This window comes from Aedes albopictus, chromosome 3 (genome assembly GCF_035046485.1).
Source record: "Aedes albopictus strain Foshan chromosome 3, AalbF5, whole genome shotgun sequence".
In the NCBI taxonomy this organism is placed as follows: Eukaryota; Metazoa; Arthropoda; class Insecta; order Diptera; family Culicidae; genus Aedes; species Aedes albopictus.
In genome coordinates, this window is record NC_085138.1 from 271763972 (window position 1) to 272265626 (window position 501655).

Genomic DNA, 501655 nt, shown 5'->3' on the forward strand with positions numbered 1-501655 from the left:
CCTGGAGCAATCCTCGATGGTACTCCTGGAGAAATGCTTGATTTAACTCCTGGAGGAATCCCTGATGGAACTCCTGGAGGAATCCCTGATGAAACTCCCGAAGGAATCCCTAATGGAACTCCTGGAGGAATCCCTGATGGAACTCCTGGAGGAATCCCAGATGGTACTCCTGGAGGAATCCTTGATTGAACTCCTGGAGGAATCCCTGATGGAACTCCTGAAGGAATCCCTGCTGGTGTTCCTGGAGGAATCCCTGATAGAACTCCTGGAGAAATGCTTGATTGAACTCCTGGAGGAATCCCTGATGGAACTCCTGGAGGAATCCCTTATGGAACTCTGGGAGGAATTCTTGATGGAACTCCTGGAGGAATCCCTGGTGGAACTCCTGGAGGAATTCTTGATTGAACTCCTGGAGGAATCCCTGACGGATTTTTTGGGAGAAGCCCTGGATGAATTCCTGAAGGAACTCCTTGTGTAATCTTTACATAACTCCTTGGGGAACACCTCAAACAGATTTGGAGGAAGAAAGCAAAAAAACTATAAAAAAAGAAAAATAAACAAAATTAAGCCTAGTAGAGATCTGCTAGACAGCTACTCGATTTCTAGTACCCTTGTCTAGTAGATATCTATGAGGTATCGACTAGAAAGCGGGCGAAATTGTTTTCGCCCGATTTGAGGTAGACAAAAATGTTGCACTGGAGGAAGATTTCTATGCGACTGGTAGTAGATATCCGCTTAAATTTCTACTAGATATTTTATTTTGTCTAGTAGATACCTACTAGATTTCTAGTTGGAATTTCCGAGCGGGCAGTTCCATCCGTTTCATCAGAATCTGCCTGTCTGCTTTCCGTGGGTGTGCGCGATTATCGCGTAGTGGCATTCCTAAAATCACTGTCCTCGAGTGTAGACGATTGTTTAAAAAACAAAAATCAAAGACCAGTGTGTATTTTTATGAAGTGGAGTCGTTGAAATAGATTCGCGTGAGTGATAATTTTAGAGCTCTCGTCCACGTAACTGAAGTCTCATTCGGTTTCTTCGTTGTGCGTGTGAAAAGTGCCGTATTTTCTTACGGTGCTTGTTCCCGGAAAAACGTGGACGTTTTAGCTGCACAAAACAAAAACAAGAAAACACTATCCAGGAGAAGACACCGCTAGCTGCGATTGCCGTCCGTCGCTGCATCGTTGCGTCAGTGTTCCAACATTTTGACGTTTCGTGGTTGTGAAATACGGTTCGATTCCCAGTGAAAATCTCGTGAATGTTCTAGGGTGTGATATTTGAATAAAATGTCCAGATTCGTGCTTGCCAGAAAATGTATAGAGGCAATTGCAACCTTCGGTGGTTCCGCCGGCACCACCGCTAGAGTGGCCCCTATTACACAACACAGCAGTCGGTCGCTTTCCACCCAAGCTGGAAAAGTCCATCAGACGGGAGGTGTCGAACAGCAGCCGGCCGCCGATCCGGAAGCGGTTCATGGCGAACTCCATCAGCGGCTGACCAGCCTTTTCGAGGAGGAAACCAAGCGAAGTCTGATCGTGCCGCCGTTCAAGCGGGCCCTGCTCCACGGAGAAAAATCAGCCATTAGGGACCATACCGGCGATTACAGCTTCATCCAGATTTACGAGGCCGTCAAGCGGTTGGCTTTGCAGATTTCCAACTGTTGTGGTAAGTTTGAAATATTAGCTACCTACGGGGATACGCATCAATGAATCATGTTCACAGGGTTGATGACGAATTGCCAGTGGCGTTTCTAGGAGGCGCTCCAAAAGATTTTTAGATTTTTTTTACCTGCTCACTACTAGGCGCCAACAGAGAAACGCAAACATGTAAAAATGACGCATACTCAAACGTTTATCTATCTATTTTTGTTGAACGCAAGAATGACATACGACACTTTCAAGAATGATACACTTCTTGAAATCATCAATCTCCCGGAACGCCATTACGATTACCTAACAAAAAAGGATACATGTTCTTCCTTCCGAAAGCTGAAAGGCATTCCTCGACATGTATCTTCTAAGATTCCTCCTGGTATTCTCCCACGGATTATTAAAGAGATGTTTATTCAGGGACATTTTAGGAAATTTTAAGGAATTTTTCTACGCAATCACTTGGAACTTCTTTAGGACTTCCCCAAAAAGTTATTTTACAAGGTGTGTACTACATGGGAAAACCGGAGAAATCTCTGGAATACTCAGGGAATATCTTGAGTATTCAGGGAAATTTTACTCCGATAAAAAATAAAACATTAGGTGGTATGAATATCAAGTAGTTAACTTAACAACAAAGCTTTTTTTTTTCTTTCGAACATGAGCCTTTACTACATGTTTGTAGGTTTTAACTGGTGGCTTGTGGTTCGTGAAGACGTTGGAAATTCCTTAATTATTTGCAAAGCAACTTAAGTCAAGAAGAAATCTGGATAATCGTGGAACAGGATGGGGGCTCCCAGCCCTGCAAATTCAACGTGGACGTTGATGAACCTGGAAGTTAAAATCCGTATAGAAAATCCGCTACAAGTTTATTTTTCCAGTAGTTCCGTCAGGGTTGCTGAACTTCGTTAGAAATACCTTCCAGGATTTCTCACGAAATTTCTCCCGTATTTTTCATGCCATTTTTCTTGGTTTTCTTTTTAGTTTTTTTCCCGGACTTCCGGATTCCTTCCAGGATGCTACCGAAGACCACATTATCATTGATAAAGTAGTCTTCGATGCTACAGAATTACTTCCCGGTATTGCTCCCAGAGCCCCTCGTGGGATTTTTCCCGAAGCGTTTGCTCAAAGATTTTTTTTATGATTTCTACCAGGATTTATCCCAAATTTTATATAAGAATTTCTATCGGGATAAATTGTAGAAACTGTCGCAGATTTTTTCCTGAAATTTCTCTCGGGTTTCCTCTTGGATATTTCACGCGATTCCTTGCGGCTTTCTACTTGGGACTTACCCAGAAGATCTTAACGGAATTTCCCTCAGAGTTGCTACAGGAGTTATTGCTAGGATTCCTACTAGAGTTCCTTCAAGAATTTCTGTGAACTTTCCTGGTTTTCTACAGGAGCTTCAGCTAGAATATTTCTTAAAGGTTCTCACACGGTTTATTTTGATTTTTAAAGTTTTACCTGAGTTTCTCCTAGAACTTCTCTCAGAAGATTGCTTACGGTGTTGCTCATGGTCATGGGATGTCTCTCAGTTAGTTTTCTGAATTTACCCTGGTCTTTTTCCTAATATTTTTTTCCGGAGTGCATTCTGGGATTTTCACAAGAGCTCTTGCTGCTATTTATCATTGAGTTTTTGTAATTTCTTTCAGAGCCTTGTAGTTGTACCGAATTTCTTGCAGTGATCCATCTGACATATTTTTTTTACAGATTTTCTCTGCATTCCCAGAACTCTTCCCGGAAATTGCCCCGAGATTCTGGATATTCTTTTAATGACTTTTTTTTATATGTACTCCTAGAGTGCTTGCAGGGATTTCTCCTCGGGTTTTCCTTCGAATTTCTCCTGGGATAACTTATCAAATTTCTTCTATCATATTCCCGGTGAAATATTTGAAGGAATTCAAGTCAAATCTTGCGAGAAACTCCGCAAAACCTAATTGAAGAAACTTCGACAGGAACTCCAAAAAAATGATACATCTCGGAAAATATTTCTGAGAATAATCCCGAGAGGAAATATTAAGCACATCCAATACCGCGAAAAATGAAACAGAACACTACAAATGTACAATAATACTCGACGTCACAAATTGACATTTACAACATAAAGCATAAACTTGGTACAATACAACACTGAATATAAATTTGCCCAGTTATCGTATTGAATAACACTTTCCACACACAGGATGACACTTTTCACACACAGCCCTCCCCCTGGATATTCGATCTTGACGCGATGGGAGGGCTTAACCTATTAGCACTTTAGCGCCAGTTCATTCACCACCGCTTGGACTTTGAGCTAGATATATCTAGTTTACGAGTTGAGCGCAAGTGAAGGAATCGCCGTAAGTGCTAATGGGAACCAAAGGAGTATCCGTCGTGCATTTATCACAAGTCAAAAACAAATTATAATTCTGCTTGCATAGACCCAATCTTTGCATTCTTTGAATTTTCTCAAATTTAACAATAATTGTTAAATTTAACGTAACGCAAGAGTGGGTATAGGAGGTCTCTGCGTTACACTCATCATTCGTTACTTGAATTCGTTAGTACACAGGACAGGGGACGCTAGGATAAGTTGACTTACAGCCTTACAGATTAGATTCATTACAATTAGAAAATTATGGACTGATTAGGTAAAGATAAAACTGTTGATTATAGGAGTTTATATTTGTATTTCTTATTTTTATGGGTTTTGTGAATTTATAAAAGTTGACAAATAATCATTATCATTTTTATTTTTGACAAAAATCAGTTGACTGAACTTTTTTGTTTTTATATCTTAGACGGTATTATTTCACTGATCAAAAAAAGCAGGAATTTAGTTAGGACTTAGGACGATTGACATTGTAAAGGGTTACGATGGATATAATATTACTTTGGACTGAGATAATCACAGATATGCAGAAGACGACTAGCGAAATTAGAAACACAATTTGATACATTTTTGACTATATTTTGACAAATAGGGTTTGACAAATTTCTTTACAATATCGAATGGAAGCTCAAAAAGTGTTATCTAACACTAATATGAGAGTTATTTCGGGATGATGCTGGTGCTGTCAATGACTAACATCGGTTATTGACACTATTGGTAATCAGCTTGAAATAATTTTCAGAATGTATTATAAAATAACTGAGGATATTATCTGATTATTGTTTGGGGAAGCTGTCAGAAAAACTAGTTGCCCATATCGGCTAAAAACGCTAGCTCTGGTAGCTGTCTTCGAATAATTTTCAGAAATATCAAATCTTTAAAAATTAGCTATGACACATTTTTTTTCTTTTAGCTCTTTGTATTTTTCTTAAGAATAGTACTCTGAAGGCGTTAACATAGACATAGACACCCTTTTTTATCACTCATTTTTATGTTTTGCGCTAACGTAAGAACAAACTGACATTCACAAGACGCGACGCGAGACAAGACATAACACTTATCGTTCTTACAATCGTCAAGGATTTAAAAAATTACCTTTTCTGTCGACCGGTTTCGGGCGCGATGTTGCCCATCTTCGGGACAATGTCCGACTGGTTACGCTGTCGTACGATGTTCGTACTCGTCCGCAGAAGAGAAATGTTTTATTTGATGGTGGTGTCAGCCAGACCGAAGAGGCACGATGTGATGGGGGGATCGTCTTCGTTCATCAATGGTTCCTCAGTGTTGGTGATGAACATTGATTCCCAGGCGTTTAAATGCGAAGCCTTTCTGACCGGTTTAATCAGCTTCGCATTTTTCCAATTTATATTGTGATGAGATGCCGCCGCATGCGCCGCCACCCCTGATTCGTTGGTTTTGTTTGTTTCAACTGCTGTTTTATGTTCTCTCAGGCGCACCCTCATCTTGCGGCGTGTTTGGCCAGCGTAACCAGTCGGACTTTGTCCCGAAGATGGGCAACATCGCGCCCGAAACCGGTCGACAGAAAAGGTAATTTTTTAAATCCTTGACGATTGTAAGAACGATAAGTGTTATGTCTTGTCTCGCGTCACCCTTTTTTATCTCTGAATGTTGTCCAGTGACCTCGGAGAATTTCGATTATTGAAATATTGTTCAATTATCAAATCATCTTTGGAGCTTCCATTCGATCAAAACACTAGTGCGATGGGAAAAGTTAAAAACAGTATTTTTAAAAACTACTACGACCCAATGCTAATTACTACACACTTTGCTCAAGTTGACGACATCGTCTAGTCCATCGTGAGTATTGGCCCTAGTAGGGGGAAAGTTGGGAAAGGGTCCAGGCCAAGGGGTCGGACAGCCCGATCTCGTATCAAAATTAGTAAATGTTGGAGTCAATGAACATCCCTAGCAGCTGGACTCATCAACGACAACTATCTGTGTCGCAACAATGACGTCATCATCAGCATCCATCTATATACTTATTTGTCTATTGTTAGTAGTCATTCGTCTCGTCATGTTAGTCTTGTAGTCAGTACAATGTAGCTTTAATAAATGTTACTTTTTATTCGTTTTATTGTTTGTATAACTCGCGTTTAAATGTTCTCGACCACCCGAAAACGCGGATTACAACAGTGGCGACGAGGATTTTGGAAATCTCGGTGAATTTATGAAGCATTTACCGAGATGCGTGCAGTGCTCTAAAGGAGAAAAACAATCCATACCATGATCAATCGCCCCGGGTCGAACCATATGCATGCAGTGCCAGCAGCTAAAGATGGTCCCCACTCAGCAAGACTAACTCAGCTTTCGCAGGGGCAGCATTCGCAACATGCAGATCATGCATCGCAAGCAAATCAATTTTTCTCCTATCAGTCATTCCAAAATCAATGTTCATCGTATGAGCATCAAGCACCTCAGTACGGTGCCACAGTGGTGCATGTCTACCATCAGACGGAACAACTACCCGTCAAGGTGTCACAAGATCTCGCAAGGGATGGGCCAAGCACTATTGAGTTATCACAAGCACAATGCGTACCGTCATGCACCACACAGTCGATATCTTCAGTAGACGCAAACATGCCGCTCGATCCAAAAATTCAACAACACAACGAGACAATGAACAGTATATTGTTGTCTCTACAGCAGCGGCAGTGTGTTATCGATCAACTGATGGCGAAATATTTGGCGTCTCGCGATATTCAGTTACTCCCAGTTGGTAGCTACTACACACCGTTCAGCCAAACGGACCCGCCCGTAATACCAGTGACACCATCATCCACGGAAGATTCCTCCCATGAGCCAGTACATACGAGCAGCATTTCCAACTACAGCAGGGAGGGAGAAGCTTCAACCAAACCAGAGCAGATCGATTCGAGCGATCCGGCGGAGATCAAGCGTGATTTCTTATTTGATGTGAAACGGCAATCTTTTTCTGCATACAGATTAGACTGTTTCATCAAACCGCAACAAAAGCAGCTACAACTGAAACAATCGCAAAATCCGTTGAAAATAAAGTGTTTGATTCATCTAGTAGACCGAAACGGATTTCCAATGCAACGAAAAAGGCATAGCATAATCAATGTTATTTTAACTCGTGCACATGTGACCACGTACATAATCTGTAAAGGCCATCACAAATTTCACCGTCAAGGATATGCAATCATTTGGCCTAGAACAACCGCTACTCGTCGCAAGCTCTTCGTCTGGATTTTACTATGCTTCCTGTTACAGAGCATCTGTGTTTTTCGTAGGCACGAAAAACACCAGGATAGTTCTGATACCACTCAACAAATTAGAGGGGGAGATGTTGGAGTCAATGAACATCCCTAGCAGCTGGACTCATCAACGACAACTATCTGTGTCGCAACAATGACGTCATCATCAGCATCCATCTATATACTTATTTGTCTATTGTTAGTAGTCATTCGTCTCGTCATGTTAGTCTTGTAGTCAGTACAATGTAGCTTTAATAAATGTTACTTTTTATTCGTTTTATTGTTTGTATAACTCGCGTTTAAATGTTCTCGACCACCCGAAAACGCGGATTACAACAGTAAAATATCACAAATATTAATCCTAATATTAAAAATATCATCAGGTATGCTTTGATTTTTAGAATTGTTTACAACTGACACTTATAAAGTTATTCAGCGGTTTGAAAGTAGAGTTATGTAATTAGACTTGGAGCTGTTCAGGAGATGCGGATCAGTAAAGTGACTAGGGTAGGGCGGGGCAAGATGAGCACCCTAAGGATCACGTTGAGTTTATTGAAAGTTAACACAATTTTTCAAAGTACCTCTCAGTAGTTCTCTTCTATATCTTGTTTTCTATCACCCATAAACATGAGAGGGTTAAAAATTCACAATAAGGATGATTTATTTGACTAGACAAAAAAGATGTTTTATGGTCAGTTCGAACCTGCTACGGGGCAAGACGAGCACCCCTACGGGGCAAGAAGAGCACTTCATTAAAATCACAATATTTTAACAATAAATTGGTCATACACTGATTGATATAGTGAACCTTGTGTATAGCTATGGTATCACGTTCTAAAATTATCATTTTTTTTCGATTATTGAAAAAAAATGCGGTTTTATAATACTTTATACAAAATGACCCGAAAAACAATAAACGATTATTAGGTTGCTTATTTTTAGAAGTTTACTCAACCAAATAGTTGCAGAGGTTACGGAAACCTATGTTCGGCACTATTGAGTGGATTACAATAATTTCAAAATATTTTCTATATTACCATCAGGGGTGCTCATCTTGCCCCACTATAGGTAAATAACTAAAATTGAATAAATTTTAATGTTTGTTTTCAGAAAATATTTTCTAATGTAAATTAAAATGCTTTGCAGTAAGCTAGTAATGTTGGCTGATAACTAGAAATATGGTAAACATTTGATTCTGACATAAAAACCTTATTTTATTCTGATGATTTCTTATAAGAAAATGCTAAAATTCCATGCTATCGACTTATTTGACAATATTGTTTAATTCGTTCATTATAAAGTACCTTTTATCAGGTTTACAAACAGGATGAACATTATTCTAACGGATTATGAAGTTGTTTGGGCAAAATTCATCATAAAAGTAGTAAAACGGAGGGGTGCTCATCTTGCCCCGGGTGGCCATCTTGCCCCGTCCTACCCTAATATTCCCGTAGCTGAAATATCCCAATCACTCGATTCAATTATCGTATAAAGAACCGATTTCTGCCTTTTAAGTATTATTTAAGTGCCTATTTGGTAGGTACTATTAATAGTAGCTAGGAATGCACAGTTGATGTTTCAAACCTCGCAAACGACCCCCTATGTCCTGGACATGCATGCATAGGCCGATAATATACATAATACTCGACCGGCAAATTAGAATGCAACCTCAACAGATGAGCACAAATTTTCTACGACACTATTCTCACATTTTTCATTCTATTCATCAGCATTGGATTAGGTGGATTTAAGGGAGTCGCTGTATAGGAAATCAAAAAGTCATGTCTACCATTTTCCCTCATTTATTTATTTGCTGCATCAAACTTGTTCAGGGATACTATAAAAAGTAATTATGATCGTAAGACGTGGAAAACCTCCAACACAGAGCAGGTACCAAGGTTCCAACAGGCAGAAATTCGCGGAGTGCTTATCTCACATTATATAACCACTGAACTGAACTTGACCATTTGTCCTGAAAATAATTGAATTGATTAAATGCAGTAATAGATATTGAATCAGACAAACAAATATACTCTCGCAATAACCCTTGCATTCGACCTCTGTGTTTCTGTTGACAGATGTTTGTTGATGGGAAAATATTTTCGGTAATCTAGAGCTGCTTTGATGATATTAAAAATATCAAAAATATCAACCTGATATTAAAACTTTATCACTGAGGTGACCTCCCCCTTGGTCCAGGCTTTGCTATCAGCTGTCCTGCAGCTCCACCTGGTCACTCTTCAAAAAAAAAAAAAAAAAAATAACACTTTCCACACACAGGATGACGAGATTTCATATTTGTTCTGGGTCCATCAGTTATCCTTGAGTTTGTGTTTTGTATATCAGTTCGCCTTTTAGTTCGTAGCTGCTTTCATAGCTCGGTTTTGTCTAGGAAAACTTATCCTAATAGGCCACCCCAAATCGGGTCTTAACGCAAGACGGCCGCATTTTGATGTCCGTGCTAGGAACCGGTTTGCCTGTCTTGCAGTTATTTATCGCTAGAAATCACCGTAATATGGGGGGAAACTGATCACTTTTCTTCTATTCTTGTCAATAAAATCAGGTACAATGCATATGAATCCAAACAAACAGTTTTAACACATGTACTGAGTGGATCTTTATCAAGCTTCGTAAACGAAATTTTTACAGGAAACAGCTACATTTTGTAAAAAAAATGTTCAAATGGTCAGATTTCAATACGGGGTGAAGTTGATCAACCAATGACATAACATTCTAAGAATGGAAAAACTAAATTTGATAATGCTGAATCTGAATAAGTTCTTAAAATTCGTACAACTGGTGTATTGTGTATATTAAAAATGTATATTCACACAATTTACGTCAAAAGTTCTTCCATTGAAGCAGAATTCTAGCTACATACCATAGTGATCAACTCCACCCCGCTGATCAACTATCCCCCAGATTACGGTATCGAAAAATATGCAACCACTTCGGTTGCTGGGGCTGTATTCCTTCTGAACGATATAAGAGTCCTATAAATACAAATTAAAATTAGGAAAATATGCACAAGCTAAGGCGCCGTTCACAAATTACGTAACGCTCTAGGGTACGGCCGAGCGTTACGGCCCATACAAAAATGTTATGATTTTCATACAAAATAGCGTTACGGAGGGGGGAGGGGGGGTCAAAAAATCTCCGATTTTAGCGTTACGTAATAAATGGATGCTGCCTAAGATCGAACATGCAACAGAAAAATAAAACTGATAACAGAATCCTGGGAGCAGCTACGGGCTAAATTCTGTGGGGAAATCCAAGAGGAATATCGGAAAACCACGAAAACTATCGATAAAAATCCCGAGATAAACGGTTGGAAAGCTATCTCGGAAAATCACCAAAGTGACATTCGTGAAGGAACTTTGAATAATTTTGGATGGATCTTCAGGGGGAATTGAGCGTAAATATCGGAAGGTACTCCAACATATCTCGTGAAAAACTTTTGCATGTATCCAGGAACTCTGGTAAAAATCCCAGGAACAGCTCGAAAATCGTTAAAGATGTTTGCTTAATTTTTGGGGATATTTTTGTATAGGAAATCGCGCCACTTGGGCGGTGGCTTCTATTTTCGTCTGTTTTCCGCTATAATTCAGTCAAATTTGAACCAATTGACACAATTTTTGGAATGCGGTGAGATATTTATAGTATCTACTCGTGTACAACATTTCAAGTCAATTGGTTCAAAATTGACTGAGTTATAGTGAAAAACAGACGAATATAGAAGCCGATACTAGTTTTTGAAGAATATATATTTTTTGAAAATTTGGGTCATTAAAGTTTTAAATTTTTCCTGGAAAAACCTGGAATACTCAAGGAATTCTATTTTGAGTTATGATTAGACACTCTGTTTTAGGATGCCACTAGGTTATCTCGAAGGAAGAGTTTCTGATCCCAGGGATGTTTTTCATCTCGGATTAGCAGTGTCTCTTAAATTATTTTTGGAGTTTCCTTGGGGATTCTTTCAGGAATCCCAACCAGGAATCGGAATTCAAACCAGTTTCTTGAAATTCCCCCAAGAGTTGCTTTTTCGATTCATCAAAATGTTTCTTCCGAATTTCATACAAATGTTCCTCCGCTTCTTCAGAGTTTTCTACGGCAATTCTTGTAAGATGTTTTTTTAGATCCCTCTAGGTATTCTTTCTGAACATCCTTCAGAAGTTCCTTTTGGGGCTCCTCCGACACATTTTTCAGTGATTTCTTCAAAAGTTCTATGAGTTGCTTCTGGTAATTTTCCAGGATTTTGTTTGGAAGTCATCCCAAAATTTCTTTGTGGGATTCATGAACGAGTTCTATCTCATATATGTGCAGCAGAAGCTCCTTCTGGAACTGACTTTTTATGCCTTGGATCGAAGTGTGCGGTGCTAGAAAGTGGACGCAAAATTTTCTCGGAGCCTCATTTTTGCCCCGTTCAAAATCAAAATAAAATACGAAATTCGGACAACCAAACTTTCTGCTGCTGGAGCAACTATTGGAGTTTTTATGACTGCGAAGCTGTCAGATGAAGGAGAAAGCTTGTACATATTTTTGGATAGTATGGTCCCTCTACCTAAGGTAAACAGTGCGATTCTGTTGACTAGAATAGGACCAATTCCTTGTCCAGTAATGGTCGACGATAAGGAAAAAAGGAGAAGGAAGATTCTAGTGCTGCCACGTTCGTCCGGAGGTTCGTCCTGAAAAAGATGCGGTTAAAGGAGGAAATTTGTCAAAAGATGATGGGCAACGAAGAGCTCAAGATGGTCGTGATGGATTGGATAAGCGAGTGAAAGTCAGATGGATCATCGTGAATGTGAACATTGCCGGGGCAGTTTATCCCGGCGCGGTTGCATTCGGCAGAAACTTCCAGCCCACTCGTTTGCAGCATATCAAAAAGGAATGGTTCATGCAAAGCAGATCAATACAAGTGCAACGCAACGCTCAGAGCCAGTGGACTACGCGAAACTATGTGAGGTCTTTCTGATTACTCTATATTGTTATATAGCTACACATAAGTTGAAAATTCGCTATTTTCAACATCCTTTCATCTATTGGAAGCTGCTTCAGTTCTAGGCTCTTTCTAAGTTGATGAAAGGTTTTATAAATGCTTGCAAGGACTTGGTCAGGTGTGTGGAGCTGAGTGGGTCTATGACATTGTAGATAGTAGCGACATAAGCAATGGTAATGGATATATTCAACTTTGCAACTCCATCCAAGATTTGTGCAAGTATTCATGATATGCTATACTAGCAGACGTTCCTTCTGGAACTTAAATTTTGATTACTTTTAAGAGATTTTGCTAGAATCCATCTTTATTCGTTTTGGAATTTCTCCTAGATTTCTTGCTTCGTTTCTACCAAAAGTTCATTCTGGGAATCCTCCAGGAGTTTATTCCAGGAATCTTTCAGGGTTTGCTTCGGAGAAACCTCCAGCAGTTGCTTCTGTGATTTTTTCAGAGGTTATTGTTTTGAGAATCCTTCACGAGTTTCTCTGTTAAACCTCCAGAAGTTCCTTCTGAGAATCCTCCCAGTCACGGTTCCTTATAGAAATATTACAGAGGTTTTAACTGGAAATCCTTCAGAAAATTATCCAGTAGTTTGTCGTCCAAATCCTTTATAAGTAGTTGCTTGTGTCAATCCTGTAGAAGTTCTTTTGAAAAAGTTTCTTTTTACTGAATTATTATCAATAGTTTCTTGTGGGAAACCTTCAGAATTGATGGGATACCTTCCAAAGTTTATAGTGAAATCCCTAGATCGAATTCCTGCAGGAATTTCCATGGATCTCATGGATCTCTGATTAAATACCTATCCCTAATGGGACTAATTCCTAACAAACTAAACTCCTAAATTCCATAAATAAATTTCTTAGAGTTTCCTGGAGGAATTCTCAGAAAAAAATCCATTAAGGAATCTACAGAAGGCATACAAGGTGGAATCCCTAGCAAGAGTTACTTAAGAAATCCAAGAAGGCATTTATGTAGTACACTGAAGTTTTTGTACCGCGTAAAAAAAACCCGCGTGAAAAAACCGCGTTATTTCAAATATCGTCGTAAAAAAAAACCGCGTTATTTCAAAAACCGTCGTAAAAAAAACCGCGTTATTTCAAAAAAACGTCGTACAAAAGTCAAAAAAATCAAGTTACGTTGGATGTAATCCTGACTATTTTGCGCGTGTTTTTGAAAAACTCGTTTTTTTACGACGGGTTTTGAAATAACGCGGTTTTTTTTTTTACGCGGTAAAAAAAACTTCAGTGTAATCGAAAGAAAAAAATCCTGGATGGAAATTCTGGATAAATATTCTTTAAGAATCTCCCGAAGGAGCTCCTGGACGAATACCCGTGGCACAGTGCTTCACACGTGTACTTCATAAGGGGATGGTCATGGGTTCGATCCCAGCTCCGGCACTGGCAATTTTTCGTCAGTTGCTCTTCCCCTCGAAAGCGGCTGGCACAGACTCTCTTCTAAACTAAATAGCTCTAACGGACCCGAAAAGTTGGATATCGGTAAACAGTAACTTATAATGGACCCTCAGTCGGACTGAAAAAGGAAATATGTCATCAACATCATCGTGTTCATCTTTCTATCATGGATAGAGTAGAAAGTGAAAGTAGGACACAGCAAACCAGTTCGATATAGTAGAATTAGAATAGAATACATATAGGTGTTGTAGAAAGAGTAACTGCAGCTGTCAATTGTAATCGGGTCACGTAGTGTCCAAGTGCACAATAGAATAGTACATAGGCGCCAACTTAGGGGGGGCAAGCATGGTTTTGCCCCCCCCCCCCATATTTGACAAATCTCAAGAAGCAAGCTTCAAACAACAGTGCATTTTATTATTCTGTTCTTGCTCACTTGTAATAAGCTTAAAATAAGAAGATCTGGTGCGCTGGTTTTTTTTACGAAGAGATTTGTGCCCTCGAAACCCCTGGGCTTGGATTATATCTTCCAGGAAGCTTTGATTTCAGGCATGTGGTCGATGTGCTTTGCAGTAATGATTAGAATAGCTGAATGTATAATCAATGGCAAACAATTCCGTAAAAATCAGATCTTCAAATCATCTGATATAGTTATACTGATCATGCTGCTGCATAGTATATCGAACATCTGTCGAAGTCATTTATGTGCCGGGAAAATATAATTCCAAGTTGGAGAGAATATTACAAACTGAGGGAGGGTAATAGGCCCAGTCAGACCCCAGAATGGGCAATGTGGGTTAGTGTGTGGGAATGCCATTGAAGGTTTGTAATATTCTCCGAGGCTTTCGAAATCCAACAGGGCGCGTTCCCGGGTTGCGGATAGGGGAAAAAGGGATATTTTTCGCATTTGTACTGTAATCAGCCAATGTGATATTATCTCCTATGGTGTTGTAGTGCGAATAAATGATCTCATTTTATGGGAATTCGAACCTTGTAATGTATTGTTTATAATCTTCAATTTTCTAAGCTTGGCAAGGTTTTGAAGACAAGCATGCGATGAGAGAATTGCCTAATAGTAAAGTCACATCACCAAAGCTTTTACATATGCAAATGCTATCCGACCCCATGGATGTCTAGCATTTAATATGTATGGCAATGACTGATTCTTACCTAGCAGGGGTACTACAAGACCACGCGGACAATTCGATTAAAGGCTTAATTGAGGATAATATATTTTCCAGAACTGAAAGAACATTTTTTCCGGGGTGACTGGCGAGTCGGAGAGGGTGGAAGTTTCCGTTTGTTATAATTGACAAAATAAACAATCAGGTTTTTTCTTTCTATGACTTGCTTGGCATTTTGTGGATTATTGTTTTTTGGTTTTGGAAGGTATGCGATTCACTATTGAGCCTTAAAATTTTTTTGCATCTGAATAGCATTGATATTGTCAAGTCTGTACCAACACCCTAATCCCACACCAAAATACCCTTTTCCTATCCCATGGCGTTTATGTGGTCAGCAAAGACTATTCAATCATTACCCCTCCTTATCATCGGCTTTGAATTGACTTGCGCTCTCATTGCCCCACCAAATGCTGCGAAATGAAAATGAAAATGAAGAGATTTGTGCCCTCGAAACCGTGAGTAGGTGCCAAAGTCTGCCATTGTGGCGGCCATTTTGTGATTCTAACAAGTCTGTCCTTAAGAATGCAATTAAATCATTTGATTTTTTAGTTATTAAAAATATGGTTAAATTAATACACCTAAAAAAATCTACACAGCATGCAATTCTGATGTTTCAATAGGACGCAGCGATTACATTGAACTCAATTAAAAATCTTTATTTTCGATAAAAAAAAACTCCACATCATTTGAGAATGTACTGTTCCAGAAATGCTCTATTTTTTGGTCAAACTTTGACGCTCTTCTTGAAATTAAAACATAAATAAAATTTAAATAGGGTCTGGGACCATTTCGGCAGGATCACCTGTTTTAGGCACTTGCTACTTTACAGTAGCAATATTTAACTTGTTGATTTGATTTTTAGAAAACGATAAGATACGCACAGTATATAGCCTTGTACAAAAATGTATATCAATTGATTTGAAATTGACTGAGTTACAGCATCAAGTGCTCAAAATAGATGATTCTGCCCAAATGCTCCCAAACTCTACCATAGATTAGCTGCAAAACATCAAAATTAAAAAAAAACATTGTGCATCACAAAGTAGTACAAAATACTCATATTTGAGAAAAATGTTAGTTATTTAAAATAAATGTTGGTAATATAAACCTTCCTAAAAATTGTATGTTCTTGATCATTTACATCGTGCAAACCAAGCATTCCAAATGGACACCCTTATTTACCGCAAATCCAATTGTGCCTATGTTCAAAAACTACCTTCTGATTTTTTCCAATATAGCCAGAGGATGATGCAATTCGTATGCATCCACTCTAAAGAATATTAAGTTCAAGGGCGTTCAGTTTTAAAACAGTAAAAGACTGTCAGCGTTCGTAAACTTTTTTTTTGTTTTCAGAAATTTCCAATTTCATTTGTGTCGACACGGCGCCTCTTATCCGTTATTCTGTACCTGACGTTCATGTTGCTTGCTAATTTCCTTCACAAACAATTCGCAACAGACAGAGTTGGCTGCTGCGGAGTAAAAGCGAACTCTGATGACGTACGTTAGCGACGTTGGTGACTATCTCGAGCGGGTGCGCGTATGATGGCATCCCGTCGTAGGCAATTTTGTAGTCAGTTGAAGACACACCACCTTTCAAAGCCGTTGTTGGTAGAATGCGTATTTATTTTGCTCATTTTGCACTTTCTCACGAGGGGCAGATTTCTGATGTGGCTGACAACGACATTAGTAAAAATACGTTTGCTATTAATAGCGCCGTTTTGTTTATCGCGAAACGAATTGTTTACAAGCTATGGACTCGCCCGCCGTATCAGTTGGCTACACTTTAATTCATCTCAATACATTGATTAGATCGCAATTTTTGATGAGATCAGAGGTACAATGAATTCTGCTGTCACGGGTTGCAATTTTGTATTTTTTTTATTCTTTATATGTTAAATTGATAAACTGACATACATTCTCATTTGATGATGTTATTAAAAATATTGATCTTGCTGCAAAATGTTTTTATATACACAAATAGGTAATTTTTATTACTATTTTGTATACTTTTTATATTTATGTTTTATACTATTTATTGTTTTATGGTTGACAGGATTATTGCTTCATTTTAGTAAAAAACGATGTTATAGTCAATTTTAGTTACTAGGATTGGAGTGAGAATGATATTTTGTTCTATGTAATACCAAACAATTCATTTGAGTCGTTGCAGTTCACCTTTCTGTTCTTTATTCTTTCCAAAATCAGTCTTCCGTATTCAAAACGTTTATGACAATCGTAATAATTAACAGAAAACATAACACAACAGAGAAGGTCGTTTAAATGTCGAACCGCAGAGGAAACTTTATCCCGGCGTTCAGCGAAGCGGACAAAATCTCCCAGAAAAATTATAGGGTAAGGTAGTGCAAGGTGCATCGTTTGCACCATATGCAATGAATTTGTATTATAGTTATCTGATACTTCAAGATCCACCCTCCACCCTCATATTTGGATTGACTTCCTAAAAGAAGTCATTGATCAATTCAAAGCTCAGTTCCTATCGATTTAGCTCACCGGTGATCACAAGGATAGATATTAATCGGCGAGCTCGTTCCATGTTATTTCTTGTATTTCACGGTTTATTCTTTTACTAAATAAAAACTTTTTTTGTGTTTACTCAACATTGAACATTGGCGGATATTATCGATTTACTTTGTGTTTCACGTTTGTTTTCATTCATTTAGTTCAACATCATGATAACATTAATAATGCTTTCGATGACGTGCCTTTCAATGTCATATTGAAAGTCGTATGACGTCACAAGCTACGCCCAATGAGCTGTAGGCTCTCTTTACGCTTATGCGTTTTACAGTGCCCTTTTCAGGGCACTGTTTAAACCCGTTGTGGTATGGGCTATGAGCTCTCGTTGCGCTTATGCGTTCATTCCCTCTTCTAGGGCACCCCCTCCTATTCCATCACCTTTCCCTTTCGTCATTCCCATCCCTTGTCCCATTCTCCTTCAGGTAACACAAGTTTACAAAATAAAACGAAAGTCGTGAACTTCTGTCAACGACCAAAATTTTTGAAGCACAATTTAGTGCTGATTTCGAAACCGACCTTCAAAATTTTTGAAGTAGAACAGTTTTTGAGTTTTGTCTCAATATCGAGTTTTGCAACTTTTCAAAATATGTAATTTACTAAAATTCAAATATATTGCGTTTTGTTCAACCAATTTTAAATCTTTTTCCATAAATTAAAAGCAGAATACAATACCATTCGATCATCTGAACACAGGTTTTGCGTCAGATTGATGAAATTCAAGATATTGGCGAGTTTTAGGGACGATCTTCTCAAATTTTAGCAAAATTCCCAAAAATTTTTGAAGAAATGTATTTTTTTCAATAAGAAAAAACCAACTTAAAAATTCTCTCTCGACGTTTATTTGGCATATCATATGTAGGCGAGTTACAGTAAAAATTTCAGATCAATCGGAGCATTGATTACGGTGAATGAGATGTTTGAAGTGAGCGACTTTGCTTAAAATTAGAACAAAAATCGATTTCAAATCATCAACCTTGTATGGAAAGTCGAAAAAATTTCCGCTCTACTGTAATTTTTTTCTTTCGCGTTTTCGAACTCAGGTCATGATTCTACACCAAAAATGATCATCAGCTTACCGAGTTCAAAAATGCTGTAAACTAGTGTAATTGATGAAATAGGCTTATATGTATGGCGATGGCACAAATGTCCCAAATGAAGGATAACGTGCCTCTGGAGCCGGCCTTTTGATACCTGATACCGTAAACCGGGGTCAAATTGATCTCCGGGTTGAAATTGATCAGTCGTTTTTCAAGAAGATAAAGCATTTTTTTCAATAGTTTGCTTACAAATAGCATGAAGTATCAGATTCCAACAGCACGTTTAGCATCGAAAATTATTGAAAATATGCTTTTTCTAATCCAAAAACGTTTGATCAATTTCGACCCGAAGATCAATTTGACCCCGGTTTACGGTACCTACATGATACGTTTTGTGCGGGGGTGAATCTTTTTTGACCGCAGTTTCTTCTGCGTCCATAGTAGAGACGACTTCCACTGATGTTGCACCTTCGTATTACACGGCTCATATTGTTACCAGTCGTTAGCAATAACCGATCTACACGCAGAGCCGTGGTCCAATAGCGTCCTTGGTAAGCACCCAGATTAGCGACGCACATTAATTGGACATTATTATTCAACAAAATGTGTAGTTATGCTTTTTTTCCAAAGTTTTTTAAAAAGTTGGATTTTGGTGTTAGAAAAAAAACAAATGCTTTTTAGTACTTTTAATTGGAATCGTCCAAAATTTTTTTTGCAACTTCTCATCGTAATAGGCCATTTTACCCCACGCAAATCTGCCAGGAAAAGGCCTACTTTCCCACACCAGATTAACAGTGCTGTTATGGTTTATTACAGCACTGATTTGCGTTGCGTAATGCACCATTACAACACTGTTTTCAATTTTGATCAACTTATTGATGCTTTCTGGACGCAGGTTTGAAAAATTGTCACAATTGCACAGTATAACCTGCTATGATCAGACTTCCTTAATCCTTATGTGGCCAGCAGGGTACCCGGGTACCTTTTTCGATTTCAAATCTCGATATTTTTATGATTATTGAGAGTAGGAAGTTGAAACTGTGCTAGATCTTAGAACTCGTGAATATATATCTATTAATGGGGTTCACCGAATTCCCAAGTGAGGAGGGGCAGGGGGGAGGTCTTTGATTTTTTTATTACGTGGAATGCCAGCAGGGTACCCGGGTACCCACGAAACTGAAATAATCATTCCGTCAATTTTTCACCGATTTAAAAAAATTTTTGACTCGTTTAACTCAGAAACTCATTATCAATCTTGAAAATATGTGGTTGTGCCGATCTGATGAGTGTAGTTTTCGGAAAATTCGGATTTGCGGAAGCATGTCATTATACCATATTGAATCCCACGTTGTTGAGCCTAGGATACCGTATAGTGGCCATTGCCAGCCATGGCCCCGCGGGAAGCCTGATCCGAAGTCGTAGCTACAAAGTCAACACGTTTTATAATCCCAGGCTGGTCAGATACTATATGCTGAAGCAATTTTAGGATGATTGATACCGATATTGCCACTAACCTACCGAAAATTCCGAGCATTGTTTTGTATAAAAACATAAGCCCGGAAATCCGGATTTCCCGGCACCCACGGTGATCGGACCCGTCTTACCAAATATTATATCTGTAGATAATGAGTTTGTGAGTTGAATGGGCCATGCTGGAATCTCTGAATGCCTTTGTGCAAAAATGTCTAGAGGAACTGCTGCAGGAATTTTCGGAAGAATACCTGATGAAAAAACAGGAGACATTATAACGTAACAAGGAATTCTAATGGAATATTCCTGAAGTAGTCGATGAAGAAACTCATAACGGAATGCCTGTAAGATTTTGTGGAGAACCACTAGAAGAATTGCTGAATCAATGCTTGGAAGAATTCAACAGATACACAAATTAAAACTTGGAAGAATTCTTGAAGGAATCCATGAAAAGTTGTTTTTTAAATAAATCTCTGGAGATTTTTTTTAAACAATACTGGAGAAATTTATGAGAGAATTCAAAATTTGCCCGAAGCTTTCGACAATTAAAAATAATTTCCTCTCCCGCTTCGACTCGACATACATGTGCACAACAGTAATATGTGTTAGATGTTCATCTAATCCCATCCGAAGGAGATTTAGATTGTGAAAAGAAGATAACCATGTGCGACTGTGCAATCGAGTTCAGTTCTAGGCCTACTGGCGACGGAGATAGTCGAGTGACTCCGTGCTTGAAGGAATAGAAGCACCCGTCTAGCAAATTAGGAGTCGTGAGTTCGAGTCTCACCGGAGTACGTGGATTTCTTTTCATAATTCAAATCTCAATTTGTTCATCGAGCACATGTTCCATTGTGCACATGGATGTCAAAGCATTTTCAACAGTGTAATTTTCCACATGGCTTGGTCAGCCAAAGCAAAATCACTAAATTGACATTTAAAATTTATGATATTCTGGAGGAATTGATGAGGAAATCTAGCGGAAATTTATGGAGCAATCTCTAGAGATAATGATACAATTTCTGAAGGAATTTATAAGTCCCTCCCCCTGGATATTCAATCTTGACGCGATGGGAGGGCTTAACCCATTAGCACTTTAGCGCCAGTTTATTCACCACCGCGTGGACTTTGAGCTAGATATATCTGGTTTACGAGTTGAGCGCAAGTGAAAGAATCGGCCGTAAGTGCTAATGGGAACCAAAGGAGTATCCGTAGTGCATTTATCACAAGTCAAAGACAAGTTATAATTCAGCTTGTATCGACCTAATCTTTGCATTCTTTGAATTATCTCAAATTTAACAGTAAATGTTAAATTTAACGTAACGCAAGAGTGGGTAGGGGAGGTCTCTGCGTTACACTCATCATTCATCACTTGAATTCGAAAGTACACAGGACAGTGGACGCTAGTATAAGTTGACTTACAGACTTACAAATTAGGTTATGTTAACAATTAAACTCATCACCTTTAGATAATTAGGGACCGATTAGGTAAAGATAAAACTGTTGATTTTAGAAATGAGTTTATATTTGTATTTCTTATTTTTATAGGTTTTGTAGAGATGAATATATAAAAGTTGACAAATAATCTTTATCATTTTTATTTTTGACACAAAAATCAGCTGACTGAACTTTTTGTTTTCTATATCTTAGACGGTATTATAACACTGACCAAAAAATAGGAACTTAGTTACATGTTTCTTTAGGACGTAGGATGGTTGACAATGTAAAGGGTTACGATGAATATAATATTACTTTGGACTGAGATGATCACAGATATGCAGAAGACGACTAGCGAAGTTAGGAACACAATTTGATACATTATTGACTATATTTTGACAAATAGGGTTTGACAAATTTCTTTACAATATCGAATGGAAGCTGTTATCTAACACTAATATGAAAGTTTTTTGGGGATGATGCTGGTGCTGTCAATGACTAACATCGGTTATTGACACTATTGGTAATCAGCTTGAAATAATTTTCAGAATGTATTATAAAATAATTGAGGATATTATCTGAATATTGTTTGGGGAAGCTGTCAGAAAAACTAGTTGCCCATATCGGCTAAAAACGCTAGCTCTGGTAGCTGTCTTCGAATAATTTTCAGAAATATCAAATGTTTAAAAATTAGATACGACACATATTTTTTTTCTTTTTGCTCTTTGTATATTTCTTAAGAATAGTACTCTGAAGGCGTTAACATAGACGTAGACACCCTTTTTTTTTCTCTGAATGTTGTCCAGTGACCTCGGAGATTTTCGATTATTGAAATATTGTTCAATTATCAAATCATCTTTGGAGCTTCCATTCGATCAAAACACTAGTGCGATGGGAAAAGTTAAAAACAATATTTTCAAAAACTACTACGACCCAATGCTAATTACTACACACTTTGCTCAAGTTGACGACATCGTCTAGTCCATCGTGAGTATTGGTCCTAGTAGGGGGAAAGTTGGGAAAGGGTCCAGGCTTTGCTATCAGCTGTCCTGCAGCTCCACCTGGTCACTCTTCAAAAAAAAAAAAAAAAATTCTGAAGGAATTTATAAGCGAGAAATTTCCTCTTTTTAAAGGAATCTTTAGCATGAGCGAGCATGGGCATGAGCATAGATGATCACACAATTCGTAGTTGCTACTCCGTGATTGATCAGAGCAATCGAAATTGCACAAGGGCATGGGACTAGCTTACCATTCTCAATGTGCACAGTTCGAGAACTCTCAACTTTGATAAGGTCAATAACGGCGCCGGCCACGTCCTTCCGGTCATCGAGGATGGGAGGGAATGTTAGTGAGACAAACGTTGTTATAAAGACCGCGAATCGCTTCATCTCCACGTTTGTGACAGGATTGTGTGGCATCCTAATATGGGTGTGTGAGAGCTACGAGTCAGTGAACGATAGGAACGCTAATTAGATGGAGGTAGATAATGCGTTTGCTCCTAGTTGAGGTGCCTCTAGTTAATATAGAAGACCGCTGAAGTCAGATTAATAAGTTGTCATACACAGGATATCACATTGGCGATCCTGCCATGATATTCGCGATGGTTACGTAGTGAAAATTGTAGTAAACGTAGATTCAGAAAGTGAAATAAAATCAAAGAAAAAAACTTGAAATGTTTGTGTGGTGTAAGTAATGGAGTGCCATGAAGAGTCAATATTGTAAGTATAGGTGATGTGTTCACGCAATAGGGTTGCCAAAAATGCTTTCTCTTTATAGTAACGATATGACTTGCGCAGAGTTTTTAGCTCATTGCCAAGTATTCTGCCTGTTGCGTCGGGTTGAGCCCATGGCCAACAGAAGTATTGCGCCGAGTATAGCTCATGGCCAATACAGTGGAAGCTCTGGAGGTAACGCTTGCGTAGAGTATTAGCTCATTGCCAAGCATTAGAATTGTTGCGTCGGGTAAAGCCCATGGCCAACAGAAGTATTGCGTCGAGTATAGCTCATGGCCAATACAGTAAAACGAGTAATATATAACCCATAAAAATTTCAATGTTGAGTCGGATAAGTCCAAGGCCAACAAACATTGTATATTGCGTCGAGTTTAGCTCATGGCCAATACTGTAAATTGAAAAAAAAAAAAAACGCAAAAGTGAAGTAGATGTCACGCATTTTTTTTAGTGTTGAATAAGGATAAGCCAACGGTCACCACGTGAATCAAAAACAAGCAGAGAATCTGAAGTTTTCAAAGAAATATGCCGACCGAGAAAAAAAAACAATGAAATGAAAATGAGAATTCAGAAAATTAAACTAGATATGTTTTCTAGCAGCACTGTCCATGCACTCACCGCCACGTGGTGGCGTCCGAATCGAGAGTTCATTTCAAATGTTTGGTTGTATTTGTTTTGGAACAGAGCAAAACAAAATGCGTTGCTGGGCCTGCCGCAATGATCGGAGGGGATGACCGGGGCGGGGATGCAAAACATCTGACGGGTTTTAGTTCGCAGAGCCTTCTCAGATTTGTTCCCATTTGCTTGCGTTTTGTTCCGTACGTGCCACCGACCGCTGAGCTGAATCGTCGGAAAAAGTTGCTTGCGGCGGACGGTGAAGAAGCCTATACTCGTCAACATGACTAAATATGGGCGAATGCTTTTCGGCACATGCCGTGTAAGCATACTTTCGTTGTGTTTGGCTGACAGTTACGAGAAGTTGATCAAGAAAAGTGTGGGGTGGTGCGGGCGTCGTGAAACCATAACACAAAGTACATGAATCTTGGTGTGAGTGTGGATCGGTGAGTGCGTTGCGCTGGCTTTAGTTGTGACCGTTGTGCCAGTTCCACACACACAAAGCTGCCACACGCATGCGTTCATGAGACGTGTTGGTAGGCAACATCCGGGACATCAGACTGTTTTTGTTATCCCTTTCGATTCATTAGGGTAAGAGGGGCTGTGTTGATCTGCTTTCGTAAATTTTAACTAAAATGGAATTTTATGGGCACATGCTTGAACCAAAAGGGTTAAAGCGATTATCGGACAAGTACCCATTGATGTGAGATGCTTGATCACATGTTTGTAATGGATTCTTTTTAATCTGATATACTTGTAACGTTGACGTTGAGGGATTTTGGCTTAAGTATTAGTCACAGGGAATAACAGGTATGTACATGAAAATAGTTATCATTGTTATGCAAACATGCGACTATCAGAAGGGTAACCAAAATTAACGAAATTTGTTTCCATGGATCTCTATTTTTTTAAAGTTTTCTGTCTGCAAATTTATTTCAGCTGAGATTCCTTTTTTTAGCGGCATGAAATCGCGGCCGCAAACATTAGGCGCGCAATCATCAATGCTTGTTTCGGTTTTTAATATGCTCAGTGATGGTTTAATAATAATTATTTGTTTCTATAATATAAATTTGTAAAATCTGGTAAAACTACGAATATGTAAATGTGTGCTATGCTAATACTTTTGTTTTGTAACAACTTAAAAAAGGGCACGATGACTTAATTATGGATCTAACAGAGGCCGTCTTGTTATGCAATAAAAAAAAATTTTTTTACTTCGAATGATGCAGTGCGTGTAGTTGATTGTATGAAATCTCACAATTGATAGAACAATAATGCTTTTCTTTTCATTTTTTCCCCTATTTTGGTTGGGAGGAGCAACAGTAAGACGAGTAGGTTTCAAGTTACCAAGGGTGGAGTAGTAAGTGATAAAAGGAGCCTTACTTATTAAACAGTGCTTCTTCTCCTGTCAGAGTGTAATCATTACATTTTAAATCGACCATTGAATTTTGGCGAATTGTATTGCCTATAACCAAGTTATATAATATCTTGTAGCTTGCTTCAAAGTAGTCATTTCTGCAAGGGGAGGATGTGGCATCCTAATATGGGTGTGTGAGAGCTACGAGTCAGTGAACGATAGGAACGCTAATTAGATGGAGGTAGATAATGCGTTTGCTCCTAGTTGAGGTGCCTCTAGTTAATATAGAAGACCGCTGAAGTCAGATTAATAAGTTGTCATACACAGGATATCACAGATTGTTTGTTAGTAAGGTAGGGTACATTGTCAATCTGGGAGTCACCTATGGTTGGTGATATGATTTGACAATGGATCAATAAACACTAACTTTCGTGCACAATCGAACACATTTCTTTACGAAAACATATCTAATTAAATAAATTCTGTCGCGCGTCTCCACCCCACCAGGAAGCAGAAACTTTAAGCCCATTCCACGCAGGAATGAACTGAACGCAACAAAGGACACATCAGTAAATCAAACCATATGCATTCACAACATGGAACAACACAATATTAAACAAACACTAGACACCCGCGCATATATTGTTTTCGTTTTCGCGTGAGACAATAGCGAACGCGATCGATTATGCTGCGATACTAACTCCTTACAGAAGCGATGCATGCACAGCAAGGAGCAACACAATACTAAAACTTTCTCTTTTTAAAGGAATCTATAGAAGACTTATTGAAAAAAAAATTGGTCGAATTTCTAAAGAAATCTATAGATTTTCTAAAAAACCTGGCAGAATCTTCAAAGGAATTCACAGAGGCACTGCTTTAGAAATCTCTGGAGGGATTTCTAAAAGAATCTCAGCGGGACTTTCTATAAGAATTCATGGAGGAATTACTGAGGAAATCTATTAAGGGGCTGTTCATAAACCGCGTAGATCAAATTTTGTCCATCTCAGACCCCCCCCCCCCTCCCTTCCCCTTCGTAGACTATCCTGCCGTGAATCGCATATCAGTCCCATCTTTGCTGGATTTCCTATGCAAATGGGACAGATATGCGATTCACGGCAGTATCGTCACAACAAAAAAATTGAAATTTGTATGGAGCGTAGAGCCCCCTCCCCCTAAAAAGTCTATGTGGTTTATGAATTGTCCCTAAAGGGTTTTTAAGTAATCCTTAAAAATATCTTTGTAGGAATGTCTTCAAGAATTTGGGAAGGAAACTCTGGAAAATTTCTTTTCAGTCAATGAGTATGAACATTTTTTACGAAAATATTGTTTTTTTTTTAAATGACGCATAAACATATTATTGACCAGCAATCCCCAACATGATGAAAATAATATTTTGACATAACACTGAAATAAAGTAGAGACTACTCTGTTTCGTTTGACAAGACTAATTGCGAAGCAGTACACAAGTTTGGAAGCTACGGCAAATAACTAACAAATAATTGACGAGAACCTAGTCAGTTAGGATATCTTAATACGATAACATGACCTGACACGACCTTGCTACAAAATTAAATTTTCACACTTTCTACCGTAATCTTCCGGGTCAGTTTGCACAAATGTCTTCTTAGATGCCACCCCATCCGTGCACGTTTGGTAAACTGCTTCAGAAGATCTTGTACCGACTTTTGGAACCCTCTAAGCAGAATACCCTCTTCGAATGAGTGTAATCAGTTTCGTACCTTTTAATTCCGCCCTAATTGCTTATCCTTTGACAGATACGCGTATTTCGACTACCACTTGTAATCTTCCTCAGTGTGTGCCAGTGGATAACTGACACTGAGGAAGATTACAAGTGGTAGTCGAAATACACGTATCTGTCAAAGGATAAGCAATTAGGGCGGAATTAAAAGGTACGAAACTGCTTCAGAAGGATTATGTTATTTCCTATCCAAAGCCTAGTTTAGAGGTTTCAGTGCTATTCAGCGACCGACTATTAACCATTAAAAAAAACAAAACACCCGTGTTTTGAACAATTTTTATTTTTTTTTATTTGTATTAACGAGATTTTTAGCCCTAGGGTAGTTCATCTCGGGACCAACGCTTTACTTCCCTTCCGTAGAATGAGCTCACACGCCTTATATGGCGTGATGAACCATCATACCAGATCCGCTCCACTCTTGATCAATTTTAATAAGGCTTTATCTGTAGATAACAATGAAAAGAAAAATAATACAAACAGAAACACAACGAATCAAGGGCTAATTCAATATTGATGATATTCAAAATCAATAAGATTTATTGACTGAAAACAAGGTCACCTATTTCTACAAAATATCTACAGAAATAGCTGGCACTGGACTAGAAAATGTTTATTCATTCGACCAGTACTAGAAATAAATTAAAAGACACAGTATTTCGAATAGTTGGCAATGTATGGAAAACATTGTGTTAATGTTATATATTTTCTTTTCCTTTCACAGGAAGTGCATCACAATCTCGAGTAGCATTTATCTGTCCTAACAACGCAACCTATGTCATCAGTCAGTGGGCTTGCTGGTTTTCCGGACAAATAGGTAAGTTTGCTTTTGTAGGTACCAAAACAATATCTCACACAAGTACATTTTCAATCTTTTCAACAGCCGTCCCACTCAATCCGAAGTATCCCCAAGACTTGCTCGAGTACTACATTAAAGATTCCGACGCATCACTGCTCATCGCAACACCGGAGTTTCAGAACATTGCCCAACCCTTGGCAACCAAGTTGGACAAGAAACTCCTTCTGGTGCATCACGATCTGCTAAAGGTTGAACCCAAGCAGTCCGAAGAAGGCGAAACATCATCATATCTAGATCCGAAACGCGAGAATTTGTTACAGTTGAACGATAGTCTGGTGGTGGAAGGATGCCTGAATGGGGAATTTTACCGCGACGCCAACGCCCTTATACTGTACACTTCTGGAACGACTGGCAAACCGAAAGGCGTTGTGCTAAGCTTTGCCAACCTGGATGAACAATTCAACGCATTATCACACGCTTGGCAATTCAAAGGATCCGATTCTGTACTCCACGCGCTTCCCCTGAACCATGTCCACGGAACCATCAATGCGTTGAATCTACCATTGTCCGTCGGAGCCAAGTGCGTCATGCTGCCCAAGTTCGACAGTAGCAGCGTCTGGAGCTATTTGCTCAACATCAATATGACCAGCAAGGAAAGAGTTAACATGTTCATGGGAGTTCCAACGATGTACGGACTGCTGATCAAAGAATTCGACCAGGTGTTTGAAAAGAACGCACGAATGAGTGACTATGTGAAAACCCACTGCAAAAACAAAATCAAATTGATGATTTCCGGATCAGCTCCGCTACCCGGGACAATTTTCGACAGATGGCTGGATATCAGCGGCCATAAACTATTGGAACGATACGGTATGACGGAAATTGGAATGGCTATATCAAACCCATTTATCCAGGACAAAACTCGAGTACGCAAGCAGGGCTGCGTTGGAATGCCGTTGCCAGGCGTTAGTGTTAAAATTGTTGATAAAGAGCATAACAAGGAACTCGTTCTCGAAGGAAAGGCGAATGAAGGTTTCTGGAACCCCGCACCAGATGCAGATGTGGTAGGCACTATTGGAGATCAGAAGATAAGCGGAAACGTGTATATCAAAGGCCGTTCAGTCTTCCAATCATACTGGCAGAAACCCGAAGAAACGAAAGCTGAATTCGAGGACGGATGGTTCAAAACAGGCGATACGGCAGAATACAGCGAAGGATCAATTAAGGTCCTTGGTCGGACATCGGTTGATATTATCAAATCTGGCGGATTCAAACTGTCAGCACTAGAAATCGAAACTGCCCTCCATGAACATCCTCAAACCACCGACGTAGCAGTGGTCGGATTGCCGGACGAAACCTGGGGCTCAAAGGTAGTGGCCATCATAAGTGTAAAGGATCCAGACACGTTCAGCATTCCGCGGTTGTTGGTGTGGCTCGAACAGAAGCTGCCCAAGCAAGCGATCCCCAAAGAAGTCAAGATAATCTCCGAAGTTCCTCGGAACGCCATGGGTAAGATCAACAAAAAAGAATTAATCGTGCAACTGTACGGCACCGGAGCCGGTGCCGATGCTGAACCACAGAAGCAGGAGAAAGTTGTTAAGTAAGTTGGTGACGAACCATACTTGTTTCTGTGTGTTCCATTATTTCTTAGTTTCATGTAATACTACTACATTTATCCCTCTATTCGCTGCTATTGGCGAGGAGTGGTATATGGATAAGAAGATCATGAGATAAGTAACAACTAGTCATGGATGTGAGCTTGCGTCACGCAAAAGGACTAGATCAGTTATATGTGTAACAAGCAGTGCACATACGTGTTAACGATAAAACGCGCACTTACACTTTAAAATCACTTATCTTACTATGGTAGAGCTTTCTTCGATATATAAAGCGTACCCCATATTAGCCGAAAAGCTACAATGAATAAACTTTGAAACATTCACTGACAACGTTGTTGAAGTACTGATATAAAGTTTGTTTGTGGCATCTATATTACATCTGAGACATATTCGAAAGCCATAAGCGATTTATGAATTTTATTGAAAGTAAATAAAAGTAACACAAAAATTTACCCACCTAGCTAGATATTTTCTTCATCACAAGCCATTTGCGCTGATGTTGAAGAACGTCGAAAACTTTCGCAATGTTTATATTCAACTAGTACTAGATAGATAATCTGTGCTATTGATGCATTGAAATGCTATGTTGAAAATTACATGCAAAAAGTTCAACAAAACGTGTAAGTAAAGAAATGATAGCCGATCCCACTGAGATAAGTTTTCTGATACTGCTTTAATCCTTGCCGGTCCATAGATACTAAAGTTGCAAATTCTTCGATAAGGTATCTCTTTCACGGCACCAGGGGAGGTAATCGAACTGCTATAAATTTTATCACTAAAACAAAAATATGGAATCTTTGTATTTGTGAAATTCAGTGACGGATTCAGAGAGTCAAGCTTTTTTTTGTTTTAGAGACCGCAATTTCATCTGCTTGTGGTTTTTTTTTTTCAAATTCATCTCTCAACTTTTGATTCCAAAAATTTAGTGTAACATCTATATCCCTTTCGGGACGGAGCGCAAAAAAAAAATCTATACAAATTGCCCAGTTTTGCTCAATTTTAGATTTCCCAACAAAGCAACAATTGTTATCCCTCATTTGGAAGAACTACTTTTCGCTTTCCAACTTTGACTACTTAGATTAAATCGAAAATAAAAATTATGCGACAGATAAAACTTTTTCATTTCCGACACGAATCTGGTATGAAGTGTCATTAAATAATAATAGTAATAATAATAATAATAATAATAATAAAACTTTTTCATGTTTTGCCCACTTTTTGTTGAACTGGTTGTGGTAAATCTCACATGCAACGTAAACAAAAGCTTGTTTGCACCCTTGCAAGAAGTATAAGTTTAAGTTCAATTACTAAAACAATTTACAGCACATAAAACAAAAACTAAATAGATGAAAAAATATGCAAACCTGTTATTGTGCTGTTCAGACAATTGTGCTAGTTCTTCACGAAAGGGATATACCTATGTACGGGAGCGGGACATTGGCATAAAGTCATTTGGCATAACGCCGTTTGGCATAAGATCATTTGGCATAAAGACATTTGGCATAACGGTCATTTGGCATAATAGACATTTGGCATAATCGAAATGCACCCTTTTTTGTTATGCCAAGTGTCCATTATGCCAAATGTCGTTATGCCAAGTGACCTTATGCCAAATGACTTTATGCCAAATGACACAGACCCCCTATGTACAGGGGATAGACATGATCGGAACAGGCAACATTTTCACTTCTCAAAAAATGTTCAACTAGCTGTAACTTTTCGAAAAGTGCATCAAATATTCTCAAATTTTCACTGTAAGTTGTTCAACTAGCTGTGTATCAGTGGTCAAAATTTGGAGAAGGTCGAGCTATTCCGTACGAAGGTACCGTGTGCGAACCCAAACTTTGCGCATTTTTGCAAAATAACGAAAAAAAAAACTATATGTCAATATTATTTACAGTTTTATCACTGCACTTTAGCATCGTGCAAATATAAACATTATTTGACGAATATTTGATTGTTATAAAATCTTTGTTTATGTTGATTAATAAACAAAAAAACACACAAAAACGTCAAAATTTGCGTCGCCTTAACACGGGCGCCAAGAAATAACTCTGCTAAATATCAACATTTTCCCCGATAAAACTGTGCAACGATAATTAATTTTGCAGTTAATTGACAGAAAAGATGATATTCTAGTAATATCAATCACATTTCGTGTTATTTTTTTTTTATTTTAATGAGAAAATAGTGGTGCACAATGTTTGGAACCATTTTTGCGCTGTGTTCCTATTTTTTGCGCACTTCCAGTAAATGAATATTGCACTTGAATACATGACTAATGAACCGTTTACATGTTATGTAACACTAGTACTGACAATTTCAGGCCTACCTCTCCATCATGTAAAAGATTTTGTATAGAAATTAGTAGAAAAATGTATGAACTCTAGCACTATGGCAGGCTCTCTCTGTCTTCAATGTGACGTAATTTGTGAACAGTCCTTCATTTGGCTTTTCCGGTGGCCAAAGTTAGGGACGATTCAAATGTGACGTCCGTCATTTTTCAGGATTTTTAGACCCTCTGCCCTTTCTTGTCACGCTTTATCTCTTACCTAAGACATGGAGCATCACACTTTCTCAGACACAACCGACTTCACCCGTCAGCAAACGATGGACGTCATTTTTGAATGACCCCTTATTGTCCTATAAGCAACAATTACTTTATTCGCCGGGAAGCTTTTATATTTGATCTTCCCGAGCAACGTTGTGCATAATAGCCACTGAAAAATCCCTCCTGAAAATATTTTGGATTGTTCACACTTAGCATGAAACACAAACGAATTCAAGAACCCCTCCGTTCCCCCTCAATTCTAGGACAAAGTATTTTAATGATGATCAATTAAGTAAACACTATCTGAACATCTTTAGTTTTATGTCAATGCTGTAAATAATAGTATTCCGATGACTTTTTGTGCTATTCAGAGCATGCGCAAAGTTAGGAACAAACGAAGATTTTGTGCGCAAAGTTAGGAACAAGCCAATGAAATAGTTTTTATATTTCAACTATTTTTTTTTTTTTTTTGTTAATATTATTATTTTTTCTTTAGTGCAGACTTAAAGTAGGGTCATTAGCCTATCGTGTGAGGAAGTTGTTGATGAAATATTTTGTATGTTTGTATTTTTTAGAACGACATGAAGTTTGATTTTTCTTAACTACGCAAAGTTTGGTGCGTATTAGATTCTAGAAAAAGGGTGAAATTATCCGATAGCCAACATTGAGCTGTTATATCTCCGGATTGAATAAACCGAATGCAATGAAGTTTTAAGCATTTATGACTTATATAATGAGCTATAAAAATCTTTTGACTTAACTTTGAATTCTTAACACGGAAGTAAATTATAACGATTAGATTTTTTTCTAATAAAACACCAAATTATCCAAAATTTCAACATCGTTTCAAAATTCAAGATGCTAGTTATAGTTCATTCGAATTTCCTCTAATTGCAGGGTGGCCAGCGAACCGGGAAAACCGGGAGAACCGGGAAAAAGCCGGGAATTCATAATCACCGGGATAAAACCGGGAAATATACGGGAATTCAGATTGCCACCGGGAAAACGTTTTACGTTTAATGTTTTTTTTTATTCTCCATGAGAATAATTTGTAGTGCAGAGCTTGTTGTTGGTTGAACACAATATGCATTGGAAATACAGCTTGCGTTATATTGAGTTGTTAAAAATTTTATTAAATAGGTTATTGTCGTTAGTGAGCCGAATTTTAACAACAGTTACGTTCAGCTAGGGGCCCATATAGCCGAGGCGGTAAACGCACGGGTATTCAGCATGACCATGCTGAGGGTGACGGGTTCGATTCCCGGTCGGTCCAGGATCTTTTCGTAAAGGAAATTTCCTTGACTTCCTTGGGCATAGAGTATCTTCGTGCCTGCCACACGATATACACATGCAAAATGGTCATTGGCAGAGGAAGCTCTCAGTTAATAACTGTGGAAGTGCTCGTAGGACACTAAGCTGAGAAGCAGGCTTTGTCCCAGTGAGGACGTTACGCCAAGAAGAGAGAAGAGAGAGAGAGATGTTTAGCTAGACTGAAACCAAAACAAATAATTCTTTTATACGGAACATAACAGACGAACACAAAACAATGTAGCCAAAGCTTTACACTTAAATTTGTGAGTGAAAAAATTGCAAAATTGCAAAATATAATAAACATAATAGGGGCCATCCATTAAGTACGTCACGGTCCTAGGGGGGAGGGGGGGTTTGTAGAAGTGTGACAAGCAGTGTATTAGATATAGGAAAAACCCGTACGAAGGGGGGAGGGGGGGTCGAAAATTCCCAATTTTAGCGTGACGTACTAAATGGATGCTCCCATAGAGGAAATAACCTATTCTCGACCGTTTTGTTCTCTTCGTCTTTAGGGGTTTTTTGAAACCTATTGAACTCAGAGTTGGTCTCACATCCTTCCCAACTAAGCTGAATTATATGGCCAAGTTTCAGGCAATTTGGCTGACAAAAACTCCCCATGACGAAGAGAACAAACCTGCCGATAATACCCACTGTCACCCTATAATGTTCTAGCTTAAGGCTATCTCGAACTCTACAGCAGAAATTTGCGTTTTCTCAATGGAATTCAGCAATATGCTTCATGCTAGCGCAACAGCATCATTATAACTGTAATATAATTTCTCTTCATCAAGTTCGAATACTTTTCATGAAAGCCTGTGTTAATATTAGCTGAATCTGAACATGTTATTTAAATTAAATTATTGAGAAAAATCTATAAAAAATTTACACTACTATCAGACATATTGTGTCAACCTTAGTGGAAATGATATTTTGACGTTCAACCTAAAAAAGAGAAAAAATGTGGAAATGCTTTACAATTGCAAAAACGCACAAATACAGTTTTTACAGATGCCTATAATATGTTTTATTGGAATTGTAAAAAATTGCCACTAGGAAATGGAATTCGTAAGAGATTATTTCTGTGTTACCCAAAAGATCCTCTTGAAATTGCTCCAGGGATTTATTCAAAAGTTTCTACGGGAAATCATTTTTTTTTTCTAAGATTTCATCAGAAATTTCAGATTTCTACAGGGGTTCTTTCAAAAATTCAGGCGAGTTTCTCTGGGAGGTTTTTTTTTTGTCTTCTGCAGCAGTTCATGCTGGTCCATGCTTTTGTTCTTGGATTTCTCATACAGTTTCTGCTGGATTCCCTCCATAATAGTCTTTGGGATTTCTTCAGGATTTCTGTGGATTCTTTGGAATTCTAATAAGTGTATAGACGTCAAAAGGTAACATTGTGTAATTTTTACTAGGTCAATTCCAAAAATCGGTATAATTAGAATTTCTGAAGAATAGGTTCTACAAACACTGTATTTTTGTGTAACTGTAAAAATACTTCCACAATTTTAATTTTGTTTCTTTGCCATTGATCATATTTTTGCTTGATTATATCATGTAAGAAGAATGTAGATATTCTAAGTCATTGAAGTTTTCATTACGAACAGTTCCTGTACCGATAGTTTTTCAATTCAAGTAAAAATATTAAAACCGGGAAAAAATATAAAAATTCCGGGAAAAAACCGGGAAATCAAAATCTGCAAGTCACTGGCCACCCTGTAATTGACTTAAATATAAATATGTTTTGAAAGAAAGTAACAACATAGCCGGCAATAAATTGAAAAAGCAATTGGATGAATAATGGACCAATTTACTAAAAAATAAAAAAATAAATTAAATCGCTAGGGTAAAAGCTCCCTAAGTGGAGGCAGTACCAATTGTGGTGGTAGTTGCAATTTATCACTTTTTTGACCGAAAAGCTTGCAAATGACATTTTTAATCGATGCATCATAACTAATTAATAACATTAATTCAGTTACGTGTTCAAGATTTGGCGAAAAATCTATTTTATACAATTATTTTCCTTAATTTTTTTGCTCCTTTGCACCTATAGTGGTGGGTCCCTGAAGAATTCAATTTATTATTAATATTTATTGAAGACATTTTATCACTTATGTTGAAGAATTCAATGGGATGCGCCACTATAGGAACCAATGTTAAATTTTACCTCCATAATAGGAACCGTGTACCTATAGTTGGTGTACGTGATTTATTAGCAAAAACTGAAATAAACAATGGTTTTTACATTTTTCCTAGCAAATTTAAGTGAAAAACTACCGATTAACGTTTTCAAACTTTTTATTTTGTGGTATTAGAAATTTTATTCAATTATTTTACTTCAACAAGCTACTAATAGCACCACTATTGGTACATTTACTCTATAACTTTTTTTCTTGTTATTAATTTCAAGTTAAGTTAAACGTTTTTCAGACCTTTTTATATGAGCCATAAATGGTCAAAATTTCAATGCATTATGTTCATTGAATCCGGAGATATAACAGCTTAAAGTTGGCTATCCAATAATTCTACCTTTTTGTAGAATCTTCATTACTTTGTGCACAATAGCGCCAACGTTTTTAAATTTTGACCACTAATACACAACTAGTTGATGAAATTACAGTATGAATTTGAGAATTGCACTTTTTAAAAAGTTACAGCCACTTGAACATTTTTTAAAAAGTGAAAATTATGCCTGTCCCGGTCATATAGTCCAGAGGCTCCCAAACTTTTTGCTATCGCGGCGCCTTTTAAAATTTTCGAAAATTTCGCGGCGCACCTACATCTTTAAACATAGAAATTTTATTATTTGCGAACAGCTCAGTTTCAGTTCAAACATTTAAATGTAAATATGTGAGGAACTTTCAGTACCATGTTTCTTCAAAATCCAAATAAAACTGAATATAAAAACGTAATTTAAAATGATTATAAACATTTTTTGTATGCGCTATTCCTCGTTACCACTAGCTACTCAGCGACATTCATTTTTTTTAACAATCAAGTTGATTTTTATATGAAAACGGCTACTTTGTAACGGGTATGGTAAGTGGGGGCAGGATGGGTCACCTAAGAAATGGATCCCTATAACATTCTGTATATAAATCGCATTTCTCTGTTTTCTACCACGACTTCCAGATACACTAGTCAGCTATGATATAAGGGTATAGAAAGGTCATAAAGTTTGAAACCTGCTTCTTGACAAACAATTGTCAAAACATGATCCATCTTGCCCCACCTCATTCCTACGGGGGCAAGATGGGTCAGCTATCAGAAATTCGATTTTTCTCCAAAAGAAAATTGTACATCATCTATTTTTTCTCTATACATCTAAGCTTCACATACGTACAGATTACATGAAAGAAGTGTTGAAACATATCGGTAGATTATTCTCAGAACTAGAATATTTTTGTTCAGGTAGCCATAAAAAAACTTTGAAAACCTATATTTTTTGTTGAAAAATATTAAAAATATGTTCACAAATTTTCAGCGCTCTAGTCGCTTCGATAATGTAGGTCACATAATAGCCTTTCTATGAAAAATAAAACATTTTCAAAAACTATGCAAACATACCGAAAAATTAGGGTGACCCATCTTGCCCCGTCTACACATTACACGTAGTTATATGGAATGTATAGCATAAGGAGTATAACGAAAAAATATTTTATTTTTTTCTGCGTAAGGAACGTAAAGAATTTTCAAAACAATATATCACTTTTTTGTGTCTCCACGTCGTTCATCTAGGAAAATTATAGAAAGATTCAAAAAATAAATAGTACGGTTGAAAACGGTACTGACCCATCTTGCCCCCTGACCCATCTTGCCCCCACATACCATACTTAAGTAACCGGTAAAATACAAGTAGCCGGTAAATCCACAATATAAAAATGCTGTGGCATAACTTGCGAACGGAATGTCCGATTTGAGTCGTTTTTGTTTTGTTCTGTTTGGTTTTACCCAAAGATGATTTATGAAGCAAAAACCACTGATAAAGTGAGATTTTTTTTGAAAATTGTTTTTTCATAAATTTTGAACGAAGACTTGTGTTTCGCTAGAGACTTGATACACCGAAAAAACGCAGTAGGCAGGACGAAGTTTACCGGGGACAACTAGTATATGATAAGACTGAGTCAACAATTCTATTCCAGGCATTTCGATTCGCAACTGCTTCTCTTCAACCTGCTGGGGAACGTCATACACTCGCCAAATCACTTTCGATCTGTTCGAAACCCTGTCGTCTTGTACCATCCGGATTTCTTACGAAAACAACCATTACAGGGTTGCTATTTGGCATTCTTGCAACATGCCCTGTCCGTATCCTTTCAACTTTGGAAACCATCTGGACGCTGGGTTCGACATTCAAAACAAACATATTGACCGGATCGGTTGAATATTATACCCCTGCTGGTACATTCGGCTCTCTACATGACACCATCTAGCGCAAATTAAACGACAGATATACGAAAGTTCATCACCCTGTCGTAATCCCATTGGAAATTCGCACGAAATAGAATGTTCTCCCGTAATCTTCACGCAGTTTTACACACTGTCCGTTTTTGTTTTTATCAATATGTTGCTTAGGGTGCCAATGAAAATCGACTTGTCGAATTTCAAAACCGGGTAGTGCTCATAAGTTTCGTCTCCTCAAAACAAGTCACCATGCAAAATTTCAGCTCAATCGGACCTCGCTAAGTGTTTGATCAAAGCGGTCGAAGTTTGGCTGTTTTAAAACACGAAAAATATCCATGTATGGATAGGTACATGAAAATTTCGAAATCGATTTTATTTTATGTCAAATGCCTTAAAAGTACATGTCAAGATCTGGTGTTATCCCATTTTGTTTTGGAAAATAAATTACCTACTTTTTGGAATATTTTTGAGTTGGGGGAGTGAAATAATTTTGAAATGGGGGATATGAATTTAGTTGCTGAAATATTCATGTCAATAGTATTTGGAACATGTCCTATATCATCGTTGCTAACTGCTAGCATATTATATGTCATATTTCGTTAGGGTGGCTCACTTATTCTGCATTAGGCTGGTCCTTTTTGTAGAAAATATTAAAAAATAAGATAATAGTATTAAAAAATCTCTTATAAAACCGTAAGTCATTTTCAATATTGAATATATATAATACTAGCTGTCCCGGCAAACGTTATCTTGCCAAGCTGTGGTGGTTTGACAACTGTGAGCTCAACATCACCGCACTCTAGATTGGTTTCATTTTGATCGTGTTGATTTCCTTCCCAGCTCATGAAAAATCAGCACTTTATCAATTTTCTTACTTTTCTAGTTGATTTTCGTAATTTTTTGTACATATAAACACAGCCACCACGAATACAAATCGGACCATGCAAGAGTCATGCTAATCGGTTTATCCGGTCTTGAGTTTTGTTGCCTCAAAGGAACTTTAAACTCATTTTAATATATATATAGATTTCATTAGGGTGGCTCATTTATTTTTAATCAGGGTGTTTTTTTAGATGGAAATTAAGAACAAAAAAAATCTAGTAAATTTACCAGTCATATTTTTGTATAGTTTAAAACCATGATCCTTTATTGACATGTAACGCTTTGTTAAGATATTCCTAGATCAACATGTGAAAAAGGCGTAACAAGCATTGCGAATTTCTGCTTATGCTGTCCCTTCCGGGCGTATCCCCAGTTATTTATGGAACCTTTTATTTTCTTTTTTAAATTTCGAATCTTTTTTTTTGTGCTTTACTTGTCTTGCATAAGGATGATCCTTTTTATAGAAAAATAAAAAAAGATAATAGTATTTGTATTTGTATTGCATTTTCCATTAGAGTTGTTCTTCCAGTTGGAAATTAAGAACAAAAAATGTTTCCATAAAATTCATCCAGATAATATGTTTCGTATAGCTTCTAACCATGTTTTCCTACAAATCTTGAAATACAAATTCTGAATCTATTTACCTTTGTACGGAATTGCTCGACCTTTTCCAAATTTGGATCACTAATACACAACTACATAGTTGATGAACTTACATTAAAAATTTGAGAATATTTGGTGCCGTTTTCGAAAAGTTACAGCTTGTTGAACATTTTTTGAAAAGTGAAAATTTTATCTGTTGCAGTTATTTATCCCCTGTATGTTTTGTATATATTAATACAGTCTCTCGGCTAAGAGCTCTATTATTTATACTTTTCATTCGAAGTCACAGATGGAGCTGTTAACTGTTCTAGGCTGCCTGCTATGCAAAAGCAAATTGATGATAAGATAAAGTAAGCGCAGCATAGCTAATATCATATATGACTGAAAATTCACCTAAACTATTTCCAAGGTGATGATGTAATCGTTCAAACGCAAAATAATTTTAATAATCTTCGATGCTGTTACATCACAGGTGTGGGTGATAATTGATTATTCGATGCAAGGAGTGCATTATGGCCATGACTTTACCAAAGTCATAGGCACAGGTTGACATCTGTGCAGTGACTGACAGACAGTGTAATTGCTCTTGAAAGCGATCGATCGATCGCTGACTTGAGTCGAAAATCACTGAGTGAGGTTTTCTTGTCGTGCAGTCAAGACACCTGGCGGCCCCACATCAGATGACAAGTGAATGAGGGAGAACACTAGCCCTGCACCCTGCGAAGTTTAGATCTAGACTACGAACAGGAACAACAGAGATAGTATAGGCTCTGCTGGCTGGCTGGCTGGACTAGACCACTGACACGGACGTCGAACGCAGGAGAAAATAAAACTACCATACCATTCATCTGATTGCAAAAATTTCTTGCTCTGTCTCCTCTGTGCTCTTGCTCTGAGTCTCGTGAAGCGCAAGTTGTGTAGCTGGTCTCGGAAGAAAAATTGAATTTTCCGCTTGCTCGTAGATTGTGATTTGCTGAACCGTGGTCGCGTTCGACGGTACAAGGTACGGAAAAGTGTTTGCCACTGGAATCTGGAACCGATCTCGGTGCTCCTCCGGGGTAGCTGGATCCGAGACGGAAAAAAGAACTCTCCCTGGTTGAAATCCATAATCTGAGTGCTGGTGCTGCTCCCTTGCGTGTGCGGGTGTACAAGGAAAAGTTGTGTGTAGTTCCAAAATCGGGTTCAAGGGAGCAGTGATTTTTTTCATCGTCGGGGTTCAATTCCTGTGTAGATTTTTTTTCTGGTTGGGGTTTGGCTTTAGTGGTGCCTGTTAGTAGTTTTGGGAATGGTTCTAATCTAGCAATATTTGAGGCTGTTTAGCCTTATGTGAGCAGTGAAAAGTGGAAAATAAGCCGAGAGGGTGTGTAATTTTTTCTTCTTGCTTCTATGTGTTCTCCTTTGGTGGTAATGCTCCTGTCAATATTGGATGTAGTTTTTTTTCTCTTCTCGGTTGGTTGAAGACGAAAAAGCAGAGTGAAGTTATTTTCAATCACCTAGACAGAAATGCATTTTGACCTCCAGAGAGTGACGAATTACGAAAAGCATTGGCATTGTTATCAGTGGAAATATCAAGTGTAAAGTTTGCAGTTGGTGAGCAGATCGAAGAAAGAGCCCAAAATGTGGAAGAAAATTGGGAAAATGGAAAATTCATAATATAGAGATATTGAAATATTAATACAAATACCTATGGATAAAGGTTAGCACCAACACATCGACGAGTGGCACCGTGTATCGACTACGCTGGCTCACCATAAGCTACACGGAACTGCACGCACACATTGGCAGTATGAAGCAGAAGTTCTCCAATATCGGAGACGTATACACAGATAAGCGGAGAGAACACTGAAGGTTGGGTTGCCTGGCGCTTGCTGATGTTGAACCCATATGGAAAGCAAAGGGTAGTCCACAATGTACTCTGTAGTGAGAAAAGTGTGATATGTGTGATATTACATTCGACTGCAGTTGCGTAAACAGGATGCTCTCGCAGGGAGGGAGATAAAGGAGCCCTTTTCTGGATGTGAGCACACAATTTTGCTATTTCTGCTGTATTCCAACGATGGATTGATTGATATTTGCTGCTGATGTTGAGTTTTTCTGATTACCCATATTGTTTACGTTTTTTGAGGTTCTCACGGAGTATTATTCCCATGTATACGGTAAAAAGATGAAGCTGTAAGTACTACGATATTAACATAAAAAGTTCCGTTTCACGGGTTTCATGTTATCAACTTTTAAATTGGTCTTAACGTCCATGTATAAACATTATATAATTTTGAAACTTGTTGTAGAAATGTTTTGTAAGACGATTGACTTTTTATCTATGATCTATTTTGAATACCATAATACATGTTTGAATTCTTATGTAGTATCTAGTATAGCACATTCGTTGTAAAAATAATTATAGCAAGTTCTCTTCCAATTTATATTTAAAAAGGTCACTTCTGTCTGAAACATTTATGAAATGATTTAGCTGTACCTTTAGCAGGACTCTTCAATTATAATGTGAATTTCGCAGCAGATTTTTCATAATTCAGACCAATCCTTCGAAAAGGATCATTGTGACAAAATAACATTGAGGCACGCTTGCTTTTTACATTTGCATTCGCATCTCAAACCTGACGACAATTGCTCAAGACATATTTTTTGTATACTTAGAGGCGAACCGGCATGGTGGTAAAAATATCCGCTATTGCTCTGTTGTTATCAGATTCTTTTCCATGTTATGAACTAAAAACTTATCGCTGTGTTTACTCACCTGTAAAGCATAAGCTAATTGTTTTCCAATTGCAACAGTGCGATGAAAATCGAAATTTCCATAGATCAAGATCTTATAAATCCCGAGGCAAATTGTTAGAATGAGAGGGAAGATAGAAAAAAATAGCACGACGTCCCGTGTCAGCTTAGTAGTCAGACACATTTTGGACGAACTAAGCTGCTCTTTTCCAAGTTGATGAACTGCAATAGTGCAATAGTTTTTATAACATTATGCGCTATCATATGAGTGTTTATGATTGAAAATCAACATGTTTCAATAGTGCAACTGTTGATAAACTATCACTTAACTGTTGTTAGTCAACTAAAATTGTTTAGATTAATTTTGATAAATCCTAGAACAAAACTTTTTATATTAAAAAAAATTGGGCACGAATTGTGGGAAAGAAAAGTGGGGTAATATGCACCCCCTAAGCAAACGTGGCAAAATAATTATGAATAAGATGATTTTATGGGTGTCTTGCGTTTTGAAAGTTAGTTAACTTATTCGACTTAAAGACGCCAACTTTTGGTGCGCGTGATATCAATTTTACCGGTTCAAATAAACAATTAAAACAAAGTGTTACGTTTTGGCTGCTGAAAAACTGTTGGGATTGGGAGCAAAACGCATCTTGAGGTGGAGCAATACGACCTCTGGCATTTCCCGCTTTGAATTCTAATGAATTACCATGCGGCTCCATCTTACTATTTTCGGCAGCAAATAAACCGATGGTAATCAATAAGTTGATGCCATACAATCAGAGTGCAATCGCTTAAGTTGTGTGCGCTTCAAATTAGACAATCTTTCCAAATGTGGAAAATCATCTTTTTCCACGCTTTTCATTCGAATATTCTTATCATTTTTGGGCTTGTCCAGCTCAAATTTACGTCTAGTTTGCTTGGATCTGACGGAACTTCATTCAAATAATGAAATAGAGTGACGGCGTTTTGCCCCGGGGGTGCGTATTATCCCAGGTTCCCCTACAGTGAATACTTGACATTAGAGACTGTTTATATAGGGCACTGCATGAAATTCTCTCCTTCGCTTTCACTCAAACATAAATTTTCTAAACAACAAGGCCAAGAAACGTCAAAATCCCATACAAATTCAAAACAGTGCAAGTGCCCTATAGAGACATGCAAACGTTACTTAACAGAAGTTCTGATGAAAAGCTCAGAACACAGTATGAGAACGATTTTGGGAAATCCTAAAGATTGAAGCAGAAACACAAAACCTAGAATATTGAAAAATGTGTGGAAACTGGAAACGTACGTTGATGATCAAGTCGGCCAAATTTTTGGATGTGAGCGGTAATGTAATCGTAGTTTCCAACTGCCCTTTACCGCACTTGTTTGTTTCGGGATTTACTCAGATATTCATTCGGAAGTTTTCTCAAGAATTCCTTCCGGATTTTTTCCAGGAGTTCCGTCCAAAACCTCACTTTCCACCTCAAATTCCAATAGAAGTTATGTGATTTCCTAATGTTTTCCATAGACCGTATCGATTTCATGTGAAATATCCAAAGAAATTTTCATCGGAAAATCCAATAACAGTTATATAGCCAAACTAATGGAAATTTTCCATGTGATATGTGATTTATTTTTTCAGTGTATGACTCATAACTTATTATTTTTTTAGAACAATACTGTGAAGTGAGCACCCCGTTCAGGATCTTCTGCAGCCAAAGGGAAGGCCTTTTGTATTGCCTGGGGAGTTGAAGCCTCCTAGAAAATATATTTTTTACAATTCTGCACTATAAAATTTGTTTTTCACTTGCCGTTTCAGTATCACTACGGCCTACTTTTCGTTACTGAATCAAACAATTGCATTATGGTTCATAATGCAACTCATTTGGATTGCATTATGAACCATAACGCATTTGTTTGATTGACAACCACGGTCTCCGGACTCGATTATCCGGGATTCGATTATCCGGAATTTTAGACTCGATTATCCGGAGTATTTTTTATTGAGATTTTTTAAATATTTTAATGCAGAAATTCAAAATAGTTGAATATTATAATACTGTGCTGAATTGATTTTGGGAGGCCTCGATTGCGTTTTCTCCAGATGTTGTCGGTTTTCTGACCTGATTGTGTTAGCTTTTTTTTAACAAGAAAAAGTGCTTTACATTCTTCATACCATTTTACAATCAATTTAAATAGGGAATCACGCCACTTGGGCGGTGGCTTCTATATTCGTCTGTTTTCCACTATAACTCAGTCAAATTTCAATCAATTGACACAACTTTTGGAGTGTGGTGAGATCGGTATAGTATCTACCCGTGTACAACATTTCAAGTCAGTTGGTTCAAAATTGACTGAGTTATAGTGGAAAACAGACGAATATAGAAGCCAACGCCCAAGTGACGCGATACCCTATCAGTTGATATATTTTAGAAACATTTACAAATTATGCCGGTGCCCGTGGGGTAGAGGCTACACGTTTGCTTCATAAGCAGATGGTCATGGGTTCGATCCCAGCCCCGGCACTTTCGTCAGTTGCTCTTTCCCCTTGAGAGCTTCTGAAACTGACCCTCTTCTGAGCCCATGGCTCAAATGCACCCGGAGACTTGGACTTGGATTTATGCAGAAACTCGTGCTTGGATTTCTTCAGAGTTTCTTCTGGATATTCCTCAGAATATTTTTAGGGATTTCTCCAGGAACTTCCAGATACCCGAACAGGAGAGAATAGGTGTAGAAATTAAACTGAGGTATGCAAAACCTAAAACAATAAATGGTGCGTGTTCTATAATTCAATAATACCTCAAGCAGTTCTCAATATCAAACCAATTACTCGATGAAGTTTCTTTGTCGATGACTCAATACTATAGCAATTAGCTTATACCGATACCGTTTATAGCAAAGAGAAACGCCAAACCATGTGTCAAACTGTCTTGTTTATTATAAAGTGAATCTAAATTTCTTGCAGATGAGGTGTAGGTGATTCCAACTTCCGCTGAGCGAAGCGATAGTCAGTCAGGTTTCAAGCGTTAATAAATGCACATGCTGCGGAACTGAACTCGAAGTGTTTTTCTAAAGATTCAGAAGCGGGATCGACAAAAAAAGTTAAGATGGGACGAAGGAATCGGAAATCTATTAGTCAAACTCCTTTGACAACAAAGGTGGAAGGATCGGTAAAGGACGAGGATGATATTGCGGACGAAGATTTGGAATCGCTGCAGAATGAGGTTATACGACGACGGCAACCAGAAGTTTTGCTGAACATGGATCTCATCAAGGCTTTGATTGCACCATATGATGGACGGGGCGACTGCGAGGAATGGATTGGAAGACTGGAAAACTTCCAGAACATGTACACTTGGTCTGGTCTGGCAACAATGACGTATGCAATCAGCCGACTGGAAGGAACGGCGAAGGTTTGGTATGACGCGCACCGCGGAGACATCTGGAGCTGGGACGATTTGAAGGTTGCCTTGGCAAACGCATTTCCTAACCACGTTAATGAAGCAAAAATTCATTTCGAGATGCAGAAGTTTGTTCGACCGAAGGAAATGCAATACGAAGTGTACGTGTACCGTATGATGGAGATGGCCAAGCCGGCGAAATTGTCAACCACTGCAATTGTGACATACATCGTACGTGGATTGAACAACACAGCTATGCAGACACGATTGAAAGGAGAATATTTCGAAGACTGTCAGGACCTCATCAACTTTATCAAGCGATACGAAGCAGCTACAATGGAAGATGAAGCTACCGAGAGGAAGCCGCTGGATTGGCGCGTGGCGGAAGGGGACATCCGATGCAACTACTGTAACAACAGAGGACATTTCGCTCGAGATTGTCGGCTGCGTGCGGCAGTTAATACAAGGAAAGCCGATACGGGAGCGGCTGCACGCCAACCGATGGTGCAAGGCCCGCTCGCTGGACCATCCAAAGAGATTGGTGTTGCTGTAATCGATGAAGGTAGGGACCAAAGCGAGTTTAAAATCGTTGTAAATAATATCGAGATACGTACAGTAGGGATGATAGACACAGGCTCACCTATCACACTGATTCACATTTCAGTTGTCAGGAATGCAGGGGTAGCTATTGAGGCGGTTAATTTTACCGAAAAATACGTTGGGATCAATAATTCGGAAATATCGTTCAAAGGCGCTGTTAGGGGGGAGTTATTCGTAGACGATGATCGATTTCCATGCTACTTTCGGGTTGTATTAGATGACACTATGAAGGCTCCCTTACCCTTGCTCGTGGGTCGAGATTTTGTTGTCAACAATGGTCTGAAGGCGATTTATGATGGAAAAATGTGGCTCGAGCGGTCCTCCCAGTCCGCCCTCGAAAATAGAAAGGCTGAAGAAGGAGCATGGTTGAAGTCAGTAATGAGTATCGGTGATTTTGATGACAATACTGGATTGGATGCAAACTGCTTTGACATTGGAGATGCAAACATTGCTGCCGATGTGATTGATGAAGTGAAACATGCTGTGAAGGAATGCTACTTGGATGCACAACGACCACAATATCCGAAGGTGTGCTTCAAAATGAAAATCGATTTGCTTAAGGAAGAACCATTCAGTTTCACAGTGAGCGTTCGGGTGTTGAAAAAATCGTCTCGGATCTCTTATCAAAAGGAATCATAAAAGAGAGTTCATCACCATACGCGAGTCGGATTTTGTTAGTGAAAAAGAAGAATGGGGAAAACAGGATGTGCGTTGATTTTCGTTCCTTGAATAAGTTAATCGTAAAAGACAGGTTTCCTATGCCGGTGATAGAAGACCACATCGACAAACTACAAGGGAAGAAATACTTCTCAACTCTCGACCTCAAAAGTGGATTTTTCCATATTCCTATTGACGAAAACTGTACACATTATACTTCTTTCGTCACCCATATGGGGCAATTTGAGTTCACGCGTGTTCCGTTCGGGTTGTGTAACTCTCCTGCGGTTTTTATGCGTTTCATCAATTTGGTCTTCAAAGATCTTATTCGTGATGGCAAAATTGTGGTGTACATGGACGACGTAATGATTGCTACAGCTACAATTGAGGAACACATCCAGATCCTTCGGGAAGTTTTGTCGATAATGAACGAAAATAAACTGGAGCTGCAAATTTCGAAATGTGAGATTCTCAAGACCAACGTGTCGTATTTGGGGCACGAAGTTGACCAGCACGGTGTGAGTCCAAGTAAACGTCATGTACAAGCGCTTGAGGATTTTCCAGTACCAAGGAGTGTCGTTGAGGTGCAAAGGTTCATTGGCTTGACTTCATATTTCCGAAAATTTATTCAAAGCTTTTCTTCTATTGCACATCCGCTCTATGAACTTGTAAGACAAAACACCTTCTGTTTTGATGAGGCCTGCTTGAAGTCATTCCAAGAATTGAAGGATAAACTTGTTTGTCAACCAGTGCTTGCCATCTATTCACCGGCTGCGAAAACCGAGTTGCATACTGATGCCAGTGCATTGGGCTTTGGTGGCATCCTTATGCAAGAGGGAGTTGATGGGAACATGCACCCTGTTATGTACTTCAGTAAAAGGGCATCTGATGCTGAATCCAGACTTCATAGTTTCGAGCTAGAAACTCTGGCGGTGGTTTACTGTTTGCAGAGGTTCCACGTTTATTTGTATGGTCTCCCAAGTTTCGATCTTATCACTGATTGCAATTCTCTGGTGCAAACACTCAACAAAAAGGATATCAACCCCAAAATTGCGAGGTGGTCTCTATTTCTGTCGAATTACAACTTCACTATGAAGCATCGTGAAAGCCATAAGATGCATCATGTAGATGCCTTGAGTAGATGTTACATGGTGGGAGTTGTGGAAGAGTGTGATTCATTGTCAACAGCGTTGATTGCCTGTCAGCTTCGAGATAGTAACATAGAGAAGATTCGTACTGATCTGGAGAAGCAAGAACATAAACTGTTTGAGCTGAGGGATGGCCTGGTGTATAGAAAAGACGGACCAAAATTACTTTTCTATGTACCGGATGACATGGAATCCAGCCTCCTGTTTGAAGCACACGAGAAAATGGGTCACTTTGGTAACACCAAAATGTTGGAATACCTCAGACGTCAATACTGGTTTCCAAAAATGAGCGAAAAGGCTAAGAAACATGTGGAAAATTGCATCAAGTGCATAATTTTTACTAAAAAGCAGACTAAACACGAGAATTACTTAAAAAACATCGACAAAGGAGTAGAACCATTTGACACAATACACGTCGATCACATGGGCCCTCTACAGGTAACACCTAGAAGAAACAAGCATATTTTTGCCGTAGTAGATGCATTTACGAGGTTCATCAAACTATATGCTACAAAAAGTACTGGGTCCAAGGAGGTAATAAAATGTCTGGAAAACTATTTCGTTCAGTATTCTGTGCCACGTAGGATTGTGTCCGACAGGGGAACATGCTTCACAAGTGATGAGTTTCGATATTTCGTTGATTCGCGTAGCGTTAAGCACGTTTTGACTGGTACCGCTAATCCACAGGCAAACGGAGCTATTGAACGGTTCAATCGGGTCATTGCACCAGTGTTGTCTAAAATTCGACAAGAGGGGGACGAACAAAATTGGGATAACTATTTGAACGAAGTTGAATTTTATTTAAATAACACTTTCTGTCGATCAGTTGACAATACACCAAGTATGGTTTTGTTCGGAGTGAATCAGCGTAGGGGCCAAGAGACAAGCATTCTGGGTGAGTTGCATGTGGAATCGAATAACGACAGGGGATTGGAACAAATAAGAGAAGCAGCATCTAAACAGTCTGTTAAAGTGCAGGACACAAACAAGAAATATTTCGATGCAAAAGTGCGTACAAATACCACGTTTAAACAAGGGGACTTCGTCATGCTGAAAAACAATCCAGTTCCTGGTGTCAACTTTAAGTTGCAGCCGAAGAACAGGGGACCGTACATGGTGAAAGAATGTCTCGACAACGACCGCTATGTAGTTACAGATATTCCAGGTATGCAGATCTCACAAAGGCCATTTCAGGGAATCTTGGGACCCAACACGATGAGCAAATGGAAGCCTTCAGTCGTTAATAAGGACCTAGATTTATCTGAAGAGATTGATCCCAGTGTATCAGAGGTTGATTCCGAAAATGAAGAGTTCTTAGGATTCGATGAGGATGAGATATTTCAAGGGCTCTAGGTCGAGGACGACTAGCGTCAGGTTGGCCGACTATAGCAATTAGCTTATACCGATACCGTTTATAGCAAAGAGAAACGCCAAACCATGTGTCAAACTGTCTTGTTTATTATAAAGTGAATCTAAATTTCTTGCAGATGAGGTGTAGGTGATTCCAACTTCCGCTGAGCGAAGCGATAGTCAGTCAGGTTTCAAGCGTTAATAAATGCACATGCTGCGGAACTGAACTCGAAGTGTTTTTCTAAAATACCTTGTCTTGGTATGATATCTAATTCGTTCCTGCTCGGGTATAGACCTTCAGAATGCTGTCCATGGATTCCTCTGGGGATTTTTGGAGATTTTTTTTTCCAGAAGTCTTCTAAGAATTACAGTAATTACCGGAGTGATTCAGAAACTTCTTTCAAACTTCTCTAAGGCCTTCAGTGATTTTTCCAGGGGCATATCAAGAAATACCTTTAAAGATTTATACAAGGACTCCTCTAGCGAGATTGTGATCGTTTTTGTATTAAGCGTGTTTTTTTTTTTGCGGAATTTACATCATCGCTTTCAGTCTACGTGTGTATCATAGACTTAGCGCAGAAGCTCTTTCTGGGTTAGAATGCTTTGTAATATAACCCGGAATGTCAACGATTTGGGAAATGTTATTTGTGATGTTTATTTTTATTTGTCGCTCAATTATGATTTATGATTCAAGCTGTCTACACTTGTTCCCCTTCACATATCATCTACTGTCTCCTGTGTGTCAGGACACAATTAGGTTTTTAAATTTAAAAAATGTATTGATTTTTTTATTTTATACGAAAGAGCACCATTTTCTGAGCCACTTATATTTTTTTCAGAGTGTTTAGAACTTTATTTTTATACCTAAAAGATTTTTTCCAAATCACCTTTTGACAGCTGGGCAACTGTTTGACAGATCCGTCCAGGCCCAGTACAAACCAGGGGGATGACGAAGGGCTAGAATCATCTACCCAGCATTGGATTCAACATGGCGTCCAATGTTTTTGTTTTGATTGCTTAATTCATGGAAAAAATGCGCTGGAAACATCAACACTGCTTCGCTGCTACATATAATATCGTGCAAAGTGATAAAGAAAGAGAAACAATCATCAAAAACAACGATTTCGTTTGAAATGTTTAATTTTCGAAACAAGCACTAGAAACACACGAGCCACACACCCGAAAATCAGGTGCAAGTTAGGGTAAACCGACCAGAAAGTGGGTACCAAAACGCGCCGTACCAAAAACGATGATAGGTAGAGCGGCGATGTACCGAGTTTGACAGCTGTGTCACCCCACTGGTACAAAATGCGACGAGGGGTGATTCGACAAATCGCTCCTATACATCTTCAAATTGATTTTTGAATAGATTCCCGGGAACCAAAATTTATGAAAGTTTGGAATTTGGCTCTGTTTGACGTGCAGATTCAGAATATCGAATTATTTCAACATCGTTAAAGAAGCCAATTACTAAGCTCCGAGAAGACTGTGATGCAGTAGGCATATCATACCAACAAAAATTAGAAGATAAAATTTTTCCGCTATAAATAGTAAAAGTACATTTCTAATACTACAGCCCTATTCATTACATTTTTTTCTCGTTCATCAAAACTGAAAAAATTAACATAAACCACACCCCTTCACCATCCCCCTTTAATTGTATTGTTTCCTTTGATAGAATCAGAATCTTTTTATGGAGTTCAAAATTCACAAATAAAAACTATGCCGATTTTGCCAGCCTAAAATACAATCAAGGTCCCACAATATTGTAAAGTTTGCCTATAACTTACGTCACGCTTCACGCGGAGAGGGGGAATTCAACATAGTGCGATGACCAATATAAAAACTTCAGGGGTCTCATTAAAACAGTATGACTAAGAGAAAAGGAAAAAAATAAAAAATAAATGTGTTAATTAATTTATTCACGTCCCCCAATTCAAATTTCTGGCTACGCCACTGCTTCATGCACAAAAATAACAAAAACATTACTTTTCCACACGTTTATAAATTCTAAATAAATATTTCTTTCGTGATTCGATTATCCGGAGAATTCGATTATCCGGAGTGATATAAAAATCAATACTCCGGATAATCGAGTCCGACCTGTATTCTTTATTAAATTTGATTATTAAAATACGTTTCGCATCGTTTAACATAAATAATGCTAAATATCGGAGTTAAGATTTACCAAAAAGTAATTGGAACAAGAAGAGCTTACTGTACTTAAAAGTTAATTTAATTTACCTTTTGTAGCTAGTTTCCATTTGATTTAAAGCGGTGTCCATAGTTTTCCGATGGAACCGAAATCATAAATGACAACTTACAAACATCATGAATGAGGTTTATAATTTTATAAATTTTCATCGTGATCTAGAGAACATGCGGCACGATTTCATGCCGCAAATTTATAATTATCAGCACTAAATATTAACAACGTAACATCGAAGCTTCTTCTTCTTCTTTATGGTTCTACGTCCCCCCTGGGACTTGGCTTGCCTCGCTTCAACTTAGTGTTCTTTAAGCACTTCCGCAGTTATTAATTGAAGGACTTTCTTTGCCTGCCATAGCATGAATTTGTAAATTGTAAGGTAAGCACAATGATACACTATGCCCAGGAGTCGGGAAAATTTTCCCGATCCGAACGGGAATCGAACCCGCTGTCTCCGGATTGGCGATCTATAGGCTTAACCACTAGGTTAACTGGAGACCCCGTAATATCGAAGCTATGTTACGGCAAAACGCGTCATGATATCATGACGATTTTTTATGGTGTGTTTCTTTAACCTAAAAATACACATTTATTGCGAAACATGACGCCTAAAACTGATCAAATGTTTTAGGTTGCGGATTCTTACCCGTAGTGGACCGCAAAGAAATCAGACGCTTGTTTAAAAAGTTATGTCCAAGGCAAAATTTTATGTCACCGTATGTATATAAGTAGTAGGGTGGGGCGGGGCAAGATAGGTCACCTAAGGATGGATCACCATAGAGCGATTCCAAGCAACAGCATCAAAATTAAGGAAATTTTTTAATTCATGATTTTCTATTCTGAACTTTGCACAGTTTTTCAGTTCCATCTAAATCGCCATTTTTCGATAGTAAATTTTTATTTTGAATCACGACTAACTTTTCAAAAGGGTGTATGTGAAAATGATTCAAAAATATTCAAAAATCTGCACAGCCAAAATGGTTCGTTCGATTGCTATGAATTTTTCAGCAAAGTTAGATAACTAAATGGTGATTTCTAAGAAAATATACACTGTGAAAAAAATATTTTTTAACATGAAAAAATATAATTTGTTGGCACTAAAACTCAAATATCTCAAAACCCTATTTTTTTACCAACGTAATTTTTTTAGGGAAGACGGTCCATTGTATTAGCAATCTACCATAAATATTTGGTGATGGTAAACTAATAAACAAAAAAGTTATAACATTTCAAACATTTCACAATTTTCACAATTGGTAAATATTTTTTTCTGTGTAAATTATTTCGGTCAGAAATTGCAGTTTGATGCTAATTTTATTGTTCAGCAAAGTTAGATAACTAAATGGTGATTCCTAAGAAAATATACACTGTGAAAAAAAACCTTTTTTAACATTAAAAAAAACCTTTTTGTCACAAAAACTCAAATATCTCAAAACCCTATCTTTTTACCAACGTAATTTTTTAGGAAAAACTGTCCATTGTATTAGCAATCTACCATAAAAATTTGGTGATGATAAACTAATAAACAAAAAAGTTAACACAATTCAAACATTTCACAATTTGCACATTTAGTAATAATTTTTTTTTAGTGTAAATTATTTCGGCCGGAAATCGCAGTTTAATGCTGATTTTATTGTTAATGGCATTGCGTGAGAAAAACAAGCTGTTTTTATTATGTATTATGTATATTATATGTACAGTAATGTTCCGATTTAAGCACGCCCTCCGCGCATCAGTCGTTTATTCATTAATTTGCTGTTACATTTGAGGACAAGTGTTTTCCCTCTTCTTCAAGATGAATGTTGAAAGCGTGTTTTGCAACGTTAAAAATATTGAAATAGGTATATATGTTGAAAAATATTTCAAAGCATTTTTTAAAAGGGGCGTGATTAAATTGTTTAAACAGATGTCGCTGATGATACGGTGACATGACTCTCTGCACTTAGCACTTCTGGCAATTTCTCAGTTGTTGTTGTTTTCGAACTTCCTGCGCTCTGCTTTACCGATGATATACAGATGGCTCGTTTGTCAAAGTCTAGACGGCAGGACGTGCAAACGCGTAAATTTATATTCAATGTGGACATTTGGGCATAACCAGTCTCTTTCTGTTTATCTATGGTGCTTTCTGTGAGATTTCGTAACTGTTTTGAACATTTTTTTCATCAAACGGTCTACAACAGAGCGTTGAGTTAAAGACCTTTGAGAAAGCGACTGTTCATGTTGTTTGTTAGATTATAATAAACAAAATCACTTATTAGTTTTAACTGACTAGTTTGGTGTTGTTTGCTTGGCTGAAGAAAAAGTTTACTATAAAATTTTTAATATCCATAGCGGTAGTATTTTTTTGCTTTTTCGTGAGCATTGTCATGGTATGTATACAGACAAACAAACGTAACACTGACGAAATTTTCATTGACCACGCCTTTAACGATCATTTTGAATCTTGGTTGTGGCTTTCATAACCAGAAGAGTGCCCCTCGTTTTTCTTTGCGTTTGACGTTTCACACTAGCGCCTTCTGATGACGATATTGCACAACGCAGTGTTTCGTGAAACATTTCCACCAGGTGGTGGTAGTGTGAACTGGGCGATGGATTTTCACGAAAATTGTTCTAGGCGTTTCGTCTGTTTGTCTGTGGTATGTATCTCTCATACATTTGTTGTTGTTGAAGTTACTCGCATTCTTCCGATCATAAAGTCTGTTCTCTAAGAGGTATTTTTTTTGCAGATAAACTAGACGTATACGCGTATATAAAACTTTTATTATACAGCTTTTGTCTTAAAAATAAGTTTAATTCCATTTTTCTTATAATCAACAGCTTTTCAACACTATCAAGGGATTTTTTCACCAGTCACGTACAATAAAAAGTATGACACTCAATATTTTTGATCATAACACTGGATCGCGTCTAAGTTTCAAATAGATACTATAGTAATTATGAATAATCAAACAAAAATATTGATTGATTGATTGATTTGTCTTTATTAAAGAGACTTTCAGCCCTTGGCTGGTTCGTCTCAAACAAAAATATTATGAAAACAACTTGTTTAATTCAGGCGGTAGCTTTTACAATAAAATCAGCATCAAAATATAATTCTAGAAATAATTTACACAGAAAAAAAAAAATGTTTTGTTGCAAAATGTAAAAATTGTGAAATGTTTGAAATGTCATAACTTTTTTGTTTATCAGTTTACCATCACCAAAATTTTATGGTAGATAGCTGATATAATGGGACATTTCCCCTATAAAATTGACGTTGGTAAAAAGATAGGGTTTTGAGATATTTGAGTTTTTGTGACAAAGATCATATTTTTTTAAAGTAAAAAAAGAAATTTTTTACAGTGTATATTTTCTAAGGAATCATCATTTAGTTATCTAACTTTGCTGAAAAATTCATAACAATCGAACAATCCGTTTTTGCTGTACAGCTTTTAGAATATTTTTGAACTATTTTCGCATACACCCTTTTGAAAAGTTAGTCGTGAGAGAATATGAAGGTTTAATATCGAAAAATGGCGATTTATATGAAATTGAAAAACTGTGCAAAGTTTCAGATATTTTTGAAATGGTCGCTCAGGATCGACTGACAAGACCCCGTGGAATTCCTCCATAACTTAGTAAATACAAATCGTATTGGTTTGTATTCGTCAGCTACTCTTTAATACACTAGTTAGCTATGCTAAAAATCGATAAAAAGTTCATTAAATACAAAATATGATGTTAAACAAGCAGTTTTAAAAAGTGATTGATTTTGCGCCGTGAAAAAAGGGCGGGCAAGATGGGTCACCTTTTAAGTAATTCACATTTTCTCAACGAAAAACGTCAAAATATAAGATTTGTTCCGCATTCATATATGCTCCATATCCATACTGAGTAAACAAGAGCTACTAGTAAACATTTTATAAATTTATTTTGAATATAAATAACTTTACAATTTGAGTGGTCCTAAGGCGACTTGAAAATTGATGTTTTTACTAAAAAAATATCAAAATTTTATGTAATAATTTTGAGCGTTCATTCCGCTTGATTGAAGTCATTTATGAGATAGTCTTGTAATAAAAAATAAATAACTTTTGAATGCTCCAAAAATACGTTCAAAATTGAAGGTAACCCATCTTGCCCCGCGACCGTTTATATGGAGATTATATGGAATGTATCGCATAAGAAAAATGGCTCAAAACCATTTTATTTTTTTATTTCCAATAAGAGTGAATATTTTTTCAATCAATGCCCCAAACTTTTGTATATTCATGCTGGTCATCTAACAAAATTATTTACATAATCAAAACATGAGTAATGCGCCCGAAAATGGCACTGACCCATCTTGCCCCGCCCCACCCTACTTTAAATGACATTAATCATATACCGTAATCCGGGGTCAAATTCATCACTTTAAACCAATATTTGCGAATAACATCAGTGCCTGTTCAAATATTGCCAAAAGAATTTCTATAAAACCAGTACCCAGTGGATCTCCATGGAACCATGTGACAGAATTTTGTTCAACAAATTTAAACTTTAAGTTAAATAACTACAAATATCAAAATATTGGAAATGCCACTTTGGGGCGAAATTGATCAGTATACAATTAAGCATCGGTTGGAAAGGAAAATTTCCTTCACCGCTTAATTTTGCTCTTCTAAAACCGAATAACGCGTCTAAAATCTTACAACTAGTGAATTTATTACTTTAAATGCAAAATTAAATTTTGAAATGTCCCCTTAAACGCCTAAAGGTAGGCAATTTCATTTAAAATAGATTTCTATCGCAAAAAATGACTATTTCTTCATAAAATGAACTTTTTATAACTATTTCATTTTCTGATTAGCTGCATTACATCCCTACCAAGGCTCCACAAAAATGTTAAAACAGAGAATTCACGGGAAGTCCTATTAGCAATTGATTGTTTAGTAGCAATGATTTCAGCTAAATGAGAAATACATTGCAAATTCATTGAAAAATAAGGCAAAACTAACTTTTTTCTAAAAAAATAAAGGCTATACTCATCTCTAGACATCTTCCTAGTATGGAATTACAATGTAGTACCCGAGTGATCAATTTCAGCCCGCTGATCAATTTGGCCCCGGTTTACGGTACCGTGATTTCGGGTGAAATTGATTAGTGGGGTGAAAATGATCGACGTGAGGGCAATTTTTGTTTGTTAAAAATAAAGCTTTGAACTTAAACCAATTTGTGGAAAATAACCATCATCTGGCTCAAGGGTTATTGAATGATGTGTTTACATGTTTTACAGCTAATTACATATTTCTGTATTACATTTAATATTTTCCAAAACTGCGTGTTTGGCGAATTTCAAAGACACGTTCAAACTTTTGTTACCGTAGCTGTATCACACATGGAATAAATATATTCGAATGAATTTTTATAGCTGCCAAGTGTTCGCTAAACCCGATTTTGTTATTAAAAGTTCTATTATTATTATTAGCTTTATTTACGAGGCTTTCAGCCCTAGGCTGGTTCGCCTCGGAAAATTAAAAGTTCTTCAAGTATTGATATTTATGCATAAAATTGTACTTTTGCTAAAGTAATGATTTGTTTAGTATGAGAATTGCATACTTCCAGGCGTTTTCTTTAGATTTATTAAACTTTAAGTTTAAATAATTCAGAAGGTTCTACTACATTACCCGGAAAACCATTACCCGGAATGCCATTTACCGGAAAACCATTACCCGGAATGAACCATTTACCGGAAAACCATTTACCGGAAAGACCATTTACCGGAATGTACCATTTACCGGAATGAACCATTTACCGGAAAACCATTTATAGGAAGAGATTTTTTCCCGAAATTAGTTTCCAGATTACACAGCGATATTCAGACATTTGATCCCATGCCTTTTGCATTGGTTATCTTTTGATCCAAACCATGACTCGGTAATTTAGCTGAACACTAGTTCTGCGAAATTATGATTAGCAGTAAAGTGGTTAACCGACGGAGTTATCATGTAGTGTACATACATGTGGTTCATCGACGAGTTTATACACAATGTGCTGAATGTGATTGCTAATATTTCCAGCAGATATTTACCCTTCTTTTAACATGGGCTGTTCTTTCTAGGTTTACTGTTATGGTCGTACAGTTCAAACTTTTTCCCAGGAAGCCATTTTTCGGAATAATGCTTTTCTCCGAAAACCATTTTCCGAACTGCCCTATTCCCCGAAATGATTTATTTCCCGGAAAGGCCTAGGAAAACCTAAGATCTCAGAAGATGTTTTGGTGTTTTTAAACATGATCTGATACTATGTTTCTTATTTCGATTATTCTTATCAGTTGATGATCATTCATCAAGTTCAAGATAGTCAAGCCTTAAAACTATATTCGAAATATTGTTTCAACATTAGAACTAGAACTAGATTCTCGGTTCAGATCACTTAGCAAAGTAAAGCGAGTATCGTTGGACTGAATGGACATTTTAAGACTGGCAGCCAAACTGTAGCTTTTCTATTTGACATTTCCTTCCATTTCGTCGAAGATTGTGCTTCTAGGTTCATTTATGAAGTTTTTAGGCAGTCGGTTTGTTATGTATAGGAGATTTGCCCTTCTTCAATTTTTAGGCTGTTCTTTCTAACGATGTAACGTTATAGAATTAGTTGGTGACCAATCTATCAATTCCATCTAGTGTTTTCCTTCTTTTAAACATGGGGTGTTCTTTTGACTTACACTGTTATAGAGCTGTTTGGTTATCATGTTAATTATTGGCAATGGCTGCTTTGTATGTAGAAGTTTTGCCCCTCTTCAATTGCATCAAGTTGCATCGCTGCAAACTTGATTAGCGAACTAATAAATTTGTCTGATATGTTTCTTTTTTTAGTGTTGTTTTTTTTTTAACTAAGCCTGTTACAGAATTGTTTGAATAACAAACTGTAAATTTCACTCTTAGATATTTGCCCTTCTTCTAGCAACAGGCTGTTCTTTCGATGTTTCAGTCTTTGTTTTCAGTCTTTGATCTAGCCTGATGACTATTTAGCTTAATTATAATTGGGTTCTTCTATTTTATCCCGATTATTGCATAATCTGAATCAAACATTGCCAATCATAGTCACCCAGGAAATAAAAAAAAATGGCTCATGTAATGATCCTCGGTTGGACTAAGAATTAAACCTTCTGTCTGGATTGGCATTCAGAAGTAGGAACTTTGTACATGACTTAATATAGACCATATGATATATAACCACTACCATGCAAAGTTTTCATAAACTTTTTTTTAGACATGCACATTTCAGTACCGTTCTTCCCCGTTGGTTTGACCGCATCTAATCTGAATAATTTTTAATTTGCAACCCGCTAAGCTGCACATCGTTCAAACTAAAAATTGATCAAGCGTCATTTTGCTCAGGGAACGGAGTGAAACGAAATACAGAATAAAAACAAAACGACAAAAAGGATTCCCAAAGAGTTACTATAACTCAGCCAATTCTGAACCAATTGACACAATTTTTGGAACGCGATGAGATACGTGTAGTATCTAGCCGTGTACAAAATTTCAAGTCAATTGGTTTGGAATTGACTGAGTTATAGTGAAGAGTGCCCAAAATACCGGCCGCTGCCGAAGTGGTTCGCTACCCTAAATACTTATTTGCTAGAAGTAAATCGCAAAGACTTCTGTGCAACAAAACGCTGCGTCACTGTGACTCTTCTATGACAAGTGTGTTACTTGAGGGTAAATATATTTCCGGTGAATAGTACATTTCGGCAAACGGTTTTCGGGTAAATAGTACATTCCGGTAAATGGTACATTCTGGTAAATGGTGCATTCCGGTAAATGGTGCATTCCGGTAAATGGTACATTCCGGTAAATGGTTTTCCAGGTAATGGTTTTCCGGGTAATGGTATAGAATCAATTCAGAATTAACTTAACTTAACTAAATCACGGTACTTACATAATTACACTGTCTACTACTAACTACTATGCGTCTCATCTGCTGCTGTGAATAGGTAGATGGAGCCCCCTGGTATTTCATTACGCTGGAACTGCAACTTGTTTACCATCTTTTTTTTTTGTTTGTAAGTGCCCAAAATTGGACCTCCTGCTCAAGTGGTCCGACACGCCGACACCATATAAACATTCCGTAGATATTAGCATCAGTGTGCTGTTTGTAATAGTCAATAGCGGTTACATCGGCTAGGCATTCATGACTTATTAGATATCCAAATTAAAAGATTCGTTACTCAGTAACATTACATAGCGCTTTAGCATGTTCTCATCGATCGGTCCAGTCAATCGGATACGTACCCTATGCGTTATCCCTTACGCGTGCGATCGACCTATGGTGGGGCGGCACAGCCCGATGCTATTTTGGGGACTTCAAATCATTGATAGGCCATAAATCTCCGATAAATGAAAGCGCCTGTTTTTTTTTTTTGCAAATATCTACGACGACGCTCCATGCGTCAAACCCTGAAACGAAAGGGTAAAAGACAGCAGACGCGAGAGTCATAGAACAAACGTCTCTTGCCGCCGTGTGTCGTCGTCGTCGTCGTCCGGCTTTACCTTTTACCATCAATTCCGATAGATAAGACAAAAGCGATCCTAATCATTCCCGGGACCGCGAGCGCGTTGTTTGTTTGTCGATGGGAATTTTTTTGTATGAAATTGATAAACAATGAATATGTACACGTTACTCATCAACAAGCTTGGGGTGTTGCTGTTGCTAAATACATACCCATTATGGCAATGGGAGATGCATATATTTGAGAAGCGGACGCAAATTTGTGCCTCGCGCGCGCCCTGATATGTGTCAGGTGGCTCATTACACTTGGGAGACCGGTGGTCGTGGGGATGTGGTGGGCAGCAAATACATAGATAGCGCCACCACGCTTAGATAATTGGAAATCGGATCTGGCTCTCTAAGTTTCTTCTCGCCGGTGGCAGTTGGCACACGATTTGACTATTTACAACGTCGTCGTTGATGTCTCCTGTACTGTGAACTCGTTCAACATGCGTGTGAAGAACTATTCCCAAAAACTTTGAATTAAAAATTGCTAACAATTAATAATTGATTGTACTTGTACTTTATGTACTGTAAACGGACTGGGACACAGTAGGTCAATGGGGCCTGCCTCGGATGCTTCACTTTAAAGCTCCAAACGCATAATGCCCCCCTGTGTAAACAAAGAAAGTTAGATTTGTTCTGGCCTAATTACAATTTTAAAATTTCAAGAATATTTTTTTTTGTATTACCGCGAAATCATCGCCGATCAGATTGGCATGGGCAATTTATTGAAAAACGTTGATTGTATGTACATATTTGTTTTTTTTTTTAGTTTTTATGGTTTCTACACAAAGCACGCTATATGTTTTACATTCCTCCTTAAAAATATAGATTTATTTACACACATCCTGTAAAAATGAAAGAGGTCTTGTGTATCGCTTTTGAGTTAGGATTTTTTTGAAGTTATCATTTTTTGGGTTTTTGCCCATTACTATTATGCGCCTAGACTACCATGCGTCTCCATTAGGGTGGCCCACACTTATATGAAAAACAAAAATTTCGAAAAATACCGAGTCTTATCTCCTAAATCAGTTGTTTTGGACTCCCAGAAGCTACGTTCAAAATTTGAGCAAAAACGGTTGAGCCTAAGGGGGCGCTCAAAACGCTTGAAGTTTGTATGGGAAAACATGGCCAAATGTATGCAGAAATTTTAAGTTTTCGAATTTTGCCGCTAGGTGGCGCTGTAAGGTGACTATATGCCAGAGAACTTTGACGAAGACCGCGAAGCGATCCGACGGCTGTGAAAAAAGGTATACTTTAGGCAAAGTGAGGTAAAGTATTGAGATTTCATTATTGATATTATTCCTTTACATGTATTAGAAAAATAACAATAAAGTTTATCCTCACTTTTCCTAGGGTATAACTTTTCTCACAGACGTTGGATCACTTTGCGGTCTTCGACAAAGTTCTCTGGCATAAAGTCACCTACAATAATACCAACGGGTTTGATTATTGAACGCTTACAGCGTCACCTAGCGGCAAAATTCGAAAACTTAAAATTTCTGCATACATTTGGCCAAGTTTTCCCATACAAACTTCAAGCGTTTTGAGCGCCCCCTTAGGCTCAACCGATTTTGCTCAAATTTTGAACGTAGCTTCTGGGAGTCCAAAACAACTGATTGAGGAGGTAAGACTTGGCATTTTTCGAAATTTTTGTTTTTCATATAAGTGTGGGCCACCTTAGTCTCCATTGATTTATAGAGACTGTAACATGGTCACATTATTTATTCTTATGGTTTCGAACTACTTGGGTACCCGCGCCCGCGTAAATTCCCGGCGCCTTCTTACTCTTCTTTCTGACCAACGAGCACCGTAGGGGTCAAAAACCCTATTGAGTTCTCCAAATTTTATCTCACGAAACCTAATGCAAGCCTATCCAAATACGGGAGAACAAAAGATTTTTACAAAGTACTTACAGTTTTTTTATACACGGGAAATTTGAACACAAATCACTACCGCATAGGCTTTTGGATTGTTCAATATCAATTTCTGATCTTAGAAAATGTTGATATTCATAGAGACTTGAATCAAACAGATTACGTTTGAGTTGAAAATTCAGATTTTGGTGCGTCGACTAATCTTAGGGGTAGGCGGAGCTTAATGAGCAGGTCGTGGGGCATATTGAGTGCATTTTCACTGTAAATTTTCAAATATTTAGCACAAATTGTTCCAAATCGTTATTTTCAACCTAGTGAAGGAACATCAAGCAAAAACAACGTGTACCATGAGAAAATGTGAAAAATGGGCGAATTGATCATTACTGATAAAACATTGTATGAATCAGACGGATAACTGGCCCAAGTAAATGGGGGGATTTTTAAAAAGGTTAAAAACTAAAATTCACTGGTTGAACTAGAACGAAAACACTTAAATGATTTGTCTTTTGAATTCAAAAGATTGAACTCTGATATCAAACAAGATCAAGTGAACGTTTTTTTTTCGCGTGTAAGGGTCGCTCATGCATACCAAATTCGTTAGAGTGCTATGAATGCGACTCTCCACGCGATGTTCTTAGCTCTCTCACAACTTTGGTATGCGTATTCGGCGCTTACTTTATTCGGCAAACTTTTAGATAAAACTAGGGGTATTAGGGGCATAATGGACACCCTAAGCAAATGAGTACGTTAGGCCTGTGTAACTAAGAAAAACTTCACATATTATCAGTTGGCTTACGACTATAGCTTGTTTCCTACGTATTTCAATCATTTATAGCAGGTAGAATGTCTTTATTGTGAAGAAATAATGAATTGTAAACTGTGTGTTTTTAAGGGCTGGCAGGAAAGCTACGGGGCGAAATGGACACTCATTGGGGCATAATGGACACCCCTGCATATTTTATGCTAATTCTTTGTTTACACCAACCAGTTAAGTAATTTGCTTACGGAGATCAATACTACAGATATAATACTCCATCTTAGACGAGTTTACATAACATCAAAGTTAATTAATCAAACTTTAGGCTAAAATAATCGGATTGATTTTTCCAAAATTTCTTAAACGCCTAACAGTATGCAATGCTCGTACATCCATTCATAATTGCAAGTGTCCATTTCGCTCCGAATCGACTACAACATTGAAATTGCTTTTTTAAGTAAATTTTGATCAAAAATAAAATACTTCATCTATTGCTATTTGGTATATTTTGGTTATTTTGGAGCAATATAAATGGTAGTTTTGAAAAATAGAACCATGACTTGTTCCTTTACACTTATGCATTGAAAGTTTTACATAAAAGTCAACGGTTTCGGCAAAAACAGGGGTGTCCATTTCGCCCCGGGTGTCCATTATGACCCTAATCCCCCTACATGGTAAAAGTCCTCCATGCACTGTTTTATGATAGAATGCTTCTGAGCTGAGAGAATAGCAAGTGAGTGCAACTCTTTCCAAGTGAGTGTTCCCATCCCTATCCCCCAGAATTCCATTCCCCAAAAAACATTAAACCAGTGGTGATCAGGCTGGAGGATACCGCGGGCCAAATTTGCAATTCAGGATCGACCTGCGGGCCGCATAAAACATCGATGCACAAAAAAACAAAAGAACAATTCTAAAGCATATTAATTAAAAATCTGAACTGTTCAGAACTTGTGTAAGGGTTAAACTTTATAATCTATTGCCCTTCGTGGAGTTCAATTTAGATTCATAAGTTTGGCTGACAAAAACGTTTGAGCTTCAAATGGAAATTCAAACAAAAAATTTAGAAGTTGCCCCTAGAATTGCATTGAAGCCACTTCAAAAACTTGTCAAGCAGCTTTTACAAGAATTTCTTTTGAATCGCTCAAAAAAGGATTGCTGGATTTTCTCCTGAAATTTCTTGTGGAGTTGCTCCAGAAGGTTTTCGAGAAATTTCGTGAAGTTTCTTTCAGTTTTTCTAGAATTCTGTTGAACACCTTCAATAACTCCTTTTATATTTGTCTTTGGAAGTGCCCTGAAGTTACTTCAGGAATTCCTCATTAATCGTTTCCAAGAATTTCTCCTAGAATAGCTTCCGGATTTTCCCGAAAATTTTCCAGAAGTTTCTTGAAGATTTTAGTAAATTCTTTCCATAAGTCTCTTCTAAAATTGATAACATACTTCATTATTGAGTTTCTTCAAAAATTAGATTTTTAACAATTGTTTCCGGAAGTTTCTTCAACATTATCTTCTAAAGTTGCTGCAAAAGTTGCTTCAAATTTATTGTTTAAATTTTCCTCAGGCGTTCTAGGCAGTTGGTCCTGGAATCTTGTTTGTAGTTACTCCTAAAAATTCTCTTTTTGTTGCTCGAGGAATTTATTCTAAAGTTGTTTAAGAAATTTCTGTTAGAGTGGCACCAGAACATTTTTCTAGGAGACGCTCCTAGATTTCCATGCAGTATCGCCAGAACTTTCTCATTGAGTTTCTTCAGGTTTATTTGCTCCAGGATGATTTGAGTTTCTCCATATATTTCGTTTAGAGTTGCTTAAATTTTTTCTCCAATAATTTTTCCTGGAGTTTCTCCAAAAATGTATCAAAAAGTTTCTTCAAAAGGGCACAGGAGACGCTTTATGAATCTCTCCTGAATTTTTTTTTCTTTAAGTTCTTTCAGGAGTTTCGCTTGGACGCTTGGATTCGAAGGTTTTGTTTCGGAAAATGTGTGAGTCTTATAATAGAAATTTAAACAAACAGTGAAAATTAATCAATATTGGCAACCAAATTGAGATTTGTTGAGAATTTTGTCAAAAACTTCGTGCTTTGTGTTTTTGTGTTCTTCGGAGAGGCGAAATGTGAAATATTTGCTCAGCGTTGAATTGACTGCGCCTCAAAACTGGAACTAATTTTTAAATGATTCCAGATTACATTTTAGACATACTTTCATTTGATTCGTACCACTTACAAATAACTATAAGCTGGCTTCATGACTTAGCTGAAATGCCGAAGTACTTTGGAGTTGTGATTTCGATTCGTACCAGAACGGATTGTTCTTTTTGTTTATTTATCATTTAATTTGTGCTCAACACTGTGAAAATTGATCAGCAATTTTTTGTTTGTTTGATTTCTTAAGAAATTTAACGAGTTATTACAAATAATCGTTCAAAAATTTCGATTCGTCTTAAAGTACTTCGCGGGCCGCATCTTAAGGCTTGGAGGGCCGCATGCGACCCGCGGGCCGCAGGATGAGCACCACTGCATTAAACTTTCGCGTCTTGTACGATTGGCATAAGGACGCTTAGCATAAAGGGCTTTTGGCATAAAGGATGTTTGGTATAAATGACATTGACATAAGGGACGTTTGGCATTGGCATACAATGCACATTGAAGAACGGCCTTCAAGGAAAGAAGGCAAACTTGTTAGTGGCGCAGTAATATTAGACCCCTCATTACCGAAACAATTTTTTGTTTCAACAAAAATGGTACTTTTCGGGCAAGGGGATTTTCCTTCCTTTGTATATTGTCCAATCCAAATGCCTGTGTGGTAGTGATTTATTTTCAGATACCCTGTGTTGAGAATTTGTAAGAACTTCCATAACATCTTTTGTTCTGCCGTATATGGATGTCTTGCATTAGGTTTCGTGAGACTTTTTTTGGACAACTCAATAGGCTGTTCTTGATCAAGACGGGCTTGATGGTCAAGTGGCTACCGCTTCTGATTCATACGCAGAAGGTCAATCTCTGGTCCGTCCCTTTCCTTCTACTTTGTATCTTTCTATCCACTTTCTCTATACTCTCCTCTATATATTCAACTCATGTATATTCATATGTTCATAGCCATCGCTAGAACCAGAAACGGTTGAAAAGCCGTTTCTCTTCCTTTAAACTTTCGCAGCACTGTGGCAATCTTTCAGCGAACTGTGCCGCTTTAGCTTCATAGTCATAATCGCTCTAGTCTATCACCTTACGCCTGGCATCCACACACCAAAGTGTGAACCCTCTGCTAACCATATCCCATCAACACTCCGATATCCGCATGAATTTGTGCAGATGCAGAGGTATATTCGATCTGATGCGGATACAAACGATTGCAATCATCAATTCATTCCCCTTTCCCACATTGACCTGCAACCTGACGTGAACTAAAAACAGAAGAGCAGACGACAACATCTAAATCAAATCTCAAATCGAACACATGCTGTCACAGCTCGATGTGATTTTGATGTGTTATTCAAAAATTTAAAGAATATCGCATTAATAACTGATAACAGTTTTTGTTCTTGTCGAAATATCTGAAAATTTCTACATAAGAATAAATTTAGCGTGCAGAAGAGACGAAATGGAACACATACACCCATAGAGATGGCTCAATGTTAGTGAAGTGCCATGTGCCCCTTTCTGAGTTGGGGAAACGAATATGATATTCACAACAGTGAGCCGCAGTTGAGTGGTAAGCATCGCCGCCTTTGAATTTTAATGTCGTAAGCTCGGTTCGATGCTGGATGCCGGCATTTTTTTTTATGAAAAAGGTCGACAAATCTTGTTTGCTATTGTTTTGATCTTGTAATATCTTAACGAGCTATTATTGAGAACTTCTCCATACTAAATTTTGCTATTATTTCTGATGTTTTGCCTCTTATCTCAATCAAACCAATATCAATTTTGTTCTTCAGTAGTTCAATTATTAATAACTGAATGTGTTATTCGTTAGATTTTCTCACCTACTCGGGCAACGCTCACACACTGAAGATGCCTGCTAGTTCCCAGCAGATAATCAAGCTCAAGCTCAACTCAATAGGCTGTTCTTGATCGGAGCAAGTAACTTTGATTCCGGCAATGATCATTTCCTTAAAATCATCTTTGTCTACTTATTGTATCGACATAAGTTAAAAGTTCCTGGCATTAAGTATGTAGTTCATTATTTGTTGAAATAGTGTTTATGCCAAACGTCATTTATACCAAATGTCCTTTATATCAAACGTACTTATGCATGTTTCATTATTAACGAGCACGATTTTACTGAAACAGTTATATTGCGTGTTGACTTCTAGTTAAACCTGTTAGGAATGAATCATTAATAGCAAACAATAGCATGTTGCTTCCAAACTTGTTTTCTAAAAACACAAACTATTGCGCATCGTACAAAATTATTGTGCTTTCTCCGATTGTCGTTTCCCCGAACGCCGATTCTCCGTGAATGACGTTTCTTCGAGTAGCACTTTTCCCCGAATGCGCCCTCCTTTTTCATAGGTGGTTCTTTCAAATTATATGTATGGTTCCTAAAACCTTTGTCAAAAAACTTCTGAGTGACAATATTAGTCTTTTTTCCATTACTGCTCGTTCTTTCTATTCATATTGCCCTAGTGGCTTTTCAGCTTATGTCCTTGATCCATCCTTACCACGAACATTTTGTGGGGAAACGGATCATTTGGAGAACTGACTTTGCGGAAGAAGCGGCATCTGTCGAACTAGCGTTCAGAGAAACAACATCCGAGAAAATGGCATTCGGGGAAAAGTAAAACAATCATGCGATATAACATCATCAGCAAAAAAAAAACAATAGAAATTATTTGTTTTGCACTCCTCTTGTGAGAAATAACAAGCATTTTAGACATAATCTTTGCGATTGGTGATACATTCAAAAGAAGGATACATTACTAGTGTATTCAGCGTTTCACAGTGAAATTGCCCATTGCAGTATTGAACCTATATTCATAATCAAGTTTTCTATTGATGTACTCTTCTTACTAAACATTTCTGGGGAGAATGGGATTTCCATCTTTGCTGTTTAATGCGAATACATGCAGTTTAGGTTAGTTAAAAAATACTTTTCATTCAGTATATTGAGAAATCGCCAATAGTTCAAACGGTATAATTATAAGTGGAATAAAACAAAAATTCCAAGTAAAATAGTAAAACCCCACAACTGTTTTGCAAATTTTTATGGGTACTTGCAAGAGCTGAGTTTAAAATTTTCCAAAGTTATTATAAATCATAGTTCCACTATTTAATCAAATAATTGGCAGTTGGGTTTACCTAATGAGATTACAATCATATTCTAAAAACTATTGTATCATTTCATCTGATCCCGTTTGTTTCGGTTTTATATTGGATGGCTGCCATACATGAAATTCATGTTCGTTATTCTATTTGACGTTGTTCTGATGGATTTCTGTAACTTCGGTAGATTTCCTGCCATTCAGTGAATTTGAAATTTCTACAATGTTGTCTCCAGCAAGTTTATACATTTGATGGTCCATCGGCAGGAGCACAGAAGGAATCCATCCACGTTCACAGTGCTCTGTCGAAGTGCAGTAACGTCCGCCACTGACCCGGCTCGGCGTGGTTCACGCAGTCCATGTTGCTCTCTAACCGTAAAGACCTTGAACACGTCAGTCAGCTGCATCGTTCGCGCTACCGTGCTTGTTGTTGCTGCCGGTGTGTGCTGCTGCTGGCTGGCTGGCTGACTGGCTGGCTGGTCATAAGTGACGACCGCGACGAATGGATAAACGTTTTTTTGACAGACTCTATTTTTAAAAAAGATTCCATTCAATAATACGTATGGCAGTTGTACTAAACCAGCCACGGCCGGCAAGACGAAGTCAGTGAAAACAACATTGCTGCTGAGATTACTCGTGGTAAGGAAGCATTAGAGAGAAAACGTAAATAAGTGTTGCTCTTTTTAGAGTTAGATGTCTTCATTGCGGCACATAGGTGTGTGACTAATACCTGAGAGTCTGAGACACATAGGTGGTATGAATACCGTGGTCGAAATTGTTCACATAATTCAGTTCAGTTCAGACTCAGTCTCAATGACTTGTGAACATCTCAATAGATTGCGTGTAGATTCAACAATTCAGAGCAACTGGTCTATCATGAGATTAACAACAGTGAGAATCATTTCTTGGAAAGATAGTTCTTAGTTGACTGCACTAGCAGATTGCGTTTGCTTCCCAATGAGAATCAATTTCAGTTTAGACACAATGTAATTTTCTCGAATGATTGATTTTGGTTGTCAATCGACAATGGAGACGCATGGCAGCCCTTATATTTAACACACAGAACAGTCCTGAGCATTTTTATTCTTTGTTTTGTTTCTTATTTTTGTATTTTTTGTTAGGAGTGAGCACCCATGAAAACAAAAATAACGGAATCAATCGGTGCCGTAATCGCTTGTTTTCGAATAGGATGAATATGGGAGCGTGAGATTACTGATGGCACACATACCCTATCAACTTCTCCTGATTCATGACAATAAAAGGCCCATGTAATCAAAGCGATACACACCTGAGTATCCAGCCAGACCATGTTGAGTCGTGTCCGGGTACGAATTTCAGCCGGTCCAAATACTTTTCTTAATAAAAACATTCTTGATTTCCTGGGACATACGGTATCTTCGTGCCTGTCACACGATACCCGAATACAAAAATGGTTATTAATTGGTATAGAAAGTTCTCAGTAATCTGTGGAAGTTCTCCTTGAACACTAAGACTAGACTCATTTTTGGACATCTCAGACCCTCTGTCTCCATCGTAGACTTTTGTCTATGCAAAATTGGGAAAACTTGTATAGACTGTAGACTTTGGCCAGACTACAGCCCCCGTTCGAGTCCAGAAAGTAAGAGAACAGAGCCCATCTTCAACATACTTAGGGAACGTTCAAAAATTACGTCCAACATTTGGGGGAGGGGGGGGTCTAGAAAAGTGTGACAGTACGTGTATTGGGTATAGGTAAATTGCGTGACAGAGGGGGGAGGGGGGATGGGGTCTAGAAATCCCGAAAAACAATGGACGTAATATTTGAATCTTCCCTTACCTTATCGATCAGGCTAAGGCCGGGGTGGCCTCTGCTGTACATAGTAGCCGTCTCCATTCTACTCGGTCCATGGTTGTTTGTCTCCAGTTCGGCACCTGCGTAGTGTCCGCAGATCGTCCTCCACTTGTTCGACCCACCTTCAGCATAGTACTCCCATATTCATCCTATCCAAAACAAAGCTAATAAGCATATTTATTTGTTTAATTTTTGTACTTTTTGTTAGGAGTGAGCATGCATGATAACAAAAACAATGGAAACAATAGGAAGCAATCGATGAAGTACCAGATTGAAAGTCGTGAGCTGGTTTTTTGCATGGTGAGATGATCAATTCTCCGTTTCTGCAATGGAATCGTGCACACTGTATCACTGGTATCACGATTTCTTGACTAGGGTGCCTGTACCAGTTATCGCACTACCTAAGACAAACTATTTCTACAAAAATAAGAAGAAGACCGACGAATGTCATCGATATGTCAAATTATTGATTAGTTTTCATACTTTACAGGAAAAACATAGAAACGGAGCCAAAACTACTTTTAGTATTTATTACGGCGTGTGCCAATGATAGGAACCCTGTACCAGTTATGGACACATTTGTTAATTTGGGTTCCACTTCGCACTATTTACATGCATTCCTTACGGGGTTTGCTATAACTGGTAGACTATGGCGAAATGGGGTGCAAGGAAGCCGAAAAATTAAGGAAAATGATTTATTTCTATCACAATTTGAGCAAATTGTGAAGTTTGAATAATTGCAATCATCTTTTGTGAAAATGATCTGTTGTTCACGATTTTTTTCTTGTTGGTTTGCATCTTTAAAGGATGAAAAAAAACAACTATGGCGAATTGTACCACAAATTAGCCATAACTGGTACACTGAGCCTAACTTGATGCTGTTGTTACAATAGGAAGCAATCAGTGAAGTACTAGATTGAAAGTAGTGAGCTGGATTTTTGTATGGTGAGATGATCAATTCTCCGTTTCTGCAAAGAAATGCTGCAAACAGCGTGGGTTATATGATTTCTTGCCTAATTTGATGCTGTTTGAGCAAAATATTTCACAATTACAATATGAAAGCCAGCAAGGAAAACTTTATAACGAATGACTTCTTGGTGAAACCCTAGTATAGTTCACCCGAAACCCTTGCGCAGTTTTGCACACCGTCCATCGTTTACTTTGATGAGTCTAGTCATCCAGGAAAGTCGTTTTTGGTTATGGTTTTCCATAGCACTGAACGGCCGATATTGTCGTATGCTGCCTCGAAATCGTTCAACAGGTTATGCTTTGGAACCTGATATTCACGGCTTTTCTGGAAGATTTGCCGTACGGTGAAAATCTGGTACGTTGTCTACCTGGGATTTCTTCACGCATACTTCCAAGGACACCTTCAGCAAGAGACGAATGACCATAAGGTTAAAGTCCCTCTTTAAAACCAAATACACACACACCTTCAGAAATTCCTTAAGGCATTTATTCAGGAACTTCTTCAGGGATTATTTCAGAAACTTCACAAGGGACTTCTCCAGAAGTTTCTCCTTCGTGAATTCTTCCATGGGTATCTTGCAGGGTTCCAATAGTGATTGTTTCAGGAGTTGTTTCAAGAAATGCCCCAAGATTTCTACAGGTTTTTTTACGAATACTTCTGCAAGGATGTATCGAATTTTTCCATAGCTTCCTTCAGTGATTCCATCATAGATTGCTCCAGAAAATTTTTCAAGAATTCATATTTTGGTTTCACCAGATATTCCTTCGGGAATTTATCCTGGGATATCTACAGAAGTTCAGAGCAGGAATATCTTCAAGAAACCCTTACAGGAAATGTTATCAGAGATTAGCTAAAAAATAATCCAGGAGTTCCTTAAAACATTGTACAAAACAATCTTTTATGATTCCAACAATAATTCGACCAAAAATTATTGCAGACATGGATTCTTCCATACTTTTCCCAACAGAAATTCTTTTAGGATTATTTAAGAAAGTTTTCCTGGGATTTTCTAAGGAATTCCTCATGGGATTGCTTCCGAGATTCCTCATGGGGTTTCTTCAGGAATTCCTTCATGTTTTCCTTCAAGAATTCCTCCAGGGATTCACCCGGGAATTTCTTCTGTGTTTCTTCCAGAAACAACTCCACGAATTATTTAAAAATTCCTCCAATGATTCCCTCAGGAACATTTTTTAAGGAGTTCCTCTTGGAATTTTTTCAGGAACTCCTCCAGGAATTAATCCAGTAGTTCCTCCAGGGACTGTTTAGGGATTCCCTTAGGAATGCCGCTAGGAATTGCTTCCGGGATTCCTCCTGGGGTTTCTTCAGGAGTTCTTACAGAGATTCCTTCAGGAACTGCTACAGGGATTCCTCAAGGAGTCCCTCCAATGAATCTTCTTAGAATTCCTTCAGGATTTCTCCAAGGATTCCATCTGCAACTTCTTCAGGAATTCTTTCTGAGATTCCTCCAGGAATTTCTCAAGGGATTCCTCCACGAATTTCAGAGATTCAGAGACTTCTCCAGGAATTGTTTCAGGGATTCCTTTAGAAAATCATCCAGGGATTCCTTCAGAAATGCCTCTAGAGATTTCTCCAGAAACTCCTCCAGGAATTCTTCTACACGCATTTCTCTAGGATATCCTCCAGGGCTTCCTCCGTGGATTGCTCCAAGATTTTCTGCAGGGCTTAACTCAGGAATTCCTTCTGTGATTCTTTCTGGAACAACTTATTTTAAAAATTCCTACAAAGATTTTCCCAGGAACTCTTCTTATGATTACTTCAGGAATTCTTCTTTGTATTCTTTAAGTAACTCCTCTAGGAAATAATTCAGTACTTCCTCAAGGATCTGTTTAGGAATTCCCTTAGCAATTCCTTCTCTTATAAGGATTCCTCCAGATTTTCTCCAAGAATTCCATCTGCGTTTTCTTCAGGAATTATTCCTGGTATTTCTCTACGATTTTTTTTAAAGAGATTCATCCACATTTTTTTTTTTCAGGAATTCCTTTAAGATTTTTCCCAAGGATTCCTCGGGGTTTTCCTGCAGAGGTTTCTCTAAAAATACCTCCAGAAATTCATCTAGCGATTCCTCCAGAAACTTCGCCAGAAAATCCTGTAGAGATTTCTCCAGGAGTTCCTCTGGAGATTCCTTCAGGAATTCTTTCAGGCATTCTTCTAGGATATCCTCCAGGGATCCATCCAAGAATTCCTACAAGATTTTTTTTTTTCAGAGAATCCTCAAATAAATCCTCCAGGTTTTTCTTAATGCATTCCTTAAGGACTTCCTCCAGGCATTCCTCCAGAGATTCCTCTAGTAATTGTTTCCGGGATTCTTCCAAGAATTCCACCAGGAATTAATACAGAAATTTATCCAGAAAAACTTCAAGGGATTCCTCCAGGGATTTTTCCCAGAGACAGGAATTCATCCAAACTTCAGGAATTACTTCAGGGAAACCTCCAAAAATTCCACCAGGAATTCTTCCAGGAGTTTCTCATGGGATTGCTCGAGGAATTTCTTAAGAGATTCCTTCAATAATTCTTCCAGGATTTATTCTAGGAATACCTTCTAGATTTTTTTCCGGAATTCCTCCAAGAATTCTTGCAGATCATCCTCCAGGAATTGCAGCATGGATACCTCTAGGAATTCCGCTAAAAATTTCTCCAGGAAATTCTTCAGGGATTTCTCCACTAGTTTCTCCAAGAATTCCTCCATAATAATTTATCCAGGAATTTCTCCAGGAACTCCTCCAGAAATGCCTCTAGGAATTACGCCAGGACATACTTCATAAATTTTGTTAGCAATTCCTCTAGGGATTTTTCCAGGCATTTCTCCAGGAATTACTCCTAAGATTCCATCAGGAATCCCTTCAGGAATTTCTCCAGAGATTTCTGCATGAATTTCTCCAGGGATTTTCCCATGGAAATCCTCCAAAAGTTTCTCCAAGGATTTTTTCCAGGAGGAGAACTTGCCGGAATACCTTCAGGATTTTATCAGGGATTCCCCAGATATTCTTCCAAGGATTTTTCTACAAATTTCTTTAAGGATTCCCGCTGGTATTTCTTCAGGAATTCCATCGAGGATTTCTCCAGGAATTCTTCCAGAAATTCCGCTCCAGGAATATCTCAAGGGATTTTTCAGATGTAGAAATCTCACAGAATTTCTCCGGAGATTCCTCTAGAAATTCATCCAGTAATTCTTCCAAGAATTTCTCTAGAGATTCCTCCAGCAATTCTCACAGGAATTCCTCCAGGCATTCCTCCAGGATTTTATCCAGGAATTCCTGCAGGAAATACCCATAATTTTTTTTTTCAGGAATTATTCCAGGAATTTCTCTAGGAATTGCTCCTGGACATCCTTCTGAAATTATGTAAGCAATTCCTCCAGGGCCTGTCCATAAACTACGTAGACTCATTTTTGGCCATCTCAGACCCCCCTCCCCCCTCGTATACTTTTGTTCATGCAAAATTTTCAAAATTTGTATGGAGCGTAGACTTTGGCCAGACCCCCCCCGTCAACCCTAAGAGTCAACGTAGTTTATGGACAGGCCCCCAGGAATTTCTTCACAAAATCCTTAAGGGATTTCTTCAGAGATTCTTCCAGAAAATTCTCCAGAAATACTATCAGAAGTTTTTCAGGGATTCCTCCCGACATTCCTCCGGGAGTTCCTTCGGAGATTCGCCCAAGAATTGCTTCAGGGGTTCCTATAGTGGTTTCGCAGCGCGGTGTCATGAACACTAATGCAAATCTACTGGTTGAAAATATGCCCATTTGATTTTGCTGGGAACAACTGATCTTTGTTTACTATTTTCAACCAGTAACTCAAGTGGTGTTCGTGTAATGCATCGTGTACGTACACGCAACACCACTAAAAGCAGAAACCACTATAGGTAATTATCCTCCAGGAAATCCTACAGAAATTTCTCCAAGGGTTGTTCCAGGAAATCCTCCTAGAATTTCTCAATGGATATTTTCAGAAATTTCTCCAGCAACCTCCCACAATTCCTCTGGAGATTTCTCTAGTAATTTTTCCAGGGATTGCTGCAAGAATTCATCCAAGAAATTTCTCCAGGATTTCTTGGAGGGTCTTATTCAATAATTCTTCCTAGAATTACGTCAGGAAATTTTTCAGAAGTTTCTCCACGATTCTCTCTAGAGATTTTCCCAGGAATTTGCTTCAGGGATTCCTCCTGGAATTCCTTCAGGGATTTCTCCAAGAATTTCTCCAAGGATTCTTTCTGAAATTTCTCTATGATTTCCTCTAGGAATTCCAAAAAGATTGTTTCTGTTTTTACCCTTCTTACACCCATAAGAAGGGTATAAATATCGCTCGAAAAACCGACTTTCGATCCGAGGCCCGGAGGGCCGAGTCTCATATACCAATGAACTCAGCTCGACGAACTGAGCAAATGTCTGTATGTGTGTGTGTGTGTATGTGTGTATGTGTGTATGTGTGTGTGTGTATGTGCGTTACAAAAAAAGTCACGCACGTTTCTCAGCCGTCTGACTACCGATTTGAGTTCTCTTGGAAGCAAATGAAAGCTACTACATCCTAGTTGAACGCTATTGAATTTTTTTTCGATTGGACGTTTGGTTACCGAGATATCTCTCGAAGAGTACTTATGAGTCATACATCTAAACTTTTAAAGATTTTTAACCTATTGTACCATAATAAATATTTCGGCCGTTTGTCAATCGATTTGGGTTCTCTTGGCACAAAATGAAAGCTACAGCATCCTAGTAGATTGCCCAGAAATTTTATTTCGATTGGACATTTGGTTACAGAGATATCTTTCGAAGAGTACTTAGGATTTATCCAACTAAACCTTTTGAGATTTTTGACCAAGTGTATCATAATAAATATTTTAGCCGTCTGTCAATCGATTTCGGTTCTCCTGGCACAAAATAAAAGCTATAACATTCTAGAAGAACCCTATACAATTTCATTAGGATTGGACATTTGGTTATAGAGATATCTTTCGAAGAGTACTTAGGATTTATACAACTAAACCTTTTGAGAAATTTTTGACCAAGGGTACCATAATAAATATCTCAGCCGTTTGTCAACCGATTTTGGTTCTCTAAGCACCAAATGAAAGCTACAATATCCTTGTAAAAGGCCCTAAAATTTAATTTCGATTTGACATTTGATTACTGAGATATCTTACGAATATCTCAATAAATATCAATAAATTCTTTTTACCCTTCTTACGCCCATAAGAAGGGTATAAATACCGCTTGGAAAACCGACTTTCGATCCGAGGCCCGCAGGGCCGAGTCACATATACCAATCAACTCAGCTCGACGAATTGAGCAAATGTCTGTATGTGCGTGTGTGTGTATGTGTGTGTGTGTGTGTGTGTGTGTGTATGTATGTTACAAAAAAATGTCACTCACGGTTCTCAGCCGTCTGTTGACCGATTTGAGTTCTCTTGGAAGCAAATGAAAGCTACTACATCCTAGTAGAACGCTATTGAATTTTATTTTGATTGGACGTTCGGTTACCGAGATATCTTTCAAAGAGTGCTAGGGAGTAGTACAACTTAATTATTTTAGATATTTTTGACAAAGTGTATCACCATAAATTTCTCAGCCGTCTATCAACCGATTTGGGTTCTTAAGGCCCCAAACGAAAGCTACTACATCCTAGTAGAACGCTATTGAATTTTTTTTTGATTGGACGTTCGGTTACCGCGATATCTTTCAAAGAGTGCTAGGGAGTAGTACAACTTAATTATTTTAGATATTTTTGACAAAGTGTATCACCATAAATTTCTCAGCCGTCTATCAACCGATTTAGGTTCTTAAGGCCCCAAACGAAAGCTACTACATCCTAGTAGAACGCTATTGAATTTTTTTTTTTGATTGGACGTTCGGTTACCGAGATATCTTTCAAAGAGTGCTAGGGAGTAGTACAACTTAATTATTTTAGATATTTTTGACAAAGTGTATCACCATAAATTTCTCAGCCGTCTATCAACCGAATCGGGTTCTTAAGGCTCGAAACGAAAGCTACTGCACCCTAGAAGAACGCTTTTGAATTTCATTCCGATTGGACATTTTGTAACCGAGATATCTTTCGGGGAGTACTTTGGAGTAATACAACTTAACTTTTTAAGAGGTCTTTTACAAAATGCTTCATAATAAATGAATCAGCCGTGTGTCAATCGATTTGAGTTCTCTCAGCATCAAATGAAAGCTACAGCATCCAAGTAGTATGCTATTAAATTTCATGCCGTTTGGACATTTTGTTTCTGAGATATCTTTCCACGAGTACTAAGGAGTAATGAAATTTACGCTTTTGAGAGATTTTTGATAAAATGTATCATAATACATTTCTCAGCCGTTTGTCAACAGATTTTTACCCTTCTTACACCCATAAGAAGGGTATAAATACCGCTTGGAAAACCGACTTTCGATCCGAGGCCCGCAGGGCCGAGTCACATATACCAATCAACTCAGCTCGACGAATTGAGCAAATGTCTGTATGTGCGTGTGTGTGTATGTGTGTGTGTGTGTGTATGTATGTTACAAAAAAATGTCACTCACGGTTCTCAGCCGTCTGTTGACCGATTTGAGTTCTCTTGGAAGCAAATGAAAGCTACTACATCCTAGTAGAACGCTATTGAATTTTATTTTGATTGGACGTTCGGTTACCGAGATATCTTTCAAAGAGTGCTAGGGAGTAGTACAACTTAATTATTTTAGATATTTTTGACAAAGTGTATCACCATAAATTTCTCAGCCGTCTATCAACCGATTTGGGTTCTTAATGCCCCAAACGAAAGCTACTACATCCTAGTAGAACGCTATTGAATTTTTTTTTTGATTGGACGTTCGGTTACCGCGATATCTTTCAAAGAGTGCTAGGGAGTAGTACAACTTAATTATTTTAGATATTTTTGACAAAGTGTATCACCATAAATTTCTCAGCCGTCTATCAACCGATTTAGGTTCTTAAGGCCCCAAACGAAAGCTACTACATCCTAGTAGAACGCTATTGAATTTTTTTTTGTGATTGGACGTTCGGTTACCGAGATATCTTTCAAAGAGTGCTAGGGAGTAGTACAACTTAATTATTTTAGATATTTTTGACAAAGTGTATCACCATAAATTTCTCAGCTGTCTATCAACCGAATCGGGTTCTTAAGGCTCGAAACGAAAGCTACTGCACCCTAGAAGAACGCTTTTGAATTTCATTCCGATTGGACATTTTGTAACCGAGATATCTTTCGGGGAGTACTTTGGAGTAATACAACTTAACTTTTTAAGAGGTCTTTGACAAAATGCTTCATAATAAATGAATCAGCCGTGTGTCAATCGATTTGAGTTCTCTCAGCATCAAATGAAAGCTACAGCATCCAAGTAGTATGCTATTAAATTTCATGCCGTTTGGACATTTTGTTTCTGAGATATCTTTCCACGAGTACTAAGGAGTAATGAAATTTACGCTTATGAGAGATTTTTGATAAAATGTATCATAATACATTTCTCAGCCGTTTGTCAACAGATTTTTACCCTTCTTACACCCATAAGAAGGGTATAAATACCGCTTGGAAAACCGACTTTCGATCCGAGGCCCGCAGGGCCGAGTCACATATACCAATCAACTCAGCTCGACGAATTGAGCAAATGTCTGTATGTGCGTGTGTGTGTATGTGTGTGTGTGTGTGTGTGTGTATGTATGTTACAAAAAAATGACACTCACGGTTCTCAGCCGTCTGTTGACCGATTTGAGTTCTCTTGGAAGCAAATGAAAGCTACTACATCCTAGTAGAACGCTATTGAATTTTATTTTGATTGGACGTTCGGTTACCGAGATATCTTTCAAAGAGTGCTAGGGAGTAGTACAACTTAATTATTTTAGATATTTTTGACAAAGTGTATCACCATAAATTTCTCAGCCGTCTATCAACCGATTTGGGTTCTTAATGCCCCAAACGAAAGCTACTACATCCTAGTAGAACGCTATTGAATTTTTTTTTTGATTGGACGTTCGGTTACCGCGATATCTTTCAAAGAGTGCTAGGGAGTAGTACAACTTAATTATTTTAGATATTTTTGACAAAGTGTATCACCATAAATTTCTCAGCCGTCTATCAACCGATTTAGGTTCTTAAGGCCCCAAACGAAAGCTACTACATCCTAGTAGAACGCTATTGAATTTTTTTTTGTGATTGGACGTTCGGTTACCGAGATATCTTTCAAAGAGTGCTAGGGAGTAGTACAACTTAATTACACAGCGTAACAAAAATTACCTTTTTGTCTGTCTCAAGAGCAAACTTATGTGTCTCCGAAGGATTTTGGGCCGCTGAATCCGAATCCGGGCTCAGATTTGCTCTAACACGTCACAATTTTGAGCTATACCTCAATTTATAGGGCAAAATATGCGATATTGGGCTTTTTTGACTGCAAGCCATTAAGCAAGTAAATATTTTTTTCAAGCATTCAAAAGGTTAATTGGTCAATTGACATCTAAATTAACGACTCATGCAAAATATTTCGTTTTACCAAATCGAATTTGATAGTTTTAAGCGATTTATGTTAGGTACGATATTTCCCATACAAGTCACCCTCCCAAAGTTGCATGCAAGTTTTCATGCTAACATAAAATGCTTAAATCTATCAAATTTGATTAGGTAAAACAAAATATTTTGCACGTGTCGATAATTTAGATGTTAATTGACCAATTCACCTTTTGATTGCTTGAAAAAAATATTTACTTGCTTAATGGCTTGCAGTCAAAAAAGCCCAAAATCGCATATTTTGCCCTATAAATTGAGGTATAGCTCAAAATTGTGACGTGTTAGAGCAAATCTGAGCCCGGATTCGGATTCAGCGGCCCAAAATCCTTCGGAGACACATAAGTTTGCTCCTGAGACAAAAAAATGTTGCGTTGTGTTATTTTAGATATTTTTGACAAAGTGTATCACCATAAATTTCTCAGCTGTCTATCAACCGAATCGGGTTCTTAAGGCTCGAAACGAAAGCTACTGCACCCTAGAAGAACGCTTTTGAATTTCATTCCGATTGGACATTTTGTAACCGAGATATCTTTCGGGGAGTACTTTGGAGTAATACAACTTAACTTTTTAAGAGGTCTTTGACAAAATGCTTCATAATAAATGAATCAGCCGTGTGTCAATCGATTTGAGTTCTCTCAGCATCAAATGAAAGCTACAGCATCCAAGTAGTATGCTATTAAATTTCATGCCGTTTGGACATTTTGTTTCTGAGATATCTTTCCACGAGTACTAAGGAGTAATGAAATTTACGCTTTTGAGAGATTTTTGATAAAATGTATCATAATACATTTCTCAGCCGTTTGTCAACAGATTTTTTATGATCATATTTGGTTACACAAGTTAGTTATACATGAAAATGCAATTGCATCAAATACATAAAAGCTACTATCTCTTTGTAATATTTGAGCTTAATAAACAGTAGCAAAAATATCACGGAATGTATGTAGGAAAAGCCTTTTTACCCTTCTTACACCCATAAGAAGGGTATAAATATCGCTCGAAAAACCGACTTTCGATCCGAGGCCCGCAGGGCCGAGTCTCATATACCAATGAACTCAGCTCGACGAACTGAGCAAATGTCTGTATGTGTGTGTGTGTGTGTATGTGTGTATGTGTGTATGTGTGTGTGTGTATGTGCGTTACAAAAAAAGTCACGCACGTTTCTCAGCCGTCTCTCAACCGATTTGAGTTCTCTTGGAAGCAAATGAAAGCTACTACATCCTAGTAGAACGCTATTGAATTTTTTTTCGATTGGACGTTTGGTTACCGAGATATCTCTCGAAGAGTACTTATGAGTCATACTTCTAAACTTTTTAAGATTTTTGACCAAGTGTATCATAATAAATATTTCGACCGTTTGTAAATCGATTTGGGTTCTCTTGGCACCAAATGAAAGCTACAGCATCCTAGTAGATCGCCCAGAAATTTTATTTCGATTGGACATTTGGTTACAGAGATATCTTTCGAAGAGTACTTAGGATTTATACAACTAAACCTTTTGAGAATTTTGACCAAGAGTATCATAATAAATATCTTAGCCGTCTGTCAGCCGATTTCGGTTATCCTGGCACCAAATAAAAGCTACAACATTCTAGTATAACCCTATACAATTTCATTAGGATTGGGCATTTGGTTACCGAGATATCTTTCAAAGAGTACTTGGGAGTAATACAGGTTAACTTTTTGAGAGATTTTTGACCAAGGGTACCATAATAAATATCTCAGCCATCTGTCAACCGATTTTGGTTCTCTAAGCACCAAATGAAAGCTACAATATGCTTGTATAAGGCCCTGAAATTTTATTTCGATTCGACATTTGATTACTGAGATATCTTACGAAGAGTATTTCAATAAATTCTTTTTTTATTATATTCACTTGTTAACTTGCATTTGTTTTTGACCAGTCTATGGGAAATTATTTTTCAATAAATGATGCTGACCTCATACAAAGTGTATACTAGCAGGTTATTGTTTTCAACAAAATTATAAATAACAAATACACATGAATTTTATGGAAACTAACAATATGTTAAATGAAAGCTTTGAAGAACCAGACAGCCAAAATAACTAGCTAATGCCAAAACTGATTAACTTAATAGATATATCATTTTTGTCGTTTTTACACCATAACCATGAATACCAAGTACTTCGGAGCTAATTTAATTGACTGATTTAGACAAAGTGTATCTCGCTGATTTTCTTACCCATTTGTTAATCGATTCAAGATCTTTTAGCAGTTAATAAAAGATACAAAATTCCAGAATATGTAAGCTATTTCTTAAACATTCCATACAAGACTCTAGGAAGTGTCTGGCATTTCTGGTAGTTTAGTCCATGGTCCATGGTGCTATTTTGGAAACCAATCCACTAGATGCCAAATCCACAATATTTTCTAGAACTTATGGTCAATTCCACAAAACAAATATGTTAAATACAAATAATACAACAATAATTTTAATAAGTGTAAGAAGGGTTCTGTTCACCATAGGTGGATTAAATCGGGTTTTTTTCTAGGGATTTCTCCCAGAATTCCTCCAGGAATTTCTCCAGAACTTCCTCCAAGGAATCCTCCAGAAATTTATCTTGCATTTCTTCTAGAATTTTCTCATGAGATCTCTTCAGATATTTCTCTAGGTACTCGTCCCACAATTTATACAGGAATTCCTCCAGGTATACTTTCAGAAATTTCTCCAGGGATTCCTCCGGGAATTCCTCCACGGATTCTACAGGGCTTTCTCCAGGCATTCCTGTAGGAATTGCTCCTGGGATTTATCCAGGAAGTCTTCTAGGGATTGTTTCGGGAATTCCTCAAATTATTTCTACAGAAATTCCTCTCAGGTTCTCTTCAAAAATTCATTCATGAGTTTCTTAGGAAATTTTAGAAATCCTTCAATCATCTTTTCAGGGATGTACCTAAAAACTTCTCCAGGTTTACCTAATGATATTTTTTTAATTATTTCAAGAATTTCTAGAGGAATTCCTCCAGAAAAAGTATTGGAAGATAATTTAAAAAGGACTCATACAGGAACCAGGAAATTCTAGTCCTAAAAATCCTTAATCTTCCAGAAATTGCTCACCGCTACCAGCACCACGTTGATTTATGTAGATCAGGTGATTTTTAACGTATTGCACAAAATACAACAGCGTGACTGCTAAAGGATTAAATAACGCTTTTAGAATATAATGTTATTTTATTCAATTTCATCGTGTTGCGTATAGAGATAAGGAAGCTAGTATAGGCACAAATTTGCTAAGGGTGCGCTGTCCATGAACTACGTACACTTTTTGTTTAAAATTTCAGTTCCCCTCCCCCCTCGTAGGCTTTTGTCCATACAAATTTTTCGACATTCGTGTGGAGCGTAGACTTTGGCCAGACCCGCTGCTTCCCAGAGTCTACATAGTGTATGCACGGCCCTAAAGAGAAATGGGGATATTATTCCACTGAAAATATAAGCAAGCACGATAGTTAAAAGGTGTCGCTAAGACGTCTCGTGTAGCTAAAATACGACATATCTATTCTAATAGTGACTGTGTGTTGATAGTGAAAAAATATGACTTCTTAAAATCTGTTCTTCATTGACCAAGGCGCTAAAAGTGCAAAGTAGGAACATCCTGAAATTAGAAGATTCGTTCATGTACGGATAGTGAAGTGGTGAAGATGTGCCAGTAGACACAAAGATGTCTGAAACGGTGGTGGTTCAATGATACAGTATAGTGCATCAAAGGCTACCCCAGTTGAATCCGGTGTGGTTGATTGGCTGAAATGCAGCGGAACTGGGATGACCTACCTCGCCTACCACCACGACCGGATGCAGTGAATTTATGAGCCACAAGAAGACAAGCAGCAAAATCATCTGTGCAAAACAGAAACTGAGCTTGCGAGTAGTGTCAAAGTGAGTGTGAAAGGCGCAGAGAGAGAGAGAGACGATATGTTTGTGGATGCCTACATCAATATCACATAACAGTGGTAAAGGTAGCGAACAAAATGTCGTCGCCCACGCGATATTAACATATTATTAGAGTATGTACTACACAAACTGTGATGGTCACGTTTAGTGTACACTTCTATGGAGCGGTTGAAAGTACACACGATGAATTTGGGTAGATCCGCAGAGTGACTGGATTCTTTAAGGGTATTGTAAAGCTAAATATTTGTTCACATACAACTAAATAACAATCAGAAATAAAATACTATATCCACAACTGAAATAAATTTATTTTGGGAAACCCAAAACCCATAGTCCAAGTGCCGCCCAACAGATATTATTACACTGTGTGAATATCGCGTGGAGCGTAGGATCAGGGTCTCCCTTCCTCATCCAGAGACAGGACATCACGTTTTCTCGACAATTCTCACTCTCATCCCAGAGCAAGTAGGTACCTAGTAGCATGCTTCACAGGCAGTCAGCCAGCCAGTATGGCCCAGCGTTCTCAGTTGCCTTGGTAGCCTTTCGGAGTATGGAGAGGGAAAGCTAGAGAGCGCGCATGCAACACCGTCGATTTCTTCATCCTGTTCATTGCCAGTCCCAGTTGTTTTATCCATACATACTACCGACCGACTACAAGGAAAGGGATCTAGGTCTAGCGTGGGCTCCACTCAGAATTTTCGTGGGAGAACATTGAACTCGGGATTAATTTCCAGGAGCAGGATTACGGTGGGGGTCCAGTCAAACAGGTCAAGTAACGCATTACTTGGTCGTATTCAACAGTTTGGAAAATATGTAGTTGGTCTTCATTTGTCGCTCTTAGATTTTATTCTAGAGACTGTTCCTGTATCGTTTTGTAATGTACATATGTTACCTTGACTTCCTCGGACATCCATAGCACATATTTCAGAGCTTGCCACACGATATGCGAAAACAAAAATGGTCAACTATTGGCAAATAGAACGTGGAACCAATCTGGATTCCATTGCTGCACCCACCAGAACTTTTTTTTACTTATCCGACAGTTGGTTTCGTTTGCCTTCGATTCCGATTATTCCTTTTTTATGAGCCTGTTTTAGGCAACTCAATAAATCAGAGCATGGGCCGGAAAACAGAGTCTCATGTAAGCCATAACGGAAGCTGATCGATTATTCTAAAGGGTGATACGGTCAAAATTTGGTCAAACAGTTTGTTTCATAACTTGAAACTGCGTACACCAAAACAGCTGAATTTTGGACCAGTAATGGTACTTTATATGTAGCTTATACCATAAAATTTTCATCAAAATCGGTTTAGTATTTGCGGAGATATTGTGAATCCTGAAAACTGCAATTTTAAAATTTTGTACAAAGAGGATTAAAAAATAGGAACACATTTTTGCTCTTTTATTTATAGAGCCAGAAATACTGAACCAATTTCAATGAAAATTTTTCTGTATGTAAAGTATACATATCAAAATGTTGTGTAAAAATTTCATTCAATTTGATCCAGCCGTTACAAAGTTCTATTTGTTTAGGTAGTCAAATTTTGTCAAATTTTGTCAAGTCAAGTCAAATTTTGGACACACAATTTTTTTCATAACTTTAGATTGCGTACACCAAAACAGCTGATTTTTGGATCAGTAATGGTACATTATATGTAGCTTGTACCATAAAATTTTCATCAAAATCGGTCTAGTATTTGCGGAGATATTGTTGAACCCTGAGATCTGCAATTTTAAAATTTTGTGCAAAGAGGATTCACACATTTTTACTGTTTTATTTATAGAGCCAGAGATACTTAACCGATTTCGATGAATTTTTTTCTGTATGTGAAATATGCATATCAAAATGTAATGTAAAAATTTCATTCAATTTGATCCAGCCGTTACAAAGTTATATTTGATTAAGTGGCACCCGGTCAGTTTTTTTCATATTCAAACTGCTACAACTTTGAAAGTATTCATACAGAATGGCTCAAAATTTTAATAAGAACATATTTACATAATAGTATTATACTGTAAATTTTTGATAAAAATCGAAGCAGTATTGGTAGTTCTATAATCAAAATTGTGCTTTACTGACCTTAACATTCCGAAAATTTACTATGGAGCGCCTTTGTACAAAATTTTAAAAAGGTAGGTCGATGGTTTTATCTATATATCAACCATTACTTAATCGATTTTGATGAAAATTGTATGGTATAAGCTACATATAATGTAGCATTACTGGTCCAAAAATTAGCTGTTTTGGTGTACGCATTCTAAAGTTATGAAAAAAATTGTTTGACCAAATTTTGACCGTATCACCCTTTAATCCCAAAACGGTGAAAACTTTTGAAATATGTACGTTCGCCGGAATGCGATTCCCATTTCCTATCCTATCCGATGGTACCACAGCATTCGAACCTAGCTTCGTTCGTCGCAAACAACCTTTTGTGTGTTTCTTTGCTTGTATTATTAATTTGAATTAATGATAAAATATTGAGCAAAGTGACAAAATGTAACCTGGTTTTATTTTAATCTTTGAAAATTAGGCTGACACAAATTTCGATTTTCTCTAATGTCAACCCCCCCCCTCGGAATTTTTTTGTCGGAATTCGACATTTTGAGGGGGGGCACAAATAAATTATTTAAGAAATTTAAAAAATTTCAAGTGAAATTAGTGTCGTCGAGAAAATTTCTTAACAAATCCGAGGAGTTTGACGATTTTGCCTAATTGTTTGGGTTTGTCATTATTTGTTTTCCATCAAATGCATTTATTATTTATCATCCCCCCCTCGACGAGCCAACGAGGAAAGTGACAAAAGAAGAAAATAAGATTTGTTCCGGCCTTATAAAAGTTCTACACTGCGACCACTTTTGGTAGCCACACCCTCAATTTCATATGCCTAGCAATATCTACGACATAATCGATATGTAAAACATTATGTATTTTCTAGTAATTTTAAAATATGATGTGTTTGCATCGATAAATTTCATCATACTTTTATTATCCTTGTCAAATTACAGTTTTTCAACAAATGCGGCGACCAGTCAGGCTTATTCTGCGCGGCGTGTGAGGTGAGACGGACGGTTTTGTCTCACGTGACGTGAGACGACTAATGTAAATCAAATGGGGCGAGTCGACTTTTGTCACCTCATTCGACTCGTCTCACCTCACACGCCGCGCAGAATAAGCCTCAGTATCTATGACTCTTTTGTAGTTTTCCTTCAATCAGCTTCTTTTTCATAAACCCATTCGAGTTGCTGGAAAAGATCAAATACAGCATTTTGAGACCAAATCATAGAAATTTAACGTACCATTCAATTGAAAAGGTCTGTGCGTACACAAAAATTGTCGTAGACTCAACTTATCATCAATTTAACGACAGTTTTTTAATTTTTTTAATTTTACCGTGCGGTACCCATATTCTGAACGGATAAGAGAATCTCACAATGAAGGCTAAAATAAATGGAAGCTCTTGTTTCTAAGGATACTGCTTTACCATACCATCAAGTTGGTTTGTTGTCTAGCTGCATGTATAACATGAATTAAATCTCATAATAACTTGTAGTCCATGATGTAGACATATTTTTGTTAGTGAACGACGTGCTCCTAATTATGGATACCATAAGAAGCCGTGGTTCTAATTCTGAACACACAGTGTTACTTACTATGTACAAACTCATTCTCTACGCAGTTGAGTCAAAAACGATATGTTTCGTAACGATTGAATTATAGAGTAACCCAAAAAAGATAACGCCTCATATTTCGATTCAATATATTGCTTCATAAGGGAAATAGTTATTACAAGTTGCAAAATGATGATTTTTTCAGTACGAATCGCCCAAGTAACCATGACGCTGCATATAGAGCATTAATTTCGCTTTATAGTGTATTATATGACATGCGATGTAAAGTTGTTTTGTCATATAGGTACCATTAAAGTAGGTTTAAAGTCGAAAGTGGCGCTACTATTGTTGATTTAAAGCAAGCTTTACTGTGGTGATTGCTAAAGCATATAAAATGCTTGTACCATATAGCTAATGCAATGAAATAGTATGGGATGTATACTTAAGGCATCATGTCAACAAAAGAAAAAAAGTATTTTTTCATTTTTCTGTCTATTTTTATCTTTTCATACCTGTTCCGATACTCTCACTCTGATGTTTTTTATTCTAATTCGGGAATTGAACCTAGACTACTGAAACTGGACTGCGAAGAAACTCGGACTCGCTAACGCTGTGCTACGACTACCATGCATTTTGCACCCGGAAAAATGTGCAACATAAAGTAGCGTATACTCAGCTCGTGCTTTATTGATTTGTGTTTTCAGCAGCTCTAAAAAGTTGTGCTAGGGTTTGAATGCCATCAGTTATCTTACTCTCCAAAATTCATTCGAAAAAGGCGATTGCAGAACCAATTGATTCCACAAACGAAGATAATATAAATATATAAAGTAGTCTGTGTTGATTTAGCTCTTATCGTTTTCATACGTGCTCACTTCTACCATTTATTTTATGAAATCGGGGCACTATATGTTAAATAAGGAAACCAATACCTCAACCCCACATAATTTTTGTTCCCTCAGCATCTGATTGTCTTTATGTCCCAACCAGAATAAAAAAAACCCGAATTAATCCACCTATGGTGAACAGAACCCTTCTTACACTTATTGAAATTATTGTTGTATTATTTGTATTTAACATATTTATTTTGTGTGATGGACCAAAAGTTCTAGAAAATATTGCGGATTTGGCATCTATTGAATTGGTTTCCAAAATAGCATCATGGACCATGGACTAAACTACCAGAAATGCCAGACACCTTCTAGAATCTTTTGTGATTTTTTTAAAAAATTGCTTACATATTCTGGAATATTGTACCGTGAGGTCGCCATTCACCGCTCACTTTGAGTCAAATGATCAAATGTTAGTAAAGTATCGTAGCAAAAGTGAATCAAAAAACTATCATTTCACCAAGCTTTTATATGGGTGTACCTGAAATCACGTTCTCAAAAAATATTTCTTACACTGCGCTGCAGGAAAATATGGGAACTGTTCAGGGCAAACAGCAGAAGAAATATCCAACAGGTAAAACCCGTTAAAAATTCCATTTTGACAAAACAGGATGAGCTGAATGTCATGAATCATCAATACTTTGGTAAATAAAAGTTTTTTTGTTTTTATAAATGAATAGTTTCTGTGATTCCATGAAAAAATAATCCAGTGAGCGGTGAATGGATCCATTATGAGCGGTGAATGGATGCATGAGGGGTAATAGGAGCCAAGAGATAACACATTTGATTTTTTTATTTTTTCGGTTGTAAACATATTTAACAATCGTTTTATATTTTTTCTATAATAACAACATAATTGTTGAGTTGTTAACGTAAATTAAAGTGCAATATTCGCAAACGTCGAATTTTAACGTCATATACTTTACGAAAATGCCGTTAAATGAGCGGTGAATGGCGACCTCACGGTATCTTTTGTTAACTGCCAAAAGATCTTGAATCGATTAACAAATGGATAAGAAAATCAGCGAGATATACTTTGTCTAATATCTCTTAATTAGTCGATCAAATTAGCTCCGAAGTACTTGGTATTCATGGTTATGGTGCAAAAAGGACAAAAATGATATATCTACTAAGTTAATCAGTTTTGGCATTAGCTATTTATTTTCGCTGTCCGGTTCTTGCATTTTTCCCACAATATATAAATTCAAAGCTTTCATTTAACATATTGTTAGTTTTCATAAAATTCCTGTGTATTTGTAATTTGTTATTTATAGTTTTATTGAAAACAACAATACACTTTGTCAGCATTACTTATTGAAAAATAATTTCCCTTAGACTGGTCAAAAACTAATCCAAGATAACAAGTAAGTGAATAGATTAATAAAAAAGAATTTATTGAAATATTCTTCGTAAGATATCTCAGTAATCAAAGGTCCAATCGAAATAAAATTTCAGGGCCTTATACAAGGATATTGTAGCTTTCATTTGGTGCTTAGAGAACCCATATCGGTTGACAGATGGCTGAGATATTTATTATGGTACCCTTGGTCCAAAATCTTTCAAAAAGTTAACCTGTATTACTCCCAAGTACTCTTTGAAAGATATCTCGGTAATCAAATGTCCAATCCTAATGAAATTGTATAGGGTTCTACTAGAATGTCGTAGCTTTCATTTGGCGCCAGGGTAACCGAAATCGGTTGACAGACGGCTAAGATATTTATTATTATACAATTGGTCAAAAATCTCAAAAAGTTTAGTTGTATAAATCCTAAGTACTCTTCGAAAGATATCTCTGTAACCAAATGTCCAATCGAAATTAAATTTCTGGGTGATCTACTAGGATGCTGTAGCTTTCATTTGGAGCCAAGAGAACTTAAATCGATTGACAAACGGCCGAAATATTTATTATGATACACTTGGTGAAAAATCTTAAAAAGTTTAGAAGTATGACTCATAAGTACTCTTCGAGAGATATCTCGGTAACCAAACGTCCAATCGAAAAAAAATTCAATAGCGTTCTACTAGGATATAGTAGCTTTCATTTGCTTCCAAGAGAACTCAAATCGGTTGACAGACGGCTGAGAAACGTGCGTGACTTTTTTTGTAACGCACATACACACACACACACATACACACATACACACATACACACACATACAGACATTTGCTCAGTTCGTCGAGCTGAGTTCATTGGTATATGAGACTCGGCCCTCCGGGCCTCGGATCAAAAGTCGGTTTTTCGAGCGATATTTATACCCTTCTTATGGGTGTAAGAAGGGTAAAAACATACACAATATAAATTTTCAGCAACATCTGAGCATGATAATCCAAGTTCTACGCAGCAATCCATGAAAATTTGGGTTTGTTTTTCTTTTCTTTTAAATGGTTGTGTTAAAAACAAAGGTTGTACCGATTTTTTTTCGAACTGATGTTTTTTCTGTTTACAACTACGAAAGCATTAGTAAAGGCATGTATAAAGTATGCATTATTGATTGCCATAAAGCTTTTAACATGGTAATGCAATGAAGCATTAAACAACGCCCCTATAGAACTATACCGAACTGTCAAAATCTCATAATGCTTCAATGCTTTCATAATGTACATTTAACGCTTTATTATTTGACAGGTGTAGAATAAAAGTTATCTCGCATTAGCTAAACTATAATACGATTGAATTAATGTTATGATATAATGCTTGTGGTTACTTGGGCGTACATTTATTCAACGAGGCTTGCCGAGTTGGATAAATACGACGAGTGCTGAAAAAATCGAGTTTTGCAACGAGTGGCATACAAAGTTTTGTGTACAGTGGCCGTTCGCTCGTTGCAACGCTTTTTTGTTGCAAGTCCGCTAATTGCAGAATTTGACAAGCTTTTGCAACTAAAATCAATCAAGTTTCAAATTTGTGCTGTCGCAGTCATGCTGCAGTGAAAGTGCATTTCAATGCACTTTAGTGTCAAAATCACGTTGCAATCAGCGAATAGCATTCGCTCGTTGCAATGTAAACATGTTGCAACGAGCGAACGGCCGCTGTAATTGCAAAAATGCCCAATCAGTGTAATCTTTCCTTGCTACACGAACTTGTATCAAGAGGAACCATGTGTCAGCGTCAGCGTGGTGCTTATGTTCGATCAAATAGGCTGTGATAGGGCAGGTGTCAGAAATTTGTAAGCTTCCGTCGTCGTCATACTGCAGCATGGGCAACTGCGAATAGAAACGGTTTTATTTTTCAAGCTAGCTAACACACACCTACACACTTCCGGCACACAGCTTGTAAACACGCACGAGCGTTCAATTTTCTTGCAACCACCTCTCTCAGCGCGGTTGCCAAACACACCATCGCGACCTGTCGCGACGCTGATAGGAAATGGTAAACATGATCAATCCACCATTATTCCGATTTTGTTCTCGTGTTCAAAGTTTATTATTTTCCATTCGCGATGGAAATTTTGATGGATTTTTGTTACAAAATTAGCTAAAATAGGCTCAAAACCATGTTTATCCTTCTCCTCGCTTTCCAACGGCTTGACAGCGGCAATTGGAGATATCGTGACAACAGTTTTGATTATATCCGCAGCACCTAGATAACAATACTCTTCAATTAATCATACAGGTTCAACAAGGTTTACATAACCTCCATCTTCAATGTTTGGCTCCCGATGTTTGGCTCCCGATGAGAGAGCATATTGAGTCAGTCCGCGACACTCAGATGGGCAAGAGCAAAAGTAGTTTCAGCTGCTGTTTCTATGTCGGATCTGCTGCAGTCCTAATCAGAATCTGAATAGTCGTTATTCGGATTCGAGCTGCTCAGAGGATGTAGAAGCAGCAGCTGTGTCTACGGTAGCCACAAAAGTTGTCGAAAAGTGGGTTCTGTCCTTGGTTCTGTCAAAGGTGCCGAAAAGTACTACTTTTCAGCACTCTTCTGGGTGCCGAAAAGTAGTACTTTTCGGCACTTTTGTTTTAGTGAAGAAGAGTAGGCCGTTTTATCATTGAAATCGCTAGTAAAAAGTAGGGGAAAACGCAATGCAATTACAAAAAAAAATATTTTAGATTTGCCGACTGTTTAAAATTTGGAGCTGTCTATAATATGGTGCTCGCACGGTAATTAGCTTTTAGAAAAAAAAAATACAGGGGGTGGCAAAAATGTTTGGGATAGGCAACTTTTTTCTCCTACAAAAAACATGCTGTAACTTTTCATAGAGTGCATAAAAAATCTAAAATTTTGACTGTTTATCAACCTATTATATGTGCTCCATTAGTACAAATTTGGGCTGGATTGGTCAATCTTTCGCAAAGTTATTATTATTATTATTATTATTATCTTTATTCGCGAGATTTTCAGCCCTGGGCTGGTTCATCTCGGTTCGCAAAGTTAGAACCGTTCGGGTAAAACACTATTTTTTAGACAACTCATTTTTGAGCTGTCATATCTCGGAAACCAGTGAACCGAATTGAATGAATTTTTTAACGTTTATTAACAATATATTGATACTTAATACAACATTATAAAATGTAATATTTTTTCACGGCGAATTAACTTATACCGGGTTGAAATTTTTACCCATATGGAGGAAAATTAGTCAAATTTACAATACAACACAAAAAAATACTAAATGTGTTCTTCCTTTAAGCTAAATTGGCTCTAATATATTTGATTAAAGATAACTTGAGAACAGAAGAAAACCTTTGGACATCAACAATAAAATTTATTGACATTGACGTAAAAAATTACATTTTTTTCTAGAAAAATCCAAAAAGTGTCAATCCATGATAACTTTTTTCGACGTTCAAAAAGTATCTATGTTTTAATAGTTTGTGGAGCATTTGTATATTGTTAGTGTACGTTCAATTTGGTTCACTTGTTTCCGAGATATGACAGCTAAAAAATGAGTTGTCTAAAAAATAGTGTTTTACCCGAACGGTTCTAACTTTGCGAAAGATTAACCAATCGAGCCCAAATTTATACTAATGGTGCACATATAATAGGTTGACAAACAGTCAAGATTTTTTGATGCGCTCTATGAAAAGTTATAGCATTTTGAACTTTTTTGTGAGAGAAAAAAAGTTGCCTATCCCAAACATTTTGGCCATCCTCTGTATCTTATATATACACTCAAAATTGTGGGGTCACACCCTTAAGGATAAGGTATTTAGACTACGTAGCTCAAATTTAGCAATTTGCCGTCCGATTACAAAAATCTTGATCTCACTCAAAAGATAATAAATCAATGAAACGTCGAACAAGATTTAGGCAAAACTTTTCCAAAAATATTTCTATGTAAACTTAATCTAAAGTTGCAATGTTTGTTAACAAAAAAATTATACATACGCGATGTCGCTAATAAGTGGGTCGACCAAATTCGTTACGTTTTCGAATGAAAGATGACGAAGATATCAACATCAACAAATCACTTTGCTTCCACGAAAGTAACTCAAACTTCTGAATGATAGATTATATTGAGGGGTGACCCCAAATTTTTGGTCGATGGCATCAAAAGTTAGTTAAACCTAATATTTTTTTTCTCGTTTTTCTTGTTAGTTCGGTATGAGTACAGTTCTTCTTCTTCTTTATGACTCGACGTTCGCATTGGAACTTGGCCTGCCTCTCTTCAACACATCTCTTCCACAGTTATTAATTAAAGGGCTTTCTTTTCTTGCCATTGCATGAATTTGTACATTGTGTGGCAAGTACATTGATACACTATGCCCAGGGAGTCGAGAAAATTTTCCCGACCGGAACGGGAATAGAACCTGCCGTTTTCGGATTGGTGATCCATAGCCTAACCACTAGGCTAATTGGATACCGGAGCGGACCTGGAGTGATGGTTAAAGCACGTGACTATCACGCCGAGGACCTGGGATCGAATCCCACTCCCGACAAACTCACAAAATGTGAGTTCTTCCTTCGGAAGGGAAGTAAAGCGTGGGTCCCGAGATGAACTTGCCTAGGGCTAAAAATCTCGTTAATACAGATAAAAAAAAATAATAATTGGATACCCTAGTACCGTTCTTATATTAAAATGTGGTGAACCTGATGTCCACTAAGACTGCCGTATGTTGAAAATTATTTTTCAGAAAATGCTGCAACTTCAGGTTCAGTTTGGTTTAAGTTTACATACAAATATTTTTGAAGAAGAATTTGAAGAAGACATAGATTTTTTTTTTAAATCGGACACAAATTGGCGGAGATATTGATTTCAAATGTGATTTTTGAGGGGGTGACCGCAAACTTTTGATCGGGAATCACAGACAAACAGACATATTACTCTCAATCGTAATCATCGGACGATTTAACTGTCGTTTTGAAAATTCAGTGTGGTTCTGACTGTGCTCGCATGTGCCATGGTAGCGCTGCTGTATCTACATCTCCTCTCGGGGAGAAATGAATGCGACGCCGACTAATGTTTAATAGAATCGAAGACTGCTAAGTAATAACACGACAGATATCTACCCTATACCTCCAGATCCATATACTGTGGTAACTTCAAGATCACTAGCGCCGCGAACGTCTTCAGGAATAAATGTGCGTAAGATACTACAATTTCCGTATACGCATTTCCATGTACGCGCACACAATCATGTTGTGATATTGCTGTGAATCGTTAACGTAAGCCACACCTTGAATTTTCAACGAAGCCACACCTTGAATTTTCAGCAGCACAAATCTGAAGAATTAACTGTCGCAAAGCGCTGAAAAGGTGATCGATTGTTCAGTCGCTTGTGGTGACCAATCTATCAACTTTTCCGTGCAAACCGTCATTTTGTTCTTCAGATTTGTGCTCTTGAAAATTCGAGAATTGGTTTCGTCATATCTTCACCTTAAAAGCATTTCGACCATGTCGCTTGCGACAGAGTGACATCTGTCTGTCTTGTTATTAGTCGTCAATAACATGACTTAACGATGAACCTTTATTCATTTCTTATGGATGGATGAAGTCACGGGGAAGTCGTCTCATGCTAAATTGTTACATCGATCCGAAGTATGAAACACCAGCAAACTAATGCTTCGGATTAAGCATTAAAGAGGGTGCTAAAGTGACGCGTAACGATGTTTTTGAAACAAATTTCTTCTAAGTAATATGTCTGTTTGTGCGGGAATATAGATATTTCTATCGATTGTAGAGCAATAAATAAGGAAGGAGTCATTAATCAAGTTTTCCCATAGTTTTAGTTAGTTTTTATCGTAAATTGTTATTTTGGGCGGAGTCGTCCTTCACAATTTTTAAAATCTACACCCTATTAAAAGAGGACGATTAGTAACGTCTTGCCAAGTTTCACGTGTTTGGACGAATCGGCCTTCGGCCAACAACGCTGCCGGAACCCAACTGGTTAAAACACTAGAACGTGGAAGGCCTGACAGAAAACAGTTCGATAGCTTCAAATTGGCTTCAAATTCGGATTGGCGTTCCATAACCTTAACCACTAGGCTAACTGGAGAACCCGAAATTTGAAATGTGTATTGCCTAGCTAGTATATAATTACCAAATTCGTTATTGTTAATTTGCCTCTTATTACCACCTAATATGAAGGGCATATCGAGGTGTCATGCTATTTAAGATTAATACCTTGATATGTTATTCAGTTGAAAATTAAGGACAAACGTCTTGTAATCCCGCTTCAAAAACGCATCAGAACTTCAAAAGCACAAATCTCAAGAAGCAAGCTTCAAATAACAGTGGATTTGATTATTCTGTTCTTGCTCACTTGTAATAAGCTTGAAATAAAAAGATCAGGTGCGCTGGCTTTGTTTACGAAGAGATTTGTGCGCTCAAAATCGTGAGTAAATTCCAAAGTCGGCCATTGTGGCGGCCATTTTGGGATTCTAACAAGTCTGTCCTTAATAGGGGTAATAAACTTTAGACGAAGAATGTCGCTGGTGTCCCTTCAGCAACATCTCTTGCTAGTGAAGATAGATCGAGATATAGTAGTAGAAGTATTTATTTATCTTTAGATAGTTCACATGAAGTAAATACAATGGTATATATACTATTTACATACAACAACAGAATTACCCATATTTATTCTAATCCACATTGTACATTTTCGTTTGAATACTCCAACTGTTTTTACATTTTTTTATATCTTCAGGTAATTAATTGTTTAGCATTATTCCTTTGTAATGTATCGATTTCTGTTTTGAAGTCATAGTACATGGCACTACACGCAAATCGTCAACTCGTCTTGTTCTATGATGATGTAGATTTCTTAATTTCGAAATTATATTTGGCCGGGGTTCTGCTAAACCGAACTAAGCGCCAAAAACTTTATTCCGAGATAATTAAGCTTAAAGATCAACCACTCACAAATAAACGACAGCTAAGATTATTTGAAACTTTTCCACACACATGTGAATTACAAGCCTTTATTAATCATCAGAGACGAAGAATACATGTAAATTATTTGAAATCATTGATATAATTACATTTAATTTTTCAGTACTTCGCACTCAGTTCACTCTGGCTGAACAAAAACATTGGAATATGGTTTATAGTTCAGTGTAGCTGACTGTGTTTCTTTGTTTCATAGAAAACCATTCGGATTATAAAAAAAAAACTCGATTTTTCATCGTCTATGAAGTTGAAATCGATATCACTCACAATTTTTTACATGAATTGGAGAGGACGCGTATATTATGGTAGCATGGAAGTTTCAAAATAGTTTGAAATATGAACGGCGGAAGCCCTCCCAGCTGGGGGCTTCCTTCCCAACTCCGTTTTTTTTTATAGGCTAGGCGGTGCATGTGCAGGCACAGAGCAAGAGTGATTATGTAAAATGATGTCCTTGCATGTCCTGAGGTCCTGAGATGTGAAAATGGAGCAATTTGTGTACTTCTAATTTATACTGGTCGAAGAAAACCATGAAAATGATCTGCCAAAGTGAACTAAGACGAAAAAAATTTCGAAAATATTGAAGAGATTCGAACTTGGGTCCTTTAAGTGATAACCAAGCACGTTACCTCTAGGTCATTTTACTTAGCTGAAGGTCAGTCGTTAAGTCTGAATCAAGTTCTAAACATTCTTCTAGAGCATGGTTTTCGAGAAACCACCATTTTTCGATCAGCCAAAGCGAACCAAGTGTTTGATTTTTTTTTCAAGCTTTATTATTCTTAATAGCCTTGTTGTTCAATGACGGCTTCTGTATTAAATTATCAGTATGAGGTGCATCGACATAACGCAGGTATTTAAAACCAGTTGATTTTTGTATTGTTGAGAATAAATAGATTCTAAAATGCAGTGGATTTGGTTCGGCCTGGCTGAATGTGATTTGGAAAAATGGCGATGAGCACCATCGAAACATAATTGTATCCTCCAACATCCATATTTCTAAAAACGTGTTCATTTCTCCCGCAGATTGTTACTATGAGTTGGTCGGAAGTTAGAAATTTGACGGCGATTAGTATAACTTGAAATGTTCTTCATCTGGACGGACACTATAACATTTCGCTGATTCTATGAAATGGTTTACAGTTCACTCTGGTTGGATGCAATTTTAATTTTTGTATGTTCTGCCAAACAGAAATTTTGAATTTACTCCACGAAGAGCTGTCAGAATTACTGCAGTTTACCATGGAAGGAGGATCATCAATTTCTTCATCCAATGGTAAAGAAAACTCAATTTTTCAAAAAATGGTCTTTGGTTCGGTTTAGCAGAACCCCGACCATTTGATAGGTACATTGGGAACACGGTGTACAATATTTAGAAGGTGATACCTTCCGGAAATCTGACAGTTTTTTGATGACGTAATTCAAATCGTTCATAGGCGTTTCCACAATGATCTAGTACTCCTCACCAATTTGATCAACGTAAAACGATAAGAACGACGTCACATGTTTACATCCAAAAATGATGTTTACATAGGTTACTAGCCCGCCTTGTGATATTTATGCCGTGATTGGGAAGAAATATACATATATCAGTCAGTTTATCATTAACAGTACATTATAAATAATTCGTTGTTTGTCAGATTGTCATTGTAACGTATCTAACTCTAACATAATCCGAATTAGGGTATACTTATCTCACAGTACTACAGTTTAGAATAAACCTCATGAATTTATTTTGCAATAGGAAGCAATCAGTGAAGTACTAGATTGAAAGTAGTGAGCTGGATTTTTGTATGGTGAGAAGATCAGTTCTCCATTTCTGTAATGAAATGGTACAAACAGCGTGGGTTATATGATATTTTGACTAATTTGATGCTATTTGAGCAAAAGTTTGGGTAACTGAGTTGTTGTATTATTTTTTCTAGCAACTTCAACAACACAGTTACCCAAAGCTTTGCTCAAACAGCATCAAATTAGGCAAGAAACCATATAACCCACGCTGTTTGCACCATTTCATCGCAGAAATGGAGAACTGATCATCTCACCATACAAAAATCCAGCTCACTACTTTCAATCTAGTACTTCACTGATTGCGTCCTATTGCAATTTTTGTAGTCTACTTAGATGTGTGCCACTAGCAAGAAACAAAACTGAGGAACAGTATTCAATGTGCGGCACAACTAATGATTTAAACACAGTTTGCTCCAAAATGTTAACTGACTTTTCAGACGGACTAGCATATCGTATTTCCTAACCATTTTGTTCACTAAATAATCTGTTAATATGAATGTTAATCTGTGATCAATTAGAACTCCCATATATTTAAATAAGGTATCGCGCTACTTGGGCGGTGGCTTCTATATTCGTCTGTTTTCCGCTATAACTCAGTCAATTTTGAACCAATTGACTTGAAATGTTGTACACGGGTAGATACTATACCTATCTCACTGCATTCCAAAAATTGTGTCAATTGGTTCAAATTTGACTGAGTTATAGTGGAAAACAGACGAAAATAGAAGCCATCGCCCAAGTGGCGCGATTCCCTACTTCTACTCTTTCAATGACAGATCCGCCAATCACAAATGTCAGTTCCTCTGGGTGGATATGTTTGCGAACGAGATCAAAGGGAACAGCAGCGACATTCGTCCTCTATAGTTTTTTAACTCTATTGGAAAATGTAAAGCTCATCACAGTTTTAATTTTAAACAGTGAGTGTGATAGTTTTGCATATCATCTGGTAGGGAATCGCGCCACTTGGGCGGTGGCTTCTATTTTCGTCTGTTTTCCACTATAACTCAGTCAAATTTGAACCAATTGACACAATTTTTGGAATGCAGTGAGATAGGTATAGTATCTACCCGTGTACAACATTTCAAGTCAATTGGTTCAAAATTGACTGAGTTATAGTGGAAAACAGACGAATATAGGAGCCACCGCCCAATGCTGTTTGAACAAAACATTGGGTAACTGTGTTGTTGTTTTCTCCATGGTTTTCACAATTTCTTGGCTCTTCAAAAACACAGTTACCCACAGTTTTACTTTAAAATATACATTAAACACGGAGAATGGATGAAGTGAGCAACTTTTCTTAAATAATAATGAATACAACATTGTTTCAAATCAGTCTTGTATGGAAAGTCGAAAAAGTTTCCGTTCTACTCTATTTTTATTCTCTCGCGTTTTAGAACTCAGGGCACTGAAAATTATCATCAGTTTACCGAGTTCAAAAATGTTGTAAACTAGTGTTATCAGCAATAAGTGCTTAATCGAATTTATTCTAGAGTTTAACAATTCAGTCAACATTGTAGCCTCTCTAGCGATTAATGTATGGTGGATCCCATATAGATCAAATGCACCCTGCAGGTCAATTACACGCTGGATTACGGTACACTACAAACATCTAACTCCACCGTGGACCGTTATAGTGTATGTCGTGGAAACATCCGTTTCTGTGGAACCTTTTCTTCTGTGATAACGTCTTGGACTAAAAATAGATTTGATGCAAAAGGGTTGATAAATGAATGTCTATCATTCAGTCATCATTCGTTGGTGCATCGACACAATCTCATTCAGGTGAATCATAACGAACTCAAAACGGTAACACCGCTTTGCAATTAGACCACTTCAAACCAAATCAACATTACGAATGTGCTCATCATTTTTATTACTTGTGAGATGAGGTATTGCACAATATTGCATTTGCATACCCGCATTGCGTACTATTTAGACCTTCATAGATGCATCCGATAAGCGTCCGATTTTAGTTCTTGGATCTTTTTCTAGGTAATAGGGTTTCGAACTACTTGGACACCCGCGTCAATTCGCGGCACCTCACTGCAAAACAAATCAAAATATCATTTGCCGCATATTTTCGAAACGTAGGTACTTTCGTAGGTAATCATCCCGCAAAATTTTGAGATTTATACTTATGACACACATGTGATACAAGAATCACTGTACAATTGCGCTTGAAATGAGTGCCATACTGAAAATTCTCTCAGTTCAAGTCAGTCTTGTTGAAATTTTCTTGACACTGCGTACCGTTGTACAGGAATCACACTCGTATCACATGTCTGTCTGGGGTATTACAGTCAATGCGCTACACGTTCACTCTGAAGCCGCACAAGTGCTCAAAACAACTATTGCACGCAGACGAGTGCACTTCGGCAGCACAAAGATGGCCGAAGTGATTTTCCATTTGATTTTGCTGGAAGTTTGGCACTGATGCCAGGAATTGGCGCTACTAGACTAGGTGCAGTAAACTCGTTCAAAATCAACTTTCCAGCAGAAAATCTTCACAACAATCACTATTAACAACTGATTCAAATGGAAGTGGGCGAAAACGATCGTTTTGTTGTGAACTTATGTAATGTATAATTTTGTTTACCTGTAGTACCGGGAATGAGGTCAAAAACCCTAGATTGTTTAAGTTCCGCTTATAGTGTTTACACAACATACGATTTCCTCTCTAGCAGATATCACTAAGGTTGGGCGATTGCGTATGTTAAATAATCCATGATCGGTACTAAGTATTTCATCAAAGTGAAGCCTCTTAAATTAATGTCAGGTCTGCTTCACATGATGTGAATAGCCTATTTACTAGCGTGGTTCAAAAAATCGTTTTTGCTCCACCCGCTTATTCGATTCGTAACCAGATTCTAAGCCTTCTTCCAAAAAATGAGCTGATTTGGTTTAAAATTGAAAGTGCACAAGCCCTTCAAAGTTTGTATGGGAATTACTATGGGAATAGGACGTTTTTCATTCAATTGACCGTAGCATTTCCCCAGGTGTCCTAGAGTGTTAGTTGACCCTTGGTACTTCTAGGCTACTCTATCAGCTACAACTTTACTGAAGACCACATTCAAATCGGACGCCTCAATAATTAGTTATCGATTTTTATCCAGAATGTAAATCTTTGACCATGATGATTACACTATTAGGGGCCCATATAGCCACAGCTGTAAAGGCGTGGGTATCCAGCATGACCATGCTGGGGGTGACGGGTTCGATTCCCGGTCGGTCCAGGAACTTTTCGTAAAGGAAATTTCCTTGACTTCCTTGGGCATAGAGTATCTTCGTGCCTGCCACACGATATACACATGCAAAATGGTCATTGGCAGAGGAAGCTCTCAGTTAATAACTGTGGAAATGCTCATAGAACACTAAGCTGAGTAGCAGGCTTTGTCCCAGTGAGGACGTCATGCCAAGAAGAAGAAGAAGATTACACTGCATCACTGCAATTTGCTTTGAAACATGGTAGCCATGATTTATGTGTGCTATCTTTGCTGCCCATGATCGCATATCAGTCCCATCTTTGCTGGGTTTCCTATTCATATGGGACAATTATGCGATCATAGGCAGTTTGGCGCCATATGAGCAATGTTGCCTGCTGGGAAGCTGAACGATCACTGTTAAAGTTTCTGCAGTTGGATAAAAATCGATAACTAGTTAATGAGGTGTCTGATTCGAATATGGTCTTCGGCAAAATTGTAGCTAATTGAGTAGCCTAGAAGTACCAAGGGCCAACTAACACTCTAGGGCACCTGGGGAAATGCTACGGTCAATTGAATGAAAAACGTCTTTTTCCCATAGTAATTCCCATACAAACTTTGAAGGGCTTCTGCACTCTCAATTTTCAACCAAATCAGCTCATTTTTCAAGAGAAGACTTAGAATCTGGTTATGAATTGAATAAGCGGTGTGGAGCAAAAACGATTTTTTGAACCACGCTACTATTTACCCCACTGTCAGCAATTTAAGATTAGCCTAATGTTTAGTATGCGATGACTTGTTTGAAAGCATCCTTAGGGAACTCGTCATGCGGTAAGCAAACCAAACAATAGACGTATTTTCTGTTGAAGTTTCATAACAGATACATCAATTATGACGATTACGTTGTTGACTAGCATACATGCTCGAGGAATGCCACGCGAGTTTGACATTTCATTTTTACTAAAAGTAGCAAACACCGCGTTCTTGCGCAAAATGGTACGCATAAATCGGCAAAGATTAATCGTTCTCGTTCATTTATGCTTGAAATTGATCTAAGCCACTACCCAAACTCGACAGGATCACACTTTTTGCAGAAAATCGGCCAATGTAGCTTTTAACACATTGTCGATAGTGTATGCGTAGTTCCAGTTTTTTTTACGTTGATATCTAACTAACGATAAGATCGCGGTAGATATTAGCGTCAGTATGCCAGTGGTGTCTATGTCGGCTAAGCAATCAAAGGCAGAAGATAATTCATAACTGTGACTGGTCTACAATTAACCTGGCGTTACATTCATTTATTTAGTTAACATCAAATTCATGATAATACTGAACCATCAATTTGCCGCCATAATACTCGATTTGCAGCAGCAGCTCTCCAACGTCGGTCACGCCCAACACTCGCCAGATCACGCTCCACCTGGTCCGCCTATCGTGCTCTCTGCGCTCCATGCCTTCTTGTACCAGGTATCAGGTATCAGAAGGCCGGCTCCAGAGGCATCATTTACCTGAGGGAGAATGGGACAAGGGATGGAATGGGATTGGATGGAAGGGATGGAAAGGGAAAGGTGATGAGATAGGAAGGGGTACCCTAGAAGAGGGAATGAACGCATAAGCGCAATGAGAGCTCATAGCCCAAGCCACAATGGGTTTATTCAGTGCCCTGAAAAGGACACTGTAAAACGCATAAGCGTAAAGAGAGCCTATAGCTCATTGAAGGTAGCTTGTGACGTCATGCGACTTTCAATGTGACATTGAAAGGCACGTCATCGAAAGCATCCTCAATATTCAAGAAATTACCACAAAATCTATGTTTGAGCGAGTACTTTCTTGAAAACATTTACAACTTTGTGTAAAAGATTCACTGTACTTACCTTACCGATCAGGCTAAGGCCGGGGTGGCCTCTGCTGTACATAGTAGCCGCCTCCATTCCACTCGGTCCATGGCTGTTTGTCTCCAGTTCCGCACTCTGCGTAAAGATTCACTGTGGACATCCCAAATTGGGAGGCATGTGAGTTCACATGAGTAGGCATGTCAGCCAGACGAACATCACAGATCTGATAACACTAGTTTGCAGCATTTTTGAACTCGGTAAGCTGATGATCATTTTTGGTGTAGAATCATGCCCTGAGTTCGAAAACGCGAAAGAAAAAAATTACAGTAGAGCGGAAATTTTTTCGACTTTCCATACAAGGTTGATGATTTGAAATCGATTTTTGTTCTATTTTTAAGCAAAGTCGCTCAGTTCAAACATCTCATTCTCCGTAATCAATGCTCCGATTGAGCTGAAATTTTTACTGTAACTCGCCTACATATGATATGTCAAATAAACGTCGAGAGAGAATTTTTAAGTTGGGTTTTTCTCATTGAAAAAAATACATTTCTTCAAAAAATTTTGGGAATTTTGCTACAATTTAAGGAGATCGTCCCTAAAACTCGCCAATATCTTGAATTTCATCAATCTGACGGAAAACCTGTATTCGGATGATCGAATGGCATTGTATTAAGCTTTTAATTTATGGAAAAAGATTTAAAATTGGTTGAACAAAACGCAATATATTTGAATTTTAGTAAATTATATATTTTGAAAAGTTCCAAAACTCGATATTGAGCTAAAACTCAAAAACTGTTCTACTTAAAAATTTTTGAAGGTCGGTTTCGAAATCAGCACTAAATTGTGCTTCAAAAAGTTTGGTCGTTGACAGAAGTTCACGACTTTCATTTTATTTTGTAAACTTGTGTAATCGACAATGCGTTTCAAGCATTTCAGAAAGAACGAGGTAACCAGATAAATCTGAAACTCATTCCATCTTTATACAACGCACGCACCCTTTCAGGATAAAACTACACAGTAATTTCACGCCATGAAAATACCCCATAGCAAACTACAAGAGTTCAAAACATGTTTGAAATACTCAAATCCTTCTGCAGAAAAATAGGACAAAACCCCATTTCCTCCTGAAGATTAGAATTAAGCAGAGCTTTTTAGGGCCCACTAAGTCGATTATATAGCTATAATTCTCAAGCGGAAGCTAGAGATTCGTAACTATACAAAATAATGGTTTATCCGAAGATATTTTGAACTTGAACAGATCAGAGTTCCATTCAGGAATACCTCTTGCAGTCCGCACAGACCGCAGAGGACAAGCTTCTTTCAAAGCAATAGTTATGGTATACCACAATGGAGAGCGTTGTAGGTACAAAACGACAATGAAACTCTCTTGGAGCAGCAATGGAAGCGAGTTATCCACAAAATGTGGTCGCAACCAATTAGTACAGGTTTCCTAGTTCGTTGAGCAGGGATGCCTGAATACGCAAATTTAGCGAAGGAACACTCAAAAGTGCAAAGAAGGTCAAATGGAGACTCCTCATCTGACATATACCAATCAGTCAACTCATGACAAATTCTACTCATGCAGAGATTGGTTAGGTGCAATTCTATGTTAATTTATCCATAAACTGTACTACCTAAGTAATCCATCAAACTGAAGCATCTCAAATTAATGTTTGAGCTACTTCAGATGATGTAATCATCGTAGCAATACTGCCAAATATCAACGAAAAAAATGCTGAATACAAAAGCTTGCTTGAAGGCATCCATAAGGAAAGGTTGAAACATACTGTTAACGTTATTCTAAGATATAGCATGCTCGAGGCACGACACTTCATTTATAATGATAGAAGCAAAACTGGGTTCACAAGGTAACCTATACAGAAGTTACCCTACGAAAATGAACTTTTTGAAGTATAGCCACTTGGGCCACGCACGCTTTTTACGCTGAAAATTGATCTGAGGTTTCCTAGCCGTAGCCACTACCCAAACTAGATTGGATTACACTCTTCACAATCACAGCAACAAAAGGAAACATCAACGACAAACCAAATCGATGTCAATTGATAAAACGCCAATGGCGAAAACGCATTAAGCGAAACCGTATAGGTAGTAATGTAAGCTAATGTAATGTAATGTAATGTGAATGTAAATGTAAGTTACATTCATTTATTTAGTTAACATCTAATTCATGATAATACTGAATCAACAATTTGCCGCCATAATACTCGATTTGCAGCTGCAGCTCTCCAACGTCGGTCACGCCCAACACTCGCCAGATCACGCTCCACCTGGTCCGCCTATCGTGCTCTCTGCGCTCCACGCCTTCTTGTACCAACCGGATGGTTAGCAAACACCAACTTTGCAGGGTTGTTGTCCGGCATTCTTGCAACATGCCCTGCCCACCGTATCCTTTCGGCTTGAGCCTAGCTATTTATCACTGTAATTGGAGGAAATGCCAATGCAGAACCCGTAGCTTTCGGGAAGGTCAGCCCAGCTCCCTGGGTTAGTGGGTTGGTGTCAGGCCCTGCGAGCCAGCCGTAAAAAAGACTAGCACCGGAAAATTAACAAGAGAAGAACCCGGCGTTACACGGATTACATAAAGTTATTTGCAGATCCACATCCTAAAGTGCCACATTAACTTGAGAGCGGTGGCGTGATATACTGAGTGCACGAACCATAAGCAATCACGCCGCGTACACAGCGTAAGCACGGTGTCGCTGGGAGTGGTCGAAGACGCGACTGTTCCCGGGTTAACATATACTTCTTCCCGAATGAACTCTGGGGATGCAGAGGATTTCTCGGAGTCTAGAACAACGGTTGATCCTCCGCCGCCATTTATCGAATCTGCCAACTCCATACTGGCAATCAAATGCCTAGTTAAAACATTTGCACAAATTACTTTGCAGTTACATTTTATACCAATATACCTTACAAATATGCGGCCTCAATGTTCAATGCATCAGCCTGCTGGGAACTGACCGTTCGAGGGTGGCATAAAGCGTACGCGACGTGAATACAGGCGTACCTCGATAGTACGTACCCTCGTTAGTGCGTACCCTCGATAGTACGTACCCTCGATAGTACGCACATTTTGCCTCGATAGTACGCACACCAAAATTTAGTTAATTTTTAATCTACAAAAATGAGTTCGAATCATTAGTAGACGTATAGAAGAGACTCCGATACTATGAATTTGTGTTATGCAGACTCCTGTAACATGGATTTTAAGTAAACCAAGCAGTTTTAAAATGTAGCGAAATGAAAGGCATGAACGAATACGTTTGATGTAATGATTGCAGTATTCTTCGCTTTACAGAGATTTTTTCTGCCAGTCATAATATCTGGCATCATCATTCTGGCGTTACATCCCAACTGGGGAGGACTGCTTCTCGTGGTCTATAAGCACTTGTCCAATTATTAACTAAACGCTTTCTTTACCAATAGAACGTTGTAATAAAATATAAAGGCAAATGATGGTTCTATTTTGTGTGGTAATAAAAAAAAACTAAATTTCTCGACGAAGAATGCTCTCAAAAACATGAATCAAACCCATCAAGTTACTTTTCCAAACCTTTGATTTCAGTTCACTTACTTATTTTTTTTTTGTTCGTTTTCCAACAATTAACTTTTTTTGTGATACGTATAAAATATTTGACAGTTTTCCATGAGTTTCGAAATTTAAACAACTTTCAGTACCGTAGGGCACTGCAAGCCGCGGTTGCTAAGGAAAATGTTCTTAGTTTTTGTCGTTTCGTGGCTTTGTTGTTTACGATTTGGACTTAAATAAATCGTTAGCTCTCGCATTAAAAAAAAATTCGCCAGCTTATCATGAGTGGTTGAATTTAGTTCAAAATGGGGGGTATGCGTGCGTGTGCTGTTTTATAACTTGATGGTGGTTTGGTGGCTCATCTCATGGAGTTCCTTCTGGGATTCCATAAGTATGTCATCCGGGACTCCGCTCGTGGTTTGCCCCCAAATTTGTTCCAGAGTTTTCTTCTGGGATTCCGTAAGCTCTTAATGAAATTCTTCCGGAAGTTTATTTAGGATTCCTTCAGAAGTTCCCTCTGGGGTTTTCCCAGGAGTTTATTTTTGAGATTCCTTAAGAGGTTCCCCCTGGGGTTCCGTTAAAAGCTCTTGCCAGGATTGATCCAGGAAGTTCCCCGAGATTCTTCCTGGAGATTCTTGGATTTCTGTAGAAATTAATTTCGAGATTCCTTCAGCATTACTCCTTCTAGGATTACCTTAGTATTTTTTCCTGAAACTCTTCCAGGTATTCCTTCCGTGGTTTCTCCACAAACTTATTCTAGAATTCCTCTAGGAGGGAGCTATAACTATGTTGCTTTTTCCTGTGTTTATTCAAGAAAATGCTACAGAAACTACATGAGGAATTCCAAAAACAAAATACTCCAGAAAATTCATAATGAACTCCAGGAGGATTTTCATTACAAACATCTGAAAGAATTCCAGATGGGTCTGCAGGAATTCCTGACGGAGCTCTTGGTAGAAACCAAAAAGAGTCCCTAGATGATTACTGTAAAAAGTTCTCGAAGAAATCCAGAAGAAATTCCTGGAGGAATCCCGGAAGAAATTTCCGAAAAAATCCTGGAAAATCCCAGAAAGATGACCTGGTGAAATTATTGTAGGAATCCCAGAAGGAATACTTGAATCAAAAGTAGCTCCCGAAAAAAAAATACCGGAAAAAGTTCCTGGGGGGATCTCGGAGAAGCTTTTAGAGGAATACTGAATGAAGTTCTTGTCAGGGATCTTGTAGGATTTCTGGAAGGGTTTCAGAAGAAATCCCAGAAGAATTCCCAGAAGATACTCCGGAAAGAATATCGTATGAAATTCCAGGAATAAATCCTTGCAGATTGTTGCAAGGAGTTTTTGGAGGAATCTCGGTAAGAATTTCTGATACAATTTCCGAAAGAACATCTAGAGAAATTCTGGGTGAAGTTGCTAGAATTTCCAGGAATACCATCTGGAAGCTCAAAAAAAATAAATCCAGATACATCCTAAAAGAAACTATTCGAAGAATCTCGGATGAAATTCCTGAAGGATTCCGGAGACTTCTTGAGAAATTCTGGAAGAAATCTCTTGAAGTCCGTACGTAAACAAAAAGGTCACAAAACATCAAAAACTAAGAAAAAAATCTTTAGCAACAGCGGCTCCTATTGCCCTATAGGCTGTACCAACACAATTGTTTCTGGGTGAACCCGAATTTTGGGATTCGGGGAAAGACATTTCGCTTTCTCGATTGCATTAGGGATTTCTTCAAGTTTCAAGTTTCTTTCAGTTCCGAAATTCTTCTAAGTGTTGGTTCCGAGATTTCTCCAGGAATTCTTCCAGAAGTTATTCCTAATGAGATTCCAGGGTCTCTTTCAGAGATTTCTCCAGAGATTCTTTCCAAAACTTCACCAAGAATTTATTCTTTAATACTTTCGGGACTTCCAGGATTTCTTCAGGAATTTCTTCCTGAATACCTCCAGGAATTTCGTTCCGGGATTTCTCCATGAATTCATTCCAAGATTCCTCCAGAAATTTATTCTGAGATTCCTACAGGAATTCTTTCTAAGATTCATCAAATAACACTGCTCGACAAAACTTTGTTATGGAATGAGAAAAAACAGGGGTTTGCGACCCTAGAAGTGTCATAGTGAAAGAATTTTTGAAAAATATTGGACCGGGCCTTCACAGCTTAAAACCAAAGTTTGTATGGAGAACTTGGGGTGTTCAATTGATATGTGAATTAGAACGTTCCGTGCATATTTTTAGGTGTTTTCGGTATTTGTGTTAGTTTCGTTATTGTCTAACGTCTACATATATGCACAGCGCGTTCTAATGCACATATCAATTGAACACCCCAAGTTCATGCCATAACAAAGTTTTGTGTTGAACGGTGTAATTTTTCCTTGAATTCCTCCAAGAATTCCGGGATTCCTCCAAGAGCTCCGGGCTACCTCTAGGAATCCCTTCTCGTATAAAAATTAAACTCTTGGAGGTGTCCTAGAAAGAGCAAAGTTCAGAAGATTTTGAAAAAATATCACGGCAATAAATATTGCAGGAGAAAATACTTCTAGAATGTTTCTATAACAAGATATAACTGATCTAGATCGATTTAATTATATCTAGACCAGTTTGGATGGTTCTAAAAGATAATCCAAATAATATCAATATAAGTTCCCAAAGACGAGATGCCTCTACGAGGCATCCCCAGAGCAGAAGAAGATTTTTCCAATAAAGATAGGATCCGAAACAACCAAAATTACGTAATTAATAAAGGGACCCTTAGGCCACATGTAATTTTTAGGCAATCCTGACGTTCTAGAAATAACATTCTTTGATTAGGAAATGAAATTTGAAATAAAAATTTGTGATTCGATAGTACGTACGCTTCGATAGTACGTACACTAAACGAAGTGGTGGTGTACGTACTATCGAGGTATGCCTGTACGAAAATTTTATTATCGTCGAGTAGGTAGTCGCTCGCTACTCTCCATTCCTGCTGTTCCTGCGCGACATGCAAGAACGAAGCAATCAATCGCGATCGCGAGCTGTTGGACAATCTATGTATGTGATCGATGTCACGATCGCGATACGCCACTGACTGGCCCTGCGCCGCCATGCTGTGCTTACCTTACTATACCGACCTCTCCGTACGGCTCGTTACTTCAATTAGAAAGCACGCGAGACAAATCGTCGCGCGCTGCGCTGTATACTTTCGATGCAATTGCGATTGTTCGGCCCTCTTGAAGGAGGTGACGTGAGATTTTGAACGTGAACTAACGAGCTTCGATCGAGCGTGCGGTATGTGTATGAACGGTTTGGTTGGTAGGTACTTACCCAGACCCACATCCATGCGATGGAAATGAAATCGATGAAGACATGCTCTACGCCTGTCGAATGTTAATTGTAACTTGACACTTCGGACTTGGCCGGCCGAAGCTATATGGAGTACCTAGTCGGCTGATGACGGAGTGTTGTTTGTAATTGGTTGAAGGTTTCTCGCTAGGTTGCAGATAAAATGTTACATATAGGGTCACTCGCCGGTTTTCTAAATTTTTAGGGCTGTAAACAGTACATGCATAGGACGGATTTAGTTCGTAACTAAGCATGTGTTTTAGATTTAAGGTCAATTTTTTGGCCTGTTATTTGAGAAGCTTTCAGGTCGCTGGTTCACACTGGTTGAAAATTTATTGCCCTAGAGAAACTCATCAAATTATAATCTTATCTTATTTATTTGATGAATTTCAAATTCCATGAATTTTCAGTTGTCGAAAAAAAAAAATTAGGACCCAATAGTAGATTCTCATATGAAATGGTCATGGGACTCGATTTCCAGTGAATCGATAGGAGAAGGTATCGTCGCGGCTATCATAATTCTTATGCTTTGGCATTCTGTTAGGTACTTACATTGCGAAAAAAGAATTATTATTTTTTATTTCAAAGATTATTAATTACATTAACATGATTTGTACTAAAAAAATCAACCTGTTATTTGTATGCCGATTTTTAAAGCATTGTGTTTGAAAATATTGGTATTTTTATCCAAAAACTGGACGTAAACGTGATCAGTTTCACCCAACATTACGGTACCTGGAAACTCTATCGAACTCGTAAGAAAAAGGAGGCGCGTGGTAGTTAATAGGTTGACTACCTGAGAATCGTAATTTTTCACAATTTTCTTTCAACTGGGATGTGGGCCATTTGGGCAGGCGGACCTATTTTGGGCTCTGTTTGCTTCAAGTCCTAAGAACATTTATCTCTTTCTATTAAGGATATTGTTTTTGAATCCCATCTTGCCTTTTAACACATTCATTTACAGAACCCTGGTTTCACTTTCTTTTAGCACCAAATGTCAACAGTTATGCTTTTTTTTTTTCAAATATGGCGATCGGCTTAAACTCCAGTTGAGATAGCATAATTACCGAAGCCAACTCTCCATGCAGGGTCTGTGAAGTTCCCGTACAATGTAGTCATTACAGTGCACACAAGAAATAAGAGGTCGTCCATTGCATTGGCCATTAGTCATTCCGGTCACATACTCGAACACAGCTTTTGGTCACTGAACGAAGAAGTTGCACGACCGGCCGTGTAAATTTTATCGTACGAAGCTCAAGACTCAGGGTTATCTGGGGAATTGAAGATATGTAGGGTAACCTCGAGTAATACGCACCCTCGGGATAAAACGCGATTTTATTATATAAATGAAGTTTTCTTCAGATGCAAGTATATATACATACATTTATGTGTTCATCATCACATTTAAGACAAGACATAATCAACAATAGCACGCCACAATACTCGGTTTGCGGCTGCCGCTCTCCATCCTCGGTCGCGCCCAATGCTCGCCTGGTCACGCTCCACCTGGTCCGCCCATAGTGCTCTCTGCGCTCCACGCCTTCTTGTGCCAACCGGATCAGTTGCAAACACCAGCTTTACAGGGTTGTTGTCCGACATTCTAGCAACATGCCCTGCCCACCGTATCTTTCTGGCTTTGGCCACCTTCTGGATGCTGGGTTCGCCGTAAAGTGCAGCGAGCTCGTGGTTCATCACACCCCTGCACACCGCCGAAGATCGTCCTTAGCACACGTCGCTCGAAAACTCCGAGTGCCTGCAGGTCCTCTTCGAGCATGGTCCATGTCTCGTGTCCGTAGAGGACCACCGGTCTTATTAGTGTTTTGTACATGGTGCATTTGGTGCGTGGGTGAATCTTATTCGACCGCAGTTTCTTCTGGAGCCCGTAGTAGTCCCGACTTCCGCTGATGATGCGCCTCCGAATTTCACGGCTCACGTTGTTATCAGCCGTCAGTAAGGATCCAAGGTAGACGAATTCCTCCACCACCTCGAAAGTATTCCCATCTCTCGTAATATTAGACGAATCCGGTCGTGTTCGGTTTCGCCTACCAGCATGTACTTTGTTTTCGAGGCATTCCCCACCAGTCCCACCTTTGCTGCTTCGTGTTTCAGGCGGGTGTACAGCTCTGCCACCGTTCCAAATGTTCTGGCGATAATGTCCATGTCGTCCGCAAAGCACACAACTTGACCGGATTTCGTGAAAATCGTTCCCCGGCTGTTGAGCTCGGCTCGTTGTATCACAGCATCCAGAGCTATGTTGAAGAGTAGACATGAGAGTCCGTCACCTTGTCACAGTCTCCGGAGAGATTCGACTGAACTGGATAGTTCACCCGAAACCCTTACGACGTTTTGCACACCGTCCATCGTTGCTTTAATCAGTCTAGTCAACTTCCCAGGAAAGCCGTTTTCGTCCATGATTCTCCATACCTTTGTGCGGTCGATACTGTCGTATGCCGCTTTGAAGTCGATGAACAGGTGATGCGTTGGGACCTGGTATTCACGGAATTTCTAGAGGATTTGCCATACGTTGAAGATTTGGTCTGTTGTCGGCCGGCCGTCGATGAAGCCGGCTTGACAACTTCCCAGGAACTCATTCGTTTTAGGTGGCCGATGACGGAAGATAATCTGGCATAGCACTTTGCAGGCAGCATTCAATTACCCCTTCCTTCCACTCCTCCGGTAGCTGTTCGGTTTCCCAGATCCTGACTATCAGCCGATGCAGACAGGTGGCCAACATTTCTGGGCCCATCTTAATGAGTTCAGCTGCGATACCATACTTACCAGCTGCTTTGTTGGTGAATGGCATCCTTAACTTCCCTCAGCGTGGGAGTTGGTTCATTTCCGTCCTCCGCTGCACTGGTGTAATCGTTTCCTGCGTTGCCGTGGTTTCCCATGCCTACGTTCTCCACACCATTCAAGTGCTGATCGAAGTGCTGCTTCCACCTTTCGATCACCTCTCGTCCGTCCGTCAAGAGGCTTCCGTCTTTATCCCTGCATATTTCGGCTCGCGGCACGAAGCCGTTGCGGGATGCGTTGAGCTTCTGATAGAACTTCCGTATTTCTTGGGAACGGTACAGCGGTTCTGATAAATTGCGTTGATTAATTGTTTATCATCGCCGACGATAAACAATTAATCAACGCAATTTATCAGACTGCAAGCCGAAATTCTCTGGGAAAATTCAACAGTCATCCAGTCGAATCCTATAATCAGTACAGCGGTTCATTTCTTCGCACTCCGCTTCTTCCAGGCAGCGCTTTTTCTCTCGAAAGAGGCGGGCCTGCTGTTTCCGCTTCTGTTTGTAACGTTCCACGTTCTCTCGGGTGTCTTGCTGCAGTATTACCACCCTCGCTGCGTTCTTCTCCTCCAAAGGAGGATTTCTGCATTCTTCGTCGAACCATTCGTTCCGTCGATTCCGTTCCACGTACCCGATGATGCTCTCGGCTGCGTCGTTGATGGCTGCAGTCCTCTAGAGGGGCCTCATCGAGCTCACCCTCGTCCGGCAACGCGGCCTCGAGATTCTGCGCGTATGCTGAGGCGACATCCGGTTGTTTCAGTCGCTCTAGGCGGGTGTACCGTGGCGATCGCCGGTACCGTATATCGTCGATAACGGAGAGTTTTGGGCGCAGTTTGACCATCACCAAATAGTGGTCGGAGTCGATATTGGCGCCACGATAGGTCCTGACGTCGATAATGTTGGAGAAGTGCCGTCCGTTGTTATCAGCAGTGCTTCCGGAGTGTGGGCTGTGCACGTTTATTATGCTGAAGTTGAAGAATCGGCCCTTGATCCTCAACCTGCACATTCTTTCGTCGATCGGCCACCAACGGATCACGCGTCTCTGCATACCACCCAGCTGTTCCCAGCTCGCGTGTGTTGCCGCAGCTCTGGTAGATGGTATGATTACCTCTAAACGTTCGCACCATGGATCCTATCAAACACACATCCTGCAGCGCTACGATGCCGAACCCGCGGTCCTTCAGTACACTGCAAATTTTGTTTGCCGGTATTCAGCAAATTTTGCTGTTTTTTTTTGTGCTGATTTCATTCAGCAATATGAATTTACTGAATATCAGCAATTATTTTTTAACTTGCTGAACCATCCAGCAATTTTGACAGTTGATCAGCAATGTTGTGCTGAAGTTCAGCAAAAATTTTGCTGAAATTCAGCAATTTATTTTGCTGATTTTTTTTTGTGCTGGAAGCGTTTCGAAAAATTTGGTGTGTAGATCGGCGACGGCGAGTATGCGGGTGCTCTCAATAAAGTTGAGAGATCGGTAGTTCCACGTACCGAGTTTCCAATCGCAAGTCCTTTTTGTTCGCTGCGGTCGTTGCCGTTGGTCTCGGTTCGTATTATTCTGTTGCTGATTTTCCGTTACAATGTTTTTTTACGGCTGGCTCGTAGGGCCTGACACCAACCCCCTACTTTCCGGAGGACGATAATGCACAGTTGAGCTTAGAGTCCTTCCCTGGCACTCGGACGTTGATCAGGCGATCCTAACATGGGGATCAGACGCTGTTGTGATCCGCTCCTCCTGGAGAACAGACGCTCAGGTTTGCCTGAAGCAAACCTTCCCTTCCCTGTCAGCCTTCGACCAAAGTTCCCACCGGAGTTGGTTACCCGATCTTCCCTAAGGCTGGTCGTAATTTCCGGTCGGTACCACGAGGAGATAGGGATAGGAGTTGCTGGGCAGAGGCTAGTGGATCACAATAGGATCTGAATTGCGCAGCATCCCCACTCCCCAGCCTTCACCGTGACCTGGCCCTGGGTATGCCGCACTAATTAATGGTAATTTTCAATCATGCTTTTTTAGCTTTGCATAACTTGAAAATTATCCTTTCTCCAGTATTTGCAAAATAGTAAATGCTTTGCAAAACAAAACATTCTGCTTCGTTAAATATTGTGGTTTTTATATTCCTCTTTGACAACGAGAGAACGGCCAGTTAAATTGACTTCGAAATAAAGTAGAAAAATGTTTATTTCTACCAGAGTCTCCATAAATCACCGGATTGTTACATCAAACATAATTTCACATGGATTTTACATTAGTAAATCTGACTGAAACTATAAGAATTCACATAATTTCAATAGAATTTCGATGTGTACATTTCACAACCGTTATTTTAGTTTCAATGTAAACGCTTCTCTGTCCGTGTTGTAGATATAAGATCATACTACGCTGAAACTTAAATCAATTGCGGTTCCTGCAAACAGTAGAATAACTAGTCACAGAATTTGCTCGTGTGACCAACATCTAGTTTGCCTTTGACCCTTGAGCCTCAATACTAGGATGTCAAATCAATTTTGATTACCAAAAAAAAACATCAACTACACCATGGGCACTTAAAAACAATGTATTGATGTACCTCATGTTTGAAATAAATTAAATTAAATTATTGCCAAAAGTGCCATTAGCGATCTAATTTCTAATTTATTTGGCAAACGATAGGAGGATGAGGATTTGTACCAAATAAACTATATTTACAATATAGGTCACTCTTACGATTTTTTGGCGACACCTTTTTAGTGAATATGGCGCCACCAAGCGTCAGAAGAGGTACTACTACACACTAAATGCATGCGCTATCCGAATGACGTTTATTCTGTCGAACTGTCATTGCATGGTGGGGATGCCCATTTCTTCTGAGATAATCGATTAAAATTAATCGATTTTTTTTTTCAACTACTCAATTTAAAACAAATTTAATTCTCTCTTCTTGAACAATTTTTGGCGTATATTATCGTCGCAGCACCAAATCGAAGTCGCGACTCGCGCGACATGCGAAGTAAATTTGAACTGATAAACGTTCATAACAGACTAAAACACAGACGACCCAAATCAAACTTTCCGTTAGCGAGTTATGAACGGTATTTTCTCCGGAAATTACACAAGAATTTCCTTGTGGGATCCCTTTAAGAATTGCGCCCTGTATTTTTTTTTCTTCTAGATTCCTTCAGAAGCTCTTGGGGGATTCCTCCTATAACTCCTTTCGGGATTGCTTAGGGAAAGCGTTCCAGCAGAGGAGCGCTGCCTCCAACATTTTTTTTTTATCAAATTTCTTCAGCAGTTTTGTAAAAATTCCTCCAGATGTACGTTCTGTTTTTTTTTTAAAGTTCCTTCTGGGATTACATATCTCCATGAACAAAATGCAATCAGTGAAGTACTAGATTTGTAGTAATAAGCTGAATTTATGTATAATGACAAAGTTAATTCTCCGTTACTGCAATAAAACGGTAACTGCAACAATGGCAACAAAAAAGCAAGGGTTTTATGACTGCTTGTCTGATTTGATGCTGTTTGAGCAAAACTTTGGATAACTGTCTTGCTGTATTCTCATTTATTGCAACTTCAACAACATAGTTCCCCAAAGTTTTGCTCAAGCAGCATCAAACTAGGCTAGGAATCATATTATCCATGAGTTTGCACCGTTTCAATGCAGAAACGGAAAGTTTAGCATCTCACCATACAAAAAAAACCAACTCATTACTACAAATCTAGTTTTCACTTATTCCTTCTGGGCAAAAAGTCTCTAATAAAGACAAATCAATCAATTATTCCTTCTGGGAATCCCGGATAAAGTACTTCTGAAGATATTCCAAATTAATAGAAATCTCGGAAGAAATCACACATATAATTCCTGGAGCATTTCTGATACTTCAAAGAGGAAACTTCTGAAGGAATCCTGGAAAGATCCCTCGAAAAATATTAATTGAATTGTCCATAAAAAATCGAGTTGGGGATTTACATAGTCATTTCGGAATTTCTCCGGAATTAAAAAAAAAAAACTCCTTGAAAATCCAAGAAGATCTTGTAGAAATCCTTATAGGACTGAGTGAATTCCAGAAGGAACTTTTGAAGAAATACTGGTATAAATCCCGGTTGAAATTCCCAGAAAAATGAATTTTTTAAAAGAATTCTTGGATAAATCCCTGAAACAACTCCTGCTCGTTCTTGGAAAATTTTGGAGGAATTCCAGAAGTAACTCCGGGAGGTATTCGTAAAAAAAACTCCTGAGGGAATCGTTGAAGAAGCTTCTGCAGGAATCCAACTCCAAGAAACTCATATAAGGAAATCCTATAAAAAGCTTCCTCAAGTAACCACGGTGCTGAAGCCTTATTGCATGCAGATATAAGGTGTATTTAGAGCAATCATTACTTTACATGCAAACTTAAGGTTGATTCAAAGTGGAAATGGCAATTATGCGACAGAATTAAGATTATTCCAGTATAATCTTAAATTGATTCTTATTGCCCATTTCAACTTTAAATCAACTTTAAGTTTGCATGTAAAGTAATGATTGCTCTAAATACACCGTATATCTGCATGCAATAAGGCTTCAGCACCGTGGTTGCTTGTGTCTTGACGAATCATAGAAGAGAATTCTTGAGAATTCCTAGAATTAATTCTTGAAGGAACATCAGAAGAAATTGCTCGAGTTGTTTCAGTAGGAACTCCTGGGGGTCCCTCGAAGGAACCTCTGGAGAAATTTTTGAAAAAAAAAACTTTAAATCAATCTCTGAAGGCCTGGATGAATTTCAAAAAGAGCTCCTGAATGAATCTCTGAAAAAAAAAATCTAGGAGGAAATCAAGGGGAATGACATATCCTTTTCTAATCGGAAAATCCGCATTTATCCGTTCCTAACCGCTGCTAACTGAGCCGCAGGCGCAGTTAGACTCGGTTAACAACGGTTAGCAACGGATAAGTGCGGATTTTTTCCGGTTAGCAAAGGAAATGTAATTGGGTTGTTTAGGGGTATCCGGATTATTTTATAAGCGGATTCTCCACCCAAAAATTAGTCGAAATCCAAAATTTCATAATTTTTGGAGTGCGGGAACTATTTTTAAAATGTATTTGAAGTTTGTATGGGATTTTTTTTTTGTTCGGTTCGAACCGTCATTTTATCGATTGAACTGTGATTCTATCCACGAAAACAAAAACTGTTTTGTTATTTAACCATCAAAACAAAGCTATTGGAATCCAATAAATTCACGTTATACAGAAAGATGAGCTCTATCGATTAGGCTATAGAAAATAGCAATATATTATTCTCTAAACAACCCAATTCCCTCTGGAGGAACCTGAGAAGGAACTTGTGAACTTATTAATCAGAAGGAATTCAGAAGGAACATCTGAAGGAATGTCTGACTACATTGATGGAGGATTATCACTCTGCAGCAGACGAATTTGCTAGAATATTTTTACTACCTGAAGTTCACCCAGAAGCCCATGACTGTATATTTAGAATATTGAGTCTTGCAAGGATTTCGCGACGATCGTGTAAATGTTCAATCTTTGACAGCACAATGTTCACACATTCAACAACAAAGCAAACCGATTAGTCCGGAATAAAACAATCAGTATTCGAATAAACTCACAGTTCACTTCGAAAGAACAACGAAATTATTCGAAATTAAATTTGACGGATTCCATTCTCAGGTCCGATCCCGAAGCTCATTTTTTGTAAGAACGCCGCTCAAACGTTGAAATTATTAAGTTCGTGCATCTGTCCATTAGCTTGTGCACCCTTGGCTGCAATGTCTTGCAGTATGCCACAAGAAACTTGACGTGCACTTGGTTGGTAATCTTCCGGATTTTTTGTAAGCTATCCAATCCGATGTATGTATGTCAGCGTGGACATTGAGAGAGATGATACTAAAAGCCATTGTCAAAGGAAAAGAGCAACCACCAGGGCAAAATATAAGTTAATTTTGAGGGTGAAAATTTTAAATTTCGAAGTTAAACGATTTCGGTGACGTTACAATGAGGGAGCATTCAAATTCTTCTACAGATATATAGGGTATCGGGATGCTTCGTTGGCATAGTCCCCTCGTTGGGCCTATCTCAACGTAAACCAAAAACTCAAACAAACACGCATAACTGGATATCGGAAAAGCTATGCGCCAAACAACTGTAGCATTTCGTTTCAATTTTAGCACTTTGGAGCATTCAAATTGAATGAAAATGTCACTTTGTTTAGCTTTTGTAGACGCCATGATTCTTCGGCTTAGTGGGTAGTCTATACACATGATCATAAATAGCATGATTCTGGAACATTTCGAACTGACTTTTCAATAACTGAAAATTTGATACGACGGTCAAAGACGCTATTTTGAACTTGTATATTTGTTTTCAACGAATAACAACTTTTTTACAAATTCAATGTGGGTCGAATATTGAGGACATTTTTTTCACTATGTACCCAAATCTTGGCCCATCAGTAAAGTGACGTCTAAAACACCAGTAAAAGACGTCAACAACATTTCTAGCGTAAGAACCAGAAAGAACGAACAGGAAGAAAGATTTAGTGTGTGGTGACTAAAAATATAACACAATAATAGGGTTGCGTTGTTTTCGTTACTAAATTAAGAAAGAACTTTAGTCTAAGTGATTTATTTATAGTTTTTTGAAAATTTGGCTCCGAAAATATAAATTAAAAGTGAGATTGGTGAACAAACAGAGATAATACTTCAGCAGGAATTTTGAAAAAAAAAATAAGATAATTAGTGATTCTAGTGCATGGAAAGCAATAGGCCAACGTTGTATCCACTAATAGGCCAATTTTTGTACCATAGACCAACGTTGCATACCATCGCATCGAATCTTTTCAACTTAATTAAGTAAACTCTTGAATATTTACGTTAATTTACTTCCAATTGGTGAAATGTGCATTATCTAGAGTGTGTAATAGGGTCGACATATTATTTCTAGTGCTATTAATTCATGAGTTATGGTCAAAATAGTCTAGGCGGCTTGCAAATTAGGCCAAGGAATGGTACATATACCCTACGTAGATGTCATCTAATGAAATATTATTTTGTTTGTGTATCTATGTTGTAAATCGATTATTTAATAATCGATTATTTAATAATCGATTATTTGGGAACAAAATACTTTGACACCCCTAACATATTTTTTCGAGAAATGGCACCTTGCACGATAAACTAAAATTGATCAAAATACAATTATTGACTTTTTCTGACAACAGGTGGTGCTGTAATAATTCGTAAACGGCGTCTCCATGTCGTTGTATGTGAAAACACGAAGTGACCTATATTGTTAATATAGTATATTTGTTTGTACGCTCGTTTACTCTCGGTTGTTACATGGAACACATGTTTGTCATTCGAAACATACGCGTGAAATCATATACTGTAAAAAAATATTCAAATCTATTAAAGTATTCGCTGAACGGCGAGATTTTTAGTTCGTTTGCGCTGACTTAAGTTTATACGGTTTACACGGCTTCAGATTATTCTAAAATCTGAATCTCCATTGGAAAATACTGAAATACTTTAAAAGCAAGTCAATGAAATATATCGATAGTAGAAACCACAGAAAACAAAAAAAAAAAAATATAAACATATTTTCGTTCGCCTGCTGCTTATATACGTAAATCGCCCATAGTGCACTGGTGTGGCTGAAATAAATTATTGTAAATTTCAACTGAGCAAATTTAGTGCTAAGTTTCAAGTTTATAATAGGGGTACTCACTTAACAGATTAAATTGCTGCGTAAGCCATGATTTTCTGCTTATTTGAAATGTTTCATGATTTTGCGAATGAAATAATCAAATATTGCCTTGGTGATCGCGACGTTTAATCAGTTTAATCAGTTTACACTGTTAAGTGAATCCCCCTAATGTTAATAAGTCTGATTTGATAAATCTGTATCTTAATAAAACTAGAGAAAATGTGAAAAACTCCACTACTGTCCCGCCTGCCCTTAAAATGATTTTCCAGGGGTTTCATTGTTCTCTTCCAAGGAGCAATGAGAAGGAGGCGCATGGTAGTTTATGGGTTTATGCCATACAACCAATGGAGAATTTTTAAATTTCATGCAATCGTGGAAAAGTCGTTTTCATGAGTGGTTTGTGCCTATCCTCCATTGCTTCATTAGCAATGGAGGCATTTTGAGACATGTTCCCCAACATACAACAGTAGCCGCTGCTGCAGGCAGCAAGCAAGCATCACCACTCCGCCCGGTGTAGATCGTCGAGTGGGTGGTGGTTGTTTGTAGGGTGGCACAAAAGGAAGCAAAGCACTCGACGGCAGCAGCCGCGGCGATCAACGGACGAAGCAACCCGCCAAGGAAGTGTGTGCCACTGCCACTGCTGCTGGCTGGGGGAGGAAAATGTGATTATAATCGAACGAGAGAGAGTGAAATAAATAAAAATGTGAAGAGACAGTGAAACAAAATCGCGAGTCGAACGATGCTAATCAAAAGAAGTGTATGTATAAGTGTGTTGATGACTGTATGTGGAAACGTGCACTAACTAGAGGTGCGAGAGTGATTGGCGGAGGTGGCAGCGGGGCTATTCGTCGTATCCTCAAGAAGGAATAGTATCTGTTATAACTACTTGAACACATAGATAGGGTACGGTGGGGCAAGAGTCCATTCATGAAACATTATTCGTTGCTTTTCTATGATAAATATTCTTATTTGGAGGGCATTTAAATTGTTAACAGCAACTAAACATTTGATACTACAGTGGGAACTTTTACAAACCTAATGCATTTTGCTATTTTTTGCGATTTCAAATGTGATATGAAAAACGAAAGTACAAGATGTCAAAATGTCAATTGGAGTACGACGATGCCAATTAACATGGATACCATAGGCATTAACAACCATGCGTCTTCATGCGTTTTACAATCTCCATGAAGGTACATGATTGATAACAAATAAACATATCTTGGCACCTTTCACCAATAGCAATAATCGTGTCTTTTTCAGGAATGATTTGTGTGTTGTGCAATTTCAGATGACCAGTTTGAATCATTTTGATCATTTTGAACCATATTCCCCTAAATAGGCAAAGTAGCGTCCGCCGTCGCTCTGAAAGAGTAGGCCTGTCTATAATTGCGGTTGTACGGTGTGGAAGGGAGGCAGGGGAAGAAAAGGTAGATGAAGCCAATCGATGCAATGATGCCGTGTCGTGAGAATGGACGACGACTGAATGATCGGATGCGAGAGCGAGGTGATGTGAGAACTTGTCACGATAAGTTTGTGTTATGTTCTAGTTAACTCATCCAGCTATTACCTACAAACAATTAGATGTATGATTGTATGTAGTTTAAAGACTCCCTATTTTCTGTTTAGCTGACAATTGCTTTAGGGTGGTCGTGGAAGCTTAAAGTGTTATTGTTTGAGCGTTCAGATATAATTTCTTAGGTAAGGTCGAACGACAATGTGCATTCCCCGCAACATAACATAAATATAATCTTATACCTGCAAATTGGGGTATTCCCTGAGATGAACCAGCCTCGGGCTGAAAATCTCATAGACATAAAAAAATGGGGTATGATGCGTCTCCATTGAATCACATGATCAAGGAAAGGATTAATCCGCAGCACGTGAACAATCAACCGCCTGCATTTGCAAACCATTTCGGGATCATGTTTCTCAAACGGTTGTATACCTGAATGACTGTACCATCAAGTTGCCTCCGCTTAAACTAGCTCGAGCTGAGCAGCCGGAACTTTCCACTAATAGACAGTGCATCGAAAGAATGCAATTGATAATTACATATTTAATAGGCTTTTTCTTACGTCTCTCTCATCATTAATTGAGTGCTACAGTTGCTGCTGGCTGCTACATGCTTCAATCGTCCACTCCAGTTTCCGAAGCTGTGGCGATGGGCCAGGTTCCGCTGTCGAAGTCTGACTTTGAATGCAGTTATCATTTATACATGCACACATGCAGCGACCCCTTCCCTCTTCGCCCTTTATGCGTGTCGTAAGCTTTTGCTGGAATGATAAGGGAAGATATAGCCACAGTTGTAAAGGCGTGGGTATTTAGCATGACTATGCTGAGGGTGACTGATTCGTTTTCCAGTTGGTCCAGGAACTTTTCGTATAGAAACTTTCCTTGACTTTCTTGTGCATAGAGTATCTTTGTGCCTGCTACATTTAGCTGAGAAGGAGGCTTTGTTCCACTGCTAATTTTTCTATTGATTTATCAAGGGATTCCTTCAGAAATTCCTCCACGATGTCCTCCAGAAATTCTTCCAGGAGTTCCTCCAGGAATTACTACACAAATTTATCCCGGCATACCTCCAGTAATTCCAACAGGGGTTCTTCCCAGAATTCCTCCCAAAAATAAAAATTGAAAAAAAAAACTTCAAAAATTCCTTCAGCAGTTCAAGGAAATCCTTCAGGAATTCCTCTAATTATTTTCCTGGGAAAATCTTTACAAATTTCTTCACAACTTTCTACATGAATTCTTGCAGAAAGTATTCCAGGAACTCCTCCAGGGTTTTCTCCAGATATTTCTTCAGGAAATTCTTGATGAAATTCCTGGAAGTATTCTTGTAGGAATTCTTGGGGGAATTCCTGAAAAAAATCTTCAAGGAATTCCTGGAGAAATTCCTAGAGAGATTCATGGAGGAATTTTTGCAAGATTTCTTGGAGGTGTTCTTGAAGGGATTCATGGAAAGGAACTCTGGAAGGGATTGTTGGAGGAGTTCTTGGTGGATGTCTTGGAGGAATTCCTGGACGAATTCTTGGAGGATTTCCTAAAGGAAGTCTTGGGGAATTGCTTGGGGTATTCCTGGAGGTATTCCTGTAGGCATTTCTGGAGGAATTTCTGTAGGATTTTTGAAGGTATTAATTGAAAATCCTTGGAGGTATTCCTAGAGATATTTATAAAGGAATCCCTGGCCAAACTCCTGCAGTGATTCTTGGAGGAATTTTTTGACAATTCGAAATTCCTGTTGAAATTCTTGAAAGAATTTCTGGCTAAATTCCTGGACGGATTCTTGGATGAATATCTGGAGAAATTCCAACAAAAATTCCTGGAGGAATTTTTGAAGAAAATTTTGGAGGAATTCTTGGAAACAGTCTCGGAGAAGTTCCTGGAGAAATCTTTGAAGGAATTCTCGGAAAAAAAACCCTGGAGTTGTCCCGGGAGTATTTTCTTGAGGATTTTCTGGAGGTTTCCTGAAGAATCTAGGAGGTATTCATAATGGAATTTCTGGAGGATTTTTTGAATGAATTCTTGAAGGAATTTCTTGAAAAAAACCCTGGAGGTATTTATGGCGAAATTCCTGAAGGGATTCTTGGCAAACATTTTAGAGGGTTCTCTGGTGAAATTCTTGGGGAAGGTCCAGTAGGAGTTTTTGTTATTCCTGGAAGGATTCTTGGAAGAATTCTAAGCAGATGTCTTGGAGGACTTCCTGAGTGAATTCGTGGAGATATTCCTTGAGGAATTCTTGTGGGAGTTCCTGGAGATTAGGGTGGCCCACACCTATATGGAAAACAAAAAAAAATGAAAAATGGCAAGTCTTACCTCCTGAATCGGTTGTTTTGAACTCCCAGAAGCTACGTTCAAAATTTGAGCCAAATCGGTTAAGCCTAAGGAGGCGCTCAAAATGCTTGAAGTGGCCAAATGTATGCAGAAATCTTAAGTTTTCGTTTTTTTGTCGCTAGGTGGCGCTGTAAGCGTTGAATGATAAAACCCTTTGGTGTTATTGTAGGTGCCTATATGCCAAATAGCTTTGTCGAAAACCGCAAATTGATACGACGCCTATTAAAAAAGCTATACCCTAGGTAAAGTGGGGCGAGACTTTATGATTGTTTTTCCAGTGCATGTAAATGAATAATATCAATAATGAAATCTCAACCATTCGCCTCACTCTGCCTAGAGTATAACTTTTCTCACAAGCGTCGGATCACTTTGCAGTCTTCGACAAAGTTTTTTGGTATATAGTAACCTACAATAATACCAAAGGGTTTTATCATTAATCGCTTACAGCGCCACCTAGCGAAAAAAACGAAAACTTATTTTCATGTATTTGTCATATTTGTCATGTCTAATAGGACCTTTAGGCTTAACCGATTTGGCTCAAATTTCGAACGTATTCTGGGAGTCCAACCGATTCAGAAGGTAAGACTTGACAGTTTTCAAAATTTTTGTTTTTCATATAAGAGGAATTCCCGGAGGACTTCCTGAAGGAATTTCCGGAGAAATTTCTGGGGGAATTTCTGGAGGAAACTCTAGAGGAATCCGTGGAGGAATTTCTGGAAGAACCCCTTGAGGAATTCCTGAAGAAATCTCTGGATTAGTTCTTGGAGGAAATCTTGGATGAATTCCTGAAGAAGCTCTGGGGGAATTCCTGGAGGAATACCTGAATGAATTCCTAAATGAATCCATGGAGGCATCCATGGAGAAATTCACGAAGGAATCCCTGAAGGGTAGGCTGCGGCTTATTTTTCAAAAGTTGTTGAAACCTGGAATTCGTAAGTTCTTTTGGATTCAAATGACACAAAAAGAGAAACCTCTGAGTTTAAGCCAAAAATATTGAGATTTAGAGGTCGCGCAATCGCTTCAAAATCGAATTTTCGAGTAATAAAAAGGTGTTTTCACTTCAAGTGCCATAACTTTCTCAGTTTTCAACCGATTTTCAATCTTTTTTTTATGAATTTCTCACAAATTAAATTTCGAATAAACTCGTAGAAAATCATTTTTTCCAAAGTCACGCAAAATATGAGTTTTTGAAGTTTTAATTCATTTTTTTCTTCTTTTTACAAAAAATCTTAACTTTAGAGTCCTATAACTTTTTAACCGTTTGATCAATTTTAATTTTTTTAGCTTGCTTTTGTAGATATTTTTGTTGCATAGATAGTACATAGATATCGTAACCCAAACTTTAAAGTGTATTGGAGGCCACTTATATTTTACGGAATGTCCAACTACCATAACATAAACTTGCTCATAGCATTGCGAGGTCTAATGGACATCAACGTAACTAAATTTCTTGAACAGAGTGAACACGAACGATGGTAGATGTTTTAGATCTTAAAAAAATGAATTCCAGAGTAGTTTGGATGACCTAGATCACCCAATTCATGAACCATGAATTTTCTAGGAGTGCTTTGAGGCTTTTTGAGTACCGTAGACTATGTTCTGTGATCATTCTTTGTGTAATAAATTTAGTTGAGAATGTTGGATTTGTGTCACAAACTTCGGAGTACTTTGGAGGCCTGAGATCAAAACTTCAACAGGCTATGATGAATAGTAATACATTGCATGTCAAGGATCAGTGAAAACTATTGATGATTAGCAAAACGATAAAATTTGAGCAAAAACATGTAGAATTCATGAAAAATACAAAAAAGCCACGTATTTTCGGCACCCAGCAAAAGGGGGGAGGCTGCAAAGGGGGAAGATAGTACCATGCATTTCTTAGTACAACTATTTCCCTTGTCTATAAAAAAAATCCGGAGTAGAATGTTTTAAAACAAAGAAGATATTGCATTTCTACCAAAAGTAGATCGTCCCGGGGGTTAAACAAAAAGTGGACAAAAACCGTTAAACATAAAAAAATATATTTCATACTTTTTTTTATTTCCGATTTATCTAGGTAGTCAAAACTAGAAATCGAAAGATAAAGAGTAGCTCTTCTAAATGAAGAACAACAATTGTCGTTTTGTTGGGAAATCTAAGAGTTCTGGAGAGCCGAAGTTGAGTCATTGGTATGGAGATTTCAGTTTTTTGCGCTTCGTCCTGAAAGGGATATGAGAAATCTTACGCGCAATTCAAAAATAGAACAATAGGGGGTGACGGGGTGTTGAAAAATCGAGAAAATTCCCTTACGTAATAAATAGACAGCCCCTCTAAGGTAACGTCCATTTATTATGCAACATTTAATCGGCATTTTTTGACTCTCTTCATAACGCTTTTTTGTTTGAATCCTTTTTTTGTACAGAGCGTTACGTTATTTATGGACGGTGCTTTATTATGCATCATAAAGCACCGTCCATAAATAACGTAACGTATCATATAATCTAAGAACTACCATTTGCCTCCTTTTCTTTCCATTGCAATGGGGCACGTTCGGTGTAGTACTAGATTTGTAGTAATGATCTGAATTTTAGTATGGTGAGAAGATCAATTCTCCGTTTCTGCAATGAAATGGTGCAAAAAGCTTGGGTATTATGATCCCTTACCTAATTTGATGCTGTTTGATCAAAACTTTGGATAACTATGTTGTTTATGTTGCAAGAAATGGAGAAAATAACAACACTGTTGCCCAAACTTTTGCTCATACAGCATGAAATTAGTCCAGGAATCATAATACCCACGCTTTTTGCACTATTTTATTGCAAAAACGGAGAATTGACCTTCTCACCATACTAAAATTCAGCTCATTGATCCAATGGAACCCCCTGGTATTTAGTTCCAAGCTCAAGCCGTTAAATGCAAGCGGCCGTTTGCCTCACTACAAAAAGCGTTTCACCTTCAACAATTTGCAGCGCTACCAGCACCTAGGGCAAATCGTCAATTATTGCACACCCTAAAAACTCGCGAATTGTTGCACACTCCATGCTTTTCTTATGCGGTGTGCAAAAAATGGTGCGTTTTTAGGGTGTGCAATAATTGGCGAATTACCTAACTGATGGCAGTTTTTCCAGTTTTAGTGTATGTATCAGTGAATCAAAATTCGACCATCGCGCAACAATAACGACAATGTCGCAACCTGAATTTGTTGCGACATTCTACACAATGCGACATAGGTTTGTCCCAACTTGAACAGAATAGGACAAAGATCGTGCACCACGAGTTTGGAGATTTTTAAGGCTTGCATTGTGATTTTCGAGCGGTAACTTCAAGTCGGGAAACACTGCAACGCTGCTGAAAATGTACCATCAAAAAGTTTGAATTTTGGGTTGGTAATGAGCCTCTGCTCGATTTTGCCCTGTCCTGCTCATTCCCACAGAAAATTTGAAAACAGCGCGCAAGGTAAAAGTCACATTTGACTTTTACTGTGCGAACTGTTTTCAAGTTTTCTGTGGGAGTGAGCAGTACGCCAGATTCGTGCAGAGGCTCATAATTGATTATTCACGAGTTGAAAAGTACGCAACAAATTCAGGTTCCGTTTTGTCTGCAACAAAAATTTTCGAGATCATGTCATTATCTGTTATCAGTTGGTATAAAGAGTAATCGCCGCGTCTTCTTTGTTGCTTGTTTTGTGTCTCTTTTGTCTGACAATTCTCTTCACTGCTACCTCCCATGTATTTGACATAAATTGAGGTACAACACCTCACTTACTTAGTCGGGCCGTCATACATCTCTTTCCACCGCTAAACTTGGTCTTTATCAATGTAAAAAGAAATGATTTCGGCTCAGTTATGCCCATGTGTCGCCAGAGCCTTCCAAATAAATGAATAAGTAAAAAAACCTGGTCTTTGTAGAATCATCGTGTAATTTCATTGTGAAATTTTGTAACTTCTTTATATTGTAATCTGGCGAAATGCAAATAAAGGTTTGCAGCATTCTGCAACCGAAAAGCGCTGAACGTGGCTGAACAACAACAGGGTCCCAAACCATCCAACTTATCACGCGCATTCAGTGATCGTGCCAATAACAGCTAGTCAAACGCTCCAATAGATCGAGAACCTCTGCGATGCACTAAAATTGATGGACTCGTAACAAGTTAATGAGCCGCGCTCACGATACCGGTTGTAACCGTCATCGTCGACGGAAACATGTGGACCCTCTCGGAAACATTCTAGTCTAGAGAGGCACTAGGCGGGCATGGCAGCAGCGTGGTGCATCCAGCAGCGGCAGTTGATACACGGTGTGCAATTGAGCGGAAAACAATCGACCAATACTAGTGTGAGCATTTACCACCACAGGAGAACAAACGGACATTAGAACATGGTGCGGCTAAAAATAGTTAAGAAACGTGCATATTGCGGGGCAGGCAGTGTGATTGAATTGTTAAACATGTATAATTAAACCGATTAGATTAGAGTGTGCAACTTCCAGATGAAGATTAATGAGTGCGAAAAGATGGAATTGAGATTTTAATTGATGTTAAAAATGTTGTTTGTTTCCTTTCTTGAAAAATCGCAGATATTTCGAACGGCAGCAGCGGTGGAGAAAGCAGCAGTGGCAGGCAGTTCCAACGGCAACCAGGAACCACAACGTGCGTGTGCGGTGTGCGCACTCGTGAGCGCGTGTGTGTGCGTCGAGAGTGGCTGGGTGTGTGGCAGAGCAGAGCACACGCCTCACGCGTCTCACTGTGCGCCGGTGGCCATCCGGTTGGTGCTGGTGGGTTGAAAGTGTGCATGCGAGGCGGTCACGACGGGAAAGTGGGTGGTAAATTTGCGCGCGCGTTTGTGTATCTGAGGGAGGGTTAGTATGTGGTTAAATATACGCTAGTGTGTTACTGTTGTCAAAACTCGCAACAGATAAACAAAATCATCAACAAGAAGAATACAACTTACAACCAATAGACTGTGGTGTGGTGAAGAAGTGGAAACGCTGGAAACGGAAGAAACATCCGATAGCGTTTCAGCGGGTACCGAAGAAGCGGGCAGGTGGGTCGTCTACGACGGGTGTGGTGGCAGTTATTAAATCAAGAAAAACGGATTCTGTAAAACAATCGCACCTCAGTTAGACTGGCTCGGAACGGTGAAGCACGGGGGGCAGAGTCTCCCGACACGTCACCGGAAGGCGGAGCCACCTGCTGGTGGGCCCCCTGGTCAGCGATGGGTTGCTTCGGATCGGCCGGATCGAAACAGTCGGATTCGAACAGTTCCGAGGACACAAAAAGCCAGAAACGAAGGAGCGATGCCATCACGCGACAGCTACAGAAAGATAAACAGGTGGGTATCGATTATGGTTTGGACTGTATATACTCATTACAAATCGGGTAAGCTTACATAGTCCGACAGCGACAATAATACATATTATATACTTCGATTTCTAAAATCAAATTTTACATAAAATCGAAGCAATTTTTTTTTGTTTAAATTGTATAACAAAATGTATCAAGACATATAAAAACAGCATGAAAACTGAGTTTTCGATAAAAGGGTAAAAATTTTCGGCATATATTAGTCATTCTCGCCAAATAAATAATAATCCTCTATCTCGCTAGCTTGTTACGATCGAAATCTTTTGTCTTCAAAAATATGTGTGGTTGATTCAAAAGTTAAGCCAATATTTTTAGCAATGGACATACACACTAACGTTACATGTATGTTCCGTTTATATCAACATGATCCGCTATTTTCAGTTGACAAAAACGGAATAATTTTCTTCGGCAAAATATTTTGCAACATTTTAATATGAATTGAAAGTTTTACTGCAGAACATAATCCATATTTTACCTTGAAATTTTATTGTTTTTAATGTCTTTTAACACATCTTGGATGCAAATTACAGTTTTGTGATTGTGACGCCGACAAGAGGTTTTCACCACATTTGTGACCACATTTTTGGAAATTTATTTTCGTTGAACGCAAGAATGACACATATTAAAGTTTCAGTTCCCGGATCGACGTTTTAAAATATGACATGTTTCCAGGAATGATTAATCTCCAGGAACGTAATTTCGATATCCTAACAAAAAAGGATATGTTTAGTTCCTTCCGGAAGGTGTTTCTCCACGAGTATCATTTTCACAGATTCCTATAAAAGTTTCAGCTAGGATACTTTTAGGAAATCTCCAGAAATTTTTCTTAGCAATCACTTGTAACTTTCCCAGAATATTGGAATCCCCAAGAAGTTCCTCCTGAATTCTTCTAGGTTACCTTGTACCATGCTGCTTATTTATCTTTTGGGACTCGATAAGAATTTTTAAAGAAAAGAGGTTTTGGCCTTTATGATTTCTTCAGAAATTCCTTCGCAGATCAACCTAGATGTCTATTTTTAAATTTCTACTGTAGTTCATTTGGGGATACCTTCAAGTATTCCACCAGGAATTGGAGTTTATTAACCTTCCTTATGCATTATGATTGGAACAGCTCCTTGACGTAGTGTACGGTTTGGATCTAGAATGGCCCTAATGTACAAGGTGGGCAAAGAAAATCATTCCGGAATTTAACCTAGACATCCTGTTGAAATTCATCATGGAGATGTACCAAGATTTTTTCAAAATATCCTGCGGGAATTGTTCCAAGGTTACTTTCTGAAATCCCTTCAGAAAAATTTTCTGATATTTCTCCAGGGGTTTTTTTTTTCGGGGATTCTTCCAGAATTTGTTTCTGGGATTCCTTCAACTTTTTTTTCTAGAATTTCATCAGAATTTCTTCCTTGGATTCTTTAAAGAGTTTCCTATGATATTTGTCTCTGGAATGTCCTCCATCCAAAAATTTCTTTAAAGGATTCCTACAGGACTTCGTTTTGGTATTTATTCGCAGTAGAAACACCTACACCTACAACATTTATTATGAATACTTCCAAGAGATTTTCCAAGATCATTCTATCTTTCATCTTTGTTATTTCCCCATGATTACTAGATGAACACTAAGGTGGCCCACACTTATATGAAAAACAAAAATTTCGAAAAATGCCTAGTCTTACCTCCTCAATCAGTTGTTTTGGACTCCCAGAAGCTACGTTCAAAATTTGAGCAAAATCGGTTGAGCCTAAGGGGGCGCTCAAAACGCTTAAAGTTTGTATGGGAAAACTTGGCCAAATGTATGCAGAAATTTTAAGTTTTCGAATTTTGCCGCTAGGTGGCGCTGTAAGCGTTCAATATTCAAACCCTTTGGTGTTATTGTAGGTGACTATATGCCAGAGAACTTTGTCGAAGACCGCGAAGTGATTCGACGGCTGTGGAAAAAGTTATACCCTAGGTAAAGTGAGGCAAAGTATTGAGATTTCATTATTGATATTATTTCTTTACATGTATTGGAAAAATAACAATAAAGTTTATCCTCACTTTTCCTAGGGTATAACTTTTTTCACAGACGTTGGATCACTTCGCGGTCTTCGACAAAGTTGTTTGGCATATAGTCACCTACAATAATACCAAAGGGTTTGATTACTGAACGCTTACAGCGCCACCTAGCGGCAAAATTCGAAAACTTAATATTTCTACATACATTTGGCCAAGTTTTTCCATACAAACTTCAAGCGTTTTGAGCGCCGCCTTAGGCTTAATTGATTTTGCTCAAATTTTAAACGTAGCTTCTGGGAGTACAAAGCAACTGATTTAGGAGGTAAGACTTGGCATTTTTCGAAATTTTTGTTTTTCATATAAGTGTGGGCCACCTTAATGAACACCTTTGGCTGAAAATCTAGTTAAAAAAGATAATATAATAGTTATAATTTTCCCAGATTTCTTACTGCGTTTCCTGATAACTCCCAGCAGTTTAGTCTGCTCCCAATTCTTTCCTCAAATCCTCCAGAAGTTTCTTGAGAGTGTCCTCCTGATGTTCTGTATAGAAATCTCCGGGGAGTTATTCCTGAGAATCCTCCAGAAGTTCCTAGTGGGAAACCTTGAGAAATTCCTTCTAGGAATCCCGTATAAGTTCTTTCAAAAAATCATCTAATTGTTTCTCGAGGGATGCTTTTAGAATTGATGGGATTTCTTTTGGATTTTTCCGAAATCCTTAGTTTCTTCTTCGGCAACTCTTGAATACCCAGATCATTTTCCAGGATTCTAGACTCCTCTTTCCAACAGAAACTTATTTCTGAAAGATTTAACTCCTAATTCACCTAAAGGAACTTCTGACTTATTTCCTGACGATTTCTCAGAAGAAATCCATGAGAGGAATCTGGAGGAATACAAGGTAGAATCGCTAGTAGAAATTACTGAAGAAAACCAATATTGCATTTTTAGAGTAATCGAAAGATTAAATCCCGGATAAAATTCTATAGGAATCTCCAGTTAGCCAAGTGAATATAGCAGCTTTGGTCGGGAAAATTGGACAGGGTATCAAGGACGACAGCCCCGTCGGAAAGAAATAGCGCCCAGGAGGTAAGAATTCAGCACATCGCGTAATTTTAAGAAAATCGTGTTTAAAACCACGTGAAATTTGTTTCACTTAAAAAAAGTCTTGTAAAAAGATTGTAGTGTAAAAATTCAGGAAATGATAGGCAATGAAAGCCCTAAACTGTTCAAATTCTTGAAGAACACTTGAAGAGACAGGTAAAGTTCCAGTTGGTATGTAGAGCCATGAATAAGAAGAAGAAAAAGAAGAAAGGAGAAGATGGATTTTCATAAGAAAGTTCTTAGGAAGGGACACCTATTAAGGTGCCATAACACAATAGGCTAATGAAATAAAAAAAAACGTTCGATTATCCAGGGTGATTATTTCCCATTGCCGGATAATCGAGTACGTCCTGTGATGGTTTTATATGCACATCGCATTTATAATTGATCTAGCATGATTAGCTACTTATGTTACATTTGGAAAATGATTGAGCCATTTCACAAAACGACAAAATTGTCAATGATGATATTTATATTCACTTGTTATCTCCCGCCACCTTCTGTCAGGTTTTCATTTATTAAATTGGCTCGGTTTAACTTTTCTATTAGACTATTGGTTTAATTTTTCTCATGTTCAAATAAAAAGTAAAATTATGCGTGAGAGAAAGCATGAATTAACATTATTTACAGCTGAATTTAAAATGTGTTGAAAGCTACTGTAGCGTATACGTCTTCTAATGCCATCATTGCTGGTTGCTTCAAATTCATTCATGGATGCATTGCCTCAAGATTAATGTTAAACTATAAATAACTCGTGTTCGAGGGAGCAAATTTGACAAAAACGTTAGTGTTGATAAAAACGGAATGAAATGTTGTCGAAATCGGATAGCGATAAAAACGAATAGTGATAAAAACAAATAGTGACAAAAACGGAACATACCTGTATTTGCATAAATGTCTAAAAAAAATGATAATAAAAAAAAACAGAAAAAATTAAACGGAATTTCATTCAGGAATTCTTTTGAAAATGTCTCCGAGGATTAACCCTGCAAATCCTCCAGGGGTCTTTTCTGAATTTCCTCAAGGGGTTCCTTCGGAAATTTAGAGCTTCGTGCAAGCACTTCGAATCATCATGTCGTCAAAGATTATTTCAGAAAATCTTCTATATGTTCATCCAGAAGTGTCACATAGAATTCTTTTACGAAATCTGGCATCAATTGCTTTACCAATTCCTTCTTGATTTTTCACAAATCATTTCAGGGATTGGTTGAGGAATTCACCCAGGGATTACTTCAGAAATTTCTGTAGATATTCATTTGGAGAATCTATTGGAGATTCCTTTATAAAATCTATCAAACATTCATTCTTCGGAAATTCTTTTTAAAAATCGTTCTTCAGGGATTTCTTTAGAAATGCCTCCTATTCTACAAATTCCACAAAGAATTATTTCAGAGAATCTTGTATGATGTACTTGTGAAATTCCTCCATTTTTTTTTTAAATTATCCATTAATATGAGCAGTAATTCTTTCAGGGGTTTTTTTCAAAAATTCTTTCTGAGATTCCGGCAGAAATTACTTAAGACATTTATTAATTTTCCCCAAAAAATCCTTTAATGAGACTGTCAGCGATGCCTTTAGAAAATATTCCAGAGACTTTCAAAAAATGTTTCAAAAGTTCCTTCAAAAATTACTTAAGAAATTCTTCCAAGATTTCCACCAGAAATTCCTACAGCAACTTTCATTTTTTCCAGAAATTCCACTAGGAATTCCTCCAGAAGTTTCACAAGGAGTTGTGGAAGACAGTTGTGTATGTGTTTCTGCAGAAATACCTCCAGGGATTTCTTTAGAAAATCCTTCAGAGATGTACTCTATTTTTTGGGAATTTTGTAAATTTTTTATCGAAAAATTAATCGGATATCTCCTAAAGTATTCTCTCAAACGATCTTTCAAGGATTTATTCTAAAACTTTCTCTGAAAATCTTCCTGAAAATTATTTTGAAATTCCTCCGGAGACTCTTTTTAAAAAGTTGTAAGATCCATTTGGGAATTGTCCTAGGGGTTCCTTCACAAAATTTTCGAGGGATTTTTTAGAAGATCTCCCTTGGCTTTTATTATAATCTTACCCTCTTATAATACCCTCTTTGAATGAGTGTAATCAGTTTCGTACCTTTTAATTACGCCCTATGTTGCTTATCCTTTGACAGATACTCGTATTTCGACTACCACTTGTAATCCTCCTCAGTGTCAGTTATCCACTGGATAACTGACACTGAGGAAGATTACAAATGGTAGTCGAAATACGCGTATGTAATCCTCCTCAGTGCCAGTTATCCACTGGATAACTGACACTGAGGAAGATTACAAGTGGTAGTCGAAATACGCGTATCTGTCAAAGGATAAGCAACATAGGGCGGAATTAAAAGGTACGAAGCTGATTTTATTATAAGTTTGACTAATAATTTCTTCAGAAATAGGGTGACATTGGGTATTATCGGCAGGTTTGTTCTCTTCGTCATGGAGGGTTTTTGTCAGCCGAATTGCCTGAAACTTTGCCATTTAATTCACATTGGTTGGGAAGGATTTGAAGCCAACTCTGAATTCAATAGGTTTCAAAAAACCCTCCAAGACGAAGAGAACAAAACGGCCGAGAATAGGTAATTTCCCCTATCTCCAGATTTTCCTCCAGAGATTTCTTTTCAAATTTCTAGAAGGATTACTTTGCAAAACTTGCACAGATTTTTTGATAATTCTTTCATTGAGCCTTGCTGAAATCCATCGTAGAAGTCAATTAAAAAACCTTTCGCGAATTCCTGAAAAAAATCTCCCAGGGAACCTTAAAGGCATTCTTTAAAGGACTCCTTTGGAAACTTGTCGTAGAAGTAGATTTACTTTAAAAAACCATCCAGGAAATCCTAAAAAAATCAGTCAGAATTTTTTTCACAAAATCTTCTAGCGATTGCTTGAGAATGTCTTCCAGAGTTTACTCCAAGAACTCCCTTGAGGATTCTTGCACGGATGATTTCCAAAAATGTATGTATTCCTTAATAAAATACATCAATAATTGTTTTAAAAAAATCTTGCATAGATTGTTTCAGAAATTCATCTACGATTTTTTTCAGATTTTTGCATTTATCTAGAAAACTTTCCATAAACTTTCTCAATAATAATCCTTGGATTTTCATTAGATAATGATTTACGTATACATTCAGAACGCGAAATTGAGAAGTCCTTAAACTTTTTTTTCAGAACCTTTCTAAAGAATTTTATTCAAAAATTGCGTTAGAAATTTTTCAATAGGTATTAAAGAAATTCCCAAGATTTCTTCATATTCCTTCAGATATTCTTTCAGACATTTCTCTTCCAGAAATTGCTGCAAGATTTCTCAAGAAAGTCCTAGAAAATGCTCCAAGGACTACTTCTGTTTTTTTTTTTTTTCTACAGATTGTTCCAGATATTCTTATAAGGGTTCTTACGGAAAGCCTGGAAGACATTCTTGCAGAGAAATTCTCACAAAGATTAAATCAGAAATTCCGCCGAGTATTCCTCTATGTATTTTCTTAGAAATTTCTCCAGGATTTCCTCCATTCCACATTAACCGAAATGAGTTGTATAATGGAAAAATAATTGCATAGCATTTTGTATGTAACTCGTTGCCAAACTCGATTTTTGCAGCACTCTTCATATTTATCCAACTCGGCATGCGTCGTTGGTTGGATAAATTTGCGACTCGTGCTGAAAAAAACAATACGGAACAAAATGTTTCAACCATTTTAATATCAAATTTATGATACAGTGAATCATAAAAAAATAGGGAGAAATATTTAATCGGGTCTGCTTTACTGGAATATGACAAAATTACACCCTTGCGAACTTTCATTGGATTAATCTAGCTTTCAGAGAATTATTGTATACTTATGCAACTTTTTTGTAACTTTGTGAGATTCGCGTGGTTTTCGATAACGCTACCCAACTAACATATTTGATGTATAAGTGTGGAACAATCCACTCTTAAGCAAACTTTAGCTTAGGAAGCTGTTATTCAGCTAGTTCTGTTACTTGGGAACGTAATTCCTCGAGAAACAGAAAATAGGAACTCAGAGCAACTGATCCACTCATCTTGCAACTACGCTCCCCGCCTTTTAGTACCAACCGGGTTTTGCAGAGTTGTTGTCTGGCATTATTGCAAAAAGCCCTGCCCACTGTATCCTTCCGACTTTGACCTCCTTCTGGATGCTGACTTCGGCGAAGAGTGCAGCGAGCTCGTGGTTCATGCTTTGCCGTCATTCACCGTTTTTCTGCCAACCGTAAAAGATCGCTCTTAGCTCGCGTAGCTCGAAAACTCCATGTGCTTGCAAAGTCCTCCTCGAGCATGGCTCATGTCTCGTGTCCGAAGAGGACCGCTTGTCTTATTAACGTTTTATACATGCTACATTTAGTGCGGGGCATAATCTTCTTCGACCGCAGTTTCTTCAGAAGCCCGCAGCGGCCCAACTTCCACTGATGATGCCCCTTCGTTCATTCATCTAATTGATTTAGTATTACATCAAATTAAGGATAAAACCGAATCAACAATATCTGACTATAATACACGATTCGTGGCTGCAAATCTTCTACCTCGATCACGCCCAATACTCGCCAGATCTCTTTCCACCTGATCTGTCCACATTGTACGCTGCTCTACAGGTCTTCTTGTACCGTCCGGATCTCTAGCAGGGTTGTTGTCCGGAATTCTCACTATATGCCCTGCCCACCGTATCCTTCCTGCTTTTGCCACCATCTGGGTGCTAGGTTCGCTGTAGTGATACGTTGGTTGGTTGGTTGATAGCAGCAAGCTCGTGGTTTCCTGCACACCGCCAAAATAGTACTAAGCACCCGGCCCTCGAACACTTCTAGTGCTTGCTAATCCTCTTCGAGCATAGTGCAGATCTCGTGTCCGTAGAGAACCATCGGTCTTATCAGCGTCTTGTACATGGTGAACTTGGTGTGGGGATGATTTTTTTCGACCGCAGGTTCTTGTGGAGCCCATAATGGCTCGACTTTCACTGATGATGCGCCATCGTATTTCACGACTACAGTTGTTGTCTGTCATTAATAAGGATCCGAAGTAGACGAACTCCTCCACCACTTTGAGTGTAACCCCGCCTATAGCAACACTGCTGCCTAGGCTTGCCCTGTCATTCGTGGTTCCTCCAGCTAACATGAACTTCGTTTTTGATGCGTTTACCACAAGTCCGACCTTTGCTACTTCACGTTTCAGGCGGGTGTATAGCTATGCCGTCGTTCCAAATGTTCTAGCAATAATATCCATGCCATCCGTAGCCCGGCAAGTTGCCTAACACCTTCCACGGCGATTGATATTGAACAGCAGGCATGAGAGCCCATCACCTTGCCGAAAACTCTTATGCAGTTTTTTACACCGTCCATCGACGCTTTAATCATTCTAGTGCAGTGGTGCTCAGGCTGGAGGATACCGCGGGCCAAATTTGCAATTCGGGATCGACCTGCGGGCCGCATAAAACATCGATGCACAAAAACAACAAAAAGAACAATTCTAAAGTATATTTATAAAAAATCTGAACTGTTCAATTTGGATTCATAAGTTCGGTTGAGAAAAACGTTTGAGCTTCAAAATGAAATATAAACAAACAATTTAGAAGTTGCCCCTAGAATTGCCTTGAAGCCACTTCAAGAACTTGTCAAGAAGCTTTTACAAGAATTTCTTTTGAATCGCTCCAAAAAGGTTTGCTGGATTTTCTCCTGAAATTTCTTGTGGAGTTGTTCCAGAAGGTTTTCAAGAAATTTCTTGAAGTTTCTTTTAGTTTTTCTAGAATTCTCTAGGAACATCTCCAAGAAAACCTCTTAGATTTGCCTTTGGAACTGCCCTGAAGTTACTTCAGAAATATCTCATTATTCGTTTCCAAGAATTTCTGCTAGAATAGCTTCCGGATTTTCCCAAAAACTTTCCAGGAGATTTTTGAAGATTTTAATAAATTCTTTCCATAAGTCTCTTCTAAAGTTGATGCAATACTTCATCCACAGACAAACAGACGTAACACTCTGATAATTCACATCGTACACCGATTTAACGGTTTAAGGGCCCATATAGCCGAGGCGGTAAACGCACGGGTATTCAGCATGACCATGCTGAGGGTGACGGGTTCGATTCCCGGTCGGTCCAGGATCTTTTCGTAAAGGAAATTTCCTTGACTTCCTTGGGCATAGAGTATCTTCGTGCCTGCCACACGATATACGCATGCAAAATGGTCATTGGCAGAGGAAGCTCTCAGTTAATAACTGTGGAAGTGCTCATAGAACACTACGCTGAGAAGCAGGCTTTGTCCCAATGAGGACGTTACGCCAAGAAGAGAGAGAGAGAGACCGATTTAACGGTCTTTTTCAAAATTTGATAGTTAACCAACTGCCCAACCGTGGCGCTCGCATTGTTTTTGTTCGAGTTTGGCGTTTGCTCACTACCGCCACCTAGTTGGTGGTCGGCCAAACATAGGCCTTTTAGCATTGGGCGAATATGTTTCCGTGACTATGATTTGAATCGAAAAATGATCGAAGTGTTACGTCTGTTTGTCTGTGCTTCATCATTAAATTTCTTCAAAATTTAGATTTTTAACAATTGTTTCCGGAAGTTTCTTCAACATTATCTTCTAATGTTGCTGCATAAGTTGCTTCAAATTTTCCTCAGGCGTTCTAAGCATCTTTTGTGTCTTGATGCAGTTGGTTCTCGAATCTTGTTTGTGATTACTTCTGAAAATTCTCTTTTTGTTGCTCGAGGCATTTATTCTAAAGTTGTTAAAGAAATTTCTGATAGAGTGACACCAAAACATTTTTTCTAGGAGATGCTCCTATAATTTCCATGCATTATCGCCACAACTTTCTCGTTGAGTTTCTCCATATATTTCGCTTAGAGTTGCTTAAAATTTTTCTCCAATAATGTTTCCTGGAGTTTCTCCAAAAATGTATCCAACAGTTTCTCCAAAAGGGCACAGGAGACGCTTTATGAATCTCGCCTGAGATTTTTTTCTTTAAGTTCGTTCAGGAGTTTCGCTTGGACAATTCAAATTGGATTCGTAAGTGAAAATGAACCAATATTGGCAATCAAGTTGAGATTTGTTGAGAATTTTGTCAAAAACTTCGTGCTTTGTGTTTGTATGTTCTTCGGAAAGGCGAAATGTGAAATATTTGCTCAGCGTTGCATTGGCTGCGCTTAAAAACTGCAACTAATTTTTAAATGATTCAAGATTACATTTTTAACAAACTTTCATTTGATTCGTACCACTTATAAATAACTGTAAGCTGGCGTCGTGACTTAGCTGAAATACCGAAATATTTCGTAGTTGCGATTTCGATTCGAATCTTACCAGAACGGATTGTTCTTTTTGTGTTCAACACTGTGAAATTGATCAGCATTTTTTTTATTTTGATTTCTTAATGAATTTAACGAGTTATTTCCAATAATCGTTCAAAAACTTCGATTCGTCTTAAAGTACTCCGTGGGCCGCATCTTAAGGCTTGGAGGGCCGCATGCGGCCCGCGGGCCGCAGGATGAGCACCACTGTTCTAGTGAGCTTCCCTTCCCGTTCTCGTCCATGATTTGTCATAATTCTATGCGGTCGATACGGTCGTAAGCCGCTTGGAAGTCGATGAACAGGTGGTGTGTTGAGACCTGGTATTCGCGGTATTTTTGAAGGATTTTCCGCTCGGTGAAGTTCTGGTTCCTTTTGGAGCTGCCGTCGACTAATCCGGCTTGATAGCTTCAAACAAACTTATTTCCTTTAGGTGAAAGACGACGGATGATGAACTGGGAGATAACACATTGAAGCCTACATTCAGAATTGTGATCGTTTGGAAGTTTTCACACTCCAACTTTTCACCTTTCTGTAGATGGGGCCCTTCCTTCCACTCCTCCGATAGTAGTTCGGTCTCCCAGATCCGAACTGTTAGTCGGTGCAGGTAGGTGTCCAATTTTTCCGAGCCTATTTGGATGAGTTCAGCTGCGGTACCTTCCTTACCAACTGTTTTGTTGGTTTTGAGCTGGTGAATGGCATCCCTAACTTCTCTCCCTGATGTACTGACGTAGTCATTTCTCCCGCTTCATTGGGCCTCCATGTATGTGCTCTCCACACCATTCAGGTGCTCATCTAATTTTCAGTTTCCACGTTTTGATCACCTCACGTCTGTTCGTCAGGAGCCTCCCGTCCTTTTCCCTACATGTTTCAGCTCGCAGGACGAAGCCGTTGCGGGATGTGTTGAGCTTCTAGTAGAACTTCCGTGTTTCTCGCGAACGGCACAGCAGTTCCATTTTCTCGCACTCCACTTCTTCTAGGCGGCGCTGTTTCTCCCGAAAGAGACGGTGTTCTGCTGTATGTATCATTCCCTGCTCTGCCGGGTTCCGTGCTGCAGCATTACCGCACGCGATGCATTTTTCTCCTACAAAAAAGCTCTGCACTCCTTGTCGAACCATTCGTTCCGTTGACTTCGTTTCACGTACCCGAACGTGCTCTTGGCTGCGTCGTTGATAGCTGCTTTAACTGTAATCCAGTAGTCTTCTAGAGGTGCTACAACGAGCTCATCCTCATCTCGTAACACTGCTTCAAGATTCTGCGCGTATGCTGATGCCATCACCAGATCAGGTCAGAGCCAATGTTAGCGCCAGGATCGGTCTTAACGCCGATAATGTCGGAGAAGTTCCATCTGTCAATCAAAACGTGATTCCGACTACTGGGGACACTCAAACATCGATCAGCTGTCCCTAATATAAAGACCTCGCTGTGAGCCGATCCCCCTGGAATACAAATGCTCAGGTTTGCAGAAGCAAACCTTTTCTTCTCTGTTAGTCTACTAAAGTCCCCATCGGAATTCTTTACTAAGGTTACTCACAGCTTCCGGTCTGTACCACGGTGAGTTATAGGGATTGCCGGGCAGATGCCAGTGATCTCAATGGGATCTGAATTACCGACCAAGAAGACGACCAACTCGTTTCTCTTATATTTTAATAGGTGCGGCACATAATGTGACCAATTTTCTAGGAAAATACTGTATCTTCAAAATTTATTTAAACGTCTCAAACTAATAAATGCCAAGGAAGAATTTCGGGAAAAATGTACGTACAAGCTTCCAATAAAACATGTAACTACCAGCTGCCAGTATCGCAAGTTACCCTATTACCTATAGCCTCTAATTATCAGATAATTCCTGTTGGACTATGTAAGCCAACTACTGTCGCGAACTATCGTACTCTTAACGAATCGGTCACCAAGAGTCCACCCAATAAGACTAATTTCCTTATTTATTCGTTTTCTTTCTTCCCGGCGGCGCGCCTCCGTTCGATGTCGTGCCAACCTCTCTGATGATGAACCCATTATTGCCCATCGACAGGTTTACAGAGCCACCCATAGACTGTTACTGTTAGGCGCCGGTGAATCCGGCAAGTCAACAATCGTAAAACAAATGAGAATATTGCATGTTAATGGATTCTCCGACACAGAAAGGAAACAGAAAATAGAGGATATCAAAAAGAATATCAGAGATGCCATATTGGTAAGTGAACTTTGGTTTTGCCGGTGTGGGTGCCTGTTCTGGTCAATGAAAGCATAACCAATTTCTTCTATACTTTCAGACAATTACCGGTGCAATGAGCACACTTACACCTCCTATTCCATTAGAAAAGCCAGACAACCAGGCGAGGGTAGACTATATTCAGGATTACGCTTCAGGTAAATGCATATGAATATTGGATTCGAAAATGTTCGTGGATGTACAAAATGAATATCGAATTTCATACGACACTTGGTGTCGTTATACGAAAGCATGCTTCGAGCGGGGGGTGGGGTGAAAAATACAAATTGAAATTCGAGAAAAAATAGTTAGAAGCATTTGACCAATCAATCTGGGCCAATGGAAAATTTTGGGGCTAGAAAAATAACAGAAAAATGGAAGGGTAAGGTTGTTGGAAAATTGATGTGATGAGTATTATCAGTGTATTTTTTTTTTTTGCTAAAAGTCCTTCAAATATCCTGAAACATCTTCAAAGACATCATTTCAATCTAACAAACCGTTTTCGAGTTATAATGTTTTGAAGAAGATTTTTTTTCATACTTACCCCCTTTGCAAAAGCAAGGTGCGGAAAAATTATTATGTATTGATGCAAAAGTAAATAATTCAGAAAATCTAAATACAGTGCATGAACAGAATTATCTCATTCATAATGAAAAATACGTATCAAAAGGGATATTTTTTCGTGTTTTGGGCTAAAAATTCTCTATGTCTATTAGACTGGGTCAACGAAGTCGATTTTTTTTTAACATAGCTTTTTCCATTCCTTTTACCGTTTTAAACAACTGTGTAAAATTTTGGAGCAATAGGTTGCATCCCCATATTTCGCATCGCGATTGAAATTTGTATGGAACTTAGTATGGAAAAACGTGCTTTTTCCATTTTTCTCATAGATTGAATAGTTTGTCTTAACCCTTTGGGCCGGATCCTCGACCCCAACATAGAAACGGCTGTATAAATTCACCCATTCGATAGAACAGAATGCTGTCTTCGGCAAAGTTGTTGCAAATTGAGTCCTCTATTAGGGAAAACTTGGGCTATTTGTATTTGGGACTTCATTGATAACCTAGAACATCCTGAACGCCATGAAATTTGGAAAAACGAAACAATTGACATACCAGTTGTTCTAAAAGCTGAACTTGGATGTGAGTTTCGTTCATATGTATCCATATAGCCTTTGTCATGAATATCAAAAGGTGTTTTATATTCTGGGATGTTCTAGGTGTTCCAAACTGTCCTGTAGTGAAATCCTTCAAATCTACAAGAATAACTTTAAGTATTTCCGCCACAATTAATAGCATTGCATAAGCTACTGGGATCCGTGAAGCTCTTGACATTTACAAGGCCATTCATAGACGCTATAATCACTCGTATCATAACAGTATCCATATCCATAGTAGTAACGCTGCATAATCAGCTGTAGCTACTGGAGCAGTCTGGAGTCTACTTTTTTATTATAACCCTTTGGGACATTCACGGTCATCCAAATTGTTCTATAATGAAGTCCTTCAAATCTACAAGAAAAATGTTATGTGTTTTCACCATAAATAATAGCATAGCATAATCTGCTGGGGTCCGCGAAGCTTTTGAAATCTCAAATGTCATTCAGAGACACTACAGGGATATTCCAGGTCAGCCAAACTACCTTGGAGTTCAGGACTTCAGGTCTACACTCGTAACAGTATCCACATCCGTTATACTGAGAAACGCTACATAATCAACCGAAGTTACTGGAGCAATCTGAAGTCTACTAGCTTATTATAAACCTTCGGGACATCTAGGGTCGTCCAAACTGTTCTATAATGAGGTCCTTCAAAACTACAAGAATTATTTTTATGTGTTTTCACCATATATAATAGTATTGTCACGGACAAACAGACGTAACACTCCTCAAAACGGCTTGGCACATTCATTTAACGATCAATTCAAATTTCATTTGATTTGCGCGATAGTTCCATCAGAGGCGCTAGTGTTTGATTGCTTTGACGTTTGCCAGTGTACACGTTGCTGAATGATGCAAACGAAAATTACAGGCAATTTGTGTAGTAGTGTGCGTGTCAGAAAAACGTCAAATCGAAATCCATCATGGCCGACAGTGTTGCGCGCGGTTCTACCAATAGGTGGCAGTGTGCTCATGAAAATGACACCGGGAAAAAGTTTTTGATGAATTTCCTCTAAGAGTTACGTCTGGTTGTCCGTGGTATTGTATAATCGGCAGGGGTCCGCGAAGCTCTTGTAATCTTAAATGTCTTTCAGAGACACCACAGGGATATTCCAGGTCAGCCAAACTACATTGGAGTTCAGGACTTCAGGTCTACACTCGTATCGTAACAGTATCCATATCTGTTATTCTTAGTAACGCCGTAGTTACTGGAGCAATCTGGAGTTTACTTTTTTATTATAACTCTTTGGGACATTCACGGTCGTCCAAATTGTTCTACAATGAAGTCCTTCAAATCTACAAGAAAAATGTTATGTGTTTTCACCATAAATAATAGCATAGCATAATCTGCTGAGATCCGTGAAGCTCTTGAAATCTCAAATGTCATTTAGAGCCACTACAGGAATATTCCAGGTCAGCCAAACTTCCTCTGAGTTCAGGACTTCAGGTCTACACTCGTAACTGTATCCATATCTGTTATACTGAGTAACGCTGCATAATCAACCGCAGTTACTGGAACAATATGAAGTCTAATTTTATATAATAAACCTTTGGGACATTCACGGTCGTCCAAATTGTTCTATAATGAAGCCCTTCAAATCTACAATAAAAACTTTGTGTTTTCACCATAAATAATAGCATAGCAGCTTCTGAGATCCGTGAAGCTCTTGAAATCTCAAATGTCATTTAGAGACACTATGGGAATGTTCCAGGTCAGCCAAACTATCCATAAGTTCACAACTTCAGGTCGTAACATCAGGTACATCTGACATACTGAGTAACGTTTCATAATCAATAGTGGTAACTGGACAAACCTAAAGTCTACTATATATTTTTATGAACCTTTGGGACATTGAGAGCCGTCCAAACTATCCTGAAGTTTAGCTCTTGATAGTAACAGTAGTCGAGGGCCCATATAGCCGTGGCGGTAAACGCACGGGTATTCAGCATGACCATGCTGAGGGTGACGGGTTCGATTCCCTGTCGGTCCAGGATCTTTTCGTAAAGGAAATTTCCTTGACTTCCTTGGGCATAGAGTATCTTCGTGCCTGCCACACGATATACACATGCAAAATGGTCATTGGCAGAGGAAGCTCTCAGTTAAAAACTGTGGAAGTGCTCATAGAACACTAAGCTGAGAAGCAGGCTTTGTCCCAGTGAGGACGTTACGCCAAGAAGAGGAGAGGAGGGAGGAGGAGTAACAGTAGTTAGTGTCACAATAAACTTTAGACTGTAATCTCACAATAAACTTTAGACTGTAATATTTATAATGATAGTTTTGAGATATTCCAGATCAACATCGCTACTCCGGAGACCATAGCTTCAGGTCTACACTTGCGATAATAGCTTTTGCCACTACGTTAAGGTGTTACATAATCAACTATACTTACCAAAGCGGTTAGAGGAACAATATGCGTTGTTATATGTTTTTGGGATATTATGAGCTTCTTACTGTTATGAAGCTTAGTTGATAAAAACAACTAGTGTAACTTTCAGAAGACTTGCTGGACATGATAGATTACAAATCGTAGCTCTTAATGAAAGAAGTTACCGTTACACTCGTAAACTTTAGGATCTAAACTCAAGAACAGTTTGGATGACCTGTCTATTTACCTTCCAGAAGACATACTGGACATGATAGATTACAAATCGCAGCTTTGTATAATGAAAGCAGTTACCGTTACACCCATAGACTGTAGGATCTGAACTCAAGAACAGTTTGGATGATCTAGAACGGTGATTCCCAAAGTGGGCGAAATCGCCCCCTCGGGGGCGAAAATCAGGTCGAAGGGGGCGAAAATTTGAAAAACCAAAATTGGGGGGCGAAAATACTAAAAAAGGGGGCGATTTTTTTAAATTATTGAGGAATATCAAAAGTATTGAAATGTGTTGTATTGAAAGTCAACTGAATCATTAAAACTCCCTAACATTTCAAGATTTTTTGTTCCTAGGATTTTTGAAAAATGTGTGTTTTGAAATCGATTGAATGAATTGAATTTATTATGTTTATGTGGACATTTCAAAATTCTAAAAAAAACAGACGATTGCTACATGAATTTCCGAAAGAATTTCTAGTGATTCTGGAGATCTAATCAATAAGATATTTCTATGGCAAAAATTCCTGATTGATTTCTGTAAAAATTTTGAAAGGAACAGGGTTTATTTTTACGTGATAAAAAGTTTTTTTTATCATGTGGTTTGTTTTTCATGGAAATTTCAACCTAAAACATGAAGTTTAAGATTAATCTTAGAACATTTTTCGAATGAAAGTCGTCACACATTGTTTAGAAATATTTCACAGAAGCTACCCGAAGGAATTCCTAACGTAACTTATTGCTAGAAGCTACTTTGAATTGTTTTTCTCGAATTCAGTGTTGAATTTCTTCAAAGCCATGTAATCCATGTCTGCTTATTTGACATTAAAATGTTCTCTAATTTATAGGAAGCTTGTCAATGCATTTCATTTTAAATTACTGAGCAAAGCTGACTACATTCAAAAATACACCAATACATTCATGTGTTGCACTTTTTGCATAAATGACAATTTTGTAATTGAGGGGCCCAGAATCAAAGGGGTGTAAATGACCATTTTATCGATTTAGAGCTGAGCAAATCATAAAAACCTTCAAATTTCAAACTTTCAGGAACTTTTTTAAGATTGTTTCTACGATGTTTGGAAAAATTACAATAAATTACTCGAAAGTGTGTTTTGTCACTTAACCCCCTCAATTGTTTTTTTTTTTCAATTTCCCGCCAGTCTTATTTGAGTACTTTTGACCAAACATCTCGTGTGTTGAAGAACCCACTAGTAAAACATCTGGTTGAGGCAAACGAGCGTTCGTTTTTACATGCAACATTAGTTTTTTTCTCAAATGAAGACAATCAATGCATTTGGAAAAGAACACAATGAATATGAGAGCGATACTAATTGAGATGCATTAATTACCAGTTTGCCACAGTAGTGTCAAATAGTGGGCTTTCAAAGGCTTCCGCTTAGCAAATTTTCAGACTTTTATCATAGAAAAATAAATCTCACTTGGGGGGGCGAAAATGTTTTTCGCAAGCACCAAGGGGGCGAAACCTCCTAAAAGTTTGGGAAACACTGATCTAGAATATCCCGACTGATCGGATACTGTCTATTGAACTTTTAGAAGACTTACTGGACATGATAGATTATGTACAAATCGCAGCTCTGTATAATGAAAGCAGTTACCGTTACACCCGTAGACTTTAGGATCTAAACTCAAGAACAGTTTGGATGACCTAGGATATCCGAACTGATCTGATATTGTCTATTTACCTTCCAGAAGACTTGCTGGACATGATAGATTACAAATCGCAGCTTTGTATAATGAAAGAAGTTACCGTTACACCGATAGACTGTATGATCTAAACTCAAGAACAGTTTGGATGACCTAGGATATCCCGAATGATCTGATACTGTCTATTGAATTTTCAGAAGACTTGCTGGACATGATAGATTACAAATTGTAGCTATGTATAATGAAAGAAGTTATCGTTACACTCGTAGACTTTAGGATCTAAACTCAAGAACAGTTTGGATGACCTAGGATATCCCGACTGATCTGATATTGTCTATTTACCTTTCAGAAAACTTGGACATGACAGATTACAAATCGCAGCTTTGTATAATGAAAGAAGATACCGATGTAGCCATACCCAAGTAACCACGGTGCTGAAGCCTTATTGCATGCAGATATACAGTGTACTTAGAGCAATCATTACTTTACATGCAAACTTAAAGTTGATTTAAAGAGGAAATGGGCAATTATGCGACTGCTTCAAGATTATACCAGTATCCTTATTTGATTCTATAAAACTACAGAAAAACGTAGAAAAACTCCAGAAGAACGCTTGGAAAAATTCCGGCTTTAAAAGGTTAAATGAGCTAACTAATGACGTTTATATATAGCCTAGGATATGCCGAAAAACTTTGCCGAAGATCGCAAGATGATCCGATGCGTGTAACAAAAGTTATTACGTTCAGATCGTCTGAACATTTAACATGTAAAGTGATAACATAAATAATAAAATCTTAATTTTTGACCTGAATTAACAAGAGTGTAACTTTTTCCACAGGCGTCGGATCACTTCGCGGTCTTCGGCAAAGTTTTTCGGCATATCCTAGGCTATAACGTCATTACTTACATGGTTTTAGACAACAACAAAAAAAACTTATGAGTAAAATGCAAAAAAGTGAGTTTTCCCATACTAAACTCCATAGAAATTTCAATCGTAATGCGGAATATGGGGACGCAACCAATCGCTTCCAAATAGTGCACAGTTGTTTCGGACGCATTGTTCAGTTCAGTTTCATTGTTTAGAGTGAAAAAGCTTTGTTCCGTGTTAATGCGATCAAATTTAAATTTTCTTCATACAACGTTGACCCACTCTAATGTCTATGCAGAAGTTCCATGTAGTGGAAAACGATACTTCAATTGTTTAAACAAGTTTCAATAGTCATACTATCTTTTATCTTCTCAGGTTCTGCTTTTAGTTTACTTAGTGAAGTCTAAAGGTGTTATAGTAATATAATGCATCATAATATTTTATATATTATATAAAGCTGCGATATGCATTCTCTCGTATCCAGTGAATCTTTTGAAAGTTCATTCCATGGTTTCCCATGGGTTAACTGTCAAAATTCTGTCAACTCAACGCAAACGTATCCATTGTTGTGAGTGTAGGATTGTATCTTCTGAAAGTTCAATTGATTGAACAATACTTAAGGAATTTCTACAACTTCAGGAAGCCATAATATTATTATTTTCATTGTACTATATGAATTCGTCCATGTGCATTGAGTCATCCCAACACATAGCGAACATTTATGATGTTGTAGATTATCTAAGAAATCAGGACATACTTTCTAAATTATAAAAAGACACTACACCGTCTTCAGCCAGAGGTTGCACAGACTGAACGATCACTAACATTTGACAACGGACAACGAAACTCCCAGAATTTTCCGTTTGACGAAAAGTTTTCACCGACTGGAACGGGAATCGAACCCACACTCCGAGGCTTATGAGACACCTAAACGACTGACACCGCTAACCGCTCGGCCACGAAGCTCACAATTTTATTAAAGATGTCTTGAAAACAAAAGTAGATATTTTTTGATTAGCAAAACTAAAATTGATCTAACATTAGCATTTTTTCGAGAAAAAATCCAAAAAGTGTCAATCCATCATAACTTTTTTCAACGTTCAAAAAGTACCTATTGTATAAAAACTTTTGAAGCATTACCATATTGTCGATAAACATTCATAGTTTCATTCGATTCGATTTACTGGTTTCGGAGATATGACAGTTCAAAAATTAGTTGTCTAAAAATAGTGTTTTACAAGAATGGTTCTAGCTTCGCGAATGTTTCACCAAATTTGATGCACATATAATAGGTTGGCAAACAGTTAAAATTTGAGAATTTTTGATGCACTCTTTGAAAAGTTACAATTTGTTAAACTTTTTAACGAGAGTAAAAAACGTTGCCCATCCCTAACATTTTGGCCACTCCCGGCAATTATGTACTTTGAGACTTATGAAACCCATGTAGATTCGTTACAGCTGCTGTGGTGAAGTTAGTACAGTATGTTCACAACTCATCATTTGACATAGCTTTCCAGATACCACATGGCGACCGTGACATGAGGCTCGTACATGTGATCTTTTAATTTTTGTGCAACCGCCCAATTTTTATGGCATCTGCTATACCTATACAGATTTAAAAGCCTACAACAAAGCATTCTGGAGTGCTAAAGCTAGTCGGTTATTCTGATGATCTATATTTTGTGCAATCTGCCATTAAAACATTTTCATCCTACATGTAAAGATTCAAGTTTTTTCAACCATTGTTTTTTAACCACACAGGTCCTGACTTCAATTATCCACCGGAGTTCTACGAAAACACAGAAGAGCTGTGGAAAGATCGCGGTGTGCAGCAGACCTACGAGCGATCGAATGAATACCAATTAATTGATTGTGCTAAATAGTGAGTGATCGGTTGACCTTCCCATTGAACTCTACTGCGCCCACATATGATCAGTCCTAATCAATGTTTTGCATTCTCTTCCGGCCCATTTTTTCCCCAGCTTTCTGGATCGTGTTAGTGAAATCAAGCAGCCTAATTATACTCCAACCGAGCAGGATATACTGAGATGTCGTGTCTTAACGTCGGGTATATTCGAAACTAGGTTTCAAGTTGATAAGGTTAATTTTCAGTAAGTTCGAAATTCATCTAATTTTAATTAAAGCATGTACTAATTGAAATCCCTTCTATCTTGCAGCATGTTCGACGTTGGCGGTCAGCGGGACGAACGACGTAAGTGGATCCAGTGTTTTAACGATGTCACTGCAATCATTTTCGTGACAGCGTGTTCTAGTTATAATATGGTCCTGCGAGAGGATCCCACGCAAAACCGGCTGAGAGAATCGCTGGAACTGTTCAAAAGTATTTGGAACAATAGGTAATTTCTGGTGTTCTTTTTTTTGTTTGTGGAGACCATTGATACTAAAATGTTGCTTCTTCTTCTGACAGATGGTTACGAACAATATCGGTCATATTGTTTCTCAACAAACAAGACTTGCTAGCGGAGAAAATCAAAGCTGGTAAAAGCAAACTTTCCGACTACTTTAGTGAGTTCAATCGTTACCAGACGCCGGGTATGTTAGCATAACATTGTTTTGAAAGAATTTTACTTCTATTCTAAAATCTAACTGCCTTTCAGCTGACGCCGTTTGTGAAATGGGCGAAGAACCAGAAGTGATAAGGGCAAAATATTTCATTCGAGATGAATTTTTGGTTAGTATCTCCAGCTGATTCTGTGCATAACACGTTTGGATAATTCAACTTCCTCGTATATTTCAGCGTATATCGACGGCCAGTGGAGACGGTAAGCATTACTGCTATCCGCACTTTACCTGTGCGGTAGACACCGAAAACATCAAAAGAGTTTTCAACGATTGTCGAGACATCATCCAGCGGATGCATCTGCGGCAATACGAGCTGTTATAGGTGAGTAACAAATGGGGGCATTTCAAAGGGGCAAGCAAAGACTTGAGTTCTCGATATTTTTGCTTAGCCAAGTGATAATTACAACGTTTGATTGCCTTGACATTAATGTACACAACAGAAGCACGTGTTTGATGAACAAATTGTGATTTGAATTGCGAAAAGAAAACCACGTGCTCCGCTCCGGTGCGAATCGAACCCACGACTCCCAATTCGCTAGACGGGCGCATCTTTCCTCCAAGCTACACGGTGCCTTTGGACCATTTCCGTCTCCTAAAGGCACAGAACTGAACTCGATTCCACTAATGCACATGATTTGTTCCTTGGCCGACTTATTACGGTACACAGAGGTCCAATTCTGAGAAAAGCTGGCAGAAACTTAATTTTTTTAAATGTCTTATATGGGATACAGTATATTGATCATTCATCCATAATACCAGGAGCACTAACTGGCGTTCAGAAAATTTGGAAATATTGATTTTGTATCTTGTTACAGCACTGAATAGCTGCTGATGAAAAAAGTGCTGAATTTTTGATAAAAAACACAAACAAGTTCAACCACTACAAAAGTCTATTGATATAAGTAATACAATTGCTTTCAAAAGTTTATTTGTAAGTTCTTGTGTATATCAGACATCTGCAATAGAGCAAGAGATCAAAATAACGCTTTGGCTTCAAAATTGACATTACATGTCATTTATACGAGAAATTCTTACAGTTCGACTTTAAACTGTCTTACAAATCGCTCCCCGCTACTCCCCGCGGGGAGATTCCGTTCAAATGCTTGTTTATGTATGCAGAATCGGTTAAAGAAAAATGCAACTGCCAAGAGCTGCTAAAACAATAGTGCCATGATGATATGTGTACAGTAAAATTGTATGAAAAACATCAATTTTGTTCTGATTTTGGTCGAAGAAACCGACAAAAAATGAATATGCCTTTAAAATGAAATTGAGCGCTAAATCACTAAATCATGTTCCAATGCACTCATATAAGCTAAAACTAGCAGACTACTACACGGTGTGTTGAAACAGGATTATTATCGCACTTTCATGAACCTAAAATATTTTTTCGTTATAAGTTAGCCTTAGCTGCATATATTAAGATTCTGGAGGTTAAAAAATCTTTCATCGGGGAAAATGAAAATAAATTCGATTTTAGTAGTTTACCACTTTTCTCATATAATATGGTATTACGCAAATCTGATGAACCTAAACTCCGCTAGAAAAAGTCCCCTTTCTAATAATACATTTGAAACCATTTAGAGAGAAACGAATGCAAAAGTCTTTCTAACGACTTCAAATTTGTTTGGCGTTCGTTTTATGGGTCCAGCCCACTACAGTCTGCCGAAAATCATAAATCATAAAAGTCTACATTCCTTCCATTTGTCTGGCACATAGATATTTGTAATGGAGGTAAATAAATACTTCCCATTAGTGCGACTATACTGAGCGTGCATGACTTATTTGTAAAAGTTCTGCCTCTGATCTGTTGAGGAATTTTGTCCAGACAAATTCTTAAAATTTTCAAAGACGTATCTTCTTGTTACTTATAAAATGATACCTTTAGGGTTAAATGGGCTGTTGAGTCTCAAATAACAGAAAGTTGACACAAAATACACAAGATTGGCGTTGTGATATTATGTTAATGCATTTAAAAATGATTATTTGACATTTGGTTTAAAATAAGGTACACCTGGGCAAGTTGAAACGGGTGGGGTAAGATGAAACAGCGGGTTAACGTAATATTTTCTAATCATGATAAGCACTTTGAATGTCAAAACATTTTTATAATCAAATAATCATTTGGTCAAGGATAATTACACAAATTGTATTGAAATCCTTTTCAAAACATCACAAGTTTTTATTGAGTAGGGTCTTGTTTCATTTGGGCAGGTGTACCTATTTTGGGCACTTGCCGCTATAACTAAATCAATTTCAATCCGATTGCTTTGAATTTTTGTATAGGATTAGATACTGTACGTATCTCATCGTGTACCAAAAATTACGTTATTAAGTATAGCAGCAAGTGCCCAAAATAGGTACACCTGCCCAAATGGTACAAGACCCTATTCACATTACCGAATGCAACGCATGTCAATGTGAATGACATCTTATAGTATAAGCCTAACATATATTGGAAACATATCAATTTGCAAGTAATCTGATGAATTTCAATAATAGTAGTCTCGTGCAGTGGTTTTTCTATGTTCGTCTGAATTATCTGTAGTTTTATTTTATCAAGACTGCATAAAATAAAAATTATATTTCCCAAGTATAATTCCTTTTTTTTTGCAAAATGAGTTTGACAACAGATTCAGTATGGGGAGAAATTTCACTTGTCCTTACAGAGCGTGATAAAAACGAAATAAAAAGGAATAGTGATTAAAACGACTACATAGTCATAAAACTGAAAAACCACAGCACTGTACTTACAAAGTGTAAACTATCCATTAGAGTTGAATTAAAAAGTCACCCGTACACTCAAAAAACAAAGGATTGAAGCGCTCTGTTTGTTTTGTTTCTTATTTATGTAGTTTTTGATAGAAATGAGCACCCATGAAAAAAAAGAACGGAATCAATCGGTGCCGTAATCGCTTGTTTTCGAATAGGATGAATATGGGAGCGTGAGATTAATGATGGAACACATACCCTAGATGACATTTCCAGAACATTGATGTCTTTTTAATCTTGTTCTACATTTTCAATTTTTTATATCTGACAGATACGTATTTCGACCTCAACTGTTTGGTCATCTTCAGTGTCTCGTACTTAATCAGATATTCTTTTACGTACATGTATTCCGCTAACATGCCCACTTAAACTGTTTCAATCAAGCATTGATTGATTTCACAATAAAAAATGATAACATATGCTTACCTTAAAGTACGTGTATCAAGGGCGTGTGCCGAAAGAGTCATTAAAAGCTTTTCTCTAAGGGCTGATTTCTTCACCTCGGATTAACCGGTAAACCAGGCTTACCCATATAGTTAAACCTGGTTTAACGCTTAAGCCAGGGTGAGAAATCGGCCCTATGTGTCCAACATGCGAACAAAAGTATTCATAGGATGAATTTTCACTTGTTAGTAAAACACCGAGCCCTGCAAAATCAGAGCACAATATACATAAAAGTTCTTATTATTCGAAGAGTTATCAGTATTATTGCTTAACTAGCTCAAAACAACTTAATTTACAGTTAACATGAATGTTAAAAAATACGCGTGATTAATTCACCATATTTGTTTAATGATTTCGCAATCGAAGCATCCTTCGTGGCCGTGTGATCGTCGTTTAGGTGTATCGTTACATGGTTTAGCATGCAAAGTATGTTCAACTAATACCCGCTATTTCAGGCAAATTAGCATATGAAGAGTATATGCTGCAAATGGTACGAATCACAGGTGAATGGTGCTTCCTCAAATGTATGAGTCGCACTAATGGGAAGTATTTGTTTACCCCCATTACAAATATCCGTGAGCCAAACAAATGGAAGGAATGTAGACTTTTATGATTTATGACTTTCGGCAGACTGTAGTGGGCTGGACGCATAAAACGAACGCCAAACAAATTTAGTCGTTAGAAAGACTTTTGCATTCGTTTCTCTCTAAATGGTTTCAAATGTATTATTAGAAAGGGGACTTTTTCTAGCGGAGTTTAGGTTCATCAGATTTGCGTAATACCATATTATATGAGAAAAGTGGTAAACTACTAAAATCGAATTTATTTTCATTTTCCCCGATGAAAGATTTTCTAACCTCCAGAATCTTAATATATGCAGCTAAGGCTAACTTATAACGAAAAAATATTTTAGGTTCATGAAAGTGCGATAATAATCCTGTTTCAACACACCGTGTACTATGATTTGGCAATTTTTGCCAGGTATTTTCAAATCTGGACCACTGTGGTAGTGTGACCGTACACGCTAAGAAAATGTTACTCTAAAATGAGTAAGATTCACACAAAACTGAACTAAACTGGGACAGCTCAAAAAATGAGTAAATTGCATTTCCAGCGATAGCGCTGGCCCAAGTGCAAAAATCCAAACAGTTTAAGCCGTATAATATTCTTCACATCAGCAAGAATATTATACAGCTTAAACTGATGAGATTTTCGCACTTGGGCCAGCGCTATCGCTGGAAAAAAAATTTACTCAATTTTGAGTTGTCCCACTTTAGCTCCAAAATGAGTGAATTTTCTGACCGTGTAGCTACGGCGTAGCACCCTCCAAATGTCCATTTCTCGATTTGTGCTTAGGCTAACCAAACCAAGTGGAATTTACAACGTTTGATTGCTTTGACATTCATACACACAACAGAAGCACGTAGGTAGGCGTCGCGCAGGTCCGAATCGCTTGAGTCCACCAGTAAGCCGGTGGTCTCCCATTTCTAGGGGGACTTGTCTAGGCATGCTCGCATCGAACGCACTCAAGAGCTCCGCTTTCAGCTCGTCTCCGATAAAACCGAGTAGGTTTCTCTCACAGCGGAGCGCCTCTCTAAATACATCGTCGAAATGATGTCTTCCACCCACGAGGGCTTGGCTTTGGCCCAGTCGCCTGTTCCGCTACCCGCTGCCTGCTGTTGTTGTTGTGGTCGATACTATAGTAAACTGCCAGGTGATCGCTGTGAGTGTAGCCATCGTCTACCCTCCAGTTCGAACTAATAATCGACTTCGCTCCGTTCTGACATCTAGCATGGCCCGTGCCTCTAGCGTGATCTCACTCCGCTGATTTGTAAAACGGTTTCCCCGTTCCACGGCGCAGGCATTGAAGTCACTCGCTATTACCACCGGTCTTCGCTCTGTCAGCATGGTCGTCATTTTTTTTTATAGAATGAGAAAATCTGCAACAGATACCCTAGAGGTGGTTCCTCGGGTGATGTGGGGATCGACCCACTAAAAACTCATTCTCTCTCTTCCTTACCTTCGCGGCACGCCCGTTAGGGATGACTTCGAGAAGGGGGGGGGGACCGTACATGAGTTCACTCTAATAGTAAGCATTCCACCAGCTACCGCCTTAAGTTGTTCACTCTCCCCGGGAGGCTCGGGTCCTGGCTAGCACTTAGACTACCCATTGAACTCAAGCTCCTGGATGGGGAAGGGGGGCCCACTCAACAAGCTGTTGTTCGGCTCGCCATTTACTCTGTAGTTCAAGTACGATTCGAGAAACCGTGGAAGTAACGGAGTCCCACTTGTCAGGCGTGATATCTCTACCGCATACCTCCTGCATACTCGACCTTTGCTCCACGAAACGTGGACATTCGAAGAGCACATGCTCCGCGGTCTCATCGCAGTCCGCACACTCCGGATATGCGGGGGAGCCTGCATGTCCGAATCTGTGCAGATACCACCTAAAGCACCCATGGCCTGACAGAAATTGAGTCAAGTGAAAATTCACCTCGCCATGGGGCCTGCTCGTCCACATGGACACGCTCGGTATGAGCCTATGTATCCATCTACCCTTCCTGGAGGAATCCCATTCCCTCTGCCACTTCAGCATAGACGAGGTTCTGGCGATACGACTCGCGCCTCTTATGCCGCGTCGCTCGAAACATTCTTCATCCTCTGCCACCACTAAAGCTATGGGCATCATGCCCGCTAGCACACATACCGCGTCCTTTGAGACTGTGCGGTATGCGCTCACCACCCTAAGGCACATCAGCCTGTGGGTACTCTCAAGTCGCTTCACGTTTCGATTAACCACTAGCGCCTTCGACCATGCAGCGGCGCCATACCGTATTTAGTATGGAGACCGCTACTGCCGCGAGCAGCTTACGCTTACTCGAGACTATTGCCGAGCTATTTGACATTATCTTTGACAATGCCATTATCGCCATGCTTGCTTTTTTGCAGGCATATTCTACGTGGCTTCCGAATTTCAGCTTATCGTCGATCATGACCCCCAATTGCATCAGTGAGCGCTTAGAGTTGATCGTGCATCCACCTGTGGTGACCACTGCCTGCTGTTCAGACTTGCGGTTGTTTACCACTACCACCTCCATTTTGTGGTGCGCGAGTGCCAAATGTCTCGACCTCATCCAGTCCTCCACTATGCCAATTGCGTGAGTTGCTGTCAGTTCCACTTCCTCTATCGACCCGCCGTATACCACGAGGGTAATATCGGCGAAGCCGACCAGCTTTACGCCCGGTGGAAGTTTGAGCCTCAATACGCCATCATACGCCGCGTTCCATAGTACCGGGCCCAAGATGGACCCCTGCGGTGATGTTGTGGCTCCTCTCGCCTTCCTCGGTGTCATAGATTAGCACCCTATTCTGGAAGTAGCTCTCCAATATCCGGCATAGGCTAACCGGGACTCCTAGGTGGTGTATTGCGCACTCAATGGCGGTCCAGCTGACGCTGTTGAACGCATTCTTAACGTCCAGCGTGACGACTGCGCAATAGCGGATTCCTGTTCGCTTCTTTTGGAGTGCTATCTCGGCCGTTTTGGTTACAGCCCTAATAGCGTCCACCGTCGATTCGGCTTCCGGAAGCCGAACTGGTTATCCGAGAGACCAGAGTCATCGGGTTTCTCGGTATAGACCATCAGCCTCGACAGAATGATCCGCGCCAACAGTTTTCCGGCGGTGTCCAGCAGGCAGATAGGTCTGTATGCCGACGGGTCGCCAGGTGGCTTCCCGGGTTTGGGCAATAGAACCAATCTTTGCCTTTTCCACCTCTCTGGAAATTCGCCTCTGTCTAGGCACATCTGCATAGCCATTCTGAACATGTCAGGCTTAGCCTCGACGGCCGTTTTGATGGCTAATGTCGGGATACCGTCCGGACCCGGAGCCTTGTTCAACTTAAGCGACTTCGCTATTGCAATGAGTTCGTCGTTCGTCACCGGGGCTACCTCGCTATGGCCGGTTTGGCTATAGGAAACGGGGGCCCATGGTCTTGTATCGTGGCGCGGCAACAGCGTTTCCACGATCTTCTGCAGCATCTCTGGGGAGCGTTCTGGGGGTGCTGACGCGCCCTTCGTTTTGTCCATAACTACTCTGTAGGCATCACCCCATGGGGTCGTGTTGGCTGCCTGGCAGAGATTTTCGAATTTTTATTATTATTATTTCTTTATTATAGAGATTTTCAGCCCTAGGCTGGTTCATCTCTTCCGTGAGATTTTCGAAGCACGGTCGTCATATAGTCCAGCATCTGCGTGAACTACTCGATCAATCACCGCGGATGCGCATAACAGCTACAGAAGAAGGCCCGTTAACTTTGCCGACCACGAAGCCCTCGTAAGTAATAGACACCAATTCCTGAACTGGATATTTGCTTACCTTACTTACCGATCAGGCTAGGGCCTGGCTGGCCTCTGCTGTACATAGTAGCCGTCTTCATTCCACTCGGTCCATGGCTGTTTGTCTTCAGTTCCGCACTCTTCGTAGTGTCCGCAGATCGTCCTCAACTTGGTCGACCCACCTAGCTCGCTGCGCACCACGTCTTTTTGTACCGGTCGGATGACTCTCGAGAACCATTTTAGTCGGGTTGCTATCCGACATCCTGATGACGTGACCCGCCCACCGTAGCCTCCAGATTTTCGCGATATGGACGATGGTTGCGGTTCTCTCAGCAGCTGATTCAGCTCGTGTATCATTCGCCTTCTCCAAGTCCCGTCCTCCATCTGCACTCCGCCGTAGATGGTACGCAACACCTTCCGTTCGAAAACTCCAAAGGTGCGTTGGTCCTCTGCACGTAGGGTCCATGTTTCGTGCCCATAGAGGACGACCGGTCTAATCAGCGTTTTGTAGATAATTAACTTCGTGTTACGGTGAACTGTATTCGATCGTAGAGTTCTGCGGAGTCCAACAAAGTAAGCATGATTTCCTGCCACAATGCGCTTCTAATTTTCTCTGCTGGTGTCGTTGTCGGCGGTCACCAGTGAGCCCAAGTACACGAATTTTTCAACCGCCTCGATTTCATCACCGTCGATAAAAAATCGGAGTGGCGGGCGCGGTGATTCCTCCCTAGAGCCCTTTGCCATCATGTACTTCTGTACATGTGCCATTCATGTACATGTCTTCGACACATTAATGACTAATCCGATTCGCCTGGCTTTACTCTTTAGTCGGATGTACGTTTCCGCCATTTCCGCCAGAAATCAAGCAGCTGAACAGACTTCGTGAAAATCGTTCCACTCGTATTTATCCCCGATCTCCTAATTACTCCCTCTAAAACAATGTTGAACAGCAAGCACGAAAGACCATTACCTTGCCGTAACCCGAAAAGACCCGAGAGTGTCCCTGATACTCGAACTACGTACATCGTCGCCTTGATCAAACGTATCAGTTTATCCGGTAATCCGTCTCTCTCTCTTCTTGGCGTAACGTCCTCACTGGGACAAAGCCTGCTTCTCAGCTTAGTGTTCTATGAGCACTTCTACAGTTATTAACTGAGAGCATGTGTATATCGTGTGGCAGGCACGAAGATACTCTATGCCCAAGGAAGTCAAGGAAATTTCCTTTACGAAAAGATCCTGGACCGACCGGGAATCGAACCCGTCACCCTCAGCATGGTCATGCTGAATACCCGTATTCGTGCTCGGCTATATGGGCCCGGTAATCCGTATTCGTGCATAATCTGCCACAGCTGTTCTAGATCAATTGTATCATACGCCGATTTGAAATCGATGAACAAGTGATGTGTGGGCACGTTGTATTCGCGGCATTTCTGCAACACCTGGCGGATGGCAAACATCTGGTCCGTTGTAGCGCGTTCACCCATAAATCCAGCCTGATATTGCCCGACGAACTCTCTTGCAATCGGTGATAGACGGCGGCATAAAATTTGAGAGAGTACCTTGTAGGCAGTGCTGAGTAGTGTGATCGCGCGGTAGTTCCCGTTCCCGCAATCCAACTTGTCGCCCTTTTTGTAGATGGGACACACGATACCATCCATCCATTCCTCCGGTAATACTTCCTCCTCCCAGATCTTTGTAATGACCCAGTGTAGTGCTCTCACCAGTGCTTCTCCACCGTATTTTAGAAGCTCGCATGGTAGTTGCTCCAGCGGCTTTGTTGTTTTCAACCGGCCAACCTCCTCCTCAATCAGGGAAGGTCAGGGGCCGGAAGTCTTTTGTCCTGTGCACATACTTCTAGATCTGTTACCACGCCACCTTCGGTGCTTGCAACATCGCCATTGAGGTGCTCATCGTAATGCTGCCGCCACCTCTCGACCACCTCACGCTCGCTCGTGAGATATTCCCGTGATTATCTCGGCACATGTCGGCTTGTAGCACAAAGCCTCTGCCCGGTGTTAGTAGTAAAATACCCGTCATCTTTCTGCTTGAAAGACCAACTCCCTTCCTGTCATGTTACCGAGGAAAACTACTCCTACTCCTGACCATTTCCCTTGAGGCAACCCAGCTATTGGCAAATCTAGCTTTTTCTTTTTTCTTGCTCACTCTCCTGAACAAACACGAGAAAGAGAAGGATGGAGAGATGAGTGAGAAAAAAGAAAAAGCTAGATTCTTTAATGAACCCAGCGCCTCAACACTGGCCACATGCATCTTGCACTGCTGCCGCAATGCCGTGAAGAGCATTTCCGCCTCTGTGATCTCATCTAGGGTTTTCACCTTCAGAGTCGCCCCGCTGTAAGAGCCCTCACGGACCTCTTCTGCCAGACTTTTTTAGGCAGTGCACCTACGCTTCTTGTCGCTTTGATCTCGAGAATCATTTCACCTGTACGAGTACGTCTAACACTGCGCACGTCGGCTCCCAGATCCACGAGCTTTGCGTCTCTCCTTTCGGAGTTAACATCCGCTTAGCCGTGCGGGCGCCACCTGATAACCCCTCACCTGACGGCTGTCTCACACTCTTCTGCGAATGCTTGTCAAAAGCAATACTCTCTCTGTTGCATTCGACTTGTGGCAGTATTCTTCTCGTTAATTACTCGTTGGCACTCCTTGTCAAACTGATCATTACATTGGCGTCTCTGTATGATAGCTATCACATCTTGCGGTCACTGTTTATCTGCCGATCTGTGCGTTTGCATCTCCGATGTATACCTTATCAAGGCTCTCATTCAACTAACCCAAGTAACCAGTAAGCATTTAAAATAGCATTCACACTTAAAATTTTCGTGTAAATTTGCGTTTATTTCGATGCACATATTTGGAGCATCGAAATAAATGCAAAATTAAGTCTGACTTTAAAATTACACGACTTTAATTTTACACGATTCATGTGTCGTACGAGAATCGTGTAAAATTAAACATCGTTTAAATTTAATCGATTTTTCTAACGCTTCTGTATGTTGGCATGAATGTTTGTTTTTACATTTGTTTTTCGACTTTCGATTGCTTACAAAGATACTTGTGGCGGTTAACATTGCAACGATGTGGTATTGGCATTAATCATACATGACGTTCATAAACCAGATGTTCGCTTATGCAAATGTTTCCTCATCAATTTTGGGCAACAGCATCGCAAAACGGAGCACCGGGAGACGCACTGCGAGGTGCTGCTGCTGCAGATGATGAAGGGTTTTAAGGAACTCGATAGGTGTTTATCACCATTCACTAGCTAGTAAATTGTACATTTTATCAATTATAAGTCGCGTACGTATAAGATCTTACGAATCACGGAAATTTGCGGTACAAACAACCCACCAGTGCGCCTTCCGGTGCTTCTCACACGAACAACTTTCTCCGGTCGTCGGCAAAACAAAACTGAAACAGAGACGCCTTTTTGTGTTGAATGATGGTGAACGAGTGTCGCTGTAAATTTACACGCCAGTTGAAATTTGTAGTTTAAATGACAGAAAATCGAATGTTATTCAATTCACTTTTAAATTCGAACATGAAAATAATGTGTCATTGAATTTTAGGTTCATAAAAATGCAAAATTGTATGTTTTTCTATGCTCTCATTATGTGCATCAAATTCAACTCAATTTTGAATCATTTTTTAGTTTAAACTCGTTTAAATTCACAGTGTCTACCATTTACATATCGTTTAAATTTAATTATTTTTTTCCTTCAGCATTATAGTAGTCCTTAGGACAAGGCATTTAATGCTAATTGACCGTATATGCGCCTATACCCGGATAAAAAATTACCATTCATCACATGGTAAATATTATTAACATATGACTGGTTTTATTGTTCACAATAAAACACATAGTAGATATATTGTTACTTTTTACAATAGAAATCAAACCCATATAGTTCGTACAATAAGTGAACATTAGCTTTATTAGTGGCTAATTGATTCGATTGTTTTTCAATAGTTCTATAATAATTTAAAGTTACTATCAGTAAAAAATAATTTAAGTTGTTTTTAAATAGTTGCAAAAGTACCTGCAAAGTTCCCATGGACTTCTTATTAAAAAAGAGTTTATTTGTCAATTACACTTAAAAACAATTCGTAACAAATAAATAACAATAAATATTATTGTTGCTTGAATCATGTTTGTATAATCAAATACAAAATCATTTGACATATGTTTTATAGTTTTCGTTTTAAATTTGAATACAATAGATGTTTCGCTTAAGCTTCAACGACTGACAGACGTCAAGCCGTGTTGGCAGAGGAAGCTCTCAATGAAGAACTGAGGAAGTACTTATAGAAAACTAGCTGAAAATCAGGTTTTAGCCAAGTGAGGATGTTACCAGCGGCGTCATGGTCGCAATTTTTTCCGCAGTCAAGTTCGCAGATTGTGAACAATCCTCGGTACTCACTTTACGTAATTTATGTATAGTCCCTTACTGTCAGAGCTGTCAGATCAGTGTAACACGCTAAATAAAATTTACACAAAAGGCAATTTACACGGAAAAAAATACACGGTTATGAATATTTATTGGGTACCGAACTGGTCACCGAAAATTTGATCGTTTTCTTTGGTACATCGAGGTCTTGAAATTAGTCTATGATGTTACGACAAGAAAAAAAAGAACAATGATTTTTCTAATGTTTTTCAATAAATTAAAGGAATCTAGTAAATAGTAAACTGTCATTGATAACAATCCACTTATCCGCGAGCGGTAATGGCGGCGGCGGGCATATCCTATCGGTTCAGATTTTGACGTTTCATGGGGGAAAGTCAAAACAGTTTCATTCTTTTTCTCACCCCTTCACCCACCGTTTAGTGGCGCCAAGCGATTGCGATCCCCAAGAAACGTCAAAATTCGAATCGGTTAATTGTGCCCACCGCCGCCATTACCGCTCGCGGATAAGTGGATACAAATACAATTAGTTTAATGGGGTCAATTGAACCGATGCTAAAATAAACATGCAATAATATTTATTGTTATGTAAACAGATTTCGCCTTTGAAAAACCAGAGAATTCATATTTCTCGCTAACATTTTTCCCCAGCATTTACAGATACTAATAGCCACATGAATTGTGAACGATTTATGGTATGGATCATACGACCAGAGGTCTGACTTGTGATATTTGGCAGTTATTTGAAAAGATTGAAGATAGATCTTATCAACAGCTGCCAAGCAATACATACCAGACAGACATCAGAGTGTTTGATTCTAATTCTAAAATGTGCATATCGTTCTGGCGGCCGTTAGTGCTCGTAAATGCTGGATATAAATGTTATCGGAAAATATAAATTCTATGGATTTTCAAAAGCGAAAACTGCTTACAAACAACAACAAATATTATTGTATTTTTATTGTAACAACGATTCATTTGACGCCATTCAATTAATTGTATTTGTATTGTAAGAACAATGAAAAAACATTAAGATATATTGTTATCTTTTGAAAATTGCCCTAAAAATGTCTCATAAAAACACAATACATTCTATTGTTTTTCGCGAAAAAGTGTATGAAAATTTTCTCAATATTTTATGGTTAAGATACATAACGACCACCATTTTTTATTGTAAAAGTTCCATTTACCATTCGCCGAATGGTATAGAACAATAGGGGTGATGGTGAGTGTGCTGTGTAAATTACAATACGTTTAATGGTGAATATTTTTCGAAAAAATGGTGTTGTAACAATAAAATTTATCGTATTTTTATGATATTTTTTATCAGGGTAGTGCTACCCCACAGCAGGTTTTGGCAAAATAACGGGCTGTCTTAGTGCAGCACCTTCAGGAACGTTGTATCAAAATGTCAAAAAAGCGTAACGCCTCGTCGAGCAAAACAAAACAAAAATAGATTTACGTCTGCTTCTCGCTCTCTCAGCGTTCCCGCTTCCTCATTCTTGCACACTCCAGCTAGCTGATGTTAGTTGGTACTTTTTTGCATGTTTTAGCAGTTATTGAGGTTTGGACTTACGATCCGGAGATTACTCAATCATGTTTGCTGCTCAAGTTTCTGTCCCAACCCTCCAGGATATGCTACCGCTGTTCCGATGTCGTGCGCTGATTTTATCCCCAATATAAAGAATGATCTGAAACTGAAAATAGCTTCAGTTCCAACACCCAAAACTTTGTTTTCAAACGAATAGATATTCCATTTTGTAAACAGCACTTTCGTTCCCTCTGCGATCTATAAGCATATAATTTCCTCTTGCAAATCATCTTATGATCCGCCAAAGCATCCACCAATTCGGTACGTATGTTTCGACGAAATGAGAAATAATGATGGCCATGTTCCCAAACCAAACCAGCTGCAGCAATGTTTTCTGCTGAGCCTTTGAGTGAGTAAGGGAAAAACGAATAAGCAGCTCATATGTGCTAACTTGTCAACAGAGGCATAAACCCTGTAACAGAGAGAGACAGCATGAGCTGTCAAACACATAACATATCTTCCATACTCTTTGCTCTTAGCATTTGAAGAGCAGTTGAAAGGCATTCTGAATGCTTCCGAGCAAAAACACCTCAAGCAGTTGAAATGCTGATTAACGGCCAAAAGCTTTTAGGTAGCACAGCTTATGCTAATTCAAGGCAGCTATGCATTCGAACTGCTTTTGCAGGGCAGGAGGCAGTTGAAATGCTTATTACGGTCTACTGTACGGCTTATTCAAATGCTTAGTGGTTACCTGGGAATCCTTCAAAGTCATCGGGCTTATCGTGCGTTGGCGCAAGCTGAGTAGATGCTGTACTAATGCCAACTATGTTTTATTCTTTTTATTTACAGATATACTTAACAATTTTGATGCAACCTGGTCGTCTCAATTTAGTTGTGTCTACCGTAAAAATATCAAATCTAGCCAAACTTTACTAATTTTATAATAAAAAGAAATATTGATTAATTATTAATCAACACAAAAAAAACAGAAACCTATACAGACTAAACAAGTAAAAAAAAATAACCGCAGAATAAGCAAAACAGCAAGGGAGACGATTACGCGGTCCGTAAGTGAGTTGCGTTTAAAATCACGCATACAGTCACATACACACACACACACTCGTTCAAACAATCGCATCAAGGATCGATATAAAATCGCACCGTATCGTATTTCCTTCGTCGCGTGTTTTACTAACTAACTGATCGCGCTGCGCAAAACCACCGATCGTGTTGGTCAAAACAGTCAGCGGTGGTGGCACCGGATGTATGATTGCCGATGCTGATTTAATAACCTGTAGTCAAAAACAAAAAAAAAATCAAATCACAACCTATATGCACACAAAAGAAGAGACGCGTCAACCCAAAAAGGAAGAAGGTAAACAAAATGCAATTGCAACAAATTGCAAGATCGTATGAATGTATGTAATTGATCATAAACGAAACAGCAGCATACCACACAGTAGTAGTCGTCGTCGTTACTAAAAAAAATACATACGCAAAGCAAATAAGAAAACGAAAGAAGCTTTGAGAACGGAAAAAAAACTTTGATAGAAAGAGAAGAGTAGTGATCGGTGTGTTATACAGTGAAGAGTGTATGAATGAGATAGCAATGAGTCACCGCCATATAAAATTTAAACCAACAACAATTAAAGCAGAAAAAACACACAAAATAAACTAAAAAATGCTTATAGCCCTTTCAGTGAGTAAACAAAGTAAAGATGATACATGAAACATATTTGTGTGTGTTGTGAAAGCATAACTAGTGAAATACAAAGAACAGAAAGTCATGTCATCGTTGTCATGCTATAGAGCGGAGATCAAGAAACTAAGTCTTAGAAGTCTGTGAGCTGTTTTATATTTTTTTTTGATTATTTTTAGTTTTTTGATGGAAGGGTAGTGAATATTAGAGGTAAAACTTAACAAACATCCGACACACTAAAAAACACATCCATACAGACATTGTACGAGAATTCAGCTAGGATAAAATCACGTCATTATAATAGAACAGAAAACGACATTGCACGAAAAAAAGGCGAGATAAGTCATCGTGTAGAAGAGTGAAGTTATTGTTACTAGAGCAGGATTTTTCTTTTTTGTTTAGGAGAAAATTGCTTCTAAATTCGTCCAAAAATGATTATATGCGCTCTTGTTGTAGAACTATTTTCCAGTATTTTTAATTATCGTAATCTGTATACACATTTTATTGAATAACGATATATCATATATATTTTTGTTTTAGAAAATTTTATCTTCCTTGTTGAATCCGCTTTAAGAAAAGAAAGAGAGAGAAAATATGAAAAAGTGTTTTATTTTTTATTTACGTATTTAATAATTTATGATGTAGATGTTTTATGTTCATTCTGTGACAAACGATAGTGAAGGAATAAAAAATAAAAAGAAGAAAAGAAGTATATGGAAATCATAGAAAAATAGTAGGGTAATTTTTCAAATTAGCCGCTTAATAAAGAACGAGAACAAAACATGCAAAAAACAATCAACAAAACATCGCTGTTCCGCAATGAATTGCAAACGGCAACCCCAACAAGTAGAGCATTGAATATAGTATGCTTCTGGCAGAGTTATGTGTAGCCTAGAAAAGTTTTCAAAAGTACACGGATCTGAATCTCGGAACCGGCAGATTAGACAAATGCGCACGGCAAAGATTGAGGAACTGGATGGGGTTCAACCACCAATACTAAAAAACAATACAAAGTGTGTGTGCTACAATTTCTGAGCAAACGCATTTTATTTTCTTTTATTACTTGGTAACATTTGTTGAAACAAAATCATTTTAATGTTGGTTCACTTTCATGATAGTGGAAATAGACAACGCAGTCTAGATGTAGCCCTGATAAATTCGTTGGGTTTTCCCTGATTAAAAATTGGGATATTCTTAGTGAGTCACGTTACCCAAGTGAGTTAGAAAATATCAGTAGTCAGCGCTCGTCGCACGACTCACATAGTCACTTGCGTTTATCCTTCGGTTGCCACCCTACCCTTTTGCTTCGCTCGAAACATGTAGTAAACGTACATCACATGCAACATAAAACAAAGCACTTCAAATGTCCTAATGGAAACAAATTTAGTTTAAACAAACATCGCAATTCGCTGATACCGTGTCATATATATCATTGGTAACTTATGCTTAGGAGAAATGTAATACGTTGTTGCAATATTTTATTTTACCCTTTTGTGTTATACTAGTTTTAATTATCGAAAGATCACCAATGAAAGTCTCGCATCCTGAAGCAAAATCTCTTTTAATTTGAGAGATCGAGCCAACATCGCAAATGTTATAACAAATCAAACACCCACAAAATATACAATGCTTCGTATATAGGTCCACCCACTCAGACATACGCATCTATCACACAGTAGATTAGACAGAGACAGATAAAGTGTGAAGATTCTAAGAAGGCAGCGCGGGATACACTACACGGTGTTAAACTTTAAATTGTTATTTATTTTAGCCCGCCAACGAACCACCATCAGGCCCATCATTCTGCTTCTTGCTAAAAACACAACCCTCTCCAGAGTCCAGATAGTTTTTATTGTATAACTGTTTTTTTTTATGCGGAACTGGCAGCGAGAAACGTATTTTAGAGATGCAAAATAACACGAACACAAACAAATCGCAGTGGGAATTTGTCCCAGTGTTTGGTAGTTTTACCATTAATTTTAGTTATCACTTGATTCGAAGTCATCAAATTATCTGATGAGAAATAAATACTTGGGAAAACCACCAAAAACAATGATGAATTCTCAGTGTGATGTAATTCACAACACACAAGAGCAGAAAAAAAACGATTAAACACAAGTGGAACAAGCAGACCACAGAAGGTAGGAAGTAAACGTGTATAACTCTTTTATATAGTTGTATAGATTATATATGAAGAAAAAAATGAAGAAAAAAAACGATACAAAAACAAAAGGACAAAATAGTCATACCTATAGAGAGAATGAGAAATACAAAATCGCACAAACAGAAGAGGAAATTCTATTAAAAATGTGGAAATAAAGCAAACAGAAATGTGAATATATTTTTGGTTTTTTATTTTGTTTTCCTTTTTATTTCCCTTTAAATAAGTTGAATGCATACCATGGTAGCGTGTGACTAAACGGATCTTCTGATTTAGGCTTAACCGAAAAACTTGGTTGAATATTTTAATTGCAGATGATTTTTTGTTGGATTTTTTTACCGAACGTCTAATTAACCGAACACGAAAGATTCGAAATGTTACTTAAATCACGTGTTAAGCACGCAATGGTAACGATTCCCATTCACATGATTTTCTAAGATTCAATCTCGCCCTCCCTAAACTTCTCGACGAAAAAATATGACCAAAGCTGCTGAAAAAGCAACATCTTGGCATTGTTCATAATCTTGTCCGATTCCTGGTAGAAAAAAAACTTTCAGAAAACTATTTACTATAAAATGTGTCAGTCTAAAACGCCAGGAAGTTTAGATTCATACTGTGTTAGATGTTTCCTGTTTATAACGCTTTTTTCTTCAACGGTTTTACACGTCGGTGTATATTCCACATTCTTTCTGGGGATTAGCTGGTTTTATTAGCTGGTCCTGTTCCACGCGGCTAAACTTGATTGATGGACAATGGATCATCACTATTTACACTGGTAAGTTCAGGACAATGAGTACCGTCAAACGGGGTGACTTGCAACGGCGGGGTGACTTGCAACACTTGATGTATTCTGTCTATGTTTATCAACAAAACATAAAAATTGGACATTTACATACCAAAACTTAGTTGAACTATAAAGTGCACATACTATCTGAGTAGTAGCCACGATTTTTACTTTTATGAAAATAGTTCCGACAAAATATTCATGAATTTAACATTAGTCTGAAAAAGTAACCAAAATGTGAGCCTCGAATCGTTGCCTGCAAAAGAATGAAAACAAAATTTCCCAAAAATAATATTCTATATGCGGATTTTATACATAATGAGCTATAAGAATTTCCATTTTACTTTATAAAAATATTACAATATCTTTGTTATATTCATATGTTTTGAAATATTGGTCCTAGACGGGGTGACTTGCAACACTCATTTTCTTAACAATTCAAAGTTCAGAAAAACGAAATATTTTTGCTTAACTAATAATTAACCAGCAAAAGTCTGAAGGATCATCATATGAACTGAAAAATACATTAAAAGTTATGTTAAATTAACATTTAGTAACTTGGTGTTTTTGAGCCCAATATTTCCATATAAAAATTCCAAAAAAATTCACAATTCCATTTCCTATGTAAAAACAAATGTAAAAATAAGTATGTCAGCCCAAACGATATCACAATAGTAGCAAGAATATTTATCAAATATGCTTGAAACTAAAAATTAATATCTGCGTGTTTGAAAAGGGATTTACATTGGGTGTTGCAAGTCACCCCGCACGACGTCTTGTATCAAAAACGACCTTATTTGGCTTTTTCAACATGAAAAAATCAATCAATCTATAACTTGTTCGCTTTATTTTATAGAGGGGCCGGCTATTAAACCTATTACAAATAGTTTGAATTTTAAAATTGAGTATAATCAACATTTTTTGTTAGTTGAAGCTGAAAAGTGTTGCAAGTCACCCCGTTTGACGGTACGAAATATTTATGTTCGCCAACAAACTCCACATATCTAAATTTCTCCCTTATATGATATAGGTACAAACAGGCGTAACGCTGGCGATATGCCCATCGGCTTCCGTCAAGCTCACTTCCGTTTTCATTTCGATTTCCCGGTTAAATCGCTATTCTTATTATTATTTTCTTTTGGAGTAACATCCCCACTGACTGGGACAAAGCTTGATTCTCAGCACAAATTACGAACATTAAATTTTTCCCCATATCTTGTGTTGCGAACACTAAATAGAGGCTTGCATCAAAAACATAACCTCATCGAATTCTCATACGATTTGTAAACATTGCCCTCAAAATTTTTTTTTTTTTTGAGGGCAAGGACGGCTTTATGGACCGACGCCGAAGGGAAGAAAGAGAAGGAGACAGTGATGACGTCAGCGTGCAAGCGCTCATATAAACAGCGCGAACATTTTTGCTCGGGCACTGCCGACGCCCGACGTCCACCCAACCGTCGCGACCACGGGAACGGGTTGCCGTGGCAACGAATGAACCGCAATCGCAGCAAGCGGGAAATTGGAATGCTGGATTAAAAGTGAAAATTTTCTCGCACAAGCAGGACTCGTTCAATTAGGTTTTTAAGAAAAAATGTATCGATTTTTTGACTTTATACAAAAAAGCACCTTTTTCTGAGCCACTATGATTTTTTTTCAGATTTTTAGAACTTTATTTTGGTATCTAAAATCAATTTCAAAGAGATTTTTTGAAATCACCTTTTGACAGCTGGGTAACTGTTTGACAGCTCCACCCAGTAAAAAATGCGACGAGGGGTGATTCGACAAATCGCTCCCATACAAACTTCAAATTTATTTTTAAATAGGTTCCCGGGCACCAAAATTCATGAAAATTGGGATTTCGGCTCAGTTTTGCATGCAGATTCAGAATATGGAATTATTGTGCATCCTAGCTTAATCACTCAGATCCTGCTGATCTGAGTCAGCCGCCATAAGATTGCGCCCGTTTGATTTGTACACGGCGGCTGACAGCTCCACCCGGCGGCTGCAAAACAGTTTTAGCCAAGGTGCACACCGTGTACAAATCATATGTGCGCGGTCTGGCGCGATCTGAGGCAGCGCGTTTCGAACGCAGCTTGCTGAGAATCTCAGATAAGTGCGACAATATTAAATTAGATTTCAAAAAATTAAATTGGTAATATCTTCAATGCGCAATTCATGAATTATTAAAACTCGGAAGAAAAGTTACTTGGTGACGGAAACTGAGCTTAGTGTGGTTTTGGACACGGTGATTTGTCTGTGTTGTGGTGCCAAGCGGTTAGGAACCTAAGAGAAGCAAAAACTTGAGCGACTGTAACATTTGGTCCTTCTGTTCGTCTACAAGTACAGGTGAGCGATTTGTCGTTCAATTCCGATCCAGCCACGCTGTAACATCTTGAATAGTTTCAGAACCTAAAAATCAATGTTTTAGTCGCTATCTTGAATGTTGATCCGCCTTTCAAGCCTCGAATCGTTTTGGAATCATCAACCGCGAACAACATTATATACATTCCGTAGAATTTTATGTGTCGCATAACCATGAGGGTTAATATTTATCCATGTTTGCCAATGTTGGTCCGGTCCGGATCACTACACTGAAATAAATTTTGTTGTGGAAACTACCGATTCCATAGTAAAATTACTAACCGTACCTATGATTCTCAACCGACAACAAAATCTGTTAAGGTAGCTGAAATATGCTTGAAATTACAATGCATTGTAGTAAATTCAACTAAAAGCATAGTCGTCTCAACAACAAAACATTGTTAATTTTTCCAGGACACGCATTTTACAACACAGTGTGGTTAAAAATACAATACTCATTTGTTAAATTAAGATTATTTTTGGCAATGTTAACCAGGGATAGGGTGCGATTCAAAACTCTTTGCGTGCCGCACACTCTGCTACGAGACAGCACAACAAACTAGAAGGAGACGAGTACGCGCAATCGGTTGTGTGTTGCTCGCTTACTTTGCCGCGCGCTGGAGCTCTCCTGTCTCTCACGCTCTGTCGTATGCACTCTCTCGGTGCTTGTCTCCGTGCTTTGCACTTGGCTTGATACTACGCATGATTGGAAAAATTTCGAATCAAACGACCCATCACTTGTCAGCCCTTGACAAGCTTAACAACTTTGCCGAAAACATAAACTTTTCAATAAATTTATTAATTGATTTTTTTCTGTTTGGAGACGAGCACAGTCCCAAGCACCGCGCATTACTCCCTGCGCCGTAGAGCTAGTGCTGCGATTGTCTCTCGCTCAATTACGAAAGCTCTCACTCATACGTCTCTTGTCTCTCGGCAAAACGGGAGACGAGCACCTGCGATTGTGTGAAACACACGCTTTTTTCGCACCGCACGGTGCATGCCGCCAATCCCTGATGTTAACTGCACTGCTAGTTAAGTTGACAGTGTTTTAGTGGAATTAACTGGAAAATGTTGTCGGTTGAGAATCATAGGTACGGTTAGTAATTTTACTATGGAATCGGTAGTTTCCACAACAAAATTTATTTCAGTGTATAACTTCGAGACGGTATTTAAAATCTGAAAATAACAATGAGGTAATGTAATATTCTTGCTCGATTCGTGATAAAGTTTCTAAGGCTCATGAAAACATCATTCCATCACAACCCCAGTTTCACAAAGCTGCTATTGAAAATGATTTCACTGTTAATCAGATGGAAAATAGAATGCAGTGATAAAGTTGTATCATACGCGCCAACTTGTGACGTAGTTGGGGGGGCGAGGCCTCTCAAAATCAACCAAATTCGTAAAATTTCGACGCAGTTCATCTTGTTTAGGCATATTTTCGTGAAAACTAGTGCATTGAGCTAAAAAAAGTTGAATTTTGTCCAATTTTGGAGAGCTTCGCCCCCCCAACTACGTCACAAGTTGGCGCCTGTGAGTTGTATTATCATTTGTTGGATTTTGAGCGAAAAAGCTGCTTTAGATTTGTTCGAATAAAGACCGTTTGTTTTTACTCGAGAGACACCTAGAAACCTTTATTTTCCGAATAAAAATTGCCTGGAAAGCAAGCATTGATGATTTTTTTCGAATGGAAACTCCCATCAGGTCATCATATTAGTTATGTCGAATTCGTTTTTGAACCTGGGTTGGAACTGGATCGGCGGAAAATGTGTAAACAAACAACGTCAAACAAACTTTAGTACAAGCGAAACCGAAGTCGGGTTGGGGTTGAAACTGTGATCTGATCCAGTTCCAACCCAGGTTGGAACTGAATCAAAAACGAAAACGACATTAGTCATCCGACGACAAATCCTGTTCGAAAGTTATAATTTTTCAAAGATCAATAAGGAAAAAAATACTAACTCGACTTGAAGCACCCCTAAATATTAAATATTAAAATTAAAAATTTTATCAAATGAGCTGAAAATTTGACCAGAGATTCACTGCCCTTCTAAGCATAATTGTCCCATGTTGTATGGGATTGCCATATAACATGGGACAACTATGCATAGAACGGCAGTTCATTTCATTATGAATTCTAAGAAGTTTTCTTGACTGGTAAGTTTTCAGACATTTTCTTTTATATGAACATGTCTTGTGACCATTGATTGGGAGCATATTGTACTAACCGCTTAGTTGTACATATAGTGAAAGTATTTATACAGTGTGAAAAATAGGTGAGTTGCTAAGCATAATAAAGTCACTCCTTGATCATAGGATTCGCATTTACCCACTCTCTGAAATAAAACAAAATACGGATTTCTGGGGCTGGACCAATAAAACGTAGCCTGAAACGATCTCACCAGTTTGTCAGAAATCTGAAACATTGGCGTAGCTAGCTTATTCTTTTGCTCCTAAACAAGCACGATAAAGAGAAGGATGAAAGAGGGGGCACATGCCCTCTCTTGCATCCCGCTCTTTCTCGTGTTTGTTTAAAAGAGTGGGTAAGAAAAAAGAAAAAGCTAGCTACGCCAATGATCTTCAATCCATCAAATGAGCCACCTAAGCGTTTAGGTTTAGGGCATAGTGACCCGAACATTCTTCCTGGGGTAATACTGGGAAGGGAGCATTCAACAGGTATGTCACGCGAAAAATGTTAACTTTCAACTCACCTTCCCGGAACCAAACCAACCCACACGCCCTCTGTACGGATTTTCCTCTATATATTTCCTGTATATGTACATTGCTTCTCACACACTTGAGAACCCTCCTTCCCCTCTAATTGTGTCGTACTTTATGGACGTACCAATGAAAATTCTCCTTAACCCAAGAGCTTCATCCGAAAGGCTTCATGCAGCTTGGTGAACCTTTCTCGAATTTGAATCATTTCTCGCGCTTGGTACGGGTGTATCTAATGTGTAGATTAGAATCTAATCTACACTACAATGATCGATTTCTCTCAATCGATTTGATTATTATAACCGCCGATGACAAATCCTTTTGGTAGTTTTTGTTGTTTTAGACGCTTGTCCCAGTCGTCCTTCACCGAAACGCACCGAGAGGTCATCAGAAAATTGATCTTCTTCTTCTTCATGGTTCGCACTGGAACTTGGCCTGCCTCTCTTCAACTTAGTGTTCTTTGATCACTTCCACAGTTATTAATTGAAGGGCTTTCTTTGTCTGCCATAGCATGAATTTGTATATTGTGAGGCAAGGACAATGATACACTATGTCCAGGGAGTCGAGAAAATTTTCCCGACCGGTACGGAAATCGAACCTGTCGTCTCCGGATTGACCATCCATAGCTAACTGAAGACATTAATCTTATATGCCGGAATAATAAAAAGAGAGAATCGATAAATAGAAATCAGTCATTGATATGATACTAAGCGCCGGATTTTATTCCGTTGCCATTATCTTCGACACGGAGACAATTTCCGATTGTTGTTCCAGTATGTCAAAATGCCAAATAACTGACAATAATCACGATATAACATTTTTTTGTGGCGTTTGAAATGCTTTGACATCCATGTTCTCAACAGAAACATGTGCTCGATGAACAAATTGAGATTTGAATTATGAAAAGAAATCCACGTACTCCGATGAGACTCGAACTCACGACTCCCAATTCGCTAGACGGGCGCTTCTATTCCTTCAAGCTACGACGGAGTCACTCGGCTATCTCCGTCGCCAGTAGGCGTAGAACTGAACTCGATCTCACAGTCGCGACGGAGTACGTGGATTCCTTTTCATAAATCAAATCTCAATTTGTTCATCGAGAACATGTTTCTGTTGTGCACATGGATGTGGAAGCATTTTCAACTGTGTAATTTCCAAATAGCTTGGTCAGCCAACGCAAAAAAATCAAGAAATTTACATTTTTTTGTGGATTTTACATCATTATTATTAAATTTTTATCAACCGAATATTCACGCGATGACTAGGTTGACGAACGGAACCCATCTTAAGCAAAGTGCTTCTACTTTCATCCTTTCGAAAACAAAGCTAATAAGAGCTACAGGGGATGGCCAAAATGTTTGGGATAGGCAACTTTTTTTCTCCTACAAAAAAATTCAACATGCTACAACTTTTATAGAGTGCATCAAAAAATCTCAAATTTTGACTGTTTGTCAACCTATTATATGTGCATCATTGGTACAAATTTGGACTCGATTGATTAATTTTTCGCGAAGTTAGAACCGTTCGGGTAAAACACTATTATTTAGACAACTAATTTTTGAATTGTCATATCTCGGAAACCAGTGAACCGAATTGAATGAATTTGTTAACGTTTATAAATAACAATAACAATAACAACAATATATTGATACTTAATACGACGTTATAAAATGTAATTAAGTTTACCGGATTGAATTTTTTACCAATATAGAGGAAAATAAGTCAAATTTACAATACCACACAAAAAGTACTAAATGTGTTCTTCTTTCAATCTAAATAGGCTCTAATATATCTGATTAGAGATAACTTGAGAACAGAAGTGGAAAATCTTTGGATATCAACACTAAAATTTATTGACATTCATTGATGTAAAAAAATTACATTTTTTCGAGAAAAATCCGAAAAGTGTCAATCCATGATAACTTTTTTCAACGTTTAAAATGTACCTATGTTTTAATAGTTTGTGAAGCATTTACATATTGTTAGTGTACGTCCAAAACTTCATTCAATTCGGTTCACTGGTTTCCGAGATATGATAGCTCAAAAATGAGTTGTCTAAAAAATAGTGTTTTACCCGAACGGTTCTAACTTTGCGAAATTTGAATCAATCGAGCCCAAATTTGTACCAATGATGCATACATAATAGGTTGACAAACAGTCAAAATTTGAGACTTTTTGATGCGCTCTATGAAAGGTTAAAGCTTGTTGAAGTTTTTTGTGAGAGAAAAAAAAGTTGCCTATCCCAAACATTTTGGCCATTACCTGTATTTGTATCGTTTTTTTTTTTGTATTTTTGTTAGGAGTGAAAATGCTTGAAAACAAAAAGAACGAAAGCAATTGGTGCTTTAATCGATAGTTTCGGAAATAGGATGAACTTAGGGCATATGTTGAAGGAGGGTACTCATATCATCATACATAATCGTACTCAGCGAAATTATGAGGTGGCTTCCTTGTGAATCCGGTGTCCGCCTGCACGCGGCATATCATCAAACTGGTCGTTCTTATTTTTACAAAAGTTGGAAATGTTAAAAGTTCATTACTGCAAAATCATCGTTTTTGTTAACTCATCGTTTGGTCAACTCAGGCTAAGTGGTCAATGGCGCTTAAACCTAGGCTTGTTAGCCAGGACACATGGTCCAAATGCCTGTGCCCCATCCCGGAAGCAAAAAGCCCCATGGAGTGACAAATTTCTTAGCTATGTCACTCCCAACGTTGGTGTTAAAAAATCACTTACACTCACATCAACACATCTACATGAGCAACTAAAATACACTTACACAATCTGAATCTTGCCGCATCACTCGCTTATAGTAAATTCCCAATCAACCCATTCCTAATATCCAACTCCTTGACACCCATGGGGGCGCCGGTGAGTCGCTGGCCTTTCATAAAGTAGGTGTCATATCATCAAATCCCTTCCTTTCCTCGTAACGGAGAAGATGGGCGTGGCCGGCAGTGAAAATTTTCATGTCTTTTATACTTCAACCTCTGATTGGATAGCTGTTTCTTCCTAAACAGCATTCCATAAGCAATTAGAATAGGAGTATTAAAGTTTTAACTTTCTGTATGCAATCTACGAATTACTCCGTTGCAACGCAACCAGGTAGTGATCAGAGTCGATATTAGCGCCACGATAGGTCCTGACGTCGATAATGTCGTGAATGTGGTTGATTTGCGATTCCGTTTGTTGTGGTGATCTCCAGGTGTAACGATACGGGAGGCTGTGCTGGAAGAAGGTGCTACGAATGCACAATGGTCCGAATCCACGTTTTAGCAGGAAAAAAATCCGTATCTCTGTTTTCGTTAATTTTAGGCATTTGGTGTCTTCAGAGAAGTTGTTTGAATTTGTTTGCTGCATCTTTTCCAAAAATTTTTGATTAGGGTGGTCCGCGTCTTAACTCAAATCTGGAATAGAACTTTTAAATTTCAAGTCATACGCGATTGAGTTCTTCAGCAAAGTTGTAGGCAATGCTATTTTGAGCAACTTTGCCAAATACGCCGTTTATCTAGCTCTCAATTTGAACATAGTAGGTCAATTTTAAGTTTTGACTTAGGGTGAGCCCCCCAAAAACGGTTTTTTTGCAATAACTTTTTTATTTAATTTTTTTCGAAGATGTGAGCTTCGGAGCATTTGAAGAGCAAGTAATGACGTATTTATTCTGAACATTTCACGTTGCTAGGTCTTGTCATTCAAATGTTATGGGCAATTTTGACTTAAAATCAACGATGTCTTCAAATGCTTATATCTCTTGGAGCTGGTTAAATAAAAAAAGTTCTTTAAGCGGCATTTGGAAGGTCACATATAAAGCCAAACTTGGAGCAAATATTACAAGAACGTTATTTTTTAAATTGGAATAAATCGACTCCAAAAATCCCCTTAAAAATTGAAAAAACTACTTATGACTCATACAATTTCAAAGATAGAGTCAAACTGTCTTCGGAAAAAATGTAGGTTTTTACCTTGCCTACAAGTTTTCCATACACGATTTTTTTGCAAAACGCGAAACAAAAGCTTGAAATTGATAATTTGATTCTTAGGGGTACATGCTATGTTTTTCTAGGAAATCAGAACGATTATATTCTTTAAAAACAATCAATTTCAAGCTTTTGTTTCACGTTTTTCAAAAAAGTCGTGTATGGGAAACTTTTAGGTATGGTGAAAACCTACATTTTTTCCCAAGACAGTTTGACTCTATCTTTAAAATTGTATGAGTTATAAGTAGTTTTTCGATTTTTTAAGGGGATTTTTGGAGTCGATTTATTTCAATTTAAAAAATAACGTTCTTGTAATATTTGCTCCACATTTGGCTTTATATGTGACCTTCCAAATGCTGCTTAAAGATCTTTTTTTATTTTACCAGCTCCATGAGATATAAGCATTTGAAGACATCGTTGTTTTTGAGTCAAAATTGCCCATAACATTTGAATGACAAGACCTAGCAACATGCAATGTTCAGAACAAATATGCGTCATTAGGGGTAGGCGGGGCATTATGGACACCCGGGGCAGAATGGACACCCTCAATATTTTGAAATATGCGAACTTTTTTGAACTTTTAATGAATGGAGAATATAGTCCATTTGTCTGAAACGTAGTTTCAGGAAAGAAACATTCGAAATTAAAATTATACTTGATTTTACACGAAAAAGTTGCGTCCTCCGTTTTTTGTGCATGGAAATTATAATTTTCACACCATCTAAAATAAGATTTAGTGATTAATTTATTGCAGGTCGATTAAAACCTGATATTTCTAGAAAACATGCAAGTAGTTTTGCTGTTTTTACATGCTTAACATGTTCATATTTTCTTCTTTATTATATCAAAAATCAAGTTTGGAAATATCTTCTGCTGCCGGGGCAAAATGGACACTCATATTTTTGAAAGAAGCGGCAAGGGAAAAATATAAGCTAAATCACAAACCAACCAAATTCTTCGATTTCAGTTCATTTCCGGTTAAATGTTTACTATAGTAGACATAGGGTGAAACAAATTGGTCAAAAAACGACAGCAGTGGATGCCGACATGCTGTACATGCCGACAAAAACGAAGCTTTATCCAAAACAGCCTGAATTTAAATTAACTGAACAAAAATGAACTAATTCGGCATATTATTCATCCATAATAGTTGTTTTGTAATGAAATGACTTTACAGGTGTAAATTATGTACGAAATTCGTAAAAGTCTCATGGTGTCCATATTTCCCCATGGGGGTGTCCATTCTGCCCCGTATGCTTGAAGACGGTCATGAAAAACTAACATTTTTCGTAACATTTTTTGCAGTGGATAAATCATTTTTCTTCGTGAGCATTCTTATGCAATAGATGCTAAATAGACTTTAAAAGAATACATGTATCAAAAAACTAAGCTTTTTTGACATCTTGCCAGGTAAAGTTGGCAAAAACCTTAGGGTGTCCATAATGCCCCGCCTACCCCTACTTGCTCTTCAAATGCTCCGAAGCTCACATCTAAGAAAAAAATCAAATAAAAAAGTTATTGCGAAAAAACCGTTTTTGGGGGGCTCACCCTAAGTCAAAACTTAAAATTGACCTACTATGTTCAAATTAAGAGCTAGATAAACGGCGTATTCAGCAAAGTTGCTCGAAATAGCATTGCTTACAACTTTTCTGAAGAACTCGATCGCGTATGACTTAAAATTAAAAAATTCTTTTCCAGATTTGAGTTAGGACGAGGACCACCCTAATCAAATTTTTTTTGGAAAAGATGCAGCAAACAAATGCAAACAACTTCTATGAAGACACCAAACGCCTAAAATTAACGAAAACAGAGATACGGATTTTTTTCCTGCTAAAACGTGGATTCGGACCATTGTGCATTGGTATCGGTTGGTATTCTTCTCTTGTTGATTTTTCGGTGCTAGTCTTTCTTACCGCTGGCTCGCAGGGCCTGACACCAATCCACTAACCCAGGGAGCTGGGCTTACCTTCACGGAAGCTACGGGTTCTGCATTGGCGTTTCCTCCAACTACAACAGTGCTAAATAGCTAGGCTCAAGCGCCAGTCTTCGCCGGGGGTGGTGTTTTTAATGGGCGCCCAGGAGATAATAGTTTACCTGAGCTTCCACCCCCATGTTTTGGAATTAACTGTCCTTTATCTGCTGATCGCTTATGTGTCGTAAGTCCATTTCAGGTTGCGCGCACGCCATTTCACTGATAGTTATCCTCATTATTCTCCTCAAGTATTGGTTTTAAGTTGAAACAAATTAGATGCCTGCCCTCACCATTGCTAGTAGCAACTATAACCAGAAGAGAAAGAATATGAGATTCTGTATTGGTGAAATACGAAACCGTTCTATTTTGTACCCAATAAAATTTGAAATAAACAAAAATGTGCTTTTCCCTTTTTAATGAGATTTGTTGTGTTAAAGAAGCATGGGTGCATCTTATCTTGTTGAATTACACCATTTATCACTTTTAAAACATGCTTGTATCCCTATTGTGGAAAATTTTGTCCAACATTTAAGTTTTCTGAAATTTATCTTTATTATAACGGTCATTTTTAAGGAAATCTGCGCAAGTTGAGCTTACTTGCATATTTCTTACCATATCATCACTAAAATGGTATTGTTTTAGTCTTAGTATATCCATATGGTACAATACTTGGGTTAACAACTCAAAATTTAACCTTACGGACTCAATTTAGCTACCATATTATGAAATACTTTTCGATTTTTTTTCTTGCGGCACGCGCCTTGGATAATCTGATCCACTGTCACAGCTGTGACACCCTAGGTTCCATCTTAACCATTTTGAGAATGATGATAATAAATCAGCGTATTTCGTCACGATTAACTTGCTTAATTTTTTTCGCACAGATGATTTAGTCTGAAAACGAAGTATGGACAAAATTGTCGTAACACACAGAGCAATAATTACATTTGATTAGTTTTTTTTCTTAAACATTTATTCGCAGAATCGCAGTTGTTGCACCTTCAAATTTTAACTATTTTAGCTTATCCTTGGATTGAAGAATTATTTTTGCGATTAGATTGAGAACGGTCAGCCTAAAAAATGAACAAGTTTGATGAACATGGATGACTCTGGATATCTGATGCCAAGGCTGAAAGCTGTTCTGCATGCTCAATTCCATTTTTATGACAAACAACTAAAATTCGTTTTGAAAAATTCTATTTTGAATACGATTTAAAATATATGGTTGAAGAGTCTCATACTTGGTTTATGTACCTTTATTTATTTAACAATAAACAATCCTATTTTTATACAGCTTGCAAAAATCGGTTTGGTCAAACTCAGAGCCTAATTGAACATAGAACCAAAGAAATTTTTTTTTCTGTTGCCATTTTGTTTTGTTTTCAGTGTGTTCCTTACGATAAAACCGAACCATAAAGAAAAAGAAATACCAAAAACACGCAATGCAAGGATCATTCGCACACCATTTCTACCCGTTAAACATTATCGAAACAATGAATCAGCATTACAAATGTAACACACATTTTTTGCGAACAAGCAATAATTAAACCTAAAGAAATTGACAATGGGCGTTTAGTATTGGATGTATGCATAACATGATAAACTCGTATGTACTAGAGAGAAGAAAAAGATGAATAAAATGTGATTAATTTTTGTGCAATATAAGGGTATTGATATATTTTATACTGATTGTATGTGCATATAACAGATATCAAATCGTGAAACATTCCGAAATAGAAAGCAAGGTTAAATTTGAATCCTTGTCCTCGACTTCTCCCTGACTCACGCTGTACAGAAATCCAAATCTATATTTACACTGTTCCCTCAAACTCCAGACGAAGCGAAGAAAGATGAGATATAAATTCTCTAACTGTTGGAATCCCTTTCACTGTGTACCGATAAACATTTGGACTATTCTAAGTTTCTGTTCACAATCCGATCCCTGAAAACTGTAGTCGATTTATTTTAGCATACTACCAGGTAGCATGGAAAATTAACATCACATTGGAATATATCAATGACTGGTATCGATCGTCTCTAAACTAAACAGATAAAAGGTGCAAGTAAAGTAGAGAATGTATTTTTCATACTGCAGAATGAAATCATTGCTAATAAGTCTACACATACAGTAAACCGATAATGAACATTAACTAAAGAAACCCAAAACAAGTAAAGGCAAACAATTATAAATGTTTAGAGAAAGCCAATGTTAGAGTTGTACTAACTGGAGTATACACACATGTCTGAAGTCAACCGAAACTAACATTTTCCGGTTGACCCTTGCTTTACAAACAACAGGTAGGCAGAGTACAGTTGCTGAATCCATAAAACCAAAACTGAACCCAACATATTTAGGTATTTGAAAGAAATTATCACCCCACAAGCCACATATTCCGATAGTAACTATAAAACTGTTCTGGTTCAGAACACTACCAAAACTCGCGAGGCGATCGGCAAAGATATAAATGTTTGTACATACAGGAAACCCAACCCGTAGATAAGATCCGTAGTATTTAAAAAAATAAATAAAAACCCATAGAACTCAAATGACATGAATGGCATATATTATCAAAAAAAAACTGAGAAGCCATAGCCCATTGAAAAATCAATGAATAGGAGGTACCTAAAATGACTTAAAAAAAAACGGGAATCACACTAATCGCTGCAATGGACAACACGCCATAAAATAAGAAAACACACACAAGACAAAACAACAATGATTAGAAAAATCAATTAATGAAGCAAACAGAGAGTGAAGCAAAAACATCGCGAATTAATCTCAATGAGGGAGAAACCACTAACACAAGAAGCGTAGAAAAAAAAAGAACTTTGAACAACTAGTGATTCGAATTATTATTAAAAAAGTGACACTGTATTTTCGGTTGTTTATAACATAAAAAAGGATGATCTATTGATTTTTATTAATTATATGTAAATGAAATCATGAGAAAATAAAATCGAAAACAAAACAGTAAATCATGTTTATTTTAAGTGCCAGTGGATTTGTCATTTGTTCCGAAATAATTCCGGACCCCTATTCCCAGAAACTGCAAACAACCATGATGGTAAAATGGAGACGCATGGTAGTTGAAGCCTATCCTACCCGGATAAAAACTAACCATAGGGTGTTTGGTGAAAACCATTCCTGCACCATACAGTGTACCAGCTACAATAATGTATATTGTAATGAAATGTTTCACTAAAAGCTTCGCACATTGTAGCTACCCAAGTAACCACAAGTGTTACGTTCCTTCTTTCTTGAAGAAAATGAAAAACTGTGCTTCTTGTTAGAGAGCTAATTTATTACAACTATTCTGTTTGGTGGCTTGTTAAGAAGTGACAAATAATTTTCATTTTGTTGATCTTCACCCATGGCAATGGGCATGGGCGACTACGATCTATATTTCGTCATGCACACGCTGGTGGCATAACATCTCCCCCTTTTAAAAGAGATCGTAGGGCGCAAGCCAAGCTGGTAGCCTGCGAAATCTTCCTTGTCGAGCTGGTTCCGGCGAACCAATACTGGTGGGAACCTCGGGCTCATCATCCGTCATCACGTCCTGATTTCCATCGTCTTCGTCAGCTGGAACATTTGCGGTGTCGGGAACCAGTTCGTCTAGCGGATTTTCCAGAACCACTGGTGTTGGAACTTGGATTTGGAATTCGTCGAGGAGAAGTGCAAAAGGGAGTTGGTTGTTGAGTGTAGAAACGGCTTCACTTGCATCCGAGAACCGGTGGCGTAGTTGGTTCGTATGTGCTCGGATGAGGCGTCCGTTTTCGAGTAACACAGTATAGTCCACTGATCCCTTGCGTTCGATGACCTGTCCAGGAATCCATTCGGTTTTGTTTCGGCGATGTACTTGCGCGTACACCAGGTCGTCCGGATTGAAGGCTCTTTTGACCGCTCCGTGTCTTCGGTTGAACTGGTCGTTCTGCTTCTCGTTGACCAGGGTTGGACGCGGAGAACTCGGCTTCAAGAGATCCAGGGATGTCCGCATTTCTCGTCCTAGGAACAGGTGCGCAGGAGATTTACCATCCGGAGCGTTTCGGTTTGATGTTGACCGGTAAACGGATAGGAACGTCTGAAGGTGCTGGAACGTCATCGTCTTTTCCCCTTCGGCAAGTTTCTTCAATCCTCTCTTCAAGGTGTCGACGAAACGTTCTGCTTGTCCGTTCGATTGTGGGTGATACGACGCTGTCGTCAGATGCTGGATACCATTTTCGTCACAGAAAAGCTTGAAACTGGCGCTGACGAACTGGGTACCATTATCGGACACAAGAGTATGTGGGTTTCCATATCTTGTGAAAGTTTCTTGCAGGAGCTCCAGCGTCGCTGTGGTAGTGATGCTACGGGTCCTGAAAATTTCCGGCCATTTTGAGTAGGCATCTACCACGACAAGGTAGAAGTAACCATCGACCGGTCCTGCGTAGTCGATATGAATCCTTTCCCATGGTTTCGTTGGTATCGGCCATGATGATAGGGTAGTCTTGCGGGGCAATTTTGCAGCAGCAGCACAGGAACGACACTGGCGCACAAACGATTCAACGTCCTCGTCGATGTTCGGCCAGTACACGAAACTTCTTGCGAGTGATTTCATCCGATCGATCCCGGGGTGTCCACGGTGGAGTTGCCGGATGATGCGTTTGCGGAACCGTTCAGGGACCACAACTCGTTCGCCGAACATAATGCAGTCCTGGGTAACTTGAAGACCATCTCTTCGCGAGTAGAATTGTCGTACAGCTGGAGTGTGGAGCTCGCTTGCGGTGCTCGGCCAGCCGTTGCTGATGTGGTTGATTACCTCTTGAAGGACCGGGTCGTCTTGGGTTTCCTTGGCGATCATTTGTGCTGTGACAGGCAAATTGCCCAAGCAACCAAAAGTTCGGATTCCACTTGAAGAACGAACTCAGAAGTTCAAGTTCGGTTCAATTCCAGGTTTCGTTGAACTTAATTCTCCAAAAAGTTACTCTTGTATTGTTTATGAACTTGGAAGTACATGTACAAGCTTTTGACTTCTCTTCAAAACGACATTAAAGTCGAAAAAAGGTTCAAAAAGAACTTATTTTGAACTTTAAAACAGAGTTCAATCAAATATTAACCGAACTCATGTTGAACTTTTGCGTGCCTTTAAAATTCAAATATAGTTCATTTGAACATATTCCAACGACTTGAAATCATCCGTTCCGAACTTGTTTCGAACTTGTTTTGAACTTACTACAGAAAGTTCGGATAAATATAAACCGTACCAAAAGTGAACTTCACTTGAACTTCGGCGACAGCGGGGCCGGGGAGAAGTTCTCATTCAATTAAATCACTCGGAAATCGAGCCCAGCAGCCACAGCTTGTGTTAATTTCACAAGTACACTTTGTTCCACTATAATATTTGAACGTACTTACTTGTAATCAACGCAAGAGATCCGTATTGTGTGGCTCAAAGGCTGCCCCCGCAGTGGAAAACTGTTCCCCCCAGGATGCCGCCGGGGGTTTTTCGGCTGCGCACAAAAATTTTCCAGCTTTGCTGGATGTTTTCACACCCGTCTCACTTGTCACTGCAGCGCACCGGTAATCGACGCAATCGTATTCACTGAAAACCAAGCTGAAATCTTATAATCTTTTCTTGAAGTCGATACACTGGCCTTAATTTATTGCTTTGCACTGCGAACCACAACAAACTGAAAATGTCAAATTGCGTAAGTTCACAAGAAGTTCCACGTGAACTTCTTTCGAACTTTCGACTTCAAAAACTATTCCAAGTTCAGGGAAAGTTCACACGCGAACCTGATTGAGCTCTACTATATGATATCAGCACATTGAGTAAAATCCCACAGTGCATAACAACACATACATGAAGTAGTGGTTAGGCACCGACTTTCAACGAGGAGATCCCGAGTTCAAATCTCAGTAAGTAAAAAACATCAAACATTATTTCAAGGTATTAGTCAATTTGGATTCCACATGAACTAATGGTTCTTAATAATAAATTACTTTTGAGGACTAAACCATTTTTTTTTTCATTTTTTCGAAGTTTATTTTTAAGCTGAATAGCGTTCCTTTCAGCGACACAAGTGTACTTTTTGTGAACTGAAGTTCGGTTAATTACTTAAAAAGTGAGCTGAATAGAATGCTATTCATATACCTTCGAATAGCTGATTAAGCCCAAACATGCTATTTTATCCGAACTTTTGGTTGCTTGGGTGGAAGTAGAGTCGTCGAGGATTGCCTTCACGTCGATTTCCGTCTGGAGAGCAGCGATAACGTATTCCTCGTCCGGTTTGCTGTGGCAGCTCATCAAGCGTGACAGCAGGTCAGCGTGTCCGAAACTACCCAAGTAAACAGTAAGCATTTGAAATAGCATCTATTCAGCATTATAGCAGTCCTTACGACAAGGCGTTTAATGCTTATTGATCGTATATGCACCTATAGTGCTACCCAACAGCAGGTTTTGGCAAAATAACGGGCTGTCCCAGTGCTGCACCTTCAGGAACGTCGTACCAAAATGTCAAAGAAGCGTAACGCCTCGTCGAGCAAAACAAAACAAAAATAGTTTTGCGTCTGCTTCTCGCTCTCTCAACATTCCCACTTCCTCGTCTTTACACATACCAGCTGATGTAAAGCGGTATTTTTTGCAAGTTTTAGTACTTTTTGGGGTTTGAACTTACGATCCGAAGACTACTGAATCATGTTTGCTGCTCAAGTTCTGCTGCACGCTCCAGGATGTACTACAGCTGCTCCGATGGCGTGCGTTGATTTTATTTCCAATTTAAAGAATGGTTGGAAGCCAGCTTTAGTTCCAACACTTGAAACTTGTTTTCAAAGAGATATTCCATAGTGTGTAAAGCATTTTCGTTCCCACTTCGATCTGCAGCATATATGTTTCCCTCTTCCGAATAAATTTATAATCCGCCAAAGCATCCATTGGTTCTGCAAATATTTTCCAGCGAAATGAGAAATGGTAGTTTTACGTTGACCATGTTCCAATTTCCCAATCCAAACCAGCTGCCGCAATGTTTGGTGCTGCGCTTTTGGATGAGTGAGGGAAAAACGAAGAAACAATTCAGATGTATAAATTTGACGACAGAGACAAAAACCCAGCAAGAGAGAGACAGTATGCGCCGTCAAACACATAACATGTCTCCCATACTCTTTGCTCTTAGCATTTGAAGAGCAGTTAAAAAGCATTCAGAATGCTCCCAAGCGAAAACACCTCAAGCAGTTGAAATGCTAACTAACAGCCAAAAGCATTTGAGCAGCACAGCTTATGCTAATTCAAGGCAGCCATGCATTCGAACTGCTCATGTAGGGCAGCAAGCAGTTCAAATGCTTAATGCGGGCGGCTGCAAGGCTTATTCAAATGCTTAGTGGTTACCTGGGTAGCCGTTGGCACGAACTGGATATCGAAGTCGTACAGCAACATCGTAAGCGCCCAGCGCTGGAGACGATTTGCCGTGTAGACGGGAATTCCTTTCTTGCTGCCGAAAATCTTGAGATCTATATTTCGTCATGCACACGCTGGTGGCATAACAACAAGCATTATAACATTGCACGAATTAGACTGAATATCAACCTTTGCAATGCGAAATGCAGTAATTCCACACTTGTCATGCAATAATCCTTTAGATTGGCATTATCAATGTGATGATGCATTGCATTTTTCTTCACATTCGGGTTTATTAAAAGGTGATATAAGATAATCCAATAATTCAACACTGCAAAAACTGAATAAATGCAATGTACAAACTAGCAAAGTTTGCTCTAACAATACAATTATAAAAGCTTGACTCTAATGGTAAACAAATGAAATCAAGAAGATTGAACAACTTTACGGTCAACTCTAGCGGTCTTCAACATTTCTGGTTCGACTCCCGACCAACTTAATCCCCGTTTGAGCCACCGATCGACGACAGCAAAAGCCATTTAGAGATGAACTTTTCTCTTTTCTGTAGGCTGCAATCACATGCCAATAACGATAGAAATCACAATTAGCATATGAGCAATGTGCGAAGGGTGTTTTAGTCGAGGTTTTTATTTTCTTATGTTGATTAAATATCTTCTAAAATGCATTATGTAATTTTCAGTAATTTATCGGAATGTGATAGTTTACTGTATTCTATTACGTATGACATAGTCGTTTTACCCTCTACTACAATGATTGAGATAGAAGAACATTTTCCTTTTAGTTAATGAAATATCTGTTGTTATCACTGCAGCAGAAACGGTCCAAGGTGCCAGCGCGTATGGAACTCATCTAGCGGTCATCAACACTTCTGGTTCGACTCCCGATCCGACTACAAAAAAATAATGGTTAAAACATTAATGTGTGAGGGCATCAGTACCGTCGATAACGAAACGGTGCTAAAAATAGATTTTTGTTTTGGTTTTTCGTGTTGCACGTATCAAGCATGTCAAATGCAAATGTACAGCACATGCATTTATATTACTTTAGCAATGGCTGTCAGCGTGCTGCAATATGTGGCACTAATTTGATTTTAGTGGGGCCCTTTTCGACTTTAATATTGCTTCAATGGGGTGTTTAAAGTAATGCAGCATTATATTCATAATTTTAATTATCAATATATGGCAAAATTGATGCACTTATATACGGCTTCGTGGTTACTTGGGTACTATACATTTACATTCGATTTTTATGTAACACTATATTATACTGTTTTTCTTACGTTTGAACCATTCACTTTTCCGAAACATTATTTTTCCGTGCATTTTAATTATTTATTCAGTTTTAGATTTTTTCCGTGCTTTGTTTTGTTGATCTTTGTGACTTTTATGATGCAAAGGAAAGGAAAGAAAAAAGTGAATAAGTTGAAACATCAATTTAAAGTCAATAAAATGTTTAAATAAGTAGTAAACCAGATGTCTTAAGAATCGCAGATCCAAGAGATATGGCGGGCTAGGTATGTAGAGTGCGATGAGAGGAATACGATTGACGATCTTTATCTTTGACGTAGAGCCATCTTTAACATATGGACTGGACTGAATACTGAAAGAAATTCTAATATAGGTTCGTCTGTGGGTTCGCTTCTTAACCTAACTTATACTTGAATCGAACTTGACAGTTTTCTAATGAGTTGTTAAATACATATGTACGTGTATTTCAAACTTTAGTTAAACTGGAGCCTCAATATTGCAATAACGGTTAAGCACGCTGTAATGATACTTATGTACCTCGTCACCCACTTCATGCAACTACATTAGTGGTCTAATAATGCTCAGCGCGCTCGGCATAGTTCCATCATGCCGCTCAAAGTGTTGCCACAAATACACTAAATTCTTTTTTTACACGATCTTTTTTACGCGGTTTTATTTTACACGATTTTTTTTACACGATTTTCTCGAAATTACGCGATGTGCTTTTGGAAAGATTTTTCTCTCCTGGTCGCTATTTACTTCCGACGGGGCTCAAATTTCTACCAGAGATCTCTCTTATCATCCTTGATACCGTGTCAAAATTTTAGGATGATCCGATAAAAAAAGTTTTGTAAACTTTTTTTACACGATTTTTTTTACGCGGAACAAGAAATCGCGTGAAAACAGAATTTAGTGTAATGCTTAGTTTGCGAAACCCGGTTATCTGGCTGGTGGGGCATGGGAGCTTAAGCTTCAACTGTTAATGCAATCAGAGACTACTCAGACCTCGACTCAGACTTAGACGTGGGCGATCCAATATATGAAAGGTTATCCAAAACGCTCTGGAGAATTCCCAAAGCGCATTCTCATAATGCTAGTAAGCCTAAGATGTCATTAACAGGAGGAAAATGACAAGATAATATAACATTACATGGTTTATGTAATGTAAACCAATACAACATAACAAAAGAGAACCATTCCAAAACCATTTAATTAAATGTATAACCAGTGGTGAAACTACAATTAAAAACAATATATTTACGGTACATTTTGTTGTTTGAAACCATATGTGTACCATACAATGTACGGTTTATTAAAACCCACGTATCAGTATTTATAACAATTCATTTACAATATAATGTATGGTTTTGCAAAAAAATATATATGGAGAAAAATAATTTTTTATATTGTTACGATACTTAACAACCCGTATAGTATATTGTAAAAATCTTATTTACAATTTACTATATGGTGTTCTACATTACATTTTATTGTTTTTGTATTTTTATTTTTACAGTGGTTTCTATTGTAAAAATATGGTTTTAAATAGTACTGTTACAATACAACGTTCGGTTTTTCTACTGTATTTTTTATTCGGGTATCCATGTTGCATCCCAGGTGAAGATCACTGCGTCCAGATTTTAGGACTTTTGTAATATAATCTAGGGGATAAGATCAGTCAGCAACTTAACGCTCTTCCTCTGGATAGCTTCAGAAATGCCTTCTTAGATAACACTAGTTTACAAAATAAAACGAAAGTCGTGAACTTCTGTCAACGACCAAAATTTTTGGAGCATAATTTAGCGCTGATTCCGAAACCATGCTTCAAATATTTTTAAGTAGAACAGTTTCTGAGTTTTAGCTCTATATTGAGTTTTACAACTTTTTAAAATATGTAATATTTAAAAATTCAAGTATCTTGTGTTTTGTTCAACCAATTTTATTTTTTTTCCATAAAGGGCAATTTTGGCAAAATTTCCAAAAATATATGAAGAAATGTATTTTTTTCAATAAGGTAAAATCTATTTAAAAATTCTTTCTCAACGTTTATTTGACATATCATAAGTAGGCGAGTTACAGTAAAAACTTTGCGACTTCGCTTAAAAATTGAACAAAAAATCGATTTCAAATCATCAACCTTGTACGGAAACTCGAAAAAAAATTCGATCTACTTTAATTTTTTTCCATCGCTTTTTCGAACTCAGGGCATGATTCTACACCAAAAATGCTCATCAGCTCACCGAGTTAAAAAAAACTGTAAACTACAGTAGACGTTCGATAACTGCAACATGTTTACGTTTTAGTTAGCGAACAAAATTCGATAACTGCAACGTCAGATAGCCGTCAACAACCCATCAATTGACGTTAAGTGAACAAAAAATTCATTCGATTGTTAATTTGGCCTAACTTGGCGCACCGTTTTGACGGATAGCGGTGCGATAACTGCAAATTTGTTGCACTTATCGGACATGCAGTTATAAAGCATTGCAGTTAAACCGTTTGCACCGACCGAACTGCCGTGAATCACATATCAGTCCCATCTTAGCTGGATTTCCTATGCAAATGGGACAGATATGCGATTCACGACAGCGAACGTCTACTGTAGTCCATTTTACGAGCCGATTTTATGAATGAAAATTTGACAGGAGCTCGCGTCGAAACACGTGAAAATCAATATCATCATCAACAATGTTGTCACTTCGTAAAATGGCTCATTGTGGGGTACTACTGTTGATTATGTCTTGTCTTATAATGATGTTGAACAAATAAATGTACTTAAAGCACTGCCGATGACGAACCAAAACCGGTCGAGTGTTTTTTGTTGTTGTTTTTTCAATAACCTTTTTAGTTCTAAGTAAACTGTTTCAGTAGAAGCATCGATTAAATCTGGAGCTCGATTAGAATAGGTCGTATGTGCTTTTGTCGATTAAAAATTCGATCAGTTGGATTCGCTTATTATAGCGAAAACCGTTGAAATTGAGCAAAGTTGATACATACAGCAGAATCCTCACAAAATAGGCTTTCTGTTCCATCATTAAAAGTTTGCAAAATATCTGCCATATTGCCTCAATGACTAAAATAAACTGATCGAATTTTATATCGACAAAAGCACATACGACCTATTCTAATCGAGCTCCAGAAATGTCCTGTAATTCGTAAAAATATTCTGTGTGTTTTTCTTTCGCGATTGTGTGATATCTCTATATGTACAGTAGACGTTCGGTCGGTGCAAACGGTTTAACTGCAATGCTTTTTAACTGCAAGTCCGATAAGTGCAACAATTTTGCAGTTATCGCACCGCTATCCGTCAAAACGGTGCGCCAGGTTAGCCCAAATGAACAGTTGAATGAATGTTGCATTCATTTAACGTCAATTGATGGGTTGTTGACGCCTGTCTGACGTAGCAGTTATCGAATTTTCTTCGCTAAGTGAAACGTAAACATGTTGCAGTTATCGAACGTCTACTGTATCCGTGCAAAACTAAACCAATGTAAATACAAACCTGAGAAGGAGCTCCAGCGATCGAAAGTCTTCGTTTCGACGACGGCAGTGCGTCGTGGCTATCGCTGGAGCTCCTTCTCAGGTTTGTATTTACATTGGTTTAGTTTTGCACGGATACAGTAGACGTTCGATAACTGCAACATGTTTACGTTTCACTTAGCGAAGAAAATTCGATAACTGCAACGTCAGACAGGCGTCAACAACCCATCAATTGACGTTAAATGAATGCAACATTCATTCAACTGTTCATTTGGGCTAACCTGGCGCACCGTTTTGACGGATAGTGGTGCGATAACTGCAAAATTGTTGCACTTATCGGACTTGCAGATAAAAAGCATTGCAGTTAAACCGTTTGCACCGACCGAACGTCTACTGTATTTAGCTGGGTAGAAGTTGTTGAGAGTCGACCCCGCTGTGGTGTCAAAATTCGCTGCCCGAGTGAACTTCGAGCGGGCGGTGCACTCCTCTATAGCTAGGATAAGGATGCGTCACGTAGTCAACCGATTTGAGACCATTTTGCTGTCAAACGGAGACCAGTCGCTGATTGGTCGAAAATGATATCCGTTTGCTGCGATCAGATCGCTTTGTTGTTGGTTTGGCCGTGTTGCTAGTTTGCAGGTTTAGCATGTGATACCAATAATCAAAATCATTTCATTTTTCTATTCAAGTTTAATCGACTCATATATGTCAGAATTCAAATGTTAACCAACGTAAAGTGACTCGCATGTCTGAAAATTGATAAAAGTCATTGATTTGATACAAAATCAATTGATTTTTTTATTTATTTCACTATAAATGAAAGAACTTTTCATTTGAAAGCAAATTTACTTGCAAGTTATTGCTGACTGCACCCCAAATTTGGTTTTTAAATTTTGAAAAAAGTAATCATTTTTTGATTTTATACGAAAGAGCACCTTTTTCTGAGCCACTACGATTTTTTTCAGATTTTTAGAACTTTATTTTGATACCTAAAATCAACTTCAAAGCGATTTTCCGAAATCACCTTTTGACAGCTAGGCAACTGTTTGACAGCTCCGCCCAGTACAAAATGCAACGAGGGGTGATTCGACAAATCGCTCCCATACAAACTTCAAATTGATATTTAAATAGGTTCCAGGGCCTCAAAATTGATGAAAATTTGGATTTCGGCTGAGTTTGGCATGCAGATTCAGAATATGGAATTATCCCAACACCGCTAAAGAAGCCAATTGGACTGACACAATAGTGTGCACACACCTTCAAAGTGTGATTGCAGCACAGGGCCACGTCGGATCGAGTTGAGGTCTTCGGTGCACTTATTCCTTGTAAATGGAGGAATAAGTGCACCGAAGACGTCGAGACGATCCGAGGCAAATGTGCACTTTTATCACACTTTTTAGGCGTACCAAAAAAAGTGTGATATTGTGTATTCAGTTCAAAGTTGGATTATCCCGACTGTTTGTGAAACTGTTCAGAACAGTCGTCGAATATCGAGGGGATTCTCGATGTATTCTATAGAAATCGATCAATCAGCAAATTAGTTTCGAGCACATCATTATTTCAAACATTCAGGTCTTCAAGAACTTCAAACATAGGTAATTACCTTGGTTATTGGGTAAATTGCCTTTACTATACCTTATTTTAGAAAATACACAACATTTATCGCGGAAAAAATATCCTCATAAATTTATTCATTGATAAACATTGCATCTGAACACCCCCTGACTTCCGCGCCAAAAAGCTGGCGGCTTGGCTGCCGGCAACAGCTGATCAAAGAATCAGTTGGCGCCCGATCAGCTGTCCTTGTTTCACCAATTGAATGTTTTTAGATACGCGTTTGCGCGCGAAATCTTTCTCGCTCGTTTTTGCTGTCAAATCCGTCAGCGACCGTTCACCGACCGTTTGAAACGTCGACTGTTTCAAACGGTCGTGAACAGTTTGGAACTGGACGGTCAATACAGTAGACGTTCGGTCGGTGCAAACGGTTTAATTGCAATGCTTTATAACTGCAAGTCCGGTAAGTGCAACAAATTTGCAGTTATCGCACCGCTATCCGTCAAAACGGTGCGCCAAGTTAGCCCAAATTAACAATCGAATGAATTTTTTGTTCATTTAACGTCAATTGATGGGTTGGTGATGGCTATCTGACGTTGCAGTTATCGAATTTTGTTCGCTAACTGAAACGTAAACATGTTGCAGTTATCGAACGTCTACTGTAGTCCAATTTGTGATGTAGTCTGCAATATGCTGTAAATAGTGATTTACGACGCGAAATATGTATCCAAATTTCAATCGTTACATTTAAATTGTGTGAAAGATTCGGATTAAAGTAATGTGGCAGCACTGGATTTTCATCTTCAACAAAATCAAACAAAAAACAACAAGGCAGGCGAATTTCTGTTGTCACATCCTATCCTAGACGGATAGCGGTGCGATAACTGCAAATTTGTTGCACTTACCGGACTTGCAGTTAAAAAGCATTGCAGTTAAACCGTTTGCAACGACCGAACGTCTACTAGTGGAAAGAACTTGTTGATTTGCACACACGATGACGGATTGCTTACCGCACACGCAGCGATGATCTCGTTGCGATAAATTCGCATCAGTGCGTTTGAACCCTAATGAGTGTACGCCAAGTCAGCCCTTGCGCTGTCACTGCTGCTTTTGTTTGCAGACGTGAGCGGGTTGTGTTTGTTGTTAATAGGCCTTTTCATGTGACAGTTCCTTGCATGCATTTGTTTACAAAGCTTGAACAACAGATGCTAACAAGAAAGTGTCATCTTCATAGAAGAACTGTCAAACGCCCGAAAAATCAGCTGATTTAAGACGTCAAATGAAAAGGCCCATAGGCCCAGAGAAAATAGGTAGAGAAGCGAAGAGTGTGAAGCCAGCGGGGCAGCGCGGACGTCAACCACGAATAGATGAGCCGTAGTCCACATGAATTTGACATGTTTGGGAAATTGACACTTTTGGGCACTCTGACAGATCTGGGATGTGAACGACATTTGCGAATTAGTCATTACCATAAGTTATTACTTAAGTAAAACGTGTAAAACTAGCAAAAGGTTATCAAAATTTTAGCGTCCAATCGTTCGAAATTACACGACAACGCGAAGATAGCAAATAAATCAGTAAGAAATTGTGTAATGCATCGATTTACAGCACAAACAATTTTGGACGTGTTTTTGTTGTGAGCTACACGCTAAGGTCAGTTTACCTTTTTTCCAAAAAGTGCACAATCGCAAATATGCGTAAATGATACTCAAATATAGGTAAATAAAACTCAAATATGGGTAATGTGTATCTAATTGTAACCCAAATATGGGTAAATATTACCCATAAATGCGAATGTGCACTTTTGCAGAATATGAGTTTTATTTACCCATATTTGCGTAAAGTTTACGCAAATTTGAGTAAAATTTACCCATATTTTAGAAAAACAGGTAAACTGACCTTAGCGTGTACGGGGATTTTGGCTTTCGCTGCCCCCTGTGTGAAGCCAAAAATACCTTATCGAACCGTCAAACTGGTATCCTCGAGCAAAATCAACAAACCTTGACGATTACCGCATAAGTGAAGATAAGTATTGCAATCATTTGAAACATATTTTTACCAAAGTTTTTAAATACCATGGATAACAGTATAAATAACATTGATTCCTTGCATTAATGAAAATTGTTCCATTTTGGAACATCAGTTTGATAATGCCTAGTTAATAAAACAACAGTAAATAGTTTTCAAATGCGGTATGCGAGATAGGCACTACCTTCGATGGGTGGATTAATCTGCTTTGCTGCAGTTGCCAGCATCCGAGCGATGAAATCAAAACAGAAAAAGTGTTGCCGTTCTGGCGGCTGTTCACTCTTCGCTTCTCTACCTATTTTCTCTGAATAGGCCTTTTCATGTGACAGATCCGTGCATGCATTTGTTTACAAAGCTTGAACAACAGCTGCTAACAAGAACGTGTCATCTTCATAGAAGAACTGTCAAACGCCCGAACAATCAGCTGATTAAAGACGGCAAATGAAAAGGCCCATAGGCCTTTTCATGTGACAGATCCGTGCATGCATTTGTTTACAAAGCTTGAACAACAGCTGCTAACAAGAACGTGTCATCTTCATAGAAGAACTGTCAAACGCCCGAACAATCAGCTGATTAAAGACGTCAAATGAAAAGGCCCATACTTCGCGTGTTATGAAACTGTTCGGAATCGTGCTCAAAACGGATAAAATTTCTTTAATTCAGTGCAATGTTTTTCATAAAAATCATAACAGCACGTTCAGTGTTTCGATTACAATGTGCTCGACCAAGATTCTTGAGCAGCCAGGCTAATATCAGTGAAAAAACTATCGATCTCTATCGGCAACAGTACGCGCGCGATTCTTGGACCAACATCACCCCGAAGATTATTTCCCACCTGGATAGGAATCTGCATCTGAAGCAAAACCATCCACTGTCGATTATCCGTAAAAAGATCGTCAACTACTTCTACGGCGCCTATTTGAATCCGCGTGGGAATCCGCTGTTCAGTGTGTATGACAACCTCAGTCCGGTGGTGTCAATCGAGCAGAATTTCGACAATTTGCTGATTCCGAAGGATCACCCTAGCCGGGCAAAAAGTGATTGCTACTACATCAACAAGGATTACCTTTTGCGTGCTCATACTACAGCTCATCAAGTACGTATATTAGATTTCATTTATGGGAACATCCATAGAATACGTCCCGCTTTGTCCCCCGTTCAACAAAGTGTGTACAATGTATATGTCATAGGAGGGAATGGGTTGAAAATTATCTAACTTCACGCATTTCTCGCTTTTGAATTAATGTTAAATTATGTGTTTTTGCAGGTCGAGCTCATTCAGGCAGGTTTGGACAACTTTCTGGTGGTAGGTGATGTCTACCGACGGGATGAAATTGACGCCACTCACTATCCAGTGTTTCACCAACTGGACGCCGTCAGGATCATCCATCAAGATAAGTTATTCGAGCGAACGCCAGAGCTCAAAGTTTTCGAAACGTCATACAAAACGCACCTAAGCAAAGACACAAGCACAATTTCCGAGTGCATTGATCAACAGAAACAACCCTGCCATACTTTGGAGGCGGTTAAACTTTGCGAACACGAGATGAAACGAGTGCTTCTGGGAATGGTCAAAGAGCTGTTCGGTGACAAAATCAAGTATCGGTGGGTTGAGACAACTTTCCCCTTTACGCAGCCCTCGTGGGAGCTGGAAATATTCTTCAATGGAAACTGGTTGGAAATACTCGGCTGTGGTATTACAAGAAACGAAATCCTGGACCGTGCTGGTGTTGATAACTCGATTGCTTATGCTTTCGGTGTTGGCTTGGAACGGTTGGCGATGGTGCTTTTCGACATCCCGGATATTAGGCTATTTTGGAGTACGGACAGTGGCTTTTTGAATCAGTTCAAAGACGACAAGATCGTCAAATACAAACCGGTTTCGGTGCATCCTCAGTGTACAAACGATATTTCGTTCTGGTTACCGCAGGAGTTGTCTCTGGAAACGTTCTCCGTCAACGATTTCTACGACCTGGTGCGGACATTCGGAGGCGATATGGTGGAACAGGTAAAGAGGATTCATTGTTTGCTTGAAACGATCAGAATATGTTCAATTTTCACATTCTTGCTTCCAGGTAACACTAATCGACAAGTTCACCCATCCGAAAACAGGTAAGTCTAGTCTTTGTTTCCGTATCGTTTACCGGCACATGGAACGAACGCTCACGCAAGCCGAAGTCAACTTGGTACACGCCAAAATAGGCTCAGAGCTAATTAAGGAATTCAATGTTGTTATACGATAAGCGTTGCACTGTTAGAATTTATAGTTGTCACACATTTCGGCTGGAAAATATAGCATTCTAGGATATATATACAACATTTTTCGACTTCCTAGTGAATATTACAATCCATTTCTGTCTTTACGCCAAGCGTTTATAACTTTCAAGGAGTTCTCGTATGTTGCATGAGGAATTGATACAACTGATACAAACATTTTCCAAAATGTTATTACCTGGTAAAAACTGACGGTTTGTATAAACAGAATAATAAAAAGGATTTAATTTGACTTTAAAACTCTATTTTGTGACAGCTTATATGTAGTCTTTTCATGAATAACAATATGTTTTGAATGGTTAATCTGTTCAATTACATGTAGCAATCCTTCAATAAATAAAAAAAGGGAGCTTCAAATCAGAATAATTATTTACATGGTTTCTGGCAAGTTCTACGAAAAACAAAACAAAGATTGTTGATAAATTTAGATTGATCTTAGACTGTTTAAGGATTACGAAAGTAATCTGCTAAGGATAAAAAATGTTTTTCCAACAATTATCGGCGAAAAGGGAAGATCCAGTTAGCACGTTCGGTGTAGTACCAGATTTGTAGTAATGAGCTGAATTTGTGTAATACATATGGTGAGAAGGTGAATTCTCCATTTCTGCAATGAAATTACAAAAAGTGTGGGTTTAGTGATTTCTTGCCTAATTTAACCCTACTAAACTCTTATGCAGCAAAAATGTTAGTTGGGGATGTTGTTTGAGCAAAAGTTTGGGTAACTGTGTTGTTTAGGCTGCTGCACTGCGTTGTTTAAGTTGCTGCAATAAATGGAGAAAACAACAACACGGTTACCCAAAGTTTTGCTCAAACAGCATCAAATTAGTCCAGGAATCATTATACCCACGCTTTTTGCACCATTTAATTGCAGAAACAGAGAATTAACCTTCTCACCATACAAAAAATCAGCTCACTAATACAAATCTAGTACTTCACTTATTGCGTCCTACAGGACACGTTCTTGGGTCTCCAGTAGCCCTTCAGTTAGGTTAAGGCTATGGATCGCCAATCCGGAGACGGCGGGCTCGATTCCCGATCTCATCGGGAAAATTTTCTCGACTCCTTGGGCATAGAGTTTCATTGTACTTGCCTCACAGCAGGCAAAGAAAGTCCTTCAATGGGCCACGTTCGGTGTAGTACTAGATTTGTAGTAATGAGCTAATTTTTAATATAGTGATGGTGAGAAGGTCAATCCTCCGTTATTGCAATAAAATGGTGCAAAAAACGTGGGTATTATGTTGTTTATGTTGCAAGAAATGGAGAAAACAACACCACTGTTGTGCAAAGTTTTGCTCAGCATCAAATTAGGCAAGGAATCATAATCTAGTACTTCACTGATCTGTCCTATTAATAACTGTGGAAGTGCTTAAAGAACACTAAGTTAAAGCGAGGCAGACCAAGTCCCAATGGGGACGTAGAGCCATAAAGAAGAAAAATAAAACTGCTAGAAGTAAGCATAAAGACAGAAGCGATTTCCATACAAAATAATCATGTTTAGAGATCAAACTCTGTTTCTAGCGGTTCGATTGTGATGGGATTCTACGTGATGGGTGCAACGTTAAAATAACTAGAATTTTGAATAGCATTATAAATTATCATCCGTTCAAACGTTTGTATAGACCCTTCAGATTCATAAAATCACTTTCTGTGTGGAAAAAGTGTCTTTATACTTATTTTAATGTGGAATAGGGTTACCATCCGTCCTGATTTAGCAGGGTATGTCCTGATTTTTTACTAATTCTGGTCAAAATGCTTAACTAATCCCATGAGTTTCACTCATTTTCGTAAAAATACTGTTCGGGTCCGTATGAAGTTGATCATCAATATTAAGGAACGTCCATAAATTACGTCACGCAAAATTCGACCATTTGCAACCCCCCCCCCCCTCCCCCCCTATGTCACACTTTTTGTATGCGACCTTTGATTTTTTGTATGGGTCGTCACACTTTCATGAACCTTCCCTCCCCCTCAAAGCGTGGCTTATTTATGGACGTTCCCTTAACTTCTTTTTTCGATCAGTCAAGATAGCTGTGTAGTGTCGGTAGCGGTTGTCACAATTGGCTAAGAATAACACTACGGACCGCCTGTTCCGGTGGTAAGAGTCCATTAAACAGGTGACCCTTAATTCATGGTGTGATGCTATACCGTGCCTAGACATGAATGGTTAGAGGGGTCTAATAAAATCCTAACCGCTTAACGGAGCCTGTGGAAGTGGAGAACTTGGGCGCCCTCCACAGTATTCTGCCCTTACTGCGCTAGCCTGAGCTATCCTTCTTAAATCTCAACTGCGAGGCTAAATAAGGGTAGGATTATTAGTATATTGTTTATTAGCTTTACTTATCACCTATATGGCTCTTCGCATTAAGAGTTTTACACAGTGTTCTCTGTATATCTTCGCCTCTGGCGTTCTTCAATCGATACCGAATTGGTTTTTATTGCTGCTGTTATTTTCTTGTGTTGTAATTGTAAGAGTTTGATCATGCCTAGTTTGGGTAGTGGCTATGGTTATGACAGCTCGGATCAATCTTTAGCATAAAAGAACAGCTTTAGTCCAAGAACCTTACTTTCAAAGGGGGATTTCTGTCTAGGTGTCTTAGCTTTAATTAACACCTAGGTATATGGTTTCGCATTATGCGTTTTACCCGACGTTTTCTACTTTCAGTAAAAATAGAATCTCGTGTGTCTTGCCTCGAGCAGCAATTAACTTCCTCTGATGATGATTTCCTGTATCGAACAGAGTTGAAATATTGTTTTAACTTCACCCGCGACATGGTCAAGTCGATAGATTCGCAATGCTTGTTGTAAATTAACGTTCAACAATTCGTCATTGAAATCATCATCTTCATCAAATATTTGAAAGTAAAAAGAAAATCGGATTAAGTATGGTTCCTTTGAATTCCACTAATAATTTGCATGTTTTGACAGATACGTATTTCGACCTCAACTGTAAGGTCGTCTTCAGTGTCTTGTACTTGACTCGAGTCGAGTACAAGACTACCTTATAGTTGAGGTCGAAATACGTATCTGTCAAAGGATGCAAATTCTTAGTGGAATTCAAAGGAACCATACTTAACCAGATTTTCTTTTTATTTACAGATATTCCCCTAACAAGCCCAGGTTAATCATCATCATTTGAAAGCAGTTTTCTCGTTCAAAACAAACGTCTTTGCTATGAAAATATATTCACTGTACTCCACACGAGGAATAGAATGCAGTGAATATATTTTCATGGTCGATGTTTTGATTTACGGTGAGAAAACTGCTTTTTATTTTCCGAAAAATGATGACGGATGCTTGAGTCTTAACATCATTCTATTGATTGAGGTGAATTTCGCATAATTTGTACGATGGTGACTGACCGCAAATATGTTTCGATTTCTTAATTGGGTTTTTAAATTAAGAAAAATGTATCGATTTTTTGATTTAATACTAAAGAGCACCTTTTTCTGAGCCACTATGATTTTTTTCAGATTTTTTAAACTTTATTTTGATACCTAAAATCAATTTCAAAGAGATTTTTTGAAATCACCTTTTGACAGCTGGGTAGCTGTTTGGCAGCTCCACCCAGTACAAAATGCGACGAGGGGTGATTCGACAAATCGCTCCCATACAAACTTCAAATTGATTTTTAAATAGGTTCCCGGGCACCAAAATTAATGAAAATTTGGATTTCGGCTCAGTTTCGCATGCAGATTCAGAATATGGAATTATCTCAACACCGCTAAAGAAGCCAATTGTCGAGTCGGAGTTGCGAAACAATGGCATTCACAAATGTTATCATCATATTCAAATCGTTCCTTCAATGTTTGTGTGTTTATTAGCATACAACGTGATTCATAAGATGGAAGTGGAAAAGTTGTCCATCTCAGTTTATGTAGCGCAAATAGCAAGAATTTCTTCTGCACAGACTCTATGCGTTCTTTATGAGTTTTCATAAATGGAGACCAAACAATACTACAATCTTCAAGAATCGATCTCACATAAGAAATGTACAATGTTTTAATAGTGTATGGATCGTAAAAATTGGTACTAAATCGCTTTCTGAACCCCAGCATATTGGTGGCTTTATGAATTATTGTATTGTAATGATCGACAAAATTCAGTTTGATATCTAAGATCACAACTAAATCTCTAACTTGTTCACACCGTTCAACGATTTGATCCTCTAAGGTCACACTAGTTATTTGCTGGTTACTTTTTCTGATCTAGGCGAAAGAATTACATTTTTTGACGTTTAACTGAGGCAAACTTTTATTACACCATGTGTAAAAGAAACGTATTTCTATTTATCTGTTTTATTGATGTTTCTCGGCGAGCCAATGAAAACTATTGGTTTAACGTTGTGGCGTTACGGCTTACTGTTTTCCTTCCGCCATCCTCAGACAATTTCGATCACCGCAGCAACTTTCACCTCCTTTACTGCTGGGCGATCGCGTACCTTCTCCGTACGTGATCGCCCAGCAATAAAGGAGGTGAAAGTTGCTGCGGTGATCGAAATTGCCTGAGGATGGCTGAAGGAAAACAGTAAGCCGAAACGTCACAACGTTAAACCAATAGTTTTCATTGGCTCACCAAGAAACATCAATAAAACAGATAAATATCAGTAATTGTATCGGTGACTAGCACATACAATTACAAACGTATTTCGTTTAGATATGTACTTCACTTTTGATTTCCATGAAAATCTACATATCGTCTGCATAAATTAGTATTTTTAAATGCTTAAATATAGGGTATGTGCCATTCCTTGGCCTAATATGCCAGCCGCCTTGACAATTTTGAACACAACTCGTGAATAAATATCACTAGAAATGATGTGTGGACTCTATCACGCACTCTAGGCAGTGCATGTTTCTCCAATTGGAAGTAAACTAGCGTAAATATTCAAGAGCCTGCTAAATTACGTTGAAAAGATTCGATGCGATGGTATGCAACGTTGGTCTACGGTACAAAAATTGGCCTATTAGTGGATACAACGTTGGCCTATTGCTTTCCAAGCGCTAGAACCACTTATTCTCTCATTTTTTAATACTTCTGCTGAAGTATCATCACTGTTTGTTTACCAATCTCGCTTTCAAACTACATTTTCGGAGCCAAATTTTTACATAACTATAAACAAATTACTTAAACTAAAGTTCTTTCTTCATTTAGTAACGAAAACAACGCAACCCTATTATTGTGTTATATTTTTACAGTCACCGCACGCAAAATCTTTCTTCCTGTTCGTTCTTTCTGGTTCTTTCGCAAGCAATGTTGTTGACGTCACTTTTTCGGGGTTGTTGACGTCACTTTATTGATGGGCCAAGATTTGGGTACATAGGGAAAAAAATGTCCCCAATATTCGGCCCACATTTAATTTGTAAAATAGTTATTTTTCGTTGAAAACAAATATACAAGTTCAAAATAGCGTCTTTGACCGTCGCATAAAATGTTCAGTTATCGAAAAGTCAATTCGAAATGTTCCTGAATCATGGCATTTACTATCATGTGTATAGACTACCCACTAAGACGAAGAATCATGGCGTCTACAAAAGCTAAACAAAGTGATACTTTTATTCAATTTTAATGCTTTAAAGTGCTAAAATTGAAACGAAATGTTACAATTGGCTTCTTTAGTGGTGTTGAGATTATCTCATATTCTGAATCTACATGTCAAACTGAGCCGAAATCCAAATTTTCATGAATTTTGGAGCCCGGGAACCTATTTAAAAATCAATTTGAAGTTTGTATGGGAGCGATTTGATGAATCACCCCTCGTCGCATTTTGTACTGGGCGGAGCTGTCAAGCAGTTGCCCAGCTGTCAAAAGGTGATTTCAAAAAATATCTTTGAAATTGATTTTAGGTATCACAATTAAGTTCTAAAAATCTGAAAAAAATCATAGTGGCTCAGAAAAATATGCTCTTTCGTATAAAAACGAAAAATCAATACATTTTTCAAAATTTAAAAACCCAATTGTTTGGCGCATAGCTTTGGCGATCTCCAGTTATGCGTGTTGTTTGAGTTTTTGGTTAACGTTAAGATAGGCCAAATGAGGGGACTATGCCAACGAAGCATCCCGATACCCTATAAGACGCATCGTTCACTTTTAAAATGAAAAGAAGAGGACCTGAATGTGTACTTGAGGGACACCTGACGTTACATTAACGGGTTGAGATTTGCAATCCCCAAAACGTACTGTTTGTTGTCTATTTGTTAAATAGGATTGAACCCAAGAAAGCAGTTTATAATTAACTCCTTGTTTCGAGTGTTTGAACAGCAATAAGATATCCTCTTGCGATTAAAAGCTTTAATAGAATCAGTATATAGGGCTTCTACATAATTGCCATAGCATTTATTGTGAAATTTACAAACTCTAGCAGGTTAGTTGAAGTTGAGCGGCCCATGAAAAAAAACCGTGTTGTGAATTCGTTATTCTGTTCTTCACTTGATTAAACATTTTTTATTAACAATGGATTCAAATAGTTTTGGGATACAAGAAATAATTGCAATTTCACGGTAATTTCGTATGTCGGACTTTTTTCCCGATTTATATATAGGGATTAAAATGAGTTTTTTTTTTTTCAAATACTGGGAAATGTAGATAATTCAAGGGACATGTTAAATAACCAAAATAGAGAAGATTTTTCATAAATTCTGGGGGAATTCCGTCTGGCCCTGATCCTTTTGAATCATTTAATCCTCCAAATTGATTTGGCTTACATGAATATCCCTTGAAAATGCGGCTATGAAAGAAAAATATTCTAGATCACGATCCTTCTCGGAGAAAGTCGTGTAGATATCTTGGAAAAAATAGCGAAGAGATCGCAAATCTCCTGGGAGTTTTCAGCAGTTTTTCCATCTACAGGGGGCCAAAATGCAACTTTTTTTCTCTCGGAAAAAAAAACTCAACATGCTATAACTTTTTATAGAGTGCACCAAAATTCTTAAATTTTGACTGTTTATCAACCTATTCTATGTGTATAATTGGTACAAATTTGAGCTAAACACTATTTTTACACTATTGAGTAAAACACTATTTTAAGACAACTAATTTTTAAACTGTCATATCTCGGAGACCACAAAACCAAATTGAATGAAATTTTGAACGATTATCAACAATATATTAGGGTAATTTTCCAGTTGTTGCACGGCTAAAAACTCGCCTATATCGTGGAGCGGACCTGGTGTGATGGTTAAAACACTTGACTTTCACGCCGAGGACCTGGGATCGAATCCCACTCCCGACAAACTCACAAAATGAAAGTGAGTTCTTCCTTCGGAAGGGAAGTAAAGCGTGGGTCCCGATATGAACTAGCCTAGGGCTAAAAATCTCGTTAATACAGATAAAAAAAAAAAAACTTGCCTATTGTTGCACAGTCCATGTTATTCTTATGAGGTGTGCAACAATTGGCGAATTTTTAACCGTGCAACAATTGGAAAATTACCCTAATGCTTGAAAATTCTTAAAAACATAGGTATTTTTCAAACGTTGAAAAAAGTTATAAAGATTTGACATTTTCTTTCACCCATATAGAAAAAAATGAGTCAAATTTACAATACCGCACAAAAATTACTAAATGTGTTCTTCCTTTAATCTAAATGGGCTCTAATATATCTTATTATAGATATCTTAAGAACAGAAGTAGAAAATCTTTGAATATCTCAAACAAAATTTATTGACATAGATGTGAAAAAAATACATTTTTTCGAGAAAGATCCAAAAAGTGTCATCCATCATATCTTTTATCAGCGTTTCAAAAGTATTGTGGATTTACCGGCTACTTGTATTCTACCGGTTACTTGAGTAGCCGTTACAAAGTAGCCGTTTTCATATAAAAATCAACTTGATTGTCAAAAAATGAATGTCGCTGAGTAGCTAGTGGCTTACCCTTGTTCACTTGAAAAACGCTTGAAATAAGAAGAGCTGACTTTGTTTTTCACGAGATGTGTGTGCCTGATATCGTAAGTAGGTACGAAAATCGGCCATTTTGGCGGCCATGTTGAGATTCTAACATCCTTATAAACTATGCAGGGGCATCATTTTTTAACATCTTTATGTTGATCTTTTGGACACTTTGAATAGGGTCTTGTACCATTTGGGCAGGTGTACCTATTTTGGGCACTTGCCGCTATAACTAAGTCAATTTCAAACCGATTGATTTGAATTTTTGTACAGAGCTAGATATTGTACGTGCCTAACTCTATACAAAATTTCAAATCAATCGGTTTGAAATTGACTTAGTTATAGCGACAAGTGCCCAAAATAGGTACACCTGCCCAAATGGTACAAGACCCTATAAGACTTACAATTTCAAATGTATATTCGTTGTCTTGCATTGATATTTTTTTAAATTTGGGGCTTAGTTTTGCATTATGTACATATCTATATTATTTATGTATCAATATTTGATAAACATGTCAATCAAGTTCATAAAAATTTTCGGAATTTTGCGAAATTTTAATAATTGTTGTAATTTTTCTATTTGTTACGCCTGTATTTTGATATTATTTCGCGGAAAATAGGGTCTTTGAATCACTAAAAAACTTTTGAGTTATGTAAAACTGTGTCCCGCATCAGTGCAAAATATATCTGATATATATTATCCCAAATCCAACATACTAAATCAAATTTTATACACGTTGAATGGTCGCCGGACATAGTCTACTCTGGAATTGTTGCTCTTTAGGAGTCCTCTGGCATACAAATGGTCTCCAATATATTTCGAAGTATGGGTCACAATATTTGTATAACAGTCTGTATATAATATATGGCAAGTTTGAAAAGAAAAGCCCGATTTAATCCACCTATGGTGAACAGAACCCTTCGTACACTTATTAAAAATATTGTTGTATTATGCGTATTAGGCAAATTTATTTTGTGTGATTGACCAATAGTTCTAGAAAATATTGTGGATTTGACATCTAGTGAATTGGTTCCCAAAATAGCATCAGACCATGGGCTTAATGCCAGACACCTCCTAGAATCTTATATGGAATGTTAAAAAAATAGCTTTCATATTCTGGAATATTGTATCTTTTGTTAACTGCCAAATAATCTTGAATCGATTAACAAATTGATAAGAAAATCAGCGAGATGCACTTTGTCTAATATCTCTTAATCAGTCGAATAAATTAGCTCCGAAGTACTTGGTATTCATGGTTATGGTGTAAAAAGGACAAAAATGATATATCTACTAAGTTAATCAGTTTTGGCATTAACTAGTTATTTTGCTGTCCGGTTCTTGCATTTTTTCTCAAAATATTTAAATTCAAAGCTTTCATTTAACTAATTGTTAGTTTTCATAAAATTCCTGTGTATTTGTAATTTGTTAATTATAATTTTGTTGAAAACAATAACCTGCTAGAATATACTTTGTATGAGATCAGCATAATTTATTGAAAATAATTTCCCATAGGGAGTGTAGAATTGGCATCTAAGTTAAAATACACAAAAATAAAAACAAAAAAAAATTCCCATAGATTGGTGAAAAACTAATGCAAGATAACAAGTGAATATAATTATAAAAACCCGATTTAATCCACCTATGGTGAACAGAACCCTTCTTACACTTATTAAAAATATTGCTGAATTATGCATATTAAGCAAATGTATTTTGTGTGATTGACCAAAAGTTCTAGAAAATATTGTGGATTTGACATCTAGTGAATTGGTTCCCAAAATAGCATCAGACCATGGACTTACCAGAAATGCCAGACACCGCCTAGAATCTTATATGAAATGTTTAAAAAAAATAGCTTTCATATTCTGGAATATTGTGTCTTTTGTTAACTGCCAAATAATCTTGAATCGATTAACAAATGGATAAGAAAATCAGCGAGATGGACTTTGTCTAATATCTCCTAATCAGTCGAATAAATTAGCTTCGAAGTACTTGGTATTCATGGTTATGGTGTAAAAAGGACAAAAATGATATATCTACTAAGTTAATCAGTTTTGGCATTAACTAGTTATTTTGGCTATCCGGTTCTTGCATTTTCCCACAATATATAATTTCAAAGCTTTCATTTAACATATTTTTAGTTTTCATAAAATTCATGTATATTTGTAATTTGTTAATTATAATTTTGTTGAAAACAATAACCTGCTAGAATACACTTTGTATGAGATCAGCATTATTTATTGAAAAATAATTTCCCATAGACTGGTGAAAAACTAATGCAAGATAACAAACAGGGTGCAAAATTTTCATAGTCATTGACTGAAAACAGCACGAATTTGAATGATTCTGCACTGAATATTCAAAACAAACAAATTCATTTTCGCTCTGCCTCTTCACACAGTCAGTCAATTCGTAGTCATTGAATATGAAACCGATCGAGAAACATCTTCATAATTACCTACGTTTATGGTTACGATTCCTTCCAAAAACACTCCACAACAATCAAATGGGAAAAGAACGATGTAAAGCACCGCTAAATGTAATCGAAACGTTAATATTTTATCAGCAATTAAACACTTTGTAAGATGTTTACAAATATTGAATATTGAATATTGAAGTGAATGAAAATTGCCGCACGGTGAACTTCAACTCGTCTGCTCGAAAATTTTGCGCCCTGATAACAAGTGAATATAATAATAAAAAAGATTTTTTTGAAATACTTTCGTAAGATATCTCAGTAATGAAATGTCGAATCGAAATACAATTTCAGGGCCTTATACAAGGATATTGTAGCTTTCATTTGGTGCTTAGAGAACCCAAATCGGTTGACAGATGGCTGAGATATTGATTATGGTACCCTTGGTCCAAAATCTCTCAAAAAGTTAACCTGTATTACTCCCAAGTACTCTTTAAAAGATATCTCGGTAATCAAATGTCCAATCCTAATGAAATTGTATAGGGTTCTACTAGAATGTTGTAGCTTTCATTTGGTGCCAGGATAACCGAAATCGGTTGACAGACGGCTAAGATATTTATTATTATACAATTGGTCAAAAATCTCAGAAAGTTTGGTTGTATAAATCCTAAGTACTCTTCGAAAGATATCTCTGTAACCAAATGTCCAATCGAAATAAAATTTCTGGGTGATCTACTAGGATGCTGTAGCTTTCATTTGGTGCCAAGAGAACTTAAATCGATTGACAAACGGCCGAAATATTAATTATGATACACTTGGTCAAAAATCTTAAAAAGTTTAGAAATATGACTCATAAGTACTCTTCGAGAGATATCTCGGTAACCAAACGTCGAATCGAAAAAAAATTCAATAGCGTTCTACTAGGATGTAGTAGCATTCATTTGCTTCCAAGAGAACTCAAATCGGTTGACAGACGGCTGAGAAACGTGCGTGACTTTTTTTTGTAACGCACATACACACACACACACATACACACATACACACACACACACACACACACATACAGACATTTGCTCAGTTCGTCGAGCTGAGTTCATTGGTATATGAGACTCGGCCCTCCGGGCCTCGGATCGAAAGTCGGTTTTTCGAGCGATATTTATACCCTTCTTATGGGTGTAAGAAGGGTAAAAAGATTTTTTTGAAATACTTTCGTAAGATATCTCAGTAATGAAATGTCGAATCGAAATAAAATTTCAGGGCCTTATACAAGGATATTGTAGCTTTCATTTGGTGCTTAGAGAACCCAAATCGGTTGACAGATGGCTGAGATATTGATTATGGTACCCTTGGTCCAAAATCTCTCAAAAAGTTAACCTGTATTACTCCCAAGTACTCTTAAAAAGATATCTCGGTAATCAAATGTCCAATCCTAATGAAATTGTATAGGGTTCTACTAGAATGTTGTAGCTTTCATTTGGTGCCAGGATAACCGAAATCGGTTGACAGACGGCTAAGATATTTATTATTATACAATTGGTCAAAAATCTCAGAAAGTTTGGTTGTATAAATCCTAAGTACTCTTCGAAATATATCTCTGTAACCAAATGTCCAATCGAAATAAAATTTCTGGGTGATCTACTAGGATGCTGTAGCTTTCATTTGGTGCCAAGAGAACTTAAATCGATTGACAAACGGCCGAAATATTAATTATGATACACTTGGTCAAAAATCTTAAAAAGTTTAGAAATATGACTCATAAGTACTCTTCGAGAGATATCTCGGTAACCAAACGTCCAATCGAAAAAAAATTCAATAGCGTTCTACTAGGATGTAGTAGCCTTCATTTGCTTCCAAGAGAACTCAAATCGGTTGACAGACGGCTGAGAAACGTGCGTGACTTTTTTTGTAACGCACATACACACACACACACACATACACACATACACACACACACACATACAGACATTTGCTCAGTTCGTCGAGCTGAGTTCATTGGTATATGAGACTCGGCCCTCCGGGCCTCGGATCGAAAGTCGGTTTTTCGAGCGATATTTATACCCTTCTTATGGGTGTAAGAAGGGTAAAAAGATTTTTTTGAAATACTTTCGTAAGATATCTCAGTAATGAAATGTCGAATCGAAATAAAATTTCAGGGCCTTATACAAGGATATTGTAGCTTTCATTTGGTGCTTAGAGAACCCAAATCGGTTGACAGATGGCTGAGATATTGATTATGGTACCCTTGGTCCAAAATCTCTCAAAAAGTTAACCTGTATTACTCCCAAGTACTCTTAAAAAGATATCTCGGTAATCAAATGTCCAATCCTAATGAAATTGTATAGGGTTCTACTAGAATGTTGTAGCTTTCATTTGGTGCCAGGATAACCGAAATCGGTTGACAGACGGCAAAGATATTTATTATTATACAATTGGTCAAAAATCTCAGAAAGTTTGGTTGTATAAATCCTAAGTACTCTTCGAAATATATCTCTGTAACCAAATGTCCAATCGAAATAAAATTTCTGGGTGATCTACTAGGATGCTGTAGCTTTCATTTGGTGCCAAGAGAACTTAAATCGATTGACAAACGGCCGAAATATTAATTATGATACACTTGGTCAAAAATCTTAAAAAGTTTAGAAATATGACTCATAAGTACTCTTCGAGAGATATCTCGGTAACCAAACGTCCAATCGAAAAAAAATTCAATAGCGTTCTACTAGGATGTAGTAGCTTTCATTTGCTTCCAAGAGAACTCAAATCGGTTGACAGACGGCTGAGAAACGTGCGTGACTTTTTTTTGTAACGCACATACACACACACACATACACACATACACACATACACACACACACAGACATTTGCTCAGTTCGTCGAGCTGAGTTCATTGGTATATGAGACTCGGCCCTCCGGGCCTCGGATCGAAAGTCGGTTTTTCGAGCGATATTTATACCCTTCTTATGGGTGTAAGAAGGGTAAAAAGAATTTATTGAAATACTCTTCGTAAGATATCTCAGTAATCAAATGTCGAATCGAAATAAAATTTCAGGGTCTTATACAAGGATATTGTAGCTTTCATTTGGTGCTTAGAGAACCCAAATCGGTTGACAGACGGCTGAGATATTTATTATGGTACCCTTGGGCCAAAATCTCTCAAAAAGTTAACCTGTATTACTCCCAAGTACTCTTTGAAAGATATCTCGGTAATCAAATGTCCTAATGAAATTGTATAGGGTTCTACTAGAATGTTGTAGCTTTTATTTGGTGCCAGGATAACCGAAATCGGTTGACAGACGGCTAAGATATTTATTATTATACAATTGGTCAAAAATCTCAATATGTTTAGTTGTATAAGTCCTAAGTACTCTTCGAAAGATATCTTCGTAACCAAATGTCCAATCGAAATAAAATTTCTGGGTGATCTACTAGGATGCTATAGCTTTCATTTGATGCCAAGAGAACTTAAATCGATTGACAAACGGCCGAAATATTTATTATGATACACTTGGTCAAAAATCTTAAAAAGTTTAGAAGTATGACTCATAAGTACTCTTCGAGAGATATCTCGGTAACCAAACGTCCAATCGAAAAAAAAATCAATAGCGTTCTACTAGGATGTAGTAGCTTTCATTTGCTTCCAAGAGAACTCAAATCGGTTGACAGACGGCTGAGAAACGTGCGTGACTTTTTTTGTAACGCACATACACACACACACACACACACACATACACACACACACACACACACACACACACACACACACACACACACACACACACACACACACACACACACACACACACACACACACACACACACACACACACACACACACATACAGACATTTGCTCAGTTCGTCGAGCTGAGTTCATTGGTATATGAGACTCGGCCCTCCGGGCCTCGGATCGAAAGTCGGTTTTTCGAGCGATATTTATACCCTTCTTATGGGTGTAAAAAGGGTAAAAAAGGCTTTTGATACACTTTGTCAAAAATATCTAAAATAATTAAGTTGTACTACTCCCTAGCCCTCTTTGAAAGATATCGCGGTAACCGAACGTCCAATCAAAAAAAAAAATTCAATAGCGTTCTACTAGGATGTAGTAGCTTTCGTTTGGGGCCTTAAGAACCCAAATCGGTTGATAGACGGCTGAGAAATTTATGGTGATACACTTTGTCAAAAATATCTAAAATAATTAAGTTGTACTACTCCCTAGCACTCTTTGAAAGATATCTCGGTAACCGAACGTCCAATCAAAATAAAATTCAATAGCGTTCTACTAGGATGTAGTAGCTTTCATTTGCTTCCAAGAGAACTCAAATCGGTCAACAGACGGCTGAGAACCGTGAGTGTCATTTTTTGTAACATACATACACACACACACACATACACACACACATACACACACACGCACATACAGACATTTGCTCAATTCGTCGAGCTGAGTTGATTGGTATATGTGACTCGGCCCTGCGGGCCTCGGATCGAAAGTCGGTTTTCCAAGCGGTATTTATACCCTTCTTATGGGTGTAAGAAGGGTAAAAAGATATTGCATTCCCATCAAAAGTAGAACGTCCCGGGTGTTTACGGGTTAATGAGGGTGCCTGTCGCCCTATCTAAAATACACAAGTTGTTCTACTACATATGGCCCTTGAATATCAATAATGCTGAATCTATAATTCAAGACTTATAGCAATTCCTGCCATTGCTACCAAGTGGCTCGTTTCCAATGCACGATACATGTGGATTGCACATGTCGCGTCGCATGCAATGCTACATTGGATGACAATGCAGTCGAAATGCAATTCGTACGTGTCAACTTTGATGTACACGAACATTCCCCTAGATGACAAAGTATTAGTAGCCGACTGTCACGAGGCAGTTTGCTTGTGTTGCCCATGTTATTTGTTGGTGTTTTGCCCGTATCAATACTACAGATAATGGTATTTATGAAAACAACACCCAAAACGGCGAGTCTTTCTATGATGAAAAATAAAAATTGAGAAATAATTATTCATAACTAGATTTTCCTAATTGAGAAATTGGCACAGGCCTTTGAAGGTAGTTTTATTAAAGTTAGTGAGGATTTCAGTCATAGTAGTCAGCCACAAATTTGTTCACATATTTTTCGGTATTTTGTATCATTTTTAACTATTTTTCCACTAAAACTGTTACGTATACAGTAGCGTACAATATAATTGTCTCGTTTTCTTGTAAATCACCACTTGGAAATGATTGAGAAACTTGTGAGAAATAAGTATTTCATGGTACCCGTAGTGCCAAAAACAGCTGTTGTTTAGACTTACAATAATTTATATTATACTAATCATCTTTGTAGATTTATGTCAAAATGAAATATCATCATTTACATGTTAATATTTTCGAATGATCTATGATACTATTTATGCAGTTAATTACTAAAGACGCTAAAGCACTATTAGACTCTATAAGCATTTTTTTTAAATATTATTATTATTATATAGTTAAGACACTTTACCACTTAAGTGTCAATCGTGTATGGTTAAAGCATGCTAACTTTCCATTGATATTAAAGTTAAATTTCTTTATGTATGTGGCTATCTTTGATGAACTGTAAGATGGTTGTTTTACGTTGTGCATTATGTGCTAGGATTTCGTTCATGGAGCCGTGGATTGAATAGAGTAAATGTACCAATAGTGGTGCTATTAGTAGCTCCTTGTAGAAAAATAATTGAATAAAATTGATAAAACCACAAAATAAAAAGTCTGAAAACGTTAATCGATAGTTTTTCACTTAAATTTGCTAAGAAAAATGTAAAAACCATTGTTTATTTCAGTTTTTGCTAATAAATCACTTGCACCAACTATAGGTACATGGTTCCTATTATGGAGGTAAAATTTAATATTGGTTCCTATATTGGCGCATCCCATTGAATTCTTATGGGATCCGCCACTATAGGAACACTACCACCACTATAGGTGCAAAGGAGCAAAAACATTAAGGAAAATAATTGTTTTAAATAGGTTTTTCGTCAAATCCTGAACACAAAACTGAATTAATGTTATTAATTAGGTATGATGCATCTATTAAACATGTCATTTGCAAGCCTTTTGATCGAAATAGTGCTAAATTGCCACCACCACCACTATTGGTACTACCTCCACTAAGGGAGCTTTTACCCTAGTTAGATATGTTCCACAGCAGCTACATCCGATTATTTTTTTCCGATTTTCATGAAATTTTGTACACATGTAAGCACGATTAGTACAATAAATGTACGAAAAATCAAGTCAATTAAGTAGTTCAAAATTGACCGATTTATAGCTGTACATACCTATTGGTGGAGAATTCCCGTCGATTAGGTGCGAGTGCGTGTTCGAGTCGTGTCAGGATGCGTTGCTAGGAAACACATTTGCGATCTGGATAGTTTGTAGCGATCTGTCTCAGGTGTGATTAGTTTTGATGCCATTCAGACTCCCCATGCAGTCCAAATACTTTGCTTGATAGCTATTATGACGTCTTGCGCCGGTGATGAAATGTTGATTTTCTATTTATTATGCACTTACTTCGTACAGCTCGTTCGTTCTCTTTAAGGTGAAATATCAAGAAATCCCATTGCAATTTTGCATACAAACTTTAGAGGCACAAATCAGACGAACGAAGCATCAAACCAAGCTGCAGTTGTTTATCCTGAGTTTGCTCACTTACAAAAAGAAGCAGCTTTGGCTTATCGAGCGCATTTGTTTACGAATTTTTAAGATTGGTGCTCTTGAAAACGTGAGTAGGGGTTCAAGTCGGCCATTGTGGCTGCCATATTTGTGTCCTCAGATGTTTCTCCATCTCCATCCATCGCAGTGTCCTGGAACCCAACACAGGGAACTAACCTTTCCAGCAAATATTTTCAATATTTTTAAGGAAAAATTGGTTTCCCAAAGAGAAACGGTCTGACCGATTTATCTTCAACGTATCGCCCAAGTCCCATTATAATGAGCACACACCTAAGTTTTCCATAGGTTTCCATTGAATTTGCAAGGATATAAGGCACTGGTTCCCTTATTAAGCATGTGGCTCCCATTTTCATCCTACGAAAAGCCAAGGATTGAAGCACTGTTTGTTTTGTTTCTTATTTTTGTATTTTTTGTCGAAAGTGAGCACACATGAAAACAAAAAAAATGGAATGAATCGGTACCGTATTATAGTAAGTTATAGTATTTTTAAGGACAAAAGTCTTGACGGAATAGGCCTCCCGAGCAAAGTACAATAACTAAGCAGTAACAAACTGATAACTAGTGTTTGCTTCAGAACTCATTTGACAATTTTGTGTTATCAACTTGGTAGTTCTTCACACAGAAAAATGAGGCTTGTTTAAAACAATAAAACGCATGGTTGATTTTCAAACTGAGCATTTACTTATTCCAAAGTTAGATTTCTTGTTCTTACTTATAGTTTATAGATCAAAACATTTTCTCTAAATTAGCAATATGTTGCCTGCTTATTCAGCCACAATGAGAACAAATTTAGTTAATTATTTTTGATATCAGATAACTCAGTATGTTATCTGATTGTTATGATACTTTGCTCGGGCTATCTGTCCAAAGATACGCACAGTAGTGGAATCAAAGAAATTTGGTCGTCCTTTCTAGTTTTTTTTTCTGTAAAAGTTATTATTTTCTATATGTAAATTTTTTTTTGCAAAAGTGAGCTGTTTTTTTTATTTTAACTAGTGTTTCAGGTGGAAAAATTCTACTAGAAACTCAACAGTGATAGTGAAATTATCTCTGTTGTCTAAACTTTATAAGGCAGGCATTTACACCGTTATCTTTTTTTTTTTCAATAAAAATCCATACACAAGCCACGTTTATAATATAAGAAAATATCCAGCAATCCAGCAATGTGTTGTACAACACTCGCCCACCACACACAACGATTCATTGTCGTGTATTGACATCATCAGTGGTACTGCTTCGGTTCCAGTTCATAATAATAAGCACCCCCAAAGAAGATTGGTGAACCTGTGTGCAAGGAAAATATTTTTGTTCGAAACGAGCTACAGATAGTAATCGTACCGTGTATTTGCCATCGTGGAGGTTTTACTTCGCCACGACCAGAATAGTAAGGTAAACTGAATCGCGTTGTAGTGTTGTCAAGTTCAAGCTGATGTTCCAGTGATCATTCTTCAATAGGTCCAATAGGAGTAGTCGAATAGCAGCTTATAAGTGGAAAGTTAAGTTTCTTTTGGAACAGTCAAACAGTGCGGTGAGAAAAATGGCTGATGAAGACAAAGGACTAGTCGCTGGACATCCACCAGCAGGTAAGTCTGATTATTACAATTTATCGATTAAGTGTTTCTAATTGGATTGCCAGGATATGGAGAATTTTAGTAAGAAATGATAAATAAGGATATCACTATTGGAAACCTGAGCGAATAAGCATTGAAATTTTATCTGAAATCTACTTCTCACATTGTACTGTATTGCGCTCAACCATGTCTTGGTGTTCCAGTTCGACTAATGATGCACCTGATGCATCGAATGTGTCGGCAATGTGCATGCAAGAATGAATAATCACTAGCCGATAGCGAAGAACATCTAACAATCCTATTCCTTTCGAATGTTTTTGCAGTCAAGGCTGGCGGTATGCGAATTGTGCAGCACAAGACTCCCAGTGCAGAACGGCCAGCTAAGGACCCCGTCGAAGTCATCGGCTTATCGGTGAGTATACCTACATACTTGGTTTCTTTTTCTTACTTTCCTAATGCTATCATTATACGTCAGGGTTGTAGTGAGCGCAAACTGCAGATTTTTAAGGGGTGATGTGAGATCATTAGTGTTTGTATCTTAGCAGCCAGTATAGATTTAAGATTTGCGAGATATTGCAAATTGCGTCTTATTTGTGATTTTATTTCACAACAATTCGTTCTTTCGTCTCCTTCAATGAATAGTTCATGCATGTACAGGTCGGACTCGATTATCCGGAGTCGGGATCAGAAGCTTCCCAATAATATATCTTCGGAACGAAATATTGTATAAAGCTTAAATCTTGACATTTTATCAAACCAAATTTGATTGGTAATCAGGCAAAATTTCAGCTTCATTCAATATTCCGTTTGCCAGATATATGGTTGAGAAGCTTCAGAACCCGACTCCGGATAATCGAGTCCGACCTGTATTATATGTTGGTTTGTGCTATATTCATCCATATGCCATCATCTTCAAATAGGTTAAATATGAAATAAGTGCATAAGATAAAAAAATAATATTTTTATGAAAAATTTCAAATGATTGATATAACTACAATAAAAGGTCAACATTTCGCCCAAAGATTACCTAGCTCGATTGTATCGATTGTTTCTGACAGCAACAAATAGGTGAAAAAACAAAAAAAAACAACAAAATTAGTTTGCCCGTGAAGAAGACACTAATTTCGCGTCGAAAGGTCGGGCAAATGATAAACGTCGTTTACATATTCCAAGACTACGCAGAAGGGTGCGGCTTATTTTTCAAAAGTTGTTGAAAACTGGAATTTGTATGCTCTTTCAGATTCAAATCACAGAAAGAGAAACCTCCGAGTTTGAGCCAAAAATATGGCACAAACGCCTCAAAGTTTAATTTCCGAGTAATAAAAAGTTGCTTTCCCTTCGAGTGACATAACCTTCTAAATTTTCAGCCGATTTTATTTGTTATTATGTACATGAGTCTCTTCAAAATTGATTTTTGAAAAAAAAAAATGTGGAACATCGAGTTAAATTTAATCAATAACTTTAATCTCTAAAAAGCTTATATTTTGTGTGACAATAGGGTGAAATCTGTTTACTTTTCCATTGAATGCTTCCAGTTGGGGCCACCAGCGAAGAACAAGAACATTTATAGCATTCAGTTTTCGGCGCTGACAGCCCGGCGACAACCCCATCGTTTGTATTCAATCCGTCGTCTCGAGTACTCTCGGTTGTCAACACTCTGAAGCTTTCACCACAAGCTTACGGTAGAATGGTAGTCAAGAACTGTCAAATCGTATGGAAAATTGCGAAAAATGATATTTGTTGGAAAACGGGGGAGTTTAGTAAATAGTTCGTAAATAGAAATCAAAAAAGATTTGAATACACAGCTTTTTGTGTTTGATACATGCTCCGGAATACTTGTTTTGCCGAGAAATGTCGAATTTACTACCACACAAAAAAGAGCTATCTGTTGTATTTTCACTTTGGAATGTCGATCTTTTGACCGATTTCAAGTCTTTTAGCAGCATGCTTTTTCAAATATTTTAGTTATTTAAATATTCCTAGACAACTAAAAAAATCATTAAAAACGCATATTTTGCGTGATTTTGGAAAAAAATAATGTTTTGCAAGTTTATTCCAAAACTAACTTTTGACAAGATTTATGCTAAAAGATTGAAAATCGGTTGAAAATTGTGAAAGTCTGGCACTTAAAGTGATTTAACAGAACGAAAAAAGGGAGTAACATATGATGCAAATTATTGGAGCGTGGGCTATCACAGAAGTGACATATGCATGACATATCATGCAAATGTCATGGAACAACATGTAATTTTTTATTATATGTCATGTAAGTATGTAGAACATCATAACACGAAGCTTACATGACGTGTAAACCTCATTATTTTTTCCGGGCCTTTTGTTAATCAAACACGGAGACAAATTTCGTTCGTTTGAAACAAAAATATTCATGTTTATTCGGCAAACTGATAAAATATTTAAAACTAAAATATTATTTTTTAAAACAAACTCAATTACATATTGATTTCTACAATACCCATTGAAGAGCTCCCCGTTCCGCCGTCGAGAACATAAACAAAACTCTCAAGTTCCAGCTGCATCACCAAACAAGATTTCCTCTTGCAAAAATGGCAAGTTTCTCCAAAAGTTTCCACGAAATCCCATTGATTTCGAGAGCGTATGTTATCTACATGATGTTGGCATTGAATGTGCCACGCGGGAAGTGGATTTTCCTAGAGAAGGAAATAATTTTGTAAATTTAATTGGAAAACAAATATTTCCGTAGGGCCGACCTACCACAAAAAAAACAAAAATTTTTACATTTGTTTCTAACATAACCTGTCAGAAGATACATGTTTGTTTTGAAAATGGATTGAATTTGCTTTAAATGTGACGTTCGATTTGCTCCAAACAGTTTTATTTTTGTTGCCAGAACAAATTGACAATTTATTTGAGTTTACCTGAAATATTTTTGAATTTACCATGCTTTTTTCTGCGTGAAAATTCAACTTTGAAGCGTTTCCGCCACTTCTAAATCTCTATTTTTGGCTCAAATCAAGAGGTTTCTCTTTTTATATGATTTGAATCCAGAAAAGCACCCGAATTCCAGGTTTCAACTTTGAAAAAATAAGCCACAACCTCCACTACGCAGCCGTGTTTAATAAAATCAGAGAAAAAAATAAAATAAGCTTTTTATCTCTGTTTGGATGAGCCATTGCGACCAGTATTTTGATTTTTTGTGGCAATGTACGTTTCCTTTGTATTTAGTGCATGTCGTAAGACTTGCATTGTAAGGTTGCCATTGGTTGGCAATGGAGCATCGATTTCTGTAGTTTTTGTTGTGTTACCTCGGAGGTTCAAAAAATCGAATCTGATTAAAAGGTACTGTTTTATAGGGATTTTAATCCCAGCAAAAGAGCGCCCCAAATCACACACATTCTTTTTGATTTCTAGTGTAGTCTAGTCTACACATTCACAGCCATCTCTTGGAAGAATCCTGGAAGATGACACTACTTCTATCACTGTTCTTGTCATTAACCTTTACCCCCAACAACTCATATTCAAAATGCTTTCATTTCGTCAATTTTCATCCGATTTTTTTGAAGTTGCCCTCAATTGATCATAAATCATAAAAGTTTATTATACTGAAGTGGTCATGTAATATCTGGAACCATTCCGGAGATATTCCGGATTTTACTGGGGTCAGGGGGTTGGGGAGGTGTCTATTTTGCCAAATGGCCAAAAGTAATTATTTCTTGTGTTATTGTGTTTGAGAGGCACCCGTGAAACCTGTTCCAGGTATTTTGGAGCGGCCATATCAGTTGATACCTACTTCAGTCATTTTTTTTCTGCCCCATTCTCTCGAAATCATGACATGTTTAGCTTGCAAACCAGAAATGTCCCCGATGATACCCCCGTGGACCCTGTGCTAGATGGTCCGGGGTGGCCATATTAGATGATACAATCATCAGTCTATCGTTTCTGACTCAGTCTTTCGAAATCATGGTTCCAGATATTTCATGGTTACTTGAGTACAATAAACTAGCACCAATTTATGATCGATTGAGGGAGACATCAAAAAATTCGAATGAAAATTGACGAAATGCCAGCATTTTGAATATGAGTTGTTGGGGTTCGGGTACGTAAAGGTTAACAATGGATTACTGCTCGAAATTACATATACTGGCCTGCTTACTCTCACACGGAATTTGACGTTTGAGAGGTGTCGGCACCGCTCAAACGTCAAATTTTCTATGAGATTAAGCAGGCTAGCATATATTCGAGCAGAAGTTCATACTTGCAAAGCATCGTAGATGCGTTACAAGTACTGAAGCGGTCAGGCCTACTGTGCAGCGTCATTGAATACAATTGAATTAAACCAAAACGACGATATCTCGCATCAACCGCTCCATGGTTATAATATTTATGTGAATCAAAAACGTTGGGAGTGAATTCAGCCTAGCAATGCAGTTCATGCCTTTCATAATTTGTTTTTTTTTTACAGAATCCAGCTCCGAACGTAAACACCGGCGAAGTGGTGCAGAGCGCTACATCCAACAAGCACAACGAGCATTCGGTGGAAGCTAGTCAGGTGGCCCATGCCCAGAAACCCCCGGCGCAGATTCCTCAGAAGCCAGTGAACAACATCCAACAGCCACGGAAGTTTTGAATGGCTCGCGACCTCATGCAATACCCTTTTATATTTCACATCAATACGTCTATGGGTAGTCGATTTAGCGTTTTATAAGTTACGCCTCTGGGGTGTCACACATCCTGAAACGGTTTTCTTTCGGTTCCTTTGTGGCGGTTCGCTTCAGAACCCCTTTTCCAAATCTGATTTTTGAGGCGTTCATGGTACTAGTGAAAGTTACGTTCACGTTTGATTCTTTATGAAACACAAATAAATACCTACATAAATATCCAACGCATATATTTAAAACCTTAAGTATGTTGCAATCTACGTTTGTATTTATACACTGAGGATACTGTTCGTATGATTTTCATAGTTTGCATCTTATGAATCAGGAATTTTTATTTTTTTCATCATTTCATAGTTCTCGTATGCTTTTCATACATTGAAAAGCGAAATCCATAAGACTTGTCGTATGAAAAATCTCATAAGAAGCATCGTATGAAAATCATAAGATGTGTTATGAAACACCATTGCTAAAAAACAACAAAACCTTTTATTGGCTTCTAACCACTTCTACTTCCGAAGCGTGGATGGGCGAATGAGTAAAGCACGCACTCGCTAACCTTGACGTTCCTGGTTCGATTCCAGGTTGCGATTTTTTTTAATTTGTGCAAAATATTTCATAAAAGTATGTATGATAGTCATACGAAATAATTTCAGATTTTATACGTTATCGGTATGGTTTTCATACGTGAGTGTTATGAAATTTATACAGTAACAGTATGACAATAATAGTTGGCGCTTTGAATCCAAAATCATAGTTCGTAACTATGATTTTCGCAAGAAATTCTTGTGGCAAAAAATCATAGTTGATTCGTATGATTTTCGGAGTTGCAGTATCCTCAGTGTATAAATAAAGAATGTTTTATGTGAGTCATATGTAACATTATGACACGAATAACACTATGTCATTAATTTACAGTTTTAATGAGTAATAATAATCGAAAGAAAGTGAATTGAAATAAATGCTATTATTGATAACGTATGCTGATTCCCAATCATTTTTGTCCTTATCGCAGAGTCTACGAAGCGCATAAATATCGCTTATCACAAACATCTCTCTTTACCAATGTCAGCAACTGTGTGCTCCAGTTTTAACAAACAACAATGAAACATCCACATTCTGCAGCAGACATTGAGCCGAAAGATTTATTTCACCTTTTTCTTTCTTCTTCATCTCAGTCTAGCGTTTTATGGTCACTTGAACTGCCTCTATTCGCATAACAGTCCCATGTTTGCTGGGTTTCCTATTCACATGGGACTGTTGTGCGAATGGGGGCAGTGCATAGCTAAAGCTATTTTGTCATTTATTTTTGTATTCCTAATTGGTAATTTGATGTTGCATGAAGAAGAAGAAAAGTGATGATGTTTTGAAAAATCCCTATCCCTATAACACAGGGGGAGATTTTAAAATGACTTTAAAATCTAAAACAAAATCTTATTAAAAACGGTTTGATATACGGCGTTGGACTTTGGACGGACTACATATTGAACGTATAAATTTAAATTTAACATTTTTTTCTTGATAAGGTACTTAATTTGTAGTCCGTCCAAAGTCTAACACCGTACATCAAACCGTTTTTAATTAGATTTTGTTTTAGATTTTATAGAGGCATTTTAAAATCTTCCCCTGTGTTATAGGGATAGGGATTTTTCAAAACATCATTGCTTTTCTTCTTCTTCTTCACGCAACATCAAATCACCAATAGGCATGGAAATACGCTATGCCTTTGACAGCAAAAAAAAACTACGAAAAATTCTAAACCTTATCACTAGCTTGCATAGCTATGGGAAGATTCAAATATTACGTCCATCGTTTTTCGGGTTTTCCAGACCCCCCCCCCCCCCTCTGTCACGCAATTTTCCCATACCCAATACACGCATTGTCACACTTTTCTAGACCCCCCCCCCCTCCCCCAAATGTTGGACGTAATTTTTGAACGTTCCCTATAGGGCACTGCATAAAATGCTCTCCCTCTCTTTCACTTTTACAGAAATTTTGTAAACAACAAGGCCAAGAAACTTCAAAATCCCATACAAATTCAAAACAGTGCAGTGCCCTATTAAGAGGTCTCCAGTTAGCCTAGTGGGTAAGGCTATGGATCGCCAATCCGGAGACGGCGGGTTCGATTCCCGTTCCGGTCGGGAAAATTTTCTCGACTCCCTGGGCATAGTGTATCAATGTACTTGCCTCACAATATTGAGTGGTGCGCTGAAAATGATACACCGCGCGGCCTTTGTAATGTTTCCAAACGCGCATTTGCACGAAATTCCACGCGGCAAATCCTTCTGGAAAGGAACGGCCGCACTTGAGGAAACGCCGCAAATGTTATCTCCCATAAGAATGAAGTAAACGGGATGCAAAAAACGCGGCTGTTCCTTTCCTCGGGGATTTACCGCGTGTACTTTTGGGCAAATGCGCCAATATGCAAATTCATTCAATGGCAGGCAAAGAAAGTCCTTCAATTAATAACTGTGGAAGTGCTCAACGAACACTAAGTTGAAGAGAGGCAAGCCAAGTTCCAATCTAATGCGAACGTTGGGCCATAAAGAAGAAAAAAGAAGGAGAAGGCATAGAACAAAAATCGAGTACACTGAAACAAAAAAGCTAACGAAGTAAAGTACATTCGAACCTACTAGAACCGCTTATGATGTTGCGCCTCCTGAAATTCATAAGTGGTTTTGCCTCAGTATCAACGGCTCCTGGCTGACGAAATAGCCTTTACGAGCCAAAGGATGTAATTTGTACATTACATGTACGACGCGACTGATGTTCAGCGAAATGATATTACAAGATTTTTTTTTGCTGGCGGGATGAAACAGGAGGCAAAATGTCTCCTTTCCTTCCTTCTTTTTCTCGTGTTTGTTTAGGAGATTGTGTAAGAAAAAAGGAAAAGATGACTACGCCAATAGGAGTAGCATGTACGAGATTTCAATTAAGTTCAATGACGATCGAAAAACCAACATTTTAGATTTTTAAGCAAAATGAATTGATAGATGAATTTCTAGGGTTTAGAGCTTGGAAATAAATAGTGTTGGACCGTGTTAATGATGCTAACGACTTTTTATTGCAGTAGTTTACACTGGAGTACACTGCAAATAGACCTGTGCGCCATCACGCCACGCCGCCGCCGACGCCGGCCGAGGTTATCGGCGGCGCGCCATACGCCGCAGAGAGGTTCAATTTTGAAAAAAGCGGTCAGAAACTCATTTTTTGAACATGTCTTTGATGAGTTTCCTGTAATCGAGTATTCATCTATATTATCAGGAGTATTGAATAGCTATTAAAGAAAATTGGAAATATTGTTTTTTTTTATTTTGTTACATCACTGAATAGTTCCTGATGAAAAAAATACTGAATTTTTGATAAAGAACACAAACGAGTTCAACCACTACAAAAGTCGATAGATATAAGTAATTCGATTACCTCAAAAAGTTCTTGCGTATATCAGGCATCTGCAATGGAGCAAGAGATCAAAATAACACTTGGCTTCAAAATCGACATTATATGCCATTAGCACTAGGAGTTCATAATACTTCGACTTCAAAGTGTCTTACAAATCGCTCCCCGCTACTCCCCACGGAGATATTCCGTCCAAAGACTTTTTTAAGTATTCATCATTGATTAAAATGTAAAACTGAGTACTAGATCCTGTTCCAATACATTAATTTAGGCTAAAACTTGCAGACTACTATGATTTAACAATTTTTGCAAGGTATTTTTATATCTGGACCACTGTGGCGCCTGAGATCAGTGTACGAACAAAGTTTACATAAAGTTGAGATAAAAAATTCTCACGATTACTATCATAAGAGTTTGACTGCAATAATTGATTTCTCATAATAGATTTTCTCATCTGTAAATGTAATACGATACGACAATTTGAAGCCTGATCATTTTTTTCTTTCTATTGTTTTAGACAACCTTTGCAGGATACTTTAATTAAGGAACTTCTGAAGAAAAATTAAATGTAATTTCAAGATGTCCAATGTCCATTCAAATACAAAACTCTCAGAACTTTTTCTTGATTTTTCATAAGATTTCATTCATTATTCATCATTCACATCTCTCCAAAAGTATCGTCAGAAGGATTCAGTGATGCCTCCAGGAGATCCACCAGAGATTTTTTCAGAAAATTCTTTAGGGATGCCTTCAGAAGTTTCATCGTTTATTTTTTTTTTTCAAAAGATTTTTCAGGAAATCTCGGCAAGAGTACCTTCAGGGAAAACTCCAGGAGTTCCTTCAGAAATTCTTTCAGGAGGAATCAGGTATGCCTCCTACACTGCAAATTTTGTTTGCTGATATTCAGAAAACTTTGCTGTTTTTTTGTGTGCTGATTGCATTCAGCAATACGATTGTCTGTGATACGAGTTTACTGAGTATCTGCAATTATTTTTCAACTTGCTAAACCACCCAGCAATTTTGACAGTTAATCAGCAACGTTATGCTGAAATTCAGCAAAAATTTTGCTGAAATTCAGCAATTTATTTTGCTGTTTTTTTTTTGTGCTGGAAGCATTTCAAAAAAATTGGTGTGTAGAGATAAACATATCAGAGATTTATCCAGAAGACCCTTCAGGGATTCCCATAGGATGTCCGTCAGAGATTAGTCTGAGAGTTTCTTCACGAATTCCTACAGGAGTTTCTTCAGGAACTAGTGCAGGAGTTTCCTCAGAGATTCCTCCAGAAGATCCTTCAGATCCTCTAGAATTCCAACAAGGGATGTCTTCTAACGTTCTGTAGGGATCGCTCCGGGAGTTTCATCCCTTTTGGAATTTCTTCACGAATCCCTCCTGAAATTCCTCTTTACATTACTTCTGGAAGCCTCCTGAACATTTTTCAGAGATTCTTTCAGAAACATTCTGTCCGCGCTCAGAGCGAACATAGTTTGTATATGTATGTCACGTGTGTTCCCGCAGTAACCGTATTCCAATCCCAAATCCCATCCTACTAACCTCGAGTCGACCGCGGGATATTTCGGTCACCCTGCTAACATTTATGTGTGTTTGTGTGTAAAATGAACACGCACTTCCCCGAACGACAGTCGCGCAGCAAGCTGGCTGGCTGTTGAGAGCGACGACAACGATGATGCGCACCGCCGCGTCGCCGAGGAGAAGAATGAACACGACAACCGATCGAGAGAGCGCGAGAGAGGAACGACGACGACTACGACAACAAGAGAGCGGCGGCGGCATATGCCGTGGCCACCAAAATGTTCGCTGGACGACGGCTACACGATGCGTCGAGAATGTTCTACCGGCGCGGCGGCGGCGAATGCGCGCCTAGAACTTTCTGGAACACGTGATCGCGGTAGCGTGTATATGGGGAATGGGGTATAAGAGGGAGCTATGTTTAATATCAGTTTTCAGTTTTCTATAAGTGATCAAAGTGAATACATTGAAGTTTCAAAAAGTGGAGTGAAGTGTTTTATTAAGTCCCTGGAGTTTGGATACCAAACCAGCCTTTTTCAAGGCTAAGCAGGAGTTATCAGGATTATTTTTCCGTCTCTCCACCTAAGTGTAATCCTCTGCTGTTGGCACTCCTTCAGAAGAAGGAGTCGGCCCATCTGCTGCAATACCGAGTGTCCGTGATCGGACACATTCAAGAATTACTCTAGAGGTTCCTTCGTTGATCTCTCCAGGAGTTCGTTCAGGGATCTGCCTAATAGCTCCAGGAGAATTCAGGGTTACCTTCAGGTGTTCGTTAGGAATTAATTTAAAACTCCCTAACCTATTTCAACATGAGTTCGCTCAGGTATCCTTCCAGAAGTCCATTCCCTTCAGACATTCTTTCAGGAGGGTTCGTAAATGCCTCCTGGAGATCCATCAAGAATTTTGTAAAAAGTTCCTTTAGGAATTCCTGCAGGAGGTCTTTAGAAATTAGTCTGGGCGTTCATGTTGGGATTCCTTCTGAAGTTTCTCAGATATTCTTGCAAGTGTTCTTACAGAAATTAGCCCAAGAGTTCCTACTGAGATTTCAACAGTTTCAGGGATTCTTGCAAATGTTTCTTCTTAGATTGCTCCTGAATTTCTTCAGGGATTCCTACAGAAGTTCCTTCGGAAAACTCTCCAGGAATTCCGTCAGAGAGTCTTATAGGAGGGTCCAAGGATACCTCCAGCAAAATTCAGGGATTCCTCCAGAAATTTATTCAGGAATCCCTATATAAGGGTTTCTTCTAAGTTTTCTTCAGGATATCCTTAGGGGATTTCTCTTAAGGATTCTTCCAGGAATTGCTCCTGGGATTCCTGCAGGGATTTATCCTGTAATTTCTTCGAGGGTTCCTCTTAGAATTTCTTCGGAGATTTCTCCTGGACTTACTTCGGGGATTCCTCCTGGACTTCCTTCGGAGATTCCTCTTACAATTTATTCTAGAATTTCTTCTGGAATTTCTTCGGGGATTCCACCTGGAATTCCTTCTGGACTTCATGGATTCATCCTGAGATGCTTTCGGGGATTTCTCCTGATATTCTGTCGTGGATTTGATTTCTCCTAAAGTTCCTTCGGGGTTTCCTGGATTTTTTTTTGTTTTGATGATTCCTCTTAGAATTCCTTCGGAGATTCCTCATGGATATCCTTCAGAGATTCCTCATGGAATTCCTCCAGAAATCATGAAATTCCTTCGGCATTTCCTGCTGCAATTCCTTCGGGATTTCCTGCTGGAATTCCTCTTACAATTCCTTCGGGGATTTCTTCTAGAGTTCCTTTCCTTCGAAGATTTCTCTTAGAATTCTTTCGGGGTTTCCCCTTGAAAATTTTTCGAGTATCCGCTTGGATATCCTACCAGAGTTCCTTCAAGGGCTCCACATGGTCTTCCAGCAAGGATTTCTTCTGTTATTTCTTCAGAGATTTTTCCTGGAATTCCGTCGGGTTTACCCTCTGAACTTCCTCCAGGAATTAATTGGAAGATTTCTTCTAGAATTCCTCGGGGATTCCTTCTAGACGTCCTTCGAGGATTCCTCCTGAAATTTCTTCGAGGATTCGTTCCGATATTCCGTCAGGGATTCCTCCTGGACTTATTACTGGAATTCATCCTTCAGAGATTCCTTATGGATATTTTTCGTTGATTTCTCCTAGAAATCCATTAGGGATTCTTTCTCGAATTCCGTTGGAAATTCCCACTGGGATTCTTTTAGGGATTCCTGCTGGAATTTCTTTGTGAGTTACTGCTGGAATTCTTTTGGAATTCGTGCTAGCATTCTTTTGGGATTCCCTCTTGAAAGTCCTGTGGGGATTCCTCCTAGCATTATTTCAGGGGTTCCTAATGGAATTTCTACTAGGAGCTAAAACTCTTTCGGGGATTCCTCTTAAAATGCCTTCGAAGATTCCTCCTAAAATTCTTCCGGGGATTCCTCCTAAAAATCTTTCGGGGATTCTTCCTGAAACTCATTCAGTGGTTCCTCATAAAATTCCTTCGAGAGTTTCTTCTGATATTCCTTCAAAGATTTTTTCCGGATATTCTTTCATGATTCCTCCTAGAAATCCATGGGATTCCATTTTTAATGTGTTTGAAAATTCTTTCTGGGATTCCTCTGGGGATTCTTCCTGGCCTTCCTTCATGGATTCCTCCTGAAATTCTTTCGGGGATTTTTTTTTGATATTCCGTCGTGGATTCCTACTGGAATTCCTTCTTTAATATCTTTGGTGATTTCTCCTAGTTTCTTTTTTGAAATTCCTCCTGGAATTCGGGGGTTCTTCCTAGAGTTCCTTTGGGGATTCCTTCTGGAATTGCTTCGGGGAATCTTCCTGGACTTCCTGTGGGGATTCCTCTTGGAATTCCTTCGGGGTTTCCTCTTGAAAAACCTTTAAGGTTCCGTTTTTAATTCCTTCGGTGGTTTCCTCAGGGTTTCCTGCAGGAATTTTTTACTGAGATTGCTCCTAGACTTCAGAGATTGCTCCTGGATTTTTTTCGGGGATTTCTCCTGAAATTCCTTTTGAAGATTCTTCCTAGAACTCTTTCGGGGACTCCTTTTGGAATTCCTTCCGGGATTAATTCTAGAGTTCCTTCGGGGATTTCTCCTGGAGTTCCTTGGAGGATTCCTCCTGAAATTCCTTCGGGGATTCTTCCTTTTGGAATTCCTTTGGTAATTCGTCTTCGAGTTTCTTCGGAGATTCCTCCTGGATTCCTTCGGGGATCCCTCACGGAATTCCTCCGGTGGTTTCCTCTGGGTTTCCTGCAGGGATTTCGAATCGCAATTTCTATTGAGATTCGTCCTAGACTTCAGAGATTGCTCCTGGAATTTTTTCGGGGATTTCTCCTGAAATTCCTTTTGGAGATTCTTCCTAGAACTCTTTCGGGGACTTTTTTTGGAATTCCTTCGGGGATTAATCCTAGAGTTCCTTCGGGGATTTCTCCTGGAATTCCTTGGAGGATTCCTCCTGAAATTCCTTCGGGGATTCTTCCTTTTGGAATTCCTTTGGTGATTCGTCTTCGAGATTCTTCGGAGATTCCTCCTGGATTCCTTCGGGGATCCCTCACGGAATTGCTTCGGGGATCCCTCACGGAATTCCTCCGGGGACTCCTGACGGAATACCTCTGGGGATTCCTCTTAGTATTCGTATGGGAATTCTTCCTATATTTTTTTCGGGAACTCCTCGTGGAATTATTTTGGCAATTCCTCCTAGAAATTCTTTGGAATTCTTTTTCGAATTCCCTTGAAAATTCCCACTAAAATTCTTTTGAGAATTCCTGCTGGAAATTCTTTGAGGATTCCTGCTTGAATTTCTTTGGGATTTCTGGATATTTTTCGTTGATTCTTCCCAGAAATTTTTAGAAGATTCCTTCTCGAATTCCTTCAAAAATTCCCGTTGGAATTTCTTCGGGGAATTCATTTGGGGAATAATTCCTGCGGGTTTTCTAGATTACCTTCTAAAATTTCTCGAAAATTCTAATCATGGATTTCTTCAGAAGTTTTTGCAGGGATCTCTCTAAGAGAGATTCTTGAACAACCAGAGATTCCAACAGAAGTTCCTTCAGGGCTGCATAAAGAAATTCCAGCAGATATTTCTCTAGAAGTTTCGTAATTGTCAGTAATCTGCCTTGTCGGCCTTCAGTCAGCTAGGCATATTCGTTGTAATCGAAACGATACTTTTTGTATTTTAAAGTAAACCATTTATTTTCAAGTTATTGCATTTTACCTCAGAGGTAACACATATTGCCTAAATATAATAAATGCATGGCATGCTCGAGTCCTGAGTCGCATATATTTACCACAGTTGATCAATGCACATTTATTCGTTGGTGAATTTGGGGGCACGTTTCTCGACAAAAGCGGTCATACCCTCCAGGCGATCCTTGGTGGAGAAGGTAGCGTGGAAATGGCGTCTCTCGAACTTCAGTCCTTCGTTCAGCGTAGTTTCATAAGCAGTGTTTACAGCTTCCTTGCACAACTGAACAATCAATGGCGAGAAAGTAGAGATCTTCTCTCCCAGCTTGACGGCTTCACCGACCACCTTATCGGCTGGGAACACTTTGCTGACCAAACCCGATCGTTCTGCTTCCTCAGCGTTGATCATGTTTCCGGTCAAACACATTTCCATGGCCTTCGACTTGCCCATCACACGGGTAGTACGCTGGGAACCGCCGGCTCCGGGAATGGTCCCGAGAGCGATTTCCGGCTGGCCGAACTTGGCCTTATCTCCAGCGTAGATGATGTCGCACATCATAGCGAACTCACAGCCACCGCCCAAAGCGTATCCGTTAACGGCAGCAATGACAGGTTTCTGGGCCTTGGCGACGCTGGTCCAGTTATTGAGGAAGTTTCCGGTGATGCACTTGGAGTAGGTGTTGTTCTGCATCTCCTTGATGTCCGCACCCGCTGCAAAGGCCTTCTCGCTGCCGGTAATGACGATAGCTCCGACCTTATCGTCGCGATCGAACTGTTCCAGAGCCTGGCTAACTTCATTCATCAGTCCGTTGCACAGAGCATTCAGAGCTTTGGGACGATTCAGCGTAATCAGGGCAACGTTTTTCTTCTCACCGACCAGCTCGGCTTTGATGAATTCAAAGGCTTTCGGGGATGCTGCAAAAAAGGAAGTAGAGTTAATGCTAAGTAGTACAAATATTAAAGCACTTTTGAAAATATTGAAAAAGGGAGACAAGTTTTAAGAAACTGATTTAATTAGGGTTCACAATTGTGATTGGCATGAGACATATTTTTTTATTGTTTAAGTATATTTAGAAGAACCAAATTTATTAGTCCACAAAAAAACGGCGAATAGTCCGATGTTTTGTAAAAAAAAAAACAGACGAAAACGGTGGGCAGAATATGTTGCGAGAACGTCGGACAATAACCATGCAAAGTTGATGTTTGCATCTGATTAGGTTGACTAAAGCAATTCTCCCTCTATTCTCGTTTTCAATTGAATATTTTGAAAACACGACAGTTCATTGACATTATGTATTCTGCTAAACTTAGAAAATTTGAGATTTTCTAAAAAATATAAAAAACGTTTTTTTTTTTTCAAAATAACCTCAGTTTTATGAGCCCCTAGTCAAAAGCCACCAGAAATTCATAGCTGGGCAAAAATAGTGCCATTACAGTGGGCAACAGTAAGAGATTATACATACTGAATTGAATAAACGTGTAAAAACAACAAACTTTTAAAAGTTTTGGTCGTCCTTTTGTAAGAAGCTCGAAGAATGCGAATTATCAACTGTCAATGTGTTCAATGACTTGAAAATATTAAAAGCTCGAAGTCAATATGAGCAAATGCACAGAAAACAACAAACAAAAATGCACATGTAGCCGATGCGGTAAGCGCATGGGTATTCAATAAGACCATGCACATGCACAGGGTGACGGGTTCGATTTCCGGTCGGTCCAGGAACTTCTTGTAATGGAAATATCCTTGACTTCCTGGGGCATAGAGTATGGGTATCTTCGTGTCTGTCACACGATATACATACATGTACAGATTGGTCATTAAAAGAGATAGCTCTCAGTGATTAACAGCACAGATCGAAAAAAAGGATCAAATTCTGTGACATATGATGCACTTAATTGGAGCATGGAATATCACGGAATTTTACATGACATATCATGGAAATGTCCTGAAATATTACGTAACTTTCCATTATATGTCATGTATCAGCATGACTCAGAATGATTACATCCCAAGTAACAGAACTAGCTGAATAACAGTTTCTTAAGCTATAGTTTGCTGAAGAGTAGTTTGTCAAACATGCATCTAAAACACTCAGGTTAATGAACCTGAACAAACATGATTTATGTATTTACACTGGACTAGTAACAAGCCACTGCCCTTGCAAATATTACCTAAATATAATTTGGAAATTACAAGATAACAAATGTCGTTTCTGTAAATTTGAGAGCGGAAGTTCTGAGCATTTATTGTGTGATTGTGCTGCACTTTATCAAAAGCGCTGCGGTTACCTTGATAAGGGCTGGATGGAGCCTTGGGAAGTCTGGGCCTCTCATCCCAAGCAGGTATTGGATTTCATACGAAATGCATTACCTGATTGGGAAACACGCCAATAGCTGTGAGGATGATCATTTCTCCATAGTAATGAATCTTTTCAGTACGGCAAAAATAAAGAGGATGGCACCACAATAGATCAAATTAATGGTCACAGTGGTACTATGTCCCCAACATGAAAAAAAACCTTCTCAAAAAAGTTTTTTTCAATATTCCACGAGTTCGGGCATAGTTTTTCCGGCTTATCTTTACGAATTTTCTCAACTGTGGAAAATTTTATTGAAAACTTTTTCCAGATCTTTTTTTTTTGGTGTCCATTTCGACCCCTAACCGCTCTATAACGCAAATTTACATGATATGTCATGTAAGCCATGACAACACGAAATTTATAGACGCGTGTAGATTATTTTTATGTGTTATGTGTAAGTGCTCATAGAGCATTCTTAAAAACAGGCTTTGTACCAGTTGATACGTTACGCCAAGAAGAAGACATAACAAACCCCGTTTTCCGAGAAACTGGTCATTCCGGGAAACATTTTTCGAGAATTTCTTTTCTGGATTACTGGCAAAATGATAACAAAATTGTTTATTGTATTTATCGCACCCCACCAGTAGCCCTCTATATCCTTATATTTATGATAACGAAAAGGTAAGTATAATATTAGGCATGGCTGGTTCAGTCTGTAACTAATCTTTCCATAAGCTGCAGCATTTCGTTTAAAAAGTGTGATCAGTTTGACACGGAGTAACTATTTGGAGATTCCTGCAAGAAGTGGCAGCAAATTTTTTACGTAACAGTTAACGAACGTAAGTTATTGTATCATTACCCAGGGTTTGTTTGAGTGTTCTTATTTGTGCTAATTTGGAAGAACTGTAGATATAAGAAAACCGGTAAAATATATCGGTATGCTATGGAATTGAGTTTTTTATTGTAGAAAAAATGGTCGATTTTCATATTTTATACAAGAGAGCACTTTTTTCTAAGCTACTATGATTTTTTTTTTCAGATAACTTAATCATATCTGTGTGATAAATCTCAGTCGCGGAGGAAAAAAATATGTTCACCAGTACACAGTCCTTCTTCGTGATTCACCCAGACTTCAGTATTTATTGAACACAACCGCTATTAGATACACTCAAATAGGAGATAGCCAAATATTACGTGTCGCAACATTTGTTTTTCTTTATTTGTAACAGATGTTGTACAGAAAATTTAGTATTTAGTATTGCCCGAATTTTGTATTTAACACTTCGATAAAGCCGGTCGCCTGCGTTACATACATATTATGTGAACGGTCCTACTCATCGTCATTTGTCCTTGAACACAATTTCAACGTATAAACATTTACGTTTCAGCATTGAAATAAGGGACCAATAATTAAATACGTAAGAAATTATAGATTTGTATAAACAAATAGTGTTTGTATAAAACAACATACCACAATGGAAAAACCAAGGGACTTAAGAAAATCGTAAAAAATATGTACGTAATAAATGGTCAGTCCCTTACCATTGCAGCTGAGAACACTTGCTGCGGAAAAAAATTGCACTCCAACATGTAATTATTGAGATTATAATCGGTACATATGGTGTATATTATAATTTGAAAGCGCACAGGAACGAGATTCAACGATTTATTGTTACGTTTGTGATGAGAAAAAACGATTTCATTAGCCATTCTCGTTTGTACACGCTACTCAAACGGTTGATCAAACCACTTGCCTCAAGACTCGTGAACAACTAAGGATATGATGAGTTTACACAAGAATTCCTGTAACATTTTTTTGTGAATTGAACAAAGTTTATGTGAGTCTTCAACGTTCAATGCTTATTTGAACCGTAATCTAATCGATAAAATGTTGATAAAATTTGTGCTTGTGAGAAAATGTTATGTTCTTGGGAAGGTGTCGTATCGTGAGTCACAATTTGGGGCTGGGGCATAGTGAGCACCCCAGATTGAGCATAGTGCGCAATAAACGAAGTGGCTTCAACATCTTAAACTAGAGGCACCTGAAGTGATAACAACTTTACACCCTTTTAACATTTAAAGTGAAAATGAAGTTGTGCGTGTCAAATAATTATTGCATTACCCATAGTTTGCATATTGACTAATCGGATGAGTTTTACTTCAGTTTATACCCTTTTAACATTTAAAGTGACAATGAAGTTGTGCGTGTCAAATAATTATTGCATTACCCGTAGTTTGCATATTGACTCATCGGATGAGTTTTACTTCAGTTTCTGAGGCTCTGAAATTTCTATTATTTTCAACAGTGAAACCTTATTTTGCTTATTTTTAGATTTCAGAACAATGTATTTTGTTTGGAAAACTTGTGATTGTTTTAGTATCCTTATGATCTTTGAATATATATAGAGAGCCATATATCTTAATATTAACTACATTAAAACTGTCTTTTTTGAGTGATTCCTAGTAATTTTCGTATCCATAGTTTTATAAGGATCCGAAATAAAGTGGCTTGTATGGGAAAATTTGACCTTTTATTTTCATAAATTATATCTCGAAAATGAAAAACACACACATCTCTGATTGTTGATATGTTACGCCAAATTCTCTGAATTTTCTGATAAAAATATAAAACCAGGGTACCCCTTTGGACTCGAGACCATGAAAACGTGAAAAAAACTATTATCCTTGCCATTTTTTTGCACCTAAACACAGCTTGCCCTTCGGCGTATTTTTCCTAAAAACTACAATTCAATTTTTTTCTAACAAAAAAAAACTGATTCAATCCACCTATGGTGAACAGAACTCTTCTTACACTTATTGAAACCACAGATAATAAACGTTTATCCTAGAAAAAAAATTAATTCAAAACCTGTGTAAAAACCAAAAATGTTGCTAACTTCTTTCATCTATACAGCCAATTGCTGCAGTAATTGCTATCTAACAGAGATTATTTGCGTTTGTCATTTGTACTCAAGCATTGTGAATGCATTGAAATGCTCCATCTCTAAATGGTTGCTAGTTAGGTTTCCTTTTTGAAATGATGGTTGGAAGGGTTTACACACATTTCGTATGTTAGCATAAACGTCTGTTATCTGTGTTAATACTATTGTTGTGTTATTCGTATTTGACATATTTACTTTGTGTGATAGTGCCTTTTAGTCGTTCTAGAAAATATTGTGGCAGTGTGGTTTCTAAAATAGAATCATTGATCATGGGTCAAATTACAGAAATGCCAGGCACGTCCTAGAATTTCGTATGGAATGCCTAGGAAATAATTTAAATATTTTCGAATATTGTATCTTTTGGTAATTGCCTAAAGATCTTGAATCGAAAAACAAATGGATAAGTTATTATTATTATTATTAGCTTTATTAGGGAGATTTTCAGCCCGAGGCTGGTTCATCTCCAAATGAATAAAATGGATAAGGAAATAATCGAGATACGCTTCAGGATAATGGATTCCTATCTGTATACATTTTATATGAGGTCAAGGAAGCATTATTTTCGAAAAAATAATTTCTTTTCGACTGGCCAAAACCGGTGCCTGTACCATAATAATACTTTTTTACTTGCTTCACTAACATGATCTTTATTCTTTATTGATTCAACGGAATTATTTAGTCTAAGAGGAACTGCGATACAATTTTCGAGCATTTCAAGAGATTGTAGTATTTATATGTTGACAAATGATCTTCAATTCGACCTAAATGTATGATGTAAGATAGCAAGAAAATATAATAATAAATAAAATTCATTGAAATTACTCTCAAGTACTCTTCGGAAGATTCTCGGTAACCCGATTTCCAATCAAAGTAAAATTCAATAGCATTCTATTAAAGTGTTGTAGCTTTTATTTAATGCTAAGAGAATCTAAATCGGTTAACACACGGCTGTTAAATTTATTATGATACATTTTGTCAAAAATATCTCAAAAAGTTAAATTGTACTACTCCAAAGAGCTCCTCTAAGATATCACGGTAACCAGTTGTCCAATCGAGATGAAATTCAAGAGCGTTCTCCTATGATGTAGTATCTTTCATAAATCGGTTGATAGACGGCTGAGAAATTTATTATGATACACTTTGTCAAAACCCTAAAATAGTTATGTTGTACTACTCTCAAGTATTCTTTGAAAGATATCTCGGTAACCAAATATCCAATCAAAATAAAATTCAATAGCGTTCTACAAGGATGTAGCAGCTATCATTAGATGTGCACCAATGAATTATTTAATAAATTATGAAATTTTCAGGCGAGTTATGAGTCGCCCAGATCCGATGAGTTTAACAATTTTGCCTAATTGTTTGGGTATTTTTGTCAAATATATTGATTACACTAGTTTACAGCATTTTTGAACTCGGTAAGCTGATGATCGTTTTTGGTGTAGAATCATGCCCTGAGTTCGAAAACGCGAAGGAAAAAAATTACAGTAGAGCGGAAATTCTTTCGACTTTCCATACAAGGTTGATGATTTGAAATCGATTTTTGTTCTATTTTTAAGCAAAGTCGCTCACTTCACACATCTCATTCTCCGTAATCAATGCACCGATTGAGCTGATTTTTTTTACTGTAACTCGCCTACATGATCTGTCACATAAACGTTGAGAAAGAATTTTTCAATTGTTTTTTTTTTCTTATAAAAAAAAACATTACTTCATATATTTTTAGAAATTTTGCTAAAATTTAAGGAGATTGTCCCCAAACTCGCCAATATCTTGAATTTCATCAATCTGAGGCAAAACCTGCATTCAGATGATCGAATGGTATTATATTCAGCTTTTAATTTATAGAAAAAAGATTTAAAATTGGTTGAACAGAACGCAAGATATTTGAGTTTTAGTAAATTCCATATTTTAAAAAGTTGTAAAACTCGATATTGAGCTAAAACTCAAAAACGGTTCCACTTGCACTTTAAATTTTTTGTAGCACGGTTTCGAAATCTGTGCTAAATTATGCTTCGAAAATTTTCGATTTTCGTTTTATTTTGTGAACTAGTGTTATTTATCGCCCTCCTTGACGAGTCAACGAGCACTGTGACAAAAGAAGAAAATGAGATTTGTTCCGGCCTTACTTGTACTAACTAACTAACGTCGTACTCCAGGCACCAGAGCTTTTGAAATAACCGTTCTCGATAATTTGTTTTACAGTTGTTCTGGTACGCCAGCATGTGAGGTACAAGTTGACTTGTCCAGCACTTGGTCGTAAACATAATTAACATCGTGAGCGAGCCATTCGTGCACAATGGTCCGAGCACCGTATTTATATGGAAAAAAATAATTACGCCTAAACTATTAGTTTTAGCTATATGCTGTCTTCAGGAAAGTTTCTTCATATTTTTTGAACATTTTTTTTTCAACAATGTGAAATTGGCGTGGTCCAAATGGTTCTCAAGATCACAATGTAAACTTTCCATTATTTCCATATGGTCGGCGTTAAGTCAGACCGGACCATCTGTTTTTCAATGATTTCGAGAAAATGTCCTGCAAGCACTTGAAATTTGAAATCTCTAGCATTGTTTTTGAAAATACTTTTATTCTTTTATGTAATGACACATCTGCATCAAAATAACGTCGAAAAGTTCAGGTTTAAGGAATTCCTCAGCGTATCTTTACCTTCCCGAAAAATCGCGTAGTCCAGCTTCTCTTATAGTTTCAGAGCTATTATTTAAAAAATAGAGTGACATCCAAACAAAAGTTTCCTTTTCATAACTGTTTATACATTGATTTTTCACAAAAACTTCGTTCCGAGTAGACGTGTGCGCCGAACATTCGGGGTGCATCGGCGTAGGGCTTATTAAACAATTATGAACAAAGTTAACCCGTTTGACCCCAGGTAAAAAATAAAAGTTAAAAAAATCGTCAACAGCCCATTTCTCAACAGAATTCAACCAAATTTTAGACACAAACTCGCACAACACTATAGTTTTTGAAATATACGGGGTCAACATTTTCTTGGACTTCTGGACGGAGTAAGGCCGGTGGGTCACTGGGTCAAGTCGGGCATAAAAGGCCAAGTACGATTTGCACCCCAATAACTTTCTTCTTAACGAAGTTTTTCAATGGGAGTTTGAATATTCCGTTGCCTAACGATAGTTGATTATGCTATAGGTTTGAATTTGAGATTTTCCGATAGGTTTCTTTTGAGTTCTTGAGATATTCAACATTTCTGGACCATCCAAGTCTTCATTTGCTATTGTTGTTTTCAAATGAAATTGAACACGAGATATTATTCCCTTATTGACCCCATAGGTCATCGGGGACATCCTTAGAACATGTGATGCCCTTGTAGTACTATTAATATTTCCTGAATATCTCGATGGAATGTACGAATCCGTCCTTACAAAACATGAACACTCGAAATAATCACCAAGGATTATTTTCAATTATTTTTATCGCTTTTATTTGCACCAATACTTGACCATCTGTATAATGTTTGTTATATCAACGAACAGTAGAAATTTTGGACGATCTGATTGAAGTCATGCCTTGACTACAGAGAAACGCAGATGGACTACAATTAGGAATTAGACATAATTGCATGTGGAAAACAACGGTTAGCTCCAGAAACCAATACTACATCGAACAGGAGTAAGTAAAAGCCTCGACTAGATTCCTGAGTACCCGAGATGACCTGGCTGAAATCAGGCCTTGAGTTCATTGAGCTGTAGATAAAACTGTACTCACATGTTTTACCAAGAGAGAGCAATATGGTTTCTTCAGCAAACAATGAAAAGTTTACATTATGTTCTTTAGAACCATTTGAATTACCCTAATTTCACATTATTGAAAAAAAAAATGTTCAACAAATATGAAGAAACTTTCTTCGAATAAGTTTCTTCATATTTTTTGAACATTTTTTTTAATGATGACAGCATACATCTAAAACTAATATTTTAGGCGTAATTGTTTTCTTCAGTTAAATATGGCTCATGGACCATTGTGCAATGTAGGGATCGTAAGTGGTAACAAACAAAACAGAAATTGAAATTAGAACAAGGGTAATTCGCTAATTGTTGAACACTACCCAAATGTTGTACAGTTTCTGAAAATTTTATTATAAATCTTACTTAAGTATTTTTTGCTCAACGTGAACGTATGATGTAGATGCATGTACACATGTGTGTCACGATATTGATCCAATTAAATTACAAAATATTATACATATTTTACGTCAAAAATATTGATTGAAAATTTTGTTCCGCTGATGACACGAAAACTGCACAAATCTTAAGATTAATTTTAAGAGATTGCTGTTACAAAATAAGCTTTGCGGGAAAATCGATCACAAATATCAAAGGCACACCATAGTTACAAGAACTGGAAGGATGTCCTTAACAGTTTTACATTGTTTAAAATCACATTTTCGTTGTAATTTAATTTGAAAAAAAAAATTATCACACTGTCATTATGCATCCATGATCCAATTGTTAAACAATGGCATAATCTACGATTTTAGCATGACTTTCAGATTTTTTTTTCACTTTAGGGGCTGTTTATAAACCACGTAGACCAAATTTTTGCCATCTTAGACCCCCAAATTTTTGCCATCTTTCAGGGGCTTTTAAAGGCGTATTTTTCTTCTGTCGTTTTCGCTTCTTTTCGGCTATTTTTGCATCTAGTCATGTCTAAAACGATTTCAGTCCACTAGAGCTCTCTTCAAATGAGCGATCCCTTGTCATTTAAATGAATTGTCACTAGCTGGGACTAGCTGGGCACAAAACACGAAAAACCCGGAAAAAATTCCGCCAGAGTGAAAAAAAAAACATCGGATGTCGGGCCAAAGTCGGGTCAAATTTGGACCCACATCGGGTAACTGTTGGGTTTATGTTGGGTTTGGTGCCCAAAATAAAACAGGTGAATGATAGGTTTAAAAAAAGGAATACAAATTAAATGAGCAGTAAAAGGAATAAGTAGATCTAGACGTTCACTGGATATTTTTCAACTAAAGTGAATTTATGCACGGAAAAACAAACGAAAACCAAAATACCAGTACTAACCGTTCAACAATTTTGGCGAATTACCCTATGTTTGGTAGAAAATAGAAACCAATGGTATCCCAGACCGAGAACTGAGAAACCGAGACTACATCACTTTCTTTCATTTTCCAGATTCGAACATTGATTCATTTCGCGAACTAACACCATATATTAAAATTCCCTCTGCTTGGTTCCTGGAGAATGGGCGTTTCCGGCTTAGCAACGTATCTCACACGCAACGGCTGCTCCCACGAAGTGAACATTCCCGATGAAATCCAAAAGTGCGGCAAAAAGGAGCCTCTGATCGTGATAGATCTGCTTACGGTGATATGTTCTTTGAGTGGTCCGATAAATGAGCAAATTTACGGATGCCGTAACCAGTTTGCTTGGGCGAACGTGACTCATTTCTGTGATCGGATGATCGAGGCCGGTGCTCGATTGGTGTTCTTTATTGATGGTAAGCTTCAGGAGAGTAAATACGAACATTGGACTCAACGACAGGAACAGGTCTATAATGAGTGCTTGAGGAATGTTCAACATGGCCACGGAAATATCAGAGGGAATGTTGTAAAACATGCCTTTATCTCCGCATTGGTGGCCGCAGCTCGGGAGAAGGCAGTACTCATTACGTCGTACGATGTAGAGTGCGATAAGGACTTGGCTGCCTACGCGAAAAAGCATGACGCACTTTCGATCATTACTTCCGATACCGATTTTTTGATCTTTGAGGGTAACTTCAGAATTTGGTCCAGTTCGGATTTGAATTTGAAGCTCATGAAGACGAAGGAATGGAACCGAGAACAGCTGCGCCAGAATTTGAATTTGGAGTGGAACCAAATGCCGTTCTTTGCTGCAATTGCTGGGAATGACAACTTCAAGTTTCGACCTTCCGGTATGCGCGATTTAAACACTGTGGCTCAAAGGGTACGGGAGCTGAATTTAAGGCGTGGATCTACAAAAATTACAATGGGTTTGTATAACAAAATATTTGGTACACAGAATTATAACAACAAAATCAGCTTCGAAAACGCCGTCCAGTTTTATGATACGGACTACGCCATTCAGCAACCGATAGTCCCTTCGGAGATGCACCACTATCCGAACTGTGCTCTGAGTATAATCCTGGGCATTCCGGGCTCGATTCGTTTGCCGTGTTTGGATTTGCGTGAGGCCAATTATTCCCAGATTGCACTGTACATGTATCGGCGCCAGTTGGGCGTATTGTTTTTTCACCGGTCGGATGTTTCCGAACAAATTTTAACGTCACCGGTATTCATCAAACTCAGTCACTATGATACATACAGAATCATTGATACCACACCGATTACCCCTCCGTTGTCCATAAAAGTTCCGTTGCCGGAGGAGCTCTATTCACTTGATCCTCAGATATCGGAGAGTCTGGAAGTAATCAAGTACCGGATGTTGACCTGGGTTGTATCCGATACGCTCACATACGAGGAAATTTGCCACATCGATCCCAGGTATTTGTTGGACGTTTTAACCCTATACTTTTTGATTGAGACAAACCTGCTAGACATTATGACGGCGGACATCATTCTGCTGACGATCGACGACTGCATCAAAAATCGCATCCCATGGGAGATTCCTTTGCAGCGACCACGAAAACCCAACGTCACGACCAGTTTTCGGTATACTAATTTCTACGCTCGGATGTACTGCAACGCCGAGACGGTCGGCTTAAGGAAGCAGCTGGCCAGCACATTTCTATGCAAATTCGACGGAGTGTATTTTAACAATGTTGTAGACGCCCTGCGCTGCGATGCGGATTTGTTGGCTTATAAACTCGAACCCATAAAGTCATACCGGGTATATGCCAAACTAGCCTAAGACATGGCCGAAGCCAGTGGTGCTCAAATTGCGGCCCTCAAAGCTTGCACATACACGCAGAAAAATGGCGCTTGCTTAAAACAATAAAACGCATAGTTGATTTTCAAACTGAGAATTTACTTATTCCAAAGTTATATTTGATTGTTTTCATTAAATTTTAGAGTTTATCGATAAAAACAAACGATTACCATCATTTCATATAATGTCCAAAATTTCTTTTGTTTCAACAAAATAAAAACCATAAACGTGGTCCGAAAACACTCACACATCTATAAAATGCTTACCCCAACATCGCCACAACGGAGAAGGTGTAGCAAATCCATCACACCAACTTCCAAGTGCAGCTTTAGCCGTGATGGATAACGCGCAGGTACTCACGCAAAAAGTTGTTCGGTTTCGCCTTTTTTGTCTTTTTTTAGTCGTTCTCCTCCCCATCCACTTTACCGACGGTCTAAAAATAGATTTCCGAGCTGCCACAATGGACTACCCGCTTTGCGCGCAGCCACAGTTGATCAGCAGGAGTAAATCCATTTTATTTTGTATGGCGAAATGCATCTAAACTTGAATTACTTGAAATACAAAGCTTTTCCCGAAAAAATATTTGGTAGGCATAATAGTGGTCACCATTGTGCACAACCACTACCAAATATTTTTTCGAATAATGTGTTCCACTTTGAAGAATTTGCCTTTAGATGGTATTCGCCATACAATATTTTTGCGATTTACTTTTAGCGATTTTTCGCGCATAGAAGCTAGCGCCATATTGGTCGATGCGGAGAGTAGGAAAACAGCCGATGTAGTTAATTCATTGCTGCCGTCACCAACACAATCACATTCCGGGTTTGTTAGTGGTAAAAGTGCAGTCGTTTGAATCAATACATTATTTCATGTTGAAAATACCATATCTCTGTTTGTTTTAACAAACTGTCAAAAATTTCGACGAATGAAAATATTTGTATTATCAAACAATAGAACAGTTCAGTTTAAACTAGAAATCAGTTTGTCGTTATAGTAAACTGAAAAATCGGTTGATTTGAACTAGAATTTAATTGTGTTTACAATTTATTTTTCTGTGTGTACGGCCCACTGCGGTGTTTCTGAAAAAAAGTTTCTGATCGTTTAAAATAATGAAAAATAGGAAGTATTTCAATCTTGTCCATAATATGAGATGGCATTTTTTTAATTATATACCGCATTTAGTTCACCACTGGACTGCGCACTGAGTCTTCATAAGTGCGAAAACGTGAATAAAACTGCGCGATTGCATCAAATCAAATTGATGTCTTCGGCGCACTATTTCATCGATGTATGCTGAATAAGTGCTCTGAAGACACCAAGTTGATTGTATGCAATCGCGCACTTTTATTTACGTTTTCGCACTCGTGAAAACTAGTGCGATAGTCCAGTGGTAAACTAAATGCGCTATAAAAATACAGTTTTAAAAAACCTTACTGTAGAAAATTTTTATTTAGTTTATTTTTATCATTATATTGGAACATTCGATCTTACTGAGATTAGTTTGACAATATTATTATAAATGACGTCCAAATCTAAATTCTGTCAGGGAGAGTTTTCCAAAATTTCCACAAATTGTAAATTAAATTAAAAAAATCAAACAAATGAGAGTAACTAGTTCAAAAAAATATTGTTCATAACACTAACAAATGTTAAGGGGTTGCATACCTTGCGGGATAAGAAAATTGATTTTTTTATTGCATAATCTGAAGGTATACATGCTAGACAATACACATTCCAAATTTCATAAAGATTGGAGCACTAGAACCATAGTTACAGCCCATTGTAACACGCACCCTCCATAAGGGGTGATACACAAATTATGTCACGCAAAAATCTACAGTTTTCAACCCTTCCTCTCCCTATGTCACACTTTTTTACCAATTTTCGTATGTGTCGTCCAGTTCTGCAAAACCACCCTCCCCTCTAAAAGCGTGACATAATTTGCGTGCGGCCCTTAAGGTGAAACATCAATAAATCCCATTGCAATTTTTCATACAAACTTTAGAGGCACAAATCTGACGAACAAAGCATCGAACCAAGCCGCACTTGTTTTTCCTGGCTTTGCTCACTTCCAAAATAAGAGGCAGCTTTGACAAATCGAGAGCAATTGTGTACAAATTTCAAGATTGGTGCTCTTGAAAACGTGAGTAGAGGACCAAGTCCGCCATTATGGCAGCCATGTTTGTATTCTCTGAAGTTTCTCCTTAAGGATAAGGCAAAGCGTGAAACTTCAAACGCGATTATCTCGAAATCGTCTTTTTAAAAAGTGCCGTTGCAGTGATCACGATAACTTAAAAACTAGTTGACCGATTTGCATATTTTTTTATAGTTCGTATTTCAAATCTCGAGATGCTGAACGGTTTACTTCATAAATACATGCATAATTACCCTAAAAACATTGTTTAAACTTTCAAACCAAAACTAACAACTTTGCCATTCAACACGAAATTTTATAGTGAAAAAAAAAACTTTTTTTTTTCGTTGAAGTGAACCGTTCAGTACCGTAAACCGGGGTCAAATTAATCAGCGGGGTGAAATTGATCATTCGGGTACTACATTTTGATTCTATACTAGGAACTCTTAAGCGTCGTAATGATCTTATATTTTTACGTCATCTGGTTCGTAGATGTCTTGTCTGGAGATGAGTGTAGACTTTTATTTTTTTTAGAAAAAAAGTTAGTTTTGCCTTTTTTTTTTAGGAATTTGCAATGTACCTCTCATTAAGCTGAAATCATTGCTACTAAACAATCGATTGCTAATAGAACTTCCCGTAAATTCTCTGTTTAAACATTTTTGTGGAGCCTTGGTTGGGAAGTTATGTAGCTATTCTGAACATTAAATAGTTTAAAAAATAAATTCATTTTATGATGAAATAATCATTTATTGTGAAAGAACACTTATTTCAAATGAAAATGCCTACCTTTAGGCGTTTAAGGGGAAATTTTTAAATTTAATTTAATTTTTCAATACTTAAATTGAATTCACTAGTTATGAGATTTTAAATGCTTTATTCGGTGTTAGAAAAGCAAAATTAAACGGAGAAGTAAATTTTCATTTTCAACCGATGCTTAATTGTATACTGATCAATTTCGCCCCAAAGTGGCATTTCCAATTGTTTGGAGTTATTTAACTCAAAGTTTAAATTTGTTGAACAAAAACACATGGTTCCATGGAGATCCACTGGGTACTGGTTTTACAAAAATTCTTTTGACCATATTTGAATTGCCACTGATGTTATGCGTAAGTTGTAGTTGTAGTTGTATGCGTAGTTGTTTTAAAGTGATCAATTTGACCCCGGATTACGGTACCTCTAGATTTGAAATACATACGAACAATTGAAAAAAGTTTGCAAATCGGTGAACTAGTTTTTAAGTTATCGTTATTAACGGCATTTTTAAAAAGACCATTTCGAGATAATCGCGTTTAAGGACAGACTTGTTAGAATCCCAATATGGCCGCCACAATGGCCGGCTTTGACACCTACTCACGATTTCGAGGGCACAAATCTCTTCGTAAACGAAACCAGCGCACCTGATCTTCTTATTTTAAGCTTATTACAAGTGAGCAAGAACAGAATAATAAACTGTTTTGTTGTGTGAAGCTTGCTTCTTGAGATTTGTGCGTTTGAAGTTTTGATGCACTGTTTAAGCGGGACGTCAATACGTTTGTCCTTAAAGTATCGCGCTTTGTCTGGTCCTTATGGAGGTTGCGCGCTACAATGGACTAGTGCTCCAATCTTTGTGAAATTTGGAATGTGTATTGTCTATCGTTGGAATGTTCGACTGTTTTACGAAACTGTTTCGTGGTGGCTTGTCAGTCTTGACAAAAATAAAACACTATTTATGTTATTTTGTCCGACGTTTCGGCCCGTTTGGGACCTTCTTCAGGGACTCTGGAAATGTTTATTTATTAGTTGGAACATTGTAAATATTCGAGAAAACTTTCAATTTTTACCAATAGTTACAGTGTTCTCGTCCAGTGTGGTTCGGTAGAACCTGTAACTGTCGATTTGGTTCGAATTTCTGTCGGATACAAAAAGTGGTGCGTAAACGGACCGAAACGTCGGACAAAATAACATAAATAGTGTTTTATTTTCGTCAAGACTGACAAGCCACCACGAAACTGTGTATTGTCTATACTTAAGGATTTAGATTATACTTTTTTTTACGATTCGGAGCCCGCAAGGTATATAACCCTTTAAATATTTGTTTCCTCTGTAGATGCTAAATTTTGAACATGTTTGGTAAATTGGGCAGCCAAGAAGCAAATGATTCGCCATCTGAAATGAATCAAATTAAACTTCATGGATACTTACAAATGGATTGCATTCTCGATGTTCAGCACGGCAACGGTTAAATTGAGATCTTTGAGAATAAAGAAATGGAGTGCAAGAAATACTTGTCGAAAATATCCAAAAACCAATTATTAAATCCTAACACAATCTTACACAGGCTTCCCTTTACTCAAAACCAGACCAACAATAGATAATGCCGGTTCCGGATCATTTAGCGAACGCCATTGGGCCGAATGCCATTTGGTCGAACGCCATTTGGCCGAATGCTGTTTAGCCGAAAAAAATGAATTATGCACTTACACTACCCGCCATAAATATGGAATCGCATCTTCTAGTATTGCAACACCCCAATTGAATATTGCAGCACCCCAAAAAGTTTGGCATCACCTGAAAACCTTATTTTTTACTAAACTATATCTCAAAAACCGTATTCTCTGCAAAGTTTAGACCTTCGGCAAAGTTGTTCAGCAGGTTTATGACCTTCAAATGGTGAAATGTTTGGTACGTAATTCCGCCGCTATGTGGCGCTAGTGTGCATTTACAATGAAGTACTTTGACATGGCTTATCTCATGATTCTGACCACCTAGAATGTTCGTGTCTTCAGCAATGTTGATCAGAAGGGTTATGGCTATCAAATGGTGGTAATTTTAGTGCGTAATTCCGCCGCTATGTGGCGCCAGTATGCATTTACAATGAAGTACTTTGACATGGTTTATCTAATGATTCTGACCACCTAGAATGTTCGTGTCTTCAGCAATGTTGATCAGAAGGGTTATGGCTATCAAATGGTGGTAAGTTTAGTGCGTAATTCCGCCGCTATGTGGCGCTAGTGTGCATTTGCACAGACAAACAGACGTAACACTCTTCAAAACGGCTTGGCTCATGCATTTAACGATCAATTCAAATTACATTTGATTTCCGCGATCCTTCCACCAGAGGCGCTAGTGTAAGATCGCTTTGACGTTTGTCAGTGTACACGTTGCTGAATGATACAAACGAACATTACAGACGATTTGTGTAGTAGTGTGCGTGTTAGACAAACGTCAAATCAAAATCCATCATGACCGACAGTGTCTTGCGTGATTATACCAACAGATGGCAGTGTGCTCATGAAAAAGACACCGGGCAAAAGTTTTTGATGAATTTCCTCTAAGAGTTACGTCTGTTTGTCTGTGGTTCAAGAGTCTGTCTTAGAGAGATCCCTGCAGAAACTTCAAAAGGAATCCATGATTGAAATTTTCGAGGAATTTCAGAAGGAAATCCAGTAGGATTCCATAGATGAATTCAAAAAGAAATCCTAAGGGATTTACAGCAGAAATCCTCGAAGGAATTCCAGCGGGAATTTCTAAGGGAATTCGAGAAGGAATCCTTTAAGCAAGGATTTCTAGGAGGAATCAACGAAAAATATCCAGGAGAAATTCCTAAAGATTTTCCAGCAGAAAACCTCAAAAGAATTCAAGTGGGAGTTTAGAAGAATATTAGAAAAAGAATCCCCAAAGGAATTCTAAGAGGAATCAACGAAAATTACCTTAGAGGTATTTCTGGAGGAATTCCAGGAGAAATCCCTGAGAGAATTCCAGTAGGAATCCCCGAAGGAATTCTAAGAGGAATCCCCGCAGGATTCCAGAAAGAATCTTCGAAGGAATCTCCCAAGAAATTGCAGGAGAAGTTTATGCAGAAATCTCAGGAGAAGCCACCGAAAGAACTTCGGAAGAAATCTTCGAAGGAATTTCGAGCGGAATCCTCAATGGTTTTTTAAGAGGAATTTCCATAGGAAGTCAGAAGGAATCCCCGAAGAAATCCTTGAAGGAACTCTAGGAAGAATCCACGAATTCTAAAAAGAATTTCCGAAGGAATTCTTGGAGACATCACTGAATAAATTCAAGAAGGAAACCCTGAAGAAATTCCATGAAAAATTTAAGGAATTCCAGGAGGAATCGCCGAAAAAAAATAAAAAAAGGAATCGCCACAGGAATTCCAAGAGGAAACTTCAAAGTTATTCCAGGAGAAGTTTCCGTGTTAATTTTAGGAGGAATCCCCGACGGAATATCAGGAGGAATACCCGAAGAAACATCAAGAGGAAACTTTGAAGGAAGTCCAGCAGGAATCCACGAAGGAATTCCAAGGCAAATCCCCGAAGGAACTCTAAGAGGATACCCCGAAGGAACTCCCGGTGGAATCCACGACGGAATATCAAAAGGAATCCCCGAAAGAATTTCAGGAGAAATCCACGAAAGAAGTCCAGGAGGAATCTCCAAAGGAATTCCAGAAAGAATTTTTCAAAGTAATTCGTGAAGGAATGCTCAAAAGAAAAAAAAAAATAAGAGGAATCATCGAAGAAATTTAATGAGGAACCAGTGGACAAAATTGAAAAGGAATCTTCGAAGGAATTTTAGGGGGAATCCCCAAAGGCATTTCAGGAGGAATCTGCGCAGGAATTTCAAGAGGAAATTCCGAAAATAATCCTGCATGATTCCCAAAGAAATTCCAGCAATTATCCACAAAGAAATTCCAGCAGGACTCCAGTGGGAACTTCCAAGGGAATTCGTGTGAGAATCTCCAAAGGATTTCAATAACGGATCAACGAAAAATATCCTCTGAAAGATTTCCAGGAGAAATCCTTGTGGAAATTCTAGAGGAATCACCGAAGGAATTTCAAGAGGAATCTCCGAATTCTATAAGAAATTCCCCAAGGAATTCCAGTAGGAAACCCCGAAGGAATTCTAGGTGGAATCCCCGGAGGAATTCAATGGAAAATTTCTGGAGCAATCTCCGAAGAAATTCGAAGAGGAATCACAACAGAAATCCCAAGAGGAAACTCCAAAGGAAATCCAGTAAAAACCTCTGAAGTAATTGCTGGAGGAGTTCCCGTAGAAATTCCAGGGGGAATCCCCGACGGAATGTCAGGAGGAATCCCCGAAATAATTCCAGGAGAAATCTCCAAAATAACTCTAGGAGGAGACCCCGAACGAATTCCAAAAGAAATCTCCGAAAGAATTCAACGAGAAATCTCCGAAGGAATCCCTGAAGGAAGTCCAGAATAAATACTTCGACGGAATTCCAGGAGGATATCCTGAAGAAATTTCAAGAGAAATCTCCGAAGAAACACTAGGAGAAATCCCCGAAGAAATTTCAGGAGGACTCCTGGAGGAATTCTATGAGGAATCCCTAGAGGAAATCAAGGAGGAATCTCCGTGGGAATTCTGAAAGAAATTATCGAAGAAATTCCAGGAGGAAACCCCGAAGGAATTTTAAAAGAAATCCACGACAGCGTATCAGGAGAAATCCCCGAAAGAATTTCAAGAGGAATCCTTGAAGGAATGCAACATTTATTTTGTTTGTGCACTGATCACCGGCGCGAAAAATAAAAACCGGCGGCGTGACAAACTGCGGCGTATGGCCTAGGTGATCAGAATCATGAGACAAACCATGTCAAAGTGCTTCGTTTTAAATGCACACTTGATAGCCATAGAACTTCTGATCAACTTTGCCAAAGACAAGAACATTCAAAGTGGCCAGAATCATGAGATAACCCATGTCGAATTCGTTTTAAACGCACACTGGCGCCACCTAGCGGCAGAATTACGCACTAAACTTACCGCCAACTGATAGCCATAGATCGTCTGATCAACTTTGCCGAAGACACGAACTTTCTAGGTGGTCAGAATCATGAGATAACCCATGTCAAAGTACTTCGTTTTAAATGCACACTGGCGACACATAGCGGCGGAATTACGCACTGAACTTACCACCATTTGATAACCATACACCGTCTGATCAACTTTGCCGAAGACACGAATTTTCTAGGTGGTCAGAATCATGAGACAACCCATGTCAAAGTACTTCGTTTTAAACGCACACTGGCGCCACCTAGCGGCGGAGTTACGCACTAAACTTACCGCCAACTGATAGCCATAGATCGTCTGATCAACTTTGCCGAAGCACGAACTTTCTAGGTGGCCAGAATCATGAGATAACCCATGTCGAAGTACTTCGTTTAAAACGCACACTGACGCCACCTAGCGGCGGAATTACGCACTAAACTTACCGCCATTTGATAGCCATAGACCGTCTGATCAACTTTGCCGAAGCACGAACTTTCTAGGTGGCCAGAATCATGAGATAACCCATGTCGAAGTACTTCGTTTTAAACGCACACTGGCGCCACCTAGCGGCGAAATTACGCACTAAACTTACCACCATTTGATAGACATAGACCGTCTGATCAACTTTGCTGAAGGTCTAAACTATGCAGGGGATACGGTTTTTAAGATACAGTTCAGAAAGTGATGAAGTCTTCAGGTGATGCCAAACTTTCTGGGGGTGCTGCAATATTCAACTGGGGTGTTGCAATACTTGGGGATGCGATTCCATATTTATGGCGGGTAGTGTAAGTGAACATACCATTGCTCTCCGCATCAGTTTAACTCGAAAGAACAGCCTATGGTTCAATGATGGAAAATCTATGATAGAATATTGATAGTTTCAAGGCCAACAAGTCCTTGGATGGCAAAACTAGAAAGAAAAATGTCCTCTAAATTCTTCTGATCATAATTCGTCTAAACAGAATTCGGCCAAATGATCCATTCGGCCAGATAGCATTCGGCCAAATGGCCAGACGCCGAAAAGGCCACATGAACTGAAACGATGATTTTTATTCTGAAGTCCTTGGCTTGGAATAAAAACCTTAATTTGGCCTGCGGTATGCTTCAACCTGAGCACCACTAGTCTGAGCAGAGTACTGCTTAGCAAACTTCAGCAAATCAGAATAAAATTAAATATTTTCTATTTCCGTTCTATCTTCAATGATTCCTAAACGTAGCCTGTTTATGTTTTTAATGGAATTGGTGGCTCAATCGCCACGAATTGATGTGTTGTTGATTAATCGAGTGTTTTCGCCTAAATTTAACAAAACTGTTTAGCCAGATTGTCCGGAAACGATTTTACTCAAGGAGATGGCATCCCTATCCCACAAATACGATATAGTCTATTTTACGAAACGACAACAGTGTTGATATTGATATTAACACTCACGGGCTTGGGCGCAACCTTATGTCAAATTTTCATTCATGAAATGAGCGATCAGCTGATCCGAAACGTCTCGTAAAATGGCTCATTTCCGTAGCCAGCAAGCGTAGCGTAGGTTGCTGACAACCTGTCTCTCAACACACCAGCATAGTTTTAATGCGAAGTTAAAAAGCACGAAGACCATCTCAGTCCCCTGATTTTAATGGCCATTTTCTATGGACTTTTTTTTGGCCTAGGTATATTTTTTGGTTTGAAACACATTAAAAACAAAATTGAATTCTTACAATCTTCTAGTCGTCTTTTATTATTTGGGTCGACCCTAGGGACGACCTTTACTTCACAGCCATGAATACACTTAGGGTAGCGAACCACTTGGGCAGCGGCCGGTATTTTGGGCACTCTTCGCTATAACTGAGGCAATTCAAAACCGATTGACTTGAAATTATGTACACGGATAGATATTATACCTATCTCATCGTGTTTCAAAAATTGTGTCAATTGGTTCAGTATTGGCTGAGTTATAGCAGAAAAGTGCCCAAAATAGGACCCCTGCCGAGATGGTTCCCTACATATATCGATGCATACATACAAGTTTACTTGTTTTTAATGTCATTGGGAGTGAATTTTAATTTCGATACACAGTGGCGATTCCCTAACCTAAAATCTACCTGTTCAACAAGTATACTTAACATTTGGGCGATGCTTCTTCTTCTACTTCTTCTTCTTCTTCTTTTTCTTCTTCTTCTTCTTCTTCTTCTTCTTAATGGCTCGACGTCCACACTGGGATTTGGCCTGCCTCGTTTCAACTTAGTGTTCTTTAAGCACTTCCACAGTTATTAATGGGTCACTAAAATAACTAAAACGGCCGCTATGAAATGAACAGATAGCGCCACCGTAGCCGTGTGTGTTGGACGTAACTCGCCTGCTGTCACTGTGTTACCGTCCATATACGGAGGCGCTTTTGTTTTGATGCGGTGAGTAGCGGAAAAGTTGGCTTCAATGATCCATTGAAGGGCTTTCTTTGCCTGCCATTGCATTAATTTGTATATTGTAAGGCAAGTACAATAATACACTATGCCCAGGGAATCGAGATTTTTTTCCCAACCGGAACGGGAATCGAACCCGCCGTCTCCGGATTGGCAATCCATAGCCTTATCCACTCACTAGGCTAACTGGGGAGACCCAGTTTGTATGGGAGTTTATATGGGAAAACATCGTTTTTCGCATTTTTCTCGTGAGGGGCACTATTTATACTTAAATCTCATATCCGATTATATAGAAATATATAGTCTTATATGTGCCAAAAAACTGTCGAAAACCGAAAAGTCATCCGAAGCTCGTAAGAAAAGATATTGCATGCAGACCATCTCTCGCGTTCAGTATCATACAGGCGTATCTACAATGATCGATTTCTCTTCATCGATTTTCTCTTCGGTTGATAACTTGGCCGGCAAATCATTTTCGGTTGTTTTTGTTGTTTTAGATGCTAGTCCTAGTCGTCCTTCACCGAAACACAGCGAGAGATCATACGAATATTAGTTGTATTTTTCGTAATAGTCCGAAGAGAAAATCGACGAAGAGAAATCGATCATTGTAGATACGCCTGTATGATACTGAACGCGAAATCTGGTGATGCTTAACATTTAACATGTAAAAGAATAACAATAGCAATAAAATCTCGTTGAATGGGCACGCACTGTCTAGGCTATAACTTTTTTCACTTTTTTCACATCAAACGTAAATTTAGTTAATTATCTTTGATGTGAGCCAAAAAGAATTAAAATTGAATGAAAGATGACAAAGATATCAACAAATCACTTTTCCATGTTTTACGATAGTGACCCCAAACTTTTGGCCGATACATCATTTTGAGGAGTGACACCAAACTTTTGGTCGATGACATGAAGAGTTAATTTACTTAATAACTTTTTTTCTAGATTTTTAGCTAAGTTCTGTAAAAAGCAGTTGAAAGCTAATAGAAAATGGGTTATATTACCGCTCTCATCTTAAAATTTGGTCGACCCAATTTTCAGCGACACTGCCGTAAGTTTATTTTCATTTTTTTTTTTGAAAATTTGGCAACTTTGGGTTATGTTTACATACAAAAATTTGTGGAAAAAGTTTCTTTTAAATCATGTTCAAAGTTTCTTTGGCTTATTATCTTTTGAAAGAGACCTTGGGTTTTGAAATCGGATGCAAATTGGCGAAGATTTGGACCTAAAAAAATTACACATTTTTGAGGGGGTGACCCCAAACTTTTGATCGGGAGTGTATGAAAATATGCTATTTCTGCTTATGCTATATTCGGCAAATTTGTTGTCATCATGGGGTGTTTCCTAAAATCTGCTGAACTCAAAATTGACTTCAAAGCTTTTCCTATCGTCAGACTGAATTATACAACCATGTTATAGAGTAAGGTGGGGCAAACGTTCGACCATAGTTAAAAATTCAATATTTTTCGAAAAAAAAAACCAAGGCAGATAAAAATTAAATGAATACCGTCTAGTGATTCTACCATCCATGAGCTAAAACTTTGCTGAACAAAGTAACGCCAAATGTCTTTTCAATTTTAAGATGCAACACGTTTTGTAAGAGTGCGTCCAATTCGAACTCTTGCCCCACCACTGGGGCAAAAGTTCGAATCTAGTGTTTATCGAGTTTAGCTAACCGTAACACAATATTTTGACACTTTAGTAAAAGGAATACCTGAAACCAATTAACATTTAAAGTTCGATTTGGATTTTACCCAAATTAGGGTAAATTACCCACACCAAAAATTAGCAGTTTGTCGCCAAATCCAGATAAAACGGCAAATTTTCATACGATCGAGTTATCTTATCAGTTTCTCCATTTGTAGAGATAATATGTACATTAAGAAGAATTTTGGGATTATTCCTGAAGTTGCCACATGATTCGAACTCTTGCCCCACAATTCGAACGTTTGCCCCACTGTGTGTGAAATATGCTTTTCAAATCTTGGCACCCCAAAGAAATAATTTGAATTGAGCTCAAAAACTTCAGAAGAAACTCTTGCCCCACTCGAACTTTTGTCCCACTTTACTCTATACAAATTGGCCCACAGAACACATCAAAACTGCTGTAATTACCAGAGTCAGTTCAATTTATCTCCAAGTTTCAACTATCTTGAATATATATTTTTAAATACCCATCGATTGCTAATTTGCCACATTCTGACAACATTTCCTTTAATGCCATGGGTCACGAGCATTAGGTATAAGCATGATTGTACACTGATTTAAAAATAAAATGTAAGTACATAAGTAGGAGGGGTTTACCAAAATGTTTGGGATAGGCAACTTTACTTTCTCACAAAAAAAGTTACACAAACTGTAGTTACAGAGTGCATCAAAAATTCTCAAATGTTGACTGTTTGTCAACCTATTATATGTGTATCATTGGTTCAAATTTGTGCTCGATCGGTTAATCTTTCGCGAAGCTAGAACCGTTCACATAAATTACTACTATTTTGGACAACTAATTTTTGAACTGTCATACATATTTCCGAAACCAGCGAGCCGAATTTAATTAAATTTTGATATTAAATTGTTGACTGTGACTTTGCTGTGCTTTGACATGAAATAAACCAGGATCAAAATTGATGTCTGGGACGGAATAAATCAAACAAATTTCTATTAAGTGGAGCATATTTTAAATAGGGTAAATTTTCTCAGACGGCAAAGTTTAAATAAATAAAAAATAGGTTCAATCGCCAATTTGGTTCTTTAAGTGTATCCAGATTATCGGATAATCTGAATCTCCATCCAAACATCAGTCGGAAATCGAAATTTCCTTATTTTGATTCTCTTAAACTGCATTGAAAGTTCGCATAAAGATAAATTTGAACTGTCATTTTTTCATTTATTTAGTTAACATCAAATTCATGATAATACTGAATCAACAATTTGCCGCCATAATACTCGATTTGCAGCTGCAGCAACTTTGAACTGTCATTCTAATGATTAATGCGTCATTCTATCACGGCAAAAGCTGCACTTGGAAGATGGAGTGGTGGATTTTAAAGATGTGTGAATGCTTCCGGGCCATGATTGTGATATCCATTTCGTAGAAACAAATGAAATTTCTAACGTTATATGAAATGATGGTAATTGGTTGTTTTTATCTATAAACTCTAACTAAGAACAAGTAAATATAAATTTAGAGTAAGTAAATTCTCAGATTGATAATCAACCATGCGTTTTATTGTTTTGTACAAGTTTTATTTTTCTGCATGAGTAATGATAAATCATCCATTTTTCAAGGCGCATTGATTAAAAAGTTCATAAACTTATATGCTGCATAGCATAACAGTCCATGTAAAAAGTATTGAAAATTTAAAAAACAAACGTCATTTGAAGTGCACAAACTCGTTTCCATGTAAAACTTTAAAAAATCGCCGTAATCCAACTTTTTCAATCGTTTTAAAAAGTTGCAGTGTTTTGTAGTTCGCCGTAGAAAAATGAAACCAATCGATTAAGAAATGGCTGAGTATGACCACAGACAAACAGACGTAACTCTTAGAGGAAATTCATCAAAAACTTTTGCCCGGTGTCATTTTCTTGAGCATACTGCCACCTGTTGATAGAACCGCGCGCGACACTGTCGGCCATGATGGATTTCGATTTGACGTTTTGCTGACATGCACACTACTACACAAATTGGCTGTAATTTTCGTTTGCATCATTCAGCAACGTGTACACTGGCAAACGTCAAAGCGTCCGAACACTAGCGCATCTGGTGGAACGATCGCGCAAACTAATGTCGAATTCGTTTATTCCCGACAGTGCACTGCACCGGTGTAGCAATTGACACCGGAAAAACGAACGGTTTCGGTGCAATTTGTTGGCAGCTTTTGATGGTATTAGTAAGAGCGCGTAAGAGCGTCAATGAAAACAATAAATGATATCAAAAATAAACATAATCAATGTTTTCATGATTTCCGTGATGAACAAAATTATTTTTATTTATTTTTATTTTTTACTTTCTATATACAATTTAACATTTTTAAAAGTTTTCAGTAATCCACTTGTACATGATAAACTTGTAATGATAAATGTTACTTGAAAATTGTTATCCAATGTTTTAACAATCCCACATTATTTATCTTCTTCAAATTCTCGTAATATCATAATTTTTAAATTAGAAGCAACTTTTTAGAATTTAACCATTTCCGTTGTCTAATAAAAAAGGATGCTAACATACAATTATAAACGATCTACGGGCACAAATTTAACACAGAAAATGTTAAAGGCAGTTCAATAGAAAACGTTTAGCTACAACGTAAAAAGGAAAATAAATAAATGCTTTTTAAAACATAACGTTATTGAAACGCAACTCATATTAAAAACGCTTCAACCATCCTTTAGTGACATTTGTTTGACTTTCTATGTAATTCAAAAATTCAATATTTGTTGTAAGAAAAAAAATAGAATTTATTGTTTTTGAAACTGGTTGTACCTACAAAATGTTACTTCAGTAATATTTCAGTCCAATTTTAATTGATAGATTTTTATTCGATTCTGGGCTTATCAAAACTTTATTACGTCATTTTTTTCATAATTAATAGATCAACATGTGGCAGAAAATTCTGATTATTGAAATCATTAAAAGTAATCCACATATTTGCCATAATAAAAAAAAGTGATGGGGAAAATATACGTTGAATCAAGTCTTTGAAATTTCATGTTACCGATAAATCTTGAAGATTCCTCAGAAGTTGAAAGACGTGATAATCATCGATCAAATTTAAAACATTTCAAAATAAAGGAATATCCAAGAAAACTGTTTACCTAATGCCGAAGAGAAAATCATCATTCCTACCCAAACAAAACTACGATACAAGTTCAGCGATATGCATGTATTGGTAAAACTAGCTTTGTACCTGCTACACCGCGCTCAAACTGGGTGTAGCATTTTCTTGCACCGGTGCCAATCGGGTGTCAAAACAGAACAGTACCTGCGAATAAACGAACGGTTTCGGTGCAAGTTTGCTACACCCGGTGACAAAGCGGTGCAGGCGGTGCAAATAAACGAATTCGACATAAATGACATTTGAATTGATCGTTAAATGCATGTGCCAAACCGTTTTGAAGCAGAAGTGTTACGTCTGTTTGTCTGTGGTATGACATTCTAAATTTGACAAGTTTGTATGGGAAAACGGCTTTGGTGCATTTTTGTTGTCCGATATTTACTGTACCTGCCTGTTATTGTTTAGCTACGGAATGATGAAATTCTTGAAAAACGAGTTTCATAAACATATAAATAAAAAGTGTTACTATAAATGAAAGTGCTCCTTTTCTTTCAAAGAGACGATTTATTACAGGTAGTGCTTCAATCCTTTATAAATAGCCTACATTTAAGCGTTCATAATGGTTTAATGGACTTTAATCCTAAAATAACTAAAAAACTACAAAACTTGTATACAATAATTATAAGAGCAACATATTCGAAATTAGAGACCCCGAATTCAGTATTTAAGGGCATTTTTAACACTAACGGTAATTGTCCATCATCAAAATCAAAAATTAGAATAAAGTTGAAGAATTCGTCATTGATATCATCAACATCATTGACATTTCAAAAGCAATTTTCTCGTTCAAAACATATTGTATGCAACGAAAATGTATTCACAGTATTGCATTTTCCACCTGGATTCAGTGAATATGTTGTCATCACAAATAATTATGCTTTGAACGAGAAAAATGATTTCAATATTTTGATGATGACGATATCAATAACGAATTTTTCCCCCTCAACTCCTATTTTAACACTTTTAAACGTTTCGGAATACTCTCTAAAGTAGCTTAACACGTACTAAGAGGGCAAGTACATGTTTTAACAACATAAATAATGTAACGTTTACTTGTGCAAGGAATCTATCTAAAAAAAATGATCAATTTTATCCCGGACTACGCTGCCCCCACTCGTATGATAGTCCCATATGAATAGGAAACCCAGCAAAGATGGGTCTGTTATGCGAGTGGGGGCAGTACGGTACATTGAAATCGATCATAACGTTAACTCAAAAGTAATGAAAAATCAAATGACACTACTAAAAGCGTGGGGCCCGTATGGACATAGACTACAGTATGACCCATAAAAAATGCGAAATTCCATTTTTTGCGGTATTTGATGATTTTTAATGAAATAATCCTAATGAATCAAACTCTTTTGGATTATGTACAATAAGGAAGTCATTGTCATACAGGATCTCTAATTTTTTTGTCAAAATATTCATTGGTTACGTATATGGGATACCTTATAGAGGGGGTTAGAGGCAGAGGGGTGTAAGTGACCAAAAATTCAAAATTGAGATAAATATCGCACGTGATTCTACGAGATCAGCTTTGATTGTTGCCAAAGACCCATAATTTTTTAAAATGTTTGAGCATATTAAAACATTGATTGAAAATATGACGCTTAACCGTTGAGGAGATTTGTTTGGAGGCAGAGGGGTGTAAGTAATTTATTATATTTTCATGAAGTATTGCTCAACATTGTTTCAATCAATTTAAATTCTCATGTTAATAATGGCAGTATGGTATTGCACAATTTCGAGTTTTACTGAGAGAGGAAGTTAACTTTTCGTCATTTGCCCTTCTCATTATCTATTTCTCACTCACGCCAGTATTTGCAAAGTCTAGCTTTTGGAATAAGGTAAAACTTTCACTCGACTGGCTTAGCCGCAAACATCGATAGTAAATTAATTGACTGATATTTTTGCTGAACTTTTCACACAAAAAAGTGACAATATCACCTTCTTTTCGTTGCACATCGTGAGTACGAATGACGATAATGTACCAATTAAAATTACAACACTGCATTTTATTCACAATTGCTCATTCCCAAATTTAGGATTTTATGACGATCGTGAAGATCAGAATTAGGTTATCAATTTGATTACCAAAATTTTGTACAGTCTCACGAATTCAAGCGGTGCTTTGCTAACTAGCCGACGTTTCGGCTGTGTTTGGCAGTCTTCTTCTATGGAAAATTAGGTCTATTTCTCCTAAAAGAAGGCTGCCAAACTCGGATGAAACGAAGGGCAGTTAACAAATTACCGTTTGAAATCGTGAGACGTCTAAACTCCAAATTTCAGTATATACTCGTTGTAAACCACTGTCAGGGACGAGTTTACATACGCAGTATTACACTAAAAGTGCATCATTACGTCTTGTATGGTGTCGTTGAGGCTATGTTTTAGAATCCGTATGATAAATCATTAGATTTTAAATCGTATTGTTGGCGATTTCCATAATTTGGAAGGATAAAACATGTATTAGTAGCGCACGCCTATCAATTTATACATGTAACCCTCGAGCAGTCGCGTCTTCGACTACCTGCAGCGAAGTCACGCTCACGTTGTATACCACAAGCGTGTATTTTTCATGGCGCGTGTACTCAGTACACGACACGACCGCTCCCGGGTTAATAATGAGTTTCTGTCTGTCTGTATTATCCTTATAGACTCGGAAATATCTGAAACGATTGGCGTGAACATTTGCATGCCAGTTTTTTTTTTCGAGCCGGGGAAGATTCTAAACAACTTGACAAATTAACTGGCAAAAGAGGCCCCAATACACATAACGGGGGACTTCTCTATGGAGCTGTGTATCAAAAAGCCGCACAGCCGGTTTACTATAAATTTTAGCTTTTCAATATATCATTTTCATTTTCATTTTTTCATTTTGCAGCATTTGGTGGGGCAATGAGAGCGCAAGTCAGTCCAAAGCCGATGATAAGGAGGGGTAATGGCTGAATAGTCTTTGCTGACCACATAAACGCCATGGGATAGGAAAAGGGTATTTTGGTGTGGGATTAGGGTGTTGGTGCAGACTTGACGATATCAATGCTATTCAGATGCAAAATAATTTTAAGGCTCAATAGTGAATCGCATACCTTCCAAAACCAAAAAACAATAATCCACAAAATACCAAGCAAGTCATAGAAAGAAAAAGCGCCCGATTGTTTATTTTGTCAATTATAACAAACGGAAACTTCTACCCTCTCCGACTCGCCAGTCACCCCGGAAAAAATGTCCCTTCAGTTCTGGAAAATATATTATCCCCAATTAAGCCTTTAATCGAATTGTCCGCGTGGTCTTGTAGTACCCCTGCTAGGTAAGAATCAGTCATTGCCATACATATTAAATGCTAGACATGACCCCATGGATAGCATTTGCATATGTAAAAGCTTTGCTGATGTGACTTTCCTATTAGGCAATTCTCTCATCTCATGTTTGTCTTCAAAACCTTATCAAGCTTAGAAAATTGAAGTTGATAAACAATACATTACAAGGTTCGAATTCCCATAGAATGAGATCATTCATTCGCACTACAACACCATAGGAGATAATACCACATTGGCTGATTACAGTACAAATGTGAAAAATCTCCCATTTCCCCCTATCCGCAACCCGGGGACGCGCCCTGTTGGATTTCGAAAGCCTCGGAGAATATTACAAACCTTCAATGGCATTCCCATAAACTAACCCACATTGCCCATTCAGGGGTCTGACTGGGCCTATTACCCTCCTTCAGTTTGTAATATTCTCTCCAACTTGGAATTATATTTTCCCGGCACATAAATGACTTCGACAAATGTTCGATATACTATGCAGCGTCATGATCAGTATAACTATATCAGATGACTTGGAGATCTGATTCTTACAGAATTGTTTGCCATTCAGGGTCGTGCAATTTCGAAAGGAAAACATGACGTACGACGACTGTAGCAAATCGTTTCCCATGCGAACGGACTGCTGTGATGCTTCATCTCTCACCCAGCAACACACTCGTTCGTTGCTGCTACAGAAACAAGTGTGTATGAAACATGGGATGATACACTTGGATTTTCGTTTCATTTATGAGTCATTGAAATACTTCAACATGCTAAAAACACTATTTAAACCACATTTTTAAATAGTGGTGCATGCCAATAGAATGATAATTATGTTTTATGAAAGAGGATAACAAATTCGACCACTTAAATCCAATTAACCGGCGCCCGTAACCATTGAGAGACTAGCGCGCACCAGTGAGACACTAATGCTCTGACGGGTGAAGCACAAGCAATGCGACCGGGTGGGAGACTACCGAGTGCTACGATGAGTGGAAAAGTTTTTTTTAACGACCGAGTCATTAGAAAAATGTATGAAACACTTGAAGTGACTCATTCAAATGTTGCATGAAAGTGTATCATTGAAACGAAATTGTACGCCCCTGCCATTGATTATACATTCAGCTATTCTAATCATTACTGCAAAGGCCATCGACCACATGCCTGAAATCAAAGCTTCCTGGAAGATATAATCCAAGCCCAGGGAAATTTTAGCTTTTCAATATATCAGGTTTAAATGTATTTTTATTTACATTTAAAAATAAAATAAACTTACATTTTTGAAAATACTATGATGATTAAATTGTAGGTCCTTACTGACGTAACAATGATCCGACAAAATGGTCACTAAGGTTTTATGTTACGCTAGACGCATCACGATAGCGCAGTGTTCGTTCAGAAAGCCTGGGTCATAATCCCAACATCCCACTAGGGTTAAATTTAGGGCTTTTTCTTAATTTCTCAATACTTCTTAATTTCTAATAATTCTTCCACATCATCATGGTTGCTTGCATTATTCATTTAAAACGAAATTAGACGCTGTCCATAAACTACGTAGACTTGATTTTGGCAACCTCAGACCCTCCCCCCTCCCCCCTCGTAGACTTTTGTTCATATCAAATTTTCGAAATTTGTAAGGACCGTAGACTTTCACCAGACTTCCCCGTCCCCCTCAAAGTCTACGTAGTTTATGAACAGGCCCTTAAACATTTTAGGGACAATTTTATTCATAGTAATACTTGAGTCTACATGTAGAGTATATGGCCTATTGAGAACTTGTTTGGTGCCAAAGGGGTGTAAGTCAACAGTTTGGTGGTAAAGGGGTGTAAGTGACACTAACCCAAAAAATCAAATTTTCCTATCTGCAAAAAAACAGCGTATATAATGTCTGTTTCCATCTCAGATGGTGGAGTTACTTGATAGTAGAGTGTTCGGAGCGAATCCAAATTTTTTCGAATATTGTTGATTTTTTTATAAGATGTCAAAGTTTTCGTTCAATATCTCAAAATCGAGTTTTGGTCACTTACACCCCTCTGCTTCTGACCCCAATTGTTAACAATTTCTAAATAAAACAAAGTTTTCCTCTAATTTTCAGAGCAAAATGAACTAAGATAAAAACTTTTAAACACATGGAAACCATGAAGAAATATGTACTCTTTAATACGCCCATGTTAGAAAAATATTTTAAAAATAATTTCAAATGTTTAGGAACCAAAACTAAAAAAGGTGCTACATATTAAAAATAGTATTTAAGATAAATTAATAAAAAACTTAACACTGTTTGAACATTTTTCAAAACAATTTTTTGTCGATGAAGGCATATAAACCTACCTTTATGATAGGTACAAATACTAAGTACACTGTGGTGCATAATTGATCGGACAAACGCCGATTTTCATACAAAATGGCCAAGTTTGAGATGCTGTAACTATGGTTTGTTTTGGTGGATTGAGCTCAATTTTTGACACGGAACTACGAATATGCTGAATTTTGTGTATACAAAGTATAAAATGTTTTCGTTCACAGGTCTGGGCGTGGCAAGGCGTTGAAAATATTGCAAAAGTGATCGGACCAGGGTCGTGCAATTTCGAAAGGAAAACATGACGTACGACGACTGTAGCAAATCGTTTCCCATGCGAACGGACTGCTGTGATGCTTCATCTCTCACCCAGCAACATACTCGTTCGTTGCTGCTACAGAAACAAGTGTGTATGAAACATGGAATGATACACTTGGATTTTCGTTTCATTTATGAGTCATTGAAATACTTCAACATGCTAAAAACACTATTTAAACCACATTTTTAAATAGTGGTGCACGCCAATAGAATGATAATTATGTTTTATGAAAGAGGATATCAAATTCGACCACTAAAATCCAATTAACCGGGGCCCGTAACCATTGAGAGACTAGCGCGCACCAGTGAGACACTAATGCTCTGACGGGTGAAGCACAAGCAATGCGACCGGGTGGGAGACTACCGAGTGCTACGATGAGTGGAAAAGTTTTTTTTAACGACCGAGTCATTAGAAAAATGTATGAAACACTTGAAGTGACTCCTTCAAATGTTGCGTGAAAGTGTATCATTGAAACGAAATTGTACGTCCCTGGATCGGACAGCGGTACCCCTTTGATTTACACGCGTGCCGCTGTCCGATCACTTTTGCAATATTTTCAACGCCTTGCCACGCCCAGACCTGTGAACGAAAACATTTTATACTTTGTATACACAAAATTCAGCATATTCGTAGTTCCGTGTCAAAAATTGAGCTCAATCCACCAAAACAAACCATAGTTACAGCATCTCAAACTTGGCCATTTTGTATGAAATCGGCGTTTGTCCGATCAATTATGCACCACAGTGTACTTAAAAACAATTTCATGCTTAAAACGTAATATTTTCTAAAAATTATCATTTGTCAAATAATTCAATTTTCAGAAAATGTCTCTTAATTTATAAGTTAATATTTTTTTTTCGTTCTTGTCCGACGAAGCAACGAACTCCTGAAGACCTTATCCAGCTATATAAGTACTATTTTGAAAATAAAATTTGATTGAATGTGATTGAAAGCAATTGAAAGAAAATTATATCCTTAAAAAACGGCCTCTGGCGCGTGGACGATTTTGACATCCATATGTTCAACGTTATATTTATTTATTTATTTATTTTTATTTATTTATTTTTATGGGTCATACTGTAGTTCTATGGGTATGAGACTACCTCAAGAATAAATACGATCATGAGGATGTTTATGCATTGAATAAGATATTATCCCATATCCAACAATTCCAACCCGCACAGTAGGCTACAATACATTTCGGTGAACAGTGCAACACAATAAGAAAAGTTGACACGGACGTTAATGTTTCTGCCGGCTTAGGCACTGGTTATGTAATCATTTAGGTTTGTTGAAATTGATTAGATAAACGCATGTTGTGATGTCTGAGACAATTAAAAACATGGCATCATGCATGCTTGCATTCTTTTTGAAGTTATTTACAAAAATCTTATCACTTCTAACATAAGAAGGCGCAGTAGCCTTAGACTTTTGATCTTACATCACATCGCCATGTTCGATCAAATTGAACAAAATTGACGGAAAATAAATGAGCAAAATGATTCCACTTACCGGCGCAATAGAATCGCACATTGCTGGCTTTGGCGGCCTTAGCCAAGGTACACGTCCGGGAAGCGAAAATTTTTCCAATGCTGGCCATTATGTTGATCCTGATTCGACTCTTGAAACTTGCTCAAATAGCACTCTGCACGACAATCGTACGACTAATGGAATCCGCAGCCAACCGAGCGAACGCAGACAGCTACCGGTTTGACGGTTCAAAAAAATTGATATTCTTCCTCACTGGTACCGGCTTATTTTGCTTCGATATGAATATACCGTATCTATCCACTACAGTTGCATGTAGCTAAAGCTTGTTTTGCTGAACATACAGACGTCTATAGGTTTGTAAGCTCGAATCATCATTCGGTCGCTGTTGCTGGCCAGCAATAAATACTCATACAGACGAGATACAAGAGAGGCTCGACAGTAGTACAGTAGTTGTTCATTATTATCACCGAGTAATTTTTTTATACATAGTTTTGATTGCATATCTTTATTTTCAATCAGCTGACTGTGTAGAAAATGAACCAACCTAATTTTAACATACTTACATAATTATTTAGGTATTCATTTGTCTCTATAGATTTAAGACTTCTGGCTTTGTGTTTAACAATATCTAACGACCTTCAAAGAAGTTCATTAAATATGGTTGATTATGTAAACCCGCTACGGTTAGAAGAGTATGTGTATCTAAATTTTGAACTCCAGAGATTAGAATATCTTTTAGCAAAACAAGCATGAAATGTGGAGGTCGTAGCAGGCCGTGCTTGAGGCTCGAGTTGTTTTATTGGTTATACCATATTTCAAGATTATATTTCATCATAAATTTCCTTTAAATATTATATTCAAATCATTATATAACCATATAACTGTATGGGGTCGGGAGGGTGCATCAGGGCATCATTGAAGTTGTAACTGTACGACGGAGTGGATTGCCAGCCGGAGTGTGGTGAGAAATAACTATAACATCCTGGTAGATGGGTTCTTCTATCCCAACAGTTGCAATGGATTTGACGCGCCTTTCTTATAACAAACCATCCCGTAGAAAGCTTGACAAGTAATGTGAATTTCATTATTCACGTTGGTGGATCATACTGTTGGAAGGAGATTCTCTTAAACCCGCGGATTTCGCGTAAGAGTCTCTACTTACGGGTCCGCCACACCCCTTTTTGGCCCTTCATACAGCGGTATGTTGAATTCAAAGTGGTAATGAAATTTTATCTTTACTGTTAAGTGGAACTGCATGCAGAGCAAGACTCAAGCTAGGATGGTGGCTACCTACATACATACATAATCCACATTTTATTTCAGGAGTAATCAGGTAAATGTTTTGTTTAAAAATGCTTATTAATCATGATTATGATTGTTTTTCAAACAAATGTATAACAAAACATACACAACACACACTGTCATACATTACATATACATATCTCATCATGTATTGGGTAAGGGAGGGACCATCAAGGCACCCGATTGAAACGATTTGGACAGGAGCTTGGAACTGCCTCCTCCTTGTTGTTAACATTTCGTGGATTGAGGGCGGGCTCTTCGACCCCCATCTATTGGGAGTATTCTGTCATCTGAGGGCTTGATTTTGCAGTTGTTCGTGAGAACTTTCTTCTGGAAGGAGATTCTTTTCCCCTGACGCGGGTTTCGCGCAAGTGTCTCTGCTTGCGGGTCCGCACATCCCTTTTCGGCCAATTTTCGGCCCTTCATACAGGAGAATGACTGACCACTAACAACAGCACAATCTTGATCAAATCGCTTTTCAGATTATTCCAGTGCTATAGGCAGCTGCCTTGCTACAATAGGCCTTTTCAGCTGACAGGTTCGTGTATGCCACTGTTTACAACCGCCGAACAAAGGCGCAAGCGCTAAACTGTCATTTTCATAGGAGAACTGTCAAAGGCCTGAAAAATCAGCTGATTTAAGACGTCAAATTAAGGGCCCATATAGCCGAGGCGGTAAACGCACGGGTATTCAGCAAGACTATGCTGAGGGTGACGGGTTCGATTCCCGGTCGGTCCAGGATCTTTTCGTAAAGGAAATTTCCTTGACTTCCTTGGGCATAGAGTATCTTCGTGCCTGCCACACGATATACGCATGCAAAATGGTCATTGGCAGAGGAAGCTCTCAGTAAATAACTGTGGAAGTGCTCATAGAACACTAAGCTGAGAAGCAGGCTTTGTCCCAATGAGGACGTTACGCCAAGAAGAAGAAGAAGAAGACGTCAAATGAAAAGGCCTATAGATGGTAGAACAATATCATCATCATCATCATCATCATGAGATAGATATTAAGGGCACTCATACCAGCGGCGTCATGGTCGCATTTTTTTTCGCAGTCAAGTTCGCAGATTGTGAACAATCCTTGGTACTCACTTTACGTAATTTATGTTTAGTCCCTTACTGTCAGAGCTGTCAGATCAGTGTAACACGCTAAATAAAATTTACACAAAAGGCAATTTACACGGAAAAAAATACACGGTTATGAATATTTATTGGGTACCGGACTGGTCACCGAAAATTTGATCGTTTTCTTTGGTACATCGAGGTCTTGAAATTAGTCTATGCTCATACCCTAATACTTTTTGCAACTGAATTGCAGGGCTGTTACAGGTGGCGCGGATTTTGCGTTTTTCGCGGTTTTTGCGTTTCGCGCGGATTTGGCGCGTTTATGCTAATTTCGGCGCGGTTTTTGCGGAAATGGTTTTAAAATGCACTTACATTAAATATGTAGACATGTAGCTCAACACAATCAGAATAAATAAAGAACATTCCCAAATTGGAGTTATGAATTTTGTGATTAAGTAAAATCAATGTTAATAGTCGCTAGCTTGGAGTGCTACATAAGTTGCACTGCACTAAACGCTCAATTTTTGAAAACAGAGAAGTTCTTCTTCTGAATTTCGTAGTCAACCTCTTGAAGACAGAACCCGACTAAATTTTTGGATAGAATGTTTTGGACGGAACTTATTTGGTAATGTCTGAGGTTCGCAAACACTGAATCATGGCAAGATTTCTGCAAAAATTCCTAGAGTTTCTTGGTAATTCTGAAATATGTTTTTTATGGAATTTGCAAAAAGACGTCACTGGAAATTTTGGATAAACTTTTGATTGAATTATAAGAATCTTGTAGTTGTAGACTGTGTTGCTTGTAGATCTTTTGTCGAATCGATTTTTGTTAAAAACTCTGGTAGAATTATCCTAAAAATAAACTTCTGTTGTCATGGTAAAATTTATCTTTGATTTCCAATCGGAGCATTCGTTGAGAGCTGTTGAGAGGGGAGTAGCAAGCAAGGGTTTCTTAGTAGAATTGTGGAGATTTTTTTTACATGAAAACATGAAGTTTTGGAATCCTATGCAGGACATTCTTGCTGAAATCTTTACTGAATTTCCAAGGGTGTGGTATGGACAGAAACTCTTATTTTACATTTCTAATAAATTAATACTTCTCTACATACTTTTTGCTCAAAGGTGAGAACATTTGCCTGACATTTTTTATTAAATGTTTCCTTTTAAACAAATATCAACCTTAGATTTTATTCCTATTGTAATTGGTGATTTATTTTATCAATGGATTACGCTAAAATCAATTACTCTATTTGTATCTTCACAAAAAAATCTGAAAATTTTCTTGCAGTTCTCTCGAACGATGTTTTGAGACTTACTACAGATTTTATAGCAGGTTTTCTACAATAATGTTGGTTATAATTATTTCAAAAAATTCGCCAAGAATTCTCCTTTCTGGAACTGTTTCAGGGAACAGGAAATTCCATTCTCGTAAAATAGTAGTCACCCTGATTGGCCAGCAATCAAAGAACTATTTATTCAAAACTTTTTATTCCAATTTAAAAAACTTACCTGTTTGCATCATTTCTTGGTTGATGTGCAAGTTGCATGGATTAATAATAGTCAAAATCGGTTTTGACATTAGAAATGATCTTCATCTGGAGTGCAACAAAAAACATTCTCGAAAAAATGAAAAAAATCAGGCTTTTTATGAGCTTCAGTATTCAAAATCATATGTTTTAGTACTGGCGCGGATTTGATGACCTCGGCGCCAAATTGACAGTTTTGTAACAGCCCTGGAATTGTCAAGTGCTAATTTAAATGCGTGAACTTGAAAATATTTTATACTTAGTTACTTTGGGCCATATTTTTTTTTTTCATTCGAAAAACTGCTAAAATCTTCAGTAATTTTTTTTTATTTGGACAAATGGACCTTGAATTGTACCAATCTATCATCGTGGTTTTCGATAAATTCGAATTTTTGGGAGCATGTCTTTATACCGAAACCCACATTGTTGAGGTTTGGATACCACGTAGCAAATTCGGCGTAAGGTCTTTGAGAGTGGCGAAAGATTCTAAGAAAAAGAGTTCCATTAATAAAAAAAATGTGGTGTAAAGCAACAGGTACTTACCAAGGCCTTGTAGCATAATCGGGCTAATAATATTAGCTACAAGTTACAAGTTACAAGTACTAATATTACAAGTGCTAATAATTTGTGTTGCATAAAGGTTGAATTTTCCACTAATATTATTAGCATAATATTACAATAGTGACCATGAAAATACAAGTTGTTTTTGTTTATTTACCTGTCAAAATTCATCCGACAGTTCACTATTAATTTGAAATGGCAGTTACTGTTTGTTTATTTTCTGCATTTTTTAAGTAACATCCGGAAGAAAAATGAAAAAAAGTTAACAGGATGTTCGTTAAAAAGTAACTTCATAGATTCCGAAGATTTTTGGTGAAATGTCCCAAAGATTCCATAGTACTGGTTGAAAAGCAATGGATAAAGAAAGACGTTAACCCTCTAATACCCATTTTTTTTTTTTATTTTGATCTAAATATAATTTTTCGTCATCTAAAATCGATTTAAACATGTTTTGGAAGATGATTCCTTTTAATTCTCGATTTCGAGAATTTCAGTTTTTGATTTTTCTAATTTTTATTTTTTAACATCCCCACACTGTTATATTTTTCCTGGAAGCCTATTTGGGGTACGGATTTTTTGAGATGAAAACATTTTGAGATTTTATGATTATTGTTGAAATATTTTTATTTTAAATTTTTTTCATAGAAAATTTTATTTTCCGTGTAATTTTAAGGAAAATAATTTTAGAGTGTATTCGATTCCCTTAATCTATTAAACTAGGATAGAATGGTTTGGGAAAAATTTAAAACATGTTAATTGTAGCCAGTGTCGAAAAAAATCAGCACAATGATGTTCAATTTGTGCGAAAACGAACACCAATAAACAAACATAGTTACCCATAGACACGAGGCCGAGAATGAACATGACAAAGAAGAGACGAGACAATGAAAGCGGCGTCTTGTGGTGTCATCCACTGCAGTTGAAGTTCAGTTCAGCTGAACTTCAGCTCGACGAATTCGAAGATGAATATTTCAATTTGGAATTGATTTATTGTGGTTTTAGGCATGCAAATACCGATATGTTACCTTAATTCAATGCATTATAGTTACTTTTCGTGAGTGATGCAAAACAACTGCATTTTTTGCTTCTGCATCGTGCTTAATTAAAACGAATCAGTTGAAATTGAAAATACTGACTTTGAGCACAGACAAACAGACGTAACACTTTGAAAAATTTTCGATTCAAATAATAGTCACGGAAACATATTCGCCCAATGCTAAAAGAACTATGTTTGGCCGACCACCAGCTAGGTGGCGGTAGTGAGCAAACATCAAACTCGAACAAAAACTATGCGAGCGCCACGGTTGGGCAGTTGGCCAACTATCAAATTTTGAAAAATACCGTTAAATTGGTGAACGATGGGAATTATCAGAGTGTTACGTCTGTTTGTCTGTGCTTTGAGTATCAGTAGGTGGTTGAAGTTCAGCAGACAGCGGTCAAAAGAATTTCGAAAGCATATATTTCTGAGAACGCCGCTCGGGTTGTCAAGACGACTATCAAAACAAAAACAAATCAACGACGATGGCGCCGCTGGGCGTCGGTGCAGACGACCGTAATTTGACAATTGCCGTCACTGATTGTAGCGATTCAACATAAAATAAACAATGACTTCTAAAGGGTGACCAAAACGCCAATTTTTCAATGATTTCTAAAAAATGTAAAAACGTTTCAAAATACACCAAAAACCATTCTGAGATATACAAAACAGTCCCAAATTTCAGCCAAAAATATAAAAATTTTGATTTTCCACGAAACAAAAATTACAAAAATGCTCAAACTATACCCCGTCTAAAGGCGGGGTTGGGTATTAGAGGGTTAAGCAACAATATGCCTAGTACATATTATGCTTCTCGTTAAAACTCGAAGTGATCTGGTATGCAAAAAAATGAGCTCTTACAACCTACTTTTATATCTCGCAAGTCGATTCCGATTAATGCTTATTGTAGCTCTTAATTAGCTTATTGATGCGCAATACAAACAATTGATTCAAATTAATTTCGCATCTGCAACTTCACGAGATGTGGTTAAAGTCGCGACTTCGATTTGGTGCAGTGACCATAATACATAACTTCACAAAGAACCACCAATCCAAGATGAGTATTTTAGAAACTTTGGAGATTTTGAAGACTCAGCAGAAATTATATTTTGTATACAAAATGACGTGCACATCAACACAATTATCTCTCAATTAGTTTTGAACACATAATACCGATGGATACATATTGCTAAACTTAATCGACAAAAACTGTAATTAAGGTTGAAATGTTAGATAAATAATATCTTTTGAGTTCATCAGAATGGTAAATCGATATATTTAAAACTGTTGCGCACAACAGCGCATTTTAAATTTAAACTTACATCGCAATATTAAATAGACACCCCTAAATAATACTAAACTAGATGTACACTTATATATATAGAATAACAGACGTAAAGTAGCATTGCTAAGGAGGAGATGTGTGAACTACGGAAACAACTATTTTCTGTAAATGTCCCACCGAATTTGTAAGTAGTGTTTTTAATGTGAAACCTAATAAATGTTTTTATACAGCTTTGTAGCTGATCATCGACAGATATGCTGTCTTTCATTCTGCTGGAAGAGTCGGTCGTCAGTCCCCTCCTGCAATCGCAACAAAAACTGAATATGAATTCTGCAAACATTTAAATTAACTTGTAAATTATTTTACAAGACCTTCGAGACTTGTAAGGGGGCGTCCATAAATGACGTAGCTTTTTTTGAGCGATTTTTAATACCCCCCTCCCCCCTCGTAGCATTTCGTCACAAATTCAGACACCCCCCTCTATAAATGACGTAGCTTGTTAAGCATCCCCCCCCCCTCAACAAATTTTTCATGTAAAAAAAAAACTCGAACTTAGCTCTGATTTCAATTTTAACTTGTATGCTAATAGAATATTATGAAAAAACAACAATAGCAAGCAACATTGCCGACTGCCAGGTTCAGATCGCCGACATCAAGACTATAGGTGCAACCAGTGGAGATTATCACCAAAGCTAATGACTCAATAAACCACCCATCGTTCTGCTACCATATGAGCCTAGAAGCTCTCCGAAGATATTAGTTTGCTCATTAATAAATCTATTAAGAATATCAAATTGATTTAATTTGAATAAAATTCACCACGACATTCGAAGGACACTGCAGGAGTTTCTTCTAAAATTCTTACAGCAGTTCATTTTGGAATTCCTAGAGAAGTTTATTTTGGGATTTCTCCAAGGATTTTTTTGGTATTCCTCCTTATTGTATTCCTTCAGGGATTCCTTCAAAGATCCCTCCAATAATTCATTCCGGAGTTCCTTCTTAGATTCTTCCAAAAGCTCCTTCAGAGATTTCTCCAGGATTTTTTTCTAAGGTTTTTCTAAAAGTTTATCCATGGTTTCCTTCAGGAGTTCTTTCAAGGTTTTTTCTCCTCTCTTCCATCAGCAGTTTCTTTAGACATCTCTACAGGGATTTTAACCGAAATTTCTTTTGAGATTCCATCAAAACTTCTTTCTGTGTTTCCTAAAAAAGTTCCCTTTGGGATTCCTCCAGGAGTTCCTTCTTGGCTTCCTTCAGGAATTCACTCAGATATACATTCCAAGATCTCGGTAGGTAACCCCTCCGGTATTCTTTCAAAACCCTCCCAGGAGTTATTTCTGTGATTCCTCCAGGTGTTTCTTATTGGATTCCAGGAGTTATATCCTGATAATTTTTTGTGATTCCCCAAAAGTTATTTACGGGATTGCTTCCGAAATTCCTTACGGGATTCTTTCAATTATTTCTTCCGTGCTTTCTTCAGAAATTAAACCAGGAGTTCTTTCTGACAATCTACAAATATCTCCATCTAAGATTCTTCCAGTAGTTTATTCAAGGTTTCTCCGAAAGCTTCATCTAAATTGCTCCAGGTACTCCTCCTCACAGAATTTCTTTTGAAATTTCTCTTTTTCCTGTCATGATTGTTCCAGGAGTTCATTCTGAAATTCTTCTGGAAGTTCCTTCAAGGATTTCTTCTGAGATTCCTCCAGATCCTTTTGAAATATTTTCAGAAGTTTTTTTTTTCTGGGATTCCCAGTAGGAATTCCTGTGGAAATGTTATCCTTCTCCTGTTTGGGAAACCTATGAAGAACACAATGAGAAATTACTTACAAAGTTGCTAGAGGAGTTCCTTAAGAAATTGTTGGATGAATTATTCGAGGAAGTCCTGTAGAAACTATATAAGGAACTCTTGGAATCTTGCCGTAATGCCAAAAGCTTAGAAAAATTTTCCTTTGTAACCTTAGCGGCGTGCAGTGCCCTCTATATCAAGCAGCATACTATTGGTCTTGAGAAGCATTTCAGCGAAATTGATTTTTGTCTGCAAACACAATATACCTATTATTCTTTACGCAGGACTTCAAAACCACTTTCTCAGATACAGTTGTTGCGTCCGATAGCTGCATGTCTTATGAAATGAAGCCGGCATTTATTTCCATTATTTGTTATTTACATGGAAAAAAAATCATACAATTAATACTTAATGCAAGTAAAAGTTTATTAACCCTCTAATACCCAAATTTTTGATTTTGTTCTAAATATCATTTTTCGTCATCTAAAATCGATTTAAACATGATTTGGAAGATAATTCTTTTTAATTCTCGATTTCGTGAATTTCAGTTTTTGATTTTTCTAATTTTTATTTTTGAACATCCCCACACTTTTATATTTTTTCTGGAAGCCTATTTGGGGCACGGATTTTTTGGGATGAAAACATTTTGAGATTTTATGATTATTGTTGAAATATTTTTATTTTAATTTTTTTTCATATAAAATTTTATTTTCCGTGTAATTTTAAGGAAAATAATTTTAGAGTGTATTCGATCCCCTTAAACTATTAAACAAGGATAGAATGGTTTGGGAAAAATTTAAAATATGTTAATTGTAGCGATTCAATACAAAATAAACAATGACTTCTAAAAGGTGACCAAACATAAATTTTTCAATGATTTTTTAAAAATATAAATACGCTTTAAAATACACCAAAAACCATTTTGAGGTATACAAAACAGTCCTAAATATCAGCCAAAAATATAAAAATTTTGATTTCCCACGAAACAAAAATTACAAAAATGCTCAAACTATACCCCGTCTAAAGGCGGGGTTGGGTATTAGAGGGTTAATTATGATTTTTTTTTCTATAGGCCTAATAGAAAGCTACGTAGCATATCACAAACCCCTACCCCCCTATCGTCACACTTCGTCACAAAATCACAAACACCCCCCTCCCCCCCAAAAAGCTACGTCATTTATGGACGACCCCTAATCAAAAGTACAAGTCATAGCTAATATTTTATACTTGTAGATTGTTTATGCAACAAACACTTGTAATTTCTAATAATAATACAGTAGACGTTCGATAACTCCAACATGTTTACTAGTATGGGACACGCTTGTATGGAAAAAAATAAATCCTCGCCCCAGTCGACTTTTTAGATCCCATTTAGGTCCCATATGAACTGTGCAAAATTTCAGCGCAATCGGTGAAACTATAATTTAGCGCAAGCGGTTCAAAGTTTTCATAGGATTTACTATGGGAAAAGTTACACTTTCAAACAAAAAATCCCAGAGGTCGCCCCTTGTCTCGTTAATTCAAATCAATCAACGCTTCTTGTAGAAAAATCATTTATGAAACTTTCCTTCTTAGACTACAAAACAATTGGATGCTTGTGGAAAAAGTTATTGATTTATTACCGATAAGTGATCCGACGAACGGCTTTTTGTTTTGTTTTATCAGCAGCACTGTAGCTGCTGCCTTGGCTGCTGCTGTTTCTGGAGGTGGTGATGCCTAAAGTGTCTCGAGTATACCAAAGTGGAGAATCCTTGTCGTTTTGACAGGTCTCCTGCTCGATTGGAACTATGGGGATGACACTAGATCGACTGTTCCAATTTTGACGTTTCTCCTCTTTGTTTCATCCAGGCTCGTTAGTGATGCCACCCACCACCCCATGCAGCAACGGCAGCAGCAGTGCTGCTGATAAAACAAAACAAAAAGCCGTTCGTTGAATCACTAATCGGTAATAAATCGATAACTTTTTCCACAAGCATCCAATTGTTTTGCGGTCTTCGAAGGAAAGTTTCAAAAAGGATTTTTCTACAAGTAGCGTTCATCGATTTGAATTAACGAGACAAGGGGCGACCTCTGGGAATTTTTATCTGAAAGTGTAACTTTTCCCATAGTAAATCGTATGAAAACTTTGAACCGCTTGCGCTAAATTATAGTTTCACCGATTGCGCTGAAATTTTGCACAGTTCATATGAGACCTAAATGGAATCGAAAAAGTCAACTGGAGCGAGAATTTGATGTTTGTCCCATACTAATGTTTACGTTTCAGTTAGCGAACAAAATTCGATAACTGCAACGTCAGATAGGCGTCAACAACCCATCAATTGACGTTAAATGAACAACAAATTCTTTCGATTGTTCATTTGGGCTAACTTGGCGCACCGTTTTGACGGATAGCGGTGCGATAACCGCAAATTTGTTGCACTTACCGGACTTGCAGTTATAAAGCATTGCGGTTAAACCGTTTGCACCGACCGAACGTCTACTGTATTAGACTTGTAACTTGTACTTGTAGGATTTTTATCCAACAAGATATTACAAAATACAAGCTACAACACTAATATTAGTAAAATTTTCATTATGCTACAGGCCCCAGGTCTTTCTCTATTCGTTGTCGCTTCATATTTTCAGCTAGGAACGGCTGCAGTATTAGGCCCTTAGCTTCCTTGTAGGTCAACTGAGTAGCCATTATCTGGAAGAAATTATATTTTTTTTTAATTAAATAATAAGTTTCACATTATCTTACTTACCTATATATGAAGGCTTCCACTATAATAACGACAAACCAAACAGTTTCAATGCGTTTAACGTTTCTAAATCACCCGTACCAAGCATCACAACTACGATCTCTTCTACAATTTCGTTCGCCGAGCCAGTTTTTTTTTTTTTGTTTAGAAACAAAATGACGGCAGACCAACTTGAGTAAAGCCTATACTGCCGTGAATAGCATATCAGTCCCATCTTTGCTGGTGTTCCTATGCATATGGGACAGATATGCGATTCACGGCAGTATATTTATTTCAAAGTAGCAATTATCTTAACATCATTGGCGTAAATAGGTGGTGGCCAAGGGAGGCCAGGCGCCCTCCACAATAATCCATTCCGGAAACAAAATTCTGGCCAAACATTTTTAAAGGTCCTAAGTGCAGATAAGAGGCTCTTTTTAAGTCTCCTCTCTTTCGATTATTACATTGTATTTATGTATTTATAAATTTGGATTTACTTCTTGCGTCGGAAGGAAGATAAAACAATCATTTTTCGATTTACACATCACAAACTGTCAAAATGTCCACTGTGACATCATAATAATTTAAAGAGAATCGGACCAAAGAAAGCCTTTCTTTTGCAGATTGGACCTTTAGATATGTTTGTCGCCAAATCACCAGATTCAGGCGATAAATATCTTCGGAGTATAACAAAATCTCTATCGACATGACTTTGCACCCCAGCCCCCCCTGAACCTAAGACCTAGTTACGCTTATGCTTAACATCCTTGCACGTCATACGGACACAACGGTTTTTAACAGTTAGTCAAGGCATAATGCAGATTTGGTAGTGAGTCACTTTCTAGTGATTTGGTCACTATTTTCGAGTCAGTCACTAAAAAGTCACTATTTCTATTTTATTCTATTCTAGTGCTTGCACAGCCAGTATTGAAAAGCATCCTGGAAATATCAAAATTTCTTCTGATATTTTCTTTTCAGCATTATTATTTGCAGCATGTCAGGAACACGAAACTCCAGACAAGGCTTCATAATTGTGCCACAAGAAACCTTACCCAACTTCATCTTTCTGCAAAAGCTTGTGAAACGTCAAACGCAATAATGTTTACATTGAATAAGCTGTGTGGTTGCGCCAAAACGTTCTTCGTCACAGCTTTTAGCTGCAAGAGTGTTCTTTAAACAGTTACGAAGCGCTGCTGTTTTGTGTATTTGGTAACATTGCACAACGTACTATATAGAAGCAGCTGTTTTATTGGCTGGGACTCTTATACGATTTGCACATCTTCCGGCCAATCTTCCGGAGTTGGATTAAAGTGCAATAAAAGCAACCCAAATAATTTCACAGCACAGAGATAGATAACTGTAAAGTACTTGTGTAGTAGCTATATGTCCCGCTTAAAGTTTGTTTTGACAATAATGTTTACATCCGACAAGCCATGCTGGTATACCAACAGTTTCTTTATTACAGCTTCTAGCTGTAATGATATCGCTGCTGTTTGTGGATTTATCAGTATTACGAATTGTACACTCAGGCAAATAAACCTAAGATTATCATAAGGTCTAACTTATGAAATGGCCTTTAAACAATTCATAACGGCTAGAACGATTTTCATAAGGTCGGTCTATGACGCAGAATCGACTCACAGTTTGGCTTTTATACACATTTAGCAACACGATATTCTCAAGCGTCGATAGCCGCGTGGGTTGGGCACGAGCTCAGTGATCTCGACGTTCATGGATCAAATCCAGTCTGCATCATTTTGTGATTTTTCTGCTCTTTTCATAAGTTTATCTTATGTAATTAGGTCATTATAAGCGTGTTCAATTTTCATAAGGTATTCTTATGGCATCCATACTTTACAGTTATGACTAAATTTCATAAGGTATTTTGATGAATTCCGGTAGTTTACTTCGCTGAGTGTACTGTATAGTAGCAATTGCTTTGATAGTGGGAACTCATTCGATTTGTTCAAGTTTTCACATCTTCCGCAGTTGGAATAGAGTGCAGTAAAGGTAATAGCCCCAGTGACAAGTGATTGATTTCTGAAAACCGAGTCAAATAGCTGTAGGGTGATTGTTTTGCGGTCATGTAGGGGAAGGTGGGGTAATATGCACCTCCTAAGCAAACCTGGCCCTATAACTAAGATTAAGATGATTTTATGGGTGTCTTGCGTATTGAAAGTTAGTTTCCTTATTTATCTAAGAGACGCCAACTTTGGTTCGCGTGATATCAATTTTACCGTATGAAATCAACAATTTAAAAAAGTGTTACTTTTCGGGTGTTGAAAAACTGTTGGGGGCAAAACGTAGGGGAAGGTGAGTAATATGCACCCCCTAAGCAAACCTGGCCCTATAACTAAGATTAAGATGATTTTATGGGTGTCTTGCGTATTGAAAGTTAGTGTACTTATTTATCTGAGAGACGCCAATTTTTGGTTCGCGTGATATCAATTTTACCGAATAAAATGAACAACTTAAAAAAGTTACTTTTCGGGTGCTGAAAAACTGTTAGGGGTGTGAAATCTGCTAACTTGCTCCCAACAATCACCCAGCATACTGCGCACTGTGAATGCACAACCGATTACTTTGCGCGCCTACTTAGAACTGTGTTGAGTGCTTGAGTGGATAGAGACTATCACCAGTACAGCAATGACAGCTGCTGTTTAGGCTGGCCCAAACCATAGGCTGGCCCATACCACACATCTCCCCTCTTCTCTCATATAAAAAAATGTTAAAAACAGTGAATAATTGAGGAATAATGATGCCACATTTTTGCACGGCAGCTGATATGCTGAAACATTTAGAAAAAAACCATCCCAGGCATCACATATAAAAAAAAAAATCCATTTTAATTCTATCAACTACAGTCCCGATTCGCTGTATGATTTTTTGAATTCCTCATACCAATACTGTTAAAATAAACATGATTATCAACTGCGGCTCATAGAGCATTCGCGCAGTTGCTATTCCCAAGAGAGCGACTGACATCAATGTACCCAGACGCTATGACGTCATATTTTCTATTACCACATGTTATACCTTGGTTATACCGTCTATGTTTAAGCAATCCAATTGATTTTGACTGCAAATAATCCCATTGAGAGGGAACAGGAATACCATCTACGTGCATTATTCATTTTCTGAGACACTGGCTTCATCAGCAATTTAATTAAACATAATCGCGCTCATCATTTGACAGAACATCATATTGTTGCATTATGGTCACCTTTTTCCTAGGTTGAATTCATTCAATGCATGGTCATCCCGAGAAACATGAAATATTTTTTCGTTATGCGTGGTCATCCCGAGCAACATGCAAATGCTTTATGTTATGCGTGGTCATCCCGAGCTACACGCGAATTCACATTTTCCTCAGACTTACTTCATTCAACGCATGGTCATCCCGAGCAACATGCAAATGCTTTTCGTTATGCGTGGTCATCCCGAGCAACATGCAAATGCTTTTCGTTATGCGTGGTCATCCCGAGCTACACGCGAATTCACCTTTTCCTTAGACTGAGCTCATTCAATACATGGTCATCCCGAACAACATGTAATTCTTTCCCCTATGCGTGGTCTTTCCGAGCTACACGCGAATTCACCTTTTCCTTCGGCCGAATTGATCCAATGCATGGTCATCCCTAGCAACATGCAAATTCTTTTCGTTATGCGTGGTCATCCCGAGCTACACGCGAATTCACCTTTTCCTTAGACTGAATTCATGCAATGCATGGTCATCCCGAGCAACATGCAAATGCTTCTCGTTATGCGTGGTCATCCCAAGTTACATGCGACTTCACCTTTTCCTTAGGCTGAATTCATTCAATGCATGGTCATCCCGAGCAACATGCAAATTTTCCATTACTTTAAACTGATTTGAAATCCATTACGTATTTTGCATACATCCTAAAGTATTTTACATACGTTCAAACACCTAAATTGCAATGTTTTTAGGTGAAAGGTCCACTAAGTGCCATAATGTATAGTAATCGCACTTTTGCGAGTCAAAACAAAATATCAACAGTAATGCGATGTTTTCTCATGCACTTCGATGTTTTCCAAATGCACATTCGCAACTACTGACAGGCTGAAAGCTATATTAAGTGTCATATTGCCAACTTACATACTGTGGTTCTGTTCTTTAACTTATTCATTGCATCATCCACAAAAACATCAAAAATAGAACGCATTTGATACTTATCGAGTTGACGTTATGTAGAAGGTAACAATACCGGGAACTTTTTCATATTTTCAGATTCCACATAAAATGTTGCACTACATTATTGATTCAAAAAAAAAACCTCAGTCCGTATAACTCCAGAAATTCCAATACTGTTCGTACTGTTCATATATTTTCACAAAAGTATTGTACAATTCAAAACCAGTGAGGGTACCAAACCGAACAACTTATAAAAAATCCATTTATACCTCTGAATGCTTCCGGAAAATTTGGTTTCATGGTTTTGATGGTATCCGTGTTTTCTCATAACTTTAATCTTTAACCAAAAAAATTGAAACCCAAAATGTCACAATTCTGGTGTTTTAGAACTCAAAATTCATTCGATGTTCAAATGGAGTTTGTTTGTTAAAGACGAGCTGTCCTTCTAACTATTGAGCTGTCACCACATCAACGGGAATCTAAGCTGTTTTGCTTATCTGACTATCAAAACAAAGGTATTGGACTGCAAAAAAGTTGTACAACACCTGGAGAAATGTGCTCTTTCGACCAAGCTATAGAAAACAAAAGTTTTTCAATCGCCAATCAACCCAATTGTTGAAATCGTATGGAAACAGCCGCGGCCACCCATGCACCCTAGTGCACTTTGAAAATGAACCACTCAGGCACAAAGAAAAGAAGTGTTGAAATAAACAAAACATAAACTTGCCGAATTTTGTTTAATGTTTGCCGAGCAGAATAGTTTTGATCCGGGCTGCTAAGTGTCAGTCTCTGTGCCTGTTTTTTTCAACCGAAAATGAACAATGACAACAACAATAACAGGCAAACCAATACGGAGAAAATGAAAAAAAAACAATATATCGCAATTATAAAGGCCTGTCGAAAAATTACCGCCCTGGTTTTGATGCTTCGGCGGTCCGAAATATCACACCCTCTCCTTCATTATTTTTCGGTACCCCACAGATTATGTGACATTAAACCACAAATACGAAAACTGACGTCATCAGTTGCGACTGTTTAGATAACCAACACAATCGCGTTTAATGAGCACTTTTTTTTCACACAATTGTTTCTGACAGCAACTTATGCTTACCTTACCTTATGTAACGTAAACACGAAAGCAAACCGATCAGCAAACCAGACGCTCTTCACCCTTTCCAACAGGGAGGGAGAAAGCAAGTCGAACCCAAACAAACCACACCTGGCCTTCGTCTATCGAGCGGGCCGATTCAAACACCGCATTGCGAAACACACCCTCCAAGCAAAACTCGCACACTCAATCCCAAACTCGATGTTCGGTACTTTTTTTAGCGGATAAGTTCGTCAAAACTATAAAATTGCTGAACACTCGGTGCTTTTCTCAAGCCTGTACTGAACATTGCATCAGAAACTACTGGCGACTGCTATTTTTCAAGATCATATACTGTGTACGGTAAAAATAATTGCTGATATGTTCAGCACATCTAAGTTCTCCCCTGTAGTTTAAAAGTTCGGTAAACATTGTTACTGATCAGTCAGCATTCTTGAACTTTTCACTGAATGGTCGTCATTTTATTACCGTACGATTGTTAATCATGGCAGAGCTGTCAAACTGTTACAACGCACGCCATCTTATTCTATTCTGTGTGCACTGTGCAGTGAAAGTAAAATTTCTAAGTTTTAAGCAGATAAAGTATAATTTTCCGGCTGTGAAAAACAAAATTGGAAGGAATTATCGAGTGCATATAACAGTGTGATGTAAGCACAAAGAATATCAGTGTAAGTACTTTGATTTTCATGTTTCTTTTACCTTATAGAAATGCGCATCGGTAAACGAAAATAGCGTGTACTTTTTCTTCTGGCGACGTCACCATTCGGACTCAGATGCACCACCAAGAATGAGTTTTTATAAACAAACAGTGTAATTTTATTGTATTTTAATAAAGGGCTGGTTTCAGCATAATAATTATCAAAAACATGCTCTAATTGCTTGAAACTCGTCGAAAAATACTGAGCTTCTCAGTTATTTGTAGAATAAAAACAATCCCATTGTAACCGAACTTCGTCAGAAAAAAGTACTGGGCTGGTCAGCTATCTACCTGACAAATGGTTTAACCGAACGGTTTTCAAAAAATAGCTGAGCTGTCTTCAAACTATAGCAATCGCTTCAGTTATTTTTGACAGTTCGTTGAAGCGCCGCGACTACTGAGCGCTCAGTAATTGTTTCAATTACCGAAATGATCGCCGAGCGCTCAGCTGTTATAATCTCGTCAAAAATATTGCTGAGTTCGGCAAAAAAAAGTTAGTGTGCGATCATGCACGAGCAGCATTTCCAGTCAACACCAACACATCCACAAAAGATGAGCAGCTGGCTCACCCTGCTGCTTCCATTCCTCCTGCATCACACAACCAAGCCGACATGAACCATTTTTTTTTCGGATGCGCTTACGCCTAATCCATTCCACTTTTTTCATTGCACTTTTCACTTCACTAAACCCGCACAATCGTCACACTCCCGGTTGAAGCAGTTATGCTGGGTGATTTGTTTTGAAACATTGTTGAATTTTCAATTGAAAAACCTGGCAGGATCGCCAATGTGAAATCTGCTAACTTGCTCCCAACAATCACCCAGCATACTGCGCACTGTGAATGCACAACCGATTACTTTGCGCGCCTACTTAGAACTGTGTTGAGTGCTTGAGTGGATAGAGACTATCACCAGTACAGCAATGACAGCTGCTGTTTAGGCTGGCCCAAACCATAGGCTGGCCCATACCACACAAGGGGCAAAACGACCCCCAGTGTAGGTGGGGCAATACGATCTCTGGCATTTCCCGCTTCAAATTCTAATGAAACACCAGGCGGCTCCATCTTACTATTTATGGCAGCAAATGGAACGTGTAGGAGGCGGATGGTAGTTAATAGGTTGATTCCATATAATCGGCGCGCAATCTCTTAAATTGTGTGCGCATCAAATTAGACAATCATTCCAAATGTGGAAAATTATCGTTTTCCATGCTTTTCATTCGAATATTCTTGCCATTCATTCGTATCACCCCAGGTTACCCTATTAGCTTATGATTTATATTTGACTAGCTTCCCTTTTATTCAGCGCTGAATGCTTCAATTCGATGGTTACACAACAGAAAGCAAATGACTGAAGCTTATGGCGCTGAACGAGGGGCGGATCACTACCGCATTTTCGATTCAGCCTTGCGTATTGGATCTCAGTGCAATTGGTACCAGCTCAGATCAATCACGGAGCAGCAACCATTGACATGTAGGGGTGGTGGGGGCAAAGTGGACTACCTAAGCAATAAGCATTTTGGTCGTTTCTCGCGGAAATGCGGCAAAATCCATCCGCTTTTCCAAGTTACATGAAAGATAATGATATACTCTAGAAATCTTGTAAGGGGTTGCATTTAAAAAATATTGTTTTCTTTGATTATTTTCTTCACCAAATCGTGCATCAAAATAGCGTGAAAAAAATTGGTGGGGGTAAAATGGACAATCGATGGGGTAAAATGAACAAGTCGTTAAAAGTTATATAACAGCATATTGTTTCTATGTTTTTAAATACAAACTATCAAATTTCATACGATACCTTTATTTTGTTGTTTTCAAACTTTTAATACAAACTTTAAAACACACTTAAATAATTATTGTAAAAATAGTGTAAAAAACAAGCACTGTTTTGGATGAAAATTATATTTTGTTGATATAAAATATTTTTTTATGACTTTTTACTTCAACTATCTCACGATAGGTATGATGGCTGATGATTCTGAAGTTTACAAAATAAAATATGAAATTTTGGTGAAATTTGAAGCGATTGTCCATTTTACCACCACGGTCTGATTTCGTTAAAATTATTTCCAAAACTTTTTTTTTACAAGACCTAATTTTTTTTCTTCTACGTGGACTTTATTGGTTGAGGGGTTTAAAACTTGTAATAATTTGAAAATAACTTACGAGAAAACCTTAGCAATTATAAGCAGATTTTACATCATTTCCGATTTTTCACGTGATTTTTAAAGTTTTTGTCATCTTGAAGAGGTTTATTTGATTTTAATGTTCAAGATCAGCAAAAGTATAATGATTCACGCTTAAGCATACACACTTAGATTTTATTGCCGAATTTCGGCAAAAAAAATGCCGAGATTTGCACAGCCGAGTGCTCAGCAATCACCTCGGCAAAAGTTCAAATTACTGAGCGCTTCGGCAATCCAGTTTATGACAAAACGTCAAATAATGCTGATTATCTCGGCAAAATTTTTGCTGTTTTCTCGTCAAAAATAATGTAAACAAACCGTAGATTGCCGATTAATCAGTTAATTAAAATGAAGCATGAATTGCCGAAAAATCAGCAACTTGTTAACTTTCCCCTGCTTCCTCCCACATTTTTTCGTAGTTTTTTATTTTCACAAAATTCACCACCGATTTAGGCAGGGAAAACATAATTTTATTGAGGCATGAGCAATGAGCATACATTATTCATATTTTTCCGATTAAATCAGCTAGCAAATGCACCTGGTTACAATTGTGCCGGTCAAGCTTGCTGAGTCGCCGTCACCAACGAAAATTTAAAAACGTAAATCCGTCTACAAGAGAAATAAAAATATTTATGATAATACTTACGAAGCTGCCCATAGCCGTACGTCTTCTGTACTCAGACATGATCTGGCGTTAGAATTTAGCTTACCATCGTCAACATTTTGTTTGCTGTTTGTGAGAAATCTCTAAAATGTAACTTTGTACACTTGAAACGAACATGTCGCCGATGAAAATACGAATGCAGCTCCAACTGACAGCTGCGTTACTGTATCCCAGCAAAATATCGTGGATATGCCGAAATCTCGGCAAACGCAATCGCTGATTCCGGTACAACTGCTTATTACCGAAAAGTACAGTAATTTTGTTTGACGAAGTTCGGTTATCTGAGGTGTTGTTACAGATTCTCAGTAAAAAATTTCGCTGAATCTCGGTAACGGCACTTTTGAATACTGAAATATCAGCAATTTTCCATGTTGCCGTTCTTGCTCGGCATTTTTGTTTGCCGAGCTCGAGAATTGGATTTAAGTGTGTAAGCTCCAATCGTTGAAACATTTTGAAAAACAATAAAAGCCATGAAACTGTACCTTGTCCATTTTACCCCACCTGTCCACTTTACCCCCACCACCCCTATAGTCAGATTGGATCGATTGATCGTTGATCGTTAAATAATCAGCATATAAATTTAATTTTCTAATAGTTTTGAGGTCACTCTTCAGTCACTATTTCGATAATTCTGGTCACTAAAGTCACTTTAATTCTGCCACCAACGTTACCAGCCCTGATAACTGCCAGGAGATGGCTATGTTTATGCACAGACAAACAGACGTAACTCTTAGAGGAAATTCATCAAAAACTTTTGCCCGGTGTTATTTTCTTGAGCATACCTGTTGGTAGAACCGCGCGCGACACTGTCGGCCATGATGGATTTCGATTTGACGTTTTGCTGACATGCACACTACTACACAAATTGGCTGTAATTTTCGTTTGCATCATTCAGCAACGTGTACACTGGCAAACGTCAAAGCGACCGAACACTAGCGCATCTGGTGGAACGATCACGCAAACTAAATGACATTTGAATTGATCGTTAAATGCATGTGCCAAGCCGTTTTGAAGAGTATTACGTCTGTTTGTCTGTGGTTTATGGTTGATTTTACCCATTAGGCCGTCCCTTATTTTGCAAAATTTAGAAATGTTAAAAATGTGCTTAGATTTGCGATATCTCTACTCGTTTCCAAGATATTGACAAAAAACGACTGAAAAATCAGCATTTTGACCATTTTTTTTTTGATTCCGAAGGAATCTTACTTTATTTTGTTCAATAACTCAAAAACGAGTAGAGATATCGCAAATCTAAGCACATTTTTGGCCCTTTAGGGTCCTAAAATCACCGGTTTTAGTAGAATAACGTATTTTTTTTTTGTTGAAAAAAATTTCATGTTTTTTTGGTCCCATACAATTTTTGACAACTTTAGGCCCCTTGAGGGACCACTTAGCCTTGAGATACGGGACTTCAAATTTTGACACGATCATTTTTTGGCTAAAACGATCATTTTCCACTAACGAACTTATAACATTTCCAATTTTTGCAAAATAAGGGACGGCCTACTGCCCATCAGAAATTTTACGTACGGCTGTCCGCTCAATGCGCCAGCATCGTAATGCTCTAGAGCAATGTAATCAAAAAGTTCTGATTCTTATTAGAATCATTTCACTTCACGGAACACATTCGGAACCATTTAAGGAAGTGATTTGCCTCAATCTCATGGCATTACTGTCACGAGAAATCAAAGAAAACTATGCTAAATCATCCTGTTTCGATTAGTGAAGTCCGTAGCAGGTTGCCATTGTTGGGGTGCCTGTTGTTCGTATCAGCAATTCGGCAATCCCAGTTTATAAACATTTCAGGCCAAACATTTCAATAAGTCCTATCTGCATTTGAGAGGCTCTCTTTGTTCACTTTCTCTTTCAATTATTGCAATGTAATGGTACACTTCTCAACTATTTTTGCAGTACATATCAAAAGACGATTGTTTTGACCATCGTTTAATGCAAGGAGATAATCATAATACAAATAAACAGCTGAGATATTAACGAAAGAGAGGGAAACCAAAGAGAGCCTCTCTTCTGCAGATAGGACCTTTAGACATGTTTGGCATTTTCGCAACCTCAGTGAGCGAGAACCATGCGTGGATGATTTTTTTTTCTTTTATAATAACGGTCTGAGGAGCACCGTGGCATTGTCACACAACAATATTTTGTATCACAGTTAGCGTCTTGTTGCACATCATTCTGTCACATCTCTGATAAGCTTCTGTCACAATCAAGGATGATCAGTATCAACATAAATAAAATCAGCTGGTCGTTCGTATACTCACTGTTTTAGTGCATTGTTACAATAACTACTTATAAATTTACCAAAAATGTCCGTACTCTTGCGTAATATTAAAACACAGACCACTCGACTCCAGCAGCAGCGGTACATGAGTGTTGTTGCCTCGGTTCTGAAGTACAGCGAATTCGGTGACCCGGCAAAGGTGATTGAAGTGCAGCAGGAGACTGTCGCCGACCCATCCAATGGGGAAGTGCTCGTCAAAACGCTGGGAGCGCCAATCAATCCTGCCGATATCAATACCATCCAAGGTGAGTTTGTTGTGACTTGTGAGAATTGTTATAATGGATTATTGTGCGACCTCATTCTCATGATTAAAATTTTAATCTCAATACATTGTAGGAAAATACCCCGTGAAGCCCCAGTTCCCAGCGGTTGGAGGAAATGAATGCGTCAGCGAGGTGGTGGCTGTTGGGGGTCAGGTTGGTGGGTTGAAGGTTGGAGATAGAGTTGTTCCATTTGCTACTGGATTAGGAACTTGGCGATCCCATGCCTTGTACAAGGAAAGCAATCTCATGAAAGTACCGAACTCGATCGGAATCGCCGAGGCTGCCACAATAACGGTGAATCCCTGTACTGCCTATAGAATGCTGAAGGATTTTGTCCCTCTCAAAGCGGGTGACACTGTAATACAAAATGGAGCGAATTCAGCATGTGGACAAGCAGTTATTCAATTGTGCCGGGCGTGGGGCGTCGACTGTGTAGGGATTGTACGTGACAGACCGGAGTTCAGTAAGCTACGCGACTATCTGAAGGACTTGGGGGCTGCCGAGATACTGACCGAGGAGGAGCTACGAACTACAAAAATATTTAAGGATGGATTATTTAAGAAACCAAAGCTGGCTTTGAATTGTGTAGGTGGTAAAAATGCCCTGGAGGTATCCCGTCATTTGGATAACCAAGGTATCATGGTAACCTACGGTGGAATGTCACGGGAACCGGTCACCGTACCAACAGCGTCGCTTATCTTCAAAGATCTGCAGTTCAGTGGCTTTTGGATGACTCGCTGGACGAAACAAAATGCACAAAATCCCAAGCGACAAGAGATGTTCTCCGAGTTGTTTGAGCTGATTGGAAAGGGTGCGCTCAAGGCACCGGCTCATGAGATGATCGCATTTACCGATTACAAGACAGCAGTGACGAATGCCTTAAGTATCCAGGGATTTGTAGGTAAAAAATATATTTTTACCTTCTAAGCATTTGTTGGATTTTCCTATATTGCAACAATAAAATCGTTTACAGAAACAAGAGCATACCTATTAGAAGCACAACATCATTTATTTATAAAGAAATCTTACAGATTACACAAATCCTTATATCTAGCCTTCCTAGATTTTTTGGCGTAAACTACATGATAGCATTTTACTAATGCCTCCTGCACAGAGCTTACTTCGTAGTTTGGATACTGAGGATCGAGCATATTGAGATACCAGCAATATTCAGGAATTTTACGCAGTGCTGTCGCCATGTCGTGTTGGGCTAGACGATCCATCTCGTCGTAGTCGATGGGAGGCCTCACGCCGGGAGGCAGCTTTGCATGCGGTAATCTGATAAACAACGGGTATTTCAGTTTGCATGCCTCGCACTGGCAACGGAAGCTGTACTGTTCAAAAAGACCATTTTGACGCTTTTCGAGCGATTCCAAACAGTGATGATACCTGAAAGAATTGTGATTCAAATTAAATAAATATAAAAAATAATAAATTATTTAAATTAAACAGTTCAACGAGGAGGTTAGCTTTCCAGTCTTGTTAGTATCATCAGTGTAGCCGCACACTGTTGTAAAAATCAAGTTTACATGCATAAACACACTCTTTTCGGCGCGGATATTGAAATTGAACAATAAAAATTATGTATGAGAGCAAAAACATTTTTTGCAATATTTACCGAATAACAAACATTTTAAAAACAAAACAAATATTGTTTGAGCGGTTATTGGGTCTAAAAAAGCGTTCGACAGAAGATTCCTTTATACGAAACTGGCCTTAGATGAACGGAATCTGGTACACTATGATGGTAATTGGAGAGTCTTTTTAATAAGACTTTTAACAAGCCCTGTAGATTTTCTCAGCATTATTACGCGTAGTCAACTATTGTTATATCATGCGACAGTAACTCATGCTGATGACATCTCAAATCAAGCGTATTTATTTGAATAGACAATGGTATGATTCATTGGCGAATCTAGCTTTTTCTTTTTTTTTTGTTCACTCTCACAAACAAGCACGAGAAAGAGAAGGATGAAAAGGGGTTCCGCGGCACCCCCTTACATCCCGCTCTTTCTCATGTTTATCAAAAAAGATGAGTGAGAAAAAAGTAAAAGCTAGATTCGCCATAGGTATGATTAGATATTTGGAACCAATCATAAAAGCATACGCCATTTATAAATTTCTATTATAATTAAACTACCTAACGGCTTGTTTGTTGATACTAGCTTACCACTTACCCATAATTATCGAACAGCTGGCCACCTTTTTTAATTGGTCGATTGACCAGGGCCATCACGTTTCCATTCGGCAAAGTCATCCGTTCGAGATTCGGAGCGCATGAATGATTGATCATGCTCAGAATGGGAAAAGATCCGCAGCCTACCTTGAGCGGTGAGTACTTCTCGTATTCTTTCGGCGTGTATTCCATAAACATTGTTGAATGCATGCTTACAGGAGACGCTTGCGCATGACGGAACAACAACGTACGGATTAGGTCATGAGATTCTTGGTCATCGCAGAGTTTACCAAGTTCGGTGTTTCGAAACAGAAGTTCACTCATGATTATGGCGTACACGGAACGCTGTACGAGGTCGCTGGCACTACGCAAGCTTTGGTTTGTGGCCAAAATGTGGATAGTGCTATAGACTTGCTTGGAATCGATACTGCTCCAATCCAATTTGAATGGATTCATAGATTTCTCGTCGATAGATTCCACATGCAGTCGAAGTTCTTTGAGATTATAATCAAATGTACTAATGGCGGTCGTTGTTGTCCTCAATGCCATCAAAATGACTTTGGTGAACAGAAAGTGCATGTCCTTAATCACGGAACACTCGATTCGATGATAGGTGTCCACTGCTTTTTGCTGACAGTTAGTAGAGCAGAACATCGTTACGGTACAAGATTTGCATGGTATGAGTGTTAGAAACTGGTCGTCGTGACAATAATCACAATGCATGTATCGTCGATCGCTGACGAGCAGTGAAGAAAACGGAGCTTCCTCAATCACGATGTCCCCCACGCTTAGATTTCGATTGGTTACCAAATGTCTTCCAAATTGATCATCTTCCTTTAGCTCGAGGCAATCAGATATGCGTGGAATTTTAGGATTTGGTTCGTAGCTTAGCTTTGGTTTTCGCGGCACATCATCCTTTTCCAACTGTTTATGGTCATTTTCAGCTAACCGTTTGAGGCAGCCTTTTTCTCGATTATCTAGCTTGAAAGTCAAATTCTCCGGATAAGAGTTTTCTCGCGCCAATCGAATGTTTTGCAAACAATCAGCATATTCTTCCAATTCATAGCACACAGCCGATCGGTTTGCATATGCAATAGCCAATGTTTCGGAGCCATCTTCGCTCAATGCTATACTTTCGTTGTAGTACGCAACAGCTTCAATGTATTTCTTAACCTTTGGATGAAATTTTTCATTTCCAAGTTTGCGACACTCAATAGCTTTCGCTTCATTTTTGCAGTCACGTTCTAAATCCTTCAGTTCAAATGGTTCACCAATGCTGTTGTCTGCAACTCGACGAACAAACGAAATGATTTCACTGTCAGAGATGCAGGCCTTTATTCCATTTACAACATCCTCTCGCTGGTTACTGGTTACAATATGCTTCCATAGGGCCGAGTAAATGTCGTAAGCATCAAGAGCCATTTTAAAAATCTCTGGAAAAGAAACGTATATTGTGAGAGATGTGTTTGACCCAATAAGTTTTTCGCCGAAAATATTTCGTTCATCTGAAAAAGATTAACTTAAAGTTTATCTAGAGAATGATTTTTTTCAAATCGTTTTATTCTTGTAAATCTTAATTAAATACCAGTTTTTCAAGTATTTAATGCGAATGAGATTAATAGCTTGTAACCACAGTTTTATTTTTTTATAATGCAAAGTTTGCACTAAAATAGATATGTATTGAGTTGAAAACCGAAGTTTTCGATTAGCAAAGATTGTTTTATGCAACTCAGTATCATAATCCCTATTTTGTATAACTCATTTCTTCTTCTTCTTCTTCTTCTTCTATCTGGCCAACTAGCTCCGTTCGGCGCCAGTTGTGTTTTACGTCGGCTGGGTCTAGGAGCATAGCCTTAAATTCCGACGCCCCAGGGAGACAGCCACCACACCTGAGGACCCTACATAGCGAACCCATCAACACATGGGCCGGGACCTATGGCTTTACTTCCTACCTGAGGGAAGGCATGATCACGGATTCTATGTCTCAGAAAATCCAATCGGCGTCGACGGGAATTGAACCTCAACCGACTGGGGTGAGAGGGAACTACGCTTACCCCTACTCCACCGACGCCAAAAAAAATAAAACTCATTTTGGAATCATAACAGTCAATTTATTCCAAACTTGCTCATTATGCAACTCAAATTATGAACGTAATGCAAATGCAACTCAAATGAGTTGTACCTACATATATAATGAAAAAAACATTGCATAAAATTTTGTTGTTACGTTGCAAAACTCGATTTTTTCAGCACTCTTCGTAAATATACGACTCGTGCTGAATAATTAAACTTTTTGCAATTCGTCACATAAATAACTTTTTTTTTTTCTGCAAAGTCCAGCACAGGAGCTAATAGATAAAAAAAAAATACGAGGCAATTGAAATATGGAACCATTACTGACCTGTTTATAACCCTGAACCTGTATTACGGGATGTTGTACACCGAACTGTGCTTGAAATTATGAGCAATTTCACTGGACAAATCGGCACAAGGTACGCAGCAATACGTGCGGTCTCTCGTAAAGTTTTCCTATCTTAATTCGAAAAGAGTACAAACAGTCGAGGAATAACAATTACAATATATGTATGTATATAGTTACGATCAGTTAAAATTACAATATCTTGAGTTACAAATTAACAAACTTGACGCGTTTTTATGAAATTTTGCACCGTTTTTTGCACCGAGATTGGCTGGAGTGATACACTTTTCATGTTTTGATACATCTGATGCAACATACAAAAAAGCATTATTAAATTTTAACCCTTTATTGGTGATTTGATGTTGCATGAAGAAGAAGGAGAATGATGGTGTTTTGAAAAAATCCTATCCATATAACACAGGGGAAGTTTTAAAAATGCCTCTATTGGTGATTTGATGTTGCATGAAGAAGAAGAAGAAGAACGATGGTGTTTTGAAAAAATCCTATCCCTATAACCACAGAGAACAGACATCCAAGTCCAGTTCCGAAACTGTGTAAGGAATTTAACGACCATTTGAAATCGGCAACACAAGTGGAAATAGCGTGGCGCTGCAATCGGTTAATTTCTCATACTAATTTAATTCACCACTTGAAATGTTTCAATCCACCACTGACTGTGGCAATATGGTGTTTGGTGGCGTTAGTGTTGTCATAGTATATTGGTTTGTAACCTCACTCAAGTAAAGATTCAAATCCTTACACAACTTTCCGAATGAAATTTGTTCTAGCCTGGATGTCTGTTCTCTGTGCTATAACACAGGGGAAGTTTTGAAAATGCCTCTATAAAATCTAAAACAAAAACTAATTGAAAACGGTTTGATGTACGGTGTTAGACTTTGAACGAACTACAAATTAAGTACCTTATCAAGAAAAAATGGTAAATTTAAATTTATACGTTCAATATGTAGTCCGTCCAAAGTCTAACACCGTACATCAAACCGTTTTTAATTAGATTTTGTTTTATATTTTATAGAGGCATTTTAAAATCTTTTCCTGTGTTATAGGGATAGGATTTTTTCAAAACACCATCGTTCTTCTTCTTCTTCTTCTTCATGCAACATCAAATCACCAATAATAGACCGTTCGCAATGCTGTTTTATTTTGTATGGCGAGTTTTAAAATTTTTAAAACTCGCCATACAATCTAAAACAAAATCAAATTAGAATTATTCTATTGTCGCGCTTATCTTTTATTAGAGTTCTGCGGCGATCGTACGCTCGCAAGGCATACCGCCGCATGACAGTCGCAAGGCAAAACAAAAGAAAAAGTGTTCCCGCCAAAAACAAAAGCACGTGGGTTTCGCGAAGTGACAGATGTTTTCGAATGTATTTGTGACGAACGGCAAGAGTAGCTCAGTGGAATGAGTGTTCTTGCTGTCAAACCCCATATAGTGGAATTACATACTTTTAAATCTGGTGACGCTGTTATGATTAACGACTGTCGCGCTGATACCAGAAGCCAGAGGAAGATAATCGCCATATTCTGATTTTTCTTGAGAGGCATAATAATTAACCTTCCGTAACTCGCGCGGTTGGCCAACACCGCCAGCACCACGCTAATGCTGAGTACAAAAAGCGAGATTTTTTCAACGTGTTGTACAAAATACAACAGCGTGATTATTGTCGTCGCGGTTGAAACCCGAAGATTCCCCACACCCGACAATCGAATTTTCTCAAAATCCATACGTGAAACCAAACGTCGGACGTAGTGCGCTGGACAGCGGACCTGGGCCTCTATCCAGCGCACTGTGCCCGACGTACGTCAGACACATGATTTAGGAGAAAAATCAATTTTCGCGTGTCAAAAATTCCGATTTTCAACTGCACGAACAATACTCAAGGGTTAAAAACGATTTGATGTATGGTGTTAGCACAGACAAACAGAGGTAACAGCTTGAACGATTTTCATTGAAATCCATCGCCCAGTGCACACTATCATCACCTAGTGGAAAAGTTGCACGAATCACTGTGTTGTGCAATATCGTCAACAGAAGGCGCTAGTGTGAAACGTCAAAAGCATAGAAAAACGATGCGCGCGCCTCTAGCTATGAAAGCCACAACTATGAAAATTAAAAAGGATGGTTAAAAGCGCTGTCGATGGAATTTTGGCAAGTGTTACGTCTGTTTGTCTGTTGTGTTAGACTTTGAACGGACTACAAATTAAGTACCTTACCAAGAAAAAAATGTTAAATTTTAATTTATACGTTCAATTTGTAGTCCGTCCCAAGTCTAACACCGAACATCAAACCGTTTTTATTTAGATTTTCTTTTAGATTTTATAGAGGCATTTTAAAATCTTCCCCTGTGTTATAGGGATAGGATTTTTTCAAAACACCATCGTTCTTCTTCTTCTTCTTCATGCAACATCAAATCACCAATAGTCTATTTTACGAAACGACAACAGTGTTGATATTGATATTAACACTCACGGGCTTGGGCGCAACCTCCTGTCAAATTTTCATTCATGAAATCAGCGATCAGCTGATCCGAAACGTCTCGTAAAATGGCTCATTGGTGATTTGATGTTGCATGAAGAAGAAGATGAAGAACGATGGTGTTTTGAAAAAAATCCTATTGGTGATTTGATGTTGCATGAAGAAGAAGAAGAACGATGGTGTTTTGAAAAAAATGCTATCCCCACAGAGAACAGACATTCAGGCTAGAACAAATTTCATTTGGAAAGTTGTGTAAGGATTTGAATCTTTACTCGAGTAAGGTTGCAAACCAATACACGATGACAGCACTAACGCCACCAAACACCATATTGCCACAGTCAGTGGTGAGATGAAACATTTCAAGTGGTGAATAAAATTAGTATGGGAAATTAACCGATTGCAGCGCCACGCTATTGCCACATGTGTTGCCGATTTCAAATGGCCGTTAAATTCCTTACACAGTTTCGGAACTGGACTTGGATGTCTGTTCTCTGTGCTATCCCTATGTTATAGGCTATAACACAGGGGAAGATTTTAAAATGCCTCTATAAAATCTAAAACAAAATCTAATTAAAAACGGTTTGATGTACGGTGTTAGACTTTGAACGTTAAGTACCTTATCAAGAAAAAAATGTTAAATTTAAATTTATACGTTCAACTTGTAGTCCGTCCAAAGTCTAACACCGTACATCAAACCGTTTTTAATTAAATTTTGTTTTAGATTTTATAGAGGCATTTTAAATCTTCCCCCGTGTTATAGGGATAGCATTTTTTCAAAATACCATCGTTCTTCTTCTTCTTCTTCTTCTTCATGCAACATCAAATCATCAGATCTTTGCCATCTGTCAATCGATTTAGGTTCTCTTAGCACCAAATGAAAGCTAATATCCTAGTAGAACCGTATTAGATTTTATTACGATTATACATTTGGTTACCGAGATATCTTTCGAAGAATACTTGGGAGTAGTACAGGATAGCTTTTTGAGAGATTTTCGACCAAGTGTATCATATTAAATATCTCAGCCATCTGCCAACCGATTTGGGTTCTAAGCACCAAATCAAAGCTACAAAAGCCTTGTACAAGGCCCTGAAATTTTATTTCGATTGGACATTTGGTAACTGAGATATCTTTCGAAGAGTATTTCAATAAATTCTTTTTACCCTTCTTACACCCATAAGAAGGGTATAAATATCGCTAGTAAAACCGACTTTCGATCCGAGGCCCGGACGGCCGAGTCTCATATACCAATCAACTCAGCTCGACGAACTGAGCAAATTAACGAGCCTGGATGAAACAAAGAGGAGAAACGTCAAAATTGGAACAGTCGATCTAGTGTCATCCCCATAGTTCCAATCGAGCAGGAGACCTGTCAAAACGACAAGGATTCTCCACTTTGGTATACTCGAGACACTTTAGAGCAAATGTCTGTATGTGTGTTTGTGTGTACAGTAGACGTTCGATAACTGCAACGTCAGATAGGCGTCAACAACCCATCAATTGACGTTATATAAACGAAGAATTCATTCGGTTGTTAATTTGGGCTAACTTGACGCACCGTTTTCACGGATAACGGTGCGATAACTGCAAATTTGTTGCACTTACCGGACATGCAGTAAAACTGTTTACACCGACCAAGCGCCTACTGTATGTGTGTTTGTGTTTGTGTGTTTCTTATCCATTTGTTTATCGATTATAGTTATTTATGTAACGAGTTGCAAAATGAGTTGTACACGAGGCTTGCCGAACTGGATAAATACGACGAGTGCTGCAAAAATCGAGTTTTGCAACGAGTTGCACACAAAATGTTTTGCAACGAGTTGCACACAAAATGTTTTGCAATGAAAGAAAAAAAAAATAAAACATGATCGTTTCCATCAACATCATCGTGCTTCGCTGTGGTTGAATGGGAACGGCCACGTGCTCTATCGTGCTAGACACAAAATTTGGATCAAGCGTGCCGTGCTATAACCGTCACAGTTTTTCAAGCTCTAGCCGTGGAAACTGAGGTCAGACTGAGGTTTTCAATCAAACAATTGCATTATGATTCATAATGCAACCGAAATGAGTTGCATTATGAACCATAAGGCAAATGTTTGGTATCGTACGGAAAAGTAGGCCGTTACCTTACCGAAACGTTAAGTATAAAATAAAACATTATAGTGCCGAGTTGCAAAAAAGATCTTTTGGCAGTTAACGAAATATACAATAATACAGAATAGTTTAGTCCATGAGGTCCATGATGCTATTTTGGAAACCAATCCCCAAATGCCAAATCCATCATATTTTCTAGAATGACCAAAAGGACAATCACACTAAATTAATATGTTAAATACGAATAATACAACTATAATTTTAATAAGGTACACCGGGGCAAGTTAGAACGGGTGAGGCAAGATGAAACAGTGGGTTTACATGATGGTTTTGAATGATGATAATCAGTTTGATCGCCATAACACATAGTTTTTGATTCAAACCATCTTTTAGCAAAGGATAAACATCCAAATTGTATTGAAATCTATTTCAAAATTTCGCGTTTCATTTTGCCCCGCCCGTTTCAACTTGCCCCGGTGTACCTTAAGTGTAAGAAGGGTTCTGTGCATCATAGGTGGATTAAATCGGTTTTTTTTTCTACTCGAGTGGTAAATAGGGTATTGATTCCCTTATTAAACATGTGGCTCATATTTTCATCCTACGAAAAACAAAGGATTGAAGCGCTGTTTGTTTTGTTTCTTATTTTTGTATTTTTTGTTAGAAGTGACCTTCAAATTTCTAGTTTCTTATTTTTGTATTTCGTGTTAGAAGCACCCGTGAAAACAAAAAGAACGGAATCAATCGGTGCCGTAATCTGTTGGTTTCGAATAGGATGAATATGGGAGCGTTAGATTACTGATGGCGCACATACCCTATATTTATCTAACAAGATTTGTCGAGTAGTATAGATACTACAAGTGCTTAACCCTTTTCTTCCCACAACTTTAACCCTTATGTGGCCGACAGGGTACCCGGGTACCTAGCGCCCATTTAAAAAGCACGGTGTAGAAAAAAGCAAAAAGTTTGTCGGACACATAACGGTTAAACGACTATTTCTATGCCAAGTAAACCGGTGACCGATTGATCAGCTTCTCAGTTCAAACCGTCGATTTTTAAGACTTGTGCTCTTGAAAACTGTAGATGTGATTTCGTCATAACTTCACCTTAGGGTGCATCCATAAATGGCGTAGCATTGTTTTGGCCGATATTTACTCCCCCTCCCCCCCCCATCGTAGCATATTTTCCCATATCTGGTACATGGCTTGTCATACAATCCCAGACTCCCCCCTCATCCCTAAAATGTTACGTCATTTATAGACGGTCCCTTACAAGTTACGGCTTATGAGGAAGATTGCATCTACTGATTACATGACGAGTGTTGGTGAAAACTCAAATTCTCAAATCTCATGGTCGAGTTGTTTCACGCACGATTCTTGACTCGCCAAAATTACCGACGAAAAAATCATGCATGAGTTGACTCGTGATTTCACTCTGCTTTATTTCTTGGTATTCTTATTATTTACATCGCAGTTTTTAGGATTGTATGATAGAACAAAAACAAATCTAGTGTGCAATAACATTGAATGCCGTTCAAATTAATTTGGATTCGTTTTATTGTGGATTTACCGGCTACTTGTATTCTACCGGTTACTTAAGTAGCCGTTACAAAGTAGCCGTTTTCACATAAAAATCAACTTGATTGTCAAAAAATGAATGTCACTGGGTAGCTAGTGGCAACGAGGAATAGCGCATACAATAAAAATGTTTAAAATCATTTTTAAGTTACTCTTTTTATAAAACGGCTACTTTGGAGGCCATACTGAAGCGACCGGTAGAATACATGTAGCCGGTAAATCCACAATAGAAGCAAACGAGATTTTGGCGCTTGACTCGTGAGAGCGTGATTTTGCATGAAAATCTCGCGCGTGAGAAAATGATTCAGAATCGCGTGCGAGTTTGCTCACGCAGGAGCGGTTCATGAGTCGAGTGCGCTTTGAGTGTGATTTTACCAACACTAACATGGCCACAGTGACCAATACAATAAACATCCAAGGTTTTATCGGTAAAAAATAAATTAACATCTTTAAATGTACGAGACAGCTTTTATTTATTGTAACAATAGAATCGCTTACAGAAGTAAGAACATATTAAAACTACAAAAATGATTCATTTATAGAGAGCATAGATCTTTATATCTAACCTTTCGAGATTGTTTGGAAAAAACTATTTGATAGCATCTCAGTAATGCCTCCTGCACAGAACTCACTTCGTAATTGGGATACTGAGAATCGAACATGTTGAGAAATCGGCAATATTCGGGAATTTTACGTAGCGCTGTTGCCATATCGTGTTCGGCTAGACGATCCATCTCGTCGTAGTCGATGGGAGGCTTCACGCTGGGAGGAAATTTTGCATGCGGTAAATTTACAAACAACGGGTAATTCAGTTTGCATGCCTCGCACTGGCAACGGAAACAGTATTGACCAAGAAGACCACTTTGACGCTCGTCTAGCGATTCCAAGCAATGATGGTATCTGAAAGTAATAAAAACACGTCATTTGGATCGCATACATACCTATGTACCTATAAGTTTATTATAAGATATATAATGTCAATATATCTAAATTGTTAACCCAGTAGCGGTCGTACACGCACCATGAAAAATGCACGCTTGTGGTACACAGCGTGAACGCGACGTCGCTCCAGGTAGTTAAAGACGCAACTGCTTGAGGGTTAATGGGCCTTCCTGTGCGCCCCATTTTGGGTATAATTAAATAAATTCACAACGCTTGTGCTGTTAGTGTAGAACGAAAGTGGTTCTTTTTGGAAGTACACAGAAAAAACTGTTGTGTAATATTACATCTGAACTGCTGCAACCCGATCAATCCGTCGGTTGCATAAATATTAAATTCGACGATGTACACATAAGAACAGAAGATTTTACATCAAAACGATGTAATCGTACATAGGAATCGTGATTACATTGATTACACAGCGTTACAAAAATTAACTATTGGTCTGTCTCAAGAGCAAACTTATGTGTCTCTGACAGATTTGGGCCGCTGAATCCGAATCCGGGCTCAGATTTGCTCCAGCACGTCACAATTTGAGGCTATACATCAATTTATGAGGCAAAATATGCGGTGTTGGGCTTGCAAGCCATTAAGCATGGAAATATATTTTTCAACCAATTAAAGGATGAATTGGTCAATTAACATCTAAATTAACGACTCATGCAAAATATTTCGTTTTACCAAATCGAATTTGATAGTTTTAAGCAATTTATGTTAGGTACGATATTTCCCATACAAGTCACCTTCCAAAAGTTGCATACAAGTTTACATACTGACATGAAATCACATAACATAAGTGGAACTCTGGCTCAAAAAGTTGATGCCTTTCCGAGTTCGTACACTGGTATACAGGGCATCGAAATGCCAAATGCATCATAACATTATTGCCATACTATTTTTCAGCATGTATACCATTTTTCATTGCTGTGAAGTGAACCAAAGATCTCATAGATCTAGACTGGCAGCACGTGGAGATCTAAAATAGAACATAAATAGTAATAAAACTTCGTAAACTCAAGTCAAAAATACGTTTTGTGAAATTAAATAGAAAGGGAGATCGATGTGTGAAACGTGGATGTGTTATTTCGAAGATTTCAATGAATTTATGACAAAATAAATAAGTGGACTTCCAGCAGCTAGTTTTGCGCATATCTCAGATGCCAATCTTCGTTCCTGTATTCTTTGCCAAAACTGGAATACTGCCCGAACAAAAAATACAATAGAAACACCGAAGATTGTATTGTAACAGTACTATTTAGAACAAACTTTTTACAATATAAATAATGGTAAAAGCAGCAATACAAAAACAATACAATGTACCGTTTTCAACCATACAGTAAATTGTAAATGAGATTTTTACAATATATTATACAGGTTGTTAAGTATCGTAACAATATAAAAAAATATTTTTCTCCATATATATTTTTTTGCAAAACCATACATTTTATTGTTAATGAATTGTTCAAAATACTGATACGTGGGTTTAAATGTACCGTACATTGTATGGTACAGGAATGGTTTAAAACAATAAAATGTACCGTAAATAAATTGTTTTTAATTGTAATTTCACTACGGGTTATACATTTAATCAAATGGTTTTGGAATGGTTCTCTTTTGTAATGTTGTATTGTTTTACATTGCATAAACCATATATCGTTATATTATCTTGTCATTTTCCTCCTGTTAATGGCACCAGATGCTTACTGGATTTATTAGAATGCGCTTTGGAAATTCTCCAGAGCGTTTTCGATAACCCTTCATATATAGGATCGCCCACGTCTAAGTCTGAGTAGTCTCTGATTGCATTAACAGTTGAAGCTTAGGCTCCCATGTCCCACCAGCCAGATAACTGGGTTTTGCAAACTAAGCATTATTTGTGGCAACATTTTGAGCGGCATGATGGAACTATGCCGAGCGCGCTAAGTGTTATTAGACCACTAATGTAGTTGCATGAAGTGGGTGACGAGGTACATAAGTATCATTACAGCGTGCTTAACCGTTATTGCAATATTGAGGCGCCAGTTTGATTAAAGTTTGAAATACATAACAACTCATGAGAAAACTGTCAAGTTCGATTCAAATATAAGTTAGGTTAAAAAGCGAACCCGCAGACGAACCTATATTAGAAGTCATTTCAGTGTTCAGTCCAGTCCAGTCTTATTAGAGATCACAGTCATTTACACCTTTTCGTCGATATTCGGCTGCCTTTGTATCCTACATTTGCAACACAAGCAATCAAACTACCGTACGAAACAAAAATGTCAAACGAATGCACTTGACCACGATTGCGTCTTCGGGAGACAGTTCGGCTTTTGTTATTCCTGTCTTCTTCCACAATGAGGGCTGTGATGGCCATATGTGTGTTGTATTCAATTCAACATACAAGAATAAACTAATATTAACATTCATAATCGGAATTGGCTGAAATCCATGCGAAAAGCTAGAATTAGACAAATGTCATCGTGTCAGACGACATTGATTTGGCCCTTTTCTCTGTTTATTGATCTTCGTCCTACCGCTCGTGTTGTGTGTAAGAGGAAACAGTAGCGCATCAATGTAACAGAGCAAGCTGACACCCGACTGCGGCATCGAAATGAAGGTAGTGAAAAATGTCGAATATTTACAAGACTGGTCCATTCCATATGTTAAAGATGGATCCACGTCAAAGATAAAGTTTGTCAATCGCATTTGATTCGATTGTGGTCGAAGGCAAGTTCACTTGAGAGAAGAGGAGAAAACTCCCCTAAATGCAAAGAATAGTGTTGAACTCATCCACTGATTTACGGTAATCTGACCTGCATCTTTCCGGGTTGGCCTACATTCGTATTTCTCTCATCGCACCCTACACACCTAGCCCGCCATATCTCTTGGAACCCTGCTTGGACCTGCAGTTCTTAGGACATCTGGTTTAGCACTGATTTAAACATGTTATTGACTTTAAATTGATGTTTCAACTTATTCACTTTTTTCTCTTTCCTTTCCTTTGCATCAAAAAAGTCACAAACATCAACAAAACAAAGCACGTAAAAAATCTTAAACTGAATAAATAATTAAAAATTCTCGGAAAAATAATGTTTCGGAAAAGTGAATGGTTCAAACGTGAGAAAAACAGTATGATATATTGTTACATAAAAACCCAATGTAAATGTATAGTATAGCGAACCATTTCATTACAATACACTTTATTGTAGCTGGTACACTGTATGGTGCAGGAATGGTTTTCACCAAACACCCTATGGTCAGTTTTTATCCGGGTGGTTGGATCAGATGTTTTTTGTTTACCAAAATAAATGACAGTTCGACTCCATTTATGAAAGATATAACAGTTTCGCGTGCTGGAAAAGAATACAACTTTTTCCTTCGCTCTGACCATGGAGTTCCACTTATGTTATGTGATAAAATGCTTAAATCTATCAAAGTTGATTTGGTAACACGAAATATTTTGCATGAGTCATTAATTTAGATGTTAATTGAAAAATTTATCATGATTGCTTAAAACATAGTTTATTGCATTGCTAACTGGACTGCGACAGAGTGCGGAATCGTAAATAAAAGTGCGATATTGCATCAAATCGTTCCGGTGTCTTCACCGCAATCACACTTAAATTAAATCGCCGACCTCAGCAAACGGATTGCCGAGAATCCAACAGCCGAGAATTCAGTAATATTTTTTACTGAATCTCGGTAAAAGTTTTACCGAGATGTCGTTAAAACTTTGCCGAGATCTCGGTAATCCAACTTTTTACCGAGATCTCGGCAAAGTTCACCGAGACTCGGTAATGGTTTACCGAAATCTCGGTAAAATTTTTACCGAGAATCAGTAAATATTTTACCGAGATATCAGCTGTTGGATTCTCGGTAAACCGTTTACCGAGATCAATTTCTGAATTTAAGTGTGCTTATTCATCATGAGCTAATGAATAAGTGCGGTGAAGACACCGGAACGATCTGGCACCAAATCGCACTTTTATTTGAGATTCTGCACTTACTCGTCGCACTTTTAACTGCGCAATGCGCATTATATATTTCCATGCCTAATGGCTTGCAGTAAAAAAAGCCCAAAATCGCATATTTTGCCCTATAAATTGAGGTATAGCTCAAAATTGTGACGTGCTGGAACAAATCTACGCCCGGATTCGGATTAAGTTCGCTATTGAAACAAAAAAAATGTTGCGCTGTGTTATTTAGTACATCGGAGTGAGTTACATCGGGCGGGTTGTATTTATTTTTTGCTGTGTACGTTTTACAATATTGCGCACGCGCTGAAAGTTTATGAACAAACGTTCTTTATCGCATAAACTTAAGCTAGTATGACATTCTTTGACCAATACCAAATATTTCACTACTTTTGACAGTTAAATGTTGACCAAGGAGTACATGGCAAACAAAAATATTTTGTCACTCTCGAAAAACGAATAGGGACAAACAGAGCCAAATAACCTGCCAAAATTTATCTGTCAAAAGTGGTCAAATATTTGGCGTCTGGGCAAAATGTAGTACGCTTACTATCTCGGAAATATATTTCCATAGTGGTATGCGTCAAAAACATTTCTATTTGTAACAGAGTAGGGTGACAAAGGGTATTATGGGCAGGTTTGTTCTCTTCGTCATGAGGGGTTTTTGTCGACGAAATTGTCTGAAACTTGCTCATATAAGTCAGCTTATGGGAAAGATTTGAGACCAATTTTATGTTCAATAGGTTAAAAAAAACCATGACGAAGAGAAAAACCATGACGAATTTAAAACGGCCGAAAATACGTAAGTTCCCCTATTTCCTTGCAACATTGTTTTATGTTGTTCTTGCTGAAACCAGTTTAATACTTACCCATAATTATCGAACAGCTGGCCACCTTTTTTAATTGGTCGATTGACCAGGGCCACCACGTTTCCATTCGGCAAGGTCATCCGCACGAGATTCGGAGCGCATGAGTGATTGATCATGCTCAGAATGGGAAAAGAGCCGCAGCCTAGGTTGAGTTGTGAGTACTTCTCGTTTTCTTTCGGCGTGTAATCCATAAACATTATCGAATGCATGTTCACAGGAGACGTTTGCGCGTGACGAAACAGCAACGTCCGAATTAGGTCATGAGATTCATTATTATCGCAGAGTTTACCAAGCTCAGTGTTTCGAAACAGAAGTTCACTCATGATTATGGCATAAACGGAACGCTGTACGAGATCGCTGGCACTACGCAAGCTTTGGTTGGTGGCTAAAATGTGGATGGTACTATAGACTTGCTTTGAATCTATATTGGTCCAATTCAATTTGAACGGGTTCAAAGATTTCTCGTCGATAGATTCCACGTGCAGTCGAAGCTCTTCGAGATTATAATCAAATGTACTAATGGCGGTCGTCGTTGTCCTCAGTGCCATCAAAATTACTTTGGTGAACAGAGATTGCATGTCCTTAATCACGGAACACTCGATTCGATGATAGGTATCCATTGCTTTATGCTGACAGTTTGTAGAGCAGAACATCGTTACGGTACAAGATTTGCAAGGTATGAGTGTTAGGAATTGATCATCGTGGCAATAATCGCAATTCATATATCGTCGATCGCTGACGAGCAGTGAAGAAAACGGAGTTTCTTCTATCACGATGTCTCCCGCGCTAAGATTTCGATTGGTTACCAAATATCTTCCAAATTGGTCATCTTCTTTCAGCTCGAGACAATCAGATATGTGTGGAAGTTTAGGATTTGGTTTGTAGCTCAGCTTTGGTTTTCGCGGCACATCATCCTTTTCCAACTGTTTATGATCATTTTCAGCTAAACGTTTGAGGCAGTCTTTTTCTCGATTGTCGAGTTTGAAAAGTAATTGTTCCGGATAGGAATTTTCTCGAGCCAATCGAATGTTTTGCAAACAATCAGTATATTCTTTCAACTCATAGCACACAGCCGATCGGTTTGCATATGCAATAGCCAATGTTTCGGAGCCATCTTTACTCAATGCTATACTTTCGTTGTAGTACGCAATAGCTTTAACGTATTCCTTAATCTTAGGATGAAATTTTTCGTTTCCAAGTTTTCGACATTCTATGGCTTTAGCTTCATTTTTGCCATCACCTTGCAATTCCTTCAGTTCAAATGGCTCACCAATGCTATCATCTGCAACTCGACGTACAAACGATATGATCTCACTGTCTGCGGTGCAGGCCTTAAGTCCTCTTGCAACCTCTTCCGACTGGCCACTGATTACAATGTGCCTCCATAGGGTTAGGTAAATGTCGTGGGCGTCAAGAACCATTTTGACAAATTCTGAAAAATATCAATTGCATCAAATGCGTTAAACTTAGGCATATTAACTAGTAGCATGGCTTGGCTCATAAAATAATAATCAAACAAATAATGTACCAAATATGGATGTGATATGTCGGCAGTGTGAATTCAAATAACCGTCATTATCACTGTAGGGGACCCCGGGGCAAAAAGGACACCCTTTGATTTCTCTATGAAACGTAATAATATAGGCATAATCGATGACTTCTGAACCTTCTTGACAGGTTATAATGTAATATTCATTCTATTTTGTATTGAAAGTGTTGAAGTGAGCTAAAAATAAATAGCTGAAGCGATTGCTGCATCCTGGATTTGGTACGCAATATAATTCATTATAAATCACACAAAATAAGGATTTTCAAATGGCCTTTCATATTTCTTTAGGGTTATTCGACGTTGAAAGCATGTTTACAATAATTACAAATATTTGTAATAGAATTCTACTGCCTGTGCCGCCAATTTTTGCGAAAATAAAAAGCAAGCCTAATTTTACCTAACACACCGTATCTAACAAAATCCATGAACGGAGAAAATTGTAGCGGAATTTCGTTGATCCCATAGCAACTCATACATTGTGCATTTTAGAGACGTGAAAACTGCCCATGATCGCATATCAGTCTCATATTTGCTGGGTTTCCTATATTCATAAGGGACAATTATGCAATCATAGGCAGAAAATTTGGGGTATTTTTACACAAACCATCCCCAGAGGTGAGTGATACAAACAGTCCTTAACGAAATTAAGCGCCTCATGTAAAATCTCTTTTTTGTTTACATATGCAACAAACGGTGTTTGGTAAAGTTAGGCTTGATATGTAATGTATGCCCATGATCGCATATCAGTCTCATATTTGCTGGGTTTCCTATTCATATGGGACAACTATACGATCATTTTTTTTATTTGTTTTTATTAACGTGTATTTTAACAATGAGCTAATTCTACACTTAGATTCTGCGATCACAGGCAGTGTATTTAAATGCACTAGGGTAAAAAATATAATTTGGACATGTATATAATTTGGGCATGCACTGCGACGTATGTCTTGTTCCGGAGAGCTAATAAAAGTAGATACTTCTCCATATCGATTATTGGATCAAATAGACCCTATTCTGATGACTTGCGGTGAAAATACGCTTAACAATTGTGAATTTACTTCAAAATTATCGAAAATGTAAATTTTTTCACTGAAACCCCTCAAATGCACAGGTATGCAAGACGACATACACTTCACAGTCACATACAATATTCACCTCAAAATCGTGGAATTGTTAATTGTAAGAAATTTAAAAGCCTTATTGCAATGAAAACTGTTCAATAAAGAAGCATTGGGCAGCCAATCTCTTAACATTCATCTAGAACGCCTAAAATAGGTGGTGTCCAAATGCATTACAAGTTTTCTACTGTAAATATATTTTGGTCATCTGACGAACTGCATGGGAATGCTGTGCGGTTGCATACTTGGAGGCGTATTCTGTAGTTCTGGCGATATTTCCTCGATTTTAACAAAAACTGTAATAGTTATCAAAATAGATTAAGCGAAGAAATTTGATTATTTACAAGAAAATATTTGTTAATTTATGCTACTTTCATGATAAAGCAGTATTCATTGCTAAACATGGAGATAATCACCGATGAACACTGATTAATTAGATAATGTGTCCTTTTTGCCCCGATAGAGTGGCCTTCTTGCCCCGGCCGTTTTTTTCAATGAAAAAAAAAAACAACCGAAAAAAATGTTCATATTTTGTTCACTTTCATGATATGTTTCATATCAATACCGATTTAATCTTGTAGGTAGTAATCTACATTATACTTTGCCTTCGATAAACGTTCGATTTACTGGTGTTTTTACCATATGACATTAAAATAATGCTTAATGTTGAACTAATGTTTAAGGTGACTTTCTTGCCCCGGGTCCCCCTAGGCCTAGGCCTATTGGTGATTTGTTGTTGCATGAAGAAGAAGAAGAAGAAGAATGATGGTGTTTTGAAAAAATCCTATCTCTATAACACAAGAGAAGATTTTAAAATGCCTCTATAAAATCTAAAACAAAATTTAATTAAAAACGGTTTGATGTACGGTGTTAGACTTTGTACCGAAATACAGGGTGTTAGGTTCATGAGTGCAAACTTTTTATAGAATGATAGAGGACCATAAATGGTGAAGAAAATTGTTCTACACATATGGTCAAATCTCAACCGTTACGTAGTTATTGAACTGTCCATGTTTTTGATTACACAGCGTAACAAAAATTGACGTTTGGTCTGTCTCAAGAGCAAACTTATGTGTCTCTGACAGATTTTGGGCCGCTGAATCCGAATCCGGGCTCAGATTTGCTCCAGCACATCACAATTTTGAGCTATACCTCAATTTATAGCGCAAAATATGCGATTTTGGGATTTTTTAACTGCAAACCATTTAGCATGGAAATATTTTTTTTAACCATTCAAAGGAAAAATTGATCAACTAACATCTAAATTAACGACTCATGCAAAATATGTAATTTTATCAAATCGAATTTGATGGTTTTGAGCGATTTATGTTAGTTTTGGTATTTCCCATACAAGTCACCCTCCAAAAATTGCATGCAAGTTTATATACTGACATTAAATGCTTAAATGTATCAAATATGATTTGGTAAAACGAAAAATTTTGCATGAGTCGGTAATTTAGATGTTAATTGACCAATTTATCCTTTGATTGCTTAAAAAATATATTACCATGCTTAATAGCATGCAGTCAAAAAAGCCCAAAATCGCATATTTTGCCTTATATTTTTTTTTATCTGTATTAACGAGATTTTTAGCCCTAGGCTAGTTCATCTCGGGACCCACGCTTTACTTCCCTTCCGAAGGAAGAACTCACATTTTTTGTGAGTTTGTCGGGAGTGGGATTCGATCCCAGGTCCTCGGCGTGATAGTCAAGTGTTCTAACCATCACACCAGGTCCGCTCCACGCCTTATAAATTGAGGTATAGCACAAAATTGTGACGTGCTGGAGCAAATCTGAGCCCGGATTCGGATTTAGCGGCCCAAAATTTGTCAGAGGCACATAAGTTTGCTCTTGAGACAAAAAAATGTTGCGCTGTTATTACAGTAGACGTTCGGTCGGTGCAAACGGTTTAACTGCAATGCTTTCTAACTGCAAGTCCGGTAAGTGCAACAAATTTGCAGTTATCGCACCGCTTTCCGTCAAAACGGTGCGCCAGGTTAGCCCGAATGAACAGTCGAATGAATTTTACGTTCATTTTACGTCAATCGATGGGTTGTTGACGCCAATCTGGCGTTGCAGTTATCGAATTTTGTTCGCTAAGTGAAACGTAAACATGTTGCAGTTATCGAACGTCTACCCAAGCAACACACATGTTATAATAAAGTTACGACAGCGCAAGTTTTGGTTGTATAGAAGTTTATTTGACGTAAATCAAACATTGTGTTGAAATTACGTAAAATAAACTTCAATACAACCAAAACTTGCGCTGTCGGAACTTTTATATAACATGTGTGTTGCTTGGGTACTGTATTGCCTTAACTGGCTATAACTTTAAAATGGTCAAACTCATCGCAGTTTTTTTTACCCTTATTCGAAAGATTATTAAATTTTCTACCCAACGATTGGCGTCAAATCTGGGCTGTCTTCATTCCGAAGGCAGGAAAGAGAGATAAAACCAACCTCAAAGCATTCAGGCCGATAAGTTTATCCTCTGTAAGGCCTTTTCTTGTGTCATCACAAAATGGCTTCTTCAGAATCATCATCCAAATTCAACTTTAGACAGTATTGCACTAAGGGTCGATTTCTTCACCCTGGCTTAAGCGTTAAGCCAGGTTTAATTGTATGGGTAAGCCTGGCTTACCTGTTAAGCCGAGGTGAAGAAATCGGCCCTAATACATTTACGTAAGAAAATCGACGCTTACATTTTCTCTAAAATTCTCCACTTCACGCAAGATATTTTAATAAGAAATATAGAACACACTATTCCAATTAAAATTCTCTTTCGAACTATCTATACCACAAAGAAATATTTTCACTCAAACTTGAAAATTATTCAAATTTGTCTCAACCGCACCAAGAGTTCGATAGCAATGTTTACCACCCACCACAGTACAACGACGACGGCAGCAGCGCGACGCGACGGTGCCGTCTGGCGCACAATCATCGATCATTGAACGCAGTGATGTCGAACTTGCGGGCCAAGTCATCAATAAAATCAATCAAAATCATTGAAATGGTCAACTCAAATTTATCGATTATACGTCGTAAAATCGAAAACTATTCTTCGAATGATTATTGTTGTACTTTGAATCACATATGATAGTAATAAAAGCAAATATTTTTTATTTGTGAAATCTCCTCCGCACTGTCCGCCAACACTGCTGCTGCTTGCAAACATCAACGGCGGAAGAGCATACTAAAAGTATTCGATCATTTTTAGCTTATTACACATAAAATTCGGTGTTTTTCGTAATATTGAGACATGTTTCATTGTTATTTAGCAAAACAGAGTAGTCTACTGCTTGAATTGCTTTTAAGTGATTAATAATCTTGAAATGTTTACATTGGTGAAAGCGAGACAAAGAGGTGCTATTTTTGTTTGTTTGTTTATAGAACAAATTGACCAATCCAAATTCCTGTGTGGTAGTGGTTTGTGTTCAGATTTCCCGTGTTAATCTATCTGTAAGAACTTTGTAAACATCTTTTGTTCTCACGTATATGGATAGGCTTGCATTAGGTTTCGTGAGACATTTTTTGGACAACTCAATGTAAAAAGGCAACACCACTACTGTTGCGCTCGATGATTGTTAGAAATAAGAATCAAAAAAGAAGTCTGAAATAGGAGTGATACAGGGAGTCACCGTAATGCTCAAAATTATGGAAAAGGTACTATGCGTGTACATAAATCACAAATTTATGAAAGCAATGCCTTTGTCAAAAAACCAATTCGCTGTTTTTGCCGAAACCGTTGACGTTTATGTAAAACTTTTAATGCATAAGCGTAAAGGAACAAGACATGGTTCTATTTTTCAAAACTACCATTTTTTTGCTCCAAAATAACCGAAATATCATCGAAATTGAAATATGTTTTTCATATGGTGAAATTCTTATAATTTCGAAGCAGTATCAAATAAGGTATTACGAGTGTTTAAGTGTGTCCAGCATAAAAACAAGTGAATTGCTACCTTATCTACATGTACATATACGAAGATTTAGCAATGGATGAAGTATTTTATTTTTGATCAGAATTTACTTAAAATAGCAATTTTAATGTTGTAGTCGATTCGGGGTGAAATGAACACTGGCAATTACGAATGGATGTGCGCACATTGCATACTGTTAGGCGTTTAGAGAGTTTGAAAAAAAATAAATCCGATTATGTTAGCCTAAAGTTTATTTAATTAACTTTGATGTTATGTAAACTCGTCTAAGATGGAGTACTATATCTGTGGTATTGATCTCCGTAAGCAAATTACCCTACTGGTCGATGTAACCAAAGAATTAGCATAAGATATGCAGGGGTGTCCATTATGCCCCGTACTTTTCTTGCCAGCACTGAAAAACACACTGTTTACAATTCATTATTTCTTCACAACAAAGACATTCTACCTGCTGTAAATGATTGAAAGACGTACACAGAAAAAACTGTTGTGTAATATTACATCTGAACTGCTGCAACCCGATCAATACGTCGGTTGCATGAATATTACATAGGACGATGTACACATAAGAACAACAGATTTTACGTCAAAACGATGTAATCGTACATAGGAATCGTGATTACATCGATTATTTAGTACATCGGAATGAGTTACATCGGGCGGGTTGCATTTATTTTTTGCTGTGTAGGAAACAAGTTAAAGTTGTAAGACAAGTGATAATATCAAGGGGTTTCCAACAAGTTTTTTAGTGACAAGTAATCAATGATTACTTTCGATTTCTCTGAGTAATCATGGTAATCACAAGTAATCATGGTAATCAGAAGTAATCATAGTAATCAGAAGTAATTATTAGTAATCCTAGGTAATCAATGGTAATCAGATGTAATCAATGATAATCCATGGTAATCAAAAGTAATCAATGTAATCACAAGTAATCATGGTAATCAGAAGTAATCATTAGTAATCCGAGGAAATTGATGGTAATCAGGTGTAATCAATGATAATCCATGGTAATCAAAAGTAATCAAAGTAATCACAAGTAATCATGGTAATCAGAAGTAATCATGGTAATCAGAAGTAATCATTAGTAATCCGAGGTAATCAATGGTAATCAGATGTAATCAATGATAATCCATGGTAATCAAAAGTAATCAAGGTAATCACAAGTAATCATGGTAATCAGAGTAATCACAAGTAATCATGAGTAATCACGAGTAATCACGGGTAATCATATGGTAATCACAGGTAATCATGAGTAATCAACAGTAATCTAGGTAATCAAAAAATAATCATGGTAATCAGAGTAATCACGAGTAATCACGAGTAATCACGGGTAATCAATTGTAATCATATGGTAATCACAGGTAATCATGAGTAATCAACAGTAATCTAGGTAATCAAAAAATAATCATGGTAATCAGAGTAATCACAAGTAATCACGAGTAATCACGGGTAATCAATTGTAATCATATGGTAATCACAGGTAATCACGAGTAATCAACAGTAATCTAGGTAATCAAAAAATAATCATGGTAATCAGAGTAATCACGAGTAATCACAAGTAATCACGAATAATCACGGGTAATCAATTGTAATCATATGGTAATCACAGGTAATCACGAGTAATCAACAGTAATCTAGGTAATCAAAAAATAATCATAGTAATCATGGTAATCAGTGAGTAATCAGAGTAATTTTTTCGGTAGTGACAAGTAATCAATTTTGTTGGAAACCCCTTGGATAATATGTTAAGTTTTACTCTGTTATACAGGCCTAACGTACTCATTTGCTTAGGGTGTCCATTATGCCCCTAATCCCCCTATGATGCACTTTTCAAAAAGTTATAGCTATTTGAAATTTTTATGAGATGTGAAAATTTTGCCTGTCCCGATCATTTTGTCCTGAGATTTTGTCTATCCCCAGTATTTCCAATGTTGTTATGATCCATCCTTAGGTGACCCGCCCCCAAGCCCGCCCCACCCTACTTGAGTCAGGTATACGAGACACTGAAGACTCCTATATATACACTGAGTATACAGTTCGAAAAACGTTCAATGGATGCAAATTCCTAGTGGAATTAAAAGGAACAGTACTTAACCCGACTTTCTTTACTTACTATTTTACATGTTTTTGTAAGGGTACAAAAGTTCGTAATTGGACTGATTTGCGATTGCTTTTATTACACTGCATTTTTGAACTCGGTAAGCTGATGAACATCTATAGTAAATATCATGCTCTGAGTTGAAGAAATTCCCTCATCAATGCACTGCTGAATCCTGCTGTATCAAAAATACAATCCAGCTGATAAAAATAAACAACCAAACTGCGCCTATTCTGTATCCCTATGGCCACCGTTGCCACCAACAAACATGTCCACATCGGTTTCGAACCGATCCTGCTCTAGGACCGTGTATTTATTTGGTCATCGACATTCGTTCAGTGAGACACCTATCTGCTGGGTCATTCGTGTTCGACTTATTGATTCCCGTATACAGTTCCGCAATTGGAAGGTCAAAACCAGAACAGAACCATGACCATCACTAACCTGTTTATAATCCTGAATCTGGGCTGCGAGATGTTGTACGTAATCGATCAGCGCCTGAAAGCACAAGCGATTCCACTGGACAAATCGGCACAAGGTACGTTGGTCTCCGTATGGTTTCCCTTTATAACAAAAAAATACAAAAAAAAAAGCACAAACAAATGGGGAGTTAAAATTACAAATTTGATTGACAGGCGTTTTTTTATTGTGAAATAATCGATTAATGTTCGTAGACTCAAACTTCTACCTCCACACAAAATTCACATAAAACTCGTGCCGAGAAAGGCAGTATATATTATTTTCTGTCATGTTTTTATTTTTGGCCGGGGTCACGAAACGAAGTGATACATTTTTTGTTGTTGTGATACATCCGATATATCTGGTGCAACATAACGGTGGGACGGTGGGAGGAAAATCACGCGCGGGAAATGCTGATAGGGTAGATTATCGAAACAAAAGCTTTGAAAAATTTGGGCTAAATTGATCTTTTTTTAACCGCTCGTGATAGATTCAAGGGACTGTTATGGTCTTCTTGTTTTCTTACCCAGCATTAAATTATGCTGCTGTGTTAAAAGATAGGTTGTCAGCTTGAGCCGTACGCTTGAGCCGCAGTTATGTTGGCTACGAAAACATTGCATTGGTGGGATAGGGATGCCACTTCCTTGGATAGATTACCCATTTATGAGATTTGTGCGCTTGAAAACATGAGTAGGCGCAAAAGTCGGCCATTGTGTCAGCCATTTTAAGTATCTAACTATGTCCTTAAACGATTATAGTTAGGATATTCGTTCCCTTCTTAAGCATGTGGCTCCCATTTTCATCCTACGAAAAACAAAGGATTGAAGCACTGTTTGTTTTGTTTCTTATTTTTGTATTTTTTGTTAGAAGTGAGCACCCATGAAAACAAAAAGAACGGAATCAATCGGTGCCGTAATCGCTTGTTTTCGAATAGGATGAATATGGGAGCGTGAGATTAATGATGGCACACTAGTGTGGGACAAATCTAAAAACCTCGCTCCAGTCGACTTTTCTGATTCCATTTAGGTCCCATATGAACTGTACAAAATTTCAGCGCAATCGGTGAAACTATAATTTAGCGCAAGCGATTCAAAGTTTGCATAGGATTTACTATGGGAAAACTTACACTTTCAGATAAAAAATCCCAGAAGTCTCCCCTTGTGTCCTTAATTCAAATCAATCAACGTTTCTTGTAGGGAAATCATTTAAGAAACTTTCCTTCGAAGACCGCAAAACAATCGGATGCTTGTGGAAAAAGTTATTGATTTATTACCGATTAGTGATCCAACGCACGGCTTTTTGTTTTGTTTTATTAGCAGCACTGTAGCTGCTGCCTTGGCTGCTGCTGATCTGGGGGTGGTGATGCCTCCCGCCACCCCATGCAACAACGGCAGCAGCAGTGCTGCTGATAAAACAAAACAAAAAGCCGCTCGTTGGATCACTAATCGGTAATAAATCAAGAACTTTTTCCACAAGTATCCAATCGTTTGGCGGTCTTCGAAGGAAAGTTTCATAAATGTGTTTTCTACAAGAAACATTGATCGATTTAAATTAAGGAGATAAAGGGCGACCTCCGGGATTTTTTGTTTGAAAGTGTAACTTTTTCCATAGTAAATCCTATGCAAACTTTGAACCGCTTGCGCTAAATTATAGTTTCACCGATTGCGTTGAAATTTTGTACAGTTCATATGGGACCTAAATGGAATCAGAAAAGTCGACTGGAGCCAGATTTTATTTTTTCCATACAAGCGTGTCCCATACTATGGCACACATACCCTATTTGTGTAATTCAGTATCGTAATTTTTATTTTACTCCCTTCAGTATCAACGGCCAACTTTTCCGCATTGTTTAAAATAGTTGTATTATGCATTGCCAGAAAAAATATCTCGCAAAGTTGTGCAAAAAATGTCGCCAATAGATATGCGCGGTTGCATTTAATCGTTTGGGTGTCTGCTGTGCGGTCAATATTTAGCTAATTCCCGCATTTAGGAGACACGGACATGATAATATATTATCACAGACAAACAGACGTGTCACTTGGAAGAAAATGTGATAAAAATCATCGTCACGAAGACATAATCGCCCAATGCTAATTATGCTGTGGTACGCAAATCTACTGAGTAGATTGCGGTAGTGAGCAAACGTCAAACAGGAGCAAAAACGATGCGAGCGCCATGAGCGAGCGATTTGCGAACTACGGAATATTTGAATAATCCGTTAAAAAGTGAAACGATGGGGAGTGAGTAGAGTGAGACGTCTGTTTGTCTGTGATATTATGATGAACTGACGACGATCTATGAGCCATTTTGGACATTTTTGCGCGATAACCTACGGCAGAACACGTTTGTTTCATGAACATTACACAACTCAAATAAGTTGTATAATGAGAAAAAAAAAACATTGCATAAAGTACTCTTCGTAGTGGCAAGCCTCGTTGGATAAGCACATTACGCTGCTTATTTTCACCTCACTTGACCCAACAAACATATTCGCTGTACAAGAGTGGAACAAACCACTCTTAAGCAAACTTTAGCTTAAGAAACTGTTATTCAGCTAGTTCTGTTTCTTGGGGAGTGACATAATGAACCAGTGCGGAGAAGTACATTATTATGATACTGAAATGAGTATTTTTTTTTTCAATAAAATGTTTTTGGCAACTTTGAAAGTATCAACTTTTAGGAAATTCAGTAATTACAGTTTTTATTTTGTACAACCCGTTTCAGTATCACAATGGTCTTCCCGTACTGGTACATTGCAACTGGAATGAGTTACATGTTCAAGAGTTGCACAATGTTCCTTATGCAAATTATTCAGGTTGTATAGAACATTTTGCAGCTCAAATGAGTTACATAATGTAACTATTATTGTATAAAATTGTGTATGCAACTCGTTGCAGAACTCGACTTTTTCGACACTCCTCGCATGTGTAATGGAAATGTTCTTATAATTCAGAAGATATAATCGTATACGGTTTGTATACCAAGCTTGACAAATAGCAATAATTATTGTTTGGTAATATAATGCCTCTTGAATTTTATCAATTTCATCCGAAGACTGTATTCGCTCTATTCAGGTCAACTCAACCCTATTGAATTTTCAACAGGGTTTGGGAAAATTCAGTGTAAATACGAATAATTCTATAATTATTATAGAAAAAGCGTAATCATAACCAGCCATTTTTTTGAAACACATCGTTTTATTTCAAAACAGTTCATTGATCTTACAAACTATACCGGTAATAAATTAGTGAACCACTGGCTCGAGTGGCATTCCTCGTATCGTAGAAAAGTCCAGTTTCAGTATCACAATGGTCTAGTTTCCCGTACTGGTACATTGTGCAACTGGAATGAGTTACATGTTCAAGAGTTGCACAATGTTCCTTATGCAAATTACACAAGTTTACAAAATAAAACGAAAGTCGTGAACTTCTGTCAACGACCAAAATTTTTAAAGCACAATTTAGTGCTGATTTCGAAACCGACCTTCAAAAAATTTTAAGTAAAACAGTTTTAAAGTTTTAGCTCAATATCGAGTTTTACACCTTTTCAAAATATCTAATTTACTAAAATTCAAATATATTGCGTTCTGTTCAACCAATTTTAAATCTTTTTTCATCCATTGAAAGCTGAATACAATGATTGTGCTACTTTTCCCCGAATGTCGTTTCCCCGAATGTCGTTTCCCCGAATGTCGTTTCCCCGAACGCCGTTTCCCCGAATGTCCCTTTTCCCCGAATGCCGTTTCCCCGAATTCCCGTTTCCCCGAAACGCGAAAGAAGTAGTTTTAATTCTCTAGTTTTTATATATTCTTTAAAAATATGTATGTATGTAGGGTATCGCGCCACTTGGGCGGTGGCTTCTATATTCGTCTGTTTTCCACTATAACACAATCAATTTTGAACCAATTGACTTGAAATGTTGTACACGGGTAGATACTATACCTATCTCACCACATTCCAAAAGTTGTGTCAATTGGTTCAAATTTGACTGAGTTAGAGTGGAAAACAGACGAATATAGAAGCCACCGCTCAAGTGGCGCGATTCCCTATGTACATGATTTAACTGAGATTTAACTATAGTTAACTATTTATAAATACAACAACTTCAACGGAAACTTTGTCAGTACTAGTTATTTCAAAAACTATATTCATTGCCATGTTAACAAAAACTTGTTAGCATTTACACTTGGAAGAACCGCCTTCTTTGAAAGAAGGGCAAATTTCTAGGAAAACTATATAAGCTGCCATGTTAACAAAAACTTGTTAGCACTAAAACCTGAAAGAACCGCCTTCTATGAAAGAAGGGAAAATTTCTAGGGAAACTATATTAGTTGTGATGTTAACAAAAACTTTTTAGCATTAAAACTTGAAAGAACTGCATTTTTAAAAGAAGGGAAAATTTCTAGTGAAACTATATTAACTACGATGTTATTTAATTAAAACTTGAAAGAATCGCCTTCTTTGAAAGAAGGGAAAATTTCTAGTGATGCTATATTAGCTGCGACATCTTTGTAGAAAGGAAGTTTCCTATGATTAAGTGTTAGCCGACAATACTTTAGAAATAAAACTAATAAAAGCGGCCTAGCCAGTAGCAATTTAGCATCTAATCATTTTTTGACAGTACATCAATTTTTTTTTCGGGGAAACGTACTTATTCGGGCAAACGGCATTCGGGGAAAAAGGTTATTCAGGGAAACGGCATTCGGGGAAACGGCGTTCGGGGAAACGACATTCGGGGAACCGACATTCGGGGAAAAGTAGCACAACCGAATACAATACCATTCGATAATCTGAATAGGGGTAGGCGGGGCAATATGGACACCCTAAGGTTTTTGCCAATTTTACCTGGCAAGATGTCAAAAAAGTTTAGTTTTTTGATACATGTATCCTTTTAAAGTCTATTTAGCATCTATTGCATAAGAATGCTCACGAAGAAAAATGATTTATCCACTTTAAAAAATGTTATGAAAAATGTTAGTTTTTCATGACCGTCTTCAAGCATACGGGGCAGAATGGACACCCCCATGGGGCATTATGGACACCATGAGACTTTTACGAATTCCGTACATTATTTACACCTATAAAGTAATTTCATTACGAAACAACTATTATGGATGAATAATACACCGAAGTAGTTCATTTTTGTTCAGTTAATTTAATTTCAGGCTGTTTTGGATAAAGCTTCGTTTTTGTCGGCATGTACAGCTGTGCCTAGAACAACTATTTTCCACTGCTGTCATTTTGACCAATTTGTTTCACCCTATGTCTACTATAGTGAACTTTTAACCGAAAATATACTGAAATCGAAGAATTTGGTTGGTTTGTGATTTAGGTTATATTTTTCCCTTGCCGCTTCTTTCAAAAAGGTGAGTGTCCATTTTGCCCCGGCATCAGAAGATATTTCCAAACTTGATTTTTGATATAATAAAGAAGAAAATATAAACATGTTAAGCATGTACATACAGCAAAACTACTTGCATGTGTTCTAGAAATATCAGGTTTTAATCGGCCTGCAATAAATTAATCACTAAACCTTATTTTAGATGGTGTGAAAATTATAATTTCCATGCACAAAAAACGGAGGACGCAACTTTTTCGTGTAAAATCAAGTATAATTTTAATTTCGAATGTTTCTTTCCTGAAACTACGTTTTAGACAAATGGACTATATTCTCTATTCATTATAAGTTCAAAAAAGTTCGCATATTTCAAAATATTGAGGGTGTCCATTCTGCCCCGGGTGTCCATAATGCCCCGCCTACCCCTACAGATTTTGCGTCAGATTGATGAAATTCAAGATATTGGCGAGCTTTAGGGACAATCTTCTTAAATTTCAGCAAAATTCCCAAAAAAAATTGAAGAATTTTTTTTTTTAATAAGATAAAAACAACTTAAAAATTCTTTCTCAACGTTTAGTTGACATCATATGTAGGCGAGTTACAGTAAAAATTTCAGCTCAATCGAAGCATTGATTACGGAGAATGAGATGTTTGAAGTGAGCGACTTTGCTTAACCCTCTAATACCCAACCCCGCCTTTAGACGGGGTATAGTTCGAGCATTTTTGTAATTTTTGTTTCTTGGGACAATCAAAATTTTTATATTTTTGGGTGATATTTAGGATTGTTTTGTATATCTTAAAATAGTTTTTGGTGTCTTCTAAAGCGTATTTACATTTTTCAAAAATCATTGAAAATTTGATGTTTTAGTCACCTTTAAGAAATCATTGATTATTTTGTATTGAATCGCTAAAGTTAACATATTTTAGATTTTTACCAAATCATTCTATCATAGTAGAATAATTTAAGGGAGTCGAATACACTCTATAATTACTTTCCTTAAAATTACACGAAAAATGAAATTTTCATTGAAAAAAATTTAAAATGAAAATATTTCAACAATAATCCTAAAATCTCAAAATGTTTTCGACTCAAAAAATCCGTATCCCAAAGACGCTTCTAGGAAAAATATAAAAGTGTGTAGATGTTCAAAAATAAAAATTAGAAAAATCAAAAACCGAAGACGACGAAAAATGATATTTAGATCAAAATCAAAAATTTGGGTATTAGAGGGTTAAAAATAGAACAAAAATCGATTTCAAATCATCAACCTTGTATGAAAAGGCGAAAAAGTTTCCGCACTACTGTATTTTTTTTCATTCGCGTTTTCGAACTCAGGGCATGATTCTACACCAAAAATGATCATCAGCTTACCGAGTTCAAAAATGCTGTAAACTAGTGTTATTTAGGTTGAATAGAACATTTTGCAGCTCAAATGATTTACATAATGTAACTATAATTGTATGAAATTGTGTATGCAACTCGTTGCAGAACTCGACTTTCTAGAATCTAGAAACTCCTTGTATTATTCAACTCGGTCAGCCTCTCTTCTCTATGGATAAATGTAACACTGAAGCTAAAAATCATGCTCGTCAGAAAATCATCGTTTTGCAACTCGCTGAATAAATGCTTCAATTGGGGTTTTAAATTAAGAAAAATGTATAGATTTTTTGATTCTATACGAAAGAGCACCTTTTTCTGAGCCACTATGATTTTTTTCAGATTTTTAGAACTTTATTTTGGTACTCAAAATCAATTTCAAAGAGATTTTTTGAAATCACCTTTTGACAGCTGGGTAACTGTTTGACAGCTCCACCCAGTACAAAATGCGACGAGGGGTGATTCGACAAATCGCTCCCATACAAACTTCAAATTGATTTTTAAATAGGTTCCCGGGCACCAAAATTCATGAAAATTTGGATTTCGGCGCAGTTTTGCATGCAGATTCAGAATATGGAATTATCTCAACATGGCTAAAGAAGCCAATTTTGCGAAAAACGGCCTTGGAATGCCATTGTTTGGTAATATAATGCCTCTTGAATTTTATCAATTTCATCCGAAGACTGTATTGGCTCTATTCAGGTCAACTCAACCCTATTGAATTTTGAACCGGTTTTAGGAAAATTCAGTGTAGGTAAATACGAATTATACAAAAAGCATAACCATAACCAGCTATTTTTTGAAACACATCATTTTATTTCAAAACAATTCATTGATCTTACAAATTATACCGTTATTAAATTAGTGAACCACTGGCTCGAGTGGCATTCCTCGTATCGTAGAAAAGTCCAGTTTGCTGTCTATGCTCTCGTCAAGCTGGCCAATGACTGCCACATTGTCCCCGCGGATTATGTGCAGGCCTAGAACAACTTGCTCTATGCCGGTGTTCATAGAGTACACCCGTTCATGTGATTCGTCCAGAATTATGTTGATGGTTTGGTCAAATCCTTTGAGCGTGCCGACGAAATTCCGCCCGTCGGCTGTTATGATCGATACGGTGGTGTTCACATACGACTCCAAACCGGACATATTTTCTGAACAGGAAAAGTTGAAATATTGTTTTAAATTCGTATTACATACTGTATTACTTTTAATTACCTGCCTATTTAATTTCAGAATAAATTCAATATTACTACGGCAGCAAACTCACAAAATAAAGCGCCCGGAAAAATTTCTGGACATCAAAACAAATGCTAAACGTTTTACAATTGTCAAAACTACAAGAATACTTTTGTGATGGCACAGCACTATTCCGGAGTATACACTCATAAATATATGAAGTCATTTATGAATATTTCTATAGAACATATCAAGCATAATTTTTCAAATCGACGTATCTAACTTTTTCACTGATCTGAGTAAATTCATGGTCAATGTTGACGACAATTTCACTAAAATAGTTTTTTATAAAAAGACTTTTCATAAGTTTTTTTGTGCTTAACATCACCAGGGATATTGCACGCACTAGGTAACAAACAAAACCTACTCATTCCATGTCATTTTCACAATGAATTTTGGCAAAAATACACATACACCGGGTTGGTTAGAGATACGTCATGCCAGATACGTCGCTTTTGTATGGTGCCAGTTTGGTGTATCTGTTACTTTTGATTTTGGCTAGATACGTCGTTTGGTTTTCTCATATATCAAAACGGTGTATCTATCAGTAAAGCTAAGTTTCCTGCTGCCAAGTAGAACGCTCAAGTAAAATTCCTCCTTTTTCCGTAAGTAATTTTGACATTTGTTTAACCGACAGCATTTTTACGAAACGATGCTGTAAGAAGTATGTGAAGAAAAGGACACTGCATACGGCGGTTGCTAGATAAATTGTTCGTTGTTCGTGCGACGTTTCGTGGCCTTGTTGTTTACGATTTGGACTTAGAGAAATTTTGTTCGTTTCCTCAGGAAGTGTGATTGAAATTTAAATTTAATTTTTGCGCGCGTATGGGTAAAATCCAGTTAGTGAGATTTCAACGCCACGGTGTCAAAATCTCGATTATTATCGAACTTTCATGTACCTCGGATTTTTCTTCGGAAATTGTTAGTATTTGGGCTATATATTCATAATCGGAAGACGAGAAAATATTTTATCGGTGAATATTTACCCATACATTTTGTATGGGACGTTTTTTTTTATTAAAATCAGTATTTAATTAATTTTAGTATGGAAAATAGATAAATCAAAATTTTCCCCGATGGAATATTTTAAAACTTTCCAATTATAAAGTATAGCCAAAATGCTGACTTTCTGTGTAGAAAGATCCGAGGTACATGGATATTCGATAATAATCGAAATTTTGACACCGTGCAACGGATTTCCAAGGGAAATGCTAATGAGAGACGCTGGGATTCTGAGGGAACTTTTAATGGGTGTGTGAAGAATTAGCCTAAGTTAAAATTCACAAATAAAAAGAAATTAAAAAAAAAAACTTTTAATGGTATTACAGCGAGAACTATGGTTGGATACTAATTATAAATTCTGCAATATTGGAGTTCGGATTACGGTGGGAGGAATTCGGCTGGGACTCTGACGGTTACCTTGTGGAGTTTTAGATGAAATACGAGGTAGGACAAAGCTTCACGGGGAATTTAATGAAGATACACGAAAGATTCTATGTGATGAATCTTTTGGCATTCCGTACGAAGGTTTTTCTGGGGTTTCACAGAAAGTCCTCTTGAAATTCTTCCAGATGTTCCACCGAAAAATCCACCAGAAGTTCGCAGGGGATTCTTATAAAATGTCTCTGGGATTTTCATTAGAAGTTCTACAAAAAATCCCTCCGTGAGTTCCTTCTAATTCAGGATTTATTTATTTTGTTTTTTTTATTTTTTATTTTGAGATCTTCTAGGAGTTCCTTCAGGGTTTTCTCCAGAGATGTTTTGTAAGATTCTACCAGGAGTTTTTTCGAACTATTCTACAATAATTTCATCCGGGATTTCTTAAGTATTTTTTTATCCGGGGTTGACTCAGATATTTATTCGGAGATTGCCGCAGGAATTCCTTCCGGGATCATTTCAGGAGTTCCTTCTAGGATTTCTATAGGAATTCATTCTTAGATTCGTCCTGGAGTTCTTTCAGTGATTCTTCCAGGATTTCTTTCTAAGATACAACTTTTTGAGATTCATCTAGGTTTTCTCTGGACGTTTCTCAGGTGAATCCTCAAAGAATTCCTTTTGTAATTCCTCTAGCTTCTTCCAGGATTCCTCCGGGAACTCCTTCTAGGTTTCCTCTAGGAGTAAATTTATGGGTTCCTCTCATAGTTTCTTCTGGTATTTCTCCAGGATTTTCTTCTAAGATTACACCAGGGGTGGCATCAGGGACCTCTCCAGAAATTTTACCCGGGGTATCTTCCGGGAATTTTTCAAAAGTTCTTTCCGGAATTTCTTCAGAACTTCCAGACTCCTGGAAAATAAGTCAAGGTTCTTCCAGGAGTTCCTTCTAAGATTTGTCCAATAATTTATCCAGGATATCCTTCCGAGATTCCTCCAAGAACTTCTACTGGGATTCCTTGCAGATTACATATTCTGGAATTCATTCTGGAAGTTTCTTAAATTTTGCTCATGAAAATACTCCAGCTCTTGAGTTCCTTATAAAATTCCTCCAACAGCTTCTTAAGGAATATCTCCAGCAGTTTTGCAGGAAATATCTACACGAGCGATTTCAGAGATTCTTTCAATAGTTTCTACCCAGATAAAAATAATTTCATAGGAATCTTCTGGAGGAATCTCGGAAGGAATTTCTAGAGAATTCCATGAAGGAATCCCGCATGGAGTTACAGGAGTAATCCTGGAGAGAACTCCTGGAAGTTCTGAACAAATCCTAAACAAATTGCTGGAATAATATCTGAGGGAACTCCCTTAGGTATCCCAGAAAGAACTCCTGGAGCAATCCTGAATTAATTTCGAGAGAGATCTAGGATGGAATTTTTGGAGGAATCCCAAGCAGAAATTCTGAGGGAATCCCAGAGCAATTCTCGTAGGGATCTCGGAACGAATTCCTGGAATTCAGAAAGATTTCATAATAAAATGGTAAATGACTAATTTTTTACCAGGAATAGTGTATTACGTAAAGCTAATACTATACAAATTTCATCAAAATCGGTTGAATATTGGTAGAGATATCGTTGAAATAAGAATTTTGCCATTTCAGAAGTTTGAGCAAACGAACGTTTTAAAAAATATCACTTCTTCACCGTTATAGCTCTAGATTCAAAAATACTGAACCGATTTCAATCAAAACTGTTCTGTATGTAAAGTATACATGTAGAAATATGTATTGCGTAAAAATTTCATTCAATTTGATCTAGCCGTAATAAAGTTATAGCCGTATATGTGGGACAAAGTCACAATAAGCAAAAATGTTTTTTTTTGTATCGTGACATTCACACAGTTATAACTTGAAAAGTTTTCAAGCAATTTGGCTAAGAACATTTCTTATAATGGTTTTACAGTTTCAAATGCTAATAAAAATCGGAACAGTCATGACAGTTGTACAAACAAAATAGTACACACGGAATAAAATGGTTAAAATATACCTAAAATATGCCTTGAAGCGATTTGAGTTTTGAATACTAGAAAAACGTATTGAACCGATTTTAAGATTTTTTTACAAGTTTATTGATACTCTGTTAAGAACTTCGAGTGAAATTTTCAGACGTCTTGACGAGTTACATCAAAATTATAGCCTTTACAATTTTTAAAACGGATGAAAAAATTTGCTAAAATCTTATTTTATGATATTAACAATATCTGCGCCAATACCAAACTGAATTTGTTGTCATTGTTACGGTATTAGCTACACATTATATATTATTCCTGATCAAAAAAATATTTGATTTTGTGAACGCAATCAAAAGCTATACATTATTTTCTGTGTCCAAATTTCATCGAATACAGTCTTTACTTCTCATGGTTCTAGTGCACCATAGAACATTTTATTCAACAAACGAAATGAAATGATTATGATGCAACAGTTTTTAGAATCATTGTCTCCTCATCAGCTAAACACAAATGCTATTAACTTTTTTCAATAGTCGAACTATTTATAAACAATTCAGTTTTAGGGTGTCTTTATAAATTTTAAACTACGTAACGGCAAATTATTCAACCTCAAGAAATTCAATCTGTTCAGATGCAGCCATGCTGAGGGACGACGGAGCACACATTATAGAGCGACACGGCTAAATACTAATGCACATTGCGAACGCGCAGGCGCGAAAGAAGAAACACAAAGAAAGAGAAATGTTCCTTTTACTCACGGAATAATACATCGACATATTATTCCGTACGGAAAATCAACAACATGACTGACAGCATCGCATGACAGTGCCATCTGTTGGCAAATCTTTCTGGCTGTGAATTACTTATCAACTGCGAACGCTTAAGTAATTTTGATTGCAAAAATTTTACGTGACCATTACTTGTCCTATCCTTTACCACAGTACTTACCAGGTGGAAACTAGCCATAAAGTTGTAAACATCAAAATAGTTAGATACGTCGTTTCGAAAAATATGCTTAGTTAAATAAATTAAGCAATAAAACATCAAACAGTGATGTGGATTCTTCAATTTGCTTTATGAATCATGCATGCAGTAGTAATCCCGGATTTGTTTACATTCTCGAGTTACGTCGGATTGAAAAGTTATGCTTGATATATGTAAAATTGAAAATCTGAGTTACACTCGGAGTTACATTTATTATTGTTGGTTGCTTTCAAATCTCGTTTCAAATATGGATTTTTGATGCAATTCGCCTATCACACTATTTTTGTACTCGGGCATGGTTGCCGACATTAATTTCATAAACTCCACATTTCACAAACTTTTTCCACTGATATAAACGCACAAACCTGCACAACTGGTCAATCGGTAACGACTTTGGTGAGAAACAAAGAGAGAGAATCAAAACAAAACCGAGGAAGAATCAGGCGAATCACACACCACGTGCTAATCTGTGACATTTCTCGACGTCAAAATGCTGTCAGACAGGCCGGTTGCACTTATCGTCACACTTCTCAACCGTCACACTTTCATACTGTGCAGTTCGATTTGGTGTGAACCTCGGTGTTAACAGTGCAATAAATCAGTAAAATTTATTGCGCATTTCCCACCCCACTGGACACTATAGACACAGACAAACAGACGTAACACCTCTAACGATTTTCATAGAAACTCAGACAAACAGACGATTTTCATAGAAATCCATCGCCCAGTTCACACTATAGTATACCATCACCTGGTGGTAACCCAAGAAACAATTTTTGCTTTAAGAAATGTTTCTCAAAGCAACGTTATTCAGCTGCAAGTCGTATTGTGTTTGAATAGCTTTGAAATAAAACTGTTCTTCAACTCTTGTTCGCCTAAAAATGAGAATCTATTCAACATCAACCGTTATACACTAAGAAAAATCCGCATCTAGTTTTCATGTGCCCACACATAGAATTTTGCCATCAAGCTTTGCACTCGAAAAATAAATGCATCGCACATAAATTCAAATTACACATTTAGAATATAAATGCCGCTGCACATATTTTCCATCTGACTATTAGATTTTATGTGCAACCTTGCGTGGAGAACGTTTATGTGCGCGCATATAGATTGTAATAATGGAGTGAGATGGATTTTTGCCAATAAATATGTGCGGATTTTTTTAAGTGTATAATCACGATGAAAAGAATGTTTATCCAATGACTGTACATCGGTTGTTAATCACTTGTTCAACGTTAGAACCATCAGCTATTTATACAACCATCATAAACTTTTCTGCAACGTTTAATAAACAATGTTATATGACGCTATTTGTTTCATCGTTTGAGAATAGTTTTAGAAACCATTATATATGGTTCAAGAGTGCATATTTACTCATTTTTTGGCGTTTTTATTAACCGTAGTTGAAAATATTATGCCTCTCAAGAAAAATCAGAATATGGCGATTATCTGCCTCTGGCTTCTGATATAAGCGCGACAGTCACTAGTCATAACAGCGTCACCAGATTTAAAAGTATATAAATCCAATGAGAGTATATTACAGGTGGGGAAGAAGAAGAGAAGGCTATGTATTAGTAAGCAAAGAAAAATGTAAACACAAATAGTGACGTCACTATATGACACGCGTTCTTATGGGAGCTGGCTTTGTTTGTAGTAGTGACATGTTTTGCACCAGACACGGATCTCACGCACACGAAGTAGCTTCTTCCCCACCTCTATTAGACTCTCATTGATATAAATCCATTATATGGGTTTTGACAGCAAGAACACTCATTCCACTGAGCCACTCTTACCGTTCGTCACAAATACATTCAAAAACATCTGTCACTTCGCGAAACCCACGTGCTTTTGTTGTTGGCGGGAACACTTTTTCTTTTGTTTTGCCTTGCGACTGTCATGCGGCGGTATGCTTTGCGAGCGTACGACCGCCGCAGGACTCTAATAAAAGATAAGCGCGACAATATATAATTTTTATTTTTTTAGCCTTTTGTCTCGCTTCTAACTTATAACACATACTTTGAGTGATTTTTTTTCGACGTGTATGTCAGATAGGAACATTTTTGAAATCCCAGTGCGAAAAATGTCGAGCTCAGTCACACAAGGTTGACCTCAAATGTCAAAGTAGAACTATTTACCATTTTACTTATTTCGAATTTTCTCATTATTCCTTTGTTTTTCAAGTTCGAGTAAAGTACAATTCCGATTAGAATAACATGCTTGATCGTATTATTCAATATAAGCGAGATTTCGTCTTTAATTTTAGGACCCTATTGCTACGAAAACGTTTCTTAAATGTTTCTTAAATATCATTGTAACAATAAAATTGCAAAAATGATTTAACTTTCTACATTTCTGCATTTGTATTTAATCTGGAATATCTCTCTCTTCTGATCATATAGCCACAACTTCTCCATTTTATGACATTTTTATGAAACAAATCACATCAATTGAAAGACTCGAACTCTGGACCTTTGGATTCACACTCGTCTGCATCTGCTCTGCTTCAATCCGAATTACATGAATCGGCAGATTTAAAGCAGTATATAAATATTCAATCCCTGAGTCAAATACATTATCGTACATATGCTGCTTAAACATTGCTTAAATATGTTATTCAACAAATTGTCTTCATAAACATTGAAGCTGATCAATGTTTGAATAATTGTAACCGCAAAATTTAATCATAAGGCATGCATGTTGATTGTTTTGCTAGTTCGTCAGTATTCACGGTGTTGTGTTGTAAGATTGATGACACTTCGAACTTTTCTTTTATTTAAACGCCCAAACAAGTGAACTTATCTGTATTATTTTCACCGCTCCTGTTTTGTGTCGAGAGGAAAATGGGTAACGATTGTGTATATCTCCAAGCAGCTGAAAATATGAACATAAGGAAGCTGAGCCCGGTTTGACCGGTGCCACCATAGTGGATTATTGACCTCGTCAATGACAAATAGAGGAGCCGTCCAGGATCCACTTCAGTTGCATTTTCTGGTGTTTTTGTTGCTGATGCTGCTGCCGTTGGAGCGTGTACTGTAAAAGGTGAGTCAGAATGTTTTTAAAAGTGTGATATTTTGAGCTGCTGCAAGATGTTTGTTTGGTCTTCAAGCTTGTAGCCGTGGATGCTTTTCTTAGACCCCTAATCAGCAATCGTGTTTACAAACAGGAGCAGGGCGAACAGCGATTATTGAGTGATACAGTACCACTTCTAATCAACATTGCTTGAATAAAAGCATAACATTTGTATTAAAGAAACCTGATTACATTTAGTTGTTGAACTATATCAGTGTAGTTGAATAAAATGATCAAGCAATAGTTATTAAACTTGAGATAAACTACTTGTTCCATTGTAGATCATATGTGGAATAACGGCATCCAATACGTCGGAAGCAGCTTGTATTCTATCATTATTTGAGCACTATAAGACAGATGATGTAAATACTTAAGCCACTGTCTTTAAACTTCTGTACGATTAGTTATTCAATGAGCAGAAATATATTTAACAAACGTGCAGTTTCCACTGCATGAAACATTTATTCGCCATTTTGTTCAAAACAAACTCTTGTTCAACTGTCGGCGCCTTTGTGGAACATTTAATCAACTGGCATGCTTATTAATGATTTTGAATTGTTACTTGGGAAAGTTGCACGAATCACTGTGTTGTGCAATATCGTCAACAGAAGGCACTAGTGTGAAACATCAAACGCATAGAAAAACGATGCGCACCTCTGGTTGTGAAAGCCACAACTTTGAACGTCTGTATTTCGTTTTGTCTTTATTTTATTGGCTATACTAATGACAAGATGTATTGCATCTTGCATTGCTTCTTAGACGCTCATGCAAATGTTCGATCGTTCAAACTATTTGTTCACACGTGAAATAACAAAGGAAGCAGCAAGTAAACAAACCGATTATCCCGATTATCCCATGCACCGCCCGAGGCACCACCCCAAAATGTGTAACTGTGACTTAAAATTTTAGCAGCGGAACGAACCAATGTATGCTAAAACTGGTGAGAACATATTGTGGTGAGACAATTTTTTTTTGCAGGGGGTCGAATAATTGCAAAAGATGCAATATGTCATAAAACACTCACATACTTGCACAGATGTTCTGTATATACGAGCTGCGATATGATGGCGGTCAGACGTCAAACTTGTTTTGATATCGATTTGGACGCTCGCAGTACTTTTTAGTTGGGTTTTCCACTAATCAGCGAACATCCAACTATCGAGATACAGTAGACGTTCGGTCGGTGCAAACGGTTTAACTGCAATGCTTTCTAACTGCAAGTCCGGTAAGTGCAACAAATTTGCAGTTATCGCACCGCTATCCGTCAAAACGGTACGCCATGTTAGCCCAAATGAACAGTTGAATGAATTTTGCGTTCATTTAACGTCATTTGATGGGTTGTTGACGCCTGTATGACGTTGCAGTTATTGAAGTTCGTTCGGGGGCCGGATCACAACGTCCGAGGCCATACGGTCCCGGACATTAGGTCGCGTTTTTTTGCGAAATAGCGTCCAAAAGTTTGGATGCGTCATAATATCTTATGTGCCTTCTTTCCTTGGACTTCGTGGCGTATCTGCAAGTTCGGACGTTATGCCCCGAAAAAATGCGCCATAAAATCCTGGGACTTTATGGCCTCGGACGTTATGATACTGCGCCGTTCGTTCGCTAAGTGAAACGTAAACATGTTGCAGTTATCGAACGTCTACTGTAATCCAATCTAATGAGCCCCCAACTAATGAAACGGCATTGTACTATAGTTAGTTAACATAAAATACGTTTCTTTCTTACAGTTTTACGAGAAATCACCGAAGTACTACTGGATCCAAAATTTCTCCACTATATTTCTACGGCTTACCAACACAATTTGCTTACGGTGCAACAAACACGGATTCTCCTTACTGACATAGCATGCTGTTCACTGATGCGCCTCGATGTGAATTCCATGGATAAATTGTGGGATCTAATGATCATGATCTTCAAATGGCAAATGTATTTAACGAACAAAAGTTCCCAAGCTTTGATGGATCTCACATTTCGTCATCTGGATGGAATTGGCAGGCTCATTCCTGAGATGAAAAAACAGATATTGATTGATAACGTTAAAAAGTCTCTTATTGAAATGTGGGAACCACTTTGTGAGGATGACCAGACAATTGTTCATCGTCGTGTGTATAAATGGTTGAAACCATATACAACCAAAATATCTATACTAATTCGAATGGGCTTACAAAAGTCTGACGGTGAATTTGAATCATCATTTCAAAATAATGTATTCTATAATTATTACATTCATAATATTGGTGAAAATATATACTCAAAAACAGCAAACCTGCAGGCATTGAAGGAACAAATAGACCAATCAGAAAATGATTCTATATCAGCAAGTTTGGCCGTAAAAAGTCATGAAATAGACACACTCGTACAACAGTTAAATGTTCAACATACTTGTGAAGAATTTGGTAATCCGGAATCGAGTACATCGAAAGCCACATCATCTGAGGCCATTCATGATAGTTTGAATAAAATAGTTATTAATCAAAGTATAGAATTGGATGCCAAAAATGATAGTGTAACTGATCAATCTAAAACAAAAGAGTCAAGTGAAGAAACTAATTTAGTAAAATTTTTGAAAAAGATTAAAATAGACGAAGATGATTTTGTTGTTAAACAAGTGATTGAAGTTAATCCAAATGAACAATTGCTTCAAATGTTCGACCAAAAAGAAGATTAAGGATGCATTGCAGTTTTTGTGTTTCTAGTGATTATACGTCGTATCTAAAATAATTCAACTTTGATTAAGAGTTTAAAATCTACCAACAGCTGGATCGACAACAACTATTAGTAATATTTTTAAGACGTAAGAAAAAGGCTTAATTCAATATTTAATTCCCATTTAAATACTGTACATGTCCAATAGTTTATAGAATTAAGATACTTTATTTAAAATCCTTGATACCGTGCCATTGTGCTGCAGCAATAGGTTTTAATGAGAGGCAAGCACAGGCTTTTCTAAAAAAAATAATATTGAAAAATTCGATATAATCTATTGAAAAGTAGCTAATATTGTGCGAATTTTCTAGGTTCGATCATATCTTGATTATTAGGAATTTTAGCATGTAAAAACTTGTAACAGCACCCTCGGGTTAAGATAGCCATATGATGTTCTCGAGGTGGAACATCCAGAAAATCTCTTTGCAATTTTGAATACGAACTTTAGAGACACAAATTTGTCGAACGAAGCACCAAACAACGTTGAATTAGCTTTCCCAATCCGAAATATCCCATAAAAGACGAAAGGATTCATTCAAATATTCTTCTTCTTCTTCTTCTTCTTGGCATAACGTCCTCACTGGGACAAAGCCTGCTTCTCAGCTTAGTGTTCTATGAGCACTTCCACAGTTATTAACTGAGAGCTTCCTCTGCCAATGACCATTTTGCATGTGTATATCGTGTGGCAGGCACGAAGATACTCTATGCCCAAGGTAGTCAAGGAAATTTCCTTTACGAAAAGATCCTGGACCGACCGGGAATCGAACCCGTCACCCTCAGCATGGTCATGCTGAATACCCGTGCGTTTACCGCCTCGGCTATATGGGCCCCCAAATATTATATGTAATATATTGTTCGTACAGTTGAAAATCGGAATTTTTGAAACGCGAAAATATTTTTTTCTCCTAAACCGTGCGTCGCACGTACGTTATGCAAAGTGCGCTGGATAGAGGACCAGGTCCGCTATCCAGCGCACTATGTCCGACGTTAGGTTTCACGTATGGATTTGGAGAAAAGTCGATTGTCGTGTGTGGGGAAACTACGAATACGTAAGGCAAAATATAACAATTTTAGACCCCCTCCCTCTCCCACGTAACAATTTTTGTATGGAAGATTTTGAAACTTTGTATGAAGCATAACACAACGCTATAGCGCCCCCTCCCTCTTCCCATTGCGTTACGTAATATTATGCCTCTCAAGAAAAATCAGAATATGGCGATTATCTGCCTCTGGCTTCCGATATTAGCGCGACAGTCACTAATCATAACAGCGTCATTAGATTTAAAAGTATATAATTCCATTATATGGGGTTTGACAGCAAGAACACTCATTCGACTGAGCCACTCTTGCCGTTCGTCACAAATACATTCAAAAACATCTGTCACTTCGCGAAACCCACGTGCTTTTGTTTTTGGCGGGAACACTTTTTCTTTTGTTCTGCCTTGCGACTGTCATGCGGCGGTATGCCTTGCGAGCGTACGACCGCCGCAGGACTCTAATAAAAGATAAGCGCGACAATATTTGAATGAACCTAAAAAAAACGGTAAAACCCACGGCCACCAGAGTGCGAGGCTGCCATTTTTAAGAACCCAACATCTTGTATGTAAACATTTGTGTATTCACAAAGCCTTCCATAGTGGTAATCACGTTGAAATGTATGCGTGCCTTTTTTGTAGATGTAGTTGTGAAACTGCGAGGAAAACATTTGCACTCCTACCCCGGATGTTAGTTTTATCATTATTTACCCGTTTTACCCAATTTGATTGGGTAATATTTGCATATGCAATCTGAATAGCCTTTGAATTAGAGTGCATTTTTGTGTGAGGAAAAACTCGCGTTAGTGTTCGTGCGTTGAAATGTCACTTATCTCTATTGTGGATACACGATAGATGTTGACTCCTGTCAGAAGCATTAGGTGCGATTAGGGTTGCCACATACGTGGTAAAACCCGACCCATTCACAAATATCATTTCGTTAAAATTGGTCTAATTCTCGGTCTAAGTTCATTTGGCTGAGTCGCCACCCACCCATTCTAGTGTTATGACTTTTGTGAATAAGCCCCAAATTGGGTTGTTTAGAAAATTGAATATTGACATTTTCTTTAGCCTAATCGAAAGAGCTAATTTTTCTGAGTATGGGGTGATTTTATTGCGTTCCAGTTCCTTTGTTTTGAGGTTAAAGTAACAAAACAGTTTTAATTTCCGTGGATAGAACGACAGTTCAATCGATAAAGTGACAGTTCGCCCCGAACAAAAAAAATCTCCATACAAACTTTAGATGCATTTTAAAAATAGTTGTCGGGCATCAAGAATGATGAGATTTTGGATTTCGATTAATTTTTAGACGGAGATTCCGATTATGCCGAGGATTAGGGCAAATCGGGGTAATTTGGCCACCCTAAGGAAAAGTCAACAAAAGATCAGTAACAAATTTTGAAAACGACGTATAATCGATACTACACCATTGATTATACGTCGTTTTCAAAATTTGTTACTGAGATGCAGAAAGCAAGGTTTAAACATCCGCACATCGTATGACCATAATGATTTTGATAATACTAAACTATATTGATGTGAAAATTTGAGTTAAATTGTGTTTACATGACAAAGAAAGATTTTTGAAAAAATCTGTGTCTTTGGGTCGATTTTGAACCGACGGGGTAATATGAGCACCCGATTTTTTATGAAGAATTCATCCCACATAATGAAACGCAAACTTGATATTCGTCATTGTGCATCAAATCCTATAGTATCAACTTGAAATATATAGAAAAAAAAGCTATCTAAGGTATTTAAACAAGATGAGTGTTATATGGTGTTTTTGGTCTGCGCTCGTCGGGGTAATTTGGCCAATGTTTTTGAAAATAATTTTTCTAATTTAATGTGAACTTTCAGCACATCGTTCTAACGTCTCAATCGCTTCCGAGATCGCTTCAATATCAAGCCGGTGTTAGATCTGTAAGGTGGATTTGCAGAAATTACTAGATTTTATGTGTATTTCATGAAGTGCTCATATTGCCCCATTGGCCAAATTACCCCGACTACCCCTATGCGGATACCCCGCTAAAGAACCCAGTTCCGGGTTCCGTTTATCCTTAACTTCATAGTTCTGATTTTTTTTCAGTGTATACACTAAGATCAGTTTACCCATAAATGGGTAGTTGATTTACCCATATTTGGGTTTCATATGCATTACCCATAATATGGGTATAATATACCTTTGAAAAACGGTCAAATTTACCCATATTATAGGTAAAATCGCTATACCCAAATATGGGTAAATGAACTTACTCATATTTGGATGAAAATTTTCAAGTTAGCAACTTTTTCTCGGAATGCATTAGTGCGCCATCATAAAACTATCGGGAAATTTTAGATATTTTGATTTCCACGGCACCGCTAGCCAGTCGAGGTCCTTCAGCATCGGGTTTAATGACCGATACCGCGTCCATCGGATTCCCACGCGGGTTGGAGCCGAGGTTCCCATATACATTGATATTTTAATCGGTAAGTACTTCCTGGATAAATTGATCCCGTTCAATTTTCATTTACGATGGATTTTTTTCGTTTCACAAGGTTTGGTACACGAACATAATGCAGAAGCAACAAACCATCATGTAGAGCTACAAGAAAAGCTACAAAAGCATGGAATTTGCAGGTAAGTTCCATAGTGACAGCATCATTTTCATTAACGACCGTAAAAGAAAAATATATCAGTCTTATTCCACAGTTCCGACTGCACCGAGGCTTCAAGCGCCGGAAGAACGGGGAACGGAAGAACAACTGCGCGATGAACAACAGCCGGAGGGGAAAATTACATACATGGATCATTATGAAAACTTCAAAGAGCTCCGTCTCGGAACATCTGTTTTCCAGGAGGAAAATGATTGAGAGTATTTGAAATATGTAAAAATTTATTAATAATAATACGTTTAACAATTAGATTGCAATAAACTACAAAATAAATGCAAAATTTTGTATAAATCAAATGACAAATACAAAATAGTTAACAGTTCAAAAATATAAGAAAAGTCGAAAAGTAAACATGGCGAAATTACTCATTTATGAGTAAATCGATTTACTCATTTTTTTTTTACAAAAAGCACTTTACCCATATATGAGTAATGGGCCTTTACCCATAAAATGCGAATGTGCACTTTTCAGCGATTATGGGTAAAGTTTACCCATATTTGAGTAAACTGACCTTAGCGTGTATATATACGGAAATTTGCTATCGCCCAACATTGATTTTTTCTTGCAGTTCTGGTGCGAGGTTTTTGTTTTTGTGCCGTAACGTTGGTAGTCCGCGCATTTTATTTTTCAGACGTCTTCTCTGCCATCATTTTGTGTGGGACAGTGAAAAAGTGGCGAACGAATCTTCTCGAGTTGGAGGATTTCTAGAATAAAAACCCTTCAAAGTAGCTCGCTTAGCTATTTTTTATAATGTCGCTGTTTGGAATGTTGGGAGACCTGGAGGATGATCCGATTTTCGGGTAAGTAAGCATTATCAAGCACTGTATAAAATCGATTCTATTTTGCCTCATATCTATGTGACGTATAGTTTTTTTTTCTTCATGATACGTCTTGGGCAAGCTAACAAATTTTTTTTTATATTAGATGGTAAATTCTAATATTACAAAAAGTTCCCTTTAACTGCAAAAAGTAATGCGATATACTCGTGCTGGTGATTCTATTGAATACCTGAAAAAGTAACAAATTGAATTGAATTTGACAATGATTATCACTACATATCGGACTAAAGACACTATATAGCATACAGTGTCTTTATATCGGACCATCATTAATACTGTGTGGGAACGTTCACAAATTACGTCCAACGTATGGGGTAGAGTGCCTCCCCTCCGGGTGTTTAGAAAAGTGTGTCAGTACAAGTATTAGACGAGAAGGGGAGGGGGGGGGCTCTATGCTTTACGCATTCTGTGAAACGATGGATGGACGTAATCAATGAATCTTCCCTGTGGGTACAAAATTCGCCCAACAGACTGTTTTTGTTACGATGTTCGATCCGCCAGTGTTGATGGGTTGATGGCTTCTTAAAAGACATCTCAACAAACATTTTTGCTGTACAAGAGTAAAACAAACCACTATTAAGCAAACTTTAGCTTAAGAAACTGTTATTCAGCTAGTTATGTTACTTGGGATGACTATGTTGGGTTAATCTGGGAACAAAGCATTTTGACAGAATTTTGACGAATAATATCAACGATGGTTTTGTTAAAACCATCATATTCTATTCAACGGATTGGATGGGAGTTGAGTAATTTCTGTCATCTGCAATACTGTAGTCGCTATGCCTTGGTCCCCCGGTGCCTACCTACTCTCTATAAACAGTTATACTTATGACACACATGTGATACAAGAATCACTGTACAATTGCGCTTGAAATGAGTGCCATACTGAAAATTCTCTCAGTTCAAGTCAGTCTTGTTAGAATTTTCTTACACTGCGTACCGTTGTACAGGAATCACACTCGTATCACATGTCTGTCTGGGGTATACTCATTTTGAAGTTGCTCCCATGCCACACAGCATGAGTAACATTTGCACATATTTTTATTTGTTCGTATGCTCATATTTTTGCAAAATATTTATCATATTTTGTCGGTATACGAAAGTGGTTTATAAATCCAGTCAGATTGCTTTTTCGAAATTAGACATTTAAGCGTGTCCGTAATCCGCGCCGCTCTGGTGCTCATCGAAGAGCTGCTTCCACTCTTCAATTGGCTTCTTTAGCGGTGTTGAGATAATTCCATATTCTGAATCTGCATGCAAAACTGAGGCGAAACCCAAATGTTCATGAATTTTGGTGCCCGGGAACCTATTTAAAAATCAGTTTGAAGTTTGTATGGGAGCGATTTGTCGAATCACCCCTCATCGCATTAAATGCGATTTTGTATTGGTATTGGTATTGGTTGGAATATGTATTGGTTGGAGCTGTCAAGCAGTTGGCCAGCTGTCAAAAGGTGATTTCTAAAAATCTCTTCGAAATCGATTTTAGGTACCAGAACGAAGTTCTAAAAATCTGAAAAAATAAATCATAGTAGTTCAGAAAAATGTGCCCCCCCCCCCCTTCTCTGTAAGTGTAAAACCAAAATTCTCATTTGTTTTACTATCCGATCTTTCTATGAGGGACGAGATAGAAGATACTGTGGTTAATATAATAAAGAGGTTAACATCTGTGCCATGTTATCTGATATGTGACTATTAAATTGATTATTGGGTAGCTGGGCATTTACACCGACAAGTTAATGTTAATTTCCCATTAAAAACGACGACATTTACCCTATTCAAAAAGTAATACACAACACACAATCAGAATATCAGAAGTAACTGTTAATTTCAATTACAGGCATCAAATGCGAGCTATGCGCCAAATGAACAACATGATGAATTCATTGATAGCCAATCCATTCGGAATGTTTGGGGCTTTGGACAACATTGCTGGACCATCATTGGCTGGCCCTCGCGGAGGATTGTCGTTGATGCCACATATGGGACCAAATATGCACATGAACCGTCTTCTTAATAGCAATGACGGAACAATGTACAGTTCCAGCAGTGTATTTTCGATGACCTCTGGTCCCGATGGACCTCAGGTGTACCAGGCCACATCCAGCACTCGTGCAGGGCCCGGTGGAATCAAGGAAACGCGGAAAACCGTTCAGGACAGCCGAAGTGGAACGAAGAAAATGGCCATCGGACATCACATCGGCGATCGTGCACACATCATCGAAAGGGAGCAAAATGTTCACACCGGAGAACAAGAAGAACGGCAGGATTACATCAACTTGGACGATGATGATGCCGAAGAGTTTGATCGCGAATTTCAAAACAAAGCCCGCAGTACGATGCACCTGGCCGGTGGACGCCGACCTGCTCTCCAGATCGAAGAACTACCATCGAGTCAACCCAAGTGAGTATTTTGGTTTTGGTTCACCTTCACCATACCATCCTTATTAATATTATAGGATTAGAAAATTGAAGTTGGGTGGTCTGATCCGTAATACAGTATTTTCGTTGTTGTACCATCTAATTCTTTTCTCCGTCATTATCACCATTCAGCCCGCCGCATATTCGTGCTATCGCCAACACGCCGTACAATGTGACAATGCCGCCAGAGAGCAGCAGTGCCCACTATCATCGTAACTCGGCCTCACCGTCGTCGCAGTCGTCTTCGCCAGTTGCCGGTAATCGCAATAGGATCACCGGTGCTCCCGCAGCACAAACGGTAACGCCGCGTAGGGGAATCCGGTCCCCGGCATCTTCTCCGCTAGCAATGCCGCAATCATCAACAGGAGCAGCTGGTCATATTACGACAAGGTATTATTAGATTGTTATTATTATCTTTATCAGATTTTCATGCCAATGCCAGTTCATCTCGGTATTAACTCGTTTAGAGAAGGGCATACATTAAACATTGTAATGAATTTCCCCTACTATAGGTACTATATATTCTGAACTAAGATCGATTTTCACGTTGTTTTTATTTAGGAATAAACAACCCAATTTTTTCACTTAAACTTGACAGTTCGATAATTATTTCCTTAGGAGAACTGTCAAGTTTAAGTGTTAAACTGTCAAATTTAATTAAAAAATAATTTTGATTCGCCAATTGGAACAGACCCTTAGTGTTTCATGAGTAGGGTGGGGCGGGGCAAGATGGACTAGTGCCATTTTTGAGCGCATTAATCATGTTTTGATTACGTTAATAATTTTGTTAGGTGACCAGCATGAATATACAAAAGTTTAGGGTATTGATTGAAAAATTATTCACTCTCATTGGAAATAAAATGTTTTTTAGACATTTTTCTTATGCGATACATTCCGTATAATCTCCATATAAACAACCGCGGGGCAAGATAGGTCACCTTCAATTTTGAGCGTATTCTTGAAGCATTTAAAAGCTATTTATTCTTTATTACCATAACTCACTTCAATCAGGCGGAATGAACGCCTAAAAATATAACATAAAATTATGATATTTTTTAGTGAAAACATCGATTTTCAAATCGCCTTAGGATCACTCAAATCGTAATTTTTTTTATTTCCCACATAAATTTATAAAATGTTTACTAATAGCTCTTGTTTACTCAGTATGGATATGGAGCATATATGAATACGGAACAAATCTTATATATAGCCGTTTTTCGTTGAGAAAATGTGAATTAGGGTAATTTTCCAATTGTTGCACGGCTAAAAACTCGCCTATTGTTGCACACTCCATGTTATTCTTATGAGGTGTGCAACAATTGCGTTGCGTTGCGTTGCGTGGTGAAGGAGTAATTCGTAGATTGCATACTGAAAGTTGTCATGTTAAAACTTTAATACTCCTATTCTAATTGCTTATGGAATGCTGTTTGGGAAGGAACAGCTACCCAATCAGAGGTTGAAGTAAAAAAGACATGAAAACTTCCATTGCCGGCCACGCCCATCTTCTCCGTTACGAGGATAGGAAAGGATGTGATGATACGACACCTACTTTAGGTGAGGTCAGCGACTCACCGACGCCCCCATAGGTGTCAAGGAGTTGGATATTTGGAATGGGTTAATTTGGGATTCACTATAAGCGAGTGAAGTACCAATATTCAGATTGTGTAAGTGTATTTGAGTAGATCATGTAGATGAATTTATGGGAGTGTAAGTGTTTTAGTTTATTCAAACACGAACGTTGGGAGTGACGTAGCTAAGAAATTTTGTCAATCCATGGGTCTTTTTGCTTCAGGGATGGGGCACAGGCATTTTCACTGTGTCCTGGCTAACAAGTCTAGGCTAAAGCGCCATTGGTCGCTCTCTGAAACGAAAAGAAAAACAATTGATGCTACCTGGCGGTGGGAAGGGAAAGTTAGGATGGGAGGACATCTATTTAGCGAGAGGCCAGCGACTCACCGACGCCCTCGTAAATAGCAAGGAGTTGAATTTTTGTTAAGGGAACGGTCTAGGATTTACTATACGTAAGTAATGCGACTATGTATTATTGTTGGGTTTGGTGATTCCAAAGAAATCAACATGATCATGATCATCATGATCAAATTTCTTGTTTGATATGATGTCTCCCTTGGCGAACGAATTGACCGAGAAGTGCGACACACTGCACTCGTCCGATACCTCCAGCTTGGTACGCTTGCGTTTGGCGGCGGCATGCTGCGGTGTATTTGTTACGCAGCGCGCTTGTTCGGGCCGCGCAGATGCTACTCGAGGACGTCTGAAAAATAATGGTCTGGCTTCCAGAGGTGGTGTTCATACAGACTTCCTCGGACGACTGCAGTTTGTTCAGTGAGATCTTGATGGCCATCAGATCCTGATATTCCTGGAGCTGCTGAGAGACCTGATTGTGGAGGCGCTCGATTTCATCCAGGTTTTACCTCCGTTGACGGTTATTGTCGACAAACTGGAAATCTTCAACTGGGGAAACGCCGTTTGGCTTCGCTGTGTAGCTCCTATTGTTCACATGCCGATGAGCATTCCTTTCCACTTATAACAACAACAAACCCAATCCAAACGTATTTTTTTCAGCCGCTACTGCTTCCAATTGCGTCAATACACCAGGCCTAACACACAAAATTTTAACACTTTCACAGAATGTACGCTTTATTTTCACTTTTCAGCGGGTTTTACAAGATTTTTCATGAAAAAAAAAACTCACATCGTCTATTCTTATGAGGTGTGCAACAATTGGCGAATTTTTAGCAGTGCATCAATTGGAAAGTTACCCTACTTAAAAGGTGACCCATCTTGCCCCGCACTTTTTTTTTCAAAACGCAAAATCGGTCACTAAAGAACTTTTTATCGACTTTTGGCATAGCTAACTAGTGTATTGAAGAGTAGAGGATTAATACAAACCTATACGATTTGTATTTATAAAGTTATGATGATCCATTCTTAGAGCACCGCCACGGGAGTCCCTATCTGGGTCCCTATCCCTATTTCCGGGCCCTGAATAGGGACCCATCTTCACACCGGCGGTATCTAAACGGGAATGAAAAATAAGGACGCGACATGGGATAAGCGATGGGTTTCCACATTTGGGGACCCACTCAAATCTTGCACTGAGTTGCTATACCGATGGTTTGTGTGACGTCACTTTCTTTATTTATATTTTGCGGTGAAGTGAGCTGAGCAGTGGTGTGGAAAATAAACAGCAGTGGATCAATAAACCAAGAGATGAATATTGATGCACTTTGTCTTACGTGACTAGATGTTTTCCAGAACCCTATCACAAACAAACAGACGCAACACTAATAATTCCCACGTACACCGATTCAACGGTTTTATTTAAAAATTTAATAGTTGGTCAACTGCCCATCTGTGGCACTCGTAGTGTATTTGTTCAAGTTTTACATTCGCTCACTATTGTCACACCTAGTTTATGATTGGCCACTCTATTGGCCAAACTCAGTCCTTTTATACCCCGGACAGACATGTGATACGAGTGTGATTCCTGTACAACGGTACGCAGTGTCTAGAAAATTCTAACAAGACTGACTTGAACTGAGAGAATTTTCAGTATTGTAGTATTTAAATATTCTTTTAAAAATAAAACGACAAGAAATGACTAGAGGGAGACCGGAGACTGCTTGTTCACAAATGTCATAACGCTTGAGGGGGTGGGTGGATGTCCTTCATGGTGTTACAGCTCGAACAAATAATTTTTCTTCCCATACAAACTGTGTTACGAAGGGGTGGGTGGGTGTCAAAACAGGTCAACTTTGGCGTTATGATATTTGTAAATGAATCCTGACCCAACCAGCAAATCCAGGCTGTACTACGTCCGATTTTAATAGTGGTTTCTGCTTTTAGTGGTGTTGCATATGCGTACACGTTGCATTACACGAACACTACCTGTGTTACTGGTGCAAAATAGTGAACAAAAATCAGCTGTTCCCGGTAAAATCCAACCAGCATTATTTTCAACCAGTAGATTTGCATAAGTGTTCGTGACGCAGCGCTGCGAAACCACAATGCACTTACTTTTAAGTAAGGACCACTTTTAGCAACGCACGGTGGAAGATCAATATGTTTTTGAGTCCCTAAACCCAAAATAGAAACCACCGGTGGAAAAGTGGGGTGCTAACCCAAAATAGCACCCGAAAAGGAGCGGTATAATAGGGATAGCGATGAGGACTCCCGTGGCGGTGCTCTTAGGCGACCCATCCTACCTATTTCCAAAGCTATTAAGGTCCGTTGCATGATTTTTTTTTCTTTGGATATTCTGCTCGACAGGCTAAGACCATGTTGCATAAATTTGTATAATGTGTGGCAAGCAAAAATAATATACACTATGTTTCCATTTTTACCTCTATCCGTCCTCAAAACCATTTTTATTTTACCATTCTTGAGGTCCACGGAAAAATATAGGGTCTGTCAGTGCTTCATTCTGTGGCTTTGATAACATTCATATGGCAGAAATAGGAAACTAGGCACCTAGTGTTGGTTGAAAAGTATAATTTCTTCTTCTTCTTTTTTATGATTCGACATTCGCATTGGAACTTCCCTGGCCAAGATCACAGGGTTTGACGGTATTAAAGTGAAGGATGTTAATTGTAATTCTTGTAATGAAAATATCACCTTTAACACTTTAATGCGCCTCCAACGGTTCATTGCGAACCGGCTGCTACAGATGGAGTATGGCTGATTTATCAGAAATGCTCGATAAACAGGAGGGACCTGCTGGGGCCTAGTAGTTTCTATACCCAGAAAACAGTTCTGGTCTATTGAGTCTGGGAAGGTTTCGAGAGTCGTTGTGAATCATAATGCAATTTTTTGTGTTTTGTGACGAGTCTCGGAATCTTTTTTGAGTCAGCAGGCTTTGAACTGTTTCCTGGGCTTCCCACTGTTCGGTTAATTTTAACAAATACACTATACAAATACAAATTTAATTCAAACATGAAATAATTAGTAGTATCTCGCGTATTCAATTTGCTAATACATAGTCCTCAACATTTGATGTGCTTTCGTGATTCAATTTTCTCTATAATTTTCAATATCAATTTAAAATAACTAAGTAACTAATAATGGGAAGTGCAGCATTTAATAGTGCTTGCTTATAGATTCGAAGTTAACGTGTGATCAAGACGAAATCGAAAAAACTGACTACTTCGACTTTGACTAACGTAGACTATTTATGACAAATTAGATTTTTCGACTGAGTGTATGAAAGGTTTTCTTTAATATGGACTTATTTGGACCGATGCTGATAGTGCTGATAGGGATGTGGACGAAAGACAACTTTCAAAGATAATAAAAACAATACTAAAATGAGGATCAACGAAAATGGACATAACAAACACATCGACTATCTAACAGATCATAGGCACACCAAAGATTACTGAATTATAGGGCACAATATAAATATGAACAATAACATTCTTTAAAGCTTGACATGACAAAAAAAAAACAAAATTGACCATATGACAAAACCGAAACTTTCACACCTTCTACCGTAACCTTCTGAGTCAGTACGCAACAGTGTCTTACTGGACGACATGTTCCGTGCACGGCTGGTGAACTGCTTCTGAAGGATTACGTACTCTATCCTATCCAAAGGCTTATGTCGTTTTCGTTTATTCCTTGAGCGAACCTAGTTTCGCCCTGGATCCGCCCTAACTGCTGTCAAAACGTTCGGTTATTCAATCGAGTCGGATCTGGATCCGCTCCAGATCCGACCCAAACAGAGCGAGGTTCGCTCTGCCGATTTTTTCCGATCCAACCCGAGCGGGGTCCATCTGTCAAAATGGATGTAAACAAACCAACAAAACAAAACGTGAAAATCAAAATTGCTATCTCTTTGGGCATTCAGAGGGTAGAAAACTTTCATTGATGGTATGTGCATTATTAAATAAGTGCACCAAATAGCATTTCAGCATTCAAGTGTGCGCTAAAAAGAGTAATTTAATGTCATGTCATTAATGTCATTAATGAAAATGCGCAACTGACAGTTTGATGCATTTTCATATTGTTTACATGTTGACTCGACTCGGGTCGGATCTGGATCCGTTTTCGTTCGTTTATTGCGAGTCAGGGTCAGCTCTAACCCAGGTTCAAATCCGAAAACGACATTAGTGAACTGTCATTGTCCGCGCAAACGCGAGACGCTTGTGCGTACAATGATGGGAGAGGTTTCTACGTCCGTCGGCGTGCCGCTAGGACCCTTTCAAAAAAAAAAAAAACCCGATTTAATCCACCTATGGTGAACAGAACCCTTCTTACACTTATTAAAATTATTGTTGTATTATTTATATTTAACATATTTATTTTGTGTAATTGAACAAAAGTTCTAGAAAATATTGTGGATTTGGCATCTAGTGGATTGGTTTCCAAAATAGCATCATGGACCATGGACTTAACTACCAGAAATGCCAGACACCTCTTAGAACCTTGTATGGAATGATAAAAAAATAGCTTACATATTCTGGAATATTGTATCTTTTGTTAACTGCCAAAAGATCTTGAATCGATTAACGAATGGATAAGAAAATCAGCGAGATAACTTTGTCTAATATCTCTTAATCAGTCGATTGAATTAGCTCCGAAGTACTTGGTATTTATGGTTATGGTGTAGAAAGGACAAAAATGATGTATCTAATAAGTTAATCAGTTTTGGCATTAGCTAGTTATTTTAGCTGTCCGGTTCTTGCATTTTTCCCACAATATATAAATTCAAAGCTTTCATTTAACATATTGTTACTTTTCATAGAATTCCTGTTTATTTGTAATTTGTTATTTATTATTTTGTTGAAAACAATAACCTGCTAGTATACACTTTATATTAGGTCAGTATTATTTATTGAACAATTTCCCATATACTGGTCAAAAACTCATGCAAGATAACAAGTGAATATAATAATAAAAAAGAATTTATTGAAATACTCTTCGTTAGATATCTCAGTAATCAAATGTTGAATAGAAATACAATTTCAGGGCCTTTTACAAGGATATTGTAGCTTTCATTTGGTGCTAAAAGAACCCAAATCGGTTGACAGACGGTTGAGATATTTATTATGCTACCCTTGGACAAAAATCTCTCAAAAAGTTAGCCTGTATTACTCCCACGTACTCTTTGAAAGATATATCGGTAATAAAATGTCCAATCCTAATAAAATTGTATAGGCAGGGTTCTACCGTTCTACTAGAATGTTGTAGCTTTCATTTGGTGCCAGGAGAACCGAAATCGGTTGACAGACGGCTGAGATATTTATTATGATACATTCGGTCAAAAATCTCAAAAAGTTTAGTTGCATAAATCCTAAGTACTCTTCGAAAGATATCTCTGTAACCAAATGTCCAATCGAAATAATATTTCTGAGGGATCTACTAGGATGCTGTAGTTTTCATTTGGTGCCAAGAGAACCCAAATCGGTTGACAAACGGCCGAGATATTTATTATAATACACTTGGTCAAAAATTTTAAAAAGTTTAGATGCATGACTCATAAGTACTATTCGAGAGATATCTCGGTAACCAAACGTCTAATCGAAAAAAAAAATTCAATAGCGTTCTACTAGGATATAGTAGCTTTCATTTGCTTCCAAGAGAACTCAAATCGGTTGAAAGACGGCTGAGAAACGTGCGTGACTTTTTTTTGTAACGCACATACACACACACACATACACACATACACACATACACACATACACACACACACACACACACATACAGACATGGTGGAGCCTCGTAGCCGTGCGGTTAGGGTCACCAAGCTTCTAGTCGCACCATGCTATGGGGTGAGGGTTCGATTCCCGCTCCGGGCGATGAAACTTTTCGTGAGAATAGTTTCTTCTCCGTATCCACTGGTGCATGCTCCATGTGTCCCTTGTCTAGTGTTTAAGTTTCATTCAGTCTGTGCGCAGCCTCTGGCTGAAGACGGTGTCCGCGTCTTTTTTTTTATTTGCTCAGTTCGTCGAGCTGAGTTCATTGGTATATGAGACTCGGCCCTCCGGGCCTCGGATCGAAAGTCGGTTTTTCGAGCGATATTTATACCCTTCTTATGGGTGTAAGAAGGGTAAAAAGGCTTTTCCTACATACATTCCGTGATATTTTTGCTACTGTTTATTAAGCTCAAATATTACAAAGAGATAGTAGCTTTTATATATTTGAGGCAATTGCATTTTCATGCAGAGCTCCTTGAGAAACCAAATTTGATCATAAAAAAAGGCTATTCCTACATACATTCCGTGATATTTTTGCTACTGTTTATTTTTTTTTTTTTTTTTTTTTTGAAGAGTGACCAGGTGGAGCTGCAGGACAGCTGATAGCAAAGCCTGGACCCTTTCCCAACTTTCCCCCTACTAGGACTAATACTCACGATGGACTAGACGATGTCGTCAACTTGAGCAAAGTGTGTAGTAATTAGCATTAGGTCGTAGTAGTTTTTGAAAATACTGTTTTTAACTTTTCCCATCGCACTAGTGTTTTGATCGAATGGAAGCTTCAAAGATGATTTGATAATTGAACAATATTTCAATAATCTAAAATCTCCGAGGTCACTGGACAACATTCAGAGATAAAAAAGGGTGTCTATGTCTATGTTAACGCCTTCAGAGTACTATTCTTAAGAAATATACAAAGAGCAAAAAGAAAAAAAAAATGTGTCGTAGCTAATTTTTAAAGATTTGATATTTCTGAAAATTATTCAAAAACAGCTACCAGAACTAGCGTTTTTAGCCGATATGGGCAACTAGTCTTTCTGACAGCTTCCCCAAACAATAATCAGATAATATCCTCAGTTATTTTATAATACATTCTGAAAATTATTTCAAACTGATTACCAATAGTGTCAATAACCGATGTTAGTCATTGACAGCACCAGCATCATCCCCAAATAACTCTCATATTAGTGTTAGATAACACTTTTTGAGCTTCCATTCGATATTGTAAAGAAATTTGTCAAACCCTATTTGTCAAAATATAGTCAATAATGTATCAAATTGTGTTTCTAATTTCGCTAGTCATCTTCTGCATATCTGTGATCATCTCAGTCCAAAGTAATATTATATCCATCGTAACCCTTTACAATGTCAACCGTCCTAAGTCCTAACTAAATTCCTGCTTTTTTTGATCAGTGAAATAATACCGTCTAAGATATAAAAACAAAAAAAGTTCAGTCAACTGATTTTTGTCAAAAATAAAAATGATAATGATTATTTGTCAACTTTTATAAATTCACAAAACCCATAAAAATAAGAAATACAAATACAAACTCCTATTATCAACAGTCCATAATTTTCTAATTGTAATGAATCTAATCTGTAAGGCTGTAAGTCAGCTTATCCTAGCGTCCCCTGTCCTGTGTACTAACGAATTCAAGTAACGAATGATGAGTGTAACGCAGAGATCTCCTCTACCCACTCTTGCGTTACGTTAAATTTAACAATTATTGTTAAATTTGAGAAAATTCAAAGAATGCAAATATTAGGTCAGTGCAAGCTGAATTATAATTTGTTTTTGACTTGTGATAAATGCACGACGGATACTCCTTTGGTTCCCATTAGCACTTACGGCGATTCCTTCACTTGCGCTCAACTCGTAAACTAGATATATCTAGCTCAAAGTCCAAGCGGTGGTGAACGAACTGGCGCTAAAGTGCTAATGGGTTAAGCCCTCCCATCGCGTCAAGATCGATGGATATTTTTGCTACTGTTTATTAAGCTCAAATATTACAAAGAGATAGTAGCTTTTATGTATTTGATGCAATTGCATTTTCATGTATAACTAACTTGTGTAACCAAATATGATCATAAAAAATCTGTTGACAAAAGACTGAGAAATGTATTATGATACATTTTATCAAAAATCTCTCAAAAGCGTAAATTTCATTACTCCTTAGTACTCGTGGAAAGATATCTCGGAAACAAAATGTCCAAACGGCATGAAATTTAATAGCATACTACTTGGATGCTGTAGCTTTCATTTGATGCTGAGAGAACTCAAATCGATTGACACACGGCTGATTCATTTATTATGAAGCATTTTGTCAAAGACCTCTTAAAAAGTTAAGTTGTATTACTCCAAAGTACTCCCCGAAAGATATCTCGGCTACAAAATGTCCAATCGGAATGAAATTCAAAAGCGTTCTTCTAGGGTGCAGTAGCTTTCGTTTCGGGCCTTAAGAACCCGAATCGGTTGATAGACGGCTGAGAAATTTATGGTGATACACTTTGTCAAAAATATCTAAAATAATTAAGTTGTACCACTCCCTAGCACTCTTTGAAAGATATCTCGGTAACCGAACGTCCAATCAAAATAAAATTCAATAGCGTTCTACTAGGATGTAGTAGCTTTCATTTGCTTCCAAGAGAACTCAAATCGGTCAACAGACGGCTGAGAACCGTGAGTGACATTTTTTTGTAACATACATACACACACACACACACACATACACACACACACACACATACACACACACGCACATACAGACATTTGCTCAATTCGTCGAGCTGAGTTGATTGGTATATGTGACTCGGCCCTGCGGGCCTCGGATCGAAAGTCGGTTTTCCAAGCGGTATTTATACCCTTCTTATGGGTGTAAGAAGGGTAAAAAGACATTCGCATTGGAACTTGGCCTGCTTCTCTTTAACTTAGTGTTCTTAGAGCACTTCCACAGTTTTAAATTGAAGGGCTTTCTTTGCCTGCCATTCCATGAATGTATACATTGTGTGGCAAGTACAATGATGATGAAAATTTTCCCGACCGGAACGGGAATCGAACCTGCCGTCTCCGGATTGATGATCCATAGCCTTAACAACTAGGGTAACTGGGGATTCCTATATATGGTTCAAAACTTATTCGCTGGATCAGAATATTAAAAATAACACGACGTCGCGTGTTACTTCATCACACTTTATAGAAAAATCAATGAAAAACACATAAATTTTTGTTTGTAATGATGCTAAGGAACTATTAACTCTCGAGTGATCGTGCTGTTGTATTTTGTACAACATGTTGAAAAAATCTCGCTTTTTGTACTCAGCATTGGCGTGGGGCTGATCATTTGTCAACAAAGAATGGTAGAACCAGTAGGTAGAACATGTTACCTAATCAATGAAATAACAATGTAGCTTTTTCAACTAAATGTGCGAAAAATATTTTCCAACAGCATGTGATCGATCGAGAATTATTGTTCAGATTTGAAATTATCGTTCATTTTCTTTGCAGTGTTCATCCACATCCCTACAGCATGGCCGGAAGGAAGAACCGTGTCGTTAAGGGTCCATCATCTTCTCCTTACCATCAATAAACCCGGAATCAATATAAACAATGTTAAGTAAATGACAACGCGTAATCCTTTTCTCGTAGATTCGACAATTTTAGCTATTACAACGCGTGCTAAGGTAAAATAAATTCTATTGACTGATAAACAATCAGCATTGCTAATTGCAATCACATTCATTAGGAGTGTTTTAATTTTTGTTTGTCTCGCGATTCTGGAGAAGCCACCGAAAAAGGCACGCGATAAGTTTAACATCTTGTATGTAAGAAGTGAATCGCTTTCAGTTTCATCTGGAAAGCTAAACATGTATGGGTATGGAAAATATATGGTACAATAAACAGTGCTTACTCAACTATCTATAGCCACCTTTTTCAAACTATGGGTCGCGACCCACCAGCCCCATACGGAATATACGCGTCAGTAAAGAAGTTTGAGAAAGGCTGATCTATGGAACATAACATACTTCACAGATCGTGTGGCCATACCTCCTTTTATTAGAATTGATTCACAAGATATTCCATGCATTAGCGTGGAATCGGGTATATACATACATACACATATTAATTTAGATAATTTTATTCGTAGAACCATCATATATGTTTTATGTTATACACATAGTTTTTAGATTTACTACTGTTTCAGTTGATAACATTGTTTTAGCAAGAGGTTAGTATTAATTCGGTTTTAATAAGATGTAACAATTTATTTACTCACAGGTCAATTTAGCAATGGGAATGTGCCTCAGCGCAATTTCCTTGTTGGACAAATGCCGTCTACAAATTGCAATGCTCATTCTTTTAAACGGCGTTATTTTGATTTATGAGCACAATCTTTGAAAATGTCATTTGCTCTGCTAGTTAATTCAAGAAATATTCAAATTTCTCCCGTCTGTGAATAGTGGATATGCAGCTTCTCTGTTGTTCAAGCTCATTCCACCCTACATATATATGTCAAACAAGCCTAATAACTTGAATCTTTCTGCCAAAATGTGGAACTGTTTTGAAAATTAGTTAAATCATCTAAACTTGCATGGATTTTTGTTTTCAACGATTTATCCATAATATTTGCCTGATCAATCATAACTAATCTAGAAAAAAAAAAGATAATTCCTCAACATTATCAAGCCAACCTCACACGTAAACTTGAGCATCAGTTCCAAAATTGTCACCCCAACCCCTAAAGCCAAATATTTCGGTACCAAAAATAGGCAAGACTACGAGTTACTACAGAGTTCAGAAGCTACTACATCTTCTCTGGCGATGACATCAAAATTTTATTCAACTCCGGCAAATGTATGCTTTTTGTTAAATACGGTATAGCACATTTAGTTCACCACTGGACTATCGCACGAGTTTTAAAGACAACAAATCAACTCGGTTTATTCAGAGCACTTATTCAGCATAAATCAAAGAAATAATGCGCTGAAGACGTCAACTGGATTTGATGCAATTGCGCACTTTTATTAACGTTTTCGCACTTATGAAGACAGAGTGCGCAGTCAAGTGGTGAACTAAATGCGGAATATAATGACGATGAATTGGGCGAGCACTGAAACAAAATGAATACACTAAATAATACGAAGAGGTTACGTATTTTTCTAGGCTAGATGAGAAAAAAAATAATGTAATGACAACAAGTGTGGAAATGTCTTACACAGTAATTTGGTGTAATTGTGGCAGTTGTAGATTTTTCGTTCATTTGATTTAAACGTGATTGAAAAGTGATCGCTGAAGGTGAAATAAAAATTACTTTAATTTATTGAAATAAGACAGTTTTTATATTTCTATTCGTTGTATATTGTGAAATTCATTATTAATGATTTAAAATATGGCTTACACAATAGTTGCACTTGTACTCATCGTTGGTCGTTTACTGCTTGAAATGTAAATGGGTTTTACTCACGGTGACTGCAGACACGATTTCTGTGAATTAGCTATATGGGTCTTGTTTAATGCTTTACTTCCCCTAGGTTGCTCTAGACACAGGCAATTCTTATGCGTTAGTGAATCCCAAATTAGAATGTCGACGACGAACTTCGCTGAAGTTTTGACTCCCGAAATTCGAACTTTCTCTCACATGATCAATAATTGATCTGAAATGAATGTAGGTATGTACAACTACCTTCGGTCAGTTCATAGCCAGCTATCGCATACGGCAGACGCGTTTCTTTTTGCTCCTCGCTCGTACACGTTCACAGTTCGTGGGAAAATGAATAGTATGCGGGAAAATACGCTTGTTATTGACCTTAGCGTCCTTCCAGTTCGGCCGAGCGTCGCGTATGTGCAGAAGTTTTTAGAGGATCAAATTAAACTGCAGTTTGAGGATGTCAATAGTATACAATTGCACCACACCCGCAATTTTGTACTCATAGAAATCAAAATGCTTGACAAAGAAATTGCATTACGTTACCAATTGAACCACAATTGGAAGCGATCTATAGGGCACTGCATTGTTTTGAATTTGTATGGGATTTTGACGTTTCTTGGCCTTGTTGTTTACAAAATTTCTGTAAGAGTGAAAGTGAAGGAGAGAATTTCATGCAGTGCCCTATTGTTTGTGCGGACAAAGCATTTAAGATCCCGGTAGGGGTAGGCGGGGCAATATGGACACCCTAAGGTTTTTGCCAACTTTACCTGGCAAGATGTCAAAAAAGTTTAGTAGTTTTTTGATACATGTAGGATACATTAAAGTCTATTTAGCATCTATTGCTCACGAAGAAAAATGATTTATCCACTTAAAAAAATGTTATGAAAAATGTTAGTTTTTCATGACCTACTTCAAGCATACGGGGCAGAATGGACACCCCCATGGGGCAGTATGGACACCATGAGACTTTTACGAATTTCGTACATTATTTACACCTATAAAGTCATTTCATTACAAAACAACTATTATGGATGAATAACACTAGTTTACAGCATTTTTGAACTCGGTAAGCTGATGATCATTTTTGGTGTAGAATCATGCCCTGAGTTCGAAAACGCGAAGGAAAAAAATTACAGTAGAGCGGAAAATTTTTCGACTTTCCATACAAGGTTGATGATTTGAAATCGATTTTTGTTCTATTTTTAAGCAACGTCGCTCACTTCACACACCTCATTCTCCGTAATCAATGCTCCGATTGAGCTGAATTTTTTACTGTAACTCGCCTACATATGATATGTCAAATAAACGTCGAGAAAGAATTTTTAAGTTGATTTTTTCTTATTGAAAAAAAAATACATTTCTTCAAAAAAATTAGGGAATTTTGCTAAAATTTAAGAAGATCGTCCCTAAAACTCGCCAATATCTTGAATTTCATCAATCTGATGCAAAACCTGTATTCAGATGACCGAATGGTATTGTATTCAGCTTTTAATTTATGGAAAAAGATTTAAAATTGGTTGAACAAAACGCAATATATTTGAATTTCAGTAAATTACATATTTTGAAAAGTTGCAAAACTCGATATTGAGCTAAATCTCAAAAACTGTTCTACTTTAAATTTTTTGAAGGTCGGTTTCGAAATCAGCACTAAATTGTGCTTCAAAAATTTTGGTCGTTGACAGAAGTTCACGACTTTCGTTTTATTTTGTAAACTTGTGTAATACACCGAAGTAGTTCATTTTTGTTCAGTCAATTTAAATTCAGGCTGTTTTTGATAAAGCTTCGTTTTTGTCGGCATGTACAGCTGTGCCTAGAACAACTATTTTCCACTGCTGTCGTTTTTTGACCAATTTGTTTCACCCTATGTCTACTATTGTGAACATTTAACCGAAAATATACTGAAATCGAAGAATTTGGTTGGTTTGTGATTTAGGTTATATTATTCCCTTGCCGCTTCTTTCAAAAAGGTGAGTGTCCATTTTGCCCCAGCAGCAGAAGATATATCCAAACTTGATTTTTGATATAATGAAGAAGAAGAGAGCTTAAACGCCGACGAAGTTTCCATCGCCGCTAGAAATGTTCCTCCAAATGGCCAAATGTTCAGTTCCATTCATGTCAACGATTGTATGATCTCCAGGGCCGCATCGCAACTCAAATCATCCAATAATCCTGGACCGGACGGCATTCCATCGGCATTCCTAAAAAAACACATCTCCTGCTTACTAGATCCACTTCAACGCCTCTATCGCTTGTCACTTTCCAGCGGCGTATTCCCTTCCTGCTGGAAACTCGCTCATATGTATCCTGTACACAAAAAAGGAAGCAAACGTGACGTGGATAACTATCGTGGAATTACCTCATTGACTGCCATCTCCAAGCTGTTCGAGCTCATCATCATGGAGCCTTTGCTCTCACATTGCAAGCATGTTCTGAGCCCTGACCAACACGGGTTCACTGCTGGTCGCTCCACTTCCACGAATCTGCTTTGCCTCACTTCTTACATCACTCAGAGTATGATCGAACGTGCTCAGACCGACGTTATCTACACTGACTTGTCAGCAGCCTTCGATAAGCTGAACCACGCCATTGCGATCGCAAAACTCGATAGGTACGGCATTGGCGGGAGTCTCCTAGCTTGGTTCCGCTCATATCTAACCGACCGTCAGCTGATTGTGACCATAGGTGACTGCAAATCGAACTGCTTTAACGCTACCTCCGGCATACCACAAGGAAGTCATCTTGGTCCATTAATCTTCCTGCTCTATTTCAACGACGTCAATTTCGTGATTGAAGGCCCTCGGTTATCATATGCCGATGACATGAAGATCTTTCTTCGGATTCACTCAACTGATGATTGCGTCTTCTTGCAACAGCAGGTCACGCGTTTTGCTAACTGGTGCTCAACGAACCGAATGATTGTAAATCCAACGAAGTGCTCTATTATTACGTTCTCACGAAAGAAGCAGCCGATTATCTTCGTATACAGCATGCTAGGCACAGCTCTCGAACGTGTGCACCATGTCAAGGACTTGGGAGTCATTTTGGATTCGCCGTTGACATTTAGGCAACATATCTCGTACATTATAGAAAAATCGTCCAAGACCCTAGGGTTCATCTTCAGAATAGCCAAAAACTTTTCTGATGTCTATTGCCTGAAATCTTTGTACTGCTCCCTCGTGCGCTCTACGTTAGAGTACTGCTCTGCAGTTTGGAGTCCCGGGTACAACAATGGCGTCGAGAGGATTGAATCTGTCCAGCGACGCTTTCTCCGGTTTGCATTACGACGGCTACCTTGGAGAGACCCGTTCCGATTACCCAGTTACGAGAGCAGATGCCAACTGATCGATCTAGATCTACTGCGTACAAGGAGGGATGCCGCCAGAGCATTGACGATCGCTGATACGTTACAGGGACGAATAGATTGCGGAGCGTTGCTGGAACAAATCGACGTAAATGTCCAGCCGCGATCACTCCGCAATAGCATCATGCTGAGACTACCACTTCGACGAACTAACTATGGACAACATGGAGCTTTTGGGGGCTTGATGCGCGTTTTCAATAGGGTGGCGTCATTCTTCGACTTCCACTTGACACGCATCGCTCTACGTCGTAGTTTTATGTCTTTTTTTAGCAACAGAAATAACTGACGAATTCATTGTTATGTACCTTAGTTTAAGTTTCAATACCTTGACTGCGCTATTATGTTCCAATTTGTTTGTGTTTGACCTTTGAATTTGTTTTCTAATATTATTGTTATCATAATTATTGTCATTATTTTTTTTTAACCATCATTGGGGCTCTAGTAAGCCTGTTGATGTAGATCAAATAAATAAATAAATAAAGAAAATACAAACATGTTAAGCATGTAGATACAGCAAAACTACTTGCATGTGTTCTAGAAATATCAGGTTTTAATCGACCTGCAATATATTAATCACTAAATCTTATTTTAGATGGTGTGAAAATTATAATTTCCATGCACAAAAAACGGAGGACGCAACTTTTTCGTGTAAAATCAAGTATAATTTTAATTTTGAATGTTTCTTTCCTGAAACTACGTTTTAGACAAATGGACTACCTATATTCTCCATTTAATAAAAATTCAAAAAAGTTCGCATATTTCAAAATATAGAGGGTGTCCATTCTGCCCCGGGTGTCCATATTGCCCCGCCTACCCCTATGATTGAAGTTACAATGCATGAGCCATTTTACGAAGTGACAACAATGTTGATGATGATATTGGTTTTCACGGGTTATTATACACTACCTCCTGTCAAAATTCATTCATAAAATCGGCTCGTAAAATAGACTATTGCAGTAAATTTGACAAAAAGCGTAGTCACCTCAACAACAAAACATTGTAGGGGAACAGAGTCCAAAATGCCAAGATGGGGTAAAATGGCCCAACTCATAAAATCATTTTTGAATAGGACTGGATCAATAGTATAGGTGAATGGTGTCAAGATATGTTTGCTTCGAACATTCTTCTAGAAACTAGGCCACCTAACCCACGAAAAATCTTTTGATTTCCCAATGAAAATTGGCTACTTCCGGTTTTTCGTGCTTGCAATTAAGGTTTTCTGGTGATTTTATTACCAGCCAAGTGTTTCCAACGAGATTGAGGCACTCATGGAGACGCATGGTTGTTAATGTCTACGCTTTCCATGTTAGGGGTCATTCAAATATGATGACCATCGTTTTTCGGGGAGGGAGGTAACACTCCATTTATTGAATATACGATAAAAGTGGGACACAGGGCGGAAAAGAAGTCGGAAATGCCCGAAAACCGATGGACGTAATTTTTTAATGTTTTCATGAAGTGGCATCTTACCCCATGGCAGATGGCCTTTTTGCACCACTTCCGTTTTACGAACCAGTTTTTAAAATCGCTAAAAATCGATGAAAATTCAATAGTGTAGTGAATATTTTTGCTGAAGTATCGAGCAAATATTGTCTAGTTGCTGTTACCACTTTGAAAGCCAAACAAATGAGGCTAATTATCATTGAAAACGATGAAAGTTTGAAAAATGGCATTTTGCGCCACTTGACCCTACATTTTTCCTGGACACGCATCTTACATCACGGTATCGTTAAAAAAAAAATGTCCAGCTGTTAAATCTAGATTATTTTAGGTAATGTTAACAGCACTGCTAGTTAAATTGACAGTGTTTTAGTGGAATTAACAGGAAAAAGCTGTCGGTTGAGAATCATAGGTATAGCCTTTAATTTTACTATGGAATCAGTAGTTTCCACAACAAAATTTATTGACCTCATCTAATCCCCTCCAATCTGCACATCGTTCAAACTGAAAATGGTTCAAACGTCATTCTGCTCATGGAGCGGGCTGGAACGGAAGGCAGAATCAAAACAAAGCAGCAAAAACGGTTACCATCAGTGTGTTTTTCGATGTCCACAGGATTACTAGAAGTTCAAATTAAAAAACGAACCCCGTTGGTTTGCATGAGATGTCGTTCAAACCAACGGGGGTAGACGGTACTTTTTAAAGGTGATGCCAAATTGCAAAAAAAAATATGTTAGTTTCACACCTTATAGTTATACGGAAAATATTTTCGGTGTACCATATCCCTTTCGTGACGAACCAGCACAATTGTGCTGTTGAGCGGTAACAGGTTTGCATATTTTTTTCATCTGTTTAAGAGCAAGTTTACCGGGGGCTACTATCTGGGCGAGTAAAACGATTGCCCACAGAGTTGTCATTTTAGTTTAGTTACCCATTTCCACACCGGTCGCTACTATATTTAGTTACCGGATTGCGTACCGGTCGTTGCCAAATACTGTTGCGGTATAAACAAAATATTTTGGAAACATATTATGGAAGAATTTCTTCTGGGATTCCCCAGGAATTCCCTCTGAAACTCTAGCATGAATTTTTACTGAGTATCCTCGAGCAATACGTACCCTGTAACGTGGGTAGATCACCTTAGAATGATGCGTTGCGGCGTAAGATCTACCACCACATCAAATTTTGATCTTGTTAATGTTTTCATGCCTAAAGTGGCCGATCAGTGGTGAGCAGACATTTCAGGATCGAGATTTGATGTGTTTTTTTAATGTTTTGTTGCTAATCCACATTTTATTTCAGGAGTAATCAGGTAAGTTTTTGCATATTTTATAAATGCTTATTAATCATGATTATGATTGTTTTTCAAACAAATGCATAACAAAACATACACAACACACACTGACATACATTACATATACATATCTCATTATATATTGGGAAAGGGAGGGACCATCAGGGCACCCGATTGAAACAATTTGGACAGGAGCTTGGAACTGCCTCCTCCTTGTTGTTAACATTTCGTGGATTGAGGGCGGGCTCTTCGACCCCATCTATTGGGAGTATTCTGTCAATCGAGGGCTTGATTTTGCAGTTGTTCGTGAGAACTTTCTTCTGGAAGGAGATTCTTTTCCCCTGACGCGGGTTTCGCGCAAGTGTCTCTGCTTGCGGGTCCGCACAACCCTTTTTGGCCCTTCATACAGGAGAATGACTGACCACTAACAACAGCACAATCTTGATCAAATCGCTTTTCAGATTATTCCAGTGCTATAGGCAGCTGCCTTGCTACAATAGATGGTAGAACAATATCATCATCATCATCATCAGTATCCTCGAGCAATACGTATTCCCCAGGAATCCCTTCCGGGATTTTACCTAAAATTTCTACTAGGATTTCTTTTCGGGATTCCTCCGGAAATTCCTCCGGGGATTCCTCCAAGAGTTCCTCCGGAGATTCATTCAGAAATTCCTTCGGGGATTCCTCACGAAATTCTTCCGGAATTCTCAGATGATTCCTCAAGGAATTCCTCCGGGGATCATTCCTGGAATTCCGTCGGGGATTCCCCCAAGCATTCTTCCGGCAGTTCCTCCAAGAATTCCTTCGAAAATTCCATCGAGGATTCCTCCAAGAATTCCTCCGGAAATTCCTCCATGAATTCCTCCGGGAATTCCTCCAGGAATTTCTCCGGGGATTCCTTCAGGAATTCCTCCGGGGATTCCTTCAGGAATTCCTCCGGGGATTCCTTCAGGAATTCCTCCGGGGATTCCTTCAGGAATTCCTCCGGGGATTCCTTCAGGAATTCCTCCGGGGATTCCTTCAGGAATTCCTCCGGGGATTCCTTCAGGAATTCCTCCGGGGATTCCTTCAGGAATTCCTCCGGGGATTCCTTCAGGAATTCCTCCAGGGATTCCTTCAGGAATTCCTCCGGGAATTGCTTCAGGAATTCTTCCGGGAATTCCTTCAGGAATTCTTCCGGGAATTCCTTCAGGAATTCTTCCGAGAATTCCTTCAGGAATTCTTCCGGGAATTCCTCAAGGAATACCTCCGGGAATTCCTCCGAGTATTTCCTCCGGGAATTCCTCAAGGAATACCTCCGGGAATTCCTCCGAGTAATTCCTCCGGGAAGTCCTCCGAGTATTCCTCCAGGATTTTCTTCGAGGATACCTCCGGGAATTCCTGCGGGAATTCCTCCAGGAATTCCTCCGAGGATCCCTCCAGGAATTTCACTGAGGATTCCTCCAAGAATTCCGCCGAGGATTCCTCCGGGAATTTTTCCAATAATTTCTCCAGGAATTCCATTAGGAATCCAGAAATCCCTCCGGGGTTCATTCAGAAATTTATTCGGATGTTCCTTCAGGAAATTCCTCCGTGGATTTTTTCCAGGAATTCCTCCGGGGATTCCTTCCGGCTATTTCCTGAGGATTGCTCCAGGAATTTCTCCAGGGAATCCTTAGGGAAATTCCTCCGAGAATTCCACGGGAATTCACCTGAGGAATTTCCGGATGAATTTCTAGGGGACTCTTTGAAGGAATTCTAGGAGGAATCTCCACAGAAATTTTATATGAAATTTACGGAGGAACTTCCGGATTAATCCCCGGATAAATTCTTGAGCAATCCTGGAGGATTTCCTGCAATAATCCCCGTAGGAATAACCGGAAGAATTGGGTTCTTTAGGGGTATCCGGATTATTTCATAATCGGATTCTCCATCCAACAATTAGTCGAAATCCAAAATTTCATAATTTTCGGTGTTCGGGAACTATTTTTAAAATGCATTTAAAGTTTGTATGGGGAAATTTTTTTGTTCGGGTCGAACTGTCACTTTATCGATTGAACTGTCATTCTATCCACAAAAATGAAAACTGTTTTGTTAATTTAACCATCAAAACAAATGTATTGGAATCCAATAAAATCACGTTATACTCAGAAAAATGAGCTCTTTCGATTAGGCTATAGAAACTAGCAATATTTTATTCACTAAACAACCCAATTGCTGAAGAAATTTCCGGAGGAATTCCTGTACGAACTCTTGCAGGAATGCCAGAAGAAATTAAAGGAAGAATCGTAAAAGATCTCTAGAAATATTACAAAAGGAATTTCTGAAGAAATTCCCGGAGGAGTTCCTTAAGGAATCACAGAAGCAATTACTACAGGAATCTCTGAAAGAAATCCTGGAGGAATCCCAAGAGAAATACCCGGACCGATTTCTATATTAATCTCCGGAGGGATGCCTGAAGAAATTCCTGAAGAAATTCCTGGAGGAACTCTGCGGAGTTTATTGAGGAATCCAAAAAGAAAATGATGTAGGGTTCCCCGGAGGAATTCCCGTAGGTATTTTTGGAGGAACCAGTGATCTACACAGCTCCCGAACTATATTCACCGAAATCCCCTCGAAGTGCAGAGAGCGATTTTCCGTTTCTCGCTCACGCCCCGGGAGACATCCCACAGCAGTGACACTAATTTCTTCCGGTTTGTCCTCCGGTGACTCTTTCGGTAGTCGCGTACTGTGCCCCGCTTTGGTGAAGAGGCTTCCACTCCTCCTCCTCTATCGTGGTGCCGTGTTTCCTTCGTGGAGGCTGTCCCTTCCGTTTGGGAGTGATATTTTCTTTTGATTCTTCCAGCATTTCACTCACCCGAACGCTGCGACGGGTACTCCTGGACATTTTCGCTTGTGATATGTGTGTAAACAAAAAGTGGACAAAAACCATAAAACATGAAAAAAGTTCATCTGTCGCATATCTTTTATACCGCATTTAGTTCACTACTGGACTGCGAACTGCGACTTTATAAGTGCGAAAACGTAAATAAAAGTGCGCGATTGCATCAAATCAGGTTGATGTCTTCGGCGCACTATTTCTTCAATCTATGGAGAACAAGTGCTCTGAAGACACCGACTTTATTGGATGCAATCGCGCACTTTTATTAGCGTTTTCGCACTCGTAAAAACTAGTGCGATAGTCCAGTGATGAACTAAATGCGCTATATTACCGATTTACCTCGGTAGTAAAAGCTAGAAATCGAAAGATAAAGATAGTTCTTTCAAATGAGGAAAAATAATTGTTGTTTTGTTGGGATATCTGAGAGTTCTCGAGAGCAAAAGTTGAGCCATTTGTATGGAGATTTTACGTTTTTGTGCTCCGTCCCGAAAGGGATATACCTAGGCTGAAAACTATGGGAGTATTTTTTTTTCTTTTTCGATTTTCCATGTAAACACCACCTTTTTCGACCTAAATGGTGGTTTGATGTTACGATATTTCGACTCTTAATGTTGAACCCTGTTTTCACATAAGCCGGCCGGCAAACGATTTTTTGTTTACTGTTGACTACTGTTGTTTGGTAACATTTTTCGTGCATTGTTTTTAGTTATTCGCTTTAAAGATGGCTTGAAAACAAATAAATTTAATGTTGAAATATATATATATATATATATATATATATATATATATATATATATATATATATATATATATATATATATATATATATATATATATATATATTCTCAGGCTTTCTAAGATAATGTGATTTTTTTTAATAATATAGGTATTTTGAAAAATTTCGTAGGCGTATCATTTGTTTTTTTTTTCAAGTCCATTGCGCTGTAGCTAATTGAAAGCATCTAGCAAAGTTACAAGATTGATGTAACGAAATTCTGTGCTCTTAAACGCAATCTGAATATTACTTAAAATAAATAATTCCTTCAAAGCGGATAAAAATGGATGTAAGCGTCAAAGAAGAGGCTCCAATTGAAATAGAAGGATATGTCATAATAGACACCACATCAAAAACAAGCTACAGGTAAGCTCTTCATTATTTGGTTATCAACTTTATCCTAATCAAGATATTAATTTTCAAGTGACTCTGAGGATGATGGTATTCGTCCAAGTAAAAAGCGAAAACTCTCTCACCATGACGTGGACAGCGCTAAAAAACTGGATGCGAAGGAAGAAATGCAACAGCTTTTGCAGGAGTGGGGATTGGCGGCTCTTTCTGAAACATTCTCCCAGAATCTAATCGACTCGAGTGTGTTGGATTACATCTTGGACGTTGACATTGTGGATCTGTGCCGCGATTTTCCCATGCGCTACCGGTTGATTCTGCGACACAAGTTAGCGGAAAAACGTGGTAAATCGGTAGGCGGTTGTCCTAGAGCAGATTCCTGTGCATCAAAGGAAAATCATCCTCCAGCTAAAAGTATCTCGCAGGCATCGATTATTGCACAGGAAAACTGGTTAGAATCACGCAAGCCTTCGCCAAGCGTAACGGTGAGTAATTTAGTTTATTGTCTATTTTTGAAGCAGCGGAAGTAGCCAACATTAATCTTAGAGCATGATGATTTTAGCTAGATCCCTCCACGCCAAAAGTTTACGTGGTTACGTACTCAAAATAGGACCCTTTGCCGAAATAGTCCCAAGCCAAATCCTAGTCTGAATCTCGAAAAACAGAAAACGGTCTCACATCGAGTATTTCTCGATGTCATGCTCAACTTTACCAAAAATGCGAGATTTCTATGTGGTCTTATTCTTTAGATTCATAAGTTGAAAAGACCTAGCACGATAACAATAAACCATATTTAATTCAGTAACTGATTAAAATGAACTGTTCATTAGAATGTGATCGATGTCTCATGATCCACTAGAAAAGTTTAGGTATCTACACATTGCATTAATAACTTTTACGCAGCGAACATTTTTTTTTGCGCATTTTATGATTGGATCAACTATTTAAAATATGGTTGTGAAAGTGAGTAACACATGCAATATGCACTTTCGTTCAAGGGTGGGTTTGGTAGATTCGGAATCTTCCAAGACATGACCACGTGGTTTATGGACAGCCCCTTACTTAAACTGTTGTTAGTACCGGGTTTATATTGTCAGATTTCTTGAAACTATCGTTTTCGAAAGGAACAGCCGCAATGTTATAAGGATGAAGGTAACAGGGAGTGAAAACCGCGGCTGTACGTTTCGGAAGCGATACGCCGTGTGCACTTTTGTGCAAATCCCTCAATACCATGTAGCTATTGGAGATAGCAAAAGTCATAACAAAATATTTTCTTTTTTTAGGTCAAACATATTCCGAAACGAGCCAATGTGTGTGCGATTGACATGCTCCTGAACAAGGCCTTCGCAGAACGATCCGATGATGAGAAACGACTTCTCGTTTCTATGGATATTCCACGCCCAGATTTGCCACATCTTAGGAGCACAAGGCCATCGAGCACGAAAAACACTACGATAACAAGAAAATTCCATCGTTCGAGATACGATGCCACGTGGTGGCTGTGTGGTTCACCAAAACATAACAGACTGTACTGTTGGCCATGCCTGTTGTTCCACACGACGGATGACAACGTTACCTGGCTGAGAAAAGGATTTAATGATTTGAACCACCTAAGTGCCGCTGCGAAAGCACACAGTTCGTCACAAAGACATATGGATAATGTTACTGCATATGAAAATTATGGACGATCCACGGTTGCTTATCTGCATTCTGCTCGAGAATCTGCTGTTGCTGAAAACGTATTATCCGCAAACGCCCCGAAGAAGGCAAAAACTCCTCTACCAAAAGCAAAATCATCGACTAAAAACAGCGACAAGGGAGCACAAGGCAAGGATACCCGCAAACGACTGGCGCAGGTCAAAGATGAGAGCACAAGCGTTGGAGACTTAAATCTCAATAACACGACTTAAGTTCAAGATTATTTGATAAAAATGCATATTTGCCATACGTTAGACTAACATTTCCTGAATTTCACATTTTTTGCGAAATGGCTTTCGGGGATTATAATTCCATTTTTTGTAATCACCAGTAATTTAATATGTTAATTTGTCGGCTATTTTATGGTCACTGTTCAACTGAAACTACAATAAACTGTATTTTAATTAGGAATAAAAAATGTTTTTTATTACTAAAGCGATTTACAGTCAGGTTTTTTTTTTACGCGAGGGATATGTATGGGATATGCGTAAAAAAAACTCAGTTCAAATTAAAAAAACCGCGTAAAAAACCATTTCTCGACGAATCATGCAAAAATAAGACGATGATCACGTAAAAAAAGACCTGACTGTATATGAATAAGGTAGGTACTAGCATGCTGTTCCGGCAAACTTTTGCCTGTCATGTTGTGGTGGTTTGATTACTGTTGAGGTCATTGAAGCATTGCACTCTAGATTGGTTTCATTTCGGTCGTGTTGATTTTCTTTCCAGGTCTTCAAAAATCAGTACTTTATCAATTTTACTATATTTACTATACCTTTTTTAGTAGATTTTCGTAACTTTTTCTACTTATAAAAACAGCCAACATGAATACGAATCGAACCGTGCAATAGTCATGCTGATCTATTCATACCTTCGTGAGTTTTGTTGCCTCAAAGGGACTTCAGTCTCTTTTTTATATACAGTCATTCCATAGAAAAACGATATAGTGCAACTCCGATTGTCGTGAAACTCGGTGGGTTCGTAGTTCTTCGAAAATAATTAGACCCTTTTTTTATTTCGTCATTAGGGTGGCCAATTTTCATATATGGTTGTCCTAATAATCAAGGTTTTAAGAAATTCAAAATTTTCAAAAAGCTTTTGAACCAGTTGACCGATTTTGAATTTTTTTGTTGTTGTTTGAAAGCTATTGAATTGTAGTTTTAAGAAAATTACGTTATTAACCGTTATGTGGCCGGCAAACTTTTTGCTTTTTTCTACACCGTGTCTTTTAAATGGGTGCTGGGTACCCGGGTACCCTGCCGGCCACATAAGGGTTAAGTTTTTTTACGTTTTCATGATCTTGGGGCCAAAGGGGTACGCTGGTTTTATATGGCCAAAATTTGGTTTACGTGGTTTATGAACAGCCCCGTTCATCATCTTCGGTGTCGACATGTGTAATATTTTATTCACGTAAGCATGAGCATGAGCATGAGATGACCGTACAATTGGGTTATTAAATTTAAAAAAAAATGTATTGATTTTTTGATTTTATACGAAAGAGCAACTTTTTCTGAGCCACTATGATTTTTTTCAGATTTTTAGAACTTTATTTTATTATTTTTTTTTTTTTCATAGTGATTACGGCGGTAGCACACTGTGCTTATGTTCTTACACCGCACCCTTTCCCTACGTTTGCTTCTATGAGCCTCTATTTTTGTTTCAACACACAGAAGTACGTAGGCATATCGTGGCCCAAGTCGACACTGTTTTGGCCTGCGTTGAACAAAAATAGTTTTAATAAAAGTTTCCCCTTTTTTTCTTTTTGTCAATTGTTTTTTTTTGTAGTATGGTCCATGTATTTAGTTAGGTTCTTGTCAATTTGTCAGTTATTCGAAGTAGATCTCCAATATGTAGTCAATAAGTCAATTAAGTCATTCTGATCTGTTCTATCATAGCAGCTTTAGTCTTTGCTTTATTGAAGTGTAGTTTTATTGGAAATATGCTGAATATCGTTATTAAAAAGAGACGTCTGGAACTGTGTCCTGCTAGTTGTTCCGTCATGCACTAATAATGCCTAGGAGATTAACGAAAACACGTGTGTTCGGTCAGCTGTCCATTGCGTAGAAAGTCAAGGAAAATAGGTTTCTTTATTGTCAGTTGTTATGTAAGCCTCGCTTGAAGCACTTCCCGTGAGAACCCTGTCATCTGTACACCAACTAATCCGTATCTTCGTACACAGCTAAATATTATACTGTCAACCGGCGAGAAGCCTATGGATAAATATTTAAAAAAATGAATAATAATGCTGTCTAGCGCGTTGTTTTCTATCAGCCACTATTTTAGTCTAGTTCCCAACTGCAAGCTTTTTTCGAATCTTATCGTCAATTGTCTTCTAGATTCCCCACGGAATTGATGAGTAGTGAGTTCAATGCAGAGAACCCCCCCCCCCTCACACTCCCAAATTGTGGTAGCCCCCCGCTAAACCTGCAAACCAGACCCACCCCCAGCCAAAAGCTCTAGCAGATGTGGACAAACCGGTGCTCAACGTGCTCTCCCATCGTGGCAACATCAAATATGTGGACTGTACAACAATAGTAGTTTTAATGAAATGAATACTAAGAATTTAGGCCGACACTCGAAGTGACGAACTTTACAGTGCTAGTTGAGTAAATACACGAAAGATGGGTAACAACAAATGTGCACAAACAGATGCATAACAATATGCATGTAAAAAAAGGCCGCAACTATCCATGGTAAATTTAAAATAATGACAGCGTAAATATAATGGAACAGACTCACCGAATTGAGCTCCAAAATGCCCCCTAGACGATGGTATTGTTCACTTTTTGTAGCCACGCGTTGTAGAAAATGAACCTGAAATGACAAGAAGACAGTGGGCCGCCAAACTCCATAAAATGGCGGCCCGGAAATTTTAGTATTCTGTTTATAGCATTGTTGAGCATCATAGAGAGCATAATTTATATTCAGTTTTAAATAGGGTGGGGCGGGGCAAGATGGGTCGCGGGGCAAGATGGGTCAGTGCCATTTTCGGGCGCATTACTCATGTTTTGATTATGTTAATAATTTTGTTAGATGACCAGCATGAATATACAAAAGTTTGGGGCATTGATTGAAAAATTATTCACTCTCATTGGAAATGAAAAATAAAATGGTTTTTAGCCATTTTTCTTATGCGATACATTCCATATATTCTCCATATAAACGGCCGCGGGGCAAGATGGGTCACCTTCAATTTTGAACGTATTTTTGGAGCATTCAAAAGTTATTTATTTTTTATTACAAGACTATCTCATAACTGACTTCAATCAAGCGGAATGAACGCTTAAAATTATAACATAAAATTATGATATTTTTTTAGTGAAAACATCGATTTTCAAGTCGCCTGAGGACCACTCGAATCGTAAATTTTTTTATATTCCAAATAAATTTATAAAATGTTTACTAGTAGCTCTTGTTTACTCAGTATGGATATGGAGCATACATGAATGCGGAACAAATCTTATATTTTGACGTTTTTCGTTGAGAAAATGTGAATTACTTAAAAGGTGACCCATCTTGCCCCGCCCTTTTTTCGCGGCGCAAAATCGATCACTTTTTAAAACTGCTTGTTTAACATCATATTTTGTGTTTAATGATCTTTTTATCGACTTTTAGCATAGCTAACTAGTGTATTGAAGAGTAGCGGACGAATACAAACCAATACGATTTGTATTTACAAAGTTATGGTGATGCATCCTTAGGTGACCCATCTTGCCCCGCCCCACCCTATAGTTTCTTGTTACTATGCTAAGAAATAGAGAGATTCAAAAGTTTTTTTTTCTACCTGCACCAGTGAACTTCTTGAGTGAACAGCATTCAACATCTAAAATTTAGATTCTAAATTGTTCATTCACTAATGCGATTTTCTTATCACCCTGCCCTGTCTTGATTAGAAGATATAAGTAATGCAGAGACATCCCACATGCACTCTTGCATTACATAATAAGGTTGGACCCTGCTGCAAATGTCGTTATGCTATCCACTCCTGAGTTTATAGTTGCTATAAAAATAATTTCGAAGAAGTGAAAAAGAATAGTACGAATCAACTTGTTAATAAAATGCTGCTACTATTACTATTACTACTACTCTTACTACTACTACTAATACTACTATCAAAAGTGCAATGAGTGATCGTTGGCTTCCCAGTCTTGTTAGTAGTTAGAGGGTTAGTATAGACTGGTAATAAGCCCTGTCGGTCCCCCCAGCACTGCGCGTAATCAACTGTTGTTAGATCATGCGACAGCGATTAAGCGTATGCTGGAGGCATGACAAATCAAGCGTTTAAATTAAAGTCAATAAAGCAATGGTATGATTATTCAGATTCTATTTTAGTTAAATTTTGTAAAGAAATGCTTTAATTCAAAACCTAGTTACTTTCAAATACTATTCCATTTACTATTTCACTAATTTCGTTACTACATTTAATTTAGCTAATCTATAATTATAAAAGACTAAAATTGAAATTATTTAAACACATTTTCACTATATGACGACGCTTGATAAGCCATCGTCAAACCCATCACTCTTGGACAGGGAGATTTTTAGAACTTTATTTTGATACCTAAAATCAATTTCAAAGAGATTTTTTGAAATCGTCTTTTGACAGCTGGGTTACTTCTTGACAGCTGCGCCCAGTTTGGAATGCAGATTCAGAATATGCATTTATCACAACACCGTTTAAGAAGCCAATTCGTAGTTGCTACTCCGTTACTGACCAGAACAGTCAACATTGCACAGGGAACCAAATGGATGGGGCCTGGGTCTAGCTTTCCATCCTCAATGTGCAATTTTGAAAGTTCAAAACTTTATGGTCAGTACGTCCTTACGGTCATCGGGGAAGGGAAGGAATGTTGGTATGACATCCGTTGCTACTAAGAGACCGTGTGTACCTCCGCATCCCCACGGTTGTCACAGGAAGGAAGTCTGTTAGTGGGAAGGGAAGGGATGGAAAGTTACATAGATTTGGATTCACATTGGTAAGTGATGTGAGCTATGCAACCCTAGATATGATTTAGTCTTCCGCCAGCCGCCTGTCGGAAGAATACAATAATTTTATTGTATGTTTGTGTATTAAATTTAATTATATACCGTGTACGAATAATTTTTAAACCACGCTTATGTCGGATCAACTCGTAATAGCGCACGTTTTAAGCTTATCGTTTCTAAGTCAGAAAATAAACTGTATGCAATTCCGTTTAGTGTTACCGTGATTTCGGGTGAAATTGATCAGTGGGGTGAAATTGATCAACGTGAGGGCAATTTTTATTTGTTAAAAATAAAGCTTTGAACTCAAAACAATTTGTCGAAAATGATCATCATCTGGCTCAAGGGTTATTGAATGATGAGTTTACATGTTTTACAGAAAATTAGTCACATATTTCTGAATAAAATTTAATATTTTCCAAAACTGCGTGTTTGGCGATTTTCAAAGACACTTTCTAACTTTTGTTACTGTAGCTGTATCGCACATGTAATGAATATTCGAATGATTGTTTATAGCTGCCAAGTATTCGCTAAACCCGATTTCGTCGTCAAAAGTTTTATAAATATTGATTATGCGCTCAAACGTCAAATTTTCTGTGAGAGTAAGCAGGCCAGCATAAATTCGTGCAGTGGACCATAGGGCACTGCATTGTTTTGATTTTGTATGGGATTTTGACGTTTCTTGGCCTTGTTGTTTACAAAGTTTCTGTAAGAGTGAAAGAGAAGGAGAGAATTCCATACAGTGCCCTATGACGAATTTGATGTACTAGGTACAGCCATAACTGGTACACTGAGTCTACTTTACTTTTAGGGGAAGACGGGGTAAGACGGCCACCCTAAGCCAAAAAAATCATAACCTAGCACTGACAATGAATTACACTAGTTTCAACACAGCATATCACTTTTCAAAGTGTTGGGCATGCAAGAAAATTAATTTTCGATTCGTGCTGTTGAAACTTTTATATTTTTGAGTCATTTGAAAATGTTATTAAAAAGCACTTTATTTTTTGACGACGGGGTAAGACGGCCCACCAGCGGGGTAAGAAGGACCATCACTATTTTTTTAAATAATAGTAATTAGAAATGTTTGAATTTCATACGTTATTGAAATAAGATATGACTTCCTTAAGTCCCTCACATGGAAAATTGATTAACATAATTGTCCGGGGTTACCATTTAATATTTTTATTGGGGTATCGTAAATATGGATATTCAAACACCCATTTACATCACAAAAATGTTGTTTCTGGTTACGTCCAGCGCAGACAACGCAAATATGAGTTTATTTATGTGAAATGGCATATTTTCAACTAACAATTGTCGATGAATTGGGTGCAGCCATATTATTCTATGATATAGGGGGTGGCCGTCTTACCCCGTTCGAGGTGGTCGCTTTTACCCCGCTTGGGCAAATTTTACTTATGAGGGTAGTTCATAAGGATTTTTGTTTTCAATCTCAATCCCGTTCCTCTTATGTTCTGTTAACATTCCTGGTAAGTTATTAACGGGTTACTTTTTTGGTTTGAAAACGTTATTCCGAATCAAAATCCTTAAGGTTGTATGCGACAAAATTAGATCAAATACATCATCATGGAGCAAAATCTTTGTTTTGTTTATTTGTTTTGAAAATCTCATTATAAACATTTCACAAAATGGCACAAAATGACAAATATTTTTTACTTTAACAGAGTACTAGGTGAAAGTTTAAAGAAAACGGCATTTTCATGGTGAACTGCAGGTGGTCCGTCTTACCCCGGCGGGCCTTCTTACCCCGTCTTCCCCTACGTGGCGTTATACCACGAAAAAGACTGCTATTCACCAGGAATGTTTTAGAGTGATGTTCTTATTCTGCAACACAACCGACGATAACGAACTCAGGGATGTGACAATTGATGAAAATACGTTGATATACAGGTACTCTTCGATATAACGTACAAAAAAGTTTTCTTTTTGTACGTTATATCGAAGTGTACCTTATATCGAAGCAGAGAAAAATATTTTTTATGCTTATATTGATTATTTCGACGTGAAATTAACCCCAAATAATGATTTCGGTGAAATTCACAAAACCAAAAAACGAAAAACATGAGTTTTCACGAAAAAGTAATTTCGTTTTTTGTGCTTCGATATAACGTACATTTTGCTTCGATATAACGTACACTAAATTTTTCCCCAATTTGCGCTAATTCTAGGATACAAGGGTAACACTGCAAGAAAACATTGAATTGAGTGGTTTCGTAGCTTATCTGAGGGTTATTCCTGGGAAAAAATAAAATTTTCAATATTGTACGTTATATCGAAGCAAAATGTACGTTATATCGAATTCGCTATATCGAGGGTACGCTATATCGAGGGTACGTTATATCGAAGAATACCTGTATTTGTTTCTTAACTCTGGCTAATAATTCAGAAGTTTATTTTAATTTTAATTACCCTTCTAACCCGATTTGACAAATGAACCATCAATAAACGACCATATGAACTATAAATGAGATATAGGATAACCTGTATGCATGTAGTGACATTTTGCGAATTTATAGTTTTTAAGTTAAATTTCACAAACTTTTCTAGATTTTGTTGTTTGGTTGAACAAAGGTCCCAACTAGCTTTTCTTTAGCAAAGATCAAGTGAAATAACTTTGCAAAAGCTTCTTCATGACAAGATACACATTACCCCACAATCCCTTAGACAGCACAAACATCGGTTGTATAGGTCTAATGTTACCATTGAAGCAATCGTTCCACGTCCTTGGGTCATATGATCGACAAATGCGGAGTTTTCTTGCGTTTCGCGTTTTGGATTTTAATATTTAGTAAACGATTGATTCGGGCATCATCGAATCGTGCCATTGCTTGTACTTGGTCGTTTGTTTCTAGCATTGCTCGGTGGTAGACTTTTTCTGTTGGTAGATGATTAGTGTTAGTTTTTGAAATTAGGCGCGAATATATGCGAGAGCTCACCCTTGATAAAGCATAGTTTTTCCGGTTCCAGTTGTATACTCGGCGTTGTATGATTGATAGCATTATTCGATTTCCGTCCGGTTACGCTGCTAATGGATAGTCGTTCATGTCCCCACAGTGCCAAAGCCAATTTGCTAACGAACCTGAGATCGTACTTTTCACCCGGTTCAACCGAATCAATGTCGACCATCGTTTGATACGAAATTAGGGAATCTCTTACCAAAACATCTCCGTTGTCCTAAGATAAAGCAGAAGATTGATTATTCTTTTATGCAAGTCTGGTACCTATCCTATTTTTAAATGTGTTAGTACGGATTAGTTTTCGAGGGATGGGTCGAAAGACATTAGCAAATACAATTCAAATAATTTGTGGAAGAAATTAACAAGCAAACTGTGGTTGCACGGAATGCTCTTTTTCGGAATTTACTCTTCTTTGTTAATGTTAGTATCGGACATTTTGGGAGACAATTTCAAAGCTACACGTTCAATTTGTTTATTCAATCTGAGAACCGTCATAAAACCGAAAAGATTTTGTGTAGGTTTCAATCAGGTCATATGAACATTAATAAAAGCATGGCCTTACCAATGTGTAAGCTCCACTCCTCATCCTATCACTTGGGGTCGGTTGTACTTGTTGCTGCTGTTCTTGTGTAGAAGCAACTGGCAGTGGAACGACAGATGGTGGTGGATTTGAAGGCAGTTTTTTGCTGTCATTCGTGGACGTTGCCGTTGGGTGAGATTTAGATGACGGTAGAATGTGGTCGGGTATCGGCGGTCCAGCTTGTTTTATACTGGTCGGATTACGCAACCGGAGTTTCTCCGAAAGTTGTTTGTTTACCTTAACCAGATCCGTGTTACGTGAGTGGGCCTCCTTCAGCCTTACCACTAGTTGACGGTTACGTCTTTTGAGCAGATCGTTCTCCCTTTTCAATCGTTCGAATTCCTCAAAGGAAGGAGCCGCTTCTGAAGAAAATGTCTGATCCGAACGTTCGTCAGGTGGTTTGTCATATTCGTAGAACTCTTCTTCCATGAAATCTAGCTCAGAATCTTGTGCATTACTTGATAAAAGTTCACTGCGATTTGTAGTATGCCAGTTATCGTTGAGGCTTCGCTTCATTCGTTTGGTGTAGGGTTGATCACTGGAACAACCAATCGATTCTGTCCCGCTTAGTGAACTTGCTCTGGAAGAAAACGAACAAAAATAGATTTATAGAATTGTCGATCTAAGTTGTCGGTTTCTTGTTAATGATTTCAGAATAGAAATCGTATGTCTTAATAAATTGGTCTACGAATTTATTTTCTTGGCTCCAACATTTCGATCCCAATATGGATCTTCATCAGCGATCCTTTATTTGTTTGATAGGAACATTACATATAACATAAGTTTACAAATAATAATTATTGTCCAAAAACATTCAGTCTGCAGTGTTCTCTTAATTTTGTCGTTGGAAAGTCCTATGAAAAGTTTCTATTTTAAGGAAATAAATATGTAGGCCTATTTATTAAGACTGTAAGCCAGACCAAAGTTCGTTCAAAGTTATCGAATGTCATTAGATGAGAATGTCGGGTAGAATGTAACATGATTTTCCTATGGATCCATCAAGGGCCTCGTTAGGGTTCAGAGATCTTTAAAGAATTCATCCAAAGATTTTCGCTTGTGGTCCATAGAGAAAACTGCTAATGATATCAAGACGAGGAATCCACCAAAGGTTTCACTAGAAATCTAATACCGTGGGGTGCCCTAATTTCGTGCGCGCCCAAACTTCGTTAACTTCTGACATCTGAGAGCATTATTATCTAATTAACAGCAAAATCATCAAAAGTTTGCTATAACCTCAAAACTACATTTGATCTCAATACAATTCACAAAAAAAAAAAAAATCAAAAATTTGATTTATGTCGATTGAAAAATAAATTGAAAATGTATGCAAATAGCAGATGCCATATTCAGAGATACGAGATAATCAACACTCACGGAAGTGAACAAGTATTTCGATCTCTAGCAAAAGTAAATATTCCAATTTATGTTTGATTATTTCAATTCAATATGTTTTATTATAATACGCAATAAAAATACTTAAAAATGCTGTTTTCTTATTTTGTTTCAACATTTATGTTGTTGGCGAAATTAGGAACCCAAAATTTGTATGGGTCCCTAATTTCGTGCACTCTTTTTTATAACTTTGTTTTAGAGGTTCATGTGTACTTGTAGCCATCGCATGATTCGATTAGGTATTAATAATAGTTCTAATAACTATTTTAATTGGTTTAAAATTAGCTAGGGACTGATCATAAACTACGTAGAAAGTGAGAAAAAATAAACAAATTTATAAATGTGGGAATACTAAGCAAGGTTGCGACCATTCATTTGCAAAGATTTACATTCATTTGCTATTATCTCAGTTCAGAAGCATGCTATCGAAAAACAATGTATGGATGAATTTAACCTTGTAGTTTTATCTGAAAGTTTGCCGAATAACATTGGGGTCGCAAACGTATACCAAAGTCGTGAGCGAGCTGTGAAGGCAACTCTCCACGCGGTGAATTGTGTTCTTCCGAAGGAAGAACCCACATTTTGTGAGTTTGTCGGGAGTTGGATTCGATCCCAGGTCCTCGGCGTGATGGTCATGTGTTCTAACCATCACACCAGGTCCGCTCCACGTCTTTTAACTTATTGATGACATTCGTTGGTCTTCTCGTTAATTTTGTATATAAAGTTTTCCTTAGGTAGTGCCATAATTGGTACACGCATCCTGTTATCATTGATTTGCTTATCAATCAAAATTATAAGGGTTACTCGCTAAATAGATTAAATTGCTGCGTAAGCCATAATTTTCTGCTTATTTGAAATGTTTCATGATTCTGAGGATCGTAGTGTGCACACCAAATTTTGATTTTTCCATCCAGCAAAACTAATTGCTGGAACGTGATCAGCATATTGTAGTTTGCTAAAACTACAGTAATAATAGCCGAAGAGTCAGCAAAATTAGAAATTGCTGAACGTCAGCAAAAGAGTTGTCAAACACTTAGCATTCCCCCCAAGGATTTTCCTTGACACATTTTGCGCGCTGCTGCCCGAGGCACCATGCAAGCAGGAAAACGAAAAAATCACCTGGAAAAGCTTTTATTTTCGTCGTGATTTACACTACACTCAGGCAAATAACCGTAAGGAATTCATAAAAACGCATTATGAAATTTAGCCATAACATAAAAATAAGATTTTCATAAGTACTCGTTATGAAACATGCGGAAAACGAAATGGTTTCAGTGGCCGGTATTCTTAAGTCTACATTATGAAATCATAAACAAGCTCAGATGAATTCATCAGCTCACATTATGAAACTCGAAATGTTCTCTTTTGATCTCAAACGAAACCTTATGAAACCATAATGTGAGTTGACGAATTCATATGAGCTTGTTTATGATTTCATAATGTAGTTTTATGATTTTGCTATTGCATCATTATGAAGTTCATCAGCCTAATTAAGACATTTGTAGCTCGAGCTAGGCATGAAATTGAAATCTGGGTGGAATCGGGTGGAATGATGCAATGCACCCGTAATTTGGCCCAAGAGCGAATGCCTCATGCATAAACTGAACCATTTTGAATCCGAAATTATTAAATTTGTTGTTGATCGATCAGTTTTATTGCGACAAGGCTTTCTCTCAAGAGCCAAATCTTTCGCAAATTGACAAAGATGGACTTCAGGAACTATTCTGCACGGTCTGCCGCGTGTTTGTGACAAGTATTTTGTCGTGGTGCATACATAGTTCCTTATTGTTGGAAACTGAAACAGTTCATAAAGCGCATTAAGAATTTCGAATTAATGAGGCATGAGAAAGTTAGATCAGATTTATGAAAATTTGCATGATCATTACGATAATCATAACGGCCCTATGAACATATTTTTTTCATTTTGCTCGCTGTTTCATAATGTTTACCTTTTGAATTTCGTATGTTCAGTTGCCTGAGTGTAGTATTGTTTGCACCACTTTGATTATAAACCTTTATCGAATTTACTTACCTCTGATTACTAAAAATCAAGCTCAAACGAACATTTTGATTAATTTTTATTTCGACTGAAAAGTAAAAAAAAACAAAAAATTTCGGCCGGATTTGAGCTCGGACAAAATTGCTGAACGACCAGCATAACAAGCTGTCAAAATGCATTACTGAAAAACCAGCACAAAATATTTTACTGGATGGATTACTGATTTTACAGCATGTCAAAAACCAGCAAAATTTTGCTGGTTTTCAGCGAAATAAAAATAGTGTGTGCTGTGTTAAAGAGTGGATGTGAAAATTTTCATCCGTCAATTTTTCCGATTTTCTTAATTTTTAAATCAATTGATTTCAAGTATAATCTTTGCGAAAGTTCGATGGTGAGTGACCAGGATTGGCCGCTAGGAAGCGACCACGAACCAAATCATCCAAATGAACGGAAATCCCAGGATCGATCTCCAGACAAGCGACCTCGAGCCAGAATGGACACCAGGACGACAGAGCCAAATTAACCACCCTACATCCGAACCAGCGTGTCCCCGAGCAAGAAGGTTAACAATGCATCCAACACCGAACAAGCGTGTCATCCTTACGGACCTTCCGGGCCATCCGCATCCTGCCGAGCCAGCGAGCTATGTATTCAAGCCGGTTCAGTGATCCCTCCAAATCTGCGTGACCCGAGGCGCGGCCTGTGTTATTGACAGAGTGCTCAATTTCCATACCAGCGTGATCTGTAACTCCACATTACGTCCTAGCCCTGAAGAGTTAGGTGTTGTTCCTTGCTGTGCTGTGCTTCCTAGCATGCACAGCTCTTGTATGGGGTGAGCATCGCAGCATAATTACCGTCGGGTGCGATCGTCCGACGATATGAAATTTGGTAAGACCTTTCCGATTATTTTTTAAACACTGTATTCTGTATTACTATATTTCTTTATTCGCTATTTTCACCATCCTATCATCTATTGGAAGCCGTTTCAGTTCTGGACGCTTTCTAAGTTGATGATAAGATTTATAAAATGCTTGCAAGGACTTGGCCAGGTGTGTGGAGATGAGTGGTTCCATGGTATTGTAGATAGTAGCGAAATCTATAATAGCAATGGATATACTCATCTTTGCAACTCCATTCACGATTTGTGCAAGTATTCGTGCTATGCTATGCTATGGTATTTGAAATGTTTCATGATTCTACCCCGTAACGTGGGTAGATCACCTTGGAATGGTGCGTTGCGGTGTAAGATCTACCAAATCAAATTTTGATCTTGATATTTATGATTCCGTATTTTTGAATATTCCAAGATCAAAGTTTGATGCTCTTTTCCTTGTGTTTTGTAGTATTTGTGTTTCAATGTACTGCTAATTAACATTTTATTTCAGCAGGATTCAGGTAAATGTATCGTACGATATAAATAAGATTTTAAAAATATGTAACTGTGGCGAGCGTATCACTAATATGTAGCTTATTTGACGTACGATGTTAATATTATTTTATATTTCAGATTATCAACCGAAGAATCTAGTAATTCAACCAAATGCCAACAATATGACGAGAAAACCAGGATGAATTGGGCATACAACTGATTCGAAGCAGTCTAACAATGGTGTGCCTGAACGTTAACCAAACGTATCCTTTGGAGTTTACCCTTCCACTAACAACACCCTAATTCCCGTGACACCTAGGCCTGAGAGATCGTAGAGTTGTCTACATTTTTCATAGGTGTCCAAAACTAACCATCCTTTCCCATTCCTCAGCAGTCGCAAGGACGTGGCCAGGACAGTGCTCGACCATTGGAGGATTGCGTCAGTCTTGTCTAAGAGTCAGAGATTAGTCCCAAATCTTTGTGCTTTGGTTCGGACGGGAAGGAGGCAACCCTCATAACAGCGGTCTAGGACTGTACCACCTACGAATTTGTGCGACTCGCTTAATGCTAATGCTAATGCTAATTTGAAATGTTTCATGATTTTGCGAATGAAATAATAAAAGATTGCCTTGGTGATCGCGACGTTTAATCAGTTTAACCATTAGAAAAATAATCACAGAATGTCAATGTCGCGCCTGTTCGTGTGACTAACATCCAGTTTGCCACGTCCTAACAGCGTTAGTACCGGTACTAGAAGTGTCAAATCATTTTTTTTTTCGACCAAAACAAAACATTCGCTACAATATGTGAATATCAAAACAATGGATAAATACTAGCCTGGGACACAGAAAGACATTTTACTCCTGTACACTTTTTGAGCTCGATTTTGGCCCCGTATCAACTATGCAAAATTTCAGCTCCTCCCAAATTCCTGCTAAGCTGCTCGACCTCTATAAATCCTCTTTTACAAGAGTTGGCCGCATAGTTTTTTTTTGTAGTACTGTGATATTAGTATTGAAGTTTCCTTTTCTATCCCGTTTTTCTGTAGTTATTTCGAAGGTTTTTGTTTGTATTTTCCTTCCATGTTCATTTGTAGTTGGTTCGTTATAAATACTAAATGTAGTCTTGTTTATATAATCGATGTAAGGAATTCCGTATCACGATGAAGAACTTTATGTACAAAAATGTATTGGATAAATCTACGGGCGTTTCGAAATACACTTGTCACGCGTTTTTTCTCGGTGCCCGATATTTTCAATTAGGCTGACCGAACTTTGAATCGGCTGATGGGGCTACGCCATCCGGCGGAGTTTTCCCCGTAGTGCTTCGCAATTAGATGTGATAAGATTGACGTGAAAGTGATTTTGGGTGTGAATATTTCCATCAGCTGCTGATTTCAGCAGATTGCATTTTTGAAGTGAGGTTTTCGGATTTTGAAAGTGGTTCCGGATGCGAAGATAGAAGGTGTTGTGTAATTTTCGGTTGCATTCGCCAGAGTTTGGTTTGGGACGTCGGGAAAATTCCACATGTAATAGTGCAATACCAAATGCTGGTGTAATAAGCCTGCGCTGTTGAAACCTCTGCTGTACCGGAGCGAGAAGAATGCACTTTGAAGTGGCTGGATGAACGCGGAAATAGTTAAATTTTTATATGTTCGAGGACGGCAGATCGAGACGAAAATCCATGGACCTGAGAAGATCATCTTGACGGCAAAACTTGGTGAGATCGATGCATGTTATGTTTCATACGAATTTTATTTTTACTATATTTGCTACAAGAATTGCTACCATTGTTCATAAATGAATTCGGCAACCCATATATGTAGATTAATATATTTGCATATACATTTTTGTTTCTCCATAACAATTGAAATTATGGTTATATTAGTAGATTATAATCATGTTTATGTGTCTTAATTGCATGTACTGTTAAAATCATACTGAATTCCTAATCATTCCTGTACCAAAATCCTATTTCCTTTCTATTTTTTCGAGGGCGTCGGTGAGTCGCTGGCATCTCGATAAATAGTTATTCCTTCCCTTCTATCCCTTCCCATCCACATAACGTATTTCTTATCGTTTCAGAGAGCGAGCAATGGCGCTTAAGCCTAGGCTTGTAAGCCAGGACACAGTGTAAATGCCTGTGCCCCAACCCGGAATCAAAAAGGCCCATGGAGTGACAAAATTTCTTAGCTATGTCACTCCCAACGATGGTGTTTAAATATACCAAAACACTTTCACTCACTCCAACACATCTACATGATTTACTCAAATACACTTACACAATCTGAATCTTGTTGCATCACTCGCTTATAGTGATTCCCAAATCGCCCCATTCCAAATATCCAACTCCTTGACACCTATGGGAGTGTCGGTGAGTCGCTGACCTCTTGTAAAGTAGGTGTCATATCATCACATCCTTTCCTATCCTCGTAACGGAGAAGATGGGCGTGGCCGGCAATGGAAGTTCTCATGTCTTTTTTACTTCAATCTCTGGTTGGATAGCTGTTCCTTCCCAAACAGCATTCCATAAGCAATTAGAATAGGAGTATCAAAGTTTAAACATGACAACTTTCAGTATGCAATCTACGAATTACTCCGTTACCACGCAACGCAACGCAACGCAACGCAAAAAATGTATTGGATAAATCTACGAAAATTTCTTATTTAATAAACAATAATAATAATAAAAATAATAATAAAATTTCAGCTCGATTGGAGGAACTATATTTTAGCGCCAGCTATTTTAAGTTTTCATACGATTTACTATGGGAAAAATTACCTTTTCAAAGAAAAATCGCCACAGGTTGCCCCTTAACCTCCAAAAATAAATCGATGAATGATTTCTGTTGGAAATTTTACGAAGAACCAACCCTCCAAAGACCGCAAAGCGATCTAAGGCATGTGGAGAAAGTTATTGACTGAAAACCGAATAGGATGCCAACGCTATTTAACATGTAAGGAATAACAATATTTAAATAATGGAATCTCGTCATTTCATCGTTCGGGTGAGGCTTGATAACTTTTTCCACGAACGTCGCATCGGTTTGCGGTCTTCGGAGGTCTGTTTCCTCTTGAAGTTTTCTACAGAAATATTTCATCGACTTATTTTTAGGGATCAAAGGGTGACCCCAAGCGATTCTTTAACCCTTAAAGGCGCACGACAATAAAAAACTGATTTAAAAAATAAATTAATAATTAATAATAAAAGTGAAGGTCAATTATTTTGGAGCGTTTTTAGGTATGTTGTTTTAAAACAACATTGCGCATTTAAGGGTTCAGTTTACGCTGTTTAGTGAATCCCTCTAGATTTTTTTTTCCATAAGCGCAGTTTCGAGTTCGAAAGGAATCACTCAAGAAACTTCTTGAGTGATTCCTGACAGAAACTTTCTTCGGTGACTGCCATTTGAACTGTCATTTCTTCGCTACTGCGTACTGCGATCGAAGAAAAACTGGTTTCTTGAGCGATTCAGGCAAGGAATTTCCCATGCATCAAGATAGGCTGAGAAATTCCTTCTGAACTGCAAACAGTGCTATAAAAAGAAATGAGAAAATCAGCTCAGTAGGCTAGTTGTAAGAAGGAAAGTTTTGCTTAAGAAATTTTTAGGTGGTAGGTATTCAGATTTTCTGCCTAAGATTTAATTTTTTTCCCTGACACCAATTTCGATTTTCTCTTATTTCCCCCCCCCCCCCCTCGGTAATTTTTTGTCGGAATTCGACATTTTGAGGGGGGGCACAAATAAATTATTTAAGAAATATAAAAATTTTCAAGTGAAATTAATGGCGTCGAGGAAATTTCTTAACCCTTTATAAGGCAATGGCAACTATATTGCCACCTCGTAAGCTCGTTTTTGGGGTAAACGGGCAGTGGCAATTATATTGCCACCAGCGTTTTTGGCCTAAACGGGCAGTGGCAACTATATTGTCACCTAGATTTTAGAGAGTTTCTTTCAAACAAAAATTGCTTTGTACATGTAATCATGTATATAATCATTTTCATAATAGTATGCTTTGACAACTCTTCTAGTTTTCTCGGCCTTATAAAGGGTTAACAAATCCAAGGAGTTTAAAGATTTTGCCTAATTGTTTGGGTAATTTTCCATCCATTGCATTTATTATTTATCATCCCCTCCCCCTCGACTAGTCAACGAGGAAAGTGACAAAAGAAGAAAATGAGATTTGTTCCGGCCTTAGGGAACGTCCATAAATTACGTCACGCTTTAAGGGGGGTGGGGGTTCAGCAAAGTGTGACGACCCATACAAAAATTTCAGAAGTCCCATACATGAAGTGTGACATAGGGGGGAGGGGGGGGTTGAAAATGGTCGATTTTTGCGTGACGTAATTTATGGACGTTCCCTTATACTGGTTTTCCAGGGCCGAATAAATCCCGGACTTTTAAGGAATACGTTTATATCGGTAGATGGTAGATTGACCAATTATAAAAGCTAATTCATTCATGAGCATGTTTAATACTTACTGAAACTCGTTTACTATCGAGTCCAACAATGGATTATGTGACAGGTCGTTCCCATTCGGGTCCGCTTGTGCCCGGTATTGTTCGTTTAGGAAATTATTCAACGCTTCGTCATCTCCGGTTTCATTGCACTTGTAGCTCTCGTCGATCTTTTCCTCTTTGATATGCATATCGAGCTGGAATGCTTCCGACAGCGGACCCCCAACTCCTCCATCAACCGATCGCATTTTCCTGTTCAATCGAATTTCCTTGATTTGCAGATAAAATCGGTGGAAATTTTCTAACTGTTGGCAACAACTCAGACAAAGGTATCCTTCGGTTCCGATGGTCTCTTCGGGGAAATACTTGCGGATTAGGGCGCCGATGGCCCTGGTTAGGCCCTCCTCGCTTTGGATTGCAATGAATACTTCGTGTGGCTTTGCGGAACACTTTACAAAGAAGCACAACACGCAGTGCAGTTGATCTGATGCAGCTGGTTGCTGATTCTCATGTGTGTTCAAATCCATTGCATTTCAGTTTGCATTTGTTTCATCACTAAAACTTATTTCCATTATTTATTAAAATTTAATACATTTAATGTAGTTATCTTCAGTATTTTTTTTTTTAATTGTGCACAAAATAAACATTAAAATGACTGAATGTTGTTCCATGCACCACAAATAGACGGAAAACTAGTGTTGACAAAACCCCATGGCACACAAACACTAGTAAAAATTCACAAAGATTTTGAAGCTTGCTCGTACGCTTTTTCAAAATTTCATTATTTCATTATTTACCAAAAATGACTGAGATGTCGAAATTATTGCAAAATATTTACATAGGTATATATTTATTTACATGCTCAGAGCTGGTCTCAAGATTTTCAAATCTTGCAAGTTGCAACCCGGAGCGCCGATGGGAAGCTGGAGGATTTTGCGTGACCTTCACACATTAGTGCGTAAAGAATTTTTAGCGTCTAAACAAATTGACAGATCGAAACAAGAAAGAGTCATGCGTAGATTACGAAATTTTGGGGATTAGGAACCTTGGGTCGAATTGTGAATTGTCAGACTTAAGAGCTGTCGGTACACGGATTTTTTTTTAACCCAGCGATTCATTCTATTTGCGTTTCCGCACTCGTGAAAACTAGTGCGATAGTCCAGTGGTGAACTCAGGGGTGAACTAAATGCGCTACCATAATTGCCACTTGCGGATCTCCTGGTTTCGTGTATGTACACTCAGCGAAAAAAACTAACGAAATTCATCGAAATACCTTATGAAAATTTGCTATAACTAATTCTTATGGATGACATAAGAATGCCTTATGAAAATTGATCGTGCTTGCTATGACAAATTTCATAAGATAGACTTATGAAAAGAACAAAAAAATCATAAAATGATGCAGACTGGATTCCATCCATGAACGTCGGGATCACCTAGCCCGTGTTTTATCCACACGACTACCGACGCTTGAGAATACCATGTTGCTAAACATGAATAAAAGCCAAACTGTGAGACGATTTTACGTCATAGAGTGACCTTATGAAATTCATCCGAATCATTATGAATTATTTAAAGGCCGTTTCATAAGTTGGGCCTTATGGAAATCTTAGGTTATTTGGCTGAGTGTATGAGTTGGTTTCTGGTTCCATACATATGTCCGCGAGTCAAGCTTGAACGTCTGTCTGCGAAATAAACTACAGTAGACGTTCGGTCGGTGCAAACGGTTTAACTGCAACGCTTTTTAACTGCAAGTCCGGTAAGTGCAACAAATTTGCAGTTATCGCACCGCCAAACGTCAAAATGGTGCGCCATGTTAGCCCTAATGAACAGTCGAGTGAATTTTTCGTTCATTTTACGTCAATTGATGGCTTGTTGACACTGTCAGGCGTTGCAGTTATCGGATTTTCGTTCGCTAAGTGAAACGTAAACATGTTGCAGTTATCGAACGTCTACTGTATTGGAAAATATTTTTCGGGGTAATCTGTTCGGGAAAATGGGCTTTTCGGGGTAATGGTATTCGGAGAAATGGGCTATTCGGGGTATTGGAATTCAGGGTACTGGACTATTCGGGGTTATTGATTTTCGGGGAGATGGTTTTCGGGGTAATGGAATTCGGGGAAGTGTTATAGGACCCATCAAACATCATCATAAATATTTTTATTTTTGACGTTCGCCCGATTTGTTTCTGATGTTTGTGTCGCTTTCACTTTGATTTTGCTCATGTAGGTAGTATTTTCATACATTCGGAAGTTTTTCAGTGAAAATTTGGTGATAATTGCTGAACACTTCAAGATTCTGCAGAATCTCGAGATGCAATGCGTAATCAAGACGGAACCTGCCGTGGATTTCCACTTCCAAGATGTAGGCGATCCCACGTAAGTATGGTTTTGGTCTATTTTCTAGAACCGATGGTAAAATTACTCGTTTGTATTGATATACAGTTCTAGGTGTCACTGTACATGATACCGTTATACAGCACACTGTATGATTTTTAGTATTTAATAGAATTCCAAACCTAGAGGGCATTTTTTTAAATAATTTTGTAAACGGTGTGTTAATTTCTATTTTTTTAGAAACCGTTTGATTTTCATAAACACCGCTATTTGTGTTACAATATGTAACTCGTATCAGTTGCATAATGAACATTATGCAACTTGAATAATGATTTTGTTGTAATGAAGTAAAGTGTTGTATTTACATGCAAGAATGTTAGTTGATGTAAATTTTATGATATACATACTTACATTTTTCTCTGTATTCTAGGCCTTCCTCGAGTCAATACATGAAACGACGATGTTCTATGGATATTGGTCCCACGTCACGGGTTCCGAATGTAACTGATTCTTCTACCGATGCTATGAATCGCTTACTGCAAAACTGGGGGTTGGAGGCTTTAATTCACAGATTTGCTGAACACTTGATCGACTTGAGCGTGCTGGACTACATGCTGGATGTTGATATCGTAGATTTGTGCCAAGGTTTACCAATCCGGTACAGGCTTCTGCTGAGACACAATCTGCGAAACGGAGTAATGATAGTTTTAAAGAATTTTTACCATACAAATTGCATACTGATTTTTTTTTTATTTTGTTTGCAGTACCATAAAGACAGTCTCGCCCCCGATCAGCCAAATAAACGACAGCACACTACAGTCGAAACCAACGAAAATAGTCTTTACGAAATTCACTCAAATTTCGTGGATAATTGCATGCCACCTCCGAATTTCGTGTCAGTACCAGGATCATCGCCCGCGAATGATAATAATTTTACTGGAGCTGAATATAAGACTGGCTATACGGTAAGTACAAAAACAGGTATTTACTAAGGTTTATGAAATGTTATGAAGCCAGTATCGGGATGTTGATCTTTTCTTTACTAAATGTTATAAGGTATGAGTGCATATCAGGTAATCTGGACAGGCTAGAACAACGCTTGGAAAAATATCTATTTTCTTTATTACTTTAACAGTTGATATGTAAATTTACTATATATTAACCCTTTTTAATGCGAGGTTTGCACTTCAAACGGAATCGCTCAAGTACTTTTCGTCCAGTGCATTATTTTTCCGTGACCAGAATGGTCAAGAAATTTAACACAGCAAGTCCCATTTGATTTGACGTTTCGTTCGAAATAAAGCGACGCTTTCTCATTTCTTGAGCGATTCCTTGCATGAATTTTCCACGCATCGAGATAGGCCAAGAAATTTCTTGAGATCTGCATACTACCCATAAGGCAGTGGCACATACAACTTTTAACTTTTTAATTTCCTTATAACAACTTATATCGAACTTCTTTATTGGTTTACGCATACCATGGATTACTAATAACGCTGAATATATTTTTGGTCCTAAACAAAGCTTAAATAGTAATTTGAATGGACGCGGGTGCCCAAGTAGTTCGAAACCCTACATATTGCTACCGCTCTGGGTTGAAGGGCGCCGGGCTAAGAAGATCAAACATTGTTTCGTTTGGGGAAAACGCTTCTTTTTTCCAAGTACTACTGTACCTTGATTTTCGAGATTTTTTCAAACAAAGATTTTTTTTGTACATGTAATTACGTATAATTTGTTGTCGAAACAGATTCCTTGGGAATCTTTGCTAGCACGTCATCGGAGGGTTCTTGATCGTATGTTTATTACTAAAAGTCTTGCTGAGACCCTCTCAATATTCTTAAAACTTAATTGCGAGCACATGAAGAGATCCTCGGTGGATTTTCTTTTAAATAATATTTTTAATAAACACATAGGGTGACGAAGGGTACAGGGTTGTTACAAGAAGCGTGGAAAAAAATCCGCGCCAAATCCGCGCGAGCAAAATTTGAATCCGCGCCAAATCCGCGCGATACTGGAAATAAAATCGCGTCAAATCCGCGAGTTCCCTAAAGTTTCATTTTTGTACATTACGTTTATATTAAACATTAAATTAAGTCTACACTAGTGTATGAAGAAAAGCCACTTTAAACTGGAATGGGCTATTAAAGTAGGCTAACTTTGATTCGTTATTCGATTCGAGCTCTTTTCTGGACTAACTTTTGATTCGTAAATTAACGCAGCTTATCTTAAATATTCTAATAATTTTTTAATTAATTTTGAGATTTATTTTAGTGTTGTCAGGAAAATCGCAGTGAGACATTCTAGAAAAAAAATAGATAATATTCTCCAGGAAGAATACTATAGGGCCCGTCGATGAACTATGTTGACTCTTAGGGGATATGGGGTTCATAATAATTTCGAAAATTTTGTGTGGACAAAGTCCATGAGGGTGGATGGGGGTGTAGTTAATGACAAGAGGAACACATGGGGAGATGCTTGTAAAAAATAAACAGAAAATGCCTTCCTCCGCAATTATACTACTACAAATTCCTACAACAACATTGGAGGAAATTCCGGGAAAATTCTCGAAAGACAATTTGCAATTTTTTAAAGATTTTTTGCTGATTTAAAATTCTTTCAGGATTTTTTTCAAGAATATCTCCAGGAATTTCTGCAGTTATTTGTTCATTAAGTTTTTGCAAAATCCCACAGGGTTATTTAAAAAAATACACCTCGTCCTTTTTTTACGTCCATGCTTGGCTAAGCGACAAAAAATTTTACCGCTAAGACAATGAGCAAACTCAACAGTTTTATATTTTTTAAAACATCTTCGTAATTGGGAGAAGTGTAAAAAAATATAAAAATGTGCATTTTGATCATTATTTTGTCGGTAGAAATTTTTTTCGCTAAGCCAATAGTGGACGTAAAATAAGGTTTGGGTGTACTAATTATTAATTTTCACCGGGATATGCATTTTTATAAATTTGCTTCATGGTGCCTAACAGATTTTTCTAAAATGGCCTAAAGATTTTTACTAGAAATGCCTCCATGGACCACTCTGAAAATTTCAACGTTAAATCTATTATTACAGGAATTCTTCTAGCGGCTTCTGATGGATGGATTACTCCTGCCATGGATTTCTAAAATATATTACAAATATTATAAATTCTTAGAAACAAATTCTATTGTTTTTTTTTTAACTTGCTGGCTTTGTAGTTACGTGTATGATCATGTCCGTAATGGGAATCTTGGGGAAATTGGTGCAGAATTTTTCTAAAGAAATATTTTGTGGAGTCTCATCCAATTTCATAAGGTATAGGGGTAGGCGGGGCAATATGGACACCCGGGGCAGAATGGACACCCTCAATATTTTGAAATATGCGATCTTTTTTGAACTTTTAATGAATGGAGAATATAGTCCATTTGTCTAAAACGTAGTTTCAGGAAAGAAACATTCGAAATTAAAATCATACTTGATTTTACAAGAAAAAGTTGCGTCCTCCGTTTTTTGTGCATGGAAATTATAATTTTCACACCATCTAAAATAAGATTTAGTGATTAATTGATTGCAGGTCGATTAAAACCTGATATTTCTAGAACACATACAAGTAGTTTTGCTGTATCTACATGCTTAACATGTTCATATTTTCTTCTTTATTATATCAAAAATCAAGTTTGGCAATATCTTCTGCTGCCGGGGCAAAATGGACACTCACCTTTTTGAAAGAAGCGGCAAGGGAAAAGTATAACCAAAATCACAAACCAACCAAATTCTTCGATTTCAGTATATTTTCGGTTAAATGTTCACTATAGTAGACATAGGGTGAAACAAATTGGTCAACAAACGACAGCAGTGGAAAATAGTTGTTCTAGGCACAGCTGTACATGCCGACAAAAACGAAGCTTTATCCAAAACAGCTTGTATTTAAATTAACTGAACAAAAATGAACTACTTCGGCGTATTATTCATCCATAATAGTTGTTTTGTAATGAAATGACATTATAGGTGTAAATAATGTACGAAATTCGTAAAAGTCTTATAGTGTCCATATTGCCCCATGGGGGTGTCCATTCTGCCCCGTATGCTTGAAGACGGTCATGAAAAACTAACATTTTTCATAACATTTTTTGAAGTGGATAAATCATTTTTCTTCGTGAGCATTCTTATGTAATAGATGCTAAATAGACTTTAAAAGGATACATGTATCAAAAAACTAAACTTTTTTGACATCTTGCCAGGCAAAGTTGCCAAAAACCTTAGGGTGTCCATATTGCCCCGCCTACCTCTACCAGTAATTCAGAAGAGCTTTACCTGATAATTTAACTAAAAATTCTTAATGTTTTGTCCGAAACTCTTTCGAGAATATTTATCAGCAAATTCTTTCGATATTACTACAGGAAATTATTGAAAAAAATCAGGCATTACGAAACAAATCACTTGATATTTTTTATGATGAAAGCATTAACCCAAAAACAGAAAAAAAATATTAAGTCCATTTACAAAAATCTTAAGGTGAAACATCAAGAAATCCCATGGCAATTCTGCATACAAACTTTAGAGACACAAATCTGACGAACAAAGCATCGAACCAAGCCGCACTTGTTTATCCTGCCTTTGCTCACTTGCAAAAAGAGGCAGCTTTTCCAAATCGAGCGCATTTGTTTACGAATTTTAAGGATTGGTGCTCTTGAAAATGTGAATAGGGGTCCAAGTCGGCCGTTGTGGCAGCCATATTTGTATTCCATGTAGTTCCTCCTTAAGAGTAAAATCGGAAGAGTTCCGGGGATGCACCCTTAAGAAGATCCTGGATGATTTTCTGGGTTTTGTTATGGCACTTTTAAGAAGTATTCGGGGTAGAGCTCGATGTTCCTGTAAATCCAATAAATACTATATGTTATCTCATTTATAAAGGTGAGAGAGTTCTTGCATGTTTTATTTGAATAGGGTATGGGTGCCATCAGTAATCGCACGCTCCCATATTCATTCTATTCGAAAACAAGCGGCACCGATTGTTTTGATGCGTGCTCACTTCTAACAAAAAATACAAGAAAAAAACAAACAGCGTTTCAATCCTTTGTTTTTCGTGGGATAAAAATGGGAACCACATGCTTAATAAGGGAATCAATACCCTATGTTGTGAAAGCTGTTGCTACGACAATATACTACACAGTTGTAACTGAGCTGATTTAGTTCAAAGCTTTCTAGATCCTTATTGTATTGAATTATTACTGAAACATATTACCAATGATCCAAAGGCTCTATCATTCATATCAACGGGAATAGAACTCTCAGTATTGTCACTTGCAAAATCCACATAACAAAGTACGTAGAAGAGGTTCATCAATCGCCGGTTGGTAGAGAAATAGAATGCAATCTCACACACCAAAAATATTATGCAAATCAGAGTAAAACCACATAGTAAATTTACATAACGGAGCAGCAAAACTAATTCCGCACCAAAGCCGCGCGAGGGCCGAATTCTAGGGTCAAATCCGCGCCAAATCCGCAAAAATCGCGAAATCCGCGAAATTCGCGAAATCCGCGCTGTTGTAACAACCCTGAGGGTATTATCGGCAGGTTTGTTCTCTTCGTCATGGAGGTTTTTGTGGGCCGAATTGCCTGAAATTTGGGCATATAACTCAGCTTGGTGGGGAAGGATTTGAGGCCAACTTTGAGACAAACAGGTACCAAAAAAACCATGACGAAAAGAACAAAACTGCCGAGAAAACGTAAGGTCCCCTATTTGAGTTTGGCATATTTTTGGAATATGTAGAAAATCTAATGGAACTGGTGGATTTCTTCACACATTTTTTTCTATTACTAGTACCATGAGGTCGCCATGTCCATTCTCCGCTCGTTTCATACGATTTGAATATCAATTATATGAAACGAACGGTGAATGGTGACATTGCGGTATTCAAAACCATCGTTACATTTCCTTCCAAAGTTCACGCCACGATCGGCCGACGTTACGAATGAAGAGGAACTCAGGATGAGCGATTCCGATTCGGAAAGTCAAATGGACGCAGAAGCACCCGAAGAAGTGGCCACCGATAGACTGATTCCGGAGAAATCCAAGGCATTGTATGAAGGTTCGTATAAGAAGTTTGATGAATGGCGCTCAAGGAACAATTACACCACGGTGGACGAAAACGCCATGCTGGCGTATTTCTCGCAAGAGATGGGCAACCAAAAGCCCTCAACAAACTGGAGTCACTTTTCTATGCTGAAGGCTACCATTAACATGAACTTGGGCATAAACATTAGTGGTTTTACGAATCTGGTATCATATCTGAAGCAAAACTGTGACGGGTACAGTCCAAAAAAGTCGAAAATTCTTACGAAAGGCGAAATATTTCGATTTTTGAAGGAAGCCGACGATGAAAAGTATCTAGCCCTCAAGGTATTTCTTATGTCAATGTAAAATATTTGGTTATAATTGAATACTTTTATTTTATAGGTTGTACTGATCGTTGGGGTGTACGGGGCTTGTCGAAGAGAAGAAATACTGAAACTGACGTTAAACGATATTGAAGATACAGGAAACAGCGTGAAAATTACCGTTCCCAACTCGAAATCGAAAACACTCAGACAGTTCGTGATCACTAGAGGTAGCGATCCTGAAGTGGACATGGTAAAGCTGTTCCGTTTGTATGCTCAGAAGCGACCGGTCGGCGTTCCACACTCGCGATTTTTCATTGGCTATCGCTATGGAAAGTGTACCAAACAAGCAATTGGAATTAACTCGATTGCCCACATGCCGAAACAGATTGCTGAATTCCTCCACCTGCCCTCCCCGCAAGAATATACGGGACATTGCTTCCGTCGCTCGGCAGTTTCCCTGCAGGGAGACTCAGGCGTGGATATAGCTATCTTGAAGAGACAAGGAGGATCTACAAGCAAAATGCATGCAATAACATTCAATCTCGATACAGATGTTTAATTAGGAACGTGTTATTATCCCTAGATGTTATCAAACAATTATTTATTAAATTTAAAATTTATTTATTCATATCATTAGACAGTTAAATGTAAGGAAGTGGATCATAATTCGAATTTGAGTTGGAGTGTAACGCTTAACGCGTTTAGTCGTTCAAATAGCATTACATCCTCAGCTCTCCTGGCAAAAGACTTAAGCCTTAGTTAGGCCTTTGAATATATTAAACAAATGAAAACAAATTTAAACAAGTGTTTGTATTCATAGTCACGCGCAGTCATGTTTCTGTCGTTTTTTCGGAATTCTTCAAATAGAGAATTCACACTCTTGAAGATTCACAACATTTGAACCCAACCGGACGTTGTACAATGATACAACTGAGTCGCGACACGACCCAATTCGCCACGTTTTCTGAATCATGTCGGAATACTAACAGCATGGCTTTGCTGAGAACCCGTGCGTTTATCGCTTCTGCTATATGGGCCCTCTTGGTCCGAGTGTGTTCGAGGTGGCGCCGAAAGTCAGCAGAAAAATGCCGCTTCTTTTCGGTTCGGTACCGTCGCGCTATCGTCGTCGTTCCCCGTAGTAGTTCAGTGTGTTCGAGGTGGCGTCGAAAGTCAGCAGAAAAATGCCGCTTCTTTTCGGTTCGGTACCGTCGCGCTATCGTCGTCGTTCCCCGTAGTAGTTCAGTGTGTTCGAGGTGGCGTCGAAAGTCAGCAGAAAAATGTCGCGCTGTCGTCTTTGGTTTGTGTCATGTGCGTCGTCGTTCTCCGAGCCCGAGGTAGAGTCAACATTGAGTTCGGGTCGCGCGTGGTCGTTGGGATAGTTGGGGGAAAGTTTATTTATTTATTTTTTGTTTTGTGTTTCGGTATTGAGTTCGTGTCGCGCGTTATCAAGGGCACTTTAACATAGTAGCTAGAAAACGGAAGATCCAGCGAGTGGCTTGAACGAGTGAACATGCGTGATAGCCTGAGGGACTTTCTCGTGTGCTGCAGGGGATAATCCGGTGAGTTTGTTCCTTGTTGTTTGTTGTTTCTCTCTATATTGCCTCTATTTTCATTAACTTCTTGATTCATAATAGTTGGTAGCTTGTGTCTAATTTTAATGTATGTGTGTATGTATCTGTTCAATATTCTTTCATCGAGTTTGTATAGTTCGTCACCATGAGTGTCGACATGTGTTTTGTTTTCGTCAATTTCCAAAATTGCATCTTGCAAATTATCACTTCCTCTACCTAGTTCTGTTTGTATATATATTTTAATTATTTATTTATTAAAGTTTGTATATATTACTTATATAAATCTTTCAAGAATTTACGCAGCAAGCACTGTAAAGTTCGTCACTTCAAGTGTCGGCCAAAATTCTCGCTAAACACATTTTTTCAATGAAATTTCCCTATATTATTGTACAGTCCGGCACTTCAAGGTGCTGACTTCAGTTTTTTGTATTACAATATGTTTCAGTATTTCTTCCCTTGAATTGTGCGGTCCGCCACTGATGGTGTCGGCACAGAGTTTTGTCTCAATGTATCAAGTCCATGGTATCAGAGGCAAGTATCACTGCGTACTGGTTCACCAGTTCTCTAAATTGCGAGGTGACGCAAGATCTCTTTCGTTTCATAAGACATTCTCTAGATCTTACTCAGAATTTTCAAGGACTCACCATTCTTCCTAACTGTGAGGTGACACAACTCTGTGTATATGTGTTTTGTGTATGCTCACGGTTACATGCATTACATCGCTTACCAAAGCGAATCCTGATTTATGTAACTATTGATCCCGCCAACTAACAAGAACTCCTTCCCGTGACAACTGCGGAGGGTCCAGTAGTACATACAACCTCTAGTAGCAACGGTTGTCAAACTAACATTCCTTCCCTTCCCCGGTAGACCGTAAGGACGTGGCCGGCGCCGTTATTGACCCAAAAAAGTTTGAGCTTCCGGAACGTGTACATTGAGGAAGGTGCGCTAATCCCAAGCCCCATCTATTGGTTCTCTGTGCAATTCCGCTAGCTCTGGTCAATCACGGAGTAGCAACTACGAAGTGTACGGTCACCAATGCTCATGCTCATGCTCATGCTCTGCTATATGGGCCCTCTTGGTCCGTCTTGGTTCGTTGTTTCATCGCGTCGTCGTCCTGTGTGCGTGCTCATCTTCGTACGGGGCGGTTTAGTGTGTTTTTGGAGGCAAAGTGGAAGTGCCGCTTTTTTCATTCGGATCGGCCGTATCGTCGTCGACAATTTGAATGTGCACATCGTCGTACCGGTGTGTTGTTGTAGCGGTTCAGTGTGATTTCGAGGCCAGTTAGTGGAAGATGCTGCAGCACATACGCACTGGACACTTAGGGGGCATCCATTTAGTACGTCACGCAACATTTTGAAATTTTGCCCCCCCTCCTCCCTTCGTACGAGTTTTTCGTATCCCTTTTACATTGCTTGTCACACTTTTCGAAAACCCCCCTCCCCCCTATAAGCGTGGCGTACTTTATGGATGGCCCCTTAGAAGGATGTTTATTGGTGAGCTCGTTCCATTTTCTCAGAATAATTAATGCGAAAGGATGTATAAAATTCTGCTTTGGTTTTTGTGTATTTATCTAACAAATATTGAAAAGTTCGTCACGTCATGTGTCGGCGCTAGTTCCAAATGCATATTTAGTTGATAATAAATATTTTTCTTTCATTTTCTGCATGTACACAAAAATTTGAATGATTCGTCATCTTCGGGGTCGACATTTGTAATATTTTAGTCCAAATGAATAAAGGTTTTGACTCAAATAAATAAAGGTTGAATTTCTGGAAAAAAGAGAGGGTCGGTAAAAGATAGATGGCGAACCATGCGGTATGATCTTTCTGATTTATTTATCACGTGTTATTTTGTTAATACTTGTGAATCGATCGCGTTCAGCATTGTCTCGCGCGGAAACGCAAACTACAGATGCGTCGGTGTTTAGCATTGTGTTATCCTTAGTTGCGAATGAATAACTTATGTAGGGTGAGTTTTGAGGCACAATAGATCGCGTTCGTCGTCCAAGGTTTAGAAGGGTATTTCTTCGCGAGCGCATTATTAATCGCGAATCAAAACATTACATTCGTTTACCACGACGAATCCTCAACACACCTCCATTTCCCCTGTCCAAACTCCTAGTGATTTCTCGTAGTAACGCAGAGAATTCCTCGGTTATTGGCCTAAGCGAGAATCACGTCATCACTTCCTTCCCTATCCTCAATTGACCTGCATTCGGTCGCGGCCGGCGCAGGTATTGCTTATTGAAAAGTATTGGGATTCCAGCATTTACACAATGAAGAGAAAGCTAATCCCAAGCATCATCTGTTGGTTCTTTGAGTAAATGCAGTTGTCCTTGCAATAACAGAGGAGCAACCACGGGCGGTCAATCATGCTCATGCTCTGCTATGCTCTGTATTCAAATTATCAAATGTTACAGGTATCTCAATGAATCTCTTTAAACCATTCTGTATCTACATTTATACTCATCTTGGTGGCTACTCAGTATGGACGTGAACTGGATTTAAGGACAAACGTCTTGAAATCCCGGTTCAATAGTGCATCAAAACTTCAGACGCAAAAATCTCATGAAGCAAGCTTCAAACATCAATGCATTTTATTATTCTGTTCTTGCTCACTTGTAATTAGCTTAAAATAAGAAGCTCAGGTGCGCTGGTTTTGTTTACGAAGAGATTTGTGCCCTCAAAATCGTGAGTAGGTGCCAAAGTCGGCCATTGTGGCGGCCATATTGGGATTCTAACAAGTCTGTCCTTAAAAATAACCGACAATCGATTATTTAGTTTCATTTGTTTCCCTTTAGTTTTATTGAGGTACGCATAAACAACATTTACATCAAGGTTTCTTAAAGTTATTATTTCTCATCTCTAAGATAAGTCATCCAAGTCCTCGTAGTCGTCATCATCGTTAGCCATTTCCAGTTCCTTTAGCTTCGTCACGAGCTTTGTAACGGCGGCGGACTTACAGATATTGGTAACTTTCCATAAGTACACCGTCAGCAGCTCGTGCACCCTTCGAAGCAAGACCGGGACAGTAATGCCAAATACGGCAAACAGTTTGAAAAATACATCCAGCGTGTGGGCAGCAGATTGTCCACAATCAATGTACCTTCCCTGGAAAACTACAAACATGTTTCCTTCGCTGAAAACGTCTGCCACGCAAACGATGTGAGGAGCGAGGTACGACAGCTTTGAAACGTGACGTTGGACGGCATCAGCTTCCGATTCATCTTCCAATGGCTGAAAATAAGATGTTCTGGTAATTTCACGACAATTGACATCATTTTATATTATAACAAACCTTTATCCACCTGATGAGTGGCGACGCTTCGGCCTCATCGCTAGACGTCACACCAGGCTCGTCCTTTTTACCGGCCAGCTTTTTCATGATTCGAAGCGTGGCTCTGATGTATTCTACAAGTAATTATTGTCAAATTATTTGTGAAAAAAATAAGTTACTTATTTGCTTACTGTTTTCAACATTGTTGAATGCCTTGGTACCCAGCAGTAGCCCCAACAGCAAAAACTTGTCCGATCGAGCGGTTGTTTCGTAGAAGGTATGCAGTCGCTGGAAAACTTGTTGGACCTGTAAAATGCAAAATGATATTCAGTTAATAGAAAGTACGATCAACCTAGTTTTCTCTGTATTTTTTTTTGCAGAATCTTGGTAATTTGTTCGCTGAGTGTCATTTGTATTACTTTAAATCAATTACAATCTAATTTTTGTAATTCCATTACAAGATTGAAAACATTTCACTAAGTATGGTGATTCAAGATTTTGAGTATCTATAGCAAATTTCATTTTTTTCACATTGTTGAACATATTTAATCCCAATTTCATGATCAATGCAACTTACAAGAAACTTACCATTTTTCCTTGGTATGACAGCAGATGTGGAAACGTTGAGATCAGTGCCTCGGTTTGATCCGAATCGGTTTGCTGCAGTATGCACGAGTGGAGGTCGATACATTCATTCATGCCGCTCGAAATGGCTTCCTCGTTTTCGTGCAGCGGCGACATAGCGGCTATTGCCGTGGCGTGCTCACGAACGCTGTCCGGTAGGATGTAGTTGACGACCGCACCCTTGTCCTTTCTTTGATAGCGTCGCTGCTCCGGAGGTACTTCCTTGCGCATATTTGCGCATCGGGTCTCTATCAGACCAGTGTGGGGTCCCTTTTCCTTGCCACCGCAAAACCAGAAAAAGTATGACTGAAAAGCATTCAATTTGAAAGTGATTCAAGGATATTGATGAGATTGGAATAATAAACAAATGATGGTTTATCCTGTTAGGGCCTAGCGATCGCTGAACGCCCAGAGATCTACTTTGAGATCAGTCACATCTAGGAAAAGTTGGGCGTGTGCGTGAAGCTTTGCTGGCGATGTATAGGAAATTTGGTTTAAAATGATTCTAAATTGTTTACAATACTTCAATTGAAACGTGAACCACTGCACATTTCAATAAACAACATTTAAAATGTAAATTTTTTTATTTTGCTTTGGCTGACCAAGCCATGTGTTGAATGCTTTACACTGCCAATTACACTGTTGAAAATGCTTCATAGCGAATCTACCAAGTATGTACAGGAGAAAATGGAGAATAAGAGCTCGAGAATGTCATACAATAACCCTGTAAAATATGTTTGCCCTCAATCTGATGTTTATTTGGCCAAAAAGGCATTTGATACAACAAACGGAATAAATCATATTTACTCTACCCATTCTAGAAGAACCTACCTACAGGTTTCTTGTAAGAAATTGAAGGTGACACTAATACTAAATAGGTAGTTGATATCCTTGTTGATATCCAATTCAGGTAGGAGGAGAGACCAGCGCACTAAGGGCCAGAATCGCAATCTAGCGGAACAAAATTAATTACTCCAAAACTAAGCATTTCCGGCACATGGTGTCTTCGACAAAGTTGCTTGACATCAACATGGGCATCTATTGCTAAGAACGTAATGGTTCGCAAATCGTCCGCATAGGTGGCGCCACCATCTAACTTCTTTGACTTGGCGTCTTCGGCAAAGTTGTTCATTTTGGCAAAATAAACAACTCTTTCTCAGACGTCAAAATTCCACAGTCTACTGTTTTCGAATTATTTTAAGAATTAAAAATAATTAATGATAAAAAAAAGCTTATTTTGGCATTTTTACTAGAAACCATGTAAGTTTAATTTTTTTCCTAATGCAAATATGTCAAACCAAACACATTGTATGGAAATATATTCAATATTATCATTAAAAATTAAAAAAAAATACGAATTCGAAAAAAATAGTGTGAATTTCAAGCCATAATATCTTACAAAGCGCAAAAAATCGCAACTTCAAATTTTCAGCAAATACGAAGCAATACTAAATGTCAAAAATTTGGAGAGGTATTTTTTGGTGTTTTTGAGATAATATCTTTTTAGTAACACTATAAACTGACCCTCTTGGCATGTCAGTCCCATGTCGTTTCTAATGTAAATCATATTTTTGTCATTCACGAGGTTATTTAAAACAAATTTGATAACTTTCCCGCCTCATTTCACAGCTAAATGTGCCACGAAAAGGGTATACAAGAATTGATAACATTTTTTTTGAAAATAATTGGAGCTATAGTATAAAACGTAGGCGCTTTGAAAATCAACATGGGACTGACATGCGAAGAGGGGCAGTAAATATAAGTAGTGCCAGCGTCTAACTTTTTACTGTTACACTTTAGAGAGTTTATGTTTTCGAGAAAGTTGTTCATTTTGACTAAAAAAACAACTATTTCTTAGACGTCAAAATTCCACGGCCTACTGTTTTCGAGTTAAAGGGTGAAACGGTCAAAATTTGGTCACACAATTTGTTTCATAACTAGAAACAGCGTACACCAAAACAGCTGATTTTTGGACCAGTAATGGTACTCTATATGTAGCTTATACCATAAAATTTTCATCAAAATCGGTTTAGTATTTGCGGAGATATTGTGAATCCTGAAAACTGCAATTTTAAAATTTTGTACAAAGAGGATTAAAAAATAAGAACACATTTTTACTCTTTTATTTATAGAGCCAAAAATACTGAACCAATTTCAATGAAAAATTTTCTGTATTTTTAGTATACATATCAAAATGTTCTGTAAAAATTTCATTCAATTTGATGCAGCCGTTACAAAGTTATATTTGTTTAGGTGGTCAAATTTTGTAAAATTTTGTCATGTCAAGTCAAATTTTGGTCAGATAATTTTTTTCATAACTTTAGCGTACACCAAAACAGCTGATTTTTGGATCAGTAATGGTACATTATATGTAGCTTGTACCATAAAATTTTCATCAAAATCGGTCTAGTATTTGCGGAGATATTGTTGAACCCTGAGATCTGCAATTTTAAAATTTTGTGCAAAGAGGATTCACACATTTTTACTGTTTTATTTATAGAGCCAGAGATACTTAACCAATTTCAATGAAAATTTTTCTGTTTGTAAAGTATACATATCAAAATGTTGTGCAAAAATTTCATTCAATTTGATCCAGCCGGTACAACGTTATATTTGCTTAAGTGGCACCCGGTCAGTTTTTTTCATATTCAAACTGCTACAACTTTAAAATTATTCATACAAAATGGCTCAAAATTTTACTAAGAACATATTTCCATAATAGTATTATACTGTAAAATTTTGATAAAAATCGGAGCAGTATTGGTAGTTCTATAATCAAAATTATGCTTTACTGACCTTAAATTTCCGAAAATTTACTATGGAGCGCCTTTGTACAAAATTTTAAAAAGGTAGGTCGATGGTTTTGTCTATATATCAACCAATACTCAATCTATTTTGATGAAAATTTTATGGTATAAGCTACATATAATGTTGCATTACTGGTCCAAAAATCAGCTGTTTTGGTGTACGCAATCTAAAGTTATGAAAAAAATTGTGTGACCAAATTTTGATCGTATCACCCTTTACTGTATATAATCTAGATTTTATTGATAAAAATTGTCAATAAAACACATTTTGATGCAATAGTTGCTTTTGCGATACATAGTAGGTCATGAACATGTCAGTTTCGTGTAGCTCCAATTTCACAATCTCTAGAGATTGATCAATGTCCTTCCCATCCAGGAACAAATCCACGAGCTCTCGGCAAGATATTTCGCGCTCTAAAGTTTAAAATGATTGACAAAATAGGTTAAGCTTAAAACATTTTGAAAATAACAAGAAAAAAATAAAAGATACCTTGAGCCATGCTGACAATAGTAAACTGACATTTTCATGACCTACTATGTATCATAAAAGCAAACACAATAAAAACATAGTTCATACTATTGCATTAAAATGTGTTTTATTGACAATTTTTATCAAAAAAAATCTAGTTTTTATACAATAATTCGAAAACAGTAGCCCGTGGAATTTTGACGTCTAAGAAATATTTGTTTATTTAGTCAAAATGAACAATTTTTCGAAGACATAAACTCTCTAATGTGTAACAATAAAAAGTTCCACGCTGGCACTACTTATATTTATGATGTAACTAAACAGCTATTATCTCAAAAACACCAAAAAATACCTCTCCAAATTTTTGACATTATGTTCACCTAGTATTGCTTCGTATTTGCTGAAAGTTTGAAGTTGCGATTTTTTGCGCTTTGTGAGATATTAAGGCTTGAAATTCACACTATTTTTTCAAATTTGTATTTGTATTTTTAATTTTTAATGATAATATTGAACATATTTCCATAGAATGTGTTTGGTTTGATACATTTGCATTAGGAAAAAAAAATAAACTCACATGATTTTTAGTAAAAATGTCAAAACAAGCTTGAAAAACTGTTTTTTCATTGATTATTTTTAATTTTTAAAATAATTCGAAAACAGTAGGCTATGGAATTTTAAAATCTGAGAAAGAGTTGTTTATTTTGCCAAAATGAACAACTTTGTCGAAGACGCCAAGTCTCTAGGACGTAGAACAAAGAAGTTAGATGGTGGCGCCACCTATGCGGACGAGTTGCGATCTACTACGTTCTTAGCAATAGATGCCCCTGTTGATGTCAAGCAACTTTGTCGAAGACACCATGTGTCAAAAATGCTTCGTTTTGGAGTAATTAATTTTGTTCCACTAGATTGGGATTCTGGCCCTTAGTGCAGCGGTGTCATGATAGCATTTTTTCAGCAGTTAAGTTTGCAGATTGTGAACGCAGGCTTAAACGGATTTATAAAGGTATCATAAAAAAAACACACACACACACACAAACCTCTTTGGGAGCATCTGGTGTAACGCGCGTCTGTTCAAGGTGAGGATATGCCTCCAGTATTTTCAAGGCCAACTCGTGTTTTTCCTGTTTTTTTGGGTAGCTAGGTAATTGAAAAATGAATCGTTTAATGCACATAAGGTCCACGAAAAAAAACAAATATTTTAACGAACCTGGCCTCTTCCAATATGCGTTCCTCGAAGAAATGGTTGACCAACAGTCGATTCATGTGGCGTAGTCCCGTAGGATCCGGGACAAGACCCTTATCCAGGGTGTTCAGTATCGAACGGAATTTAGGTTCCTTCTGGAGAATTGATCGGATTGACTGAAAGAAAAAAAAGAAGTAGTACAGATTTACATTTATTGGTTGCTATTTTTTTCTAATAGTTAAATCAATTAGGTACAATTGTTAAAATGGCACTCACCTTATTGAAACAGTAACTCAATATATTTTTAATCATACGGTTAATAGTTGCATTGTAAAAATTATTCTTTAGTGTATGGGTGCACCTTTGGCCCAAAACGACACATTTTCGGCAGTCAAAATGTGGCTTATTGTTTGATTCTGTTTGTCTCAATTTGTTTTATCGTGAATGACCAGCATTTTTATTTGCCATGTACATAGACAGACATGTATCTGTCAAATTAAGTGGTCAAATATTTGGCTTTGGTCCAATAGTGTACTATAACTATTAGAGTGACATCTTTGAAGAATAATTGCCATTGCAACATATTTTAAATGGTAAGCCGTTTGGTAAGCATTGTGTACAGAAAAAAATTTGAAAAAAATTTCAGTTTTTAAACCGGGGTATTTAAAAATTGAAATAAAAACAAAACAAATGGAGCCATATGCACGGGATTCGACAGACATATTTCTATGCTGAATATGAAATCGTACTAGCCTAAAAAGCATAATTTAAAAACTCCTAAAATATGACAAAATAGAGCTATTCTTTCATGAAAAAAAAAAAATGTTAACACAAGTTTAAGAAGTGATGACGTTTTATTTACAGCTAGGAACATTGCTTATCCAGGAATTGTCGAGACCGCGCTATCTGGATTTGTGATTCCAGTTAATAATCACTCGAGCCATTAGCTTGTTGGCCTGCTTACAATCGTGAATGGCCTTAATTCTATCGTCACCCAAAATAATTCGTCTCTCCAACAATCGATCTACGGAATAAAAATAATTAACTGCTAATTTAGTTTCGATGGATAAAATGGCACTGACTGCAAGTGTCTCACCTCGAATGTATTCAATCTTATGGGTTTCCAGAGGAACCTTTGGTGACTGTTCAGGTGGTACTGGAAACGTTGCCTTGCCGCTCCGTCCCGATGCGTTGTTCGACGCACGTCCAGTAACGGAGCGTCCGGCAAATCCCTCTGGCCACAGATCTTCCATCATAGATTTTACGAAAAGATAGTCGCTGTTTGTCATATCGGAAAACATCTTCAATCGGAAAGCTGGTATGTATCCTGCACAATCGGTGAATCCGATTGGCATGTTTGCAAGTCGCGGTGAGAAATATTGAGCCAGCATGTTATCATGCTCCGCGTTTCTGCTGTTTGATTCAGTCCACTCGTCACTGTAGTTTATATACGCATTCTCCAGTTCACCACCTGTTGCCCTCAGTGCTTCTACCTCCGAGGTGTCTGGTTCCTTATCGTTAGATTCGTCAACGTTTTCATCTTCTGACGAATAGTCATTAGGTTTCAGTGCGTAATTTGTAACAGGTGCTTCCGACGGAAAACTCTGTGGTTGATGCATTGTTCTTACGTTTGTCTGGAAACAAGCAATACATACATTCTGAATCTTTGCCCCTAAGCAGCATTTTGATAGACATATAAAAATGATATCTTCACTGAAATGCATGATTTTATTGATTTCTATGATAAATCACAAAGGTACACTTATTCTTTTTCTTCTTGGCTCTACGTTTCTATTGGAACATGGGTAGCCTTTTTTCAACTTAGTGCACTTTGAACACTTCCACAGAGTCGGGAAACTTTTCCGACCGAAACAGGAATAAAAGCCGTCGTCTCTGAATTTACGATCAAACTCAATATTCATTACATTTAGGCTAACTGGAGAACTGGCAGTGAAACCAATGCACGGAACGGCTATTCATAAAGTACATAGCAGTAAATCGATTTCAATACAAAATGATTACACAGCGTAACAAAAATTAACTTTTGGTATGTCTCAAGAGCAAACTTATGTGTCTCTGATAGATTTTGGACCGCTGAATCCGAATCCGAGCTCAGATTTGCTCCAACACGTCACAATTTAGAGCTATACCTCAACTTATAGGGCAAAATATGCGATTTTGGGCTTTTTTGACTGCAAGTTATTAAGCATGGAAATATTTGTTTTAATCAATCAAAAGGTTATTTGGTCAATTAACATCTAAATCAACGAGTCATGCTAAATATTTCGTTTGCCAAATTGAATTTGAATATATGACGAAGCCACACCTAGAATTTTCAAGAGCACAAATCTGAAGAACCGAATGTCGGTTTGCGCTGAAAAGTTGATCGATTGGTCACCACCAGCGAGTAACCAATCGATCAACTTTTCAACGCAAACCGACATTCGGTTCTTCAGATTTGTGCTCTTGAAAATTTTAGGTGTGGCTTCGTCATATATTCACCTTAAGCGATTTATGTTAGGTACGATATTTCCCATACAAGTCACCCTCCAAAAGTTGCATGCAAGTTTTCATACTTACATAAAATGCTTTAATCTATTAAATTTGATTAGGTAAAACGAAATAGGGTAACGGTCGAATTTTGGACCCCAAGAGGACATTAGTTTGAATTTAAGCCAAAATCAAACAGATTCAGAGGGCGTCACACATAATGATGATGCTAGTATGACCGTAAAAGCCTCCATTGTTCGTTAAAAATACCCACAAGGTCATTTCTGGCTGAAAATTTGATGAAAATAACTGAGTTTTGAAGCATCAGTTTTCACTGTTTTGGACACCCCAATGTATTTTGGACCCTCTTAAGTATATATTTTGGACACCCGGTGTTTAAACCCGCTTGAAACTATTTTCAAAGAATCTGCCACTTGGATATGCCGGATCACATCCTAATTACTTGATTGACAAAGGCTGATTAGATGAACTCTGCGAATTTAATGCGCTAGAATGATAAACGTTTTTGTTTACATGTGCAAGTTTCCCCAGCATCACATTCTCTCTTCGTAAACATGTCGCGACACTCGCACGGATGACGAGATATACAAAAAAATACTTTCAAGGCAAATAATGATATTTCCAGTAAAGAAATGATTGCTGCTCGTGCAGAACAATCTAATTTAGCGAATGATTCTAAAAATTTAAGTCACCTCTTCTTTAAATCTGTGAAATTCATGAAAATACGACCCAGGGGGTCCAAAATATATGGGGGTCCAAATTATATTGGTTACCCTATTTTGCATGAGTCGTTAATTTAGATGTTAATTGACCAATTAACCTTTTGATTGCTTAAAAAAAAAATTCCATGCTTAATGGCTTGCAGTCAAAAAAGCCCAAAATCGCATATTTTGCCTTATAAATTGAGGTATAGCTCAAAATTGTGACGTGTTTGGAGCAAATCTGAGCCCGGATTCGGATACAGCGGCCCAAAATCCTTCGGAGACACATAAGTTTGCTCTTGAGAAAAAAAAAAATGTTGCGCTGTGTTATTGCTATACAAACCATCAGGGTACCAGATTTCGCTCATCTAAGGCCAGTTTCGCAGAAAAACATCATCCATTGAATGACTGTTAAGCCAATTTGTAATGTTTTTCCATTTTATGTTAGTTCAATCTAAGTACAATCAGATACAAATCAAGACTTATGTAAAACTTTTTATAAAAGTATGATTTTATTACATTTGGTGTGAGACCAAAGTGGTCCTAATTCCGCTCACGAACAACTTTATGCCATCTTTTTAAATAGACTTTTGCGAAAAAGTGCATTATTTTTGCAATTCTATGTTTTTACAATTATTTTTTCCTGTTCCGTAGGAGTGTATAATAGGGGTTAAACACACTGTGTACTAAAATCGCCAGATTTTACGATTTTGACGTATTTTTGCGTGAGCGGATATTGGAACACATGAAATTAGCTACAGCTTTTTTGGGCCCAATAGCCGCTCAAAAAAATCATTGTTTTGTTTTTAAAATTGATGTTATCCGGTAAATATTGCATAAAATGGCTTTGCTCTCGTCTAATTTATATTGTCCAAGAATATCAGCACCGAAAAGAGTGTATTTATGCGTGTAAACTTGATTTTTGCAACAGTGAGCGGCTATTGGGTCATGAGCGGCTATTGGTACACTGACGGTATACCGTGAATCCCAATATATTTTTCCGATTCCTAACTCCGTTCACCCCATTTTTTGCATGATGTAAACGGAATCGGAACCACAAAAAGGCGATGTCACAGTATTGCTTCCACAAAACAACTTTTATAGTTCTATTCTGTGTGAATTCGTGAAATCTTCTATGATTTGCGGGTCAAATTTATCAAGATATTTATTAAATCGAACTTTTTTTTTTTTTTTGAAAATCGTTTTCTGCGTAAATTTGGTCTCGTGTTGCCGTGTGGGATGAACGCAGTCAGACGCATGAAAATCACATGTGAAAACATTATTTAAATGCTCTCGCAAAACAAAGTGAACCATACAATTACACAATCAGAAGTATACGAACATCCGACCTTTATGCATAGAAAACAGACGTAACACTTAGCGCAAATTCATTAAAAATTATGACCGATGTCTGTCTTATGAACACGCTGCCACCTATACTGCCGTGAATCGCAAGTCAATCCCATCTGAATTTTGGGCAAAAATGAGTTAATGGCCGTTTTTGATCTTTCTTCGGACGATCTTTCAGCTGCGTGAAAAAAAAATAAAGTTTGTTCAGTAAAATTGAAAAACAACTCCAAGCCAGATTGTCCCATAATGAAATGTAATTGCAAGTCAGTCTCATTACGAACTTGTGCACCCTCCAGTACAAAACCTAACACTGTTTCAGCCAGTTTTATCATTTTCACGTTTGAAACAATGTGTGAAAGTTTCACGATGATCGCAGAAGTTTTCAATTCATAGCGATTTTCTAAAGTTTCACATAGTAATCGAATTTGAAAATTTCAGAATCCATTTTCCTAATGTCTACTTTTTACAGATGGGACTGACTTGCGATTCACGACAGTAGGTAAAACTGCACGAGACACTGTTGACCACTAGACCGGCCCTCATTTGTAGGGTGAGAAAAGAAATTGTCGAAATTCATCGATGATCGACGACATTTGTTGAAAAGACATCCCAGAAACTGCAATAAGGCTATCCATGAGACAGATGCGATCAGCTGATTTCTTTTGTTTACCATGTATTTTTGACATACGACGATCGGGGTGACAGTTGAACACAAAGGAATTTGTTAAGCACCGACGACACTTGACGAAACTTTGGTAAGTTGTACTCACACTATGTAAACATTTGTTTCAACTGAAATGCATTCAAGAGCATGCAAGTGGACATTCAAGTCATTTTCTCAGTCTAAACACATCATTCCATTGGATTGAACATGTTTGAGAAGTTTGCAAGTCAAATGCTCGTTTGAATTGAACAGTATAAACCAGGCATGAGGAATTCTGAACAACACTTCGAACACAGATTTTCTCTCGTTAGATCTGTCTTGCCCCTACTGGGGTACCCTCTAGAATCGTGCCTTTGGATGAGAAGAACAATCTGTGAAAGTTTCAGCTCAATAGTTTAAAAACTGAGCTGGCGCAAATAAGTTGAAGGTTTGTATGGGATTACCAGTCCAAATATATGGGAAACTGGATTAGCTTCTTCTTCTTCTTCTTTGTGGCTCTACGTCCCCACTGGAACTTGGCCTGCCTCGCTTCAACTTAGTATTCTTTGAGCACTTCCACAGTTATTAATTGGAGGGCTTTCTGTGCCTGCCATTGCATGAATTTGTGTGAGGCAAGCACAATGATAACCTATGTCCAGAGGGAATCGAGAAAATGTTCCCGACTGGAACGGGAATCGAACCCGCCGTCTCTGGATTGGCGATCCATAGCCTTAACCACTGGGCTAACTGGATGACCTGCAGTCTCTCATTCAACACGCCGGTTTCACGAGTTTGATTTGGCTCAGAATTGAAAAATAGCAGTTGATACCCTAAGGAACAACTTTGTAGAAGGTCATATCATGATAACACTGAGTTTAGATGCGGTTTCAGCTAACGAAAGCAAGATGAGGACATCTGCCCCTGTTTACTCTCGGTTGTAACATGCAGCACGTGTTTGCCGTTCGAAACTTGCGCGTTACATCATAGGCGGCTATGTTGTTCTTCATTTCAATTACTCGCGCACATGGACGGGTATTGAGACAATGAAGAATAACATAGATGCCTATGATGGAGCGCGCAAGTTTCGAACGACAAACACGTGCTGCAAGTTACAATCGAGAGTAAACGAGGGCAGATGTCGTCAAATTGCCTGTAAGTTTCGTTCGCATCATTCAGCAACATGTACACTAGCAAACGTCAAAGCGATCGAACACCATCGCCTCTGGTGGAAGGATCGGGGCAATCAAATGAAATTTAAATTCATCGTTAACCCTCAAGTGATCGCGCTGTTGTATTTAGTACATCACGTTCAGGGTTGTTACGAGAAGGGTGGAAAAAAATCCGCGCCAAATCCGCGCGAGCCAAATTTGAATCCGCGCCAAATCCGCGCGATTCTGGAATTAAATTCGCGCCAAATCCGCGAAAGTGTGATGAAAAATTTGTGTTTTTTCACTTTACGTTATTGAAGAAATCCAACTGGAATGGACTAGTTGAGTGCTTGATGAATGAAATTTTGATTTGTAAATCAATGCAACTCATCTCGATTATTGTAAGCTTTCTGCTAGAAATTGAAGACATTTCTGCAAAACCCCCGATTTTTTTTTGCCAAAAATATCCCTTAAATATTTTTAACCAATTTTTGATAATAATTCGTTACACAAAATCTCAAAAGAAACATGCCCAGAACTAGGAACTGGATTCGTGGGAAAGAATAAAAAAAAACTGGGGAATTTAAAAGGGAACTGAAATAAATATATTCCTGAAAAAAAATCTTTGAAATAAACAAACATGGAGACTTTCTTTAAGTATATTTAAGAATATTTTTGGAGACAGTACCCGAACACAAATTTGTTAGAAGAATTTTTAAACCCAATTAGAGAATTTGAATTTGAGAGTATCCTCATAAAGAATTCTTATAAAAGATCACTTCGATTTTTTTGAGTAATGCCTTAGCAATTCTTGAATGAATCTTCAGTGAGGAATTTTCCCAGGAGAATACCTGGAAAACATCCCACACAATGAGTAATCACTAGGAAAATCTTAGAAGGACAATGTGGAAAATTTGTAAAGTTTGCTTGCTGGAGTCCACTGAAATTCTTACAGGGGTTTTCAAGATTTATTAGAAGTTTTTTCAACAATTCCTGCAGTAATATATCCAGGAATGCCTGCAGATTCCCCAGAATTTTTCGCTAAAGTTTTCAGTAACAATTCTTGCAATGATTTATAAGCCTTTTTCAAAAGTTCTCTAGGATTCCCATCAACTGATTTTTCCCGAGATAAACTAGGTATTTATTTAGAAATCTCTTTTAAAAATATATAGGTGACTTTTGTACCGGTTATTCGGGCAGATTTTTTCGGAACTAGTCTTTCGGCTTCTGATGAATAGATTTCCTGGAAACAAATTTGATTGTTTTTGTGAGACTTTACAGTTGAATTTGGATACATAACATACCCGTAATTGAAGTATTTGAGGAATTGTTGCACAACTTCTTCAGAGAAATATTTTGAAGAGCTGATGAAAAGCGTAAAAAAATGTTGTAAACCAAAATGAAAACTTGCTCTAAATTCTTCACTAGCAAACAGCGCCTTCTCAAGCACATTCGTTCGCTCCAAAATCCGCCCAAAGAAGGATGAGAAATCAGAAACCAGTCACAAAGTTCCGCTTGTTTTGTGTTTTTTTTGTTTGACCTAACTGTCATCTACAGTGTCGGAAAAAAACAATAAGATCACCAGCCATTTTTTCATACAAAATGGCCAAGTTTGACGTTGTGATTCTCGGTTTCTAGTGAACCGATTTGACTGAAATGTTGACAGCCGCCATGGAGTTACGTAAATTTTGATTTGTATTTTGAGTGAGTTTTGCTCACTACATCAAAAGTTACAGATATACGAAACGACTAAATAATAGGACCACTATCAGATAGCCATTATCAAATGATATATGAGAGTATCTGATACTTGATGATAGATAAACAAGTACTAAGATTAACCCTTGAGCGATCGCGCTGTTGTTTGTACAACACGATGAAAAAAATCTCGCTTTTTGTACTCAGCGTGGTGCTGACGCAGGTAGTCAACCGCACGAGTTACGGAAGGTTAAGGATGCCATTCAAACTTGGGGACATTTTTATTAAATTGACCACAAACATCCATTATAAAAATTTGGTGTCAGAATTTATACAGTGTCGGACAATACAATAAGACCACCGGTCCTATTTCATACAAAATGACCAAGTTTGACGATATGGTACTTGGTTTTTAGCTTGGTTTTTAGTTAGTTAGTTTTTAGTTGGCTGAAATTTTGGCAACCGACATTAAGGACAAACGTCTTGAAATCCCGGTTCAACAGTGCATCAAAACTTCAGACGCACAAATCTGAAAAAGCAAGCTTCAAACAACAATGCATTTTATTATTCTGTTCTTGCTCACTCGTAATAAGCTTAAAATAAGAAGCTCAGGTGCGCTAGTTTTGTTTACGAAGAAATTTGTGCCCTCAAAATCGCGAGTAGGTGTCAAAGTCGGCCATTGTGGCGGCCATATTGGGATTCTAACAAGTCTGTCCTTAATTTACGGGAATTTTGACTTGTATTGAATTGATTGAGTTCTGTTCACTACTTCCAAAGTTAAGGATGTACGGTGCGACAAAACAATAATACCAGATTTTTATGATGGTTATTTGTGGTCAATTCTATAAAAATGTCCCCAAGTTTAAATGGCATCCTTAATTATACTACTTTCAATCATCGAACATCAGATACTCTGATAGGTATATCCTTTGATAAAGGCAACCTGAAAGTGGTCCTATTGTTTTGTCGTTTCGCATATCTGTAACTTTGGAAGTAGTGAACAGAACTCAATCAATTCAATACAAATCAAAATTCCCGTAAATTCATGTCGGTTGCCAGAATTTCAACTAAATCGGCTCACTAAAAATCGAGTATCATATCGTCAAATTTGGCTATTTTGTATAAAAAATGACAGATGGTCTTATTGTTTTGTCCGACACTGTATATATAACGCATAATTCGTGAACGAAACGTCCGATTCGCGTCGGCTTTATGACTGGGACTTGAAACGTTAAAAAACGCAGTAGGCATGGCAAAGTTTTCCGGAGTTAGCTAGTTTAACATATGTTTGAAATATATCGACTACCAGTGATGCTAAATGCATTTGAACATCCAAACCTGGCAATTTAAACAAACACATTTCTTAATTTTATAATCAAGTGTCGATAATCTTTCAATTATATCGCTATACACACTACAAAAAACAAATCCGCGCCAAATCCGCGCGAGGGCCAAATTCCATGGGTAAATCCGCGCCAAATCCGCGAAAATCGCGAAATCCGCGCTGTTGTAACAACCCTGCACGTTGGAAAAATCTCGCTTTTTGTAATCAGAGTCAGCGTGGTGCACGACTGACGGAAGGTTAAATGCATGTGCCAAGCCCTGACGATTGTTGCATTATTGCTTTAACTGTGTTTAGGAGCATATTTCTAATATATATTAGAGTTGGGTTCAATAGCAGAAGTTGAACGACGCCGTGGTGTTTTGTACACTTTGTAAAATGTTAATGACTGTGTGCTTTTCCTGCGTTTAGGTATCTTCAATTTGGGTGACTGTGCGACTTCTGACCTAATCGTGGAATCGATGGTACCATGCGGTGCCCTAATTTCGTGCGGGTTCAAATTTCGCTAACTGATAAGATTTAGAGAGCATAATCATAGAATTAATTGTGCAATTGCCCAAATTTCACTTTAGTAGCTATAACACCTGAGAAGTAAAATTTGGGGCAATTCAACAATTAGTTCTACGATTGTGATCTCTAAATCTTATCAGTTAGCGAAATTTCTACCCGCGCGAAATTAGGGCACCCCACGGTACGGTTAATTCTCGATTCTATTGTGCAACGAAGATACATGCTGACAATTATATGCAACTAAAGCGATACATTCACAACAAAAACCCTTCACACAAAAAGCATTACCGGAATGCTGGAGAGGTGATTAAATTCCCAATGTCTTTGAGATTTTTTTTCAAGCCTTACATACCTCGTCTTCTTTGCCGGATTCCGTCCCAGAAGTATCATTGTTATTCGCGGCCGTTTCAACTGATACGAAACTTGAGGGTTCTATGTCGCTTCCCAAGGTGTCGTGAGCCATAGAATCAGCCGCAGATTTCTTCTTCTTTTTCTTTCTTCGATCCGGAGAATTGGAACTAAGAGCATTCGGATCTTTAGAGAAGGTTATGATGGTATGCGGTTGTTTGTCGGGCTGATCGCCAAGGAAGATGTTTTTGTGGTACTGAAATAGTTAAGAAAACGTTGTGATGGTTGGAATTGCCAATAACCTGTAGAAAGAATATGGATATTTACCCCATTTTGCAGATTGTGCCTAAGCACCAGTCTATATCGAATGGGCATGTCGCGGCACAAATCAACGATATCCACATCCAGAATGTAATCCAATACGTTCAAGTCAATCATATGTTCAGCAAATCTTCCGGATAGAGCTTCCAAGCCCCAGTGCTGCAGGAGGCGATTCATCGCGTCTATAGAAGACTCCGTAACTTCCGGAAGTCGCAACCCAGAACTTTTACCTGCCGATAGCCGTCGTTTGCGATATCTGCTAGGACCGGCGCTGGATCAAAACAATGCATTTTAGTCAGGCAACGAAACACATTTCTAAAATCGAACTTACCTTGGTAATTCTCCCACATCTTGGAAGCAAATTTCCAAGGGTGGTTCCTCTTTGAATCCACTATGCATGTTTCGCGGGAAACTTCGATTTTCGAGGATATTTTCACAGAAAACTGGAGTTTGTTTTAGATGGCGTCTTTCAGAGTGGTAACCAAAACAGCTTCTGAACAGTGTCGAAGCATGAACGAGCGCAAAACAAGTCAGTGCACTGCATGCAGAGCGAAGATGATTGATGATGGAGAATGATGACAGATCTCGCAGGCAGTGTTGCCACATTTTTATCTGTACCGAAGGCTCAAAAATCTTTTTCGGGAAGGCTCAAAAATAGAAATTCGGAAAATCTGTACCCAAGATCTGTACCTAAAATATGGAAGAAAATGCGTTAAATCCTTACTCAAGTGTGAAAAATGTTGATTATGGTAAACTGTTATCACCATTCGACTTAGTGAAACAAAAATGTTCAAAGAAATTGAGGAATAAATTGTTTAATATTGTTACAAAATATTATAAAAATCAAATTTTGATAAATGGCGAAAAACATATCTAAAGGTACACAGAAAAAAAAATGTTGTGTAATAGTACATCTGAACTGCTGCAACCCGATCAATACATCGGTAGCATGAATATTACATCGGACGATGTACACATAAGAACAAAAGATTTTACCACAAAACGATGTAATCGTACATAGGAATCGTGATTACATTGATTATTTAGTACATCTGAATTAATTACATCGGGTGGGTTGCATTTATTTTTTGCTGTGTACAATCTGCAAAACAGAGGCTCTCTTTGGGCAGCATCCATTTATTACGTAACGCTGAAATCGTCATTTTTTGACCCCCCCTCCCCCATCCGTAATGCTTTTTTGTATGAAAGCCCTACAAATTTTGCATGGGCCGTAACGCTCGGCCAGACTCCCCCCTCCCCCTAAAGCGTTACGTAATTCGTGGACGGCGCCTTGTTACGATTCTCTTTAAATTATTACGATGTAGATCGGAAAATGATGGTTAAATCTACCTTCTGACGCAAGAAGTAAATCAAAATTTATAAATACAAGCACGTTATAACAGGAAGAGAGGGGACTTCAGCTGATCCGAAACGTCTCGTAAAATGCCTCATTTCAAAAATCAGTTCTGTACCAATCTGTACCTTTATTTCTGAAAATCTGTAATCCGTACATGTGGCAACACTGCTCGCAGGCGAGAGGTAAACGAGTAGTGGTCGAAACATGCCGCTTGTCGCAGTCCGACTAATCGCTTTTCGACCTGGATCGGCGAGAGCTGTTCATCGCTTTTTGTTTTAGCTCACATTTCGCATCGTTGCTTCGGTGTCTCAAAATAAATAACGGTGCAAGGTAGTGGTAAAAGTTCAATTTTAGCGGAGTTTTATCCTTCAGGATGCAAACCGAAATCAAGACGGAACCCGCGGACGATTGCTGGGATGATCCATTGCATATAAATAATTATCTAGATACTGGAGAACTGTCGCAGTATGAGTGCGTTTTACGCATTATCGCGCTGAGAAAATGTGATAAAATTTGGCTTTTGTTTCAGGGCTGGGCCTAGCCGATTCAGAATTCGATTGCCTTCAACCGATACGAATAACGGGTTTCGGCTTCCGGATGTAACAGGCTCATCCAGGGATGCTACAAACCGCCTACTACAACAATGGGGGCTGGAAGCACTTTGCGAGAGGTTTACTGAACATTTAATTGATGTAAACGTTTTGGACTATATTTTGGATGTAGACATCGTTGATTTGTGCCGCGGTTTGCCGATTCGTTATAGACTAGTATTGAGGCACAATCTACAGAACGGAGTAATGCAAACGGTTTGTATAAGCTAGGTAGTTTAATCTATAATATTATTTTCTTGGTTTCAGTACCACAGGCGGGTGATCATTACTGAGCAGTCAAAACAACCAACACAGAAATCGACCACTAAACGACCACAGACGAAGGATCACGAAACTCCAAATCGGAAAAAGAAGAAGCCCGCTGTTCCGGTAACACCGACGGTACCATGCCCTTCACAATCCGGCGTGGATCCTTCACAAATTGTGCGAGTTGAAGAGGATGTGGTGAGTGAAAAAGTGTGAGATATGCTATGCATATCATATTTGCACAGACAAACAGATGTCACATTGGTAAAATTTCCATCGACCACATTTTGACGGATAATTTCAAATCTTTATAGTCGGTCGGCGTTAAGTCAGTGATTTCGAGAAAATGTCTTGCAAGCCCTTGAAATTTCAAATCTCTGGTATTATATTTAGAAATACTATTATTCTTTTATGTAATGATTCATCTGTATCAAAGTTTAGGTTTAAATAATTCCTCAGCTTATCTTTACCTGCTTGAAAAATCGCTTAGTCCACTCTGACTGAACACCGACCAGTTGTGGCTTTTTTTATAATCAGCGGCGTGGGCAATGTTTTTCGTTGCATTTGACGTTTCACATCAGCGTTTTCTGTTCTGTACCACGTTATTGCACAACGCAGTGTGTCGTGCAACATGTCCACTAGGTGGTGGTAGTAATTAGACGATGCATTTTCACGAAAATTGTTCTGTCAGACGTATGTACAATTTGTCTGTGATATTACTGTACTAAGATCTGACCATCTTGGAAGCGTCTCAAAAAATTATATATATTTTTTTTCAGTCAATCCATGATATCTTGGCGAAAGAACCCAAATTTCGACAGTGTTTGAATGATCTGGAGCGAGGTTTGGTTCCGGAAATCATGGCGCTACGATTCATGAATCGAATCTTGACGGGTTACTTCTTTGAGGAACGAATACTTGAACAATCCGAGTAGGTTATTACGTGTTAGAACCTAGTTCTTCTATTAGTTTAACTCAATTGCCATTGTGTCTCCACAGCTATCCAAGGAAAGACGAAAAACATGCGCTGGCGCTGAAAATTCTCGAAACGTATCCCCAACTTGAAAGAACTCGTATCACTCCGGATGCTCCAAAAGAGGTTCGTTATTGTGGGTTTTTTATTCATATTTTTATGCTTATTCATTTGAATTGGTTCTTCTTCTTGGCGTAACGTCCCAACTGAGAAAAAGCCTGCTTATCAGCTTTGGGTTTCATAAACACTTCTAGAGTTATTGACTGATTGCCAATGACCATTTTGCTGTGTATAGGGGAATTCGGGGCATAATGAACACCTTGTTTTTGTCGAAAATGTTGAATTTGACGTTAAATGACATTTTCTAGGAAAAGGTACAATTATCCGATAGCCAACTTTAGCAGGTTATATCTTCGGATTCAATGACCCGATTGCTGGGAAATTTTTACCGTTTATGACTTATATAATTAGCTTCCTAAAACTTTTGACTTAACTTAAAATTGAAAACACGGGAAAAATAATATCGATTAGAATAGGTATATTTCGATTCTATAACATTCCCCAGAAAACCATTCCCCAGAAAACCAATCCCCAGAATTCCATTCCCCAGAATGTACCATTCCCCAGAAAACCATTTCCCAGAAACCCCTTCCCCAGAATGTACCATTCCCCAGAAATCCATTCCCCAGAATGTACCATTCCCCAGAATTCCATTCCCCAGAATTCCATTCCCCAGAATGTACCATTCCCCAGAAAAAAATAAAACTATTGCTTTAATTCTGAATGGTTTATATTATTAGCTAAAAATCAAATATTTATTCGTAAAAAATCACTGGAAGAAACATCCTGCCAAAAATTCTTATTTGACAAGAAAAACTTCGGAAATAAGCATGATTTGCCTTTACAATTTAGGCTATTGGTATAATTATTGGCATCGCAACTGCTTACTTTTTCAACATACATTTTTCCTTCTTTTCTGCATAGGCTGTTCTTTCGAATTGTACTTTTCAGTAAATTATCGGCATCAAAACTTCTTACATTTTCTACGTAGTTTTTTCCTTCTTTTCTGCATAGGCTATTCTTTCGAGTTAGGGGTAGTAGGGGCAATATGACCATACGGGGCAATATGAGCCACCCTGAATTTGGCCTTATTATCAAGTTTTGTTCTGTTCAAAGCCTTAGGATCTTTTATAGAGTGCTTCAATCATGTCTCACTGTAAAAACCGTACCAAAATTCGATTCTGAAATGCAAATATTAATCAAAATGCAATTTTTTGCTACGAACGCAAAAATGTTATAAGATTTAATACTCCAAAATAAGCTTTTAACAGATAACTCCCTACTGCCCAGGTAAATATTCCATTACAGTTTATACTCCTACTATTACTGAGCAGTTTGTGAACAAGTCTGCATTTTTTCGAAACTGAAATTACAATAAAACATGAATTTTCCGAAACTAGTCTCTACGGGGCAACGAGTGCTCCCTTACTGTGTCTCTCTTCGTCATTTCATCCTCAGAGTGTGAGGGATGGAACCAATGCCATCGATGCCATTCTTGGATTCATGCCTGTGATGAAAAATATGTGCCTACGTTGAACCAAATGTTGCGTTTGTAAAATGCGATGAAATCTGCTTATGTTTCTTTATTATTTTGAAACGAAAACAATCAAACTTGTATAAAATACACTAATTTGTTGTTAAATAATCATATTGTTCTATTTCTCATTTGTTACGAAACATTGTCCAAAAAAACAAGAGTTTTAAATGGTGGCTCATATTGCCCCGCCTGGTGGCTCATATTGCCCCGTATAGCTGGGAAACACATGAAAATCAATGGTTTTCAAAAGTATATCCCAACAATTAACAAAAAGTTTTTTTCATAATTTATCGACGCAATATGAAGGGAAACACTCCTAAGCATGGTTCAATTACATTAAAATAATTATTTATTGAGTTTTTCTGTGCATTTAAGAACGATTTCCTTAGGTGGCCCATATTGCCCCGATCACCCCTACACTCATTTTTTCATTTATTTAGTTCACATCAAATTCATGATAATACTGAATCAACAATTTGCCGCCATAATACTCGATTTGCAGCTGCAGCTCTCCATCCTCGGTCACGCCCAACACTCGCCAGATCACGCTCCACCTGGTCCGCCCATCGTGCTCTCTGCGCTCCACGCCTCCTTGTACCAACCGGATGGTTAGCAAACACCAACTTTGCAGGGTTGTTGTCCGGCATTCTTGCAACATGCCCTGCCCACCGTATCCTTCCAGCTTTGGCCACTTTCTGGATACTGTGTTCGCCGTAAAGTGCAGCGAGCTCGTGGTTCATCCTTCTCCGCCACACACCGTTCTCCTGCACACCGCCGAAGATCGTCCTTAGCACCCGTCGCTCGAAAACTCCGAGTGCTTGCAGGTCCTCCTCGAGCATCGTCCATGTCTCGTGTCCGTAGAGAACCACCGGTCTTATTAACGTCTTGTACATGGTACATTTGGTGCGGGGGTGAATCTTTTTTGACCGCAGTTTCTTCTGGAGCCCATAGTAGGCACGACTTCCACTGATGATGCGCCTTCGTATTTCACGGCTCACGTTATTGTCAGCCGTTAGCAAGGAACCGAGGTAGACGAATTCTTCTACCACCTCGAAAGTATCCCCGTCTATCGTAACATTGCTGCCAAGGCTTGTCCTGTCTCGCTCAGTCCCACCTACCAGCATGTACTTTGTCTTAGCCGCATTCACCACCAGTCCGACCTTTGCTGCTTCACGTTTCAGGCGGGTGTACTGTTCTGCCACCGTTCCAAATGTTCTGGCAATAATATCCATGTCATCCGCAAAACAGACAAATTGGCTGGATTTCGTGAAGATCGTACCCCGGCTGTTGAGCCCGGCTCGTCGCATAACACCTTCCAGGGCGATGTTGAATAGTAGGCAGGAAAGTCCATCACCTTGTCGTAGTCCCCGTCGAGATTCAAATGAACTGGATAGTTCACCCGAAATCCTTACGCTGTTCTGCACACCGTCCATCGTTGCTCTTATCAGTCTAGTCAGCTTCCCGGGAAAGCTGTTCTCGTCCATAATTTTCCATAGCTCTGTGCGGTCGATACTGTCGTATGCCGCTTTGAAGTCGATGAACAGGTGATGCGTTGGGACCTGGTATTCACGGCATTTCTGGAGGATTTGCCGTACGGTGAAGATCTGGTCCGTTGTCGACCGGCCGTCGATGAAACCGGCTTGGTAACTTCCCACGAACTCATTTACTTTAGGTGAAAGACGACGGAAGATGATCTGGGATAGCACTTTGTAGGCGGCATTCAAAACGGTGATCGCTCGAAAGTTCTCACACATTAACTTGTCGCCTTTCTTGTGGATGGGACAGATTATCCCTTCCTTCCACTCCTCCGGTAGCTGTTCGGTTTCCCAGATCTTGACTACTAACTGGTGCAGACAGGTGGCCAACTTTTCCGGACCCATCTTGATGAGTTCTGCTGCGATACCGTCCTTACCAGCCGCTTTGTTGTTTTTGAGCTGGTGGATGGCATCCTTAACTTCCCTCAGCGTGGGAGTTGGTTCGTTCCCGTCCTCTGCTGCACCAACATAGTCATTTCCTCCGCTGCCTTGGTCCTCCGTGCCTACATTGTCTTCGCCATTCAGGTGCTCGTCGAAGTGCTGCTTCCACCTTTCGATCACCTCACGTTTGTCCGTCAGGAGGCTCCCTTCCCTATCCCTGCATATTTCGGCTTGCGGCACGTAGCCTTTGCGGGATGCGTTGAGCTTCTGGTAGAACTTGCGTGTTTCCTGTGAACGGCACAGCAGTTCCATTTCCTCGCACTCCGCTTCTTCCAGGCGGCGCTTTTTCTCCCGGAAGAGACGGGTCTGCTGCTTCCGCTTCTGTCTGTATCGCTCCACATTCTGTCGGGTTCCATGCTGCAGCATTACCGCCCGCGCTGCATCCTTCTCCTCCAGAACCGCTCTGCACTCCTCGTCGAACCAATCGTTTCGTCGACTCCGTTCTACGTACCCGATAGTGCTCTCGGCTGCGTTGTTGATGGCTGCTTTCATTGTACTCCAGCAGTCCTCTAGAGGGGCCACATCGAGCACTCCCTCGTCCGGCAACGCTGCCTCGAGATTCTGCGCGTATGCGGTGGCGACATCCGGTTGCTTCAGTCGCTCTAGATCGTACCGGGGCGGCCGCCGGTAATGTACGTTGTTAATAACGGAGAGTTTTGGGCGCAGTTTAATCATCACCAGGTAGTGATCGGAGTCGATATTAGCGCCACGATAGGTCCTGACGTCGATAATGTCGGAGAAGTGCCGTCCATCAATCAGAACGTGGTCGATTTGCGATTCCGTTTGTTGTGGTGATCTCCAGGTGTAACGATACGGGAGGCTGTGCTGGAAGAAGGTGCTACGAATGGCCATGTTCTTGGAGGCGGCGAAATCGATGAGGCGTAGGCCATTTTCGTTCGTCAGCTGGTGGGCGCTGAACTTTCCAATCGTCGGTCTGAATTCCTCCTCCTGGCCTACCTGAGCGTTTAGATCCCCTATGATGATCTTGACGTCGTGGTTTGGGCAGCGGTCGTACTCGCGTTCGAGCTGCGCGTAAAATGCGTCTTTGTCATCATCAGTGCTTCCGGAGTGAGGGCTGTGCACGTTTATTATGCTAATGTTGAAGAATCGGCCCTTGATCCTCAACCTGCACATTCTTTCGTCGATCGGCCACCAACCGATCACGCGCTTCTGCATGTCGCCCATCACTATAAAAGCTGTTCCCAGCTCACGTGTGTTGCCGCAACTCTGGTAGATGGTATGATTACCTCTAAACGTTCGCACCATAGATCCTGTCCAACACACCTCCTGCAGCGCTACGATTCCGAACCCGCGGTCCTTCAGTATATCGGCGAGTATACGGGTGCTCCCGATGAAGTTGAGAGATCTGCAGTTCCACGTACCGAGCTTCCAATCGCAAGTCCCTTTTCGTCGCTGTGGTCGTCGCCATTGGTATCGGTTCGCATTCTTCTCTTGTTGATTTTCCGGTGCTAGTCTTTTTTACGGCTGGCTCGCAGGGCCTGACACCAACCCACTAACCCAGGGAGCTGGGCTTACCTTCCCGGAAGCTACGGGTTCTGCATTGGCATTTCCTCCAACTACAGTGCTAAATAGCTAGGCTCGAGCGCCAGTCTTCGCCGGGGGTGGTGTTTTTAATGGGCGCCCAGGAGGTAATATTTTACCTGAGCTTCCACCCCCGAATTCGAGTTACACTATTCAGGTAATTATCGGCACCACAAGCACAGGTGTTTAGAAATTTAGAAAAAAATATGAAATAAATATAACAGCAATTTTAACACCGGTGGAGGCTGTAATGTCCATAATTTCCCGAAAAGTGCAATTCGAAAGAACAGCCTATGCAAAAAAGAAGGGAGAATCTATGTTAAAAAAGTAAGCAGTTGCAATGCCGATAATTTCTTGAAAAGTGCAACTGGAAAGAACAGCCTATGCAAAAGAAGGGAAAATTTTTGATAAACATATAAGCAGTTGTAATGCCAACAATTCTTATAACGACTCAAACATTTTTTTTAACGAAGAAGGAAACGTAACACTCTGATAATTGCCATCATACATCGATTTAACGGTTTATTTGAAAATTTGAGAGTTGACCAACTGCCAATTCGCGGCGCTCGCATAGTTTTTGTTTGAGTTTGACGTTTGCTCACTACTGCCACCTAGTTGATGATTGGCCAAATTCAGTCCTTTTAGAATTAGGCGAACCTGTTTCCGAGACTAAAATTTAAATCGAAAAATGAAGTGTTACGTCTGTTTGTTTGTGGTGACATTGTTTTCCTTGCGGTATTCAAAAACCCAACACTGTTCCTTTTTTTAAACAAGCTTTTTTTTAGAATTTAGGCAATTGGTACAATTATTGTAATTATAACTGCTTTCATTTCCAACATAGACTTTTCCTTCTTTGCTGCATAGGCTGTTTTTTCGAATTGCACTTTTCAGGAAATTATCGGCATCACAACTGCTTACTTTTTCAACATAGATTTTCCCTTCTTTTCTACATAGGCTGTTCTTTCGAGTTACAATGTTTAGGCTAGTTACAATCGGCACCACAAGCACAGGTGTTTAGAAATTTGAAAAAAAAAAAAATAATTGTTTCGTTCGTCGGAACGCGTTGGAGTTCCGTGATGTGTATTCGCTGAAGACTGTCTATTGCTCTCTTGTTCGTAGTATTCTTGAATATGCGGTTCAAATATGGGCACCATACCATAACTCACATATAGCACGTATTGAGAGAGTGCAGCGTTGCTTTGTGCGGTTTGCTTTACGAAGACTCCCATGGAATGACACACTGAGACTTCCCCCCTATGAGCACCGTTGTGAACTTATCAAACTTGAGACTTTACAAGCACGCCGAGTATTCCTGCGGAGAATGTTCGCTTACGACATTTTAAATAATCGAATTGACTGTCCTGATCTTTTACAACAGGCTAATTTCTTCGTTCCTGTGCGCCGTACCCGTTCTCGTTCCTTGTTCTTAGTCAGTAGGCACCGTACCGTGTTAGGGCAGAATCACCCTCTAGAAGTATGTTTTAATTTGTTAAATGTTAGTGATTTTGATTTTAATGTTGGCCGAGATAGATTTAAAGCCAGTATTAGGAACTTACATTAATGTTTTGTTTTAGTATATACAGTCTGTACAGCGTATGCTGAAGATGAAGTCAAAAAAAAAATATAACAGCAATTTAACACCGGTGGTTGTAATAATGCCCATAATTTCCTGAAAAGTGCAATTCGAAAGAACAGCCTATGTAGAAAAGAAGGGAGAATCTATGTTGAAAATGTAAGCAGTTATAATTTAAAAAAAATTACTAATTGCCTTAATTTTAAGAAGAATATTGTTTAAAAGAAGGAACATTGTTGGGTTTTTGAATGCCAAAAGGAAAACAATGATACTTTTTCCCTTCTTCATTAAAAATATTTAGAATTGTTGGCATTAAAATTGCTTATATGTTCACTTTTTCTATTCCATTCCATAGTATTGGAATAATGATGAAAGCCCTTCTCATACCGCATGAATGAAGAGCCTTTGAAGCGAATAATTAGGAACAGCCATTGGGATGGATCCCTCCAACCGTTTGCAAAGAAAAACGTGGTCAGTTGAGTCTTTAGTATCTTGTACACTGAACAACATCAGAAGAATATGCGTTTTCTCTGTAAATTTTGCACATCACTTTTAAAACGTTATTCATCGTAAAACAAGTGCTGTACAATTTTCACAAATCTGTCAAAAACAAAACATTTTATAGCAACGCAACTAACAGTTTGTAAACTTTCAAGATAGGTTTAAAGATCAACATGCAACTGTGTACAATGGTAATTAAACGTTTGAACCATTGTAGAATATTTTTATGGATATGTATGTATGTATACATTTTTACCTTAATTTGTTACATATACCGTACAAGAAATAGATATTTGCTCGTAATAACACTATAATGTTAAAATCCTTGCCTATAATACTTATGACACACATGTGATACAAGAATCACTGTACAATTGCGCTTGAAATGAGTGCCATACTGAAAATTCTCTCAGTTCAAGTCAGTCTTGTTAGAATTTTCTTGACACTGCGTACCGTTGTACAGGAATCATACTCGTATCACATGTCTGTCCGGGGTATAACATATCATTATGATCAACATTTTACTGTTTGTGTATCGAATTAAACTTTTTAGCAGAGTATATTAAGCTTTTCTGGGGAATGGTACATTCTGGGGAATGGATTTCTGGGGAATGGTGCATTCTGGGGAATGGATTTCTGGGAAATAGTACATTCTGGGGAATGGTACATTCTGGGAAATGGTTTTCTGGGGAATGGAATTCTGGGGATTGGTATTCTGGGGAATGGTTTTCTGGGGAATGTTATAGAATCTATATTTCTAATAAAACATCAAATTATCCTAAACTTCAACATCATTTCAAAGTTCAAGATGGTAATTATAGTTAATTGAAATTACCTCTAATTGACTTGAATATAAATATTTTTTGAAAGAAAGTAACAAAATATTCGGCAATAAATTGAAAAAAAAATATGGGATGTATGTTAAAATAGACCAATTTACTTAAAACTCATACGAAAATTCAAGTCGCTATAACTTTTTTTATGGTCAATTTTAAGTTGAGTCAAACGTTTTTCAATGCTCATTATATAAGTCATGAATGCTCAAAATTTCATTACATTCGGGTCGTGGTATCCGGAGATATAACAGGCCAAAGTTGACTATCGGATAATTATGACTCTTTCTGGAATATTTCCACAGAGAACTGGATGTCTCCATGTCAAATTTCATTCAGTAAGTTGTGTAAGAATTTGAATCCTTACTTGAGTATGGATGCAAACCAATATTATACGAAGAAAACACTTGCGCCGCCAAACACTATATTGCCACACTCAGTGGTGAATTGAAACATTTCAAGTGGTGAATTACATTAGTATGAGGAACTAATCGATCTCAGCGCCACGATGTTGCCACTTGTGTTGCCGATGAAATATTCCTTACACAAAATTCAGATTGGACTTAGATGTCTGTTCTCTGTGATATTTCTAACTTCATGAAAAATAGCCCGATCTTTTCATAGACCATGATAGACAACTAGTCGACCAACTCACAGTAAAAATTTCTGAATTTTTTATGTACTTTTCGAAAAGTTACAGCCATTTGGCCATTATTTGAAAAGTGAAAATGTTGCCTATCCCGATCATTTTGTCTATTCCCTGTATGTTTGCGGGTGCGTCTTGTCTCGCTTCCTGTTTTTCGGTATGAAGATGACTTGCCTTGAGCATCTTCATCAACGATGGAACCATTAAAAAAAAAAATGTTAATATAACATTTAACTTAATGGGTCACTTGTAAATCAGTCATTAAAAAAATGGCAGCCCCAGCATTATCAGTCATTTTTCCGAACATGTTTTGGGTATTTTAGTCCTACTTCTTCTGGATAAATGGTGGCAAGGAAAAGGGACCACACACTGGTCTTATCGAGTATCGCACAACAAACCTGCGCAGAGAGGTCCCCCCTGAGAAGCGACGCTTTCTTCGGGCCGAAAAGAAACAAATAGTCCTATCCGACAGCATTCGGGAGAAAGCATCGCATATAGCCTCTTTGCCGCCAGTGCCCGGAAATGAACAAGCAATTTCGGATGGTATGGCCGAATGTATGGACCTTCACTTGAGCATCCTTCAGCAGACCGAATCGAACCAAGCCGAAGTATTGGTATCTACGTTTCCGCATCTGCTGTCTTACGGTGGTAGAATGGTAAGTGCTTATTGAATCTAATAAGCATCTAATGATCTAATGATTTCGTTTTTGCAGGTCCAACAAGTTTTCAAGCGTTTCCATAGCAATTACGATGAATCCACCCCAATAGACAAGTTTCTAGTTTTGGGATTGTTGCTAGATGCACATGCATTTGCTCAAGTTGAAAATAGTGAGTGATAAAGACTGGCTTATAATGTGGCAGATGATTTTGTATTGATTGATTTCAGAGCACATCAGAGCCACTCTACGAATTATGAAAAAGTTGATTATGATCGGTAAAAAAGAGGAGTCTGATGAAATGTCCACCGAAGAGGCAGAAGCGTCATCGCTTATCAGATGGATAAAGGTAGTATAGGCTTGTGATTAGTGTACTTTGGGCTGATTAAACGAAATATCACTTTTTTTTGTAGTGCAACGAGAATGAATTGGAAATTTACACAGTGCAGCAATACGTGTCTGAGCGATCCAACACTGCTCCCCATATCGTTTGCCTGGCGGACGTTTTCAGAGAAGGAAACATGTACATAATATTCCAGGACAAGTTCATCCACTGTGGGACATCTGCTGTACATTCGATGGATGTGCTTTTTAAATTGTTTACCGTATTTGCTATTCCCGTACCAGTCATGCTTAGAAAGATACACGAGCTGTTGATGGTGTATTTGTGGAAAATAACAACATCCTGTAAGAGCGTCACGGTTTCGAAGATGATGGCTAAGTTGGAAGAACTGGATGTTTTTAATCAAAATGACAGCAATGCGAACTCTGGTAGCACGTCGTAAAAGGGTGTAAATAGTATTCTTTTATGGACCAAGGACTGATTCGATGTATTTAATTTATTTTGTTCTCTTGCGGTAATAAATTGGTAAACAACTGAATTTGATTCACATTTATTGCAATAGTTTCGTGCCTTTCTTAACTAAAAACAATAGAAACGAGAAAAAAAACATTTCAAAAATAAAAGGTGCTATGGCAAGATGAATTATGTACATAACAAATGCTGGGAACACACTACTTTTTATGAAATATTACCGATTGCTTGATAATCGAAGATACGTAACTGTTGTTACGGTTACTGTAATCAGGAAGTTGATGTATAAGTACCTGGTATTCAAAGACGAAAAAGACAAAAACACTGTATATTAGTCACAATATGTCTTGAATGGGACACTGATTGTATAAAAAAAACAACGACGACGAGATGATTTCAGACTATTGAGTTGTGTTGTAACTGTAAGATGGTAGTATTGTTCCCACGCGTCAGAGTCGTTTCCTTATATCTACCGGAAGGTAATGATCGTACTACCAATACTTTTTTCGCTACATATATGATCTAATGCTCGTTCGACCTCGCCTGGCGTGTAAACCTGTTGAATCAATTACTTATATGAAATGATGCTTTCAAAAGATAATCCCACAAATACTCACCCTATCGACGACAGTTTTCAGCGTCTCGTCATTCACGAAACCAGCCAACCGCTCCAGCCCGTGGTGGCACAAGTGTGGACCACCACAGTCGGGATGGGTTCGAAAAATAACCGCCATCATCTTGCGAAACTTTACCAGCATTGCTAAAAGTACCCGCATCAGTGGTCCATATTCATCCGAGGCCAGTTCCGGTTCAACGGCGTCGATAATGATGCCGTGTTTGGTGAGGAACTTCTCCAAAAATTTGTGATCGTACGCGATGCGGGTGGTTAGGAAGATGTAGTCGAACTTCTCTCGCGGTGTCAATTCGTTGATCAGATTCGATTTTTCCACGTTGACGTCGATGAAGTTGGCTCGGAAGTGTTCGTTTGCAAATGTAATGATGTCTGCAGCACCTGTGGGAATATTTGATTCATTTAGAATGGTGAGATATGTTAAAGTGTTATGTCACTACCTCTTTCCTCTGTTAAAGTGTGAAGCATGGAAAATTATTGAAAATATTGACGGGATGAAACTGCCATTAGTATTGCTTCTAGACTTTAAGACCAAAATTAGCAAATGCAGAAAATCTGATAAATGCTTAATAACATTATGACAATCGGAGTAGACCCATGCCCACGGGACTCAAAGAAAATTTTAATTATGAAAAGTTTCTGAACCTACCGGGAGTTGAATGTCTCGCTCTCAGTATACAAAAGAGGAGAAACTCAGTTTACTAACTACGTAATCTAAATATATCCTTCAATGAACTTACCTAATTCGTGGATGACCGGAGCCGATCTGGTGTGGCAGGTAACGGCCACATTTGCTCCCCACTTATTCGCCAGCTGTGTAATCACGCACCCCACCGGAGAACAGGCATCCTGCACCAGCACTCGCTTGCCCTTAGACGTATGCTCGGTTAAACCATGCGCATCCATTAAACTGAGAGCTATACAACCACTGTAGGGTAAACTTGCTGCACCTTCAAACCCAATCAGGAACGGTTTGCGGGATATTCGAGTCTCGGGGACCACAACCAGCTCCGAAGCAGTGCCCGACTCGTACCAAGGGGCAGCAAGCCAAACTTCGTCGCCTATTTCGAGTCCACTTTTCGAAGTCTTGCCAACTGCTTCCACAATTCCGGCGCAAGACCGACCCAGCACCAGTGGTAGCTCGGTATTATAGCTAGAATCGTAGTTCTTAATCAATCTTCGCAGTGTTCGTCCATATCCGAATGCTATTCGGCGGTCTATCCGGTTTAGGGCTGCTGCTCGAACCCGTACCAGTATGTCGCTGGAAGACTCAAACGGAGGAACTCCGGTATTGCAAACTGCCACGTTGTCCGGATCCCGAAAGGAAGTGCAGGCAATCGATTTCATTATGGGCATGGCTATGTGGGGTCTCGCAAGCCAAAATCCTAACAGCACACCCCCAGTAGTGCCAAATCCAAGGCCCACCAGCACGAAGAAGGCATTGTTAAGAGAAACTGTAAAGATAAAACAAAATGTGTTTCAGTGAAATTTCTAAATTGTTTTCAGATGTGTTAATCATATAGAAAAATCCAGAAACTATTCTCTTTTCGTCTCGTCGATTCTCTTTTTCGCTCATAATTTAATTAGAACAAATCAAAAATCATTGTGCTTCCTGTTTCCATTGATGTCATTTTTAGAGGAATTGCCGTACATTGAAGATCTGATCCGTTATCAACAAACTGTCGATGAAGCCGGCCTAATGCCTTAAAACGTCTGGGCATGAACCAGCCTCGGGCTGAACTTCCCCATAATAAAGAGCTAATAATAATTAAAAACGTCTCAAAAAATCATTCGTTTTAGTTAATTCAACGGACGTTTATCTGGGATAGCACTTTGTACTAGGCGGCTTTTAAAATTGTGAACGCTCTTAAGTTCTCACATTTCAAAGGGTCGTCCATGTTAGGGTGGCCTATTGTTATTAAATGTAATTCACCCTGGCTGTTTAATGTTAAATTTGGAACTCTTTTGTTTTAATTTCAGTTTGAAAGTGCAGCCACCGGAAGCATACGTACGAGGATCTGTGGGATATGCTGTCTAAAACTGTTGAACTAAATACCAAACTGGGTAAATACTGGTGTAACGACCATTCTTGGAAATTATTATATTGTTATAGAGTAATGATAATCAAAATGAATCGTAGTGTTGCCACCTCACATTTTGAGGGATGTTCTAGACCTGAAAAACTCGTACTCTTGCTCAGACGTCGGTTTTACTCTCTCTCTTCTTGGCGTAACGTCCTCATTGGGACAAAGCCTGCTTCTCAGCTTAGTGTTCTATGAGCACTTCCACAGTTATTAACTGAGAGCTTCCTCTGCCAGTGACCATTTTGCATGTGTATATCGTGTGGCAGGAACGAAGATACTCTATGCCCAAGGAAGTCAAGGAAATTTCCTTTACGAAAAGATCCTGGACCGACCGGGAATCGAACCCGTCACCCTCAGCATGGTCATGCTGAATACCCGTGCGTTTACCGCCTCGGCTATATGGGCCCCGTCGTCGGTTTTACTAACAATGGTAATTACCTACGAGAATATTTTGCTCGTTTTGATTATTGTACTGCCGTGAATCGCAAGTCAGTCCCATATGTAAAAAGTAGGCATTGAGTAAATGGCCTCTGAAGTTTTCAAATTCGATTTCTATGCGAAACTCTAAAAAATCGCCATAAATTGAAAACTTTTGCGATCATCATTAAACTTTCATATATTGTTTCAAACGTGGAAACGTAACAGCGAAAAATATAAAACTGGCTAAAATAGTGTTAGGTTTTGTACTGGAGGGTGCACAAGTTCGTAATGGGACTGACTTGCGATTACATTTCATTATGGGACAATCTGACTTGGTGTTGTTTTTCAATTTTACTGAACAAACTATATATTTTTTTGCACGCAGTTGAAAGATCATCCGAAGAAAGCTCGAAAACGGCCATTAACTCATTTTTGCCCAAAATGCATATGGGACTGACTTGCGATTCACGGCAGTGTAGGTGATGCAAGAATAAGAATATTGTCAGTTTTGATAACATATAAAACTTACTTTCATCTCTGAAAAGTATCTGCAACTGTTCATAGATGATCGACGGATCGGCAACTTCTCTGGCAGTATTTTTCAGTCTTTCAATCAGGTCCAGCACATTGACCCAAGCATTTCTCAACATGCTGTTTGCTTCGATATTTGCGTCGTTTATCGCCTAAAATGAAGAAGAGATTTTCAGTGCAAACATTTTCAAACTTTGCCAACTGTTAGCTCACTTACTCTCATAGCCATATTGCGACCCTCGTCAGAGTACTGCCTCACGACCCGCAGCCCTGTTTCGGTGGCCATACTGATGTTGGACTGTTTTCGTTCGGTGAGTGTGTAGATTTGAAGCGAACGAGGAAACAGATGATTAAGCTATGAACACTGTTTTAAGCTTTATCCTTAAGTCTTAAGCAATTATCGCCATACAATCCATATGTTTTTACTTATCGCTAACACTGATCTATCCACAGATTTACAGTATGTATATTCGATGAGAGCATGGATGAGGAAAAGTACAGATGGATACAATTATTTATGTTTTTTACGGATCATATAAATATAAACAGGACATAATAACAAGAGTAGCAACAATTACACAGATTACATAACGAAAAGTACCAACATATAAAATTTTATCTCATTACGATATTACACCTTTTCAAACCGAACAACTACAGTTAAAGCTTACATAAATCCACAATAGTAATCAAAGTTTAATTGACCATACCTGGACGGTCTGGAACGCATCGCCAAATCGATTTCGAACTTCATCCATTTCCGTGTGCTGTTCACCTCAGCTAGTCCACCTCACTAATTTTGGGCTAGTGCAAACACTTTTTGCTCAAGGATCGTCGCCAGTAGCGTAGCACTACTGCGTCAGATAACAACCTCGTTGTTATCTCTTATCGAGCGTTTTTTGATGGTTGTAATCGAACAGCATCCTCCTTTCTTCGTCACTACGCGTCGACTGATTATTTCCTACCTGGTTCCGTTGTACCCTGCAATGGAACAAGATTTCTAAAACTCAGAAATCAACTTCTTTTGTTCAAGTACTTTTTTAAGTTTTTCTTCTAGCTACGGAAACTTTGGTTACTCTACGGTATAAAATAACTATTTTTCTTTCACTTACCATATTGTAGACCGAATTTGTAACGAAGGTAGGTACACGTAAATAAAATGTATTATTTTAAAAACTTTGTCTCGAATTGTCTGGTTGGTGGGTGGCGTAGTGAGATTGATAAGCGAACGAATGAAAACAAATCGATTTCTCGGCGCACGGAATGACGTTTGCAACAGGGGGACGATCAAAAATTACGAAACGATGAGAGTACACACTTATTTGGAGTTACCAAGAAGTGTAAAATATAACTTTAAATTATTTAAGGGAACGTTCAAAAATTACGTCCAACATTTGGGGGAGGGGGGGGGTCTACAAAAGTGTGACACTACGTGTATTAGGTATAGGGAAAATGCGTGACAGAGGGGGGAGGGGGGGTCTAGAAATCCCAAAAATTGATGGACGTAATATTTGAATCTTCCCTAAGGCGAAACATCTTCAAATCCAAATTCAAATTTTAAATCTATCTATAGGGATTGTGGGGGTAAAGTGTACAACCTAAGCATCTTGGTCGTTTCCAGTGGAAATGCGGCAAAATCCATCTGCTTTACCGAGTAACATGGAAGCACAGACAAACAGATGTAACACTCTTCAAAACGGCTTGGCACATGCATTTAACGATCAATTCAAATTTCATTTTATTTGCGCGATCGTTCCACCAGATGCGCTAGTGTTCGATCGCTTTGACGTTGCCAATGTACACGTTGCAACTCGGAAAAGCCTTCTGCTGACTGAATTTTCTGGGTTCCAGCCTCGGTTCCAGCCTTCTGCAGGCCCATTTCCCGTGTTGAACTAACATCTGTTAAAAAAACACGTTAATTGTAATTGTAATTGTAATTGTAATTTATTTATTAACACTACGATACCCTGTTGGCAGTGATACCTTATTTCAGGTCAAGGAGAGGCACATACAAAATTGATTTTACTTAAGGAGCTAGTAACTGAATTACAATTAATTAATAAAGATGAAAAAAAAAAATGTACACGTTGCTGAATGATGCAAAACGAAAATTACAGGCAATTTGTGTAGTAGTGTGCGTGTCTGCAAAACGTCAAATTGAAATCCATCATGGCCGACAGTGTCGCGCGTGGTTCTCCAACAGGTAGCAGTGTGTTCATGAAAATGACACCGGGCAAAAGTTTTTGATGAATTTCCTCTAAGATTTACGTCTGTTTGTCTGTGATGGAAGGCAGTAATAGTGGTTTCTGCTTTTAGTGGTGTTGCGTGTACGTACACATTACATTGCACGAACACTACCTGAGTTACTGGTTGAAAATAGTAAACAAAAATCAGCTGTTCCCAGCAAAATCAAATGGGCATATTTTCAACCAGTAGATTTGCATTAGTGTTCGTGACGCCGCGCTGCGAAACCACTATGGTGATATGAGCCATTTTACGAATGTCGTTTTCGTTTTTGCGGCGGTGCTACACCGCTTCGTACTACACTTTCCACCACAAAAACGAACATTTTCGGCGTAGTTGCATTGGTGTGCGTGAATAAAAACCAAAATATTTACAATTTTGCAAACGCTGATTGGTTGACGCGATGTACACCTGCTACACTCCCGATTTTCTGATGTCGTTTTCGTTTTTGCGGTGGTGCTACACCGGTGCAGCACTTTTGCACCGAAAATGTTCGTTTTTGATTTTCGTGCTGCACCGGTGTAGCACTTTTTCTGCACCGCTCAAGATAGTGCAGCACTCAGAAAATCGGGAGTGTAGCAGGTGTACATCGCGTCAACCAATCAGCGTTTGCAAAATTGTAAATATTTTGGTTTTTATTCACGCACACCAATGCAACTACGCCGAAAATGTTCGTTTTTGTGGTGGAAAGTGTAGTACGAAGCGGTGTAGCACCGCCGCAAAAACGAAAACGACATGAGTGCTGCACTATCTTGAGCGGTGCAGAAAAAGTGCTACACCGGTGCAGCACGAAAATCAAAAACGAACATTTTCGGTGCAAAAGTGCTGCACCGGTGTAGCACCACCGCAAAAACGAAAACGACAGAAGTGACAACAATGTTGATGATGATATTGATTTTCACGGGTTATTGGACGCTACCTCCTGTCAAAATTCATTCATAAAATCGGCTCGTAAAATGGACTATACTCTAGAATTCTTGTAATGGAGTGCATTTGAAAAATATTGTTTTCTTTGATTATTTTCTTCACCAAAACGTGCATCAAAACAGTGAGAAAAAAATCGGTGAGGGTAAAATGAACAGTCGATGGGGCTCGCGATGGGGTAAAGTGAACATGTCGTTAAAAGTTATGTTACAGCATATAGTTCCTATGTTTTTATTTGCAACCTATCAAATTTCACATGAAACTTTTATTCTGTTGTTTCGCGCTGCGAAACCACTATGGTGATATGAGCCATTTTACGAATGTCGTTTTCGTTTTTGCGGCGGTGCTACACCGCTTCGTACTACACTTTCCACCACAAAAACGAACATTTTCGGCGTAGTTGCATTGGTGTGCGTGAATAAAAACCAAAATATTTACAATTTTGCAAACGCTGATTGGTTGACGCGATGTACACCTGCTACACTCCCGATTTTCTGAGTGCTGCACTATCTTGAGCGGTGCAGAAAAAGTGCTACACCGGTGCAGCACGAAAATCAAAAACGAACATTTTCGGTGCAAAAGTGCTGCACCGGTGTAGCACCACCGCAAAAACGAAAACGACAGAAGTGACAACAATGTTGATGATGATATTGATTTTCACGGGTTATTGGACGCTACCTCCTGTCAAAATTCATTCATAAAATCGGCTCGTAAAATGGACTATACTCTAGAATTCTTGTAATGGAGTGCATTTGAAAAATATTGTTTTCTTTGATTATTTTCTTCACCAAAACGTGCATCAAAACAGTGAGAAAAAAATCGGTGAGGGTAAAATGAACAGTCGATGGGGCTCGCGATGGGGTAAAGTGAACATGTCGTTAAAAGTTATGTTACAGCATATAGTTCCTATGTTTTTATTTGCAACCTATCAAATTTCACATGAAACTTTTATTCTGTTGTTTCGCGCTGCGAAACCACTATGGTGATATGAGCCATTTTACGAATGTCGTTTTCGTTTTTGCGGCGGTGCTACACCGCTTCGTACTACACTTTCCACCACAAAAACGAACATTTTCGGCGTAGTTGCATTGGTGTGCGTGAATAAAAACCAAAATATTTACAATTTTGCAAACGCTGATTGGTTGACGCGATGTACACCTGCTACACTCCCGATTTTCTGAGTGCTGCACTATCTTGAGCGGTGCAGAAAAAGTGCTACACCGGTGCAGCACGAAAATCAAAAACGAACATTTTCGGTGCAAAAGTGCTGCACCGGTGTAGCACCACCGCAAAAACGAAAACGACAGAAGTGACAACAATGTTGATGATGATATTGATTTTCACGGGTTATTGGACGCTACCTCCTGTCAAAATTCATTCATAAAATCGGCTCGTAAAATGGACTATACTCTAGAATTCTTGTAATGGAGTGCATTTGAAAAATATTGTTTTCTTTGATTATTTTCTTCACCAAAACGTGCATCAAAACAGTGAGAAAAAAATCGGTGAGGGTAAAATGAACAGTCGATGGGGCTCGCGATGGGGTAAAGTGAACATGTCGTTAAAAGTTATGTTACAGCATATAGTTCCTATGTTTTTATTTGCAACCTATCAAATTTCACATGAAACTTTTATTCTGTTGTTTCAAAACTTTTAATACAAACTATAAAACAAACATTAAAACATATTTAAATAAATATTGTAAAAATAGTGTAAAAAACTCATCATTTTTTTATGAAAATCATATTTTGTAGATATAAAATATGTTTACCACAGGGTGCTAGCTCTAGTGCGGTTCTCTTCCAGAAAATTATGGACCAAATACTCCAAGGACTAGAGGGTGTATGTTGCTACCGTCTACCCCCGTTGGTTTGAACGACACCTCATGCAAACCAACGGGGTTCATTTTTAATTTGAACATCTAGCAACTCTGTTAGCATCGAAAAACACACTACTGGCAACCTGATTTGGTGTTTTGTTTTGGTTCTGCGTTCCGTTCCACACCGTTCCATTAGCAGGATGACGTTTGAACCCTTTTTAGTTTGAACGATGTGCAGATTAGAGGGGGTCAAACTAAAAAGTGTTCAGATTACATGCGGTCAAACCAACGAGGGTAGACGGTACTTGGATGACGTGCTCATTGCTGGCAAGACATTTAAAGAATGTTTGGACAAATTGGAGAGCGTCCTTGCTCGGCTCTCCAATGCAAATATACATGTAAATTTCAAAAAGTGTAAGTTTTTTGTATCCCCCTTACAATATTTGGGACATTTAATCACTAACAATGGTTTATTACCTGCTCCTGACAAAATTTCTACAATTGAGAGGGCAAAGACACCTGAAAATGTGACAGAGTTAAAAGCTTACCTTGGATTGTTCAATTATTATAATAAATTTGTGCCTAACGTGTCTGTCAAGCTGAAATGCTTATACAATCTTTTAAGAAAAGACGTACAATTTGAGTGGACAAAAAATTGTGATGATGCGTTCAAAGAGAGTAAAGCAAATTTGTTGAATGCAAATTTATTAGCGTATTATGACTCCAAAAAGCTCTTGTTAGTGGTTACAGATGCCTGCAATTATGGATTGGGAGGCGTATTAGCCCAAATGGAGGGGGATATTGAAAGACCAATCCCAAGTAACCAAAAGTTCAGATAAAAGGGTACTTTATAAGCTAAGCAGCTTGTTCGAGGTTGCTCATTAGCCTTCTAAGCAGCTTCATTTTTAAGTAATTTTGGAACTAGAATGTTCACATAAGCACGCTGGATAGCTTCCTAAGCAGCTTCTGACAGAACTTTGACAAAATTCATGCAGAAACAAAATGTGTTTTTCAGAATCACAACCCTGATGATGGTCGTTTGTGATTCATGTCTGGAAATTGCTTCTGATAATTATATTTTCACACATGTCGACTGCTATGTAGATTTGAACTGGATCCTCCTGCGTGATAGCCTACCGTCTTATCGCTGCGCTGCTGAAGACACTTGACAAAGTCAAGCTAACTTCACTACTGTACAAATGTGCAAAACTATCTGCCGACAGAAAATCGATTAAAGTCAGACTTTATCTGCTGTTCACTCAATCGCAACTGTAGTACTGTGGTAGAGCGTAGGGCTCTCACGCAGCGACTACCGGTTCGAATCCGATGGGCGGCATTTTTTTTTGCTCAAGCCTAGTATTCATTGATTTGATAAATTCATATATGTCTTTTATTCTTTTATGCTTAAACAGTTGTTTTCTGTAAAAGAAATAAATTTAATCTACATTGAAACAAAATGCTACTGAACTGAACTTCTATGAAATTGAAAGTTCCGACAAAGTTCCGAGGAGCATCTTAAGCAGCTTTAAAGTTCGGCGAAGTTCAGATAAAGTTCCGAATGGAACTTTATCTGAACTTCGCGGAACTTGAAAGTGCATTTTGTCATGGGAAGCGGAACTTTTGGTTATTTGGGATTTGCTTCACTTCATTCTCACTAAACGCTACTCAACAAAAATATCCCATATTGCACCTAGAAGCTCTGGCTTTAGTATGTGTTATTAAAAAAATTCACAAATTTCTTTTTGGTCAAAAATTCAAAGTGTATACGGACCACAAACCTTCAATAGGGATTTTTGGCAAAGGGGGGCGAAATTCTATATTCGTCACAAGATTGCAGAGCTACATAATGGAACTCTCCATTTACGATTATGAGATTGAGTATCGTCCTGGTTCCAAATTGCGTAATGCAGATTTTTTTAGCCGATTCCCTTTAGATCAGCGTATACCAAGTAGTATAGATCAGGCACACATACACAATTTGAATTACTTCAATGAAATTCCTATAGATTTTTCCTTAGTTTCAAAAGAAACTCAGTCGGATAAAATTTTGAATCAAATAGTAGGATTCATGACTTTTGGTTGGCCAAAAAAAATTGCAGATCAGTTTAAAGATTTTTTTGCTCTGAAGTCAAGGCTGTAGTTAATATATGATGTGTTGATGGTTGAGGACAAAGTAGTAATCCTTTATGCCTTAAGGGATGGAATATTGAAACTACTTCATGCAAATCATCAAGGAATTGTCAAAATGAAAACTTTGGCGAGAAGAGCAGTTTATTGGCCTGGTTTGACTTCAGATATTGAAGATTTTGTAAAGTAATGCGAATCTTGCCTTAAAATGGAAATAGTGAAGAAACCTGATGCCTATACAACTTGGATTGCTACCACACGGCCATTCAGCCGTTTGCATGCTGACTTCTTTTATTTCGAAGGAAATAATTTCCTTTCAATCGTTGATAGCCACACTAAGTGATGTGGCCACTATTCTTTCAGCTTATTAAAATAACAGTTAGTTTATGCCTTGCAGTTTTTTTTTAACTTTTGATTTTGAGTATATTATAGTTACATAAATATAAAAAAATACGACATATAAAACTTTTTCAACTTCTAGGGTGATTGTTTACGTTTTGTTTAACTTATTGTGGCGTTTTTTATAAACAACTCCAATCAAAGCTGAGGCTCAGAAATACAAGTATGTGATACAAGTATAAGTAATCATTCATAAAATCATAATCATAAAAAATGATTACATAACATATTTTGAGGAAAAAACAGCAGAAAAAAATATGTAAAACTAATGCAGAAAAACAGCACTATTGTGCTGGTTCGTCCCGAAAAGGATATACGATTTAAATTTCCACAAATAAATAATAAATAAAAAAGTTACAAGCCTGAGACCTGCAGATTATTGTCCAAATGTCCAATTCTTCAAATTTGTGTAAATAGAGCATACATATTTGGTGCATCTCATGTTTTTTGACGGATAAGAGTTCACTTAGCAGGGTTGTTGAAGAGTAATGTGAATTACCCAGCTAAGAGCAGCATCAGCATTGAGCAGTTTTTAGTATAATCTGGGGCAGTATAATAAAATATGCAGATTGATTTTTTGGGCGTGGTAGGACAGAGCGAGTCAGCGACTTGATGAAAGTATATCGATTTCAGTTTTTTGTTCTCCGTCTTTCTATGTATATCAGCCAACCTACCCATAGCAAGCGCCAGACGAACACGACAGTACTAATGTACATTATAGGCTCTCCATCCATTCTGGGTGCTTTTACTCGAACTCACCTCAGCAGTCGCGGCACATGGTGTACCAGGCTATAGCAGGCAAAGAATCAATCCTCTCCGCTTCTGGTTTTTGTTTTTTAAATTGTGATTATCGTTTGCATTCATATATATTACACTAGGGCATTGGTTCCCTTATTAAGCATGTGGCTCCCATTTTCATCCTACGAAAAATAAAGGATTGATGCGCTGTTTGTTTTGTTTGGAGCCTCGTAGCCGTGCGGTTAGGGTCACCAAGCTTCTAATCGCACCATGCTATGGGGTTGAGGGTTCGATTCCTGCTCCGGGCGATGAAACTTTTCGTGAGAGCAGGTGTAAGCAGGTAGAATGCAGATATAAAACAGAAATACGGCTTATTCAAATGCGGTGACTCCCAGATCTCCCATCCTTTCCGTCTAACAAATACCCCAGTCCGTGCTGGTTGTGGGGAAGCAGATTGCTCTCGGTTTCTAGTAGCAACAACCAGTACACTCTAACATTCCTTTCTCTGCCCAGCTGACTATAAGGACTTGGCCGGCGCCGTTATTGGTCAAAAATGAATGAGCTGCTAAAATTGCACTTTGAGACAAAGTGGAATGTCCCAGTTGGATCTCAGTGCAATTGGGTTATCCAGATTATTTTATATTTTGCTTTACCACCTAAAAATTAGACAAAATCCAAAATTTCATCGTTTTTGGTGCCCGGGAATTATTTTTGCATTTAAAGTTTATATGGGGATTTTATTTGGTTCGAGGTGAACTGTCATTTTATCGGTTGAACTGTCATTCTATCCACGGAAATTAAAACTTTTTTGTTTATTTACCTATTAAAACAAAGGTATTGGAATACAATAAAATCACGTTACACTCAGAAAAATGAGCTCTTTCCGTTCGGCTATAGAAAGTAGCAATATTTTACTCACTAAACAACCCAATTGGTACCAGTTCAGATCAATCACTGAGGAGCAACCATTGACATGTATAGTCAGAATTGATCGTTTTTGATCGATCGAAATGAGCATGCATGAAAACAAAAAGAGTGAAATCAATCGGTGCCGTAATCTCTTGTTTTCGAATAAGATGAATATGGGTGCGTGAGATTACTAATGACACTTATACCCTACATTCAGGGGAGACGGTTAGTACCTATCTGTGTACAACAAATCAAGTCAATAGACTAAGTTATCGCAGAAAAAAGACCCGCACAAAAAAGTATGGGGTGTATATCTCTCCCTCGATATGATTCTTTATAATGGGTGGTGATATTTTACATAGTTTCACTATTAGTATTAGGAGTCACTAGGTTGGGTATCACATTACTAACAATAACTAAGTACTAACATTACTAACACTAACTAAGTACTAACATATCGCTTATCCGAGACAACTGTTGCAATACAGGGGTTATCGAATCGCACTGACATTACCTACTCCTTTTCCCCGATGTCCACGAGGATGTGACTGATCGGTGCGCCATCATTTACTTCTTCAATGTTAATTTTTTTTTTATTCTTCAATCACTTAACCTAATTTACAGCTATTTTGTTCACTAGGGCACTGATTGAGCGATTCCAATTGGAAGCTGTACTTACAATTTGTACAGCGCCTAAATGTATTCTATTTCAATTCTACTATATCGAACTGGTTGCCATTGCGCTGCTACCCCACTTTCTGCCCTATCATGGTAAAATGATGAGCACGAGGATGTTGATGTGTTAGCTGTTGGTTGTTTCTTTTTTCCAGTCAGATTGGGGGTCCATTATGAGTTGCCGTTCGCTGATGACCAAGTATCCGGATCCATTTGAGCCATGGGCTAAGAAGAGGGTTAGTGTCAGCTGCTCTCAGGGGGAAAGAGCAACTGACGAAAATGCCTGGGCTGGGATCGAGCCCATGACCATCTGCTTATGAAGCAAACGTGTGACCAATTGCGCCACGGGCCCCGGCTTCAATGTTAAGTTCTCGATTTTTTCTTATTGAGAATGATTAACTTCAAGTTCATAATACCTAGGTCGACTATCTCATCGACTACCTCATCGACTATCTTGGCAAGTTTAATTATTTATTCTGTTCACAAAGAGGTTAAGATCTTTCAAGGTAGTTATGATTTATTTCGTCTCATGCATATGGTCAATACTTTTATTCAACCAATTTGATAATTCATTTCAAAACTTGCGACATAATGTATTTAAACAATATGACAAACATGTAAGTCCAAATTTGTTTTGCTTGAGGTTTTCACTCCATACTCCATTTACATGAATCAACCGTGTTTGCGAACCGTCCGGATGCCCGGATTGTAAAAACCTCATGATTCAAACTGAGTGCCATTTTTTCTGCACTGTGGTTCTGCTGTGTCGATAAATTTATAATTAATAATTTTAGCAATATTTTACAACCGTCACTGGCGTGTTATCCTTGTTGTCGGCTGAATAAAGCATTGCAAAAGGCACGTGTCCCACTGGGGTGGGGTAGGCGTTCCAACGTGTGCGCGGAATATTCGTACCATATTAATAAAATGTAAATTTTATTCAAATGACTGGCTTGCACATATCAAATATAGTGGTCCACCGATCAATTTGTTTGTCGTTTTATGTTGCCTGTGATTTTTTTTATGTTGATCTGTATGTGGAACATGTATATATACATTATACAGTGCTAGTGCATTGCTATATATATGTACACACAGGTAGTCGGGGTGACATTTCGTATTTACGTTGTTTCACTGGTTATGGATGAAATAATGTTGTTCGAATTTTTTTTACATGTAAGCTGGCAATGGGAAGGCAGCCTGGTGGGACTCTTGGAAAGATCCAAAGCTTATTTATATAGATACATCATAGATAGTGTCAAGAAGCAAACGTCAGCTCTGGTAGAAACTCTGCAATATCGAAAACCTCCTGTTGTTGTAAAGTTGTAAAAAGTAGGAGTTTTTTCTATTCCGAATCACTAAACGGATCCGCGAACCGGCTTTCGATATTTCAAAATCGAGGGAAAGATGGAAGCGTGAACCTCCCGTATAAAACACTTCCAGATAACGGTAGAGTTATTTAACCTTCCGTAACTCGCGCGATCGCGAAGGGTCCGCAGATCGTCCTCCACTTGATCGACCCATATAGCTCGCTGTGCACCACGTCTGCTTGTACCGGTCCGATGACTCTCGAGAACCATTTTAGTCAGTTGACAGCCACTATTCGCATCGTTCGGACGTACTTATAACTTCTCCCGTGCTTCGTATCGGTAAAATGAGTGGTGTTCGCAAAAACACTTTGGTGATTGATTTTGGTGTTCTTCCGTCGCGTCCAGATGTTGGGAAAGTCCAACAGTTTCTGGAACACGAAATCAAATTAAATCTCGTTGATGTTAAAAGTGTTCAATTTCACAACACCCGAAAATGTGTGTTTGTTGAAATGGTGGACATTAATACGGCGAAGCGCTATGAAAGCGCCCATAATATCAAGCGAGTTTTTGTTTGTAAGGGCAAGCCTTTCAAAATACCCGTTTATGTGGACAGTGAGGCAGTGAGTGTCCGAGTACACGATCTTCCCCCGTCCGTATCACACAAGTCCGTCGCCGATTTTATGATGCGGTTCGGCGATGTGCTTTCAGTGCAAAGCGAACGTTGGAGGCATTATTTTTCGGGATTACCGAACGGAGTTCGAGTGTTGCAGATGCGGATCAAGCATCCCATTCCATCATATCTAACAATCGTCGATGAGATCTGTTTCGTGGAGCACCCGAACCAAATCCGGACTAGTAGGCGATGTTGCCGACCCGCACACCCGAGGCAGAAATGCGTAGAATCAACCATTCCCGAACGCACCAACAACACTTATCCAACCACATCACCATCATCACCAGCAGCAACAGCAGCGAGCGATGAGCGAACCACATGCGAACCACAGAATACGTTCAGTGAGGCTGATTTCCCGCCGCTTCAAATTGAATCCCAATCATTCCATTGTGCTCCTATCACGTTCAACGAGCCATCGAAATGTGCACTTGCCGAACACAATAGGCAACCCAATACCATGCTTACGGTTTGTGCAGTGGAAGCAGAGAATCCAAACGACGCGATCGAGATCGTCGACGATGACGACGACGACGACGATGACGGTGACCACGACGATAACGGTGACGTCGACGCGAACGACAGCTCATCTCCATGCGAGGCCTCTGATGGTACCAATAAGCGACGACTGTCAACGAAGCGTGGAGGGGAAAAAAAGAAAATTTGTGCTAGTCTGGGATCGCAGCAGAGTAGCTGTGATACCGTTGTTTCCAATGTAAAAATAAGAGCAAATCGGCCCCGTTAAGCCTCCGGGCGTATGGGCCTGTAAAATAAACGAATTGAATAATAAAATAAAAAAACATTTTAGTCGGGTTGCTATCTGATATCCTGATGACGTGACCCGTCCACCGTAGCCTCTCGATTTTCGCGGTTGGACGATGGTTGGATCTCTCAGCAGCTGACGCAGCTCGTGGTTCATTCGCCTTCTCCAAGTCCCGTCTTTCATCTGCACTCTGCCGTAGATGGTACCAACACCTTCCGTTCGAAAACTCCAAGGGCGCGTTGGTTCTCTGCACGTAGGGTCCATGCTTCGTGCCCATAGAGGACGACCGGTCTAATCAGAGTTTTGTAGGTAGTTAACTTCGTGTGACGGCGAACTTTATTCGATCGTAGAGTTCTGGGGAGTCCAAAGTAAGCTCGATGTCCTGCCACAATGCGTCTCTGAATTTCTCTGCTGGTGTCGTTGTCGGCGGTCTCCAGTGAGCTCAAATACACGAATTCTTCAACTGCCTCGCTTTCATCACTGTCCATAGAAATTCGGGCTGGCGGGCGCGGTGATTCTTCCCTGGAGCCCTTTGCTGTCATGTACTTTGTCTTCGACACATTAATGACTAATTCGATTCACCTGGCTTCACTTTAGAGTCCGATGTACGTTTCCGCCATCGTCTCGAGCGAAATCATCAGCGAAACCAAGCAGCTGAACGAACTTCGTGAATATCGTTCCACTCGTGTTTATCCCAGCTCTCCTTATTATACCCTCTACTAAACCAATGGTGAACAGCAAGCACGAAAGACCATCACCTTGCCGTAACCCTCTGCGAGATTCGAAGGGACTCGAGAGTGTCCTTGATACTCGAACTACGCACATCACTCGATTCATCGTTGCCATGACCAATCGTATCAGTTTATTCAGGAATCCGCACTCGTACATAATCTGCCATAACTGGTCTCGATTGATTGTATCGTACGCCGATTTAAAATCGAAGAACAAGTGATGTGTGGGTACGTTGTATTCGCGGCATTTTTGCAACACCTGGCGGATGGCGAACATCTGGTCCGATGTAGCGCTTTTACCCATGAATCCAGCCTGATATTACCCCACGAACTCTCTTGCAATCAGTGATAGACGGTGGCATAAAACTTGAGAGAGTATCTTGTAGGTAGCGCTCAGTAGTGTGATCGCGCGGTAGTTCCCGCAATCCAATTTGTCGCCCTTTTTGTAGATGGGGCACACGATACCTTCCATTCACTCCTCCGGTAATACTTCCTTCTTCCAAATCTTGGTAATGACCCAGTGTAGTGCTCTCACCACTCAGTGCTTCTCCACCGTATTTTAGAAGCTCGCTTGGTAGTTGATCTGATCCAGCGGCTTTGCTGTTTTTCAACCGGTCAACCTCCTCCTTAATCTCTTGAAGTTTAACGACTGGTAATGTTGCCACCGCCTCTCGACCACCTTACGCTCGCTCGTGAGAAGACTCCCATGATTGTCTCGGTACATGTCGGCTTGTGACATAAAGCCTCTGCGCGAGCGGTTCAGCTTCTCGTAGAACTTCCATGTGTCCTTAGCGCGGTATAGCTTATCCATCGCTTCGCGATCGCGTTCTTCCTGCTGGCGCTTCTTCCTCCGGAAGACTGAGTTCTGCCTGTTCCGCGCCTGTCTATAACGTGTGTCATTCGCTCTCGTACGATGTTGCAGCATTGTTGTCCATGCTGCAATCTTCTCGTTTTTCAACTGTTCACATTACAGTCGTACTAGTCGTTTCTGCGATTCGGAGTCGCGAAGCCTACCCAACTAACAATTGCAAGTCACAAACAAGCAAGCTTGCTGAATTATTGCTTAATAATGGTAATGATAGCTGAACTAAAATTATGCTCTACACATTACTGTTTGAATGATTTTTCAATTGAGAAAATAGTCAATGTTCGACTTTCCTCATCGGTATCAACAATGATAAATTAAAACACTTTTCAAAAGTTTAACAAGAAATTTATTCAACAAGCATTGATTCCTTAACAAAAGAGTTTAACAAAACATTTGTCTGCATCTTATTAAGCTGATGTATCGATAAGCATATGCTTCTGAACAATGTGATTTTCACTTGTCAAATAAACGCCTTCAGCCCATCATAGTTTGACTCGGAACTTTGTTCGGATTATGGGATAAATCATGGCTAAAACTGTTTAGACAACCAATTTAAAACGAATCACATAAAATAAAACAGAATAGAATTATGTAGTTTAACATTGAGTGCCAAGAGACGTAATCAACGTAAAAATGAGGCATTTATTTATTATTATTAGTCTGTGACAAGATATCTTGTACCTTGATTATTATATTTTTTTATCTTCCGCAGCAGTTCGATTGCACGAGACGCTTGGATCGATGCATTTGACATTTAAGTGCTGTCGTGTTTACTGAATATTGTTCCAACCTAGATAACCAAACAGCATTCAGAAATCGACACATTTCAAGTATCCCTAAACATCCTTATGTACTATTTATTGAACACAATATCAAGATTCCATGACAAAAGCATAAATAAAACAAATGCTTAACGGATCTTCGACTGAGAATAAGTACATTACCTGAACAGATGCTGTGAATGCACCATGTCCAAGACCTTACCGCACCACATATTGTAATACATTTTTAAAGATCGATATTTAATAATAAAAATAAAAACATATTCATATCGCAATTAGTTCGTCTGGAAACTATATCTTCAATAAGGACCAACACTTTTTGGCCGCATTCGATACAAGTTTTCTCACCGTGCGATAAAAATACTGACGGATTAGAACTCGAGACCTGTCGATTACCAGCCGCATGCCTTCCTATCTGTGCCATCCTAGAGATGGTGAGATGCAGCGTCCAAAGCAAAACATAATCTTCCCATGACTCAATAATGATCACTCCTGAACTTGTATTCAGCAGTGGTGAATTAGCACAGCACGTGGTAATCAACTGAACAACGCTTTACTTCAACATCTGCTCAGCCCAAAACACGTGCTTTCCATCCTGATTTCGCTGTCAGTATTTTTATCGCACGGTGAGAAAACTTGTATCGAATGCGGCCAAAAAGTGCTCTGTAGAGCTATCTATATATAGCTATCTTCAAGTGTAGCTGCGCCTAGCTGCTCTTCCGTTGCGTTGGTAGGGCCACTGCTAGCAGCAGCGCGTAGTATTGAGCCACTTCTACGTTACGCAGCTGCTCAATGTTGTGCGGCGGCGTTCGACTTCGACGTGTGGTAATAACTGTCGATAGTTTTGAGCGCATGCATACAGCGACTAAGTAGTGATCCAAATCTATATTCGCACTCGATTAGTACGTGGTCGATTTGATTTTCTGTTTGATGGTCGGGTGATCTCCAGGTGGCTTTGAGGATATCTTTGCGGGGGAAGAAGGTGCTTCGGACTACCATACCACGGGAGGCTGCAAAGTTTACGCTTCGCTGGCCGTTATCATTCGATACGGCGTGCAGGCTGTTTCGCCCGGTTACCGGTCTGTACATTTTCTCCCTTCCTACCTGCGCGTTCATGTCGCCGACAACGATTTTCACGTCACGCGGCGACCAACCATCGTATGTTTGCTCTAACTGCGCGTAGATCGCTTCTTTCTCGTCATCAGGTCTCCCTTCGTGTGGGCAGTGCACGTTGATGATGCTGTAGTTGAAGAAACGGCTCTTAACTCTCAGCTTGCACATCCTTGCGTTGATCACACGTTGTCGCACTTTAAATGCTGTCCCCAGTTCATTGGTGGTGACACAGCTTTGGTAGAAGGTAGCCACTCGATGCCCGATTTTCCACAATTTCTGTCCTGTCCAACAAAGTTCCTGCAACGTGCCGCGATGTCGAAATTGCGGGGATGTAGTTCGTCGTAGATTATCCTGTCACATCTTGCGAAACCAAGTGACTTGCGATTCCATGTTCCAAGACTCTAATCGTAGTCCTTATTTCGTCGCGTGGTTCTCTGCCGATTGTATCGTGTCGTATTTTCTTCTATGTTATTCGCAATGGGAATTTTTGCGGGTGGCTTATTGGGCCTACGCCAACACTCCTGTCTCGCCGGAGGGCCATCGCGACAGTTCTGTTTAACGTCCCAATCAATACTGGGACGACCACGCTGATGGGGCTACCACCTTGGATCTAAGTACATGGGCGTGATGAAGCATTTCTTACTCAGCCGCTGGATGCCAGAACAGACATTGTTTGAGTCGCACCTCCTTAGTGAAGTCAGAAGGACAACAGTGCCCAGGTTGCATTACCTGCTAAACACACAACTATTGTTGATTATGTCTTATCTTAAATGTGATGTTGAGCAAATAAATGTATGTATGTAACAAAGGTTGATCAAGGCGACGATGGATCGAGTGATGTGCGTAGTTCGAGTATCAGGGACACTCTCGAGTCCCTTCGAATCTCGCAGAGGGTTACGGCAAGGTGATGGTCTTTCGTGCTTGCTGTTCAACATTGCTTTAGAGGGTGTAATAAGAAGAGCGGGGATAAACACGAGTGGGACGATTTTCACGAAGTCCGTTCAGCTGCTTGGTTTCGCCGATGATATTGATATTATTGCTCGTAAATTTGAGACGATGGCGGAAACGTACATCCGACTAAAGAGTGAAGCCAGGCGAATCGGATTAGTCATTAATGTGTCGAAGACAAAGTACATGATGGCAAAGGGCTCCAGGGAGGAATCACCGCGCCCGCCACCCCGAATTCATATCGACGGTGATGAAATCGAAGCGGTTGAAGAATTCGTGTACTTGGGCTCACTGGTGACCGACGACAACGACACCAGCAGAGAAATTCAGAGGCGCATTGTGGCAGGAAATCGTGCCTACTTTGGACTCCGCAGAACTCTACGATCGAATAAAGTTCGCCGTCACACGAAGTTAACCATCTACAAAACGTCGATTAGACCGGTCGTCCTCTATGGGCACGAAACATGGACCCTACGTGCAACGCGCCCTTGGAGTTTTCGAACGGAAGGTGTTGCGTACCATCTACGGCGGAGTGCAGATGGAAGACGGGACTTGGAGAAGGCGAATGAACAACGAGCTGCATCAGCTGCTGAGAGAACCAACCATCGTCCATACCGCGAAAATCGGGAGGCTACGGTGGGCGGGTCACGTCATCAGGATGTCGGATAGCAACCCGACTAAAATGGTTCTCGAGAGTCATCCGACCGGTACAAGAAGACGTGGAGCGCAGCGAGCTAGGTGGGTCGACCAAGTGGAGGACGATCTGCGGACCCTACGCAGAGTGCGGAACTGGAGACAAAAATCCATGGACCGAGTGGAATGGAGGCGGCTACTATGTATAGCAGAGGCCACCCCGGCCTTAGCCTGACCGGTAAGGTAAGGTATGTAACAAGGAATGAAATCATAAAACGAAATTATCATCCGCGACCCACAGTTTGATGAACTATGAAATAAATGAATGACGATAGCCGAGAACATCACTTTCTAAAGGAAAATTACCCTCGAAAATATCGAATGAAGTTGCAATAAGGTATGCGCACAGCAAAATCTGGCCAAAGAAAATCAAGCAGTAATAATTCATTCCAACTTGTTCCCAAACCAAAAGCAATTCATCGTAAAAAAGCAATAATTTACTTAAAATCAACATCAAGACATTGCTGATTTGACTTGCTATATCCGTCATCTCGAGTTTTGAGCTTGAGCCCTTCCGTAAAGTTTTGCACAGTACCTTCGACCGCATGCCAAGAAATTTTTACCACCTTTGTGTCAAAATCAATCTTATTTTTCGATGAAAGCTGTCGTTCTTGACATTTTTTGAAGGTTCCAATTCACGGTTACTCAATATTTTTCAATTGGGTTGAGTTTTGAAGTGTATGAGATTTTAGGTTTTTTGGAAAAATGCAGTACAATTTCTACATAGTTTTCTGCATACAAACGCAAGGATTCTCCGCCAAAAACAGGGGACAAAAATCAATTCAAATCAATACACAATATCTAAGCTTTTGAATAAGGGGTGCCAGCCATTTTTCCCGACATTTCCCGTAGTGAAAAAGATGGTTTGCTGTACATGTATTTCTAAAAGTTCGGTTTTTCAAACCACAAATTCATATTGTTGACCAAACTATGTATTTCTTGCCAAACTTCGATTTTTTCTTGCTCTTAAGTTGATCTGCAACCTTTCCAGGTTGTAATGATGTATAGAACCGAATACTTGGGAGCTAACTTAGGTCTGCGGGGACGGTCGCTTTAATGTACATTGTCAGATTTTCAGCACGTTTGTGCAAAAACTTTTCGAGGACTTCTTGTTCCCTTGACTCTATTTTAAACACAATGTCAAAATATATCCCGAAGTAAATATTTTTCGATTCCTTACACAATAAGCTTTCATTTGCGCCAGAGATTGCCACGATTCGTTGAAAATAGAAAAATTTCTATCCAAAATGCGGTGGCTAGATATTGCTGTGTGCATACCTTAGGTAGAACCTGCTAGCGTGAAAAGACGCACGTGTCACCATATACGTTCGAAATACACCCTGCTAATCGATATCAGGGCCACGGAACTCCCAAGTGCAACTTGACAAAGTATAATGCATTGTTAAGTATGATAAATTTCTACAAACATCAGATCCACTGCATACACATACATTCCCTCTCGTCTGCATCCATTTGTATGCACTAAAATTTGCACTCTCTCGAATGCGGTCCCGTTGTGGTCAGTTTAGTTTAGTCACGCCAGATGTGCCATTTAGGCGAAAATTTGTAAATATGTTTAACCCAATCAACGAACCCCGACTTCTATCCGACCGAGCAGTAGGAAGACCTACCGTAATCCGCAGTGCTTGAGTCTAGGTATAGTTTCTGGACATATTCTAATGACTAAATACGACTAACTGCCGACGAATGCATTGTACATCATTAGCATGGTAACCACGTATTGTTCCAATTTGGTGCTACAAAGGTTAAAGATTATGAATTTAGCAGTGACATGCTCCGGAATGGTCAGCGTTTCAGAGCCACACACTTCGGGGAGATTTCGTGATTAGGGAAATGTGGTTCAAAACGATACTTCTATTTTTCAACACGATTCATGTTATATGATTTTAGTTTAAGCACAGTTCCATAGCTCGCAAATCTTTCGCTCATGGCGCTCTCATCGATTTTGCTCCTGTTTAATGTTTGCTCACTACCGCCATCTACTCAATGGGTTTGCGAACCACAGCGTAATTAGCATTGGGCGATTATGTTTTTGTGACGATTATTTTTATCGCATTTTGTTCCAAGTGATACGTCTGTTTGTCTGTGGTTCAAGGTTATTTTAAATTCTAACAGCGATAGTAGTTGGTAGATATTTACGACATTGAGTACATTAAAAAAATTGTCAATTTATTTTCAACATGAGACATACAGGCGTTAACTACCAAACGTAGTTCATTTGTTTCTTAAGTCCAACAGGAAACTAGGAAACCTTGCAAACGAGACTATCAGAAAACTGCCAGTTTATGTGGGTACATAGAAAAATCAAAGAAATTTGTAGTGGCTCACCTGTCAATCTTTTATAAAGTGTTTTTTTTTTCGATTTTATTCACCAATTAACAGGCATAATTTCATGCATTTTGTCCAACATTGGGTGCACTTTAAACCATTTCCCATGTATGTATTTTGAATCAGTTACTCAATGCAGCACATATTGCACTAGATTGATGCAGCCAGTCCGCACGCAAGCGGTAATATACGCACATGTTTGTCCACTCCAGTAGCCTCACTCCCCCAGGAGGGAGTTATATTTAGTTTAGTTTCGGACTTGTCCAGTGAACTAAGCAGCAAAAACTCGAAGGCTATTATTTTAGCATCAATCTTATTACCACGTTGTGACATCTTTATTTACATTAAATCAATACTCTGTTTTCAGCATGTTTGCTGGAGAGGTCGGAGAGCTGAGAAGCTGTGGAGCTATGCCACACAACAGCTGAGCCCTGCTAATGCCGAGCAGTGATCGGCCCGTTGGTAATGACCACTGGTCCCCAGAACAGGGGGTGCCGTCGACCGGTGAAACAACCGAGAGGGGAGGAAGTGTACAAACATCGACATGGACGTTTACTGGACTGTATATTTTTGACCATGTTTGAGCGGTGAATTTGTCATGTTCGGCTGGAAACTTCTCTGCGGCACACATGTGTTGACTTTGGATAAACTGACCAACTGACGACAGTCAGTCTACAAAAATTGTTAATTAATTTGTAATATTTTTTATTTACCGGCCGAACCCGTCAATGTTTAATATCGTAAAAATGAAGTGGCGCGCGGTGACGTTGTTTGTTTTGGATAAACAATTTCAGATTTTTTTCCATGTCCGAATACAGATGAAATAAGGTAAACCGAAACTAGGATGGTTTGCGTTCAGAGGTGGGCGCATCGTTAACCAAAAAGTAAACGTCGTTCACCGTTAAAGTCGCAGTTTTTAACGCTTTGACGTTAAATCGTTTAATTTTCATAGCAAATTAACGTCCATTAACGTTAGCTGTTAACGGTAAATTATTATTGTAGTAGAGTACCACACGTTTCAAGAATTTATTTATCAATTTGCTTTTTTATTCAATTAATTAAAAACAGAGCATCATGTAACGGAAAATCAGCTTGTCTGATTTAAATGACGTCTCCAGAAATTCCGGTGGTAAAGCTTTCAATTATTAATTTGGTAATGCTTCTGTGAATTTATGCGCTATTTTTTTCTGAAACTTTTTCGGCAAATGCTTTGGCATTTCCTCACTAAGTTTTTCGGGCATATTTTTTGCAAATTTCTGCAATATTTTCAATATTCTCGTTAAAAAATCTTTGCATCAGGAATTCCGTCTGCAATTGCAATGATTTTTTTTTCAGACAATTTCTTCGTGAATGTCATCGGCATTTTTTTTTAAATCGCTACGAGACAATCATCGTCAATTCCTTTGAAAATTTCGCAGGCAAATGTCTATGAGATTTTTTCGGGAATTTCTCTGGAAAATTCTTCGGCAACTATTCCAAATTCCTGAAGCAATTCTTTCTGAAATAGCTTTGGAAGTTTCATCGACAATTCCTTCAGTATTTTTTTCGAGGAGTCCTTCAACAGTACCTTTAAGAATTTCTCTGACACTGTCTTTGAAAAAAAACTGTTCAGAAGTATTTTTAAATTCCTAGAGCAATTCGTTTGGAAATCCCTACCAAAATTCCTTCAGCATATTCTTTAAGAAGTCCTTCATCCAATTCTTTGATTTTTTTTTCGGGAATTATTGCCGTATGAATTCAAAAAGCAATTTCCAAATGATTTCCGAAGGAGCTGTATATTTTTTTTCGGAAATATTATTTCAGAAACAAACTTATTTAAAAATTTGTAAAGAATATTCTAGTTTTCGAAAAAAACCCGATAAAATTGTCAAGAAATTCTCAAAGGGATTTCTCAAACTGATTTCCGAATGAATTCAAAATTAAATTACTAAAAAATTATCAAATAAATTCTCGTTGAAATCTATAACTATTTTTTTAATTTTTTTATTTGTGAATTTGAACTTACTGTTTTTTACACATGTATTTCCAAAAAAAAAATTCCAAAGGAAATTGATGCACAAATTCCAATTAATCTACCGAAGAAATACCCATTTCTTTGTCGAAGGATTTTTCAAAGCATCGGTGAAGAACTATCAAAAGAAACTACCTATGGAATTCCCTAAGAAATTGACAAAGTTTTTAAATAACTTTTAGAAAAGTTCCCATTGAAATTTACGAATAAAATCTAAATGCATTAGTAGAGAAATACACAATTGCTTAAAGAATTCCTCAAAAAAAGGAAATAAATACAAAGGCATCCTCAAAGAAATCGTTAAGGGAATTTTTATAGAAATAACCGAAACAATTCATAAAAATCAGAGGGGTGTGTGCAAGACACAACCGAATGACGTAAACTACGTAAAACAGTTTATTATGATTGATAACGGACTTCTGTTTGCTGTTTTGTCGAACAAATCATACAATTTGTTTAGACCAACTTCGAGGTTTGTGGTTTGGCTAGATCGGAAGCTACTTTAAGTTTGTAGAACTTTTGGCGGACAGCTCGGTAGGTGTATACCATGGTTGTCTTCATTTGGTGATTTCTATTCTTCCTCCTCTTTGTTGTTTTATGAGCGATTACATTCTTAAACGTAACTCATTTCTGATTTCCATTAGCAAATTATTAAAATTTTGGGAAAAATGCATTCCTAACCTAAATTGTTCTTCAATATTAATTATTAGCCTTTTGTTCTTCAATATTAATTATTAGCCTTTTCCAGACGGCCCCTGAGACGGGTAGGCTTGATATTACCGAATACTATAATATTTAGTAAATAACTGTATGTAATACACATTTTAAGAATTTTCGGCAAAAATTACTGGTAATTACAGATATTAAATATTTTGTAATTTTGTAATTGCAGAGATCTTATTCAAATTTGTCAACACTGGTTAACAATTTTCATTTTTAGGCAAACCAGCAAATTGTAGAAGAAATTTTACTCAGTTTTCTAATAAATTCCCATTTGATTTTAATCTTTTGTCGCCCGGCTTAGCTCCGAAGAAGAAGATTCTTCCCAGTTGACATGACCAACCGCTCGCTATGAGAGAATGCGAATGGGCCACCCCGTTACTGCTACGTTTCTGGCGGTGCGTTTGCCGCGAGAATTCGGTTTTAACTCTAGCAGAAAATTCAGAATTGTAGCCCTGAGAAGGGCTGTTTAAATTTGATTTCGCAAAACCAAATCTGTTCAACAGTAAGGAGGGATTTCTTCCTTCGATGATGGTGCTGCTTCCAATGATGAAAATTTTTCCGCGTGCTGCTGTACCCATCCGCAACCGCACTGGGAGATTTCGAATGAGCCACCGCCGATGACCCGGCGGTTAGCAAACTGAACTCCGCTTCCCGGCTATGCTTCTGCGTCGATGGGTCAAGCGGTTAAAATCTCTCCGATGAAAATTCCCAGTTGCTGTGTCATGCCTATCCGCTACCGCACTGGGGAAATGCGAATGAGCCACCATCGCCGCTGCTACTTGGTTGCCGGCGGTGCGTCTACCGCGCTCGGCAGCGGTTTGGCTGAAGTTGGTTTTAATATGTCGGCACTTACTTGTTTCCACTTTCTAGGATAATTGTGAATGAACTCTTATGCAGAAATTTGAAATTGTAGCTCTCAAAAGGGCTGTTCAAATTTAATTTCGCAACACCAAAATATTTTCCAGTTTCAGAAGGAAGAAATCCCTTCGGCGAAGGTGTTGGATCCGATGTTGAAATTTGCATTCCGTTGCCACCGTGCTCATCCGCTACCGCACTGAGAGAATGCGAATCAGCCACCCCGCTGCTCCTACGTTGCTGGCAAAGCGTCTGCCGCGAGAATTCGGTTTTAACTCCAGCAGAAAATTCTAAATTGTGGCCCCGATAAGGGCTGTTTAAATTTGATTTCGCAAAACCAAATCTGTTTACTGTTCCGCGTGCTGCCGTACCCATCCGCAGCCGCACTGGAAGATTTCGAATGAGCCATCGTCGATGAACCGGGCCTACTGTCCGGTGCGCGGGACAACCGTTCGACTCGGCGACCAAAGCAAACTGAGCTCCGCTTTCCGTCCGGCGATGCTTCTGCATCGATGGGTCAAAGAATAAAGAGCGAAGATGAGTGTGTGTATTTGATTTTTAGAGGGACTTTAACCTTTCGGTCATTCGTCCCTTGTCCCAGGTGTTCAAAGTTGGTTGTGCAGACCGGTAGCTTCTAGGAAGGCAACTAGTTGTTTTTCATTTGGTGGCGACAATACATCATCAAGCGTGCTGCCCAAGTTTGAGTCCAAGCGTTCCAAGGCATATTTTCGACAGTCAATTAGTATATGGTGAACGGATAACGGGGAACCACAAACGGAGCAATCAGGTGGATCTTCTTTTTTAAGGCGGTATATATGGGTAAGGCGGGTATGACCAATGCGTAACCGGGTTATGGCTCGGCGGAGTTTAGGGTTTCTATTGTCAGGCCAAGGGAGAGTGGAAGGTTTGATTATGCGTAAGGCAAGGTTTCGGCTGTTGAACCATTCGGTGTCCCAGGATTCACGAATTTTCTCCCTGGTCCATCTAACAGCGTCAATAGATGGAATTGGAACATCCTCTGGGTTCTCGCCACGACCTACACCAGCCAGCCGGTCCGCTTCCTCGTTGCCATGGATACCGGAGTGACCCGGAATCCAACAGAAAGCGACCCCATTGGCCAGTGCAAGTCCTTCGGCTTCTTGAAGCCAGGGGTGTCCCAAGGAGAGAGACTTCATGTCCTGGAGACAACTGGCAGAGTCGGTAAAAATAACGGAGGGTTGGTTGGGGGAGTACGAACAAAGGTTTGTGGCTTTCAGTAGGGCATATGCTTCAGCACTGAAAATGGAACAGGGGGATGGGAGAGCAGAGCTGATACCAGGGAGTGTGGAGTTACTTGTAATACCATAGCCAACTTTACCATTAGCGACAGAGCCGTCAGTATAGAAATGTTGGTAGTTTGAGTATTTATCGGTACGGAGTCTGAGGAAATGTGGTTGTATGGTAGACGGAGGATCACCAGCTTTTATCTGATCAAGGAGTGAGAGGTCTATTTGAGGGGGTGATTGGTTCCATGGTCTTGTTTTGGATCGGGGTAGAACAGCAATGGTGGTGAGATCGTGGTTAGTAAGGGATTTAAATTGGTGTTTAGCTCTATTAATCAGTGGCACATCATCTCGACCGCCTAGACTCAGCCACCGGATGGCTTTAGTCATCAGGGTTGCTGTCACAAAGTGAGCGAAAGGCAGTTGGCCGCTTTCGGCCATAATAGCAGATATGGGACTGGTCACGAATGCGCTCGAAGCCAGGCGGAAAGCTTTATTATACAAGGGACTGAGCTTTTTGGTGACCAAGTCACCCCCTCTGCTATATAGCCCAATGCCGTAGAGTATTTTAGGCAAAAGCCAACTGTGGATTATTTGGGTTATGGATGATCTATGGGCACAAGGTATTCTGGATCCAATGACTTTGATGAGGTTCATGCGTTTTTCGGTGGTTCTGCGGACGGTGTCGAGGTGATATCTAAATTTGAGAGTCCGGTCGAGATGAATGCCAAGAATTTTAAGAGACTGTTGGGGTTTTATGATTGTGTTGTTCAGGGTGAGGTCTGGTAGTTTGGAGATACCTTTTAAACTATGGCTGATGTGAAGGAGTTGGGATTTTTCGGGGGATATGGTAAAACCGTGATCGTCTGCCCATTTCGAGACTACAAGCACTGCAGATTGAGTTCTTTTCCGGGCTATTGATTTGATATTGTGGAAAGTGAGGATGGTGATATCGTCGGCATAAACAAGTATATAAACGTTGGGCGGAATGTTACTGAACAAGGATTGCATGCAAATGAGGAAGAGTGTAGGAGCTATCACCGAGCCTTGAGGAATACCATTTTCTTGCTGCCTTGACTCGGATCGGTTATTGCCTAAGATGACCCTGAATCTCCTGTCGTCCAGAAAGCTTTGTACATACAGACCCATACGACCTTTGATTCCCCAGTCCTCAAGTGATTTGAGGATGGGAAAACGCCACGCACGGTCATACGCTTTGGACAAATCAAGAGAAACAAGGTCACCATGCATTCCCCTCTCCATATGAGAGTCGATGATGTCCTCAAGCTCAGTGAGATAGTCGTCAGTGGATTTACCTGGGCGGAAAGCAAACTGTCTATTGTCAAGCAGATTTCGAGATTCCAGTAGGGTAATCAGTCGCCTATTGACCATCTTCTCAAGAACCTTCCCTGTGCAATTTAAAAGTGTTATAGGTCGAAAGCTGTCGGCACTGTTTTTATCTTTATTGGGTTTTGGGATGGGAACCACTAAGCCTTCTTTCCAGGAGGAGGGTATTTCGCCTTGAGTCCAAATATTGTTCAAGATGGATAGGAGGGTAGTTTTGCCAATAGGGGGAAGATTCTTGAGCAGAGGGTAACCTACTTCATCCGGACCGGCTGATGAGCCATGAACTCTATGTAGGGCCCACTCTAATTCTTCTATGGAAAAATCTCGGTTGTAGTCATGGATTTCATCTGAATGGAAGTTGGGAGGAGAGGCTTCAACGGTGTTTTTTTGGGAAAGGAAACTGTCAGAGTAGTTGGAGGAAGAGGATGATTGGGAAAAATGATCTGCGAGGTGTTCCGTAATAACGGTGGGGTTATCTGTTATTAGGTTATTAATTTTGAGTTTGATGGGTTGTCTACTTTTATTGCCACTTAATCTATGGATTTTATCCCACAGTTCTTTTGACGAGCATTCCGGACTAATTGAAGTTACAAATTCATCCCAGCTATCCTGTTTGGCCTTACTGACCGCTGCTCTTGCAGCATTTCTGGCAGTTTTGAATTCTGCTAACGCAACAGAGTCCTTTCGATCTTCCTTTGCCACTCTCTGAAGAGCCCGTAGCTTTTTACGGCGTAGTTTAATTGCTGAGCGAACCTCGGTATTCCACCGTGGTACAGATTTTTTACCAGGGACACCACTGGTCCTGGGGACGTGGTGTGAGGCGATGTCAAACAACTTTTGGGTAAATTCCTCCGCTGAGGTGGGAGGATTGTCAGTAAACACGGATAGAATCTCTGTCTGGTAATTCGCCCAGTCAGCCAACTCATATTTCCATCTGGATCGACAAGATGCTACTGGTGGCGCTCGATTCAAAGAAATGACAATAGGAAGATGATCGCTGCCGCAGCAGTCATTGTGTACCTTCCAGGAAAGCTGGGAACCAAGATTATGAGATGTTACTGAGAGGTCTAAAGTAGACGATTCACCAGTGGCGGGGCTTATTCTGGTGTGGCTGCCATCGTTCAGCAAAGTTAGTCCGTATGTATCGAAAATTTGTTCAAGAATAAGCCCACGTGAATCATTTGAGTGACAACCCCAAAAGGTGGAGTGCCCATTGAAATCGCCCATCAAAAGAACTGGGGATGAAAATTGGTCAAGGATTTTCTCAAGAGTTGTTTTAATTTGCTGGTTAAGATGATGTGTGGAGGGAGAGATGTAGATGGAAAGAACTGTTAATTTAACGGGGAAGTCAATTTCTACAGCTATGGCAAGTAAAAGTTCATCAAAAGGAATATCAATACGACGATGCGGGATTTCGGTTTTAATGGCAATACCTACGCCAGTTCTTGAAGGGTTATTTGGATTTTCACAGATATACAGATCATAACCTTTAATGAGATTAGGGTTTACTTTAGATTCGGGGATCATTGTTTCTTGTAAAGCAATTGCTGCAGGGTTAAATTGGGAAATTAGTAATTGCAATTCAGGGAGTCTACCTTTCAAACCTAACAGATTCCATTGTAGTGCGATACAAGTTAAAGTGGGGTCCTGGTTATTTGGTGGGTTTGTTACGTGAGCCATTGTTCGGTTGTGGGCGAGGAGAGTTCAAACGTGCGGAGTCCATTAGGCTTTGCAGATGGGTGATAATACTGGGGGAGTTGGATAGGGATTCATCTTTCAGAGGGTGTTGATCGGAGTCATTTGGGGATTGCGATTGGTCAGCCAGGGGTTTCTTCATTACCGGGGGATGTATTTCTGTCGTGGGGTGACGCTTGTGTTTCTGAACGCTTGGCTTTGGGGTTGCAGCACTTACCTGAGTCGATGTGCCACCACCAATAGGCTTCGTCGTCGTCTGCATTGCGCTCGAATCGGTGTCCATTTCAGAAGCACTTCCGTCGTCCTGTGCGGCTTGGTTCCGCTTTGCTCGCTTCTTCTCCTTCTTGCTTTTGTGCTTCTTCTCCAGCTCATCGATTCTGGACGTTAGCTTCGCGATGGTATCCATTAGCTGTTTGATCAAATCATCCTTGGCCTTCAGCTGTGCCGACTCCGCCGGCGTTGCACGAGCTACTTCCAAGCGATGTTGGACCTTGCTGACAGCAGCATACGATCCACCACCAGCGTTCAGTTGTTTGAGGGCTTCCTGGTACGAGATTCCTTTTGTGAACCGTAGTCGGACGATTTCCTTCTCCCTCTTGTAGATTGGGCAGGATCGGCTTGCCGGACCATGGGCCCCTTCACAGTGCAGGCAGAAAGGCGCTGCTTGGCATTCACCCTCGAGTTCATGTTGCTGGGAGCAGTTGCGACATCTTGGAGCATTCTTGCACCGGAACTTGGTGTGCCCGTACTCGAAACACCGGTAGCAAATCATCGGGTCCGGGACGTAGATGCGGGTTTCCACTCGCAGCGGTCCTACTTTCACGCGATCAGGTACTGCTGTTCCGTTAATCGTCAGGATGAGCGTGGGCGTGTTGACAGGTTTGCCGTCCTGCATCCGAGTGATTCGCTTAACGCCAACCACTCCATCTTCAGCCATCCAGTGCAACAGCTCTTCCTCCATTTTGTTTTTGATTTCCGGACAGTAGATTACACAGCGACGCTTGTTCAGGATGGGGTGAAGCTCCACTTTCACCGCCGTGCCGTCGAACAACGCCGTCATGCCGAGCAACTTCCTTGCCTGAGCAGCATCACGCACACGCAGCACAAATTTCGATCCGTTCGCTTCCGTGGTTGTGGCTTCAATCTCACCGACGAGGTCCTTCATCGATTTTCCAACAATGAACGGACATGGCGTCACCGCACTGTCAACCGCGTACAGCGACAGAATTTGCAGCTGACCGATGCCGACACCGCCCATCCATGTTGGAACCGTTGGTCTTCCATCCGCTGCTGAGGGGGGCAGCCCAGGGTCCCACCCCGAACTCGCCGCCATCGTCTCACTGACTCGAAAAACACTTGCCACTAATCACTGTATTCGTTGAGTTCGACCGACGAAAAATGTCTCAATTGAATCCTCCCACTCACAACACAGATGTCTACTCCTTTAGACACTGCCGCGTGTTAGTACAAACACACAAAAACACTCAAAAACTACGGTAAAAGGTCCTTTTTCCTTATATGCGACGCTGATTCGGCACGCTTGAGAAAATCACTTGGGATTTCGCACTCGATAAACACGTCCAAACACGTTGAAAGTTCACGAGAAACTGATGATGAGCGAAGATGAGAAGAAGCAGTTTGCTTTTATACTGCACAAAGGTATGGTTTCCCCTCTTGAACGTGATTGGTTAGATACGAGGGGAGTCAAAATCAATGATGCCATACAAATTTATCTGTTATCATTTATTTTTGCGGAATATTCAAAATAATTTAAAATGATAATTATTGTTCTGAACAGTAGACATAGGATTAACCTATATTATAATATATAGTAAAGAATCACTGCATATACTACAAATTCCATGTATTTTCGGTCAAAATTACTAAAGATTACTGATATTTGAAATTCGAAAATTCTTATTGAAATTTGGCAACGCTGGTTAACAATTTTCACTTTCCAGCAAACCAGCAAATTTTTCTAAGTTGGACAAATTTCATGTTTGCTGCGCGCTTAAGTTTACACACAGAACAATGAATTCAGCATTGATTCGACATCAAGCGGTTAAATTCTCTCAGATGAAAATTCCCAGTTGCTGTGTCATGCCTATCCGCTACCGCACAGGGGAAATCTTAATGAGCCACCATCCCTGCTGCTGCTACTCGGTTACTGTCGGTGCGGCTACCGCGCTCGGCAGCGCTTTCGTTGTAGTTGGTTTTAATATGTCGGCTACTTTCTAGGATAATTCTGAATGAACTCTTGTGCAGAAATTTAAAATTGTAGCCCTCAAAAGGGCTGTTTAAATTTGATTCCCAACACCAAAATATATTCCACTTTCAGGAGGGATTTCTTCCTTCAGCGATGGTGTTGAATCCGATGTTGAAATTTCCATTCCGTTGCTGCCGTGCTCATCCGCTACCGCACTGAGAGAATGCAAATCAGCCACCCCGCTTCTGCTACCGCACTGGGAAAACGCGCTTCATGCGGTACCGCACTGGGTAAATGCGATTGAGTCACCACCGCCGCTGCTGCTTGGTTGCCGACCGACGGCACGTCCAACGCGCTCGGTAGTGTGAAGCAGAACGGGTGAGCGAAATGAAAATGCTCTCTCCCACTCCACCGCGGTCGACGCTCGGAAGAATACTAACTCAGACCGGCACGGCAGCGCTGTGCCGATGCGTTTCCATCGAGTAGTCGAACGAAGAGGACTGATGGAAGATGAGAAGAAGCAGTAATCTTTTATACTGCCCGTTTCTTCCTCAAACTTGTGCTTGCACGTGATTGGCTGGATAAAATTAAAACATGGGTTCACTATTTCCAAATTTACAATAGTTTAGAATTGAAAATAGTAACTTTTGTGTATTGTAGAAAATTGTTGTGCAGTTTTCCCATCGATTCGAGCTATAATCCGGAAAATCCATCGATTACTTTTTGAGTTATTAGCGTTTGAAATCTGATGCAATTTTGTGACGGTCGCAAAATTTTAGATTTTCATTTTGCACCCGGTACCGTGGTACAGTACCGTACCTTCCCCTTAGACGTAGTTTACGTCAAAAGACGGGTTTGGTGGTCTAGTGGCTACTGCTTCTGATTCGTATGCAGAAGGTCCTGGGTTCAATCCCTGGCCCATCCCTCTTCTTCTACTTTGTATCTTTCTATCTACTTTCTCTATACTCTCCTCTCTACATGTACAACTTATTTTTCATGACACGAATGCCACAATAATGGTAAAGTGTCGTTAATAAATAGTAATAATAATAATAATAATATACAACTTATGTATATTCATATGTTCATAGCCATCGCTAGTACCAGAAACGGTTGAAAAGCCGTTTCCCTTCCTTCCAACTTTCCCAGCACAGTGTCAATCTATCAGATAACGCCTACAAGTTATGCAATCAAGTGAACTGGGCCGCATCAGCTTCATACTATGTAATACATAATCGAACTAATCTATCACCTCACACCTGGCATTCACGCACCAATGCGTGATCCCTCAGCCAATCATATCCCACCAACATTCCGACATCCGTATGAATTTGTGCAGACGCAGAGGTATATTCGGTCTGATGTGGATACAAACGATGGCAATCACCGCTTTCTTCCCCTTCCCCACATTGACCTGCAACCTGACGTGGCAGGCGCCATTGTCGCCTAAAAATTAGAAGGTCACAAACGCTCACACACTGAAGATGCCTGCTTAGTACCTACCCGGCAGATATCTCACTGGTTCCTTGTGTGAGTGTAGCTGGTCTGGCGATACTGAAGTAGCATCTCCGGGCGGTCAATCATGCTCAAGCTAAAGCTCAATTATCGGAAATAATTCATAAATACGGTTTATACGCAGTAATATAAGAAATATTCTAGTTTCAGGATTGATACTTCTCATAATTATACAGCAAAATTATTCTCATATATCATTGTTAACAAGTAATTGAACAAAGATGATGCTACCATGAACGTTACATGCGTAACAAATGTACTGATTTCCTGTGTTATACGTAATTTTGTGAAAATGTTGCAGTTCTAAGTACTCAACCTTATAACAATCATTCTGAGAAAGCATTGTCATGTACAATTGCTTATTTTCAAGCAATAAAACAAAAGAAGTGTCGCGATAAATTCAGAGTTTGAACCAAAAATATGTAATTGTATGTTAGTAATAGTAATAGTTCTATGTGTTTATACTTCTCACAACTATTATGCAAAATTATTCTTGATTCTTTTCAAGCAATAAAATAAAAAAGATTGTCACAATGAAGGCTAAGATCGAACCGTAAGCAAACATTTGTCTCGGAAAATGTTGATTTCGCACCGAAAATATTACACGTACATTTGTGAAGATTTTTTAGTTTAATGTTTTGCTTTTTGGTATACAACAAAGTGTATTGAAGGCTTAGAGTGTACGATAGAAGGCTCGGAGAGTCGAGTCACATATGGGTAATTCTCACTGAGACCGCGCCACTATTTACACCTTGTCTTCAAAAATGTTTAGGGTGGCGATTTTCTGAAGGTCCTCGCTAAAAAGTAAGAAAAATGTATTTGGTTACTCAAATTGATGGACCCCCCGATAGTTAGAGCAACAAAAATTTTTGCAGACCCCTCGATTTTGGTCAAATGATGGCTCATTTAAACCGTTATTAACAAAACGGCAGATAACTTTTGAAAGAAGAAAAAGACATCTCTTTTTATATGTTATCTATAAATGTCTCAGCATTCAATTGATGCAAACAATTTGAAAATCGGTGGTTGCCATCATGGTGAAAACAATGTTTTGGTATAAAAATCCAAGATGGCGGCCAAAATCAATATGGCCGACCCAACTTTTTATAATTGTAAATAGTAGCTCTATCTTTCCTCTTTTCAACAACAATTCGTTTTGAGGTGGTTTTTGGAGAAACTTTTGAGTTATAACGGTTTAAATGAGCCACCATTTGACCAAAATCAAGAAGTCTGCAAAAAATGTTGTGGCTCTAACTAACGGACCCCCCGTTGAGTCAATTTGAGTAACCAAATGCATTTTCCTTATTTATTTAGCTAAGACTTTCAGAAAATCGACACTTTGAACACTTTTGAAGAGAAGTTGTAAACAGTGGACCGGTCTCAGCGAGAGTTACCCATATACCAATCAACTCAGTTCGACGAATTGTCTGTATATTTCTGTGCGCAAAACAAGTTCACTTACTGTTGAGGCACTTCCCCTTATCCGATTTCATGGATTATAGTTAGTATCGAATCGGAATTTTACCGAATTGTGCGAATGGTGCGGATAGGTCAAGGGCCTTAAGGCGTTCCGGAGTTATGGCCATTTTACTGATCCGGACCAGCACCGGTGAACTAGTCACACATAAAACTAAACCAGATTCTATCATGGAACCGGACCGACACACCAATTGCGCCAAATTTTGTAAAATTTGGCATGGCTACCGAATTTTATGCGGAAATCATCAATGGAAATCACGAAACCACGATGTCGGCCAACATTTCAAGATGGCGACCTGAAATCCAAGATGGCGGCCCACAACTAGAAGAGACGACTGTTTTAATGCGTTTAAACTCTGGCTCTAAAATCATGCAATATGGATATATTTGGTATGGAGAAGATGTCCAGAGTCCACAAATGATGACCAGAATATTCAAGATGGTAGCCCAAACTCCAAGATGGTGGCTCAAAGTTGAATATGGTAACTGTTTTAAGGATTTTTAGGTTCTAAAACCACACAATATGGGTATATTTGGCTTAGAGAAGAGCGGAGAAGATGTCCTATGTCCATGTCCCTATCATGGTAGAATAATGAGCACGAGGATGTTGATGTGTGGCTGTTGCCTGCTCCTTTTTCCAGTCCGATTGGGGTCCATTATGAGTAGCCATTCGTCAATGTTCAAGTATCCGGATCCGTTTGAGCCATGGGCCAGTGTCTGCTTCTCTGTTCAGGGGGAAAGAGCAACTGACGAAAGTGCCGGGGCTAGAATCGAACCCATGACCATCTGCTTATGAAGCAAACGTGTGCCCACTAGCACCACGGGCCCCGGTAGCATGCCAGGATTTTTGTCAAATGGATAAATGTGCTATATTCATTAACATGTCCCCTGAGTTTGGTTGAGATAGTTTCTCGAAGGCACGAGAAAGGCACTATCACCGCTAGGTGGATTAATTAGGGTTTTTTTAACTTACCCTATCTATAGCCTAACCTCAACATAAACTAATCATATAGAGAGCTTTTCGTAGCAATAGAAGATTGCAACGGTTTTTGACGAAAATTTGCATTGATTTTCGTTGACATCTGTTTCAATGCTTGAATATTGGAAATTTAATGCAACTTACACTAGTTTACAGCATTTTTGAACTCGGTAAACTGATGATCATTTTTGGTGTAGAATCATGTCCGGAGTTCGAAAACGCGAAGGAAAAAAATTACAGTAGAGCGGAATTTTTTTCGACTTTCCATACAAGGTTGATGATTTGAAATTGGTTTTTGTTCTATTTTTAAGCAAAGTCGCTCACTTCACACATCTCATTCTCCGTAATCAATGCTCCGATTGAGCTGAATTTTTCGCTGTAATTCGCCTACATATGATATGTCAAATAAACGTTGAGAAAGAATTTTAGAACTGTTTTTTTTTCTTTATTGAAAAAAAAAAACATTTCTTTATATATTTTTGGAAATTTTGCTAAAATTTAAGAAGACCGTCTCTAAAACTCGTCAATATCTTGAATTTCATCAATCTGACGCAAAACCTGCATTCAGATGATCGAATGGTATTATATTCAGCTTTTATTTTATGGAAAAAGATTTAAAATTGGTTGATCAAAATGCACGATATTTGAATTTTAGTAAATTCCATATTTTAAAAAATTGTTAAACCCTATATTGAGCTAAATATCAAAAACTGTTCTACTTCAATTTTTTTGGAGAACTGTTTCGAAATCAGCGCTAAATTGTGCTTCAAAAATTTTGGTCGTTGACAGAAGTTCACGACTTTCGTTTTATTTTGTAAACTAGTGTTATTAATGCTATACCAGGCAGACAACTTCAAAGTTATTTTCAAAATTTTACTCAGAATCCACTGGAGTTGCTTCTTTCTGGTATTGCAACAGCTCCACCATATTGGGACAGCGTACAACATGGCCGGTCTGAACATTTATTTTTGCGACAACGTTTCTATTTCTATTCCTCATTTTATCTATAGTAAAGTTAGACGCTCAGGTCGCAGTGACTTATATACCCAACAAGGAATATAAAAAAATATAGACGCTCAGCTTATGTTAGAAGCTGTAGACGAACACGCCAAGGCAGCTAACCAAATCTCGCGCCAACTTAAGTTGTGTTTCATGCAGAACAGTAGGTTAGCCATCTTGTGGCCTTAATGAGCTAATTATCATCTTTGACTAGGCCTGTTCGGCATGAACAATTTCGCTCTCTGTGGAAAATTAAACATAGGTACCCATTCGTATGAACGTCGCCGTATTCGCGGGATCGTTTTCCGCTTACTTGCGCTCCAAGTACACCATGTAAAGAAGCTAATTTTGGTCCTCCATATTCGCAACAGGAAACTCATAATGCGGCAGAGGAATTTTGCGTGATTTAATATTTGATACAAATATCTGAGAGATCAGGACGGGCGGCTGCTTCGAAATTTTGCACACGTTTCGCTCCACATGAGGTCTGAACGTAGCGTAGCAAAAAGGCAACCTAATGCTGCATTTAGGCTCATATATAGCAGACGATGATGTATACATATGCGGAGGACGCGTGCGGTGGTAGCCAACAGATATGCACTAGTATGGGACACCAAAATACATTTTACTCCTGTACACTTTTTGAGTTCCATTTTGGCCCCATATCAACTGTGCAAAATTTCAGCTCGATCGGAGAAACTATATTTTAGCGCCAGCCGTTTTAAATTTTCATACGATTTACTATGGGGAAAATCACTTTTTTAAAGAAAAATCACCACAGGTTGCTCCTTAACCCCTAAAAATATATCAATGAATGATTTCTGTTGGAAATTTTACGAGGAACAAACCCTCTGAAGACCGCAAAGCGATCGAAGGCATGTGGAAAAAGTTATTGACTGAAAACCGAATGACATGCCCACGCTGTTTAACACGTAAGGAATAACAATAAATAATAAAATCTCGTCATTTTATCGATCGGGTTAGGCTTAATAACTTTTACCACGAATGTCGCATCGCTTTGCGGTCTTCGGTGGTCTGATTCCTCGTGAAGTTATCTACAGAAATCATTCAACGACTTATTTTTAGGGATCAATGGTTGACCTCAAGCGATTTTTTTTTGAAGAGGTAAATTTTCCCCATAGTAAATCGTATGAAAAACTAAGAATGGCGGGCGCTAAAATATAGTTTCTTCGATCAATCTGAAATTTTGCACAGTTGATATGGGACCAAAATGGAGCTCAAAAAGTATACAGGAGTTGGAGTTTTTCCATTTTTTATATTTTCCCATATAAACCGCGTACCAGGCTAATATGCACGTAGGTATATAGTAAAGTAGCGTTCTAAGCTGAGCTATCATGAAAAAGTTCCAGCCTCTAGAGATGCCGCATGCTGAGAAAAGTTCATATATGCATGGAACTGGAGCCTCAATTTCGGTTTTGTACCATTTTAATTGAACATTCCTAATCACGATACATCAAACATCATCATGTTATCCCGCCCTACATGTAGTCGACGGTTATTCATGCGGAAAGATCCTTATCACACAAAGCCTAGCGGTAGAAGCCGAGCAGCTTGGACTTGTGGGAGTTTTTGCAGATCAGATCTGCATATTAAAAACATTAAAATTTATATTAGATTTCAGTGGGCGGGATAGTACCGCCTTCGTTGGTACAAACGTTGGTTGATCGCTGGTTCATATATGCTTTCATTGGCAAAATTGAATCAGGATTCCATTTACTACGGTATGTTTCATTTTGTTCTGGGTCGACTCGATTGCTTAATGAAAATTTTACCACTTATCTTAAGAATTCTTACTTCCCTCGTGCCATCGAATAACAACTTGAACTGCATTGTCCCCAATTAGGGAGAATTCTTGTGGAGCAGGAGAACAGTTGGTTGGGATTGTGCTTCGAAAAGAAAACCACAAGCGATTTATTAATTTTCAAATTTGCATTCATGATTGGCACTTCAAATGTGGTAGGAGAAACCTGGTTTACCGAATCGGAGCTGGACAGGCATCATCACTGTTCACGACCTTACGGCGAAGGTGTATCTTTGTGGGAGAAACGAATTTTTCATATAATCTCAATTGCACGTCTCACTGATCAAAGAAGGATAATTTGATACATTGCGCAGCAGGAGCGCCAGGAAAAAAAAGTTTTCTAGATGAAGGAGCGAAAAACAAGAGAGGTGTAATTTCACTTAATTAAATTGCTCCTCGTCAGGCGTTAAAATGGCAAGTATAAGCGGAATAAAATCTGGATGATAGCTTGAACGAGCAAAAAAAAAACAGATAAAAAGAATTCAGGCATCAAAGATTAGCACTTCTTTCTTTTATCGTTTAAGCTCATTTAGAGTTCCACATCGAAGGCAGTAACCGGGAAGCGCCAGCTGCTGACCCTCGTAATTGGATTAAGTCACGGTATGCGAACGAATGTCCACCGCTACGGCAGTGATTAGCTTCAGCGGGAATCGGCAATGACAAGTGGGAACGTTGGGACACGAATACTTTTTTGTACAGAAAAACTTATTCGAAAATTTTGTCGGTCAATAGGTTTTACAATTTATCACGATTGATAGTAGATTGTAATCTTTAATAGTGTCACTCTACAAAATCCTCTAATGGATGCTGATTGAAGAACAAGATGACAAGAACAAACTATTATCAGAAGTTCGGCTCCAGAGACACGTTATCCTTCATTTGGGACATTTGTGCTATCGCCACATATTTAACCTTCGAGCAGTCGCGTCTTGCACCTGCAGCGACGACGCGCTCACGCTGTGTGCCACAAGCGTGCATTTTTCATGATGAGTGAACTCAGTACACGACGCGACCGCTTCAGGGTAAAGCCTAGTTCATCATCTACCTGAGGAAGAATGGGACAAGGGATGGGAATTAGGAAAGGAAAAGGTGATGAAATAGAAAGGGGTACCCTAGAAGAGGGAATGAACGCAAAATCGCAACGAGAACTCATAATTCCATACCACAAAGGGTTTAATCAGTGCCCTGAAAAGGACACCATAAAACGCATAAGCGTAAAGAGAGCCTATAGCTCATTGGAGGTAGCTTGTGACGTCATACGACATTCAATATGACATTGAAAGGCACGTCATCGAAATATTCAAGAAAACACCTAAAAAAACTACGTTTGAGCGAGTGATTTCTTAAAAACGTATACAACTTTTTGTAAAAGAGTCACTGTGGACATCCCAAATTTTGAGACACGTGAGTTCACATGAATAGGCATGTTAGCCAGACGAACATCACAGATGTGATAATTGACAATGCGTTCCAAGCATTTGAGAAAGAATGAGGTAATCAGGTAAATCTGGAACTTATTGCTTCTTTAAACAACGCACGCACCCTTTCGAGATAAAACTATAGAGTAGTTTCACGCCATGAAAATACCCAATAGAAACTACAAGAGTTCAAAACATGTTTGAAATACTCAAATCCCTCAGGAGAAAAATAGGACAAAACCCCATTTGCTGCTGAAGATTTGAAATAAGCAGAGCTTTCAAGTCCCACTAAATCGATTCTATAGCTACAATCCTCGGGGTGAACAGGGATGCCAGGTGAAATTTTCCAATGTCTTCACAAGGCATGCTAAAATGTCTTCACATGTTTTCACACTCCATATTGTGGCTTTAGTAGAAAAACAATGTTAAAGATCCAAATTTATGCTATGTTCTCACTGCGCTCTTTGTCAAGTAATATAACGTAATGATATCATGTATCAAGAAAGGCATTTACACAAAACGACATGATGTACCTTAACGTTTATGTTGACGAATTAAAAAAAAAAAATAACGTAATTTTTTATCAAATTCCAAAAGAAACTGAATTCTCAAGTGAATGTTGGTGGTAATCTCGAAGAAATTGCGAGATATTTTGGTGAACATTCCGTATAAAACCTGATTTCATTCCTGGAAATTCCTGCAATGATTTCCAAGTATATTTTATGGATCGTTTGGAAGAACATTTATTTATTTATTTATTTTTCAGAAAATATTTAGTAAGATTGTGGTAATTATTGTTTAATTCGGATGTTAGTGGGATTTTGGGAAAATTTCGATGCAAATTGCCTAAACATTTTAATATTATCTTCATTCCTGTTTGGATTCCACAAGGAGTTTCTTTTGTAAATCCTCCAGGAGTTGCGTGTGGGATTTATCTAGGACTTTCTTTTGTAATTCCTTCAGGAGTCTGGAAACTCTTTAATAGTTTCTTCTGGAATTCTTACAGTTTTTTGTGATTCCTCATGAAGTCCTCCTAGAGTTTCCCAAGAATTAGTCTATGTGTTGTTCAGGCCTTCCTCCAGAAGTACCCCGGGATTTTCTTTAGGAGTTTCCAGGCATTTTTTACATAAGCCCCCTTGATGTTATCTTGGAGTGCCCAGGGATTATCTCCAAGATTTCCCGGGACTTCCTTGAGAAGTTTCACCAAAATTTCTCCAGACCCTCGAAAATTTCTCCAGGAATTTACCGAGAATCCCTCCATGGCTTCACCAATACTACGGGAATTCCTTTAGTAGTTTCCGATGAATTCCTGCAGTATTTGTGGTAGAACTCCTCCAGAATTTCCCTGGGAACATCTCCTTGATATGACTGGGAATAGCTACATGCATTATCCAAAAATTACCTCCAGAACTTCTATGAAATTTACTTCAGAAGTTTTCCAACAAATCCTCTAGCAATCGTGCATGGTTTTCTCAGTGTTTCCCTGGAGTGCTTCTCATTTTTTACCAAAATTCCTAAAGAAGCTCCTCTGATTCATTTCCCAGAGTTCCCCTAAAAATTCCAAGAATTCCTCCAGAAGATCCTTGGAAATTCCTCCATGAGTTACTCGGGAATTCCTCCAGAAGTTAGTCAGGAACTCCTACAGGAGGTTCTCGGCAATTCCTCCAGCAGTTTATCAGGAATTGCTCTAGGAGTTTCTCAGGAATTTCTCCAGGAGTATCTCAGGAGCTCCTCCAGGAGATCCTCGGGAATTCCTCCTGGAGATCCACGGGAATTTCTACAAGAAATCCTCGGGAATTCCTCTAGGAGTTCCTCGGGAATTCCTTTAGGAGTTTTTTGAGAATTCCTCCAGGAGTTCCTTCTGATATTCTACCAAAAGCTCGTCAGGAATTCCTCCAGGAGTTCTTCGGGAATCCCTGCAGAAATTTCCAGGCATTATCTTGAAGCTCCCAGGGAATTCCTTGACGCGTTTCATAGGACTTCCTCCACCAGTCCCCAACCATTTTTTCCAGGAATTTTGCGGGCATCCCTTCATGGCTTCCCCACGAATATCACAGGAACTTCTATAGAAGCTTCCTGCAGCATTTGTGGTAGAATCCCTCCCGTATTGCCCTGGGAACTTATCAATGGTTTTCCTGGAAATAACTACATTCATTATACGAAAATTCCATCCAGAATTTTCACGAAACTTACTTTAGAAGATCACCAAGAAGTTCTCTAGGAATAATGCATGGTTCTCTCCAGGATTTTCCTAATATTTTTCCAGGTTTTTCTCGAAAACTTCTTAAGAAGTTCCACGGATTTATTTCCATGAGAGCCATAAAAAATCAGAAAATTCCTCCAGAAGAGCCTCGGGAAATCATCCTGGAGTTACTCTTGAATTACTCCATGAGTTCCTCAGGAATTCCTCCAGGAGAACCTCGGGAATTCCTCTAAAAGATCCTTAGGAAATCCTCCTGGAGATCGTCGGGAATTCCTCCAGGAGTTCTTTAGGATTTCCTCCAGAAGTTCTTCGGGAACTTCATCAGGAGTTCTACGGGATTCCATAAGTTTCCCGAAAATTCATCCAGGAGTTCCTCAGATATTCCTCGGGTATTCCTTCATGAGTTCTTCGCAAAATATCCTCGAAAAAATCCGCGTGAATTCCTCCAGGAGTTCCTTGGAATTTCCCCAGGAGATCCTCGGGAATTCATTCAGGAGAACTTCGGAAATTTCTCCAGGAGTTCAGCAGGAATCCCTCCAAGAATTTCTTAAAGAGTTTCTCGGGAATACTTCCAGAAGTTCTCGAGAATTCCCCCAACAGTTCCTCGGCAATTCCCTCTGGGATTTCTCGGAAAGTCCCTTAGCGCAGTAAGGGCGAGTCCCTTAGCGCAGTAAGGGCGTAAGACTGTAGAGGACGCCCTAATTTTATTAGACCCTCTCTAACCATTCATTTCTTGGCACGGTAAGCATAAAGCCGCATAAAACTTTCAAATTAGGGTTCATTTATGTAGTGGACTCTAACCAGGCCTTCTTCACTGAATACGGACCTTCTTAGCCAATTGAAACAAACGTCACCGACATTACACAGCTATCTAGGCTGATGGTCATAACTTCCAAATGAGCCCGAACAGCCCGAAAATTTTGTCGGTCGATAGGTTTTACAATTTCTCACGATTGTACATAGTCTGCTCGACATCTTTTATGATAGATCAGGTTGATTCAAATATATTCTTTATTTTATGTCCACAAAACATGAACTAACGCTACATATTTGAAACCACCGGAGCAATCTTTATTACTGTCACTCTACAAAATCCTCTAATGGATGCTGATAGATGAACAAGTCGACAAGAACAAACCATTAACCGCCGCTATAGATAATCTGAACAGAATTCATTAAAAAATTAACACCTAGCTTTATGAGCTTTTAGTTAATAGCTCCTGATGGGTCTACATGAGGCCTAAGATGCAACTGGTTTCTTTTAATTCTGCTGTCTCTTTTGCAGTCTACCGACAGCGGACCAACCCAAGAAACTACATCTTTCTATGCGTTCCTAATAACTTCTTCAAATACACGCGTCCCGTCGCGATCCTTTTCCGATCGATCTAACAGATCTTCCGTTTGTGTGGCTCGGCTTCTGTGCCACGCAGGTCATCAGTGGAGAGCTGTATGCGCTAAAATTTAGTGAGAGGGAAGTCCCTACAAAAAGGGCAATCTGGTTTCTCTGAGCAACCGACATGACATAAGTAATGGGACAACAATCGCACCGCCCGGACCGGACGGGACGCGGTGGTGATGTCTCGACGGGAGATTGATGTCCGACAGACAGGTAGCAAATATTTGAACTTTGAAATGGATTAAGATGTTCGAAATGGTGTAGGCTGAATGAATAATTATCAGCGTGGTCCAGCGGTTCTCCAATTATATTTTTTGCCCGAAGTTGTGGTTTGTGCAATTCTGATGTAAATTGACCTTCATTTATTTAGTTAGGGTAAACAAAAATCTATGCTTTTTTAGGGAAGTTTCAAATATTACGTTCATCATTTCCGACAATTATAGACCTCACTCTGTTTTGTCACACTTGTAGGCCAACCTCCCTTTCACACAATTATTGTTGAACGTAATTTTTGAACGTTTCCTTATGAGATTTGCAACAATTGGCGCGTTTTGAGATTTTAGTCCTAAACCGTGCGTCGGACGTACGTCGGACATAGAGCGCTGGATAGAAGAGCAGGTCCGCTGTCCAGCGCACTATGTCCGACGTTAAGTTTCCCGTATGGATTTGGAGAAGGGCGATTGTCGCGTGTGGGGAAACTTCGGGTTTCAACCGCGACGACAACAAACACACTAATCTTTCACCTTATGCCTGGCATCCACGCACCGATGTGTGAACCCTCTGCCAACGATTTCAATCATCACTTTCTTCCCCTTCCCCGCATTGACATTCAACCTGACCTGGCAGGCGCCATTGTCGCCTAAAAAACATAAGATCATCAACACTCACACACACTGAAGGTGCCTGCTAGTCCCCGGCAGATATCTCATTGGTTCCTTGTGTGAGTGTAGCTGGTCTGGCGATACTGGAGTAGCATCCACGGGTGGTCAGTCAAGCTCAAGCCACCCGGAAATTCCTGCATAAGTTCCATCTGGGAATTCCCCCAAGGACCTTACCCAAAAAAATATTCGAGGAATTTCATCCAAGAATACCACAAGAAATTGTATTAGGGAATTCTTCCAGGAGTTCCTCCAAAAGTCCGGGAATTCGACCGGAAATTCTCTGGATATTCTCCTAAATTCTATCAAAGAAATTCCATATCAGTATTGCTCCAGGAACTTCAAATGAGGAAATTCTATTGAAGATTTTCATTCTTGTAGAGAGTATTCCGCCAGCAATTCCATCCAAGAATATCCCAAGAAATTCATCCAAGAATTCCTTCAGAAATTCCATCTGGGGATTCCCCTTGAAATTTCATCCAGGAATTCCCTCAGAAACGTCATGCGAGAATTATAAATCCTCCAAGAATTTCATCCGAGAATTCCTCCAGCTGTTCCATCCGAGGATTTCGCCAAGAATACCATCTGAGATTTTTTCCAGGAATTCTATATGGGGTATTCGTCCAGGAACCCCATCCGAAATTTCATCTATTTTTTCCATTAAACATTCCAAAATTTTCTTAAAACTATGTTTGTGAATTCCTCCAAAAGTTCCATCTGAAAATTCATGCAGAAAATCTAACTAAGGATTATTCCAGAAATTCCGTCTAAGAATACCTTCAAAAGCTCTTACCGGCAATTCCTCTAGGAATTTTATCCGAGAATCCTCCAGGAGTTCCCTTAGAAATTTCTTTCAGGAATTCCATCCGGGATTTACTTCTGGAATTGAACTCCTAAAGGAACTGTTGAAGGATTCACGGAAACGGGTCATAAAAATGTCATTTTTTTATTTTTTTGCTATGTTTTCTGTCCCTAGTAATAAATGTTTATCGTCGGCATCATTAATTTTTTTTAACTAACCACCATTAAGGATTGGTGATGTTAATCGACGGAAATTTACACCCAATGTGGTGGACATTGAAAAATATTTTTTTCATATAATTCCGTGACATTTCCCATCCTTGAACGGAAGAAATTCCTGAAGGACTCCTGGAAGAGCTTCCTGGAGGATTCTCGGAAATAACTCCTGGTGGATTTCTGGAAAAAACTCTTCGTGGACTCTCGGAAGGAACTCCTGGAGGATTCTCGGAAGGAACTGCTGGGGGATTCCTGAAAGGAATTTCTGGAGGATGCTCGGAAGAAAATGCTGGTGGATTCATGGAAGAACCCCCTGAAGGATTCTCGGAAGAAAATTCTGAAGGACTTTCGGAATGAACTTCTGGAGGTTTCTCGGAAGGAACTGCTGGAAGATCCCCCTGAAGGGTTCTCGGAATGAACTTCTGGAGGATTTTCGGAAGGAACTACTGGAAGAGCTTATGGGGGAATCTAGGAAGGAACTCCTGAAGAACTTTCGGAAGGAACTTCTGGAAGATACTCGGAAGAAACACTTGAAAAAAAAAAAAACTCGGATGGAACTCTTGGAGGATGGAACACATGGAGAATTCTTGTACGGAACCCCTTTGGCATCCCAGAAAAAAAAATTTCTGGTAGATTCATCCTAAGAGGTTATCCGAAAAGACTCCTTGAAGAATTAAGGAAGGAAATATCAGCTGTTCCTTGTGGAAACCTTTCAGGAGTTCCTTCCTGGAATCATACAGTAGCTTCATCCGGGAATCTTCCAGGACTTCCTTCTGGAAATCTTTCAGGATCTCCTTCACATTTTCTCCAAGAAATCCTTCCGGAAATGCCTAGGGAACTTCCGGAAGAACCCCTGGAGAATTTCCAAGAAAAAACTCCTCGAGAATTGCCGGAAGGAACTTTTGGAGGGCTCCCGGAAAATACTCCTGTGTATTCTAGGAAGGAACTCCTGAAGGACTCCTGAAAGGAACCCCTAGAGAATTCCCGGAAGAAACTCCTAGAAAAAAATTCGGAAGGAACTCTTGGAGGATTTGCAGATGTCACACTTGGAGAATTCTTATAAGAAAATCTTCGGATTCAAAAAAAAAATCCTGGTGGATTCCTCCAAAGAAATTATCGGAAAGGACTCCTGGAAGAACTCAGGAAGGAAATTGCAGCTGCTTCTTGTGGAAACCTTCCTGGAATTATATAGTAGCTTTCACCGGGAATCTTTCAGGACTTCCTTCTGGAAATCCTTCAGGAGCTCCTTAGGATTTTTTTCCAGAAAATCCTTCCAGAAATCCCTTGGGAACTTCTTTCGGAAACCTTTCATATGAGTTTCTCCTGAGAATCCTCCAGATGTTCCTTTTGAGTATACTTCACGAGCTCTTTATTGAAATTATAAAGAAGCTCCTTCTGACAGTTCTCCAAGAGCATCTGCGGGGAATACGCCAGGGGCTCGCTCCTTCTGAGATCAGTTAGAATATGTTTTTATTTTTTCAATCATGCCTTCTGGGAATCTTAGAAAGCCTAGAAATTTCTGGAGGAACATGTAGAAGCAATTGCTAGAAAAATACACAGATTGAACTCCAGGAGAAGCCCCGAATCATAGAAATCGCCGGACCATTCTTGAAAGCAGTTGGTCCCAGAATTCTTAAATCCACGTTGGCTAAACGGTTTGAGTCGTATATATGAGGGTTCGCTTATATGAAAACTCTGGAGAACTAAAGTTCGGCTATTTGTATGATTCTTAATTTTTTGTGATTCGTCCTGAAAAAAGCTTTGTTTTTACGATGCTCCCTCCAGAAAAAATAAACGTTATTTTTATGATGCTTCATTCCTGAATTATGGCATATCTGGAACAAAACTGGTCTTAAATCAGGAACGTAAAACTTTCATGTTTTTTTTTATAAACCGTAAAACGGGGTATCATTGATCAGCGAGGTAACATTGATCGGCTAGACCGACCTCATGAAATGATCAAACAAACATTTTACATTGAATCAGTTTCTACTATCGAATGGTATATCGTTATCTGCTATCATTTAGCTATTAAATGAGATGCAATTCATGAAAATTGAATTTCATAAACATTGAAATAAATCGATTTTTCCATAACTGTGTTTCGTAACGCAATGAAATACATTGTCAAACATTCATGCTTGGCGTGAATACTAGATACAATATGACTTTCGAAATCACTGTATTACTTCAATGTGATATCCTAGAGTTGGATTTGATAAACGAAACTTTTATGAAAATGCTCTTTTTCAATGAAATATACGATTTATTAAAAAAGTCGAATTTCAATTCATTAAGCTATTGCCTACCCCATTGCCGCGTTATTCGCGGTTTGGAGGATTTTAATCCTAAAATAACTTGTAAGAATTTGGACAACATATTCGAAATCAGCGACCCCGAATTTAGTTAGTAACGGTTTTCTCAACACAAACGAACATTGATCACTGACATGATCAATGTTACCCCAAATCAACCTATTAATAGTAGCTTAACACATGCTTTGTTACGTTTGTAATATAGTTGATACGTTGTTAAGTAGTTTTAAGAATTTTCCATGAATTGGAGAATGCAATTCATAGAAAATTCTTCGATTGTTGCATGGAGTGTGTTACGTTTGTAAATAGTTGTGAACATTTTGTCAGTTAATTTTCTGTTTTGTACTGTGATTTGTTCATTTGCCCCTAAATTTTAATGTGCATTTGTAGCGCTCCAAACATTTCAGGAGCGAACCAGCACAAAACACGCAAGCCGTCCCCTAACACGGACATCAAATTGTAGACGGTCTTGTGTTGTTGCCCAAATCAGGATGCCCCTTTAGGATTAGAAATTCCTAGACCAAAACAAGCTATGAATGCCGCAACAGATGCTGCGAACTAAAAGGCGAACTGCCAGAAAAAATACGATTACAGGATTGACTGATGGACCAAGAACAAAAATGAAACCTCGTCATCCTGGGTTCGGACTTAGTTATCTATTTGGATAACTGGGCACAATTAATGTTAAGTGTTGCATGTTTGTGTTTTGTGCATTTGGAATGATCCATTTTGTTTTCGTATCTAAGTTCCCAGACGTGGGGCCTGATACGGAAAATAAAATGTACATTTGTAAGGTTCCAATGTATTCGTTATATTTTACTTTTCGTATCCCACTAGCTTCAAAATATGGGGCTCGATGCGGATAATAAAATGCGCATTTGTAGGGTTCTTTTAGCAGTTGTCTACATTGTGGTACCCATCGGGAGCACAATGCATTTGTAGTGTTTCGCAAAACTTTTTTTCCGTTACAGCTTTTACAAGAGAACTGTTCAAGAAAGACCGAAAATTCTGATCAATGTTACCCCGGATGACGGTACATCTCAGATTTTTTTATCAACACAACTATAGTCTCTGTGGAAGACCTAATAAAAACTGAGACCCTTCAGCCCAAAAGATCTTTTTTTATCTAGTTCGTTTATTTATGGCTCAATCGCGTGTACGCTTTACGAAGCCGAAATTAATTTTTGTAATTGAGTAGATACAATTAATTAATTCTTATGTACCATAGTTAGTATTGAGAGGAGGCCAGGGTTTTCGTGGCTGCTCGAGGACAGCGGGTCACATGTTTTTAGGATAGGCATGGTGAGGATATGATTTTGGGGTTCGCTGTAACACATCTAGCTTGGCCTTTTCGTCGTCTCTGGTGTTTGTATCGGCTTGTCACGAGTTATCATCTGCTGGATTATTAGGAACACAACACAAAGCGGACACATCACAGAAAGAAAAAAAATGGAGACGAAGATTAAACACATGCGAAGGAAATCAAGCCCAAAAGATCCTCATGTCATAGGTGAAAGGTTTCTCATTCAACATTGTTTCAACAACAAAAAAGAGTAGGTAATCAGCACCAATTGCTTGTCGGCAAATTACCTGGATCAATTTGGGTTAAGAGTACTCCCTCACTCGTCCTAAAACTCTCACATTCCTAAAATTTGCAAACTCATGACGATGACGATTTGTAAATCCCACTTGATTTATTTCAGGCACTTAATTATCCCGTCAGTCAGCTGTGTGTTGTGTACGGTAATGCTTCCCCCTCTACTAGGTGAATTTAACGACAGTAAAGTCGTACACTGTAAACCCTACACCCATAATGCTCGATGCTGACGACAGCCACCATGGTGGGAAGAGTGACGGTATTGTGGCAAGCAACTTCTATAACTACCGACCGACCTATCAAACCAACCACTAAACTGTAGTAATACTGCGTTCCAGTCTGGTTGTACGAACCTCCGTTTACAAGGATTATTAATTTGACTAATTAATTCAATTTTGTTCTAATTTTATTTTCAACACTCCACCCTGAGCTTATCCACAGCGATTTAGAGAGGCAACTTTTCGTCTAAATCTGCACCGCTTCACCAGCAGATGGAGGAAAAGCTACACCGAGAACCGCTTCCTTCGGAGTGGAGAAATTTAAATTAGTTTAGTTTTCCTTGTTTGAAGGAATTTCGAAGAGGGTGCCGACCGACGACACCGTCGACATGAGTTAGAACGTTTTCCATGTTCTCACTCCCCGCCGCCGGGCACCCAAGGAGACAATGTTGTTATTTTATTTAACTTTGTGTTACTGCTACCATTCCATCCATCCTCGTTACAATGCTACTCGGAAGAGAATGGTGAATGCTCGCTGCCCGGTTGAAATGTTTATTTCCACAGCGATCATATCAAACAAATCACTTAACTCGTTTGCGTCGTGTGCCACCACCAGTGCCGGTGGTGTCGCTCTTTTCGCTCGTTGCTCTGGTCCAAGAGGTCAGATCACATTTCAGTGATACACGAAACTATTTCAAAGACTTCTGTCCCTTCTTCGTCTTGGGTAGGCTGGCCGTTATTGGGAAGAGTCAAGATTTATTTTTCTTTCCAATATTCATTTTGTTTTGCATCCTTTTGTTTCCCAAGATTAAAGATAATAAATACAATAAAAATACTTCCGCAAGTAATCTCGGTAAGCTCTTTGTAGGTGGCTGAGTGTTTGCTTTAGCTTTTAAACCAACTGAGGTCGACCGGAAAGATACGCACAATGCACATGTTCAGCGCGGCCTGTGGAAAGCTGGTTGGCTATCTGAACGAGAGCAATAAATTGGGGAAGTGCAATCCATTAGCAGGTATTGCCTTTCATCTTTAGTTGAGATTTAAAACATTTCTATATGTGTTTAGGAATTGTTTCCTGTTATTGATAGTTGGGAAAGAATGAGCGCATATAAACCAGGAAGAAACTTTACATCGACCAAGATGTCTTCGTTTACAGTTTTAGAGTTAGATTTTGGCATGATCATGATAATGAATATTTATTTTTATTTATTTATTTCGTCAACCGACGTAGACTAGTACATTTACATATACATATTTTTGTTTCTTAATGCTATAGTTTAGTCTAAGAAATACATAAAAAATATTAAAAAATTAAATTAGGATAGGTAGTGTATTTATAATCTTTTTAGGTGTTGGGACTTCGAAGACTGTAAAAGTATTTTCTAAGGTTATGCCGAGACATTGTAAAGTCAATGGTTTCGCAGTGTTGATTATAAATGTCCATCATTCGATTAAGAGGCCCAAATTTGGCGTAGTTTGTTCTACAGTGGTTTGTTATGAATATGTTTCGATTTCGTAGTTGCCTAGAAGGTATGTAAAAATTTAATAAGGATAAGATTTTTGTTGAATCAATACGTTGTGAAACGATATCGTTAACAAAAGAAACCATTGCAATTTCACGCCGCTCTTTCAATGTTTGTATGTCGATAAGCTTGCAGCGTGCTTCATATGATGGAAGTGGAAATGAAGTCCAACCTAATTTACGAAGAGCATATAATAGAAATTGCTTTTGTACTGATTCTAATCTATCTTCGTGCGTGATTGAAAAAGGAGACCATACAATGCTGCAATATTCCAGTATTGATCTTACATATGCAATATACAGAGTTTTGATTGTGTATGGGTCATTAAAGTTGTAGCAGAAACGCTTAATAAACCCTAGCATGTTATTAGCCCTGTGAATTATTGTGTTGTAGTGGTCTACGAAAGTAAGCTTAGAGTCTAAGATTACTCCTAAGTCTCTTACTCTTTCACATTTTTCCACATTTTGGTTTCCTAATGCAACTGAAATGTTTGGTGTTGTTCTTTTTCTGCTAAATGATATTAAGTTGCATTTTTTTACATTTAATTCTAAAAGGCTTTTTTTGCACCATACGTAGAATATGTGAATTTCATTGTGGAATACATTGATGTCTTCTTCATTTCGTATCTCCAGAAAGAGCTTCATGTCATCGGCATAAATTAGAACTTTTAGTTTGTTTAAAATGAAGGAAATGTCGTTTATATACATAATAAAGAGAAGAGGTCCTAAATGACAGCCTTGGGGGACACCTGAAGTGACTTGAATTGGGTTTGACTTGTTTCCATTGAATTTAATTATTTGTTGACGGTCAGTTAGGTATGATTCAAGCCATTTCAGGAGAATTGGCTCAATTCCGATTTTTTGTAGTTTGAAAAGTAGCATTGGTATGTCAATGCGATCAAATGCCTTACTAAAGTCCGTGTAGAGAGCTTCCACGTGGTTTCCATTATCCATTGCGTTCAATGAATAGTCTATGAATTGCAGTAAATTTGTTGATGTCGACCGACCTTTGAAGAAGCCGTGTTGCATATCAGTAATTCTGTTTTTGGTTTGGAGAAATAGCTTTTCGTTGACAATTGCCTCGAAAAGTTTCGGAATGCAAGAGATAATGGCTATACCACGATAATTACGTACGTCTGATTTTCGGCCAGATTTGAAAATAGGTACTAGAAAAGAGCTTTTCCATAGTTTTGGGAAATTACCAGATTCCAGCGACATATTAAAAAGCCAAAACAAAGGAGCAGTCAGTTCCTGTGCTAAAGTTTTCATGAATACTGGGGGGATCCCGCCAGGACCAGGACCTTTTGAGGCGTCTAGATTCTTAAGAGCATGTAAAATATCCTGCACTTGGAGTTGGTTTACGCCAATGTCCCTAGGGAATTCTGGGTAAAATGCAAAATAATCGCGGTCACGATCTTCTTCAGAAAATGTTGTATAGATTTCTTGGAAGAAATTTGCAAAAAGATTGCAAATTTTTTCCGAGTTATCACCAACAGATTCATCAAGATGCATAACGGATGGAAAATTGTCAGATTTTAATTTGGATTTTACGTAGTTGAAGAAGTTCTTTGGACAGGACTTTATTTCGCTTTCAGTTTTTGAATTATATTCTTCAAATGCATTACTGATGGCTAAGTTCAGTTGCTCGCATATATCCAAATAATTTGCTAGATTTTCATTGGTATTGTGTGTCTTGTAATTTTTATGGGCTTTTTGTTTGCGATTCTTCAAATTTTTTATCTGTCTATTATACCAGATTGGGTTTTTTTAAATTTCTGCTACGACGTTTTTTCCTTGAAGGAATTTCTTGGATAATTATTTCCGATAAAATTTTGTAAAATACGTCTACAGCAGTATCGACATTTCCTTCGTTTCTTAAAACTACTTGCCAATTCACACTGCTTAACCTACGTTTAATATTTTTATAGTTCGCCAATTGGTATTCAAAGATTACCTCGTATTCACAGTCATTGGGTCTTTGGTTTTTATGTATGAATAAAGAATATTCGATTGCTGTATGGAAAGCCTCATTTTTCCACAATGGAGTTAATGATTCGGTCACACAGAAATCTTCGTTAATATTTGTTAATAAAAAGTCCAGATAGCAGTTCTGTTGGTTTTTAATGTGATTAATTTGGTTCAGTCCTAAAATTGCGGATTTTTCAAAAATAAACTGCAATGTTTCATTATCCCCAACGACTGGGAGTAAGATGCTTTCATTTTCTGAGTCCAGAATGAAGTCAGCATGGCGTTGATTAAAGTCTCCATAGATGTGAACTTTAACCTCAGGAGGAAGCTGTGATAAAATTTGTTCAGCACATTGGAAAAAACTTTCGTATGTGCTTTTATGAGCATGGTCTGGAGGAAAATACACTGAGGCAAACACGTGCGTTTCACCTGCTATGTGTGATTTCACCCAGATATGCTCAAACGTTTTGAATTTTGAAGTGCTTATTAATTCAGAATTATAATTTGCCGAAATAGCAATTAAAACTCCACCGCCAGACTTTTTCTGAGACTCCAGAAAATTACGGTTGTCTCTAAATACATTATAGCTGCTTCCGAAAACTTCCTCGTTTTTTACACTTTCATCCCAGCTCGTTTCAGTTCCCAGAATAGCCGAGAAGGATGAGCTTAGTATGTTTTTATAAATTTCCTTCATTTTGGCTGGGCTTTTCATGCGATTGAAATTTTGACAATATATCAAAACTTCGGTCACATTCTGTTTAAAATACGAACAAGTTTCCGGAAGTTCGTCGGTTGATGATATGCTACTTATTTCTTCGGTAGAAGAAAGCGTCGTTACTTGCGAAAAGGCGAAGGAGAGCTGAACTTGTTTGCACTCTCGCGCAGTTGCTGCAGTCGATGGGTATGCTCGCTTGATAGGTATTGCCGGTATGACTGTAGATCCGCCATGGCTGCCGTAGGGTCCAATCCATACTCCTGGTGCACATCACTAAAGATGCGAAGAAGATGTTCAGGATCCGTCGGTAGACCTTCAGATGCCAGCAACATTCGAATGCTAGTCGGGGTCAATCCTTCCACACAGACTGTCGCAGGCTGATCCTTCATATAAGCTAGGAACAGCCGAACGATGCCCATTATTTTAGGGTCGCGTAAACGTGCTTTCAAGAATCGACCGTCACCCTCCGTAGATTGCTCAGTGAGTCGCACGATGGGAGGTCGCATTGGGTCCAAATCGAACCGGGTTTCACTGTTGCATAACGCTTGGTTTTGAGGTTGTTGCTGTTGTTGTTGGTTTTGCTGATTCGGTCCTTGAAGTGATAATGAAGATAATAGATAATCGCACAATTGGTGGTTGTTACTCCGTGATCGACCGGACTAATCGTAATTGCATAAAAACCAATGAAAGGGGTTCGGTTCCGAAAATCGAGGTCAAATCGATCATCGGGGTGAACGTTGATATGCTCAGAAAATTCCTACCTTATCAGTTCATAGATGCCTAGAAATTACTGTGAAGTTTTCAGCTTTCAGAAAAAGTTAGTCTTGTACTACTTTTTTAAGGACAAACGTCTAGAAAATCCGCTTCAACAGTGCATCAGAAGTTCAGACGCACAAATCTCAAGAAGCAAGCTTCAAACAACACTACAATTTATTATTCTGTTCTTGCTCACTTGTATTAAGCTTAAAATAAGAAGCTCAGGTGCGCTGATTTTGTTTTCGAAAAGTTTTTTGCGCTCGAAATCGTGAGTAGGTGCCAAAGTCGGCCATTGTGGCGGCCATTTTGGGATTCTAACAAGTCTGTCCTTAAGGGGTTTCCATGTGTTTCTTACATAGCCGAAACCGTTTGTACTAAAACATCAATTGCCACTGTAAATTTACTGTGTTCCCATTTTTTCTGGAACTTTGATTGTGATGTGATGTAGCAGCTATTCTTGACATGATTCAGTTTTAAAAGCTTCATTTTTAGCTGAAAAAGTTGTGGTTGAACTGAAATTGCATACCTTCCGTTTAATGATCAATTTCAAAACTTAAATTTACAGTCGAATTCTTAAGTTGTAAGAGTTTTGACGCGTTATTCGTATTCAGAAGATAAACATTTAGTGGGCAACGTTATCCTCTATTCTTACCGATGTTCAATTGTATGCTGAACAATTTTGCCCAAAGTGGCATTTTTTTAAGTTATTTAACTTTAACTTTAAAATTGTTGAACAAAATTCTGTCACGTAGTTACTTGCAGATCCACCCGGTACTAGTTTAGCAGAAATTCTTTTGCCAATATTATTGCTACAAATGTTATCTGCAAAAGTCATTTTTTATACCATAGGGCAGTGATCCTCAGGCCCATTTTTTCAACTGCTCGTATTGCAACACCTGGGTCGATTTGTGAAACATTCAACACGTTATTCTTGATCATTTCTGGAGTATAACAGCTTCCATACGAAACAATGCAAGAAATTCTTCGGCAAAATAGAGAACTGGACATCACGTGCGGCCCGCGGGCCGCACTTTGGTAACCGCGGCCATAGGGGGAAACCTACTCAACAGACACCCGAACAGGACGGTCCGGGTCGGGTAGTTAAGGCCGCCTTCTACAACAAATGTAAAAGCCAGGACTAGTCTTTCCTCGACCCACTAAGCAGATTCCTATGGTAGCCAAACCTTTCGTTGATTGATTGATTGATTTGTCTGTATTAAAGAGACTTTCAGTCCTCAAACCCTTCGTCTCTCCGGTACTATCAAGAACGTGTTGCTTTAGAGAAAGGCAAGAAAGGGCTTGTGTCAGGAATGTTACTTCCCCATGGCGCCTGTCAATCCATCTTTGGTGGAACTGTCCCACATGCGCTACCATTAGACCATTGAGGCTATCCTGGCAGTCCTGCGTATGCCTATTGTGCCGCGTATTTTGACGCATTTTATGTCCTCTCCGATAAGGATGTCGATAGGCACTATATCAGTGATGACGCAGAGCGCTTCGTGTGACACGGTACGGTACGCGCTCGAAACCCTCAGGCACATCCGCCTATAAGTACTTTCCTGCTTACCACGGTAGCTTTCGGTACTAAGCCCAACGCTGGGCTGTCATACCTTAGTACATAGATTATCAAACTTTTCGGATGGCGACCCCCTTTGCTACTGGGCTAACTTTACGCGACCCACCAGGGAAAAATGTAAACTTAAATACCATAAACAATAATTTTTTTCATGGTAGAAAGCAAATTTTAAGATATTCTCAAACAATGACTATGTACTTTAGCGTTTATTTATAAAAACTTTTCTATCTTCCAACAAACATAATAAAATTAAAACATAATGTGTACTTATATCAATAATGACAAAGTGAGACTGTCTCTCGCGACCCCCCTTCTGAAGACCGGCGACCTCCCTGGGCGGTCGCGACCCACAGTTTGGGAAACTATGCCTTAGTATATGGACGTAGCGACCATCACCTCAGTTTTGTGGTGAGCCATCTTCAGTTTCCTGGACCTTATCCAGTACTCCACAACCTTGATCGAGTGGGTAGTAGTCAACTCCATTTCTTCGATCAACTCACCGTCGACTGCGAGCGTAATGTCGTCAACAAAGCCGACGATCTCCACTCCCACCGGTAACTCTAAAACCTCAACACCTCGTCGTACATGACACTCGATAACACCGGACCCAGGATGGAACCTTGCGGAACTCCTGAGGTTATGTGAAAACACTTCCGACCCACCTCTGTAAGTCACTTTTAAGAATCTTGTACATGTATCCAATAGAAATACACTAGAACTCCAATAGCGATGTAGTCACTTTTTCTATTTAAATAAATTAATACCTTTTATTGTAATTATTGATTGTTTTTATGTGTTATAAGAGCAATCTTTTGTTTTGGTAAACACAATTTATTTGACACTTCTAGTACTGATACTGACGCTGTAAAGGCGTGGCATACTAGATGTTAGTCACACGAACAGTCGCGACATTGGACTTCTGTGGCTAGTTATTCTAATATGTATCCGGATACCTGGCCAACTGGTGCAATTGAACGTGTTCCATAAATCCAGAGTCACTACTGCACAGTAGCGAATCCCCCTTCTCTTACGCACGAATGCTTACCCGGTGGTTTTTGTAACCGACAGGATAGCGTTTACGGTCGACATGCCCTTCCGGAAGCCGTACTGGCTACTCGAGGGACCATTTACACCCTCGGTGTGCCTCAACATTCTATTGAGGATGATCCTTCCCCGCCGTGTCGATCAAGCATATTGGTCTATACGCCGATAGGTCCACGGGGGGTTTCCCAGCCTTTGGCAATAGAACCAGGCTCTGCCTCTTCCATATTTCTGGGAAAACTTCCTCGTCCAGACATTTCTGCATAGCAGACCTGCACATCTTGGGAGCCTCTGAAATAGCTATTTTTAAGTCCAGGTTCGAAACTCCGTCCGGACCTTACCTACGCTAAGGCACTTTGCTATCCCCGCAAGTTCCACATAGGTGATCCTCTCCTCATCGTCAGCCGCAGTCCTCGTCTGTCCTACGAAAGGAGGCCAAGGACTAGGATCATGACGCTGAAAGAGCCTGATCCCCTCCAACCTATCTGGAGATTTCTCTGTAGGAGCCATTACACCTCTCTTCTTGGCCATCATGATCGTGTAGCCATCACCCCACGGATTCGCATTGGCACTTTGACAGAGACCCTCAAAGCAGGCCTTTTTGCTTGCCCTTATCTCGGTCTTTAGCAATCGCTTTAGTTCACCAATAAGCCGGTGACCTCCCATTTCTAGGGTGGACTCGACTAGGTATGGTTGCATCGTGCGCACGTAAGAGCATCGCTACTAGCTCGTCGCCATCTAAATAAAGTAGGACCCAATACAATACATCCGCTATAACTTAAATATAACTCCAAGGGGGGTCCTGTTCCAAATTTCGTACGTAAATTTCGAAGCGACACGAAATACTTACGACGTTACGACAGCTACGTTGTTCATAGGATCTCATGACAGATGTCGACCTGGCTGACCCACCAAAGGAATTAACACGAAAGCTAGGACACCGCATTGCGTTTAACGGATCCCGACATTTGATGAAGAAGAATAAGTTGGGCTCCTTGGCTCGAAAGGTTAAAGTTTCATTGGGTACGGGCCTCGAGACCACTGTATCAGGTATCAGGTATCAGAAGGCCGGCTCCAGAGGTACGTTATCCTCCATGTGGGACATTTGCGCCATCGCTATACATATAAACCTATTTCAACATTTACCTGAGGGAGAATAGGACAAGGGATGGAATGGGATTAGGAAAGGGAAAGGTGATGAAATAGGAAGGGGTGCCCTAGAAGAGGGAATGAACGCATAAGCGCAACGAGAGCTCATAGCCCACACCACAACTGATTTAATCAGTGCCCTGAAAAGGACACTGTAAAACGCATAAGCGTAAAGAGAGCCTATAGCTCATTGGAGGTAGCTTGTGACGTCATGTGACTTTCATTATGACATTGAAAGGCCCGTCATCGAAAGCATCCTCAATATTCAAGAAATCACCCAAGCACAAACTACGTTTGAGCAAGTGTTTTCTTGAAAACGTACACAACTTTGTGTATAAGATTAACTGTGGACATTCCAAATTGGGAGGCATGTGAGTTCACATGAATAGGTATGTTAGCCAGACGAACATCGCATGTGTGATAATCGACAATGCGTGTGAAGCATTTCAGAAAGAACGAGGTAACCAGATAAATATGGGACTCATTCCTTCTTTATACAACGCAAGCACCCTTTCGGGATAAAACTATGGATTAATTTCACGCAATGAAAATACCCAATAGAAAACTACAAGAGTGCAAAACATATTTGAAATACTTAAATTCCTATGGAGAAACATAGGATAAAATCTCATTTGCTCTAGCATTTGCTCCTGGAGATTTGAAGTAAGCAGAGCTTTTTAGTGCCCATTAAAGCGATTCTATAGCTACAATCCTCGAGGCAGAAGCTAGAGATTTGTAGCTATACAAAAGACTGATTTATCCGAAGATATTTTGTACTTGAACAGATCAGAGTTCCATTTAGGAATACCTCTTGCGGTCCACTCAGACCGCAGCAGGAAAAGCTTCTTTCAAAGCAATAGTTATGCTATACCACAATGGAGGGCGTTGTAGTAACAAAACCACTGTTGGCACTGAGTTTTTTAGAAGCGGAACCACAAACGCTCAGGGCAACTTAAACTGAAATATATTTCCGTGTTAGTGTTACAAAAACGTATAATAAACTAAGTTTTACTCACAAATCTTCAGTATATGCTTCACCTGAATATTTCCCTTAGCTCGCAACTTCTAGGTTAGGATTGACTGTTTAGATTTAATACATAGTTTAAGATACAATGCATGTAAATATAGGTTTTTAAGAGATAACCGTGCGTTTTACTCACATTAATAGTACAATTGTTGTAGAAAAATAAGTTTTGATGTGTTTTTGCCCCACTTGTTTGAACCAATCAATCAGCTCTCTGCATGTATTGAAACTAAGAAAAATGTTGAGTTAATTTTCATGTAATACCAAACACTACGAATTCAATCTCACATTAGGCGGTTGCGCAGTTAGTTTTTACACCTCACCGATATAATTTGACTATACAAAGCAAAATATAAGAAATAAATTCGGAAAATTAATTGCATAAGCAGATATACGTTTGGACACATGCACGTTTGTTTTGGATACATGAGCAACTTCGATCTTCCGTTTTTATCCATTTGGGTTCGAAAGGTTCGATGCAAGAGATGCAATCGGGCTTTTCGAACATTAGAGCTGTTCGCCGTCACAACCAAAATGAAACTCTCTTGGACTAGCAATGGAAGCGATTTGTCCATAAAATGTAGTCGCAATCAAATAGTGCAGGTTCCATAGTTTGTTGAGCAGGGACGCCTGAAAACGCAAAGTTTGCGAAGGAACACTCAAAAGTGTTCCTCGAGACCACTGTAGGAAAACAATGAAGGCTTGAAGCTCAAATCAACTGAAAGAATGGCAGTAGTCCAGGCCAAGGGCTAGGTAGCAGATGGTGGATTTTCTGATAAAACCGTTTCAAATATGGTGGAACGGTTTCAGCAACGACTGGCAACATTTGTTCGCGGCAAGGGTCATACTCAAGCAAATCGAAAAAGGGTTCAATAAATTCTCACTATTCCACAGTCAAGAAAACATCGAGCGGAACTACATTTCAAGAACTCTCCCTTGAAATTAAACAAGACTTAATTTTAAAAGAAAACGCATTGTATCTAGCACAGGATGGTGAAACACTTTATGGACCAGTTTGCTCCAAGATTTGACCTAACCCAAGGGGTGCCAAGGGTTTATTAAACCGGTTACAATACATCCTTGGAGAATCAGGTAATGTGCTTTATTTGTAGCGAACAGTATCGATTGTTGTCGTTTCAAATTTTATTTATTTAGATTCACTATTCGTAAAATTAGCACTTACACATACTATTCTACAATCAAAACTTTCAGAAATGAGAAGCTTCTCTTTGAAGGCTATTGTTGTTATGTATTAATTCTTCTTGTTCAGCAGTACACAAGATATGTATTTTCATACCTGTATCAAACGAGCGAGTGTTTTGTAATTCAGATTGTGCAACCGTCCACATCTGATGCTTGTCTACCTGCAAAAAATCGGAGTTTGTACTTGGTTCTGTTTTACAAGTTCCAACTCACACTCCTTGTCAACTTACAGCTCACTCACCTGAATAGGAAGAAGTCCACCTTGTATCAGCAGTAGGTACGACGACAGCAGTCGCGACTGGCAGCGGCAGTGCCGGCGTAGTAAAGATAAATCAGTGGCACTCAGGGGATACCAGACAGACACGGAGACAGTTTGGCTGGAGGAAGTGTCCCGTGTGAATGTCGCTTAGACAGCAATAAATCATAAATCGTTACCCCATCAACCGGTTGTCACGGCTGTTTTCGATTCCATTTTTACTCAGGTACATATCTAGCAGCAGTGACATCCACCAGTAGTAGCTCTGACAATGGCATTGAGGAGCAACCATTTCAGCTACTCACCATTGCGACTGTGGAACAAGATAAATTTTTCAGTATCTTCAGCAACGTGATGGAAAAAAAATGAAATACAACCTTTGAAATAGATTGCTAGACTTCGTCTGATGCTTAAAAATATTGAATCCCATTATTGAATGGAGGCCCATGCAGTCGATTTGGTAAACGCGTGCAAAAATTAAAAAAAAAATCTAGAATTCCTTGAGCATAGAGTATTATTCGCCTGCCAAACGATATCCAATTGCAAAATAATCATTTGGAAAGGAATATACTTTCAGTTGGTAACTCAGATCACTTATCCGAGAAGCAGGCTCTGTCTCCTCTGGTACATAGGGCAAAAAAATAGAAGAACGGATTATCAAAAAATAATTTCAGTTAAATCATGGATTTTATCAAAATTCAATTATAACTTAGAACGCGATATTAAAACAAATAAAATTTGTTTTCTCATCTACCAATCTCCTATCATCTACCAATCTTCCTATCACTTGACTGATCGTAATTGCGTGATTAATCACCATTACAGTTTCAATAACTCGTGAAATTTAATAAGTTCGAGCAACCGCTATTGTTCCTGAGACACCATGCCAAGCTTAGGTAGCCAGACTCCCGTGCCGAAAAAGGGAAATTATCTTTAAATATTATTGCCACATTGCCATTCAGTGACAACAGTTTCCACTGCTACCTTCACCGCTCGAAAATGCGAATTCAATTCCATTTATGGAATCCTTCTCCCTGCTTGCTTACAGGAGGGACGATCATCGTCCACCGCTGCGCTGCCCGAATCACTTGAGCTGAGCTCTGCTTATCATGACAACACCCCCGGCTTATGCTGCTCCGCCAAGGTATGTACCCAGTTCGGAGACTCAGCCAAATGCCACACGCTGCTATTCAGAAACAATAAAAGCAGTGAAATTTTAATATTCAATTTATTCATTGCTTTTATTGTACATGATGCTGGCTCTCACCTCTGCTGGGATGTCCTTCTCCACAGTTCTGGAGGGGAACCCTGTTTTACGCGAACGTCAGTACCATCGTTACAGCTGGAGATCCCGCAGTGAGACTCCAAATGGTGCATTCTTCGCAATGCGATTACCTGCAAAGAGCATTTTTGCGCGATACTCGCCCTCTTCGTTGCGGTACGATATTCCAATCATGGCAGCAGTGGAAAACAAGACACGAGACAGCAGCGTTGCGGAAGACTCCCTCCCACTTGCTATTATTTGTATATGGTCTAGATTAAAGAAGACAAATACTCTTCACACCAAATCGCGCATCCCGTCGTGGTCCCAAACTGGCTGGGCCGAATTGCAAATCTTCCCTGCTGTCGGTACAGTAATGGCAGAAATAATGTGAACGTTTAACTTGTTTCCTTCAGCATATACGATTGCGGGTAGAGTATGAGGCAGACATTGTGGTGCTAAATACTGGGGAAGTATGTGCAAATTCGGTCGTGAAAGATCTCCATCCAGGGTGACTGCCTGTCATCGCTATGACCAATCTGGCCTACAAATGTCATTGATTTTTTTTTGTAAAGCGGCGTCGTTAAGCCTTCTTCAATAGACACCGGGTGGATTAGGGGTGGGTTTGGGCCGAGGACCACCTCCAACAGCCAACAAAAGAGACAGGACATCCCCGACCCACAAAACCATTTCCATTGCCACCAAGCACGTCTCTCCGGGATTATCTAGACCCCACGCCTGCTCCCAACTGCACAGCAAGAACTGATACTGCGTGGCACACACCGCAATTAGACCTTCCCGCAAGTAAGACCTTATCAGCTAGCATATAGAAGGACTTGCCGACATGAGGCCTCCACCTGCCCCGACCATGCCAGAAGCCCCTTTCTATTCACTCGGATCTAACCCAGTACACCGTCGCCGCGACAGCGACGTTACCACAATGTTCTCCGTGCGGCCATGTGTTCAATAGAATGGTCGGGTTCAACAGCAGGGCATCGGTTGACCTACGTAGCCGATTCCGAACTCTTGGACCACCTCTTGATTAGCGCCTGAATTAGCCACTCCTTGAATCCACGCGCCTTCTCCTCTGTTGCTCCGAGACGATTTGGGCAATAGTCGATGAAACAGCATTCCAGGTCTTTACACATCCTTTATACAAGAGTGTCCGGAGTCGTGTCCCAACAACATGTGGCAAGCATGTGGTTATGCATTTTGCGGAAACACGTCCACACGAATAAAACCTATTCCGCCCCATCCTCAAAATTAGCACAAACTGGACATTCTAGAGAACCCGTATGAGTGAAACCGTGTAGATACTGTCTAAAGCAACCATTGATCGAATCCCGTTGACCTAAAGTGTCTCGAGTATTCCAAAGTGGCGAATCCTTGTCGTTTTGACAGGTCTCCTGTTCGATTGGAACTATGGGGATGACAGAAAACAGACTGTTTCAATTTTGACGTTTCTCCTCTTTGTTTTATCCGCAGGCTCATTACATTGGCCCACTCCATTGGGAATCATCTCTCCTGTCCATTTCTCAGAGTTTGCCGCTCCGATCGTAGCCGTGCGTAAGCCCAATGAACGTGTTCGCATCTGTGTGGACTATTCGACTGGACTGAACCATAGCGGAAATTTGAAAGGTGTGTAAGCTTTGACTTATAGTTTAAGTTCTTGTAGGATACCTGGGTCGTTGTAACTTGGAGGTCGGTTCGGTGATTGATGCGATGGCTGGATGGGCGGGAGGTGGAAAATCCCTATTCCGCAGTCACAATTTCAAACTGTTGGGAGATCTTCCAGATCAACACAAAACACACTTTCGCGAATAACAACACCTATCTTTAAATGATGGATCATTTACCAGGATCGCAGTTCCCCCTTCTCGTCATTCGTGTATTGATTTATCTATTTGCTCTAATAGTTTAACCATGGTGTCTTCATGGAAAACTATTGAAGATCCTAATAATAGTGATCATTTGCCGATTACTAGTGTAAATTCACTTTCTACTATTGAAAACTACAACAGAGCGATTCCAAGCAACAGCATCAAAATTAAGGAAAATTTTTAATTCATGATTTTCTATTGAACTGAAACTTTGCACAGTTTTTCAGTTCCATCTAAATCGCCATTTTTCGATATCAAATTTTTATTTAGAGCCACGACTAACTTTTCAAAAGGGTGTATGTAAAAATGGTTCAAAAATATTCAAAAATATGCACAGCAAAAACGGATTGTTCGATTGTTATGAATTTTTCAGCAAAGTTAGATAGCTAAATGGTGATTTCTAAGAAAATATACACTGTGAAAAAAAATCTATTTTATCATTGAAAAACATCATTTTTGTCACAAAAACTCAAATATCTCAAAACCCTATCTTTTTACCAACTTGAATTTTTTAGGGAAAACGGTCCATTGTATTAGCAATCTACCATAAAAATTTGGTGATGGTAAACTAATAAACAAAAAAGTTATAACATTTCAAAAATTTCACAATTTTTACATTTAGTAAAAAAAATTTTTCTGTGTAAATTATTTCGGCCGGGAATCGCGATTTGATGCTGATTTTATTGTTCAGCAAAGTTAGATAACTAAATGGCGATTCCTAAGAAAATATACACTGTGAAAAAAATCTTTTTTAACATTAAAAAATATCATTTTTGTCACAAAAACTCAAATATCTCAAAACCCTATCTTTTTACCAACGTAATTTTTTAGAGAAAACGGTCCATTGTATTAGCAATCTACCATGAAAGTAAACAAAAAAGTTATGACAATTCAAACATTTCACAATTTTCACATTTAGTAATAATTTTTTTTAGTGTAAATTATTTCGGCCGGAAATTGAAGTTTGATGCTGATTTTATTGTTAATGGCCTTGCGTGAGTAAAACAAGTTGTTTTTATTATATATTATATATACATATAATATAATATACTATGTACCGTAATGTTCCGATTTTATCACGCCCTCCGCGCATTAGTCGTTTATTCATTAATTTGCTGTTACATTTGAGAACAAGTGTTTTCCCTCTTCTTCAAGATTAATGTTGAAAGCGTGTTTTGCAACGTTAAAAATATTGAAATGGGTATAGATGTTGAAGAATATTACAGGGCATTTTTGAAAAGGGGCGTAATTAAATTGTTTAAACAGATGTCGCTGATGGCAATTTCTCAGTTGTTGTCGTTTTCGAACTTCCTGCGCCCTGCTTTACCGATGATATACAGATGGCTCGTTTGTCAAATTCTAGACGGCAGGACGTGCAAATGCGTAATTTTGTACACAATGTGGACATTTGGGCATAACCAGTCTCTTTCAGTTTATCTATGGTGCTTTCGGTGAGATTTCGTAACTCTTTTGAACATTTTTTTTCATCAAACGGTCTACAAGAGAGCGTTGAGTTGAAGACCTTTGAGAAAGCGACTGTTCATCTTGTTCGTTAGATTATAATAAACAAAATCACTTATTAATTTTAACTTACTTGTTTGGTGTTGGTGGCTGAAGAAAAAAAATACTATACAATTTTTAATATTCATAGCGGTAGTATTTTTTTGTTTTTTTTCGTGAGCATTGTCAGGTATGTATACAGACAAACAAACGTAACACTGGCGAAATTTTCATTGACCACGCCTTCAACGATCATTTTGAATCTTGGTTGTGGCTTTCATAACAAGAAAAGCGCCCATCGTTTTTCTTTGCGTTTGACGTTTCACACTAGCGCCTTCTGATGACGATATTGCACAACGCAGTGTTTCGTGAAACATTTCCACCAGGTGGTGATAGTGTGAACTGGGCGATGAATTTTCACTAAAATTGTTCTAGGCGTTTCGTCTGTTTGTCTGTGGTATGTGTCTCTTATGCATTTGTTGTTGTTGAAGTTACTCGCATTCTTCCGATCATAAAGTCTGTTCTCTACACACTTAATTTTGATTACCGAGTTCGGTAATTTTTTGACGAGATTAAAACTGCTGAGCACCGAACTCGTTCAGCAAAAATGCATTGTTTACCTTTTCCATACGATTTTGACAGTTGTTTTACTGAGCCTCAGTAAAATCGATTACCGAAACTACCGAGATCGTACTGCTGTTATAATCTCGTCAAAAAAGTACCGAACAGGCAATTCAGAAATAAGTGTGTAAGAGGGATTTTTTTTGCGGATAAACTAGACGTATACGCGTATAAAAAAACTTTTATTATACAGCTTTTGTCTTAAAAATAAATTCAATTCCATTTTTCTTATAATCAACAGCTTTTCAACACTATCAAGGGATTTTTTCACCAGTCACGTACAATAAAAAGTATGACAATCTCAATATTTTTGATCACAACACTGGATCGCGTCTAAGTTTCAAATAGATACTATAGTAATTACGAATAATCAAACTAAAGTATCATGAAAACAACTTGTTTAATTCAGGCGGTAGCCTTTACAATAAAATCAGCATCAAAATATAATTCTCGAAATAATTTACACAGAAAAAAATTTTTTTTTGTTACTCCTAAATGTAAAAATTGTGAAATGTTTGAAATGTCATAACTTTTTTGTTTATCAGTTTACCATCACCAAAATTTTATGGTAGATAGCTGATATAATGGGCCATTTCCCCCAAAAAATTGAAGTTGGTAAAAAGATAGGGTTTTGAGATATTTGAGTTTTTGTGACAAATATCATATTTTTTCAAAGTAGAAAAAGAAATTTTTTACAGTGTATATTTTCTAAGGAATCATCATTTAGTTATCTAACTTTGCTGAAAAATTTATAACAATCGAACAATCCGTTTTTGCTGTACAGCTTTTAGAATATTTTAGAACTATTTTCGCATACACCCTTTTGAAAAGTTAGTCGTGAGTGAATATGAAGGTTTAATATCAAAAAAATGGCGATTTATATGAAATTGAAAAACTGTGCAAAGTTTCAGATATTTTTGAAATGGTCGCTCAGGATCGACTGACATGACTCCGTGGAATTCCTCAACAACTTTTCAAAATTGTTTATAAGTTGTTTACATAAATCACAAAAAAATAAACGAGTTCCAGGTGTTTTAAAGAAAAAACGTCCCTCTTTCAGGTGGGATAATGATTGTTCAATTGCGTTAAAAAATAAATCTATTGCTTATAAAACTTTTCGTAAATCTGGATGTAGGGAACATTATTTTTCATATTGTAAGGCTGAAGTTATGTTTACTAGAATTACAAAATTCAAAAAAAAGGAACTATTGGAAAAATTTTGTTGAAAATCTTGATAAAGAGACTTCTTTGTCAACATTATGGTCTGTTGCAAGTAATTTAAGAAACTTTGATTCTTCTTCTAGTACTGTTCTGGAATACCCTGAAGATTAAATTCATAAATTTGCATCAAAAATATGTCCAAATTTTGTTCTTTCAATCATTTTCCTGATCTTTGTATTCCTTTCTCTTTATCAGAAATTAATTTGGCCTTGTCACTTACTAAAAATACTACTCCTGGTATTGACAACATAAAATTTATAGTTCTACAAATTTACCGGATGATGGTAAAGAATATTTACTTTCAATATATAACTCGTTTATTGTTCAGAATGTCATTCCTTTTGAGTAGCGTTTTGTGAAAGTTATTAGTATTCTCAAACCTGGTGAAGATCCATCATTAGCTGATAGTCGTAGACCGATTAGTTTATTGTCATGTTTAAGAAAACTTATGGAACGTATGATTTTAAATCGTTTGGAATTGCGGGCTGAAAAGTAATCAAATATTTTCTGCTGCTCAATTTGGTTTTAGAAAAGGACTTGGTACTCTTAGGTTCTGCTTTTCTTGATGTGTCTGGTGCATACGATTTTGTTTTGATTGATTTGCTTTTTAATAAAATGAATAGCTTAAAAATTCCACACATGATTTCAAATTTTTTATATAATTTGTTTTCACTCAAAATTATGCATTTTTTCCATAATGGGTCATCCAAAATCATTCGTTATAGCTGTTTTGGACTTCCACAAGGATCTTGCTTAAGTCTTTTTCTGTACAATTTATTTCCATCGGATATGGCTTCTGTTATCCCTAATGGTTGTTATTTAATACAATTTGCTGATGATAATGTTTTATCTGTCAGTGGTAAAAATAGAGAAAATATATGATATGAGTGTGATTTTGGAGGCAAAGTGAAAAAGCCGCTTTTTTATCATTCGGGCCGATCCCATCGTCGTCGCCGCCGATTTGACTGTGCTTATCTTCATACGGGACGGTTTAGTGTGATTTTGGAGGCGAAGTGAAGAGGCCGCTATTTTTCATTCGGACCGGCCGCGTCGTCGTCGTCGTCAATTTGAATGTGCACATCGTCGTACCCGTGTATAGTTGTGGCGGTTCAGTGTGATTTCGGAGAAGAGACCAGTTAGTGGAAGATGCTGCAGCACATACGCACTGGACACTTCGAAGGATGTTTATTGGTGAGCTCGTTCCATTTTATCATAATTAATGCTAAAGGATGTATAAAATTCTGCTCTGGTTTTTGTGTATTTATCTAACAAATATTGAAAAGTTCGTCACGTCATGTGTCGGCGCTAGCTTTCAATGCACATTCAGTTGATAATAAATATTTTTCTTTCATTTTTTGCATTTACACAAAAATTTGAATGGTTCGTCATCTTCGGTGTCGACATATGTAATATTTTATTCAAAATGAATAAATGTTTTGACTCAAGTAAGGGTTAATGTTTGTAATCATATTGTGAATTCACTCTAATAATTATCACGTCATCAATTTGTGTTCATGTTTCCATCCGTTCGCTATGCTGGCAGTTTGCTCGAAATCAAATATACTGTCAGTTTTACAAATTCAGCCTAGACAACAACTACTCTATGCGCCACCTAAGAGTTGGCCTCGAAAACGATATGAAAAATTTCACATTCAAATCTATTGCGTCGTATCCCAGAAATTGCATCGTAGAGAGTCAAATAGGTCCAGCAGTGGAAATTTACTAGCTAAATACAAAAGACTATTGAAGTTAAACTCTCTCTAACCCACCAATAGTGGGAAATTGCGCAGCAATTTTTAGGCTCGACACAATCAAGACCGCGATCGTCTCGTCACTTTAGTGGAGTGCTTTGTTGAGACAAGTTGAACTTGATCCCAAGTTAGAAAAACTTGTTGATAGTGGACAAATAATTATTCCGTGATAGCTTATAGCTAAACTCGAAGTAAGTTCGCGCGCTATTAGTGTTTTGAATTAATGTGAAAATTAATTGATTTTATTTGAAATTTAACAGCTAAATTTTCGAGTGCATTATAGTTTGAAAAGAAATTGAATACTAGTGAATTAACTGCCAATTGAATTCAGGTAAGCCTAATACGATAAACTAGTGAGCAAATATGTGAAATTATATCCGCGTTGATTAGGATTAGCGTGCCCTAACAACGTGGGCGGTTAGTCTGGAGCCGACTCGAGTAGTCCGTTGTGGATTCAACGAACCACTACTAGCCCGTGCAGTGCGGACAACCACCGTGCGAACATTTGCTGTCGGCGGCTCAAAGAATCGCCTCGCTCGTCTCGTCGATTTGAGTGCCCTCTCCTTGGTGCAATCGGGTGTCATCGCAAGCCAATAAGCCGCAAGGCGTCGGCCAAGCTACATCCACGGCCGATCACTCCACGCAACTAGGGGACGCCTATACCCCGAATGAAACGCCTGCGAGCATGACCCGTTTGTGAGGTGTCGAGACGAAACCACTGATCGAGCTGAGAACCGACTACGCGACGGTGAAACCGAAGAAGGCGGATTGGGTTGGATCACGTGGGGACTACCGACTGCGAGCGACGTTAGATTCCTCGTTTGCGCACATCAAGGTCAGATCTGATCCTATTGCTCACTCTAGAGTTAGTTTTCCAATTGGAAATCGAAAAAGCTAGAAAGCGTGACGTCACCATAGGCAATTAGGTTTATTTGAATTTGAACTAATTTGCTTTGAATTTGGAGCTCAGCTCCCGAAAGACAAACTATTTGAACTCGAACGATTTAGTTGAATTGACACCGCGTTCGACTATTAATTTAGAATAATAAATTACTTCGAATTTAGTTTGTACTCCACTTTTTTTTCTCGCGTCACGCTAATAAATTTTGAATTGATTATTTGATTGTGTTAGTTTAATTTTAGCAAAGTAATTCCTCTTTGGCGGATCATTGAGATTTGATTTTCGGTAATTATTTTAGATCATTTGTTTGAAATTCTATCTGCTGAGTTTATTTGATTTGCCGTACGACGTTTGAGACGAAATTGCGACCTTAGTTCTGCGAACTTCAGTTAACCTGCCCTGAGAAGGCAGTCTCTTTCCGGGCTAATTAACGGAGTAACGGTCCTTCGTTGAAGGTGGCGCTTAAGCCGTTACTTGGAAACAGAACGGAGCGTTACATTTTGGCGCCCAACGTAGGGCCCTGATTGCAGAGCCTTGGCGTTTTTGTACATAATTGAATTAGTTTGAATTTTTGCAGTAGAGTTGTTGAATTGAATTGGAATCAAATCGGAATTTAACGTAGGATTAGTTTTTATTTGGATTTCGTTGAGCAAATCTAATAGTAAGTTAGGATTACAGTTTCGAAAATCGGTGAATACGTTTTAGTTTAGTTTCGGTTATTTTTTTCTCCTCGAATTTGAATTTTTGAAAATAATATTCAAATCGTAAAATTTCTTCTTTTTTTTCTTGTTTTTTTTCCTACTATATTTCGTGTGTTACTGTCATATTTTTTACCCTAGTTTAAATTGAAGTGCTATTTGAAGTGATTGAAGTGAACGTGATTGTGAATTTAAGTATATTACAATGGCCTCGGAGAACTACAGCCTAGATGATAGTGGGAATTTGAACCGTACGGCGAATTCGCAAAGAACGCTGGTTACTCCACCAGGTTCCGACTTCGTTGATTCTTTGGAGGGTGCAGTTGGTGGTTTGAATCCCGTTCGCACACCGCATATCGTTTGGGCAAATCAAATGCTGATGGGAGTTTCCTCTAACGGACCCGAAGTCCACGGATTGTCGTTAGATAGTCGTCTTCCAGTCCCGAATAACTTGCAGGCCGAAATGGACCACGCTGCAAGACTCCAGCTTTCGGCCGAAGGATTCCCGCTTCCTTTCCGGGGAGTTCCGTCCAGTACCAGGTTGGAGAAAGCGGCTGGATATGACTCCGATGATTTGCCGGCGGATTTGATGGGATTTTCCTATCCAGGAGCGGAGACGACACGGGGTACCAATCCATTTTTGACACCCGGTTATCGGAGACCAGAAGGCACGATAAGTAACACTGGCCTCCGCGGACGGCAAACACAATCGCTTAATGGATCGTTTCTGCTACCTCGAGACGACGCTGTACCGCTACTGAATTCCACCGTGCAGCCGATCGTTTCTTCGGGAACCACGATGATAAATGGAAGTCCAACAGTGCCTCGTCCTGCGTTCGACTCTCAGCCGTCGTCTTCAACGCAAGGTCACCGAATGTTAGGTGCGGTTCAAACCAATGTTCCCGCATGCCAGAATGGAGGTTTTCCTACATCCATCAGTGAAACTGGAGTATCCACACAGTACGTCTGTGGGCAAACGGAAGGAATTGCACAAACCGGTCGTCAACCACCTGTAAATGAGAGTGATACGTCGCATAACTATGTACATGTGTCGGAAATTCAATACTATGTGCAGACTTACGTTCGCCAACTCTTGACTGGCCAACCGAATCGTCCCGTTGTTTCAGATATGGTCGTTAACCACTTGGCTCAAGAAATCGGAAGTATCGGCCTACATAATCCCGGAGTTCCTGATGTGTCTCGTACTCCGGATGGAGTTCATGTTGTCTCTCAGGAACCAAAAAATCTGTAGAATTTTTTGATATGCTCATCTCAAAATTGACAAAATGGTCACTTACACCTCTTTGCATCTGGGGCCCTCATTTCATTTATGGCCTTACCAGTTAGTTCAAACATTAGTATCATATGCGATGAAAATTGACCCTCCGCTGAACATGTAAATACTTTTTATTTTCGCAGGTCCAACTTAGTTTCTATCTGTTTATTGAATATGTATAAATATAGGGAAGGTGAAGGACGTAAATTATCAGATGAACGCTTTATTTTTAACAACACTGTTTCCAGCTTTTCAGTGGACTTGTCCTCCGTCGCTGGGCACGCGGATGTTGAACATTATACTTCCCCAAGCGAATTTGCACTCGCGAGCCCTGCTGCATGTGAACCCTCCCGACACAAAGTCTCGGACGGATAGCAGCATTAGCAGTCAGACGTCGGAGATTTGGTTTGGGCTGGCTGTACCGGGCGAAGGAGGAGATTCCCCTTACAGACGGAGATTGAGGTTACGCGAGTTCCGGCAGCCGGAGCAGCGGTTGCGAATGCAACAAACTCCCCGTGGCGGGTGACGACACAGCACGAACATAACAGTAGCGATGTAGGTATCGATGCGGAGAAAGAGGTACACATGTTTGTCAACACGTTTAACTTCTGCCGGACTGCTGGAACAGTAGCATAATCGCAATGTAAGTGGGTAGTCAGGGTGGAATTTAGGGAATAACATGTGATGCACGGGCTATCCTCAGATACCAGTCAGTACGTGGAGCACTGTAAGAGCTCTCCTATGTTTTATAAATACTCTAGCGACACTGAGTAGCTAATTAACTGCTGTAAGCATTTTGTTGTCATTTTTGTAGTGTCTTCATTAGCCTAACCGATTAAAATCTTTGCACAAGCGATAATAGTGTGCAAACAATATATGTATCAAATTTGAAGTTATAAGGCGCCGTCCACAAATTACGTAACGCTCTAAAGAAAGGGGGGAGGTTTTAGGGTTTTTATTCAAAAAAGCGTTACAGAGGATGGGGGGGGGGGGGGGGTGCTAGGTTTTGAAAAATGTCGATTTTAGCGTTTCGTAATAAATGGATGCTGCCTAAGTTAAAAAGCTATGTAATAAATACACAAATAATATAGAATATTTTGTATACACAGAAAAATATTTTGTATGTTTTGGATTAAAATCTCTACTACATTTTTATTGAATTGAATATTGAGTTTATTGTTGAAAATATCGTTTATATTACATTATACCCTATCAAGCATGCTTTTCTAGGAAAAACAGAACAGAATGCATCAAAAACAAATCAGAATGTGTATTTTCACAAAAAAGATAACATTCGAGTGTTTAAGTGACAGAGGTGTTCTTTATTTCTATATTATTTCTTTTTCAATTATTTTTATTTAAATTTTATATTGACATCATATAAACCTTCCTAAATACAACCCAAACCAATTCAGCCTCATATGAAAGCAAAACGGTTTCGCTAGTCGCTCTTTCTCCGCATCGATTCAAAACCAATACTTCGTCTTCGAAGGCATTCGACCGTGTATCGATGAACCAACCAGTCCACACATAACCATCCGTCGTTGTCGTCGGCTTCCGTACGGTGGCGGCGCTCCCTTCCGAGGCATTCCGCCAATGTAATATTTATATATTGTCAAATGAATGAATCCATTCAATGCAAATTATATTGTTATAGAAAACGGTTCCCTTCTTCGCCTGTACACACAGCATCCCAGTCAGTGCTTGCAACTTTCCCTCTTCTCCAACCAACCAACGTCTCGGTTCGTATGACGTCTGCTGCACCCCAGTATCACTGCTTGTTTTCTCCGGACCGTTTGAGGTTATCGGTTCGGTTTCGGCTATACTTAGGTGTCTACTCCTTTGAGGTTTACTGGTTTTGCCGTCGCTTGTGTCGTCTTTCTCATTTGGTGGAAGCAAACGCAGAAGGCTTCCACATTTTGGAATTCCTTACACTCGTACAGGCATTTTTTCGGTGTTTTATCGGCACTATTCCACGTCATAAAATAAGGCGAGCAGAAGAATCGAACGATTTTTTGTTCTTTTTCGGTATGGTATGGTATGGATAGTCCCGCTATCAGACCAGAGTGTATAAACTTTATTTCAAACTTCCAAACCAGTGACAAAGAGGACAGCAGAGTCCTGTTATTTTCTTTTGGACTTGTCTGTTGTGCCCTTTTCCACAGTTTTGGAATTCTTGTTTTAGGAACAGATTGTTTTAATTCCGAAGGGTTGGATCAATGTGTCAATAACTTAATAAAGCGACAAATAAAGCTATACAATTTTATGTCATCTTTACTTTCAGCCGGTTTATCAAACTCCGGAAAGGATTGGTGCTGGAAATTGATCAGATTGTTCAGGTCTACTGTTCAAAATTATTTTTGTGTTATTTTTAATTCAAATACTACTCATATTTTTCGTTTATTTATATTTGTGTGCTTTCAATGACACTACAAGTGTAATCTGTAGCTAAATGTTTTGAATTTCACGTGGTTTTTACATGTATTGATTGCGGATCGTCGAACATCTGTTTCGATCATCATTTTTTGAATATCTTAGGTTGGTGTAACTTAATGATAACCTAATGATAAATGCAACCACACGCAAAAAAATCCGTTCCTATATACGTGAACTTCCAGTCACGGCAACGGGAACAAACGGGAACTATGCATAGCAACGATAACAACAATAAGAAATGTGAACTAGATGTCACGGTTTCTAGAACGCCCATATTGACAGCTGGAACTAGTTCCAGTTCACGGTGTATATTTGCTTGTTCTCATATTTGCGTTTGTTTGTTCACGTTTATCAAAACGGTTTTCTGAGCGTGCAGGATTTTTCTGACATTTTACCAGAGTCGGCAATTTGGATGAAGCGTGTAACATAGCTGTGGTTCTCACAAGTTCCTTCCTCATGGTTCTACAGGTCAGCCGATGACAAAGACCGCTAGCTAAGAGTTGTGTGATTCTGACTCTGTCGTCCTTCTGAATTCAGCTCGATTAAAGAGGTACGTCCTGAGCGTCTGTTCTGTTCAGAAGCTGAGTATGAAGTGTCGTATTACGCCAGCTATAACTACGGAGTCAACCTCTTCAGCGCGGCCTCGGTAAGGTAGCCTGCTGAAAACTTTTAATCATTAATGAAGCAACGAATAAAATCCGACCGATGATTTAACAAAAAATTTTCTGATTTAGTCTCTTCTGCTTTAATTGGTTTTGATGAATCGCTTTCTTCTATTCAAAATTATGATTATTTTTCAAAATTATTAATTCAATGTTTGTACAAATCCCAAACAAAAAAACTATCTCCAGGTTCTTCCAAAAGTAAACATCCTTCTTTTTGGTGGGATCATGATTGTACAATTGCTCTAAAAAATAAATCAAATGCTTTCAAAAAATTTAGACATTCTGGATCTAGAGACCATTATCTTTTTTATTGCAAAACTGAAGCTCAATTTACCCGAGTTTGTAAATTCAAAAAAAGAAACTATTGGAAAAATTGTGTTCAAAATCTTGATTCGCAGACATCTTTGTCTCAATTATGGTCTGTTGCCAGAAATTTGAGAAATTTCAGTAATCCTCCATCGCCTGTATTGGAGTATTCGGAAGATTGGATTGAACATTTTGGTTCTAAAATTTGTCCTGATTTTGTCCCTACCTCCATTTCGTTCAAAAAATATCAATGTTATAACTATTATCCGGATCTTTGTGACAAATTTTCCATCGAGGAATTGGGTTTGGCCCTATCTATTACCAAAAATACTGCACCAGGTATTGACAACATAAAATTTATTGTTTTAAAAAATTTACCACTTGATGGGAAGATGCATTTACTTTCTTTATATAATTCATTTCTATTTCAGAATACTATTCCTTCTGAATGGCGGTCTATTAAAGTAATAAGTATTCTAAAACCTGACAAAAATCCATCATCAGCAGATAGTAGGAGACCTATTAGTTTATTATCATGTCTTCGAAAATTAATGGAAAGAATGATTTTAAACCGCCTTGAACTATGGGCTGAAAAAAATAATATTTTTGCATCATCCCAATATGGATTTAGGAAAGGTCGTGGGACTCGGGACTGTATTGCTCTTTTAACCTCTCATATTGAACTAGCGTTCAATAAGAAACTAGATGTTGTTTCTACATTCCTCGATGTGTCTGGTGCATATGATTCCGTTTTGATAGATTTATTATTTGAGAAAATGAATGATTGTAAAATACCATTTATTATTTCGAATTTCCTGTGTAATTTGTTTTCTTTCAAAATTATGCACTTTTTCCATAACGGATCTACAAAAATGATACGTTATAGCTATTTTGGACTTCCTCAGGGTTCTTGTTTAAGTCCATTTTTGTACAATTTATTTACAAGGGACATGATTTCCATTATTCCAAATGGATGTTATTTGATTCAGTTTGCTGATGATAATGTAATTTCTATTAGTGGAAAAAATAGAGAAATTCTTCGTCATTTTATGCAAAATTCTTTGGATGATATAAATACCTGGGCGCATAATAATGGTTTCAGTTTTTCTGCTCAAAAAACCAAATTCGTAATATTTTCTCGTAAACATACCCCAGTAGGTATTGATTTATATTTGAATTATAATCAAATTGAACAAGTATTTGAATATAAATATCTTGGCATTTGGTTTGATTCAAAATTGAAGTGG

General features: G+C 38.4%; 19 protein-coding genes and 1 long non-coding RNA gene across 29 annotated transcripts; 12 read left to right on the forward strand and 8 right to left on the reverse strand.

Annotated features, from left to right (window-relative positions):
- Positions 1-811: 811 nt before the first annotated feature.
- LOC115257375 (malonate--CoA ligase ACSF3, mitochondrial) lies at positions 812-29550 on the forward strand. Its single transcript, XM_029856896.2, has 3 exons — positions 812-1662; positions 27504-27596; positions 27663-29550. The coding sequence occupies exons 1-3, from the start codon at positions 1284-1286 to the stop codon at positions 29180-29182; spliced, it is 1992 nt and encodes a 663-aa protein (XP_029712756.2). The 5' UTR covers positions 812-1283; the 3' UTR covers positions 29183-29550.
- A 10042-nt stretch (positions 29551-39592) lies between these two features.
- Positions 39593-167808, forward strand: LOC115257779 (guanine nucleotide-binding protein G(s) subunit alpha). The gene is made up of 11 exons (XM_029857734.2): positions 39593-39948; positions 128008-128762; positions 141212-141373; positions 141453-141549; positions 149442-149562; positions 149663-149791; positions 149858-150037; positions 150109-150233; positions 150299-150372; positions 150439-150585; positions 164618-167808. The coding sequence occupies exons 2-10, from the start codon at positions 128646-128648 to the stop codon at positions 150583-150585; spliced, it is 1152 nt and encodes a 383-aa protein (XP_029713594.2). The 5' UTR covers positions 39593-39948; positions 128008-128645; the 3' UTR covers positions 164618-167808.
- Positions 167809-182881: 15073 nt separating this feature from the next.
- Positions 182882-185628, reverse strand: LOC134290740 (uncharacterized protein K02A2.6-like). Its single transcript, XM_062857933.1, has one exon. The coding sequence runs from the start codon at positions 184277-184279 to the stop codon at positions 182882-182884; it is 1398 nt and encodes a 465-aa protein (XP_062713917.1). The 5' UTR covers positions 184280-185628.
- A 10090-nt stretch (positions 185629-195718) lies between these two features.
- Positions 195719-197451, forward strand: LOC109402264 (probable phenylalanine--tRNA ligase, mitochondrial). The gene is made up of 3 exons (XM_029857844.2): positions 195719-196237; positions 196409-197149; positions 197217-197451. The coding sequence occupies exons 1-3, from the start codon at positions 195809-195811 to the stop codon at positions 197382-197384; spliced, it is 1338 nt and encodes a 445-aa protein (XP_029713704.2). The 5' UTR covers positions 195719-195808; the 3' UTR covers positions 197385-197451.
- An 18203-nt stretch (positions 197452-215654) lies between these two features.
- LOC109402265 (death-associated protein 1) lies at positions 215655-221605 on the forward strand. Of its 2 annotated transcripts, XM_019674914.3 has the most exons (4): positions 215655-215808; positions 215875-216002; positions 216314-216402; positions 220432-221605. In XM_019674914.3, the coding sequence occupies exons 2-4, from the start codon at positions 215957-215959 to the stop codon at positions 220594-220596; spliced, it is 300 nt and encodes a 99-aa protein (XP_019530459.1). In that variant the 5' UTR covers positions 215655-215808; positions 215875-215956; the 3' UTR covers positions 220597-221605. The 2 variants fall into 2 exon arrangements, with proteins under 2 accessions (XP_019530459.1, XP_062716802.1); XM_062860818.1 differs by having other exon boundaries at positions 215663-216002.
- Positions 221606-229706: 8101 nt separating this feature from the next.
- On the reverse strand, positions 229707-264676 carry LOC109402267 (probable enoyl-CoA hydratase, mitochondrial). Its single transcript, XM_019674916.3, has 2 exons — positions 264454-264676; positions 229707-230639 (listed from the first exon to the last, which is right to left on the reverse strand). The coding sequence occupies exons 1-2, from the start codon at positions 264539-264541 to the stop codon at positions 229849-229851; spliced, it is 879 nt and encodes a 292-aa protein (XP_019530461.2). The 5' UTR covers positions 264542-264676; the 3' UTR covers positions 229707-229848.
- On the forward strand, positions 233594-241955 carry LOC109402266 (uncharacterized). Its single transcript, XM_029857011.2, has 2 exons — positions 233594-233862; positions 240132-241955. The coding sequence occupies exon 2, from the start codon at positions 240201-240203 to the stop codon at positions 241845-241847; it is 1647 nt and encodes a 548-aa protein (XP_029712871.2). The 5' UTR covers positions 233594-233862; positions 240132-240200; the 3' UTR covers positions 241848-241955.
- A 22027-nt stretch (positions 264677-286703) lies between the features above and the next one.
- On the forward strand, positions 286704-288073 carry LOC115257450 (enoyl-[acyl-carrier-protein] reductase, mitochondrial). The gene is made up of 2 exons (XM_029857046.2): positions 286704-287059; positions 287151-288073. The coding sequence occupies exons 1-2, from the start codon at positions 286840-286842 to the stop codon at positions 288002-288004; spliced, it is 1074 nt and encodes a 357-aa protein (XP_029712906.2). The 5' UTR covers positions 286704-286839; the 3' UTR covers positions 288005-288073.
- On the reverse strand, positions 288062-291944 carry LOC109433173 (SET and MYND domain-containing protein 4). 2 transcript variants are annotated; one of them, XM_062860831.1, is made up of 4 exons: positions 291869-291887; positions 291655-291786; positions 289255-290686; positions 288062-288466 (listed from the first exon to the last, which is right to left on the reverse strand). In XM_062860831.1, the coding sequence occupies exons 3-4, from the start codon at positions 290673-290675 to the stop codon at positions 288103-288105; spliced, it is 1785 nt and encodes a 594-aa protein (XP_062716815.1). In that variant the 5' UTR covers positions 290676-290686; positions 291655-291786; positions 291869-291887; the 3' UTR covers positions 288062-288102. The 2 variants fall into 2 exon arrangements, with proteins under 2 accessions (XP_062716815.1, XP_062716814.1); XM_062860830.1 differs by having other exon boundaries at positions 291655-291944.
- A 6344-nt stretch (positions 291945-298288) lies between these two features.
- On the reverse strand, positions 298289-313171 carry LOC109433174 (SET and MYND domain-containing protein 4). Of its 2 annotated transcripts, none has more exons than XM_062860828.1 (4): positions 312993-313171; positions 312749-312867; positions 303597-305028; positions 298289-298732 (listed from the first exon to the last, which is right to left on the reverse strand). In XM_062860828.1, exons 3-4 carry the CDS (start codon positions 305015-305017, stop codon positions 298369-298371), a joined length of 1785 nt encoding a protein of 594 aa, XP_062716812.1. In that variant the 5' UTR covers positions 305018-305028; positions 312749-312867; positions 312993-313171; the 3' UTR covers positions 298289-298368. The 2 variants fall into 2 exon arrangements, with proteins under 2 accessions (XP_062716812.1, XP_062716813.1); XM_062860829.1 differs by lacking the exon at positions 312993-313171 and adding an exon at positions 312925-312943.
- LOC115257895 (protein OSCP1-like) lies at positions 312238-331344 on the forward strand. The gene is made up of 2 exons (XM_029857877.2): positions 312238-312842; positions 329885-331344. Exons 1-2 carry the CDS (start codon positions 312734-312736, stop codon positions 330823-330825), a joined length of 1050 nt encoding a protein of 349 aa, XP_029713737.2. The 5' UTR covers positions 312238-312733; the 3' UTR covers positions 330826-331344.
- On the reverse strand, positions 320272-320854 carry LOC109433176 (U6 snRNA-associated Sm-like protein LSm8). Of its 2 annotated transcripts, none has more exons than XM_062860832.1 (2): positions 320697-320854; positions 320272-320632 (listed from the first exon to the last, which is right to left on the reverse strand). In XM_062860832.1, exon 2 carries the CDS (start codon positions 320625-320627, stop codon positions 320340-320342), a length of 288 nt encoding a protein of 95 aa, XP_062716816.1. In that variant the 5' UTR covers positions 320628-320632; positions 320697-320854; the 3' UTR covers positions 320272-320339. The 2 variants fall into 2 exon arrangements, with proteins under 2 accessions (XP_062716816.1, XP_019565119.3); XM_019709574.3 differs by having other exon boundaries at positions 320701-320818.
- A 2819-nt stretch (positions 331345-334163) lies between the features above and the next one.
- On the forward strand, positions 334164-334824 carry LOC109431030 (uncharacterized). 2 transcript variants are annotated; one of them, XR_009998924.1, is made up of 3 exons: positions 334164-334369; positions 334439-334520; positions 334580-334824. It is a non-coding gene; the product is annotated as an uncharacterized LOC109431030 (long non-coding RNA). The 2 variants fall into 2 exon arrangements; XR_009998925.1 differs by having other exon boundaries at positions 334593-334824.
- Positions 334825-335187: 363 nt separating this feature from the next.
- Positions 335188-350854, forward strand: LOC115257399 (myeloid leukemia factor). The gene is made up of 4 exons (XM_062860834.1): positions 335188-335355; positions 337232-337795; positions 337945-338202; positions 349033-350854. Exons 1-4 carry the CDS (start codon positions 335306-335308, stop codon positions 349112-349114), a joined length of 954 nt encoding a protein of 317 aa, XP_062716818.1. The 5' UTR covers positions 335188-335305; the 3' UTR covers positions 349115-350854.
- A 9923-nt stretch (positions 350855-360777) lies between these two features.
- LOC115257650 (uncharacterized) lies at positions 360778-367053 on the forward strand. Its single transcript, XM_029857487.2, has 3 exons — positions 360778-361052; positions 361111-361519; positions 362318-367053. The coding sequence occupies exons 1-3, from the start codon at positions 360970-360972 to the stop codon at positions 362942-362944; spliced, it is 1119 nt and encodes a 372-aa protein (XP_029713347.2). The 5' UTR covers positions 360778-360969; the 3' UTR covers positions 362945-367053.
- A 2657-nt stretch (positions 367054-369710) lies between these two features.
- LOC109433205 (uncharacterized) lies at positions 369711-381188 on the reverse strand. The gene is made up of 4 exons (XM_019709606.3): positions 380514-381188; positions 371259-371856; positions 370676-370913; positions 369711-370614 (listed from the first exon to the last, which is right to left on the reverse strand). Exons 1-4 carry the CDS (start codon positions 381014-381016, stop codon positions 370469-370471), a joined length of 1485 nt encoding a protein of 494 aa, XP_019565151.3. The 5' UTR covers positions 381017-381188; the 3' UTR covers positions 369711-370468.
- A 1461-nt stretch (positions 381189-382649) lies between these two features.
- On the forward strand, positions 382650-389984 carry LOC115257648 (uncharacterized). The gene is made up of 6 exons (XM_029857483.2): positions 382650-382714; positions 382794-382867; positions 383256-383520; positions 383590-383790; positions 388753-389208; positions 389266-389984. Exons 2-6 carry the CDS (start codon positions 382803-382805, stop codon positions 389746-389748), a joined length of 1470 nt encoding a protein of 489 aa, XP_029713343.2. The 5' UTR covers positions 382650-382714; positions 382794-382802; the 3' UTR covers positions 389749-389984.
- A 3551-nt stretch (positions 389985-393535) lies between these two features.
- On the reverse strand, positions 393536-410220 carry LOC115257758 (uncharacterized). The gene is made up of 9 exons (XM_062860835.1): positions 410026-410220; positions 409701-409965; positions 409378-409629; positions 399147-399298; positions 398977-399076; positions 394628-394969; positions 394231-394345; positions 394061-394173; positions 393536-393999 (listed from the first exon to the last, which is right to left on the reverse strand). The coding sequence occupies exons 1-9, from the start codon at positions 410091-410093 to the stop codon at positions 393628-393630; spliced, it is 1779 nt and encodes a 592-aa protein (XP_062716819.1). The 5' UTR covers positions 410094-410220; the 3' UTR covers positions 393536-393627.
- Positions 410221-411255: 1035 nt separating this feature from the next.
- Positions 411256-423086, forward strand: LOC115257760 (uncharacterized). 2 transcript variants are annotated; one of them, XM_062860836.1, is made up of 10 exons: positions 411346-411381; positions 411424-411522; positions 411581-411845; positions 411909-412106; positions 412688-412839; positions 412908-413007; positions 421873-422205; positions 422263-422377; positions 422436-422554; positions 422619-423086. In XM_062860836.1, the coding sequence occupies exons 2-10, from the start codon at positions 411425-411427 to the stop codon at positions 422988-422990; spliced, it is 1752 nt and encodes a 583-aa protein (XP_062716820.1). In that variant the 5' UTR covers positions 411346-411381; position 411424; the 3' UTR covers positions 422991-423086. The 2 variants fall into 2 exon arrangements, with proteins under 2 accessions (XP_062716821.1, XP_062716820.1); XM_062860837.1 differs by having other exon boundaries at positions 411256-411516.
- Positions 423083-427951, reverse strand: LOC115253571 (uncharacterized). Of its 4 annotated transcripts, none has more exons than XM_062860838.1 (7): positions 427798-427951; positions 427396-427666; positions 426903-426983; positions 426684-426837; positions 424391-425104; positions 423637-424031; positions 423083-423575 (listed from the first exon to the last, which is right to left on the reverse strand). In XM_062860838.1, exons 2-7 carry the CDS (start codon positions 427441-427443, stop codon positions 423489-423491), a joined length of 1479 nt encoding a protein of 492 aa, XP_062716822.1. In that variant the 5' UTR covers positions 427444-427666; positions 427798-427951; the 3' UTR covers positions 423083-423488. The 4 variants fall into 4 exon arrangements, with proteins under 4 accessions (XP_062716822.1, XP_062716824.1, XP_062716823.1 ...); XM_062860840.1 differs by having other exon boundaries at positions 426903-427128; XM_062860839.1 differs by having other exon boundaries at positions 427396-427685; positions 427798-427903.
- Between the last annotated feature and the right edge of the window lie 73704 nt (positions 427952-501655).

What these genes read in the sequence shown, in the direction of transcription:
- LOC115257648 (XM_029857483.2), top strand. Translation starts at nt 382,803, where the DNA reads ATGCAATGCGTAATCAAGACGGAACCTGCCGTGGATTTCCACTTCCAA. An exon ending in CAAGATGTAGGCGATCCCAC is followed by an intron (nt 382,868 to 383,255) that starts GTAAGTATGGTT and finishes TCTGTATTCTAG; the next exon opens with GCCTTCCTCGAGTCAATACA. An exon ending in AAAAGTATCTAGCCCTCAAG is followed by an intron (nt 389,209 to 389,265) that starts GTATTTCTTATG and finishes TTTATTTTATAG; the next exon opens with GTTGTACTGATCGTTGGGGT.
- LOC115257779 (XM_029857734.2), top strand. Translation starts at nt 128,646, where the DNA reads ATGGGTTGCTTCGGATCGGCCGGATCGAAACAGTCGGATTCGAACAGT. An exon ending in TATTCAGGATTACGCTTCAG is followed by an intron (nt 141,550 to 149,441) that starts GTAAATGCATAT and finishes TTAACCACACAG; the next exon opens with GTCCTGACTTCAATTATCCA. An exon ending in TTAATTGATTGTGCTAAATA is followed by an intron (nt 149,563 to 149,662) that starts GTGAGTGATCGG and finishes TTTTTTCCCCAG; the next exon opens with CTTTCTGGATCGTGTTAGTG.
- LOC115257650 (XM_029857487.2), top strand. Translation starts at nt 360,970, where the DNA reads ATGGATGTAAGCGTCAAAGAAGAGGCTCCAATTGAAATAGAAGGATAT. An exon ending in ACATCAAAAACAAGCTACAG is followed by an intron (nt 361,053 to 361,110) that starts GTAAGCTCTTCA and finishes TTAATTTTCAAG; the next exon opens with TGACTCTGAGGATGATGGTA. An exon ending in AGCCTTCGCCAAGCGTAACG is followed by an intron (nt 361,520 to 362,317) that starts GTGAGTAATTTA and finishes TTCTTTTTTTAG; the next exon opens with GTCAAACATATTCCGAAACG.
- LOC115257450 (XM_029857046.2), top strand. Translation starts at nt 286,840, where the DNA reads ATGTCCGTACTCTTGCGTAATATTAAAACACAGACCACTCGACTCCAG. An exon ending in CGATATCAATACCATCCAAG is followed by an intron (nt 287,060 to 287,150) that starts GTGAGTTTGTTG and finishes AATACATTGTAG; the next exon opens with GAAAATACCCCGTGAAGCCC.
- LOC109402265 (XM_019674914.3), top strand. Translation starts at nt 215,957, where the DNA reads ATGGCTGATGAAGACAAAGGACTAGTCGCTGGACATCCACCAGCAG. An exon ending in CGCTGGACATCCACCAGCAG is followed by an intron (nt 216,003 to 216,313) that starts GTAAGTCTGATT and finishes ATGTTTTTGCAG; the next exon opens with TCAAGGCTGGCGGTATGCGA. An exon ending in TCGAAGTCATCGGCTTATCG is followed by an intron (nt 216,403 to 220,431) that starts GTGAGTATACCT and finishes TTTTTTTTACAG; the next exon opens with AATCCAGCTCCGAACGTAAA.
- LOC109433174 (XM_062860828.1), bottom strand. Translation starts at nt 305,017, where the DNA reads ATGGTTCTTGACGCCCACGACATTTACCTAACCCTATGGAGGCACATT. An exon ending in CAGCTGTTCGATAATTATGG is followed by an intron (nt 298,733 to 303,596) that starts GTAAGTATTAAA and finishes TATTACTTTCAG; the next exon opens with ATACCATCATTGCTTGGAAT.
- LOC109433205 (XM_019709606.3), bottom strand. Translation starts at nt 381,016, where the DNA reads ATGGATTTGAACACACATGAGAATCAGCAACCAGCTGCATCAGATCAA. An exon ending in TCGATAGTAAACGAGTTTCA is followed by an intron (nt 371,857 to 380,513) that starts GTAAGTATTAAA and finishes GTTTTCTTCCAG; the next exon opens with AGCAAGTTCACTAAGCGGGA. An exon ending in AAAACTATGCTTTATCAAGG is followed by an intron (nt 370,615 to 370,675) that starts GTGAGCTCTCGC and finishes ATCTACCAACAG; the next exon opens with AAAAAGTCTACCACCGAGCA.
- LOC109433176 (XM_062860832.1), bottom strand. Translation starts at nt 320,627, where the DNA reads ATGTCCGGTTTGGAGTCGTATGTGAACACCACCGTATCGATCATAACA.
- LOC115257375 (XM_029856896.2), top strand. Translation starts at nt 1,284, where the DNA reads ATGTCCAGATTCGTGCTTGCCAGAAAATGTATAGAGGCAATTGCAACC. An exon ending in GCAGATTTCCAACTGTTGTG is followed by an intron (nt 1,663 to 27,503) that starts GTAAGTTTGAAA and finishes TTCCTTTCACAG; the next exon opens with GAAGTGCATCACAATCTCGA. An exon ending in CTGGTTTTCCGGACAAATAG is followed by an intron (nt 27,597 to 27,662) that starts GTAAGTTTGCTT and finishes TCTTTTCAACAG; the next exon opens with CCGTCCCACTCAATCCGAAG.
- LOC134290740 (XM_062857933.1), bottom strand. Translation starts at nt 184,279, where the DNA reads ATGATCGCCAAGGAAACCCAAGACGACCCGGTCCTTCAAGAGGTAATC.
- LOC109402266 (XM_029857011.2), top strand. Translation starts at nt 240,201, where the DNA reads ATGGGCGTTTCCGGCTTAGCAACGTATCTCACACGCAACGGCTGCTCC.
- LOC109402264 (XM_029857844.2), top strand. Translation starts at nt 195,809, where the DNA reads ATGTTTTTCATAAAAATCATAACAGCACGTTCAGTGTTTCGATTACAA. An exon ending in CTCATACTACAGCTCATCAA is followed by an intron (nt 196,238 to 196,408) that starts GTACGTATATTA and finishes GTGTTTTTGCAG; the next exon opens with GTCGAGCTCATTCAGGCAGG. An exon ending in GAGGCGATATGGTGGAACAG is followed by an intron (nt 197,150 to 197,216) that starts GTAAAGAGGATT and finishes TCTTGCTTCCAG; the next exon opens with GTAACACTAATCGACAAGTT.
- LOC115257758 (XM_062860835.1), bottom strand. Translation starts at nt 410,093, where the DNA reads ATGCATAGTGGATTCAAAGAGGAACCACCCTTGGAAATTTGCTTCCAA. An exon ending in GATGTGGGAGAATTACCAAG is followed by an intron (nt 409,966 to 410,025) that starts GTAAGTTCGATT and finishes GTTTTGATCCAG; the next exon opens with CGCCGGTCCTAGCAGATATC. An exon ending in AATCCGGCAAAGAAGACGAG is followed by an intron (nt 399,299 to 409,377) that starts GTATGTAAGGCT and finishes TTTTTCTTTCAG; the next exon opens with TCAATCCGATCAATTCTCCA.
- LOC115257399 (XM_062860834.1), top strand. Translation starts at nt 335,306, where the DNA reads ATGTCGCTGTTTGGAATGTTGGGAGACCTGGAGGATGATCCGATTTTC. An exon ending in CTACCATCGAGTCAACCCAA is followed by an intron (nt 337,796 to 337,944) that starts GTGAGTATTTTG and finishes ATCACCATTCAG; the next exon opens with CCCGCCGCATATTCGTGCTA. An exon ending in GCTGGTCATATTACGACAAG is followed by an intron (nt 338,203 to 349,032) that starts GTATTATTAGAT and finishes TTTTCTTTGCAG; the next exon opens with TGTTCATCCACATCCCTACA.
- LOC115253571 (XM_062860838.1), bottom strand. Translation starts at nt 427,443, where the DNA reads ATGGATGAAGTTCGAAATCGATTTGGCGATGCGTTCCAGACCGTCCAG. An exon ending in ATGCGTTCCAGACCGTCCAG is followed by an intron (nt 426,984 to 427,395) that starts GTATGGTCAATT and finishes GAACGAAAACAG; the next exon opens with TCCAACATCAGTATGGCCAC. An exon ending in TCCGGTCATCCACGAATTAG is followed by an intron (nt 424,032 to 424,390) that starts GTAAGTTCATTG and finishes ATATTCCCACAG; the next exon opens with GTGCTGCAGACATCATTACA.
- LOC109402267 (XM_019674916.3), bottom strand. Translation starts at nt 264,541, where the DNA reads ATGGCCAGCATTGGAAAAATTTTCGCTTCCCGGACGTGTACCTTGGCT. An exon ending in TGTGCGATTCTATTGCGCCG is followed by an intron (nt 230,640 to 264,453) that starts GTAAGTGGAATC and finishes CCTTTTTTGCAG; the next exon opens with CATCCCCGAAAGCCTTTGAA.
- LOC115257760 (XM_062860836.1), top strand. Translation starts at nt 411,425, where the DNA reads ATGCAAACCGAAATCAAGACGGAACCCGCGGACGATTGCTGGGATGAT. An exon ending in GGCACAATCTACAGAACGGA is followed by an intron (nt 411,846 to 411,908) that starts GTAATGCAAACG and finishes TCTTGGTTTCAG; the next exon opens with TACCACAGGCGGGTGATCAT. An exon ending in CGCTTATCAGATGGATAAAG is followed by an intron (nt 422,555 to 422,618) that starts GTAGTATAGGCT and finishes TTTTTTTTGTAG; the next exon opens with TGCAACGAGAATGAATTGGA.
- LOC109433173 (XM_062860830.1), bottom strand. Translation starts at nt 290,675, where the DNA reads ATGGCTCTTGATGCTTACGACATTTACTCGGCCCTATGGAAGCATATT. An exon ending in CAGCTGTTCGATAATTATGG is followed by an intron (nt 288,467 to 289,254) that starts GTAAGTGGTAAG and finishes CAATTCTTTCAG; the next exon opens with GTATCATCACTGTTTGGAAT.
- LOC115257895 (XM_029857877.2), top strand. Translation starts at nt 312,734, where the DNA reads ATGACCATCACTAACCTGTTTATAATCCTGAATCTGGGCTGCGAGATG. An exon ending in ACTGGACAAATCGGCACAAG is followed by an intron (nt 312,843 to 329,884) that starts GTACGTTGGTCT and finishes TCTTTCTTACAG; the next exon opens with TTTTACGAGAAATCACCGAA.